This window comes from Trichoderma evansii (assembly GCF_050947405.1).
Source record: "Trichoderma evansii strain SZMC 28006 chromosome Unknown GGI43scaffold_1, whole genome shotgun sequence".
In the NCBI taxonomy this organism is placed as follows: Eukaryota; Fungi; Ascomycota; class Sordariomycetes; order Hypocreales; family Hypocreaceae; genus Trichoderma; species Trichoderma evansii.
Window position 1 is genome coordinate 874,569 of NW_028145205.1, and position 486,959 is coordinate 1,361,527.

Genomic DNA, 486,959 nt, shown 5'->3' on the forward strand with positions numbered 1-486,959 from the left:
AGTGGGTTACGATGGCTCTTGTACCTGTGAGACGCATGAACGAACATGTTTACATACAGAAAGATCGCCGGAATACGAGACCGTGTCGTTCATTACTTTATTCGTATTCTATTTCTAATAGCAGTCACCTCAGCACCACATTTGTCCAGATTTTGAGATCTCGCTGGAATCATTTTGGCAGTTGTATATACATGCCTAGGCCATTTAACGGTACGAGAAAATCAGATACGGCCCTTGGAAAGCTGCCACCGTCCTGGCTCATCCAGACAAATCCGGTCATCCCATGTCCAAAGGAGGGTACGCAATGCCGGGCTATTAGTTTCATGCTCACCAAACGAGAAGTGACCGGGGGGGCTGGAATGCCTGGCGAGACAGCAATCGGTGCCGGGCCTCCGATTCATGTTCCCCTATTGGAACAAAAAGCCGGATATGGGACACGGAGTACTCCGTATACATAAAGGCATGGAATACCATTCTCCGCACACAATATCATTGATTTTGCCGGCCCTTTGTCCACCCGAGGCCAATTGTCTTGCAGAGTAAGACATGTGAGAGCTGCGTCCTTTTAACGCCTTCACCCGTGTTGTGTGGTAACGCAGACTGCAGCTGCGGTTCAGTAACCTACGTGGACTGACGTGGCTCCAACCCATCAGCTTCACACGCCCATTGCGCGCATTCATTGACTTTTCACGCCACTTATATGTGAAACAAGAGAAAAAAAGCTCGAGGCCCATCCAGGCATCAAAAGGGCTTAGATCGATATGCAGCGCGTTAACTAACGGCACCGGCACCGACGCGACCCCTGTCTCTTTTTTTTCTTTTTTTAAGCCGAGGCGTGCAAACCCCACCCCTGGCCACGTTGGCTCGCTCTCTCGGTCGTGCCAACCGCTAGCTCATCCGAGATACCAAGATAGCGGTGTCTTTTTTTGCCTCCTAATACTTTCTTGGCAGCCGCGCACGCTTGTAGAACGAGTTGCAGGGATCAGGGAGCAAACGACTTCTCGAATTTTCGAGTTCTGTGTGCGATCTGCTTGATTTCTAGGGCTTGGGCCGTGATTACCACGAACTGTTGGTGTTTAGTAAGACAGATGATTGCTTGTTATTCATTTGCTCAGACTACATTAGTATGTAAGATTTTGTTCAGAGAGTGTGCGGAAAACACTACTCCATAGACATGTACTCCGCGCGGAGATGCTGGATTAGTAACTTGCGACAAAGCAGCGTTAATGGACTTGAAAAGGAGGCAGGCAGGCAATATCTGATAGCCTACTGTACTAGACCTGGAGACCTTGGCTGCTTGGCTGTCAGTGCTACATGCTTCATACAAGCTGAGCATGTTGGTTGCAAGCACGAATACTCCGCATGTAGGACAGAACTCCACGCGCTCCGTGCTGGGTGCCCAAATGGTAGCAGTTACCCGAGTGGCGCGATGCATCAAATTGCTTGCCCCTTTCCAGCCCTCAGGTTCTTATATTAGACCTGGAGGCTGGGGCTCTGACCAAGCCATCGCCAACCTGATTTCCCCCATGTCCTTCTCAATGCCCTCGCCGTATCCAGCTGCAGGGGGTCCAGGATACCCGGCACAGCAAACCCTGGGCCAATCATGGCCGCGCCGGACATCCGCTGCTGCAAGTGGTGTATATTACAGTATCACTCCGTAATATACGAGCGTGTTCAATTGGAGTACGCAATTCGGTCACCGGCGTCTATCTCGTCAACCAATGGGCCGATTGCTCGCTGTGCTGTGTGGAGCGCCTGGTCCTGCCATCGTTCTTGTAAATTGACGACACCACTTATCTGCCCATCTAATCGGACACTATTGAGTGTTTCAGTTCAGACTTCAATTTGTACATATACTCCCCTTCGTTAATCATGGTGACATTGACGGCCCGCAACGTGTATTTGATTCTGGCTCCATCACCTGGAGTATTGTTGATATATCATACTATGAGTGTTGCTACTGAGAATAGCCGCCAGTGTGCGGAGATTGCGTTCCAGCAGACGCTGGCCAAGTGATGTTTGTAAACCCCTCTGGGCGAGATACCCCGAATACGTGTAGTACAATAGATTATCAAGACGCTGAAGTCCACCTGTTCTGGCCTTGACAAACCGCCACCATCGTATGTAATGCGGCTCACTGCTGTATCCAGTTTATTAGCATCGTGCCCTTGGACGCGGGTCATCAATCAATGACCCGCGCCCACATTCTTCTTTTCTTCGCTGACCAACCACTATTGGAAGGTCTGGGCAAGCGTTTCGCGCAGGGACACAATTCAGATTCCTATCTGTGTTAGTTCACGTCAGCCCTTACGATCGGTTACTATTTCCCACCGATTAGATGCGCTTAAGCCGCAGAGGCAATGGAGTTTGTGAGCCCTGGCGGCGATCAAGCTGTGCATTCTATTTTTACTAAATTCTATATATAAGCTGATAGGTAGTGCTTAGTAGGTAGTGGAATTTGGTAACGAATGCATGCAGCTTACATGCTAGGAACGCTATCAAAACTGTGCACGAAATATTGAGTAACAGCGTTAATATTTCTCTTATAATGCTGGTTAGCTCCGGTAACAGTGTTGTTTATTTCAATACGCTTACGCGTACTCATTTGTCCTGCTGCCTGCTAATAGTATAAAAGATCAACACAGCCGTCAACTTCCAGCTCTTGTGCCGACTAGCCGGAAGCGCGGGAAGAGCCTCGAACAATTGTGTCGATCTTCATCGCAATCAAACTGACCGAGCTTATGCTGCAACTGCCTCGACATGACGAGGAAGAAAACCATTATATTCAACTATAACGCCACGATTTATATTCCATAGTATTTATTCATGGTGCCGAAGCTCTATTTGCTCACCGAGCATTGATCTGGATTGCATGTACATGCGTGCTTACCCTAGAACTTGTGAACAAATCGCGGGGTCGTAGGTAATTGGGCCTGTAGATAAATACGTAATAGCATGGCAGCGATGCCTTCCAGAAGCTTGGTAGTGGCTTGTTTCGTTCGAAAACGTACATGTAATCATTGCTCACCTACCAATTGATCCTCTCAAGTTTCAAGGTATTATTGTATAGTACCTACCATAGAAGACATCATGAAGGGTAAAAAACAACATGTAAAGTATTTTATTAGCATGGCACTCATTGTCTCTTCAACTCTGCATCAAACACTCCATACTTGCGCCAAAATCATCATTCCCATACCCCAAGTACTGATGGACGTAATGTTTCGGTCAAGGGAACCATCTCGAAAGCGATGCTACGACTTGCCGTTTCGGTTCCCAAAATGTCGCAAGCGCGCGAGGCGAATAATGGATGCCTTGCCTTAGATGCAAATTAGCGGCGATTGTTAGTATGGTAAAAAGGAACCAAATGGCTCAAGTTGTCGGCCAAGGTGCCAAGGCGACCAGCTGATCAAATCGAAGCTCGCCTCATGTTACTGCGCCGCCTTTTAATAGCCTCACAAATGATGGCATTGAGAGCATCTTTGGCAGTGCTTGCAAGGAGCCCCAAGTAATACGCACAAGAATGCGGAGGAAAGGTACTCCGTTCCACGGCGCCTAAAAAATAGGTCCGTCGTCGCATTCAATCCAGCGTTTAGTCAACAAATGTTTCCACCTCGACTATCTGCAACACGACTTGAACAAGCACTTAATTACGTGCGACTCTGAATAAGGTGCTGAGAATCAACCACGGCTGCCCACCAATCACGCCCCGTTGCTATCGCCATATGCGCTCCGTAACGTGGGGCCGAGAAGAGTCACCCGGTGACCGCACCCGAGCCTGCATACAGCCTGCTGGGAAGAACGCACGCGCCTTTCCAGTATCGCCCGACATGAGCTCACAGCCGTTTGAGGACGACACAATGTCGTTCCCTGATTCGTCTGACTTCGACTATGCTGCCTACCTGCAGCCTGACGCGGGCTTCGTGGACGGCATGCAGAGCTACTCGACGGCGACGCTGTCGGAATCGTCAGGAGGAGTGCACACGCCTCCGTATTCCAGCTCTAGGAGCATGTCCAGTAGCAATAATAACAATAGCCACCTCGAACTGAGTCTTCGCCGGACGCCGATGCAGCAAAGACAGCGGCTGGAGAGGCGAGGCCATACCAAAAGCCGTAGAGGATGCTACAACTGCAAGAGGAGACGCATCAAGGTATATATCGTCGCATTTGGTCAAGTAGAGGGAGTAGGCAGCTCATGTTGAACGCCTATTATAGTGTCAAGAAACACATCCAGCATGCGGCAACTGCGTCAAAACGGGATTGAATTGCGAATACCCTGCTTCGCCGCAGATTATACACCAGGTACGTTCCAACGAGCGCAGCACGAGCGCTCTACTATTATACAGTCGGCATCCGGCGATGAATCTAGCTGACATTGGAGCAGCCGCACAATCAGATACCATTATTTAGCTTGCAAGATATGCGATGTTTTCAGTACTTTTTGACCCAGTGCTACCCTCACCATCCGTTGAAACAAGAAGAGATTTGGACGCACGAGATTCCAAGCATAGCACACAACGTATGTTGGACGTCCCCTTGATATCGTGTCTAAAAGCCAGTAGTTTTTAGCTGCCGATTGATATAGCTGACAGATTTTGGCAGCACGATTTTCTTATGCATGCTATCCTTGGGTATGCGGCCTCGGAACTGATGGACACGGATGTCAGCCTTGCGCCAGTGGCTATGAATCACCGCATCAAAGCGATCAAGGCCGTTAAGAAACGACTCACAGATTCGTCGAAGACGGAGACGAACTACGAGGAAGCTAACGCTCTGGTAGCTACCTGCTTCGCACTGACTTTCCAATCTGTTAGCCTCGAAGATGGATTGGCCGAGTACATGACTTTCATTCGTGGGATTGTCATTGTGGGGATGCAAATGATGTTTAAGAGAATCAAGCCTCTTTTTAGTAATCTGTTTGAATCAGACCAAGACGAGGTCCTCGCGCCGTATATGGAGGGGCTGCCTTTGATTGAGAAGGGATGGGCTGAGACTGCCATTGAGTCGATTACCAACTTGGGTCCGCTTTGCACGAGACAGGTCGAAATCGAATACCACGAGCATCTCATGACCATTTCGACCCATCTGCTTACCAATTCCTTTGAAGGTAAGCCAAGTATAGTATTCACTTTGTTGTTGACCATCACGCTGATATACTCCCTCTGCAGCATACAAGGCCAATTCGAAGGCATACGGATGGTGGATGCTGTTGCCCCATGAGTCGTTTCAAGATCTCATCAACACCAACAACCAAGTCATCATTTTGTTGCACACACACTGGACAGGCCTGTCGCAAATCATGGCCTTCATCAATGAGCGGGAATACGAAGTAAGAGAGAAGCATCCCTCTCAGCCGGAAAATCCCCGTATCGACCCAGGATTCATCCGTTGGCTCAAGCATCTCAACGCGCGTGTGGATTATGCGCACCAGATGTTCAACCAGTGGCCAAGGTGGGTAGACGAGCAGTTAGATAACGACATTAGTTTTTTCGGCAAGCGTCGGTAGATGTACGTCTGATTTGGATATGAAGCAATGTGAATTTTGGCGTCTCTTCCTTTTTCGATGTATCTTTGCGACATATATCCGATAATTGATAGGAACGATATCGAATAGTTATATGCAGTCAAATGGGAAATATCAACATGATAGATGATTTTGTATATTGATTATGGAACACAAAGTACACAAGTAGTATGTCCATAGATGCCTCCGATTATGATACCTGAGGAGTGGCTGTTACGAGGAATACGGCTGTTGGGTAGCGGTGAAATATTCAAAGGATCTACCACTTACACGCTGCCACGACATACTAGCGTTAATACCATCTTCAGCTGCACAATAGAACATTCATCTTAGCCTGGCTGACCCCTCTCAACAGGAACGACGGTGAATGCAGATATAATTGACGCATCTTCAGTGCAAGCTTCTCGAAGCCCTGCCAAGCCCTGCCCACAGCCACCCAAGGCTTCCATTAAGGCACGCTGGCACCCAAAACAAAGAGCCGAGAGTCTCAAGGTGCAATCAAGCTCGAGCCCATCCCCACAATGATGCGCTAGAAGCCATTCTCCACTTTATATAAGCCCCTCTGATTGGTCCGTATTCATCGTATTCAGCGTATCTGGAATGCGAAATGGCGAGCCCCGCTTATTTTCTGGCAGCTGAACCACACAGCGACAAGAGAGGCGCTCCGTGGTGCATGTCAGCAAGCGGGAGGACGTGTGCCCGGCTAGGAGCTGGTGATGGCATTTGACGACGGTGGCTGGGGCGAAGCTGGGGGATCGTATATCTCGGGTTAGACGAAGCTGTTTGGTCTGTTTTATAGCTGGCTTGGCGATGATGGCTGCTTTTTGCTAGGGGCATGGCATCGAAAGTATATATAGAGACGCTGGGCTGCACTTGGTTGGGGAGAGAATTTGATGCACAAGACTACCCTACCAATTACATATTGTATGCGTATATAATACCACATTGATCTCAGACTGCTTTTTATCCGACTTATACAACCGCATCAATATCACATATACACAATGGCGGCCACTCAAACAGAAGTGCATCTGCACAGTCGAAAGCTTTCTCGATCATCAACATCAGCATCTTCCCTCCCTCCAGCTTATGAACCCGGCGACTATATCGAGCTCGACAATCTCTCCACCACATCTTCACGCTCCAGCTCCTCTCCTCCTCAATATGACAACTACTATCTCGATGCCCAAGGCTCATCTTCATCTTCATCCCAACCAACTTTTCACTACACCAGGGCGTTTCAGATCGAAGCTCGAGGTCATCCTCTCATTGCATTCCCCTACACGCCTCGACAGACTGCCATACCCATATACAATGTAGATCTCTCTACGGGTATTGCCACAGACCTGGCCTATCAGTCTCTCCGTCCGATTCGCTGCTCCGGAAACAGCAATCTTATCCGTGCCGGCGACTCTGAAAACGACCCCATCTGTCGAACTACATATCGCTTTGGCCCAGGCAAGCCCCCCAAGCTGGAACTATGTGGACTTATGGCCTATGAAGAGGAGTTTGAAGTTGTCAACAAGGGCTTCACTACGAGGTCGCAAGTATTCCGTACGCACCTCGGTACGTTTCAATGGCGTTACGCAGGGCGAGATGAGAGAAAAGCGGCTGGAGCGAATAATTTGATGGTTCTCGATCGAATAGTTAAAGTGGCGCTTGAGGGTGGGAAACAGGAAGAGAGGAGGATACCCGTGGCAAGACTGGTGAGGAATGAAGAGGTTAGGTCTAAGGAGACGAAAGCCACGACGGCAGGGAATGGAGGTAGATTGATGATGAATTTGATGGAGTGGGAGGGAACCAAAGGGGATGCAGAGCAGATGGAGGTGTTGGTGGTGGCTAGCTGCTTGGTGATGCTGAAGAAGGAGATTGATAGGAGGAGGATGCATCAGGCTATTGCTATGACAACGCCTATGTATCTTGGGTAAATGATTATTGATGTGCAGAGGACATTGACGAGAATTATGTGTATGTAATAGAGGAAGTGTGACAGATATTTAGCGATTGATGTTAATTTCTTTATATGTCTAATATGACCAGATACCTATCTATATACTCATTGATTAAATTCGAATAGCCGTCTTCTCTCCTCTGTTTAATTCCAACATCTCCACTCGTAGTGGCCTTTCATCAGAAGCAACTGTTTCCTCAACACCAGTCTTTTTGCACCTCGCACAATACGTTATATAGCAGCCGTCTTTTTCACCAATAAAGGGGTCGTCTGTACACGATTTCCCCCACAACTCGACAATCAAGACCCATACTGTCAGACTTAACGTGATGGAGATGAGATTGAGGGACCGGAGCGAGGTCGCCAATGGCAAGAAAAACATGATGATGCAAACCGTAATGCGATTTGCAAGTCTAATGTTTTTATTCAGCCGAAGCGTGGGTTGCTTCTTGTGTTCGTGTGAAAAAGATATGGCTGCCATACAAAGAAGGGCGATGGCAAGGCCATGGCAGTAGAATAAGCGGACGCCTGAGTTGAAATGATCCTCGGCATTGTCTCTGTAAGGTTCAGCGAGTTGATTCAAGTCGGTGCCTGGGACGTCAGTAGCAAGGACAAGCCTCGATAGAGCTGCTGTGGCGACGATATAGCTCATCACAAAAGGTAAATGAGAAAATCCCCAAAGACCAGCTATTGCATTGTTAGCTATGAAGTACAGAGACTAGAAGAAACATGAATGAGATCTAACCAGTGATTGGAGAGCGTCTAATTGCATGTAGATTGATGTTGCGACCGTCGATATCAAAGTAAATCCAGTTGAAAGTAAATGCTTGCATCAGACCCAGGATGGCCTTTCCGAGAAACGCATTGATATCGTAGCCGCCCTGGTTTTGGAAGAGAATAGCGACCACGGAATATCCGAAAACTAAAGAGACGAAGGCATTCATTCTTTCCACTCTGTGCTCGATGCTGATGGCGGGATAAAACTCAAATATGCGGTCGAAACTTTTTTTCCATACACCCTCTGGAGCGTGGTTTTGGTTGTATCGAAATATTGTAAAAAACGCCATTTGTCCATACATGTCGAGAAACAGGGCTGGTATGATGAGCCCTAGGCGGCCGGGCATGTCGACATGAATACTGGCGATCCATAGAGTGGTAGGGATAATAATAGAGATTATCTGAGAAATCATGACACCTTTAATCATGGGTAGGAGATAAGCCGCTATGCCATAAAATATCGCTGTAAAAATCCGCGCGGCGAGATAGAACGACACAAGCTGTACGTAGGTATTGTGGGCTGGATCATCAACAAAGATATGGGTCATGTTGGTAGTAAAGCTAGTAAGAAGGGTTAGTTAAGATGCTACGGCAGACGAGGCATTGCCATATTCACCCAATGAGGCATGAGATGCAAAACAAAATCTCCAATCTAGTGACAACGTCGTCTGTCTCGAACCAGCTAAGCGTTAGAGTAATGTCTGTCCATATCTTCCACGTCATGATGAATGTAATCACGAAGCGTAGTAGCTCGTATCCGGTTGCTTCTTCTGCCATGTGCTCGCCATTGGAATGGATGATGCCAACTAGTAAGCGTTGTTAGCTGCTCCATTTCGCTCCAGTCGGAGAGCAAATAATATCGTACCGTATACAAGATCGAGGAAGAGCTCGATGGCCATAACTTCCGTCTGTTCAGATGCCCTCCATAGCAAACCCTGATGAAACCATTGTCTGATCACAGGCCGTTTAAATAGCTTGGTTGTCTCTCCATGGCGATCGCCGTCTTGGTCTCGTTGACCATGGGCTTTCTCTGAGATCGACGCGTGAGAAGAAGCAATAGGAGGATCCTCGTCACTGTATGTTCGAATGGCAGCATCGTAACCAAATTTACTAAAGTTGCCATAAAGTCCCGACGCTTGATTCTCCAGACGCTCTAACTCTGCAGTCACCGAGGAAAGCTGCATTTGGATATTTTCCCATTCTTCAAAGGCAAGTCCATGTTGCTCTCGTAGCAATTGTCGGCGCTCTTCATGATGGTCTCGCGATTGACGGAGATAATGACTGTGTTCTACGGAGCCGTGAACAACCACTTCAACTTGTGTATCGCCGTCTCTGGGATATTTGCGGCGAATGTCCTCGAGATCCTCGGGCAGCGTCACGATTATCTTCTTGCCGTCAGATAGCAGGATTTCTTGTGGCCGGCGTCGCCTTCCCTGCAGCACAGACGACATATCTTAAGCGGGAAATGCACCGACGTCCTTGGATGAATAAAGAGAATGAGGGTCGACACAAATCAATACACAGGCCAAAGCCTTTTACGAGCGTGATTAAGGAGCTTTCATTGTCAAGGACACGGAGAGCTCTAACAAGCGGAGATACATAAAGCAAAACCGTACGGGGAACTGCATCTCTGCACCCTTGTCCTTGGGAGATATATGCGTGTCTCAGCTTGCGGAGATTCTATACGTATAATCAAGTTCTCCGCCTTGAATCGGCGGCGTTACTGGGAGCATTTTTGAGTTGCGCCTGGTTTGTCTCAGCTCAGCAGAGAAGCCTGCTTACTTCATCGTCTAGGATTGCGCTGGATTTGGCAGGGCGATACTGAAGAATCCTGGCACGGAGTTAAGTCAAATTTTCCAGATCTGATTAGACCCTGGGCTGTGCGAGCTTGATCAAAGATCAACCAGTTTCAATACGAATTACGGCATGTCAGCGGCAAGGTGCTAAACGGGAAAGAGAGTCGGGTGTAGCCGGTGGGTCGGCATTCAAATACACGTGACTTTTTGAAACCTCAGGCGCGCTAGCGCATTGTCGAGCGCTCGATTCTAGCAAAGATTCAGTCGGCAACATTAACAACGCTTAATTTCGCCGTTTCACCCATCCATCCGCCAAGATGACTGCTGCGTGGAAAGCCGCCGGTTTGACGTACGTCGATTGATCCCCTGCCGCAGCGCACTCGCCTTTACCGCCTCGATTACCCTCACGACCGCTGCGCTGCGACTTTTTTTAGCCGACTCTGCGAGGTCATAGGCTAACAGGCTGTGATATAGCTACAACCGCTTCCTGGCCGTTTCGGCCCGCGCCATTCGACGAAGCCTCAAGGAGGACAAGCGAATCGTTGCTGAGCGTCGTGGTACTTCTGAGCTGCGATTTGCTACATGGAAGGTATGTGAATTCGGCGCATAGACAACAGCAGGAACCGGATTGTTAATGCCTCAGTAGAACGGCAAGGCCGGCGAGGCCCGAGACCTCAACGCTGCCAACGCTGCTGCCATCGCCGAGAACGCCTCCTCTTAATTCGGATGTGTGGGAAAAAAAATTTCGAGTGAAGAGATGGGGGGAGGAGTGATCTTACAATAGACGCTGGGAAGCGACATGACAAGAGCCATGCGAATGGGTTAGAACTCCAAATTGCTGGCGTTGTAAAATAAATAACTGCTGCAATACACCAATATATTATAGCAAATGAATCATGGTATCCGGCTGCAGGTGCATTTTTTTGGGCTAAGCTTCTGCCGTAATGTCCCGTTGAAAGTAGACGTAATATATGAGGGGTGACTGCTTAGCAAGATATCCATGGTGGGGAATGCGACTGAGGCCTCATATGGTCTTATGCAGATGCCGCGGCCTGTTAAATTTAGAAAAGAAATTGACTTTCTTAACCTTGGCAAATAAACTCTGCAATCCCGCACTTTCAACTGCTTGAGCTACTTGTTGGAAACAGCGAATGTAGAGCAAGGTGCCATTGTTCAACCGCCTAGCACTGTCTTTAGGTCTGTGTGTCTCGGCCCGCGAACAGTGACTGACTTTAGTGGTCATCAACTTATTTCAAGCTACGCGCAAGGGAGCATAGGGAACTCTTTATTTTTTGCATTTCATCTTTGGTTCGATACTAGTCACCCACGCAATAATGCCAATATAATTTACCTGGCCCATAAACCATTTTTAAAACATGGCGGACTTTGGAGTTGGGGTACCAGATGGTGCGGAAAAAAAATGATGGGCTGAAAACCATCATAATGTCTCTCCCCTCGCTCAACAAAATTGCTAATCTAGAGGCTGCGCAGAAATCGCGAGATTATCGCTGGGCCAGGGCTCTGCTCCTCCAGAGGCACTGCCGCCGAATATCAAGAGCGATGGCATAGTAGCCGTGGATATAACGGCAAAATTTTCAGAAGCTGTCAAGAGTGAGCCGACGCATCCTCGTGTTATCTGAGCCGAGTGCACGTAAGCTGATTTCAAACCACAGCTCTTGAGCCTGGAGCGATCGTTAAAGATGGATTCTTCACGCTGTTTGATTCGGTCGCAGCTTTGGAGGTGCGTATCATGCTGGACTGCTCTTTACGAGTGTTCCTGTCTTCTCACATGATAATAGATCATGGATCCCAAGATGGATAGTGGATGCAGCCGCCCGGGGGCTGAAGTGGAGGAGACCTACGACGTTTCTAAATCACTGCTGCCGGAAGAGGTGCTGGGTATCATAGATCAGCTTTTATGCCATGAGGTTAGTTCGAAAGGCTAGTATCGACCGTGCTATGCATCCAACGCTCATGTTTTATTAGATGTCATGGCATCTGGGATATCCGCTCTCTCAAACGTTATTCACCAGCTTTTACGTAGAGGCCCTGTCTATGCCAGAGCCTCGAAGTATTGAAGAAGCTACCTTTGTTCGCAACGGCGACCATAACCCAAATGAACAGCTCATGCTACAGGTCCTCCGAGCATATTGTCTAGGCATGCTGAAAAGCTGTGGTTATGTGAATGAGAGGATCAAATCAGAGCACTTTTATGAGGTTAGTTTTCTATATCATGGCAGTAATAGTGGCTCTTTGTTATTAAATCCCAATACAGGAAGAAGATTTTGTCACCACCACATATAACCGTACTCTTTTAGCAAGTCTACCAACCAGTGCGATACGTGACGTCCTAATAGAGGCCATTGCAGCCCTCAGATCGCAGCGAGGATCTATGCCTGACAATCTTGTCGAAGCCCTGCTGGCACGATTGGAGTTGAGACGCATCTTCTTGGACGCCGTGGAATGCCCCAAGCATATGAAAGAACCCAACTTGGCGAAGAAGCCTTGGAGAGAAGGCCTTGAGCTGTTACCAAACCTAAACAAAACACACTCTCTGGCCGTGCCAGTTAATGAGGCTTTCAGTGCTACGCTACAGCGGAGACTGGCCAGTACCATGCCTCCACGGCCCATTGTTCAACTGGAGTTTGACGTTGCTTTTGGCCACCTAAAGGGGCTGTTTGCAGACGGCCTCGAGCTAATCGACGTTTTGAATTATACAGATTCTCAGAGCTTGCTTGTGAGTATCTCTGACAAATCAAGTGGTTGTTGATGTTGACGAGGAATCATAGACATTCGTAACTTGTTTTCAAGCGAAGAAACCGCAGCCCATTGTTTATGTGCGAACGTTGTTGCAGACATTCCTCTTCGACGCCATGGAGGTCCTGGGAAGCATGAGTATTCGCCAACTTCTTGATGATGACTTTTCTATTCTCACAATGCCAGCACACCAGTATTTGGACAGATTAAATGACGAGGTTGAGGTTGTCCACGACCCACGATATGCCATGGCGCAGCAGATGGAGTTATTTAGGACCAGAGCAGCACAGCCATTCTTAGATATCCTCCGTACAGCGTGCCAGAACCGCTGCCGCGTGAGGAGGACTCTCTGCCATCTTCTACGCGATTGGGAGAGCCTCCAGATGGACGCAGAAGAAATCGACCAGATCCTTCAAGTCAAGGTTGAAGAGCGGCCAACCATGTACAGATCGTCAATGAGCGGCAGCGGCGTAGAGTCTTATTCGCTGCCCTTGTCGTCATGGACATATCTGTATAAGCTGCGCCAGATGGAGCAAATTATCCAGCTGGGCTTCGAGCTGGAGATTTATCAGACTGATGAACTCGCTGGCATGTACTGGTACCTCAATTATATCTCCAAATCCCGCCTCCACCACACCGAACGAATCAAGTCATTCGTGATTAAGAGAGTTGAAGAGACACATGGACGACCTGGATACTCAAATCCCACCATTGACGCACAGCTGCAGCGATCATTAATGTACGCTCGCTTATCATTGCTCGATGCCGCTGTGACTTGGGAGCTATCAGATTCGCTGTCATGTCTATACACAGTTTTAAATCGCCTTAAGCTCATCAAAGCACCGCCAAGGCCATACAGCACCGACGAACTCCGATACGAGATTCGGATGAGGCCATTCGCGCCGATTGGCCTCCCCGTCCTACCCACTTTTGAGGAATTCACAGCGGGTACGTTGCAGCCCGACACCGAAATTGACGAGCTCTTTGAGTATGCGGAGCGAGCAGTGGAAGGTGCCAAACGAGGCTTCGAGGCTCTTAGTAAGATGACGGCTGAGGAGTCTTTCTCAGTGGGCTCTCACGCCCGATGGTCTGCGTCTGTCAAGAACGGACTCAAATCGTGCATTGCTACGAAACTTGCCATTTCGGCGGTGCAAAAGGCGATTCAAACTTCGCCGAGCCTGGATAACTTGAAGATCAAGGTTGAAGTTCCAACTCCGCAGAAGGCATATCACGAATGGTGGATTGTTCCAAAGGTACTACCTGCAGTATAGCTGCATGTGAAATGAAAATAAGTATTTAATACGGAAGAGAAAAAAGAAAAGACTAATTGAAGTTATGTTCCCTGTTTTCTTCCATCCCCGTTATCTGAAGATGGAGAAAAGGGAAAAGAAGAGACATAAGGTCCCAAGGTATCCAATCGTGATATGTACGTTCAACTCATCAAACCCAAAACCCGTTGGAAAACAATTCCATAAATCCAGCTCTATACCTACCGATAGGGATATCATCCGCCCTAATCGATTCCACCTTACCTATGTTGATTACACTAATAGTACAGCCCAAAAGTTACGGCCCTCTATCTAATGGTTCCCCGATGTGTCCGCCTTACATGGCGTGATAGAAGCTGTTGAACGCATCTTGGTGCTAGCAAGTAGCTAATATTGCGGTGCTAATAATTTACGCCTTCTTGCGGCCCATCCTGAGTCTCACCATCTGCTCATAGAGAACATCCTTGAAGGCAAAGAGGAAAGCCGCCGTCAGGACACTCTGGGTAACCTTGGGGCCAATACCTGTATTGCATCTTATTAGTTGATTGATCATTATTAAAGTCTGACTGGATATCAACTCACCCTTGTACAGGCCAGAATAGCCTTCATCCTTCACAACACGCCTCAGGGTCTCAGACATGCCCTCTTTCTTATCAGAGTGAGCAGCGACGTGCATCTGGCTCTTAACAGTGATGTAGGGGTATGTCACTGATGTTGCAAAGAGCTTGCCCAGGGCTCCCAGCACGAATGCTACAGTGGGAGTAATCTTCCTCTTCTTCTCCACCGTATTCTTCATCTGCTCAAAGAGCGTATACTGCAGAATGGGGTTCGCGACCAGCACCAGCGCTGGGATGACGCCGGCGAACAAGGCCTGGGGTCCCTCGTTCTTCAAGAGGGCCATGAGGGTTCCGATGGTGCTAGGAGCCTTGCTTTTCTTGACAACAGCGCCGGCACCAGCCTCGACATCATCTGTGTCCTGTCGGCGCGTGGTGATGCGCGTGTTGACAACCCAGATGGGGTTGGTCATGATGACGGTCGCAGAGCCGGCGATGGCGCCCGCGATCATGGACTCGATGGTTGTGAGCTTCTTGCTGGCACGGCCGGCGCGGGTGGCGGCCTTTTCGAAGAAGGCTCGAGTCCACTCATACCAGTAGTAGTAGATGAAGTTGGTAACGCTGATGCCGAACAGCGCAGAGTTGATGCCTGCATAGAGGCCCGAGACGCCCTCGCGAGCGATGATCTTTTGGACGGCTTCGACGAACTTGCTCTCGGCTTTTTTGGATTCGACCTGGGCTCTGGTGGAGAGGGTGATGAGAGGGTAGCTGTGGAAGTGGATGTTAGTCGAGGACGGTGTGTGGTTCGCGATATGTGATGCGCAAGCTAGGACAGAGATCCAGCGGCCGCGAAAACGCGATTGATGGCTGGATATAGAGCATCTTACGTCAAAATCATAGACAGAATGCCGCCGCCGGCTCCGGCAAGAGCATGGGCGACATTGTCGTTCTGAGGAATTGGAGTTTTAGCAGCCATTGTGTTGGAGTGCCGAGAGACCGAGTCGGGACGGTTCGATATACTGGTTATTCGGTGTGAGAGAAATGCGGTGCCTCACGATCAGCGATCTGTTATTATTGGCAAGATGACAAGAACAAAAGAAAAAAAAAAAGTATGGCGAGCTTGTCTGAATCGCATGCGACTGTGCGAAGGCCCGATGCTATAACGGCAAGCGAGGTAGAGGTTGTCTAATTGTTTAACCGACTTAGACGGGGCCCCTGATGGATTCCAAGCCGAGGTACCCTTTGGTGTATGTGGTAAAGGGCCGGGCGATTTTGGCTGAGTAACTGCTGTAAAAGGCTGTTTGGCTCGGTGCTTGTGTCTCGCGCTAGCGCGGCAAAGTGCGCTGGAATGAAGTCATGCCTTTTCCCGGGGAAGCCCGGCTAGCGTGCTAAAGCTTCGGGACATTGCATGTGACATTTGGCGGGGTGTTGTTGCACATGGTGAACTTTTTAGAGATCGTGGTTTTGAGTTCTAATGAAAATAGTATTAAGCTATAAGTGTGGATTTTACGAATACGATATTATGCTTCTTTTGAGCTGAAAAATGAGCACGACGGGAGCAATCTAGGCAAGTTAAGGAAGAATGTCACTAAGCTCACTGTTGTACTCCATACAGCTGTAGGTACCTTGACAGACAATACATTTGAAGTTAGCAATGACAGGTGGTTATAGCGGCGCCGGAATAACGATACTACGAACAAAGGCAGAAAGTAAGAAGAGCTCAGCTAGCTGACCATCAAAACAAATTTTGGGGCTAAACCGCTTCGGGCAGCGTCGGGCAAGATCTCTCAAGGTAACTTTCCACGTCACGGTCGGTATTGAATACCTCCTCACCTTGATTCTAGCTTCATTCACGCGGTGGCTGGCCCTGCGCTTAATCCCCTGCCAACACAGACCCCAGATCTGGGAATGAAACATTTTCTTTGCAGAAAATACCCCGGCGCAGGAAGGCTGACTTCAAACCAACATCCTTCAACCCTCGCTGGCATAACATCGCGACCCCAATACGCCTAGCGTTGATGTTATGTCTTCGCCCGACCCGCTGAATGAACCCACTATATCGCTTCCTAGCTTTGAGCTTCAGTCCGCGTCGCGACGCGTCACGCGCAGCTGGCGATCGCAAAAATTCATATCGCAAACCGAGTCGCCCAGAAGATTTTTAGTTGGAAGTAGGAGATTCTTCGTCGCCACAGCGGTTACTGGTCACGGTCGAGACGGAGGGCCACGGAGCCGACGACATCATGGCCACGGTTTCGAGCGGCACGAGGAGGAAGCTCTTTAAGTCGCCCGTACCAGAGTCGCCCACAAGGCGACGCATTGGCAATGATACCATCACAACCTCAGTCCCGCTGAGGGAATCTGGCGAAGATGAGCTCACAACAGCGAAGACGCCGGGTAGGAGACGGGGCCGCCCTCGAATATCCAATGGAACACCCATGCCGAATGCGGGGATGAAGAGGAGAGCAGGATCACCAATTAGTCGAAACCCACGCCGTCAACGCACCGAGAAATTCACAGGGGGAAACGATACAGAGCTACATTTTGACGAGAAGGAGAATATCGAATCCACCACACCAAAATCCCCAAGACGAGGGCGTCCGCCAAAAAATTCAGAGAATATCCAGTCCACCACACCAAAACCATCTCCAAGACGAGGACGTCCGCCCAAAAACCCAGTTGCCGAACCATCTAGCGAGCTTGGAACTACGAAAAGAGGGCGGAGGCGGCGAGCAATGGCGCCTGATGAATTGGTCGAAATAGCTGAGGAAGCAGAAGCAGCAGCGGAAAGGAGCTTTGCACAGAATAGTGGCCGGACGATGGAAGCAAACAGAGCAAATTCCGCACTTTCTCACTCGGAAAAGCAGGCCAAAGGCGATGCAGCCTCCAATGCAGATACAACATCCGACATATTCATGAGAACAGTAGTCGACGAAGCGACACCTAGACCCGCGGCACGACCTTCAGCCACACAGTCGCCTTCAAAAGGCCGATCGACAAGCGGTAGCGCAACCAGGAGAAAGGCCGACCACAGCTCTCATGCTCCAGAAACTAGCGATCACTCCTCTGTGGATGACGACCCCAATGACTTTGGCCCTAATAACTTTGGTGACACGATCGCACGAGGCGAAGACTTTAGTATGATCTTCATGGATTCTATTCTTCCGTCTTTTCAGGGAAACCGTAGCGGCAACGGCACCTTTGTGTCCACTGTAGATGAAGACGATGAGCTTGGCGAGGATACACACCTTATCATTAACAACACTCTGGCATCCCTCAGGCGAGAAGTTGCCCAGACCAGCGACCCAGCAGAGGATGTTACGGAAACAATCGCGATCCCTGACATCCCTGAGACCGAAGAACCAGCAGAAGAAGTATTTGTCCCAATTATACGGGAATCTGCTAGAAGTGTGCGCCTGAGCTTGAGTCCGTGGTGGTCCCGGAAACCTAAGAAGATGGGGCAAACACCTCTTAAACATCAGGCCTTGATGAGATCAGCCGCAAAACGATCAGGCAGAATATTCAGCGTAGAGCATACGGAAGAGCCGACACCGACTAAGGCTGGTAAACAGACGGCGTCCGCACGCTCTCGCAAACAGCACTCGAATGATTACAGCGATACATTCTCTGATATTCCTCATAATTACCTCGATGCTCCGACTCCCAAGCCTATAAACTTTTCTGCCCCTCAAGCTGACCGGGAAGTCGATTTGATGAAATTCGGATTGGGGGGAGGGCATGAGGAGCAGGTCGAGCTGGAACACGTTCAAGATATTGACGAGCCTCAAGAGGAGCCCCAAGAGGAATTGGAAGAGAACCTGGAAGAAGAACCGGAAGAAGAGCTTGAAGAAGAACTGGAAGCAGAACTGGAAGATGAACCGGCGGAGGAGCCAGAGGATGAACCGGCAGAAGAGCTCGAAGAAGAACTGGAAGAAGAGCCTGAAGAAGAACCGGAAGAGGAACTAGAGGAAGAGCCGGATCAAGAGCCAGTGGAAGAGAATGCCACGAGAGGTAGCGTACTGGGCGGTATGATGGGGTTTCTTAGGAGGAGACTGTCAACCTTTGAGATGAGCTCCCCTGTGCGTCATGTCATCGAAGGAGAGGTCATCGAAGAAGAGGAAGAAGAAGAAGAGGGAGAAGAAGAGGGAGAAGAAGAAGAAGCAGAAGAAGACAACCAGTACGACGAGCACGAGGAACAGGACGAACAGCAGCACGAACAATATTACAAAGAGCAGCCCGAGGAGCCTGGCTATGAAGATTTTGAGCAAGAGCAGAGGCTCGATTCCGATTTGCCAGAATTAGAGCAAGAAAGAGAATATGAAATAGGAGGATACGAAGACGAGGAGCCGGAAATGGTCGAAGAGCATGAGGGACAGGCAGAAATCGAAGACCTTGAAGAATATCACGAGGGCCTCGAGGCCCATACGCCAGAAGAGGAAGTGGAAGAATACGCCGAGCAAGAAGAGGATATTGAGGAATTTCCGGCGCATGAGGAGCATGATGACCAGGAGCATGACGACCACGAATATGAAGTCAACGAAGATCACGAAAATCAAGAGGAATATCCCACGAGTTCTCGGATAAACGAGTTTTCAGACCGTATGAGAGCAGGCAATCATATACACGAGCAGCCAGCTCACGACGGCAATCATATTGACGAAGAAATGCGTTCTGTTTCTCCGGAACAACCGCCAGAGCAGCTGGAGCCTACTCCAGAGCGGGAAGAGCAGCCAGCAAAGGTCACGCCGCTCCATCAGATGTCATCGCCGCTCCAGGAGCCTCAATCTCTGCCACAAGAACAGGTAGTAGCGGACAAGGTAGTACGATCAAACTTCTCTTCAATCATGCGAGCTGGCCGAGTTTTACAAAGCGTTACTTCCGACCCTCCCTCCCCAAGAGTCCGAGAGATGTCCCTAGGAAGCCCATTCAGAAGTTCCGCAAACAAAGAGCCGTCATACACCTCCAAAGAAAACAGGCCCCAACTTCTGAGCAAAAGCCCGCCACAGCCGATGAATTTTGGCAGTAGCCAGCTGACTGCTATCAAGGTACCTATAGAGTATGGAGCTACTACTGAGACTCAGGCTTTCGGTACGAATGCAGATGCTACGGACACTGCGTATGCTCATGGTGCAAGAGATTTTGTGCATAAGAAACGACTGTTATCAAGAGAGTCGATAGCAAGTTCTTTGGGCAACACTCCATCGAGTAACGGTGCCACACACTGGGCAGAAAACGAGGGCCCGTCAAGTCCTAGTGTGAGGAGAGAGAGATCATTACTACAAGCAGCGCGTTCTTCGGTTTTGAGGCACCCTAGTTCCCTTGGTCAAGTTGATGGTGCTGGAGAGGAACCAGATATGGCCGAGGAAGAGGAAGAAGAGCAAGTGGAGGATGAAGAAGAAGAAGAAGAAGAAGAAGAAGAAGAAGAAGAAGAAGTGGAAGAGGAGCAAGTGGAGGAGGAAGAAGTGGAAGAAGAACAACCGGAAGGAGAACAGCTGGAAGAAGAACCGGAAGAAGAATTGGAAGAGCACCACATGGATGAAGACGAAATAGAACAAGAGCATATGGAAGAGATGGAAGAGGAGCACGTGGATGAAGAAATGGAAGAGCAACAAATTGAAAATGAACAGCCTGAAGAGGAACAGGAAGAGGATGAGGAAGAAGATGAAGACGATGATATCGATATTTGGGAGTACGAAGCTCAGCGGGAAGTACCACCTCGTCCAGAACTACCTTATCAAACATTGCAGTCGACGACGCAGCCTTTGGCACAAGACCACAACGTAGTGCCGGGTCCTTCAACATCCTTGAGGGATACACGACAAGCAACCGCCAAGTTTCCTGCGGATGCGTCAAAGACTGCTCAAATGAAACGAACAATCGACCGGCAGTCCAACGAGAACGTGGAAGATGAAGAGCCTTCTCTAATTTCACGGAATCAGCAGGACAAAGAGCCAGAATCTGCGACCAAATCCAGGCGATTCGACCTATCATCCTTTTTCTCCTCGCCGGCTGCTATTACGGGGATATTGGCTGAGAAATTCAGGTCGACTAAACCCAAAGCTCCCGCCGAGCCAGCTGCTCAACAACCGGAGTCTCCCAAACCTAGAGAGCAGCCTCCAGTAATTTCTGCCACATCAATGTTTCAGAGACGCCCTCCGAATAATAATAGACAGCCAAGCGTTCATCTTGCAGATCCTATATCTTCGCCAATTCTATCTGATCTACCAGATGATGACCGAACGAATGAACGCTCTTCATCTCCAGCCTCTCCTGAAAGATCTCATCTTACTACCATTTCTCAGAAGCAAAATTTCATGCCGCGGCCAAGGCAGGCCAGTAACTCGCTATTCCAGCCCTCTTTATCTCATTCCGCGCCGACTCCACCGAGGACGCAGTTGACGCATGAAGATATTCAGAAGTGGCAGCACGATACATCGAATGCCAGTGAGGACTCTCGAATTTTATTAAGGCCATTACCACCAAAACATGCCTCGCCGAAGAAATCGAGTCTACGATCTCCTCTAAAGCCACATACGCCGGGGCGAGTTGTCGAGTTCACAAGCAACGTGCTATCACCTGCAGAGCAGGCTCGCCTTCGCGAGCTCCGTGACCGAGCAAACGAAGAAGTATCAGAGGAGAACATCAGCGTTCTCCCTACTGCATCGACCCGAGTAGAGCCGCGGGCTGGCAAGGGCAGCATGGCCAGTAGGCAACAGCAGAAACAGCCACCACAAATTATTCCATCAAGGATTATCAAACCTGCGGGTGTAACGAAGAAACGACCGACAAAGAAGCGGCGGAGGCGGGAACCGCCCTCAGAAACGGTTTGGACCCGTCAACATTGGTTATTCCTTGACACACTCCTACAAATGCGGCGGAAGAGCCCCTTTAGCGAAAAATACGCGCCAGTCTCCCAAAAGTATCTCGGGAAAACGATCACTAGCATGGGCGAATCCATGGTACTAGAGAAATGGCACCTCGAATGCATCGACGCCTTCAAATCCCAAATTGGCGGCTGGGATGAAGGCGAACTCGCTAAAAGATTATTTGCTCTCATTCTCGGAGAGGCAAAACGCCGTCGAAGCTCTATGGATCGGTCTCCTGGAGTTATATTTCATTGATTGAAATTGGAGCAAGACAGAGCCAGAAATTTCTAGCCTATTGACTTTTCTATTCTACTGCTGTCAAGTTTGCTTATTTACGACTGCTGATTGGCACAATGCCAGAGTTTTTTTTATGTTGGATTTTTTTGATATAGCATTTCACCGGTGTTGGAAACCCAAGGATGAGGAATGAAAAAGATATTATATGCATGAGTGGCGTTGGAAAACGGATGGATTTTGATTTGACTTCTTTTTTTGGTTCGGCTCCGGTTTGGTTTGCTTTTTTCATCATGTTGTATTTTAAGGGAAAAGATACCACTTTCGCGGCTCTGGATGTTTGTCTCTCGCACAAACGTATTTATTGGAGAGCAGGATTCTCTTCTGTTTTTATGGGCTGTACTTGGATGTACTACCAGTGTTATTTGTACGTACAGATATCTAGGATACTTTTTCTGTATTGCCTTGTCTCTAGGAAATGAGTTACGGCATGATGAAATGAGAAAAAAACACTTCTCAGCTATATCTTTATCTTCAAATTCTCTCTGTCACACGAATCCCAAAAAAACGATAAATTGCTTCAGTAGGGACGGGTCTTTTTGATAACCAACGTCTAATCTACCATGATTTGACTAACACATTACAATGCGAGACCCGTTTGTCTAGCCATCATTCCTTCCTTCTCCATTCCCATTGTACTCTTTTTTTCTCCCCTTCTACTCAAGCATAGAAGCCTGGTTAGTGTACAATACATCCACCACATTGCTCAGCTTCTCAATTGTTGCTAGAGCAGCATCATATGATTCGTCCCTCTGCGTTTCGTCGTAAATAATAAGGCAGCCAGCACCCTGATCCAAAACACCAATGATGACCTTGTCGAGGATCATCTGTGACAGCTTCCTCTCAACTTGCTGAGTGTCCAGACCCACCATCTTAGCAATGTGGTCGATCTCAACTCGTGAGAAGGGTTCAATGACCTTGATGAGGTTCTGCTCCAACATAGCGTCGTAGAGTCGGCGTAGGTGGTTGCGAATAAAGGTGTCGCTACCGAGCTCGTAGCGGTAGGCAGACAGGGCACGCTCGTATTCTTCCAGGGATCGGTTTGCGTGGGCGCGGGCAATGGCCTTCATAGCCTCGAGGTTCTTACCGGCGTACTTGACGGCCTGTTTGGATGCCATGAGCTGGTTGACGTCCTCGACGAGGTTCAGCATAATCTTGCAGAGGAGCATGTATTGCAGCGCAGCTTGGGCTTTGCCAGCCTCTTCCTGGGTGTGGTATCCGTCCAGCGCCTCGATGAAGTAGGAGAATGCTGTGTTGAAGTCCTTATCCTCGGCATGAAGCATTCCACTCTGCATATCGAGGTTGGCCTGCAGCAGCGGCGGGGTATAAACGCTGGCAGCGCTCGTTCTTGCGCTTGTTAAGGCAGCGCGAGCCTTGGGAATGTTGCCCAAGGCATGGTAAACTCGGGATTCAAGGAGCTGTACTTCGACGAGGCGTAGCTTGTCGTCGAGGCGCTTGAGCTCGCGAAGGAGGCCGTTGATGAGTGTGAGAGCATCGTAGTAGGTCTGCTTGGACATGTAGAGGGTGACGAGGCGGACTTCGAGATCCTGGCGCTGGAAGGCACGACGCTCTGCGGTGGCCCATTCTATGCAGTCTTTTGTGACGGCAATTTCGACGTCGGTGCTGTTGGGGATGTCTTTGAAGAAGTCCAGGAGCTGACGGACTAAACGATGTCATCATGCATTAGTTATTAGGTCTCGAGATGTAGTTCTTTCAAAGCTCCAACACAAAATGACGTACCCAGCTTCGAGGACTTGGCCTTGGCAAAGGATGAGAATACTGTCCGGCTTTCCCGTACCAGGTTTACAAGCTCCTGGGTCTTCCTGTTGGAGAGGTTAGCTCAGCCTCATGAAGCAGAATGCAGTGAAATAGTTGTCACCACTGACTTCTCGTCCCGGTAGAGTTCTCCCAAGCTTAGCAATGCAGTCTCATACTCTCGCGTGGCGGCATCTGAGGTGGCCGCGGGGGCCTTTGATATGATTTCTCTGAACGCAGCTTCCGCCTTTCTAGGGTCCTTCTTCACCAGCTCCGCCGCAGCCTGCTTCTGGTCCGCCTTCACCAGCTCTGGGGATTCTTTGACCAGGGTGGCCATGGTGGGAGTTGGATATGATCGAGAGAGCTGAGGGAGGGGTATGCGAGAGCTGAGGGGGTATAGGTAGTCGAATCGATAAGGCGTTCTCTTTTCCTGTCGTTTAAAGGGCAGAAAATGCTCGTCTGATGCTGGAATGGGTGAATGATGGAGTTGGAGTTGTTGAAGTTAAGCTGATGCACAATCTCGATCCGAGCTTCGCTTTGTCCCTCCAGGTAGACACAGCGCGACGTAGCCCGCAGCAAGGCTCCAAAGTACAGGGTACTTAGTCAGAGGCCATCGGCGCCATGCCGTAAGCAGTAGCGGCTACTTTGCCCACTTTTTGCGGCATGGAAGCTGCTGGGCGCAAGTTGCGAAATGCGGACCGTCAAATGATCCGCCCCGGCTGTTTGTTTGGTGGGCTGAACCGGCGCAGGCCGGAGGGGCGGGCCAGTCATGCGCAATGGAATTTTTATAGCGGGCTCCCCTCATATAGAAGAGCATAGAAAGTGCCGAGCGTATAATTTCATATAGCAAACCATTCCCGTCCAACTCTCCAGTTCGCCCAATTGGCCCATTCTCCAGCTCTCAACTGACCTCATATATCCGTAATTCCTCTTCACCATGTTCCGACAAGCTATTGCCACCTCTTCCAGAGCTCTGCGCTCAACGCCGAGCATCGCCGCCAGCCGATCTGTCCTGCGGCCTCAGTTCCAGACTGCTGCTCCCGCCGTCTCATTAAGATCCTTCCAGCCTGCCGCCAGCCGGTGGTACAGTGAATCCAAAGAGTCTACTGAGTCCAAGGAGGCTCCCAAGGCTGAAGAAAAGGCTGAGGCCAAGGAGGGAGAGAAGAGTGGCGAGTCTGATGCTGTCGCTCAGCTGAAGAAGGATCTCGAGGCCAAGGATGCTGAGGCTCGTGACTGGAAGGTTCGTATATATTCCCTCTCAATCAATCTTCCAAAACCTCTCAAATAATCTCGTTTACACCCTTACTAACATATTCCGCCACAGGATAAATGCCTTCGCACCGTCGCCGACTTCCGCAACCTCCAGGACCGCACAGCACGTGAGGTCAAGTCCGCCCGCGACTTTGCCATTCAGAAGTTCGCCAAGGACCTCGTCGACAGCGTCGACAACCTCGACCGTGCCTTGTCCACCGTCTCCGCAGACAAGCTCAAGGCCGAGAACAAGAACGAGGACCTCCAGGAGCTCGCCAACCTCTACGAGGGTCTCAAGATGACTGAGAACATCTTCATCCAAACACTGGCCAAGCACGGCCTGGAGCGACTGGAGCCGGATGGCGTCAAGTTCAACCCCAACGAGCACGAGGCTACCTTCATGGCCCCCCAGCCCGGCAAGGAGGACAACACCGTCTTCTTCGTCCAGCAGAAGGGCTTCAAGCTCAACGGCCGTGTTCTGCGTGCCGCCAAGGTCGGCGTCGTTAAGAACGCTTAAGAGCTTGTTCATTAAAAGAAGCGAGAAAATCTTCTCTCTTTCATAATCATCTTTCACAAACACTCCTACTCGAAGATATAAAGAAGATGAAAAAGAAAAACTCAAAAAAAGGATACCTAAAGATGCGTGGATGGAAATGATCTACACATAAATCATTGCAACGCCTCTTTCACTTGTACTATTACCGGAATTTTGCGCTGGCTTGGCGTTGGGTCACGAAACCAAAAAATGTATAATGCTCCTCTCACGATGACGGTTTTTGAAAAGACACAAAAAACATAACATATTGCATGGTGGGTTCAGGAAGAACCTTGAGCAGAGGGACGAGGGAAAAGGGTTACAAAAGGGTTACACTCCAGAAAAGTTGGACACATGAATGTGAGACTGAAGAGGAAAAAAAGAGAGAATCATCTGTATGAGCGGATATAACATACATGTATATACGACTTTGCGTCATCTAAGCGGCTGTCAGATGATGAGCCGCCCTCTAATCAACCGCTCCAAGCGGAACAATGCATACCTATCTCATCCCAGAATTTTTTTGTGACTTTGAATAATCCTATTTCTATAATTACCATTCCACTCTGCCATAAAGGAATCCTTTTCTAAACATTAATGGTCGTAAAAATTCGATGCTCAAATGACACGAAAAGCAATTGTTTCCTCCTCTCACTTAATGCTTGCAGACTGCTGTTCTGCCTCAAGAGTTCTAATTCTTCTTTTCTTTTTTACATTTGACGACCGCCGGTCATCATTATATTCACCTCTTAATAAAAAAGCTCCAATTCTCCCCATAAGTCATATGTTATACACTCGAGACTGGTAGGTGGTAAGCCACCCTATGCTCGCGTCTTATTTCTTTGCTTTTCCTTTTGCAGCAGCTGGCTTCGACTTGGATCGGCCTTTTGGCTTGGCTTCTTCGCTATCGTCATCATCTGCAGCCTTGGCTTTCGCAGCCTTCTTTGCTGGCTTCTTAGCTTTTGGCTGCTTGATGTATTTGTCCTTTTTGAGATCGATTTCGTCATCTTCTTCGGCATCTGGCGCCTCCAAGACCTCTGCATCATCTGCCTCTTCAATGGCTTCTTCCAAATCTGGCGCCTCCTTAGCTAGCCTCTTTGGAGCCAAGACATTGCTGGCTTTGATGAATGGTAGTGGATGATTCATATTATTGTATCTGTGTCCAGTCAGTATGATGAAAAGTTTAGAAAAGAGAGAAAGATCCACGATAAAACGCATAGTACTTACGTTCGAGTAAAGGCAGCCTTGGTCTTCGATTCGATGTTAACATTTTCCTCGCTCATAGGACCAACCCCCAGCTCCTGAATGGCGTCAAAGTCTTCTCGAGTGAGATAGTAGCTGTCCATCAGATCGATCACTTCTCCTACGGCACCGCCACCTTCTTTCTGCAGCCGATCGACTGTTTGGGACCACATCAGTGGTAAGTACTCTTGTCGAACCTCGGTATGGTCGCCAGATGACTTGAGTCGCATATGAGAGTGAATTTCCCGAATATATCGACCCAGCTTCCCAGCTTTGCTGTGGTTTCCAAGCCAAGAGGTAAAATTAGATCCCATCAGCTGGCCAGCAATGAAGCTGGCAGGTCTTACAGTACTGAAAACAGCGTGTGTTGGCATCAGACTCCAGTGCTGCTGTGGTCCGTGAATCATACGATCCACTAGGTCACCATCACTGATACTCTCCGCAGCTTGGTCAAAGAGCTCAAGCGCTTTTAGAGTAGCTTCTCGGCCAGTGTATCCCTTACCGCCTAGAGCCATGGGCTTGGTGCGGAGGTAATTTTCCTGGATCATAAGGAAGCTGAACTCATGGTCATTGAAGTAGAGTTCAATCTTGTCATTGAGGGTCGCCTTGCTCGCAGGGGCAAAGAGTCCACCGCCAAGCATCTTCTGACAGATATCCCACGGTTTCAGGACGACGTGTTTTTCCCAAGCTTTAGACATGGCCTTGCTTTGATCAAAACTCATTGATGACTGGTCAAGCTTCGCTGTGGAAATCATGTTAATAATCTGGCGGATATCCTTATTACTGCCCTCAATGAGAGCGTCGACAACCGGCGGCGGCAGTTTTAGGCCTTCTCGGTGGCAGATTGTCATAATACGAGAGCGTACTTGGTCGACCGTCGGACGGTTGAATCTTATATCAAACGCAGCGTGGTCAAAGGGCTTCATCTTTGGTAACTTGCGCTCGTTGCAAATCAGGATCAATGGCACTTCCGTCTTTCTGCAGAATTTAGCCAGCGCACCAACTCCTCCGCGATCACCAGCCGACATGCCATCAACTTCATCCATGATAAGCACAATCTTCTTCTTGGCGTTATCCACGGATTTACCATCTCCGGCGAAGAATCCCAGCAATGAAGTATTGTTCATAACATCGCTAACCCCAGCCTCGACAAGCTTCTTGCTTCGTGTGTCACTGGCATTGCTCTCCAAAACATCGTAGCCTTCGAGCTTGGCGGCCAAATGCGCCGCAGTAGTTTTTCCAATACCAGGAGGGCCAGATATAATGATGGCGCGCTCGCCTCCCATACCGTCTGCACCACGCCGCTGGAAATTGTACTTCTTTGACTTTTGCCAGTTTCGAAGCCAGTTTTGAATCTTTTCTACCTGCGCCTTGTTGCCGCATATATGTTTTAGCTCTGTCGGCGCATATTTAGAAGTAAGCAGCACATCGGGTGCTCGTGCAGGCGGAGCTGCGGCGCTGCTCGTTAATCCTTGAGACGCAGCCTTCTTCTTCGCTGCTTTCTCCGCTTCTAGCTTCTTTGCTTTCTCTTCCGCCTCCATTTCCGCAATCTGCTGCTTCACTTTTTCTTCTTCGGCCTTCTTCTTTTCTTGCGCTTTTTGAGCACCTTTGCCCGTACCACCAAATGCTGGAAGTTTGCGAATCAGATCGAAAAGGCCATGCTCATCAATGGTCTTGATGCCGTTTGATTTGATCTTGGCTAGCTTACTGGGTCCAGCATCGTCTCCGAGAACGACGAAGCTAGTTTTGCTGCTGGGTTGGCCAGTAACTTTGCCACCATATCGCTTGACAAGTGCCTGGCCTTCATCGCGGCCAATGGTTTGCAACACACCGGTGAAGACGAAAGTCAGTCCACTGAGACACTCTTCCTCGCCTTCAGGAAGCTCGCCAGCAGGCTGGACAGGTTGCGTGGAGGCATTGCCGCCACCCGCGGCGGCCTTTCTCCAATCGAATTTCGCATTGGGATCTTTGGGTGGTGGTGTCGGCGCTCTTACAGTAGCTACGCTGTCCAAGATATTCTGAATACTCTCGTCCTCAGGCTCGTCTGCTTTCTTCGCTCTTGGTGCTCGTGGTTTGCTCGCTGCAGGCTTTTTCCGAGGTAGTTCTTCTTCCTCTTCGTCCGATTCCTGCTCTGGTGACTTTCGCTTCTTGCCGGCGGGTGTAGCCTTGGGGGTTGGTTTGTCTGCAGAATTCTTTCCAGAGGTAGCAACTCGTCCTCGTGGTTTAGATTTTGGGAGAACTTCGTCTTCGGATTCTTCCGTTTCATACTCGTCTTTTCCACGCTTACCGCGGCCCTTAGCGTCAGCAGCGAATATATCATCGGCATCCTCATCCCCATCTTCCATATATGCATCCTCATCCTCATGAACAGGGGCCGGTTTATACGAAGTCCTGGCTCTTTTGGACCGCGGGGCTACGTCTTCGTCCTCGTCTTTTTCTGGTGCGGCTGCCTTTGGTGCGGGCTTCTTTCGTGGACTAGATCGAACAGGAACATCAACTTCGACATTAGATTTGGCAGCGCTCTTCTTGGGCGTTTGAGATCCTTTGGCCACTTTGGAGTCTTTGGAGGAGGCGAAATAATCATCGGCGGATATGGCTACACCTGAGGGTTCTGTCTCTCTAAACTAGTGTTAGGTGGTCTTCAATTAAAATACAATGCAATGCAATGCAACAATACACACTTTTTTTTTGCCGGGGGCTTTGGTGCAGGCTTCTTCTCTCTGTAAGACTGGTTAGTGGTGGGGCGTGAACCACTTGCGATAACGGTGGAGGGCAATATTACTCTACAGCTTCATCATCGCTATCTTCAATGACTTTTCGGTTCTCTATAAACTAGTAAGCATCAATTGAGTTCTTATTATTAAGTATCACTTACTCCCTCGCTTGCCTTTGGCCGCTGGTGGCTCTGGTTTGGCGGCCGCGGGCTTTGGGGGGGCCGCACCACCCTTTGGCGTGAAGAAGGATCGAATATCAGGCATTGCTTCTTTTTGCACAGGAAATAAAAGAAAACAAGTAAAGGGAAATGAAATCGCAAAGAAGAGGACTATAATATAGCCCTCCAAAGGCCCTCTTTTGCCGCAGTCTCGGCGCTGTTGCCTGACTGATCGCGGGTTTAGCGGCGTGCAGAGTGAGGAAGCAGCCTAGAAATTATCCCAGTGACGTGCCACCTGCTGGCGCAACGCGAAGCTGACGCGAGGTGCGTGACCTGAGCTTAATTAGCAAAAAATGTTGGGGCCTGACATCTCAGGCCCACTTTGCAGCTGCGATTTTGGCGCTTGCCGTCTTGGGATTCTTTTCAAGATATCGAGGCCCCAGCGGTGCGACAATCTCCAGACAAGCCTCGATAAGCGGCCAAAACCGACGCCATGAGGTCCAATGGTGCTGCGGCATTGCTGAATGCCTTCCAGGGACTGAGAATTTCCGCTTCCACGCCTTTGCGACAACTGAGGGCCCCCGTCCAGCACCAGTCCAAGGTCCTCGGCGCCGCTCTGCTTCAGAATGGCAGAGCCTTTTCCACAAGCCCCGCCATGATGGGCACATGGCTCGAACCCAGCCTGAACCGAAAAAAGAAGATGGCCAAAGGTCGACCTCGAGTAGCGACTGGAGGTTCAACGAAGGGCACGACTGTCATTTGGGGTGACTACGGGCTGCGAATGGTTGACCACCACCGAAGAATCAGCGCCAAGTCTCTGAAGATGGCGGAAGACACAATTAAAGTGCGACTTCGAGGAGAAAAATACCGACTTTACAAGAGAAAATGCTGCAATGTTGGCGTCTACGTCAGCGGTAACGAGGTGCGGACTAAACATGACATTGGTTAAGCGGCGGCAGCAAGCTAATTATCACTTTAGATGCGTATGGGTAAAGGAAAAGGTTCATTCGACCATTGGGCTACGAGAATGGCAGTCAGCCAAGTTCTGTTTGAGATCAAGGGCCGAATCCACGAGCAAATCGTTCGAGACGCCTTCCGACTGGCTGGCAACAAGCTTCCCGGTAAGAAATCTCTCTTTCCTGTCTGTTCTGGGCTCAAGGCTAACTATATTGCAGGCCAGTGGGAATTTGTGAAGAAGGGAGATGCTCCGGTCGTTGGAATCACCAAGCTGGATGGTGTCACTCTGGAGGATTTGAAGAGACCTAGAAAGCAAATCACCCCTCAAGAACTTCTTGAGGCATCCCCCTCTACGACAGCCACAGAGGTTGGAAGCACACCTGCACCCTCTGGATCTTCATGAGCAGCGAGAAAAATCCTTGTACCATAGAAATCTTGTATATATAAAATAAAAGCCGACTGATGAAAGAATGAAAAGAATGACGAACATGCAGGCAAGAAGATTAAAGAAGCTCTCCAACCCCACCAAGATCATATTAGGTGTATACCGTAGATGATTTAGAATTGTTTAGAATTGGCAATTCAATAATCATTGAACCTAGTTAGATGATGAGAATCCTGAAAATTTGAATGGATTTATCTATGTAAAGTGGCATAATTGCTGCATCGAATCGATGTGGCGCTCGTTCTGAGCCTAGGTCTGGTTAATCGCTAGGCAGTGGCTGTAAGCTGTATGGTACAGGCAGGCAGGCACCCCACTATAGATTTTGGTGCAGTCTACAGCACTTTACGCGACGACGCGTCTTCCATCTGTCAAAATCCTGTAGCTTCGCTGCATCCCACAAGCACATCCGTTCAATAGCCAGCGCAATGGCTCTCATCGTCGACAAGCATCGCCCGCGGTCCCTAGAGGCTCTTTCATACCACCAAGAGCTTTCAGACCGACTTCAATCACTCGTACGGTCCTCATCCATGCCAATTCACATTCACGACACAAGCTAACACCCTACTCATACAGGCCCAGAGCGGTGACTTCCCCCATCTTCTAGTTTACGGTCCATCGGGAGCTGGAAAGAAAACAAGAATAGTGGCAACACTGAAAGAGCTGTTCGGTCCTGGCGTGGAGAAGATCAAGATCGACGCACGAGTATTCCAGACGTCCAGCAACCGAAAGCTGGAATTCAATATTGTCGCTTCGAATTACCACCTGGAAATCACACCATCCGACGTAGGACAATATGACCGAGTTGTCGTGCAAGATCTTCTGAAAGAGGTGGCGCAGACGCAACAGGTAGACCAGTCCGCAAAGCAGCGATTCAAGGTCGTTGTCATCAACGAAGCAGACCACCTCACTAGGGATGCTCAGGCCGCGCTTCGTCGTACAATGGAAAAATACTCGCCAAACTTGCGTCTGATCCTTTTAGCGAACTCGACTGCGAATATCATTGCGCCAATTCGTTCAAGAACGCTGCTTGTCAGAGTTGCTGCTCCTACGCACGAGGAAATCTGTGACGTACTTGCGCAATCAGCAAAGAAGGAGAACTGGGAAGTTGTCAAGGGTCTACATGAAAGAATAGCTGTGGAGAGTGGCAGGAATCTTCGTCGTGCATTGCTGATGTACGAGGCCGTGCATGCACAAAAGTAAGTGAAAGCTGGACAGCTCAATTGCTCTGTTTTCTGCTTGTTACTAATTCTATGTTGCAGTGAGAAAGTGACAGACACAACGCCAATCCCACCCGCAGATTGGGAAGCACTGATTGGCCAAATCGCCAAGGAGATTATCGAGGAACACACCCCCGCGAGGATCTTGCAGGTGCGCGCCAAGCTGTACGACCTACTAACGCACTGCATCCCACCTACGACTATTCTCAAGACCCTGACGTTCAAGTTGCTGGGCCTCATTGACGATGGACTGAAAGGAGAGGTGATCAAATGGTCTGCCTTTTACGAGCATCGGATAAAGACTGGCACCAAGGTCATCTTTCATCTGGAAGCATTTGTGGCTAAATTTATGCGCATCTTGGAAATGTATCTGATGAGCATGGACATGTGATTCTCGCGTCTGGTTATGGGGGGCGTTTGGAGTATTATAAAAATAGCTGAAAGGAAGCCTTTGTTCTGCCATCCTTTTAAATTCTACCACGATTTATTGTGCATTGATTCGATGTATCTGTTTGGTGAATGCAGTCATTCATGGCTCCTTCTTTTAAAGCATAAACAAAATATTTGACAAAGGCACAATAGCTCAGTGTCGAGATAAAAGATGATATCTACTTATATCAACTTCCTCTCAGTCCAATTCAAGATGGCATTGCAAGCTGACAAGATAAAGGAAAGCTGTTAATCTTGTTACCAAAGCCTATGTGAGTGTGTTTTTTATGAGTCTACGCCTCTGCAATGCCCGTAATCGTGATATATACTAACACGAGTGCTCAAAGTCGGCCCCCCAAGCCCTCACAACAGAAGCAATGTCTAAACATGAAGACGACGACGTTGAGAATGCTGAGCGTGGCACAAAGTCTATACGCGTGAAACTTGATGACCTTTCGATGAAAGAGATGCAATTGTGTCTGCAGTTTTCGACTCCCAAGGGAGCAAGCGAAGGCTCATTGAAGAGCGCCAATGAGGACATGCAACGGTTAAGTCTCGAAGAAGCTAATAAAGGCTCAAGTAGCAGACTTTGTGAAGATGCAGATGAAAGCGTTTCTAGGACTATCCTAGGCTTAAATCGCCCCAGCTTCCAGCCTTCGCGACGTCTAGGGGACAGTCTAGTGTTCAAATATAGCGGGAAGGGGGCTAATCTTTGCCAAAGGTTCGCCGTCAATAGTTACGAAAGCGAAGATAATGATGATGAATACATTACGCAAATTACGGCGGAGGAGCTTGAAGAAGACGAGTCTGAAAACATTGAAGAGAGCGAGGTCTATTCGAGCTCCGTATCTAACTCTATATTAGATTTTAGCGGTGCGGATAGTTTTGATTACGTCGATGAGGAGTCTGCTGCTGAAGATGAAGATATCGGTGATGCGAGAATGCCCAGTGGTGCAATGCTGTAGGATTGAGTTTGAGCGTCTTGGGCGAAAGGAGCAATAGTCTTCAGAATCTCCTTTCCTTTGTCTTTTTAGCTATCACTACAGTTTCCTAAATTGTCAATTATTTTTTTGGAATCATGAATATCCGCGCCCGCTCTGTCTTCAAGCGTCACTGAATCGAAAAGCGAGTACAGGGAAGAAGATCCAGGTTATTATGTATAAATTGGTATCATAAACTATATATACGGACAGTGGTTCATTTGTAATCTTTGAAAAGAACATTCTCTGCCAGTTTATCGCACTACCGCGCTTCTCGTACGGCTCCAGTTCACGTCGTGCCCCACCAGTTCTCGTGGAGACTTGTGCATGCGCTATGTTTTGTGTACGGTAGCATGAGATGAGTGCGCATAAAAAAATGCCCCGCAAGATGAGAAAATACTACTGCTAGAATGATGCAACCTTGCAAGTGCTTTCAACAAAACTCTCCTGGAGCCTCTAGTTGGTGATACATTCCTAGTTTCGGTCCCATCTCCGTTTTTTTTTTTTTTTTGCTTTCTTTTATGTGGTCCAAGAAGCCTAATCTGTCGTGTTTGGATAAAGCCTCCTACATAGCTTCAATGCAAGATAGACCAACACCAGGTCACACCAAAACGAGTGGTTTTTTCAAAAGTTACTTCAGTATTGCCAATAATGAATGTATGTAGATATGTAGGTATTCGCATGTCAGTGACCTATCAGGGAAATAGCTGCAACCAGTGTCCTCGATGATAATTGAGTCGGGTCGTACCGCATCAAGTAAATTGCATTTATTGTCGCTACACCAAGGTACCCGTCCAATCTATAAAGTAGTAGTGGTGCAACCTAAGTCAGGGCAGGAGGATACCGCAAGCCATATGTACGTTGTGCGTGAACCTGCATATAGCCTGGTGCTTTTCATTTGTATTCGGGATGCCTGGCCATTTAACCGGTTGCTTGCGAGAATACTATGTACATCAAGTAACTCGTATATAGATCGGTTAGGTACCAACCCAACTTACACCCCAGACAAAGAATCTCGCGGGACAGCACCGTTCCAGGCCTCGCAACAGATACAACAGATAGACCCTCCAAGCAATGGCGGCCACACCATCGGCGAAACAGGCTACTTTTAATAACGCATAATCCGTACCGAATGGTTGGGTGCGTTGGCAGCAGCCTCTGGCTTTTATTAGATTCTTGTAGGGTAACCGTTTCGCTGCAACAATGGAGTGGATGGGTGGAAGGAAGGGTAAAAGAGGGGCAGCGCCAGGCAGAGTAGCATCGAAGGATTTTAGAACCACGGCCTACCTATTTTTTGGGGTTGCTCACAGTATCTTGTTGATCTTCTTCAGCCTTCTGTGCAAAGCAGCTGCTCCCCCTTTCTCCTACATTACTCTGTCACTCCATTACTCAACCAAGCAAATTCTGCGGGCGGATAACTCGGTACGGAGAACAGGAGATATGTTAGCACCTACTGGGAGTAGTTCCTAGTGACGTGCGAGGCAGCGGATATTGTACATCAAAGCCGGCACCCACCCAGACCCCCAATTTTTAGGAGGACCCGATTCAGTCACCCATGGCCACCGATGAGAACCCTCGCTGAGCTATAACGTGGCAGTCCATGGTAGCAGCACGGAACGGGGCTCCATAGCTCAGTGTTACCCTAGCAATTGTATTTCGTAGTGCCTAGATGGGGGGCATCGCTTATTCACCGTGTCCGGGATGCATGCAGCTAGCATGAGCACATCGTGGGTAGCAATTTCAGCGTCCGCGATAATTGGTGGTCGCCGACTCGAGAGACACGCTTGCGTCCGCGAGAGCTGCAAACTCTCAGAACCCCGGTCATGGGTTCTGCAGGATAGGACGGATCAAGCCAGGGAGGCGGCTTGCGGAGGTTGCGGCCACAGGATAAGAATGGAATTATTACGAAATGTGAAATGTGTGCCTGGACCTGGACGGGTGCGAGGGGAAAGACAGATATCCCGAGGATAACTCGCCAGAGTTGCCAGAATGCGAGCACAACTCCATGGACTCTTCGGGCGACAGGCGTTATGCTCGCTGCTTGACAGGTGGGTGCGGCCGCTCAGAGAGTAGGCTGCCTTGTCGCCTTCTGCCATGTTGCCGGCGCTGGCAAAGGACGAACCCTGATGAGCCGCGCCCTTCCGACTCGTGGACGGTCATTGGGTCTCTGCGACCCCTTTACGGAAGGGTCTTTGATTCTTGTTGGCCACGCGCTTCGGGGCAACGGAGGTGCTGCTTCTCCACCCGGCCCATCGGGGCAAGCGCCGTCTCGTAGGGCGAGAGGGAGGCTTTGAGACACCAGAAGGACGAGACGTGGCGCTGCGGCGATGGATTCTAAGACGGCACAGGAGTCGTGAGTGGTAGGACAAGCCCGCGCTAAAGGATTCCTGGGGAGGGAATTTGGGGAGCGTCAGATCAGCCTGGGGAAAGACGGGGAAAGCAAAAAAAGACTCTAGACGTCCTTGTGGCCATGCTGGCTGGCCATGGCCGAGATGGCCTCCCTTTTGTGGCCACCCTCGTAGTATCAAGTTTTAGCCAGACCAGGGCAATGGTTGGTATAAACCGCTGCTCAACACTGGCAGATGGTAACATTTACTAGCAAGCTACAAAGTAGATAGCCATACTACTACTGCTACTACTACTACAACTCCCAACCCTCATCGTGATCCACTGCAACATGCTTGTAGCAACATACAACTACAAAAAGTAAGCCTGCAAAGCGCGGGAAAGGGAGAATTGTGGTCCTGGTATCGTGTACAAGCTCGTACAAATACGGACGGAGCCACGAAACTAAGATTGACGCTCCATACCTACTACAACGGCATAGCTCCATAAGAATCAAAGACGGAGGTCCGGGCTAGCGAGCGTCAAGGTCGGCAACTAGTATCCCCAGAAGGCAAAATCCCTTGATGCGGTAGCATCATCGTCCAGAGCCCTATTAGAGTATAAAGCAATTTAAATCCCCTCTGCCCTCCGCCGTCTTTCTTTCTTCTCTTTCCTTTTTCTGTTGCTTGCTCTGTTCTTCACATTTCTGATCTACGTCATCACCTTTGGACAAGTCCAGCACCAAAGACACAGAGAGAATCTCACCAGCTTCTCTCTTGCGACTACGCCTCCGCTTGGCACCAGCTCCAGTTGCTCCCTCTTCTTCGAGCCATTGCGACTCGGAAAGGGACAACTATTTCGTCTAGCGACCGCTGCTGCTCGTCTGAAGCCTCGCAGCGCATCCGCGACAACCTCGCCCTCTAGGCTTTTGCGACGCGGGAGACTCTCCACAAGCCGCAACGTAGCACCAAGTACTGGGACTTTACAGCTACCCCGCACTCCGCCAGATTTCTGCAGCGCGTATTGCCGCTCGACCCCTCCAAGACCTTTTCTACACCTTTTCCACACACAAACACGCTCACCAGCCGCAAAATCCCCAAACTTCACAGCCATGGCCGACAACCAGGGAGTGGTCGTGGAGGCCCACGAGATTGAGACTTTCCGTAAGAACACCCCCCGCAGCTTGTCCAGCTATTATTTGGAGCAAAGACTAACTTGTGCGCGCAATAGAGCCTCCTCAGAAGATGTTCGCAAGTACGTTGCCACCCACTAGTAGCCCCTCGAAATCTCCGATAGACAGTACCCTTTTTAGCTGTTTTTGAGAGAGATCTTGCTGACATCTTTTCTTTTTACCCATTCGACAGAGCACCCTAGCAAACCCCACATTGGCAGTAAGTGCATCTCTTCCCAAAATCACCTCAAGGAGCAGTATCTGCACCGGTGTCGGCGCACATGCCACGACCTGGCCCGGACGTCCGGAGTTGCGCATATCAACGGCGTTTTTTCCGCCTGTCCGGTCGGCTGGCGCAGGTACGCGATTTAGGATATGCAGGCCTTGAGTGCTGACCACTTTTAAAATTACACAGGTCTAGAGGAGTACCAGAAGCTCTACAAGGAATCCATCACCGAGCCCAACAAGTTCTGGGGCCGAACAGCTCGCGAGCTGCTGACCTGGACCCGCGACTTCGAGACTGTCTCCGCCGGCAGCCTCGCTGAAGGTGATATCAAGTGGTTCGCTGAGGGCCAGCTGAACGCCTGTTACAACGCCGTTGATCGTCACGCCTACAAGGACCCTAACCGCGTTGCCATCATCTACGAGGCTGACGAGGTCGACGATGGTCGCAACGTCACCTACAGCGAGCTTCTTCGCGATGTGTCCAAGGTTGCTTGGGTCCTCAAGCAGGCCGGCATCAAGAAGGGTGATACCGTCGCCATCTACATGCCCATGATCCCCGAAGCCGTTGTTGCTATCCTGGCCTGTGTCCGTATCGGCGCCGTCCACTCCGTCGTCTTCGCCGGTTTCTCTGCCGACGCTCTCCGTGACCGTGTCCTTGATGCCAAGTCCCGATTCGTCATTACTTCCGATGAGGGTAAGCGAGGCGGCAAGTTCATTGGTACCAAGAAGATTGTCGACGATGCCCTGAAGCAGTGCCCCGATGTCAGCAACGTTCTCGTCTACCGCCGCACTGGTGCCGATATCAACATGGTTCCCGGCCGTGATCTGTGGTGGCACGAGGAGGTTGAGAAGTGGCCCAGCTACATTGCCCCTGAGCCCATGAACTCTGAGGACCCCCTCTTCCTTCTTTACACATCTGGTTCTACCGGAAAGCCCAAGGGTGTCATGCACACCACCGCCGGATACCTGCTTGGCGCTGCTCTGACCGGCAAGTACGTCTTTGATATTCACGATGGCGACCGCTACTTCTGCGGTGGTGACGTCGGTTGGATCACTGGCCACACCTATGTCGTCTACGCTCCCCTGCTCTTGGGTGTCTCAACAGTCGTCTTTGAGGGTACACCAGCCTACCCCAACTTCTCAAGATACTGGGATATCATTGAGAAGCACAACATCACTCAGTTCTACGTTGCCCCCACAGCCCTGAGACTGCTCAAGCGCGCCGGTGACGAGCACGTCCGCGGCAACTTCAAGTACCTGCGAACTCTCGGCTCAGTCGGTGAGCCCATCGCTGCTGAGGTTTGGAAGTGGTACTACGAGATTGTTGGCAAGGAGAGCTGCCACGTCGTTGACGTAAGTTGAATAAAGAAAAATATTATCACTGTAGAAGGGACTTGCTGACGTATGAAATCTACAGACCTACTGGCAGACCGAGACCGGTTCCAACGTCATCACTCCCCTCGCCGGTGTCACCCCCATGAAGCCTGGTAGCGCTTCATTACCCTTCTTCGGTATTGAGCCTTCCATCATTGATCCTGTCTCTGGAGAGGAACTTCACGGCAACAACGTTGAGGGTGTTCTCGCCTTCAAGCAGTCATGGCCCAGCATTGCTCGTACAGTCTATGGCAGCCACAAGCGATACCTGGATACCTACCTTCACGTCTACAAGGGCTACTACGTAAGAATACCCCGACATGTATGAGAGAGAAAGAAGAAGAAGAAAACTGACGATTTGACATATAGTTCACTGGTGACGGTGCTGCCCGTGACCACGAGGGCTTCTACTGGATCCGAGGCCGTGTCGATGATGTCGTCAACGTCAGCGGTCACCGTCTGTCCACTGCTGAGATCGAGGCTGCTCTGATTGAGCACCATGCCGTTGCCGAGGCGGCTGTCGTTGGTGTTTCTGACGAGCTGACCGGCCAGGCCGTCAACGCCTTCGTCGCCATCAAGGACGGTAACGAGGCCTCAGACGCTCTCCGCAAGGAGCTTGTCCTCCAGGTCCGAAAGAGCATTGGCCCCTTTGCCGCTCCCAAGGCCGTCTACATCATTGGAGATCTCCCCAAGACGCGAAGTGGTAAGATCATGCGCCGCATTCTGAGGAAGGTCTTGGCAGGCGAGGAAGATCAGCTTGGCGATGTCTCAACAGTACGTTTTTTGCCCCCCTGAAATCAGTCAAAAGTATCATGCAACTGACCATTGTGTTCTTTGTTTAGCTGTCTGACCCCTCCGTTGTGGACAAGATCATTGCAACTGTCCACGCAGCAAAGGGAAAATAAATAATTAAAAAAACAATTTGGGAGTCAGAGCGAGTTTTTGTTTCGCATCTAGCTTGTCATTTGGTAGTACAATTAGGTCGGAAGTAAAGAACGGCGGCCATCAACGCACGCAAAGTCCGTTTTGATGTTTAAAATAAGGGTAATTAAGGGGAGAATACTTGTATTTCTTTTTTTGTATGCGGATATAACGATTGGGATAGCACTTGATATCTAAGACGATGAATCCAATAAATTTTTTTCGTTGAGCGAAGACTGATTCTTTTAATACTTGAAACTCGGCTTCAAAAAATACTAGTTGTGCTGACAAAGTAAGAGGACTGAGACTTCGAAGAGGCTTGTACTGGCAGGTTGAGAAATCGATAGAAGACGCGCGTTCTTCTTGGCAAGCAAGACATTAAAGTACTTATAGATAGCTCATGAAATAAAGTTTGTTAATGGGTATGAGTATGGGAATGAGAGTTAACCTTTAATTTACCTTTTAGACATCTCGCCTACCTCGGATCTAATAATGGGGTAATGGCGCGTGCCCGAATCTGTAACGGCAAACGTTAGTATTGCGCTTGATGATGCTTTTGTACCATTTAGTGCGGCGCCACAGATTTGGAAGATATGGAGTCGAGCCAAGACAGGAAATGCTTGCACAGCCAGGATTGGCCCACGCCGATGAAGCCGAAGATGGTGTATGGAGCCCTGAATGTCATTATCCAACGACGATGGACGGAGCAACTCAATGTCCCGTACAATTTGGGCCTGCGGAAGCGAAAAAGAGAGAGAAAGAGGAGCGAATCTCTCTCATAATCAGGTGCCTAGCCGCCAAGACAGATGCTCAGCCATGGTCGTCATCGAACATTTGTTATTGGCTGGGTCTTTGCTGTGAGGTTCTAACCGCGCGGTCTTGTTTCTATATGCTGAAACGACATCCAACGTTTCTTCTTCTCGTACAAAAAAGGGTGAGCGATAACAGACATGCATGCATGATGCAGTCACTTCTGCAGGGCCATGCATATATAAACATGTGACCCTGGTCTGCTATACGAGAAATTGCTTGTTCCATTTTTTCTAGTATGTTTCTGTCAAAGGTCAAAATGGAGGAGAGTGATGCGTGTTACATTTTGGGGTAGATTTCTTGGCAGAGAGTGGCTCAGCTCAGCTGGTGAGATTTGGGGCAAATGGAGAGGGGGTTTCATGATGACATTTTACGATGCTGTAGAGTGTGTGTCCCCCTTTTCTCCCAACCTCTTTAACGTCCTTTTGATGCTTTCTCAGATCAGGTCTTTCTATTAGAAGCGATGGAGATCGATTGACAGCAATTCTGCGATCCAAGGGATGGGGTATCTCAGGCATGTATCGAGAAAAATTCCTCGATGGCATGCAATCCAATGTCTCGGCCAAGACATCGAATCTGTCTGATGCGAAACAAGCGCCGGTTAATGATATTTCCACTAAAATATGTACAGCGGACCGGGATCAGGTACTATTGGGTCAGCAAGCTGAAGAAGAGAAAGAAGAAAAGCACAGTGACATAACGTGTAAGCGGAAACAAGGCAGGGCTACCTTGCCCCTCGCTTCTCGGCCAAGTTTCAGGGAATATGCATAATAAAGTTGAGGTTAAAGACAAAAAGTTACTTCGTATTTGTCTACTGGCTAAAGGTACTGTAAGCCGACAAAACGCCATCAAAATACGCGAATAAAACACACAAAATAATTGTATTTCGGAGTTATTATCACCGTTGATTAGCAAAATCCGCGCTGCACCTTGCATAGCCTCCCTCTCCATCCATCCAACCATCTAATCATGTCGTTGCTGCGAAACACACCTGAAATCGCCCACCCAAAAAAACCACTTCCCAGCCCCATGCCAAGCAGCCCTGCTGTCATCACCCCCCTGCTACTTGTTGCTACGTGCGGACGGCAACTGCTACAGCGCCCTTCTAGCGCTTCTGTACCCACTGAGTTTACGAGCTTAATGGGCTGCGTAGTGGAGGCGCAGTGGGCCCCAGAGCTCCAAGCTTGCTAAACTACCACAGCTACGGGAGCAGCAGACCTTGTTGACAGCGCTGTTGTTCCGGACGGCGCAACAAATCTGTCCATACAAGCTCGTAGCCCAGGCGCTATGAAGCATGTACCGACGCCAACAACCATCTGAGCCTCATCGTCCCAAGTACCGCCTTAATGGTACACACACTTTTTTCTCACTGACTTTCTCTCCCTCTCTCCTCATCATCGTCTTCTGCTTCGTTTCTCCCTCTCATTTCCTCCGGCTCTCCGTCCGCGGCGCGCGCTCTTCCCCACCTTCGGGGGCCTCTTTTGCCTTCTCTTGGTGTTGATCGCTTTTTCTCTTTCTCCATTCTGTCGCTATTCCAAGCCCTCTGCGCCACGCAGACAAACGCAATCGTTTCTTGGCTTGCCATTGTTTTAAGAAAGAGCTGAAAGCCTGTCGCCCGCATCTGGATGGCCTGTTTATCGTGATAACCGTCTTTCTTTGCGTCTATTCTGCGTGTCGCCTTTCTCTAGTCGGCCGTTTATATAGATTCTTAGATAAACCACCCCCGCTGCCATGATTGCGCTGCGGTCTCTTGTGGCCGCTTTTGCTAGCACAGCCTTGTTAGCCCAGACAGTGATCGGTATTATTATCACTCCTCTGCCAAAGCCAGTCCCCATTCGCTGATATCTGAGTTTTTTTTTTGAATCTCGCTGTAGCGCATTCGTTGAAGAGGAGCCCACTTAGTTACGTCTCCGTTATTGACGATATCAAGATTCATACACCCGCCGGCCGAGTGCACTCACATTCCGAGTTCGACCTTACCTTCTCCCTCCACGATGGAGGAGAGCGAATTCGGCTGTCTCTTCACCCCAACCACGATGTCCTCCACGATGACTTTGAGGTGACCTATCTCGACTCCCAGGGAAATGTCAAATCAAGAGAGAAAGTACTGCGTTCTGAGCACAAGGTCTATCGAGGTGACGCCTACGTTGAGCGCCCTGATGAAGATGGCTGGTCCCTGGCTGGATGGGCAAGGATAACGATACACCGCGACGGCAAACACCCAGTCTTTGACGGCGCATTTCGAGCTGATGGTGACAATCATCACATCCATACCGGCACTAAGTACAACAATCTTAAGCTCGAGGACGATCCTGCGTTTGAGGACTCACAAGCACGAGATCCCGATGAAATCATGGTCGTATGGCGTGATTCCGACGTTCAGGACTCTCTCAGCCGTGGAGAGCTCAAGCGCGATGTCTCGAGCCCGTCACAGTGCATCTCAGATTCCCTGAATTTCAACAACCAGTTTGATATGGAGCTAAAACGATCAACTGGACTTCGAGGAATAGATGCAAGAAGCTTGTTTGGTCGCCAATCTATCGATGGAGGTTCAGGAGGAAGTGGCCAGGACTTGATTGCGAGCATTGGAAGCACAGCTGGCTGTCCAACCACGAAGAAGGTCGCTTTGGTTGGCATCGCGACCGATTGCACATACTGGAACGGCTTCAACTCTTCTGATGACCTGAGGAAGAATATCATAGGGGTTGTAAACCAAGCTTCCCAGGTCTATGAGAGTTCCTTCAAAATCTCTCTGGGTATAAGAAACCTGACTGTTGTTGACCGTGGATGCCCAGGGGCTCCTCAGGCCGCTACACCTTGGAACGTCGACTGCCAGTCCAACACTACCATTGGCGATCGATTAAATCTCTTTTCTGCCTGGCGCGGTCGATCTCTCGATAATAATGCTTATTGGTCTCTGTTCAGTACCTGTCCTACAGATTCCGCCGTCGGGCTGGCCTGGAGGAGCCAAGTCTGTCGTCAGGGGTCCGGCACCAGTTCGGATGGGAATGGTGGTAACGAGACCGTCGCCAGTACCAATGTCGTAGTTAGAACAACAACAGAGTGGCAGGTGTTTGCCCACGAATCAGGACATACTTTTGGCGCTGTCCATGACTGTACAAGCTCTACTTGTCCTGTTGATCCCTCTTCACCAGCTTGCTGCCCGCTCAGCGCCAACACTTGCGATGCCGGGGGTAAATACATCATGAATCCTTCAACCGGCGTGGGTATCACCCAGTTTTCCCCGTGCAGTATTGGAAACATCTGCTCCAGTCTCAAAGCTGCATCTGCATCAAACTGCTTGACCGACAACAAGAATATCCCAACCGTCACCGGCAGCCAGTGTGGTAACGGCATCGTCGAGGAAGGCGAAGAATGCGACTGCGGTGGTGAGCAAGGTTGCCAAAACAATACATGCTGCAACGCAAAGACTTGCAAGTTCACAAGTAACTCCGTGTGTGACCCATCCAACGAAGATTGCTGCACCAGCAAGTGCCAGTTTGCTTCCTCCTCAACGGTGTGCCGACCCAGCACCGGAGAGTGTGATATCCAAGAGACGTGCCCCGGTAACGCGGCCAAATGTCCTGATGATCAGCACAAGGTCGATGGCGAATCATGCGGCAGCGGCAATGGCCTTGCGTGTGCTTCAGGGCAGTGTACGTCTCGTGATAGGCAATGCCAGGTCGCCGTTGGCACCTCGGCTAACAACAACTCGATAACTGCATGTCCCGATACTCAGAGTAGCTGTACCGTTTCCTGTAGTACCGGAGAAACTTCCTTTGGACAACGCCAGTGCCTCTTGTATGGTCAGAACTTTATTGACGGGACTCCGTGCGGCGCCGGTGGACACTGTTCCAACGGAACATGCACCGGCAGCTCCACATCGAAGGAGATCGCACAATGGATCACCGGACACAAGGAGATTGTTATTCCCATTGCAGTCGTGGTCGGCATCTTGGTCATCGTCATTATAGCAAGCATTATCCTCAGCTGCTGGCGCCGGGTGCAGCGACGACGTGGAGTAGTACCAAAGACCTCCTCACCTGCCGTTGGTGGCGGATGGCCAATGTGGAGAGGGAATCAGAATCGTGCTCCTGGACCACAGGATTACCATATAAGTGAGACGCAGTTTAGTCCTCCGCCACCAGCGTATCAGCAACAGCCGCCTGGATATGGACAGCCACCGATCCAGGAGCAGCAGTGGAGACCAAGAATGGCGCGGTATGCATGAGAGGAAGTTCTTCCCCGCTTATTAACAGTTATTTTTTGTTGGTATTTTGCAATTCTTGTTTTTGTCTGTTTTTCTTGCCGGATGGGAAATAAATCATCCACGCGCTTCCTCCCGAAGAACCGGAAACCGTCTGGGGTAGCGGAAACCGCTTAGGATAGCGAAAACCGCTCGGGATAGCACTCTCTCTCTTGGACCTTGAAAAAAAAGGGGGACTACTTACATACTTGGAAGCATTTGCACATACTTGCGGCGTTATAGGAATATTTTACTGATGAGTCATGAAAGAGGAGGGAAACATGTTTTTATTTTGGGATATATGATATCGATACACGCACTCTCACGACCACTTACACGCTCACACATACACATACCCATCGTTGCAACGTTTGGAGTTTCAAGCTTCTTCTTTCTTGATTGTTTATAGGATTTTGCTTCATAGTCTTTCCAAGTGTATCGAGTTGATGACAATATATGTATCTCATTTTATTTCAATCTCCCGATATAACCAAAGTAGAAAAGTTCATGACGGTCGTAAAAAATAACATCCTCGAAGAATATGCTGTAATCCGCTGAGAATAAAAGACCTTGGAATAAAGAGAAAAATCCAAAAAAGACTCCCTAAATGAAATAGTTTCGTTCTTCTAGTTAAGCTGTTCTCCGATTAATGTTCATAGCCTTTCGCATATTCGACTGCCTCTCCTGCGCCGCCCTAGTAGTCGCCCGACGGTGCCCAATGTTGGACCAGTCCTCATCCCCATCGTAGCCACAAAGTATGGTCATGAAGCGATGTCGCTGACTGGCAATGCTCTATCCCCCCCTCATATTTCAGTACGCCACTAGAAAAAGAATAGGGGTTCTCTCTGTCTCTGTGTGTCAAACTTACGTCGTTTGTGCTCTGGGCATACATCATCAACTGTTCCGGACGGTCCAACACCGACGCGGCAAATGCCCTCCGCTGGCGAGACTCAAAATCCTCTGCTTTGCAACTGCGCAGGATATCAGCTTCATTGTCGGTATCTTCGTCATCGCCATCATCAAGATCGTCATCAAGGACGTCGTCGAGATTGTCACGATCGCTAACGCAGAGTAAACATAAAGCAAAGCTTAAAACCAAGACAAGTAAATAGATACTGAAAATACATGCTTAAAAAAAAAAAAAAAATAGAAAGATGAAAGAAAAAGAATCAATCAATCAGCGAAATTCAAATCACACACCTTTTTCTCGACATGGGTTGTCTCTTCTGGTGTTGCTGATGGTGGTGTTCTTCTTCCTCATCCTCGTCCTCATCCTCATCCCCTTCATCGTCGGTCTTCTCGTCCTCACTGCTCCTGTAGACGTCCTTGCCGCGAGCCTGGAGGTCACGTACAGACTGAGTCACGTTGGTGGGAAAGGGCTTACTGCGAATCCTCTCGCGCCTATCCCTCGCCTCTTGATGTAGCTGCTGTATCAGCTGGCGCTGTTGTTGCTGGTAAGTCTGCTGCTGATGAAGCTGTTGCTGTTGCATATGTTGCAGCTGAACATGCTGATGTTGGAATTGCGGCTGCTGAAGCTGTTGTTGCTGCTGCTGTTGCAACTGTTGCTGTTGATGCTGCTGCATCTGCGATATTGAAGCCTGAAGCTGCGGGTCGTATTGATTGGTGAAGTTGTAGTTGGGCGGCAAGCCAGCCATTTTGCTGGTACCTTTTTTTTTTTTACGACCTGGAGGAATAAATATCAATTCTTTTTGTTGCTTTTATTATTTTTTGATGCTTAATTATTTCTGGAAACGGTTTGCGGGTTGCGCGTGCAGCCTGGTGTAGGTGCAATGGATGAGAGGTGGTTGAAAGTGGCCAAGATGAAGATGGCGAGTGGATTTCTAGGCACGATCCTTCCTTAGGTCATCCGTCGACACTAACCCCGCCTCGACTTCAACATCTACCTTGTACGTACTTCATGGCGTCACCTTGCTCGCTTGTGTAAAGCACAGAGACGGTACGTAGTAATTATTCATAAGCACAGGCCAATTATAAGATACGCTGACACTCTGTGCTTTTCGCTAAATATAGACTTGACACGTTCACTACTCACTCACCGCGGAGGTAAGCCTAAACTCATTAATAATAGGAACTTTTGTCCTTGGATTGATAGGTAGTAAGTATAGTACCCTGCAAATTTTAATGTACAAGACGCAGCCTTAATACCTCCTTGACCTGCTCAAACATGTTTAGACACAAACCGAAAATGCCTTTGCTAGCTTTCCTTCTCTCTCCTGCTCCCCTCTTTCTCTTGTTACGAGGCGGCCCAAAGACCGTAAAACGCAAAGCAAAAACAAAATAAAGACTGGAAAAATAATCAGAATAACACCACTCGTACTCCATACGTCCGTTTTATCCCTGTCGTTCATTCGAGTGTATCCGCGTAGTCAAGATGTGATTAGCATAGTTTGGTCCAGTTTCCCCTTGCTGTCCAGATATATGTGGTTATGACCAAAAAAGAAAGCCCAACGGGGAATGCTGGTATACAAAAGGGACTGATGGCACAGCGCCATCGAGCCCTAAAAAGAGTGGTTTCGCGGCACATCACCTCTCGCGAATCCAATTGGCCATCTTTTGTTCAAAGAGAATGAAAGAAAGATGAGAAGGAAATAAAAAAGAATAGAATATTGCCGTTGACGTGGGTTTCGTCAGGCTGCAATCATTTTATGATGTCGCGCCACTCGCTGATGCCGTGGCTTTCTAGAGTTTTTTTTTTTTTTGTTTCTTGTTTCGTCCTCATGTTGCCGTATTGTCCTGGAAAACTTCCAAGGAATCGTTCGACTGATCCCATCACCATAAAATCATTCGATTGCCGTAATATATCCGCGTCTTCTTCTCATTTGTAAACGTGGATTCTATCCACTGAAGCTAATGATAGCGAGCTAAGAAACTTGTTAGTTAAAACGTTCTACCCATGCATTTTCTCTCTTCTATTCTTCTTCGCTCCCAATATTCATTTTACAGCACACTTACTCGACTGTTTGCACCATAAGCAAGCTTCTGGCCGCTGATATCCCAGCAAAGACAGTGTTCATCCTCTTCTTCGGACTCTTGGTTGCTCTTGAGGTTCTCGAATTCGTCTCTGGATGGCCTCCAGACGGCTCGAGGCACGGAATGGCTGTCAACTTTCCATATCAAGACGCTTCTTGATGTGGCTCCTGCGATAAAAGCTCCGTCGGGTGTGAAAGCGAGTCGCACGACGGGTAACTCCATTGTGAAAAAGCATTTTGCTTTGCTCTCAGGTTTTCTGGCGTTCCAAATTAGAATAGCGCCGTCTTCTCCTCCGGTGGCGATTAATCGTTCATCGTCTGCGCTGGATTGATTTGATGGCAGTGGCTGCCAGGCCATTGTTGTGATCGATCCCTGATGTGCTGATATTGATCGACGTGCGCCGGACTCGTCCCATAGCTACATAAAACACCATGATTAGTTCCAGTTTCCAGATAGTCGCAGCATGCTTTTCTTTCTCAAACTTACATCTAAAACGCCCTTATCGCTAGAGGTGGCCACTAGTTGAGATAGCGGGTCGAACAGGACCTGAGCAAAGTGATCATCCTCTTTGGTCTCAAATTTCCGGGCCCTGTGTATTGATGTCTCCCCCACGCTTAGACATTCAAAGATGCCTCCGCCACAAATCAAAAACTCAGATTCGCTGGTCCACGTTGCGTCCAGTCCCGTATCGAGGCTGTGGCCTGACAGGTCATATCTAAAGGACTTGTTTGAGGTTGAGTGCACTGTTATTGATGTACCGACCTTGTTCTCTGGGGAAATGGCAAGGAGCGCCGAGTTGCTGGGATTCCACAAGAGCTTGACGATGGGCGGCTCTGCCACATCCATGGACTGCAGGAGCTCGCCGCCAGCAGACCACACATGAATGGCAGCGCGGGATCCTCCGCAGTCGCTAGCCACGGCAATTGCCGTGCCATCTGATGTCCAGGCCAGCGCCGTCACTGTCGTTGTCTTGGGAGCATCGGGATCCAACAAGGCATGGGCGTGGGGTGACACGTGATGCTCGCCATGCTCAGTTGCCGTGGCACGCGAAATGGTCCAAACGCGGGCTAGCGCATCGGTTCCAGCAGCCGCCAATATTGATGGGTCTCTAGGGTTCCACTCGCACTGCAGCAGAATGGGAGCGTTTTCAGTGCCAGCTGGGGAGGGAGATGGCGCTGTTTCGGTGGCGCAGTTGGTGTCCATGAGGCGGATGAACGTGGTTTTGGGGAATAGTTGCTCGACTTTGTCGACCTGCGTGCCCTGCTCGGGGCCCTCTGTCCGTACAATTGGAAGGGGTACCTGTTCTCCTTCTAGCGGAGAAGGATAGGCGTGGTTATCTTGCAGGCTCTGGTCATCATCGTGCTGTTGGTGATTCTCCTGCTGGTCCACATCCATGGCCATGGGGGTGCTGACGGTGGCTGCATCGGATTTGCTCTCGCAGCCGTTGCTGAGCCGCGGGCGCTTGGAGGGCGACCCATTGGGCAGAGAGTTCTGATTCCGTTTTCGCGACAGCTCTACATCGTCTTCTCCTGGTGCATCCACGTCTTCGTCATCATCTTCTTCCTCTGTTTTTGCTGGCGGCTGCACTTCCAGCGGTCCAAAGATGCCGTTGCGCAGCACCTCGGCTTGCGCGGTGGCATCCTCAGGCACCTGCTGCCGAATCGGATCGTCAGCCAAAGGGAAAAAAAGGGAAAAGCGAACCGCGATTGGCGCACAGGCAGCCCAGGCCCCAATCGCGAACTTAAAAAAGCAAGGGAAGATGCAAGAAGAGAAGGAGAAAACAGTGAATCCAGCAAATCAGTCATTTTCCGGCGTACCTGATGGCGTGCGTGCTCTCTCTCGAGCGCATAGTAGATAAGGCCGCTGTTGACAACAGACACTAGAGCACGGCCCTTGACATGGCGCGCAAAGTCAAAGTCTCGCTGCGGCTCTTTGACGTGCCATTCTTTCTGAAATTTGGCGGCAGTTTCTCTGTAATCTAGAAGCAAAAAAAAAACAATGGTCCACGGTTAGTCACACTCCAAGTTTGATCCGGCCCTGCGAGGAACAACAGGGACAAAAGTTGCGGTGCTGCGCGGTTCCACGTACTGCCTTCAAGCAAATACCTGCGCAAAAAAGGGTCAGCAAAAGGCGTGAGCGCCAACATGGCCCCTCGGGACCGAAAAAAACGTCTGGGGAGAGATTAAAGGCTCGATGAAGGAGAATTGGGCGGCGGTGGATGCCATGGAGGGTGACAGGCGGCCAAAAGGGCACAAGGCTGGCAAAAGCAACGGGCTTTGACGAACCTCCAGATGAGAAAGTTGACTCGGTCTGAGTCGAGAAATTCCTTGATGACCATGGCTATGGTTCCGGGGGTGGGAGGGGGGAGAGCGCGCCAGCAGGTGGCGGCAGTGTCACGGCTGGTCGTCGCAGGCGAGTCTGCAGGTGTAGAGCAGCGCTGAGGCTTGTTCGGGGAGCCGTCAAAGGAGAGCGAGATGGCGAATGTGAGGAGGAAGTGAGAGTGAAGATTCAAGAAAGAAGATGAATCGAATCCACATCCGCCCACGGTCGGCAGAGACAGGTACTCCGTACCTCTGTCGGTACATTGGCCCTGCCGCGCCTGGGGTATGCAGTACCTGTATGGTGCGCTACAAGTACCTGGTCAGCAGCCTCAGCCACCGGCCAAGCTCGAGTATCCTCCAAGTACAGCGTACCTCGACGCCGGGCGTTCAGCCCACGCCAGATTAAACGGGCCTTGTTTGGGGAGCCCAGAAAGGCGAGGCGTCGAAGGAGAAACCCAGCCGGTGGACTTGCGCTATAGCCGGCGCCAGACATCAATTAAAGGCTGGCTAGATGCCAGCGCCACACTGCAGCGCCGGTCTACCAATGACAAGGCCCCCAAGGTCACACCCAAGGCTTTCATATCCTACCACCAAACCTAATAATGGAGGGGGGAGTTTTTTTCTCGAGATCTTGCCCCCCAAATCTGCCTCCCTACAGCAACTTGCACATACATAGCCGTTTTGTTCTAGCCCTGTCATGCCACGGGGAGGGCCCTAAAATGCACATAAACGAGCTTCTGCAGCATGACATTTGCTTTTGCCTTGGCAGTCCCCCCTCTCTGGTGTGATGAGGCCGCGGCGCGGATACTACGCCGCATGGTGCAAGATTGGCAGTGGCGTACGGATACAGAGAGCGATGGAGCGATAATGGATGGCATCCATTTGCAGCATCGCTTCGCTGAGCTGAGGCTGCCGCGCATCACGAATGTCGCTACCTAGGCTATGGCGCCGGCACCAAAATTCTTCATTCAATACCTCCAAAGCTACGTGCAGATACGGAGAGGTACCGAGTGAAGGTCGCAGCAGCGTGTGATGCACAGGTACTGCTCCGTCGTGGGCACTACTGCATCTAGTCGTTCTCGAAGGTGGACCGGCCTGGCGCTAGATTGAGCATTCAAATCGCTGTGGAACGAGATAGCATGGCGGTAGGGCAGCGGGAGAAACGGGGGATTGGAGAGAACCCTAGGCCTGGCTGCTAAAACTTGCCGACGGAGGGTGGCACAGTTTCCCAGTACCTTGTACGTAGAGGCTCTTCGCAGACGAATCGAGGTACATGCCCGCCACAGACAAGACAAGACATGGTGCCGGGTACTCAGTACTTGTGCGAGAAACGTTTCGGGGACCAGTCACATCGTCATTGCCTGCCTTGACCTGGTCGCTGGATGGGCTGGACGAGTGCGTGCATGTCACTTCAGACAAAGGACGAACCATTGACATACGAACAAGACATCAGGAAAATAAGGAAAGTCATTACGAAGTGCGCCATCTCGTCCTAGCGCCAGTGGCGCCAGCCCAATTCATTTGTCAACTGAACTGTCCTACGTATTCGCTGTATTTGCTTGTCACGGTCCGGCTGTCGCCCTGAGGCAGTTCGGTCGGTATCTGTGACCGAAGCTTCTCCGGAGCACTAGATGATGGTAAGTTGCGCATTGGCCTTGCTCTCCCGTCGAACGCCCGCCCGGTCAGACGCGGCCAAAGGGAAGATAGAATCTTGAGCCATATCGTCGCGAACTCGGTTAACGGTAGCCCAAGTCATTTGAGCCAGCCCCTGCAAAGGGGCGGATGCTTTTGTACAAGGTACAGTCTAAAAATGCCCCAGACTCTGGCATGCACAAACTCGGCTGCCAAGACAGATGCTTGGGCCCAGGGTATAGGATGGCAGCCCCAAAACCTCTCTTCGTGCGGTGGCGAACTGCGAAGTCGGTCGGCTCCTGCAGCAGCCTGGCCGCCTCCAGGCCATCCCCCATCAGCAATCGAGATTTTGATGCTGGATCCAGGCAGAAACTCGGTCGCCGTCTTGTCTGAATCTCCCTCATGGCATTTTCGTCTACGTCCTGCCGCTGATGATGGAATGGAAGATGCTGCCGTCACGATGCCGCGCCTCTCGAGATCAAGCCCAAAAGGCGCCAGGGCACCAGAATCTGAGACTGGATTGCAGATCGGCTGGGCACTACTCCGTAAATGAGCGTGCTCCGTAGCAGTACCTGGACATCCCGCGCCCCGCAGGGGAGGTCCTGGATCATCCAAGTGTCCGTACCGGTACGTGCTTCCTTGAGAGGCCACGGGATCCCGTCAATGGATCTGGACTCGCGAAGACAGCTAATGGCCCGGCACACTAACACAGCTCGTACTGTGTCAGGAGGACTAGCGGCTTCTTTTGGCGAACACTGTGCTTATTGCTTTTATCCCCGACACGCGGGAAATCCCCCTCGGCGAGATGACGGGCTGCGAGCTCATCGCCTTACCTAAACTTCCAAAAAGTGGTCCTCAATTCATTTTAAGATTCAGTCTCACGCGCAACAGCGCACTGACATCGGCCCCTTGAAGCTTCTTGGACAGCCCAGAGGGATAGTCTAGAAGGCTATCTTCTGGAACCGGGAGCTCAAAATGCCATCATAATTGTTGGGATGAGGGCCTGTAGATGATGCTCTGATTCCTGGCTACTCTGGCCTGGTTTGGTCTGGTCCGATCGCCTGCCCTCGCGTCTCCTCTCCTCTCGTCACAAGCAGCAGCCATCCGGAAGAATAAGAATGTCCTGGATGGCGAGGTGTGTGTGATTTATTCTCGTCAGCCTACGTGGCACTGGTCACAGGCGACAAAAGGGGCGGGCGGCAGCATCATAGGTGGTCGGTCTTGGAGCTGGTGGCGCCGCCAAGTTTGTTGCTTGTTCCCCTTCGCGCCGCTGCGAAATATATCTGCGCAGGGGTGTTGGTGACGGTTGCGATGTGCGTGCCGGGGACAGGGGTGCAACGAGATGGCTGCCATCAATGGCTTATTATAGCCCGGAGACCACAGACGAGTGGATGAGACGAAGTGGATGACGGAGCTAATCCAGGCCAGCTCAGCGTTCCGTGGGTGGTAGGACAGTAAATCCTGGTACTAGAAACTGGTAGTCCAAGTGCTAGTAACAGCAATATCCGGGGTCTTGCAGGCGGCTCAGAGATTCTAGCGACTGTTGCGTGCACGAAAAGGAGAGCAGGAGAGCAGAGGAGAGCAGAGCAGAGGAGAAAACCGGCAACATGACGAAATCTCGCTTCGCTGGAGCTGAGAGGCTTTGTCGCCGCAAAACCTGCGTCCACAGCCCCGATAAAAAAAGCCAGAGGCCTCGAAGTCAGGATCTTTAACGATGGGTCTTCAAGCTCGCCCCGCCTACTCCATACACAAGCGCCCACGGCCCATGGCAGCTGGCACGAAATGCCTGTACTGATTACTACTGCACGGGCACGCGAATGAGGACTTTCGACGGACGGTATCGTGAGGCAAGCCACGAGTACAAGCTGGGAGGTAGTGTCTCGAGTGTGCATGCGGCTACAAAATAGTACCACTACGAGTATAGCACATGAAATGCGCCAAAGCGCACTTATTAGGCTTGCATTGGCTCCAGGCACTGCTCCTCCGAAAGTGCCTGACCTGCCTAAACGAAGAAACCATGCATTTTTCTTCCTCTCCCGCAGCTTACTGGTGTGCGTACAAAATGAGCATTTCAAGCTTATCAATTGGATTTGTGCAGATGTGCAAGATCGGCCATTCCGGCGCTGTTTCTCTCGATCGTTCGCCGCCAGTTTTATTCCGGATGCGCTTCTCCGCCTGTCTCTCGTAGCCCCGTGCTTCCGTGGTGCTGTAGGAATGAATATACGGGTCTTGTAACCTTGAAGCAAGCAGGGCAGGGCAGGGTCCCCCGTTACGGGTTTTTGCACATGCGCGACCCCACATGATACGCTCAATCCAATTTGTAGGCTGCCGAATGAAGCTGATTGTCCCGATAGGAGAAAAGCCTGGGGCACAGCACAGCCTGTGCCTTGCCGAGGTTCTGCCACATGCTGAGTCATGAGTCGTGTGCTGGCTGGTGCATGACGTGTGTAATTGATGTCTTGAACGATTGATTGACTGAAGACTGGGGAGAGTCCATGTAGGGAGGATTTAAAACCGCATCAAACAGGCTGTGTCACATTCTCTTTCCAGCAAGAAGTGATGAATAACTTGCCTGCGCTGCCTTGCAAGGCCATGTCTTGCAGCTAGGCGTTTGACCTGGCATCGCTTGCCGTTTAAGCTTCAAGGCTGCGTCAACGCTAGTGAATAATACAAGACTAGGAAATGTATCTGCAGTCTTTCCATGAGCTGACATTGACGAATAACAGGTCGCGATGGTCTCTGGATAATATGGTAGCACAATGGTGAGAAAAGAAGGCTAAATAAAATTTCCTTGCCTCCAACTGCTGCCACATAAATCTCCTCATACACAGAAAGCTCAGTATTAAGAAGTTGATGCCTGATTCCTAAGGCGAACACTTCACCACCAGTCGGCATCACCCGATTCGGCTGATCCCTTCATACATAGTGGCATCCCTAGTATTGGAGACCTTCACATTGAGCACAAGCCACAAGCGGGAAAATCTGAACACACGCCCGTACCTCTGAGCGCGCAAAGGGAACAGCAAGCCTCTTATTCGACCCTTTCCCTCTTTCTCACCATCTTCGTCCTTGTCTTCGTGCGCCGGCTTGGATCCTTCTACAAAACCTCGGCGCAAATGACACCTTGAAAAAACCCCCGCGATAGAACCATCCACCATCCCGCATCCCGCATCCCCGTCGCCATGCCCCCGCGAATAAACCTCCCGCCAGTAACACGAGCTCTGCTCGGCACGCTGCTCTTTCAGTCTGTCCTGAGCGCCGCGATTAGATATCGCCAGTGGGCCCAGGATACGGACATTGTGATACCGTACTTGACGCTCATCCCACAGCTGTCTATCGCCTACCCCTGGACGTTCCTGACGGCTTCGTTGGTTGAGGGCAACATCTTTACATTTGGCTTGGGTGCAGTGACCCTATACCATGGCGGCAGGTACTTGGAGAGGGCTTGGTCTTCGGCAGACCTGGCCAAGTTCCTTGTGCTCGTCACCCTGATTCCAAACGTCCTCACCTTCTTCACCATGATCTTTTTCTTTACCTTGACCAGGAACACTGACTGGACGTGAGTTTATGTTTATATACACAAAACCATTTACTTGATAAAGGACAGTTACTAAATATACATGCCTTTTCCAGTCTTACAATTATCGGCGGTACCATTCCTATCCAGATCGCTTTCCTGGTCGCCTTCAGCCAGCTCATCCCAGCGCATACGGTGACACTATTCCGAGGCATCGTTTCGCTCCGAGTCCCAAGAATCCCCCTCATCTATATTGGAATCGTCACCGTGCTATCGTTTACTCCGCTGCTATCACGCGCTGCTCTCTGGCTGGCCAACTACAGCTTCCTTACCAGCTGGACCTATCTGCGATTCTTCAAGATGGTCTTTCCCGATCTTGATTCAGCTCAACCAGCGTCGCTACGAGGAGATGCTAGCGAAACTTTTGCCTTTGCCGAATTCTTCCCAGGCCCTGTCAAGCCCGCCGTGGCTGGCGTTTCTGATCAAATCTACAACATCCTTGTCGCGATTCGACTCTGTAAACCATCGGCACAGCGAGGCATAACTACAAGGGGCGATAGCTTCCAACACAGAGGGGCGCCAGGAAGTGCCCGTGCCGAAGCCGAGAGAAGAAGGGCCATCGCACTGAAGGCGCTGGACCAGAGACTGAATGCCGCAACTGCTGCTGCCCGGCAGTCACAGGCCCCGCCACCGGCTCCTGCTCAGCCGAGCGGCCCACCTGTTCAGGTTCAACCTCAGTCAAGTGCTCAGACAGCCATGAAGTCTGAGCCAGGGCCGATGCTTGGCGAGACCAAGTTTGAGCCGGAAGAGGATGATTCATAGGAGTGTGTATAGGGTGGGTGGGGCACTTGTTTGATACAATGATATAGGTGATATTAGCGGCGCCTCAGCGTTTTCGAAGATGTCGGAAGAAGGGACCACGGTCATGAATCAAATGATTATAATGATATGTGCGGAGAGCGGGTTGGATTGATGGACAGTAAGTTGGCGCCTGGTGTTGTCATGGATCCTGGGGTTAATTATCTAGCCAGCACGTGAACTAATGAATCATGCTTTATTTTATCAGCCATGTTAAAGCGATAATATATATCCGTTGAAAATATCCATCTTGCTGTACTTCAAAGAGTGACCTTGCTCCCCTTGTTCTCGTCTTTGGGTATCGATGATCAACGTCTGTGTTTGCCCTCATGTGCACAAGGGCTGAAACTGGAGCATTTGCTGCTTCAGTGGATTGATGTGGAGGTTGAAGGCGAGTATCGGTCAGCTGAGCTGATTGGGCTTGAGAAGGGAAAGAGAACAGTGCCTTATCTCACATATGACGTCGTACTGGTCTACTACACGGATTATTTCGTAGCTTATCAAATAATATATGTGGAGAGTTGTGTCCTGCCATCTGTATCTCGAGGCGTTAGCGCATGTAGATACTATTGCAAACACGCAGATCAAGAGAAAGAGCAAGGAAGTAACTAATCTGAAAGAGGTAGAGGGCAATATGCAATGAAGCAAACACGGCAAACATTAACTTCTGTTTTCCCTTCTTCCTTTCTTTTTTTGGTGTCTGACGCTTGGATGCTCAGCTGGCGGTAAGGATGGAATCCTGCAGCTACCCAGAATAGCAGTTAAAAGAAGAACTAGCGAAAATAGAGGCCAGCCTCTTGCATCGGTATGCATGGCTGAAACCCACACGCAGGAAAACTACGGAACCCCCTTACGTATCGTCATGTATACACTTGAGGTTTCGTTTATCGTAAAGTGCTCCAACCGGAAACCAGCTCTTGTTTCCGGCCGCCAAAGCCGCTGCAAGAAAGCACAGACAGAGGGTCCTGAAACAGGATATCTCGTGGCGTTTTCACTACCAAGGTACATGGCTCGACGGCAACTACTGTAGGGATATCAACCCTACATTCAACTTATGGCAAACCCGATGCGGTACGATGCAGTGGGATTGCGATGAGACTGCATTAAAGCCGCTGGTCGTCCGTACAGAGTAGCACCCCGGATGGAGCAAGGGGTGAAAATGTGGCTTGCTTCCAAGGCTGCCTTGCTTTTTTCAGTAATCGGAGGGCCAAGACGGGCTACGGCCGCTGCCTATCTATATCCTAATGGCGAAGAATTAGGCTGAGGTAGGTGGCCAGGATTTCGGGCTTTGTTTCCGTTTAATAAAGCCCAAGTAGCAGAGAAGAAAGAAGACAGCTACCAGCTACCAGCTACCTATCAAACTGAGCTAAACGTCTCATTGCAGCCATCTGGCGCAGGTGAATCGCATAGCATTAAGGGTGTCTGGGCGCTGTGCTATGGTTTGCAGCGGCTCATGCCAGGCGAAAAGCACATGTATCACGTACTCGGCCCAAGACACAGCTGTGTGTATCCACCGCCGTCTTTTCGTTTCCAGCCTCTCACCTTCACCCCTGGCGCCATTTGAGGGGGTGGAGTGGTTTCCGGCAGAGGCCTCTCCGGGGTTAATCGCTGGGCGTAGCGGACCTGGCCGAGTGTGTGCTAGCCAAGCGGCTATTTTCGCTCAGCTTTCATCTGGCCTGATGATGAGACACGATAGAATTCCGCGAGTCGTGGCCGCATCTGAGCACAGAGGCGCTGCATTGCGCGCCCTCGCAGCGACTCATCAACTCTGATGGAAACATAGGCGACCAAGTTGGCAGTGTATCGTGGGAGATTTCCAAGGTAGTAGCGCTAAAATGACGGCCATATCCAGATCGCCTCTTGCTCAACGGAGCACCTCTCTTGGTGACACTGGCCTTGCCAATCGTTCGTCTCTTCTCTTTGCATTTTTTGCAGGGGTGTGCGCGTGTGCAGCCTGAGCTGCCCAGTGGCACAGGTGTCAATAGAGACAGGTCACCTAATGACGAAATCCAAGAGCACCGCCGCCGGAGCCAAAAGGGGTGCAGCAGAGCAACGTGCCGCTGGGCGAGCGCTTTGCGTGCAACCATCCCACTGCCCTTTGTCCTTGTGCGAGGATCCGAAGGTGAATGAATCAAATGATATTGCAGAGCAGCACAAGGCTTCACGTTACCAGCACGAGCACCCTGTGCTCCCAAGTCTCGTAGCTGTGTAGCCGTACTCACCCACGCCGTTGAAAGGTACGTACCTCGCAGGAAGCGAAGGCCCGGCGGCGGGAATCTGGCGACCTCGCGATGGGGGAGGGATTTGCGGCCGCCAGATGAAACTGGCAAGGCATCAGCTCAGCCAGCCGGCCAGCTAGTACAGAACAGTGCTAGCCAGGGCTACTCACAAGATGAATGCATGATATACTCGTATTTCGTGAAAGCTCTGCTACTACAGGCAGTCATTGCAGGTAAATGCCACGCCATGTTATGCCGTGCTGCATGCTTCTGAGGCTGCGTGCTGTGCTATGCTGCGCTTTGCTTGAATCTTGCCAAGGGCACCGAAGGAAACATGATGCGCGGTGCCTTGGTATCGTCTCGATATGCGAATGCGCCGCCTGACAGCGCCTCGCATTAGCCCGGGAGATTGAATCGGATAGGCATGGCAAAGCGGCCATCGGGCCAGCTTGGCAACATGGTGGGAGGCGCTGGAGCAATCTCTGACTGGGCTGGACGTGACTGGACTGGTTGACGGGACTGGCCCCGACGGCCGCTGTTCGTTGTGCGTGCTGTTTTTTTGCCGCCTTCTGGGCTTGTGAGCATCCTGGGGAATGATCCCCACAACGCAATCGCGCCCGTTGCTGAGCCAAGCAAAAGGCAAGGGACCACGGGCTAGGAAACGCCCCAGATGGCCAGATCCGTCGGCGGCTGACCGTGGCACGTCAGAGTGTTGAGCAGCAGGCTCAGGAGGTGTCCACCGGGCGGATCCACAGTGGTGAGAGTGGATGCTGCTAGAGCTGGAGAGCTTCTTTTCTCGCTCCCACGGTCAGGGAGATTGATGTGATGTGGGTGGAGCCGCAGGAAGAATGGATAGGGTGGTGCTAGTCCGCAATCGGGCCAAGCGATAGTGCTAGTGCCTGTAGCGTCGACTTGTAGTGCCTGCTTGCAGCAGCGCGACACGGCAGGGGTGCAGACCGCGACGAGGCTTCAGAGGGGAACAAAAAGAGGACCAGGGGCTGGCCTGACTGCTGAAGTCGCTGTCTGGCCTTAGCGCCTGGAAACGCACCGCCTAGACCGCCGCCGCATCGCCTGGCGGTCCGAGCGAAACGCGGCTACTAGTGCCTTGGTGTCCACCGAACGCAACACCTTGAATCCATCGTCAGCGCGCATGCCCCCTATAAAGGCACTGTCCGACTGCTCCGTAATATGTACTCGTACGAAGCTGCTCGCACGGCACACAGCCCACTGGCACGTATGTACGGCTGCATGCTGTGCCTGTATGGTATGCCGCTCGCGCATGGCTTCAATGGTTTGCTGGCGCTGTGTCGCATCGCTCCCCACTGTCTGGCTGCCCTTCTCCACCAAACGGGGAGCCAGCTCAGACATTTTCCTGCTGCCGGTGCTAGTGAGTACATACCTACACTCGCAGGTCAATGGTAGCACGAAGCAGGCCGTGAGAGTAAGCAGAGCCTCTGCCACCAAGCGTATTTGCTCAGCTGCCACTCGCCTCCTGAGGGGGGAATCAAGTAAAATAAAACCGTGTTTTGAGTGGCTCGTGGCCTGCAGCATCAAGCCTGCACGGCTCCGAGAGGGGCCCTACCTGCTTATGTAACAAAGGCTGCAGAAAAAGAGCCGAATGCAAGATGTGACCTGTATCTTGATCCTGAGGCTCCAAGCAAGCCACCCTCCCACGCTACCCTCTACCTTATTTTAGGCTCTGCAATCCTCGTCACGTGACGGCTGTTCCTCTTTCGTAATCTCTCGATGCGTGGCAGGGCAATGGGTCCCAGCGCCACTGTTCTTTTCTGTTCTGTTTCGTTCGCGTCTTGTGGGGGAACAAATCTCTAGTGGCTCCCCCAAGCCAGCCACGCTCATCCGTTGAAGCCGTCGTTGTTCTGCGAGGGGTTTTATCCAGTGATCCATTAGGGCAGCGTTGAGGCATATTGCCTGACGAGGACTCCCAGATGCAGCTCCATGCTTGCACGAATGCTTTGCTTTACCAAGAGCGGATGCATCAGGACGCATCTTATCTCTATATACAGCTGCCGGGAGGGAGCCTTAGCCTGCCCGTGCCTTGCTGGTGCTCCTCCTCGCGCTCAAGGCGATGCAAGCGAACCGGACCTGTCCATGGCTGGTGCCGTAGTTCGTCCCCTGGCTCCGTAAAGCTAGGCCCAAGTGTCCGACTTTGTCACTCTAGCCATCCACTATCAAGTCTGCTGGCGTCGTCCACCGTAGTTGACTACTCGGGTGCCACATGTCGATTTCAATTTAATTGTCGTACAAGTATATCCCGAACAAGGACAGGGGAGTGTACTATTGCCCGTGCAACCATCAGGCAGGCCCTAACAAGTCCTGTGGTTGCCGCCAGTTGGTGGCATACCGTCCTATCGTGGCCATGGCATTATTTCGCCGCCATAACTTGGCTGCTGACAACGCGTGCCACACGAGCCACCAGCGCCCCCCGGTCATTGCTGGGGCTGAACAGGCATCCACTATCGTATCAAGGGCTTGCGTCGCCAATAGTAATGAGTGAAGATCCCCCGAGAGCTAGGAGAGCTCTTGCTGCCGGTTGACTTACCCGCTGGAACATCCGACAAGGCTTGTTTGCGCCCTTGGGCCTTCAGCAATTGGGACGTCCAGTGGCGGATCCTGCCACTACCACCCTGCGTTGGTGATAACTTGACTGGCTGGTCAACTTAACTTTTTCACCATTGTCTCTCGCTCTGCTACTGGATCTATACGAATAGATGAGTGAGCGAGAAGTGCCGCCGTTGTCGCTTTGGTTTGAATTTTTTTGAAATGGCTAGCCACTAACCCTGTTACTTTTGATTTAACCTCTGCTCACAAGCTCCGAATTTTTTGTAGCCTCTAAACTCTGACAACGCTGCGACCGCGAGGCGCTTCGCATCATGCGCAATGAGGGAGAAAAAATAAAAGTCAGCTCGATTGGGCGTTTCTCCATTGCTCCCCACTAGGAAATTGCGAGGCCACAGCTTTGAACAGAGGATGTGCCGCCAAGGCATAGATTAGACGCCTTGTACGCTGCAAATCGACAGCCTCACCGTTAGGATTAGATTGTCGGTCCCAGCGCTGTCTCCCCTTCTCCCCATCGGGCTCTGACCCAGCTCTTCTTTGCCGCCTTCGTCTCGTCTAGGCCCGTCGCCTATCGCTGTTGTATCTCTGGGCTAGCGCTTTATGCATACCAGTAAGGCGTCTGCTGGCCGCGAGCACGTTGCAACTCGTAGAGTAGGTACTTTGGTACACGTCCTTAGTAATTGTCTGGCTGCTGCAATGGCCCCGGCAACTGCGTCAACTCGGGTGCCCAGACTCTCAAGTTACCGTCCCCCGCTTTTTGTCCCCTTCGCAGCGCCGCGACCCGTCATCACTGCTAAGTGCGCGTGTGTGTGGGCTCCTGCGCTGGTAGCCTCGGGCGCTATGGCGCTGCAGTGGTACGTACCTACCCTCCGGACGCCGCACGCGTTCCGCAGACTCTTCGTATGAGATACTTAGTACCCACACTCCTCAACTGACAAACCCTGTCCACACCCCCTCCCATTCCCTCGGCAAGGTAGGGGCAGTAAAAGCTGCCAAGCGGGTAACGCCCCATTATTTCAAAGTGGCCCCGCCCGGTTCCACATATTACACCGCCGTGGCTGTAGCATGTCCTTCTCTCCCATTTTCATCATTTTCATGGGTAAGGTAAGTTTGTCGGTTCAGCAGCGCAGTTCCTTCCTCCACAAGACAGCCTTTTTTCTCTCCCCATTTACCCGTTCTCTTCTTTTCTCCCCTCCATCACATCTCGCAACCGCAACAAGCAGCGTCGGGGGTGCTCGTGGACCTTGGCTTGTCTGCACGATCCTAACCATCGCTCTACATAGAATTTTAGCCTCATCGGCCTTCGCCTTCCCTTCGCATCATACCTTTTCCATCTTCTCGTGAGAGGGCGTCGCTGCTGTGCCTGGGTTTAAGCTCTGCGCGGTACATACCTGACGAGCCGCGCCCGGATCCGAGCCATTGGGCCATCATCACGACCATCGCCCTCAATCAACACGTCTATTCGCCGGCTTTAAGCATTTTGCGCGGTCGCGTCGAGCCTGTTCTGCCCAAATCCACGCCGCCGATTCCTTACACCGCCAGCCTTGTCGCGATAATCCGCTGTCGAGTGCCTCGCGATGGCGAACCACCACCCGTCGCCTACGATGATGCAGATGCAGCATCAGGCTCCTCCTCCGGGAGCTCCACCTCAGAATGTCCAGCCCGCTCACTTCAACCCGCCTCACCAGATTGCGGGCTTGAACCAGATCACGGCCATGAACGAGGCTGTGTGGTTGCAGATTGGTATGGCCTCCTTTTGCTTGCTAATTAATCTTGCCAGGACTTGTGATTAATAGACTGAACAGGAAGCTTCTCTGAATTGCTGCGAGTGCCTGATGAGGCAATGCATGCCTACGAACGAGCCCTCCAGGCCAACCCCAACTCGACCGCCGCAATGAACGCTATTGGAATGCTCCTCAAGGGCCGAGAAGCATTTGACAAGGCTCTTGAATTTTTCCGGGCCATCGTTCAGCTCGACCAGAACAATGGAGAAGCTTGGGGCAATCTTGGTATGCCGCGTCATATCTGGGTGGAAATTTTTTAGGTTGATACTAATTGAACTCTATAGGCCATTGTTACTTGATGACCGAAAACCTACAAAAAGCATACGACGCTTATCAGCAAGCTCTTGTCAACCTCCGTGATCCCAAGGTAAGTATTTGACGTACTGAAGCTCTTTGCTTTGAACACCGTCGTAACCTGTTTGCGCGTAGGACCCTATGCTGTGGTATGGCATTGGTATTTTGTATGACCGGTACGGAAGCTATGATTATGCAGAGGAGGCATTCTCGCAAGTCATGACAATCCAGCCCGACTTCGAGAAGGCCAACGAGATTTACTTCCGACTTGGTATAATATATAAACAGCAATCGAAATTCAACCAGAGTTTGGATGTGAGATACGACCATTGCCCTTATACGTATTGCCCGAATGTTTTTACTGACGGATTTTTAGTGTTTTAAATACATCGTCAATTCTCCTCCAGGGCCCCTTACCCAGGAAGACATCTGGTTCCAGATCGGACACGTTCATGAGCAACAAAAAGATGTGAGCGGTTACTTAGCCTTTCGTGTGTCCGTGTGATAGACTAACATTGTCTCGTAGTTCGATGGTGCCAAATCTGCGTACCAGCGGGTGCTGGACCAGTCACCCAACCACGCCAAAGTTCTGCAGCAGCTGGGTTGGCTGTACCACCAACAGAGCCCCTCGTATGAATCCCAGGAACGTGGTATCCAATATCTAGAAAAATCCGTCGCAGCAGGTGAGTTTGGATAATTATCAAACGCCAGTACATCGCGAGAGCCGACGCCCCTGACACCTTTCATAGACAACCAAGACGCGCAAAGTTGGTATCTTTTGGGCCGGTGCTACATGTCACAACAAAAGTATCCCAAAGCATATGAAGCCTACCAACAAGCTGTGTATCGCGATGGGAAGAATCCCACTTTTTGGTGCTCCATTGGTGTCTTGTATTACCAGATCAACCAATACCGAGATGCTTTGGACGCGTACTCGCGGGCTATTCGCCTGAACCCTTACATCTCTGAGGTCTGGTACGATCTCGGCACTCTGGTAGGTTTTCAATCTCAGGCGACTCTTGTGTGAATTGCTGATCACTAACTCGATGTGTAGTACGAGTCTTGCAACAACCAGATCGCTGATGCCCTGGACGCCTACCAAAGGGCAGCGGAACTGGATCCAGGTAACCCGCACATTAAAGCTCGCCTCCAGCTTCTTCGCTCTGGTGGTACCAACGGTGGCCCACCACCTGCGGCTCCTCAGCCTGCCGACATGCATCCCTCCACGTATCAGACTGGTCCCACAGGTCCTCCTCAATGGGGAGGATCTACGCAACAACAATCGGGCGGTCCTCCTGCTGCTACTCAAGCTGCTGGCGAGAGCTGGGCCGGCAGGCTTTCTAATGTCAACCCGCCTCCTCAGCCACCTAACCCTTATGAAAGTCGAAGTGGTGAGCCTTTCCGTGGTGGTCCAGCACCACCTCTTCGACAGCCCAGCCCTCCTCCGCCACAAGAGCTGCCGACACGTCAACCATATCCCGAGCTTAACAGATCTGGCCCGTCACGACGTGGCCCATCACCGCCGCCGCAAGCTCACCAATTCGCGCAGCCTCTTCCCCCACCACCACCTCAGACTCAGTCTCAACCTCCAGCCCCTCCGCCGGCTGAGCGACGTGTTGTCAACCCTAACTGGGGTGGTTCAACGCCTTCGGCATCGGCACCTCCTTCCAATAACCCAAATAGTGCCAATCCTCCTCCGAACGGCATGACTACTTTCCGACCAGCCAGCAGTCCCCGTACTGCCGATGGCCGTCCTCCGGTTCATGATAACCGCATGCCATCTCCCAAGTCGGCTTATCCTCAGCACCCGGCTCCTCCACCGCACTATCCTCACCACTCAGAGATGCCACCTCAGAGTGCCCCCGAGAATAATGCACCACAACCACCTCCTGCCCCAATTGCTGAAGCTCCTACCCAGCGTATGGATGACCGCCCTCCATCTGTTGGGCCAAAGAGACATCGCGAGTGGGAAGAGGAGTCTGTTGCTAAAAAGCCAGCTAATGAGGAGACCCGTGCACGATTGGAAAACCTAAATCACCGCAGACCTTCCACTCCGCCTCGCGATGGATATCGTCGCAATTCATCTGAAGCTCGTCGGACGGAGGAGCAACGCCGGCCCGAAGAGCCTAGGAGGTCTGATGAGCCGCGCCATAAGACAGAGAGCTACCATCCTTCTGAGGCTGCCCATCACACCCAAAACCACAGCGTAAGCTCGAATCACTTACCGCCAATGCAGCCGGGATCGGGCCCCATGACTGGCGTCGTTCACGAGAAGCCTCAGCCACCCGTTGTTCCTAAGGAGGAACCTCGGACGGAACAGGCTCCTCCAGCTCGTCCACCTCCACCCCCCGCCTCTGAACCTGAGCGTGCGGCTAGGAAGATGGATGTTGATGAGGACTACGACGATAGCGGAGAGGATGAGAAGAAGGCAGTCGTTCTCACCAATGGCTCTGGGCCTGCAGCAGCCTCCAGCGATCTGAAGGCCCCACCATCATCCACAAGCAACGTAAATGTTGCTTCTGGTCCTGCTCCTAAAACTGAATAAGGATATCTTAGGGATGGAATTTATGAGTCAGGTCTTTCACGAGGCGATTGTTTACCGTGCATTTTGTCTTCTTCTTTTCTTATTATATATCTCACTTCCCTCCCCAGTATTAGTACTACCACTTTTTAAGTTTCATATGTTTACTGTTGACGGAAGGTTTGGCGGACGGCATGGGGACGGGTTATAGGTTTTTGGCTAAAAACAAACTGTCGCCAGGGAGCGTTTTCCGTATCATAAGTGTAATTTTTTTCTAAAAAAAAAATACTTGTCTGTATATCGTATATTGCATGCATTCTATGTATCTATTAACTCTCAGAATTTAGACTACATAATACCTACGCTATTGGATACTACTAGGCTAGGAGTTCTCAAAGATTGAAATTTTTGAATCACGTGATCCAATTGTTCTTTTTTGCGAGATTCTTAACCTGATTGGATAGATGCCCTTGTTTTCTACAAGAGGATTAGCGCTATGGTGCAAAGACCACAATTTAGAATCTCTCGCCAGGTCTCGCTTAAAATTTCGCCCACAAATTATTTCTTTGAAAGCCCTCTTTCACTTTTCTGCTCCGTGCAGCTTTGTCGTTTTTTCATACCAACTCATCACCACACCAGCGCCCAAAATGAGTGTATGTTGCTATACCGATCGAACTCCCAGACTCTCATGAAGATGTTAACACTATAATAGCACCGCAAGTACGAGGCTCCCCGTCACGGCTCCCTGGCTTACCTGCCACGGAAGCGCGCTGCCCGCCACCGCGGAAAGGTCAAGTCGTAAGTCTCGCAGAAAATTTTTGATAACCTCAATTCAAGTGTTGGAGAGGAAAACCACCAAAGAAAAAAGAGAGAGAACAATGCTAATCAATTGGAAATGCCAGCTTCCCCAAGGATGACGCCAAGAAGCCCGTCCACCTGACTGCCACCATGGGCTACAAGGCCGGTATGACCACGATCGTTCGTGACCTCGACCGACCTGGCGCGAAGGCAAACAAGAAGGAAGTTGTGGAGGCTGTTTCGATCATTGATACCCCCCCTGTACGAACAATGCAGCCCGCTTGGCTATGTGCCTATGGCTAACATCTTTTAGATGATCGTTGTTGGTCTTGTGGGCTACATCGAGACTCCCCGTGGTCTGCGATCCCTCACCACCGTCTGGGCTGAGCACTTGTCCGACGAAGTTAAGCGACGATTCTACAAGAACTGGTACAAGAGCAAGAAGAAGGCTTTCACCAAGTACGCCAAGAAGCACTCCGACAACAGCGGCTCTTCCATCACCCGCGAGCTCGAGCGCATCAAGAAGTACTGCACTGTCGTCCGTGTCCTTGCCCACACCCAGATCCGCAAGACTCCCCTCAAGCAGAAGAAGGCCCACCTTATGGAGATCCAGATCAACGGTGGCTCCGTCGCCGAGAAGGTCGACTTCGGCAAGGACCTCTTCGAGAAGCCCGTCTCCGTCGACTCCATCTTCGAGCAGGATGAGGTCATTGACGTTATCGCTGTTACCAAGGGTCACGGCTTCAGCGGTGTTACCGCCCGTTGGGGAACCAAGAAGCTCCCTCGTAAGACTCACAAGGGTCTCCGAAAGGTTGCTTGTATCGGTGCTTGGCATCCTTCCCACGTCCAGTGGACTGTTGCCCGTGCTGGTCAGGAGGGTTACCACCACCGTACCTCTGTCAACCACAAGGTTTACAGAATCGGCAAGGGTGACGCTGAGGACAGCGCCTCCACCGAGACCGATGTCACCAAGAAGAAGATCACTCCGTAAGTTTTTTTGCACACTTTTGACTGATATTTACAATTGCTAATCCAATCTTTACAGTCTCGGTGGCTTCGTCCGCTATGGTGAGGTTAACAACGACTTCGTCATGGTCAAGGGCTCTATCCCTGGTACCAAGAAGCGTGTTGTGACTCTCCGTAAGTCCATGTGGACTCACACCTCAAGAAAGGCTCTGGAGAAGATCAGCCTCAAGTGGATCGATACCTCCTCCGAGTTCGGTCACGGTGCTTTCCAGACCCCTGCGGAGAAGAAGCAGTTCCAGGGTACTCTCAAGAAGGATCTCACCTCCGCATAAATGCGAGGTATCGATTATTTTCCTTTTTGAGTTTATTCGTCAGGTCATCATTGCATTGGTGTCGGATTTGGTTTTGCCTTGGGCTTTTCTGGGGCTGGGTTTGGGCTCCATAATGGGATGAGCACGAAAAGAAAAAGTTTTTCAGTTAGAAATCTGAAAAAATTTCAAATGAGATTTCCCTATTACGATAATGGAAATCCCACGCATATATGCATGCCAAAGTAGCCGCGCCAATACAAAAATGTGTGACCAATTAAGAATGTGCCTTGTACTATTAATTCCATATGATTTACAAGTCTATTAGATTGTAATAAAATTTCAGTAAACTGCAGCAACGAGTCTTGTCATTCAAAACTGTTGGCTTGCTGGACTTTTTGGGGCTACATTTAGTATTATAATACCTTATAGCAATTTTGTAGCGTTCCACTATATTTTGATAGTGCCTACAGACAAGATCTGCCATGCTGCGGTTCAAGTTATGTGGATGGATTCGCCCGCGTTGACGTCACCCCACCTCAAGCTGACTGGGCCTCGAGCTTTGGTTGCACAAAACATCATTATCACTTGCATATCTTCCTACCACTCCCACTCATGCTATTCATTCAACAAAGTCTCGGCGGCGCCTATAATCTGTCATTTAGAAGAGGGTTTTATATCAACACAAGAATACTCCAGTCCATCTACCCGCGCCAGCAGCCAGCCAGCTATTCAATCACAAGCTCGCAAAAGCGACAGGTTCGAGTCGCCCCGCGGATCACCATCCCCAGCACACAGCGCCGAGGATTTTTAAATACGCAGCAGCCCCGCAAGATGGCGAGCGACGAAGACTACATGGCCTTCCTCAACAAGGCGAACCAGGACGCAGAGGAAGGACAAGCAGCGGCAGCGTCGTCGGCGCAGAGTGAGGGACAGCGAGCGTTCAAGACGACGGACGAGGGGAGCGTGCTGCCCAAGAGTATTGCAGATGCCCTAAAGGATGCGTTTTACGTGAGCGAGGCAGATGAGCCGTTCAAGGGCGTGTCGCTGAAATGGAAAGGCGAAGGGGGGCTTCCAGACGAAGGTTAGTTATTCAAAGTGTTGTTCTCCCCTCTTTCATAGACTTGGGAGGAAAAGGAAAGAAGAAATGCTAATCAGATGCTGGTACAGTTGAGTTCGCAAAACTGATTCAACACTGGGACGCCGAGAATGCTCAAGTCGACATCATGGACCCTGTCGACTGGGACTCGGATGGACAATACTCTAATATCATTGATGCTGTGAGTGAGGCTACTCGAGGAAACGACGTTAGGGTGTATAGAGTTGCTAGGGATTTAACAAGAGCGGAATATTTTGTCATTTCCCGAGATGATAAAGAGGATAGGATTGTTGGCGTGAAGGCACTGGGAGTTGAGTCGTGATGTTTGAAGGGAGGAAGGGTTATGCGGCTGGAGAGAAGAGAGAAACAATCTGTCATTTTACCTCTTATTTGCCATTTTATGATATAATATTGCTGTTGGGCGAAGCACACGGATATGAGTAGCGTCTTATAGGTGTCTCGAGTGTCTGATCTTTTGGCCATTTCAAAATTCTAGCTGAGGGTTCTATTTTATCCACATAGAAGTTCGCACTAGAGTGCCAACGAGTCTTCTACTCTTTCTGTATCTTTGATGTGTTTAATTTCATAATTATGTCGCCATAGTACGTATGCAAATAGAATGATAATGAGTACTCGCCGAAGTGGCGCTCTTCTAATAGCTCAAGCGGGCTCCCTTCTACCCTGTACTTATATGGAGGTCGTCAGCAGACTTGATAGTGTATACAAACATTTTGATATGCTTAGAGGTAATGTAAGTTTCTTTCGTACAAAGTTTAAGGTGAAATGTGATGTGTTATATACTTGGGTACATTAAACATTTGCTTTATGAGCTGAGAGTAGAAGAAAATCGGGGTCTTTGCTCTTACCCCACTTAACGATGCACCTCATCATGTAGCAATTTTAATCTATGAGCCGGGCCATCTCTCGGGCTGCTGACAGAAGAGACACGCGTCAATATTGTTGCTATAATATCATATTCCACATTTTGTGCATCTGCAGATACACGTGGTGGGTTGAATCCAACTGGCGGAAACCTGTTTGCCCCCCCGGTCGATCTCTTGCTTAGAACGGGAGCGTTTCCCCCGGACAGTCTGGGACACGCAAAGCCACATACCGAGCTGACCATTAAGGCTTGCAGGAAGCTTGTAAGTCTGCCGCCTAGTCGCCGTGAATGACGTCGAGCTGCTCCTGCGGCGGGTACAGTGCCACCCGCTATCCAGGATTGATTGATGCGATTTTGAAAAATGCGATTCTTTGATGGATTGCGTATCTGCTCCGCGGACTGGCTGGTGTGGGCACTTGGTAACGCTGAGAGGCGTTCCCCCTTACTTAATTCCTGTTTTCGATTAGACGTGGCTGCACCTTGCATGCTTTTCAGAAATATTTTCCCCAACAATTTTGATTTCGAAATACCTACGAAATGACCAAGACGAAGAATGGCAGCTCTGATCGACGACCGTATGATATACGGCGCGTGTCACGCATGCAGCCCAACAAGGCCCTGAGCCAAGATGCTCTGGACAAACTCTCATTGTATGAAGAAGTAAATCGTCAATTTGCGCAGGAATTTCCCCAGACGACCTGGAAGCCCTGTCTTCTCTCACCTCATTCAGAGCAACAGGAATATATGACTACCGCTTCAGCAGATAACGCGACATCTACAGGTACCTCAGCAGTTCATATGTCGGCTCACGACTACGAGTTCATTACTCTAGCAGATTACAGTCTTCCTATCCACAACGATGCTGTCGATTTTGACATTCTATCTGCTACAACGTCCCCGTTCACAGCACCATTTACTTCACCATCAGAGCTCTCGGACACGTCAGATCCATTTGCCACCCTCAGCGCCGACTTTGAACCGTTATGGGATCTCGATGCAATGGATTCACTACTGCCCTGGAATAGCATTCAAGTTCAAGGATCGTGCTACTGCGCGCATGCATTACAAAATAAGGGCAAATGTGAAGCAAACGAACAAGAACAGTTGGAGGGGTCACGTCTTATGGTTCCCCCACCCCTCTTCGAGCAGCCTCCAGAGCACAACACGATACTATATCCAGAGAGAGAGCCCCGCGATTCCGAAAACGATGTTATAGATGAGGAATCATGTGTAGATAGAAAGAACATGAATCAGATTATATTCAACTTGAATCAGTTGGGGAGTCGGCTACGCAATGATGCCCGAAGGCAGCTGGATGTTATCAGCGATGGTTGTGATGCGTTTCCTATGAGCTTTGGTGAAGGATGAGCGCCTTTCTGCCTGTGTGCTTTTTTATACTTTTTTTATTACTTTTCTTTCTTTCTTGTTGCTTGCTTGTTGCTCTTCTTTTCTTCTTCTCTGTATATTTGTTAATTATTTCAAGTGCAAAAGCATGAGCCATGAATCTAAAGAAGGGAAAATGACTGCGTGTACTGATGGGATGACGAGGGGCGCCTTCAATGCCCTCCTATGGTCATCGAGATGTGCTATTGCCATCGAGATGCTGCTAACAGACTCGACTTAAATATCAAAACACACCTGCTGCTTCGGGGCTAGAAGCACCGAGATAGCACTAGATAGCACTAAGATAAAGGCGACTGCTGCTAGAGGCCGGCTAACTGGAGCAAAGTCTCCGTAACAGGGTGGGGACGAGCACTTGTTTCTACCGGTCTCAGCCCTGGGGTTGAGAGTACCTCCAACGGCGTGCCCTGTAGTGCCCTGAGGCGAGTATAAATGACTTGAGTCTGATTTAGGTTGGGCTTTGTCTGAGTTTGAGCTCCAAAAAGAGGTGCTACGGATCGCACCGTGATTTGAGACGGTCCACACTGATAGCGCTCTAAGCGATAGCCATCAGAGCTATTGGCAGCTGGATTTGTGGAAATGTGCTTTGAAGCTGGGGTTGGAGCTGCTGGATTACGGTATCGGTGGCTGCTGCAGCATGATGGAGTGCTTACAGGGTGTGCCATCCAGGGTGCCGTCCTGGGCGCAAATTCTGCCACGAGAGGCACCTGTGGCGCCGATGACCGTGCCAGGGCTCCTGGGGCTTTGCTTCCACTAAAAGGTAGCAACGGCACCTGCCACATGCACTTTGCATGTTACCCCCAAGTCTTGGTGATCGGCGCTCCAGATGGTTTTTTATAATCCTTTCCTGTGACCAGCGATCCGAGCGCCTTGCGGAGGTTGTGGAACGGTGATGGCAGCACTTTCGGACCGAAGCTCGGTGAAGCCCGTCAGGCTGGTGTCCGAGTCTGTCAGAGAGCGGGAGACGTTTGAGTAAGAGGCTTCTTTTTTTTTCTTCTTTTCTTTCTTTCTTCTTTCTATACTACTATTCGTAGCCTGATTGACATGTCGGCCTCATGTCCAACCAGCTGTTAACTCGTGCCCCATGGCAGATACTCGGCATCTCTGCTCAGCTCCATCAGGCTGAACGAGACTGGCCAGCCGATTCCCTCATCCGAGCTCTCGGCAGCAGACGACGTTATCCTTACGGGCCTCGCCCAACTGGGTGCTCTCCAGACCGGCACCGATAGGTCACTCATCTCCTTATTCGACGCCCACCGCCAGTGTATCGTGGCCGAAGCAACGCCTACGCAGCGCCTGTGTCCATCGATCAAAAGCGACGACTGCGAACGGCCCCTCTGGCTATGTGGCACCGCTATACCTCGCAGTCATGGAGTTTGCGAGCTTAGTCTCCTTGGGGAACGGTCTCTCGATGCTGCCCATGGCAAATTGGCAAAGGAGCTCCCCCTGACCTTGGCCTGCGATCTCGTCGTGGATCCTCGATTTTGCGCCAAACCATTCTGCCAGCCAGGCACTTTAGCTCGTTTCTATGCTGCTGTCCCGATTCGAACCAAGCGTGGTATCAATATTGGCGTATATTGTGTTATCAACGAAACACCCAACATGGTCTGGAATGATGACTACTCTCAACGATTACGAGATATATCCTGTGCCATCATGGATCATCTCGAGGCGCAGAGATTAAAGGTCTTGCATAGACGAGATATACGAATGAATAGAGGCTTGGGGTTATTTATTGAAGGCAAATCATCCATCTCTGACTGGCAACAGACTACAACAGCCCCTCCTACCGAGGGGGGATGCCAAACACTCGCAAACAGCCCCAATTTCATGCGGTCTTCTCAGCAGCAACAGCGAGACGATTTTGGAGATGATGTTACAACCCAATTATCGCCAACGACACAATTGCCCGACCCGAACGATACGACAGAATCGATCGACGCCTTCTCTGAACACAATCAGCGTACATTCTCTGTTGATAGCTCTGAAGCTATGCTATCTGAAGCCAAGGCCATGGCTGCCTTGACAGAGGACGAAAGTTCCGTGCTCATTATTTCAAAGGCAGCCAATCTTATCCGAGAGTCAATCGAAGTTGAAGGTTGTCTTGTTTTTGAAGCTCCAATTCAGCCATACTTATCTCAAACGCACACCAACATTTCGAATGAAGAAGAATGCCAGACATCTACAGCGAGTAGCAGTGAAGAAGACCTTGAAATAAGACATCGAAGTAAGGCCATGCCGACATGTAGATTACTTGGCTACTCTACGTCCAGAGCATCGAGCATCGATGGAGACGCTCCCACCCACCCTCGTATAACCTTGACAGAAAGCTTCTTGTCCAAGCTTCTCCGACGTTACCCCAGGGGCCAAATATTCAATTTTGGGGCTGATGGGGAGCTACAATCAGATTCATCAGAAGATGAACAAACATTTCCGTCTCCTGAGATGCCAATGGAGCATTCTTCGTTGCTTACTTCCGACTCCAGGATAAGTCTAATCTCTTTGCAAGATAAATCACAGACGAGATCTTCGGCACGACAGCGTGAAGGAGAGGCTCTTCTCAAGGCATTTCCTGGCGCTCGGAGCGTTGGATTCGTTCCTGTTTGGGATCCGAGGAAAGATCGATGGTATGCTGGCGGGTTCATCTACACCAAGGACTTGGCTCGAAGTTTTTCCATTGAACAGGAATTGAGCTACCTGAGGGCTTTCGGAATGCTTGCCATGTCTGAAATCCTGCGGTTCAAGGATCTGCGAGCCGACAAAGCAAAAACCGATGCTCTCGGCTCACTTTCGCACGAACTACGCTCTCCACTGCACGGCATTCTACTCAACTCGGAATTACTAATTGATACTAAGCTCGACATCTTCCAAGGAAATGTTGCCCACACCATTGAAACTTGCTCCCGTACACTTCTTGACACCGTAGATCACCTCCTTGAATATTCCAGGATCAGCCATTTCTCTGGCCGAGACGATAGGGCTCCTAGTCTATCATCGAACGGCCTCGAATTAGGGCAATTTGGCAAGAAGTCTTTACTGAGGGACTCTCGACTTGATCATATTGTCGAAGAAGTAGTTGAAAGTGTCTTCGCTGGGTTCAATTTCTTACACTTGTCTGTGAAACAGCTGTCGGATCGACAGAACGGATCTATCAACAGTGATGTGAATGCTAACCATCAGTCGGATTCGCTGCAAGCCATAGACCAACTTGAGCCTTGGATGACCAAAAATGGGGAGCTGAAATGGTCTTTCGATGATGTATTAATAATACTCTCAATGGATGTGAGATGCAATTGGGGATACATCGCCAATGTCGGAGCCATCCGTCGAATAGTTATGAATATCTTTGGTAATGCACTGAAGCACACCAAGCGCGGCACGATCACGGTATCACTTACGCAAGAAATGATCCGTACCAGAAGCAGGAAGAAGGAACGCGTTGTTCGGTTCACAGTACAAGATACTGGTAAAGGTATCAGTGCTGATTTTCTCAAACACGGGCTCTTTCGCCCCTTTTCTCAGGAGGACCCCTTATCGCCAGGCGCTGGGCTAGGACTTAGCCTTGTAAAGCAGATTACAACTCATCTGCAGGGAGATATCTCGATTCAGAGTGAAGTTGGCGTTGGGACAATAGCCTCTGTCACACTCCCTCTGCAGCAATTGCCACTATCGTTAGGAACAGCTCCTATCATCTCTGAAGAAGATAAAGTTTTCAAAGAACAAGTGGAAGATCTCAAAGGCCTGCGGGTGAGGCTTCTGATGACGAATTCCGAATGGCGAAAGGCCGTGGTCGACATCTGCTGCGAGTGGCTACATATGGATATTATTTCCAATACACCCGATACAACTGTGACGCCGGATCTTGTGATGTGGTCTTATATGGATTTGAAACCAGTACAGGACGATTTCCAAACATTTTCTAAGACGCCCAATGTCGTCGTGTGCTCGAATGCATTGGTGGCCTATCGCCAGTCACATGCGTTCAAGAAGGCTGGCTCTGCCGCTGTCTTTGAATTTATTTCACAACCGTGAGTTTGCCCTTTTTCCTTCTTTTCTTCTACTGCTGCTCCGCTCTTGCTCATACAATGCAATTATTAGGACTGGACCGCGTAAACTTGCCAGAACACTACATTCGGCGTACATGCGATGGATGAGCAATTCCAACTCACCAGCAGCGGCTACATCAGCACCAATGGTAGCCAAGCGACCAAAGGGACCCAAAAGAATGCCAAGTGCATTCTCTGCCAACAATGTTATCAGGCCATCCATAAGTCGATCAGCAAGTACAGTCTCCCGGGGCGACCGACCAATATGGATAAACGGCGGCAATCCGCCAATACCACCCAGCGCAACAGTCGACACACCTGCCGAGTCTACTGATGAGCCCAAGACACCACCAATCAAGATACTGCTCGTTGATGACAATTTCATCAACTTGAAAGTATTGTCCACTTATATAACGAGGCGTAACATTGGATTTGACACTGCAAAGAACGGCCAACAAGCAGTGGATCTCTTCCTTTCAAGTTCGGATACTCCATACGCCTGCATCTTAATGGACATATCTATGCCTATTATGGATGGGTTTGAGGCCACAAGACACATCAGAGCTCACGAAACTCAGAAGGGATTAACGCCTGTGCCAATTATTGCACTCTCAGGCTTGACAACAGAAGACGCCCAGCAAGAGGCGTTTGGTAGCGGGATGGACATGTTCTTAACTAAGCCTGTGAAGCTTGGAGATTTGGGGCGACTACTTGAATCTCAAGGAATCATTCACGCTGGTTGAAGCAAAAGCTATGCTATACATGACTTTGACTAATACGTTCTACCTGGAAAGCCTACGAAGGCCGAAACAGAGTACGTTGTACCGACACTCATAACTGAGAGAGAGAGAAAAAAAGATCATCTCACCTGGTCCAAGGAGATTGCTGCGCCAAATTTAACGTTACACCGCAAGACTAGTATAATGCTTTGGCTATTTTTGTTTTATTTTCGGGGTCGCTAGTTAGGCAGGAGGATAAGACCAAAAGAAGGGCTGGATGTTGTAGCGCAACAGCTACTGCGGTCAGGAAAGGGGCATGAAGAATAGTCTGACTAAGACCCTGGACGACGAGGCATGCAAGAATATTTATAGGGCTCTGTGAAATGAGCTGGCCAGATGGGGAAGAAGAGTAGTCTAGAGTAGGGCGAGTTGATGCGGTGAGGCTATATTAACGACCAAGAGGGTCGCTGAAGGGCTAGCCCGGGAGGTTTATACAGACAGAGCCATCCTCCGTTGATGAGCCCAATGGATCTTGCTGCGGTCGACAAGGATGGTCTTCTTAGTCAGAAAGACGTTTTGCTAGGTCGTGTTGAGACCATCTTGGCATCATGACTAGAGAAATCTCCAGGGCCCTGGGAGCCGGGACCCGAAAAATCGCGGGGACTGAGTTTATCATTGATGAAGCTCATCACCGGTGGCCATACGCATGGGTAGCTATACGGAGTACTAGCAGTAGTGATAGTAGTTGAATTTGGAAGAAATGAAAATAAAGGGGTTAGCCTATGTGCAGGTGAGAAAATAGCGTGAAAGGGGGTCAAGCTCTGATGATCAATCGCCCACCGCTCGTTCTAGGAATGTTCTTTAGGCTTGTTTTTCCATGTAGATTTCAACCGTATTCCACAGAGTTAATTAATTTGCTTTGTGCTCTCTATCTGTTGCCTACCATAAATAGTAGTAGCTATTGCTTGGCTCTGGCACTACTGCTGATTGAGAAACGAACTGGTGATGCTTCTTACCTAGCAGGTACAGTAATTTTAAGAGAAGAGATTTGGAGAGCATTGGTCAGTACATAGCCTTGGGCATTGCTGACAGCGAAGCAAGGTTCTCACGTATTTCTTTGATGTGCTTTTTTTATACTTGACGTTAGCAGAGGTTGGGGATGTGTCATCATTTGGTCTGTGCTAGAGACTGTTTCTTTGTTTCCTTCTCGATTGAGATAGTAATTGGATATTATTAAGATTATTTCATCAAATGAAAACTAAATATAGTCGGCTTATTTTTGCAGTTGGCTCAGATCTCCTGTGTGGCCGTGCTGATTCCTTCCGGTATGCAGTGTTGATCAGTACACATGCAGCATCCGTGCCTGAATATCTGCTTCGCACGTATCTGAGTACGATCAAGATCTGTGGGTCGTCGGAGGAATTATGTGTCTCTCATTTGACTTTTTTTTTTCTTTTCTTTGTCTGTAGATGTAATCTTATTTGCGGCCGCGTGGGAGCTTAGAAAGATTGGAGAGTGGGTGGTTATAGAAAGTATATGCAGCTTACGTACTCTAATCATTGTCTTTCGATGTAAAATACGGCCAAAAATATATGTGTCTTATTAAGAGATTAGTATATCTAGAGGCAGTTGATCTGCAAAAAGGCGATATAGACTAAAGAGCCAAAAGTTCATGTATGGAGGGATGGCTATTCTCTTCTCAAATGACATCATATTAGTTGAGCGAGTGCTAATACAACAGGAATGTCATCAGCTAACTTGATAGGTTCTCACCTACTTAATATGGAGCACTATCTCTCGAGTATACCATGCACGATGGGCTCACATATGGAGTCATACCATACCCTTTTGGCTCTCCACACCAGGATTCTTTCTACGTAGTATGGTAGTAATATGAGTGTAATCAACAAGATGTTGCTATTTATGTCTTGAAACGAGTTTTTTCGTACCCTAGTACGATTCCAGCCCAAGTGCCACGTAGTAGCATATTCCTGCTTTGGCCTCCATTGCCAGCCCTGGAAGGTTTCTGGATACCGCCCGATGAGTGAGTGGCTTATGATATGAGACGTATGCATTCTCGTTCTTCTGGAATCTCTGACAGGGTCACATCCCGGTGTAGTCTGCACAGATTGAAGAGGATACTAGCGAAGATTTTGTGGAGGATTTCCCCCAGGGTCTGGGATAATCCTACGAATACGTGCGGCGTATAACTGATGGCTTACATGTTACGTGTAGCCAGCTTTGAAGCGGCGGTAAAGAGCAAGCACAGAATACGAGCTGCCTTGATCGCTAACAAAGGGCTGATTAAAAATTTAAATTTAAAATTGATAAATTGACAAATTCCGTTGAACAGTATGCAAATATCTGTCAAGTTGCTATATCAAACCCAACAAAAGCTAACGTGGTCCAACAAGACCCAATACCAGGAATTGGTTTCTTTCGTTCGGAGCCGACGACGTACCTCCGTGACCGTACCTGTGGGCCCACGACCCACCCTGTAGAGACGGTTGCAATTGGCACATCGGCCCGCCTATTTTTCCGATGCAGTATGTGTGTGTGTGCCTCGGCGCTCCACAATAATCACTTCCAGGGACACATTGCATGGAGCTTTAAATTTGCATTCTATATTTAGTTGCGGTCCCTGTTTGTCACTTGATGCTGAGCAACGATACGATACGGCCTGTTCCGTGAGGGGCTCGTGGCAAACTCGATGTGGCGAAGATGAAATCTCAAGTCGAACTCGATTTCGCTGCAAGAACTGCATGCCATGCGTCTGGCACATGGCTGCCAGTGATGGAGGGGGCATTTTGTGTCTTTTGCACAAGCGACTAGGGAATGGCGACGCCACATTGTGACAGACGCTCTGCGATTGCCGACGGCTGCTGTAGCGTCTGGCAAAACGACTCGCCATTGGCACGGCGCCGTGTGACAGCAGAGAAGGACGTGCAGCCACGGCCGATTCGCTGCGCTACAGCATCCGAAGCATAGACGCGGACCATTGGCTTCAGGGCGCTGCAGCAGGGGTCGAGGCTCAGCGCTTACCCGCAGGCTCGAAATAGCAACACGAGCCACTCACGGCCGCTTTCGACCCTCCACCAGGCGTGGCCCTCTCGACGTCTCCGCTTCCCGTCTGCCGTTGCGTCTTGTCGCCCCTCGCGCCTATCCGGAGGGGAAAGAAAAATGTGATTTGGGCTTCATGGGAGGAGCTGAACAACGGCCAGCGGTTCCACTTGGCGGTGGCGCAAAGAGGGAAAAGGAGAAGGAAGCTGGGAAGGAAGCTGGGCGACAAGTGCGGAGAACTTGGGCGAGACGATGTAAAACATGCGCGGTTGTTTCGTCGTCACCTGTATATAGCCGCCGAGCATCCCACCTGCCCAGCTGCTGGATTTGATTCTGCGGCATTTCTATTCTTGTTTTACGGGGTAGATAAAACTCGTACTCGTACCTCTTTGTACTTTTGCTGTTGGCTGGCTTCGTGTGTTATACTCTTACATTAAATTAACCCACAGCACAGCACAAAGTTTATATTAACATCCACCTATACGAATAACGCAACCACCAAATTTTTCCGGACAAATACGACGAGCGCTGCTGATCGATTTTCTGTTGGGTCGATCGTTTGGCTGAGTGTGTGTGTCTGGATATCGCCTCCTTTAAGCCGCAGTCGTCTTCTCTTTCGACCTTGACTCATTCACCCCACTCCACCACTTTCACCTCTCGACATCTACAACTTCATCTTTTGTCTTGATATTACATTTTCCACATACGACATCGAACATCATAGCTCTTACCATGATGGCTTCTCTGCCGCCGCATCAGAGCCCGCCCAAGAGGCCGCGCCTGTCGCTCAAGATCAACACCACTAGCCCCTCCGTCGCCAGCAGGCCTATAAGAGGCTTCCAAGTCGACCCTACCGACCGCACAGCTTGCAACACCTTGTCTAACGTCTATGCAACTGCTATCGAGAGATCTACACCAGTTCAACCAGAGCCCCTCACAGCCATCAACACTCTGCAGTCCCTGTCACTGAAGACACCAGTTGTGTCTCGTGGCCCCAAGCTGAAGCTCAAGACTCCAATCAAGACTCCTTATGTTGCCGACTTCCCAGCGACACCAACCACAGATACATCAGGCTCACCACCAGAGCAGATGGAGATTGCCTTCCCCAGCACCATGACACCAACACCTCCCATGTCAGCTGGCGCTGTTGACTCTAACGGACCCAAAGCCTTTTCCTTTTCACCAAAGGATCTCTCTTCTAGAGCCAGGGGATATACTCTATCTTCTCCTTGCTCGCCTGTCGAGCCTCTTCTCTCAAGACGTCACATCATCCCGTATAACACTGGTGCTCCGGCGCCTTATACACACCCTCACACTCTTCACAGCATTTTACGCAACTCTCCTCTCCCTCCCAGGACGGCAATTCCCCCTTCACCAAGGAGACAGTCCTTGAGATTGCAAGAGAGAGCCGCCAAGCGAGTGGGCTATAACAACCCTCTCACTCAGACCATCATTACCAACAAGTATACCAAGTCACATATCGATCTCCTCGTTGAGGAAGCTTCACCTGCCTCGCCATCATTTTCGCCCATCGGAGCCGACAGGGAAATCAACCTGAAGCAGGCATTTTCGCCCAACGAAATCGAAAATGGGGGCCAGACCCCAGGCCCGTTTGAGGACATGCGACGCAAGCTTGCGGCTTTGAGTGGCAGTGCAACGTCTTCGCCCTCGACAACGCCCGGCAGCAGCAACGGTGGCATCCGCAAACGCAAGCGAAAGGAGAAAAAACGCCAGTGGGTCTGGACGATTGGCGTGGCAGACGAGGAAGAGGAAGATGACGAACGCATTGGCGGCGCAATCGCTGCTTCGAGGGCTGAGGCAGCTGCGTCTGCGTCTGCAAGGACCAGGGCCAAGTTGCCAAGTAACGGTCACGATGAGGCTGTGCCTAGGGCTGCGGTGGAGGTTCCAGATATTCAGATGGTACCTGACACCCCAACGGCAAGCATCGAGAGCAGTGCCGATTCGGCCATTGACATTGACATGTCCGACGCTAGTAGTGTTATTTCGGAAGATTTCCAGGGCATGACAGGTGCCTCTTTGGGATACGATCTTGACATGAAGACGCCGACGGAGCCTAGGGCGCAGTGCAATAAGCGGAAGCGTGATACGCCTATTCCAGAGCTAGCTGAGGCGCAGGACGCATCCGTAAGCGTGAGCTAGCCTAACCTATCTTGATGGATAGATTTCATCAAAGGGGGATTTTAAAAAAGAAAAAAAAAAAGAAATGAAACGAGGGAAAAAAAATCCTTTCATGTATTAATAGCCAAGTCTTATTGGAAATAAGGCAAATGGCAAATAGGGTGGTCCGAGGCATAGGTGGGGAGTTTTCTTTTCCTACTCTTTTGAAGTAGCATTTTCATTGGGAAAGCGAGCAAGCAAGCAAAGCAAAGCAAACAACAACCGGGTGCATTTTATGAGAAATGAACTTGTTACGAACTGTAAATATGAGATGGGAAATACGAGATCATGGAGATAAGGACGCTTGCTGCTCTATTAGTATGGGGATGGGGACATATACCAATTTTTTAATTAGTTTCTTGAATATATCAATACTCTTGGGCTTTGATCAGCCGAAACAACTTTTTTGCTCCATTAAAACAAGAATCTCATGTGATGAATAGTCTTTATTTCATAGACGTAGAGGTGGGCATTGTTAAGTCCCCATACACTAGCTAGACTATATTCCATAATGCTCCTGTGGTACCCAAAACAGACATATCTTCGTTTTTTCGCCTTCCTGATTTCGCCTATTTTTTCTCACTTTTACTTTTTTTCAAATTTAATTTTCTTATGCAGTCTTTGCGGATTGCTGCTGGTCATAGTAAATTTCCTCAGCCGAAGTGATGCACTGCATGTTAGCACCCAGCTTGTTAATGGTTTCTTGCCACTCCTCGTACTCGTCAGAGTCGAATACAATGCCGCCACCTAATAATCAAAGTTAGCTTTCCTTGAACATTTTTATAGCATGGATAGTAAGGAGAAAAAAAAAGGTCAAACATACCAGCTTGGAGATACGCCACGCCCTCCTTCACCATCATGGTTCGCAGAGCGATACAAGTGTCCATGGCGCCCTCGACATCCTCGCCGTTCTCATCCACCCCTCCGTAGCCAAAGTATCCAACCGCACCGGCATACACGCCGCGCTTCTCCTGCTCCAGCTCGGCGATGAGCTCCATAGCGCGGACCTTTGGCGCTCCGGACACGGTGCCGGCGGGGAAAATTGACCGGAAGGCGTCGAATCGTGTCTGGTCTGGGCGCAGAACACCAGAGACTTGTGAGACGAGGTGCTGTACGTGGCTGAACTTTTCCACCACCATGAGGCGGTCGACACGGACGGTAAATGGGTCGCCCACACGGTTGACGTCGTTGCGGGCGAGATCGACCAGCATGACATGCTCAGCTCGGTCCTTGAGTGAGGAGCGCAGCTCGTTGGCCAAGCGCTCGTCCTCCTCTGGCGTCGGGCCTCTCTTGACAGTTCCGGCGATGGGGTGGGTGATGATTCGGCCGGCTTCTGACTTCACTAATAGCTCGGGTGATGCACCAACGATCTGGAAGTCCTGGCAGTCAATATAAAACAGGTACGGCGACGGGTTGACGGTTCGCAGGTGGCGGTAGATGTTGAACGGGTGTAGGTTGGTAGGACGAGCGAAGCGCTGTGAAGGCACAGCCTGGATGATGTCGCCAATGACAATGTGCTCTTTTAACTTGGTGACGTGGGCCTCGTAGCCCTCGCGACCGATGTTGGACTTGTACTCTTGGCCCAGCTCGATGGGGCCCTGCTCCGGCAGGGGAATCTCGGGGCTGTTAAGAACGTTCACCAGCTCGTCAATAGTCTTCTTCGCCTCGTTGTATGCTGCCTCCAAGGTTGTCTGTCCATCCGTGGGAACCTTGACGTAGCTGATGACTTTGATAATGCCGTAAAATCTGTCAAAGGCCACAATCGTATCGTATAACATAAACAAAGACTCGGGGATCTTCAGCACGTCTTTCATCAGCCTCGCGGTCTTGGGCTCAAAGTATCGCACGCAGTCATAGCCAACATATCCGATAGCTCCTCCTGTCATGGGAGGCAATCTCACTCCTGGCACCTGCGCAACGACATGGCTCGCCAATTCCGCCTCAAGCGCAGGCAACGGGTCCTTCTCTTCGCCGTAGCCAGGGCCAGTTGTCAAGATCTTGCGCGGACCGGCGCCGATGAAGCTGTATCGACCGACCTGCTCGGTGGCTGCTGATTCGAACAGAAATGAGTATGTAGAGGAGGCAGAGGACGTGGACTTGGCATGCGCCGAGACTTTGAGGTAGGCGGCGGAGGGAGTGATGAGGTCGGAGGTGATTTGGCGATAGACCGGTACAAGAGTCGGCTTCTTTGCGCCATCCTTGGTGGGCTTGTTTAGGAAGTCCTTGACGGCGTCAAGTGACGGGATAATGCTTCTCTATAGTCATGGTAAGGAATGATGGCCATATTAGCGAATGGCGGAGTATGAAAGGTGGGCAAAAAGAAGACTTTGGTAGCTCTTATATGGGGAAAAGAAAAAAAAGTTGACTGGTAGCTTACCACGTGTGCCATCGCAAGGATGTGAAGATAAGGGACGAAGAAAAAAAGAGGGCTGTCTATAGGAGGAGAGTGCTGTGCCTCAGACTGAGAATCTCAAAGTGTCTGTGTCCAATATCCGCATATGTGGAGGATGAGTCTGCGAATACCCAATGGCAAGATATAAGAGCCGAGAATCTTTGGAGTTGTGACTCGAACGCATGCGACCCCACCAAGTTGGGTTCTGGACTTTTAGTGATGGAGGGGCAACAGCGTGGCCGGCACCGGCGATCTTGGTTAGGAATCTAGCGGCTGTCAGCGGTACTGCAGCGCCCTTTAGCGGCGGAAGAGCACTGAAGCCAACAACAGGGCGCGGTTGGTGGCCTCTAATTGGCGCAGAATCCTAGCATAGTTGCACCTGGTGGGCCAATTCACGGCAATTCACCAAATGGCGTTGACAAATGTCTTGCCTCTGCATTGTTCTATACATGGTCAATATAGCCAACAGCCCTCAATTCGAGACCAATAGGACGCCATTTCAGCCCGTAGCAGGCCGAGGGCTAGAGCCAACGTCTTGGGAAGATGCTGCGTGAAATATGGACGGCAAGGTGGTGAAAAGACCGCCAAAACGCAAAGAAGACCGAATCATTCTGCAGTTTGTCCGTCTCACCGTCTTAACGCCCGTCGTGATGCAGCGATACTGCATAGCGCAGGATGTTTACTTATTCTACGACCACACAAATTGCGATTGCATGTACTGACCAAACATACAGGACTATGACTGCTTCTACGCTCAAGTTTTTGAGAATAAAACCCCGGCTCTGAGGTCAAAGCCGCTCGGCGTGAAGCAAAAGAACATTTTGGCCACCTGCAACTACAATGCGCGTCGCCACAATGTCAAGAAATTGATGCTCATCTCTGAAGCGAAGAAGATATGTCCCGATCTCGTGCTTGTAGACGGGGAGGATCTGACACCGTTTCGCGATGTGAGCAAGATTTTGTTCAATTTCCTGAGATCTCACTCATGGAATGGCAAAGCGGAGCGGTTGGGATTTGATGAAGTCTTCTTGGGTACGTCTAAGATCATTAGATGAATCGCACTTGCTAACAACCTCCGCAGATGTGACTGATATTATCGACTACAACATGTCATGTCTCAACCGAGCTTCATTGGCCGAGTCGTTCTTTTACCTATCCAATAAGGACCCTGAATTAGGCTTTCCATGCGACTTGACCTCTATTGCAGGCTGTGTTGTTGGTGTCACTGTCGAAGGCGTGGATTTGGAGAGCCCTACATATTTGAGGCACCTCTTGGGCTCCCACTTTGCCCAGTACCTGCGACTAAAACTAGAGCAAGACTTTGGTTACACATCGACTTGTGGCATCTCTACTAATAAACTTCTGAGCAAACTTGTCGGCAGCAAGAACAAGCCGAGTAATCAGACCACACTGCTTGCTTTGACCGATGATGACATCGTGAGCTTTGTGGATGGGCACAAGCTTCGCAACATTTCAGGAATGGGTTCCAAGATCACGCACCTGCTTGAATCACACATCATGTCCAAGGAGCTTGAAGATACTGGCCCCTTTGATTCTCACGTCACGGTACGAGAAGCTCGTCTCCACCCAACCACATGTCCGTCCTTTCTTGAGGTACTTTTGGGAGGGCCTGGAGCAGAAAAGGGTATCGGATCTCGAGTCTGGGGTTTTCTTCACGGCGTGGATCCTACAGAAGTTAAAGAAGCCAACGACGTTCCTTCACAAATCAGCATCGAAGACACCTACGGGGGTCTTCAAACGATACCCCGAATCACAGAAGAACTTCATAAGCTGTCGTGTTCTCTGATCCGGAGAATGAGGGTAGATCTCACTATCGTAGACCACGGCTCAGATATACCAGGCAGTCAAAAGTGGATTGCAAGACCAAAGACCCTTCGTCTCTCAACTCGATCGTGGCCGAAGTCGGATGCCTCTCAAACTCAAAATTTCAGCCGTGTGTCTCGATCAGGACCGTTACCGAGTTTTGTGTTTGACCTAAAGGCTGACATTGATGAGATTGCCCAGCAGCTAGTCGCGGAAGCGCTATTGCCACTACTTCGCCGCTTACAGAGTGAAAAGGGTCAGACGTGGAATTTACAGCTGATTAACATCTGCGCTGCAAACATGGTTGCCGGAGCTACTGATGACAAGACGGGAGCGGGACGAGACATTGCAGTCATGTTCAAGAAGCAGGACGAAGTACTTGCTCCATGGAGGATTACTTCTGATGCGACTGATGAAGATGAGAAACCTATAGAAGACGAATTGGAGGACGTTATATCTGAAGATTTAGATTCTGACATATCTTGGGAGGCCTCAGATAGTTCCATTTGCGTTATCTGCGGCCACTCTATACCATCGTTTGCGCTGCCTGCTCATCTGAGATATCATGAGCTGGGCGAATGAGTTTATCTCGCTTTGCTGCCAGTCTCATCATCTTCAAAAAAGGTCTTTTGATGCTCTTTGCAGCTATCTAATTGCCGTGTTCCACCAGAATTACCGGCCCACGCCCTAACGCTTGCACTGGGTGCCTCGCAAGCAGCAGTTAGCTTTTCTGTATAACATTGCTGTGCGACGACAAGACGCGGAGCCGGAGCCCGCTGCCAGTGGCATACTTTAACACGCTGTGCGTCTTTCAGAGTCGCAGGTTGCTTGCGATTTCCACTCAGCACGTACATGGAAAGATAACTTTGTGAATAAGGCGGTTTGAGCTATGTGATACCAACAAATCTGCGACTCACTGGTGGAATATGAGGGAAGCCAACAGGCGAGAACACTATTTTAAAAACAGAGGTCAACTATACGAATTCTCCTCAGTGTGTATGAACAGAGATGAATAAAGAAGAGGAGAGGCAAAAGGGAAATAGGAGAGCGGGTAGCAGTAGAAATAGACGGGTCAATAAACGGCTCATTTAGATATAGCGGTAGTGATTTATAGCGGCGTCCTTGACCTAATTTTATAGACTGCTCTGATGCTGCGTTGGTACTTTAAGCAAACAAACTAAAGTATGCCGGGATAAAAGCCGCCTCAGCCATGTTTGTGGGTGGGCATCCATCTTGTTCGTGCTACATATTTGTATCACAACCAGACGCTCCGTTGTCAAGCTAATTCTTGATTGCCATGTCATCACCTCATCACACTCGGCTCAAAGGATGTTTGTAGACAAAGTGATAGGATCAGTATCATGCCATACATGCTCAAATGATACACTATCAAGGAGGCTAGAATCGTAAATCGACTCAAAGCTTAGCTAGGTGTTTTGCCTGACAAAGAGAGCTTTTTTTTTTTTTTTTTTTCAAGACGACGAAGTGCCCACACAGATGCTGTACATACCCGTATGAAGTAAGAGAGAAAGGGGCATCGTAGCTTGTTTGTCCCGCTGTCCATCGCACGTCTTGCCGTCTTCATCGTGCCGGAGATGCATCCGCTCTTTTATGGCTCTACTTCAACACACCGCTTGGAATAATCTGCTCAGAAGAGCTTTTATTTTCTTGTTTCTGTCATTTTACTCTTACCGATTCCATCTATTTCCTTTTCCTGTTTGTAATTGCTACTTTTGGCTCTTTTTTTTTTTTTTTTTCTTCTCTATTTCTATATTCACTATATTGCTAACGTGTGATTATCTTTCTTTATCTTCTATCAGGCAATCCTTCAGCCACACTCAGGAGACGGCTTCCAACATGTAATGAGCGGCACGGCTCACACCGCCGTTGCAGCTGCAACTCTGGCGCTTGTGGGAGCACTGAATTCCGCCTTTCTGTCGTTGACGCCTTGTGATCTGTATCTTGTCCTCCATTTCTAACTATATCTGTCTGCTATATCTTGGTGAATCTTTTTAATGTACGTGATTAAGTGACGTTTGCTTTTGTTTGCCTCCAAGTCTCCTTTTTGAATCCCTGTTTCCGTGTTTATTTGCTGTTTAGATATATTGCATCCTATATGCCTACCTGATTTCAAGCCTCTTGTGTCACACTACCCAAAGATAGAAATAGCAATGCTCTGCTTTCATATACATTCTTCTTTTATGCTTGCCTCCTTCATGATTCCTTCCTTTCTGTGTTTTTATAGCCTCTTCTCTGTTCCTTCCATGGACAATTTGCATGCATTTATTTACTCCTGCCATTTGTTTTGGAGTCGGAAACTGGCAGCCAACTGGCAACCAGCCAGTCCCAATTCACCAGCGCTCCTTCCTTCTCTTCAACTTCTGCTCACCTCACTTTTTGTTCAGACTCGCTTTTCTCTTCGCTTACCTCCTCCACGCTATTCTTCCTTCATTTCCACGCTTTTCAAATTTCCCTAAACCAAGTTGACTTTGTCATTCTTGATCACAACATCAACGAGTGATATATGCCTGCTCTTTCTCCATCTCCTTTTACGGCTTCACATCATCTGGCTAGTCTTAGCCAATCTCTCAGTCTCTTCTTTCTATCGCTAGAGAGGCTTTTTCATCTGATCACTTCTATCAGTGTTGGTCCAAAACTTAGCGCTCGTTATTCAACTCGTCAAGAGTTCAATTGTCCGTGACCGGCCTCTCGCCTACCAAATCTTCATCACGTACAGAACAGATCTCTGGAGTGTCTGCTTTTTTCAATCTCGTCAAATTATCAATATACCAGGCATTCTGGAAGCTAAAAGCGGCTGTTTACTGCACCTCATCTGGTTCCCTTTCTCTTCAAACGGTTGAGTGCCAGAAATCATAAGCCGCCCGTCATGGCTCGAGGACGTGGAGGTGGTAATCATAGCCAACGCCGGCCAGTCGATTTAACTGGCATCCTCTCGATAGCCGAGAAAAATGACTTGGTAACTCTAGTCAATGCCATCACGGAGAGAATGGCTAGAGATATTAGCAACATCTTTGACTCCCCTCCAGTTGCTCCAATTCAAAGTGACCATGGTCACCACCACTGGCTTCTTCTTCCCCTACATCATCAAAAACAACACAAGCCAGCATCCCATTCACTTATGGGTATGAAGCGAATTGGTTCCTCAAAAACATTTGATAAAACTCATGAAATCATTGAGAAAGAGGAGAAAGAAGCCATGACACCGCAGCTGCGCGAGCTAAAGAAAGAGGCTTTGATCTTCTTTCGGAAATGGCAGACTATAGTTTTGCAGCGGGTCCGAGATATTGCCATCAGTGATCAACTAGGCCCTCAACTAAACACTCGTGGTCGTGGACGTGGAATGAGAGGAATGCCTCGAGGACGAGGTGGAGGTGGTCGTGGCGGGGGAATAATGCGCAGCCCCCTGACTCTGGCAACAGGTTTGATGAGCCTTATTTAATTGTTCTTCCTATTCCTCGGCATTATATACTAACTATTTCTTAGGACCACCACGCGCACCGTCCAACTATGTGGATCGTAACCTGGTTGCTCAGTTTCCCCCGATTCCCAACGCTCTATGGACCCTTGATATGGACAAACGTAGGCTGTTGCTACATATTGTGTTTCTCGTTCTACTATCTATGCAAGAGTACACAGCAAATGCCAGACATCTCATACAAAGTCTCGCAACTTCTTTGAACCTCCCACCTTGGGTATATCGGGAAGAAGAACTACGCCTTGCTCGCGGATTAGCCAGGACCGCTCTTGATCTCTCTGAAGAAGATGCGATTGCACAAAAGAGTGAGGAGACGAAGGCTTCACGGCGCTGGAAGCTTGGATTGGGAAACAATTCGGGAAAGCTTGCTGCTCCTCTTGCCGCAGTTGGTATCGGTGCGGCTCACGGTGGACTTGGACTCACTCAGTTTACAGCGGCAGGCCTATTAGGCATAATGGCCGAAAATGCACTCGCGATAGGCAGCCTTTTCGGCATCAATACCTTGAAGCCGATAGGCAAAATGATGGAGACTTTCGCACGAGAAGTTACAGACTTTGCATTCATTCCCATTCACAGCATGGACGTGTCTGAGTACCGCGACCCCCGAGGTATTCCAGCTGAGCATCGCAGGCTTTGCTTGACTATTGCTATAGGGGGATATGTCATTGGGGATGAAGATATCACAAAAACTTGGCATTGTCTGGGTCGCTATACCGAAACTTTTGTCACGCGGTGGGAAACTGCAGCTCTCACAAGCCTTGGCAGCTCCCTTGACACTGTTATAAAGAGCAGTTCTTGGAGCAGTGCCCAGGCAGAGATTAAAGCTCGCACAAGTAAGCATATATTTTCCAGACTCGTCATATTTTTATACATTGTTACTAATTGCACTCATCCAGTTTTCTCAAGCCTGGTAGACGCTGTCTGGCCCATTTCACTACTCAAAGTCAGCAAGATCTTGGACAATCCTTGGAATGTCGCAATAGTCAGAGCAGAGAAGGCAGGGGCTGTATTTGCTGATGCCATCATGCGACAAAAATTCCATGGAGATAGGCCAGTTTCGTTGATTGGATACGGCCTTGGGGCCCGTGCCATATACACGTGTCTCATGGTATTAGCAGAGCGTCGACAATTTGGAGTCATCGACTCAGTTGTTATGATGGGAACCCCAGCACCGTCGGAGAGTCGTGTATGGCTAACGCTCAAGAGCGTTGTATGCGGTCGCTTGGTCAACGTCTACTCAGAACACGACTACATGCTCGGATTTCTATATCGAACTGCCAATATTCAGTTTGGCGTCGCTGGCTTGCAGGAGATCCAGGGAGCAGATGGAGTCGAAAACTACAGGATGAAGAGCCTTCCTCGTGGTCATCTGACCTATCAAAATCAAGTGAGTCAGATTTTAAAGAATATTGGCTGGGAGGATGCTATTACAGATACTATTAAGGTGGGAAGGTGAAGTTTATCAGGTTGTATCCCTCTTTGCTTGTTCAGTCCCTTATTTTTCACTAGTTTGTCCAGGGGCTCGCACCGACGCATTTTGTTTCGCAGCTGGAGGTGCATTATTCGTATTTCAACACTGAGCTTTATTTGTCAGATGCGCTGAGCAGCACTCTGACCAATTGTTATTGTATCTATTTAGCTATCATGCACCAGCAAATTTTGCTATTGTTTATATATGGGCTGGTCTCTTCTGAAGTCGAAGATGATAGGAAGAACAGTAAATGCAGAAAACACAAATTCATGTATGAAATTAAGAAAACGAAGAATCGAAATAGTCCAATTAACAAAGAGCTCCCCTGCCAAAATGTGTGTTCTAAAAAAAAAAAAAGAGAAAAAACCGAGCTTCCCACGCCATTTAGGTCAACCAGTCAACCAACAAATTGGTTATATGCCATCGTATGCCTCTCTCCTCACCCGGAATGAATCCATGCATGCCAGTGTCTTTTTTTGTTAACAATAAAATTATCTTTGACCCATCCGCGAGTATGTTGCGATTTCGACAATAGATTACATCGATGCGTAGTGATTTTATTATACATTTGAATTTTACCCTTCGTCATCTTCACCTTTTTTTTTCCTGAATGCCAAGTTTGTCATCTGCAAGAGTAAAGCTCTCAATGAGGTGTACCACCTAGCATATTTGGAACTTGCTTCCGAGCAACTCCCTTCGGACCGCGCGGCTCGATGCGAGGAACTCCCTGGATAGCGCGAGGCTCACGCATGAGCGACCTGTCCAGACGAGCCGGCATGCGAGTCACAATAGTGTGGTACTCGCCGGGGAAGTTGCCCTTGGGTAGAGGCACGGAGGCTGTGCGCCATATGTGCTCTGAAGTATCGCCAAGATAAGGGGGGATCTTGGTGCTGCTGCCACTTCCACCGGTGTTGCTGCGGCCTGAGGGTGAGAGGCCCCATGAGTTGGAGCCGCCGCCGCCGCCACGGAGAGTGGACAGACGAGATAGGCTGGAAGGCAGGCCAGTGCGGCCACGACCCTTCTTAGCCATGATGATTTCGTCAAATAGTCGGATATCGGGGTCAGAGGTAAGTTTCATTTCTCTTTCATGGATGAATTCGTTAAAAGCTGGAAAAAACGATTAGTAAAAAAGCCAAGATAGAGAAAGGATAGAAGTTGCAAAGCTTACCTTGTGTCTCCCGCATCATCGTGACATATTCTTGTTGATCGTAAGGGAGACTCTTGATGAATCCATCCATGTCAAAGGTATACAGCTGACCACTGCTCTTGTGCTGCTTTGACGGCTTGCCCAGATATTTGCGGTATGTGTACAGCAAACTGGCGAGGCATCGCACAAACGCTGCCCGGACCCGGTCAGCATGGAAAGCCTCAGTACAAACCAAGGATACGAAGCCCAGGCATCGGCCGTGGGCCACAGTCTTGCACGCTCCACACTTGTAGAATCCGTCACCTTCGGATCTTTCTTCACAAATTGTGCACACAGAAGCCGTGTCTTTAGGATTCCAGTTGAAGCAGTGTCCCTCTACCCAGACCGTTGTATCAGTGTTGCTAACTGGCTGAACCTGCATGCTTGGCATAATAGTCGAAGCCGCCAGAGTTGAGGCGGCATAAGTGGAAGGAGCATAGCCTCCTCCGAAAGAAGATCCAGAATCCAGCGTCGAGATAGAAAGGTTTGCCTGGTGGCCATTCAAAAATGGGAGACTGGGTCGGTGGACGGGCTGAGCCTTGTCGACACCAAAGGACGAGCTTCGTCGGCCCTTTTCTTCTCCGAAATGCCCAGATCGCTTCTCCCTAAGTGTTGCAGTCAAGGCGAACCCTGAGTCGCTACGTGAGACCGGAGTGGACGGCATAGGAGGGAATTTCATCGATACTGGAGATACGGAAGATTGGGGGCTAGTTGAGTTTGACTTGCTGGTTCCTGGCCGGTCAGGTTTGCCGTTGTCCACCGAGGAGAGCGAAAATCCGTTAAAAGCCGGAGGCAGCAGATCAGTAGGGGGATCAGGGTCCGCAAAGCTGGACGAATTTTGAGACACCCATTTGCCCAGAGTCGCGGGGGGAGCGACACTAGTGAATAGAGATGCGTTCTCTGATGAGAAAGAATCATACGGGAAGGCCTCCATTGCATAGGGAGGAGGTCCAGTGGTAACGCCATAGCGCAGCTTGTGAGGAGCCGCTACCTGCAGCAATGACATCAACTTTCGGCGATGCTGTCGCGGTAAGCGGTTGGGCTGTGACGTGGCATCGATGGTGTCCTTGTCAAGATCGACCAGGACGTAATCATCTTCAGGAAGATCAATTCGCTCGTAGCGGCGCTCAACACCGACAATGTACGGGCAAGGCGCATCAAGGGCAGAGATCAACCTAGCAGGTAAAATGGGGATAAAAATACTTGCCCATTTCAGAGGGTACAAGAGACTTGCAATAGCATGGCAAGCCAAGTGCAGCATGCTAGTGTGTGAGGAGAGGAAGATGATGCGAGATTCAGACATGGCATATTCAAATAGAGCCACTATGTTCTCTAGAGAGAGGCATCTGAATAGAGCGTATATGTCAATGGTCCGGGAGCCGGGAAGCTCATTTGCTGCTTCTTTACGAGCATAAAGCCGCAGCTCTCGTACACCAATCTCAACTTGAGTCTTGGAGCCTAAGGGGCTAAAGGCCTCTGTGCATAGATTGACGACATACTGTTCCAAAGGTTGCCATCGGCCTACTTTGGGGTTACTTGGGGGGATCCTGAGCACGGCACCATCGGTCATGGGAACGACAATTGCCTTGAGCCATTCTTTCCAGAATGCCATGTTTGCGGGGTCTCGCCCCAGGATACCATAAGCACGCGGAGCCCAAAGTCCACTCTCGCCAGTGGTAAGACCCTCAATTCTAGAAGCTGCGCCGTGTCTCAACGGTCTAAGCATATCCGTCATGAGGCTAATCTTTTCCTCAACAGTTCCAATCTGATCCTCAAGCCTGTCCCGAGCAGGAGTTCCCGAGGGAATCGTCCCCAGCTTTGACAAGAGCTGCGACAAATGAGATCGCTCGCTGGCTAAGCGTACTCCCAAGCTTGCAGCGAGCTCCCGCTCTTCATTGGACATGTGGCTCTGTCGCCAATCCTCGCATTTATGCTCCACAGCCTCTGCTACGTCGGCAGGCAGCGCTGTCCACACAATGAGTGCGATTCCATAGAGCTTAGAGTTATCGTCAGATGTCATGGTGAATCCGTGCCATGTTGTGCGCGGCCGGTCATCAGACGAGACAATTTGAACGTCGTTGGGGAAAGCAAACATGGGCACATAGTCAGGGAACTTGCCTCGCCGAGCAACCTCGTCGGTGGCAGTCTTGGGCGGGTACCGATCGAGGAGCATAGGCTCAAATCGTCTCTTAAGAGGGTGCATGTCCGGGTCGGTATTCAGGGGTTCGGGAGGAGGGATTACAGAGTTATAGTTGCTCAATCGTCTCGTAGTGCGTATTGAAGCTGTTGCGATGGCAGGTCAGATAAACGGCGGGTTTCTTCGATACTAGGGAGAAGGGTTGAGAGATAACACTTACGAGCTCTCTGCGACATAGGTCTGGCAACACTGGGCTGCTTCCGCAGGCTGTTCATATCTCTAAAGCTGATCTTGCGGCGGATGCTACCCTTAATGCTCTTTAGGGGGCTGACCCTTCCGCTGGGGTCAGCGTCGTCGGCTCGAATGCGCTCGGCTCGAGGGTTCACCATGGGCTGTCGCGCCTGGGTCTTCGCTCCAGCACTGAAAGAAAGGTCTTCTAGAAAGTTTTCTCGCTCTGCAGCAAACTTCAGGAGAGCCTTATCGAAATCAAAGTCCCCCATAAGACCTAGGAACTCGCCCATCGAGCCGCCTGGGATGATGCCATCGCCGTTAGGGATGCCGTTGCCATTAGCAGCAGCCGGCTTGGCCTTGATGGTAGCGCTGCTCCTGTTGCTTCTTGTGTTGCCGTCATCCTCCTCGATAGTATCAACAGAGTTTCGGCCGTCCAGAGAAAGCCTGGAGAAGCGAGTAGCAGAATTCTGACGAGAATGGCGAGCAGTCTTTGGCTTGGTATGGTTGCTCGCAGTGTCTTCGTCTTCAGGCTCTCCGTCTTCAGCAATGGTTGTCGTCTCGACGGAGTGGGTTACTGATGGTAAGGACTCATCGTAAACCACCGCCTCTATGCCGGCGATCCAGAAGTATTCTGCCAGGGGAGGTGATGAGCCCGCCATGTCATATCAATTATTCGAACTCTCAGCGTAGATGCGGTGATTGGTGCTTCAACAGCAGCGGCGATGTGCAATGGTAGCCCCTCGACGGGTTGCACCAATCTTATAACTATTGGTTTATCTTCGTCTGCTGTGCTAATGCCTATATGTTTCTTGCTTTTCGTCTCGGTATAAGAGCCTATGGTCGGTGAACGGCGCGTGGCACGTTGGATGCTGCAAGAAAGTTAGTAAGGGCATGCAGGACAGGCCATGGAGTATGTTTGGCAGGTTAGTGGCATCACTGCCGCTGCAACCAAGGAAGGCTATGAAACAGCTACACACCAAGACACAAGCAAGGACTTTCCTTCTCCTTGGTCTATTCAAGGGAGGAAATGCAAGAGGGAAGGGCGTTGTCGGACGTGAGAGCGCAGATCGTGGGATTGGACAGAAAAAAAGGCGTTTGTAGTGGGAGGGGGGTTTGCTGAGCCCCTTTGGCGCCGCAGAAGTCGAGGATTGTTCTCTGGTATGGTGGTGGTCCCGCAGGCGATTCAAACACCACAACTCAGCACTGGACTGCCAGCTCTGGTCGACGCGGCGGACGAATGCATTCGCAGTGCAATAGAACGGCCTGCTCGAGCGGTGTTGCGCGATGCAGTGCAGAATGCAGGATGCGAAATGCGAAGAATCGAGGGGATTTCGAAAGGGGAGGAAAAAGGGTCGCGCAGGGCCCCGTACAGGTAGTACGGAGTGCAGGTACAGGTACAGGTACGGGCACCATAGTGGGCTGCTAAGGCCTGGGGGAATTTTGGGGTGCCAGCCGGTTTGGCACCGATCTGCGCCGGCGCTTGCTGGAGCCAGCCAGCGACAAGCGAAAAAGGGCCTGGTAATTGCAGGTAGCGCTACTTGCGTCTACGACCCGGTACGGGTACAAGGACGCCCCGTGCAAGCAGGCACGTCTGCAATGCAATTCGTATCAAGCCGCACGAGTCTGGAGCCAATGGAGTGGCAGCAGCATTTGCATGCTCGGGCTTTAGCGCTGCATCAACGGCTGTCATGTTTTCCAAGTGTCTTCGGGCACGATGCCCCGTGCAATACCTGCCTATGTAGTCACCTGTATCGAAATCGAAATGGGTGCCGCAAGTACTGGGGTACGGAGTACTCACAGCGCAAAACCTGTAAGGTACCATGTACTCCTTGGCTAGCGTGCAAGTTCGGAAGCAAGCCACCCCGTCGAGCCGTAAAAATGGCTCTAACCCGGCCGGAACTTCTATTTGCGTGTGGGTTTTGCTGAGGGGTCCCGAGCGAGCACATGGGGCGGTCCAGTACTCTCTACATCGGCGAGAACTGCGATGACAGTTGCCTGTACCTCCTACCCAAGTACCTGCATATGTTATTGGAGGCAGTACCTAAGTAGGTGGCGGCATTAGGCAGATACCCACCGTATTCAAGCCTGACTACCTGCTATAGTAACTCATTTGCCCGCAACTTATGAGTTATAATCATGTCGAAGATGGGTGATGTGGCTCACCTACTAGTTTAGGCCTCTATGGGGCATGCATTCCGTAGCTGTAGAAAGAACTGCAGGATCAGTTGCACAGGGATGAATAGCAGATATGTACAGTAAGTAGCCTTGGCTCTCTGTTGGCTCTAAGAGTTCCATACCGAAGATCCCCCCAGGTACCATACCCTACCAGTCGGCGCAGATAGCACTCCTGGGCCTACAAGTTTGTACAAGCTAATAGCTGTTGTTAGTAGGGGTTTTTACTTGTCGCTGCCGTGTCTGTGGTATGAATTCCGCTTTTGTGATGGTGCTGCTTAGGGTCCATGGAAAATGCTCCGTGGATTACTCCGTGCTGAAGCAGGGATTCGAGTTGGTCGTTACTTGTATATACAGTATGCATCGTCCTCCAGGCTTACTAGCCACTCAAATCGGACTATCGGGATGGCCGTCTTTGCTTCCAGTGGAAGAGAGCAGCGGCGGCATTGTGCTCGCTTGCTTTACACACCAGCTTCTTCGAACCACCTACAGGTACGATCAGATAACCGATGGACCTAACTGCACGATTTTACATCTTGCCGCGCCGGTGTAGATTGAGAATTCTTGTATAACCTGTATATTTAGGCAACTACTACCTACTTAGCCATAATGTCTGATGCGACAACAGGTAGAAGCACTTTGGAGGTACTAATCTTTGCAGAAATCACGGGTGAGGATACTTAACCCTATCAGCCGAATAGACGCCCGTCATCATTATCCAGAGAGTGCTTATAGAAGATTCGACAAGAGCCTTTTAGAGCCTAGGGAGTAAGCACCTTACACATGTTTAAGAGAAGAGAGCAGGTGATTTTGACTTCCTCTAACGATTTTACCGTGCAGATCAGGGTACCTGCCATTGTAGGCACTCGACGGGCAGATCTGCAGGTACAGTTGCTAACAGCGGCAGTAAGCAAGAATTGGTACTAGTAGTGAGCGCTGCCTTGGGTTGGCAGGTATTTATACCGCCACCTAGGCATTATGAAAACGCTTACTTGAGCAGACAACATTCTTTCGCCTTCTATATCCTATTTTCTCTATCCAAGTCGCACGCTCCCAAAACTAATCGACCGGCATCTCTCTTCAGCAGAATCATTGCCGGCCCTAAGCTCAAGCCTCCCATACTATCAAACTGTAGTATGCGGTACTAAACCGATTAGAGCTACCGCCAAAGGTTTGCAACACGGACGCTTCACATGTGGCTAAAAGTGCCAAAAGAAAAGAAAATTCTTCAAAGACAACCTTCAAGGGACGTGCCGCAAGATGAAACGCAGCAGCATGCATCCATCAGCTTGGCGTTGGGCGATCTCAAGCCAACCAAGTGCTAGCAAGGCTTTATGTACGAAGTGTACGAAGTGTACGAAGTACGCGGGCAAACAGTTCTACAGACACCCCAGACTACAAAAAGTGATCCGAGAGCCAATCTTGAGCTCCATAATCGATGCTCCATGACTTGCATGCTTCATGTATGCACATGTACAGGTACGGAGTAAGCTGCAGCAGAAGCTCGCTAGTACCAATACAATCTCGTCTGTCACGCAGAACACGAGCAATTGCAGCCAGCCACGTCAATGCATACTGTTTGCAACAGAGTGCGATTAAGAGAGGTGATTAATAGGTTAGGGAGTGTGCATCATCTAGCTTTTCTAAGCCAGTCCGGTCTTTTCTAAGCAGAGGTGCCGTCTATGGTTCCCAACAGCCATCCTCGGGAGGAGACCTTCTGATGACCATCTGCACCCATATCCAGGATTCAGGGATACCCCTGGTACGTTTAGGGCGGCAGGCGCGCCTCGCGTCAAGTGGCGGGCTCTCTTCATCGGCCTTCTAGCGGCGGCTGGCGACTCCTAACTAAGAGTACAATGCTGCTACAGGCAGTATGCATTATGATTGATCGATAATGGGATGAGCTCTCACCGCAACTACTACTCTTCTCAGCATGGGCAGCCTCTACTTGCGAATATACCGAGTATTTGCACGTCTTCACGCCAATAGAGGATCAAGCAAGCTCCCCCAGATCGGCAAAGAGCTAGGTACGATAATCAGGCGCCGGCTGGTGTAACAGAGAGCTTCAGTGGCCACCAAGATGCAGGTACCGCCAGGCACGCGAGCGACATGGCGCCCATAGGTGCTCAAAGCGAGGCACATGCTGCAGGTACTCCGTACTCGAAGCCTCAGTCTTTAAGGCCGTCTCCAGCTAGCCCCTGGACTAGGTTACTTTGGCTCCGGCTAGGAAGTTTGAGCACGGACCCTGAATTGAAGGCTGCGCAAGTTCGCACTAAGGAGAACTCAGAGAGCTTCGTATAACTAGCATGGCACAAGATGATTCTTTCTCCATACCTACCTCTCCGTAATATGCATGGAGCAGGCTACAGAGCCTTTTGAGCAATATGAGGGAGGGTCCCGTTCTCCTTGCACTAGCTGAATACTGCTGGACAGAGCTGGGATTTTTGTCTTGGCCCTGTTTGCCGCTCGAATAGGTACTAATCTCCCCTTCGTTGCACTCCATATTCTCGAAACAGAGCCAGCACTTGTCAACGAAAAAGCCGATAGCCATCCTTCGCCTTGCGGCCGCTCTCTTTTGCTGCTCTGTACCTCTTACGAGGACCAGTTCTGCTTACACGAGGAGACTGTTGGAAGAAAATAGACTCAGCCCGTTTCAGGACACCCCACATATGATGTATCACGATCTTAGCCACCCACTTAGACCACTCACTCCGAATCAATCCTTGTTCTCTGATCAACCTGGATCACGAATTGGTATTAAGCTAGACTGCAGCCACAGACAAATACGGCATGCTGCAGAATTAGCTCTGTCGAGATAAGCCATTTCAACATGTCCAACTGGATGTGTTAGCAACCAGCAGTCACAGCACTACTACTACTACTACTACTACTACTACTACTACTACTACTATATAACTCGACTTTGGTCCACTAAAACGACTCACATTGGTCATTAATATGGGTTCAAATTTAGGACCTGGTTACTCTATAGACGGAACACTCATACTGCTTTGCTTGCAGCTCAAGTGCGGTTGGCCATAAGCATCTACCAATGAATCTAATACAGCCAAGCCATCAAGCAACCCCCCTGGTGCGACGCCTCTAAACGGCTACTACAGCAAGCCATCGACCTCATTTTGTATTGCGGTAGCCCACCGCCGATCCCGCTAAGTACCACTATCTAATACTGTCGATCCCAGTCTTGGACTCGGCGCATTCATAGCCGATTGCCGGCTTGTCATCCCTCCGATCTGCTTCTCTCCGTTTGTAGAGCAACTCTATCAACCATACCTCTATTCAACTTCATTGCTCTTGCGTATTGCTTTGTTGTCTTAGGCCTGTAATCGACTACATGTCCATATCGAAGGCATTCGATCACCAGCTGACATCAGCCTGCTGACTGTACTACGACGTTTTCATCTGCTACCTTCTTCAAGCTTCACAGGGCGGTTAAACGATTTAACAGTAGATGGGGTTCGCATTTAACAAGATGGACGTGCGTAGATGATAATATTCCGAACTCCATATATACTACTACCTCTTACCAGGTAGTAGTAATACTGCTTTGGTACCCGCTGCCAAAGCAAGTACTACATCTTTTACCCCTTTAAACGTTGCCAGGGGGGAAGAAACTGAGCAGTAACATTTCCTGACGGAGGATCACTAAAGAATGAAAACGAGACGGTATTCTTAGTAACGGTCACCTCGTATGACATTGTCGTCAGCGTCAGATCAGTCTTGCATACACGACACTTTTCAGCTGGGTAGTAATGCTAGCAGTTGCTCGTACTGAGCCAAAACGGCGGGCGCATCCCTGATACAGGAACAGGAGTGCATGTTTTATGTTTTAGGTTAGCAGTCCAGCGTTTGGTTTTGGGAGTACGAGAAAATGCGGACTATCTAAAACACAGCCCTGCCTTGACAGTTGACCGATTGGGTAAGAAGCTATGCATAGATACAAGCTGAAAATAAAAATAGAGGTGTCATGATAGGTTTGTTTGTGATAAAAATATCCCCGTCAATTTATTACCTAACCTAGTATCCCATCCGTTCGGAACTTGGGTCGTAAGCCTGGCCTCCTATACAAGCATATCATTCTCCTTTTTGCCAGACTTTGCGAAACCATCTATCCTTGACTACCTACCTATAATAGGTAGTCCGAAAATAAGAGGCAAGACGCATGTAACAGCCAAGATAATGCTCAACCGGAACTTGCACCACGCATTTGTTAAATTTAGGCTTTCTCCGTCTCTTTGATGTTGTCAAGGCCCCTTTTTTGTGGCTCCTTGTAGGTATAACTGTTATTGGTTGGCTTTCTTATGCCTCGGCCTCTTTATGTCCCAGCACGGCATAAACCCGCGAACCCGAGCCATCGGTGCTCTCAAACACCCAACATCGAACACACAACCTTTCCCCTATACGCTAGGTAGTAACTTCTTTTTCGTGAATCGTGAATCGTAGTGCCGCCCTCCTTCTCCGGAATTGTCCCGTCACATGTTTATGAAGTGCCACGCAGCCGCCCGGCTGCGGTATCAACTCAAGATCGACCATTGGATCCATAAACTAGAACATTGGAAACTTTCCAAAGTCCCCTGGTTTCCCCATATAGGAACTTGCTCTTGTGTGTCAATGAATAGTAGTTCTTTCAACTGTTGCCACTGGATCACCGTGCTGCAACCCGAGCACCAAGCTTGCCCGTCGATAGGAATCCTCGACAACCCATCTCCCCCCTCCATCCAATACCCAAGACGCCAAAGATCAATCTTCCGTCTGTCGTCAGTCGTAGGCCGCTATCGGCATCAGAGCCCTTCTCATGCACCAGGAAGCAAACCTGCTCAATCTCGCCCGGGTGCAGCACCGGCTTTTTGTCTCCATCCGAGAGCCAGTTGCAATCCTGATAGCCCAGGCCTTCCTCCACATCCAGCACCACCTTTTCCAGTTGTATTACGTCCTCGCTGCAGTTCTCCAACTGCGCCTCTAGAACCCATTTTCTGTTGCTGCTGTGGTTTGCACTGGGCTCCACGGCACTGACCTTGGTCCTCACAATAAGAGACGCCTTGCATATGAATTGATACAGCTTTCTGAATGTCCGCGTCCGCCCACTTGTCTCCGTAGCCTCAGAGTAGCTCACCGTCACAGCCAAGACGTGATTCCCTTCCTCTTTCAAGTCAAAGCCTACAATCCTCTGCAGCGTGCCACCCGGCTCGAGATCTACCCCTCCCGCAGGCGTCGCACCGTGGATGTTCGCGGGCCCGAGTTCGAGCTTCTGGGTTCCTCCCAGACCAGGGGTCTTCATTTCAGCCTCGATGCGAACATCTCGTATGCGCTTCGCCGCATCGGGGGGCAGATCGTTGTTGGCGCAGAGAGTGCAGCTGAAAGTCTCGCCCACGTAAGCCGAGCCGAACGACACCGGCAGGTTGAGGATCGGGCTTAGCAGGAATGGGTCGGGATTCGTATTCGAGGCGGATTTATAAGCAAGCGAGGCGGGTGCTGGCTGCGACTTGGTGTTGGGAGGAGAGAATGGAGGATCTACTGGGTACTGCGTTACGAGAGACGGTTGAGACAGCCTACAGAGAGAGGTTGGCCACGGTTAAGGACAGATAGAGACGCCCAATCAAAGAGCGTTTGGTGCCTACCTGAGGACTTTGACAGAAACCGAATGCGGCTCCTTCACGGGATCGTGAGAGGGGTATGCCTGATGGGACATTTCTATCCTGGATTGCGCCTTGTGCTGGGGAATTAATGATTGTTTAGATACTTGGTAGCGACATAACCGTGGGAAGCGGAGCTGCTAAGCAGCTGTCACCAAGCTCGCTATCGATAAGAGATTAGGGACCCCATGTCTTCTATTATTAGCACCGGCTATCTTAGGCTTTGGACCTCAAATCAGAAACCCAGGTCTTAAAGATGTCTCCGAATACGGAGTAAATTTGATGTTCATAGCAATGGATCACCTGAAGTTTATGCTTGTATATAGGTTATTATAACATATGGAGATGTACAAAACAATTTACAAGATTAATTCGCGACATATTCTTCCTTGATTTCCAGAAGCACCTATAGCTAGGTAAAGCTCCTTAGCTGCCAAATCGGCTAATTTCTCCAAGTCTCCTCTTGTCTCCAGAAACGCGAATCCTCCTTTCTTCTATTAACCCTCTCGTTTGAATATTGGAGTAGTATATGTTTTATGAGCTTTGGAGAAGGCTTACAAAAAATTTCTTCATATTTAATTTCTAGAAATTACTCAGCGGGTAAGAAAAAAAAGGGGGGGGGCGGGGATAATCCTTGAGATCTTCTATTCATGGCATTTACAGCGTCATCACAGCCCCTCATGAAGACAGCAAAGCCAAATCTGCTCTTGTGCTTTGATGCTTTCGGCACTTTATTCAAGCCCAAAGGTGCAGTCGCTCAGCAGTACGCCGAGGTCGCGCATCAATGTGGCATTGCTGGCTTTAGCGATAAGGAGCTTCAATCTCGGTTATTGGAAGCAATTAAAGACGAGCGGGAGAAGAATCCAAATTATGGGAAAGCAACGGGATTGGGCGCCACTCAGTGGTGGACGAATGTGAGTAAATCCCGGGGTTGTTTTACACTAAGCAGCTCTATATACCTAGCTTATTAGTTTATCTCTCTTTAATATGCTTCAAAACTCTAGCGTGAGAGCGATTTACCCATATCTGATATCGGTTGTCTAGGTCATCCACAAAACATTTACACCACTTATGCGAAACAACCAGGCCCTTCCCCCTACTCTAGTCCCAAAACTATTACACCGATTCTCCTCCAGCGAGGGCTATGAAGCCCAACGTGATCTTGTCCCAGCAATAAGGGCTCTACGGCAGCGGATATCCCAGCAAGGGGTTGAGAGGCTTGTAATTGGAGTAATCACAAATTCTGACGATCGAGTCCCAAGCGTCCTGTCATCTTTTGGGCTTGATGTTAGCCCGTTACGATATGGCACATCTTTTGAAGCAAGCACTCTTCAAAAGAAGCAATATGATATTGACTTCCATTGCATGTCATACGACGTTGGCGTGGAGAAGCCAGACAGACGGATTTTTAACGCCGCCGATATTATGCTTTCTCATATTATCAAATTTCGATATAACGAGACTCTTACGGAATCCGATCTAGAGAGTTGGCAAAAGGTATTTGTTGGCGACGAGATTGCCAAAGATGTCGTCGGGGCTGCTGAAGCTGGCTGGAACCCCGTGCTCCTTGATGTCAATGGGAGTTCCACTGAGATAGCTAGCTTGGAGGATACTCCACAACAGACTCTCGAAGATCTCTTTGAAGAACACGCTTCTGTAAGAGTGAGTTCGATTCGAAACCTGGTTACATGGCTTACAGGATCGGAATGGGAGAGGAAATAATGAAGAAATAAAGATAACAACGCCAGTTTGATTAAAGATGTGAAATACTGAGGCAATATTCGTATAGTAAGAGGTTATAAGCCATACTCTTTTGAGCTTTTATATCCTACATCATCACCAATTTGAACCGTCACTTTCATACACATATCGTAGCAACCACTATTATTACTCTGGCCCAGATTAATAGTTTACAGCCTGTGCTTGTCAGCAGTCAAGACTTCTCACACAAGAACCATCAACTTTTTCTTCCTGTTTGAACAATAGTTATCAACAAAAAATACTGGTCTCATCAAGACCAACTCCCTACCACTGGATTTATGTCTAAATTCAGATGTCTGGACTTGTCAGTTTTAAAACCTTTCGTACCAAACCTAAGATATCGTTCGGCGCGTTTGAACTTGCAGCTCTGCGCTTCCTCCAAGCCATTCGTGTACGAGATCTGTAGCCCCCTATTGTCAACCATGCATATTACAAAGTCAGCATAACAAAAGGAGTTGCAAGCTCTTATGTCAGTTATGGAGACCTATTCCTTTAAAGCCCAGGAGGGGGCGGAACCTAATTCATCAAGTAATTAGTTAATGCTGCGTACTTGGGCGTGTGAATCAGGGATATACATACAGCACTGAAGCTTCCACCAGGAGGCGGCGGTCCGGATGGTGGTGGAGGTGGTGGTGCAGAGCTTGGAGGAGGTGGTGGGGGAGGAGCTGCTTCGGCAGGAGGCGGCGGAGGAGGAGGAGAGGCGGATTGACCTGGGGCTGCTGCTTGAGTCTGACCTCCGTAATACTGTTGATACAAGGCGACATAGCTGCAATACGTTAGTTCTCTCATCAGGACAGACTTAATAAGGCTGATTTACTTAGCGTAACCACCATATGCGGCATAGGGATCGGCGCCATTATAGTATTGAGCATATTGCGCAGCATAGTCGGCTGTGCTTGGCTGTTGGGTGGCTCCTGGAGCAGGGCTGTTGGAGGCACCGGAGTCGGAGTTATATCTGTTATACGAATTGTACGAATTGTGGTGAGAGCCGCCATGAGACCTGTCGTGAGATCCACGGTGGTGATGGTGGTCGCCATAACCGCCACGGTCATTATTGTAGCGAGGGGGTCGGGCCTTGAATTCCTCGTACTGCTCCTTAACATTGGCAATCAAGTCTTCGCAAAGTTCCTTGGCCTTGGCAACCATATTTGGGTCAGGCCCTCTGAAATAAATGTCAATAAGGCAATCAGAACGAAAAGGAGGTCCAATATGAATACATACGTGACATGAAGGAACATGTCCTCGTCGCTTTCACAGTTTGTGGCAGCTTCCAGATAGCCTGAGCCTCGGCCTTTGATTTGGACTCGACAGCCGGTTTCTTGCTGGATGTGTTTTACATAGGCACCGCCATGACCAACTACTTGAGCACGTAGGTTGAATCCGGGAATTGGCTCGAGAGTAATGGGAATCTTCTCGTCGGGCCATTTGCGCTGGAAAAAGTGGTCAGTTATAATCAAGTATTAGCAAAAGTTCCAGGTGGTATCTTACTCGTCCAAATTCATCACGCTCAACTTGCGGCTGCTGCTCCTGGTCTCTGCGTCGGAATCGTCGTTCATCAACTAGCTGGGGAAGTTCCTGCTTGATGAGATCGTTGATCTTTTCCACAGCGGCTTCTAGCCCAGCCTTGGAAGTACTGGTTATGTGAAGATATAAAGGAGGGTTCTTTTGCGCGAGGCCAATGAGAGGCTAAAGTTAGAACAGTGTATAAGAGTGTGGTGTAATATCATTGGTTCATCTTACCGCTGCAGTTGCCATGCTCTTATTAGGGTAATAGCTACCACGTGTAGTGACATCTGAGAAGAAAGGTCAATATAGGTGTTCTAGAACTTGATGCAGCAAGGATTATTGCGTACCAGCGCCAGTCTCGTTTCGAATCTAAATGAATACGAGGTTAGTGAGAGCCAGAAAGGGGGGAGCAGTTGCAAATTCGCAGCTACTAGAGCATGATGATTTGGGTTGTAGTGTTGCGGGCGTCAAGCTAACGAAGCTAGCGGAGCAGATAGATTGAGGGTCATTTACCATTTCTTGAGTAGAGCCCTTGGTCAACAGGTATCGGTTTCGCAAGTCGTTGACTTCGATGTCTTGGATATAGTCGCCGTCGGCAACATACATCTCGGGCTTCATCTCATTGTCGCCTGGCTTGTCGGACTCCGCGCCCGAAGATCTGATCGGAGGGACATCAACATGCTGAGGGGCCTTTCGCGCCTGCAGCTGGGCATTGATCTTGGCGGCGGCAGCAGCTATTGTGCGAGGTTAGCTCGTCGCAATCGCAAGTTCACGCGCATTTGCGCCTGAAGAGATGTGAGTCAAAAGGGCGTACCAGCAGCCGCAGCAGCATCTACTGCGGGTTTCTTTGTCTCGGAAGAATCATCCTTGGGAAGCGGGCTGCGGTCTCTGCCTTCGTGGCGGCGCGTAGGCGGAGATCGAGAGCGCCTGTCGAATCTAGATGCTCGTCTGGGTTCAGGCTCCGTCTGGTCGAAACGAGACCGCTTTGTTCGCCGCTCAGAATCCTCCATGGTGTCGCGAAAGAGATGGTCGGTTTGCGATTTGAAAAAGACGGTTGTTCTGCTGTTTGGTAGGAAAGGCAAGAGACGCTCGCAATAGAGCCGAGGTTGCGTCGTACTTTAGCAAAAAAATCAGATGAAGGATGCAAGGCTGCAGGACACAAGAGTTCGCGACATGCGTGGATCAGCACCAGTAGCCAACCACTGTGCTTGGGCACTCTTCAGAGGGTACTTGGGTACCTAAGTGGGTGATTTTTTTCTATTTTTTCTTGTCTTTGTTTATTATAGCCTCGTATCAAGATTAGATAGACAGGGGTGCGCCTAACTAGCATCGGAAAAATATACTCGCGCGTACAAAGTGCAACTACCTTACATAATGCCACTTAAAGTTGCACCATGGGGAAATGCCCAGTGAGCCTGCGGTGTCGGAGCTCTTGCTTATACAAGATCCCTGTAGCAGTTGGGGGAAATCGAGAAGCTGCAAATTGTGAAATCCTGCATCTTTAAGCAATGAGTTTCAGGACACGCCATCTTGCCGTCTATGGTGGCAATGCAGTCAGCCACGCATGCGCTCTTACGTGAGGCTGGTTGCGGGTTGATGCTGCTTTGGGGAGCTGGGTTTAACCAGAAACTCAGCAGCTACCTGGGTATACATAGAGGGAGAGCAAGGGCTCCCATGTAATAAATGCTCAGTATGACCTATATAAAGTGATCAATTACATAACAGAAAAAAAAAAGATTGAGCCCGATAAACACCATCAGCTTCATCGGAATATGTAATTTGTATTTCCAAATATGCCGAAGATGGCCGGATCGCGGGGGAGTTTATGCGCGGGGCACGCTCCCATATCCGATCGCTTTCGGGTGCTGGAATATGCTCGTAATAGTGCTACAGCCACTGAGCTTTGTAGGCAACTTTAATGCACTCAATCGCCTTCTGAAACTGACATCTAATCAGAGTTTTCCTTTACCTTTCACAAGCCAGTAATAGAGCAGGTGTAGTCGTCATTTGTGGAAAGATAAATGCAGCCGTAGCGGAATCCTATTCCTATATTTAGCGGCCATCCGCCCAATCCTGACCCATGCTAAATCGCTGTCAGTCAACCTCCGGTTTATCGGAGCCCACCTCCGTCTCTCGAGGCCACTAACTTTTCTGCTTGCATTTAAATCCTTCCTCCTTCGCTGACTCAACGCTCACGAAGCATCCAACTATCAATTCCATCGCCGTCCGACTTGCTGTCTCCCAGTGACCGAACTCGATTGGTTCACGGCACTGCAGGATGGCTTCGCTTCGGCCGTGGAGCGCGCCTTTGCGCCTCGCTGCGAAGTCGTTCCCCACCGCTGTGCGGACGACGACTGTGCGACACAGCTCATCTAGCAGCTCAACCTCTGCCATCGCCTACAAGGCTCTGCGCCGTCGCTCGGCTCCTCTGCCCATCACCGACACTCCTCCGGCCTGGTCGGCCCAAGCCGCCGTCTCCAACATTCTCTATGAGACGCCTACTCCCTCCATGGCGCCTCCGAAGCGTCACATCCTGAACTGCCTGGTCCAGAACGAGCCGGGTGTGCTCTCTCGCCTCTCTGGTATTCTCGCTGCCCGAGGCTTCAACATTGACTCTCTGGTTGTGTGCAACACCGAGGTCGAGGATCTGTCTCGCATGACCATCGTCTTGACCGGCCAGGACGGCGTTGTCGAGCAGGCCAGAAGACAGTTGGAAGACTTGGTGCCCGTCTGGGCTGTTCTGGATTATAGCAACGCAGCTCTGGTCCAGCGCGAACTCCTTCTTGCCAAGGTCAACATTCTCGGACCCGAGTACTTCGAGGAGCTGCTCGCTCACCACCGCGAAATCAGCAGCGGCGAGCGCGATGGCGAGCCGGTCAACGAGTTTGAGCGAACTCTCGAAGAGTCAGCCAAGGACTTCCATCCTAGCAAGCTTGCTGCCAGTGAGGCTCTCCGACACAAGCACGAGCACTTGAAGACCATCACCTACTTCACCCACCAGTTCGGAGGTAAGGTGCTGGATATTAGCACTACCAGCTGCATTGTTGAAGTGTAAGTCATACAATATCCTCCGTGAGCGTCATTCATTAAACTCCCCGCTAACATTCCGGATAACAGCTCCGCGAAGCAGTCGAGAATCGACTCATTCTTGAAGCTGGTTTCTCCCTTTGGAATTTTGGAATCTGCCCGTACTGGTTTGATGGCCCTGCCCAGATCGCCCCTTGCCAAGTACACTGAGGAGCCTATTCACAAGGAGGCCGATGAGGTTGTCGATGCTAGCCAGCTTCCTCCTGGTTAAAATTATGTTTTTCTACGAGTATTAATTGTACCTAGCTAGTGCCACCTGGACACTTGGCGTCTGGTAAGGGAAATGGTCGTTGGTTTATAGCAATTTTGTATGAATTCGATGTTTTTTTACCGCCTGTGCTTTGTGTATGTGCAAAAAGTTTCTTCTTAAAAATTTCTTATAAACTATATAAATTTTGAAGTTTAATATTACTCGAGAACACCCTTGTTTACAACGAAGCCTTCCAATGCCGCTGTGAAGAGAAAAGAAATTAGCGTTGTGACGTTATCTCGTAGATGGCTCGCAAAAGAGTGACTTACCAACAGCGGCCCAAAGTCGGTTCTCCGCCTCGGGGAAGACAAGAGACCTGGGACTGTAAAAAACCTCGTCCGCAACTTCCTCCGGGTGTCGGGGTAGGCAGTGCATGAACTTCCAGTTATCTTTAGCGCCACCTCGCTGTGCGAGTTCATTGGTGATCTGGTATCCAGCGAAAGCCTTGAGCCTCTTCTGCTTTTCAGCCTCCTGTCCCATAGAGATCCAAGTGTCGGTTACCAAGATATCGGCATTCTTGATAGCTTCCTCGGGAACGGTTGTCTCTGACAGCTTGCCGGGTGATTTAACGCCATTGGCAGCTGAGTTGATGAGCTTCTTCATGTGGTCAGGGATTCCGTAGCCCTGAGGTGAGGCAACAGCGATATCGACGCCGGTCTTGATGCAGCCGATGGCTAGGTCGAACAGCACGTTGTTGGAGTCGCCGACCCAGGCAACCTTAAGACCACTGAGGTTGAGGCTGTTGTCGCTTGAGACAGACGATGGGAAGGCCTCGTAGATGGTGAGAAAGTCGGCAATGGTTTGCAGGGGGTGGAAATCATCTGAGAGGGCATTGATAACGGGCACGGTTGAGTGCTCTGCCAGTCCTGTGACATCAGAGTGAGGGCCGACTCGAGCGACCATGCAAGATGTCATTGATGAAATGACCAGAGAGGTGTCATATAGCGACTCATTAACCTGTCTTACAGTGTTAGTGATGAAATAGTTCAATAAAGCTCTAGGAAGCACAAACGCCAAGCTGAATATCATCCTTGCCAAGAAACATGGGCTGTCCTCCCAGCATCGCGACCGCCGCCTCAGTCGAAACACGAGTCCTGGTGCTTCGCTTGCTGAACATCATGGCCACCGTCTCACCAGCCAAGCCGTTGCTTAGTCGCGGCACTCGGCCAGACTTGACGTCCTGTTTCCGGGCAGCAGCATTTCGCACCAGGGCAGAGAATTCTGAAGGCTTGAGGTCGCTGATGGACATGAGATGCCTGGGCTTGGCGGCAGCTTGTGAGTAGGCTCGGCTTTGGAAGCCATTGGCCGCATTTCGGAGAGCTCGCGCAGCTGTCTTCATGACGTCCTTTTTTTTAAGCTGGCGGGAGAAGGTTTGCTTAGAATTGGAGCTTGCAGATAGCAATTGGGATGGGGAAAATACCAATTGTCGCTATGAGATTGAGAATAGAATGAGCTAATATCGCTCCAGATGGTGATTTTATAATAACTGCTTGTGCGAACAGCTAAATTGTAGAGTCACGAAGAGTTACCAGAGCCGCTGAAGAGTCAGTCATCGGCGCCGATGTGAGGTTTGCTGCAGGAAAAAATGTGGGGTTGCTGGCTGGAGCTCTAGCCCCGTTTGACGCTTTATATAAGAGGCATCTATTAATATGCAAGCACTTTAAAGACTCCGGATGCGGATGACGAGATAAAAAATGAAAACGTTTTGAAAATTATTTGCATTAGAGAATTCATAGATTCACTGAGGTCAAAGTGGGAAATATATTGTATAGAGTTTATTTTTATGTCCAAGTGTGCGACAACAGCAGTATACGCTTTTTGAATATATACTAGTAAATTATATACACGTGCTTGCAGAATTGTGAAGCTATATACCACTTCTAGAAGTATTAAACGAGTAATTAGAAGGTTGAAATCTTGTGATAATGTTATTATCCAGCTCTCACAAGAGATTCTTCGCGATCAACGACTTAGGTGCTCGCATCGGGGTCGACATCAGCAAAGGTAGTGCCAATGGCAACCTCATCGTACCAGACCTGGCGGAAGCTCTGGGTACCAACCATCTTCTTATCATCGTGCCAGCTGTTGGCATAGAGACCGATGCGGAACTGGAAGAGGCTGTCGTCGTCGATGGTGGTGGAAACGTTGTACTCCTCGTGCACCTTGACGCCGTCGAACCAGACCTTGAAGTAGCCGGTGCCATCGGATGCCCACTTGATCTGGAGGATGACCTTGTGCCACTGGCCGGGAGTGATGGGGGCGAGGTTGGGGCGAGTGACGATGTTGCGGCCGCAGTTGGGCTGGCGGTAGTGGCCGTTGACATAGCGAGCGTACAGCTGGCCGTTCTGGGTCCAGATCATGGTGGAGGGCATCCAGTCATCACCGTCACAGCCAGCGCCAGGGCGGTTGGCAATAAACTGGGCAAGGTTGTAGGACTGGGTAGAAGTCTCCCAAGTGTCGGAGAGGCGGAACATGAAGCCGTAGAAGAGCTCATCGCCACGCTTGTAGCCAACGTCGTGGTCGACCTCGGAGTGGTAGCGGTCAGTGTACGTGGTGCCAAGGTAAGTCTGAGTCATCTTGAGGGCGCTGGTGCCCTTGTAGACGACATTGCTAACTTCATCGACGGTGCCATGAGCTTCTTTGCGAACGTAGTCCCAGCCGTTGAGGTGGCCATCGTTGTAGAAGGTGCGGGTGGCGCTGGCCACTGGCAGAAGAGCCATGGCGGCGGCGAAAAGGGACTTGAAAGCAACCATTTTGAAGACTCGACAGAAGTAGCTCTGTATAAAGCTTGAGACTGAGTTGATTGGGTTGGTGGAGATGGAGATTTCGAACAAAATGATCGACGGAGCCGTGGCTACTTATATTTATGTCTTTCCACGTTTTCCGTCGGATAAAGCAAGCGCACAACACTATTGATTTGGCCCTGTCTGTTAGTCTACAGATGCCGAGGAGTAGCGTGCCTTACCATTTCTTGCAGCTACATCGATACGATATTGGTATTCAAGCACGATTATGCACCACTAAATTCAAGAATTTGGTTCATTCGGAACGACCATAATTGCTTTCGAATAGCTTGTCATCAATACGGAGAAAGAAATGCCGTTCAGTTAAAGAGTGTTTCTTGGTAGACTGGCCAATCAAGTTTAATTGTGCCCCTGGGGATCGAGCGGATTGCAACCTTGTTTCTCGGATGGATCTCGGTGGATCTCTATGCTTAACCAGCTAATGGTTCCCAAGTGCCAAACTGGGCAGGAGAGGTCTAAATGGCGTGGGTTGGGCGTGGGTTAGGCTGAGCTGTGACTGGTGGATTAAATTCCAAAAGCCATTCTGGAAAATCAAATCTAAGTACTATCAGTCGGGCTGTCTGTCGAACTCGCCATATCTCACTTCCAAGTTTCCTATAATGTTTAACAGGCCATCTCACGGGCGTCATACGTAAACTTTCCATATCATGTGGTGAAAAATTGGCTACGGGCTTGCCGGCTGCTACATTTGGAACCCGCACACGAAATCGTGATTCAAGTTACACCGTGTATCCTGAATTCCTCATATTCGGTATTTGAGCAAGTTCTGCAGATTACAAATTATTTGCTTTGGGCATATAGCAGCGGGTTTAGTACGGAGTAGATGTGCATGTCTTGGCTCTCTTGGCTGCAATGCATCTACGCGAGCATCTACGCGAGCATCTGGGAACAGGATTTTAAGAGAGCCTTGCAATTTCCCCTTTGGGATTGGAAGTCCTCTGACAGGAGGCCTCGAGACGCAAAATTGTGATAGTTTGTCACTTCTGTTGCCTTACAACTCCCTAGAAGAGAGAGAATAGCGAGTAATGCCATGGGACCCACTAAAGTAACCATGAAAGTAGAGTAAAATTTAAGTTTAGTGTACCGCGTAGCGCCTTAGTGATGTCGCAGCATTATTAACGCTGAGCCTGATCAAGTTCTACGAGATAAATGTCGGACGAAGCGATCAACAATAGCAGTGCCTGTTACATATTTATTATACGTGAGAATAATGGGTCATTATACCGCAGCTCCGGCTCCAAGGCTAAAACCAAAGGGAGGACCCGGCATCGACGGCTCTTCACTGCTTGCGACCTAGACTATTCCATCAGTAATCAATTAGGTAGGCATAAATTATCCATAACGGCTGAGCATACAGTGGGCTGCCTGTGGACTTGTAAACATGGGGTCCTGCCTGATGAACAGCAAGCCGTAAACATATAGTTCTACAAATAGGAGCATGCGCTAGTTGAGATTGCCTAAAGAGGAAGCTGGGGATATTCTTGGCGCCTTGCTGGCCGCCGGAGATATTACGCTCGTCATTTAAGGGCAGAGATATGGTTATTGCCAAGACTATTTTCTACCCTACTGTTTTAGGTCTTGCGTTTTCGCGGCTACATGATTCCTCCAATCACGCGGTTGGAAGCTCTCAGACGAAGTGAGCAGCATTGAGGCAGCCCATGGAGCGGCCCCTGTAGTGTGTTACTCGTATGGCTTCGGAAGCGTCGAGAGAATATTCATAGCGTCTAGGCTAGCACGACACATTACTAAGAACAGAAAATGCAATGCATACCACTTGGGCGATAGCATCACCGCACTAACTGTAAAGAGGCAGGTTTAAAGCCACATACCTATAAGTGCCAGGTGAAGCAGGTAAGCATAGAGTAGTAAAGATGATTTCCGAAATTGTTTATCCGCAGGGAGGCGATAAATTCATCTACCGCCAATTTACTCTGATCGCTAGCTTGGTATCTATGATGTGGGTGGAACATGTCTTCCAACTTGTTCTTCAATATAGAGTGCGTGTTTCCTCGATCGAGAGGCCCCCGGAGCTCCGTCAAAGGATGTTCCATCTTATCTTTTTTTTTTTTTTTTAATAATTAGCTGACAATACAATTTCAATGGAGCACCCTCAGTTCAGCCTTTGCAAGTTTTCCTTGCTTAATGGGCTGTCAATTCGGAAGCAAAAAAATACCATAAAGAATATTATAACCATAAGCACACAGCTCTATTATTAAGCACATATTTTACTGTAAGCTATAATATTTAAACAACTTGTTTTCAGCGGCTACTATTACTTCTACAATCTTTCCTACTCTGATTACATCCAGTACCTCTATTACAACCGCGTATCTCAGTCATTCTAGAGCTCAGTCAAGAGGCTCTTCATCTAGTTATGCTATTAATTGGCTAGTAATAACTATTCTATGAAGCACCCGTCCACTCAAGTTCTGCAGATATTATTTCCCGGCGAGATTCGAGAGACTGTACTTTGCACGGTATCTCAGTCGAGGGGTGCTCCAATTTTAATTGTCCAATTAGCCCTGATATAGCACCTTGCTCGGGATGCTCCGTACCTCAAGTGAGGGATGCCTTTCGAGCTCAGTCGAGGGATGCTCCACTCTGTTAGTTGGCTACCGTAGCCAGGTTAGCAAGATACGAACTTGTTTAATAAGAGTTGTATTATAATAATATAAAAGTTCAAGCTGAAAAAAAGCTTGAGTCGAGAATTGCCCCATTGTTATTATTCGATTAATGCACTTTATAAAAACGAAAACACATCATGACTGAGCAGTCACAGCACCCCTTGGTTAAGGTATAACTGCTTTATGAGACCGTACCTCAACTGAGGGGTGCTCCATTTTATTTATCAGGATTAGCCAATAAGATCTTATAAAGCATCCCTCAGGTAAAGTGCCTTATCAGGCTTAATGTGGTGTTCATATCTCAACTGAGGGGTGCCCTGGTTGTTCACCCGAGGGGTGCTCTACTTTTTGAACAGAATCAAGTGCGCTAGAGGTGTTCAACTAAGGGGTGCTCCTTTGTTATCTATTGGCTGCAACTATTTATTTTGCGGAGCACCCCTCAGTTGAGGTATACACACGCTTTATCTATTGGCTAGGAAGATATAATTATGGAGCATCCCTCAACAGAGCTCCCAAAGCATCTCGACTGAGGTACGAGACCTGACTAGCTTAATTTGGTTAGCACCCCAAGCAGGAATCTGAGACCAGGTACGGAGTACTCCGTGCCACTACAAATGAGTGGTGCCTGCACTAATTTTAGCACAGGTGGCGGCACGTTGGGTGGCAGAAACGGCCCCTGCGCAGGTACTCGGTACTCCATCATCTCTTTAAGGGGACTGAAGAGGCGTTACTAAGCAAGTGTGACCCCAATGAGCCAATCACATCGACTGTCCACGTGCTGTCCCCGTACTCGTGCCGCGCCGATACCCAATGGCCCACTCCTGTCACTCAGTCGTGACGACAACAACTTCCACCTTCAACCCAAGCCGTTATTACCATTCCAACCCATCTTGGCGAATCCGGAAAGCTTGTCTTGCAGCAGCGACCATCTCCGCAGTCTGGAGCATCCTCCACTCTTTGCAGCTATACGCTTACGGCAGCCGCTACATACAGCCTATTCAGCCTTCAGTGGGAGGTGACGTCTCGCCAGGGGACGCATCTTGCTGCAGTCTTCACGCCATCGCCCAACTCCGAGGCCCGCCATGCCTGATTTCCGGGTCGTGGTTAGCTTCTTAAAACCAAATTCTCGTTCTGCCGATGCCTCAACACTCGACAATGAGCCGCCGGAGGCATCGGAGACGTCTCCTTTGCTCTCGTCGGAATCCGAGCGTGGACCAGTCACTGAAGCTTCGCCATTGCTTTCTGATGCCAACCATGGTCAAGAGAGTGAAGATGGCGAAAGTGACAGCTTAAATCAGTCTCCGAAAAAGTCAGAAAGCCGCCTACGATGGCCCTCAATTATAGCCATTGCAATCTTGGCCGCCCTCACTGTGGTGGTCATGGTCTTGGGTTTCCTCGTTCCTCCCGCCATCAAGACTTACGCTGAGACTGCCGCCGTTATCGAACCAACTGGTTTATCTCTCGAATCTCTCACTCCGGATAGCGTCCGTGTGCGGATTCAAGCCAATTTCAAGCTGGACGGCGCTCGAGTTCAAGATGACACTGCAAGACGCCTCGGCAGATTAGCAACCAGCATCGTCAGAACCCTCGATACCGAAGAGACAAACGTTAGCGTACGTTTGCCCAATTACGACAATGCTCTCCTGGGCTCTGCTGTTGTGCCGCCATTGACGATCAATTTGGTTGATGCTCAAACTACTGTGCTGGACTTTGTGGCAGACCTCAGCCCCGGAGACGCCGAAAGCCTTCGCCAAATTGTGAATGAATGGATAGATGGCAAGCTTCAACAGGTCAAGGTGACCGGTTCGGCTGCACTTCGTATCAAAACAGGCATTTTACCTCTTGGAACTCACGATGTGGTCGAGTCCATGGTCTTTGAAGGTCAATCTCTCTACCGCACCTTTGCTGCATTGTATTTTGGAGAAAAAACAATAATCTGAACAATCTTTTCATTTATATTCTTGTGTTGCAATTTTTGCTAATTCCATTATAGCCAAGGAAATCCCATCTTTACCCGAATACAACATAGACCGTCTCAACATCCATGACGTTCCTATTGGTGATGGAGGACGGATGGCCGTTGGTGCGAACGCATCAATCGTCGCATACAACGACTATCCAATTGGCCTCACTGTTCCACAACTTGCATTTGATATCCTCGTTCCCAATTGTGATCCATCCGAACCCCATATCATGATCGCCACTGCCATTACCCAGCCAATCGATGTGGAGCCGCATGCTAATGTTACGGTTGATGCCGCTGGCGTTATCAACGATCTATCGGAAGAGCTTACCCAGGCTTGTCCTCTCACCAAAATGTCACCGCTGGACAACTTTTTCAAGCATTACATGAACGGTGAAGACGCTCAAGTCTTTGTCCGAGGCCAGAACTCCAACGAGTCAGATGTTCCAGAGTGGATCAGGTCCTTCCTTAGCAGTGTCACCGTTCCGATCAGCTTCCCAGGATCATCGTTCGATGATGCGATTCGAAATCTTTCTCTTACAGATGTCGACTTCAAGCTTCCAAGTCCTTTTGCGGATCCTAATGATCCCGACTCAAAAGCTCGTGTGTCTGGGACGATTCAGGTTCTCGCCGTACTTCCCTCTGAACTGAATGTGGATATCAGTGTCAACAGTCTCCGGGCCAACGGTAACATTTTTTACGAAGGCAAGAAATTTGGCGAACTGAATGTGCAACAGTGGCAAAAGGCCAAGTCCAGCAAGACGAACAACCCTGAAAACGGCCAACCGGAGCTTGAAATCACGTCCAGGATCACCGATGTGCCCCTCGACATTACTGATAGCGATGTCTTCAGTGATGTCATGGGACAGCTTTTACTCGGCGATGAGGATCTTCTGCTTGATGTTGAGTCTCTTGTCGATATCAAGGTTTCAACGGTGCTTGGAGATCTGGTTCTCAGAGATGTCCCCGCAAAGGGCAAGATTCCAGTAAAACGTTTGTCCTCGCCTTGGTAATTTATTGCGTGGCTCGCTTGTGATGGTGTCATAACGCGTCTTTTGAACTATCGAAAGTACGCTTATGATTCACCTCACAAGATGCCCAAGGACAGCTCTGCTAACTAAATGGAACAGAGCTTCCTGGTAAATCTCTTACGAAACTTGACCCACACGTCTACAATCTGGTCATTCTTAATACAACGAAACATGCTGTTCACATGCAGGCATCAGTCAATATAACAAATCCTACACCTTACACAGCCTTTATTCCTTTTGCAACTGTTCACGTCTACAACAAAGAGCTCATAATCGGAGAAGTCACAGTCAGCAATCTTGACGTACAATTGGGCAATAACACAAATCTGGCCGTATCCGCGACTTGGGATCCGGTATCTCTTGGCGGCGAGAAAAGCCACAAGGCCGCCGCGAAATTATTATCCGACTATCTTTCGGGCCAAAACACAACATTGACATTCAAGACTCATCAGGGCAGTATTCCAAGACTGCCCATCATCGGCGACGCTCTCTCCAAGTTCAACATCACGCTGCCAACACCCCGAATCAAACTTCCGGGAGACAAGAAGCACGGCAGTAGCCAGGGTAAAAACTTTGTGAGAGATGCCGTCTTTCATATTTTCTCTTCTACGGCCTCTTTCGATCTGGCATCGCCACTAAAGCAAAACACCATACATATTGAGATGATAAACGCTACAGCATATTACAACCATACAGAACCTGTTGGCCATATCCTCTATGATGAGCCGTTCGATGTGCCTCCAGGTGTGACAGAGACTCCACGACTCCCAGTTACATGGTCGGCGGATAGCATCGGCTATGATAAACTGATCGATGCCATGGACGGCTCATTGAAGCTGGATGCCTCGGCAGACGCGAGACTGAGAATAGGAAATTGGATAGAGACCGTCCATTACGAAGGACGGGGGATTGGAGCTAGGGTCAGGATATAGACGGTACATTTCTTTCGTTCATTCGTTCTTTTAACTATATGATATTGTTTTGGGTTTTATTTGGAGCAGCGTTTGATATCTATCTTGGACTTTTTATTTGATTAGCAAGTATTGCTTTGGTATACAGGTTGAATTTTTTCTACAAGCAATATATATACGGGATACACAGAGATTTCTCAAGTTGAATACATAAAATCCGTTTGCAAGTAGGCAGTGACGTGAATTTTTGAAAGAATGCAAAATTGAATGAGTATATTTATCACCAGATTTTGGCAATGCGCTACATCTAATCCTGGTAGGAACTCTTCTTCGCTCAACAGCCATCACATACAAATACGCTAAGAAGCTCTACGCTGATACGGATATCTACTATGTACGACGATACTTCCTAAGAAGCATGTTACTGGACAGAATAGAGCATCACGTTGCAATAAATCTGGCTGGCATCATCACGCTGAGCAATGGGAGAAGGGGATCGGATCAAAGTGACGAACCTGGAGTAGGTACACCATGTCGATACCGACTCTAACATTGTCAGCAAGGGATAAAACACTTGAATCAAGAGAGAGAGAACAGAACAAGAAAAGGAATAAGCACCTTTGTTTATAATCAATTTCCCCTAATAAAGCCAACAAGCGGTATTCATTAATAAGATATGTTGAGGCTGTGGTTAGACAATTTTCGCAAATGAAAAAAAAAAAAAAAATAAGTAGTGTTCCTTCAACCCGAGTCGTCTTTATACTGAAACTTTAGCCGAGCCGTACGCCTGCTTCCCTGCGCTTCTTCAGCTGCTGCGCCGTTGCCAGATTCATACCAGCGCTTTCGCTTGCGTCAAACATGCTCTGTGCTTCGCGCCTCTTTTCGTCGTCAATCTTCTTGAGACGCTTCTCAGTCTTGCCCTTGCCGCTACCCTTTCCGTGGAACTGGTGACTGAGATGCTTGAAGGCTTCCTTCCGGTCTAATAATCGGCCGTGATCATCGACATACTTCAGCTCAATGTTTGGCTTGTAGCCCGCGTTGAAGAGCTCAGCCATCTTCTTCGACTGCTGGTGGTCGCGGTGGGTGTTTTGCTGTCGAGCCCACTCTTCTCTTTCTCGAACAGACATGCGATCCAATCTGCCGCTCATTCTGTCACGCTCTCTCTGTTGTCGAGTCTGTTCGTCCAATTCACCTTCCAGGGCTCTCTTCCTTGAAAGGAATTCTTCACGAGCAATGAAGTCTTCATAGCTTCCAGCCTTCTCCTGGGACTCGAGGAGTCCTCGTTCTCGAAGCAGTGCCAAAGCTGCGCCCATTCCGGTACCAACCATCTTTTCATCTTCAATACCTGCATCGTCTTCCTCCTCTTGCTTGATATTATTCTTCTCTTCTTCTTCTACTTCTTCTTCTTCTTCTTGATGCGCCGCAATCTCTGCTGCGTATTCATCCATTTCATGGTCTTGGTCTTCATCTCCATCGCCATCTCCATCGCCCATATCCCGATCTTCTTCCGCTTCAGGGCTTTTTGTGATCTGTTTTTGCTTCCTGGCTTGGCGATCTTCATCGTCTGGCTTGCTCAGGCCGGCAACAAATTCGGAAATCTCGCCAATCACAAGACCACCGTTTTGGATCTCCTCTGGTGCCTCGTCATCTTCTTTAAGTTGTCTTGCAATATCTTCAGGTCGTGTCTTTTTGCGCTTCTTTAAGGCATTTTTTCTTTGGATTGCCAGCGACGCTTGAAGGTCGTCGTCATCGGCAAAGTTATCAGTAGATGTAACCTTTCGCTTCTTAGTCAGAGATGAATCCTTGGAATCAACATCCATGGAACCAGTGTCCACAGGCGCAGGTTCTAAGGGGAATATGTCATCTTCATCAAGTTGCTTTTGCCTCGTGCCCTTGCTTCCCTTCTTTTTCTTGGGCTTCTTCACTTTGATTTCTGAAGCGGCAAGATAGTCTGATGAAGGTGCAGCATCATCTAGCGTTTTGTCAGCAATCATTTCAGTAGTAAAACTTTTGGGTCTTTTGTTTTTCAACATACCGACGATATCATCGAGACTTATTGATTGAATCTTCTTCCCTTTCCTTTCTGGCTGATTCAGGATATCTGACAGTTCAGCGATAGCTCCGTCGTCATCAAGAGTGAACCTCTTTGCTTTTTTGCCATTAATCTCTTCGTCATACTGTGCCAGGATGGTGCCCTCGCCATCATCATAATCATTGGGGTTGTAGCCTTTCAGCTTCTTCTTGAGGTCTAATCTTTCAGTGAGCTTCTCTTGTTCTCTGATACCCAGATTCTCGAGCTCATCCCCCTCTTCCTCATTCTGGTCAATCGTCGTATCCTTCAAAGTAAGAATTTGTTCATCTCCGTCCAAAAAGGATGTTGAATCGTGAGCAACTTTGATGCCAGCGAGATCTTTGGAGGTGTATTGTATGGCTGCCGCTGCTTCTGCCTCTGCTGCAGCAAGCTCTTCTTCTAGTTTCCTCGCTTTGTCAATTTTCTTCTGTCGCTTCTTCTGCCCCGTCAACCACGCTTTTGCATCAAGATCGCTGCTTTGACCTTCTTCACCGAGTCCCTTCCCCTCTAAAAGAGCAAATCGTTGGGCCTTTTCACGGGCTTTTCGTACGGCGGCGGCCTTCTCTTCGCGTCGTTTCTTGGCGGCTTCTTCGTCCTGCACCCTCTTGTAGTTGTCATACGCCTGGGCTTGGCGACTCTCGACGGTGCTTCCAGGCTCTTCGTCGTCCGACGTTGAAGCTTGATGCGATACTTCAGCTCCGGGTACCGGCAAAGGCTTCATGCCCAGCGATATCCGGATACGATTTGTCTCTTCGATTGTTGCCGCGTCCATGGTTGCTTGATGTTGATGCGAGACAGGATAGGAGTTGGTAAGGTCGTCGCGAACATGCAAGAAAGAAAGCGAGTCTCAAACACCGTCTAGTTAGGTACGGGATAGTGGTACCCGGTTGCTCCACCGCAGCCTGGCTGCTAAACTTGTCGTCACTTAGCGTGCAGGTATTTTAGCCGATATAGTTCCAGTGGCTCTATCACGTGATATTCTCCACCACCCAATCTTATCGCAACTCCATATAAGGCTCTATCGTGAAATTTTCTTCACAGGCTTCTTTTCTTCTTCACATACACGGATCTGTGCTCTGCGGTCCTCTGCGTTCACGCGTCAGGGTCGACTGCTTTGCAGCTCGATAACTCTATGGAGCCATCAACTTGCTATGGTGTCAATCATCCTATCGACAGGTCCAAGAAGAATTCGACCTTTGGCTGCCTCATTCGCTGTCGCAAGATGGCTTGAGTGTTGTGGCTGGAGGACCCGAGGGCCCCATATTCCGAACCTTTTTTCCAAGGCCGTCGGCCGATGAGGTTGAGGAAAACCATGGGCTGCCTACATCTCACCACTCGCAATAGTACTAGATTATCTGTAGACATTTCTGTAGACGGCTGTTGAGCCTCATCTCGGAGCCTTCTGACCCCATGATGCTACTCTGTTTAGCGGCTCGGGGCAAACCATGATTAATTGTGTTACTCGGGCCGTATAATATCTACGAAATTACCCCGACGAACTCGGAAAGCAAAATGCGATTCCTTGTCAGCGGGGCAGATGGGAAAATCGTTTGCTTACTCTCCATGTATGCCTCGTGATTATTTAGGAGGGTGCTGTACAGGCAGCCTCCTGGATTCTGTGAGAGTTCCGATGATGTCAATCCTTGACAATTAGGCAGATGTCAGAAGTCCCCCCACGGCGGAATGCCCGTCAAAGCGTGGCGTACCTGTGAAAGTGATTACAGGTACATCATCTATTTGTTTATGCATGTGAAACTCGATGCCGAGACCCTGCTCGGGCATTCTATGCACGTTCTCCGTATTCGTACCTACCTAGGCGGTGACGACTTATGCTGTCACAGTCAGTCACGTCCTTCGACCTCTGTTCTACTTTTTCTTCCATTTTCATTCGTCCACGTTCTTTTTTGCCTTCTCATCCTGTTCTGCAGCACGTGCTTGGCAGTCCAACCTGCATATGCATTTAGTCAAGATTACAGCTGTCATCACGAGCCCTCGGCTGCTTGTGAAACACACCCAGCTCAGCTCCTCCAGAAGCTCGAGTAATAGCGCCGACTCGGCATCACTTCGCCACACCCAAACTAAATCGCATAATGGACTACATCGAACGGTTGAAAATTTTTCTTCATTTCCTCTGCGCCCATCTTTTCTCCTCTCGTAAGCTGCAAAGCACGTGTAGCTAATGCAAGACTGCAAAAGTTCCGGCGACAAGAAATGCAAATGTTCCGGTTGATCTAGGGTAGGAGGGCTAGCACCGGAGGCTAAAGGCGGTAGTGGATGAGCGGCGGGCGGGAACCTGGCAAGCCTTGCGCCTCATAGCCCGAACGAGACGAACATGGTCCAGGATTTGCCCCACGGGGGAGCACCTTGGAGATGCGGAGCAGTCCAGCCCCTGGGGTGAGATGTGATGTGTTTGTTGGTAGCGTTTTGGCGTTCAGAAGCTTTCAGAGTGCTGGGCCGGTGCCTTGATAGGACGCTGCCTCCTTACTCGGCCCCTCCCCTCTCCCTCTCCTTAGCTGCGCATGCTCTCCTGACAGCGTGACTAATGACGCGTTGCCAGCCCATTCGCCTGACACATCCCGGCATCTGAGTCTAACTCGTCACGCTGGCCGGCTTGGCCCAGGCAGAGCAGCAGCGTCTGGGCATGATTGGCCCCGGCTCCAGCCTGGCAGAGCATCAGATCAGCTGCCCATCTGCCGTTGACCGCATCGCCGACTCGTCGGATCTCACCGGCCAGGAGCTGATCCCGGAGTGGCGAGATGGTAGAAAAAGGATGACGGCCCCTATGCCAGCGACGCAGTTCTGTTCTTTCTGTAGCATCATCGTTGACGAGAGGAGCTGAAATCGAAGAGAAAGAGGCTGGCAGAGGAGAGCTGAATATCCCACCACCACAACCTTCAGCCGCTACCCACCAGGCTGCTCGGCTCTTCTTTCTCCCCCAAACGGGAAACGGTTGCACCGCGAACTGCGGCACTTGGGTCCGGAGAAGAATCGGCCCTTTGTATAGTCTTCCGGCCCTCAGTACCCCATGGGGGAGATCCGCACATCCACTTTGGCCCTGTAGACCCTTTGTCGGTCCGAGTCTGAAGAAACTGAGCATTGACGGTGGTCTTTGCGGGATACTCTGCGATCAAACAGCTGCTTCTCATTGGACGACTGATTCCACTGGGCGAGGCACGGCATAAACGAAGCCGTTTGCTATAGTATACTGCAAAAGTTCTCTCCAGACTCTCGACTATATAGTGAAGATGCCCGCGTTCGCCATGGATCTGGCTGCGAGCCACTCAGCGTCAGCACTTTCTCTCAACGTCTCCTCGCACGCCTCATTCATTCCGCCCATCATGCATGTCTTGTCGACAGCCGTCTTGCTCGGCTCGGTTGCTGTCCAGAAGGTCTTGGGAAGACCTGGATCTGCATCCGACATCACAAAGCGAGCTGTGACTGACTTCATCAACACTGAAACTCCTATTGCCTTAAACAATCTGATTTGCAATGTTGGTCCTGATGGATGTCGTGCTTTTGGCACATCGATTGGTGCTGTAGTTGCGTCGCCAAGCACCACTGACCCAGACTGTAAGCTTCTTTTGCATTATATATTTATCGTATACACCATTTATATAGAAAATGCACTAACACGGATATAATCAAAAGACTTCTACATGTGGACTCGAGACAGTGCTCTCGTCTTTAAGAGCCTTGTTGACCGGTTCACTCAGAGCTACGATGCTGGCCTGCAGCGCCGCATCGAGCAGTACATTACTGCCCAGGTCACTCTCCAGGGCATCTCAAACCCATCTGGTTCCCTCTCGGACGGCTCTGGCCTTGGCGAACCCAAGTTCGAGCTGACTCTGAGCCAGTTCACTGGCAACTGGGGCCGCCCGCAGCGTGATGGTCCAGCTCTTCGAGCCATTGCCTTGATTGGTTATTCAAAGTGGCTCATTAACAACAACTACCAATCGACAGTGTCGAACATCATTTGGCCCATTGTGAAAAATGATCTCAACTACGTTGCCCAGTACTGGTTAGTGATTGCTTGTTCTCTTGCCCCCTGTGCGCTGGTTCGTTGCTAACCCTGACTTTTAGGAACCAAACTGGATTTGACCTGTGGGAGGAAGTCGATGGAAGCTCATTCTTTACTACAGCTAACCAGCACCGAGCACTTGTTGAGGGTGCTACTCTTGCCGCTACCCTTGGCCAGTCAGGCAGCAGCTATTCCACTGTTGCTCCTCAGATCCTCTGTTTCCTCCAGAAGTTCTGGTCTCCCTCTGGATACATCATCTCCAACAGTAAGCTATCAATGCGAATCAATCTTAATTCCGAAATGGAATGCTAACACTAGTTGTCGTAGTCAACAGCAACGATGGTAGATCTGGAAAGGACTCTAACTCCATTCTCACATCTATTCACACATTCGATCCCAGCATTGGCTGCGATGCTGCCACATTCCAGCCCTGCAGTGACAAGGCTCTCTCAAACTTGAAGGTCTATGTCGACTCTTTCCGCTCCATCTATGGCGTTAACTCAGGCATCCCTGCTGGCACTGCTGTTGCCGTTGGCAGATACCCAGAAGACGTCTACTTCAACGGAAACCCATGGTACCTTTCTACCTTTGCTGTTGCTGAGCAGCTGTACGACGCTCTGTACGTCTGGAAGCAGACTGGCTCCATCACCGTCACCTCCACCTCTCTGGCTTTCTTCCAAGAGCTCGTCCCTAGCGTGACGGCCGGAACATACGCCAGCAGCTCATCTACTTTCACCAGCATCATCAACGCCGTCTCCACCTACGCTGATGGATTCGTCAGCGAGGCGGCCAAGTACGTCCCCTCTGATGGTTCTCTCTCCGAGCAGTTCGACAAGAACACCGGCACTCCTCTCTCCGCCGTTCACCTGACCTGGTCGTACGCCTCCTTCTTGACTGCCGCCTCCCGTCGCGCTGGCGTTGTCCCCCCTTCATGGGTCAGCAGCGGTGCCAACACCGTTCCCTCGACTTGCTCCGGCACCACGGTGGCTGGATCCTACTCAAGTCCCACAGCCACGTCATTCCCTGCGTCCCAGACTCCCAAGACTGCAGGTTCTAGCACCACTTTCACACCCATTGCATGCGCTACCCCAACTTCCGTGGCTGTCACCTTCCACGAGCTTGCCACCACCGTCCCTGGCCAGACTATCAAGGTCGTTGGTGACGTCCAGGCCCTGGGCAACTGGAGCACCAGCGCCGGTGTTGCTTTGAATGCCGTCAACTATGCTACCAACCACCCTCTGTGGATTGGACCTGTCAACCTCCCGGCCGGTGCCGTCGTCGAGTACAAGTACATCAACGTTGGCTCAGATGGCTCTGTGACCTGGGAGGCCGACCCCAACCACACCTACACTGTCCCTGCAGTGCCTTGTGTCACCGCAGTTGTTAAGGAGGATACCTGGCAATCATAATGAACTAATGATAGGTAGAAAAGGGAGGAAGGGGAAAGAAATGGCAGATTGTCAATCACGCTTGCAAGTGTGTGTATATTAATTTTTTTAAGCTTTAGCTCTTTTTATGATCCCAAGAGAGACGAATATATGATAAAGGAATAGCATTATTTCCAAATATTTTATGAATCCCTTGCTTTAGTCTGTGTGAACGAGAGGTGTCTTGATAATGTGTGTGTGTGTGCGCAGTCTTCCCCAAAAATTAAAGAAAAGAGTCTTCGTTTCCGTTGTTGTTTTGATTTGTTAGGTCGAATGAAGACTTGTGGCTTGTGGTTAATGGCCACGAGTATATGTAATGACGAACCAAAAAAAGAACGAACAGATAAACAACACGTGTACATCCTGATTAGTTAAAGCCAGACAAGTTGCCCATGAAGCCAAAACCCTCCTTTGCTTGGTGATTTCCTCTTATTGAACGCTGCATTCTTCTCTCTCTCCTTCCATTGAATTTCAAATTTATATCATTTCTTCACTAACTCCCTTTACGCAAACTCATCATCGGGGGCCTCAATGGCATTCTTCACCTTGATCAGGATGGCCGTCATCCAGGGCTCCAGCCTGCTCGTGCGATCAAATTGGAACAGAAGCTCGCCAAACTGATCCTGGTCGTGGGCCTCGATGGCGCCGCACAGGTCCTCAATCAGCTTGTACTTGTACTGGGATGAGAACTCGACGTCCTTTTGGCGGTAGCCCTCCACGGCGCGGCGGGTGCCGACCAGGTCGCCGGTGGCGAGGTGGCAGACGCCAGCCTTGAAGCAGTAGGTAGAGAGACTCCATTTCATGGTCTGGTTGCCGATCATGGAGTTGATGATGCGGTCGTAGGTTTCGATGGCGACGTAGTAGTCCTCATCCAGGGCGGCGAGATCGGCGTATTGGGTGAATAGCTTGTTGGCATTCCTAGAGGAGAGAAGCGCAATAGTTAGTTTAATCGTGAACTCAGTACAGCGTATTTAACAGAAACACTGTCCTCAAATACAAAAGGGGCCATGTTTTCATGCTGGAGAGGGGAAAGACGCACAGTTCTCTGGCCTTTGGTAGTCGCTCAGCAGCCTCCTTGTAGGACTCACGCGCCCTCTTCAAGTCCTTTAGGTCATGCTCATAAATCTGACCAAGGATCTCCTTGACTCTGGACAGCCTCGTCTGCTTGCTCTCGCTGGTGGACTGCTGGATCAGGGCAAAGGCCCTTTCTCGGCATCGGATCGCCGCCTCGGGATCATCTCTTCGGTAGGCATCGGAGGCCTCGACGTAGCTGTCGGCAGCGTCGCCCAGTTCTTTGAGGTTCTTCTCTCGTACTGCGGCGGCTCGTTCATATGTCTTGCCGGCCTCGATATCTGAAAGAGGACCCAAGGGTTAGTCCATGTGAGTGATTGCGTAAGAGGGCTGCTCTGAAACAGATCCTTGATGATCTCATAGAGGAGCTCTTTGGAGGGGAGAATGGAGGAACAAGGTAGATGCATACTTTGACCCTGTCGCTCGTACGCCTGAGCTGCCTCCTTGAATAGTCGGGCAGCATCCCAGAATTTGTCGTCTGAGCCGCCAAGGAAGCTCCAGCCACCGCTGCCCTTCGATACGAGCTTCTCGGCCTGTTAAGTAGGAACGTTAGTTAAGCCCAGCGGCTTCTCTGCCAGCTTCCTGGATCGCTGCAAGTTGGGGGATAAGAAAGAGATGCGCACCTGTTGGAGTAGAGCCTGGGGGTCTTCCATGATGTCGAGGATTCTGTGTGCAGAGAGTATCAAAGCTGTGTGGAGGAGAAGCGCTTGATATAGTAAGATGAAATCGTGGTAAGAAAGGCGATGCGCTCATTGGAGTTTAGTAACTGCCACAGCGCCTGTTAGGCGTGACCTGGAGCCTATGACGCTGCTGAGGTGGGGGGCGAAGCACCTGAAGCAGCTGGTGCCGGATAAGGCCGGATTTGGCCTAAGCCGATTTTGACACCTGGATCGGCACATCGACAAAATTGTACCTTTATACATTATACACGCCACTCACTGAATCATTCATGCCGGCAGATCCTCAACTTCTAGAAGCTTATTTCATATTTCCTGGGTACGGCTCTGCGCTATAGTCAATCGATACAATGTCACTCTGCTCCAGATGCCTTAGGAAGAGCCTTGGTCTTCGTCTTCGTCCAATAATCTTCTCATCTCCTCTATCATCAAAAGCCTCGCCATCTTCAACTGCTCAAGACATCCTCTCCAAGCCAACCTGGTCGGTGAGCTCTCTACTCCCGTCTCAAACACATACTGAGTCGCCGGAAACCATCACTCCTGCTCAGCTTCATCATCTCCTGCGTCTATCAGCTCTTCCGTTACCCAAATCCCCTGCTGAAGAGCAATCCATGATTGAGACTCTCCAGAGCCAGCTGCAATTCGCGCGGGCTGTACAGAGAGTCGATACTAAAGGAGTGGAACCTCTTCGGGCCATTAGGGATGAGACAGAAGCTGCAGTTAGAGAAAATACTATTGGTTTGGACGATCTAAAGGATACGTTGGCCAAAGAGGCCCTCGTGGGGCACTATCAACGGCCTCGTAGGGTCAAGGAACAGATCCAGTCTGATGCGGAAAACTGGGATGCCTTGGCTACGGCGTCAAGGAAAGCTGGAAAGTATTTTGTTGTTGAGAGTGGGAAGAAGGCTGAGGCTGGGGAACCTTGAATAAACTTTTTTTTTTTTTCGTAGGGCAGGGCGTTTTCAGCCCCCTGGTATATATTTCGACACATGCTTGGCTATACTTGTCCCAGCCCGCCCAGTATTTTTCTCTCCTGCAATGATACCCTTGATGACAAGCAATAAACGAATTTCCCCATGTTCTCTTGAAACAATTTTTCTGCGAGCCCCGCAATCCATGCTAATATCAATCCTTAAACAAAAAGAAGAAAACCGTATACTTCATGAACCTGTTTAGAAAATCCAATCCTTCTACTCTAATCCAGCTGTGGCGTAGTCATCTGAATGGTTGAATCGCACGCTACTTGGATACTTCTTGATTTGTATCTCTCGGCTTCTGTTTGGGTATCTTTTCGTAGGCGTTGGGACTTGGTGCCCGCTTCTTCTTGCCATTCGTTCTCCTGCCACGTCTGTGGCTGTGGTTGTGCTCATGATCATGATTGTGACCGCAGTCGTCTTTTTCACCGCCGACTTTCCGTTTCCTTTCTGGTTCAGAGTCGGAATCTGAGTCTGAAGATGAAGAGTCCGACGAAGATTCGTCGCTGGACTCATCGACTCCCTTGGGTCGGTGGTATATGCAGCACACTATGCGAACAAGTACTGTTAGCTTCATCTCCAGCTTTATATAGGTGTAGCATTCTGCTCAAATGATACCACTAATGAAGAAATCATATGATACAGCTTTGGGCATCAAGAGTCAGAAATCTCCTGCAACGTACCTTTCGAGGTTTTCCTCCCCAGTCCTTCGTTGTCAACCACGTCCTCTGCCCACTGCACTGATCTTCCGTTTGAAGTATTCCCCCCTCTTAGCCGCAGCACTCTCGGCGCACTCTGTGCTGTCTCTGGTGGAGTTGTATGTGTGGTTGTTTGCGACGCTGTTGGCGCCTGCGCGGCGCGCTCTTGCGACTGCGACATGGCGCAAAGTTTTGTAAGAAATCTAGTTCTTTCTTGCTTGGTAGTTTGCAGCGGGTCTATCAGTAACACGCAAGCAAAAGTGAGGATGATCGCATAAAATCCTTCTGCGTTATTATGCGAAACAAAGAGATCTTTTGCGTGGAGGGGTCGGGAGAGAGTGGAAAAGGGATGTCTTGTGACGAGAGTTTGTTTGTATAGATGTCATCGGCGGAAAAAAAAAGAGCTAGGAACAGGTAAGTTGCCCCCCGCGGCTTTCCCAACACGCTTTAGTCAGGTGGCGTCACTGATGCCCGGAATCCTGGAAAGTATCGCTAAAAAGGACCAATAAGGCTACCTAGGCACATGTACTATAATCGGCAGTTGCTCGCTAGGTAGGTTTTTAGTTATATAATTTTACATATTCTTCTATGTCAGTTTGTATTGCTATCTATGTCTATGTATTCAGTGGTATTTGGATGTGGTCATATGATGATACATTCCTCATAATGATATTGTACAATAGTAGTGATATTCTTACACGCATTTCCGGCATTTGACACCAAATTACGCAGCTTGGTGCTCGCCCCTTCGCTTCTTTTCCAGCTTCTTTGCCCCCTTCATGCTTCTCCTCGGTCGGCTTTTGTTCTGCTCCGCAGTCTCTCGTGGCTTGTTGTTCAGCCACCCGTTAATTGGCTTTCTTGACCCAACGAATTTGCCCAGAGGAGAGTAGACATCAACGGCCGGCCACTCGGGCGATTCTTCAGGCTGCAGTTGCACTTTGGGCTCCGCAGCCTTGTTATTGGCAGATATATCCCTCCTCATGTTGTACATATCCGCAAAGGGGTCGTTCGTATCCTTGGGCGTCGCCTTGGGTCTTGTCTCTTGTGCGACTTCCTGAGGCGCATTTTGAGATGCAATTATGCGCTCCAAATGTCGCTTGCGAACTTGGGCAACAATCTCAACATATCCGACGCCCTCGATGAGTATGTCTACAGATAGCACACGGAACGGTAGCGTATCAACACTCAGACCAATGGCGTTCTTTCGGGTCAATGGCCCAGCCCTCTTTTTGGTTACGTCGTGTTCAAGTTTGAATGTACCAGCATGCTTCATCTTTTCTCCAATATCAGTCAGTGTAATATTTTCAAGGCCGATGGATTGACGAGTCTGATTTTGGAATTCGATGGCCTTATCCGTGCTCGTAAGATGCTCGTGGAGTGGCGTGAAATTATACATTAGGAAAATCATGTCTGGCGTTCGTGGCGTGATTCGAATCAGTCCTCCGCCAAGGATTATGGAACTTCCAGGTTTGACAGTGATCTGCTCAGGAACAATGCGCTTTTTCATGATAATCGACTGCCTATGTTCCTCTTTAACGTATAACTCAAGATCGCTGCGCGCCAATCCCGGCAGATCTATGAGTTCTCCTTTGCCGTTGCCGAAGGGAATGCGGATAGGAGACGCAGTTGTTCCAGGAAGAGATGAGACAATGGGCATATCTGGATAATTCTTGGCTGGTTGGGCAGGTGGAAGGAGAGATCCCAGATTGATTGTCGCCAGGTCTTCGTCGCTTTCCAAAGTGTTCTCATCCGTTGTTGAGCTGGCGGCTTTCTTCGAGTTTGTCGATACACTGGTTCGCTCGGGCTTTTCGGTCATCCTCCCCTTTGGATAGATGGCTTCAAAGAGCTGGCTTTTTCCTACATTGACTTTTCCCACCATCCATCCAGCACCGCCGCGGTTCCAGACATCTTCCTTTACTGTTGTTGTCCACCACCCCCTTCTCGCGCTGACGCACCTGACGTTTCCCAGGCGGACCCGCTCACCAACTCTGCCTAAAGCCTGGCGCAAAACATCTTTCAGATAGGGCATCATGGCGTCTACCATCTCTTTTGTTGGGCCTAAAAGGTCGCTCCTGGTAATAATGAAGCTCATCTCAGTCTTGCGATCATGTTGAAACTTGCCCGCTCGAGACCTTCGATTGCGCGTGCGTAGCGGAACGTCTCCCAACAGCACATTAAGCCTCGGAATGAGAGACATGGGGAAATCGGCAGCATCAATGACATGGTAGATGTGATTATATTTATGAGGCGACTCTTCAATGGTCTCACGCAGAGACTCGACTGTTGGATGGTACATTGCAACCTTTGCAGTGTCGCCTTTGGTACTGTGATGTATCAAATCATGGCAGCGGTCGCAAACAGGTGCTTTATGATGTGATGTTACTGTACAGAAGTTAGCATGAAACCACATTTAAACCTGAAGCTCAAGTGTTAACGTACTGTTCTTGGTCTCAGTCTCTGGCTCGCCACCTTCCATAAGCATGGCAGGATCTAGACCAAGTTCCTTTAACCTGCTCTGATCTAAAGATCCGAGTGTCTCGTTGACAACCTTATCTTCATCACCTTCCAAAGGAGTTTGATGCCGTGTGGGAGGATTCATCCATTCTCTCACTCTCTTCTTAGAAACATCCAGATATCCCAGCTGTTCTGGATCTTCAGTTTGCGTAAATGCGCCACATCCAGAGCACGTCAATGGCAATCTTCGCACCGGTTTTGGTGGTGAATCTGGAAGTTTGGATGGTGGAGTTATCGATTCATTACTGCTGGCGATAGTTTCGGTATGGTTTGTTCGTCGTTGAGAAACCTTCACTGCAGCTCCTAGACTTATACATGAAAGCCTGCTTGATAGACCTACAACTGCAGGACACAAGTATAGCGGCACTCCTGCTGAAGGCACAGCCTCGCCTACTCTCAATGTCTGCCTAAGCAGACGTCCCGCAAGAGCCCTATGCATCCTCGCTGAAAAAAATTCGTGGATCATAAATCTCAGATCGAGATTTTTTTTCTGAAAAAGTGACCCTTCTAAAAATGAGCTTCTATAAACTCAGTGAGTGACAGTGCAGTCCCCCACTGTCGCGTGGTCACCCCACCATGAAAAAAAAAGAAAGAGAGCGCCGGATGATTAGCCGGCCCGCCAAACTCCAACGGGTGCGATTTTCTTGAAGTGGGAATATGCTCTGGGACGATATTGCATGCAGATTGATAGAGAGTTGCGATAATTGCTGCGCACCAATCCCTGTCAGTAATTGAGTCCTCGCAATTGTCGAGGCGCAAAGACACAGATCAAAATGAGGTCATTAGGAGAGCGGTTAAACCTGCTTCGAAAGGTAACATTCTGAATTTCATCATTTATACCGTAGCAGCATCGTTGGCTGACCAAGAGCTATTATAGAAAGTATGAAATATATATAAAACCCTCCTGCTACTGCCACTCTGATTACGATCTCCGACTTACAACTTCATTCACACAGCTCATTAACATAAAATGCGGTCCCGGCGCAGCTATCCTCCCCTCAGAGGTCACCCGGATACACATGGACTTCGGCATCACCTTGAAGGGCGGCCACATGGGAGCTAGGTTCGTGCCATTCGCATCTCTCCCCACGATATCTACCACTCTAACACAATGGCTAATTTGCTATTCAATAGGAAATTCTGGAAAGAATATCTCCCCCGCCTGAAATACCACAACCCCTCCATTCCCATGATCGTCAACCGCCACGACCAGAACCAACTCCCCCCGACCATGTCCATCTACCTCCGCAAATCCGACTCCTCAGCCGCCGCTTCTTCCGAACCCCTCGCCCAGCCCTCATCATCTCGCACGAACCTCTCCAAGGCGCAACCCCCCACCGCGGACGAGCGCGTCGTGCACATCGACATGACCAACAAGCACTCATCACACATCCTCGAGTTCTTCATGGCCGAGACCCGCGCTGTTCCTCTGCAGCCCACAAACGAGGAGATTGCCGAGATGCAGTCCCTCGAGACACTACGGAAGAATGCTGACGTCGACCGTGAGCGTGTACGACAGCTGAGACTGGAGAAGAAGAAGGAAGAGGATATGCTGAAGCGAGCAAGAGCTGCGGGTGGCATGGCAGAGCAAGAGGAGGCATAAAAAAAAAAGATTCAAGTTAGACAATTGTACGATAAGCATTTTTGAGTATATGGCAATGTGTATCGTCCAGGAAAAAAAGACCTATGGGCCGGATATAAAATAATGACATATGCTAAAATCCCCAAAAGTATCGCAGACGCTCGCCGTGGCTAAGATACAAAAACATAACCCAATGGTATACTACGTGATGCCCAAAAGCTACTCTACTCCGTGCCAATAATAGACACTTGGAACTGGAGTATTAGTCTACTCCATGCTGATTTGCAACTTCAGAGCTATAGATGTTATTTCCCAACGTACAACACCGCAGCTGTGCTAAGTCGGCAATGATTGTTAACAGCTTATTTGAGACCGAACCCTTCGCTTTCATGAACGGCTCTCCATAGCATAGACTCCAATTTTTCCTTCGAGTCGTAAAGCCAGAGCGACAGCATATTGAAACACGTTCTGGCAATGGGGTACCTCCCACAGTCGTCGCCTAGACAAGACAGCTTGATCGTTAGAGAAGCAGCCCCCATCGCTGGTATGCGGTCGCTACCGGTGATAAATGTCAGCAGCTTGCGCTGATCACTCGGAGTAGCCTGTTGGAACGTCTCCCAGAACCAACCAACAACCGGCTCTGTTTCATCAGGGGTTTTGCTCTCCCAGTTATCATATTCTGCTACGGCTCTCAGAGACGCAATATCTAGGGACTCATCCGAGCCCCTGATAAGAAGTTCAATTTCTTCGGGCCGGAACAGAGAAAAGGCATTGCCACCACAAACCGTGTAGAAACCTCTCTTGAAGGGCTCAAACTGTCGCTTGACTGCTGTGTCAAGCACGTATCGCACATAAAGATCGACATATTCTCGCCGATTTTCATTCGTCACAGGTTTGTTTTCGCCCCCAGGGCAGAGAGGCACTTGCACCTTGGAGCCATATTTATCTGTTTCAATGACAAAGTCTAAGAAAAACGTCTCTTCGACATCTCCATCAAAGGCTAAGAGTTGTCTTAAACCGTTCGCTAACCGCGGACGATATTCAGATAAATCATCCAATGTGTATCTCATCACCGGCTTATGTTGCTGTGGAATTGTTCCAGCAAGAGAAGGAGCCGATGCAAGAAGTTTTCTGAACGCAAATGGAGGCAGAGCAACATCCAAAATAGTAGAATTGTAAATAGCCAAACCCATGACAACACCAACCAAGAAGAACTGGTCAGAAGGTTCGAACGAGTTAGGGTTGAAGTAGCAATATTGAGAGTCATCGTCATATAAAAACATTCCTATATCTGAGTTAGATTAAAGAAATTAACCAACTGTATGCAAGGGAATCTCACCATAGTCGGGGTTGAACACTTCACGGATGAGGAGCAAGAACCATTCTTTACGAAGGCCGCCGGCGTCAATTCCTTCCTCTCCCTGAAATGAAATGCGTAGACCTTTCTTTAGATCTTCACCACCACTGCCAATGACGCTGCTTACTGCTGTTAAGCTATCATCAACGAGGCAGTCTCGGCGGATATCAAGAAACAAGTATTGGTTAATGTTTCTTCGGGTCATAATGCTGTCAAAGAAAGCATCTCGGGCCTTGCTCTGCATTTGCCGACGGGCATCATGCTCCAAGATGTGGGTCTTGGCCCATATACTCAAAAGGAAGGGATATTGGCAAAAAGAAAATTTGCTTCTCTTAGACTCCCAAGACTCAAAGTCGTCGACAAGGTCGGCGTAGTCTATCATAGAATTGTAAAAATCAGTGGGCGGCAGAAAGTGACCGGCAACACGGCCGGTCCCATTCCCAGTGACTGTGCCATTAGAATGAGTGTCTTCCCCGCGACGAGTGGGAAAAACGTTATTTGCAGAAAACAAGAGAGAAAGAACGCGAGATGCGGCTTTAATTTGCCAATCGTCTGAGTAGGATATCTTTTTGATTGGCTCTTTAGGCTTCTTCGCAGTCCTAGGACCGCCTATCGCATCATGAAGAGACGCGCCGCCATGTCGGCCAGATGGCATTTGTGGTATAAGTCCGGCCGTTAAATCCACCGACTGGTCAGCTTGCTTCTTCTCGCTTTGTCGAATCATCCTGTACGACAAAAATCCTGATACAAGTTCTTTCACTTTGATAAAGCGCGAGGCATGGTATCTAGCCAGCCACGTTACCACCTGGTTCTGACAATCTACCGAGGAATTCGAGATTAATCCCACTATTCGTTTGATGATACCAGAGTGTTGTCCTGATATGGGACCAGAGTTTCCCAAAGAATCTTTCGATGCCGTTGGTCTCGATCGCATAGACTTGCTTACTTCTAACTGAAGTACTCCATGAAAATTTTCATTCTCCGCATAGAGGGATGGATTCTCCATGATTATTAGAAGGAATCGTAGATCCATTGAATCTTTAATTGGACGCCCAGGTCTTTTGAGCAAGTTTTCAGTAACTTTAAGTAGCACTCGCTGAAGATGAGCCTGTCCTTTGAGGACATCCTGCTCAATAGCAAGAAGCTCCTGTTCAGCAAGATGTCCCAGAGAAAGATCTCCTGAGACTTCTTCAAAGATTTTGAACCAGCCCTCTGCAGCATTGTTCACAATTGAATACCACTCATCAATATCGGCCCAATTGAGCAGTGGTGATTTTGTCAGCGGAGGTGGCCGGTGAACATGAGCTGGCTCCTCTTTAGTAGATTTCTTAGGAGCCATGGCGTCCTGCCCAGTCCACCACAGCCCATTTTCCGCAACGTCGCCAAGCAATAGCAGCTTTGGATCCAAGTCAAATATAGGAGAGTCAACCTCCATCTGAGATGGCCTACGAGGCGCACTCTTTATCGGCGTGGGTTGCCGCGGATCTTTGAAGGGGACTGAGGGCCGCCGAGGAGTATCGCTTGTGGATCTCGAGGCATACCGAGGATGTTGGGTGGAAAAAGAAGAATTAACGCATTCAAAATTACTAAAACAGCTCGTAATGTAATCTTCTAGTGGTTTGAATATCTTTCTAGGGTCATCAATCTGGCCGGCAGACCGATCTCGTAAGCGTGAGCCGGCATGATTTCTATTTGGTGGCGGGACTCTCTGGCCAGGCTGCTCGGAGGGAGAGGAAGGATATGATCTAGACATAGCAATCGGAGAATTGTTATTTGAGGCGCCGTGGTGTAGCGTTGGGTCCTCACTGAAGGTATAATTGGTGATTGAACCCTTCCTTCCCTGAGGAATTTCCAGCGGCCCGCGGGTTCGTACAGCAAGATCCGGATGGAGTCGATCTTGATGTGAAGGCTGATCGTCGCAAGTCTGATTAGTTGCAACTTCGTCAGACATGTTACGAAGCCTCCTGAGAACATATGATCGCAGATTTTGCCTGGCTAGATGCTTGGTTTGGTCGAGAGAGATAGGTAGAATAAGATGCCCAAAAGAACCCGCCCTGGGGCTTTGTATTGGTGCTATACCCGGAGAAACTGGCGGTTGTCTTGAGCTTGATGGCCCTGGACTTCTGTCATGGCGCTGCCTCGAGCCTTGACTATCAACACTAATCGGAACCAAGTCATTGATGGTCATACAAATGGTACATTTGAAGACCTTCAACTCTTTTGGCCACTTTACAAGAGAAGCACATGTCATGCAGTTGCCAGTGGCAAAGTCCCTGCTCCTGGCAGGACTTCCTCTCCTATGCGTATTCACCTGCTTGTTTGGAGCAGCGCCTACGTTCGCCTTGTCCACGTCGATGGAGGGCTTTGATGCCGAGCCTTGCCTCTTGCGGCTGCTGAAGAGCGACGGGAATGGATTGCTCATGGAGCGAGAGTGTTTTGGTTTGCGGCCGCGATTCTGCGAAGATTCGGCGTCGGAGTCAGACGAGCTGTAGTCGGGTTTCGCACGCGCGTGGGTGGTCTTGGAGATGCCAAGTCGTCCGCTCAACGAAGTGGGTGTATCGAGAGCCTCTGAATGGAGTCGGCTGATGATGTCGGTCTCGTTTCGAGGCGTAAACTCAGACCCGCGTCGGGCAGTGACAGCAGGAACTGGGGGAGCCATGTCTGCGGTTGCTGAGGCGTCCAGCGTCTAAGTCCAAGATCTAAGATGCGATGCTCCTACTTCTGGCTGCTGCGAAGGACAGCGGCAGTCGCATCTGAGCATGAAGAAGGCAGAAGGCGTCGATGTATGATGAGGAATACAAACAGCCAAGTACAAGTGGTGCGCCAGGCATACGAGTACAAGCACTAGCAGCTGTGCTTCATACAACAATGAAGCACAGCGCACAGGGATGGTCGATGATGAGGACCAGGGGCCCTAGGGAGGCTCGCCCCCCTTTGGTTTGATGAAGCGATTTATGGAGACGTCACTGGCTGGATGTCGAGAAATAGCAAGCTAGTGGCTGATGGACTATGGCTTTTGTCGAGAAGCAATCGTCAGTACGAGCGCTGTTCGTGGCGGCGAGCTGATGGCTGGATCGACAGGGGGGTTGAAGTCTATATTTTCTGCTGGACGACGATGATGTCGAAATGCCGGGGACTTGAAGATTTAGGCGCACGTGCTTGGCCCAATTAGACGCACGAGCAAAGCAGATTAAACGACAATGGATTCAAGCGTGGATTCGTCATTATTGGACATTGCCATCCCTGTCCCAGACATGGGCAAATTGGACATGGAGAGGACACAAAGAAAGCAGCATGAAGAGGTGAAGGCCCAAGGCTGCTCCGCAAAACCCATGATCGAGGTGCTCCTCAGAACTTTGTTTCCTCCAGCGCCTATCAAATACCGGCTGGCCCCTGACGCCATTCTGAGACTCCGGACGCTTAGCGGGTTCTAGCGCCGTGCTCTTGCCTGATCCGACATTAAAGGCTAAAAGTGCCGCTGCAGCCCCCAAATTCAATTTCAGCACTCCTGGTGGGCTAGTCCGCGTCTTCTTCCATCATTCATGCGGCCGATAAAGCTAATCTGCGTTCGGACCTTCAAAAGGAGTTTTTGATATGCAACTCTACAAAATCTGCTTAACCTTTGTCTTTTTCTGGAGCAGGCTGTTACACACTGGCTAGCTGCAATTGGCCTCTCAATGTCTCTACGGGTCCTCTGTTAGACTTTTACTAGCAACTGGAATTCTACCATGTGCTATGATTCGCTCGTGATGTCACGCAGCTATATGTAACTCAGTTGCCCATAAGTGCTCCGTAAAGCGCAAAATTATATTGACTGTCTGTTTAACTAAAATCCTGCCGTTTTTATGAAATATCCTTGATTCTTTGTGAGCATGCCGCTAAAGTTCTCGCTATCTCATCTCAGGAGCGCAGTGGGCGTGCTTATCCTTGGTGAATACCTTGCCTTGGTGATAAAAGAGCAACAGGTGTCGAGTTGCATCTAAAGCTCGCCATGAATGATTTCATCCAAATCGATTTCTAGTTCAAATTCTCGAATGGCGTGAATACACCAAGTATTTGCCTTCACATCCAAGCCAACTCCTTTTAAGACTGCTGTTCCGAAGAGCTCAATATTCGGGTCGATATCTCCAGTCAAAACATACTCGTCGTCTTCACCACAGTTTCTGATGAAAAATTCACCTTCCAATGTAGCTAAGATGCGCCCGTCTTTTTGAAGATTGAAACGAGTTTCCTCGAAGTAGATGAAGACGTTGGTTGGATTTCTCACAAAAAAGGTAATCTGAATCTTGTCATGGTTTCGGCGAACAGGAGGATGGAGAGCTTCGGCAACCCCCATTCTATCCAGGTTTATAACCATGGCAAGTGTATGGCCATTCTCGACGGTTTTTAGTAGAGCAACAGGAGTTTTACCCTCCAATTGACTTCCATCCCTGGGGTGTGGTATTACACGTCGAATAAAAGCCTTGAATCCAATCATATTTCGAATCTCGATGTCATCGAGCTCTAACTTTATCATATTGAACTCATCGGGTATGATATAGCTGCCTTTAAGCTCTGCTTCTCCGATGAGGGTGCCATCATACAACAGAGACACTCTAGTAGAGCTGATCCAGCCAAGGTCAATGTCAGAACCGACTTCAATATCGATTTCAAGATCTGTGGTCCTGTAGTTCATAGGTATTGTTAATATTTCCAGATTAAAATATGGGATATTAAATGAATTGATCATATAGAGATACGAACCTCATTTTTGGATAATGGAAATAAAGGCAACCAATTTCCACTTGTCATCCTATCACTGTAGACGTGTTGTCCATGTTGATAGGTATATCTGAATGCTAAGAGAGTGATTCGCTGCTTTGTTGCCAGCAAAGTACTCTATAAATGGCGTTTCTGATGAGCAAAAGTCTTTCAATTTTATAATTTTGTTCAGATTAAATGAGAGAAAAGCATGAAGAGTTAATTCGCTTGCTGGTGTATGGGCAAGTAGAGTTGTGTGTTGGAGGATCTCTCGCTGAATGTGGTTGATAGAGAAGAATGAAAAGGAGAGAAAAGAAGAGAGATGTTTGTATTCGTGAGATGTTGTTTTATAGTATTCCTTTGCAGTTGATAGCAGTGCTCTCCTCGACTGGCGGTCTGCCGAACAGCTGCCAACTCTCCGCTAAATTCTCATGGCCTTCGTCAAGCTTATGTACATTGGTGCAAAGATAATCTGTCTTGGACGTTTATTTCTAAATTCCTTTAGGCGGTTGGAATAGTGATTTAGTTACCTAGTATTAATTAGCTTGATTATTGAATGTATACTGCTTCGTATTAAATATTGCTCTAGTATTTATTGAGCTATTCAACTATTTGCTCTAGAGCTTTCTGCCTCTGACATCAACGATATCTAGATAATCAACAGCTTAGGAATGATAATCTTCGTAAATGCATATCGTCTTAACTGAAAGGAGGGCAATGCCGAGCGACATCTATTCACTGTCGTCATCAACATCAATATCATTGTCATCGAAAGCGTCATCTACATCAACATCCACGTTGTCCAAGTTGACTTCGACCTCGAATAGCTTTATGGCATATCGCCGCCAAGTCGATTCCCTACCCTGGTACACATCACACAAGTCTCCTTCCAATGTTGCCATTCCAGAAACCCCACTTGATATTTGTCCATCAAATTGGACTTCAAATTTACCAGGAAAAATATTGAGATCCCCCTCCAGTTTTCCAATAATCTGCTGGCCCTTCTTAAGTACGAAAGCGCTCTCGTTGAAATAGAGCTCAAGCGAGCTCATATTTCTTATTTCAACAGTGATATTGACATCAGAACCATCGATTAAAAGGCTTACTACAGTGGCTGTCATTCTCGCCATGTAGCTTAGATCGATAGACATTAAGAGAGTATGGCCATCTTGGCTGACACTCAAATCAGCTATGTTATGTATCTGGTTGTCGAGCTTACCAGTAACACCCTTCTTGGGCATAACGTTTTGAAGGAAAGATCTAAATTCCCGCATGTTGCTGATATTCACTCTCCTTCCAGGATCCATACCTTCGTCCCATCTGGTTTTTATGTCATAGTCGCCAGATTGCCATATCTCGGGCGGCGATCTCTCCGATTAAAGCATTGCCATGCCGAAGGTGAACTGTGATCAAAGAAACCCAACCGATATCAAATCCAGGATGAAGTTTGCCTTCAATCTCAAGATAAGGTAAGAGGCTAGTAGTTACGGGCAGATATCCCAGGATAGGAATTGACTCACCTCGGAGAACGGCCTGAACCTGATACCATAAGTCGAGTGATATCCATTCCCTCTTTCGTACACTCCTCGCACAAGCTGCGTACAACTTCCATCTTAGGCAGCGATAGTATGTCCTTCTGGTATATCCGATGAAGTAGAATATTAGAACAGATTTGTAATATTTTGATAAGATCTCTTCATGCAAATCTTGGTTGAACTAGGAAGAGTTGACTTTTGGAAAAAGAATGGAGGAAGATTTTTTCTTCACTGTGCAGCTGCAATTCAGAATATTTTCACCGCAACATTCACCATAGTGTTAAATATTAATTAAGAAGCAAGAGTTAGAAGAAGTGAAAGAAAAGTGAGAGCTTCGTTCACTAGAGAAGTTTTAAGCATTCACCCGACAGTTGGCGCAGCTACCGGCACTTGCTGCTCGGTTTCTCGCATATGCTGCAGAGTTGGGTCCCGAAGGCGAGACCATGATGGTAAATATCCTCTCTTTAGCCTGTAAAAGCGACGTTGCCTATTGCTTTCTTTGTTTACTTAGCCCAGCTGTAGTTTGCAATTCAGAGCTAAAGAGAGATACGCAGATTATAAAACTTGTATCAATAATCCAGACTTCAGTATATGAGGTTAGTTACAAATCTTTAAAAGGAGGCAGAGTAATCTTAAAAGTACTCTCAATGCTGAAAATATCTCTCCAAAACATCATCTTACTTTACGCTCAGCGACGATGGCTTTACACTACTAACGCGTTTATACCTGGGGCTGGAAACATGCTAAGCTCGTTTCGCTCTGATGAATTCAGAGATCTAGTGTCTCTTTTGGTTGGAACCTCCCATGTCGAATATATCATGCGACAAGCGTTTAATGTGGCCGGCATGACACTATAGAGCGGTTTTATTGATATGGGGCTAGCTATCTATATAGGTAAGCAAGCTGCTGCTGCGATTATTGTAATATACATACTAAAATTCCGTTAACAAACTGGAGTGGTATAGTGCTACAGCTAGCAATTAATTGAAGATAGGTGATGTCTCTGAGCTACTGTCGCGGTGTGAAGTGGACGGAGTGGCAAAAATTTCGTATGAGGTCATTGAACTAAGAGCTTCAAATATCACTTTGCACATGGTCTGGAATAATGAGGCGAGGAAGGATATCAATTGAGCCAATTTCAACTCTCTATCAACCTCTTCAAAACCTGCCGGTACCCCCAGAAGGTAGGTCGGCCAATCACCTGTTCTTCAGATTCTTTCACTCGACATATTCAATGATTCCTTCACCAGAGTGCACGTCTCACATGTAAGCATAAAAGAAAATTATCTCGTTGATGGCAAACATTGACCCTGATGCAAATGATTTCCGAGGATCTAACCTCCAAGAACTCCCACGATATCCCCCCTCACGTCCCATTTTCTTCATGAGTGGACTCATGGTGAGGATTGCCTCACGTTTTTTAGACTACATGCCGTTGTCTTAATGCGCCATGCATCATAAGATTGTGTTAACCCCGAAAGAGACAGAATTCGTTTAGGAAGGAGGAGCAGCACCACGTCCACGGCCGAAGCCACCACGGCTGTAGAGCAGAAAAAGTTAGCCAATGTCCCAAATCAATCGCAAATTTTGATCCGTAAAAAGTGCAAAAAAGGATCCATCATCTGAAAGAAAAAAAGGGAGAATGCTTACAACTGAGGAGCAAACTCGCCGGGAGCACCACCCTCCTTGCCCTCACCAGCATCCCTTCTTCGGTATCCACCCTCACGGTCACCACGGTCGCCGCCACGTCCACGGCCGAAAGGTCGTCGCTCACGCTCGCCCTCGCCGAGCATGCCACGGGGAGGAGCGTGTGATCGCTGCTGCTTGATGTGGGTAGCAGGAACGATCTCGGCAGGCAGGTGAAGCCATTCCCGGAGGTAGTCGAGACCCTCGGGGGTCAGGGTGTAGTAGTAGTATTGCCAAGAGAATTGCGTCTTGACATAGCCGCGAGAGGTCAGGGACTGAGCAGCCTTGATGACGAACAGGTTCTTGGTGTCAATATCGGGGTGCTTGGGGAGGTTGAAGTCCTTCTGCGCGACGAGGACACCCTCGCGGAAGAGGTACTACAGACAATTGTCAGTGACACCCGGACTCTGTAGTTTATTGCAGCAATTCCTCGAGCTCGCACTCAGGAATGCTCTCATCGTCGAAAAATACCTCGTGAATCTTCTTGCGGTCGGCCTTGGGAATCAACATCGTGGCGGTTTGCTGCTCGGAGGGTCGATGTTGGAAAGTTGACGGATTTGCGGACAGGCGTACAAAACCAAAGATCTCGAATTGGATAACTTTTGTGGGCGGAAGCCCTACCAGAAATTCCACCTAGCGAAGTGGGGTGGCTCGAAAGTGTGCGTTGTGGCTAAAATCACGTGTCGATAAGCGTGCCATGATAGCGAATGCTGGCGCGGCGAAAAGTGTGGCGCAGGCCGCGTACTCACATGACAAGCTTTCTGCTGACTGTCGCCGCCACTCCCAAGTTCTTTGTACGGGTACAGAGGGATCAGGCATTCTGCATTGCAAACTTCTTACCAGGACATCGTCCCAACAATAGCTGAATCCTGGGCTCTAATCCTGGCCCTGGCAGTGGTCGTATTATAATTGTCGTGGACCTCGTCTTCTAACGCGCCGACATCCTTCATTCGCGTTCTACCAGTCTTCGCAGTTTTGCAACGATCGCATCACCGTATCAATCATCATTCTCAAGCATCGCATTCGCAACAATGAGCGAACATCTCAACGTCCTCATTTCGACCTTTAAGGGTCTTGGTCTTCCGCCAACCCTGGTCTTACGCGCTTCTCCAACTACCACAATCACTTCTCTACGAGAGCTCATCGATGAGAAGATTCCTACAGGCGCTACCGAGTCCAAATTTATCCTTACAACACATTCGAATCGGCTCTTGCCCCAAACATCAGAGACACCAATCTCCACCTACCTATCCTCAAATAACGATGATTTTATCAACTTTCGGCTCAGCATTCCCCTCTGCGGTGGAAAGGGTGGTTTCGGATCCCAGCTTCGAGCTGCTGGTGGCCGAATGTCATCCCGCAAGAAGCAGAAGCAAGATGATAGCGGCTCAAGCCGAAACTTGGATGGTAGACGACTGCGCACTGTTAATGAAGCTAAGGCTCTGGCTGAATATCTCGCCATCAAACCGGAAATGGAGAAGAAGGAGAAGGAGAAGCGACGCCAACGCTGGGAAGAGATTGTGGATATGGCAGAAAAGAGAGAAGCAGAGATTAAGTCTGGCGGTAGGGGTAAGCTGGATGGCCAGTGGGTTGAAGATAAAGAGGAGAGCAACGAGAGGACCCGCGATGCCGTGCTAGCGGCTATGAAGTCTGGAAACTACAAAGACAACCTCATCAGCACATCTCACGGATCTGCTTCTTCTGAGCAAACCAATGGCCAATCTACAAGCGAGGCAGAGGATTCCGAGGGCTCAAAGGAATCTACTCCTCCCGCAGAAGCTGCCGGACCGTCAAAGGCGAAACCAAGAACGTTTTTCGGTTTTGATGAAGACGATGAATTTATGAGCTCCGATTCGGAGGATGAGAGTGAGAAGAAGTCGTCATAACGGGCAGATTGAGCAAACTTATGATTTTAAAAGCAAGGAATGGAGTTCAGGGCATTTTGAGCATTGGGATACGGACACTTTTGGCAATTTGATACGATACCAGTATGGCTAATATAAATACCTCTTTTGTATACTTTTTATAATCCTAGTAATATGCACGTCATGTACGTCATATCTGACTGCAGATGCATAAATAAATAACAATACCACTTCACAAAAAGAGCTCAAATTTTCAGCGTATTGCTTGCGAATTGGCTACTAATTTTTTCTTGCAATACACGCGCAGCTTGGCTGCTTAATCTATGTGAACACCCATACATATATACCCCGCCAAGTCAAATATGAGCTTTAAGCATCAAGCTTTACGGGGAAGCTACCAGCCTCTGTACGAAGAAATATGTCAGCTTCGAATTGGAGATTTCCGTACAAGTGAGACATACCACGCTGCTCGTCCCATCGCTGGTACCATCCGGAGGGGCACAGTGATCGGTAGGCCAACCAGAACTGCACAATTGATCAGCATCCTGTCCAAGTTTCAAAATTCCTCCAATCTCCGTACCTGACGGCAAGGCGCAAAGTCCTCTCCCTTGGCGATGATGCACTTGTGGTAGTCGACGTAGTTTTGCCAGCAGTGCTTGGTCTGGTTCACGTTGGGGAAACGGGCATCAGTGCCTGCGCAAAAGCACTCGAGTTAGCGACATATCCAACAGCGGGACCTCCGGCGACGGCTAAAAAAAATCCGGAAGCTATTCCAAAGCTACGGGCAGCTCGCAATCGGCTGGCGCTGCAATTGATCGAGCTGCCTCGAGCTGGTCGTTTCGTCGTTCACGTAGTAGGGGGTTTCTGTTGGACGGTCTCACCAGCTGCAAAAACGCCGTTAGCCTCGGGTCGATTTAAGATCAGACCACTTTTTTGGAGAGTGGGAGAGGGGATATTTTTATGTCTGGGCAAACAGCCGTACCAGTGACAAACTTGAAGGGCTTGGTGACAAGCTCCTGGCCTTCCTCGTCGGACATGATGAATTAGATTCGGGTTTGGCGGCGGGACGGGTGTTGTGCAGGCGACAATGGGGAGCGGTTCAAGGCGGCGCTCTGGGGAAAGGTTTGGGGTGGGAGATTTCGCTATGCGTCGAATGTTGGCAGCTTTCCGAATCAGATGTTCCGGAGGTGAAAATGTGTGCCTCAGGCCCCCCTTCCGGCCAATGGGCCCGGCTGCTGGGGTGGGCAGAAGTGGGCCAATTGCTGATGTGGGAATTACACCATGAGATAGATACTTGCTTTCGCTCGGCCCACGTCCCTCGAACCAAACATTTCCTCGCAACCCGCAGCAATCCCATCGCCTTGAAGCATCTCGGCCGAAGCCTCTCCGCTCATCACAATGCGCCCTACTCTTGCTCTTCGGGCCTTCCGCCCCACGGCTCGCATGATGCGACCGGTCCCCGTAAGTGCAGCTGTTTAGACGAGCCGTAAAAAGATTCGAGATCCGGCTAACCTTTCGGCGATGCAGAAGGAGGACCAGGCCGGTATGTGACACAATTGATGCTCACCGAGCGCTGCGATTATCTCAGCGACGATTATTAACGTTTTTATTCAAGGCCACACCGTCTCCCAGCGCCTCCGCAAGCTCAAGCAGATTCCCGCTGAGCTGTACCCCCTCTGTACGAAAAGACTCAGCAGCTTTCCCCCCCGCGCCCTGATCGTTCGATTTTCTAACATGTGAAAAAAACTTGTTTTAGTCGTTGTCGTCTCTTTCGCCCTCGGTGCCGCTACCTACTCCATGAGCCGCAAGTTCTTCGTCGACAAGAACCTGCGACTCTCCCGACAGGGCGCTGCCGCCCGTGCCGCCCAGAACGACACCCACGGCGAGCACTAAGCTACTAAAGATTGTCAACTTTTTTCGAAAAGCAATATCCTCGCTTGTGTCATCTTTTACTGCGTCTGCTTAGGGCTTCAGATGGGGGTATTCAATACTGTATATGTCGAGAAAAATTAGGACAGAGCGCCGATGAGAAACACAGCTTGCATGTTGTTCCAAAAAAACTATTGGATCTCCATTCATGTAAAAAGAATACAGTATGCCATGACATGGTCCCTCTAAACACCGTCGCTATGCAAAAACAATTCAAGTAAAACCCATATAACCCTCTTCCAGTCCAATATCCACCCACAGCCCCTCAAACGGTCATTCTAGTTTTGGCCCTGCAACATCCAGCCCCTCGAGGCCTTGCATAGGATCCGAAGCTGGCTCCTCCAAATTTGCCTGATTTGCGACGTCATCCTCTGCCGCGTGCTCAGCAAGCCAGCTCTCCTGTAAAAGTAAAGGCATTAGCATCATCCCGAAGATATCAAAACGTGAAAAAGAGACATAAATATTGAAAAAGACAAGAGTAAAGGAAATTCAAGGAGCCGTACCTGTTCCCAAATGGCTTTTCTGCTTCCCAGTCCTTCGTCAGCACTCTTTGGCGCTCTAGCAGGCGACACCTTGATCACCTTGCCAAAGAACTCCGACTGGTCCATATTGTCGATGGCCTCTTTGGCATCCGCACTATCCTCAAATTCCACATACGCAAAGCCCTTGTGAGGATCCGTAGAGTTTGGCGCGTCTGCCTTGGGGAGCTGCACCTCCACAATGTCGCCGAATGGGATAAAGGCATCAAACACATGTGTGCTTGTGGCGAGCTGTGACAGCCCGCCGACGTGGACTGTGGCCTTCCAGCGAGCAGCGTCAGTCATATTTTCTCAATTGCGTTCGACTGTTAAAATGAGAGGTAAAGAGAGAATGAACTGGAGAGAGTGACAGGCTTGGCTTTGAGAGTTGAATAGCTTGAGTGACCGTCTTAAAACTTCGCTATGTTGGTGAATGAAGTGAAGATAGCTGTTATACCGAAGTTTCCCCGACGCGCGGCATCCCAATGCAGAGCACCTACAATGCGGTATTCTCACCATATAGAAGAGCAACCATGGTAGTAGATAAGGATAACATATCTTTGTTATATAATAAATACTAACGGACATACAGAATTCTGCAGGCAACAATGCTGCCAATTACCAAGAATCAAGCAATATGATGCACTGCTTTTAATGACTTTCATACCCTACACAGATTTGATATTCGAGCAAAACGAGCACATGAGTCGTTCTATTTCGATAGGTCAAATAGCTAGCATAATATTCAAAACTCATACAGTGACGCCGTTAATGATTTTTTTGCCCCCAGTGCGCCGCGTCTAGAAATTGTTTGAGAAGAAAGAGTTAAATGTGTTCTCAGTTACACATAGTACTTTAGTATTCTTTACTAGAGAAACCTCAATTAGTTTGCACCTCCATAGACTCAAAGCTCAAAAGGTGCAGTTGTATCTCTCTATACTTAACGTAATGAAGCTTGACACAGGTGGGAATCACTCAGCGTAATAGTCGATTAGGAAATTTGGCCAGAATATCTAGCGACATGAAATCACAGAGACAGTCAATGTATTGCACACCGAATTCCATTTAACTTGGTATCACCAATCATCATTTATATATAATCTAACTAGTCATGCCGCCCGCGGTTTTAATAAATGCCCTACAGGACCCATCAACTTGATGCCGCAAATAAAATACTACAGCTCTCCATATACCATATAAGACATCACTTTTCTCAAATTAAGGAGTTGCCTTGCTCATGCTGATAAGTCGCTTAACTCCAACCTATAACGAATAAAGTTAGCAAAATGTGCATAGTAATTTCAGAATTGGTTAAATTTAACTTACCATCCAGTTACCACACTCCTCTGTCTTATCTCGGTTAATTTCCATCTGTAGCTTTTGAGCTGTGGCGTAATCCTTCGCCTGGATTGCTTCGGCGAGCTGCGATAGCTGCTCGATTGTCGATGGCTGGATAAGGTCCTCGTTGTTCAAGTGGTCAAACAAAATGTTCAAGCGCTTCTGCGTGTCCTTGACTTGAGGGGCAAATGTCGCCGGAGCTTTAGATGCTACCCGTTGCATATCCTGGCTCAGAATATCCACCAACGGTTGAGCGTTAGGTGGAATATGTGATCGGTCTCCAGGAGGATACTTTGCCGCCGCCGGAGGGGGTGGAGTTGCCTTGGGAGGTGGTGGAGCAGACACAGCGCTGGGCGGGGGGCCACGACTCATCGGAGGGCCTGTTGGGGGCGGCTGAGTGGCTGGTACCTGTCCAGGGGCAGGGGCGTAGGGAGATGGAGCATAAGGAGATGGAGCATACGGACTGGGAGCTGCTTGTTGCTGTTGAACTGGTGGTGCATAGGCATTTGCAGACGGCGGGGGTCGGTTGACTGAGCCAGGAGGTGGCGGCACGGGGGAGCCAGCGTACTGCCCAGGCTGCTGTTGAGTCGCCGCTGCCGGTGCGTACCTATTCGAAGGTGGAGCTCCTGAGGGAGGAACGTTATACGGCGAAGCTGTGCGTGGCATAACCGGGGGGGCTGGATGGGTTGGGATCGCTCCAGCTGGAGGAGCTGGCGGAGCATACTGGTTGGCCGCCGCAGAAGAAGTTCGAGGCGGTCCGGCTAATGGAGACTGAACTCTTGGGGGAGCCGGTCCTCTGGGAGGTGGTGGAGGACTAGCCCTAGCACCTGGTCCATAAGGTGATGCTGACGACGGAGGAGGGGGAGGCGCAACGCCCTGTTGACCCGCGAAGGGTGATGTGATGGGAGCTGCGCTGGGAGTCGCCCTTCGCGGCGCTGCCTTTGTAACTACGGGGACATCATTCCAGTTCTCCATATTCTTAGACTTTGATGCCGGAGGAACTGATGGCGTTGTATTCCTAGGGGGGGCACCGATTGGTGGCGGGGCGACAGGCTGTCCAGTGTATGAAAATTGGTTCGGAGGCTGGTAGCCTTGAGGTTGGTAGCCCTGAGGTTGGTAAGGGTTGACTGGAGGTTTATACTGTTGAGCCGTAGAGACAGCCGGTGAAGTTTGCTGCAGTCCGCCATAGGGGTTCGTAGGAGCCGGAATAGGGGCAGGCTGAGGAGGTTGATAGCCTACTACAGATGGCTGTACTCCAGTAGTAGCAGATGGCGTTCTGCGAGCCGCGGTGACTGGTGCGGCGGCAGGCTTCTTTTGCGTTGCCAGCTTCACTCGGCTTCTGGTCAGCTCAGCAGCTGGATAACTGGCTGGCAGCAAATCAATATACTTCTGAGCAACTTCCAATTTGCCTTGACCAGCCAGGATCTCTGCATATTCAGTGTACTTGTCATAGAGGGTGGTTAGCTTCCAATCAGCCGTCTGCGTCAGTTCTTTGTCTTGGAACTTGGCGACCTGACGGAAGACGGTAACCTTCTCGATGAAGGTCTGCAGTGATCTGGTGTGCACTGAGAAAGTTGAGTCATTGGACTCTTCCTTCATTCCAGCTTGCTCCGATTCATTAAGCTCATCTACCCAGATGGTAACAACCTTCTCAAGCTTGGAGCCTACAAGGTAGCAGAACGAAGCGTCCTTCCTCAGACCGTGCTCGTTAATTCGGTCACCAAGGGCCTCGCAAAGATCTGGGAATTCAATAGGGTCGGAGAATGTGCAGATGATGGCCATGGTCTCCTTCCAGTTGCTAAGATCTGCGTTGTAGACAACGTCCCATAGATTCTTCTCCACAACCGAGCTGATGAGACGCAGGTAGCTAGGGGTGCCGCTCTTACGAGCAAGATAGGCAGATTGAACCTTTTCAACAAGTTCCTGGCCGCCACAGTTGGCAATGAGGAAGGCATCTGCTATGCGATCTTCTTTTAAGCAGATATCAGTGGCTTTGGCAAACTTGCCTAGCATCAGAGCCTTTGTGATCTCCTTCTCGACAGACGAATCATCATCGCTGAAGAGATGGAAAGGGTTATCAGTCTTGGCGCCCTTGTTGGCGGCCAGACCGGAGAGGAAATCATCTCCCTCGCCCTCGCCTTCTCCAAAGAAGTTCGATAGGCGTCTCGGCTTGCCTTCGGCGTCAGTGGCTTCCTCCTGTTTAGTAGCCGTCTCCTTTTCTTCTCCCTCGGGCGCTTCGGTTGTTCCGTTGGCCAGATCCTCTTCCTTGAAGCCGAGGTGCTCAACGATCTTTGAACGAGGATTCTCGCCGACCAGTGTCTCTATAACTGTCCAGTCCGCCTTCTCTTCGTCAGTTTGGGCTTGCTCCTTTCTCTCTTCGCAAAGGGTGGCCAGGTCACCAGAGGCAAGAGCCTCTTGGAACTTTTCAATAGCAGATGAAACATCCGAATCGGCAGAAAACTGTGAGATTGATAGCTTTGACGAGCGTTTCTGACCAGCCTGAGTTGGAGATTCCCTGAAAATGACGAGTTTACCACCAAAGCCAAAAGAGGCACCAATGGGTCGCTCGAACCACTTGGGCGCTTTGCTCAATGACCAAGAGGCTCCCTGAGGTTGGGTCTGAGCAGCCCTAAAGAACTCCTCGTCATCCAAAGGCTTCTCGTTGACGGCCTGCGACGTATCGGGGTTTGTGTTTTGGAGGGTTTGGATGGTAATTTTGCCGTCGAAGCTCGCAGTAGCTGACAGATTAGGGTTGTGAGGGTGGAAAAGAGTTTGGAAAGTCCAGTTGGTAACCTCAGGCAATTCTCCATAACGCTCTGCGGTATGTGGGTTCCATACAATGGTCTTGTTGTCCTTGCCAGATGAAAGCAATAGATCGGGATCCTGCTGGCACCACGACAGCGAAAGGATACCTTGGTCATGTCCCTGAAGAGTCTTCTCTGGAGCATTGGAGTTTCGCAGATCCCACAAGAATATAACAGGAGTGTTATCGTCAGGAGTTGCCGTGAGGAGCTTTGTTGAGTTGTTTGGGTCCCAGGCAATGGCGCTCACAGCCTTGCGGTTGTTATTCAAGGTCAAGGATGCCTTCTTCGTCTTCAAATCCCACACTGTCACAAAGCCACCTGGGCCACCAGTAGCGAGAATGTGAGAAACCTTGCGATTCCAGGCCAAACAATCGATGTCGTCAGATCGAGCTGCTGCGTTTCCCAGACGGAAGGGGTTTTCAATGTCGCCAATGTCGTAGATGAATAGCTCGCCCTTGGCACCCGCAGTAGCCAAAATCTGGGGTTTCAGAGGATTAAACTGCAGGGCCTTGATGGCACCAGTATGTTTTGTCGTCTTGGAGATGGACGCATCGGAGGCTCCAGTTTCGAGTTTCTCGGCGTCCCAAAGTTCGAGAGTGCCATTCTCAAGAGCACCCGCAATGATGCCCTTAGGGTGGTCGGCGTCGGCAGGTCCCCAAGCAATATCGTAAAATCTAACAATTTTAGTGGCCTAGCCAAAGCCATAGAGGCGAATACCAAAATCTTACCTTGAGTCTGTGGTGATGCTGACAACGGGCTGGAGCTCGATGCCCTGCTCTTGGTTGTCCAGGGAGAGATCCCAGATTTCGAGCTTGCTCTCGTCAGAGAAATCGGCATCTACCGCACCAGCTTTTGTTCCAGTGACAACTACGGGCTTCCCGGAGCCGGGTGACCACGCAAAGGTGGCCGTCCGTGGGATATCTCGTAGGCGCACCATGGCGGCGGGGTTGCGTATTAACCAGAAGAAGATGAACTAGATGGCGGACGAGGGGTCTGCCAAGAGGCGAATTGGAAAAGAAATAAGGAAACAGAAGCCCAATCAAAAGCTTTGATGCAGCATTGATGGCTGAAAATTATGCAGCTCCCAGAATCTGGAGAAAGAAGCAATCGTGGAGCTGGGAGTCAGGATTCAAGGCCAGCTAGGTATGATGCCAGATTGCAGGCTAGACAAGATGGCCACATGGATGGTCGGTGTCCTGAGCACCTCCCTGCCCAAAAACCGCGTCTGTGCTTCCCTATCGCTAGCGACAAGGCCCGCACGTGACGCCACTGTGGCTGCTGGCGCTGCGGTTAGCACTAACACCAAGTACCCCTGATATTGTTTTGAGATGGACCTGAAGGGATCGAAAACTATACCACTTTCATTACTGGATAGTACTCATATAATTAAAGAAGTTAAATCTTGACAGACTAGTAGTTGACCTCAACTACGGGGCTGAAGATATTATGGGGATTATTAGATCCCAAGTTCTATGCATTGTTGGCGCTGATGAGCGCACTGGGGCGCGAGGCAATAAGACGGGACAGTTCTACTTTGTGTGTGGGGTAGCTCGATCGAGCTATCGATCTCTATACAACCAACGTGCAGAGTATGAACTATTAAAGCTGAATATAATTAACGGCACTTGATGTTTAGCTGCATGAGCTGCATGATAGCTATACAGCCACTACGTAGATATATTTTCGAAGCAAACGACAAAGAATATACGACCACGTATACACCTGCTAACGATTGAGAGAGGCTCGGTTTTAAGCCCTTGCCTCATCTCAGCATTCTAGCTATCGCCAACGCTTGCTTACACATCATCCATGGATGCTTTCTTTGCTCTCTCAAATCTTAGATTTACACGAATATTTCTTGACATAGCAATGTGATAATATTCGATCACGCCACTTTTTATATGTCTTGGGTTGTTAATTTATCTCATCCGCCCTCTCTCATACACTTCTCGCTTCAGCTTGCTTAGTGACTGTGCAATATGGTTGGAGTTCCAGCACGCTCTCGAGGTTGCATTACCTGTCGCAGAAGGAAGAAGGGAGTTAGTATAGATTGATTTCCCCAGATATTTCAATTTCAAGTCTACTAATAAGTATTAATACAGTGTGATAGGGGAACGCCCGCTTGTGATCGATGTGTTCGTGCGCGGTTGTCTTGTGAAGGGTATGATACGGATATGATATGGCTGAATTCCAATACCAATAGTTCATCTAATCAGAAACGCAATGATTCTCTCCAGCTAAAAATAGCTTCAGAGGATCGGCCTTGGGTTATTAGCTATACAAGAAATAGAGAAGCTGGCTCTCGTGTCGCTCTACCGGACTCTTTTGCAAGATCAGCGAGGGAGCATCTATATTTTGGGCTGTTCTGGAATATCATGATACCTGCGGGACCCCGGTTTTCACCCGAGTCTTCAGATCTGGCTTCAATCGGCTGGACGAGCTTCTTAGGAGACCTTTACAATTCCGAGACGACTCTGCGCTTTGCGACAATTGCTGCGGCGACTTCTATCCTCGGAAGACTCAATAATGATGAGCAACTGCGCTTGAAGGGGCTGCAAGTATATAGCTGGACAATACAAGAGATGATCAAAGCTGTTAAAGAACCAAGCCGAGCAAAAAATGACAGCTTAGTTCTCGCTGCTCGACTCATGGCGTTCTACGAGGTATGTTTTTCCGTGAGAGCGCATTTATAAACTCACTCTGATGAAAAAATTCATGGTAGCTTTACTTTGGCCCTGATGGAGATCCAAGACTGGCTGGATGGCAGAGACACAGCGAAGGACAGCTCGCGATGTTCCTTGCACGAGGGCCTGGCTCATTTATATCAGGGGCTGCTCATCAGCTCTTTGCTGACAGTCGCATCAATCTAGTGAGTGGTTATATTTAAAATCTCCCATTAATCATTAATTATTCTCATGCTGATGCAACGAGCACGTAGATTTTATTAGCAATAAGACAGAGGGCTATATCTCCATTCAGCAGCAACGAGTGGAATACACTTCCCTGGACCATTATCGAGAAATCCACCAAAGACAAACTCATTGACATTATGAGCAGCATTCCATACATTCTCACCCTATTAGATTTTCTTACAATACCCGATTCTCAAGAGGCAGCGGACGAGCTTCGAGTCCTGATCTGGCAGCAGTGTCAAAATACAGAGGCTGCTTTAGCTATGTGGCGGGCTCATATCGATCTGTCCATCTACGATTATACCATCGCAAGATTACCTCTACCTAAACCACAGGCCGATAGAGATTTTTCATTGCTTCACTTGAGTTGTACATACTGGAGCATTTGTCTAATGCTTTCATGCATCATAGAATCTATACCAGGGGACTTCCAGATATCATTGACCGATGCATCAAAACATGCGACAGATGCATCATATCTAAACGCCAACCAGTATCCAATCGTTGCCCCAGAGAAATATGCTTCCAAAATCGCCCACTGTGTCCATCTCTTTTTTGAGCCATTAGCAGGAGCCGTCCAGGGAAGCTCGGGATTTTTTCCTATGGTGTGCGCATTGCGCTTCTATGAGATGGCTGCCAAAATGACAGGTCAAAAGAGCGCAGAGTTGCAGCTTTTATACGATTTATTTAACAGGCCATTCATGGGTAATAAAGTTGAGCGGTACCTGGCATATCTGCATAGAAGCGTGTGGAAGGATGATATGGATGGACATGGTTCTAAGCCAAAGAATTGGACAACTTGGTTTTGAAATAGCTGCCGTGATAATGCAAGAGCCGATTTTAAGGGGGTAGCTTGTGGCTGGATGATGCAGAGCTGTTTTAGATTTAAAATTCATGTAATACTGCGATACCATAGGCCTATATGCTTCAACTGTCGATAAAATAGCTGCCGATATGGTTGCTTGCATAAAAATTTTCATTTATTGTCACCCAACTGCAATAATTCAGATATCAGGGGCTTTCCAGGATATTTAAACTCATTTGGATTAAAAGAAAACAGGCGGCATAATACATATTCCTTATTGGAAAATCCATTGGGCTCTGTGGATTCAGTGATGCATTCTACCATGCCAAACCGCACTGATCGATCCCATGGATGCTCTATAACACATGTGCGGGGTCAATGTAGCCAGCACACTCGACCGCTATTGCAAATAAAATCTTGAGAGCATCAATTTAATATCTATTAAGTTTACTTGCATTTGTTATTGAATTTTGTGGTAAAATATTCGCCTTGGCGAATTGCAAGATGAAACCAAAAACGAGAAAAAGGGTATTGGATAAGGCCAAAAGCTTGTTTAATCGGCGTAATAGGCCTAGGTCTTCGTCTCGAGTACCAGGGGAGAATCCGCCTGCTGGTTCAGTAGCAGCCAGTGCACCTTCACCGTCAGGAGTTTACTTGGAACCATCGAGAATCTCTTCAAAGGAACGGTCTAGTTTCTCATCTGCAACACCAAGCCGGTCTTCGTCAGTTGTTCCATCAGCAGTTGATACACCTTTATACTACAAGACAAATCCGAAACCGTCAAAACCGTCTCAGCTTTCTCAAATACCTGCATCTCATTCACTCTACTTGTCTTCTATTCCGTCAATAAACTCTCCTTCTCCTGATCTGTCACCGGTGCCTTTAGCGGTTCCAGAACTTCAACCTATACAATGTTGCGTAGATTCATCATCAGGGTCCCCCATTATAATGCCTCCTGAAGCTCGAGCGTTTCCTGAAACCTTTCCATCAACGCCGCCTCTGCTTCCAGATCTGTGGAGCCGAGCTATTGATGAGGCTAAAGGTGAAAGTGAAACCTTGAAATGGCTTCAAAAGCGTGGGCTGGTGTCCACAGATGGCAAGCCGCAAATGAGCCAGAAAAGTACAGAAACTTCACAGAGTCGATTGGATAAAAAGACTCACATAGAAGAACTCATCAGTCTTGTTGAGGCAAACAAGCTATCTGAACAAAACGACAAGCCACTCAAGATCCCAGTTGGGAATCGGGAAATCATTGCCCGAGATTATGTCGCTAATACTGCCGCCTTTATTACGAAAGTCGGTGATATTGCTTTCTCTTTGGCGCCAGTGGAGGCCAGCGCACCGTGGGCTATTACAAAGGCGGTTCTAAAAGTAAGTTTATATTTTAATGCTATAACGCTGTTCTCTTAGCCAAATGAATGAGGCGAACGAGATTGAATCAGCATCCACCTATTTGTGTTAATTTGAAACTAGCTTTGAGTGTCAGAAAGCTTACTATCCCTAGATTCCTGTCCACCAGATCGAGCAAAAGGCTGCCCTTCTTGGAACAGCCAAATGGTTCATCAGCATTGTGCGCAGAGGTCAAATCTATGAAGATTTATACACAGTCGAAACCACAGACAAGAAAGGCGTACAGGGTTTGCACGACGGCCTGCTTCAGGTCTATATTGCCGCTATAAAGATGCTGGCCAAATCAGACACCTTATTTAACAGCAAGACAGCCCGACAGACATTAACTGCAATCTTGGAGCCGGGCTATGCTTCCGATTCTATCAAAAATCTAGTTGAGAAAGAGAAGAAGCTCGATCGAGAAATTTATGCCTGCGAAGCTTCGCGGTCTGTGATATCATCCTCGCTGATGAATACGCAAATAAAAGTCCTGGAGAAACAATTATATCAACTATCTTCGCCGCTTCCCCAGATTGAGAAAGGAGTAGCCGGTCTTCTAGCGAGACTAGAGGAAGATAAGCTCAAAGAATTATTAGAGTTTATAAGCCCGGAGATGTTTGGAAAAAGTCACGCTACTGTTGTAGAAAAAAGAGTAAGTAATACAGGAGACTGGCTATTAGCTAGCAAAGAGTTTCATGCTTGGCAACGAACACCTGCTTCAGCTGTGTTATGTCTCAAGGGAACCAGTAAGTCCACCCCCAATGACTTTTCTCACCTATGCACGCAAAAGCAGTATAATTAATATAAACCACTCCAGTTGGTACCGGCAAAACATATCTCACATCTAAAGCGATTGATCATATAAAACAGGCAATTGAATCGTCGCCACAACATGATGAAGGGTTCGCGTTTTTTTATTGCAACCGATCAGGACCGTCAATGCAAGATCCGCTTCTTGTTTTAAAAAGCTTCGTTCGTCAGTTAGCCGCCAAGGCTTTTGATACATCAGGCGTCATCCAATATAGCCTTATCCAGAGATGCGAGACAATCAAGAAAGAGAAAAGAGACTTCAACTATAAGGATTGTGAAGACTTACTTTTAGAATCATTTAATTTATATTCAAGGACAACTATTGTTCTTGATGCTTTAGACGAGACAGATATCACCGAGTATAATTTAGGTGCTATTCTCACTACGCTAATGGAAAAATCCGAAAACTCCATTAAGATTTTTATATCTAGCCGACCTGATCGAGAGTATTTAGAAGCTTTCGAAGATGAGACTATCATCGCCGTGGATGCGAACAATCAGCAGAAAGATATTGAGGCTTTCCTAGTCGAGAAATTATATACTACCAAGTTCTTTCAACAGCGGAGTCAAGTCATCCAAAACGAAATCAGAAATGTATTTGCAACACGGAGCCGAGGAATGTAGGTCGTTTCAAAATTCACTACTGCATTGCTGTTTGCATAGATTTGTAGTTCTGATTTGTACAGGTTTCGATGGGTTTACTTGCAGGTGATGAGTCTCAAAAGGCTCATTACAGACAAGGCAATTTATAACTGGGCTTGCAACTTGCCAGTTGACTTAATGGCAGCATATGATCGACTTTGGGAAACTATTAAAGAGCATGACGAAGCTGATGTTGCTTTAGCGGAACGGGCAATTATGTGGGTGTTATGTTCTTTGAAGCCACTCAAAACAGCAGCACTTCTACAAGCTATTCGGTATATTATCCAAGGCTCTATATTATTGCGCAATGAAGAGCAGACGCAACAGCAAATTCTCTCGTTATGCCAAGACCTCTTAACTATCGATGAAGGAAGGGGAGTGTGGATGTTACCACATGCCTCTGTAGCTGAGTATTTTGTGAAAAGGGGCCAGATGAGTTTATGGGAATGCGATATATTCGCTTCAAGACTCTGCCTCAACTTTCTAGTGGATCATCATCCTATACCGAACGATGATGGACATTTTTCGTCTTACGTTGCACAATTCTGGCACAAGCACGTTGCGCGATACGACAAATGGCTAGGATCAAAAGAGCAAGAGGCAGATCCAGATCTCGCAGCGGCCCTGAAGCGGTTTCTTGGATCGCCAGGTAAAAGCAGCGCCAGCTTTCGAGAATGGGCCCGTGGCGTTACTAAGGGCATACAAATTCGGACCACCTTATCTGTCGTGTGTCAATATGGATTTTACTATACCTTGCGCGACTGGTGGACGCAGCCTGGCACAATCACAGCGGAAATGGTCCTCAAAGAAGGAGGTGGCTCTACCATACTTGGGCTCGCGGCTCAAGGCTACTGCATGCCAATCTGTAGACATTTGGCCAAGTTGATTGAGGCCTTACATCCGAAAGGAGACGCATACTATACACGCGCACTGACGGAAGCGATTTATGCAAACAATTTTGATATGGTGAAGTTTCTTGTGAGGGAGGTGAAGGCAGATGTCAATTTTACGAGCCCAAGGCCGGGTAATAATTCTGCTGCGCAGGCTGCGGCGATAATGGAACCCGAGAAACTGCAATGGCTGGTGGATCAAGGCATCGTGGATCTGGAGAGAGAGAATGACAGCGGTAGTCGCTATGGCAACGTTCTAATCACGGCAGTGGCCTGGGAAAACTTCGAGTCGGTTCGAATTCTGCTCAAGGCCGGAGCCAATGCGGATGCTGTTGTGCAACATGGCAAGTACGGAAGTGCTCTTGTGGCAGCAGCAAGTGCTCTTGTGTTAGCAAGCTTTGGCTCAGAAATGGTTCGACTGCTCCTCGATCATGGTGCGGATCCAAAACGGCCCATGAGAGGCGGTCAATACGGCAGCGCGCTTGAGGCATCTGTGGCACGAGATTGGGAAGACGAGTATGAGGAAGACCGCAGAAAACTACTGCTCCTACTGCTCGAAGCTGGCGCGGATCCTGCCGCCGTGTTTGACCATGGCAATTTTGGAAGTGCATTGGCCGCTGCAGCATTTTGGGGGCACAGAGATAGCCTCAAGGCCATGGTTGATAGGGCTGGGGCGGAGCGTGCCATTGAAGCCCTTCGCCACAGCAGGCATCCTGATGAGCGAAAATTTAGGGATAAACGGGATATTATGCGCTGGAATGAAACAGCTACCTACCTGGCTGAGGAAGTGGGAGTAAATAAAGAAATTCTTCATACAATCGGCTTCTGGGATGTCGAGCCCGAGCCTTATGATGGGATAAGATATATATCGATACTAAGGTATAACAAACAGCCCTAGGATAATGCTATTTTCACATGTATTTACTACTTAGGCCTACTTAGTCCCATTAACTTGGAACCAAGTGTTGCGTCCTTGGGATATAAACATCATATTCATTCGTTTACGAACATGTCGTAGCTCTTATGCCTCTATCAACAAAGCGATTGAATTATTACTATGCGAGAAGCAGGCTACCTGAATAGCGAATGACGATAAACAGTCACATAAAAAATAGCAATATTCTTCTGTAAAATGACTACACATATAGCGTTAAAGCTTTTGCAAATATCCCTTATTAGTCGAATCGCCATCGAATACATGTAATAGATTGCGTGGCAATTGGAGAGGTGAATGTTTTAAGGAGGCTCATATGCAACTACAGTTAATTATATGTGTACCCTTATACATGGACTTGATATCTGTGTTATTCATAACTCTTTGTTTATTCTCTAAAATTGATATAATTATCCATAATGTAGCACTCAATCAGCTGCTGTCGTCAGAATACAGAAACGCGGCGCCTGGGTATAAGTGCTCTCAGAGCTACTCTACTAGCTATTAGGACGCACTAACAGCACATGTTAGTGTCCACCAAAGCCGCGCCCCTCCATAGGTCCATCTAGAATATCATGTGCATGCATGCATGTACATACGTGGGGTCTCGTGTGTGCTGTCATTTGCTGTCCACCTTTTGAGGCCACCTTCTTTGCCATTCCGACTTTTTTTTGCACGAGCCGACATCGACATTACAGCTCGACTGAAGCTTTCGCGCAATTCCTCGCAATCATGGCAGACACTGCTACCACCAACGATGCGGACGCTGCCGCCCAGCGAGCTGCGGAGCAAGCGCGGCTACGCAAGGAGCGCAGAGAAGCAAAAATCAAGGCTGGAGGATCCGCGAGACTGGAAAAAATCACCGGTGTAGGCGGTCGTGTTACTGGAGGTGTGTATCATTTTGAATACTGCATTTTCCTCTTTTTTTCTCTATGAACATTGTGCTGATGGGTGTGCTCCACCTTGATAGATTCAGGAACTACAACTCCATCTGCTCCAGATGCCTCCTCAACCGCACCAGCAGCTACCGAACACCACGACCCTGCCGAAGTCGACATCTCGGAGCATTTCTTCGCCCCCAAGAAGACATCTCGCAAACCGATCAATGGCGTCTTTTCTCCCAGCCCCGAGCCGTCGCTATCTGAGGCACAGCTGCGCCAAATGATGCTCGGTCTCGATCGCCCCGATCAAGCCGGTACCCCCCCTAGCGGCGGTCCAGCTGGTCTAAACTTGCCTCCGGGCATGGAAGACGACCCCATCATGAAGATGATGTCGCAAATGATGTCCTCGGGCGCGATCCCAGGCTTTGGCGGCGCTGATGGAGCTTCCAACCCTTTCGGCAATATGAACATGCCACAGCAGCAGGCCCCTGTCGAGCTGCCCAAATCCTCATCCGTAACTCTCTGGCGCGTCGTTCATGCCCTTGTTGCCATCGGCATGGGTCTATTCTTCCTCCTGACGACACAGTTCACCGGCAGCAAGATTGAGCGCGAGCGCATGGCCCTGGCATACGACCAAGAGGTTGATGACGAGATGGAAAAGCGCAAGAACTTGTTCTTTTGGACGTTTGCTACTGCTGAAGTTTTACTGTTATCGACAAGGCTGTTCCTCGACAAGAAGAGTACTAACGCTACTGGGTTTGTTGCCACGGCTATTTCGTACTTGCCGCAGCCGTATCGGGGGTACATTGAGATTGGACAGCGTTATATTCAGATCTTTACTACCGTGAGAACGGATATTCTCACATGCATTTTTGTGCTCGGAGTTGTCTCATGGTGGTTGGGATGACAATTTCCCAACAGTTTTTACAGCATCGTATAGTTTACGGGAACGTATCATACGCATGGAAGGAAGTCTTGGATTATCAATCTCATTATAATACAAAAATAGAAAATTAATATTATTCATTTAAACCATTATCAAAGAGCTGGCTCGTGCGTCTCATCTAAACGTAAATAAACCAAAGGAGATGGGCTAAGAAAAGAAAAGAAAATCATGTTCGCATCTCCATAGTATCCGGTATGATAAACACAGCATGCTCCCTTACCCTTTATTTCCTATTTATTTCCTTAGTACCATGTTTAATAACCCTCCCATTACGCCTCTAACTCGTTTCGGGTTCTCGAGAGCACATGTAAATACAACTGCCGTGCTCGCCGCAAATATCAATTTCTCCCGCCATTGCTTCTCTAGGGGATACCGACGTGGGACCAGCGTCGCCAGCGCCCTTGGCGCCACGAACAAGGCCATGTCTTTCCTTCTGCCCGCAGTCTCGATGAAGACGCTCCATCCGCAGAGGTAGCATCCGGTGCCGACGCAGAGACCACCATCAATCCGTTGGCGGGATGGTATATCCTTGCCGAGGATGCGGGGACCGAGGCGAGTGCGGCCTAGGCACACACCATAATAGAAGAGGGTGATGAAGGTGGCAAGGAAAGTGGATGATCGGGTAGAGCCGGTGATGGCTTTCATCAGGTCGATCCGTTTAGGGTTGCGTAGCTGAAGGGCTAGGGCAAGGGGGAGGTAGGTGAGCATAGACCATTTCCAAGAACGAAGGAAGCGGCTTATAGCATGATATTCGCATGATGAGCCACACCCCATATGGACGAGGTCGCAGGGGAAAGGGATTTCTTTAACGGGGTCACCCCATTTCGTTGGGAGGCCGTAGTCTTCGCACATGGACGTCAGCAGTGGCGCCTGGCCAGTTTCCTTGCCGTAGATGAGCTCCCCAAATCTGCATCGCCGTAGAGCTTCGATGAGTCGTAGGTCGACAGAGGCAGCGGATGTGATCCACTTGTTGTAGCTGCGAGGAAGGCTGTCTGGTGAGTAGAACCACGCCCACATAATGAGCCCCGAGGAGGCTGCAAACACGGCTGGGTCCGTAAGACGGGAAATGATTTGCTCAATCTAGGCAATTAGCTCGAGAAAGGAGCACAGTGAAGAGAGGCTACTAACCACCGTCCACTTTTCCGTAGCCTTGCGGCGACTACGGTGCTGAGACCACAGCTCGCCAACAAGGACATCGGCAGCGCGAGTGACAGCAAAGAGAGTGAGATCAAGCGTTCGACCGCCATAACCGTTGGGAGCAGCCTCGGCCAGACCTTGCTGTACCGATGCCAGACCCGCATCTGTCAATGAAGGGTGTGTCCGCTTAGACTGTAGAAGCTGGAGGCTGAGCCATCCTGATATGAAAGTGGCCAGCCATCGTGCTAGTCTGTCAAACAACCTGTCAGCCTCGGCCAATATAGTCGTCTTTATGCGGATGTAAAGATGTTACACAATAGGACCAAGTTGGGTCATGCAATCTATATCCGGAGACTTACCTGAGTTGTGATGCCGCACCTAGTTGGGTGGCAACACGGCTGATGATCTTGAGCAGAGGTTCCTATATCAAATTACAAATAATCGTCAGCACATTGTATGCCACAAATGAAACCGCTATTGAAGAGTGTACTAGCTGAAATGGGCCACAACTGATTCCAGACTATCACAAACATGGAACTACAGGACCATATTTTGCCAAAACACGGGCAGGTGGAAGCTCATTCAGGAACACCAACCTGCAAGCCATGTCTCATCTCCGGTTGTTGAGCGTCTCACTCCAAGTTCATCCTCTTACCTGTAGCAAAGTAGAACCTCCTACCAAGGCGGCGCAGAAGGTAGGAAACCGTCGTGGATCTAAGCCCGTGCGTAATATTCGAAACGCAGAGTCCTTAAACGACCGTTCATCTTTGTCAGCGGATAGATACTTCTTCGCGCTCTTGCGTTTCTTGGAAATGAACTGAAGGATCAGTGTCAATAGGCGAGGCGCCACGGCAGAGGCATAGCCCAGGAGATAGGCCCGGACCAATGGCCGCAGCGGTGCGGGCAGCGACTGAAAGCTCAGTGCCCCTTTAGGCTGGACGGTTCGCAGGGCTGCCACAGAGGGTTGCATCTCCACGGCCAAAGGACTGACTGAATTGGAAGGTTTAAGAGAGCAGCGCTATGATATCGGGCAGAGACAATGGCGTCCCGGCGATATCTCCAGCCCGCGCCTCGCAGCTGAAAAATAGGCTTGACAGATTAGAGTTCAGCTGCGTGACGGCAGGGATCCCCAGAGCAGAGCAGCGCCACGAAGTCAAGAATGAAAAGAAATCAAGAGCAAAAAGATGTAACGCGCCGCTCGCTTTGGGTCTCTTCGGGGATGCCTGCACGCATTCGCTGGCAGCCCAGAGACTTGCGAATTGCCGCGGCTTTTCGCCAGCTAGGGGCGGTAGTGTGACGCGACCGCTCTTCTGCGCGATGATATCGGTGCGGTGGCCGTACCACAGCGCTGTGGCGTACTGTAGGGGCGAAGAAGCTTAAAGGGGGAGACGCAGTCACGCCTGAAGGACAAACACCAGCCAATTGCCCCCTCGTGGGTCCCTCTTCAGGGTCAGCATGAAAAGAGGCTTGAGAATAGTACAGGAACTGGTAATTGGCGGTACTATTTTGGTTCGGACTTTGGCGTTGAACGTCTAAATAAAGGGAACTTTTTTTTTTAAACAGTTGATCCATGGAGTTGTGCCAGGATATGGGGTCTCCTAGTGTGTAAATCAAATCCGGAGCCTCGGCAGTAGATCCAACAGCTTCCAGATGCGTTGCGGCTCTTTGCTTTCTGCCTTGTAGAATAGGTGCTAGTACTATTTGTCAAGTACGTACTAGTATTATTTCATTACCTCTTCAAATTGATAATACTACTATATTATCTGCCCATTGCTACTCTGTATATACAATGCACAAGGATAGGGCTAGTAGCGTCACCGGTATGTAGTACTGCTAAGGGCAATCAAGGGGCATGCAACGCCTCATTCAGCCTGAGAAGCAGTTCTGAAGATAGCTAGAGAACTAAAACTCCCAAAGGCCGACAGGTCACGAACCCGAGCTCCACCGAACGCCCAGCACAGACAACGGGGGCTAGGAACTTCTGTTTTTCTTTTTCTAGATCGAACAACAGGGGGATACGAATCGCATAACCTGGGATGTGGCGGTGATGGCTAGGACTGTTTCGCGGTCTCGGCCGAGCGAGACACAGATGCGGCCAAGTGCTCCGTGCTGGCAATCCTGCCGGCATTGCAAATAGTAAATTGAAAACAACACCCCGTCCAAAAGGGAAATTGATAATTGACAGAACTCGATGGTGTAACCATCATTTTCGGCATAATGGTGATCATTGAGCGGCACGGCGTGGGGGACCCCTTGGTAATTTTGCAGCATCGACGAATGGACGATGGCTCAGGGCGTCGAGAGCCATTGTTCGTTCAAATCCTTTACGAACGACAGCCGACGCATTGCTACGCCAAAGTGAGACACAAGATTTCTACGGCCAATGTCCGATTTAAGCAGGTTAAGAGGAAATCTTAGCTCTGGTGCCGTGGAGGGGTACGTGCATCTCTCCGGTGCTCCGTACGGAGTTTTTCCACGTTAGTTCCCAGATGCATCTCGGTGTTCCGTCATCTGGTCTTATTCCCTTCATCATCTTCGATTGCTGGTCGAGGGGTGCCGAGTCTGAGCTGGAACAAATGGCATGTGATGCTCGCTTTGAAGGATACCGCTAAAGGCTGCCGTCTCGTCCAAGGCTGGCCGGCTCCATCGTCAAACAGAGTGTGTAGGGCAGAGTGTACCGAGTACCAGCAGATTCTGCGAATCAGAGCGAAGGGCGATATATCAGGTACCACCGCCCCTCCACGCCCACCAAGCCTCGATACAGCGGTACACGGGCTTGGCCGGTATTTCCGATAGCAGATAGACATGGAAAATAGAGCTACATGCCGCACCGCTGCGCTAGAGCCACTCCATACCCCTTCTGAAAGCCCACCAGGTGACTTGAAGCGGGCCCTGACGGGACAGGGATGGCTGAAGTTTTTTTTTCTGGCTGTATCTGTAATGACGGCGTCGTAGGGACAATAGCGAAATTCCTTCATGCCATCGACATTGACGCACAGCCCGAAAGCGTTATTGATTGACACTACCTGCGCCGTGTTGCATGAACGCGCGTGGGCCGGCTCGACTATTGAGCAATACGACTCTGTACGGCCCTACAAAAAGCCACCGTACTCGGTAGGCGTTCTAGGTTATTTGAATTCAAGCTCCAATTAATGCCAAAACTGCCCGTCTAATTGGCAGCTCGCTCCCGCATCCCGAGGACTCCGCTATTAAGTACCACGCTGCAGCAGCTATATTGCTTGCTTTTGCCTGCTTCCAGCACAGGGCAGCTGAGCACAGCACGACTCTCATACATACATAACTAATTCATGTCCTCATGGGGTCGCCTGTTAGTGGAGTGACTGACGCCTCAACCTGCTCTCGTGCCGTCCGCTTGCTGCAGCTTCTGCTCTTCCCTTTCTCCATCCTTGATTTGCGACTTTTCCTCTTACTCTCATAATCTTCTTCATCCTGCTTCTATACCGCATTAGTCGTGCCCAGGCTGTGCCAGACACAAACACTCCCCCCCTCTCCCCACTGTGCATCCTCTTAGCGGGCTGCACTTCCACCAAAAAGCACCGAAACCGTGACCCTGCTGGACAAACCACGGCTCCACTTGGAACTCGGCCTCACCTCATGTTCTGCTTCAGCGTTTAAACCTCGATCCCCCCGTTTTCCTCTTCCATTACCCCGGATTTTTGTCCCCAGCTTCTTTCATGTGCTTCTGAACTAAGATCGCGTGCGCCCTACAGCCACCAGCGTCTATAGTTTACGAGCCCAGGACAGAGCTGCAGCGCCTATTCTTACAGCCGCCTTTCGCAAACCATCACGGGCTCGCCTCGGCCGCACCATCTCTACCAAACTCTTAAGGCGCACCCATGCTCGCCGTGCGGCAACCTCCCAGCAGGATGGGTTCGTCGCAGCCCGATTCTGATCCTTTCCAAATGCCCTTCGGATGTGAGATGCCCCCTCTCCCGCTCTCCACCTTTTATACAGCGTATAGGTCATATATCGATTGCAAAGACTGACTCCAGCTCTTGTAGATGCCGTCGATGGCAACAACGAGCCTATTTTTGATGCCCCCGAACCTGCGCCCGGGGCCCCCTTGCTTAGTGAAACTGATAGCAAGTTCTTGAACGACTTTTTCGACGACATGACCGCGAATCAATATAACATGCCTTCTTTCGGCGAAGGCTTGAATTACCATGCCTTGTTTGACCTGCCTCCCCAGCTCATGGGGACAGCAACTTCATATGGCTCTCAGCCGGCGACGCCTCTTGGCCACGAATCACATCTAGACTTCCCGATCGACTCACATAATACTCATGGATCCACGGCTGGATCACACCTTATGCCACCACCGCCACCACCACCGTCTCATCCTCATCCTCACTCTCATCCTCATCCTTCTCAATCAGCTTCTTACCAACAACACCCCTCCGACGATGTCTTGAACGCCGCTGCCACGTTGATGCAAAATGGACCCGGGTTGCGCGGAGGCCACAAAAACAACGATCCGTCTGCTTCACGGCGATCTCTTGGCCCTCCGGTCGGCCACCTCCGCCATCAACCCCTGGAAGAGTTCAGAGAGGAGAGCCGGAGAGGCATGGTGCAACCCGAAGTCGAAAATACTTTCACAGAATGGATGTGGGGTTCAAAGGGACGCCAAAATTCCGCTCCCCGGCCCATCTCTGTAGATTTCCAATGGGGCTCTGATTCCAACTTTAATCTCGGACAAGGCTACACACCCGAAGCGAACAAAGAGACGGTCGAGACGATGCAGCAAGAGCAGCTCAAGTGCCTCGAGTGCCTGGAGCCTAGCCAGAGCGCTGCGACAACCCGTCCGAGCAGTCCAACAAATAGCTCTACGTTTGGGGTAGGCATAGTTCGAGATACATCAGAAACAAGGGAAAAGCCGGGTGAAGACGGTGCACCGCCTCGTAAGAGGCGAAAGAGCAAAATCAAGAAGGATACTGGAGATGAAGATGATAACGAAAGCACCAACGGGAGCAAGGCTGCTGCAGCAAAGCGGAGAAAAGCAAAGGGGGAACGAAATGGATCCGTCTCATCGCCTCTTATGGACGCTGGCACAGGCGGCAAGCGGCGAAAGTCCACTGTGAACGGAGCTAAGCCGACAAGGGAAAACTTATCGGAAGAGCAAAAACGAGAAAATCACATTCGCAGCGAGCAGAAGCGTCGAACTCTTATAAAAGAAGGCTTCGATGACTTGTGTGACCTTGTTCCCGGGCTAAAAGGAGGTGGCTTCAGCAAAAGCACTATGCTGACAATGACAGCAGAGTGGCTTGAAGAAATACTAGTCGGGAATAGAGAGCTGGCTACGCAGCTTGCCGCTCTCGAAAGACGATGAACCTATGCCTGGACTGCCGATGTCCGATTCCATATATGACTTTCCTTTTTCTTTTGAACTTATCAGCGTTCGAATATGTATCATTCTGTGGGAACAATTGCGAGGCGTTCTGTGTTCACACGCTATAGGAGAACGAAAACCCGTGGTGGTATAATGAGTGGCCATTCTGTTTCATTTCTGGCTGGAAAGGGGGAAAATGAAGAGGCATATAAATGTGCCAATATTTTTATTTATTTATCTATATATGATTCCCGAATTGATTAGGACGCACAACATTACCTAGCTAGTAGATAGGTACTAGATTAGTGGGCATCAAAAGAACGATGTTAGCTTTATACTTGTTGGATATCTGATTTTTCTTCGCCTCTAAAGTACCGTATCGTATGTTGATATATATTAACTAAGTACTGGAATGGTTCCTGAAGTCAATGAGCCACTTGCCAATCTAATAGCCTCCATCTCCTGGGAGCGACTAAATTAGAATAGCTCGTCCGCCATACGATCTTACCCCTTGTTTCCTTAGGCATCCAACTATTCTATTTCGCAGCAACCTTAAAGTGTAACATTTTGTTGATTGCTTATCAGCAGGTCTTACATACTACATATATGTTATTCCCGCGGCCATATCAAAGAAAATTTCGATATCCACCCAACGTCTAGCGCTGGTGGGGCTTCGAGAAGAGATATTAAAAAAAGAAGGAATAAAAAAAAAGGAAAAGAGATGGAAGAAGAGAGATTGCTACACCTGGCTACTCCACGCAGAGATATCAATTGAGAAAAGAAGAAATCCCTCTCAAAACACTCGTCCCGGCACATCTCGCCAAGTCCAACAGGGCGTTCGCGGATATCCAATCGAGCCAGCCTCCCGCCTATTGGAAACAGCCAAAGCACACAAACAGGGCCTATTATGGGGCGGGCCATCTGCGCTAGCCCCAACCAGGTCTAGGGCCCAAAGCTTCCAGCAATCCGCAGAGCTCAACGCAAAAATCTTGGACATCCAGCCCCAAAGCGAATTTGACAACCTGAGCCATTCCGCTGCCAAACATCTCCAGCGCGCAACCAACCGTCGGGCTCTCGCTGTCCCCCTCCTTGAACCTCTTGGATCAAGCGTCAATTGTGCTCCAGACGCCGCCGTCCGTGAGCATCTTACCCCCGCGCCTCGCCCACCTACCTGCCGTTCTCCCCGGGACATTGTGAGAGACATTTTCCCGAGATGCTCAGCGCCGCTATTCGGAGGCGTGTCCTCGCGCCTACTCACCAGGCCCTGCGAACTGGCTTCACTGCACACGTCGTTCGCTACTATGCCTCCTTCCCTAGCCACCAGGTGATCAAGATGCCTGCTCTGTCGCCCACAATGCAGGCTGGTGGCATTGGAGCCTGGCAGAAGAAGCCCGGCGACACCATCTCCCCTGGTGAGGTCCTGGTCGAGATCGAGACGGACAAGGCCCAGATGGACTTTGAGTTCCAGGAAGAGGGTGTTATTGCCAAGATCCTCAAGGATGCTGGCGAGAAGGACGTCCCTGTTGGCACCGTGAGTTTTTTTCCCTCCATGTATAACCGTCCCTGCCGTCTGTTTCCGATACTAACCATGTTTTTTGCTCCGATATAGCCCATTGCCGTTCTGGTCGAAGAGGGAACCGACATCGCCGCTTTCGAGAAGTTCTCTGTCGAGGACGCTGGCGGTGCTGCCCAGCCCGCTGAGGCCAAGAAGGAGTCTGCGCCTGCCCCTCAGTCTACCCCCGCCTCTGCCCCTCAGTCTTCTGCCCCTGAGCAGTACTCTTCACAGGGCAGACTTCAGAGCGCTCTCGACCGTGAGCCCAACGCTCTCCCCGCTGCCGTCCGTCTTGCCCGATCCCAGGGTATCAGCCTTGATGGCGTCAAGGGTACCGGCAAGGGTGGCAAGATCACCGAGGAAGACGTCAAGAAGCTGGCTGCCAGCTCCGCCGTTGCTGCCCCCGGCGCCACTTTCGAGGACATTCCCATCAGCGGAATGCGAAAGATCATTGCCAACAGACTGCAAGAGTCTACCCAGACCAACCCTCACTTCTACGTCACCAGCTCAGTCTCCGTCTCCAAGCTCCTGAAGCTGCGACAGGCCCTGAACAGCTCCGCTGACGGCAAGTACAAGTTGTCCGTCAACGATTTCCTGATTAAGGCCATTGGCGTCGCTTCCAAGCGAGTCCCTGCTGCCAACTCCAGCTGGCGCGGTGATGTCATCCGCCAGTTCTCTAACGTCGACGTGTCTGTCGCCGTCTCCACCCCCACTGGCCTCATCACCCCTATTGTTACCGGTGTTGAGGGCCGTGGCTTGGAGTCCATCTCTAGCAAGGTTAAGGAGCTCGCCAAGAAGGCTCGTGACGGCAAGCTCAAGCCCGAGGAGTACCAGGGCGGCACCATCTCCATCTCCAACATGGGCATGAACGACGCCGTCTCTCACTTCACTGCCGTCATCAACCCTCCCCAGGCCGCTATCCTGGCTGTCGGCACCACCCGAAAGGTCGCTGTCCCCGCCACCAACGAGGATGGCGAGACCACCGTCGAGTGGGACGACCAGATCACCTTCACTGGCAGCTTCGACCACAAGGTCGTTGACGGTGCCGTCGGTGCCGAGTGGATGCGCGAGCTCAAGAAGGTTCTCGAGAACCCCCTGGAACTCCTTCTGTAAATTGGAAAAAAAGGAGAAATGATACACAGGGATTTTCTCTCCCCCACAAAACTTTCTCTATGGGCAGAAGGCGGCGTCCGGGATGGGTTACACATTAGACTGGGAGCGGAGGAAGAGAAAGGATCCGAAAAATTTTTATAAACTTAAAAGATAAAGCGGCATGGATCTGTTTAGTCTTGATGAGAATGAGAGAGAGAAGAGAAGAAATGAGGCGGGCAAGTGTCTTTTTTTTTAATGGGAAAAATTTGCTTTGCCGAAGCGAAAGACGATGATAGGAGGGCTTTTAAGCACGCCGTGTATAAAAAAGAAGAACGTCCCTTGATTAATACTGCATTTTGGGTGAGGGGAGGGAAAGGGGAAGCAGGGGGGTGGATTTTGCCAGCTTTGTATAGTTTCTCTTTTTTACTTCTTCTCCCCTTACCTGCAATACAGAATATATTTTTTTACATCTTTATCTAGAATGTTTTCTCAAAATTCCTACGTCAACCTTTTCTCTTAATTGTTCCACCCTTTATGTGAGAATGTAAGTGGGCAGCATATATAGGCAGATTGCTCACAAAATGAAACGCCAAAGAGCACAAATGATTTAAAATAGCATTGCCAGTTTACTTCTTTATTGCAAAAATTAACCAAAGAGGTTCTTTTCTACCAAGACCCTCATACGCCCAAATACTGCTTATTTTATGATACATACAGTTTCCATTAACGTTCGTTCTCTCTCTCCTTTCCGTCTTTGTTTTCTTACGAAATTGCCCAAATAAACGCCAGCCATCTGAAAAATCCCCTTCCAATATCTCTCCAGTTGTTCTAGATTTAGCTCAGATCCATTCCCTCAGCTCCAGGAGCAGCTGCAGCAGCAGGAGCCTGGTTGGTGCTACCGTTCTGGACTGACAAGTCGACGCCACCATCGTTTCCAATTAGTCGCTTCTCGGATTTGTTCACAAACTCGATACTCCTGGCAGGGTCGTAAAAGAGCTGGAAGCATCGTTTGACGTCGTCGATGCTGACTTGCTTGGATTTTCTCTTTGCTGAAACCAGCTGGGATGTGGTAATCAGATTGCTGGCATATCGGAGGCCAGCTTCTTGGCCAATCTTTGTGAGAAGAGCCAGGGCATCTGCAGAAATATCGATTTCTTCCTCCTGCGCTCGAATGGACAAGATCTTCTGGATTTCTTCAGGGCTGTAGTAATGCGTGTTGATGATGACAACACGGTCCAAAAAATCGAGGGGCAGACCGTGTGGGCTTCTGTAGTCGGTACCGCGAATACGCGAAACGCCTCGGTTGCTGGCCATGATGACGACTGGCGCCAGGTCATCTTCCAGAGCTCGGTTGATGTAAGAGAAGCACTCAATGTCGAGCATATGCACCTCATCGAGGAAAAGTACACCAGGAACAATCTCGGCCTTGCCCTCCTCTTTCCACTCGCCAACCTTGGTGTTGATCTGGTCACGGATCTCGCTGCGAATCTCGCCGGTGTCACCGGAGAAGAGAGCCAAAAATCCCTGTGTTCGCGAATTGATGACATCGATTTCATGTAGCGACACTGTGTGTACTACCTCCTTGCGCTTTTGCAGCTCGCCATCAGGGCATTGCAAAAATTTGGTATCGACGCCCATGGCATCGTAATCGCGAGATCGGGCGTATGATCGACCAAGCTTGGTGATCTTGCCAGAAGACTTGTCGATGGAAATAATATCGCCAGCCATGACGCGCTCCTTGGTCATGGCGTCAATCATCTTCGCGCCCATGTCATACACGGCCTCCATATCAGTAGTTTTGATGGTCAGCTTGCCCTGTTTAGCGCTGCCAGTAACACTTCGGTCGATCTGAATCTCCACAACCTCTCCCTCCATAATTTCGCTCTCTTCCTTGATGCGGACGCCGATTGACTTGCGGAAAGCTTGAGTGAGAGCCTCGGTTTTTGACATTTCGAGGGAGAAGATCTCTGAGGCCGCGAGGGTCGTAAAGGGAACGTCGGAGCCAAGGGACTGTGCCATTCCCATGGCAAGGGCAGTCTTTCCCGTGCTGTTCAATCATAAGTGTAAGCAAAGGTTAGAGAGGAAGAAAGCTAGCCTACTGCTGTATCTTTTCACTTACCTTGGCGGACCGGCAATCAAGACGGCGCGGCCAGCAATTTTGCCCTCTTTAATCATCTGCAGGATGACGGCAGCGGCCTTGCGGGCCTTTTCCTGGCCGACAAGGCCCTGCGATGAGGCCCTAGGCTCAAGGCTCGTGGCATCGACACCGAGTCCCCGGATGTGAGAATGCGCGGCGATGAGATTCAGACCGCGAAGGTCCTTGGATTCGGAAACGGTTACTAAGGGCTGGCCAGAAGCAGTCAGTTTACGAACGGGATAATACTCTGGGTGGGGAACCAAAGACTCACAGCAGCCATTGTGAAAATGTTTATCCCGTACGCGCAGCGCAAGTTGGTCACGACAGGATTGGAAGCGATAGATCAAAGCTGCTGCTCTAGCTGGGTGCGCAGAGTTGACAAACAAGGCTGGGCGAATTGGAACGGCTGCTGAAGCTCCCGTTTTCGCCAGGAAAAATTACGGCCCCGGTGAAGCGCGCGTTTGGCGCTTACACGCGCGAGCGAGTTGCAAGGCACGCGAACAAAGTTAAAGCTGGTGGGGCGGATGGTTCTTAGCACTCTGGATCTGGACATGGGGCCTGCCAGCCCAAGCTCCCAGGCAACTACCGCTTGTTTGTTGTTGGTTGATGCTTCATGCTGTATGACATGATGCAAATCACGATATGCCTTGGGGCCACCGCTTTCTGCCCAACCCGGAAACAGTGCTAGATCGATGTCCATTTTTGACAACCCGGGCATGCGCAAAAACGCCCTCGCATTTAATTCGTGGCGGCACCTTCCCCCCCCTCCTGGCTGCCTCCCCTCTCCATTTGGTCTTTCCTTTTTCCTGGCCCCGTGAACTTGCGTTATGTTTGCTCAAATCGCCTGTTTGCTGGCCCCCTTCCAGCCAACAGAGTCCCTGCCTTCCAGCAGCTCATCTCCACTCTCCAGCATTAGCAAAAGCCACTCTCCAGCATGCAGCAATAGCTCTTGCTTTACCCCTGCTACCGCCGGGTTGCTGCTTGCTCTGCAACCTCATATTAGCAGTCGTAGAAACACAGGCGAGGCTCCTATTCGTAGCTTTGATTTTTGCGTAGAAAAGGAAAGAAGCTGTTGGGTCTGCTCTGTTCTCTAGGTATAAGGCAGTCCCCCGTGACTGCACTGCATCGAGTAGCCGAGGGCTGCCCAGGCCATTTTAGCCCAGACCTTCATCTGATTTGTTTTATCTTCTCTCTTAAACAAACAAAGAGCACATTGGCTCGCACGCTTGCTGCAAACTCGTTTCTGGCCCACCTGTGTGCCTTTTTATAGCGCTGTGGCCGTTTGCACTGCGCCTAGGCCCTTGATTCCTTTTTTTCCCCATCGATGTTGTACGTCGATTCCTCAATACTTAAAATAGACGCTTTCGAAGTTGACTTTCGGAGTTGCATCTTTCTTCCAAAACTCTCTAGATTGGGGGATATGAAGAGTCGACTTTCGTCTCACCACGCCTCGTCTCCTAGAGTAACTCTCTAAGGCTCTATTTGCACCAACAGTTACTATGAGCAGAGATACACAGAGCCTGAAGCCACCGCCGTTGCTAGGATTTGCTCAGACCTTCGGCAACCAACGTACAATGTCAGACTCTAATAGGGCTAGAGATGGCCAACGGCCAGCCAACGACACTGGCCCAAACCCCAAGCGCCGCCGCACTATTGATCGATCTGACGAGCGGAGCCCAGTTGCCCAACGGGATCGAGCTGAGGTATCCAGTCCAACGGTATCAGCAGGTAGGCATAGTGACTTCCCAAGTCTTGAGTGTAGACCCTGGACTTACTCATACTAATATTATCTGGATACAGTTCCCCACAGACAGCGCAATCCAGACGTCTCCAAACAAAATCTCTTGAATGCATTGCCCAAAACTGCCACTGAACATGCATCAGCTGTTTCTCTCAAATCGTTGATGTATCAATTTTCCGAGCATTTTGAAAGTTTCCAAACGAGAAGCAGAGCAGTTAGACATCTCAAAAGGAATTCGATAATCCAAGAGCAGAGCCATCACCGCTCCTCAGACTTTTCTAGCGTCTCTAATCTACAAACGAATGAACGAAAGGCAGCTCAAGAAGACATCGAGAGAGCCGATAAACAAATAACAGAGTTTTGTAACAAAATATCGCCAGCTCTTCGATCGGTCTTGCAAGGTATTCTGGAGGGCGGAGGTATGGGCGCCACTCCATCTGCAATCTCAGATAAGCCGGTGGTATCAGAAGCCAAATTAAATACTGCTCAAGACGCAATCAAAAAAGAGTTGAAGACATCGTTCAAAAAAGATTTGGCAGAGTCGCAGCAATCAATGAAAGTTGACTTTGAGTCGCAAATATCCAGACTTAAAGAGGCGCTATCCCAAGAATACGACCAGCAAATCAAGTCCCTTAAAGGGGCATTAATAAAAGAATGGGAGGAGAGAGAAACCTCTCTCAAGAAAAAGCTGACTCAAGAAGAGGAAGAAAGAGTAAAATCTCTCAAAAAGACGCTGACTCAAGAAGGGGAAGAAAGAATAAAATCTCTCAAAAAGTCACTGGCACTAGATAATGAGAAGCGTATCGCAGACATAAAGCTTTCTGCTGTTCAAGAAAACAAAGACAAGATTGCAAGTCTCGAAAATGCCTTGACTAACGAAAGCAAGAAGAATGCTAGTATGGAAAAGAAGATAGCGGATTTACAAACTAAACTTGACAAAGCGATCTCTGGACAGAGGCAGAAGTCGGAATCGCTGGTGGATCAAACGCATCTTGACCAGCGGCTACAGTATCTATCGAATTCTCAGGAGGAAAAATTTGGCAAAATAAAAGAGTATGTGAACCAGAAACTGGATAATGCATCTTATACGCAATTGCAGCGAGTTGAGCTGCTTTCGGAATCTCACAAAGAAAAACTCGGCAAACTTGAGGAGCGCTTGACTCTGGCAGAAGACAATGCGCCAAAAATTGAGGACCTGAAAGGACAGGTGCACAACCTTTCAAAGCTCATTGAAGAAAAGGCACAGCAGCTCTCTGACTCCCAAGATGAGAAACTTGACGAGGTTAGGGCAAGCTTAACCCGGCTTAATGACGAGAATTTTGCCGCCCTCCGGCTTTTTGAGGGACATGACGACAGGCTTAACAAGCTTGATAACCAGTTGGGGGACACTATGTCAAAAATTGAAGATTTAAGGAAAATTGAAGCTCGCATGAATTCACTGGCAGACAACTCCACGAAAATCGAGGACTTGGTAAAGGAAGAGCGCATCCGCTTGGATCTGTTTAAGAGAAAAGCACACGAGTTCAATGAACGCCTTGCTTCGCTTGAATCTGTGACATCTACTGTCTCTTCTGAAGAGTTGGACAATATTCAGACAGAGATGGCAAACATTCATGAGCGCATACAAAACCTCAGTCCCAAGCATGGGTCTCCTTCCGTATCAACCGATTCGATTCGACGAGCCATTTGGCTTGAAGTAGAAAAGGAGATAGACAACAAAGCCAATGCCACCAAAGTAATGCTTGCGAGTGTTCAATCTGGACTCAATAAATTCCTCAAGACTGAGCGGGAAGAGAGAGAAGCTCTAGAGGTGCAATGTTCTGAAGTTACCCGCCAGTTATCGGAGGCCCAGCAGGAGGCCGCTGCAATGCAGAGTAAACTTTCGGAATTAAGCAAGAAAGTGAATGATCCTAATTTGCAGCAGGAAAATATACTCAGCTGGGTTGAAGAGAAATTCAATAGTCGCATTGGGCCCGTCGTACTTGAATTCCATCGCTCATTTGAAGGAGTCTATATGCAGCTGCAAGCCGTAACGGTATGGCAAAACAACTTCAGCACAAAAGGTCTCTATAGAGATATCTTGAATCATATCAATGCCACGATGCCAGATGGCACAGTGATGCAATTGAGGAATTTAAAACAGCGCATGGAAGGGGCTGAGACACGCATTGCGGCTTGTGAGAATACCATCAGCAATAAGAGAAGAAAGCTGCCGAGTGGCACCTCAAGGATAGTTACTGGCGATCAAACAGACGCGTGAAGATGGTCATTTTGAGTGGCGAGCAAGCAATGTTTGAGTAGCGCCGGGGAACAGCAAAATCTTTTCCTTATTACTTTGAGATAGATCTCTAAGCGGATAGCTTTCTTTTGCGGCTCATGGGGCCAGTATTCCAGCCAGCTTGGATTTCGGACATAGCCCTGGTTCTCAAAAGATAGCCGCTTGTTTGGACTGTTAGATGCAACGCGGCACGCATGTGGTGCAAAAGAGGCTGGGATAGAATTTTTGTTCTACATGAGGCGGTTAACTGACCATGCATGTATAAGTAATATCGAGGATTGCTCCCTGTACTCGATAGTATTTTGTGAAAGAATGTATAAAGTGGCGGTTCAATCTATAGCTAAATTATAAAGGCAAAAAAGTTAATTTCTTTTATTACATATACAAATCTGATAAACACAACATAGTCGCAGGTAAAATGCTTCTGTTGCTATTGCAACGACCATCTGAGTTCAAGACAAGATTTGGGTAGGCGACAATGTTGTTGTGGTGGCTTAACAATATTACGCACGCAAATAATACGCTGTACCTGAAAATTGGTATCAGCTGAGGGGTTGCAACTTGGGAAGATATTTTGAATCAATGCGTTTTTAGATGCCCCATGTGGCCTATTGAAGAGCACTCTCAAGTATTGCTTGGTGATGAAGCAAGAGAATAGGATACGGCCGAGTAGGAACAGTACCATGTAGGTGTTTTACATATTGCTCCCGTTTCTATCAAGGCCTATGATCTCAGTCTCAACTTCAAGTCAGAACCAAATGACATGGAGCTCGGAATGTATATGCACATCAAGCATTATTGTTGTTTCTATTGGCTGTTGGGTACATGTAAATCCTCCTGCGAGGTACTGCTGCTTGGAAGCGCATACAAACAGCATTGAGCTTGTATTACGCCAAAGTTCGGAGCGCCAGGCGCCCAAAAACTCGGGCGCAGGGGCCCTTGAAACCTTAACGGCGGCTGATGGGGTAGTGAGCACAGCGCTCTGCCATACAAAAAGCACAGGCCCCCCAGGGGAAGAGGCATTGGACACTAGCACCAAACACAGCACTGAGAAGTGAGCACTTGCCGTACCCACCGCATCAGCTCGTGTATGGCCTGAGCAGCAGTACATGCGCTCCCGCCCGTCATCCGCAGCTCGTCGTGGTACCGATCGCCAAACACCATCTCGTGGCCGGCATCTGCATCCACGTCCCGCATCCACGAACCTCCAATCCATTGCCGCAACGCATCGCCCTGCCGCTCGCTGGCGTCGCGCTGTGCCGAATCGCCATTGCCCACGAGAGAGCGCCTGTTCGATAGATTAGCGGGCGAGCTGCGAGCCCTGCCTGGCAGAGCCCCGACTCGGATCGCCGATCTAACTGGCCAGCTCTTTGTCCCTTGACCTCAACCTCTTTGTCTCGCCTTTTGCCTCTTCTGTCAGCCCTGTGCGGATCCGCCTCAACGGCCGCCGCTCTCCTCATCGCCATCGATACCGCATAGCCATTGTCGCGCACACTCCCCATCTCTCGCAGCGGCGGCTCTTCTCGTCGTCGTCGGTCGCGCTCCGCCGCTCACTCGTGCCTGCGGCATGATCACGCCCAAGCACGATGGAAGCGGCGCGGAAGTCGATCGAGGTGCTCGGCCAGCGCATCCTGCCAGAACGACCCCATCACTTGGCTTTTCACCCCGAATGGCGATATCGCCCCGGCCACGGTGACAGCAACTCCTTTGAGGAATGGCACCATCCCCGCCTACAATACCTCACCCTATTGTCCGAAGCCGATCGCGGCGTCTTGCTCACAAAATCCGATTATGATATGCGTGAAGAACCGGTTAAACCTCTTCCACGCGAAGTCAACGCGCTGGCCAAGGGTGGCGAGAAGAAGAAGTTGTCGCTGAGCGACTACAAGAACAAGAAGACCGGGGCCACGTCGTCCACGTCGCCGCCGGAGCCATCAATTGCCAAGAAGAAAGAAAGCGAACGCGCTGGCGACCTGTCAGCCAGCACGGGGGCTGCATCCGACCCCAAACCCACATCAGAATCCAAATCTGCCTCGGAAGCGAGGAAGGCGGATAGATCTAGGCCACGAGAATCAGATCCGCTCGTTGACGCCAAACAGCGACAGGGTCGCGAGCCAGCCGCCGATATGAGGTGGGTACCTTTGAGCTCCGGGCGATAACAGCATTGAGCGACGATCAGCAAGCTAACATTGATACAGATTACCTCCCAAACCTCCCACCAAACACCCGTTACCACCTCGACCCCCTTCTCCTAATTCTAAGAAACGCGTAGCAGATCCAGATGACGACTTGCGACCGCAAAAGCGATCCAAGGCTGAGGGCAGCAAGCACGTCGATGATCGGGCACCGCACTCTCGCGATGAAGCGCAGAAACGCAAAGATAGAGTCTCTTCTTCAACGCCTTACAAAGATGCGCCGTCGCATAAAGATGATAGACTCACCAGCTCGTCTTCACTACCCAATGGTAGAGCCATTCTGAAAGGCGCGGTGAGCTCCAGTCGCAACAACACTTCACCCGCATCTCGTCCTCGGGGCGACTCCATGAACGGTGTCCGGCCTACTGGGACGGGAAGCAACCGAAATACGCCTACCAAGCTAGACACGTCAAAGTCAAGCGTGCCGCCATTATTATCTCCTCTGCATCTGACTTTTGAAGACCGAAACTCCGAGGACAAGTCACAGGCAAAGCAGGAAAAGAGGAGAGCTCGGGACGAGTCTCGTGAACGGAACAAATCCCCTATTAGACACAAAAAATCAGACTCCACATCAGATTTCAAAAGACAAAAGTCGCCGGTGAGAATTCCTCCGCTGCTCTCGCCGACTTTGCCGCCGATAGTCGAGGCTGCTTTGCAACTGAGAAAGAAAACATCAATGGAATCTCTGGAGGTCAAGCCTCTCAAGATCAAAGAAGAGAAGGAGAAGGAGAAGGAGCCGCCGCCCAAGAAGAAGAAACCCGTTGCTGATTACCACTCTGATGATGACGAGCCTCTTTCACAAAAACCACAAAAATCGCAAAAGTCACTCATTGTTATGATCAAGGTGCCCAAGAAGTTACGAAAGGACGTTAAACGGATCTTGGCCTTATCATCATCCACCACCGCTCGTAAAGAGTTACAGGCTCAAAATCAGGAACGTTCTGCTGCGCCAGAGGAATTTATTCAGCCACCACCTGCAAGGAAACGGCCGGTAGCTCCCGTTGAAGCGGCGGCATCGTCAGAAACTAACGCACAAAAGAAGCCCAAGGCTGCTGATATCCCCAACTCCTCTCGCCTGCCTGCTCCAACGACTCCCTCCAAAAAGGGTGCTACCTCCATGTCTCGCGTTAGCTCTAGCAATTCTTTGGCTCAGACCCCTGGAGACGCGGTCAATGCCACTCCGTCTGCTTCTACTTCATCAGACCGTCGCGTCAATGGCCATGATGTTCACCGCTCAGAATCTTCCGAGGCCAGGGCTATGCGAGAAAAGGAGGCCAAATTTAGCGCTCTCGGACGTCGCCTCAAGCATGAAGCGGATACAGCCATGAGAGGAGGTCGACGAAGCCCGGGTGTTAATGGCCATACCCGAGAGCCTGATCTGAGCAAAGGATATGTGATCAGCGTGGAGAGTTTGCTGGCTTTTATGGCTGGCTTCCAGGCGCAAAACATTTACCGCGGGCTGTGCAATAAGAGGAGCGACCCGACTGGATGGAGTAGCCTATTTCCCCTGCTTGAATTTATTCAGGGCCAGATGAAGAGACAGGAGACACATACCCGCCGTTTCCTCCCTCTTTATGTAATTGTTCTTTATCTTCATTCTGTGGCCATCACAGAGCTGATCCGGTGCCACGTGGTTGAGAATTCAACTCTTCCGCAGCCAGACTGGTTTGGACTTGAAAAGAAGCGACTGAAACTCCTTTCTCAAATCAACGAGGCTGCCAGCAATATCGACACTCTAACCTTGCGCCTCAATGTACCAGCACACGCCTCGCTAGACGACATGACGTTGGCGTCGATTCGGATCCTCAGGGCATGGTGCCACAATGAGCAGGTCGATTGGGCCCCCGACGCCAATCTTAAGGAGCCTGTTGCGTCTCGGGGTTCATGACATGAATAATATCAATGGAATTCACGGAGAGGGGAAAAAGATCAAGCGGGACTTCTCTACCGGTATCTCTTCTTTACACTACACTACTTATGATAATCGGCATGGCTTTGACAGTTGACGGGAGTTGGGTGGCTACTTTGGAGCTTGTTAGCTCTTCCATTTGCCATCATTGCCTGAGTTTATATGCGAGCAACTGTGCAAATGATCGGATTTTGAGATTCTGCATTTTGGCGTTGGGTCACGAACAATGGATTTTTCTTCTCCTTCCTGCTTCACGTACTTGGCAAATCATCTGAGTTAAGAGAAGAGAAGAGAAGAAGGCGAGTTCAACTCGTTAAAGAATTAAAGATTCTGCCACCAACCAATGCACACCGCTAGACGGCTTGCATCTGCCGCCATTTGGCCTTTTTACTAGCAAATTGTTTTGCTTCACGTATTTTATGATATCCCTGTACTCATGCTGTTCTCTTTACGCTGTTCTATCATCATCTTCCCGTCATTCATCACTTTGTGCTGATGATGGGTGACTTGACTACTGCTGGCACAGGAAAGGATCAACCCCTTTCCATAACACATGGGATTGAGACAACAGCTAAAGAAGAAACACGCAGTACTGCTGAGTTTCTCTTTTTCATATCTTTTCGGCTCCTCTTTAGGTGTCTCTCTTCTTTTTCCCAACCTCACTTATTGATAACTATTGAAGATGAAAACTAAATGCTCATGATTTCGATCTATGGCATACGTTTACTTGAGGAAAGGGGGGTGAGGGGGTTCAAATGGAAAATAGGATTGGGAAAGTGGAACAGTCGGGCAGGCAAGGCGACTGTGCTCTGCGAATTGTTATTTTTTTTTTCTTTTCTCTCTTTTTTCTTTGCTAAATTAAAAAAGTTGGAGCGGATACTGCGTACATACATTGGTTCTGTTGCGGCCTTGTTTTTTTTTTTTTACTCTACTTAATTTTGCTCTTTTGCGATACACGATGGCAGAATCTGTACTCAAGAGCCGTTGGGAGATCTAGTAGATGAGATAAATACCAATTCATGATTGACGCAGGCTGTGTGTCTATGTTTGAATGGATGTAGTTTTAACTACCTTTTGTGTCTATAATTGGAAAGTTTCAATAGTACTTTTGGTGATACTTGTGAATGAGATCAATGAATGTGAGGAATGTGTTTATAGGGAGCAGTTAATACGGCTGCGAGGCTTTGGTCGACTGACTTTGAGTTGACTAACTCCTTGGTATAGGCGGTACAGCTGCTTGGCGTCTCGAGTGAATTCACATCTCGGACAATGGAGTTTACCTCATTATAATCAGAGCACCTACAATGTAACATCACTCATAATTCACATATGTGTTAGTTAATCTTCAATATACTCAGACGAGTAAAATATATTGCATAGTATGGATAGAGTAATCTGATTTGAATAGATCCCGTCAAGAAGAAGCCATAAATTGCTGTGCTTCTGCACTTGGAGAATAGAGAAACGAAGACACTTCACTCTCCTGCACTGACAGCTGCAATCTCTTGTCACTTTGCTTTCAAAGCTGCGCAATACACACCGCCCTGTTTTTTTCACACTTTGAGCTCGAGCATCTACTTAAAGTCTACTGCGTTTGGCCTGCTCTCTGTTGCATAACTCTCACCTTCACACTCTACTCTTCTCTCTCTCTTCTCTTCCTTCTTCCCATCCACACACAGAGCATTAGGTCCTTCTACTAGGAACTACTCACTTGCTTCTTCTATCCTACACCATCTCGCAACAACAGAACAAAGAGACAATCAGTCACCTTTAGAATATTTTCACTCTTCACCATATCTCAATTCATCTCTTCATCATGGCCCCTCAGGACAAGAAGTGGGACGATGCAGCCGAGCGCGATCTCTGCATGGCCATGATTTTTTGCAACAACGAGGCCAAGGTCCGTCATAACTGGCCACGCATCGAAGAAGTCATGAAAAACATGGGCTACTCCTTCACTAAGGATGCGATGTCGTGAGTTTTACATACTACAAGCTTCATCTTCTCCCCTCCGAGTACAAGCCCATCATAAGTTGGAATAAAACTAATTCCCAAAAACAGGCAACACTACTCCAAGACCATCATGAAAGACTTCAGAGCTCGCCATCCCTCTCTGACCACCACCTCTGCTGAGTCTTCGCCTCTTAGCACTCGGAAGCCCAAGGCTGCTGCTGGAAAATCCGCTACCAGCACTCCTACTAAGAAGAGAACCAAGAAGGCCGCCGCCCAAGACGCAAAAGATCAGTTGGCTGAAGATGGAGATGATGCCGAGTACGATTCGACTCCATGCAAGAGAGTCAAGAAGGAAGAAAAGGCAACTTCTGTTAAGAAGGAAGAAGCTACCGATGCTACTACCGAGACGTAATGTAAACCCCAATCTCCCCCGAAAAACATACCGTATAAAGCCTCTCATGCTAACTATCACCTTTTTTCCTAGTGCCGCCAATGACAATGACCAGGCTTTCCTGGACTGGGCTGCCAAAGGACCCTCCAACAAAGAGTAGAGTCAGACTCGACTCGGATTTACCAAACGCCATCTCCTTTTTTTCTTCTCTGTTATCCTCTCACGCAGAGAGATATTGATATATACCATAAGCATATGGATTTTCTAGAGAATAAAACATTGGCCCTTTTGGAAGCTATTAATTTGCCAGCTATGGGGTGGTGGATATGAAGTGCTATATTCTCTGGCTAAGGAGAATCGATATACGTCTATTATATAGCGACTAAAAATAAAGGTTGCTTTAATACTACCGTGCGCTTGTATATCCAAGAAATCTGATCAATACCCTCGTCCATATTGAACAAGAAAGTTTTCCAAATCTGCTGCCGTGGAATATCCTGTCCAGCTGTCTGTTGTAGCCAGACACATAAAAGATGGTCATACTTGCCCGTATCGTTAATAGAAATTAGATGAAAGCAATTCTTTCGTCTTCGAAGCTATATATTGTTCACAGGAATCTCATCAAAAGAAAAAAAAATGATTTAAGATACAGTACCATTCTATTAAGAATGGCAGACAAGCTAGAATTTCTATTTTGCAAGCAATTTCATCAAATCAGCCATAAACTATAAATTTCCCAGCCCCAACGCCGCAACTGTATGGATTAAAATACCAACATCAAGAAGCATTCCCTTTATTGTGGCGGTCGACCATCTAGCCTGTTGCCATCACTTGGTCCCTTCTTATCGGGTGCTCCGGACTTATCATCAGCATCTCCCTTTCTCTTAACAGTTCCACGCAAACTCTGTCCTTGGCCTGCAAAGTGATGTTTCGCCGCCTTCTCCTTCTCCTTCTCAGCGGCTGTCTTCAATGGCTTCAGCTCGTATCCGAAGAAAAGCTTGTTGGGAGGTAAGCGAAGGGGTGCAGGGGCACCGGTTCGTTTCTTTGGTACTCCAGTTGTCTCTACTGGCACCGGCGTAGCGGGCTTTGGCGTTGCAGCCTTACTGCCTTTCTTGGCAACTCGCTGGCCTTCTCCGAGGAAATTGGTCGGCACGCTGGTTACTGATGGAGCAATAGAGCTGTAGTTGATGGCCTGGGCCATGGTCCCCTGACTGTGCAAAATACCACCGGCAGGCACGCCTCCCATAGTGCTTCGTGGTGTGTTTGTTCCACTCTTCTTCTCGGGCTCGACGTAGCCAACGGGTGCCGCAAATTCGACCGATACGTCAGTTTCAATCATACTGACTCCCATCTTGTCCGTCTCTGGCTTAACATCCAAAACTGCAACATCGTAGACGTCATCATTGTATTCAAAGTTGAAAATATCGCCCTTTGTTAAAGTTGCAAAGTTCCTAAAAGCTTTTTCCAATACGGCCTTCGGATCGCTAATCTCGAGAAAGTTGACCGATTGAGGCTGCAGCTTGACCATCCTTGCAAGCTCCAACGAGGTGGTTCGAATTTGTATCATGTCGCCAACGTCCAAGCCTAGTGTTACCATCATCTGCCGAGGGTTAGCAAAGGCAGAAACAAAGTAGAGTTGGGATCGACTATATAGCAACTCACCCACTGGGGAATATATGCACGACCTTCTTCGGCAATGAACTCCAAAACTCCGGCATGTGAGTGCTTGCCCTTCTCGCCGTTGATCATCTCCATCAGCAAGGGCCACTGCACATGGAGCTTAGAAACTTTGTCAAGAGCTGATGGGGGAAGAATGATCTTGGATCCGTAGTTCAACTCTGGGCGTTCGTTGCCCGGCGCCATGATGACAGGGTAACATCTGTAGTATTCGTCGAAGCGTTGGATTATGGGTCGCCGGCTATGGCGTGCCATGCCATAGGGATCGAAGCCGAAACCAGACTTGAATAGCATTAGCAAGCAGACACTCATGGATTTGGGGTGCGAAGATGCTGGACTCACCATCTTGGCGTGATAGTAGTAGTAAGCAGGCGAATTAACGATAGATACAGCCAGGCTACCTCGCCTGCGAGTTCTAGGGAGGAACACTCAAAGGAAGCTCGGCCTGTTCAACTGCCTTCTTATCTTGGGGTTTCTCGAGTAGGAATGAATATTGGCGCGCTGGTTTTGGTTGTGAAAGCTTAAGATGTCAAAGTCAAGAAAGGCGGAAGACGTGGGGTTCGCAGTGGAGGCAGCTGTCGAGTGACGCAGGTACCTTTTATCGCAGAGCTGAGATAACGCCAAAAAGTTAATCCCGGCATGCGGAAGCTTTCACTGCTCCTTACACCAATAGATCCGCCACTTAGCTGCTGCTGCCTGCCACCGCATCATATTTAATTTATTAATCATCCAGAAATCAATTTACTGTCCAATTTACTGCGTTTGAGCTACCTCTTTGTTCACATCGGGAGAGCAAGTGGCGATTGGCCGAGTCGTTTCGTTACCCCGAAGCACCATGTCGTCCCGTTACTCTGCGGCGCGTCCAAAGCGAGATGGCGAGAATTTTGCTCGCACGCATTACAACAACGAGGAGGATACGAAACGAGTCAAGTTTGATGTCCGCAACCCGTCTATCTTGGCGCCGGACGCGCGGGAAGACGATGCAGTTCTCGATGCCGACGTGATTGGTAGTAGCCACGCTACGAAACGAGGTGCTGTAAACCTCGATGGCTACGACAGCGATTCAGACAATGAGAATTTCAATGCGCGAGCAGGAACTCGCAAGAAGGGAGATGTGAATATCCTTGAGCAGCTCGATAACTACGATGCCAAGGCCAGCAGCGCCAGCGAGCGACCGGACAAACCGATTAACGAAGATGACGACGATGACGACATGTTTGCGGCGGAGAATGATGAAGAACAAGGAAAGGAAGAGGCTGAAGAAGACGAATTCTTTGAGAAATCTGGCAAAAAGAAGAAGAACGTCAAGTTCTTGGACGATGCTCAGATTCAAGGCCAGGAGCAAAACAGCAAAAGTGGAGGAACCATCCGCCTAGACGAACAAGGAAGCAGCGATGATGAAGAAGACTTGGAGCTTGCGATTCAAGAAGAGGGAGTGGACGAAGAAGTGGGAGCTGGCGGTTTGAAACGCAACGCACCCAAAGTTGAGGCTTTCAATCTTAGAGAGGAGATGGAAGAGGGCCGATTCGACCAGGATGGCAACTACGTGCGAAAAGCTAATGACGCCGACGCCGTACATGACAGCTGGCTCGAAGGCTTGAGCAAAAAAGAAATGAAAAAAGCGGCGGCGGCGCACGAGAGACGCGAGGCTGAAGCACGAGAGAAGCGCATCGAAGAGGATGGCGTCTTGGTCTCAGAGCTATTGGCAGCTTTGATCACGAGGCTGGAAAGAACCGAAACCCCCCTGGAAGCTCTAGCACGACTGGGGAAAGACAAGACGAAAACCAAAAAGATACCTAAGTGGAAGCTCAAGAAGATGAACAAGGGTGCAGAAGCTATGGAAACAGATCACGAGGTAGCAGCCGACCCAAAACAGGTGGAGATCAAGGAAGCAATCGATGCCATCACAGACGCGGCTGATAAACTACTGAGTCGTGGGCACGAGGAAATCTACGACCAAGAGAGAGAACTGCTAGTCCGTGAATATCGACGAGAGGCGGGAGAAGACTGGGTCGAGCCCAAGGTTGAGGCCAAGGCCGAGGCTGAGCCTCAGCCAGCTACAGCTGCAGAAGACGCATTGGCTCGGGTTAATGGCACGATGTGGGAGTTTAGGTGGACAGATGGACGAGACAATGCCGCAAAGCAAGGTCCTTTTGACGGCCCCACGATGAAAGCTTGGCAGGATGCCGGATATTTTGGTCAGGGCGTCGAGTTCCGAGTCGTCGGCACAGGTGAGGATGCGTGGGCCCCTTCGGCAGACTTTTCGCGGGGACAGCTATAAACAAACAAAGGGAGATTGAGGGCGTGAAGAGAGGAGCAAACAAGCGAACGGGTAGAGCCGCTTCTCCAGGTCTCCAAGTTCCGGTGGCTTGTTTTTGTGCCGGGTCGACCTGTGAAAGTGGGAACTTTGGATCGAGAAAAGCGTACATGACGATCTCTTTGGTCCTCTCAGAGCAATCAAAAGCTTTGTAGCATCCGTCCCGGCGCCTCAGCCGCGGCTAAGAAAGGCACGGTGTGCTGGGGACGAGAATGACAACGGCAGGCTGTGTTCCTGGAACTCCCGATCTCGACGGGGCGGATCTGGGGTCGCAGGCTTCTCCAAGATCCCACAAGCCGTAACGCTCCGGCGCTTGATTCCGCAGCGGCCCTAGGGGAAGCGCGATGGCAGCCGAGCTTTGCCGCCTGCATATTAACGCAGGGATTGAATCGAGCTGATGGTTGCCGTGCAATAAGTGGTGTTGTTGTAAGAGCGAAAATGAGGGCATCGCCAAGCAGCCCGCGCAAACTCGAGGTCGCCCGCAACAACGAGAGGTTTTCAGGCACTTTCGTACTGAAATATGCCAATTATGGGACGATAGTGCTAGTAACTACTTTGGGAAGCCAGCTCGATGAGCGATTTCTATTATTCATCATTTCTGCTGTTTGCACACGCCACTGCTGCCCTGCACCCCTTATCATATCCGTATCAAGTCTTATATCATGCATACCCACGCAAGACGTGCGTACTACCGTCCAGGCGAGGCCACGGGGGTGACAAAAAGGGTCAGCTTGATGTAACTCATTTTGCTTGTCATGGCGACCGTTGCCGGAGAAGCTGTTTACAAAACGTACTCGCCGTTGATCGGCTTCGTTTGACTCCTTCAAGTCCTTGTCTCGTGTATTCAGCTCGACTGCCTCCCTTGATATTACCAAACGTGAAAAATAATACGGCCGCGGCAGCCCCGGCGAAAAAGCGTGGGATGGCTAAGTCGGCCAATGGGGCGGATCGCAGGATAAGCCCGGGCGATGGTTTTGATGTCTCGCTCGGGCTATCCAAAAACATCTGCTATGACCTCATAATCTCATAATCAACTCGGGCCTTTGCCAGGAGATGGCAAAAGCAGCTCAGCGACAAGAATATCATAATTCCTCATGATGTGTCTCTTTTTCGCCTCTTGTCGTTTATTGCACGCCAATCTCCGGCCGGCGGCGCTGCCCGGTGGAGCACAGCATAAAATGACCACGACGGCGGCCGGGCCTTTGTTGAGAGGCGAAATTCCCGCCTTAGGGCAGTAGAAACAGCACCGCCCCGCCGGTTGCGCCCCAAAATTCAAGAAAACAGCGCATGTTGGTCCGGACCCCAGCCTTGCGACGGGCTTATTATTGGGCGGACTAATAGCTCTTCCCATCGGATTTGAATCAAAACTGCGTGTTAGTTCAAGGCTGCTCGGTGAGCTGGTTTATTTTGTCCAAGTCCCCTGGAGATTGCAAATGGGAGAGGCTGGTTGGATGATGGGAGGAGCACGTTTTTTCTTGGCTTGCTCGCTTTGAGTGTCGAGGCCCGATATTATCAGTCAGGATTTGGGACGGATTCGGCGCCCTAAAGATGATGACGGTGCGTGTTGGCATCGGATACTATGCGGTATGTACAGTATGTTGGATTAGCATTGGAGTCATGGGAAGATATGCTGCTGTCTGTTGCTGGCATTTCCATAGTTGTCGTTTTGCAAAGCATCATCAAGCATCTGTCGTTGTGATAGTTGTAATACGTGGTATTAATAGCATCGTATCAGGCTGGGTTCGTTAGCTACAGTAGTGCAACAACCGTACCAAGCTGCAAGCTGCAAGCAGCAGCCCTGAGCTAGTCCGTCCTCGTCTGCCACTGCCCTTCTATGCCATTCCATCCATTCCTGCTGCAGTCCCTTGAGTCCTTCCCACGGTACTAAGGCCGTAGCGTCTCGGGCTTTGTCTCTGTGGTATCCGCCCAGTACCGGCCAGTAGCGCCGCTCGCTGCGACCTACCAAGACGCAGCCTAGCCCCCTTGTTTGAGCCGTTAATAATTCCCAGGTGGCGGGGCCCAGTCTTTAGACGCGCTTCGCCAAATGGCATGGATTGCGCTCATCCGATGCCGCATCACGGTTGGGCCAGAAACACTATTAATCTTTCCACTGCTCCCCTCTCCTGATCTTTTTCTTCTCTTCTCTCCTCTCCATAAACACTCCTCACAGACATCGTTCTATCTCCTATCTACTTCAACCCACAAACAGGTTAGTACCGCATGACATGTCACGACCAGCCCGGCACTTTGACGGGTCATTGTTTCTGCTCAACTGCCCCTCTTCCCTCAGCTGTTATCGCCTTTAGCTACCCCGCTAGGCCCTCTGCGTCACCATCTTTTTTTCTTATTTACCCCTCCTTGCTCCCAGCTCCTACACAAAAAAAAAACCTACCCAGCAACAAAAAGGCATCGAGCTCAAGCTTACTCTCATACCTCTCAATCACAGTCCTAAATCCGCTATAATGGCTCCCGTCAAGGTCGGAATCAACGGCTTCGGCCGAATTGGTCGTATCCTGCTCCGCAACGCTCTCGAGAAGCCCGAGCTCCAGGTCGTTGCCATCAACGATCCCTTCATTGAGACCACCTACGCTGTGAGTCGCGACCCCTCTCTTTTCTGTGCTGGTTTCTGCCCCTCCTCAATCCGTCTCAGTGCCCCTCGATTTCTGTCCAACCAGAATATTTCTACCGTGGCAGGCGAGATGAGAAAAGGATGATAATAATAAATGACAATGAAACGAGCTGGTGCTTATGAGAGCTACTCTCGGCGTCGTGGGCTGTGATCACCTTAACATCACATTGCCATGGAACGAAGCTTTAAACTTTCGACCAAGCCCAGCTCAATAATTATCATTTCCATTGTTGATGGATGCTGCTTTTAATATCTCAAAACATGTTCAGCCTCAGAGCAGTTTTGCGCAGCTTCACCTCGCAATTACCCCTCACTACCTGCAGCAATTTCATCATATGGCCGCTAACTGAGATATTATTAGGCCTACATGCTCAAGTATGATTCCTCCCACGGTCTCTTCAAGGGCGACATCGAGGTTGATGGCCAGAACCTGATCGTCAACGGCAAGCCCATCCGCTTCTACGCTGAGCGCGACCCCGCCAACATCAAGTGGAGCGAGACTGGCGCCGAGTACATTGTCGAGTCCACCGGTGTCTTCACCACCATTGACAAGGCCAAGGCCCATCTTCAGGGCGGTGCCAAGAAGGTCATCATCTCTGCTCCCTCCGCTGATGCCCCCATGTACGTGATGGGTGTCAACCACAAGGAGTACGACGGCTCTGCCAACGTTCTCTCCAACGCTTCTTGCACCACCAACGGCCTGGCTCCCCTCGCCAAGGTCATCAACGACAACTTCGGTATCGTTGAGGGTCTCATGACCACTGTCCACTCCTACACCGCCACCCAGAAGACCGTCGATGGTCCCTCTGGCAAGGACTGGCGTGGTGGCCGTGGTGCTGCCCAGAACATCATCCCCAGCAGCACTGGTGCCGCCAAGGCCGTCGGCAAGGTTATTCCTTCCCTCAACGGCAAGATCACCGGCATGTCCTTCCGTGTCCCCACTGCCAACGTCTCCGTCATCGACTTGACTGTCCGCATTGAGAAGGCCGCCTCATACGAGGAGATCACCAACGCCATCAAGAAGGCCGCCGATGGTGAGCTCAAGGGTACGTAAAGATATAAACCTTTTTTACTTTTAAAAGCAACAGAAAACTAACTCTGCAATAGGTGTCTTGGCTTACACCAACGACGACATCGTCTCCACCGACATGCTCGGCAACAACAACTCCTCCATCTTCGATATCAAGGCTGGTATCTCCCTGAACCCCAACTTCGTCAAGCTTGTCTCCTGGTACGACAACGAGTGGGGTTACTCCCGCCGTGTCCTCGACCTCTTGGCCCACGTTGCCAAGGTCGATGCCTCCAAATAAGCGCTTGACTCTGACTAGATGGGCCCGGGGATGGGCGTCACTACATTGTTAAGACAAAAACACCTACAAAAAAAGAGAAAAGCAGGGTGCAAACAGCTACTGCACGCCAGCATGAAGATAGACTTCATGCTGTTTATTTCCGAGCTTGGAACTGAAATGGAGAGAAAAAAGAAACTCCGAACCCTTTGGGGACAAAAAAATTAATGCCCTTATGGATCTGGCGATGTAAACTTTCTGTAGTAGCTTTAGCTTCATAGGCTCTCGCACATACTGAGCCTATATAAAAGTATCATGGCCATGAAAAATAGAGCCAATTCGCTCAACCACTAGTATCGTGTCCATTCAATCTGCACATGTGATTTCCTGTAGTTTATCATACAGCGGCTGATGAAAACCATTATCATTTTTTATTTGTTCAACATTAACTTGATCAACATCCCAAGTTGACTGTCTAGGAGGGTAATTTGTATTTTTAGCTACCCATTTCCGATATTCTCTTTTTGCTTTTGCTGTATGTTAGTGAACTACTGGGAAAAACACGACGTATTTGAAATGCTAAATAGCCACTTTCCAAACTGATATTGACGAAGATATTGACGAAAAGCCCCCATACAGGTGTTTATAGATGAGTACCAAGAGTTCCAGCTTACAGCCACAAAATAATATTTTATCCGCTCTCTCTACAAGATGTCATCTCAGGAGTCACAAATTTGGACTCATAGTGCCAGTGGTTAAATCCTTGCATTGCAGTTGTCTTCTGTCATTAACGGCAATATATTCCTGCTCAAATGCTCATAGATACTCCCTTATTCATTTCCCATATGCAAATCATTTCCTTCCAGTTGCCTATCGAGTATCCATTCCAATTCCAATCAATATAAAAACCCATTTCTCCATATAGTTGCTTCCACTAAAACAACTCTTAATGTGAGCTCAAATCTCCTCCGGGTTGGGCAGACTGCCCATTCCACCATCAAAGGCGCTGAAATGGAGAGAGACAGAGACATGTTAGTTGAATATAGCTCTGGTTGACCCAAGGAGATGTGATTTTCAAGAATACTTACGAAGCCAGGGATCTGGCACGCTTAGTGGGACGAATGGACGGGCTATACATCTCGTCGTCCTCGACAGCCTGCTCAAGTTTGAGCTTGACATCCATGTCGTCGTCCTCGTCGATGTCCTTGTTAGCCGGAGTGCGGCGCTTTCGAGGAGTGGCTGCCGCCTTGCGTGGGGTGGGAGAAGCCTTGGATGCTCCAGCAGATGGATCAGCTGCGGTGACAATACCGGTAGTATCACGGTTTTTACGCAGTTTCTGGACGTGTTGACTGGAGAAACAGAGGCACGAGACGTTAGCAAGTGGAGACTTTTTTTTGTTCAAAACAACAGAGATGAAATGTAAGCTTTGTTGAACAAGATAAAAGAAAAGTGCTTGTATGTACTTTATGGCATCGTAGCTGTAAGAGTACCCGCGTTCTTGCATTCGTCTGGTGACTTCAGTCAAGAAAGTCTTGCCGCCTTTGATCTCATCAATGACGCACAAGAGAAGTGCTTCGTGAGCAGCAGCATCCCAGCCTCGAGTGGGCTTGTTGCCAGAAGTTGTGGCATCTTTTGCCTTGGATGCGACCATTGTAACTTTGATGGCAGAATGAGTTTGGTTGATGAAGGGTGAAAAAGTGTCGAAAGGCTGGATGAAGATGAACGATGGGAGCTGAGTGTGCGAAAGAGAGAGAAATGTGTGAAAAGATGGAAGAGCGCGGTGCATATGTAAGGGATGGAGTAGTGCAAGATCAGATAGGAGTGAATGCAGTGCAAAAAAATGGGCGAGTACCTAGTAGTTCTGCCGGTCTTTTTTTTATGCCTTCTCTTCTCCGCCCAGCTGGCAAGGTGAAGCACAAGTGCCAAGGGTGTTGAATGCAGACTGATCCTTGTTGTCAAGGTGAAATGCCATTGGCCCAAAAACATACCGAAGCGCGCTCTCAGAAAAAGTGTAGCCCATCTCACTGAGATCAGCCATGATTTTGGTCCATTGCTCTGAAGAGAGGCTCATGTTGTAGAACATGGCAACGAGGATGTCTTCATGGACCTGAGGGCTCCATTTCATCAATTGACGAGAGGAAGACATGGCTAGTGATGTTTGGATGGAGAAGAATCTCTTGAAATTGAGTGAAGATGTAAAAGAAGTTGTCGTGTTTTGTGTGTATAAGTACAAAAACTGAGAGATTGAAGTTTTGGAATAGAGGAATATATATATGCGAAAAAGGTGTAGTGGAAAGGTGATAAAAGTAAGAGATGCAGTGAATTGAGAGTGAGGAACCTGTAGAAAGTATAGCTTTATGCCATTTCTCGCCGCTTGCACATGACTTTGGTTGTTGGGAATGCCTGTGAGCGGTGAAGACTGTTGCAATTCGCGGGAGAATCGCAATTATATGGTGGTGTGAAAAGCAAGAGATGGAGGGAGAGAAAATATCACAACAGATAAAAACCACTAATACGAAAAACGTCGTTCTCTTACCGGATGGCGCTCCACGAAGTATCGTAGCCTCGAGAGGTAAGAAACTCCACAATCGCATTATTGATCTGCGGGTTGAAGGTGTTCGTATAGCTGCCCGCTTGATAGAAGGCGACGAGAAGATCGTTGAGGAAGTCGGTCTTGTCCCAAACTCCCGATTTCGGGGTAGAAGAAGAGCCTTTGGGAGGCATGATGGATGTTTTGTGTCGAGTTTGGGTGAAATTCTTTGTTATTTTCTGATTTGTTTGGTTGCCGAATTTGAAGATGGCAGAGTTTGGTGGTGTAAGTAGTGTGTTGGAAGCAGATTGGCGGTGTAAGGGTGCCGACAGTAAGGCAGATGCAAGGCTCTGAGCAGCAAAGTGAATTGGGGTTTAAAAGAAACTCACATTGTGCTCTCATCTGTCAACAGTCAGAGTGGATATGCTGCCAGCTGGTTAAAGGATAGTATATAGCGTGGGAAAGTGGTGTGAATAAAATATACGAGAGTGTAATTAAGACTAAGGTACGGGCACACAAATGATATAGTAGGCTGGAGAGTTATTTACGGTTTAATATCTTTAGACTGTCTCAATTCAATTGCCGCTTCATCTCAACTAGGTTCTGTCTTGCTTGTTTCCTGTAGCTGTCCTCTGAAAATCCATCTCGAGCCTCTATTCCATGCAGCGAGCTAGTCCTTCCAATCTTTATTGCTATGCATCAATATCTGAGCAAATATGACTCCAGATGGCAAACAATAGATGTCCTCTATTCTCCTTCAAATAGCAAGGCATCGCAGATAAGTACCTGAAAGAATTTCCCAAAGATAGTACCCAATCATAAAAGCTTTAGAAGGGGTCCTCGCCATGCTCAGCCTTGAAGTTGATGCTGTCATCTTCTTCTTTAGCAGAGGGCGATTCAACGGCAGTGGTGGTGTCATCTCCAGCCTCTGCATCAGCTGCCGCGGCTGCATCATCTTCCTTCTTAGCACGAGCGCCACGGGCTCTACCTTTTATTCCAGCACGGCTGGCTGGTGCCTTGCGGACCTTGCTGGGAGTCGAGGCGCTGGCGGTGGAGGCGTTGCCCTTCTTTGGAGTGACGTTGGAATCGATGCCGAGCTTGCGCTTGACTTGACCAAAGCGAACCTATCATAAAACGAAAAGGTTAGTTAAAGGGAAGTAAAAGCTAAAATAGAGATGGGAATATCTTTGTAAATCATCGAAAACGAACCTTGGCAACTTCAGCGTTCTTGAAGTTTTGCTCTTGTGCGACGGCTTCCCAGTCAATGTCCGCCTTGTTTCGAGTGTGCTTGACAATGGCGAAGAAGAACATGGCCTCAGAAGCCGTGGGCTCTCGTCTCTTGGTTGGGGTTTCGTCGGCCATGGCTTGTTCTTTATCCTTTCTTAGTGACGAAAAGAGGATTTGAGGATAGACTTCTTGCGAATGAACGTCAGTAATTAAACAAGGAAGAAATTAATGCGAAATAAGAAATATAAAAAAAGGTCCATGTGTATCTGAGATGGAACAATCGAAATGCTTTGCTTACTTGGTAATATGTTAGCGAGCAGAGGGTGAAATTTGCTCGAGTTGCGTGGTGTGAAAGAGCTTGGATATGTTTGCGTTGGGGCTCAGAGAACAAAGGAAAGAGAAATGTGAAAATGACAGGAAATTTATATGGGGGTTAATAGTTGTCATGAGAAATCTTTTGATTTCTAGAAATTGAAAAAATGCCGTACTCCAACGCGAAATGCCAGCTGTTACAGTTGGCAATGCATTTTGTATGAGCAGCAGCTGATATGCTTATGCACTTGGCCGCATAGTGGATGACGCAGCAATTCGTAGAACAATAGGGAGATTTTTTTTTTTTTTTGACAACTGAAGTTAACAGAGCTGAATTGGCATTGGGGTTTTGTTAGATGAGTGTAGCCACCTTTATATCCATTGAGAATATACCATGGCTTGCTTGAGAACCGATCGAGATATGAGAGGAAGAAACACGCATCTAATAGGTATGCCGGCGCAGTGAGAATGCATGTACTCATTAAAATGGCCGTGCCTAGTATCATCCAACTGTCAGTTAGCAGCTACTCTAGATGTTTCGCATTGCATCATCACAAAAGCAGGCAAGTTGTATTCAGCGCTCAATAGTCGGCCTTCAATTGGAAACTATATGCCATACCAGAATCTAGAGGGCCGAAAAAAATAAAAAATAAAAGAGGACGGATATCTTGATCTCTTTGTCCTCGCTAATTATACACATGCTATTATAAGCCCTTATAGTAATTTTCAAGTCTTCCAAATTCCTAACCGATCCGTTCTTCTCTCCGTAGAGAGGAATGGGGATATTTACCCAAAACCAATTGGCCACCCGCCGTGGCTAGAATCATCAAATCATAAAAGCAAGTTTAACCGCGCTCCGGACTTCCTTGGGAAAATTTTTTTGATCGAATTTTCTTGTTTCATATTCGTAACACATCGCTTTAAAACAAAAGTCAAATTGAAACAGGTTAGAAGTGTCGGTCATCCCAGTCACCGAGAGGCTGGGAGCCACTGGATTGTGAGATACCCTGGCTGTTGAGATCTCCTGTGGCAAATCGGTTCAAGTCAAAGGCAACATCGAAAGAGTGATCATGGCCGGCATGGTTCATGAAATCTGAGTTGCCATCCAGAGGAGGAAACATCAGACCATTCGTAGGTTGAAGATCTTGGAGGACAGAAGGAGAGATGGAAGACAGCCCTTGAGCCATGTCATCGCTACACGGTGTGAGAAAGCGACCGCTGAAATCATCGCCATCTTGGAGGTATGGAGATGCATCATCCATGTAAGGAGATGTAAGTGAGGCCATAGACTCTGGAGAAAACTGCAGCGAGTTGTTAGTCGCATTTAATAGACGTTGTGTTTCACAGCCACTCTTACCAGAGGATACGAAGAAATGTTTGATGAGCCGGGCTCTGGCTTGATGGGTGTTTCCTTCTTGGACTGTGTCTCCTTCTTCGGCTTGGAAATTCGTGTCTTGTCTGATGGTCTGCCTCTCTTTGTCGGTTTGTGGCCGGTGATTGTCGATCGGAAGCGGGAGAAGCGCATTCTGGCAGCGTGGCCATTGGCGATAGGCTCTATCAGGACGGGATCGGCGGCTACTTGGCTCCAATCAATCTAGAAGGGAAGACGAGTTAAAACCTTGATCAGATGTGCTGAGGAAATATTAGACCTACGTCTCTGAGGTTCTTCTGCTTCAGGATGGCGAACAAGAAGCGGGCCATGGCATTGTCGCTGTTAGGAGACATGATGACAAGCTTGTTGTGGAATGTGTTGTCGGTGTTGCGAAAATTAAGGCGGAATTGCACGAGTACAATGAACGACCCGACAGGTGCGGTTCGAAGCAGAAGATATAGCGAAAAAGCTGAATATAGAACAGTGCCGAGCTGACTGGCGGCTATTTCTGCTTTCCAGACTGAGGAATGCGGCGATAGATTCGCGAGTTACAGATAAATGAGGAGAAAAAAGAAGAGCAAGATAATGGAAGTGTCGTCGGATGGGACAAGTCGGACGACCAAATTAAAAGCTAATGATCTATCGAGAGAAGTGGAAGATAGAGACGGAGAAGAAGGAGATTCGAAACTGCGTGAATGATATACAGATCGAGAGCCGAGATGAGGTGGAAGTGACGGTCAACCTGAGGCTCTTCTTATTGACAGCCGAGAAACAATACGATTCTCAGGCACGATGAAGGTTATGAATAGACGAGCAAGGCTTCAGACTATACACTCAAGGTTGGCAGCTAGAAGAAGGAGAGGACGAGGCCAGCAGCCAGGAGGATGGCAGACTCTTATAAACGGCCTCAGCTAGCGGCAAAAAGCACGATAAAGTCACCTGCAAGGATCCAGGAACGAAGCTCCCCAGCAAGGGCCCCCTCGTTCTCCATCTGGTGTTACATTTACTTCGCTCGTCTCTTTTTTGCTTTTTACTACTTGCGGTCGGGCTGAGAAATCCGCATGCCGGATGGACGCCCCCCCAAAAGGCCTTGTCTAAGACCAAATCAGAGATATCTCTGGCCTAGGGCCTGTGGTTGCCTGGATCTGGCGCTGGGCTCCGGCTTTTGGAGGGAGAGGCGGGTGGGACTGGACGGGGCTGCAGCGCGTAAAGTGGCAGACTATCCGCTAAACAGGGATAGAGGGGGTGCGCTGAAAGGGCCGCTGTCAGTTGGTGTGGCTCCCTGTAAGCCACTGATGGAAGTTGGCTGACTTCTTATTAAGCGGTCCGACAGAGTAAAGCGGGAGACGAGACGGTGGCGATAATTGAACAAACTACCAATAGGAAAAAGCGAAGAAGATTGATTTATAGTGTTGCTTCCAAATCCTTATTCTTGATATCATTTATTATTTTGTATTTTCGCCATGGATTTAATCCAGGCTGCATTAAGATTGCACAAGTTCGGAAATTGGTGCAGGTCGCAAGTTGCGGCTGGGTGTGCCAAGCCAGCACCTGCGTGCCGAAGCAGCCCAAATTCCAACGTAACTGCCAAGTACATCAAAACGAATCTCAATTAAAAAAAAAAAGAAAAGAGCAAAGCAGGGGTTCCTCTTCCGGCATAGAAAAAAAATTCAGAGTGAAACTTCCGTGTGACTCATCCAGTATTTCCCAGTAAAAAGCCAACACTAATGCGTAGGCGGTAAAATTGCGCATGCAAGAGGGGGGCGTTGCGATAGAGCACGAAGCTTTTGGCGAGCGAGCGCTGCTCCACGCAGTGATGCTCATCCTTTCAACGTTTATTGGACCAACCAAAGTGTTGTTGCAAGACTATCAATTAGCCTAGTAGCAATTATGATATTCAGGTCCCATGAAACAACCCAATTCTTATGCTGATAACTGATTGATTTGAGCGCAGCATTCTCCTGCCTTTCTATCGTCGTATGACTGTCCTGACTACAACCTCGCTCGCTCCCTCAACCCAGATTCATCAAAAATGCTGCGCCATGCTGCCAGCCGTGTGCGTAACAAATGAATTATTACAGGCCCCAACTAAATACAGCTAGGGACACCTCATTCCCATCCTATCCTCACCGACCGGTCGTTTTCATCGCCCTTGTTTGTGTTGCTCGGAGCTAGCGGGCTACCATGCGAGGAGGGGCGAACTTTTTGAGCTTTCTGTGGCATCAGAATCTACCACTTTCGAGTTTCAACTCCACAACCAGAAGGCGTAAGGAAATGCGGAAAATTTGCGAAATAGTGGAATCGGACATTTAAAATCCATTGATGCCATTTTCATCAGTCTCCATGGTCGCATCTAGGCTTCGCAGCCATCTGGGCGTCGTGGAGGGGATTCGGATGAGGTGCGTCGGGGAGACGCGATGGGGCGCGAATTTTTTTGGGGAAGCGACAAGGGGGTCCACCTGCTGCGTCGCCAGGTTTCCGCGAAAGCACGTGAGGCCGCTTGGACTGTGGGTCTGTGGATGATGACCAACCAGAGGCGCTAGACGTAAGACGCGAGAGGGAGCAACTGAGGACTCATCTAATACGTTATGCTCAGGGATGACGTGAACTCGTATCGTTGGTATGGGATCTACTGCAGGATTAGTAACAGGCTCTTCTGCTGCCTTTCTGGATGCCCGTTGGCGTTGCTGTGGCTCTTGATTGCGAAAGCAACACGCATACTATCTCTCGCTCTGTTCGATACTTACTACTGTTTCTACCTTTATAAACACTGTTGCTACTCAACTACTCCGTAACCTATCTATATCGCCCAGCACCCTCTGCCAACTACTGCTATTGCCTCCCACCAGCCAGGACCTACCTAATGCAGTATTAGGTCTCTTAATGCATACATATGATGTGATATGATATGGAATACGGGTTAACCCGTCGTCTTACCTTAATGTTCTTGTATCGTCTCTTTGAGCTTTCTTCAAATCACTCCTACACATCCGATATGCACCCTTTACCCCATACTTTGTAATGACATGCTTCAATTTTCTTTTTTTCTCCTAGCCAAGGCAAAAGTCTGCTGCAGGCGCAGATCTCCCTGCATCCCATTAATAATGTTTCTGCGTTTTTGACTCACTTGCCGGGGCTCCAGCGAGTTGTGGCAGCACTTTCGTCCGACAGCTTGCTCTTTTCGTCCGGCGCTTGCTCGGGGCCCTCCGTACTGCCGTCATAAGCTCTTCTTCCGACCAGACTCGAATCAGGCTGTTCTCCTCTGTTCGCGCTAAAGAGGAAAGGGAATGGAAAACGAGCAGAAAAAGGTAACTTTGACGGGTAAACCCCGTGTCAACGCCGGCTAAGTCGCAGCATCGCCGCCCCCAAGATGCTACATGCCGCTCTCAAGGCCCAGCGAAGCTTGTAATTTCGATAATGAAAGCAGAGGCTATATCATGGACTCTGATAGAGGCAGAATCGTGCATTTTTTGGCCGCATTGCCGCCTGCACTGCACGCTGTTTCGGCGTTTGGTGGAACACATGGGCAGCACGCATCTGCCAGCTCCCACCACTTACATGCGCGGACTAACTCTTGATCCGCGCTCCGGCCATCCTAACTTCCGGGTGCACGGGCCTCCCTTCACCTTTTTGCTCCACGGCGCCTCCCAACATCTTTCTCTGCGTACATCCGTACCCCATCTCTCACTACCAATTTTGCCATTGATTGCCTTCTGCTCTTAACAGCTTCTATCTCACCGCTGGCCACCAAGACAATCCGGCCTAGAGCATCGACGACCCACCGCCATCCGGTACTCGCTTGTTTACCTTTTTTGGTCTTGTTTGTTTTTTTGTTTTATGTTCTCTGGACGGTAACATCATTTCGATACTATGAACAAGAACTGGAATGACAGGGCAGATAAAGATCTGTTCTTCACCATCCTATCCGTCAAAAACATTGGCGTTATCAGCGGAGCAGAATGGACCACCATCGGTAATCATATGCGCGGCCTAGGCTATGGCTTTACCAATGAAGGATGTCGGTAGGTACCTCTTTTAATAGTCAATTGGCTTGTCTATCCTCCAATTCCATCTGATCTCAGCCTCGTCCATCCTCAATTGATTATATCAGGTCGCCATCGCGTGGGCCTAAGCGTGGCAAATGTCTGTCACACATAATGAATGGATGCTATTCAGATCATCTTCTATCTTCTATCAGCATTAGACCTAAGACAGATTGCTTCCATTTGGAACTTGTCCCTTATTCCTTCTTCTCTGCCCTACCCATCCCTACTGCCATTGCACGCCATCTACTGTACCTATCCACTTACACCAATTATACACATCTCCTGTCGCGTATGTCTTTCATACTTTCGGATATTAGAGTGATGAACCCCATCCGTAAATACATCCTCTATCCCTTCACTTACACCACTCCCATGACAAATGTAATCACTGATTCTACATAACTGTTTCTTTGGTTTTACAGTAGCTAACAACAATGCAGACAGCACTTTCAGGGACTTAGGAGAGCGCAAAACAAGAATGAAATAGACGGCTCCCACTCTGATAGCGCTAGGCGAGCAGACCCAACTCTGAATCCCATTACGAGAAGACCAGGCCCTGGTCGGGGCCGGCCTCGCAAGTCACAAGCTTCAGAAACAGCTCAGCCCGGCACAGACGATGCTGCTGATGCTGATGCTGATGCTTCCCCCACTGCTGTTCCTGCTAGCGTTCCTACAACCCTCTCTCCTACTGCCCCTACGATGCTTCCTGGGGCTATGGTCCCCGGGACTATGGTGCCTAATAACTCTATGCCCGGCCAGGGACCAGGGATGGCTTCTCATGCTATACCTATCCCGCAGCATCAGCATCCACAACTTCAGTCTCAACATCCGCATCAACACCAATTTCAGCATCAGCAATTTCAGCAACAATTACAACACCAGTCTCAGATTCCACCGCAGCTCAAAGCGGAGATTCCTGAAGGTGGCGATATATCTGCTCAAACTTCGAACCATATTGATTCCAGTCATCTAGCCGACTCCGAAGCTGACTCCGCAACCTCTCAAGACCAACTTCAGCTGGATCCCGTACCAAGTGGTGATGAAGATACAGACGAACACCCTGCTAAGCGCCAAAGACTGGATCCTCATGACCTGACTCAAGATTCGGCTCTCGATGACGAAGCCGTCTTAGCTCTGGCTGCGCATAACGGCACAGATGCGACAGACCCATATCCAACAGAGTAAGTCCCGCCGACCCGTTGCATACTAATATCAATACTTATAAAGAGTACAGCTTTGGATACAGAGAAGCATAACTTGTTCTTGGAGCTAGAGATCGGAATAGATCCTCCACATGATGTTTCGATATATGTGAAGGGCAGCATATTTGCCAAACTTGGGCGCGTTCAAGCGAGCTGATTTTACGTCTACTACCTTATATTTGGCCTATATCTCATTTCTTGGAGACACTGCCGATTACGCCTGGTGTTCTGCAGTCTCTTAATGCAAGAACCCTAGGCTTCCATTTCTTTTTCTTCCCTTTTTTTTCGGTTTGGCATATAATTTTAGCGCTTCTTGAAGACTTGAATGATCATATGATTTACAGCTATGACCCTGGGCAATTCCACAAAGGTTATAGTATGGCGCAGACGGCATGGCATGCCGTCGGGAATGCAGATGGGTATACTTATTAGAGCTTGGAGGCAATTTTACTGGCAAGTAGATTAGGAGCTCACAAATTGGGATATTTTTATCATTATTTCTACACTATCTGTCCTATAGTCACCTACTCGTAGACATGTTTGCTTTGTTTGCTTTAGTGACTACCATACCCGCACAACATTATATGCCAGTTATCTCGCCACGCTGTGGCAGCTGGCAGCTGGCCGAGCCACTCACTTTGACCGCTCCAAGTCTTCACGTTACTCTGGCGCTGGGGCAAAGTGATATGGTAGCCAGGGCTTGATTTCTTGGAAGTGGATTCTTCTATTTCTTTCGCAGTCACCGCCTCCCGCTGCTTATGCATTGCATCTCCATTGCATCTCCATTGCACCACCCACACCTCTCCCATCACAAGACTTATCTATCTACCAAGACATCCGTCAGCTCAGAGCTTCTTAATCCAGCTACATCGCTGCTCAATACAACACTGTCCACCTGGCACAAAAATATATGCAACGTAGGCCTCATCTTTCTCGCTGTATCGTTTGATGCCATCTGACCATAAGCTTCAGCCATTTATTCACCATGCCTCCCAAGAAAACAACCAACTCCGACACCACAGCTGTCAACGGCCTCAGCGAGAACGAACTCCGCTTCATCAAAGCCGTCTTTGACAACATGATCCAAAAGCCCGACGCCGACTGGGACAAGGTCGCCGGCGATCTGGGCCTCAAGGACGCCAAGTGTGCCAAGGAGCGTTTCCGCCAGATGTCTGTCCGTCATGGTTGGCGCCCCAACGGCCAAGCTGCTGCGGGCAGCAGTCCCAGCAAGGGAAAGAAGGGCAACGATGTCACGGGCCCTTCTGGCGATGGTAAAATCGCCAAGAAGCCGAGAGTGAGAACCCCGAAGAAGGCGGCTGCTAAGAAGGAGGAGAGCTCGGATTCAGACGTGAAGAAGAGCGACGATGAAGATGTTAAGCCCGATGTGGGAATGGAGGATGATGAAGACGATGCTCCTTTTAAATGACTTTGAGGGAGATGTGACTATTGTTACTGTTGGTATTGCTGCCGTTTAAGGAAATATCTGGGCTAGGAAGGTACTGAATACGCTGGTATATTGAATCCGGGTCGGATATACCCAATTCATCTACATATTCAATCCATGGAAGTTTAATTACACAATTGTTTTGATGTATTCACCTGAGTGTGCTTTAGAAATCTGCGGCTGGTGATGATATAAAGTGAGTTAAGGAGCATAAACTGGCTTCGTATCAAATCGACTACTCTGTGATGGCACTTTTTGCATCGTCATTAGATATATGAATCGAGTCATCCCGAAGATAATTTCCCCATTTCACAAGATGCTTGATCTTACTACTACGTAAATACAGCACAGCAACCAATCCCGCTGGCGAGAGTAGTAAACTGCCGGTCATCCATCCGCATGTTTGACACTCTGCCACCAGGTGTCAAAGACTGCCAGTCTGGTTGCCACGGCCACAAGATAAATTCACCTTTGTTATTACTTTTTTCTTTGCAGCGGGTTCAAAATTCCAAAATCCAGACGCGTCATCTCTTGATTTCCTAAAGTGCGAAGTCGGTGTGCAGCAGACAATCTACGTCGCCCATCTTTCTTCGTCTTTGCACACACCCTTTCAGTCGTAAAACGCTTTTGGCTACAGCATTTGGACGCGAGACTTTTCTGTACTCGAGATATTTTTGCTTAGCAGGTATTTATAATTCCGGTATTTTATTCGTTTAATTTATTCTGTCCGTCGTTTCCTGTCTGTCTCTAGCATTGCCGCTCTTCACTGATTCTCCTGAGCGAGAAGTGAAGCGGTCAACTGTCCAGCAGCCACTTCACTTTCACCGCCGCATCTCTCCGCCCACGTTTATTTGTCTTGGAATTTGTTGTCTTCGCTTGGACAGTGAAAAGCTTGCACTAGAACTGCCTGAGGTGTCCCCTTCACTTATCTCTCCTCCGTCCAAGACTTTCTCTCTCGTTCCCTTTCTTTTGTCCCACCTCCCTCTCTGAGCTCCCAAATCATCGTCCACACACTTGCTCACTTCCAGTTTCCAAAGATCAAATCTTGACGATCTACTCTCGTATGTTTCTATCTCTTGTTCATCTCTCGTCGTATCCCTCTGATTTCTCTCTGTCTCGGCCACAACACCCATTAGCTACTCATGCCATCCGTTCTTCGCTTCCAGCCTACCCATCATTGCCCTCCGCAAAACTATTTCATGTCGAATATTATTTTCAATCCCTAATATTATTCACAGCTTCGGACGATACATCGCACTTATCATCATGTCTAAGCAAGATCCAGCTGAGCAAGTCCGCTTCCTCGTGTCCTGCATTGGCCACACCACCAATGGAAGAGTAAGTTTACAAGCAGCCAACTCTATCATATCCTCTTCAACATGTTTTTCTAACGAAGTACTGCAGCCTGACTTCAATCTCGTCGCTGAGGAGCTTGGAATTGTTTCCAAGGCCGCTGCGTAAGCTGTTCTGATCCCAACTCAGCGACTTTGACTAACAACTTGTCGTTGCTTCTGAATAGCCAGAAGAGATATGAGCGAATGCTCAAGGCAAATGGAGTGAATTCTTCCAAGCCAGCAGCTAAATCCACCGCTGAGGACGACAAGGCGCCGACTACCCCGGTCAAACGCAAGTCGGCTGGAGCGTCTGGAGGCAGCGCCAAGAAGAAGACTAGAGCCACTAAGAAGGAAGAGAGTGACGATGATATCAAGGACCCGAACTTGGTCTCCAAGCCCACCAAGGGCGTGAAGAAGGAGCCCAAGAAGGAGCCCAAGAAAGAGCCCAAAGAGGAATACGACTCTTCTCTCTCTGGTATGTTTATTTTCTTTTGGATATGGTTTTTAGGTCATTGGCTGACGTTTCAATGTAGATATCCCCGACTCTAGCGCGGACTCTGACGCTGGCACAAGCTTTGATTCAGCCTAAGCTTCTTGTGGCTGCGCTCTCTAGCTGTACTTCAAGTCATGGATCAACATTGTAATGCATGTTTGCTTTTTCCCTAGGAGTACATTAAGTAGCTCTTACGATTTGGAAACGTATCTGGCCTAGTTGGAGAAACAAAAAGGCACTCAGTATCGAGAGGATATGACACAGGATATTGCCTGAACATTTGGCTTGGCATGGATTTATCTAGTGAAGGACTACTAAGTCATTGAAATTGAAAATGGTTGACTCAAAGCGTCGTCATTGATGTGAATGCCGCGAGAGTGAAAGATACATGTATTTTGTAAATCTGTGTCTGCCGATGCGCAGCCAAGAAATCTAATCGAATCGAGACAGTACCATCGTTTTTTCTCGTCTAGTTCCATTTGCAGAGGCAATAATCCCATCTGAATTGCCATCTACAGTTAGACAGCATTATCGTGCGAATACTGAGACCTTGTTCAGTCCAATATCGCTATCTGATTCTCTCCGCCGCCAGCCCGTTAGGACAAATCGTGATTCACTGCTTGCTCAGACCGCCAGTCGGACAAACGCGACCGCCTGTAGCACGTCTACCTAACTCTTATTATGTTTTTATCATCTGAATTGATCACATTTTGCAGCTGCCGACGGCTGGCCTCGAAGTACGTACTTGTGCGCCCAGAGACGGAAAGGGGAGAGGCCCCACAAACGAAACGCAGCATTCGTTGAATAGAAGCGGCTGGCTATTGTCGCCAACGAGATGATATTGAAGACAATACGATAGGAGATATATCAGCACAACAATAGACATTCTCATTGTCTATTGCTGATATCATTGCTTTTGCTGTTACTCTCACCTACGCTGCTCTTCTATCACTTCTCTTCCATTTACTACTCTTCTACACCACCAAAGCTTCCAAACCACCAGTTAATAGAGCGTCGGTAATCATAACATATCTCGTCTAAATACGAATCGTCTCTAAGCTTGCTTCCACCCAAATCATCACATCTTAAATACTCCTAGAGAGCTTCTCGTTATCATGTCCCACCCGTCTACTCTACCTAGAATAGCTTCCCTTCTCAGGGAAGACGTCAACGCCCAGATTCCCAACAGAGAAGCTGTTCCATATTCGGCAGCTTACATGCAAAAGACGAATCCTCTCTTGACTGGTCTCATCACTCCTCCTGAATCTCCGGTCCGATATGCTCAAGAGGATTCTTTAGACGATATAGCGGCTCAGTCTTCTGTTCCTTTCATCTCGGGTGCAAATCCAAGCCCCCTTTCTACAGATAAGGCAAAAACTGCTTTGGACGCACTATTTGCTGCTGTTCAAGACACCAAGGCGAACGCAAATGAGCCGAATGATGCTATCTTCTCCAAAAAAGCCCTAGTTTCGGAAGCAATACCAGTTTCTGCGATGCCCATCGACTTCAATAATACCAAGGAGATCATATACTCCATTATTGAACAGGCAGTGGAAGAGAAAATGACTGAAGCCGTCGGTCCTCTGCGCTTAAATACAAGTCAACTGGAAAAGTCTCTGGTGTCGTTTCACCGCGAGAACGCCGACATACGGGATCAAAATGATACATTGAGCCGCCAACTAGATCTTCACTATCGCACTATTGAACAAAATGTCGAAGAGTTCAAATCACAATCCAAAACTATGCTTACCTTGATCGGAGCTCAAGCTGATAACCTCGCTGCGACCATTTCCATGCTCGGCCACCTCTCTCAAGTTGTTACCAATCTCCCCATGGCTCTCAACCAAATAGTCTATACAGCAGTTCAACAGCAGACCCAGTTAGCTTTTCGCGACATCATGTTTGCTCAGCAACAGGCCATGTTTTCTGTTTCTGAAGTCTCGGGGACCAGACAATCCGTTTCTAGTGATGGGAGCTCAAGCCAGTGCACTTGCCATCACCATGGCTTGGAAATTGAGTCTATGTCATCAATGCAGCATAGCAATGGATCTTCTAATAGTACTTCTTCGAGGAGGAATCGTGGCTTAAGATATAGCCTGAAAAAGCTATTCAAGTCGAGCAAGTAGAGAGACAACTGTCTGAATGGACTCAACTGTGGAAACTACGTCACGAGCAAGGGTTATCAGGTTTCAAATGGGCATCGGGATATTATTTTTCTGGGATATGGCGCAAAGGGGTTTATTTTGGCAGATTACATGTACTCATGTAGATTACCTATGTCTGCAACTCCATCTGGCTTGCGTGCTATCTCTACTCCTACTAGAAGATTTAATGAGAATAAGTCTTCACATACTCAGTCCCACAATGACACCAATCTGCAGCTAACAATACATCAGTGGAGAATTCAGCGCATTGAGGCTGTCTCGCTGCTAATTCATCGACCAATTGCGCTGCCACTTGCTGGGGCAAGTTGTCACTTCCAGTTGATATCGCGCCTCGTCCACACTGCCAGCTGCCAGACACACACACAATTCCACCCAGACGTAGGGCAAAACTTTTGAAAAAGACAAATTTTTTGAATTCTATTTTGGGAAACACTTTTCACATTTGTGTCTCTTCCCTCTTTTCGTCCCGCGCCTCTTCTTTTTTTTTTTCTTTATCATTCTCATCTCCAGCTACGAACTACAGCATCACCACCAATTTCTCTCTCAAAACAACACAAACAACAATTCAATTGAGTGTGAGTAGCTAATTTTCATCTTATATGGCTTCTATCACCAGTTTTTGCTGCTTTACACAGCAATTGATCCCTGAGCAGCAGAATTCCCCCAGCTTCCTCTTCTCATTTCCTTCCAATCGCTCAATTTCAGCACATCTCCAACAATTGAGGCTTTCTCAATCAGCTCTAACAACTGCTCTTTGTTGTAATTAGATCTCAATTTCCTTCTAATATCGACTTTGCACTGCAATAATGGGTACTCCAGCCAAAAAGACCCCTTCCAAGGGACGCACCGCTGCTCACGACCGTCGCTCTCCTTCCAAGGCATTGAAGCTAGAGCAGAATGCCATGCCTGAGAAAATCAAGACTCCGACCTCTGTTCCGCGGGATACTACTTATTCTCACAATCTTCCAACTGATGAGCAGAAGAAAGGTAATGGACGAGTTACTGGGCGTAGCCTGATTATGTGGAACCGTAAGTGAAGATTCACTTGATGTTGTCCCAATTCTCTTTGCCAACTTACTAATTCTTTGAAAGGTCCTCGCATGGCAGAGAAGCTCATTCTCCACCTTCACTATGAATGTGTCCGCCACAAAGTCAACATTCCTTGGGATGCCATTGCTCATCGCCTCCGTCCTGGCTCATCGGGTGCGGCAGTTTTGCAGCACGTCAATCGCCTCCGCAAGGAGCTTCTTGCTGAGGGACACATGGTTCCCCCTCCTGCTCAAAAAGCATCCCCTCTTACTCCATTTGATCCCAACATCAGAGGTTATGTTCGTGATCCCTCTGGGGATGATAAACATGCCACTCGAGCTGTAGGCTTCGATGAAAAGCTGGATGATGCCAAGATCAACCTTCCCGATGCTCTTGATGCATCGGAAGAAGTCGACGAAGAAGATTCTGCTCACTTGTCTTTTTCTACTATTGAGGATGATATACAGGTCCCGGTCACGCCAACTCCTGTCCGACATGCGGCTCCACGTCGTCCTATGTCTGCTCCTCACTACAGCATGAACGCTCAGAACTTTCAACTCGGAGCTGGAGAAGAAGCTCGGCAGTTTAACATTGCTCCTCCCAGTTTCATGCTAAACCGTGCCGAGGTAAGTTCTATCTCCTTTGAAGATGGTTAACTGATACCCAGTACTGATAAGGAGAAGGGATTACAGCCTCAGAGTTCCAAGAATACCTCTCCCCTTGAGAAGCAGGCTCAGAAAACTATGAGTGGAAGCAATCTCTTCGATCCCTTTACGAGAAACTCCTCTTATCCTCCCGCTAGACCTAGCCATGGACAGATCAGCCCCGGCGGTCAAGTGCCTCACGAAGGTGGCCAGCAATCCTTTTTTATGGGAAATCCTTTTTATTCCCACTATGCAGGTTACTATAGTATGAGCCAGCCAGGCTTTATGCCAATTTCCCCTTACCATTTCACCATGCCTTCTCCTCCCGCTCCAGCTGTCCCTGGCCAGCCCATGGAGAAGCAATCTCCTTTGAGCTCCCCCGTCTCCGTCAAAAAGAGAGAGGCCTCAGCCTCGCCTGCCTCTTCTCCTGTTGAGAGTCAAGTTTCGACTTTTCAACAAGACACTTCGCTACCTGTGGCGGAAAGCCCCAAGGAGCAGAAACTTGACGAGCTTGATGTGAGTACTGGCTCTTTTTCATCTATTTCCTCTTCATCCACCTCTTCTCCCGCGTCAAACGAGAGTTAGACTGATGGTTGAAGGCTGCTTTTGCATACAATGAAGAGCTATTTGGTCACGACGGATTGTTTGGCTGCAACGAGCTCTTTAGTAGCGAGGAGCCATTTAGCCATGACTTGCTTCTCGAATTTCTTAACTCGAGCTAGACTATGTGCTATACAGCGGCAACATTTCGTCTTGGTAGCATATGCTTTCAAGAAAGCAGACAAGCAAGATGAAGTGGTCTATTAAACAAAACAACAAAACCCCCAATTATATGACTAGAAGTTGAAGGAAGAGATTGTTCGGCTTTTTTTATTCAGAGATTTCTTTGAATGTCTTTTCCAATGTTTTCTTTTTTCGTTTTTACTTTTGTCTTTATTTTTCTTTTGTTGTGCCACTGATACCCCCTCCCACATGTCGTTCAGAGAAGACAAGGGATGATGAGAACCACGAGAAGCAAGCTGGGCTTTTATGAGCTTCAAGAATGGCCAAGTATGAATTTCAACCAAAACAATTTTATCACAAAAAAAAAAAAAAAATTGGAAAACAGAAAAGCAACAAAAAAGAAAGGTATAGATGATGGATGAGAGGCAAAGTTTACTGGGTTTTGGGACGAAACGGCACAGAGAGCTGAGTTGGTAATACAGCAAAGTACATTTTTTCTGATGGCGGGGAAATTCGAGCATGGCGGGGTTCAAAACAGAGCACCGTAGGCAACTCTTAGTAGTCGCAAGTACATAGCTGCAACTATTCTAGCTTTTGAATCACGATTTCCTTTGACATGACTCTCCAAAATGACTCTCTCTTTACCGAATATCAAGAATAACGGCCGCTTAATCATCCAATTCGGCTTAAGGCCTCTCCCCCCAGAGTCCACAGATTCGGCTGGAAGAGGGTAGAACAGCTCTGGCCGCGCCGCTAAGCTTGTTTCGGCTCTGGTTCGGCTCAGGATCCATGTTTTACCGACGCTCCGTGACAATTTTTTTGGGGGCGTGCGAGCTGCTCTCCAATTAACTACCAGCGGTTTCCAGATCCTCTTCTCCTCCTCCAACCTGCTGTTCCTCTGAAGGCTGGCTCGTCTTGGTTCAGGCTTGTGATACCCCCGTTTCCTTGTTCTTTTTTCTTTACCCAATTTCAGAAACTAGCAGACAAAATGCAGCGCGCATTGGCTTCTCGTGCCCGCGCCTCGGCTGTGTCCGGCGCTTATAAGTACCGATCTGGAAGCAGCCTTGGTCAGCAAGTTCGATTTGCTCACAAGGTAGGACAAAGCAATTGGGATTCGAAATTCTGTTCATGGTGCTAACTAGATGGAATAGGAGCTCAAGTTCGGTGTTGAGGCTCGTGCTTCTCTCCTGGCTGGTGCCGACACTCTGGCCAAGGCCGTTGCTACCACTCTTGGACCCAAGGGCCGAAATGTCCTGATCGAGTCCAGCTTCGGCTCTCCCAAGATCACCAAGGGTAAGAATTGAGAGAATTTCCAACATTGACTTTTTATTTCAAAGATCCTGTTGCTGACTTACTGTTTGCTTTAGACGGTGTTACTGTCGCCAGAGCCATTGCCCTCAAGGACAAGTTTGAGAACCTCGGTGCCAAGCTGATCCAGGATGTTGCCTCCAAGACCAACGAGACTGCTGGTGACGGTACCACCAGTGCCACCGTCCTGGCTCGTGCCATCTTCTCCGAGACCGTCAAGAACGTCGCTGCCGGCTGTAACCCCATGGACCTGCGACGAGGTATCCAGGCTGCCGTTGACTCCGTCGTCGACTTCCTGCAGAAGAACACCCGCGACATCACCACCAGCGAGGAGGTTGCCCAGGTCGCCACTATCAGTGCCAACGGCGACCACCACGTCGGCAAGCTGATCGCCAACGCCATGGAGAAGGTCGGCAAGGAGGGTGTCATCACCGTCAAGGAGGGCAAGACCCTGCAGGACGAGCTCGAGGTTACCGAGGGTATGCGATTCGACCGCGGTTACGTCTCCCCCTACTTCATCACCGATACCAAGTCTGCCAAGGTCGAGTTTGAGAACCCTCTGATCCTCCTCTCGGAGAAGAAGATCTCTGCCGTCCAGGACATCATCCCCGCCCTCGAGGCCTCTACCCAGCTCCGCCGTCCCCTGGTCATCATTGCCGAGGACATTGACGGCGAGGCCCTGGCTGTCTGCATTCTGAACAAGCTCCGTGGTCAGCTCCAGGTCGCTGCCGTCAAGGCCCCTGGCTTCGGTGACAACCGCAAGTCCATCCTCGGCGATCTTGCCATCCTGACCAACGGTACCGTCTTCAGCGACGACCTTGACATCAAGCTCGAGAAGGCCACCCCCGACATGCTGGGATCTACTGGCTCCATCACCATCACCAAGGAGGACACCATCCTCCTCAACGGTGAGGGCAGCAAGGACTCCATTGCTCAGCGATGCGAGCAGATCCGTGGTGTCATTGCTGACCCCACCACCTCTGAGTACGAGAAGGAGAAGCTCCAGGAGCGTCTGGCCAAGCTGTCTGGCGGTGTTGCCGTCATCAAGGTCGGTGGCTCTTCCGAGGTTGAGGTCGGCGAGAAGAAGGACCGATTCGTCGATGCTCTGAACGCCACCCGTGCTGCCGTTGAGGAGGGTATCCTCCCCGGTGGTGGTACTGCCCTGATCAAGGCCTCTGCCCAGGCCCTGAACGACGTCAAGGCTGCCAACTTCGACCAGCAGCTCGGTATCACCATTGTCAAGAACGCCATCACCCGCCCTGCCCGCACCATCATTGAGAACGCCGGCCTCGAGGGCTCCGTCGTTGTTGGCAAGCTCACCGACGAGTTCGGCTCTGACTTCAACCGCGGTTTCGACAGCGCCAAGGGCGAGTACGTCGACATGATCCAGGCCGGTATCCTTGACCCCCTCAAGGTCGTCCGCACTGGTCTCATTGATGCCAGCGGTGTTGCCTCTCTGCTCGGTACCACTGAGGTCGCTATCGTCGAAGCCCCTGAGGAGCGACCTGCTGGTCCTCCTATGGGTGGCATGGGCGGCATGGGCGGAATGGGTGGCATGATGTAAGCTGCCTAGAAGACGAAGAAAAAAAAGGAATAGGAAGTGTTGTATAAAAAATTATTACATGATTGGGCATGATTTCGGTGTTATACTAGAAGGATGGTTCAAAAGGCCTACTAACCCATCTCCTCTCTCTCTCTATTTTCTCCCTATCTACTTGTCTATCTATTTGTCTGCCTCCCTCTGCTCTAGGGCATGGAGGCGCGGCTCTTACCGTTTATGTATTGTATTGTAGCGCTTCTGGCCATGTACCACTATCAACAAAAAAAGGGATAATAACGAATGAAATGTTTTTGACGATACATTGCAGGTTTAGGCAACTACTAAGGAAATGAAGTGACGGTTAAATATTAGTAGATTCGTATTATTGTGGCTCATTTACGAAATATTCCATGGCGCATGGATTTATAGCTGCGTAACTGGAAGAGGGAAGCAGGAAATCTTGTTGCCTTAAGGCAGCCATTAATGGGAGATATAGATTGGTGGAGTGGATAAGAGCTGTCGAAGCTGATGCCTTACATCAAAGGGTGACGACGTCAAGCTACTAATAAGACGGCCATTCTCCCGCTTCTGTTGTGTATAGCTACCAATATCAGTCCATCTGAATATAGCTTCCAGCTAACAACCAGCCGCCAACAGCAACGTCGCAATACGCGTCTGCTTGTTTACTCGCCACTTCGCCCAGCCAACCAAATCCCGCCCAGCTCATCTACATAATACGCTCTGCTTAGGCACCAGCACCCCAGTACGTCGCACATCATTTCATCCGCCGTGGCCATACGTAATTCCCCATATAAAATTCTCCAGTCTGCTGGGCCTCTCTTCTCTCTTTAATCTCCCTGCCGAGTCACGTGCAGCTCCTCCCGCCGCGAAGAAAAAAACTCCCCCACTCTGGCTTTTTGGCCCAACTGTGGACTGAAGAGCGACAAGAGGGAAGCTTTCTTCGTCCCTTTATAGCACCCCGCCTCTGTTTTCACTGCCACTTGCACTCGCCTGCGTAAGTTCCCAGTTCCCAGAAACCATCCCGCTGTCACACACCATTTTGGCATCATCGTCGTCCCCCCGTTTTTCGACGCCCTCGCCTTTTTTTCGGTTTTCTTTTCCTGTCCTGTTCTCTTTTCTCTCTTCTTCTTGTGTTAGTCGAATCTCCCCGTCTCCCTAATTCCCTTCAATTTCATTGTCCCATTTCCCGCCCCTTTTTTTTTACCGTCTCTTAGTTGCTCTTAGACGCTGTTTTTTGGGGGGAAGTTCTAAAGAGGCGCTCGGGCGAATCTCCCGCATTAAACCCCCTCATCGCTAACAAGAGAACCTTCATCAGCTCATCACCCCTCCTTTTTTTCTACACCGCAGCTCAACGGCCGAATCGCAAAAATGGTGAGTTTCTAGCTGATGCGTTTGTGAAGCTTGAAGCTTCTTTTTACGTTTCTATAATGCTGACCGCGTTGTCCTTTTGTAGTCTCAATCAGGGTACGTTTCTCGCCCCTCTCCTTTTCGCCATTACCTGTCCACACCTTATCAGCTCTCCGCTTCGACCTGCCGCCCGCTACGCCACGTTCCTTAATACTATACGAACGACTGCGGAAATTTGAAGCATGATGGGAGCTTTGGCACAAACAGAGGACCCAAAAGAAGAGAAACACAAAGAAACACAGAAAGAGAAACACTCAGTAGGAATTGGTGGAGCTAACATCGTGTAGAGCCAAGGTTTCCCCCGATGTCTCGGAGCAGTTCCAGAACCTGAAGCGCAGCAACGACAAGAACAGAGTGCTGCGATACATCATCTTCAAGCTGTCCGACGACTACTCCCAGATCGAGGTCGAGCACGCTGAGGCCGACAGCGACTGGGAGAACTTCCGTCAGAAGCTCCTGGACGCCACCTCCAAGAGCAAGACTGTTCGTCTCACCGCCGAAAATCTCCAAACCAAGATATTTGCACGCCAGAATAAGAGCTAACTTGGTGCAATGCTAGGGTGCTGTTGGCAAGGGACCCCGCTACGCTGTCTACGACTTTGGCTTCAAGTTTGACGGCCGAGACATGTACGTCAGCCCAAACCCCCACTAAACTGCCGCGGTTATTAACAATGTAATACAGCAACAAGATCATTCTCATCGCCTGGTCTCCCGATGATGCCGGTGTCCACGTATGTTTTTTTAGCTCTTCTTTTTTTTTTTTTTTTAACAATTGTTAACATGAACCAATAGCCCAAGATGATCTACGCCGCCTCCAAGGAGGCTCTTAAGCGATCCCTCGAGGGCTTCGCCTATGAGCTCCAGGCCAACGACTCTGACGACCTTGAGCACAGCTCCATCCTCAACGCCGTTCTCGCCAAGATGAACGCATAAGCGAACCACACCCACGACCATGTAATCCAAGTGTAAATGGGGAGAGGGGGGATAGCTACGAAAGTGGGAAGTAAAAGAAGGAGGCACCGCCGTGTACTCGTTTAGAATGGGAGTGATGCAAAGGGGGTGCTGTGTTTATTCGATGGATAGGCATAGGTAATTTTTCAGATGTGCTAGCGCTACAGATGATGATTCATACCGTACCAAAGGGAAAATCGGACTCGTCTTTCGTATTGGAGGCGTGGAAATGTGCACCGGTGAAATCAGTTTGCTGCATGAACGAAAATGAAAAGTATGCTCTATTAAGAAAAAGATGCTAAAAGTAGAACCCATGTTTTTTATATGCCGTATAATATTTAACTTGATTTGCTTGCCTGCCAGCTGGATTTGAACAAATTCGCCAGCTCTTCGCCCTTGCCTTCAGCCTTGAGCCGCTGCTGCAAGAAGCCCTTGAGATCCGCCCAGAAGGCCTCAGACTCTAGCTCTGCCTCCACTGTCGCCTCGTCTGCCTGGGCCGTTGAAACAGGTACATCCTCCATCGTCTCTTCGGCAGGTGGAATAGCCGCCGCGCCACCAATAACCATGACAGAGAAATCAATCGCCCTGTCAGACTCATTTGCGCGCAGCTCCTTGAGGACCTTGCTATCAGCGACGGGGCGCTTGTTGAGCAGCAGCTTCATCTTGTCGATGGGAATACGCGTCTGCTCCCGTACAGCGGTCTTGACATCGAGGACAGAGGTGCTGAGCGGGAGAGCGGGCAGGGTGATGTCGAGGGGCGGGTTGCGGAGGGACTTGAGGGAGACGGATATGCTTGGTTCTTGGCCGGGGGCAGCGCGGGCAAAGGGTTTGGACATGGTCGTTGGCATGCGGGGGAGGATATACTGCGTTTTCCACATTAGCATTCATTGTCTATCAAGAGATCGGGATAATTCAACATACAGGAGGTCGAGGGGGAAATGTCTTGGGGTCCTCGATATGGTCTGCAGAGAGCTTGATAGGACGAGAGTCCAGCGACGTCAGGAACGTCTTTGCGAAGGCGACTTCAGCCATCGTGACAGATTTTGATGTTCTTAGTTGACAAATATTCCTCTGTTTCTATGCTCAGATACGTATGCGACGTAATTATTGCTTCTTGTGCTGTCTGTCGATATGTTATATCGAGCTTCGTCTGTCGCAAAGAAATGAGGGGTGTGGCGGGGTGAGAAACACAGTCTTTCCTTCGCGGTGTTTTATTCTTTAGTCGGTGGGTTGAGGGATAGATGCGTGTCGTGCGAATAGAGAAGAAGCTTGATAGTGAAAAAGATCGATCCAGGGGTAGAGTTCTATGAAAGCTTGTTCTCCAAAATGAGGCTCGTTTCGTTGGAGCTTAGCAAGTACAAAGGTACACGTTCGATGACACTGAAGCTTGGGAGCTCGGAAGACTGAATCACGTGGGGTCAAATCAAACCCCGCCACCGTCCAACGCCATGTAAACAACGACCAACTCCCGAGACAAGCAGCTGCTATAAGAGCTGTTATAAGACATATTCACGTCATGACGTTATTAAAACAGTTATTACGGTTAGACATTCGACAAAGCTGAAAATTTTGAAACAAGCAATAAAACATTCGCAGTCTTAAAAATTTACACACTAGCAATTAACCATCTCTCCCAACCAACTAAGTAACAGTACTGATACATAAATCCATTCTTCATAAACATATTGAAGAAAACAAAAAGATTTCATCCATGTCCCATTTCATAATCCGTCATTTCGTCATAAAAAACTCTACCGGCGATTTGCACACCGTGGCCGTTTTTTTTCTCTATTCGCGATATTTCCCATGATAAATATTGCCCTCCAAGTCGTTAATCGCGCCTTAGTCCGTCGTGAACCAAATACAGCTCCTTCCTCAAACGCCCCGAAGAAAAAACAAGAGTAACAAAAAACGTTAAGGCAAAACGAGCAAACAGTAAAAACAAACAGGCAACGCTATATCCCCTTGAGCCCTTCTCTCTCCGATACATCTTCGCTGGTGGTGAAATCAGACGTATTAAAAACATGTAATGCAAAGCCAATAGATAGCAGCAGAACAAAGCGGCAACAGCAAAATAGAAGGGAGAAGAAGAGAAATTAAAAACAATAAGACATCCACCAAAATAATAAATCGAGCAAGGGGTTTGGGGCGAGAGCCATTGCATAGCATCTGGTCTTACCTAGCTATGCTCGGCACCGCAAAGTCGTCAAATTGAGACACGAGTTCGCGAATAGTCCATCGCCAAGCGCCCTGGTCTCGGGGGCTGTGGTTCGTCCACTTCTCACACTTCTTCCGCCACCTCTCCTCTTCTTCACGCTGCCTTCGGATGAATTCAGGGCCGACGTCAAACTCTTCGCCCACCAGCCAGTCATCCTTAATGTCACTGGCTTGACCACCCTCTCGTTCGTCAGTGACAGTGGTGTCTTCGAGATCCGGAATGTCTTTGAAGACATCATCTTCCTCTTCGAAGCCGGTGAAGTTATCTAGGCTGTCGGTAGCCTCAGATGCTGTCATATTTTGAGGGCCGAGTTTAAGCCAGCACATGTTTTGAGGATCAAATACCATGCCACCAACCACTTGCACACCCTTAGTGCCGCTGATGTTGGTGATGAGAGCCGGCCGAGGTGCCGGGGCTTCTTTATCCCGGATCAGGTGTGGAGGAACGGAATTTGAGGATGGCGTTGAGTTGGACCCATCAAACGCGTTGAGAGCGTTCTCGTTCCCTTCCCAGCAGAACGTCTCAGCGTTATAAAACATGCCTTTGACGACTAGAAAGAGTTGAGTGTTAGTCATCAGCTTTAATATTAAGGAGAAAATATGTTCAAAGATACATACCTTTAGACTCCTTACCGCCGTTCAAGTTTGCGATAAGGTGTGGTTTCAGTTGCTGGGGTCGCTTTGGTCTCCTGGTTCGGTTTGTATTTTGTGCCAGATGGGATGGCTGTTGGGTATTGCTTCTCGTCGGTGCTCGCTGAGCAGACACTGAAGCCAACGGTCCGCCGCTTGGCGTCCGATGGGCTAAAGCTGTCTCGCGAGCAATGCGGCTAGCTGCAGTGTCTCGTGCAAAGCTAGGAGTATATGTGCTTCGTATCGCCGGCCCCGGTGCCGCTTTCCATGGCGAGGGTGTTTTATTTCTATCAACTGGCGGAGGTTGTGATGGTGGCGGCACTTGATATGCTCTCCGTTTGTTGGGGTTGCTAGCAGAAGGCTGCTTCAAAAATCGACACTCTGTCTCCTTTGATGTCGGTAGATCGTCAAAGGCATCCAGTTCATGGCCATCGCCAAAGTTCCGTTTACCCTTGGGTCTGCTTAAGCGTTCCCACGTATCAGCGGCCACTTTGTAGCGGTGTGGACTAGGCGATCGCAGGCCTGGTCTTCCTAATGTCCTGGATATAGGGCGTGTTTCAATGGTGTTGTCGGAATCAAAGCGGCGGAATGGCCGCACAGTTTTGGAAGCAGCGTGCTGCGACTGCAGGTGAGAAGCCCCTGCGGGAAGAAAGGGTATCGAGCTCTTCCGTTGCCCAGGGCTCCCGCTGATAGACTGCTGTCGCTCTTGTGGTGTCTTGGGTCGGGTTTCAGTACGTGAAGAAGGTCTCTCTAGCCGTCCTGCCAAAGGTTTAGCAGTAGGGTTTCGAGCCCGTACGGCCGCCAGAGACCGCTTCTGCCTGAGCAGTTGGGCATTTGTCGTGGGTGGTTCGTTCCTAACAGAAAAGGGAGGTCGGGATAGTTCTGCTCTGCGAGGAGCGGGGGCAGCTGAAAAGGTAGAAATAGTAGTAGGAGTTGGTAGACTAGTAACCGATAGTTGATTGGAATGGCCAACACGAGATTGTGGTCGGCGAACCCGATGTGTGATCGGACCACCACTCTCTGAGACAGGCTCAAGAGCCGTTGAATGGGATCTCTCGTGGTTAAGACGGGGAATCCTCGTCTGCGGCGGTACAGGCTTGTTACTGAATGTCAACGACACAGCCGCCTTTGGCCGAGCAGGGTTCGCCAGACGGCTGTCCTTGATCTTGATATTCCGATGCATTGTGAGTTTCCCAGAGTCAAACACATTACCGTCGCCAAGTTCAAGCCCCTCCATGAAGTCTTGCTGCTCCACTTCTGCGGCAGGGAGTCTCTTCTTCGGGGGTGCTGCTGCTGCTTCGGCAGGTGGTTCCTCCGGGATATCTTCCGGCGGTGGGTTTGTCTTGCGCAGGTGCAGCCTCTCTTGAAAATTAAGATGGCCGGGAGGTAGCACAAGGCCGTCGAATGTCTCGTCTTCGCTCTCCACTGTGAACGTGCTGGAGAGACTAGGGCTCATGGCCGAGACCGACGAACTCCTAGTCGATCTTGCATCTCGCCGAGTGCCTCCATATCTAGTGCCAAGGCTGCTACCCTCTCCCCAGTCTATATCCTCTGATAATGAAAACGGCGCCTTGGGGATGTCTCTTCTGGCAGACAGCTTCAGTTTGCCGTCAGATGGGAGCTCCAGATCTCTTTCAAAGTCATCGTCTAGTGGCTCTGTTGACAATTCAGGCCCAACAGGAGTTGGAGGCGTGATAAAGGGCATCAGCCGAGGTGGTCGGCTCTTGGCAACTTTGATTGTGTCAAGGCCGTCGCCGAAGAAGTCGTCGTCTTCGTCTTCCGTGTCTCTGAACTTGTCCAGGCTGAGCGCGGCTGATAAGGTGCTGGAGGTTGACATAATGGAGCTTCTTCGGCTATCTCTTGCGGACTTTGTCGTCTTCCTGGGGCTATTCTGCATCGAGCCTGCGCTGACCTTCCGCAGAGTCTCTGGGAAGTCAGCTTGGGTTCGTGGCTTCATCTGGAAGCTTTGGTGCCCTTCGGGCAGCTCTAGGTCGTTTTCCCAGTCCTCGTCGATAATCCGGCGTCCTTTCTTCCCACCCAGTCTCTTGATCGTGCCTCCGGTCAATGCAGATGACGGCACATTCTTGGGCAAGGGAATTCCAGCCCTCTCGGCGGCGGCTATGGCAGCCATGGTAGATCGCTCATCGTCGGCTGGGAGGTGGACGTGTTGTTCCTCCCCATGCAAAGAGTCCAGATCGGAGCGCAGCGAAATGTGGGACGAAGTGGAATCGCGTCGACGTGGTTGTGCATTGGTAGTGACAGCGGTACTCGTAGGCCGTAGGCTCAACTCATCGCCGTCTACAATAAAATCTTCATCGTCCCAGTTCTCTACCTCAGCCTCCACTGGCTGTCTGGGCTTTAACCGTAACGGCTCCATAATTTTGGTCAACTGTTCTAATGCGTCTACTGCGTACTTTGTATCGTTTGGGTTGTAATCGCGCGTTGTAAACAAAGCGGCATGCAGGGCCGCTCGGGTAGCGTGGGTAAATTGATTTTCAGTCTCTCGGATAGGTTCGTCGTGGCCGGTCGCGACATCAATTGGGCGGAGGCATAACCGTTCAATAGCAACAATCCATCATTTCCCAAAATTCCCAAAACCGCAGCTCGTTATGACGTGGCAGTCTGTAGACGACAGCGCGAGACCGGCTTATTCGTCCAATGCGGCCAAAAAAAAAACAAAAGGTCGGGGTATGTTGTCGCTAAGGTGCGCACAAATCGTCTCGTTCTAGCTGCTGATGATGCTATCGCTCCCAAAGCGCCCGAGGCCAAGCAAACAGAAAAGGAAGAAAAAAAAAATACGATAGTCCGCCGCGATGCAGCTCAGCTTTCGACTAGTTGATGAGCCTTGTCGATGCTTTTTTTAGATGAGCGCACGGTACGATGCAGCGAGGATGTTGATGTTGTCAGCGGCTAGTGATTGGGCGCAGCGAGTGTTGACAAGACGAAACAGAAAGGCTGGGGTCCGTTGCGGGCAGTGGCTGGTGCGCCCAAGCAGGTGCCTGTAATATGTCGGATTGGCGAGAGTCTGGTCGAGGCGGGGCTGCCTGCAGAAGGGATTCCAGCAGCGCCAGGTCTCGCAGTCCACCGTGGAACAGGGATTCCACGCTCCAGTGCTCTTTTCTGAGCCCGTTCAACGCGGCCTGCTACCCTGCAACTGTAGCTGGAACACGGAGGGCAGTGTCGAAGCGTGCTGTTGTTGACTCGAGGAGCTGAGTTTGGTACCGAAACGCGGGCAGAGCTTTGGGCGCGCGACAGCGAGGAAGCTCGTGCTGTTTTATATCCCCCCTTTTCACTCTATTCCTCATCTTAATTTAAAGACTCATGCTACGTCCGTGTTGCATTTGCCTCTTTCTTTCCTTTTCTTTTTTCAAATTTTCACCCCCAAGGATGACCCCTACACTCTTCTCGCCGTAGCGCAGCTTCTTCGCTAACCCATGAGATGTTCTCACAGCGGTGGAGTCGCTTCCGGATTCACGATCCTCATCCTAATCTCGCCGCGGTGCTGTGCATGAAATTGGTTGGAAGGCTACTCCGTATCTGTCTATCCGCCCACTCTGTGCCTGAGCTTTTCGTCTCCTGATGACGCCTCACCTGCAGTGGTATTTCTGCTACCACGACAACCGCCAGAGGCCCTAGCAGCCATCCCGGCCGCTTCTCCATACTAACCCGACGGGCTGCCAATCATGCGTGCAGGCCCCGTCAATTGTCAGATTTTGCCAAGTGGAGAGCCAGATCGGACAGGGTCCTCTCTGGCTGGCACGTCTTGTGCATGCGACAACAGGCTAGGTAATGCACATACAGCGAAGCGAGCCCGGGGCGCGGGAAGCACGCAGAGAGCATGGGCTGGGCGATCCTGAACCAGGCTCTTATTTTAATTGCAAGTACTGCAATACTAAGTACTTGTGTGTTATAGCAGATAGAATGTTGAGCGTTGAACGTTGGCGATCAACCGCATAATAGAACGCAAGCACAGTAAGCAGTAGAAGGAAGCTTATCTTCTCCTATTCTTCCACACTAGCACCAACATATACGAACATAAACACTGTACTGCAGTACTACCGCTGTTCCGCGTTAGGCCTTGAGCTTAGTGCTTCATTTTGATGAGCCGCACTCCGCAGAGACAGCGACTTAACAGGCCACCGCAGCTAACGGGTGCCGTGTCCTCTCTCTAGGCGAACATGGCCTAGCCATATTGGGCGGTAGTTGGGCATGATAGCGGTGCTCGCCAAAGGCTCCAGCGGCCAATGTGCCTACCTGGGTCCGGTGGACATTGCTTTAATTTCCCACGTGTACTTCGTACCAAGAGCTCCGGACCCCGTACAGTGCTGTACTTGACACCACTTCTGAGAGGCGGCCTGGCACGGTTCGAAACCAACAAGAAACGGTTAGGCGTGAGTGGCAATTACTACCTAATAACATCGTATTTGCGAATACGAAGAGCGCGTCGTGAATAAAGTTATTCTTGTTGCGTCTCGAGCATGATTGCCATGTGCAAATTGTATAATTCATCCGGAAATTCGGAGTAATAGTAATGCAGAGCTCTAGAGGTACTCGAAGGCATGTACATGGCGCTGAGACCAAGTCACCTCAGCCCACCTCCGCAATTTTGCAGCGACTGCCTGTAGAGGAGCCTGCGCCACACACCAGCCACCTGGAAGCTTGCACCCGTACCTGCAGCTCAAGCTCTGCCCAGAAGCTCAGCTCCCTGGCCGTAGCTGCCTGCAGTGGACGCCTGCCTGCTCCACGTACGCTAGCCGCAAGGCTGCGATACACTCCACCTTGCTGAAGATTCACGAATGTTTGCTCGTAAGACATGCATTTATTAGACGTATCTCAGCAATCGTCAAGCTGAGCAGGGAGAAAGAACAAAAAAATTCACGCGTACTATTTCAATTGCTTTCCCCTCTTCCTCCCGGCACGAACGCTGAAACATTGCTGCAATATCGCCTCTCCCCTGATATCAACACCTCTCGTGCTACCTGTCTATCTATTTATACATTCTTCCAGATCGACCTATCTCTGTATATCTTCACGCAGCTAAGTCTGACATTGGAAACCGCTCACATAGTTATATCATGGCGACGACACGAGTCATCAGGCTCCCACGGGATGATGATGAATCAGCCCATGTCCTTATTCAAGTCGCTTCGAAGGGCTCCAAACCATTGGATGTGAAGCTCGTTGGAACAGAGGGCGAAGCGCCATATGTGGCAACCTGTACAGTCTCTCCATCTGTAAAATTACCACGATGCATATTAATATCTACCAGTGAAACATGATCGAATAGCTTCATTTCAAGTTCCAAATTGCCCCGTCTCCGAGTCAGAATGGCAATCAATTTTGCAATCTCTGTTCGCGTTACAGCCTGCTGCAGATATCCAAGCAACAGCCAGTGTCAGATCTGAGACCTCTTTATCCATCACAGTTCGAAAGAGAGTCCAAGGCATTACTGTATGAGCCTCTTCCCGAAATGTATCTGATGGAAAAAGGCGCAACTCTAACTCGTTTTCACTATAGCAACGACTCGGCTCTATAGAGTTAGAGTATGATGGAAATGAAAGTATAGAGCTTTTTAACTGGTGTGCCGAATCAATCGACGCATTGGTACAGAGTAATGCGGCATTGGCTGAAGCCGCCGCTCATGCTAAGGAGCTTGAAACCACCGTGACGGAGCTAAAGGCGCAGCTGGACGAGCTCGTAACGTCAAAACAAGAGGATGAAACAGCCCTCCTTCAGAAGTTCCGAGACCTTCTCAACGAAAAGAAAGTCAAAATCCGCGAGCAGCAAAAGGTCATTGCCGCCGGCTCGTTTCCAAATAGTCAGTCAGCATCTCAACGGGTTTCTCAAACATCAGATCCCCAGCCATCTCGCGCACCAGCTCCGTCTCGACCTAGAAAGAGAAAAGTCCAGGCTGCAGCATCCTCATTAAATGAGCCAGAAAATGATGAAATGGAAGTGGATGTTAAGATCAAGTCTGAGCCTGAAGATAGCGAACCAGAAAATACCCCGGAGGATACTGCAGACGATACGGCGTCTGGCGATAGTGATGAAGATGACAATGGCGATGAAGATAATGGAAGCGGCGATAATTCTGAGACAGGAGCTGATAACGTCTCCAAACCAGCGCCCAAGGCACCTCCCAAAAAGGCTAATGAACAGCCACCTCCTCCAAGGAGCCTCCCTTTTACAAAGAAGAAGGCGCCGGCCAAACCGGCCGCAACGGGGAATGAGACAGACTCTGATGACGAATTGTGAATTTGGTTGACATAGCAGGCTAGCGAAAGAATATACTGCGGAATAGAAGAATACTACATTTATTTCACTGCACGTCCTGATTTGTGGACTCATGGTTCTACCGCTGTTTTCATATGCATGAGAATGGTTACGCATAGTAGTGGCCCAGTTGGTATAACTACATAGAAATATAAAGCTGCTGATACATACCAGGAACAGATCAAATATATTCACATTTCCCTATAACTCGCTGTATCTTGTGACTTGATCTAGTAAATCTACTTTCCCTTGCAAGTCGCTTCTTTATCCTCCTATAAAAGTAGTCTATACCGATGTCTGTTGAGACAGTATGAGAAGATTATCATTGAAAAAAATTGCTCCCTATCAGTGTCTTCATCGCCAGCATTGGAAAATTCAGTATGGCCATTCGTTGTTCGACTTCCACTCCAAGAAAATCAAGTGCCAAATCAGGCTGTAATTTTTATAATCATGTCGACAGGTTTATTTATTTTGCCCGACAAATGTAGTCCGTGTGTTAAGGGTATATAAGATGTTCTGCGCCAAGATGAATTCAATTATGAAACATCTTCTTGGCTGGGACTGAACAAACAGCCAGATTCGAAGTCCCTCGGGGTACGATCCCCAATATGTGAGCACTCAGTCTCATAGCTTCCCCAGAACACGCAGCTTCGGGCTTAAGTTGCTGTGGGACAATCCGATAGTGCCAAACTTAGGATTGGGACAATTAGAGGCCAGTTCGCGTCTCTTCGCTGGTGTGACCCCTTCTCTGAACGATGGCCATGAGTTATAGGGTAACATTGAGGATACCCTGATTAATCTTCTGCTGGCTGTCCGTAATCGAAGTTACAAACTCGTTAAAGGATATGGCTATATGCCGGATCTTATATCTTAAGCCAGTACAGACACATGGCCCAGCCAATAAATTGACAAAGTGCTTGCTATATAGGCTAGGTAAGAAAGTGTAGCCAGAATGTAACGATTGAACAAAGCTCGATGAATCTGGTACGAATGCCCCTTGACAATGGCCAAAATCTGATGGGTTTAGCTGTCCATAACTAGAGGGGAAAAAAAAAAGATGGTGATCATGAAAATTAGCTGGGGATTATTCCGGCTAATGTCTAACTTTATTGGCGTGTTCAAAGAGATGACTGCTTAATGCTCTAATATATTTTCCTCCATTTACCTTCTGTCATCCGCGGCAAATTTGTTCTTCCAAAATGATCGGTAGTGGTACTTGTTTCCTTCGGTAGAAATCTCTGCTACCTCTTCGTCTGTCAACTTGAACTTGGGTAGTCTCTCGAGGTAACCAGCGAGTCGCGACTCCTTGGAGCTGGTTGTGAGTACTACAATGCCTTGATCAAGGACCCATCGCAGACCAACGTCGGAATCTGTAACGCCGTACTTCTCTGCCAGCTTAGTATAGACGGGCACCGCTGGACCACCCTTGACTGTGGTGAGCGGTAGCAAGGGGGCGTAGGCAGCAACGGCAATATTGTGCTTCTTGTGGAACGCAACAAGGTCGCCATGCTGGAGGTAAGGATGGTACTCGATCTGGTTGATCGCGGGTACTACCTTGGCCGTCTTAAGAATGGCCTCGAGATGCTCCTGAAGGAAGTTGGAGACTCCAATGGACTTGGCCCGGCCAGAAGCCTTGATGGCCTCTAGATCAGCCCACCTCTGCTGCAATTCCTCGTCGTTATCAGCAAAGAAAGGGCCATGGATTAGATACAGATCGACGTAATCTAGGCCAAGCTTCTTGAGTGAGAGAGAGAATGCTTCTTCGGTGTTCTTCTTGTCCGTTGCACTGATCTTGGTAGTGATATAGAGCTGATCTCGAGGAACTCCAGAGGCCTTGATAGCAGCGCCGAACTCCTCTTCATTTCCATATACTATTTACCAAGATTTTATGGTTAGAAATATTCACTTGCCTTGGATTTCGATTTCTCGTCTTTCACATACCCTCAGCGCCATCAAGATGGTGGTAGCCAATATCAATTGCTTTTTTGGTGACTTCGATCAACTCAGCGTTTAGGGGTCCCTTAGTGCGCTTGAAGTTGGCAGTTCCAAGACCATATCCGAGCTACCAGCCTGGTCAATATCGATTTGATTATAATGATAGGACTTTAATCCGAGTAGGAGATGAGGGAGACGAAAAGCATACTGCAGGAATCTCGTTGCCGTCATTTAGCTTGATCACTGGTGGGAAAGACATGGTGGCGGCTGAAGAGTGAAACCGTCGCTGGGCAAAGCAAACTGTTCGTCGAGGAGACGTTGAGATTGAACTAGGCGAGAGGAGTGTCAAGGAGAGTTTTGAGGGTAGACGTTCTTGACTCACATTCAGGTATTGCGGCTATTGCGGCGGCACCTTCCGGTATTTATAAGCGGAGGTCCAAGGCAAGTCAAGACCTTTTGGCGCATGGTGGTGCAAACTACCCCACCGGTGATGGATGGAGTTGTAGAATAGAGGAGCGGGCGCTATGTCTGGTGTATATGCTATAACGGGGATAAGAGAGATTGCCGAGTGCTCTTACCGACCCAGGGAGGCATTCCAATGGGGGGAGAGGCGCAGGCAGTTTGCTTGCTTGTGGCTTGTCTAGAGAGCACGCTGCTACATGCGCATGCAGACTTATGCACCGAAGCTGCTGCGTATAGGTACCTGACTATATCTCGCCCTGCTGCCTTGTTGTACTAGTAGCAAGATGTGGGTGTGGGTTTACTGCATCGGATCAATGTTACACATTACTGGACTCGTAGTCGAAAGCAAGCACATAACCTGCCTTCTCTTCTATTCCCCATAATTTTTTATTTGTACTTCATTAAAGCCGGCAATGAAGATGAGGTCGAAGAAGATGCATGTCACGTCATATCATTAGCTTGACTCTCTGATATTAACCGCATCCATCTCTGGATGGGGGAGCCCAGATGAGGCCAAGTTTACGTGCTATTGCCTCAGCCGCTGTTGACCCAAAATAGTTGCACTGGCCTACCATCTACAGCCTAAAACCATTATAGTAATTATTAATACAAAATGCTGCTATTTCTTACGCGGGGGGCTTTGCTACTATCACTTTTCACTATATCAAGCAGCCCTCGTATATCCGATACCGCGGTTTTATTACTCCATCTTTGCGTGGTGGGGCAAAGTTCGCAGCTCGGTGATGTCACGGAATACCGGCTCGCCACTATCCGACTCTAATCGCTTTAAGCCGCGGCAGGGTCACGACGCACTTATAGAATGCATAATCAACGATAGCTATCTTAGCTGCCACCAATTCTCATGCTGCAGGGATATCTCTATGCAAGTCGGTTGACAACACGGACTCTGCCACTGAGGATCCTCAGTGGGCCATTGACAAGGCATCTCGCTCGATATAGGGGAGCGCGAACCATGGCCTCATCAGGGAAACAGATTGAAGGTGTCTCGCTGGACGAGCTGCCCAAATCATGGAATTTCACAGCTTCGCTGCCTCCGGATCAGGTCTTCCCAACTCCAGCAGATTCGCATAAAACCCCTCGGGATGAAATCACGCCTCGGCAGGTCCGCGATGCTCTCTTTACATGGGTGCGGCCAAGTGAGCAGAAAGATCCCGAGCTGCTGGGCGTGAGCTCTGCGGCATTGAAAGATCTTGGCATCAAAGCAGGCGAAGAGAAAACCGAAGACTTCCGACAGTTTGTAGCTGGCAACAAGCTATATGGCTGGGATGAGACAAAGCTAGAAGGCGGATACCCTTGGGCGCAGTGCTACGGAGGCTTTCAGTTTGGACAGTGGGCAGGCCAGCTTGGAGACGGAAGGGCCATTTCTCTTTTTGAGACAACCAATCCGGCGTCTAACGTACGATATGAGCTGCAGCTCAAAGGTGCTGGCTTGACGCCGTACTCTCGATTCGCAGATGGAAAGGCAGTGCTTAGGTCCAGCCTGCGAGAGTTTGTTGTTTCCGAAGCACTCAACGCCCTCAAGATACCCACCACTAGAGCCCTATCGCTTACTCTACTACCTCACTCCAAAGTATTGAGAGAGGCTATGGAACCGGGAGCAATTGTACTCCGGTTTGCTCAATCGTGGCTGCGACTGGGAACTTTTGATCTTCTTCGGGCAAGGGGAGATCGTGATCTCATCAGGAAGCTTGCAACGTATATTGCGGAAGATGTTTTTGGCGGATGGGAAAAGCTTCCAGGACGGCTGGAGTCACCTGAAGAACCAACCAAATCACCGCCCCCAAAGCGTGGAATTTCAGCTTCTGAAGTTGAGGGACCAAGCGACACAGCAGAGAATAGATTTCAGCGGCTATACCGGGAGATTGTCAGGCGCAACGCAGTGACCGTAGCTCACTGGCAAGCATATGGATTCATGAATGGTGTTTTGGTATGTGCGGCAGTTATGATAAAGCCTAAGAGGAAAATCTAGTCACTAACTTTGTCATACAGAACACAGATAATACATCAGTTTACGGCCTATCGATGGACTACGGGCCTTTTGCATTTATGGATACCTTTGACCCAGCATATACACCAAACCACGATGACTACACGCTGCGGTATAATTATAAAAACCAGCCGACCATCATTTGGTGGAACCTGGTGAGACTCGGCGAGACTCTTGGAGAACTTATTGGCATTGGGTCTCAAGTTGACGACGAGACCTTTATCGCCAGAGGTATCAAGCAAGAGCAAGAGAAAGAACTGGTTGAGAGAGCAGAAAACTTAATCACACAAGCAGGAGAAGAGTATAAAGCCGTATTTCTGAACGAATACAAACGACTAATGACAGCGAGACTTGGCTTGCGCCACTTCAAAGAGACGGATTTCGATGAACTTTTTAGCGAAGGGCTTGATACCTTGGAAGCTTTAGAATTGGATTTCAATCACTTTTTCCGCCGCTTGAGTACCATTAGACTGGCGGACATTACGACTCAAGAGGGTCGAAAAGAAAAGGCCGCCATCTTCTTCCACAAAGAAGGGCCCTCCGAAGTGATTGGAGAAGAGACTGCGAAGGAGAAGATTGCCGAATGGCTTGAAAAGTGGCGCGTGCGCGTCTTGGAGGATTGGGGAGAAGAGTCTTCTAACGTTCTATCTGAAGATAAGGATGCTGAGAGAAGACAAGCTATGAAGCAAGTCAACCCCAATTTTGTTCCTCGAGGATGGATCTTGGATGAGGTTATACGGCGCGTTGAGAAAGAGGGCGAGCGGCAGGTCTTGGATCGCATCACCTACATGGCACTGCATCCGTTTGAAGACTCATGGGATGGAGCTGTAGTCGATGGCGTTGAGTATAAAGGCGACCCAGAGGAAGAACAAAGGTGGGTGGGCGATGTTCCCAGGCTGGGACGATCACTACAATGCAGCTGCAGTTCATAGTACTTAAATAGCAAGCCAAATATAAGTTGACTGCGTTGTACATGATCCCAATTCTAGCTTTGTTTTCGATCACAGAATACAGAGTAGCCGTTTCACAGCAAATTTTTACATCAAACTACGCATGATAAAATGTAACGACCGGCGGTAAGAGGCAACGTTCATCGAGACGAAAAAACTTCTCTCCCCTGCTTCCATAATCGGCGTAGACTTCTTCTGGAGCACAAGATAGAGGAGGACTCGACAGAAGCAACGGGCAAAGCCCAATTGCCCAAGCTCACCTACAATAAAATGTGCCCGTGTACAATTAATTGAAGAAGCAAAAGAAGAAAGAAAAAAAGACGAGTGGCCCAGGCCCGCCAAATTTAAAGCTGCTGGCACGAACTGCGGGACAAAATTTGCCTCAGGCAGCGGGATTGGGAGCTTCTAGCCAATGAGCGTGCTCCTAAATGGATCCGTAAGGGAAACCCACTAGCGCTGTAAATGGGCTTTCCATCCATCCAAGACAGCAGATCCGTTTTCGAACGAACGCCCATCCCACTCGACCTTGAGTCCTTAATTTACTCGCCGCAACGTACATCACGTTCAATCCGTCAAGGCGACACGATGCTCCGACAGTCTCTGGCACGTTCGGCTTGGCGGACCGGCAGGCGGGCCGCCGCTGCCTCGAGGGCATTCGCGACAACGCCCAGACGGTCTGCCGAGGTGGAGCTCACCATTGGTAAGCATCTTCTCTGCGTCGAGGACAGACAATTGAAGCTGGAGCTTGTGCTAACGTGGTTGCAGATGGAAAGAAGGTCTCGATCGAAGGTATGGTCCTGGAATGGAGGGGTACGGCGTTGCGGGAGCGTAGATGCTGACATGGAAGCTAGCCGGCTCGGCTCTGATCCAGGCCTGCGAAAAGGCTGGAGTTACTGTCCCTAGGTGAGCATTGGAGAGGAACTGGATCCTTAAAAGGGATTAAAAACTGCTCAGAAAGATGTGCTAATGGTGTTTAGATACTGCTACCACGAGTACGAAATATCCAACCGCCCCCGCTCCTTTTTCAGCGATTTCGAGCCCTAACCATATACATATACAGAAAACTAATGATTGCCGGTAACTGCCGTATGTGCTTGGTTGAGGTTGAGCGGGCACCTAAGCCTGTAGCCTCATGCGCCTGGCCAGTGCAGCCTGGTATGGTTGTGAAGACCAATTCACCTCTTACACATAAAGCCCGCGAGGGTGTCATGGAGTTCCTGCTGGCCAACCACCCCCTCGATTGCCCCATCTGCGACCAAGGTGGTGAATGTGACCTTCAGGATCAATCCATGCGATATGGCGCCGACCGAGGACGATTCCACGAGATTGGAGGCAAGCGAGCCGTCGAGGACAAGAACATTGGACCCCTGATCAAGACCTCGATGAACCGATGCATTCAGTGCACCCGATGTGTCCGATTTGCCAACGATATTGCTGGAGCCCCTGAGCTTGGTTCAACTGGCCGTGGTAACGACCTACAGATCGGCACTTACCTTGAGAAGAACCTGGATACCGAGCTCTCTGGAAACATTATCGATCTCTGCCCCGTTGGTGCCCTGACTTCCAAGCCATATGCTTTCCGAGCTCGTCCTTGGGAGCTGAAGCACACTGAGTCGATTGACGTTCTCGACGGCCTGGGATCAAACATCCGTGTCGACTCTCGTGGCCTGGAAGTTATGCGCGTTATTCCCCGACTCAACGACGATGTCAACGAGGAGTGGATCAACGACAAGACTCGATTCGCCTGCGATGGTCTCAAGACCCAGCGACTTACCGTGCCCCTGATCCGAAGGGAAGGAAAATTCGAGACTGCCGACTGGGAGGAGGCTTTGACCGTGGTTGCCAAGGCCTACCAGCAGACCAGCCCCAAGGCCAATGAGTTCAAGATCATTGCTGGTGCGCTTACTGAAGTAGAGTCTCTCGTCGTGGCCAAGGATATGGCCAACAAGCTCGGATCCGAGAACCTCGCCCTCGATACCCCCACCGGCAGCCAGCCCATTGCTCACGGTGTTGATGTACGATCAAACTACCTCTTCAACTCCAAGATCTGGGGTATCGAGGAGGCTGACTGCATTCTCATCGTCGGAAGCAACCCTCGCCATGAGGCCGCCGTCCTGAATGCTCGTATCCGCAAGCAGTGGATGCGCTCCGATCTTGAGATTGGTGTCGTTGGTGAGAGCTGGGATTCTACTTTCGAGTTTGAGCACCTGGGTGCCGACCACGCTGCCTTGAAGAAGGCCCTGGCCGGTCCCTTTGGCAAGAAGCTCCAGGCTGCCAAGAAGCCCATGATCATCGTTGGATCCGGTGTCACCGACCACACTGATGCCAAGGCTTTCTACGAGACCGTCGGCACCTTTGTTGACCAGAACGCTGCCAACTTCAGAACTGCTGAGTGGGACGGCTACAACGTTCTCCAGAGAGAAGCCTCAAGGGCTGGTGCCTTTGAGGTTGGCTTTGTCACTCCCTCTGCTGAGGTTGCCCAGACCAAGCCCAAGTTCGTCTGGCTTCTCGGTGCCGACGAGATCAACGAGGCGGACATCCCCAAGGACGCCTTTGTTGTCTACCAGGGCCACCACGGTGACCGTGGCGCTCAGATTGCTGACATTGTTCTGCCTGGCGCTGCTTACACCGAGAAGGCCGGTACTTACATCAACACTGAGGGACGTGTCCAGATGACCCGTGCGGCTACCTCTCTGCCTGGTGCCGCCCGAACTGACTGGAAGATCCTCCGAGCAGCCTCTGAGTTCCTTGGCGCTCCTCTGCCTTACGACGATGTCGCTGCTGTCCGTGACCGCATGGTTGAGATCAGCCCTGCGCTGGCTGCCTACGACGTTGTTGAGCCAGTTGCCCTGAAGCAGCTGAGCAAGGTTCAGCTGGTTGAGCAGAACAAGGGTGCTAAGGCTAGTAACTCTCCTCTGAAGAAGGTTATCGACAACTTCTACTTCACAGACGTTATCTCCAGAAGGTATGTACTATCCGTATAATGTTTATGCATATACTATATGAATGGATTAACGATGCTAACTACTTCATAGCTCACCGACAATGGCTCGCTGCTCAGCGGCCAAGGCTACCGGTGACCCCAGGACGAACTTCATGGCTCCTGGAATGGAGGAGGATAGACCCATGGGACAGGTTGCGTACGGAGCTTAAGATAGGTGAATGTATTAAAAAAATAGAAGAAATTTCCCTTGCGGTTCCGGAGCGCTATGTCGATATGTACATATATATAGGACGTTAGGGTTAGATGTTGTGTTTAAATATGTTGACCAAAAACGGGTGGCTTTTCTATTTCCCTTCCCCCCCTTTTTTTATGTGCTGGTGTCTTACACCCCCCACTCCTGAGCTGTATGACAGTATGCATGCTACCCATCCATCCAACGCCATTCTCATCTCTCTCTGGCTCAGTATCTTCTCCCTGTGAAACTACTCTCTCCTGGCTCAGGCTGCACAATAGGCAAATCAAACCGCACTCTCTTCTCGGGCCTCACCTCGCCCTCACCACAAGGCGCACGGAGGCTGGATCGGCGCACCGTCTTCTAGTCGATGTCCATCTTCTCCGCCTCCTGAATCTGTTTCTTGATGGTCGATCGCCTGCTTCGCAAGTGTCTATCAAAGCTAGCCAAGTCTCCAACCGCAAATGCAATGACCTTCATGACCTCTGTGGCGGCGAATTCCCGAGGTGATCCGACAGGCGCATACGTTACTGGGACGTTCATGTTCGGCTTGGGGATGTTTGTTTCGCCGTGATTGCGATCGGACGTATCCGGGGCGCACATATTAGCAATCATGGTGTTGCAGTCACGGCGTAGGGCGTCTTCATCGTGGGCGCGAACGTGAGCGCGGGCGGCGTTGTAGTCAAATGGAGGATTGTCCATGTCGTTTGCGGCTATGCGCATGCGAAGCATTTCGCGGTGGAAGAGCGCGTGGAGGTTATTTCGTACAGAGGTCTCGTGGCTGGTGACGAGGTCCAGTGCGGCGCGGTGATAGTCTGGAGACGAGTAGTCGAGGTCGAGGGGCTGGAGGAGCTTGTTGGAGTCTGGGATGGGGACGAAGATGGCGGCGGAGATGCTGGTTAGAGGGGGAATGGGAGAGTCGTCGTAGACTTCGGCATTGCTATCGTCCTTGTTGGGGGTGCTGACAGTGGTGTCGATGTCCATGTTATCGGCGTTGCTGCCAGTGCTGTCGTTGTTGATGCTGCCACTGATGGTTTGGTCGGTCATGATGTTGCTTCTTCTACTGCTGTTGTCGTTGTTGACGCTACCATTAATGCTTTTATCGGCTACAACGCTGCTTCTTATACTGCTGCTGCCGTTATTAACGCTGCTACTGACTCTTTGATCGGCCGTGATGCTGCTCCTTCTACTGCCGCTGTCGTTGTTGACACTGCCACCCATGCTTTGGCCACCCATGATGCTGCTTCTTCTGCTGCTGTTATCACCGCTGTTGCTATTTTTGTTGGCAATATTGCTTTCCCTCATTAAAATGCTGCTCCTTTTGCTGCTGTTATTGCTATTGTGGCTATCGTTGTTGGCGATGTTGTTTTCGCCAATTATGATGACGCTGCTACTACTACTGCCTTCTCTGATGTTTCGTTTGCTGCCGCGATCACCATCATCGAGTTGCTGCTGCTGTTGTTTGATCTGGCTAGCGATCGTTTGTTCTTGAATCAACTCTTCTAGCGATGGCAGCTCTGAAGAAGCAGATGACGAAGGGCGGCTGGAGGAAGACCCGTATTCAGCCATGGGTGGCAGCTCTTATGGTACATATATACGTAGCGCATGTATCTTTCGTTTCTTTTTTTATTCTCGCGAAAACGCAAAGCTTAGACGCAAATAGGTAATACAGCAGGACGCCAAGGATTCGAGCTGAGAAAAAACAAAGAGCAGGGTACAAAAAAAAAAAACGGATTACGTAGGCGCGCGCATGACGGCGGCAGCCTCGCGGCGCTTCGCCTGAAGTTGGGACGTGTTGGACGTGTTGGTTGTGGGCAGATAATGCCTGCAGCTCGTTTTCAGTAGGTGCGGTGATACTGCATACATGATGCTCCTGCTCATCACTGCGCCATCCCAAAATTGCAGAATGAAAACTGCGTGTCTATGATTCTTGTTAATAAACGACTCTTCATGTAGCTTATAGGGGATATCTGGCAAACTCCACCAATAGTTGATGTGTAATTCGAATTTTCGCAAATAGACTTTTTTTATAAATGCTAATTCACATGTTCAATAGGAATTAGGTTCATAATGCATGATACGCTGCCTGGTTCTATGACCACAGGGTGTATTTTATCCGCTCTTCTGGCTGATTTGCTCTCATTTTCATCAGGCTGCTTAGTGATGTTGGATAGCTGGAGAAGTATAATAACCAACCTGTGAGACATTCCACTCGATACTATGATTAACTTTTCTTGTTCGTAATAGATGAAAAATGCACGATTTACTCGTGTAACTAAGCTTGCTTCTCAGCGGGCCTTAAAATATATGACGATGATATGATCCAACTATTAGAAAATATGCGGAGGTGAGGCTGATGGGATTAACCTCCCTCAAAAGGGACTCAAAGACATACATAATAATATACTCACATGTTATAACCGCTCACCTCCCCCAGCTACGAGAAACATTTAACAAATCTACGCATCTACCTCTACCTCTACTTACCTATCTTGTTGCAAATCTATAAGTTAATTATTGCTAGCTTTTAGCCTTTTCACCAATCCTGCGACTATGATTAGCTTCTTCAAGTTTATTTCTACTTCAGCTCTTACCGCTGTTTACATAGCAGGTGGAGTAATTGCAGGCGAGGCCATCTGGTATAGGCCTGATAGAATCGAAGGGTCATGTGGCTTCAGAATTGAGAATAACGATTTGGCTGTGAACTTGCCAGAGGACGCCTATAAAGGAGGATGGAACTGTCATAGATGGGTTGAGGTTACTTACAAGGGCCGCACCATAACGGGTACAGTTCAGGATGTCTGCCCAAGTTGTCCCTCGGACAGAATCGAACTTACACAGGGATTTTTTGAAAGATTCGACAGTTTATCTCTTGGTATTATTCATAATGTTGATTGGAGGTTCGTGGATTGGGAATAATGCCTCTTGCGGTATGATAAATTGCCTATGTATTCAACGTCGGATGCATATATCTAGAGACGCAGAGTAGCAGTCTATCTAGATGCCGTTCCTATAGACTTTCACGCCAATAAATCGCCTAACATTATAATATTTCTCTCTATATTAGTCCCATTATTTTTATCTCCCTTATCTGTTAGCTACGCTAGTTGTATTGAAATAGTTGCGATGTTAATTTGCCCAATAATTTTGATAATTATGGCCCATCATACTGTCAAAGATGGCCACTACTCATAGAGTGAGTATCTCTTTTTAGCTTCTACCAAATACCCCTTTCTATCTCCCCCTTACTTTCTCTTATTAAAACCAACATATTTTTGCTAGAAATGGAACCAATCAGCCTTTACAATTAATTGTAGAACCGCGCATCATTTTTGTTGTTCTGTTGATACTCTCTCCAAGCAATTGACTTAAACGCCAACCAATCACATTCTTTACCCAACTTCAAAACCGGGGCCGAGGTTTGCCCATCCCGCGCTTCACCCACTTCCACCCACTTCACATGCGAACTAGGACGGATTGATGAATGGGAACCATCACCAGCCACCTCATGCGCCTTACTCTCATTACAGTAGATTTTCTTCAACTTACCCGAGATCGATTTTTGGGCTTCTTCAAATACAGCATTATTAATAAACGAGGCTTCCTTTTTGACATTAGATAACCAATAACCCCTCACAAGCTTCTATAGCCAACACAAGCACAATGGCAGAGCCACAGCCACCGTTCCCGGGAGCAGATCGAATCCGCTCATTAACAGACCAAGACTCCATCTTCAGAGCCTTTGACGCCTACCCCTGGACCAAGGACTCTGAGTTTCTTGTAAGTAATCTTCTTTATCTCTCTCTTGAGCTTGTCTTTATCCTTGATATCTGTGTTGCATATACACATACATACGCACATGGTTCATATAATCCACCTCCCACTTACATCCATCCTCATCCCAGTCCGGTCTTCGCGCCATTCTCGGCGTCCCAAACCCTTCCAGCCCCCAAAACGGCTCCCTCCGTGACATCGCCACCCATGCCCGCATCTTCTACTACGCCCAGCGCATCGGCGTCCAGATCGACTTCGCCGCCTACCAGACCTGGCTCTCTCAGCACCCAGAATACCCACCTCCGCACATCATCCCCTCAGAGTACGAGCAACAGCCTGCTGCTACCAACAGCGACTCTCAGCAGCCAGAAGGGTCATCGACATCTTCTCCCGCCACAGCATGGCAGCAAGCCGCCCCCAAAGCCGACCTCTACGTTGATCGTAGCGCTCAGTCTCAGGCCTCTGGCGAGGGCGGTGAACCATCTTATCCTCTTGCCTTTGCCGAGATGATCAAACTTATTCAAGAAGGCAAGCCGATTCCCGGCATCAGACAGATCCCCAACACCATTGAACGAGATTCCGTAAGTTTATCGAATACTCCCTCTTATCGTGCGACTGACATGTGCTCACGCTGAACTTTTTAGACCGTTAAACCTGTTGGATCTCGGCCAGTGCCTAGAAAACCTTGGGAAAAAGAGACTACCGCTGAAACAGGTGCCGGAGGTATCGTGAACGCTCTGGACCTGGAATTTCCCCCGGTTGAGCAGCAGGTAGAAGGAGAAGCAACAACAGCTGCGACAGAATCTTCATGATACCGCGGCAGTAATCTAATGGGTGATCGGAGAAAAGAGCTATCCAGCTCTTGGTATCTGAGAGCATTTTATATAAGACTCGCATTCGTCATCTAAGCGTGAGATTTTGAAGCCAAGTTGGGCATAATAGTCGCGAATTTGAATACAACTGGTTTGGCCTGAAAACTTGTCTTTATTAAACGTTCTAGCATTATTATTCGAAATTACGGCGACTGGTGTAAACACGCAGCGTCGCAGTCAAAACAAAAAGAAAAATCCTGTAATAAAGAGCGTTGCAGCTATTAACACAATAAGTCTTCTCCCTAAAACATCTTTCCCTTATCTCCATCGCGCAAAACAAAGTGCACTTTTCATCAGAGTGATACACCGCCCTGTAATTAAGAGTTTCTAACGGCCAATGAATTCTTCTCAGGTAAAGTATGGTTAGCTTGATCTCAAATTGTAACAAGGTAGGATGGAGTGGAAGGGCAACGAACCGTCCTAAGTGAATATGCTACTGTCTTTACATGTCGAGATGCAATCTGAGCTCATGTCGAGAAGAGAATGTTGCCGCCACGGTTAGCAGATGTAGCCTCCTGCATATTTCAAAATGCATAACCATAATGTGTCCAATGCACCCAATCAGGCAGTAGCCAGCTGAGCGTAGGATGACGAGTGATCTTTAAATTGATTGCGTGGGAAAATGTTCATAAGAAGAAGTCGACAAATTCTTTATGTGATCTTGTGTGATCCGAGTGAGAACAACAAGAGGCGGAATTAGATATGGTAAGTCGGCAAGATGTGCTATAAGTAGAACAAACGATGCTACGCAGAATCGTCGCGGAGAAAGTTTGCCAGAATGTTGGGTAACGTCTCGCACACCGATAGACCTCTGATGTCAATACCGCATCAACGGTAGGAGGCACTGAATCTCGCTGGTCCTGGTCCGATACGGCTACTGCCCATGCCTGGCCCAACACCCGGGCCTGGACGGGTCGTGACTGCGTGGTTGGTACATAGCATGCCAACACGAGATCCAAATTTGGATCCCCTGAGCGAGACCATGTGCTTTCGAATATGGGCAGCTACCATCTCACGGTGTTGAGGAGAAGCGTTGTTAAGAATCCACTGAATAAGGTAATTTCCGTATTGGTCACTGGCAATGTCAATTAGAGGGATACGAGTGCGATCTTGGCGCCCCTCGCAAACTCGATCAAGATACCGGCCGAGAAACTCTGCATTCCCAATCTTGAGGCACTTCTCTACCACCTTGGAGGCAAATTGATCTGTGCTATACTCTGCAGCATACCGAATAACATGATCCACGGCTCGGCTGCGGTCAGGGGGGGCTCCATGTTCGCATATATGTTGGATGCACCAGTTTCCAAATTGGCCATGAGCCACAATATTAATGTTGGCGAGGACCTCTTCGATACAAGGACGCTATTAAACACGTATCAGTTACCGCAATGCCTTTGCAGCTAAAATTTGACTCACCTTGTCATCCTCCAAACAGTTCTCAAAAATATTCTGAACAACGAGACTGCCAGTCTCCCCCAGGGCAACCTCGTGCCACATTCCTCTCAGAGACTCATTGACGAATTTCATAATCTGAGGGGGGGATTCGCTCCATCTCAACTCGAAGAGCTTTTGCCAAACGTGACACGCATATCTGTGAATCACGGTCTCGGGGATACGGCGGAGGAGCTCGTGAACCATAATTGCTTTGTAGTCTTCTGGAACCGAGTCGAACGCCTTCTGGACGACATGGCAGCCGAAAGGGTCCATGGAGAGATTCAGAGTATTGCCTCGGATGGCCTCGGCTATCTTGATTACCTGTTCCGGAGTTCCATGTTCAAAGCAGCGCTGAACAAGAAAATTGCCAAACCTGTTGACCATTAAGGGGTATGCCTGGGCCACAATGGCTTCAACAATTTCGTATTTCTGCTCAGGTGTGCCCACTTTAAGTTTCTGCTGTAAAAAGATGGAAGCTTGCTGATCATTATTGCAGACGATTTTATCTACAATGTACTTCCAGTTGCAGTTCACATTTCGATCGAGGAGGCGGCGATAGTTAAGAGGCTCTGTTGGCGGGAGATAGGTTGGCCCCTCAGACGGAACAACCTGTTTTTCATCAGCATGTAGTTGGTAGTGAGTTATCTCCACCACATTGCTGGGTACCTCATTCTTCCAACTAGCCTTAGAGGTGAACTCTGAGGCGTGCGGAGAAAGAGGAGTACCCATTGCTTGCTGATGGAAAGGGGGATACATGTTCATGCCCATTGGAGGCAGTGATGGACCAACATTCACGTGAACGCCTGGCACAGGAACTGGGACCGGATTTCCAATGGGATCAAACTGATGAGCTGGATTGCTGAGATTGACGAAAGAACCTCCGAATTGGTGATTCGCATTCAATCGATTATCAAAGCGAGCTCCGCGCCGGTTGGGATGAGGACGATTAACGAGATCATGGTCAGCAGCCTGGCGCTCAGCACGATGGCTATCAATCAACATGTAAGGTGAGTTTGGATCTACACAGGCCTGGTTAAATCCTCGACCTCCGAACCAATGACCGGGCGACGGCTCTGGACCGGATGGTTGAAGAGAGCTGTTGTTGGCAAATGAGCTCTTCGTAGGTCCCCAGATTCCGCGAGCTCGGTTCAGTGCAACAGCAGAGGTAGAATCACTGGTATCAGACTGAGTATCCTCTGGCGTACCTCTCCCCCAAATATTCTCTCGTGGAGCCGCTTCAACACGAGGAATGGGTACGTCAGATTCCTTGATAAACCGCGACTGAGCAAGCTCCTGGTCAAGCTTGGATATATGGCTTCGGGCTTGCGCAAGCTGCAACTTCAGGCGAAGAACTTCTTCAGCATCTGCACGAGGATCATCAAGCGCAACGCTTGCTGGTCTTGTGGTAAGAGCCACAGTAGGGAAACTCTCAGTAGCCGGAGTGATTGGAAGCGAAGTGCTTGAGGAAGCTTGGTCTAAGACTGTCAAAAAATGGCCATCGTCTTCGACTCTCAAGGCCTGGTTCTGTTGGCTGTGGGCAACTTGCTGCTCTGAAAGCCTAGTAAAAAGCTTTTCCATTGGATAAGAGTCAGCTCTAAATGTATCACAATGGGAATTATAGGTGCTTTGGTTGTAAAGGGCAAATTTGGATAGTGAAATGAAGGTACACTTACTTTTTGATAGCTCTGGTTCGCCATCTTCGAGGTAGTCAAAGGCATGACGCCTTTCTCTATCATTATGCAAGAGGTCGTTTCCGTTTCCTAGAACAATAGAGTCAGCGGGGATTATAGTGATAAAGCACCGAATATAACTTGGGAATACACCGAATATGATCATATCCTTAAGTTGCGTGACATGATCAGAGATAAAACTTACGCAAGAGGTTGAAGCCGCTGAGGGTCCATCTCCCGCCTGCATCGAAAACTCTCTTTGAGCTATTTCGGCTGGCAATAGGACCGAAAGCTGGGGAGTAGATCCAGAAGAGCTGGAAGCCGACATTTTATCCGCAGGCAGTGCCCAGAGAGATTATGGGAATGCGAATAACGGGAGAGATGACAGCGGGTGCAGATAGATTAGAGAAGTCCCCAGACAGACGCAGCATGCGTGCCAAGGTTGGGAAAGGAAAGAGAAGAAGAAAACGCGTGTGGGATAGGAACCGTGATTAAGGCAGAGGAGAAATTAGTGAATTAGAAATTGAAGAAGTAAATGTCAGTGGTCGGTTATAAATGGAGGTGAAAGAACGGCCGGGTGGGCAATAAGAGGAAGGAACTGGCAGCCCTCGCCAAAAAGGGCCACCACCCTGCCTGTCACTCGCTAAGGCCAAAAGGCAAGATTTATACGTCAATGACGGCAGAGAATGACAAGTAAAGCGCAAGCAGGCTTAGACACCTGAGACAATTCGAGGTCTCACAATTAAAAAAAAAAAAAAATTACATACCTCGACGGAGTAGAGGGGAGGAGAGGATTGATCAGAAAAGGTTGAGAGCGAGAAGCCAGTACCGAATTTTCGAATACTATACCTATGTACATGATTAACATTAACGACCAAAAATTTGCGGCGAAACACTCATCAGTGACTCACCACAAGCTCCCCTACAAACGCTACGAGGGCTGATACTTTTTTTCGTTGGTACTAATCCTCCGTGTTGCATCATGATAATTAGGTGGGCCAACGATACTTGCTGGAATACCCCCAATGTCCAGCCAGCGGAGTTGAAAGTCACTCCAGAAGGTCTACAACACTATGTACAAGTACTTAGGTACACGCATGAGGACTTGCACATTTAGCAAAGACATCAGTTATATACTGTCCGGCTTCTCAAGAAGCTATATACCTAGGTATACTTCAAATTCAGGCAGCTCTCGCTTCATTCGACAACGATTCAAGTGGGCACAATGTCTCTATTCATACACGTCTTTGAAGATACTTTTTTGGAGTATCGCAGCAAAATCAGGCCGTCTGATATGAGCTGGTAAGGTGACTATATCGTACAGCCAGTTTTACATTTTCCAGTAGCAACACAAAATCTTGAGCCGCCGTGTCCTTCAACGCCTTTTTATTCTTTATAGACAATCCCCCATGATTCATATAACATCCATGTTCACGAAAATTGGACATGGCAGTGCGTAAATGATCCTGCTGTAGCTAATAACGCAGCTATCATCGCTTCTTTCCTGGTGTGGGAGCTACGGAATTGTTAGTTGGCTGGTATTCCAAGTAAATTTCCCCCCAAATAAAAGGAATTATGAATGTGACGTACCAGGAGGACCCGTCTTCTTCTTCGGTGCACTCTTTCCACGTTGTTTGAGCCTATAATTGTTGTTTCAGCAAGCTGCTCTATTAAATCTTCTTCCCAATGCACCTACTCTTCAATGTACTCGAACCGATCTTCTTCGGCTTCGTCCCATGTGGCAAGAACCGGGCCAAACTCTCTCTTCACATCCTTGATCGAAGCTAGCTTTCGGGGGTAATAAGCGGCGAGCGCTGGGCCTTTTAATCGCTGTCGCAAGACCTTGTTGCCCATGCGAACCCCCTCAGGGTTGAATGTCGTGGCGAAGACTTGGCATTGCGCCTATAAAATATTAGCGGAAGAATGGAGAAGCCAGCGTAAGGGAGATTTTACCTTCATCAAATCCAGTAACCGCGCACGAGGGACACTCATCTTTACATGCTTGATCTCGAATGTTGCGATCCAACTTGGACGTTGAATTGAAGTTTGATGCACACCAGAAAGTGACTCCGCTAACCCCTATCAGGACTAGTCTCCGAGGCGCGCATGAACGTAGGCTATTTTCTTCTGCTCTAAGAAATTCCCATCAGCCCACCCTCTATCCTTTACATTAAACACGAAGAATTTCTAATCGTAAAATTTTGGATTTTGGTATCATTTTTAAAATGTCTAAACGGCATAATACATCATCAGTAGACAATCGGGCCAAGCGGCAACAGATTGATGATTTCCGAAATGATACAGAATTCGTTAGCAGCATCGAGACAACAAGCCAGGCGCTAGCCTCACTTGCAGAACAGGCAGATGAACTAGTTGACTGTCTTCAGTCCTTAAAGCGACAGTATTCGCAAAGCAAGAATCCTGCAGACTTTGAGTTTGGAAGCATAAAATCGAATTTATCACGATTAACCAAGCAGCTACTTCCCTCTTTTCAGATTATTGGGTCTATGGATGAGCCTATCGCCGATAAGAAGACATCAACGGTATGCACTGTATTTTCTAAACAAAGACTCACTTGACTAACTATTGGCATGAAAGGATACCCTATCAAGAGCTACCCAAGACTCACCAAGCATACCAGTGCTGTCTCCTATTAGTGTGACGCCGTGGATCTCCTCAGATATTTTGCAAGAATGGCCCCCTTTACCCCCAATTCTTGACCCCAAGCTTGCCGAGGAAGCATTTACGCATCCCGGTATAGGCATGAATTTCAGCTACGAACGCCTAGAATGGCTTGGAGATGCATACCTTGAGTTGATTGCGAGTTCTCTCATCCATCAAACATTCCCACAGCTGCGGTCTGGGCCTTGCTCTCAACTCCGCGAGAGATTGGTCCGAAATATCACTCTTGCCGAATACTTCCGGTATTATGGTTTGGAGAAGCAGGCCAGGCTTCCAGATCACTTTGATGGAAGCAAGGGACTTGGAAGAGGTAGATCAAAGGATAAGGATATACTAAAGACGCAAGCCGACATGTTTGAAGCCTACGTCGCGGCTGTTATTCTATCAGATCCTCAAGAAGGGCTTTTCAAGGTGGTGGAGTGGCTTAAAGCACTCTGGGGGAGAACGATCAAAGAAGACATTGAAAAAGCAGAAGCTGCAAAAAAGCGCCAGGAGACTCAATCCACAGGGGTGGAGGCAACAGAGAAGAATTCTAAACAGCGGCTGAGTGTCAAAATTGTGACCAAGGGCGTTAGCATTGACTACAAAGATCTGCCTGGCGAGAAAAGAGACAAGAATTTGAAACTACCTCTTTATACCGTCGGAGCCTATTTAACTGGCTACGGCGAGGTAGGAAGACTACTGGCAGTCGGCACGGCCCTGAGCAAGAAAGAGGCAGGCCAGAAAGCTGCTGAAGCGGCATTACAGAACAAGCGACTGATACAGGCATATGAGGAAAAGAAGAGGCAATATATGCAGGCTAAAGACGACAACGCACTCATGGACAGACTTCTGGGATAGCGATTTACGGTTACGGCTTTTGGGCATAGATGGATATTGAAATGCCTTCATATGATGATAATGACTGGTATTGAGATCACTGTACAGGGACTTGATAATTGTTTAATCGTAGAGGATAGGAACTTTACTTAATAGATGAGCAGCGTGTTGACACGCAGTTTATACTGGTATAAACATAAAAAGCTGGGACACGGCAATGGGTGGCTCTTGGCAAAATATCTCACCATGACTCATCAGCTTGTGACCACCTATCGCATCCTCCGTTTTGGGAGTCCGGTCTTCCGATATGTGCGACCTTGGGTTGTACAACATTGGGTGTCGCTGCTATATAGCTGTGTGGTCTGTATGTCATGGGCAAGTGAAGATATCTGCTACGTAGGTATAGGACCAGTGCTTACTTTGACCCTCTCCGTATTTCTTTTTTTCGGGTATAAGATTGGAGCACATATATATTAATTGTCTACTAGCGCCACCAAAGTAACCGGATCTCGCTCTGTGCTGGTGTTTTTCTGCCCCCAACGCAAGACCCTCCTCGGGTGCAACAGTTGGAATGGACTTGTAATCTGGGGTAAAACTGGACTAAAACATCCACGGCACCATATGCAGCGTCGAGAAACTTTCAGCTTCGAGGTACCGTTTACTAAGCATCCAGGCGATTTTCACGTGTCGCCGCAGGTATCGCATACCCCGACTCGATGACGCTCAGCTTGGTGCCACACTTGTTCTTCTCAGCAGCCGAGCCCCCTGGCCGGTAGCGTCGCAAGTCCCACGGCTGAGAGGCGCGTGCGCGCCGAGGTTCAATTGGGAGCCGGTCCACGACAAACCGAGCCGCCAAAAAGCTACTGTTCTTATGATCATAATACATAATCGTAATCTTTACATCCGCTACTCCGACTAATCGCCTCCATCTTGCCTCTGCCGACCCTCGACCTGCGTCATATTTCTCAAAGGAAGCGCCTGTCCCTGGGCTGGTCTGCGGTGTCGCATTCAATTCGTCTCGATTCCGTCCCTCGGTCCTTATCGCCAATCGAGCAGCCTCTCCAGATCAGCATATCCAAATACGCAATCGGCGACTTTTCCTACCCAACGACTGCTGCCCATTTGCCACAAAAGAACCACGATCCGAAGGAGAAAGAAGGAGAATCAGCTATAACTTCAAGACAATCTATTTTTTTTCTGACGCTTTCAAGAGATTGCATCAATCCCGTTTGGAGCAGCAAGGCTCCCCGTCATAGCCGCCCCGATGGCGGATTCCGTGGGTGGGTATAATCGCATTGGCATCCCTTTTCCCCCCACGACGTGCCCGCAATGGTACATGCTGACCGCCGCCCAATGCTGCAGATCGAGTCTTTGTTCATGCCTTAAACACAGTCAAGAAGATACCCAAGACTGGAGCATCGCGGCCGCCTCCTTCCGAGCGGCTACGGCTCTATGGTCTCTACAAGCAGGCTATGGAGGGAGATGTAGATGGTGTTATGGAGATGCCCACGGCTGGGTCAGGGCTGGCACCGGATGAGCTGCAGAAAGAGCGGGATAAATGGGATGCATGGAATTCACAAAAAGGGCTGACCCGGACCGAGTCCAAGAGACGATATGTCGAGGCGCTTATTGAGACGATGCACAAATACGCAAATACATCGTAAGTAGTATCCCACTTGGATGATTCTCCCCGCATTATTATTCATGCACATAGAAGCTAACTCCTTTAAGCAGAGATGGGAGGGAACTCGTTGCTGAGCTTGAGTTCGTCTGGAACCAAATCAAAGACAACGTTGCTAGCTCCGATTCCTCATCAGCCAACCCAAGCGACCCATCACATGTTTTCCATCAGCCTAGGAGCGGCAGTGATGGGCCTATGAAGGTCCTTAGTCCTATGAGTGAGCAAGATATCGAATTACGATCCCGTAGGCAAATCGACGAGGATGACGAAGACGCCGTAGCCAGGGATGAAGAACGCCAGATCAGCCTTCAGAACAGTCGATGGACAAGAAAGATGGAACGAGCCATCACCAAGCTCTCCGCGGAAGTTGCGGCGCTACGCGAACAAATTGCCACGGGACGGGAGTGGAAGTCGAAAAAGGACAAGAGCTTCCCTACTTGGATACGATGGCTCATATTCGTCGTCATGAAGCATCTCTTAATCGATTGCGTCGTTCTATGCATAATACTTGTCTGGATGCGAAGTCGAAAGGACCGACGGCTCGAAGATATTGTGCGAGCGGCACTACGGCTTGTCAGGGAATATGTCAGAAAAATCCTCCCGTCCAGGTGAACAGAACAGGGGCAAACAGCCGACTATATATATAAGCCTTGACCAAAAGAAAGCGTCCAGGAAGAACCATTATATTGTACTAATGCGGACCAGATTCCGCGTCTTTCCATGCCCCGTCACGAAATGCCATGCACATATTTTTTCACGATTGAGAATTCATCCCAAGTCAAAATCTGTCTATTTAACCTCTGCCGAACCAAATACCTCTTGTCTCTAATTTTAACTGCTTGGGCTATAAAACAAATACTATCTAGACTATAGAGGCCAATATATATCCAAATTCTGAATAAATTACATCTTTATTACTGTGTTTTTGTGCAAAATGTATATATGCTTCAAGATTATATGGTGCTTTTAAGAACATTCCGCTTGTGCTGGCATTTACTGTCTTCACATGTATGTCTGGGCTTAGAACCTAAGGCTGGGTGCTCAATACCAACCCCCTTAATCCAAGGCATTAAGCCCTATATTGCCTCAAAGTCCCACCTTCCTTTAATCGATATAATTACTCCCGACTTAACTTTCTTTCATCATCTTCATCGCTCTCCCACATTTTCCTTGAACCATGTTTTGTTTCAAATTTGCCATTTGGATAGCCAGTCTTTTTTCTACACTCCACGATGGGCCCTCTCGATGAGGTCGTTCTCGCATTTAACGAAGCCCTCAATGTGAGCATACTATCGTATCATTATACCTATTTGCCTACAAATCACTCACGTGCAGCGATAGTCCGAGGTCATTGGTGAATAGGGTCGCCGTGAGCTCGAAAACATCCTTGACGTATGCCATTTACGATCTCTTCCTCTTTTATTCACATATCATCTCTAACGCATGTCTACATAGTTATTTAATCGGCAGTTCCCTGCCTGCTCCATTCATTTGGGCCGAGTCCATGTGCTAGAACAGGCATTCTGTTTGACTCATAGATGTCACTAGATATGCCATCAATGTGCGAGTCAAGATTTTAGCGGCACAGTCAGCCTCCCCTGTGAAGACGTTCTTCAAGTCTATCAAAATCTGCGTCGACGCTACATCGAAGTCAACTCTTCTATTTCTATGCCTTCTACTGCCGAACAGTTCGAACAAGAGAGCAGAGATATATCTATAATATCGATCTCGTCTACATCAGACAACCACGTGCAATATTTGCAGGACTTCAATGAGCATGAACAGACAGAGCTGCTTAATTATACCAGGTAGCGTCCCATCCTATGACAATCCTTTTTATCCATGATGATTACTAACCTGCTAATTAGCTGCACAAATAATATTCACGACTATGAACCCGACTTCCAAGGCGAACGGCAACAGATTGATCTATTGGGAGACATAGGTATCAACTTCCTTCCCCCTGCCCTTATACCTTCTCCTAGTCTCCCTACGCCTGGACCTATTGTCTCGGATGCTACTGCTCTTAGCCTTTCTCGAAGGAAAAGTATCAGAGAGTGTCAGCATTACTAGGTTAAACTTGAGAGCAAATTGAAGCAGAAACGGTGTGAACTTTGTAGAGACGGCCTCAGTACATTGCTAGACTGCGTCAACCGCTGTAAGTTAGGATTTGTTGGGTATGCCGTTGGGAGAATCACTTGGCTACGCTTGTTGACGATGAATGCTAGCCATCGACAAGGACATAAGATTGCTTGCTATAAATAGGCATATGTTTGACGAATATACAAATAAGTCTGTATATACACACGTTCATATGTTACCTTAACTAAACTACACCGTTATCATCATAGCAGTTAATGTTCTCTTCTCTATTTCCATGAAAGCACTCTGTAATGCAAAAAATAAATAAATATAATCCTTTACTATTATTAAGTTACACAGCTGTCACGGCACTTCTGCTTGACCCTTTTATCGGCAGATATTTTCGTATTGCCTCCTTAAGTAAACAACACAGGGGTCCAGGGTATTGTCCCGAAATGAGCTTGTTGCTATTTCTACACCCGATATGCTCATCGAAGCACGCGCCACCTCGGCACGCCGCACTGTGGGCATCTAGAAGCCTGTTCTAAGTACGTACCCCTTCTCCGCCTATTTGAGAGACCAACCACGCTGCGTTTGCACCTAATCAGATGCGCTAGGCCTCATCCCAGCCTAGCTCAGTGCCTCCTCCACCGTGCCAGTTCGCAAGTCGCCATACTTCCCAGTTCCTACACTAGCACTACCAGATTGTCCCGCGGCCTGTCAGCTCCATCCGAGGCAGAAGAGACGGAGAATCGCAACCCCAATCTACAAGCCAGCTCCCTCAGCCTTGGTCGCCGCCGCCGTCCAGATGCATCGTGCTGCCGTCAGGGTGTTCCGGACAAGTCACCACTCCAGCGTCCGAAACCCAGTGCGCACCGCCCGCCGCAGCCACCTCCACTTCTTCACAAGCAACGCTCGCCAGCACCACAGCTCCGCCAATGAGCCTCTGAGGTCGTCCATGTACTTCCGTCGTCTGCCCGTTGCGCTGGCCTCCGGTCTGGTCCTGGGATACGGCGCCTGGTACCTCAACGACGCCGACATTCTTTCCGGGAGCCAGGCTGTCACGCGAGCCTTCACGTCCACGCAGGGAGCGGCCGATGCTGTGCCGACGCGCACCGTCTTGGTTGTCGGAGCCGACGAGCTGACACAGGGAACCATTGTGGGCGAGGGACCCCTCTATAAATCTGCCACCGAGGACGGCCGTAGGATAGTGGAGATGTTGACGCCAGAGCAAGCTACAGCGAAGCTGCGTAGGCAGGAAGAGTCGTTTTGGGTCAATCGGGGCCAGGGTGTTACGCGATACGACCTGGTCCAGCTGGGGAGCAATGATCCAATTGAGGACGATCACGCCGAGAAAATTGTCGAGGTGCCGAATCGAGCAGCTACTGAGGAAGAGGAAGCGAGCAGCAGCGACTGGATGTTCTGGGGAGTTTTCGATGGTCACTCGTGAGTAGCAACCGTTCCTTGCTCATTTCTCTCTCTCTCTCTTTATTAACATGATACATCTTCTAGGGGCTGGACGACATCTGCGACTTTGCGTGAAAGCCTCATTAGCTATGTGGCTCGAGAGTTAAACAGCACTTACAAGGCCGCCAGCAACAATGCGCCGGCTCCCGATGCCATTGACTCAGCCATCAAGGCCGGCTTCACCCGTTTAGATAACGAGATTGTGCACAAAAGCGTCGAAAAGGTCTTCAAGGCAAGCTCTAAAGCTATGGCTGCCGAGCTACTACAACCTGCCTTGTCCGGCTCTTGCGCTTTGCTGACCTTCTACGACAGCCGGAGTGAACTTTTGCGTGTGGCATGCACAGGCGACTCTCGTGCCGTCCTGGGACGTCGAGCAAAATCTGGCAAATGGATAGCCACAGCTCTCTCAGAGGATCAGACAGGAAATAATCCGACTGAAGTTGCTCGCATGAGGATGCAACACCCTGGCGAAGAGCATGTTATTAGAAACGGCCGTGTCCTAGGCGGTCTGGAACCAACTCGTGCTTTTGGAGATGCAGTCTACAAGTGGAGTCGTGATGTTGCTGGAAGGCTTCGCGAAAACTTCTTTGGCCGAAGCCCCTCTCCTTTACTGAAAACTCCTCCTTACGTTACAGCAGAGCCTGTTGTTACGACGACCAAGATTGAGCCAGAGAACGGCGATTTCGTTGTTCTTGCCACAGATGGACTTTGGGAGATGTTGACAAATGAGGAGGTTGTAGGTCTTGTCGGCCAATGGATTGAGACACAAAAGTCGGGAAAATCAAGCTCGCAGTTTGATAGGGCATGGTCAAAGGTCTTTGGATCTCAAAACAAACCGCTCCCCGTAGAACAGAGCAGAGCTGTGGCCGGTTTTGACGGGAAGACGCCGATTCGCGTTCAGCAATGGGGAATTGACCCTGATGCAAGGGACCGGTTTGTTGTTAGAGACAAGAATGCCGCGACTCATCTTGTTCGCAATGCACTCGGCGGGACCAACGATGAGCAAGTCTGCGCTCTTCTAACTCTACCATCGCCCTTTTCCAGACGATATCGGTGAGTAACTTGTTTGTCCGTATTTTCAATTAACTAATATGCTAACTTGTTATAGTGATGATTTGACTGTCCAGGTCATCTTCTTTGGCCACGCTGATAAGACAAGCGAAAAGACCGGTGATGTCACAATCAACTTAGATGCTACGACAGACCAAGACCCAAGAGCCAGGCTTTAGATTACGATTAGCGGTGGTGACGAAATTACTAGCTGTACAACTATTTTTGTAACGATTCCGACGAACCAGGTTGATTTTTATTTTCGATGCTCATTTACAGCAGCGATAGATACTTCATCCAGCAAAGAAGCAGCAAGCGAGCAACCATAAGCCGGGGGCTACCCGTGCTCCATATGTCTCTTTGTTACTTCTTTCGCAAACAGCTTGCTGCGGCAACATTAGCAGGGGGAAGCGTTGTAAAGGCATGGCGTACGGTTCTAGCGGGAGGTGATAAGGAGGATAGGCAAAGAGGAATTAGGAAACTTGACGATTTTGCAATATTATTTATGCTGGCGGTCCCAAGTGCGGTGTTGGGGAGTGAGTTGGGCTTTTTGTCCTTTTTTATATATTTACTGTCTAATTGTTTTTTACTGATTTGGCGATATGAATAAACCTGAGGTGTCATATGGCGAATATTTGATTCATACCGGACCATAGCTTGCATTTACTCTGAAACATTTGTCTGTTGTTCAAAGACGCCTTTTCATGCCTAGCCATTGCGTATCTCAATTGCAACGGAAGTCCTTTTGTTGCGATCACAGAATAACGTTCATAATTATTTTTACGACTCAGGAATCTCAACATCTAATAAGGTCTGGTGGTCTAGTGGTATGATTCTCGCTTAGGGTAAACCCTACAGCTTGCTTGCGAGAGGTCCCGGGTTCAATCCCCGGCCAGACCCCTTAAATTGCTATTATTGCATAAAGCTCTCTTTTTGTCGTTTTATTCTTTTGCCAAGAGTTCATGACGCTTCTCTTTTTTTTTTTTCTTTTTCTTTTTTCTTTTTTCTCTCCTCCAAGTTGTTATCTTTTCGGTTTGGAATATATGCAGTATTGTGACGGAGGATGGATAGATGGTAGAAACTAGATGGTAGAAACTAGACGGTAGGCCTGAGCGATATCGATTCAATAAACATTAATTAACACTAACTAGGCTGTATGTATAGAGGATATCTCTGTCTATCAATAATTGGAACATATACTACAAAAAGGATATTCAAAAAGTCACTAGGAGCTTGATTTCGGCCAGAGCAGTTTCTTCTGCTTGAGGCATGTAACCATTGTCAAGAAGATAGCAATCCATACGATAATGAGAGCAATCGTCATGGCGCATCCAAAAAGCTGCAGGCCTCTGTTCTCAAAAATGTTTCCCATGATCTCAGTAGCGGTAACCTAAAATGATTGTATCGAGGTTTGAGTTAGAGAAAGCGCGTGGCCAAAGTGACAGAGAAGGGCAATTGAATGAAGAGAACTTACAAGAGCCGTGTTAGGAAACACAAATGACCACCAGGTCATTTGGAATGGCATGCCCTTCCGCGCTCGCAAGTACTTCCAAAGCGATCCAACGGATACCAGGAAGAACCACATGGAAAGGCCCCAAAACCAAAGCGCAACAAGTAGGGCAATAATTTTGACAATTTCGACACTATGCTCTGTACCGAGGAAATTCGGCGGAAGAATAACATTGGCTTCGTTACCAAGTTGCGCTTCAAAGAGAGTCAGAAGGGCTTGAGCTTTTTAGGACAAGGAAAACGTCTTTAACTAACCAATTGATCCTGCTGTGAAAGCATAAGGCCCAATAGAAATGAACTTTCAGAGAATCAGTATCAGATCTTGGGGGAAAAGGGTTTGGAGAGATAAACTTACAACACCAGGCCGCTGAAAGTCCCTGGGCAGTTTTTGGGTCATTAATCGATAAATAAAGGCAGCCGATATCATGAGAGAAATTAAGCAGCCCGTGCCTTGGGTTGAAACAGCCGAGAAAGCAATAGCTGGGGCATATAACACGTCAATACGGCCAGTGTTGGAAGCTGCTGCGATGAGATTACTGGCAAACGGTGCCGTGAGCATGAGAGGGTATGCAGGAAACACCCAGGTCGGGGTCATCATGTGAATCGGAAATATTCTGTTGACATAAATAAGACCAAGTAGTTCAAAGGCATAGTAATGGAGCAAATCTTACAGCGTTGACCAAAGGATGAGATATAACCCAGCACTAGCAATAGCGCTTAGCCCAGTGTATATCCAGAATAGGACTTGCAATGTCTTGATGAGCCAGACACCACAATGTGGAACGCCATATTGGCAGATATTGGTAAGAATAACTGCAATACTAGAAAGGATAAGAAATATTAGATCCAATCGCATAACTGCAGAAGACAAGGCTGCTTACGAGACGAACTAGAGCGCTATGTATTAGTCCCTGGCATAGTACAGCGGTACATGGCAAGCATAGTATAGGCAGACTTACAAAGGCAGGAATGAATAAAGATTCAACTTGATCCGTAAAGGATTTAGTAAGACTTCCAGGCCGCAGATAAAATCGCATAGACAGAAAGACACAGTTGGTAAGGAAAAACACGATGTTGAGCAGGCAGAAGAAGATGCCAAACCCGTTTACCCATTCCGGTCTGTAAACCACTTATATCAGGTCAGTAAGATTCTCCTTATGAATTAAATGAGCATTATCCATACATCCGTGAAGTGCACTAGCCACTCCTCCGGTAGCCATTGTCTATAATCCGAAAAAAAAAAAAAATGAGTTGACGGTCCAAAGATAGTTGGCTAGTTTGCCGCCCATACCATAGTGAAGAAAGTCCATTGATAGCAGGCAATGCGGTCCCGCAGACCAACTCGGCGAGGTAGAGCCTGATTCTCTTTGTCCAGTATGACAGTATCCAGATTTGGTGGGGTATTTGAAAGTTGAGTTGCATCGGGATTTATATCTCGACCCGCAGGACGGAGAGTAAGATGTGAACGTCCCTGTGTAAGAAAGGCCGCCGCAGGAATTGGAGCTGATAGTGATTTCCTAGCGGGCGTGGTAGTCCCAGACGCCGTGGGAGTCGAGCCAAAGAAGAACGACGGCTGGTTATCTTCAGTGGGCGACTCGTAGCCATCAGTTACCATGGCACGACGCTGAGAGGCGGCCATGGCGGGGGTTCGAGACTGTGGTGCTGACGATTGCCCAAGCTGGACAGCAGATGGATCATCAGGATCTGGCTGGGCTCAGCCTGAGCGAGGGCGATGTGCACATAAATGAGATGAATCAGGAACACCACATTGTCCAGGAACAGCGACCCCAGATTGGCCAGAGGCATCGCGGGCGTACGGCATGCAGCCTAAGGGAGCTGGGGCGGGATCAGTGGCGGGCGGCGGCCAAATGGACCGGCGTGGAGCGGCAAAAGCCGTAAGCTGTTGATTCCTAATACTCTCCACTGGGGTTGGGGGGATGTGACGGAAGGGTTTTTCCCTCGCTTCTTTTCTTCTTCCTTGCGTCACTGAGGGTCTAGCAGGGCTCTGATAGGCGTGGTATGATTCCAGTAGACCGGCCCGAGAATACTAGCAGTAGGACTACTATTTCCCGTCTGTAGGCGATTGCAAAGCCAGCTGCTAATATACGCGGTCTGTGCTTGCTATTTGAGTCGGAATAGCGATATAAATGACTCGATGGTCCTAGGAGAGCTCTGTAGCTTAGGTATCAACTGGGCGTGATTAGACGGTATTTGCCGATGATAGCATAATCTGATTAATGAACATAATTTGAGACTGGAGAATAACGAAAACTGTATGAGCGCGAAAGAGACTGTCGGTAAATTGTTGGGTGTAAATAGAACTCGGATAATGGGAGAGTTCGGCGCGAAACCTACAGTATAAATCCAAAGTTGAATACTGTACGAGAATCCTAGGAAGTGGAGCCTTTAAGCGAGCTACGAAGGAGCAAGTAGCCTATCAGCCCGTAAATAGAATACGTAAAAGGTAATGCGACTCAACCCGTCGCACTGTGCTTCAATAGCTCCTCTAAGCTATCTTTTCATGAGTTTTACAAGTTGTACAACGAAAACGGGAGAAGTAGTAGATATACAGAACCCCATCATCTAATTTCATGCTATCGATTGTTGCAGAATTTCCTCTTTCAAGCTCCCAACTTGTCTCTCCACATTCCCCGGACCATGTTCCGCAATACTACTTCCTTTGGTAAGCTGCGCTGTCCACGTGATCGCGAAAGTGACACATGTTAGCTGCTTGCCGTCACTGCTTAAGACTTGTCACATCGAACTTTATCTGTTTCAATCCCGAGTCCACGAGGCTGCGCCTTTTGGACGATAACCTCTCACCGTGGTAATGCGTCATCACTGTGTAGCATCAGCCTAATTGCATCTTCCAAAATCGAAATCATCGAGCAATCTCCTCTCTCTACAGAGCCGCCTCTTTCCATCGAGGAGTCACATGCGCAACAAGCTATCCGCTGTCGAATTTGTATATATGAGCCATACAGCTTTCATAAGTCTTCCAGCATGAAAATCTGAGGCACACACACAAGGACAAATACGGACAACAAGACAGACCATGACGTTCACCAACGCCCCAGTGACCAGACTGACCGTCTTGGGCCTGGTCTCCATCTCGATAGCCGCCAGTCTCTTTGATGCGAAACAGTATTTCTACATCCTCATAGATACTCATCTGTTTCGTTATCGGCAATTCTGGCGGCTTCTTTCCTACCAACTATGCTACATGAATTCCACAGAAGTATTATTTGCAGCTATATCACTATACAATCTCAGGGTTGTTGAGCGGATGTGGGGATCGAGGAAATACGCAGTATGTGCTCTCTACTTGGAGCTTATAGGATAATTCGGATTACTGACATACATAAACCTACAGTCATTCATTATCCTTTCGTCTTTATTCACGGCTATATTTCCGCCGCTCATCCTTACCATCCTTCGACCTATAGCACCGAGTCTGTTCAACTACATGCCGGCCGGCCCGACGGCAATCATCTTTGCAGTCTTAGCCCAATTTCACTCCATAGTCCCTCAGATGTACAAGTACCGAATTGCATTCTCCCAAGTGCCGCCAACAAATGAGCGATTTTCTGGTGTAACCTTATCAGACAAATCTTACCAATACTATATCGCTTTTCATCTGGCCCTATTGCAGTGGCCAGGCTCTGTTCTCGGAGCTATGGCTGGCTGGATCCTAGGGTATTCTTGGAGAGTGGGGTTCCTGCCCACGTCCTTTATATCATGGAGGCTACCAGGATGGATTGTCGGCTCAGGCTCTTACAGGAGAAGTGCAGAGTTTGAAGGACTACGGCGAAGGTTAGAGGGAGAGAATCCGGCAACAGGAGTCTCAACCGGCGTTCAAAGCCCAAACGAAGGCCAGACCGACCGACGGCGTACCATGGGCCAGCAAATTATGGACCAATTTCGAGAAGCATTATAGAAAACTAGCATAACAATAAGTAGTACATATTTCGAGACAATAACATGTTCGTAACACAATATTGAACTCAGTTCCGAATACTCAATACCAGCGGATGATCAATGCGTAGAATGACATCAATGTGACTGCTTCGTATGGCGCTAGCGCCCAACGTCACATGCAAAGGCCTGGGGTTTCCATTAACGTATGAGTGCGCACTCAACTGTTTCCTTTTGAATGAAGCGTTTTCACTGCTTCCAGCGTACGTAACGGAACCCTAGGATCATCTAATGAAAGTGGGTAGGCCATTTCAGGGATCTCACAACGTGGGAAATTAATTGTACCCGCAGCTCCAGACTGACATATGATGATGGGCCTAGAGTACCCGGCCCTAGACACGCCTGGGCCGTGAGCGCAAGAAGACGCCAATTCAAGCTGCAGGGCAATAATTATCATTCAGACAGAACACGAGCCGTTTATTTTGTTTGTACGCTGCTGCACGAAGGCGGATTTGTGGAAATGAGGAGGATCTTTGGCTGCATAGAGCTGAAAAGAAGCAGAATAGAAAACGTCAACGTACGAGGCGCAAACCGATAGCTCGGCAGCCGGAGCCACAGGCTTTTCTCTATGTAGTCTAGCGGCGGGATGGTAAAGGGCGAGCTTTCAGGGGTAAAAGCGCCTCTAAGATCATCTCGGCCCCAATACAAGCTCCCGGGCTGGCAGTATGGCCAATATGGATGCGAGGAGGGCTTTTTCCCTTGCATGCGCCATGCATAGGCTGAGGGGCTGGATTCAGTGGCTACAGCTCCCCTCAAAATCCCCCCTCCAGGGCAGCAGAAGCGCTGTGGCAGGCGCCCGGCTCTGGCCCGTGGGCTGTTCAGCGGTGCCAGGGCCCTCCAAATAAGGCGCCTTGCGCCTGTGCCTGGCATCCCTCGTCCACCGCAATCTGCGATTGGGCCCTGTAAGAGCAGCCACCAGCTCCTTTCTTTTCTTTTTGCCCCCCTCCCATTCCACGAAACCAACAACCTCCAACTTCCAACTGTCGTTTGGCTTAGGCTAATCACGGCTGTCCTGTCGTTTAGGACGCTGCCGCTGCGCAAGTGTATCTTGGTTTCTTTTTGGTCTCGGCTCGTTTCTTTTTTGGTGTGGCTTTAGATTTGGTTTTTACCTTCGTCATTCGAAGTGCGTCTTTGCGCCGGCTACGTATCGGAGCCCGACTACGAGGCTCGACACTCGCTCTCCACGACTTTGGCTTCGACCTCGACGACGCCTCGCCATTCGCTCCCTGATCTCATATCGAGCCGCACGACTCAATAATAGCAAATCTCGAGCCTCGAAAGTCACTATCTAATGTGCTAATACGAACAAACGCGTGACGAATACAGACACCTACAATGAACGGATATCAGACGGGGCGAAGCTCCTACGAGGACGAAATTTCTAATATATCTACGCCAATTTCAAGCCACGGGGATCACGGTATGGAAGCGGCATTTGAGAACAATGGATATGGCAACGCTGCCCCTCAGGAAGAACCAGTAGGTTATGCGCCGGCCATCGGCCAGCTTGAACTTTGTATTGACGCGTCCCAGATGGACTCCATCAATGCGCCGAATGGATCGCTCGCCGATTTAAAAGATCCAATCCAAGTGCATTTGCTCACCGAAACTGCGCTTTACGACAGCAAACAATATGACATCCTATCTCAAGAAGAGGTTGATAGGCTGAAGAAACAGTGTCAGTTGTTAGAGCAACGGATAGAACCCACGAGGGCCAACCTGGCTATCCAGTCGAAATATCGAGATGCAGCGGTATCGATGGCCAAACTTTACGCCGCCGGCAAATCTGAAGAAGAGCTTCTGGATGATCCTAGGGCGAAAGAGGTGCAGCTGGAGAGGGAAGCAACTGAGAAGACATGCGAGGAATTGTCGCGCGAGCTTTTTAATCTTGAGAAGAGCTTGTTAGGACCTCAAAGGCGTCTGCTTCAGCACACGGCTGGCATTCTCCAGCTCACTCACAAGGCGTCCAAGCGAGCCGCGGCACGAGCCTTGCAAAACGAAAATGGCATTCCTGGCAGCCCCGAAAGCTTATATACCTACTCACAAGGCCGAGATAGCATAGCGCATGCCATGGAGGAGAATTATTTCGAAGATCCAAACCTCTACCAGCTTGATTCAATCGACGGACTGCAGCCTGGACATCTGAAATCGGCGATCGATATACCCCTTAAGTCTCCTGTTCGAGAACAGGCTTCCCAAATTCGAGGAGAGCTCGAAAAGGCTCGAGAGGAAAACTCATTACTAGTCAATCTTGTCGCTGATATGGAGCAAAAACTGGAAAGCCTGAGCCTTTCGCTTCGCGAGACCATCATCAAATTCAATCCTGAAGTGAATGGAGACTACCTGGAGCCTCCTCGAGAACCAGGCACTGGTGAGTTAAAGCCTGGCGACATGCTCAGAAAGCAAATCGACTACCTGGAGAGTGGACTTGTCGCAGTACAAGCAGAGCAAGAATCTTTTGTTGGCAGCGGCGGCAACAACAACAACAACGGTATGTACCAGCTGGACGACGACGCCGCTGAACGTATTGAGTCTGTCTTGGTCGGACTCTGGGATAAGATGCAGTCGGGCTTTGCTGAACAGAAGCAACGAAACGAAGAACGTCGGAAGCAGCGCGCAGACAAAGGATTGGTGGACGACGATGACACATCAGACGACGATGCGTTTGACGCGGATGAGACTTACAACCTGATTGCGTTCTCTTCCAAGGTTGAATGGCTTTACTCTCGAGCTTCGACGCTGAAGGACCAGAAATCTGTGTTAAAGAGGCAGATCAAACAGCAGCGTGAACTCAACAACAAAACCGACGCTGAAAAGGATGAGGAGCTTGAACGAAGACAGGACGAGCTGGATCAGACTCGCTTCCTGCTTGCGCGAGCTGAAAAGGATGCTTCCGACGCTCAAAATATGTTGGCTGACGCCTTACAAGATCTCGAAAAGGCGCAGTCATCATCTTCTGGTATCTCTGAAGAAGAGCTTCGTACGCACACTCTTAAGATAGAATCTCTAGAAGCTGAGATTGCCACACGGAGCGCAAGGATTGAATCTTTCGAATCCGAGATACAGACACGAGACGCCAGATTGGAAGCTCTGACTTCCGAGCTTGAGGCAGGCAGTGGAACGTCAGAGACCCTCAAGGCTGAAATTCAAGCACACCAAGCTCGAGTTGAATCCCTGGAGACTGAAATCCAGGCACGTAGCGATCGTATCGCATCCCTTGAGGCTGATATTCACACGCACAGCACTCGAGCAGAGTCTCTTGAAGCTGAAGCCCTCGCAACCGGTGTCCGACTTGAGTCACTAGAAGCAGAAATCCAAGCACGCAGCGCTCACATCGAAACTCTTGAAGATAAGATCAAGGGTCACGACACAAATATTGGATCTCTTGAGGCAGAAATTCAATCACGGGATGCACAAATCAAGTCTCTGGGCTTGGAGATCCAGACGCATACTGAGAGGAGTGGATCGTTCGAGGCTCAGATTGCTACGTTAGAATCCGAGAAGAAGAAATTCGTTGAGCTGAGCTCTCAACTTGATGGAGTTTCTAAAGAGAAGCTGGCGGCTGAAGAAATGGCAAAGGCTCTGCAACAAGAGATGGACGATATGAAGGCACACCACGCAAACAAGGAGAATGAATTTGCTCAGAAAGATGCCGATCTAGAGCAGTTGAATATGACTCTAGTAGAACTCAAGACCGAGCTCACAATTGCCAGAGCAGAGCTGGACGGCGCGTATGGATCTCGCGCTGAGCGTGCAGCAGATGCAGCAGCCCTGTCCAACCAAAACGAAGTTGTCAGACTTACAGGCCAAGTCGAAAGGCTCAAGCAGGAGCTGGCGGGCACTGTGCAAGATCTAGAGGCAATAACCAAGGAGACAATCGGATCAGAGCGTGAAAAGATAGACCTTGAGCAAAAGGTTGACGAGGCGATTACAGCAAAGGCCAGCTTGGAGGCAGATCTGGAGAAATCCAGACACCTGATCGCGAAGCTGCAAGAGGATCTTGACAGCGAACGATTCAAGGTTGGTGTGGCACAAGGAGGCGTAACAAAGGTTGGTGCTGGTGCAGCTCTGCTCAGTGAACAGTTTAGAACGTCGATGAGAGAGGAGCGGAAGAGATTCCACGACGACATGAAGGTACGTACACAAAGAGCCCATGATATTTTTCTCTTGGCATAAGGTGCAGTAACTAACGAAATATACAGGAGGAACGTGCCAAGTATCGAAAGCTGGAAGAGGAGCTAAGTCGACTGAAAAAGAGCCAAGCAGTGCCCAAAGGTCCCCCAAGCCCTCAGTAAGCTATCAAGACCAGTCTTGGTCTCATGACGGCCTTTTTCATCATCTTGTCATTTTTATACACGCATTTTATGCCTCATTCATCAAAGCGTCTCTTGCCATTCCATTTTTTGGCCTATTTCATCTTTTAACCTTCTTGTATATGATACCGACTCGTTGGGCGTCTTGCTTCGGTCTGGTTCTTGCTCTACAAGGATGGCGAGGGCCGCTCTCAATATTTTAATCGGCTTTTGAGTTGAGTATCGGGCTATACTAGCACTCAAGGCCAATGAATCTCCCTCTGCCCCACGGTCCGGTTCCCGAAGAACCAACTACCACAGCTATTATCTTGGTTTTTATCTGTTGTCTTAGGATAGATTTGTTCATGGCATACATTGCCTGTGATTTTTGTCGGTTTTTTTTCTGGATAACGATTATATTTGAAAAAAGAGAAGGTAGTTGGATGAATTAACTAGATAAAATATTTATTCAATAATAAAGAAAGAAAAGCTATAACTGTTCTTGATAGAGATGAGTATCATTTGATGAGGTGATATATTCATCTTGACTTATGCTAGTCTGTCCTCCACTTTCCTCCCTAAACGAAGAAGAATATCCAAGGGTGATGCAAAGCCACGTTATTTGCTTGCTTATCGACATCCCATCTTCCTTTGCCTACCTATATTGGGAAACGGCTTGACACGCTATTGGTCGAGAAATAACGGCCCAGCCAAGGAGGAAGCCAAAAGTAACCATCTTATTGCTACGTAGCATTACAGATGGCAGATCTATTGTTAGACCTGTAAAGCATTAATGTAAATGCCGAAAGGAGAAATGCGCGCTTAGGCATTAAGTTAACCAGTAGAGGGAAGGCCAATATATAGGGCGAAACGAGTGTCGCCAAGACAGTTAGAGAACGATTATAATATGAATTTATGTTCTACTTCATCTGGGGGCTGCCACCCTCGGCAGCTTATACTACTGTAAGGCGTACTAATTTTACAACTAATAGAGAGAGACAAGCTACTTCTGCCCTGTGCTGGCTGTTATCCGCTCATCAACTAGTAGAGGGAAGATTACTGCTACTGCTTCGTACAATAGGAGGCGAAATGAGCACCACCAAATTAACCAGTTGGCGATTATAATAATGATCCTATTCTTTTCCTTTGCTTTCTTCTTTTTTTCCCCTAAAAAAAGTTCACTTAGGGCTCGACCCATTGTCAGCTTGCACCGGTTCTATTACAGCTTATACCTCTTCCAGCCTTCAACTAGATACTATCAGCTCATCCAAAAGGCAGGAGGGGACGCAAAGCCATTCTATATCATGCTGCTATCTTGCTGTCTACCATTCCGGTGACGCTGGGAAACCATATGGGCTGATAGTAACTGAGCAAAATCCTGGTTGGCGAATGAAGGGGGGAAATAAAATTGAAAGAAAGAATTTGAAAGTGGCATACGGCAGCATGAGAAAGCTGTAATCAAATGACGAAAGCGTCTTATTTTTGCGTTCTTGGTTCGATCCTCCAAATCCCTAGTGATTTTTATTTGATACTGAAACTCATGGGAGCTACGTAACAACAGGTGTTTTCTATGCTGTCTATTGAATGAATAAAAGCTATCAAAAGGAGTTTTCCGTACTTGGTTTGAGTAAAATACTTGCTTCATATATTATGATAGTCAAGTTTGCTTTGCTATTTATAAACGGCGAATTGACACTTTATATACTTTGGACTTTTTATATTCACTTTGACACATCGTACGATTGTAAAACAATGTTTAAGGGGGGAGTAATCGGGTATGTGGTGCAAGAAAGTATGTGATACTAGAGTCTAATGCTTTAACTGTCTCAAACCCTATATCAAGATTCATCTCTGTACAATACAAGAAATCATATCTCTCTTCAACACGTAAGAAATACCTTGTGCTTAGATAGTAGATAAATTAACAGTGAGAATACCACTACAGCAGGAGGCGAAATGAGTGTGTCGCCAACTTGGTTCAACAACGATTATGATAAGGATTTATTTTTTTCATTCAATCTTCAGGCTTAGCATCCGTGCCAGCTTATGCGGATAACTGCGACAAGTTATACCATTTCTGTCTTTATTTTGGAAAACATTTTGTGTTTAGCATTCCTCATTTGATACTAAAGTTACGTGTAGGACTCGCTGGATACAACATGCATGAAGGCCACAGTTCTTTTCTATGGTTGCTTGATATATATTAAGATTATCCAAAAGAAGTGTATTGCATACTACCTAGCTACTTAGGTAGCCCGAAGTTGCTTATAGATCATCCCAGGAGGATTTTTGCTTTCCATATTACTTATAGCAAGAGCTGAGCAGTAGCCATCCACGCGAGAGCACCAGTAGATAGTAGCACAACATTCTCTCCCGACTTTCGCAAGTAGCAGTACTTGTATTTTCCATCGTAAACCATTTGGGTGCAAGCAAATGTAGTTTCCTTGTTGCAGGCTTGCAAACACTCGCCAGAAGTTTGGATATTGGTTAGGGTTCGGTCGTTTCCGTTGCCAGAGATGCTTGCTAAAAAGACAAATTAGCACAATTGTACGAAGAAGATTGATATATGCCAGAACAGTTTATAGGTATTCGTACATAACTGGTAATACACGCGGTATTTCTTAGTGCCCTCGGTGATGATGAGCGGGCTGCTTACATTGGGTGCTGTCGCATTTTTGCCCATGGACAGAAAAAGAAAGATGAACCTGTCAGTAAAAGCTATAGTTTGTAAACATATTGGGCAAATATTGAACTTACACAAATCAACCGGACCAACTGTAGGTAGAGGCGAACCATTTGAACCGATAGGAATAGGTAACGCAGGAGCTGTACCATTTGTAATAGGTAGAGGTAGTAGCGCAGGTGCTGTACCATTTGCCAACCTCTTCTTCAAGTCGTCGTTCTCTTTTGTAAGATCAGCAATCTGTTTCTTAAGGTCGTCGGACTGCTTCTTAAGGCGTTGGCCTGATCATCAGCCTGCTTCTTCAAGTTCGCAGCCTGACTAGCAACCTGCTTCTGGCACTCCGTAAGCGGATCCTGAGCTTGGTCCATGAAGATCGCGTTGGCATACTGGGTCGACGAGCCTAGCCCATTGCCGAGAAAGCAAATGTTCACACCTGATATCCATGAGCTGCTCGTGCATCCTTTGGTATCCTTGCACTTCTGCGCACATACTATAGCGGTGGCTGCCTGGATTGTTCCCCCATTGTGAGGTCCAATAATGTTGCACTTATACTTCACCGAGTATCCTGGAATGATTTCGTGAGCCTTGCCATCGTCTAGGGCAGGGCAGATGCTGCTAAAGTTCCCACTCTGCGCTAGAACAGGGATTATTGTAAAGGAAAAAGTAAAGAGAGTTAAAAGTCTCATCTTTGGAGGAAGAAATCGTGCTTTTGGTAATACTATTACGAAAATATTTGTTTTTTATAGCAAGGTGCTGTGTCAAGTTGGATAGCAGAAACTCGAGCTAAATTTGCAGGTTATATATATATGAGATTCTTATATTTACCTTTTTTATCATAAACAAAATTCCGGAAGAGTACTCAAATGAGGGTAGTGGCAGGAGCATGTTTAGGTATGCAAAAAATGTATCATATGATCTAGTATCTCAGAAACTAATCTAACACTTTCGCAGTCTCGATCTTTGTATTAAAGTTTATCCCCATATATCAGAAGAAATCATTTTCTTTCTTCAGTCCCTTCAGTCCTTCTTAATCCTCTTGCTCTCTCACATTCTATGAGGAGTTTCCACCGCTCTATTGAAAAAAGGGAAAAAAACAGTATAAGGATACTCTAATAAAGTTGCCAGCAGAAAAAAAAAAGCAAAAGTTCCAACCATCTCCAGAAATCAATATATAGAAGAAGAAAATCATAATGGACAAAAAACAGCCTCTTTGGTATCGAGCGAAACATAAAAAGTAATAGTAAACAAAATCTGGAACCCAAGCCCCCATTCCTCTCCAAAATTCCAATAAACGCCATTTTCGTAAATATAAAGAGTTGAAATCGATCCAAAACGAGGAGGATTAAGATGGCGAAGTAGATGCGAAAAAATTAGGTAGGAGTTAAAAGGGTTTAAAACAAAATCAGTGTAGTCGGTCTATAGTATAGTAGAAAGCGTCGAAGGTCTTTTTAATGCAAAAAAGTAGAGAGTAAGGAAGCTTTGCAGAAAAAGAAATGCTCCAACAGGCTGTGATAAATATATAGTGTATGCGTTTAAAGGAGATTTGGAATTAGATTTGCATCGAGTCATCATCAACCGTCATTTGATCGACATCGTCAGCGTACGCGAGCTGAGACCAAACACGCCAGTGCAGCACACCGAGGTGTGCCAGCCTAGTTGCAATATCGTCGACAGTTGCGTCATCAAAGGCCTCTCGTGAAACACCATCAGTGTCGCGGTCTGCCGTGGCGGGTCGGCGGCTGGGGACTCGAACACCAGTCGCAACTGAAAACAGAGCAACACCAGAGAGGCCCTTGAACTCCCGGACACGAGCGCCAAGGTCGGCCATCAAGCGGTTGAGGAAGCTTTCCTCAGCATCGCGGTAGTAAGGAGAGTCGATGTCGCTGAGGGCAGAAGCCAGCTTGGCCTCCAAATGAGGCAGTGTGGTGGACGGCAAGTTGACGAAGCGGAAGATTTGCAATGCCATTGACGGAGCCATCATCTGCCATCGTGCAGAGGGTTGACCTGCCTGCGGGGAAGTCTGCAGCAGCGCAACGAGTGTCTGGAACAGCTCACGAGCCTTGGTCTGAGAGTCACGCTTGGGGGCGACATAGGAAGGGACCACAAATGAAGATCTGGGAGACGAAGAAGCAGATCCTGCCGCGCTGTGGACGACGCTTGACGGCCTAGAGATGGACGGGGGAGTGTTGAAGTCAAATCTGTCCATGTCGTCCATCTGGGAAGAGCAGTCAGATGATGGGGCTGCGGGTGTGCGACGTCCTATTCTCTCAAAGTCTTCATAGACACGCATGCACACCTCCAGGTTGATGGCGTCCAGCACATCGGCTCTAAGCTTCATCAGTCGCTCCTCATCAAAGGTAAAGGTAGTGGGCAGTCGTTCGTCCCAGGCTGAGGGCAGCATAAGTCTTGATAGGCCCTCGAAAAATACACCCATATCTCCAAAGGACTGTGATGGGTGCATTCGGCTCTCGGCATATGCCTGCTCCGCCTCCTTATACCACTGTCTTGACATGCTGATGTCAGTCTTGCCCGACTCCATCCTCTTCAGGAAAAACTTCCGCTCAAAGTGGATTGTGTCCTCGATCAATGCCGGTCGCAGGCATCGAATCTGGTGGTTTGCGACGTCCAGCTTCATGGCTTCCAGGACATTCAGCAGGCTTCGCATTCCGGTGACGAGCTCGTCGAGGTCCATGTTCTTGTTTCCATTGCTCAGCTGGTTGTACATGGCATCAACCCACTCATCGCGCATGGGAGCGCAGTGTGATTTCAGCACATTCGATAGCCATTGGGCAAGCTTCTCAAGGTCGGCGACGCCCTTGTGGAACTGTCGCATGAGCAATTTCACATCCAAGCCCTCATCCAGGAAGAGGCGGTCTCGCTGGGGAACCAGTGTCTGGATGATGTCCTTGACCGCGTTGAGCAAGACAGGCAGAGTCCAGTCATCTTTCTCGCCATGCTTGTAAATAAATGTAGGTCTGTCGATGATGAACTCTGACAGCTCCTGTTTCAGCGCCCTCCAAAACTGGTTTGCCTTTTCATGCTTTCTCCGGCCCTTTTCACCATCGATGTTGGGGCGGAAGTGGAGCTCAGGGTCGAAGTTGATGTCGTGGCGCAGCTTGGGGTTGTGAATGATTTTGGCGACATCGAGCTCGCTCAATGTAAGTTTTGTGACTGGTGGCTCAAGACGCTGTGTGTGGTGGGATGATGGAAGGCTGGGCTCTGGGGTGGGAGAAGATGAGCCGACGCCTACAGAGATGGCAGAGTCGGACGAAGGATTGCGGGTCAGAGGGGCAGATGCAGGCGCTGAGGCACGAGGCTCGGCCTCACACTGTCGAGGCGAGACTTGTGATGACTGTGTAATCTCCTGCGCCGCCTCCTCTTGGGTTGGTGCAGGTACCTCGGATTCTTTTATGGGCTCTGCTTCGTTGTTGGTCGGGCAGGGGGCTGATGTAGAGAGCTGTCTCCGGGATCGCTCTATCGATCCTCCAGTTTCTTGTTCCGGTACCATTTTGATATAGAAAAAAAAAAGATCTAGCTGTTGTAAAACTTGTATGCCTTCTTAAAAGACGAGTGGAAAAGAATCGCTCTCTCTTATATATGCGTCAATGCTCGAAAATGCTCTGGTTTCCGTTGCTGCAAGTATCAGCGTAGTGTGGATGAAGCCGCTTCTTGTTCGGTAGCTTCGCCCGATAAGGTAAGAGGACAATGAATGAGTGTATTCCTCGACTGTTTAAAGCTGATGGTTAGCCTTCTTCTTTTTTAAACCTGTGCTATGTTTTCGCAGAGCATCTAAAAAAGGGTGTAACCGCTCCAATGGAATGAAGCGGTTAGCAGCAGATATAACCGGCTGCTCAAGGTTACCAGACCCCGGCTCTATGTGTGTCGAACAAGTTCACAAAGAGAGAAGAGAGATCCCCTTTCAATCTGTGGGGCGTAGTTCAAGTCCAAGTGCCGGAGATGGTAATAGCCAAGAGTTGGGACCGGGTATTGCTTTGTTGCTGTGGATGGTGTGTATACGTACTTGGTGTATAAGACGGGGTATGGGCGTTGCGATTCAAGGTAGCCCAGGACGCTCGGTTTCCTTTATTCCTTATTCTTTGATTCTATAAATTGTCGATCCAGCTCAGTTCCAAGACAGTCTGCTCGTAGGCAATTCTCGCTAACAAGACACGATCGTAAGAGCACAATGGCGGAAAGTAGTAGCCAAGGTGAAGCACGCGAAGTGAAGGATAGGTGTAAGCACCACAAAAAGAGAGATGTGAGGTGGAAGATGCAAAGGATGAGAAGATGGGAAGAAGATGGGACGGGGGGGGAGAAGAGAGTAGAAAAGAGAAAGAAAAAGAAAACGAGAAAAAGCAGGACAATTAGTCAAGTTGAAGTAGGAGGCGTCTGGCTAGTGGAAAAGGAAAGCCATGCTGCAAAAAGAAAAGGAAAAAAAGGAGCGGAAAGACGGGACCCTGGGAAACGGAGATGGCACGAGGATGGCAGGGCCATCTACATGTACATGCATCCCAGGATCCGGAGGTATGGGGGAGACTGGTACCGATACCTGGCCACCAGGTCACCCAGCACCCGCGCATGCAAGCCCGAGAGACCTCCTGAAGGGCTAGCGCTCCAGCGAGGGAGGACTGCAATCTTAGGTGTGCCTGAAGTAGCGGTACCGCAGGCCCGGCGGTGGGCGCCCAAACGCTGGCGCTGCAGTGCGTGGCAATGCGGTGCTGGGGCCGGGGACAGCGAGGTAGCGGGTACCCGCGCCAGCACGCAGCGCTGCAGCCAGGGCACTGGCGGTAGGGACCATGACGCTGATCCAGCAGCGCACAACAAGCCGCTGGAAGGACGAAGTAACCCCGTGCATATACGGGCGGCAGGTACCAGTACAAGGGCCTCTCCGGTGCAGCGCCGAGGGAGGGTTGGAGGGAGCAACAGGCTCGAGAACGCCCTCGAAGGCTCTGCTGTGTTGACCGAGTACACCACTAGGGGTCGTGGGTACTTTGCTTTAGCAGCGCTTGTGGTTACAGGCTTGGTTGAAAGGGAGGTACACAGTGGTGGTGGTGGTGGTGGTGGCGCTACATCTTAGGCCTCACTCATGAGTAGCCAAAAAAAAAAAAAAAAAATCACAGTGCAGTAAGGAAGAGGATGAATGGATGGGGTGGGTACATATGGCGGCACCATCGCATCTCCAGGCAGGGCGCCCAAGGCGCTATCGGCGCTGTCGCAATCCAATCTGACCACGCATAGACTGGGCTTGCACTTGGGACGAGGCCAAACAGAGCCAGCCATCAACACCACGGCGCTGGGGCTGCCGGCTGGAGGGGGGCGACATACTGTACTGTACTCGCTGGTTCACCCCAAGCCACCACAAAAACGCAGGGGGGGAGGGATGACAAAGATTCGGAGAAGGTCATGGTACTTACACGCCTCGTGCAGCACTGGCTTCAGACCACCACAAAGCACTAGCTAGCCAGGTCTAAGATGAAGATGGCGTGGGGGAAGACGGAGGCCCTTTTGGGACACCACACTGTGCGGCTGCTGGCATGCTCACGCTCACGCTCGCTCACACCTTGGCTGTGGATACACCGTAACTTTGCCTTTGGCTCGCCGTAGCGACCAGCCCTTGCATTGGCCTCTGCTGCGAGCCAAACACACAAAGGGCGGAGAGCAAGAGGCAAAGGGGAGAGTCATGACTAAGGAGATGGAAGGCGTTTGGAAGGGAGGCTAAAGGCCAATGGCCAATGGCGGCAGCAAAAGGCGAAGAAAACAACAGTGTGAAACGGCCGAGGTGAAATCTCCCGTCCAATCTATGTAGCATCTCATCCGTCGTATGTTTTATCTCATCACCGTCGTATTATGCCGCCCATTAGTCGTCTTCGCCTTGCCACGTCTGCTCAATGCCCTGCAGCGCCTAGGCATGAGATGCCTTCTCAAGACGAGAAGGGGGGCCACACGCACCGCAACTCGGCTGGTTTCTTATTAATAAAGAGGATCAACTCTGCTGTGCAAACACGGCGCGAGTCCACATACACAGCCAAGCAGTCGCAGTAGTGGAAAATAGCATGTAGGACGTATTCAGCGGCGAGTCACCCCCGTCCCATCCCAATCCACATGGCCAGCCGTGGTGGCGGACGAGTCCTCGTATTGGGCCATTCCAGTTACAATGCGGCCTTATCCCAACAAAAGCCCAATGTTTGTCTGCAGCCATGGACAAACTCAGAGCCCAGTGCAAAAGGTCCGGTCCTAGCACTGCTGCCGCTAGAAACGCCCATGTATGTGCCAGTGGTGGTGGTGGTAGTACCTCAGCGGCGCAACATGACAGCCTGTCACGCAGCCAGAGGACCACATACCAGCGCCACTGACCGAGCTAGAGCGCGGAAAAGTTTTTTTCTTTTCTTTTTTCTTCTTTCTTTTCCTTTGTAATCTCCAATTAACTTTCCCTCGGCCTCTGAGTAATCGTGCAAGCATTGTTGCCGGTATATCTCCGCTTCATTTGCCATCTAATCCCGACCAACCAACGAGCCACTGCCGTTCTCCAGTCAAAATGGCGAAGAGCTGCGCTGCACGTCCAATCCAATATGGCTCTTTGCCCCCGGCTGACCATGCTGGTATGGGTAGTGTTGCCTTTGGCGCGGCTGGCCGCTGAAAAAAGAAAGAGCACGGCAAACAACCAGGCTAACAGGGTAGCCCCCGGTAGTGTGGGATGACACGTTCGATAAGATGTCAGTAGTGGATGAGGTTAATGCTACTCCGTACCGTACGCCGTCCATAATTTTAGCACGGGTCTTAAATTGTTTAGCGATGCGATGGTCCCTTTAAACGGAACATCCCTTTGAGTATTCCGTGGCAAAGATCAAGCCCGTAATGCGACTATTCTTTTTGCATCGCCTCGCTTCCTACTTTCCGCCCTCGATTCTAAATATCGAAGATCAAAAAGATATTGATAAAGGGAAAGGGGCGCAAATGCAATGGTTGAATTAAGCTGGCCGCAGGTCATCTGGCCCGATAGGCATGGAATAAGGTCCAACGCATACCTGCACACATACATGTAGCAGTAGATGTGCTCCGTAATCTGCCATTTCGCTCCGTTTGCTCGCTTGGAGACAGGCGGCACTTGGGCAACAATACAGCTGGCTCTGCTTGCCTAGACGAGACATGCTCCAGGGGGTACCGCCAATTGGATGGCTCCCTTGGAGTTGGAGAGGACCCCTGCCCACTTGACGACGCACCAGACAGCTGGTACCGGTACTCAGTACCCCATACGAAAGAAGAAGAAAAAGCCGCCGCCAGCGCTAAAAGCGTCTCAGAGGCGAAAAAAAAAAAAGAAGAGGAAAAAGAAAACTGGAGAGCAGTTTCAAACGGTACGAAGAGCAGAAGCCTCGGTGCCAAGTCATGCCATTAGATAAAGGACGGACTTGATAGGAGCAGCGTGAGATGGCTTTGTCGAGTCAAATACCATTGTCAGGGCGGAGGCGCTTTCGATCCCTTTCATGACCCGATGCACCGAGCCTTTGAAGCTCGTTTGTTAGCTGCCAGGGTTAATTAACGGCAAAGAACAATGCGAGCTAGATCGGCGAGAAAAATAACAAACAAACGAAACAAATACCTGTCTATAATTAGGGAGTAGTAGTACCACACGACAGGCATGAAGTTGGTGGGAGACGCATCCGCTGTTTAGGCTAGTTGGTCGTCAATCAAGGCTGGCGGACGAGGTCGCATAGGGGGTGGGCGGCTTCGAAGTCAGTCACCCGCATCGAAAAGGGCAATGCAGACGAGACGAGACGAGACGAGACGAGGTGAGAGAGCCGCCAATCCGCGTCCCACCAGCTCCTCTGCGGCCCATCTGCGCTACCGCCGGAAAGTGAAGGTGGGATATGACAGGTGGTCTGTCGCTCCCCGTCTGGAATCGAGCTCATCAAAGTGCAAAGCAGGAGGTGGTGATAGGGTCGCAGCGGCCAGGCTTAGTGCGTTTTGCCCGCGCCAGGGTGTAGCTGGCACACCTGAGGCCTGCTGTATTAAGGCTGAGGTGAGGTGAATACTGTAGTGTATTACTGTAGCAAGATTAGCAGCCAGCTGTGTTGGAGAGATGGTGGCAAGGCAATATTATGCTGGCTCTGGCTGCCAGGCACTAGCCCAACTCCGTATCTCAATACCACGACAGCTAAAGTGCTGCCGGCCTAGCGCGTGTGGAGGGCCATGGCGCGAAATCCGTACCTTAATGCTAGCAGGACCTTCATTTAGCACGGGCCACGTCTAAAACGGAGGCTAGGCCCTCCGTGCTCCGTCCCCTACTAGAGCCCAGCGAGGCCCCCCACTAGCATGGCGTAGTGTCGCCTCTAAACTCCCCGAAATCCAGGCACGAGATTCGGCCTCGCTAGGGGCGATGCGGCAACGAGTTCCAGTTCTTTTGCTTTCCCAAGACCCCGGATATGGTACATGGCCCATGTACCGCCCGCAGCAGGCCTGCCCAACCAACAAAGAAAAAGGCTAAACTCGAGAATCCGAAGGCCTGAACCGACTTCCTTTGTCCGCAACCAAGCGGGTTCGATTCTTTGGCGCCGGCTTCTCCAGCGACCGGAGCAGCGGCCGGCGCCAGTGCATCCAGCAGCGCCCAGAGCGCAACCGCGGCTTCGCATTGCGACGAGGCGCACTTCCAATTCCGTCTGCCCCTCCATTTCGGGCCTCACCGACAACAATGCGCACCGTACTAACGTATCGTAGTAGCAGTGCTACTATGGCCGCGGTACCGCCATCTCCCGCCTTTTCTGCCGCCGCTACTGGTACACCGACCCTCAACGAGGCTTGCTTGAAACGCACCGGCGATGCGCCTGGAGTATCATGGCCTCTGCTTTCCCACCAGGACACCATCTCAATCTCCCTCATATGCAGACTCGCCGTTTGGATTCTCTGGCTGACTCGGGCTTACGAACAGTGGCATTATTTGCTACTAACTGACACAGCCGCCCCTCGCCCACAGGGAAAGAGGGTGTTTACAAGCAATCTCCCTTGTCGTTGCTGTGCTCGCCAACAAGCTCGAGATGCATAGCAGTTAGGTGGGATGGAGCATGACTTCATCGACAGCTACCTACCTAGCACTTACCAAAGCATGGAGGGCCGAATTTGGTGCTAGCATGCAGTGCTGTCGTCGCTACTGCTGCGCTGAGTGGCCTGTACCACTTTGGCCGGTACTGATACATGCTCACAGCGTGCTTACGGGCCTGCCATTTACCCGCCCCTTCTTGACTCACTCCTCGGCAGCAAAACATGCGATGCTGCCAGTCTGATTACCATCTGATTCCAATGTTTCTCTGCCCTTCTCCCTTGGATATCCGTCATCGTGCATACAGGCTTGGCTCGGCCAAGAAAAATACTCGTCCGGATATTGCCCTGACGACGGATTGAGCGCTTCTTCTGGTGCCGCAGCCGCCGCTACCGACTACAAACTCCAGACATGCCGATTCCAAATTTACATACGCACAAACGCATATGCGCACCATTATCACTCCTTAAGTAACTAGCAGAGAGAAAAAAGGCCACTGGGTGCTGCTGCAGATGGATGAGCAGACGAGGCTAGTCAAAAGTCCACTTGGTGGTCACGGGGGCATTGTCAGACTGCCACCACGGCCAAGACGAGACGGAGCATGTTGGGCTGTCGTTGACCCATCCGAGCACATGTCTGGTTGTTGCTGCAGCGTCGTCGTGGCTCGTGGCTAGCTCATGGCCATGGAGAACCACTAAGCAGCGAGTCTACACAGCAGCCATTGGGGGGATTGGCTTTTCTCACCACTCCACACATTCAATGCAGCACGCGCCGTGTAACACCAAACTGCAAGCTAGAGAATAGCGCCTCAAGCCGTCGTCACTCTGCTATCCGTCAACCTCATGCTTTTGGACCCAGCAGCATAGCCCGTAGATGCACCACACCAACGACAGCTCACTCTGGGGGTCCCGTGATTGTGCGATGCAATACTAGTACTCGTCCTGGATGACCCAGCATAAAGCATGCTCCCCGAGAGCGGGCATTCCCAAGGCCACCCATCTGACGGCTTTGGGGCCCGAACGAGGTGAGGTGACTCAAGCAGATGACAGCAGCTCACATAGACCCCCCACCAAACACATACTTCCACTTACGACAAGCACGAAACGTATTGTAGCAGTCGTTCTTTCGGACTACTAGACGTCCATGGCGAGTGAAGGAATAAGAGGGTTCAGGGATAACAGAATCAGAAGTGCTCCAAGACCCCTCGAGCGGATGGTATCCATCTCGATGAAATGGACAAGGCAAGAGAATACATACATATCTGCCGCTGGCCGTACCAATGAGCACCGGTGGCCCGTAGATGCGCCTCCATGCGCTGTGTAACTACCACAAACTGATGACGATCCGAAGCCATCTTCAACAGCCACTGCTTATGGAGACGGCATCGGGATGATACCCTGGCCGGCAAACCAATTATTTGTTCGCCTTTGCTGCATCGCGCCGGAAATGGAAAAGCAGTTGCCGTATTTAGCATTTACAGCGTCGGTTTGTGTCTGCCACAACGTACTCCATAGTAATTGGTTGTGCCTGTGCTACATGACAATGTCACCACACTCGTCTCAAGTTACAGCCTTCTGAATGACGCTGCATGCATGCGCTGCTACTATTAGCTAGGATCTCTTTTGAGGCTACGTCTCGTCCTTTTTCTCTTACCTGATATATGACAAAAATGCACGGCAAAGGTTTATCTGATTCATTTAGGCCGGAAACTCTATCTCTTGCCGAATCGATCAATGGCCTCTTTCTTTCTCCCACTACATCCCTCAAGTTTCATTTACTTTGAAAATAGAAAAGAGGGAGAATCAGAAGAGGAAGGAGAACAAGAGACTCGAATAAACATGCATCCCACTACTACGAGGCACTCAGTAAACCATTGAGCCATAGCTACTACTCCTATTCACGTATCGAATACCGATCTCGCATCACTCCTCCTGTTCACGAGAGAGATGCCGCCGAGATAAATGGCAGCACGTCATCTTCTGCCCGTTGCTGTCGTCTGAGAGCACTATTCCATTTTCCGGCATATTTGCTGCTAGCACTTAGCTCTGGTTTATACTACTATTTCGGGTCACAGCATCTTAGCGGCGCTCGGCCTGTTTGACGGCGAACGACGTTCGACTCGGGAGGTTGGCTGGCACTTGCACCTTAACGCCACGGTCATACAGACTACATGCTGAACCCTGTCGAACTCGATCTCTTTTTTTTTTTTTTGTCCCTCACTGTCCAACGACCTTCCCAGGGTCCGAGAACGCGGGAAAATTCAGAGACGGGTAGCCCGTGGCTGCATCTTACCGAAGCTTCCAGGATGGACAAGACGGAACATACCAGTTATGCATTGCCAAGCAGAGACGCTATTTCCCGTGGTTTTCAACAACTTCTGAATCGTTACCATTAGAAGCTATGGCAATGAGTCAAGTCCCTAATAATAACGGGCGCGCTTTTTAAAAATTTTTAACCAGTGGCGTTATGATTTTCGTTCCCCTTTTCCTTCTGGAAATATTCCCAGACGGGAGGTGGAGCGAGCTTCGCCGCCACAGCTTTCTACTCTCTGACGCGCGTTTTCCCATCTCCGAGGCACACGGAGTACAAAGCCTACCTAAGCCTAGTCAGCATCCGGGACGCCAGAAATGGCTTCTCTCTGGAGAGATATCTCGTCTACACTAAAATGAATGGGTAGCTGATAGATTGATTACTTGGCTTTATGCTTGAGCATGTCAGAGTCATTGTCCAAACCTCCCAGGCAGCTCTAACTGAGGGAATGTTTAGCAGCTCTAAGATCAAGTTTAGAAGGCCTTTTCTTTCTACGTGCATGAGATAGATGGAGCTCACTGACGTGGTGTTCTGTTTATAGCAATAGTACGGGCAGCCCGATACACTGCAAGTCTCCAGATATTCACAGGTCTATCCATATACAAAGCAATCATCTTCTCCAGGACGCTAGCGGTGAAGCAAGGCAGTTCCGGTACGAAGGACATATAACATCGGTAATGCGTTGGGTCTCGGAAGAGGTTAGGATGAAATAAGCCCTGTTGGTACGGGGCGAAATCGGCGTGCCGATCGCCATGGCATGATCGGGATGCTATCCAACAAGATGTGCTCGTACGGAGCACATTCACCGGCAATATGCGGGAGTGCCTGAGCTTGCCACTCGAGCCCTAACCAGAAGCCAGATCATAGAGACGAGACCCGTTTTCGCCTCCGCTCTTAATGAAGTAGGAGGGTCAACGGCACATGGTACCGAGACCCTGAGAATCAACATCTAGTTCGTACGCGAACATGTTCTAGCTGTCTAGAGCAGGAGGATAAACGGTTAAGTGCTCGTGGTTCCTTGATCCATCATGGCTAAATGTCTGTACTGAGCAGATCCATGCACTCCGTATATGTGCCTTGTTCTAGTTAATCAACCTATTTGGACTAGATGTCGTCCCTGGACCATGGACAGGGACCAGAGAAGCTTCCAACGCGGCCTAGAAGATTGCCTATCAGCTACTAGTACTTCTACTTTGCACTTCGTACGGGGCAGAGCCAACGGGTAAAGGCCGAGACATGGGGATGCTATCCTTGTGTCCTACATAGATCAAAAGATATCGGGATGCCGGTACGAAAGTACAGAATACAGTCAGCACCGAGCGACGATACGCAATGACATGCATGCAGATTCCTGGATAGTCTCTTCCAATGCTCCACCTCAGTTCCGCTTCTCCTGTTTTTCCTCTCTCGCTTTAAAAGGAGACCCAACTCTAACGCCAGAAGAGCTGTGGCTTCTTCGAAGCGGGAAGGAGGTATAAAGGACGCCGTCTTCCTAGTCAGAACAATGTGCAAGTAGCTGACTCACGAAGACGCCAGACTGAGCCGCGTTTGCTCTTTTGATACTACCGCTGCTTCTGGCGATGGGGCTGATGGCCGTGCCGATCCCGCTAGCATGATAACGACCGATGCATAACGCAACGATTGTTTCCACTCCACTCAGCGCCCAAAGGAAAACGAGAAGATGAAGGAAAGGTTTCATGCTAGTGGCGCTGATTAAGAAGAATGAGCGAGGCAATTAGTGAAAAGAGAGAGATGCTAACTCAGCCGAACTAAGCGAGGCAATGGACCTGCCGCAGTGGCTGTTTGGGCCAAGAGAGCAAAATAAACCAGCCCCCGCCCATTCATTGGGTTCCACCGCCATTCGGGCTCAGCATCGCGCTCAATCGCATATAGGTATTCGGCACGTAAGTCTAAAGAGAAAAAGTGACAATCCAGCTGACAAGCCTCGCTTCTGCAGGCGACTGCGACTCGTCCGAAGACACCGAGGCGGTGGAGTCGTATTTGGCCAAGAAAAGGAGCGCCAGCCAGCGAAGCATACAGCAGGGAAAATGGAGACAGGAAGAGAAGGCAAAGCGAGCTGAGAAAAAGGACTTTGATTGTCCACGCGGGTTCGCGAAGCAGCGATAGAGCCTCAAATCGCCCTCTTTTATTATATCACTTGTTCAGGTTTTGAATTAAAACTCGACATACCTGATGGCGACGAGCAGGGTTTCCTTAGCTCAAGCTTCCTCTATCTGCTGGAAGCTTTTCCGGTGAACTTTTTTCAGCAGCCCATACAACTAGGGACAAACAAACGAACCCTGGTTACTTTTTAGTCAGGCTCTACTGCATCGAGGATCTCGGAAATGACCTTCTGGAATGCTTCCTTTCCACTTTCGAAGAATTAAGTCCCTAGCCAAGTCATGCCACTGACGTCAAGGGGGGGCATCGTATAGTATTTGTCGGTGAGCAAGGTACAAGAGACTTTAGCACTCTATATGAGACAAGGATGGCCGAGAAAGAGAGATTGAGGCTTTCATAAACACAATGCGGAGTATGCAAATGCTACCTTGTATAAGCGCGGCTGCCTTGATGCTACCTTGCTAACTAAGCTTGATTGCGACCCTATCTAACTCTTGTAACATTTGACTATACGGTATTCGGTCAACTTTTAGGTTAGAGTCGTAATAGGCTGTCCTGACAAGATTATCGGCTTTGGAGAGTGAAATGCGTTGTTATTGGAATGGAGGCCTCGTATTCAGGTAACTTTTCTCTTTTCCCTTGTCCTTTTGGGATGATACTTTTTCTGGGGTAAGCGTAATGTCACTGAGGCTGCATTGACAGGGTGCTGTTAAAGTTATATTTCATCATACTAAAATGCGTAATTTGACTTCAATATTGCTCTACTTGAATCCTACGTTAGCTAATCCGACGCAACGCGTGCATAAAGGGAGGGAAGCAAAAATAAAAATAGAAAGAAGACTGTCTATATATCAACTTTTCGTATCTGTTTATCTTGTTTTGCTTATTTGCGCGCGTGTGTGTGTCAGAGGCACTATTGATCTGAACGCCCGCGCGACGACGTAAAAATTCTAGTGGAAAGCTTCAAAACCATATGGCACGGAATAGAGTTGGGTGTCTTGAAAAAAACTATCTCATTTATTTTGCAATTAGCATGCTATGGTAAGGACACATGGTCAGACAATGATGTGTATTTGTCTTTTGTGGCGATATAGGAAGTGGCATGTTTCGCCATGTAGACTATGCAATGGAATGTCCTTCCTAGTGCTGGCGCATCAAACAGAGCTTATGCTTCGTGAATGATGCAGATAGTGAGCGCAACATGGCTCTCTGGATGCCTAGCTAGGATGATCTTGAGGTATATCCTCAGCTAATGACGCGGCATCATCGAACCTATTCGCTAGGGACCGTGGTTGTGGTATCTCCTTCATCAAATTCTCCCTTTCCCCTGGAGGTGTGACGTTTGTGTGTCTATCGAATTAATCGTATAAGTGGCCTTTCTGCACAAGCTGCGTCCATTCGCCTGAAACTCCGAAAGGTGTGTGGTTTCTCTAATAGGTGTCCAAATACAAGGTTTCGGCTGGTATCTTTTCTTTTGATAGTTTGTAGATTGTAGTGGTTTAGCTGAGCAGGATGGAAATCTAGGGTCTTTATATTAGTATTCTGTTCTAGTACTCTTTGTGAAAGAGAAGAGGGCCTGTGAGAGTGTACGTACGGCCATGATGACACAGCATATACTTATATATGGACTCAGTCGCTCTCCTATCCTTGCGCATTTCCAGAAGATACCCATGACTCTATAAGTCAATTGTTAGCCTTTGGACGGGATATAGCTCGTGTAAATATAGTGGGCTTTTGCGTACCCGTTCTTGTTTCGGTCCATGATACCCGGAGTGAAATGGTGTACATAGGCACTTGTGCAAATCAGCAGCAAGATGACGAGCAGGAGGGACCTGAAGTTGAAAAGCGCAGACTAGATTGATGCCATGTTAGCAACTAAAGCTCACTTCTATGAGAGCACACGCGACTCGGCGCAGTTACTTACCATCTTGGCGACTTGGTATTATAGCTATTCAGCTAAAAGGAAAGCAATCGTCAAATTGTCTGGTCACAAGCTGTTCGCGGATCCCCATGTCTCGTCATTCCTAGGAGCTTGGAAGGGGCCAGATGTGGATAGGAGGAAAGATTCGCCGATCCGATTGCAGCCGCCTGGAAGACCCACAATCAGCTGGAAATTGGTGACATGCAGCCCGTCTCCACCAACCAGAGGTTGCGATTTCAAAGTTGCAAGCTTGTGATTTCAATTTCTCTTTTCATAGCTTTGAGATTTCGAGCATCGCTGATACTTAAGATTCTCCCAACGATCTAATCTGTTAAGCAACCTACGAGAAGAGAAGAAGCAACAGATAAAAGCACATTCAAGATGGAGCCTCGTGCGCGCGCCGGCAAGAATGTCGGCAAAATGAACTTTTCCTACGCCGAACGTATGCATCACCCTCCAACAACCAAGACATCAAAGATATAAAGAAGATATCCGTCATATAGGAAAAGAGAAAGAAGATTCTAACTCATTATTACGCTCTACAGTGGCACAACTCCTCTACGCCCACGGTGACATCAAAAACCCCATGCCCGAAACCGTCCGCGTGCTGGACGAAATCCTCACCGACTTCATGCAGTCCATCGCCTTCGAAGCGAACCGCGCCGCAAACTACTCGGGCCGACAAAAGATCAAATACGAAGACTTTGAGTTTGCCTTTCGGAAGAACCCTTCGTTTTTGGGTAAAGTGCAAGAAGTTTTCGAGAAGCAAAAGGAGATCAAGAAGGCGCGAGAAATTCTACGAGATGGTGAAGATGAGATTATGAAGGATGCGGCGGAGGAGGAGAAAAAGAAGGAGAAGGAGAAGGATAAAGAAAAGCCGAAGACGAATAGAGCGGAAGAGGAGTTGGGTGAAGCTGATGATGATGCGGAGGCAGAGGCAGATGCTTTGGGGAAGAAGAAGTAATGGTGGTTATTCTTGGAAGGAATTTGATTGAGCCATCGATTCCTTCTTTTTTTTTTTCTATTTGGTTTTAAAAGGCATTGTTCTGGAGTTCAGGGCGGTGGAAAGCATATAATGGATGCTTGATACATAGGATCGGCGTTTTGGGGGTCTTTGTTCTTTCTTTTTTAATTAGCACATACTTACAGCTTAATGGATGCCAGCTGATCAATACTACCACTATTTACGCGATCCTTCAGCAAATCCTCTCTACTCTGTCGGTAAGGACCGGACTTGCGTTTTCAGCTACGGCTGAGTAAACTAGCCTACCTCCTAACCGCGCATATGATATATTATGTCACTACTGCCCAATATATGTCAACTAGCCCATCCTGCCCATTTAGGGTCGACATTGAAGCCGGAATCATTCAAGTTAAAGAATTAATGGCTTCCTACGCCACAATATCACAATGGCCTCTGCTACCCCAGACAGGCCAATAACAGCCAAACAAAGCCGGGCGCATGGGAATAAAGCGGAGCGGAGACGATCGGCGGCCGATATCCGTCTTCTGCCACCACATGCTCCGGGCCGGCCGTAGATAGCGATATCGGGTTTACCGCGTGGCCAGCTCGTGGTTGGGTTTTTATCTAGCTATTCGCACCTTTTAGCTCTTGAATGGGGTAAAAAGCCGATTTCGTAAGCTGTTGCCGCTGCATCTCCGCCAGTTAAAAAATTGCCCGCCGTCACAGCTCCTCGGTGATGGGGCGATAATTGCGATAAAGGCGGCTAGAGGAACGACTATATCAGATCCACCCCCAGAGAAGGCCAATAGGGTGCCATGGGGAAGAGGCGCCAAGCAGAATGAGTGCAGTCCTGCTTGCTGCTAATGCTGGTGGTGTTGAGGAGGAGCGGGTGGTCACTGGGCGGTGTCTGCCTGGCTAGAGTAGAGTTGTAGAAGAGAAAATCTCTTTCTACAATGGCACATCGTTCTCGGTCTGCTAGAGACTTGGAATCCTAAGGCTGCTTGGCGTTGTATTATCGTTGCCATCTAGTTGCTGCCATCAGCTTCGTTAATCCAAATGCAGTTTTATCGTCTTGTGTTTTTAAGGTGATTTAAGAGGGTGATCATGGAGGCTGAACGAATAACCGTACCCCCGCCTGCCCCGACAGAGATTGAGCTGCACCTCTCTCCATACAAAAACCATCCAGAAGAGGCAGATGGTTATCATATTGCGCTGCAAAACCCAGTTATTACAAGCGATTATCAGACGAAAACGAAACCATCGCTGTTGCCTGACGATTTTCGTCAACTCTCAATAAGTCCAGCTCCCAGTGGAAGACTCTCCCCGATTCCCCATGGACCATATAATCCGACAGGAGTTCATCCAGCTCCTCTCGAAGCGTCGTCGTCTCGGTTGAAGCAGTTTTGGATAAGAAACAAGCCATCTATACTTGTAGCGGTCTCACAGTTTTTCGGGGCTTTGATGAACCTCAGTGCTCGACTACTGGAGTTAGATGGCGACGGAATACATCCAATCCAGGTTCTTCTCCTTCGGCAAGGACTCACATCTGTCCTCTGCTGTGCATATATGTGGTGGAAGGGCATCCCCGATTTCCTCCTGGGCAATAAAGAGGTCAGATGGCTTCTGCTGGCTCGAGGTTTCTCGGGATTCTTTGGCATATACGGCATGTGGTATTCCATGATGTATCTGCCACTCGCTGATGCCACTGTCATTGGCTTTCTCGCCCCTGGTGTTGCTGGCATTTTATGTTACTTTGCCTTGCGTGAGCCATTCACACGGCCTGAGCAAATTGCTACGGGCGTAGCTCTTCTAGGAGTGATACTCATTGCTCAGCCGGTTTCTTTGTTCATGGACCTCTCTTCGTCCAAAGACCAGGTGGTAGATGCTCCTGAGCAAGTGGATGGGGCTTTCCCCGGCCTCGACCGTGAGCCAACAGCTGAAGAGCGGTTGCTCGCCGTTGGTGTTGCTCTTCTCGGGGTGTTGGGAGCTGCCGGCGCATTCACATGCATTCGTACCATTGGAAAACGCGCTCACCCTTTGATCTCCGTCAACTTCTTTGGCATGGCTTGCACGTTCATCTGCATCATGGTATTGATTATGGCGCCAAAGCTAAACATCAGCCAACCTCACCTGAGGTGGATCACACCGACGTCTTTGAAGGGATGGTTTCTGCTCCTTTGGATCGCAGTGCCTGGCTTCATAATGCAATACTTGTTGACTTCGGGCCTTGCAGCCGACAAGTCCAACAAAGCAAATGCCATGGTATACACGCACATGCTGTTTGCCGTCAGCTTTGACCGATGGATTTTCGACCACAGCATGAGCATGACAAGTCTGGCTGGCTGTGGCCTCATTCTTGGCAGCGCCATCACCGTCGTTTTCCTAAAGAATCCGCCAGTTCTAAAGGTTAACGATGTCGAAAGACAGGGAAATTTAGAAGGAGAGGCAGAAGGATCGCCAATGCTTGTCGATACTGGGGGTCATGTAGAAGGGATAAATTTGAGTAGAACTTGATCTGCATTGGTAAATTGTTTGGTAATGGATTGTTAGCATGATATATACATCTGGATAGACAGAATAATCCAAGAGAAAAGTTACTTTTCAGCCAGAGTACCAAATTTGCTTACTATCTTGGTGAATAATTGATTAAAAGCGCCAGTATTTTGCGAAATCAAATGAAAGAAGTGATATGTAGGAGTCGAAAAAGAGAAAACCTACAGCACATTTTCTGTTTAAAGTTTATCATATGAAGAACAGCTGGAATGTTACATTGTAGAGAGCCGCTTATAATAGCTTCTTTTATAAAGCGGGCAATTTGGCCACATATGAGAAAACTCAAGCTGATAATGGAATTTCAAGAATGAACTAACATAGTAAATTACATTCTTATGCGAATAAATCAATGACAAAGAGAAAAAACCTCTGGCAGATGTTAAAGATGTTAAAGATATAAGTAAAGCCCAAAGACGCATCTGAGGCTTCAGGGTAGGCCAGTCGGATCACGTGCAGCGAGAGACGGGCTAGCAGTCGCGACGCCGCGCTTGGTAACTCGATAGCTGCAGGGCTGTGATCCAATCGCAAAATTTCAAGATCATCAATTTTTGCGCTTTGTAATTCAACACGCCTCACCTGGACATGCGATAGGTAGACAAATCCGAGGATATCTGGTTAAAGAATAAGGACATTGTTATTTTGTCTCTTCGCAATTGATACCGAGGCCCGAATCGCACCGCCAAGATGGTTCAAATCAGCGAAGTCAAGGGCAACAAACGCGATAACCGCACTGCGGCTCATACACACATCAAGGGCTTGGGACTAAAATCCGATGGATATGCTGATACCCAAGCTGGTGGCTTTGTTGGCCAAGTCCCCGCTCGAGAGGTAAGGAGATTCCCCAAGGATGGCATCCATTCAACCCACTAACCCTTCTGCTTGCTATTATAGTCATGCGGCGTCGTTGTCGATCTGATTCGAGCTCACAAAATGGCTGGCCGAGGTGTTCTGTTAGCTGGTGGCCCGGGAACTGGAAAGACGGCTTTGGCTCTTGCCATTAGCCAGGAACTGGGAACCAAGATTCCCTTTTGCCCAATCGTGGGCAGCGAGATCTATTCGTCAGAAGTCAAGAAGACCGAAATCCTGATGGAGAACTTCCGAAGAGCGATTGGCCTTAAGGTCCGGGAAACGAAGGAGGTCTATGAGGGCGAGGTTACCGAACTTACCCCAGAGGAGGCAGAGAATCCCTTGGGCGGCTACGGAAAGACAATCAGCACACTGCTGATCGGACTGAAGAGTGCCAAGGGCCAGAAAAAGCTTCGATTGGACCCAAGCATCTACGAGGCTATCCAGAAGGAGAGAGTCACTGTCGGCGACGTCATCTACATTGAGGCAAACACCGGTGCTTGCAAGAGGGTGGGACGATCCGATGCGTATGCCACCGAGTTCGACCTCGAGGCCGAGGAATACGTACCCATCCCCAAGGGTGAGGTACACAAGAAGAAGGAGATTGTGCAGGACGTCACATTGCATGACCTTGACGTTGCAAACGCTCGGCCGCAGGGTGGCCAGGACATCATGAGCATGATGGGTCAGCTGTTGAAGCCCAAGATGACAGAAATCACGGACAAACTGCGTGCCGAGATCAACAAGGTCGTTGGAAAATACATTGACCAGGGTGTGGCTGAATTGGTCCCAGGTGTTTTGTTCATCGACGAGGTAAATGCTTTCCCCCCTGTCCCATTGTATCGGAGATAAACGAAAATTGGTATCAGACACTGACACTGGATTATAATAGGCTCACATGCTCGATGTGGAGTGCTTCACCTATCTGAACCGAGCATTGGAATCGCATCTCGCTCCCATTGTCGTTCTGGCCTCGAACCGGGGAATGTGCACAATAAGAGGCACTGACGACGTTGTTGCAGCTCATGGCATTCCTCCTGACTTTTTAGCGCGAATGCTCATCATACCCACGTCCCCATACTCGGCAGATGAGATCAAAAAGATTGTCAAGCTGCGTGCCACGACGGAGGGTGTCTCGATTACCGACGCTGCCATTGACAAAATTTCCGAGCACGGTGTCCGCGTTAGCTTAAGATACTGCCTACAGCTGCTGACACCCTCAAGGTGAGTTCCTATGGGTTCATTGAATGAACAAGTTCCTTCGCGTGAGACAACTGACGGCTGACGTGTGACCCCCGACAGCATTCTTGCCAAGGCGAATGGCCGTACTCAGATCGACCTCCAGGACGTGTCCGAATGCGAGGACCTCTTCCTAGACGCCCGCCGTAGCGCTGCACTATTGGCCAGCGAGGGGGGCAAAGGCTATCTGTAATTTTGCAAAGAGGATGAACGAACAGGGCTAGATCATGCAAGGGAGGAATATCATTGTGAAGGATTGGCGCTGGGCGGTGTGCCAAACAAGTCACCACTGGTTAATAAATAGGTCATGACGGATTTTGACGGAAATCCTAGGCACATCTTTTTTTCTTTTTTTGGTTTGTCTTTTTCTAAAAACGATGTACGGAGTAATAGCTACTAGGGGGGAAGGGTTTTAGACCAGCCCTGAGAAATGATTGGGCTTGAATGAATGAAAGTAATCTGAAATGGCGGGCCGGCCATGTCTCTTACGCTGCCAACGTAACAAAGATTGCCCTGCATACAAATACTCCGTGCTTCTACAGCAGTGTCGGTCTCTCCCTCTTACGCCACACCATCCTACGGCCCGAGACATTGTAGGCCTCAAGGGAGGGAATAAGATCGTCTCATAAGCCAAAGAGCCTGAGTCTTATGTGGAGAAGAAAGCCTGGACGTCAACGTATACGAGTACGTAGCAGCCATGATTCGTGCTCCACCCTTCTTTCTTTTATATCTCTATATTATTTTCAATTTTTATTGTTTTCTCTTTGCTAAGCCCCCTCACCTTCTGCCCGAGTGGGTGTCCCGGTGTCAAAAGTGCATGGGCGCCATAGGAAGCCTAGTGGCCTACAATAAGTGTACAACTTACACAGTAGACGGAGAAAAGAGGCGGCGGAGACGGAGGAAGCAAGATGGAGACGAGAATACACAATAGAATGTCACGTGTAATGGACGTAGAAGGAAACCTTTGCCCCTGGGCTCGGTGAGCTCGCACATTGGCCTCCAGTCTTGTCTCATAGCCCAGCATTCCAAAGGTTTGATGGCGTGCATTCCAAAGGCGGCATTGTCCGTCTCTGGTTGAGGCTGGGAGGGGGAGGGGGGGCGTGCCAGAGGGGTGTGAGCGCGCGATAGGCGGCATGAGAGAAAGAGAAGAACTAGAAGCAGGAAGATCAAGACGTAATAAGAACGACTAAGAAAGGAGGCGGCGGGCTCCTGAGCTTTTTTTTCAGCTGCCGTAATATTCGTATGGAGTCGAGCTGTGTGTGTCAGTACACGATTTTTATGCACGAGCAAGTGTTGGCGTGAGGGGGCCAGAGACAAGTCAAGAAGAGGTGAAGAGGCGAAAAGTGCCAATGGCAGACGAGGACGATATCTCACACACGCAGATAGATATTCAGCTGCCTGGCCGGGGGTTTTCGTCGCTGCCGCCGTGTGCGGATGGCGGACGTGCGCGCCTACGCCGCTACCCCCTTCAGGTAGGGCAGCCTCCCTGGTTTTGTTTATTGTTGCCGCATGGGGTGGCGGACAGCTGGCCGGCATTGTCTGGTGACGAACGTGGATCAAGCCCGTTCGTTTGCCGATGAAGTAAAACGCGGGTAAGAGAATAAAATAAAAATAAAAAGAATGGCGAAGAAATTGCAGGGTGCTTGTGGCGTCCCGCCGCAAACGATCGACCAGACAAAGAAGCTTTTCTCCTCCCAGCCATTTTGCCCAACCGGCTTTTTTCCCACCCAACGGTACCCGTCTCCCGTACCCATGGTCCATCTCATCGGCCGCTGCTAGTGTATAACTTTGCTTCTAGCTTGATGGAGCTCTGAGCTCTCTAGGTGGGCTCAGGTTGTCTTGCTCACAGGGGCTTCGATTCGATGCTATGGCCATGGATCCAGCGAGAGGCAAGCTTTCTTCCAAGCAAGACATTTGAGACATCGGAGGCAGGGTGGTGTCCACTCATCAGATGAGCCCAAAAGCAGAATCGGCTGTAGGCGGAAGGAACAGCCACTATTGTGAAGTGAATGGGTATCTCTTTGCATACACAAAGCCACCCTCCACCTAGAAGCCTTCCCGCTTTTTACACATCTCTCTTCCATCATACTTCCCCCCTTTTTGAATCTCAAATCCCTTCCAACTTCCCAACCACGCGAAATCGCTTTGTGTTCCACGCCTTTGTTCGCGGTACTCTTCCTTCCCTGCTAGAACTCCTCAGGGTCTCGGCCCTGCGGCATGTTCGTTTGCTGTTCTATTCTTGTCGAAAAACAATCAGCCCAGCTCACCCTTACACCAAGATCTGTGGCTCTTGAGCTAGGAGAGTGGTCACTCGACTTAAAGTATTGCGGCCAGTGTATCCTTCGTCTCATCTTGATCTCTCAGCATGGCCCATATCATACCTTCTCAAGAGCACCGGCGCAGTATGCCGCCGATCCATGTTCTCAGGGAACTGATATCTCAGAGAGATGAGTCTAATGCCTCGTCTCTCTTGCATCCTCTGAGTCCTAGGAGAGAGTATACCACGAGGTTACCACCTGCGCCTCTTGGCACGCCTGAGATGAGCCGCAGTGTGGAAAGTCAGCTAAGAGTTGGTACCTCGACTGCCGCAATGCAAGCTGACAGCATTCGAGATATTATTTGTGTGTGTCCACCGGAGACCAAAATCCCTAGGCCGCGAAATGGTATGTTGTAACTGGTATCTTTCTGGTTGATTTTCGATCTAAAACAGACTGTAATGATGGCGTCTTGAGCGTATGAGGCATAGTCTTCGTCGCGATGTCGCTGGGGGAAGAATTGTTGAGGAGCATCGACTGACTATGGAGCTCTCTTTTCATAGCTTTTATTCTTTATCGCCAATATCACCATAGCCATGTGACAGCTGAAAATCCGCGCCTGTCCAATCCTCAAATATCTAAGATAATTGCAGCAAAGTGGAAAAACGAGCTGGCCCATATCAAGGGCGACTGGAAAAGACTAGCCGAAGAAGAGAAATATCTCCATCGCCTGCAGAATCCAGATTATCAATATAGACCGCGCCGTAAGAAGAGCAAGAAAGGAAAACCGTCTTCCCCAGCAGCTGCTGAAGAGCCAAGCCGGTGCTCCAAGTGCCAGGGTCGACTTATTGCAACTCCGCGAACCCCGACCAAACGCGCGTCAACTCGGTTAGCACCTGGTCTGAGCAATTCAGAGCCGCGGCCTGGGACGTCTCATCCTATGCTGTCTCCTTCTACGCCGTCTCTGCCTAGGCTAGACACTGGCATCCCTCGCCGGACAAATCACGAGCTGTATCAAATTCATAGCATGTCCGTGCAGGGCAGGACGTCCTCGATTCGAAGCCCCGAGGACTATGGATCAGCATCGCCCGAAGTGAAGAGACGCCGCACAGATAGCATGGGAGATTATCGTCTAGCCAGCGGCCATTCCGACTTTTACGCCCGAACGCCTGGTACGGAATTCTCAAGATTGGCTTCAGGGGGAGAATCAACGAGGTCGATTAGGCATTACTCCTCTTCCACCTTGCCTGAGCTTGCGAGTATGCCCAGGTCACAGAGTTTCCCCTCACAGCCAACGCAGCCCCCGCCTCGGCCGTGGGAGATGAATGGAGCAGGTGGTAGTTCTCCACGAACTTCTTTGTTTGACGAATCTCTGCGACTCCCTCCTATTCAGATGCCAATATCACCATCCCCTTCGCGAGCAAGTATGGCAGATAAGTGCGAGACAGGGCCAGATAGGGGCCATATGAAGAGAAGAATATGGGAATGAATAATGAATAATGATAATGAATTCTAGAATGAAAGCCAGAAAGAGAATGAGAATAGATAAAAGGCTGGTGTTGGTTTAGATTCGGGAATGGCGTTAAGGGCCGGTATTGGTTTCAGTATTGGCGTCTAGGTTCAATTATTATGGTAGGGGCAATAATTATGATAGGAGCAATAATTATGATAGGAGTTGAATTTGGATGATGATCTGTGTCGACGAAAGTGCCTTATATACATTGAATGTACGCGTCTAGGAGAAAGAAAAGATGCCCAGTGCTGCAGCTGGTGAGCTCGTTCTCCTCATCGTGTTCTTATTCCTTGTGTTGACGTTCTTGAGATCTTCCATATTGCGATTCTTTTGTTGCCTTGTTTTCGAGGCCTCAAAGGCTTGTAGCTTTGTCAAATAGTGCCACAGCAGCTGTGTGCGTTTTAACAGCCTCGCAGGCGCTACTGGGTTAGTACTGCTACATTGCGGGTGGCAGCGAATAGCGGGCGCGCACGCCGCATTCTAGCGGTCTAGTGGGATGGAGAGCTCCCTGAGGTACGAGCATCTTCAAGGGTTGGTTCACATCAAGATTCCCTGTCCCGCGCACTGAAATTCAACGCGACTTGTCTGCCTCCACTTTAACCTGCCTCTAGTCCTGTATTCCTTAATACCTCTATTCCCTTATTCCCTAGCTTCATACACCGTATCTACAGCTTCCGAAGCTCTTTGCGACCGCTCTCTGGCATTAGCCGCCGATTTTGGAGGCAGCAAGAAGGAAACGTCTACACCGAACAGCAGCCGCCTATCTCGAGCGCCGCGAGCCTCATGATGCAACGACCCCCCTCTGACCCGTCGTCATAATGCCGGACTTTAAGCCTGGGCAGGCAGTCCTGCTCAGCGATGGCCGCAAGGCCACCGTGCGGTTTGCCGGCCAAACTCATTTCCAGGTGGGCGAATGGATTGGCGTCGAGCTTGAGGAGAAGACGGGGAAGAACGATGGAAGCGTCCAGGGCGAGAGGTACTTTGACTGTCCCATGGGATATGGCATGTTCGTCAAGCCCATGATGGCGACAATCATTGCGCAACCGGCGGCTGCGCCAAAGCCAGCAGCTCGAAAACCCACCACCAGGCCAACGAACCTCCATCCTACGGTCAGCAGAACTTCGGTTTCTGGGAGCGATGTCAGTCTCACCAGGAGGAGGGGAAACTCCAACGCGCCGAGTCCCAGCCCAGCTCCTCACCACAAGCCATCGCAGTCGGCAAGCAACCTTCGGGTAAGTGGATACGCTCTTGATCTAGCATATTTGTATTAACTGAGGACTAAGTCGCCTTCTAAATCTCCTACCAAACAGCTTAGCGCTTCATCAAGTGCCAGTGCGTCTCGAACAGGGACGCCGTCAACTGTCCGAGTGCCGTCAGCTACTAACAAGGCTCGCGCGTCGCTGCCAGCGTCGCGGACTTCCATGGGGCCTCCCCCGCCTCCCCAGCCTACCCAGCGATCAATGCGAGGGGCCTCGATATCGTCAGTTACTTCACGATCGGGTAGTGCCCCGACTAGGGCCATTGGCGGGCGGGGTGGCATTACGGCCCCTAAAGCTGTATCACGGCCTGCTGATTCGGGTCGCCGCACTTCTGCTAGCTCTCAAGGTGGTCGCGAATCAAGCTCAGCCACCAGGTCCGATGAATTTTTGAGCTCCCCTGTTGAAGACGATCCTGATGAAGAAGGCGATGATGAGATACTCTCACCTCAGCCAACGAGCCCGGTTGTTGGAAGAACAAATGCCCTGGAGAGAATCGCGGCCGAGTCATCAACCACATCCTCCATGACGCCTCCGTTGAAAAAACCTACAGCGGCCGGTTCTTCAAGATCTTCCATTGGTAGTACCGCTGCAAGCAGAGAGATTGAAGACCTCAAGGCAAAGCTGAAAGTTTTGGAACGAAAGCGAATCGAAGACCGAGACAAACTAAAGCAACTGGACACGATTCAAGGAGAAAGAGACAAATTCGAAGGCATCATCCAAAAGCTACAGCAAAAATACCAACCAATGCAGCAAGAGAACACTGATTTGAGAAAGGCAGTGAAAGAAGCCGAAGCAAGATTTGAATCGATCGAAGCCCTTCAAGCGGAGCATGATTCTGCTTTGGAATTAGCCACCCTGGATAGAGAGATGGCTGAAGAGACATCTGAAGTTTTGAAAATCGAACTGGATGCTTTGAAAGAGAAGGCGGAAGAGCTACAGCTGGAGCTTGAGATTTTGAAGGAAGAAAATGCCGAGTATAGCAAAGGCATGACTCCCGAAGAGCGTGCTAGCACAGGTTGGCTACAGATGGAACGCACAAACGAGCGACTAAGAGAAGCCCTTTTACGACTGCGAGATCTCACGCAAGAGCAGGAGCAAGAGCTTCGCGATCAGATTGAAAGCATGGAGGAGGAGCTTAAGGAATTCAACGCTCTGAAAGAAGATCACACTACAGCTAAGGAGAAACTGGCTCAGTCAGAGTCGGCTGTAGAAGATTTGCGCCAACAGTTGGATACCGCACTGGGCGCAGAGGACATGATTGAGGATCTGACAGAACGAAACATGAGCATGTCTGAGCAGATAGAAGAGCTCAAAGCTGTCATCGAAGATCTGGAAAATCTCAAGGAGATCAACGACGAGCTCGAGATTAACCATGTCCAAAATGAAAAGGAGATGCAAGAAGAGCTTGACTTCAGAGACAGCATTATTGCCGAGCAGGCCAGACGAGCCCAGCAACAAGATGCCGCGTTGGGCGATATGGAATACACCCTGTCACGATTCCGTGAGCTTGTTACGAATCTGCAGAGCGATCTGGATGACATGAGGGCATCCCAGGCCGTCACTGAGGGCGAGTCCGAGAAGCTTAATGACCGATCGAGAGCCATGATGGATCTGAATATGAAGCTGCAGATCTCTGCTTCCAAGGCTCAAGTCAAAACGATTGACCTTGAGCTGCGACGACTCGAAGCCCAAGAGGCGGAACAGCACTTGGAGATTGTCAAGCTATTCCTTCCTGATAGCTACCGAGACGACCAGGACTCTGTTCTTGCTCTTTTGCGATTCCGCCGCCTTGCATTCAAGGCAAACCTCCTCAACGGATTTATCAGGGAACGAGCCAACGGACAGCTTGAGCCAGGCCATGAGGATGACATTCTCGCCGGCTGTGACGCTATTGACAAGCTTGTTTGGGTTGCCGCAATGTGTGATCGCTTTGTTAACGATATCAGCCACTGCTCTATTGAACAATTTAACAAGTATCAGAACTCCCTGCTGGAGCTGGAACCTGTTGAGCGAGCGCTGAATACCTGGATTGACGGCCTGCGGCGAGACGAGCTGAAAGAACAGAAGTGTGCCGATGAGCTCCAGCGCACTATTTCACTCATGTCGCATCTTGGGGAGGTGCACATCTCAAGCGGCATCGCCGCCTTTGCTGACGACATCCACATGAGGGCGCTGGTTGTTCAAAGCCACCTCGATTCAGCAACTGTCGCCTTTAACGTGATCCGAAGCATGGTTCAGCGGGCTATTCCTGAAGCAGACGAAGAAGAAGAGCTGGCGCAGCATTTCGCCAAGAGGATTGATCTCGCCATTACACAAACGCGAAGCACAAAGGTCTTTGCTGGAAAGGCGGTTCATGCTCTGGAAGATCTAAAGGCACGATCTCTCTCGCTAGGCGAAGATACGAAGGGTGCATTCGAACAATGCGAGACTTTGGCTCAAGACGTTGCACGACTGACCCGCCAGATGGGCTTGGGCATCCATAAGCTGCTTACACATGACGAGGGCCGAAACGAGCCCTTCACCTATGGAGAGATTAACGACGTCATTCACCAAGCTGTTCTCGAATCTACCCAAGCCAACGAGTCGGACCTCTTTTCCAGCTATCTCGGCATGCTCAAGACTACTGGTGAACAAATCTCTGACTTGGCGACACTCGCTGCAGACCTGGATCAGACTCATGACTTTGATGTCAGCCCTACTCCCTGGCGTCTTCGTGCCCAAGAGCTCAGGATACTCAAAACAGTCCCGGTGGATACTGAAGAGGAACTCAGAAGGCTCAGGGCTGAGCATAATGAGGTTCGTCGGACGATCGCGCAAAGGGATGAGCACCTTAGCACAGCTGTTCTCAAGATTGAGACGCTTGAGTCCCGTATGCGTGATGCTCAGGCAAACGTTGAAAGGATTGGTACCTTGCAGTCCGAGCTCGAAGATGTGAATGGTCATATCACCAGCCTCAAGGAGGACATTGAGAAGCAAGACCGAGAACTCAAAAACCTGGAGTTGGAGCGAGACAAGTGGAAGAAGATTGCGAGTGACAGCAGAGCATATGCTGATGGCGCTGATGCTGCGGATATGAAGGCCGGTCAAGAGCGGGCCGTCGCTACAGCGCGAGAAATGGACACGCTGAAGAAGGAAATCGAAAGCCTACAAGGCGCAGTCCGTTATCTACGCGATGACAACCGTCGTGCGCGTATGAAGGAGCAGCAAAGCTACGAGTGGCTCGCGGAGCCTTTGAAGAAGGAGGCCAGCCCAGAGCAGCAGCGCAAAGCACTGGTGGCCGCCGAGGGCAGAGACGTGCTTGGAGAGCTCATTAAAATGGCGACGTCAACCACCGTTTTCGACCTCAGCACCGTACCAAAGGAGAAGCTGGCCTGGCGCCCAGCCAGATCAACACCACAGTATCACGTGGCGAAGCAGATGGAAGATCTCGAGGCTTGGAGGACTTGGCAGGAGTCGGTGCTCAAAAAGACAGACATGCTTTTCGCCCAAGACCGCAGCCTCAGCCTCGGAAGAGAGAGATTACAACAGGCTGCTGGCGCGAAGCGAGATGCCGTGGCGCGGCTAAGGGTCAGACTGCCTCGCGACCCTGCGTTGCAAGGCAAATTGACGACGGGAGGCAATGTGCGGATTGTGGGATCGCAAGAGTGGGATGCTCTGCAGGCGGCTACGAGGAAGTTTGCCGCTGTATAATGACTTGAAAGCCCCCTTTTTACAAAAAAAGCACGTGTATATGAATGAAGCAAAGAAATGACTTGATTTTTTATTTACTGAGCCCCTCCTTTTTGTCTCCTTTTCTTCATCTTTTTGTATGAGAGGTTGTAGACTGAGGGAGATGGAAGTCTTTTGTATACCCCCCCTTTTTGTTTGCTCAGCCAACTCTCGGTGGTCGTTCGATTTTTCCCCCTTCTTTTTGCTTATGTATATCATAACGATGATTTCGTGTATGTGTCAAGACTTTGAGATTTGATGCCCCACAAGCAAGCGAGCGAGCAAGCAAGAGCGGCGAAAGATGGAAGGAAAAAAAAAGTTTTTCTTTTTTTGTTTTGTCTGTTAGTTAAAAAGCAAGTCATGTGGAGAGATGAATAAATTTGTTGGGGGTGAAGATTTCAGTGTATCTTGATACCCTTGTTTTCTTGGCACATGTCTTTCATATATGAATGGAAGAAAAGGCCTTGTATGTAGATATAGGGTTTGTAAAGTCAAGTCCTTCAACACCTATAGAAGATCCAAGCATACAGCTTTTGTGTTTTTCCAAAGTACCCTCTTGCATTATGTACATCCAATGTTTTTGTTCTTTCAGCTGAAACATTGCGAGTTTGTCATTATAGAAAGTCGTATAATCGCCATCATCACAGCAAGTCTATAGACTCTAGATCCTCCCCCTAAAAAGGTATTTTGTCTTTTTTACAATGCCCATTCTCCCTTTCATCCACACATACGGATATTATTCGCCTTGACCTTTGCTCCAATATCGCCATCATCAATCAATCAATTAACCAATCAAGCCTTCCCCTTGCCCTTTTTATCCTTCTTCTTCTTCTTGCTCTCCTCTGCACCGCTCGCGCCACCGCTGCCACCACCTTGGCTTGCCATCAGCGCAGCCATGGGATCAGCACCGCCCTGCATCTCCTTCATCATATCTTTGAACAGATTCTCTGAAACGCCTCCTCCTGTCATGGCAGCACTCAAATACGGTAGGTAATCGTTCATCTTCCAGCCCCTCGGCACAGCAGGCTTGGGGTAAGGCTTATCTTCCGGTGGCTGCATCTGGTTTCCGAATCGGAGCCTCAGGCCGGGCGAGTTCTCCGTCGTGGGGTTCTCTTGCAGGTACTTTGCCACGAGGACGTACAGGTGGTGCTTGTTGGCAATGTTGGATGAAGGGCCCGTCTTCTTGAGGGCGACCTTGACGCGGCCCGGGTTGGACCAGTCCTTGGGGTGAATCTTTTCGGGCTCGAGCAGCGTCTGCAGGCGTAGGCGGGAGCAGGCGTTGGCAATCTCGCGCGCCAGCGGGTTCTTGACGGCCAGGGCGGCGCTGACACGGCGGCCCTCGGCGCGGGTTCGAGAGGCGTCAAAGTAGACGGGATAGAGGCATTGATGGTCGTTGAAGGCGGAGCGATCTGAGGTGGCGGGCAGGGTCGAGACGCCTGGGCCCGCCATGGGGTTCATGAACTGCTGGGCGCGCGCTCCAGCGGCTGCGGCTGCGGCTCTGGCGGCGGCGTCGTTGATATCGTCATCGTCATCTGAGGAGTCGACGATGCGCTTCTGGGTGCTGGGGCCACGGGCGCGGATGATGTCTGTTTCGGCAAAGTCGTCGAGATCGACTTCATCGGGGTCGGAGATCATGTCCGGGTCGCTGTCTGAGACTTCTTCTACCCGTGGGTGAGACATTGTGGCTGAATTGAGGCAATGAAAGGACGAGAAAAGGGAAGAAGGAAGAAGAATCAAAAGATGGGTGAGAAAGAAGAGAAAGGGGAGGTGAGGAACAAGATGGACAGGGGAAAAAGAGGTGGAGGGCTGGCGAGGCTGCGATGGCGAGAGGTTGAAGCAAGCAGAATAAAGCCAGTTCAATGGTGGGGTCAACCGCACTTTAGTGTGTGGTGGGGTTGAAAATCGCCCTGCAATAGGCTCTGCCAATTCAAGCCAATCCCGTTACATTTATTTCACCTATGGATATTAAAAGAGGAACGTCCAAAGCCAGCATCATGAATCATCAAGCAATTCTCGTATTTGTAATTAACACTACAAGCAATAGCTAATTTCTACGTGAAGCGCTTCTCAAACGAATGGACCAATATTACTTTGCTGCGCACAATTAAAACCATCAGCTTGTGCTCTCGCATTCTCTCGCTGTGTAAGATGAGAGCGCAGTTATTTCTTCAAAGCTAAGCTACTTCAACTTCTTCATTAGTTTAGCATAATGAGCTTCCGAACCGCATGGTATATCCGACATGTGATCTTCCCATTTCTAATTGGCATGGATGTAAGCATTCTTGTATTTTGTTCCAGGAGGATGTGCCTCTTCTGAGAATTTGCAAAAAGGGTGGACGCAGACGCCGTCTCGGACGCTAGGACACTGGAAAAATTAGAACGTTAGTATGCTGTGTGCATATTGATTATTATTGTTGCTGAGAGAACGAAACAGGGCACTTACATGGTGGCCATATATGCAGTCTTCTGCCTCGCAATACTGGCCGTTCGAGCATGGGTTCTGGCGAGCTAGCACAGCAACCGCCTTTATCTCATCATCGTTGATCTTGTAATCGTGAGCAAACGGGCAAATGTCCTTCTTCGCGCAAGGCCCTCGGAGGTAGTGATTATTGCATAGCTTGTCGTTGTCTTTTCGCTTTTTGATAGTTTCCATAACTTGTACATTCACTCTGATGGGCTCATCAAAGCCGCGATGACCAGGATTCCAATTGTCCGGTATGCTAGACGGGATCAATTGGTACTGTGCCTCAGATTGGACACGGGCCTGGGGTTTATCTCGCCACGATCCCGCCCCAGACTGCGAGTGCTGTTTTCGTGGAAGCGTAAAGGGAAGTGTAATCTGTGGCGGCGGACTGGCACTCGAAACGATTCCGGCATAGGACATGTTTGGAGTGCGAGTTTGACTGGAACCGGAGCTAATTGTCGGGCTGGCTGTGCGAGATGCAATCCACTGAGCTGGTGGCGATTGGCTAGATGCTATTTGAGCCAGCGTGGGGATTTTATCAGAAAGCTTGTCGTCACGGAAGAGGCCGTCTCCAAGCTTTTCGATCTTGACGTTGGTCGCGACAAGATCAGGGACAGTAGCGATGCCTTCGATAATGCTAATCCTCTGTCGGGTAGCCTCGTTTTGAAGAGTTTCATCCAAGAACGGGGCGTATCCGGCGTCATGCGAAATTCCGAGCATTATATGCTTACAGTTGTGATTTCGTAGATGCCATCTAGTCGTTTCTGTATCATACCAAACAAGGTCAGCTCCATAAATTTCCACAGTTCTTCACATTTTCCATATAGTAGAAGCAAGAGAGGGAGAGAGGATAGAGAGAGGGACAGCAAGTGATTGTACTGTACCTTTAATTTTGGAATCGGCTCTTTCTTTGCCGTAGCCGACATCAATATAGTCGAATGTAGCTTTAGCTTGTGTGAAACCGAGCGTAAAATCTTTCAGCAAGCTCGGGCTATCTACACAGCCATCTCGCTGCATTGCTTTGCCCAAACCAGAAAGATTCGCTACAACTTTGGCCACAATTTCCAAGTCCTCAGCCTCTTCCCCAAATCTTTCCGCCACGGCAGCTCGCAAGGCATATGCGACTTTTTTACCACCTTCAAGACCTTGCTTGATCCATATATCTCGGAACTGTAAGGAGATGAAAGTTAGCATCTGTGGCTGTTGGATGGGAGGATAAAAATGAACCATACCATAAGGCCATCGCCATCTATCAAGACCATGACGTAAGGATTATGATTCTATCATGACTGCTGTCAGCATTTGCATTCTATAAAGGAGATACAATCCATAGCTTGGAAAGAAAGGGCAGCGCTTGAGAAAATACCTTTAGTTTGTCCATTTCTTTATTTACTTTATCTTTTGCATCTTCCTCTTGGGTTTCATAGAGGCGAACGCGACGCTCCAGATCTGATCTGAGATTTGCTGCATTTTGAAGATCTATCTGGGCGTTGAGCAGTCTCTGGCTTTCATGGCGAAGTTCATTTTCGACTTGATTGCAATAAATCACAAGGTCCTAAAGGTACATCGAAATAAGTACATGTGGCCTTATGCAGGGAGGAAAGTGAAAAGTAGGTGGAGGAAATGAGAGCAAAACGTGAGAAAATGACAGATATATCCGTTCTGCTCATGCTCTGGAATAGGCCCAACAGCGACCATGATGATGATGGCCACTGCCCAGGGGAAGATGGGATGCAGAATAGAAATCAAGGATAATGCCGTTATAGATACACACCTTGAATAGATTATCCATCGTATCTCTGTGCACTTGCAGCTCGTGAAATCGCTGAACAAAATCCCGTATATCAGCCCCAACGGATGAGTTCATCTTATGTGACATTTTGTAAAATCTCTCTTTGATCGGGGGTTTCTTTTCCTTTTCTTTCTAGATCGCTGTATTTGAGACCGTGAAAATACTTTTTTTTTTTTTTTTTTTTTTTTTTTGGTGCGGCCCTTCCCTTGGCAAAAGAGAGGAATCGAAAATGTAAAAGACGGTTGAAATAGAGGAGGAAAAAGAAATTATGAAATAATACTATCACTCTATTGTTTTGACTTGGGTCTGGAATTTATTGTTAAAATGGTAATAAAAGGAAAACGGATCTATGATGTGTGAGTGGTTGTGTATTGTAGAAGCGCAAGGTGGCGAGTCCAGAATTTTTTTCTTCTTTTGTGATGCCGAGCTTCTCAGTATTGTTTCACGTCACTGTGACTACCCGTTTGATTGCTCTTATTATTATTATCACTGCACGTGTTTGCGCCGGCAGCCGAGCCAAACAAACCTCCCACTTTAGAACAAAGATGTAAAAATAATGATAGTGAAGCAGGATTTCTCAAAGTTTTTTGGGTTGCAGTTTTTTTGCCTGCTTAGTAGCGATCATTACCAGGATCCATTCATTTTTTTTAAATCTTCTAAGCTAAGAAATAAAAGGGGGGCGGCCAATTATATGCAAGTAGTTGTCGCTGGGTTTGGTCGACTCGGCGATTTTGCCTACAGAGCAGCCGTGAGGTTGTGAAATTAACGCCGTCACCAACCAACAGCACTTTATATTAAAATAAAATTACATCCTCTGGCATCGGTGCCTGAAGCCTCTGTTTGTCAAGCTGCGGAAAGGCTGACACCCGCTAAAGGTGACCCGCGACAAGGTTCACAGCAGCAAAGGACCCCCGGAGCAGATTAGCGCAGGCGCCAAACAAGACTCCACAGTATCGAGAGATGGCGATTTTCATTGCCAACGGCCTTAGCGGTGCCTCGCTTCGATCTTGGAGAGGCTGATTTCAGTCTCACATGCCCGTACTAGTACATGGACTGTTGCTAGCACTCGTGTTGGTCTTGTATATATACACTGCCTCTTCTCGCTCGTGACTTCAAGCAGTGGCAGCAGGATGCTCGAGGCCGTCGCGAGTAAGCCAAGGGAAGGGAATTTCTGTTGGCGCTACGGCCTCTCTGGTCGTCACATCCTCTTGGGGCTTAGAGGGCCGTTTATCAGTCTCGGCGCCAATCACAGATTCTGCTCTGGCGGTTCATCACCCGCACAGTCTGGGCAAGCCTTCACTCAACCTCTGCTATTGGCCCCCTGCAACTTGCAGCTCGTAGCTCGTAGCAAAAGAAAGAATCCCTCAAACCTAGCGGGTAGCTAGTCTCGTATACTTGCAGAGTGAACAAGCCACTTCATTAAACTCTCCCTGGCTTGTGCATCCGCGCCGTCACCACCACCAACGGCTCCTTTGAATCACACGAGCATATCACGCCACTCTTCGAATCAAGTCCCCCCGCCTCAGCCGGTTTCGTTGCCGCTGGGCTGATGCTGATTCAAGAACTGCCACACTGTGTCCTCCCCAAAGCCTCCTTCGAATTGCCACATGAATGAGTCTCCCAGTGGTAATGGATCCGTGCCTGTATGTGGTGGTATATCGTCGATCTGGTCGACTGTAAGATCCTTATAGATGAGATCTCCCATTGCGAAAAACGGCGCCATGCCGGTGAAGCCATTTCCATCTTGTGGCATTTCCCACCCACCGGGCATCATTGTCGAAAGGCAGGCCGACGAGTCTTCGGTAGTTGATGGAATGGTTGCGGCTGATGATACAGATTCAGAAGGCCCTTTGAAGCTTCCTTCCATAGAAGCCCTGCCAACCGAGCTTGCTGGTGTCGATCCAAAGGTCTTGCTCGTCGACGGCGGCGTAGTGGTATTGGAGTTGTGACGCATGAGATCAAGAGGAGGACTGACAGAAGAAGATGGCGCGCAGTTTCCAACGGCTTTGACGAGCCTAGCCACCACTGCTCGAAGAACTCCCAGTGCCGACTTGGCGAGAGGGTTCATATCCTTCATGGTTGCGAACCGCTCGACCGTCCAGTGACAGTGCTGTATCGAAATTTCTCTAAACTCTGCATTCTCGTAAGGAAATAGAATGTAAATGGAGGCAATCAGCGTGACTGCATCAAAGCTACCGTAGAATAACTGCCAGCTGTAAGAAAGCAAGAGAAGAAAAAGGGTAAAGGTTAGCTGCAATTCCTCAAAAAGTGTTTTTGGCTTGAAGGTTTGGATGAGACCTACTTCTTCCAAGATTTTGGCGGCAACCCTTCAAACATCCGCTTCTGCATATCCAGCATACCGAGGCAGCCCCTGATCACCTCAACTCGACTGTCCTCTCGGTGGAAGATGTAGGGTCGGTGGAGCGCAACTAGCGTGAAGTGGAACATCTGTTCAGACAAACACCTTGCCTGATGAAGCCAGTTCAATTCGGGTAAGTGGTCCCATTGCCTGTCTGGGTTCTCTATCCGGAAAACGGCTGGAATACTGTCGTGTATATCCATGATGTTTTGTTGTACCTTGTGCACTTTTGAAAAGTCTCTGGGGCATGGCCCTTCGGGTTCTAGGTCCAAAACGTCCCGCAGCGGCAACATTGTTTTGTATAAGAGTATATTTCTCGTCAACGACGTTGGAGGGTCAACACCTTCTTCTCGGGGGATGACGGGAGTTTTGGACCGATCCGATGCTATTGTAAATCGGGCGTCAATAGGCAATGTGGGGAGGCCATGCCTCCAATTCATAGAACCGGGACGGCCTAAGATGAGGCACATGTGAATGTCCCTGTGAATGGGTTTAAGGCATCATTAGTAATCTTAATTTACTTACGTGAAGCCTCCTCCGTCCGCTTAATGTACTTACCATGAGCTAAGCATCATGTACAGATGTCTCCTTTTCTCAATTTGCCATTGATTCAACAAGACACTCTCTACATCGTTCGATTTCGGCTTTGGGTCGAGTGAATCTCGGTGCATGCCCAGCTCTTGTGCATCTCTTATCGTTCTACCAACTTGGTGCCACTAAATCCATACAATGTCAGCCAAAATCGTCCCATAAAAAGTTGACAAGACATCCACCCACCGATTCCGTAACGTTGGCTGTATACTTGAGGAAGGATGCTCGAAGGAATCCAGTCTGAATCGACGTTGTACAAAGGGACTTTGTGCCCAAAAGACCGAGGATGGACATACTAGACTCGCTGTAATCGATTGCTAGATCCTCAAACGTCATGTTTGCAGCATATTTCAGCGTCTCAAACGACTCATGGAGAGATTTGGGAAGAACGAGGAGTGCCGTGGCAATGATTTGGAATAAAAGTGCCGGAAACACCTTCAGGTCTGGGGATAGAGCTTCTGGGCCGCGGGAAGAAAGGAGCCTGAAGGGTATATTGGTCCATTGGTCCAGGAGTTCGTGAAAGTTCTGAGGCTCAACCAGGAAGTACTGCCAGTTGAGATCGGAGAAGAAGATTTCGGCCAGTTGATCAATGTACATCTTGGCGGGGAGTAGCCGAACAAGCCCCTTGTACTTTTCCCTCACCGCAAACGAATCCTGTTGTGATGTGTGGCCCGATGCTGAAGCATTGGTCAGCGCATCCTCCCCATCCGCCGTGCTGGCCCTCTCAATCTTCTGGAGGAAGCAAAGCGTTGACGATCCCCCTGATTGTGCATAGCCCCAAGACGAGGCCACCGAAGACAGCGGCTCAGCCTTTGTTTTTGACGCATCGTCGTCGTTCTGCTCTGAGGAATATAGACCGGCATGCGCTTCATGCTCGCGGGCGGTGGGCGCACCGGCCTCGTAAAAACAGCTTGATTCCTTGTTTCTCGACCTGCAGTTCCCGCACGGCAGCTCCCGATCGCACTATAACCACACATGGTCAACATTGTCCAATACCACTCAACACCGTATCAACACAGCCTTGTTTTGGGTCCCAACCTTTTGCTTCCTTCGATGACACTCCGTACACGAGATGACAATTCGTCTCCGCTTCTTAGTCGGGCCCCGCTCGGCCCGACCATCGACTGCGACCTCGAGGTCTGCCATTGTTCTGTGGTCTCTTCGCACTCTGGCGCTCGGTCGATCTGGATGGGCGGTCGAAGGGCGGAACAGCGACGCTCAGAGGAGCGAGAAAAGCCAGGCAGGATCGCGATTGCGTAAGATTTCAAATTCAACGAAGCTGCACCGAGAGATAGAGATTTAGTACGCTGGCATGTTGTGGGGCCCACGGCAGATACGGAGAATCATGGGACGGCCGTGCTAGACTCCGTGTTAAGTCCGGCGTTACGGCGCGCGCATCCCGAAAACACCAAGGCCAGATTTTGGAGATGCATACTGATGGAAAGACGTCATCTGCACATCTGACGTTTTATTTTTTACTATTTTCATTTTACATACAACTCTATAGTTGTAGCAAGCACCATCGCCTGCATTTTGTAACCAATAAGTATATGGATCATACAAGACATGGAACGGCATGCGCCGAAAGGATGGCGGGAGTCTTTGAAGCCTGTGCTACAATAACTGCCACGTCTAACAAGGCCCCATTTTTGGATACTCCGTTAAGTAGCTGACCAATGTCGTAGCAACATCCTGGCCAGATACTTTCAACCGCTGCATTCCCTTCTCGGTGCAACTTACTCCGGATCTTTGCTTCTTCTGATTTAGGCGGCTTTCTGCAATGCTATGGCGCATCTCAAGAGGTTACCTCATGGCCGAAATATTGCTTCATAATATCTGGAAAAATTTGAGACGGCGGGTTGCCAACTGATGTGGTTGAATAAGAAACGGCTAGTAAATCTAACTTGCGGATATAGACAGATATATATAGGTACCTAGTTAGCAGTATATCTATAAACACGGGCATCGGCGACATTACCGATCTTGCAGAACAGCGGGTAGCACGCCGGTGGCCAGCGTTGCTCCGTGCCTGGACCAATCCAGCATCATCCCCATAAGCAGCTTATCCTCCCTAGCCTGGATTGGGCACCCGGTCAGTCGCAAAGCTTTCAATAGTTCCATTTCTGTCCAGTTCACCATAAGATAATAAACTTGCAGATGCTACACCGGTTAAATGCTAGATCGAGGCTTCACCGTCTTGAGTTAGCCGTCCATGCATTGAGCATGCCCGCAAAGACAAAAGCGGTAATTTTAACAGTCCCCCTATCGTAACCAACCCAAGCAATTTATAATCACAGTTAATGCCTGCGATGCTTAAGCCGCATTTATTATCTCCTCGCCGGCGCTAATTGACTCTTCGCTGGAACTTGCTTCTTCATTTGGTTCTCTTCTTTATTTCAAACAGAAGAAATAAATCATTGATATTTGATCCGAAAAAATCCCTACAAGCCCTAGCGTTTGTTTCCCGTAAATCGCAAGTGTACCAAAATCCGAAAATCCAGATCCACCAAGTAACGGACCAGTGAGCCCCAATGTGCAGTTCGCCTCCACCTTTGTGCATGCAAAAACATCAACGTAACTGGATAGCGTCTTGGCTAGCAGACAGCCTCCCTAAACAAAAAAAAAAAAAGTAGAAGAAGATAAAAAGAGTTCGCCTAAATACATTGCATTCTATGATGCGGGCATTGGATTAGAGCCTCTTCCAGCTCCGCTTCTCTTTTTTTTTCCCTATCGCAGTAGCCTCTCGGTGTAGGCTTTCCAAGCTGCTGACCGGTAACGTTCTGCCTCCTCTACGGGATCAGATGCCTTCAGAATGCCTCTACCTACAATGGCAATGTCGCTGCCGGCGATGCCAATAATCTTATGTGGCGTGTTGTATTGCTGGCCTTGGCCATCTCCGCCAACCTTGCCGTTTGTCTGCTGATCTTCGTCGTCGGGAGGAAGCTGGCAACCGGGGGTCATATGGATAAAGTCGTCGTCTGCCTGTGTGTTCAGTGCCTCTTGTGAGATGAAGCCCATAACAAAATCCTTGTGTTCTCTAGCAGCCTCCACGCAAGCTTGGGTATATTCCCTGGTCATAAAGTTGCCTTCGCTAGACATCTGGGCGAGGATGAGGAGGCCACGGTTCAGCGGTGCCTCCTCGATTCCTGGAAACAGAGACTCATCTCCCTCTGCGATTGTCTTTGCTAATCGAGGTGAGGCGGCAGACTCGTACTGCTGAGTAACGGTAGTGATAGAAACGATGCTTCCCTTGCGGCCATCGCCATTTCGACCAGCGTAAATAGGCTTCTCCATCATGTTGGATCCATTGCCGTTGACTGTTGCAGGCTCACCATCTTTAGCATCCTCGACATCATCAAACTGGTCCATGGTTGGGGTGCCAACAGTAACCGATGTCTTCACCTCGCACGGATACCGCTCCAGCCATCGCCTCGCACCCTGGGCCAGAGAGGCCACAGACGCCTTGCCCGGTACCATGTTGACGTTGACAATGTGGGCCCAGTCAATGATGCGCGCCGAACCGCCGGTGTACTGCAGCTCAACTGTATGGCCAATGTCGCCGAACTTGCGGTCCTCGAAAATGAGGAAGCCGTGCTTTCGAGCCAGCGAGGCCAGCTTGGCGCCAGTGCCAGTATCCGGGTGAAAATCCCACCCAGAAACCATGTCGTAATGTGTCTTGAGCACGACGATGGAGGGGCCGATTTTGTCAGCAAGGTAAAGGAGCTCTCGCGCCGTCGGCACGTCAGCACTCAAGCAGAGGTTGGAAGCCTTGAGATCCATGAGCTTGAACAGATAGGAGGTTAGAGGATGCGTTGTCGCTTCGCTCCTTGCGGAGAAGGTTGTCTTGAGGGTTGGGTGTGATGCCATGGCTGCGGTTGTTGGGGGTCTGTAGCAGTGGCGAACAAGATGGATTGATGCTGGCGCAGAGTGGAGGGAGAGGTTGACGTCGAGTGCGCAGCAAGAGAAGTAGTGAGTATTTGATAGGACTGCGCTGGGGAGATGCTGTCCAATGTCGGGTTTATCCCCTGTTAAAATTATAGGGAGGAGTCTGAGGAGGGCCAAGTATATAGCGGAACAGGAGAGTCAATGCCGGCGGCGATACCCGATATTGCGATGTTGCAAAAGGCAGTCCGGCGACAGCCGAAAAAAAAAAGAAGAACAAAGGGTATGAACTTGGTGAAAGACGGCTGCAGATTCGGTGCACCCGAGAAGAGGAGAAGGCTATGGAGTGATGAGAATAAAAAGGGAACCGAGAAGCTGGCCTGGAAGGAATAGATGTCGGGTCGCTCAGCAGTCAGATGTGTGAAGCCCACGTCCAAAAAGGGAGCTCGGTCAGTCGAGGAGCCCTAAAGACAGTATGAACAACAACAGATGCAAGATGTGACAGGCGCCACAAAAGAACTAGTCAGACCTTTAATAGACAAAGGTCGAAATGAAAGAGAGAGGAAGAGGAAGAGGAGAGAGAGGATACAAGAGTACAAGAGGATAAAAAGAAACCAAGAGGCACTGCGGCGAGCTTGGCGTGCGTTCCGATTGCCGCTATAGCAGCAGACGACAGTCTCGAACGGGATCCCACAAGGGCTTGGGGACCGTGCCTGGAAGTGCCTGCAGCAGCAGGATCAACGAGCCCAGAATTGGGACAACTGGGTCTGTGTGCTGGGGTGGCTCGAGCAGGGGGTTTGCGGACGGGACGAAGGCGAACGGGGGGTCGGTCGATATGTGAGAAGAGGAGTTTTTTGTGGTCTCTCTGCCTCTAAAGCGCAGCAGGAAGGGCTTTGCTCGACGCTGACCAGGGGCTGGCCGGTGGATAGACGGATGGAGATGGAGATGGAGATGGAGTGAAGAGCGTCGAATGAGCTATTCGCAAGGTCGGCGGCCCAAGCGCAGAAAAGCCCCGGTTAGGCTCTTTAAGGAGTTGAGATGATGAACTGGAGAGAGCTGTAAGTGTTAAACGACTCCCGAGTCAGGGCAATCCAAACCACTTCTGGCAGTATCAGAGTAAGTCTGGTTCATGATGCTGGATGCTTGATGCTGGATGGATGCTGGAGCGCGCCTTGCCAATATTGGGCGGCAAAAACTTTTCTCTCGTCTTTTTTTTAGCCGCTCGTCGTTGTGCGGCCTGCGGAGTTCTCATGCTAGCTACTAGGAAGTGCTAGCAACTGGAGTCGCGCGAGCAGGTCTCAGTAGCTCCCCCAGTAGGCTCAGTTCCGTGGCAGTTGAAGCCCTGCAGGGCCCGCCACGACGCTGCTAAAGGCAACCCTAGCCTGGCGGTAACGGCTAGTTGGGACTCGCAGTTGGGGCTCCAGCAGGTACGAGTACAGGCACATGTACTCCGTGCTTTAGCGGTATGGCTTTAGGGAGATGGCGGGGCTTTTTGCTTCCCATGCACGGAGCCTTGGGGGGAGATTATGCATGGTGATGGCGCCGGCGCTGCGGTCTACTGAAGTACTTGTACAGTACGACTCTGGGCTGTCCGGGAACCGGCGAGTCCAGCGCTGCAGGCCAACATGCGACATGTGAGTTCCATTTCAGCTGCGCAGGGACTTTCTCTCTCACTCGCACCACTCAAACTGGCATCCAGACTTTTTGCAACGACAACTCAAGCACCCCCGTGCGCGGCAATAGTGCCTGGCTGAGAAGGACGATAAGACAAACTGGAGGCACACGACACATTCAAACACACCATCCGATGAGAGCCAAGAGCTGGAGGCGGCGCCGATTCCTCTCTTCCTTGCCCTCCTTCGGCACCACAGACCCGCCGGCGACGTGTAAGTCTCAAGACCCAACATCTGGACTTGGAACCAACAGGCGCCGTGTCCAACCGCTCCCTCTGGATGAGATGGGGTCGATAATCTTCCACGCCTTGGATAGACACTCCCAGGCTGGGGACGCCTTGTGGCTTCAATATATTCCCATCAACGTTTGTCTAGACCTGCTACGGAGTATACTAGCTACCTAGATGAGCTGGTACGATATCATATCGCAGCACCACTTGCCGGAATATGTGCAAGTGGCCGTAGGTGGCGCATCACTAGCATAGACAAGGTGGATGGAGGTTATTAGCAAGCTAGCAATTCTGATCAAGTTTGTGCGGAGCTCTCTAGTGCACTGCGGTTCCATAGCGTTGGCAGCAGCCCTGCTGCTTGCAGACGGCGATCCTCCTTCAGGCGTCGGCAGTAAGACGACTGCTTGGAGCTATACTAGGTAGCACTGCTGGTGCGTATGGGGTTCTCATACGACCAGAAAGACATTATTGCTTACCGGGCAGTGGTAATATTGCCGGCTGTTCAGAGAAGTGGTAGCATCAGTAGGCTACGATCTTGCTGGCCCGGCCCGGGCAGGCCTGGCCAAGGCCAAAGCGCGGTCCTATTATCCTCGACCTGCTTTTGCCTTGCATTGCCGTTGTCGTAATGCATGCTGCTGCAACTAGCAACGTCCAAAGAAAGGCAGGTCCAAATGCGCTAATGCTCGAGCCTCCATGGCGTCTTATCCCGTCTGAGGTAAATCTTTTGGGGGCCAGAGCGGGAGCAGAAAGCGTCAGCAGTCCATCAAATGTCATTGCTGATGGGTACTAGTACATGCATGCTCGTGCGAACTACCCGAACTGTTCATCCATCTCCAAGTTATCATCCGATCAATCGCCTTCAAGAGAGACAGAAGCACAGAGACGGGCCAAAGGCTTCCCCTTCTCGCCATTTGCACAGAGCACCATTGCTAGCACGACTGCAAGCAAGCACAGGCGAATAATGTCGGCTAACGCAGGAAAACTGGACTCGGGCCTCGCCGGGACAAGTCGGCTTTTCTTCCGCATCTCAACTACACCAGGCCCCTGCCTGGCTCTAGGATAGTGTGCCTAAGAGCCCCCAGAGACGATAAACGAAACCCAAGCGCCGTTGGTATTTTGGCCGCGACACTTGCATTAGAGAGGTTGCGTTGCTTCATACTGTTGTGCATCTACGGACTTCTCCGTCTGTTGCGCACTGCAGCTGTTACACACGCCTGCTAAGGCTAACGCCACATCGCTGTCAACTTGGAGGACAGCTTCCTAGCTATCCACCGAGTGCTTAAGGATGTCTCCATCCAAGATATACCCCGTCTCTCCCTCCTTTTGTGTCCGGCAGTTGAGGGTCCCGGCGAGCCCTGTAGTAATTGCCTGACAGAAAGGAGAGGGACGGCATCTTCCCTGGCCGATCTAAACCTAGCAAACTGCCACCTATACCCTTACAAGTACCAGCAGTACCATCGGCAAATTAACAACCCAGCATTACGGAATACGGGACCATGGAGTACGAAACCAGGAGATAATATACGATAGTCCCATTTGCCAGGCACTACTGTATTCCCAACTCACAATCCTAGTCTTTCGCTACCGCCAGCTTAGAAATCCCCGCTTTATTACGGAGAAGCAACAGCATGCTGCTTGCTAATGCCAGTTTTCCCATACAAATGCTACTAATAATATCACTCGATATGGCATGGGAGTATTATAGAAAAAACGTACTAATACGAGGGTGAATACAACAGGTATTGATATCAAAGACAGGCAGGCATTGCAGATCCATCCATTTGGCAAAACGAGTCATTCAACCGCACCCAACAATGAATGCAAAGCCGCTAACGCTACCTTTACAAGCGTCCTTCACATGTCCCAACGGCTAGCAGAGCTGGGGATAGGCCTCACGGACACCTCCCATGGCCCTAAATAAGATCTTTCTCCGAGTTGAGCTTATGGTTCGCGCCAGCGGCACGCATGTACCGTGATCGACGGGCATCCCGAGATCTAGATGAGGAAGCTTTATGCTGATGAGGCACATTTTTTTTGTGCCAATGAGAAGGAGAAAAACCGAAACAAACAGGTTAGACAAGTCTGACAGCAGGAAAAGCAAGATGACGAATGATACCACACGCAACCCGCTATCTCCCCGCATGCCTGTTTCGTGTCTGATAGAAGCAGGCCTCTCCGGAGGGTTGCATTGGGGGAATATCGTCGCATTTTATTTTTTCATCTGCTCCGTACTAATGCCGGGCCATGGCTTGTTTCGGGTTCTACGATTCGTCTACCTTTTCTCTTTGTTTGATTCTTTCCTTTTTCGTGAAAGAGTTTCTTTTTAAGCCCTCGTCCCCGTAAAAGGACCGGGACGTATCTCCCCCCTTCCCCTCGTCTTGCATTCAAGCTTCAAGCATCAAGTAGGATTAAGAGAGCCACCACCGCCGGCAAGCATTCCCCGGAGCCGTGTCAAAAATGACACATCGCTTTTTTTTTTTGTTCCATTTCAATGAGGGCCTAATGCTAGATGGGAATTTTTGAGTTGAGTGGCTGTACTAGTACCGTAGACTTTTCTTTTCTTTTTTCTTTCTTCCTTTTTGCTGCTCCGTGCAAGCATGTAAGCTACAGGGCCGACGCATGTTGTTGAGTTTGTTAGACCGTATCACTATGCTTGAGCTCTTTGTTTGCTGATTCTAGGTAGTAGCTCGCGGACTTCATTCAAATGCTGATACGAAGCCGGAAAATAGCCTAAATTAGTAAAGTTTTACAGTAGAGCCTGATCCTTTTAAACGATGACCCCTTGGCATTATTTCGTTGAGTTATCAATAGCAGCATCGGCTTTTAAGCGATACGCAAGCGAGGTGTTATGAGTTGAGTTCTCCAAACAACGACCTACATACACCTAAACCCCATTCGGACTTGGATTTGGCAGTCGCACGGGCCATTGTCTTAATGTAGATATAAATGCGTTTAAGGATTGCTTGCTACGGCGCCTTTATCTCGTATCATAATATATGCTATCGGATATTACATTCTATAGCATCTACTACAAGGTTTGGGATAAAAGTCAGTCTATAAGCGAATGTAAATGTGATTATGAGCTAGCTGCTGTCTTTTGGAACTATGCCTAAACTATTTCGTTGACTGCAGTGGAAATGACTGCTCAGATAGTTTTGACTATAACAAGGCCATGTTGTAAGAATTAAGTGGGAGCACATGTAGAGGAAAACGCCCGTAAGAGAACCTACTCTAGCTATAGTCTAGTTGTATTTGGTTAGTATGGAAGATGTAGGATGTCATTTGGAGAATTCCTAGGAGTTGGACTGGGTGAGTTGTCAAGTACACAACTCTAGACACATCATCTATTTCCTTTTTCTTTTCCTTTCTCTTTGATTATCTATTCAAATAGTTTATGCCTTGGCTTGTTTCCGCTCCATGGCCTTTTCCAAAGCCGCCACCCTTTCGTCAATCTTCTTGAACGACCAGCTCCCGAACGCAGCAGGGTAAAGGAAAGGGCGAAGATCAAATCTATGGTCGTCTGGGGAGTAGGATTCGGCTATTTATTGTTAATATTAATCAATCTCGGACAATTTCTACTATACGAACCGTGATAAGCTGGGGTCGAAACAGTGGCCTTATGACGGTTAAGCCAGTGATAGTAATGAAAACGCTTTACTTTATCCGCGATCTCGCGCGGACTCAATTTGCCGTGGCCGCCCCATTCGTTGAGGAGTCTCAGGAACATTCCGTATGGTCCAAGCTTATGCTGCTTCCGTAATGACTGTGACTAAATTTAGCGCTAATTATTTTAGCGTGCAATTGATTTACTTACACCAAAGCGTGATAATTCGTCATAGGTCATACCCATATCAGCTGTATTTGTTGTAAGTTTGCGCTCTCTGTTAACAAAGGTAATGCCCATTTACCTTCATCGCTTTGCACGTAGTTTTCAGTAATAGGCTCAAGTTCAGCCGTTGCTATTTTGGTTGTTAGCGAGGTGAGAGCAAGCTGTATGTCGCGGATTGTTGACTTACGAATGGCGTGAATGAATTCTTCCAAGATAGGCATGTCAAAGCTTTTGCTTGCCCAGGCAATGAAGCGTTTACTTCAAGTGTCCAGTGTCAATGTTGTCCATCTAACATGGTTTTGTATTCTGGAGGGTGAAATTACTTACAGGTCAGATTTACTGATGGAACCGATTGGATTAAGGTCAGCAGAGCTACAGTCGTACTTTGTGAGATCTATTTTTCTTCTGTTAGTATATTTATAGCTATGATAGTTAGGAATCGTAAGTACTCACATCCTCGAAGGCATTCATCGACATTGCTGGATCCAAGAACCAGTAGGCCGCCTCCTCCCGGTCGTTGCCGTACGGTTGGCAGCATCTGCGCATAGTAGTAGGCGATGACCATGCGAGAGCGGCTTTGAATGTTTTGTAAAGCCACTGAGATGGTTAGCACAGTGAAACTAGAGCAGCATAGACAGAAAAAAAAATACATACAATTTTCAGCGACTGACCCTCCGTGGACCTTGAACTTGGGCTCAAATCCTGTACCTTGTGTAAGCAAGTTCTTTGTGGCGTGGAAAGTATCGTCGATATTCATGTCTATATGGTGGCTACCAATACGGCTAGCAAGGTCCTTGGCACGTTGTCGAGTTTCTTTGCTGCTTTGAGCTTCCATTCCCATGAAGACGGTATGAAAGATTTGATTGCAAAATTCCTCTGGTGTATCAGGCAATTTATCGGAGAAAGCAGCGAGTCTTTTAACGTCTGCAATTACTTCTTCATTGCCATCTTTGACGGCCTGGACCACGAGCCGGCACATGCTATACACAATGACAGCCGTGGCGCAGGAATCGATGCCTCCTGATAGAGGCACTAAATAGCCCGCAGTTTTACTTCGTCGTACTTTGAGTATTCGTTAGTAGATAAGTCAAAGCGTCGATAACAGAAATTATAGATTGATGGGTATATAGCGCTAGGGAATGATCGAAAACTTACAGTAATCCCAGAGCCAGCATGCTGGACCGAAGGCCTACATAACACCAATGGTTAGCGATAAATTCTCCTTGATGGAGATTGAAAGTCCTGTTTAGGGGACCGCCCGCTTGGATGATTTTCGGGTTCCAGAAGGAAACCTACAATTTCTTCCTCTGGGAGGTGATATCTTGGCGGCCTAATGGGAGTCGGGACTTCAAGGATTCTGAGAGTATCATGGGTGAGTCTAAAGTCAACCTCAATTCTCTCGTACACTGGTGCTTGCACGGCTTGGAAATTGCGGGATGGGGCGAAGCGGTAGGCTCGCACTTCCTCAAGATCGACCGTGGCAGTCACCACCTCGACATCTTGCAAGCTGAATTGTGAGCCCTGAGCGACAATGTCACCGTTGAGCACAATCATTGAGCAGCCATCATAGAGGAGACGATCACCGTCACAACCTGTAGACAGTTAGTAGAGGGCCAGCCAGATAGGCGGCTATAGTCTCAGACACACCTGACTGATTTGCGTAAAGATAGATGCCACCGTTTTTCCGGGTAGCCTCTTGAATCAATGAAATACGCTCGTTTAGCTTTCGCAAGCTATGATGCGATCCAGAGCTGTTGGTGAAGATCTCAACGCCGTTTAGCGCCCTGAAAAACAGTCAGTAAATAAACGGATTTTAGCTCAGCGGCTGCAAGACAAACATATTGATGTGTGGCGCCTGAGGAGTGAAGAGCTCTTCACAAGTTTCGGCGGCGAGTGTCGTGTCATTAAGAGACAAGATGACGTCGCCGATGGGGATCTGTCGTGTCCCTTGGTGTTGCTGGATTTGAGGCGGAAGGTTGTACTGCTCAACATATCTAGGCCGATTCCACGGAGTAAAGAATCGGTTTTCTCTAAAATTTCTACAGAGAGAAAAAGGTGAGCCATTTCAGTATCACATCAATACAGTATGTTTAAGGGAAACTGTATGACCTCAACAGCTATGTTGGGGGGGCTAATCGAAAGAGAAAGCTGTGACTCACCCATCGTTGGCTAGATATATCTTGGGGCGGAGGCACAGTAGCTTTCCATCAAGAATAATTGCGCGACAGTTATACCGGCAGCCCCTATGCATGACAGGTAGACCTATATCGAGGAGAATGCCATGGAGGGAAGTATCCGCGAGAATTTTTGATAGCATATCCATTGAATGATCATAAACATCAGATTCAAGAAAGTGGTCAAGACTATTGCGCAGAATTAGAAACTGGTCGATTTGATGCGAGCTATGATTATGATATCTTAGGCCTCTAGAGGCCTCAATTAAGATACCCTCAAACTTACCATCCATAACCACTGATTTCCAGCTCAGGACCGGTTCGCAAGGTAGCTCCGGCTTCTTTGGCTTTAAGGATACTTGTACGAATTCGACCAAGGTTGCCCTCCCAGTCCAGTGCCCACTGGTTGAGAGAACATGTTGCCAAAGTGATTAGTTGAGCCATTTCCAACCACCAATAAGAAAAATTGAGATGGTGAATGAAAAGTACAGTGAGAGAAAATTAAAAGAGCCTTGGAACTTTGGAGTAGCTAAGGATTCCCGGGCATTACTATAACAGGATAGATAAAAGAGGGGTGTATGAAACTTTTCCATTCGCTTAAGTAAGATCCCGAACAACGCCGACGCCTTATCAAGAATTGAACGACTGTGTAATGAAAAACTCTCGCAAAATTGGCGTAAAATAGAGAATATAGGTATAGTCTAAAATATACTGCTATCACTGAACTCTGGAGCCTACATCTCCAGTCTACTCCCACAGTTGTATTGCAGGCTCTTCGGGGTTCCCAAACCGGAGCAACGTAAGCACCGTGTGCGTCTCCATTTAGCCATTGAGCAACATAATCTCTAACGTATGATGTTATTAATACCTAGTAAAATAACACTGTAATTTTGTAATCACGCTACTGGTCAGCTATTTCATCAATTGATTCTTTTAACAAAAGATTTTTATTGCCGCGGAGTATGAGGATTGTATGTCTACGGAGTATACAATGCGGATTTTCAGGATACCAACCAAACCCTGGTCTGCCCGGACTTTCGGGTGGCACTGGCAGAGTAGAGGCCTCGTCCGGTGACGTCTACAGGGCTGAATGTCCGCGAATATATTGCCCACGGACCTGCGGCGCCATCCCGAGATTGCTGACCGGGGCAGTAAAATTGCCCTGCATATCAACCAGCCACAGCGCCAAGAGCGTATGAAACCATGAGGTGACGATGGACTGTTCAGGAGGCTGAGAAGGCCAGAAGGCAGCACAGCTTCAGCCACTAATAGTGGAGATGGCTCTGGCGAGTCTCTCTGCTCTACACGTGCTCGAGCCTAAAAAAATATGGGCTGTAGATGCATTGCTTCGGCGATGCTGTGGCTGGATGCATCCTCAATCCTCTCCTCTCAGAGAAGACGAGGCAACGGTCATGCGCGCTCTCAGCACCGAGCCATTGATGCACAAAACCAAATCAAATCAAGGCATCGAGTTACGCATGGGCGCCTTGCAAAATCATACCCTTTTACGCTATGGATGATGGATGCTAAGCTTTATCGCGGAAACCTAAATCCACGCGTATTGACTAACCCAAAGAGGCTTATCACACTGTATATCTTGCGGTAAATTGCGCCAAGCTGAAGCTCCGAGCACGATTTTGGCACCGCTCTGACAGCGGCCGCGTCAAATTGCGACACCGTGTCCGCCACTATGGTCTGCTAGTACAAGTAGCTCTGCTTTTTCCAATTAAGCTCTCCTGAACTTGCCTGGACATTTCCAACCACTCCTTCGCCCAGGCATTTATATCTTCCACTCGACGAGGCCTTTTCTCTCTCGGCTTCAGGTTCTCCATCCTGCCCCCGCCGCGATCCACCTCATCTGCAGCTTCGACAGGCGACCCCTCTCTCCGCGATACCGTTGCTTTTTTTTTCGCCTCAAGCCTTAGCCCAGGCTGCCCATATAAAGAAGCCGCCGACACGCAGCACCTTCGGCCCGTAATCACGCGAGCTTGCTGGCAGCGCGGTTTGCCCCTCCTACATTAGCGGCACAGATTCGTGATAGAACACCAGACTCGATTATCATGTCGGCACCCAGGACTCGGAGAAGGGCCGCCCAGGAAAAGCTGGAGCAGACCTCTGACGACGACCGCTCCCCGGCCGTCGTGGACGGCAATGGCTCAGCTCACGATGCGCCGGAAGCCTCGGATTCTGATTCTGACAGCGACGAGAACATCTTTCTGTTCTGGCCTAACATCATAGGTACGCGGTGAAGCTGGACGGACCAGATTCCGTGATAAAAACGGGAAAAACTATGAACTGCCGCTAATGATGCTGGTTGTTAGGCTACTGCCGAATCGTCCTTGCTATTGCATCTCTCTACTACATGCCACTGCACCCTCGTACGTGCTCGCTGCTCTACAGCATTTCATGCTTGCTCGACGCTCTCGACGGATATGCTGCCCGAGCTTTTAACCAGTCGACTCGCTTTGGCGCTGTCTTGGACATGGTCACGGACCGCTGCACTACCTCATGCCTGCTAGTCTTCCTGTCCTCGGCCTTCCCGCGATGGGCCATCATCTTCCAGAGCTTGATTGCACTCGACTTCTCCAGCCACTACATGCACATGTATGCTACCTTGGTTGTGGGTGGCTCCGATTCTAGCCACAAGAACATCGACAAGAGTCAGAGCTGGCTTCTGAACTTGTACTACACCAACAAGGTTCGTATTCACAGAGACTAATTCTCCTCCATCATAGCTTATGAAGCTGACCAAATCCTGTTCAGACTGTCCTGTTCGTTTTCTGCCTCTTTAACGAAGTCTTCTTCATTGCGCTCTATCTCCTGTCCTTCTCGTCGCCGCTCCTCTCGCCCCACCTTATCAAGAGCGTGGAGGAGACCAGCGGTGGTCTGATCCAGCCAGGCGTGCCGGTCAACACATCCCTGCTCCGACAGCTGTTCCCCGATCCCTTCAGCGCCGCTGCCCTCGAGATTGCCCGAGCCAACAAAATGGACTCTACCCTCCCCTGGGTCATTACCGGTATTAGCTTTCCTATCATGCTGGCCAAGCAGATCATCAACGTGGTGCAGCTGGTCAAGGCAAGTAGGTGGCTTGCTGAGGTTGACATCAAGACACGGAAGGCCAAGGGACTGGGCAAGAAGGCGAGAACGGCTTAATTAAGCCGAATCGAAGAACAATCAGTCAAACGTCGTCGCGATAACGAAACACAGTGATATATTGATCCAAGACTAAAGGGACAGTTGTTGCTGTGCAAATTGTTTTTGTGGCGACTGTTGACCATTTAGGACCCGAGTTAGACGGAGCAAATCTAACTTCTCGTCCTTTTGTATCGCAACATGGGTGTTGTTTTGGTGAAAATTTATGCAGTGCTAGCCTTCGTGATGCCTCTCTTTTATCTTTCACGGCAAGCAGCTGTTAATATTGCATGGCTTGGCGCAAACGGGGCTTAACAAATAGGGGTGGCGGTCGTGACACTCGTCTCATTTTCACACCGTATGGACAGATGGGCTGGAGGGAATAAAAATGCAATAAAACATAAAATTCGGAGAAACATTGGGAATGAAGAGCTATGCAATCCTATCTTCTTTCACTTGATTTTGGGGTCTTGCGGGGTGCTGTTGTTTCTCGCTATTCTGGTTGGTTGGCTGAACATGATCAATTCTGTATCGCCTTCTTTTCTGTCCTTCATTTTTTACACTTCTTTTTACTCTACTGTACATACATATTTTTATTGTTCTTTCATTATCATTTCTTAATATTAGTAGATTAGGGGTTATAAAACCAAAGTGTTGAATACAAACGAGACTATTGAGTCACATGAAGTTTACAGATCTTCCACAGCAATAATTCAGAGCAAAAAAGCTGCTTTATATCAGGGGTATCTCAATAAAAGAATTTTCATTTACTTGTATAAAAAAATTATGTATGACGCGATATTAAAGTCTTCGTCTTTTTCTCTCTACGCATCAATTTCATCTTCTCGAAGAAGAACCCTCGCCAATAGCGTTATGGCTCAACGACACTTCGTCTTTGAATGCACCGCTAGTGACACCGCCGGTTGTTTGAGGAGCGTCTGACTTTTCGATTATGTGGGAGACTTCGAGGGGTACAATCTCCATTGGCGTGGAGAGGCCGTACCAGGCGACGACGATGACACCGAGGATACCAGTGACGCAGCTGAATACGAGGGCGACGATGCCGCGGGGAGTGAAACTGACAAGATTCACGTTAGCACACATCAATATAAAGAAAAGGAGAAAGGAAGAGCTCCAGTGAAGAAGGGTAGAGGGGGTTTCTTACCCGCCAGGGATTGTGCCAGGAGGCTTATTCTGGCCAGAGAGGTCCAAGAAGTCGGCAGTGTTGCCTGCAGCGTTGCCTTTTGTGAGTGTGTTGGAAGCAGCGCAAACAGAGAGATGGTCTTCGGGTATGGTCAATTGCTTCTGTATGTCGAGAGGAGCCTCGACAAAGGTGGCGAGAAGGCCAGAAGCAACGTGCCACTCCAGATGGCAGTGGAAAAGCCAAATGCCTGAATTAAGATCATATTGAATTAGTATTATGTTTGGTAGCTAAAACAAGAGAATAATATTACTGAAATTGGAGAGGGAAGCATACCGGGATTATCAGCCTTGAAGCGCATAACGATATTGCCATTCGGCCACATGACGAGGGTATCTCGCCGCATAGGCACGCTTATGAAGTCGCTCTCTGAGAGATTCTCATCTGCAAACGTACCGGCTTCTTCCTCAGAGCGGTGAATGGCCTGGAAAGCATGACCGTGAAGATGGACAGGATGACGTCCAGAATCGAGGTTGTTGACCACAATCTGGACAATTTCGCCTTTCTTCAGGACAAAGGGGCGGGTAAACTCTCCGTAGACGGCGACATTGTCTGCAAGATCGCCTGTGGAGAGGGCTGTGTAGAGAGTGGGCACCTTGGGCTGAGTGTAGGTGATGTTGTCGAAGAAGGCGTAGTTCTTTCCATCGCGGAGATTGTCCATGATGATGTCGAGCTGCACAACTTGGTCTGGCTCTGGCAGTAGTTTCATCTTGTCATATGGTACAAGGTCCATGTCATCAAAGGGGTTGAGCTCATCGATGAGCGCAGCCTCGGGGAAGTCGGCTTTAGAGTCGTACGTGAGCCATCCGGTAACGTTGTAGTTGAGATCCTCGGGTAAAGCATCAAAAAGAGTCTATATGAGAGTTTAGTATTATGTTTCCTTCCAAGATGAGATTTGCGAGCAGTTACTTACAGTGTCCATGCTGGAGATAATGGGGAAGTTGGCAGAAGTGTCGTTCTTGGTAGTAAGGAGGAAGCTGACTCGTTGAGCAGCAGCGATATAGACCATCTCAGCTTCAGCGGCCTCAGTGTATATACCGTCAACTTCGATGATGCGCATCGTGTGTCCTTCTATCCAGACGTATTGTCCAGCAAAGGCGCCAATATTTAGAACGCGGAACATGTAAGTCTTATTGGGCTCCACAGAAATGGTCAGGTTTTGAGTTTCATTCATGAGTACGGCCTTGGGCACCGGCTCAGCACCCGTGGGGTTATTCTTTGACATGAAAGTTGGAAGAAGAGTGGCCATCTGATCATGGTACCAGTCTGAGAGAGTGAGAACAAGTTCATGATCAACTTCTTTTTTATACGGGAATTTAGGATCATGAACAATCAGAGGACCGCGGAGACCATCAGGATACTGGGCATTATGATGGGAGTGGTACCAATATGTGCCTGGTTGGTCGATCTGTGGCGATTTGGTCAAGATGTTGATATTGAAAGAAAGAGCGGTTGCAATTGGAGACTTACAGTGAAATTGTACGTGAAAGAATGTCCCGGAGGAATCTGGCACTGAGATACGCCCACGGGACCATCCATGTGTGTTGATCCGTTTTGGTAAATACCGTGGAAATGTAAGGAAGTAGACTGGTTAACAAGCTGGTTGTTGACGTTAATGACAATACGATCGCCGACATTTACCTCGATCTGAGGAATTGGCCATTGATTATTGATGCCAATCACGGGACGCGGGAACGCTCCGTCTGGATTGGCAGTGACCCAAGTGATGTTGAAATCATAGTTGACGGTGGCCGCACTGACAAGGCCCAGAGAGGCAGCGAGCAAAGCTGCCGCCCGTGTGAAGCTATTCATCTTGTGCTGTCTAGCTGGAAGCCTAGAGAAATCAGCTCTCTGTGTGGAAGATGCCTTGGAGATCTCTCTCTCAATCTCTCTTCACTGAGACAGAGCAGGCGATTAAGAAGGGGAGGGGAGGGGAGGGGAGAATAGAGAGATGGGATGAAAGGAAGGGGGAGGAAGCAGATACGACGGGACAGAATCGGCATTCGCTCACGGCAGCCTCCTGATCCTAGGTTCTCGCCGAAAAGCAGTAAATGGCAAGAAAATGTTGAGATACTTCCGATTATCGCATCAGAGATTGATAAAGCAACTGTGGATAATAGACCCGGCGGAAAAAAAATGCTTTAAACGCGCTACCAAAATGCAGCTGGTTCGACGCCACGAGCTCTTGGCCAACGTGATCTCAGTCTGCCAAGACAGAAGAACAAACAAGGGTCCAGCCAAGCTGCAAAACTATTCAAAGACCGTCCCGCTTGGATTGTTTCGTTTCGTTTCAATTAGCCAACGGCGCAAGGATCGGGCTCTGCAGTTCCTCCGGCTGAGGGTCATTGGGGCAGCACAGCAGGGATACGACATGCATATAAATAAGCTACAAGGCTAAATAACCAATACTAGGTAGCACTGAGTAATGAGTGCGGTGTTTATCTTGCTTATAGTGGACTGCAGCAGGTACTTTGGCTCAAACAAGCAATGTATGCGGGTGGCATGTCCTCGGAAAAAGACAGCTTCGGCAGCAGGTCGCTGCGTCTCCGAGATAGCGCCAAAGGGTCGAACAAGCATAAAACTTGGCTTAATTCAAGCCTGTGATTGGGCAGCAAAGATCGCCTAGATCCAATTACGGTGCAGCTGTACCGCAGCTGGCCAATAGCGGCTCTGACAGCGGGGGTGCGGGGCACAGCTGGTGGGATTGATAGCCGTTAGCGTCATCAGATAAGATGATCAGAATTGCTGCAAAGTTCCCGTGTAGTGGTCGCTACTGTAAGCCACAGCGCAAATAATACGGGCCAGGATGAAAATAGCGCACAAAGAAATAGCCTGTTAGTTTCGCTTTAGTTCGTATTTACGAGAGAAAAAGCAAGAGAATAGGAAATATATCAGTCATAATGGAGCCACTCTATTCTTTTTGGCCTCGCAACTAGAGAGAACTCGGTCTAAGGTGAGCTTAAGGCAGCTAGACTTATAGACGATGAAGAGTGAAAAAATCGTGCATCAGATGATAACTGTCATGATCCCCAGGCCACTCTGTCACAGGTATCCATATCAGCTTCTATTCCGCCGATGATATCCTACAACCATGTTACCTTGAAGCGATTTATCCCACCAGCCTCGGCAGTGCTTTGTTTTCCCGATAGCTCCCCGACTTATACCTCCCACATGCGGAAGCTGTCTGCAGGTTGTTCACTCATACGTAATTTACCTTACCCGTTTTATTCCCTCCATCCTTGCAGTGACATACACATACAGCCCTAGATAAAATTAGACCCATGTAACCCAACGGTAAAATTTTCTCTTGTCTCTTTTTTTCTCTTTTGTTGGCCGACCCGACCCATCACCATCCATGGCTAGTGTAAGTGGGAGTGGGGTGGAGAATAGGTGCCACAAAAGTAAACTTCCTTGACAAGCTTCTTCGTCAAGCTTATCTGATCCGAGTCGGAGCTGGGAGCTGGACCCGGCTGTTTGATCTAAGAATTGGACCGGCTAGACATGTCTCGGTAACTTGTCGCGGTAAAACCGAGCTTTTCTCTCTTCATTTTCGCTTTATGCTGCCAACGCTGCCGACTACCACCCGCCTGTCCATGGCCGTTGTAGGAATCAATATTTTCAGCTCTCTCCCTTGCATTTTTTAGCCTACCTTTTTCTTTGTCTTTCTCTTCATACCCAGTAGCTGCAGTTCTTGTTTTGCCAGCAGCCTCAACTCGTCGCCCGAAATGGCCAAAGACGTCTTCTCAGTCCCCGTCTTCCTCGTCGTCTTCCGAGAGACGCTGGAGACGGTCATCATCGTTTCCGTCTTGCTCGCCTTTTTGAAGCAGACGCTCGATGGCCCAAATGCTGACCGCGCAACTTACAAAAAGCTGCGGGCACAGGTAAGTAGAAAATAGAGTAAAACCCTTATTTGGAACTCTTTTGGCTTATACGTTAACTATTTAGATTTGGATTGGTATTGCCTCAGGATTCTTGCTCTGTATGATCATCGCCGCCGCTCTCATCGGCGTCTTCTACACAGTTGGCTCCAACACCTGGGACAAGAGCGAGCAGTACTATGAGGGCGCCTTTTCGCTCGTTGCGTCCATCATCATCACCATCATGGGTGCCGCGCTGCTACGCATTGGTAAGATGCAAGAGAAGTGGCGCGTCAAGCTCGCCAAGGCCATTGAATCACCCATCAAGGTTGGATCAAACAGAAGTTGGATCTCTCAGGTCTTGGAGAAGTACGCCATGTTCTTCCTGCCCTTTATTACCGTTCTGCGAGAAGGCATCGAGGCTGTCGTGTTTGTGGCCGGTGTGACATTTTCGGCTCCGGCGTATGCTGTGCCACTTCCTGTTGTCGTCGGCTTACTAGTTGGTTTTGTTGTCGGATATATCTTGTACAAGTAATGTCGCCCTTTGGTATCTTTTCACTGTCCATTATACAGCGGCTAATCCATCTTCGCAGGGGAGGTTCATCAACAAGATTGCAATACTTCCTTGTCGCATCTACTTGCTTGCTGTACCTTGTCGGCGCTGGCTTGTTCTCGCGAGCTGTTTGGTCTCTTGAACAAGGAAAGTGGAACAATATTGTCGGTAGTGACGCCTCTGAGCTTGGTTCGGGCCCTGGATCATATGATATTGACAAGGTTGTGTGGCACGTCAACGTAAGTAATTGTCGTCAACTTGAAAAAGATGGATTGTCTAATAATCACAGTGCTGCAATCCTAATGTACCAAACAATGGAGGCTGGGGCATCTTCAACGCTATCCTCGGTTGGAACAACACTGCTACTTACGGTTCCGTCCTCTCGTACAACCTCTACTGGATATTTGTCATGTCTTCGTTTATTCTCCTTAGATTCCGCGAAACTAAAGGACGATGGCCCTTCCAGAAGGCGAAGCCTGCTATTCATGCTGACACGGAGGCCCGCAGCGGAAGCGAGAGCAACGACGGAGTTACAGAGTCCAAAAATGTGGCAGAAACAACTACAACTCCGCACTAGAATTTGAGCATAGCACATGAGACAACTGAACCGATCGTTACGTTATGATATATATATGTGTGATAATAAGTCAGTAAGATTCATATTCTCATAAATTTGCCTAGCAATAAGCGTGATAATGCACACTGTTTCAACACTCTATATTTGATTTCAGTATCCTTATAATGCCAATAAATTTCAAGCCACACTTTTTATGCCAGCATATACATTTTAAAATCCCAGACTTACTAAGCGGTCAATGTACGTGCACGACACATGAACGCAAGACCCAGCTCCTCTTTCTCCGCATCCTAGGCCTCAGGAGTCCAGTCCCACGAGCTCGCCGTGAATAGGCCTTTTGACAACCTATCAGTGTACATGGCGGCCTCGTATCGAAGCCGCTGATCGCTTGCCACTGCTCTAGTAAAGACGAACTTTGTTTCTTCTTCGTCTTCTCTGAGCCGACGATCTCTTAGCTGCGTCCACGACACCTCAGATCGACGCTTTTTCCAGTCAGCATGAGCGATGGAAGTGCCGCTTGCGCTCAACATGGTCCGAATGTAGTCGATAATTGGGTCCATGCGGATTTTAAGCCCGCAATTTGTGTGGTGTTTGTCGATTTGATAGTTGGGGCACTGCTTTAGAGTGTTTAGGAGATCATCGAGGTTGATCATAGCACCGTCTGGCACAGCTTCAAGAGACGATGAAGTGTAGTCGACGAGGAACAACAGATTCTTTGATACCAAAAATTTGAGCATTTGGCCAAGCTGGAATGAATCACACGCGCCGCTAGAGTCGTAGCCAAGCTTGCACTGTCTCTCCTTGGAGCAGTAGAGATCGAGGAAGTGGCGTTGAACGGACGCAATGGTATTCAAGACGCATTCTCTCCGATACTTTAGTTCCTCTGTGCATTCGTTAGCTATCTGCCTCAAGTGGTACATATCAGTATATGGTAGCTTACCTTCTATGTCTTCGGGCAAATGCCACCACGCAGCCGTCAACTCCTCGCGCTCTTCGGAGTACTCGCTCCATAGGCGAGATCCTCGTATGACAAGCTCTCGCGCCGCCTGATGCAATTTCATGCCATTGCTGAGGAGCCATGAAACGAGAATCTTCTCACGAAGCATTTGCTCTGCTTCCGTATTACGGCCATTGTCATCAGCAAATGGTCGATTGCTCGTCGTTGGCCAGCGGATCCCGTTAAGAGAGCGAGCCACAACAGTAAGACAGTCAAAGCGGTCTGCAAGAATGGCCAGTGTGGTAACCTCCGGCAAGGCTACTCTCGGCGCCTTGAGAGGCTTCCCGTGGATGATCTTGAGCATATCTTCAAACACATGTTCACGGCCTACCGCCTTAGTGGCTTCGTCATCATCCGTGATTCTGATCCACGGCAAGTCTGCGGCATCTGCCTTGCCAGCTTCGATTTTCAATGCCGCAAGTTTCTTGTATGCCTCATCAATGGTTGAGGCCTCACTGAACTTGGGATTCGACAGGAGGTTGGCGAAATACTGAGAGTGCTTCTTCAGTGCGGCTTGGCTGACCCGATACGCCACCGTCACCTTGCTCTTGAGAGTGGGCTGAGGTGCGCTGCTGGGCTTCTTAGCCGCCAGCGAAGACGCCTTCAGAGACTTCTTGAGCGTTTCTCTTGAGGTTTCGAAAGTCACGTCCAGAATGATATCGCCGGCATCGGCGACGTTGACGACTTTTGGGCTGTCTACTTCCGTATTCTTGGCAGCCTCTGCGTCTGCGGGTGCGGCTGCCGCAGACTCGCCCATCCTTCCAGCAGAAAGAATACTATCGACATAGAATGATTGAGGTTGGGAAAGAAAAGTCTGACCGGCCAGCCAGTCGAAGATTTATTTGAGTGTCACGAGAGGACCAAGGACCAGCGAGACGCCTTGCACTTGCATATCAGCAGTCCTATCAGTTGCCAGTCCCTGATGCCTAAGCCGCCTAGCTGGGATTCTCTCTTTTTTTTCTTCGATGCCTGGGTCAGCTCCAAAAGGCGATTAGTGCCATCTCAGTGCCGCTGGAAGCTAAATGTGGCCGGGCATCAACAGCGATTACTCAACGCAGTGTGCTGCTCTAGTGCTGCACTGCCTACGGAGGGGCCTGTGTCGGCTGGTGCTTGCAGCGGCCAGGCACCAAAATTCAGCGCTGCGTCCACCATCCACAAACGCTGCACCCCTGCGTTGCCGCACTGCTTGAGAGCCTGCAGGGGGCCCTGGCATATCGGTCGGAAATGATATCACGCTGGATCTGCTTGCCTCACTTATCAGTGCGATAAAGCTTGGACATTGCTTGGACAGTAGATGCACAGCTTGGGCATCAATCAGCATTAGCTAGTCAGTACAGAGAGCAGTAGAAATATTGGGCCATTGTATATTGGGCATGGGACACTAGGTTGGTTAATTGAATGGAACGCAATTACGACTCGCAGTCTAAATGGGCCCCCAAATTAGCCTCCGCATGTGGTACTACTAAACTTCGGGCCTGCTACCGGCACAGACGTCGTTGCCGAGCTTGCTGCCGCTGGCGCCTCTCTCTTTCGCCTTTGTTGGCTCGCTTCGCGAGTAATTTTCCTTCCAAGCTTCCTGTTTGCGACCTCCCAACAATCCTGCAATCCTGCTAAACACAACTTTTCCTTTTTCAAAGCTGCCCAAGAGCCTTCACATTGACGCGGAAGACTTTCTCACTGAGCCGAATAAAGCCGTTCGGCTATCTCGACAAACGACTAGGCCTCCTTTGCCTGGAACAATCGTCCTCCTCCTTCTGCGTTCCCAACGGCGAGCCCATGGCTGTGAGCGACGGCAAATCGACAACGATTCGACTCCGAAAACGACACCGAATGCTTGGGCTTGAGCTTCTCGAGCTTCGGGCAGCACACATAGTCTTCAGTCTCAATGGCGAACTTGGCCAGTAAAGCGCTAGGCTCGGCATCGAGAGCTGCCGCCCACATCTCCCCCGACGCGGTTGCGATCCCCACGATACCGACCTCTTTGCGAGCTTCCTGCGCGGGCACTCAGTTGAATCTATCAGAAGATGCTCTACGGCTTCAGAACGAGAGCACAACAGTTCGTCGAAACCGATATACGGCTTCAGCGACTAGAACAAGGTCGCGTCCTCCACAGACTTGGCTATGCGGAGCCCGCGGGGTACCTTGCGACACTATCGTTGACTTGCCTCTAAGACATGCTCTGCCGGCTACCAGACGAGATTTCCATACGTACTTCGTCACCCATCTTCCGTCTTCCTCCCTACACCCAGACTCTGGCCGGCTACATGGACCTGGCCACAAGCTTCCCCGTGATGCCTCGGTGCCACATACCCCAAGTCCTGGGTCTTCCCCTGCTGTCTCGATACCAAACATGCCTAGTCAAAACCTGACGGTCGTGCGGATTCCATTGCGGCGGGCTAAGCATCACTTTGGCACAGCAACTGCTCGAGGAAATCGTCCTTATAACGAAGATGCAGACCAGGCGGGGATTGTTGACATGCCGGCTTTTGCAAAGAGAGCGCCGACAAGCGTGAGACAGAAGCCAGGAGAGCCAACTGCTGCAGATAGCGCTCTTGGAGATCCTCAGGTATTCTACTTTGGGGTTTTTGACGGGCACGGAGGAGTTCAGTGCTCCCATTTCCTACGAGATGAATTACATGGCTACATCGAAGAAGCGGCATGTGAATTCGGCCTCCAGAGCAGCTTGCGGCAAACAAATCCTTGGGATGTACCCAGAAAGCCAGTGACCAAGAAACAGGCCCTCGATAACGTAAACATGAAAAGGCCTAATGAAGTAAAAGACGATGCCCAGCTTCCAGACCGTGATGATGGCACACGACAAGCTCCACGGCATGGAGATCCTCTTCCCAGTGCCAAGTCTGAGCCCGTTGAAGTATCGGACTACACAAAAGCCATCAATTTGAAGAAGAGTTTGGTGCAAGAGTACAGAGACTCAATCGGTGGCTACTTTCGTCGTTTTCAGCCAGAGCATTTTAACCTCACAGACGATTGCGAGGACAAGACCATTTCGGTTGAAGCGGCCCTTGCCTACGCATTTCTCCGCGCCGATTTGGATTTTGTCTCGGCACAGGCTCGGAAAGTTGACCCAGATGATATCCGAGTCAGCGACAGCCCCTTGAATAACGATGAGATACTGGGTCAGCCTCACGCCACGCCGTCAGGTCACGACATTGGTGGTACTACGCGGTTCAAGGGGGGGTCTACTGCGTCGATTGCGCTCATCTCCACATACACGCCTGCGCCCTTCTGGCACCCTGGCGCACACTCGTCACTCATTGTAGCACACGTCGGCGATACTCGCGTACTGCTGTGCGATACGGCAACCGGCCTCGCTCAACCCCTTACGTCAGATCATCACCCTACCACGCCGCGCGAGAGCAATCGCCTGCGTCGGTACGCCCCAGCCGGCTCCATGGTCTCCGGAGATAGTTTCGGGGAAGAGCGCATTGCAGGACTAGCCAACAGCAGAGCTTTCGGCGACGTCAAGAGCAAGCGGATAGGTGTCTCTGCAGAACCCGAAATTACCCGGGTAGAGCTCGGCCCTGCTCAATACTCGTTCATAGTGCTCATGACTGATGGCGTCTCTGGCACCCTTAGCGACCAGGAGATTGTAGATGTCATTAAGGAAGCTAAAACCCCAGAGGAAGGTGCTCGCCGAGTTGTCGAATACGCGACCGAAGTTTCCGACGATGGCGACAATGCGACATGCCAGGTCGTGAGACTGGGTGGATGGGAGCGTCGGTCTGAAGGTGGCCTGGGCAGTCTTGGGACAAAGGAATTTAGAGATATCAGACGTGCGGAGGCGCAGGATCCTCGACGACGTTCGAAGCGGTAGGAGCTTATGACGGATAGAAGTCAAAGAAGAGATGAGGGGCTGTTTTAAGAGCAGCTGGAGGGATTTTGTGAAGAAAGATCTCCTTCAGCTATTGCATGAAGAATAGCGGGTTTTTGCTTGAAATTTTTTGCCACACATGCGTATGCATACACCCTATTACCGTGGAGAAAGGGTAGGATGGAGTTTAAAGGCAAAGCATTGTGGAATGGCTGCTGTGTGGCTTGTATATATCTGATTTATTTTCGGTTCGCTTATAGTCTCGTTTGGAATTTGCTTTCAAGGTTCGATTTAAATAGGGTGATGGAACTAGGATAGCTATTGTATCTACAGGTAGATAAAGTTAAAAGAAGTAATAAATCCTAGAGATTTTGAATTCTGGATTGATTTGATTTTTTTTCGTGTATATGCTTGATTTCTGTGGTATAATGTAAAGAAAACACAACAAGGTCGTATTTAACATGCACTCCCTAACAACTATACCGCTTGACCAGTCCCCAAATTTGACTGACACACCATGAATATCTCCCGAAATAGGCACAATCTAGACAAAAGTACGTATACACCGCACACAAGCACCTACACCAAAACCTTTTGGAATTCTATTAGCTGCCAAGCCAGCCAAGAGATGCTCTGCTTAATAGCGATCATGCTGTGAATCCCAGGGTGGTGGCTGTTGGTGGTGTCCTTGGCCGTGGCTTTGATGCGGAGCATACTGCGGTTGGGCCGGGCCGCCGTATCCAGGGCCGCCATATCCTTGAGGAGGCTGAGGCTGCCCACCGTACTGTTGTTGATACTGCGGTTGATGGTAGTCATGTCCCTGTTGGTGCTGTGGCTGGTTGGATTGGCCTTGGTAGTAACCAGAGGAGCGGCCAGAATGACCCTGTGAAGATCCAGCATGAGACTGCGAGTGATACGAAGCACTCTCTCCATAGCCGTAGCCCCCCTGGGCTGGTGGTGAATAGCGAGAAGGGGGAGCCGGAGAATTGGACATGTAGTTGGCGGATGGATTACCATCATGACCCTCCAGAGAATTCAAGTCTCGAGTCTTGACTTGCTCCCAAAGTGATCCAGAGACCTTGCCGTGGCCAAGTTGAGTGATCGTCCCCCAAGCATCGTGACCATGGCCGTGGCCGCCGCCGCCGCCTGCTCCCTTCTGCTGGTTGAGAATGTGATTTCTGCCCTGTCTGACGGACTCTGACGACAGGAGATTGTCGAGTTCGTGCCGGCGAGGATGCTCATTGGCCCAGGTCTGTACAGTGCGGAACATATCCTGTTGGATCTGAACGTCTCCGTGGCGAAGGGCTGGGTGGTGGAATGCTCGCAGTACATCGTTGACAACTTCATCTATGGGGACATTAGGGTTCTCCCATGCGTAGAGAACACGGCTGTAAGGCTTGGTTAGTAAACAGGCTCTTATGCATCTACGATAGGTTAAAAAAAGCTTACGGGACAGTATACTGAAGAACTGTACTTGCAACCCGGCCTGCGCAAGAGTTGAGAACGTTGGTAAAGTGGTCCTTTGACAGCATAGAGTGTGTTGGATCCGTGCTTCTGGGGTTGTCCCATGGCTCGAATTGGGAATTAGCACTGGCGCTGAGGACGCCAGAGGAACCCTCCTTCAAGACCTTTGACACTTGGTTGATAATAGGTCGGATAAAAGGAGCAAGGAGACCGAGGATAAAGGCTGTCAGCGTCTCACTAATGTGCTCGAGGAGTTTCTCGAGACCGGGAATCTTTTCGATTCCTCGGCTAATCGCCTTCACAATCCTGTCACGGAATTGTAATATGGGGTAGATCCGCTTCGCAGTCTTGACTGGGTCAAAGTTCGGGCTCAGGCCAGGAACGACGTTAGTGTTCCCTTCAGAACGAGAGCGGACTTCGTTTTCTTGCTCTTGGGCATCTGACATGGCCTTGAGCTCTCTGGCTTGAGCAGCGAAGCCGGCGCCATCGCCGGGGATCTTGGCAATGAGAGATATAAAATCCTTCGGGGCGCCAATACCCAATAGACCTCTGGAAGCGCCTCCGCCTCCGCCGGCGCCGCCAGCACCACCCGCATTTAAGAGAGCAATATCAACTTCATCGACCTCGGATTGGGTGAAGTGATCGTTTGCCTCGCCGATCACAGAATGCAGAAAATCAACACCTCCAAAAGTACCAGTCACCAGAGGGAAGATACGCTTCCCATGGACCGTAATCTCTGACTGGGCGCCGCAGTGTGTGAAGATTTCTCGGTGGCCCAACTCACGGAGGGCTAACTCGCAGTAGTTGCTGTGAGCACTAAAGTCTTCCATACAATGTAACGCCTGGCCAAGGCACCTGAGTGCTTCGTTCAAATCTGCCTCGTCGCCCTTCTTTGATCCATGAGTATAGAGGCGGCCAAAGTGGATGCTTCGAGCAAAACTATATCGGAGATAGCCGGCACTGGTAGCCCATCGACCACTCTCATTGGCAATGTAATTCTTCATGCCAGTGTTCATATCGATGTCGATTTCAATAGGATCAACAGGGCCACGCAGACGAGGGTCGAATGTGCGAGCATCAAGGCCATCACCGTAGCCCTTGGGGTTGTCGATGTGCTCCTCGGGACGGTAGCAGCCCAAGCGTTCCTCTGTCACTTCAAATTCCTCTGTGGCATAGCCAAAGGCCATGAAGGAGAGAATCCAAACCTTGAATTTTCAGATAATCAACGAAATGTTTCAACTCATATGTGAGGGCTTCATTCCTACCAAGATACGTATTGTAGGAGCATTGACGCCCTTGAGAGAGCCAACGTCGATGGCCTGCGAGTAATCACGAAGCCAGTTGCCAAAGTAAGTTCTTTTGATGAGCATGGACGTCCATTTTTTGCCGTGGAGGAAGGCAACAGTTGTCAGCATATCCTCAATATCTAGATCAGATTGTCAGTGACCATCTCATATTGCACATTGCCCCTCATTGAAGCATCTGTAGCACTTACCTCCATGACGCCAGTTGTGACCCTCGACCTGAAGTTTGTGAGCCTCTTAACGCCATGCTAGTATAATTTTTTGTGTTCGTGTAGCTCAAGGACCAACCTGCGCAATCGATGGAATATTCCCTGCGCCAAACGCAGCCGCCTTGGACGGCAGTAGCACGAGACAGATGCAGAGCACCAGCAGCCAAGAGCCCCGCGGTGGTGAAAGTGACGCCATGATGCAGAAGCTATGGCGGGGCAAGCAGCGAAAAGATGAAAAAGCAGACCAGCGTTAAACTTATTGGGTTGTCCTCCTCGAGAAAGACAAACGAGTGCTGGGTAAAGGAGCAGCTTCCCCTCTGTCTATTTAATCGTCAAATCGGCCTATCGCCTTGTGTATGCTGCAGGTGAGATTGGTTGCCTCCTCTTTGTTTGTTTGTCTTGGCAAAGCTATCCAAATTGCTAGCGTGGCTGATCGCCTATATTCTACGGAGTAGTTCCTAGGAAGATCGACCAGCCACACAGCAAGCCACGACTTTGTTTGCAGTAGTCATGATGCAACAAGACAGCACCGCCACAGATTGGTGCGGCGTCAAGTTCGAAGCTGACTCGCCACGCCCTTTCCGGTATCTTAGGTGAGGAATATACAGCACCTAATGTAATGTAATCCATGCGTACCCAGAACACTATGTGCACAGTAGATAATGCTATTCAAATACACCCTGCTATGTTCGACAGTGGATAACTTTACAAATACGGACTCAGCAGATAGCCCGGGCTCTTCGGCATCACAAGCAAGAGGAAAATTATGGACATCAGGCCCTGGCATGTCAAAATAAAAGTCCCAGGCAGTGAGACGGTGCCCAACAGGGAAATCGAATAGGCTACCCAATTTCTATCCTGGGGATACCACCCACACTACGCCGCATACGGACACATTCAGCAGTTCCAGCCAGCTGCAGCAGTGACGACCGCGTGTCAAATACCCGTCGCTTACAGTGAAAAGTCCGCTTACGAAGTAGTATTTTGCTCAATGAAATAAGAGCAAGAGGACTTTGATGGTGCTGCGCCCCATCTTTTGACGCATCATCGGCACTCTTGTTAGTCTAACGGTACATAGGGGAAAGAAGAAAAAAAAGTAACCTTGGCGCCAAAAACGAAGGAAAAGTAAAATCTTATTGGCAGTGGTGTGACTTTGGTGCGGTCTCTGCTGAGATTTTGTTGGTAACGCCACCTGCTAGTGCTCGGCTTCCGGTGGCCAGCCGCTAGTAGCGTGCGTCAGGGGATTCCCCAAATTAATCATCGGCAACCTAGAAACCCCGTCCGATCTTCAAAAAAATCTCACAGCCCCCTGATAAATTCTTCGCGTTTTCTTCTTTTCTTCTTCTCGCAGCCAACTGGCAACGTTGCGATCAGTGCTTTGCTTGCACCGTCATATACTTTCTTTTTTATTCTTTTACTTTCAGAGCTGTCTTGCCGCCAAGAGGGCCAATTTTTTCTCCTCTCCACTTTCATTGCCGAATTGGTTGCTTTTAGTCTACCGATCTGTCTTCATCTCCGCCACCTCATCCCTGTCCGCCTTTTCGGATCTCGTGATAGCACGGCAAGATGGCTACCGAAACTCTCACTAAACTCACTCGCGCCGAAGTCGAGAAACATAACACTGAGCGGGACTGCTATGTCACTCTCGGCAACAAGGTCTACGACGTTACAAGCTTCCTGTTCGACCATCCCGGCGGCCACAAGCTCATCCTCGACTATGCTGGCCAGGACATCAAGGACATCCTAGAAGACGGTGTCTCGCACACCCATTCAGATGCTGCATATGATATCCTCGACGATTCTCTTGTCGGCTACCTCAAGCCTGAGCAAAACGGAACCGCCAATGGGAATGACGCCGCCAATGGCGAGTATGTGCACCCGAGAACTGGCATGTCCAAGGAGGAAGATCTCAGCAAGGACACGGATTACAACCAGGACTTTAAAAAGCACAAGTTTTTGGATTTGAGCAGGCCTTTGTTTCCCCAGCTTTGGTACGGTAACTTCACCAAGAGGTTTTACCTTGACCAAGTGCATCGTCCACGCCATTACAAGGGCGGCCAGTCTGCTCCCCTCTTTGGCAACTTCCTTGAGCCTCTCACCAAAACTCCTTGGTGGGTGATTCCTATCCTCTGGCTCCCTTGCGATTCATATGGCTCCTATTTGGCCTTCTCAGGTTTCGAGAATCCCATTATCCCTGCCGCATACTGGGTCCTTGGCTTTTTCATTTGGAGTCTTGTCGAATATGGATTGCACAGATTTTTGTTCCATCTTGATGAGTATGATATTCTCCCTAAATCGTATGCCATATGATCCATTGCTAACTACGATGCAGCTACCTCCCTGATAACAGATATGGCATCATTGCACACTTTTTGCTTCATGGCATTCACCACTACCTGCCCATGGATAGGTACAGATTGGTCATGCCCCCAACCATGTTCGTGTTGCTTGCCACTCCATTTTGGTATCTCGCCCACACCATTTTCGCCTACAACTGGTATGCCGCAACCGCTGTCTACTGTGGTGGTATCTTCGGTTATATCTGCTATGACCTGACTCACTACTTCCTCCACCACGAAAATCTCCCTCTCTGGTACAAGGAGCTCAAGAAGTACCACCTGGAGCACCACTTCCTTGAGTACGAGCTCGGCTTTGGCGTCACCACCAAATTCTGGGACAACGTATTTGGCACCGAGCTGAAGCCCAACGTTGTCAAGACTCAGTAAATATGAAGCACCTGATACATTTGAGAAAAATAGATTGTGATGAATATGGACAGGCGGGGGATCACAAGGCTGTTAATGCATAGTGGGAGGCAAAATTCCTAATGGTTGTTGGTATGAGTTATGGATTATCAAGAGATCGTCTTCATGAAGCAAGGACACTAATGGCAAATTTATCGGACGTTGATATCACCGATAGTAATTTTTTTTTAAACAGTAGAAGATTTTAATTAAAGAATAAAGATTCCCAATTATCTTACTTAGTACGGCATAAAACGGCCGAATTTTTGGATTACATAAATCTGTCAATTGTACAGCCACTCACGTGACTCGCCTTCAGCTCAAGTCTCAAGGAGAAAGTATCCGTCTCGAAGCCTAAAATCCCAACTCGCGAGAAACTTCCCGGGGATTGATATCCGTGACAACGTTGCCGATCCCGAGAAACGACGCAAACGGACATTTTTGTATTCCGCAGCAATCGTATTTTTGTTCATGGTCCACCCCCCCCTGAAATACTAGCAAATTCTTCTCCTCTGCCATTGGTCGTCAAGACAGTTTACCATCATGTCTAGCTTAGATGTCGAGGCGCTGCTCGACGCTACGGCTCAGAATCCAGAGAAAAAGCAGAAGACCCCTGATGCCGAACGTTCCAAAGATGATGGTAAATCTGATAGGCGAGATAGAGACTCCGACCGCGACAAAGGCCGAGAACGTAATGGCAGCCGTGTGAGAGATAGAGAACGAGATTACGACCGTCGTCGTCGAGACTACAGCCTTACTCGAAGCCGCCGAGAGACGCCCGATGCAGGCACTCCCCGTAGCGACACTGGCAGCCATAAAAGTAGGCGGAGAAGCAGGAGTCGTGATGATGACCGTCGTCACTCACGCCGCCACAGAGACGGCGACTACTATCGAGGTGGACGAGCCCGCTCGCGTTCACGTTCGCCCCCTCGACACTATCGTCCTCGTGACGATCGCGATCGACGAGACCGACGAGATCGAGGCGACCGCTATTCCAATGACTACGGCCGTCGCGGCGGTCGAGATGATGACCGCCCTGACGCCGGCAATGAGGGTGGTAATGCCCCGCTTACGGAAGATGAGAGGGATCGCCGTACCGTATTTGTCCAGCAGCTTGCAGCTCGGCTGCGGACTCGTGAGCTGAAAGAATTTTTCGAAAAAGTCGGACCTGTTAATGAAGCTCAGATCGTGAAAGATCGAATCAGTGGGCGATCCAAGGGGTAAGTTGCGCTCAAGACAAAGTCTCCATATCTTATGTGTTACTAACAGGGCGGCAGAGTGGGCTATGTTGAGTTCAAGAGTGAAGATGCCGTGCAGCAAGCCCTTCAACTTACAGGACAGAAACTCCTAGGCATCCCTGTCATTGTGCAACATACCGAGGCTGAGAAGAATCGCCAAGCTCGCAACCCAGACTCATCAAGTGGACATCCTAACTCTATACCCTTCCACCGCCTTTATGTAGGCAACATTCATTTCAATGTTACAGAGCAAGATCTTCAAGCTGTATTTGAGCCATTTGGAGAACTTGAGTTTGTTCAGCTCCAAAAAGACGATAATGGACGCAGCCGTGGCTATGGATTCGTCCAGTGAGTTTCAACCCCTTTCCATCCATCATATCTTACAAATAAAAAGTATGACTAATGCCTTGTCAAAAGATTTCGGGACGCAGGCCAAGCTCGCGAGGCTTTGGAAAAGATGAACGGCTTTGACTTGGCTGGCCGTCCTATCCGTGTTGGCCTTGGCAACGATAAGTTTACCCCTGAGAGTACTGCCAACCTAATGCACAAATTTTCCGGTAACAACCAGGGCTTCCAAGGCTCTGCGTTCTCCGGAGCAGGCGGACGTGGCCAACAGTCTACGTTCGACCGAGCCGGAGGTCGCGATAGCGAAAAGACTGGTGGTGCTAGTGCTTTGGATGATACAGACGTTGCTGGCGTAAACTTTAACAACTATAGCCGCGATGCATTGATGAGAAAACTTGCCAGGACCGACGAAGCCCCGACCAACGGCAATGACGAACGCCAGCAGATTCTCAAGCCTAAAACGGAGACGAAACCCCTCCCTGTCAACGTAAATATGGCCAGTCGCTGTGTTGTGTTGCACAACATGTTCGACGCCACAGAGTAAGCATTATCATGCCCACCTTTTTGAACATGTACAAACAGTGACGCTAACCGGGAACAACAGGGAGGAGGGCGATGACTGGGTCAAAGAGCTCGAAGATGAGGTTCGACAGGAAGCGGAACAACGATATGGGCATGTTGTCCACATTTCTGTCGACCCGAACTCTAAAGGAGACATTTACCTCAAGTTTGACAAAGTCCAGGGCGGCGAAAACGCCATCAAGGGTCTCAACGGTAGATACTTTGGCGGCCGAATGATCGACGCGTCACCTGTTGTAGACGCCGTCTACAGCAGTTTGTTCTCTCGCACCCGGGCAATCTGAAGCTAATGCTTTACTATTCACATTGTGCAATCTAGGAACTTGGAGGTTGGTAACTAGTTTTTTATGAAAAAATATAACCCAGTATCCCTTGTTAACCCATTGATAGCCCTCTCTATGCCTCTGTGCAATTATCCAGTACGATTTCTACTATAAAAGAAAAACCAGCAGCACGATACAGGTTACACCTTTTGTCCAACCGAATACTAAATCAGCCAAGTTTTTTGGTGCAGCAGATTTTTTTGAATCCAACGGGGCGCCTTGGTCGCCGGTTTTGTCTTTTTTTTGTTCCACTTAATAATGCGTTTTAGCACCTCTTTATACGGCAATGTCCCAAACTGATGTTTATGCCTAGGACGGTCATCGATAGTCGTTTTGATCAAAATTCGGTTTCGAAATCGTGTAGGATTAGTTTCTGATATTGATGCCATAGCAATGACAAACTCTTAACATACCCGACGTAGGATGGATATCACTTATCACACAATGCGAACTTGGGGCATCACAATATCCATGCTTCGCTGGTGTGGCCTAGGGAGCTATTTGAGCATTTAAATTTTCAAGTTTAGAGTAATATAAAATGTTGAGAAACCTTCAAGATGGCCCCATATCCATCTTGTTCATGTCTTTGTTCTATTCATCTGGCTCCAGCTTGCCACGTTTACCCAAAACGAATCAACGTTTCAGAGGAGAACTGAGTTTGCAAATATGACAGCAGCATGAGATGTGAACCACGTGATGACAGCTCTTCTATTGCATCAACTACTACCAGGTACTTCACTTCTATATCTATACACTCTTCACTCTTCTCATTTTTGGAACAAGTCTATATGATTAATATTTAATTTTGTGCGTCTCTACCAATCTTCCAGCCATTCACAGCATTGTTACTCTCAAAGTATCTTCATTGCCTGGATTCTCGTGTTTTCTTCTCGATGGGTAGCCACTTCCTCCGTTTTCAACACGCTCTTTGGTGGTGTTTTAGGAGAAACACCACCTTGATAAAAAATCCTCCAGGAGTTGCGGTACCAGGCGCACATAACCGAATAACCTCACTTTAAGTTCAGCTCACGCTCAGTTCTCGGCCCTTCGGCCCCGTTTTTGCGGCGTAATTTCTTGGGATTTACCAGGAGTTCTTTTCCGTTTGCTTTCTTCTTACACTTGATCTCTATTTTCCCTCTCGCTTCTCTCATTTGCAGCGTCGATTTCTGAGAAATTTCACCCAGCCAGCATTTTCTCGATAGAGGATTCACGCTTTTCTTTTTTTTACGAATATCGACATACACCTGCAGCTTTATTTTCAGAAACCTTCTTTAATTCCTTTGCGTTTTGTATAGCCCCCTATTTTCTTCTCCCATTTAGCGTATTTGGACAGGGTTCGAGGCTTGACGCGCCATATCTCAGAGAGGCATATCAGGTAAGTGTCCAACTTTTAATATTCCTGTCTTCTTTAAAGCAAAGACTTCTTTGAGTCATTCTACAAGTTACAAGAGCTTTTACCATGAACATTTCCAATAATATATATTGTATTTCGACTCGAAGAGGGAGGCACAAACCAGAAGACCATCAACAGAGCTAATGTAATGATAGAATCGCCACCTTCGCGTCTGTCAAGCCTGTCTAACACCTCTGTACCACTCGCTTTCTTCTCTCGTTTTTATCTATTCTCATTCTTTCCGCCGACTGTGGCGCTATCATTCTGCCTCGCTTCCGGAATATGATCTGGAGGGATATCAGAACTCTCACTACAGAAGGTGGCTTCAATAGGTGTGACACGCCGATCAGTTCAGCAAATTCAGCCATCGAAGGAGTTGCAGCTGTGATTGGTAACATGTTATCTGTCAACTTTTCCACGCCCCTCAACGGGCCTGCGCGATCTGAGAGGATCAAGCAAATGTCCAATAACCATGTAAGTCTGTATTATTCATCACCTTTATCAGTGGCTGATCAACTGTTGCTATCAGCCTGCTTTCGAAAAATCTCGTATCACGCAGGAGATTTTGGTCAAGATACAACACTCTTTGAGGCGCATGCCTGGCGTTGCTGCAAATGAATCGAATGAAATCATCCAACGGCTAATCGAAGTTGGCCAAGTCATCAGCCAAGAAACAAGCGCGCTCGTTGAAGCCGTTATGAATCTTCATCTCGATCAAGAAGACACAGATAAGGCGATAGCTAGGATGAGCATCGAGGCCAATCTTGCCAAGGCCCACGCAGACGATCAAGCCCAACGAATCAACAGCCTTGAAGAAGAACTCCGGCTAGAGCAGAAGAAAAGGGAAGACGCCGAAGGGAATTTAAAGAATATTATGGATGGCATCGCAGATATTACTACCGAATTCAAGCAATTAAGGGATAGAGCTGACAAGCAGAAAACTGACTCACTGAATCAGGGCTTGCCATTTTTCGACAGCGGTTTTCTTATCAAAGTAAGTAAAATCCACATGCCAAAGCAGCGCTACATCTGATCTGATGATATATCATCTACTTATTAGAGCCTTGATAACACCATCCAACTTTTGGAAGATGAAGTCAGTAAACAGCATAGTCTTTGGGCTGTGCAACAGCAGCCCCATTCTGAGAGCATGCCTCGAACCATTGAACCCTCCCCTGAAAAGAGTCAGGTTACAAATGGCCACCATAAGCCTCCAGTACCTCTTCAAGAGGAGGGCTTGAGCAATGGCAGTGTCTTCAGCGACTCCGTAACATCTCCCAGGGCATCTACGGCATTTCAGCCCGCTCGCCGACTCCCTACCGTTGGTCCGCCGCCAAAGTTTGGCCAATTTCAGGGAAGTATGCCTCCACGGCCTACGACAGCTTTGGCTCATGATCGCCGAACTGCCAATGCATGGAATTTAGTCGCACCCATGCAGGGTGGCAGACAAGGCTCCTTTAACCATAAGACACAGTTCCCAGGCCCTCCTTTTGGCCGAGCCCCCTCTCGCCAGAGTTTTCAGAGTAACCATCAGTTTCGACCTAGCTTCCCGCAGTCTGCTTTTGCCATGCCAGAGAACCCTCCTCAAAGGCCCAGCAGCGCGTTTGGCTATGGTCGGGACTACTTCCCCAACACTCCAACTGGCCAATCTCGAGGCAGATACGGTGGCCGCCTTCGCGATAACGCTCCACCCCCTCCTTTGCTAGATTTTGGGGCCACTTCATCTGGCGGTTCTACTTCTGGGCCCCCTAGCGCCCTTGTGAGTCGCAACCCTTTCTCTAACCAGCCGATCACGATCACAGAACAAGCCGTTCAAGCATGGCACGGGCACATGATGCATTTTTATGCGACTATCCGCAACTTTGTCGAGTGTCACGCCAATAATCCCGATCCCACGGGCGAAACGAAACTGAGCCAAACTCATCTATGGCCAATCCTGCTGGCCACGTATTATCCCCTATCTGAACAGGCAGCGGAGTCTTACCTCGATCATCACATTCGCAGCGAAAACTCCAAATCCTGCATTGTCACCAGAGTTATTATAGATTTTGTTGTGAACCGAGTTTGGAACCCCAGTGCCTGGGCTGGCGCCGATGCAGACTCTACTTATGGTATCATGGAAGTGGAGAGAGACTTGGAGCGCACAACAGGTGATTATTTTGCGCCATTCAACATCTTGTGTTCTATACATGCAGAAATTAACATGTCGCAGGTCAACCATCAGCTATTCGCCAGCCTATCCTCGATCGTATGGCTGCAATTGTCGATGTCGTCATGAAAAAGGAGCAGGGCGGCCCCTTTATCAGGAATCGAATCGAACAGGCCACTCATGCTCTCCTTACTAGCCTTCAGCCCTTAATGAATACATTTTACAACGCGACGGACGCAATCCAAGACTTGGAGCAAGTCATTGACAGCGCCTACGAGATATCCTTCAAGATTCTCACCAGCCGTCTGACTTTTGACTTTCGCTTCCCCGAAATCGGCAGCCGCTTCTCTTCGCAGTCGATGCTGCCCATATGGCCACCCACTGACCCGTTGGAGCTGCAGGCGAAGCATTGGCGTGTAGCTCTGGTGACAACTCCGGTGGTGACGTGCCGAAACGATACTGGCTCGAATATCTCTGCACACTCTGTGTCCCTGGCCGACGTATTCTGCATGCAGTGAAAAATGTTTAATTTGGAAGAGGGTTGGATGGTTATTTATTGCCAAATGGAAGACGAAGCTGGCACGTTTCTCTTTCTCACTTGGTCTTTAATCCATCGGCGCAGACTTGATACGTTGAAAATAAGTCAGAATAAACTCTTGGTGAAGAAAGGTATTACCTGAGAACAAAAGACAACCAAAAAAAAAAAAAAAAGAAGTTACCTAGGATAGGGCAAGATTTGATACTGAGGATGACTGGATTAAGGCGTTTACTGGCTTATACAATTTTTATTATTTCTATTAGTCTCTGGTTTACTCTAATATCAACTCACCCGATAGCCAAGCACTCGGAGAGAAGGCTCCATCATTCCGTTGGGCATTACGTGGGATTTTTTTCTTTCATCCTGAACATAACAATCTGGGAACCACACGATATGAAATCCTAAGTAAATAATTCTAGGTAAATAGGACCACACGCACCTTTAATTGCATGAATATTGGAAACATCAACAGTTTTCTTTCGCAGTTTAACAATTGAAATTGTTTTGATATAAATAGTATCTGTATGAACTGTAAGCCTCCCTCAATCGTGGTAGTGCGCCCTTTGGGACAAAGACTCTTCCCGACTTTGACCCAGCCTTTGTCCAAAGTAACAACCGTAACGCCAGAATTTTTTTTTTTTTTTTTGGCCCTTTTTAATACCAGCATTTTCCTTAATACAGTAATGCAGCGTTAACAGCTCTACCAATCACTAGGAAGACTGCTCATATATTCTCTTCCTCGTCAACTTGCTCTATGAGACCTCGTGTAGACATCCACGTTATTAAATCCTCTTCACAACTCTCTTGAATCAGAGAATTGCTCCCACATAGCCATAGCAGTCCCACCGCCGAGTCTGATACTCTCTAAAATTCCCTAAATTTAAGACCTTGATTGATTTCCTGAAGGTCTTCTATCCAAGCGGCGAATAACCGCTCCGAGAACAACCTTTAGGATACCGTCGGCGGTAAGCCCCTTTCTACTATTAGAAGACTTGCCATCCCAGGTCACCGTGTCAACCATGTCTCTGACGCCCTTTTTTGCTAGCTCGTCATCTAGTTCTCGGAGAGCCTCCGTGGCATCCCTGTCAGTTCCAATTTGGAAGAATTGTATGCCGACTTGGTGAGGCGGTGCACGGAACTCATCAAGTCTCCTGGCGCACTGGAGGACGACACTCTCTGGGTCATCCGTAGGACGGCCGTCCGTGATGACGATGATATTAATGGGCTTGACGTCTTCAATATCTTCTTTCTCTTTTTTTTCGGGATCCAGCCTCGCGATATATGGATTAAGAATGTTCCATAACCTCGTGCCGGTAGGTGTGGCACCAGTGGGCCGGGCCTTCTGAAAGGCTTCTTGCACCTTTTCTGGAGTATCAATGCCGTAATACCCCCCTGTGGGCTTTTTATTGTCTTTAAGATCTTCGACCGACCTGTGGTTGAGAAAGTATAGGTCTATGCCATCCTTGTCGTGAGCAGTGCAGATGGGTGTGATGGAGCGCAGGACCTCTGCAACTTCTCTCCAAGGAGAACCTGCCATGGAGCCAGAGTCGTCGACAACGAAGATTGTATCGAAAGACGACAAAAAGGCGTATTTATCATCTTCACTAGTGATGTGAGGTAAATACGGTGGTGCACTGCTGCTCGCAACAGGCGGAGCTATCGCAGAGTACGCAGGAGGTGCATCATCTGCGGAGAGACAGAGAGAGAAATGTCAGTATTCATCCTATGCTCTTCTTTCGTCTTATAATTCCAGTTTTTTTTTTTTTTTTTTTCTTCTTCAAGGTAATCGGGGATAACTCACTTGGGTCTGCAAAAGGGTTGTTTGGAGCCAATGGCTTCTTGTCAGAGTCCCCGCGAAGCTTGTCCCTTATGCTCCCAAATACTGATGATCTCTTCATGATTCAAGATAGAAAAGAATAAAACTTGAAGTCGAATGGTATGTGCAGCCTAGTTGAGGTTGAGAGAGATAACTGGTATAATCAGAAGAAAGGCTGCCGAGTTGGATTTTTAATCTTTTTCTTTCAAGTCTCCCGGCAGTGTTCGATTTCTGTGCAAGCTTGATTCAAGCAGTAAGTTCTCAAGTTACACCTGCCAGGAATATGTCTGATGCAAGTGGCAAAAAGACAAGTGGCAGATGGTGCTGGCAGCCGTGCCCTTTCTTCAAATGCTTCTTTCTTTCTTTGCCGAAGCCTGGCAGGTAACCAAGGTAACCACCCGCTTGTACCACTTGAAGCAAAAAAGTTTCCCTTTTGTTTGCTAAATGAGTACCTATTCGGTAATAATTAAACTTTTTGTTCTAATAGTGATTTTCGTGTGTTGTCAATTTGTGTCCACGAATAGCTCAATTGTTTGCATAAAAGTGTACCTATATATAAATGCGCGCATTCAACTCAGATGGAAACTTCTCCTATTCTTATACTTTATCAACTTTCAACCTTGCAATTAATTGTCTGTGCAGCAGACTAGGTTCACTTAACTTTAATTGAAACTTCGTTTAAAATGTCTATTAAGACAAAAAAGCGCTCATCATGCGCATTGGAATTCCGATGACAGTCTGGTGAACAGCCATATGTTAGGCATACTTTGGGCTTAATTACAACTATCGTATTACCAAAGAGTCGACCCCACCTACCCGGCCGGTAGGGCTCCGGAGATCGGTCAGCATGTGGCGCAGCTTAGGAGTGTGGATCAAGTCACCGCCTGGGCATGGCGTCGCGGGGAGCAGCAGAAGCGCCTCGTAGGCCACCTTGCAAGGCAGAAAGGCAACCAGATCAGATTTGGCTGTACAGGGGCGAACCAACACATTGTCAACGAAATATCAATGGCCACTGTAGCCAGAACCCCTGAGCGTCTAGCACATTTGCGTCCTAGGCACGAATCTCGCATAGCAGCGGAGCACACTAGACTGTTCCAGAGAACTGGTTTCATGGTAATAGTTCATGAAGGATCCCCGTTTTGGCGATCAGCCTGCCCAAATTGGCCGGGAGGTTTCCAACCGAGAGTGAATATGTCAGGTACGCGAGGCGGCGGCAAGGCGCGCGGCAAGCGATTGGACAGGTAGGACTGGTGGTCAGAAGGTGGCCACAGCGGTTCACACATGACGGGCTGATGTCTCGAAAGAGTTTGTTCATTCATTCATCTGAGGCGCTATTACGTCTCGACACAACAGTGCTAGTCCATCGCCGTCATTCAACCACCAGGTGACGGTCATTGTTCTTTTAAAGTTCATCCATCTTCAACAAATCCTTGCACATAGCCCCACGCCTTACTCACTATACTTCCACTGCTCCACCTAGTCGTAGGAGGCTTCACCTTTGCCTCTTCCTGCTAAATTCAATCAAAATTGTTGCTGCCTTAAAGAGGCAAACCGCCGATACCCGTAATTTGCGCCGGGGGGCTGGAAACATCAAAGCTTTTGAGTCAGTTCGGCCATTTCTTGTTCAATCTTTTAGTTGGATCGCTTGTGCCTGGAGGGAGAATTCAAACGTTAGCTTTTGACCACTGTGACCATGATCAATGTGTTTGCAGTGATAAAACATACTTGCTGACAACGCGCTCGATACCGTCCAAGCCCATCTTGAGGACGTCCATCTTGGGGCCATATGACAGACGAACGAAGTGGTGGCATGGGCTGTCGAACAGATCACGTCGTCGTGAGGGGTTGAGATCGAAGAAGATACCAGGGACAACGATAACCTTCTCTTCCAAGCAGGCCTGGAAGAAGTTGAGGCCGTCAGCGATGGCATCGGGAAGACCCTCGAGGTTCAGCCACCTTGAAAAATCAGAGAGTTAGCCTAACCACACACGAATATTGTTAGAGAGAGGGGGTAGTTTTCATCATCATACAGGTAGAAGGTGGAGTCGGGAACGTATTTGATGGAGAAGCCCATCTCACGTAGACGTCGGACGGTGTAGTCACGCTTGTCCTATTGGCCAGTTAGATTCCCGTTTTCTCATATCATTAACGAGCATTTTTGGTTAAACGAACTCGGAAGTGGCGCTGGAGATGAATCATCTCATTCTGAACCAGGGTAGGCTCAAGCATGGGGACAGCAGCCTCCTGGAGAGCATGCACGGCACCACCATCCAAGTAGCTACCACATGAGCCAATACTAGACAGTCTGTTAGCTGAATCACAAAATCATCAAGCGAGCTTCAATTGTTTTCTTAACATACGCGCTGATGTACTCTAGAGAGAAATGAGAGTTAGTACTTGCAGCTCTATCATTAGAAGTCGTTATATCTTTGGCTTACCCTTGGGTCCAATGATCCACGCAATTCGCCATCCAGGCAGTCGGAAGCGCTTAGTGAGACCGTCAATGATCAACACATCGTCCTCATCAACGTCCTCGACGTTCTCAGCGGCAGAGATGGTGGAACCATCGCAGTTGCTAGTGTAGTTGTATCCGGAGTAGAACTCGTCACTGATAAAGGTAGCGCGGCCTCGGCAAAGATCCTGGATCTCAGCCAGCTCGGGGTTGGCAACGACTCTGCCAGTGGGGTTGCGAGGGTTTGAGGTAAGGATAACGGAGGTACCACGGGCGATTTCTTCGGCAATCTTGTCGGGGTGGATGTGGTAGCCGTCTTCTTCGGAGAGGGGGACGGGGATAGCTGCAAACTGTAATTCGTGTAAGTCTGACGAGACGTCCATTATTTCTGGGCGCACAAACTACAAGGGGACTTACGTTCTTGAACAAACTCAACATCTCGTTGTAAGCGGTGTAGTCGGGCAAGAAGAAAGACAGGTATGAGCTGCCCAGAACAGCGGCAATTCGGATCAGACCAGCACGGCCACCGGGAACGATGGCGACGTTCTCCCAGGTGTACTGGCTGTCTTTGCCCTGACGGTGCGTCTCATTGTAGAGCTTGGCAACAGCTTCTCTCAGGGGTTTGATACCAGCTGTAGGGCCGTACTCTCTGGCGGCAACGCTGATATCGATTGTCTCAGGTCGCTTGAAGCAACCGGCAATTTCGTCCTCGACTTCGGGGGCGCCCTGGCCAAGATTGGCCCACGCATCAGGCTCATCGACGAAGCCATACTCGTTGGCGCGTTCAGTACACCAGATGACACCAGTAGATGATCGGCTGGCATCCAGACCGGCATGGGGCATGTGGCCTTCGTGGGCATTGCGGAACTGTCTGTGGACCTTGGATTGGAACTCTATAAGCCAAAATCATGTCAGCTTTTTACAATTCATTTTTAATCATGTTTCAGTTGGCAAATCCAATGTTGCAGTTCCGACCGCAGAAACCCTGTCAATACAGTACAAGCTGGCGGTGGTTATCAAGCTGCGGGGGAGGGGTAATCAGGCTTGGGAGTTGGGGTCGCTGTGATGGCGGGGCTCATCCAACAATTAAGCCAAGTCGAGCGCCACCGCTGCTTTTGACGGCCGCCACGTGGACAGAAAAAGGAAAAGGGAAACAGGGTGGTAAAAGTTTCTTGTGGCTTGATTGACAGCCGCAAGACAGCTTTGCTGCAGCAGCGGTGGCAACATCCACTTCTTCGATCTCGTCCCAGTGCAGAGAGTGTGTAGAGAGGCCTCACTAACCATTCATCGACGGCTCGGCGTTGCTGAAGCGTCGCAGCAGCGGCTTCGGGGCGCCGGTATGGCGATTGATGGAGAATTTGCGTCCGGAGAACATTTTTGCGACTAGTAGAGCTAGACAGGCTGCTCAATCAATCAGTATTGTTGAACCGCAATAGAGGAAAGGAGGGAGCTGAAGTCGGGAGCAACGAACTGGAGGTGAAAAGAAGGGGGAAGAGAGGTTCTTTGTAGCCAGTTTTAAGGTACGGGAGGTAGGACAGCTTCGGAAGAGCGGCACGGTATAACGTCACTCAGCTGTCCAAGCGAGAGGCACAGATGGTCAATGAAGTGCAGTTTCAAAGGCCAGGAGCGAGCAAGAGGAGCTGAAAACCTCTGGTCGTTGGTAGCAGTCAAAGGGAAAAAAAGCTGAACAAGAAAATTACGTCCCAGAATGCTCCGGGGCATCACCGCGAAGCTCTACCTATATAACGGAGCAACAGAGGCCTAGAGGGGGCCACCTCAAGCACTAAGAACGGATCCGCACGTAAAGCACAGCGCTAGATACTCCAGATGACCCCCCGAACAAAGCGTTTTGGCAGGGGATTGGCAGTGAGAGCGCCGACCCGGCAGGCTCTTCCAGGTGGAGGCAGGGCTCCGGCTACCAATCCGCGACGCCGTCTGGGCACCAAGAGAGGAGAAGGCTTGTGCATCTTGTAACTAAATCGGCATGGGCCAACCGATCCATTGAGAACGGCATGGCCGATGAGGAGAAGGCGCCGCAACAAGGAGAGAGAACGAGAGGGGAAAAGAGTGTCAAAGAGAATATTGGTATTTCAAAACTTTTATCTACTTGATTAAATTTGAATTTTAACTTGTTAAATTTTGCACAAGTATAAGGTGAGTTGGTGCTGCTACGTCAAAGAAGTGCGGGCAGTCAATTTGTACAGCTGAGGCTATTCCCACCGCCGCATTTACTCCTCACTGCCCCTTCTCCCCCTCCTCCACTACAGCTGCATGTTAGTTCCATCAGCGTCACTTCGAGCCAAAAATCCTGCTGAACCTCCCCAGGTGTGGAGCTTATAAAGCTGGCCCTGTAACGATGTGCAGTAGAGTACATGAACAAATAGAGAAAGAGGGAAAAGGAGCGGTGTCCGCGTATCTCTGGCTTGCCCAGCTTTAGCCCAGCCAGCCTGGTACGTAGCATGTCGAACAGACTAGCAAAAGGCCTCATGCTCTGCAGCCCGGGGCATGTCTCAAATAGACGTTCAACATGTATAGGTCGAGTAATGCTTGGATTACTCGGTGTTGCCGGGCTTGACATGCAGCGGGTGGCTGCAGTGTCGCACTTGGCATGTCTATGCAGGTCGTGATACGAAGCACAACAGCTTCTCTAGACGGATGTCGATCGAGGGCCATCCAGCCCCAAATATAGCACCCTAGTGCGGTGTATTACCTCACCCACCAGATCCCCAATACTACTAGTAATTCTCCGCCGCTCATCACAGCTCGTTCAACTGAAGCTCAGAGCTTCACAGAGTGAACAGCAGCTTCGCTCATTCTTCTACCTCCGAAGAGAAAACAACAGCACCTTGACTCGCGTTTCTCGTCTGTGTCGTCTCTGTCCCGAAAACGGCCGTCCCCCTGACTCCATTCTGTCTCCTCTTTCCGTCGAGATGCCTTACGGGGGCATCGCCTGAATCAGGCGCTCCAGCGCGCTCCACGCTCGAGATCCATCAGCTAAGTGCCGAATCGGAACGGGTGGTGCCCAGCATCAGCAGTAGAGTCGGTAGCATTCGCTAACTGCTCGGCGCATTGAGATACGACACTATTTGAAACTCGGGATTTTTCTTATCTGTGTTGGAAGTTGTCGGAAAGAAAGGAGGTGTGCTGCAGCCTCGAGTGCATACATAAAGGGCTTTTTTTGGCCCCCTAAGGATTCTTCTTTTCGTGATGCTTTACGGCATCCACTACCGAACTAGCTGGTACTAAAGTAACCCGTATATTTTTAGGTAGCGGCCAGCCAGCAGCTTGGCATCCGTTTTAGTGATTCTAGCTGCCGCTCTCTCTTCTAGCTTCCGTGTTGCTCATGAGAGTTGAGAGCCACGCGTGTTCAATAGAATCCTTATTGAAAGTCCATCAACTCATTATCTCTGGTGGCAGAAACGGCTGCTTTGACGTCATCTTTTTCATTGCAGGCGTGACTAGGGGATGGTAATCTACGCTCTTGGAGTTCTAATCTTCCTCTGCTATAGATTCCTCATCTCCAGCTATTCTCCTCTTCAAGTTGGTATACATAATCTCTCTTTCTTCGGCAGCCGTGGATTTTACTCTATTTACACTTATAGAGATTTACAGAAACTAGAAACTTGACGTGTGAACCTGAATCTCCCGTCTTGCCTTACGTCACGACCTCCTATAGCTGCCTCGAAAAAATCTCCCTTACACTCAAAGGCCCGAATTTTCAAATATTTGAATTCATTATTCAAATAATATTTAAACGTTCTCATGAGAAAATTCACCATCATCTCAATCAAAGATAAACCCCAGTAACCATAAATCAATTCGCAGCGTAAAACTGGGGTGCAGTAGTACCAAGTTAAGTCGCACGTAAAAACCAGCCAATTACACAACAGAGAGGGGCCAAGCCTCTACCTAAGCAGAGAAAAAAAAACTCCAAAGCATTCTAGAACCACCAAACATCGTCACCACTCCAACCCCCATAAAATATCAACGTATCTGGAGCAATTTTGCCTTTAAAACTTAATCGGCAACTTATTTTCAGCAGTTGACCAATTTATATTAACTGCTTACCCCAGCTTTCGAGCTGCACCTTTGCATCCACTTCAGCTGCATACAAACCCAAATTCAGCTGCACCTCAAACGAAAAAGGAAGTGAAGGATTTATAAATCTCACAAAGGCTTACGGCATATATCCCAAAAAATATTCTTATATCACACCATTTTCAATCACCTTGGGCCAATGCTTCGTCGCAGTACCTTCCTCTTCCGCTCGTCATTTCTCAGCATCAAGCCCTTTCATCTCATCTCGCCATTCTCATCCTCATCTCGCAAGATGAACTCTGACTCTCAAGACAACTCATCCTCTTCATCTTCCTCATCAAAACCGTCACCTCGGGAGGCTCTTCCAGCGCCGGGCTCTCATGGCGACAATGTAACAACCCTCGACGTCAGCGGCTCAGGCACAACCGTCAAGCTGGACGCCCTCGGCCCGCTTGTCGTCAATGTGGACGGTACCATGTCCCGCATCTCAAATTGGGATAAGATGGCAGATATTGAAAGGCAAAACACTCTTCGCATCATCGGGAAGCGGAATCAACAACGCCTGGCTGCCCTGAGAGAGGCCCGTGGCATCAGTGGAGAGAGCAATGGCAGCATAGGCGCTAGTGGCAATCACGACACCGATGGCAAACAATAGACAATTAATAAAAGGATACGAAACGGAGAATTATTTTTTTTAAAAAAAAAAAAAAAGTTGAACATTTCATGTAATATATATAAAGCGTCATCCCACATAGAGCCCATTTCTTTTACTTTTGGCTCTCTATTTCCAACCACTTTGGATATATGCCACATACAAATAAAGCCAAATAGATATCCTCCGACCCAGCTTCGTTTATTTCAGCCCCAGATTAAATCGGTTAACCAATGATTCAATCTTCCCAAGACAGGACAAAGCTCTCTCGATCCGGTTAACAATAAGAACGCCAGAAACCAAAGCAACGCCCCCCGCCCCTTTCGATCAGTACGACATTAAGAGAGATCAAAGGAAATTATTATCAACATGCGTTCGCTCATTGCTCTCCTTTGATCTTTTCGCCGCTACTTGATTCAGCGGCTGAGGCCTTGCTCTTGTCACTGGCATGCTTGGTGAATTCTTTCCACAAAGCAACAATATCCTCATTGCCCTCGTTCTTCTCGACCAAGAGGTTCTTCAGCCACTTGTTCTCGGTTTCAAGCTGAGACACTTTGCTCTCCAGGTTAGAAACCTTGTCAGACATCTCCTTGGCGGACTTCTCCAGAGCCTGTTCGCGCTGCTTCTTCTTGATACGGAAACGGGCGCTAGCAGCAGTGTTTCTCCTTCGCTTGTCTTCCTCAGCAGCCATTCTGGCAGCCTCCTCTTGGTTCAAAGACTCAGACTTCCGCTTCTCGCCAACCTGGGGAGGTGCCTGGTGGAACCGCGCATGGTGAGGAGAAACCTGTACGTGGCCATGGTTTGGCTGCAGGGGCGCAAAGCCCTGTTCAGAGAAGTTGTTCATGTGGGGCGCCGCATATGAGTTATTGTTAAATTCTGGGAAGGCAAAGTCTGATATCACCATTGATAATTAGCACCAACAACACCAAGTAGGTTGTCTCTCACGCCAATGGATCACAAGATGAAGCAGTAGAGGGCAGAACAAGATAAAACAGAACACGACGGGCATTAGGGAAAGGGGGATATATCCCCCGAGCCATCCATGGCCAGTAACGAGGCCTCGCTGATACATGGTTGCATTTGAGGATGAGAAGGTCAAATCACGAGTTATGGCGCCATAGCCCCGGGATTTGTCAGCGCATGCGAAGTGCGGGATGCCCCACTCAGAGGCGCACTCCAGCAGCACTTCTGATGCATCGCACCAGTCTAAGAGACAGCTCGTCCCAATGACAGAGGCGGAAATGGGAGTGTTATGGGGGAAACAGAGCAGCAAAAGGACCAGAGGATGCAAGGGCCCGATAGATGGGCTGGATGCCTGCGTGGTGATTGCGGAGATGTTTGACGAAGTGTCCAGTCACGCTAGGAGCGCGCGTGGGTTCTGCTGGAAAGGGAAAAGGCCAGGGTCTCATTTCTTTCCAGGAATGAGAAGTCGATAGGCGGCAAAGAGGAAAATAGTGTAAAGAATTGAAGCGGAAAAAAAAACATGTGCATATGCATAAAAATGTAGGAAAATAGTAAAGAATAGTAAACTCACCGGACATGAAATCCAAGTTGGGCATTTCACCGATCACAGAGGGTGCAGCGCTTACATCCTCAGATGTGGTGCCACTGTGGGGAGCCTTGCCTTCAGGCTTGGCGGGCTGAGCTTGGAAATCGGTGTTCTGGCCAGAGTCGAAGTCGAAGAACTGGGTGTTTGTGAAGATGGTCAGGTCCTCCTCAAAGTTCATGCTGCTGTCTTCGATGGTCTCCGCCTGAGGGCTGATGGTGTTGAGGTCGCGAAGATACTGCGACACGTTGGGGCCGTGCCGACCGCTGTAATTCGACATAATGATTTTTGAAGGGATGTCAGACGGGACTCGTCAATTGGTGTCGTATATCGCAATCAGCGTCTCGCTAGTAGTTGACCGCTGCTGAGATTTTGTAACGTCTTGATGCAATTGACGGGCGAAGAGAATGCCTCCTACTGGCGGAGTTTGAATGCCACGTTAGTAGCGTCTAAATGAATGATGCAGACGGTGTCGCAGCCAAAGGCGTCGCTACGATGCGTCGATATCGATGCTAGTCGTCGTCCTTTGATGTGGTCGTCGAAAAGTCGAAAGTCGATGATGGCGACAGATGTGGTTGTGAAAGGAGGAAAGCCTAAATCGAGTCCCCAGCGAGATCGCTATGAATGTTCGGATCGGGGTTATGACTCTCCAGCCCTCCGGTGGAGTGTCCTCGTTTTTTTTCCTCTCCCCCAGGCCACAAGCAATAAGTGCAACGTGCCAGTAACCGACACTGTTGGCCGAAGGGCTCCGGCTACAGTGGGCCAGGAAGAGACTTTTAGCGTCCTCACAGACCGTGCTGAGAAATCAATCAGCTGAATCCCCACTCTGCAGAGCCTAGAGCCCCAGAGCCCAGTGGAGTGACATCCTTTTGGCGCCGGGGCACCGCGTACCACCACGTACCTCGTCGCCTGCTCTGCGGCAGAGAGTCCTGTTTAGTGCCAAGGTGTGGGAGTCTGTAGCGTGCTTGACGCCTGGAGCCCCCGCCTCCGCCTTGGTGCTGTAGCCAGTCAGAGCGGCCGTTGCGCCCATATCGCCGCAGCGATTTGCTCATTCGGTTGTTAAGAATTAGCTGAGCTGCCCAGCAGTTTGCCTGCTTGCTGCGTCCCCCATCCTTATCTCCAGTACTGTCCTCGGTAACTCTACAATGGACCGGGCAACGTTTCCCGGAAGAGGCAATTATTTCCAGCAGCCTTGCCCTATTTTCGACTATACTAATGGAATCAATCACTGTCCTCTTAGTAAACGCTGGGTCCGCTATGTCATTAACGCCATCTATCCATCCGCCATCCTGCATGATCCCACATAATAGTGCAGAGCACATGTAATCTGCACCGGTACAGTAGTAGTACCGGCGGTTACGTAGGCGATGCAGCTCTGTGGTCCTTAGGATGCTCCGCGATCCGGTTTTTACCTTTGCCATTGCCGCTGATCAGACCCGATCATTGCCCCCTTCGCTTCTGCTTCTGGGACCGACGGCGAGGGCAGATTGTCCGGCTGCAGTTAAGCCCTCAATAGATCCAATCCTTCAATCCTGCGGTAAGGCACGCCGCGAACCCTTAAAATACGCCACTCGGAATGCACGCGTGGGGGCACCGACCAGGCGCCAGGCAAAGTTACCATCCGTCGCCATTTTTACTGGGCGCTCTGCTCTTCAGCCCCGCTGCTCTGTTGCTCTTCTACTCGAGATTGCCCGCACCGCTGCTACTAACGCGCAGGCTCCGCCGCTTTTCGACAGCCAGTTTGTTTCGCGCCAGCTAGCCGAGACAAACGAGCGAGTTATTTTCGTTTCTACAATCTCTATGGAGCCATCTGAATCTCATATTTAGGATTGTGCGATTTCGCTCTCCGCCTTGGCGCACTGCGTCATTGCTGATCCCCTATCAGCAGGTACTTGAGATTATATGTATTTACGCCCATTCTACGGAGTACATGTACCTATGAACTCTCAAGATTTTAATATAGCATCATGGATGCAAAGATAACTGGAGCCTACATACCAAGAAACGCGCCACCCAATATCTGCAGCTGGAAATTGATTGCCTGCCGTCGCTTCGTGTGGCTTGTATATGCAGGATTTCAGTAAGGTGTATGCAGGATTACAGGATCTGCTGCCGATAATCCCTGTCTCGGCTAATGTGGTTGCCCGTGGGAGCCAGGATACTAAAATCCCTTGACGATGAACCACACCCTGCAACCCATGCCGCATGCATCGCCAATGCTACCGGACGCCGTCAATTGGTGCGTTCACGCATGGCCACGGGAATTAATCCCGCCATGTGATCTGTAGTTGCCTGTCCGGTGTGCATACATAAAGCCTGTCGCGTCGTGGAGGCACAATCACGCAAGATGAGCTGCTGTGCGGTTGGATGTTTTAGCCGCACAGAGTCTCACTGTTGGCCACTTCAAATAGTGAACAAGTCCTACCGGGTGCGGAGTACCAAGGCAACGAAATCAGCGCAATTTCAGTCGTTACGAAAACCCCTCATGATAGGCTCAGTCAGAGCCTATAGCTTCGTATCGTATTAGAACATGCCACGGTGTGGCTTGAACTTTCATTGTTATCGGCTGTGCAGGCTTGCGGCGTCTCCTGACTCTGGATTTCTGCATGTGATCGGGGCTTCCATCAAGCCACCATCGTGAGCTGATGGTGTCCATTCCTTCAGCTCGTAAAGACCAAAGACTGTAAGGTTAATGCTGTATGCTTAATGCGAAACTCGGGCCGTCTTCATCTGTTCATCGAGGTATCTGCATGTATACGTGTACTTGTACTCCGTACTCTACCTGTGCTGTTACACTAGAGAATGAGTGAGAATGAGCGAGAGAAAAAATTGTGAGGATCTATGGCGTTGTTGAACAAGATTTTTTTTTTTTTTAGATTATCACTTCTATAATATTTTCATTATATCCTATAGGAAAGTAAAGCAATAGAGAAGAGAAAGAGCAAACAAAATCAGACTAACTTAATTACACACAGAGCTTTTTGAACAGAAACAAAGGCCCTTTAAATTCAAACACGGACTACCAGAGCCCTACACGCCTTCAAACTACTCATTTTTTTCTCACGTGTTTCTCACACCAGAACGGCCACACCCTGAACCTTGCTAGTTGCGAATGAACCCTTCAGCTGGTAGTGTTGAGCCACCTTTTTGCTCACCACATCAAATACAGTCACTGCTGGCGCAATGGTTGCATTACCGGGGCTCAAGGCGTAGATGAAGCTGCCAGCAGCCCTCAAGTCATTAATACCAGGGTCAGTAGTGCCGAGGTTCGTGATGGACTTGATGCTGCCATTGGTCGAGGAGAGTTCCACCAGTCGGTCGAGCCCAGCATCTGCAAGGAATACCGTGTTTGTCTCGGGAGAGAGTGTAGCCCAGCATGTAGCTTTCTGGCCAGCAACATCAATAACGTTCTTGACGCTTGCAGCTCCGGTTTCGGTATCGACAGACAGCTTAACAGCTCCAAATGTTGCATCGACAGCGATGATGTCAGAAGAATCCTTTAGTGTTGCCGCGCCAAAGAGAACGGCAGTTTGGTCAAGGAGATTCAGCTTTCCCTCTTCGCTAACACTCACAGCTCCACGGCCGTCACAGGGCTGTTCCACGGCGAAAACTCCCAGAGTTCCAGTGGTGTTTGTGGCTGGGTTGCCCTTCACGGTGGTGTACAGCGTCTCTTCATCTGCAGAGAAGAATACTTGAGCAATGGTGTTGGGGGGACCCACAGGAGGTGTTGTCTGATTCAGGCCAACTGGGCGAAGCTGGTCCATCTTGCCCAATCCCTTTGAAGAGAAGGATGCGCAGGAGACACCAGACTTGGCACCAGTTGCTCCAACGCAAACCAGCTTGTTCTTCACCGATGCGCCAACTGTCACGGGAAAGTCACCAGGCACGGCAGCTGGCTTGCCCACCATGGTGAGTTTAGTTGGGTTCGACGGATCGATTGCAAACATGGAGACGGTATTGGATCCGGCATTGACGGCAAACAAGTACTATAGTAGTAGGATAACACGTTAGCAAGAGGCTCCTTGGCGGTGATATCAGCACATGTAGTCAAGTTTGTATACATACATTGTCAGCCACAGTTATGGCCGACTGAGAGGACAAGACATCAGCAGTCGCCGGCGTTTTCACGTTGCCATTCTGGTTCAGGATGCTTGAACCTGAACCACCTGTTGAAGTGAGCGTACCACCGGACAGCAGTCCATTGCTACCGATGGGCAGGGCAATGATGCTATTCTGCTGCTCGTTGCTTGTGATATAAATAGCCCTTCCAGGCTTAACCTTGGGCTGAGGACAAGAAGTTGGTGCGGCCGCTGACTCGGCTACCAGCTGTGTCAGCCCTAGGACAAGCAGTGATTTCCAAGTAGAGGAGTGCATGGCGTCTGATTGGCAGAGAGGGGCGAATTGAGTAATTGGTAGGGAGATCAGATGAGAATGGTTCTAAACTGGAATATAAGTTGATTTTTAAGAGAATCGACTGGCGAGTTTCCCAATTGATTATATGAATTGAAGTACGAGTGAAGAGTTAGAAAGCTGAATGATTGAGAAGATTTTCAACTTCCATCAACCTCGCTGCCTCTATTTATATGTGTCTCCTCACAATCTCTCCTATCTAGCCGTCTACATTGAGTTGCCGTGTTTCCGTTCATAATTGCATTTCAAGGGGGGTTGATTGCAACTTCATTTGCAACTAACACGAAGCGTGCCGAAAAACCGCAACTCCAAACAACCCTAGAAACAAAAGCCTCTTCAAAATGGACTCCTCATGAGGAATCTTTTCCATCGTGTCAGTGCTCTTAAGATGGGAGATCATCAGAATTTCCTGTTTCGGCATGGCGTAATACAAGCTTGCTATGGACCCTTGCAGTCCTTTTTACGGGGCACAGCATCTGAAGATGGAGCACGGCGTGCGCGGTACAGGATGCTAGGAGCGTCTTCCTTGTTTCGGAAAAGCCCAGGTACAAAGATTTTTTGACGCATAGCAACAACATATCAGATGGCTAATATCGGACGGGGAGAGTAAGCCGATGTGGGTTGCGCCCCAGGTACCTGGGAAAACATTCGGGTAGCCGGCAGACTCAATCTGTTAGGTTGATATGATGCCCTATGTATGTAGTACTTGCACAGCATCGTCAATCAGTAGCCCTACAGCATACAGTACATGTGCATTTAGCCAGGAACCAAGCGCTAGCGCTAGCATTGGGACCAGCTCTGCGGTGCACGTATGAAGCTGGTGACATCTCTCTCGGAAAGACGTGGCCGTTTCTACGTGTGCCTACATGTACCTATCAATTCAGCAATTGCTAAATACGGAGTAGTTGTAATAGCAGCAATTGAAGGCCTTCCGCTAGCCATCTCAGCCGGCAACAAACCGAAATCAAAAAACGTGACCGATGCTGAATAAAGACAGCTATAATCCATATCGATTATGTCTAGCCTATTTTGGAAATGGGGGCGCTTATACAATCATTCATGCCCCTGATGTGTCACTCCGTATTATCTTCTCTGCAGCATCGTAACAACGCTAGGTCTCACCAGATATTCCGCATCTGCCAGCTCTTAATCATCCAATTAGGCACAGCAGGCTAGCTCCGGCTGAAACTATTACTCCGTAGTGCCAATAGCAGTATTGACGTCGTGCCAGAATGAGCGACAGGATATTCCGCATTTTCAACCCGAGAGGTTGGTCCGATCCAGCGGCTAAGATCTAATCTCCCGCAGCATGACTAAGGTATGAAGCCATGTGCTGACACAGAAGCAACACAACAGAACCAAAGGCCGATCCCGTCGAGAAGAGACGCGCTCAGCTTCGACGAGCCCAGCAGTGAGCTCCTGCCCTTGTACGGGGTATTACGATGTCGCTGACTGTTCACCCATAGATCGTATCGGGATCGGAAAGACAAGTACACCAAGGCTCTTGAGGCTGAACTGGGACGTGTTCGCAAGAATGAAGCTGGCCTGGCGTCTGAAATTCAGCAGCTTCGTGAAAGAGTCCATATACTGACTACTCTTCTGTCGCAAAACGGCATATCCCTCCCGCCTGAGTTCGCGAATGTGGAGACATCTCATAGCCATACCCTACATACGGATGATAGCAACCTTGCAAGTGAACAAACACAAACGGCGACCAGAGCTCAAGCCCAAGAAGATTTGCAACTAGAGTCTGTGAGCAAGCCGGCGAACCAGAGCAGCCCCTCGAGCAGTGATGTTTTTAATTTGCGGCATCATGGTTCAAGATACTTCAGAAGACCGCGGGCTCTAGTACCCACCGCCACCATTACGCTCTCAGCTGAGCCTAGTGATAGGACTCACCTGTCCGAACTTGATGCCACGACAGTCGGCATGGAGTTTGTCCTGACGTATGCTTTCTTCTTCACATAAACGTAGGAATAAGATACTGACTGCATGCTGGTGAAGACTAGAAAGGCCTTGTTTGGGTCATGTACACGGAAACCCCAAGAAACCGAATGAACCAAATGGCCACGCTTTGACTGCTACAGTTCAGCTTCAATCTGCGCTATCTCTCCCTCCTATTGATCCAGAGGATCCCAAGCCTCCGTCTTACCAACATGCTCCCGCACTTGTCCTCGATCGCTTATTGAATCTTGCACCTAGCGTATCAGAGGACGGTGACGTGACGCCGATCCAGGCGTGGCATTATATACGACGCCAGCCACACTTTGGCGGATTTGAAATACAAAATCTCAACAAGCTAGCGGAGAAATTACTAGTAGCCATGAAATGTCACGGGTGAGTAAAGATTCGCTCCTTGGTCCTTACTACGTTGGAAAATGGCAGCTGAGTGTTTCAATAGATTTGGCGCTGCGATTCAACCGAGCATATTCGAATCAACTGTACAGGAAATTCTTCATCCAGCGTCTATAATGCCACCGTGGCACAGAGAGCATGGAGTTGTTGAAATTCCGTCTTTTTCTCCCCCCTAAAGAAGCAGCAGTGATTCACCAAAGAGTAAAAAATTCCCTTCCGGATAATAACAGGACCACGGAGAGAACATACAGGCGGGCTTTCGCCCAAACTATAATGAAGAGAAATGACTGTGACCATTGAGATGAAATAGCATATAGAGCATGGTATCCATGGATAGGCTATCGTTATCTTTTGGAGTGATATTAATTACGATTAATTTTATTCTGCAGAGTAATATATGCGCGGTGGACGGCAATGAACATTGAAGCAGCGAGTTGATACATGAATGCTGACTAAGCTGGATCCATAATCTTTCAACGCGTCTCACTAAGTTGGCCGCGTCTGCTCAACTTTGTCTCAGCGGGGCGCTCATTCAAACCTTGTTTTCATCTACATGTATCTTGTCACTCTGTCAAATCACACCTTCAGCCCTATGATAATAATCATGTAGGGCGATACCGTAGGCCTTTTCGAATTGCCTGGTTATAGAGATTCTCACCACAAATTAAAAAATGGCCCGGTTCTCGGTACCAACAAAGGCCCGGCTGCCTCCTTCGCTGCGCGTTGATTCTGCAAACCCAGCTGTGGTAAAGAGCCTGGGCCGACTATCTCGCGAGGCCCTCATTTCTCTAGCCATGAGTTGGCTTGACGGTGATTTTCTTGCCAAGGGGATGCCTTACCTGGAGAGAAGGGACAACGAAGATGAAGTTGACTTGGATGATCTTTATCCTGCATGTGGGTCAGTCCAGGAGCTGTATGAGCTCTATGCCGCAATGCAGCAGCAAAAGGGATCCAAGCGCGATGTGGCCAATCGCATACTGGAAGGGGATTGGAGACACGGCCTATCATTATATCAGCTTGCAATGGTCGATTTCTACTATCTAGAAGAACACCCCATGTCACAAAAATGGACGGCATATAAGATCCTCCCCCTGAAGCCTCCAACGCAAGGTGCCGATGACGAGATCCTTCAGGTTGACGATGAAGCGCTGAATGTTCCTCGCTTCCACCCTTCAACGTTCTTACAGAGCCTCCAAGACCAAGTCTTGCCAGACATTAAGGCGCACTATCATTTTCATCGACCCAAAGATCTCCCAGTCTTGCTGTTGCGCATCTTCGTCATCGAATCCCCATATAATAGCAGCCTGGCTCTATCTAGTGCTACCAATTTTACATCATCGCGGACAGTTTACCTCGCTTTCCCGGATGGTTCATCTCACATCTACATAACTAAATCTCAAGCCAACGGCCCGGCCGCTGCGGGTGAATCGAGAAGCCTCCAGAACTTGATTGTCCATGGAGTACCGAAAGCACTATCTCGACCAAGAGAACGATATACTCTTAAACCGACAAGTCTAACAAGCAGGAACTTGGAAACATTGTTAGATAAAAGAGGATCTGGGCGAGGAAATGCTGCTGGAGGCGGTTGGAGCGTCTACGCCTCCGAGAAAGACAAGAAATCTCCTCTTGACGCCATCCTCCCCAGCCATCCGCTTTCGAAAGAGCCATCCCTCTCTGATCAGAACCGAAAGAGATTAAAACCGCTAGACCAAAATCAACGATCTGCTAAAAAAGCCAAACTAATTGCCAAGGCACGATTTGGTGACTCTGGCCTCGTCGCCGATGGAAAAGGTATCGAAAAGGTCGACATCTTACTCAAAGACCCGTTTCCTACAGCCACCGCCGCTGTAGATGCCCAAGGACAAGACGAAGAGCAGACCAATGCTCCTGGAGAGCCTTCAACTTCAGCTCGGAGAAGAACAATCGATGCTGCGCTTCGCCAAGCTGCTGATGGTGATGAAGAGCTGAATGAGCCAGAGAACCCTTCACAGTGGCGGCCAACAGTCCAGATTACATTTCAGGGGAATCACGTTTTTGCTGGCATTCGACAGCTTGTTGAAGCCGGTATTGTGGACGGCGAGCGTATGCCTGGTTGGATGACAGGCGAGGATGGCGTTACTGTGGGCGTCGTAAGGCATGGACGAATACGGGGCAACAAGGGCTCGGGGTTATGATGTGGTGTCTAACGTTCTTGTCTTTTTTGGATGTACTGTATACTGCTCTTTCTATGCGCTTGATACCCATTACGATGAACCATGATAAGTCTAGTTTCTTTCACCAAGGCCAAAAACATTTACCGTGTTTCTCCAAGACGCCTCGCAAAGTTCTTTGATAGTTACCCCTTTAACGGCGGCAACGATTTTAGCAACCCGCTCAATGGTACATGGTTCGTTGCGGCCTTTAATCATGGCTCCCTGTTGCCACTGCTCCTTCTTAACTATCTTGAAGCGGTTCGGCACATCGGGCTCCTTCTTCTGGTTCTTCTGTTTCTTCGGCCGCTTTGATTGCTGCTGTGCAGCTCCTGCAGGTGGCTGAGCCTCTCCATTCGGTACTGCTTGTTCCGGCTCAGGCTTCTTCTCCATTAGATACTGGTATCCAGCATGGCTAGGTCGCACTTCGCACCATGGACCATCCGTTTCGAGCATGATCCTGTCAAGAGTGACCTCCTTGACCATGGCCAGGTTTTCTTCCGTTTTGAGACTGCAGCCGTTGACACCGATATGCAGGCCTAGGTCCATCAACTCCTTCATCTCTTCTATGGTACCTGTGAAGCTGTGTACCACGCCGCCTTTTTCCAGCCTTTCAAGCTTTTCGCCGAAAGCTCCTTTCAGTAGGTCTACAAAGTCGCGATGAGCGGCTCTTGAGTGGAGAAATAGCGGCAATTGAGGCTGTAGGGAAGCAACAACTTTGAGCTGAGCCTCGAAAGAGTGCAGCTGAGCAGCTTTGCTGCAAAAGTCCAACCGGTCATAATCAAGACCAAACTCTCCCACGGCAACTAGCCCTTCGCCAGCCGATCTAGCATCGGTGAGGAAGGTTGTGAATTGCCCAATCACCTTCGCTGAGGTTTCCGCATCCGGCTCGCCTTGGTGTTCAGTCTGTTCTGGGTCTTCAGGTTCACAGGGGGTCGTATGTTCATCATGTCGCCCGTGGCCTCCTTTGCAAAATATGGCACTACTGCAGGGGTGAATGCCGGCGGTAGCGAAGCAAGTTCCAGCTAAATAGATTCGCTCAGCTTATGACCGCTACTGCCAGTGAAAGGTCTTACTAACGAAATTCCTTTGCTAGCTCCAAAGAGTCACGCGAGCTTGTAAAGTCAGAGCCCGTCACGATGAGCTTGGTACAGCCTACTTCCTTGGCTCTTCCGATGACATCCTTGAGATCATCCGGATGTCGCTGAGTGCCACGATGCTTGCCCCTGAATATGGGGTCGGCTAGGTTAATTCCTATCTTTACCAGCCGCACATCAGCAACCAGAGGGTAAGGTAGTGGGGGCTAGCTTAGAAAGACAAAGTATTTACATCGATATATCTGGGCTTATAAGGCTCTGATCCCGGCTCAAGGCTGGGCTGCGGGGCACTCATTGTGGAAGATACTGAGGCACGAGAGATGGCTGCAGTGTAATGGCGTGGCAGAAGATGGCGGGCCCTCCCTAAAATCATAGACATATATACAGAATGTTCATATATATTATATGAAGCAGTAAAGTAAACCCGTGCTCAACTCCCTGTCTCGTTCTCTCGCAGGAATCGCCAAGGCCAAGGCATATGGCAAAATGGCTTCTCAGTGTGCTTAGTAACGTGAAAATACCACATTGAACTCTTAATTATGGCACGTGACTCCGCGACAACATTGAGAAACTCGATGACCAATACACGCGCCAAGGGTTCGCGTATCCACCAAAACAGACCTTGAGCTGTAACTCCATTTAATGTGGTTTCTATGATGACTTAATGCTTTTCAAATGCTTGGTACGTATCCCTTCTGAAACCCGATCAGGTTTAAGGAGATCCAATGAGGAAGTGGTTTGTTGGGCCCTTGAGGCCGTTCTCGCGCTTGACTGGCCACAGAGCCACTGGAATGTGCCAGCGCGGGGCACTTTTTTTTTTAATGAGTTTTTAAGTGTACCACAGCTCTTTTACACGCTAAGAGCTGGCGTGGCGCGTGCTGGAGACGCGCCGTAGAATAAAACCGTCTGTCCCGCCGTCTGAGAACTTCACGCATAACTCTTCTCTCCTCTGCAAACAAAACATCCCAAGGCCTCGATTCATCTCGACGCCGCCAAAGCTCTGTCTGACTTCCTGCGTGTCTTGACTGATACCTGTGAGCGTCTGAGAGCCTTGAATCGTCTCTGCCCTCGTCATTCTTTCTCCCCCTCACCAGTTCGTCGCCATCCCACGCCGCCACCATGTATGTGAGGAAGCGTGGTATGTATCCCCACCTGCACGCACTTTGATTTAGATTGAGCCTTTGTAAACCTTTCTAATCCATGGATAGACGGTCGTCAGGAGCGTGTCCAGTTCGACAAGATCACGGCTCGTGTTTCACGGCTGTGTTACGGCTTGGACACTGACCATGTCGACCCTGTGGCCATTACCCAGAAGGTCATCTCTGGTGTCTATGGAGGCGTTACAACAGTACAGCTTGACGACCTTGTAAGTTAAGCCATATATCCTGTAATCAAAAAGTCAAGCCGTTAACATATAGAATAGGCTGCCGAGACTGCCGCTTATATGACCGTTACCCATCCCGACTATGCTATTCTGGCTGCCCGCATTGCCGTCTCCAACCTCCACAAACAAACCAAGAAGCAGTGGTCAGCTGTTGTCAGCGACCTGTACCACTATGTCAACCCCAAGAACAGCAGAGCCTCGCCCATGATCTCCAAAGATACATATGAGTGCGTCATGAAACACAAGGAAGAGCTTGACTCTGCCATTGTCTACGACCGAGACTTCAACTACCAATACTTCGGCTTCAAGACTCTGGAGCGATCATATCTCCTGAAGCTTGATGGCAAGATTGTTGAGCGACCACAGCACATGATTATGCGTGTGGCTGTTGGCATTTGGGGAGACAACATTGAGCGTGTCCTTGAGACATACCACCTCATGTCCAGCAAATTCTTTACCCATGCCTCCCCCACCCTCTTCAACGCTGGTACCCCGCAGGCTCAGCTGTCCTCATGCTTCCTGGTTGACATGAAGGACGACAGCATTGAGGGTATCTACGATACTCTCAAGACATGTGCCATGATTTCCAAGATGGCTGGTGGTATCGGCCTGAACGTCCACCGTATCCGTGCCACAGGCTCTTACATTGCCGGCACAAACGGTACCTCCAACGGCATCATTCCCATGCTTCGAGTCTTCAACAACACTGCCAGATACGTTGATCAGGGTGGAAACAAGCGCCCTGGTGCCTTTGCCATCTACCTCGAGCCTTGGCACGCCGATGTCTTTGAGTTCCTTGACCTGCGCAAGAACCATGGCAAGGAGGAGGTCCGTGCCCGTGACCTGTTCCTCGCTCTCTGGATCCCTGATCTGTTCATGAAGCGTGTTGAGAAGAACTTGGACTGGACTTTGATGTGCCCCAACGAATGCCCTGGCCTTGCTGACTGCTATGGCGAAGAATTCGAGGCTCTGTATGAGAAGTATGAGAAGGAGGGCAAAGGTCGCAAGACTATCCGAGCTCAGAAGCTGTGGTACTCCATCCTGGAGGCCCAGACTGAGACTGGTAACCCCTTTATGCTCTACAAGGATGCCTGCAACCGCAAGAGCAACCAGAAGAACCTGGGAACTATCCGCAGCTCCAACCTCTGCACTGAGATTGTTGAGTACTCTGCCCCTGATGAGGTCGCTGTCTGCAACTTGGCCTCTTTGGCTCTCCCTGCCTTTGTCGACTACAACGAAGGCTGCTATGACTTCAAGAAGCTTCACGAAGTTACAAAGGTGGTTGTCCGTAACCTCAACCGCATCATTGATGTGAACTACTACCCTGTTCAGGAGGCTCGCAACAGCAACAGCCGCCACCGTCCCATTGGTGTTGGTGTCCAAGGTCTTGCTGACGCTTTCCTTGCTCTGCGTCTTCCCTTCGAATCACCTGAAGCTCGTGAGCTGAACAAGCAAATCTTTGAGACTATCTACCACGCTGCCCTTGAGGCCTCTATGGAGATTGCCAAGATTGAGGGTCCCTATGAGTCATTCAAGGGATCACCCGCCTCTGAAGGCATTCTTCAGTTTGATATGTGGGATGTCAAGCCCACTGACCTGTGGGAGTGGGATTCGCTCAAGGAGCAAATCAAGGAGCACGGTATTCGCAACAGCTTGCTCGTCGCTCCTATGCCCACTGCCAGCACTTCCCAGATCTTGGGTAACAACGAATGCTTCGAGCCCTACACCTCCAACATCTACCAGCGACGTGTCCTTGCTGGCGAGTTCCAGGTTGTCAACCCCTGGCTTCTCAAGGATCTTGTTGATACTGGCCTTTGGTCCGATGCTATGAAGAACCGCATCATTGCTGAGAACGGCTCTATCCAGAACATTCCCAACATTCCCGCTGACATCAAGGCCCTGTACAAGACTGTTTGGGAGATCTCTCAGCGTCAAATTGTCCAGATGTCAGCCGACCGTGGTGCTTTCATTGATCAGTCGCAGTCCTTGAACATCCACATGAAGGATCCCACAATGGGCAAGATTACCAGCATGCACTTCACTGGCTGGAAACTTGGTCTCAAGACTGGCATGTACTACCTGCGTACCCAGGCCGCGGCTGCACCTATTCAGTTCACTGTCGATCAAGAAGCCCTGAAGGTTGCCGATGCCAGCGTCAGCAAGGATCGTGTGTTGAAGAAGCGTGCTCCTCCAGCAGGATCCTCCTTTTCGATGGCTTCAGCCACTGCTGTTCCCCGACTTAGCAGCGTTAAGACGGAGGAAGTCTCTGGAAACTCATTGAGTTCTACTGGTATTCCTACTCCCACCACCACGCCTCCCCCTCTGGGCAGACCTCTGGCTTCGCCCCACAAAGCCCCTCCTATGAAGGCTGACATTGAAGAAGGCGACAGCCCCAAGGTGCTCCCTACGGAGCCTTCAGACAATGTCAAGGAGGAGGAGCTGAGCAAGAAGCCCGACCAGATGGAAGACAAGAATGATGATAGCGAGGAGCGCGAGAGAGACATCTACTCAGACGCTGTTCTAGCCTGTAAGTTACCCTTGAATATGTTATCGGACGAAATACGAGTATTTTAATACTAACTCCCTTATAGGCAGCATTGAAAACCCTGAGGCCTGCGTTATGTGCAGTGGTTAAAGGGATACCAGTCAGCTGTAGAGGTGACGTGTACGAGTGTTGGAGAGATGGTTATAATCGAAGAGCTTGATAATTGATTGAGCTTATACAAAACTGGCAACGGAAATGGGGATTATATAAATTGTTTTGGGGTTTGTGCATGGTGGGCGCCGGATCAAAGAGTCCGACTAATCTCACACTGGATGTTTAATGTGTTTGGACTATTATGGATATCTGTTATGCTTGCGACATGTTACATGTTGTTTACGTTAGTAACTACGAATTTTGCGTGCTTTCTAGATGCAATTGTTAATAGCATAGAGGCGCGAATGTTAAAATGAAATAATGTATTCAGTCTGAAGTGCCTGTCCCGTTGGAATGTTTCACTCTCTTATAGCTTAAGTTCCAACTATGTATTTCGAATTGCATATACTTGAGCTGTAGGGTACTGTTGCTTGGCTTGAATTTTTCATGCTTTGGGTGTCACCTTGATTGTGGAAAACTCCTTTCGTCATATTTAAGTAGTAGTATCTAACTACGAAATAGGGGGTTGTTCTAACTCTATATGGCCTGTGTTATACTACTAGTCAAGTCAAACTTTAATATGTACTTCAACCCCATCATCCGTTACTTTCCCAGTTAACGGGCGGCTGTTATCAAACCAAAACTCCGGATGTATTACTGTCAAAAGGACCGACATGATAATCATAGGGATGGAGTCCAGCGCAATGAAAATGCCCTCTTTATTTGACAGAGGGCCGTTGAAACCTCCATTGAGCTCAGCAACACGCCAACAGGAGCGTATAAAAAGGCAAATAGCAGCTACTGCTGCGCCTAATATAGAAGAAGAGCAGGTGTTAGACTGCAGAATGATAGGTAGGTGTAGGGTATAGTGCGGCTTACCAATAATATAGCCTAGCTTTTTGTCCTCGGCGAGTTGTTTGTGTATTTTGAAGTATACAATGGTAAGGAGGATGCAGAATATTGCTGTAAACAGCACTTGGGTTGCGAGGCCTGCAATCATAAGATCGACCCCTATGGGATCTGTGTCATAGATGGCGGCCAGGGAGCCTCCACATCCGATGAAGCAAAGACATATGAAATCTCCGAGAATGAATAGAGAGGCAAAGAGTCGAGGGCTGATGTGTGCGAGGCGGGCTGCTCTATAGTGCCTTTGTAAGGTGCTTATACCAAGATATAAGGACGAGGAGAGAAAGGTAGGGCCCAATGTGAGGCCGATGATGTACCTAACAAATCCCAGCCCTTGTCAGACATGAAATATTCTTGAAAAGTAGAATAATATTTGAGGTTTATCAGCTTACATGATGTATCCGTTCTTGTTGGCTCGATTGTGGGAGAGTTGGACTTTGGCGACATATCCCAAGAGCTCTAGGAGGAGGCCGCCCAGCATGCCAATGGCATAGCCATAGAAGCGCCAGAATCGAGTTGTAAGAATAATTTGAATAATAAAGATGATGGTAAAAATAGTAACAAAAATAGCATTTGGTGCAAGGAGTGGCGTGAAAGATACAGCGCCAATGCCGTTTGGAGGGATATGGCTGGTACCATTTACGGTGGAATTCATGATTAATATTTTATGAAGTCTGAATTGAAACGAATGAAAATAGACAGAATGAAAGAGACGAATCGGATATGCAGACGTGAAAAGGTCGTTTAATTGAGTGGTTGATGCTACTTATTTATCGCTACTGTACACGAAGCCTTCCGCAAAACTGCCGTCAAATCGCCGCTTAATTCCCGCTTTACTTCCGTCAACATCTAAGCCACAAGTTGATCAAATGGTATTTCTTCTTTAAACAGCCACCACGCCCTGTGAATCTCCGTTTGCAGGTAATAGCTGCCCATCCATACTGCGGAGATTTTTCCTTTTCATCATGCGGTTAAAACGCGGCATTGAGCGGGCGTCCTGCGATTTCTGTCACCGCCGCAAGATCAAATGCGATCGAGCTTCAAGGGAAACCCAGGGCCAATCTTCTTGCTCTCCCTGTTCCTTGCGCCAAATTCAGTGTATTATTGATGATTCGGATGATGTTCGACTTCGCAGGCGGCGAATAAGTGTCCGCGATGAAAGCGCCGCAGAGCAGAGCATACCGCAGCTGTTGACGAGGAACAAGACCAGCGTTGACGCTCAAAGTCTCAACAATTCGAGCGTATTGCCTATCATATACGACAGAGAAGTCCAAACAGTGTCCCAAGAGAGGCTTCAACAGCCATTGCCATCCTACTTCCCGCCAGATACAGAAGACAGTATCCCTTCATCGGTGGACCAGACGCCGGATTTCTCTTTCATTGACACACCCTTCGAACTCAGTCCAGAGAGCATATTATTCTTGGACCAAATATTCATGTGCGGTGGATACGAAGATCCAATAGAGTACCATGAGCCACAAATAGCGATAAACGACGATATTCAGCTTCCGATGGGAGGAGAACAGGCTCCTCGCGACACCCAAAGCGAGCCATCCGCCGAAGCCTTGGCTGATAGTGCTCGTCAAAAACTCTGGATTGATTGCAATCTTGATGAAGAGACATTCAATGCAGCACTGCATGCTTACTTTAATTTCGCTGCGGTACATCTCCCGGTGATTATGGAGGGTGCTTTCTGGAAAGATTACCACGCTGAGAGGTGCAGTCCTGCTCTGGTATATGCCGTTGCTTGCCGAGGAATCATTTTCACAGCTGCTGCGGATAGCTGGGACAAGCAGCAATGCTTGGCCTTGAAGTTTAGACAGAAATTCTTGGAGTCACGACTGAAAGTAGCCGGTAAATCAGCTATACGTCTCGACGATCTTGAGGCGCTAGCAATCATGTCCAACTGGGTATACGATGAAGAAAGGAGCTTGCCTCTCGATACACAGCTGGGAAGCCTTTTCTTAACACACGAATCGCTTGTCTTGGCTACACTACAGTCGCAGATGCAAGACTGCAATACAGGAAATACAGACTCGCTAGGTCCACTTGCGCGTTCAGAAGAGCGTCGCAGGCTTCTTTTCTGGCACGTGTACGGGTTTGACGCGTTTCACAGCTTGGACCATAACCTCATCTCCAGGATTCCAGATGGAGAGAATGAGGGTATATCACGAAAACTGCCGCAGCATGATACTGGAAGCTATCTTGATGCCATTCTTAATTTGGCCATTATTGCGAGAGAGATGTTGCAGGTTTTTGTGACTATCAGCACAAAACGCAAAGGAGTCAGGCCTCTCGATGTTACGAATATTTATGAGAGGCTCGAACGTTGGCAGAAACGCGACTGTCCGGTTCACCTTCGTAGAAAGAGAGATAGCGAAGGCAAGCTGATGCCACTGGCAGTCAATGAGTCAACAAAGACCAACTTTATCCAGCCATTGCACTGCTCACTCCTTTGGCTTTTGGAAATAAACTGCTACTTGCAGATTGACGCTTGCGTTTCCCGTTACGGTATGCGAGATGGAGCTCCTTTTGAGGCGGAAATGGCTGCTCTTCGGATTGAGTTGGAGTCTTTGCGGGCGGTTAAGGACGGTATGGAGATTTTTCAATGGATAAAGCAATACTCGGCTACAACTGGTTCAGGTAGCAACGCCAAGAGTCATTCTCTAATCGACCTTGCACCGTTTGCCCGCGATATCTTCGCTGGCCAATGCTTCTGGATAAGTGAACGCGGCAAAACGGTGATCCGCCATCCCACAAGTCGACAACGAGAAGCAAAACCCGGAAATGATCAGAAGAAGAAAGATATCGATGATTACATGAAGGCTGCCAAGGACTCTCGAAGCGCCGTGGCGACGGCAACGTCGCACAGAGACACTAGTCTTGTGTTGGAGCGGCTAGACCAGCAGATTGCTTCGTTTGAGGACCTTTTGGAACAGTAACGGTTTGTGTAACAATTCAGAGTATCTCTTTTTTATACCAAAAGTACAGGTATAGCGTAGCAGAGAATTCTAAATACAAAGAGATCAGTTATTATTTTGCTCCGTGGGCAGGCAATGAGCAACGAGGAGGTTTTAGGCTTGGCACCGTATAGCGTGTTAATAACATTGTTGTTCCACACCAGTAATGGCCCAAGGACTTTTGAGTTAGCATATGGCTACTTCGTATTCAAAGGAAGGCTAGAGAATACTGCATATGCATTGAAAGGTGACGTAGGTCTGATTTGTCCTGCTAGAGTCAATGACAGCAGAAATCAACATGATGAGGTCAGTCAAACATAATAAGACTAGGATTCAGTGAAGAAGGTCCCGGAACAAGAACTTATGCACTCTACCGTCCAGTGCTTTAATAGATTGGTGGCATAACATAATACCTCATCCAATCTGTGCTCTCGCTGCAACCATCCACTTGGCAAAACGCGTGGCCTTGACTTAAAACCATTCTGTGCGAGCGAATCACGGAGATGCAAGCTACAGTCACTCCAATGTCCGATCTTGACTGCCCGGACCGATGATGCTGGGGTGGGGTCCGATTAGCTCTCTTGGTCTTTTTGTTTCCAATGGAGGCCTGTTGGCAGGCTTGGATTGGATGATCCGAGGTTGGTATGAGACAGGCTTGCATCCCGCGTTGGTGCAAGGATAACACTGCGGAAGACAGTGCTGAGAGAGCCGCGCAATTGTCCGAAAGGGCTAGAAAAGCACTGCATTCACTTGAACTGTCAAATCATTTTTGTATATCAGATAAAAAGAGAAGTTCAACGTCGAAAGGGCGTATGGGATTTGTAGGTAAACCTGTCGGATACTTGCGAGATGGAGGGCAGGGAACCTTGATCGCCTGAACGTCATCCGCGTGGTGGCGCCGCTAGCTGCCACCTGCTAGGGTGCTTCTTAGTTAGCTGCGGGAGCCGGCGAATGAGCTAAAATGCACTGTCAGTGCCCAACAGCAGTGAATTCAGCTCACGAAGCGGTCACCCAGCCTCCGTTAAACTGCTGAAGTCACAGCCACGCACTGTTGGCAGTCTTCAGCTCTACCGGGGTCGGAGAAGTGCTACTAAATACTAGCAGATACACTAATAAAGCAGCACTCTGTCGATAATGCCGTCATTCCGACTTGTAGCTGCTGGGTTCTATGGGTCAAGCCCCATATACCCAAGTCACTCTATAGGGCACCTATCTCATTAGATTTGGGGGTCATGTCCAAAGACATACCTCGTATGCAAGGGGACAATACACTGGGTGAAGCAGTGCGAGCACCAAAGCAGCAGCTCCAAAGCACTCCGAGAAACATTACACTGATGGTTCGATTCTTCTATTACGTCCCGTAACAGTCTCTACTAACAGCTGCTTTGTACTTCATCTTTTGGGCACCTCCAAATTGGACTAAATAAGCGCTGTCTTACCTTTCACTGCTTGTACATCCAGACTTGAGTATCGCTCAAGATGCAGAAGCACGTACCATTAGATAGTGCATGAAAGCACTCATTTATAATTAAACACACTTTACCCTATCGTGCATGGTACAGTAACCGATCTATAGTTTCGAAGAGGGTGTCACGCAGGCCTCGTCACTCCATCCACCCCCTGCTAGGAAGAATCGCAGCTTCTGTTATGAATGACGTGAATCAAGCCGATCTGCCAGCTGGCGAGGGTTGAGAGCATCAAGTGGTGGCAGGCACTACAGATAAGGTACTTGAGAAAAAGCAAGAAAGCAAAGACAAAGCGAGGTACCTCATCCCTGCATGCTCTCTACTCCTTCCCGACTTCTTAAAGCTCTAGGCCCTCCTCACCTGCCCAGCTCCTGCCAGGTGCCTGGGCTTTGTTTCTCCCATTGCCTCTCGCACATTCATCTTCTTCATCTCTGCTCCCCAAATTTCTCAAATCTTCTCTCATCCACGATCACGGCTTTCAATCAAATCATCAAGAGTCCAACTCTTTCAAGTCGCCTCGTCGCCCTATCGCCACTCTTTGTTCTTTGTTTGCCTCGTCTTTCGTTGCGCATCTGTATCGCCCAGGTTGGTCCACTTCGCCTATCTCGCCCTTTCTCTCCAAACATTCTCTGCATCTTCTTCTTCTTCCCGTCTCTCTCGCGAATTCCTCGCCCAAGTTCCCGAGCATCTACAACGTTGGGTGACTTGGTTGCTTGTTTTGAGGGAACACCGTAATTTCTTTATAGTCCACCTCACCACCCGTTCATCTCCTCGATCAAGTCGTACAAACCCCTTGTACGGCCTGGCACAAAGACTTGCGGTGCTTCTCTGCCCACCAATAGTCTACACTTTCTCTGGCATGGCCTTTGTTCTCCCCTCTATGATTAAAAGCTACCATCAGTCGTCGATAGTCCGTCACTTTCCAACTCTCGGGTCATCCTCCTTCTTTTTATTGTCAATTTTGATCCTCACACATTCTAAAAGGTCGCTCGTTTTATCACGCTACAAACACAATCACTCAAAGTTGTCTTCGCTGACTGACAGCCATATCTCCGTCAACAGGACTCCAGTTCAATTTTTTGACAATATCAACGCCAAGATGAAATCCGTCGTTATCGCTCTTTGCACCTTCGTGGCGGCCACTGCCGCCCAGGGCTCGCCCAATCTTGCCGCATGCGGTGTAAGTAATTTTATTCATATCACTTTTTGACTCGTTGACCGTCACTGACATATCTCTAGCAAACCTGCGCCACTAACATGCTGGACGCCGACAAGGCTGATGAGCTGGGCTGCAAGCAGAATGACTTGAAGTGTCTCTGTGCCAACAAAAACTTCCTTTACGGCCTCCGAGATTGCTCTGCTGCTATTTGCTCGGCTGAGGATGCCAAAAAGGTCGTTGAGTACGGCATCAGCATTTGTTCTTGTATGTCTCCTTCTCTACTCATCTTATGGTATCTTTATTCACATAATCGCAGCGGCCGGTGTTGCGATCCAAACAAAATCTGAAGGCGGAAATGGTGGTGCTAGTAACACTGGAAGCATCGTTATTACCGGTGCATCGACAATTGCCACTGACAAAGTGTCCACAATCTTCAGTACTCTCACTTCTGATGGCGAGACCATTACTACTGGTATCGCCACCACTACTGTCAGCAGCCTGAGCGGAGGAAGCGCCAGCAGTAATACGGATGCTTCCGGTCAAATTTCTACCATTGCTACCACTGTTACCGAATCTAACGGCAGCGTTGAGACAAAAACTAGTGAGATTACTTTGTCTGGCTCTGCCACTACCACGGGTACTGGAGCGCACCAGACCGAGAGTGTCGTCTTGACTACCGTGACGTCTCATGGTTCTGCTATCGTCGAGACCCTGACCACGCTTCACAAGTCCAGCGAGTCCGAAACCGCATCAGTCACCGAAACCGTCACAAAGCCTGAATCCAGCTCTGGCTCGGGTAGCGAAACCACTGCGACTGATACTGGCAGCTCAAGCGCTTCCACCACGTCCACCAGCACAGCCGCCGGTGTAAGTTTTTACTCCTATACTTTGGTATCCCGTCCGTCCATTCTGACTTGATTGTGTGTAGGTTCCTCAGAAGACCGCTGGCCCCGTCGGTATTATTGCTGCTGCTGGCCTTGCCATGCTCATGCTCTAAAGGATTTCATTGATGGCCCCTTTTTTGATGTTTCGCGTTGCACATGTTTGATATATAATACCCTATCATTGTCTCATAATCCTCGACTTACTAAACATCTTTCGCGCTCGGCGTGGGCATTTGGCGCTGAGTCTATCTTTCATGACAAGGAAAATAGGAACAAGGTGAATGGACATGAATTGGGAAGGTCAATGAGAATTAATGACTCATATGGTTTATCGTTGATTTCTTTTTCTTTAATTGGGCCATGAGAGATATATCAAGGATTCGGTAATTAATTGCTGGTGATAGGCCAGAGATATATGGAATGAACAAGGAAAATGAAATGAGGCTCAGGTTCAGGGAGAATTGAGTGCACTTCTTACTTCCCTGTCGGATGAGTCTCCAGACTATCGTTTACCTTGGCATGATATGACACCCAGATCTGGCATTGTCTAGATAAACGGGCTGGATCTCTTGCTCTCATTTAACAGGACATTAATAAATAATTTTGGTGCAACTTGCAATATTACGCGTTCACACCTGGGACAGTGACATATATTTAATTGGCAGGTAGATTAAGCCAAGACAACAGAAGACTACAATTGCGTAATGTACTGGGGAGATCAGTTTATATATAAACGTATATTTATTATCTAAAATTTAAGCCATGGTATCCCAAGTTGAATCTTTATTCCCACAAAATTTTATGATCCCAGCTTGCAACCTAAAACGCCGGAATATGCCGAGTACGCCAATGCGCAAGAAAAGAAAGATGGTGAGTCCAGAACCAAAAGATAGTCGTACACCTTAGTACACGCGATCACCAATTTGGCTCCTCCAGCTCTTGGCACGCTCAAATCCATTCTCATGGGTCTGGTAGTCAGCAAATGTTTGCATGACCTCTTCCTGCGAGTTGAGGACAAAGGGGCCATATTGTACAACAGGCTGGTCAAGAGGAGTGCCCGCAATGACGACTTGAAATAAAGGTTAGCACGAAAAGACCTTTGAACTGCGGAGTCGAAACTCAGGGAGATGGTGAAAACTTACAGACTCGAGCGTCCTTGGTGGCGCTGGCATCAGTTGACAGGCGGATTACATCACCCTCCTGCTTGAAGAAGACGTTGTCGTATTGCTCAGCCTTCTTGGCCTCGGCTCCCTCGCCGACAGTGATGTCGCCTTCAAGAACGTAGGCGAAGGCGTTCCATCCCTGTGGAAGAGCCTGGGTGACTTTAGCGCCGGGCCGCATCGCGAAATCGAGCAGCCACACGGGGGTGTAAGCGAGCTCCTTGACGGAGTCGACGCCGTGGCTCTGGCCCGAGATGACCTTGACGGTGACGCGACCCTCGTCGACCTCGACCTTGGGGATCTCAGCGGCGCGCAGGTCGCGGTAGCGGGGCTCACAGTACTTGAGCTTCTTGGGGAGATCGACCCAGAGCTGGAGGCCGACGTTTTGGCTGCCGTCGGGCTGCTTGCGGGGCATCTCGGCGTGGACGATACCGCGGCCGGCGGTCATGAACTGGAGGTCGCCCTCGTAGAGGGTGCCGCTGTTGCCGGCGAAGTCTTCGTGGTCGACGACGCCTTTGAGGAGATATGTGATGGTTTCTTGACCACGGTGAGGGCTGAAAAGATGGTTAGTTTTCTATATACAAAGCTGTCTCTCTTGACTTAGAGAAGAAAGAGGGTGCTTACTGGTCGGGAAAGCCAGCGGTTGTGGCAAAGTGATCGAGCATCAAGAAGGGGCTAAAGTTTCGCTGCTGTCTTGTGCCGATTGAGCGTCTCACGCGAGCTCCAGCGCCTTCGGCCTGTTCAATGGCACGAACGACCTTTGCGACGGCTCGTTGGGTAGACATTTCGGTGACTGTGAGATGCTGTTCAGGTGTTGGAAAGTGGTTTTCTAGAATTGCTTCAGAAGCAGCAGCCGCTAATGTCTCGTTCAATGCAGTTGTGGTATTTGCGCTAAAGAATTCGCTGTACTGGTTTGAAATTGAAGATTTCGCAAAGTTTACAAAATCAGAAATGCTTTCGCGGTATTGGTATAATAACGTAGATGACAATCCAATGAGAATTGCAATGATGATCTGGAAAAACTTCATGTGAATGGAGTGAAGCAGAGAATATGCCTTTATATAAACGTCAAAGGAAGCTAAAATGACACGAAAGGGGGGGTTAGCTTAGAGCTTTAAAGAAATTTTGAGAAGTTTCTTGTTCGGGGAGCTTCAGCCAAAAAATGGCATTATACAAGATTATATCATCAACACTTAAGCTTGCCGCAGAGCTTCCGCGATGAACTAGTAGGAAATACCGTGGGGGGGCATGTTTGCAAAGCTTGGGACCACAATTAGTCACTTTTACATCAGCAGTGGGCGATACATTGGCAATGTACCTTGAGCCCCACTTCATCGCAAATCCAACATTCCAGATTAAGCAATTGTTACTCAGCGTTTTTATCCCTCTTGGACGGTGCTAAAGATTTCCACGCAGTACGTAGTACCAAAGCCATGTTTCATTGTAACATCACATGATCAATTCTGCAAGCAAGACAGTGTGAGACAGCTGAGTTTTCAATTTCATAAAAAACAAACTCCATTGGTATTCTACCCTTTTACTTCCCTTCCATATAAGTGCCCATACATCAAAACAAAGGAGAGTTAATGTCCCGTAGAAAAAAAAAAAAAAAGAATCCAATTTCCAGAAGCCCATCAGTCACCAGCCGCCATTTCTTCCCCATCGCTACCCATGATTCCCGATTCTCAGAGATAGCATCATAAATATCGAAAAGGGTGAGAGGTGTCGAATAATTAATTGGCCTTTTGGAATAGGGCAGCATAAAGAAAATGGATTTAAGAAAATGCGTCAGAGCTTGGCCACCGAGTAAAAGAAAAGTGATGACAATGAAACCGGTTGTAGATGATCCGTCTTAAAAAGGACGCGGCAACAGCCCACTCTCTTGATACTTTTCATCGAAAACTAGCGTTTCGAATTGATGAAGATCGAGCGACAGAGAGCGCAGACCCAATGCCGACAAGTAGTAGAAAAAAGACAAAAGAGATGAGAGCTGGTCAATTCAGGGAATGTATGCGCTTTTTCGCTCCATGTTCCGCTCTCATAAAGTCGTTTACTGGTTGATCTTCTCCTTGGTGGCATCAGCAGCTTCGCCCTTCTTGACAGCAACGAAGCTGCTCAACCAAGCCAGTGTCTCGTTGCTAACGACAAAGGCCGTGGAGACGGCAGCCTTGCCCTGGGCCACAACACCCTGCTGCTCAAGCTTCTTGAGCTCGGAGGCGTAGATCTGGAAGACGTGCTCCTTGCCCTCAATTCCTTTCTGGTAGGGGAACAGAATCAATCCACGGGTATCGTTGTAGAGGTCATTGGTGGGCTTCTTGATGATGGGGAAGCGCTCTTCGATGCGGTCCAGCGTCTTGTCGCCAAAGGTGTCGGCCTTTTGGACATAGGGTGAGACGAGGCCATAAGGTCTGGCAAAGTAGGGCAGGATAGGGGCGGCAAAAGTCTGGTAAGCTGAGTCGCCGAGCTTGAAAGATCTCTGTGCGTACTCGTTGGCCGCGACGGTGTGGACGCCATCGCTGACTAGGGGAATTGAGAGCAGGTGCTATACAAAGGATTATTAATATCTAGGCGAAATACGACGCCAATTCACTCTGCCATTGCGCGAGAGTGAGAAGATGCTCATGCAATGCATACCTGGATGAAAGCGGATTGGACATGGCTGGCCACGTCGCCGTTGACTTGAGGGGAAGGCATTGTGATGTCAGAAAGATGGAGATGTGCGGTATAAGCTGTTTACTTGGTGTTGGAGATGGAGATGAAGCTTGCAGGCGGGCGACGGCAGAAGGTGTCCGGCGAGATATTCAGGATGCTTTTGAGGAGAAAAGAAAATAGGCTGGAGACGGAAAGCCAATGCTCAGATGAAAAGAAAAAGCAAGGGATGAGAGGAGGTATGAGAAAGGAAGGGAAGAAAACAAAAAAGCAGGAGTGAGCAGCAGCCAAAGCAGTAGATAAGGACGGGGCGGATCGCCTGCCTTGTACCGGCGAGCATTCCCCAAGGGTGCCCACGCCTTGGAGCCATGGCTGGCACGCCACCCTGGATGATGTATTGATAACGCTGCGCTGCGCCGGCCAGGTACATGTGCCTTGCGGTGCGGCGCCCTCCCGCGAACGGTACTGGTACAAGCATGCAAGCGAAGGCGACGAAAAGGCATGTGAAAGCGGCGAAACAAGCTTGCCAGTTTCCAGCAGGCGGATCCCTCTCGCTGTGCAGGACTGGAGACGCTCTGTGAGGCTTGCAGCTTGGTGCGCTTCCGCGATTGGCTCACCAGCCACACCTTGCATGGGTCCCGTCTCACGCTGGCCGACATGTGAAAGCGCTTTTCCCTCTAGCCAGCTGCTGTTCTGAGCCAACCGCAGCAGCACGACGGGCTCTCAAGGTTTTGTGGTATTAATCTTGTCTTTTGCTTTCATGTACGGTCTCCTTTTTAGCGGCTTGTCCGGGTAAATCGTCCCGACATTCTATTAGTCTGCTTTTTGGACGAAGGGGAGAGCGCTTCTCCTCAAACGAATTTAGTCCAATGGACGCTCTATCTCACACACACACTCGCACGCATTGCATGCATAGCATTACATGTTATATTGCATTAGAGGCGCTGCGAGTTGCCCTTTGATGCGGAGCAAGACTCATCACATCAATGCAGATAAACCCCGTATCGTCCGGGATTGCGACATCTCACACTTGTTGCGGTGTGCGCCAAGCGTGTGGTCCGTCATCTGGGCGTTGGCGCTATCTTTGGACTCGTCTCGTCTCAAGCTGTTTTGCTGGGCCCTGATTCAGCACATGCATTTGTATTATACATACATACCGGTAGGCGCAGTGCTAGTATTGGCCTCATCCGCCTTATCGCTTGAGATCGATGATCAGTCAGCTAGTGCATCCCATGCCCAAGAATGCTTGCGGAATCGGCACGCTGGCGGGTCATGTTGGCTTGGAGAGAGCTCATACATATAATCCTACTGTCCTTATCTATCAGCATTCATGCATATGTATACACAGATGTACATGCACATCCAGATGCACACGAGCTCAATACCCATATATTGACTGGAGCCTCTCGTGCGTCACATCTCACTTCAGATCAGGTGTGCCTTTTTTAGGCAGCACGATTCATGGCTAGCCTGTGGAAACGGTAAAGGATAAAAACTCTACCCATTGCACCACACACGAAAAAAAGGGACGAAAAGCAGCCGGGCATGGGGCGATTCTGAGCCGACTTCAGTCCACATGTTGACAGCGTGAGCGCCAAGGCTACCCTGCTTGCCTACCATTTCCCCCTAGGTTTATACCTAGGTATGCTTACTTGGCCCTCGTATCTCTCGGCATCAGATGAAAGATAGCAAAGAGGAGAGAGAACCCTGGAAGCTCACCATCACGTGTAGAAAACGCCTTGATGTTGCATCCCTTGGCAAATGTCCACGCCAAAGGGAGCACGTTTTCCCTCTCTCTCAATGCCCGGGCGTTCGGCCAGGCTGATGATTGGCCAGGCTATTGGTTCAACGACCAAAAAGGATCGGCGCGAAGCTGCGTAACGAGACTGTCTTACAGTAGTACTGTAGTACTGCATATTTTGGTACACTCGGGTATCATATTCCGCTCTCCGTATTATTTCGTGATTTTCTGTAGTTTTGGGGGGGCCGATCGGCTTTAGGATCAGGTTTTTCAAGGCCGTCACGGCAAGCCAAAGACAATTAAGTTTTGCAGGTCGGAAGTTTGATCGATCCACGTCTGGTGCTAGTACCCTTGCTTGGATTTTTTTGTGGATAGCTTCAGTGCACCAGCCACAATCACATGCCAGACAATTCTTCTGCCCCTCGAAAATGTCTTTCTTGACCTCATCGTTTGTTTACTTATCGTGCTAGGCACGGGTCTAGCTTGGCATTTTTCTTTATTTTTAGCCTTATCTAGGAGGCTCAATTTTATATAGCTTCCATAGCTCCCTACGACCAAAAAAAATTAAATTGCTCTTGTCGTATCACTCGTAGGTTAGACGATCTTACGGCGGAGACTCTTGCCTGGGCGGCCTCACAAAGCATATTTTATTCTTGTGGTGTACTCCAGCTCATTAGGATTATGGCAAGTATCTTTCACATTGCCATCACAAAAGTAACATGAATCCTCAATAGGATGGCGGATAAAAGCCTGCTTGGCGCTCATATACAGCATTCATTACTGGCGTAAGAAGCTGCTGCACTAATCTTTGATGTAAAGCCCATAAATTATCTTTATCGTATTGTATTTATACATGTGACGTAAAAGTTTTCTCATTAGCAGTCCATGATATAGATATTAATGACAGCTAGAGATGCGTGATCACATGGCTCCAGTCAGTGATTTGGTGACCCGATTTACACAAGATTGGCCAAACACCATATCCCTCTGTAATAAAAGTGCTACCACTTAGACGACGCAAAAGATCCTTGTAATCCTATCAAATGAGCTCCGCAGGCACGTACTGGTGTGTGGAGATTAGTCAATACATAGATAGACTTGATCAAGGGGCTATTATCACTGTGCTGATATGTTCTGTCTAAGACAGTTTTTGTGAGCACATGGTGCTATCGCAGACTCCCTTCGGCGAGTAAACAAGTTGCAGTACCAATTGACAATCTCGTTTTGTTTAAATAGTATATGGCAATTCTAAATGGTGGTTGTAAGTTATATTGAAGGTCATTTACGAAGTACTCATGACCAGAAAGAATAATATGAGCAACATCTCAAATTCTAAACATAGACCTCGTCAATATTGCCTCAATAGTTACGTAAAGAACAGTCACACTGAGAATAGTCGCATCAAGATAGACCTACCCCTATGATCGATAGGCATCTGCCAGTCATACTTGAAATTTCGATCCAAGCCTCGGGAAAGCTTGCGATCTTGTCATTGAGCATTGCGCCACTGCCTTCCTGGAATAGCGTCATTATTTCCTGTAGGATCTATCTTGTAGCCGAAGCACAGCACGGTTCACAATGTATTCGGCAGCATGTGATTCCACAAGGATAAACGTTTAGTCGTATTTGCCTTGAAATATATGCTTCTTACTCTCCATATAATACCTCTTGCATTTTTTTTTTTTTTTTTTTTTTTTGGAAGACCAATGGAAGATCAATAACCCAGCAGCAGTGAAGTTATTGGAAAGGCCATCATCCAAGATAGCTGCATGGATGTTATGTTTAATGGCAATATCGAAAACTTGTCTTTTAGCACTGCTTCTATATAGGGTTGTGTAATCTCAGTTTTGGGCTTCTATTGTCGTAGATGATGAGGAGAGGCTGGAGATTATATGTCGGCGAAAGACGTATATCTTACAGCATTTTCATGGGATTATTGCTCATTCTATGTCCTTCATTTGTTAACAAATCGCCAGGCGCGAAAATTTCAAGTCATTTTCATCTAAGGCCCTACCGAATCCCCAGTAGATAAAATAAAATATAACTAAATCTGCCATACGACAAAATTTCCCAGCATTTTCATTCTATTATTATTTGAGTTGTAGTTTTGTTCCCCAACGACTGATAGCATCAAATGCATTTTTTCACAGCTTTTTAATCTACTCCTAGGCCATCGTTTACTTTAGAAGGGACAACATAGAACTAAATCTGCCTTACAAAATAACGCCCATTTCACAGCATTTTTAATCTACTCCGGGGCTATCGCTCACTTTTTAGAAAGGACAGCATAGAACTAAATCTGCCTTGCATTTTTCGTAAATACGCCCAATTCACAGCATTTTTAATCTACTCCGGGGTCATCACTCACTTTTGGAAGGGACAACATAGAATTAAATCTGCCTTGAGAAATACGCCCATTTCACAGCATTATTCTACTCCAGGGCCACTGCCGCCTAATGGAGAGAGGGGGGGGGGGGGGGATTATGACCAGATCAACTTTTTTATTTTAGTTTTCTTTTTCTTTTTCTTTTTCTTTGTTTTCTTGTTTTTTTCTTCTTCCTTTCTTCTTAACTTTTTTTCCCCTTCTTTTTAGTTTACTCCAAGAATTCTTCTACTTCTGAAGAATTACGTGTTTGACATGCCGTTTTTAAACCACTGATAATCTTGTATCAGTACAACAAAATAATAGAAACAGTCCAATGCTTCTATATAAAAAAAAAGCCTACAATGTCCAGCTATTACATCACTCTTGTGGATGGTCGATGAGAACCCTATAATAGAGACTACATGTAGAAAATGCTATCAGAGTCTAGGGTAAAAATACCCAGACATTGGGCTGCTACAAGAATTCGAATTGCTACCTAACTCATCATCGCTCGGAATGGCTGAGATCGTACGACAGTACGGCAATAATCTTAGTGTTACTTTCTATTGGATACAAGGGTCTATTCGAAATATCATCTTTCACGGATAAATTATAAAACCTATCGCCTTATACTCATGTTGCGAAGCGATGCCTATTACAACTACATTTAGGTATATACCTACCTACCTATATATATCTACCTAGTTGTAATAGCAGGACTCATACTATTCGTAAAACATAGTAGTTGAAAACACCAGCATCAAACACTACACATAAATATACGCATGAGCTTGCAAGGGGCAGCAGAAGCGGTGGTTTCATGGCCCAGTTTAGCACTTGATTGGCAGCACAAGCTATCAGCACTGACCAAATGTCACTTCAGCTGCGAAGCACGTTGGCTCGTGCACTTCTCCTCAATCTCTGAAATCTCGTTGCTTTTTTGGCTGTCGTATGTATGCCTTGCAGGACGGTGGGCAAAAATAGAAGCTTCCCTTGCATTGTTAGGCCCTTTTCCGTGCTTATTTTACGAAACACAACTGGAATGCGGAGCCTCTCGTGCCGTCTGCAACTCCAATTTCTGTTTTCTTTTCTTTTTGTTTTGTTGCGTTGCGTTGGACTGGGTCTGACTCTGCGGCTCGCCCTGCAGCCACATCTCACTTGTCACATTATGAGAGTTGACAGCATGTATATTGCGCATGGCGTCCAAGGGTCCGGCCAATTTAAGTAACCGTCGCGCTAGAAATACCGCTATCTTATGCACAGACGGGTGTAGAGTAGAAATGCTGCGTAGTGACATTCATTGCGATACATTCATGTCGGCAGGGTAGATGGCTCGCTGGGCACTGCTTTAGAGGTTATTATTGAGATTATACTACTCATACTAGGAAGCGTCGCCACGTTTTGGCAGCAGCAGGGATAAAAGACGGGGTTTAATCAACCGTTTCGCTTGTTTGCGATAAAGGAGGGAATTTATCGTAGGTACTGTATTTACTTGACGCGGGCGCGGACCATGCATCCGAGCACATCGCCACCCGGGCCTCAACATACATTAGTCCTGCAGCTACTACAAGTGGTAGGCTATTACCTACTACCACTCGTGCCACCCAATAGTATCACACGCCGCAAGGAATATTGATTGATAGCGAATTGTGGCTGTCAAAGGTGCGACGTGATGACGAAGCGGGCTATCCATGCACTTGTTATTGTCTGCTGGTGGTTGCTGGATGAGGGAAGGGCTTTAGACCCTGCATGTGTCAAATTTGATACAAGAACGCACAATGTATGAATCAAAACAACACCAAGAATTGGAGAAATGAATCAATTACGGACGCAGCAACAGGACCTGTCGTAAGGATTCGGAATTAGAGTGACCAATTCAAGATGGGCGATACGAACACAGTGCCGTAGGCTCATATCAGGCACTCGAGCATCCTTGTTCTGTCGACGGCGTGCTCTCCGCAACTCATGACGGGTATCACTGGTACCTGCGTTGTATCAACAACTCAAATCAATGGGCAGATGATGTCTGCAATATGCATGGCGTCATGCAGGCACACGGGGGAAATGCATGGTCTTCCCAAATTGGGCGCATATGGAGCGGTATGGAGTGCATGCTTGCCTTGCATGTAGGTATACATACAGCATGTAGGTAGGGAAGCATAACGTGGGTCGCAAACGTCGCATTCTGTCGTCTATGTACGGCAACTGATGTCAGTCATGGCCGCGCTCGCCTATGTACTCCATAGTTGGACGGAGACCTCTGCTCCGTGGGCCTCGTGGAGTTTCAAAGCACAGAGCCCAGGGAACTGTTTCTGTGCCTGTTCGTGGCTGGACTTGTTCTGGAGCAGACAAGAGCAGGGCAAGGGCACAGAACCCTGCTGTAGAAGGTTGTCGAACTGGTGACGATATGGAAGCTGCCGGGATCAAGGAGATGAAGACTCAGACTCGGCCGATTTGGTAATGATGATCATGATGAAGATGCCTGCTAGTATGAAGTGGTAATCTGCTTTTAATTCTCTGTACGAGACGAGAATATTTGGGTACTTGGCGAAGCTCCAGCTAGAGTCGGGCAGCCCGTAGTCGCACGGAGAACCGTATACATGAGCTCAACTGAAGGTACAGAAGAGGCTGTCACTCACCACTCCTGCTCTTCTCCCTTGCACCGCATCTCCCTTTCCTCCCTTCTCGCCTCCCATCCTCCAGCCCTTCGCGTGGCAGGAAGAGAAAAATGAAAAACAAATACTGTATGTGTCTGTTGGTTTCAGATGATTTGCTTACATCTGGGGAACTTCGTCCAAGTGCTGACTGCGCGACTGCAAGCAATCTGCGATTCATTCGCCCACAGTTAGCTCCAACTCCGCCGCAGCGCTGAGGCCAAGCCCCGATCCCCTTTCATACTTGTATCGCACAAGTCGCAGGCTGGAGAAGAACGAATTTCGCTCGCTGGGGCCTAGAAGCTGGCCTCCGGACGCCGTGATTGGCTCCTATGCACCTCAATTTGCAATTCGGCCAGGACCCCTGAACCCTGCACGCACCCCTGTCGCCCTCGTGCGGACAGCACTGGCTGGCTGGGACCTGGCAATTGGATGCCAGAACATGGCGATGCAGGCAAGCAAGAGATGCTCCCTGTGCTCGCTTGTCGTACAGCGCAGGAAGGGAGGGTGCCACCGTCTCAGGAGCAGGACAATTAATCAGTCGCTCGACTGCGCTGGAACATGCATCTGCTGAGCATAATGGACTGCAGCATCGGGTGGCCCAAGTGACGATGGCGCGCAGATATGGGGTCGTCCAATTGAGCGTCCCCAATGCTCGGTGCCACGCCAGCTCGGCCAACTAATATCGCACGCCGCACGCTATTGCGGACTATTCTTGATTGTGCTCCGTCCGGCGGGCTAGCACGTAGCACCACTATGCCCATCACTTGCTTCAATTATCCAATATCCATGCCGATTGGGATGTCTGTTTTGGCTAATACCGACTGGAGAAGAAGAAAAAATACAGCGGGTGGGGAAGCCTTCAAGGCCCCCTGCTCCATGCAGCTGTGCCCCTGAAAGAGCTGCAACCCAGCCGAAGCTGCTGCAGCCGCAGGTACCTGCACCGCTAAGCTGCCACCACTGCCGCCAGCTGCTAGGCGCAGTAGTGAATGTTCTCCCCCCCATGCATCTGTCTGGCCATCTCAGACCGGACTCCTCTTTAGTGGCAACCAAGACCCAAGACAGGTCTCCTTTTCTATTTCCCGTGTCTCGCCTCGTCTCGCGTCGCCTGGTTCCGACTCTTCTCTCTCTTTTTGCTGTTTTTTTTCTCGTTCTGTACGGGATTCTTTTTTTCTTCGTACGGGCCACTTGAGGTCGTCCGACAACTACTGCTTTTCCTTTCCTTCTCCAGACCATCGTCCTTCTCTTTATCAAATCTCCGTGAGATCCAGAAGCTCTTCGGATGGCCCGCTGAGATCGTCCCCCCGACTCAAATTCTTCTCTTCGCCTCGTTCGACTGAGAGCGAAGAAGCGTTTCGTGGGAGCTCGACTCGATACTGAAACGACATCGATTAGCCGCAACCATGTCTCCTTCTCTCAACACCCAACTTTCGTTTACGCGCCCCCGAACTGGCGACCGTGATGGCCGGCCCAGCACTCGCGACCAGGGCGGCGCCGAATCTGCCATGATGATACCAAGCCGTACCTCATCGCTCCATTCCCGCATCACCCAGCCCATCCCGTCTACTTTGACCCAGAAGCCCCAACAGCGAACCCCAAAGACGCTCACTCATGCCTACATGGTCTGCGGTGTCGGCCGTGAACCCTCTCAATGGGTCAAGGCTCCCACTCCCGCCCAGGGCAAAATCACCCACATGAAGGGCGCTGTTGGACAATTCTGGCTCCCCGAAATCCTAGGCAGCAGCCCCCGCCTTGAGCAGGACAACGAGATTGCGCGGGCTCTGCATTCTGCCATGAGGGTAAGTTGATCAACTTGATCGCCGTTTACCAATGAGCAAACGGCATATCCCAAAGCGAAACCGATGGATTCTGCTAACACTGGCTCGAATAGGCTTGCTTCCCTCACGATGTAGAAATCTGTACTGGCCGGAACCAGCCCCACTGCACTCACCATTCTTTCGTCCTCCAGCAAGACTCTTCTCACACTCTGTACGGTATTTGCCTGCGCGTCTGGTCGCGGGCTGACGAGAAGAGGGCCGAAACTATCCGGGATCTGAGGAAGAGGACCGAAACCGACTACTATGACAACCCAGAGGAGACCTACTGGATTCCTTACTGCCTGTCTTTCCTATCTCGTTACCCTCTGTACAACCTTCTGGGCGATTACCTGCGTGGCATGTGGATTCACTGGAACAAGGCTACTAACCTGTTTCATGCCGAGGAAGTATCCCGCATTCTGAGCTTCCCGGCCCCCAGACTCAACGATCTTGTCCGTATCGACATGAAAGATTATGCCCTCTGCTACCAGTTCCCCTCATCCCCTACCGGATTCCAGAACTTTGCCATGTGGCCCCTTTTCAACTGTTTGTCTATTCCCAACATTGTTGGCGTCATTGAGGCTGCCATCTCCCCTACTCGCCGTATCATTTTCGTCAGTCATTATCCGGCTATTCTCACAATTGCCTCCGAGACTGTACGATACTGCGTACGAGTCTTCGAATGGAGCGGTCTTTACGTCCCAGTGGTGCACGCACGTCACACCAAGGAGCTTGTCCAAGAGCCCGGTCCTTATATCTTGGGTGTCACCGCTGAATGCCGATCTCTCTTCACAGCTCCTACCGATGCTCTGGTCGTCGATTTGGATCGCAACTTTGTACTCACATCTAGCCCCCCTACTGCTCTCTCAGCTGGTCAGCGTAACAAGTTTGTTAGCCGTTTGACTCAGGCTCTTAATGGCGATGTTACGCCTTCTGGTGTTCCCCAGCATCTCCGTTCTGCTTATGGTGGTGGCAAGTTGGTCCCTGCCGGTCAGATCATTGTCATGCGCGGCGAGGTTGAGTCTATCCAGGACCCCGAGTGGTGGAATCAGGATGCCGTAATGGCCGTCATGGACCACGTGTGTGAGAAGATGGGTCGCAACTCAGGCATTAAGGCTGTCTTTGGAGGCTCCGTTAAGAAGCCTCTCATGACCAAGGTGTCAATGAGACATCTCAACGAACTCGTTCGTGAGAGAAACCAGTACTCTCGAGATGCTCTTGAAGCCTGGCAAGACTTCATCAACCTCAAGGGTCGCATGGACACTGAGCTCGGCAAAGTTACCAAGCGGAACAACTACCTTGTGGAAGAGCTCGAAAGCTGGAAGCAGCAGTTCCTCAAGTTCCAGGCCTTTGCTGAAACTCTTACCAAGGAAACCCAAGACCTCAAGGTTAAGATTGAAGGCCACAAGCGGGAGAATCGCCGTCTTGCTGCTCTCGTTGAGCAACAAAAGGAGGACAACACCCGCCTCTCCACCCGCCTCTCTGGCACAGAGAAGCAGCGTGATGATGCTCTCGAGGCTCTCGTTTTGCAGCAAGAGATTGCTGAAGAACTCGAGCGCGAGCGCAAGAGGAACAAGAAAGAGCTCGCACAGCTCTACCACACTAACGCTACCATCACTCGCCAGCGTGATGAGGCCCGCCGTGTCGTTCTGCACCTGCGCAGCTTGATTGGCGGTCAAAGCCACCACATGGAGCATCTCATTCAGTCTCTCACCAAGCCGGAAGAACTTATCCGCGAGGTCGAGGATGGCTATGAATCAGATGAGGTCCAGGGTGGAGCTGATGTGCATTCCCTGCGACCCTCTCGCAGCAGCAAGCGACTCTCTACATCTAGTCTGGTTGATGTGGCTGATCGTCACCTCAAAGACAAGACTGATGCTATCGCTCATATTGTTCGCAACATCGCGGACCAATGCCAAGCTGCCGTTGACGGCCTGCAGCTTGCCCAGGATGCCGAATCTCGTGCCAGCACTCGTGCTAGCCGACGAATGAGCAGCATGTCGACTGCTCAAAGTGATGATGGTGAGGACGCCCGTTCCAACGCCACCTCGGACGCTGGCGAGGGGAGTTCTCGCTTACAACCACGTGCCGGGAGGCCTAGCTCAATACCACCAACGCCGGATCTCATCCCCAACCGCAGTAGCACTGCACTATCGTTTGCGTCCACGGCCACAACGCCTGAGCGAGCCAGCCAACAGTACTCTATTCGAGACGAGATACCAACCAAGATTGTCGAGGACGATGAAGAGGACTTCGATGACGGCCGAAGTGATCAGATCGGAGTCTCCCATCACCACGGAGTCGTCTCGAAGCAGTCTCAGTCTCTTCTCCACCGATCTTCTGGAGCAAGAATCAGCGCTTTCGGCAATCTCCGATGAAGAAGGCAAGCCTGAATCTGAGCAAGAAGCTGAACATGAAGCTGAGCAGGTCGGAGATGCCCAGCCGGCCTAGCCGCAGCCTTATCGTACTATTGTCGATTCTCGTGCAGATCACCCCATTTTTCCTTTGTATTGATTACTTCGATACGGCGATCCAAACTCTATATCCTTGTATCTTCAGCGTTTCCGGCCTCATTGGGCAGACATCTTTTTGTTTTGTGGCGGCTTTGGATAAAAACATGTTTTGGATCACGGCGTTCATTTCTTACCTGTTCTTTTTTGAGTATTACTTTTTTATCACTATATTCTAGATGAAGGGAACAGTTTGCGATGGCAGGCTGACTGATGATTTGCGTGGCGCCATCGAGGCTTAGGATCTCTTCTTTTTTCTCATGACTAACATAACTTTTTTTTCCCCTCTTACCTACATAAGGGTATTATGACACTTGATAGTTCAAGCCTTGCAATTGAGTCTCTTACTCATTTGACCTACTGTGTTATCTTTCCCAAGTTTGTGTGAACTAGGTGACTGGTGAAATCTTAATTTTTGCTTGAGCTAGGCTTGAGCTAGGCTGTCGTAAATGTTTTGTAATTACACGCTTAAAAGTTCAATTGTCTTTGTAAAATTGTTTTGTTAGTAGGTAGATCCTAATAAGAACTGATACATTTGTTAGTGCTAGTACGGAGTATATTTGCTGGGGTTGCCGCTGCGGAGTGGAGCATCCTTTAGAACGCGACTAGTGTTCCGTATTTCCCTTTCACTAAGATAAGAAAATTTCTGATAAGAGCTGCGCATTGTCACTCTTCGCAAAATTTAGAAGATCGCAATTACTTAGCCATCCAAACATCTTTTACATTCATCACACTTTGTCAAATATCTTTACAATGGCAGATCCTCTCCTTACTTCTCTTTGCGCAATTTGCCATACTTCGGTTCCTCAATACAAATGTCCTCGCTGCAACATCCGTACCTGTTCCCTAGCCTGCGTTAAGAAGCACAAATCTTGGTCGCAATGCAGCGGCGAACGCGATCAGACGGCCTACGTGCCCAAATCCAGGCTGACGACCGCCGCGGGCGTTGACCACGACTACAACTTCCTCCACAGCATTGAGATGGCGTCGGAGCGCGCGGAGAGAGTCCTTGTAGAGGATAAGGGCATCATACAAAAGGACGAACTGCGACCGCTGACGGTGGAGGAAGTGAGATGGAAAGTCGGCCGAGACGGCAGGAAGAGAAAAGTCTTGGTGACGAAACTTATGAGAAGATCGAAAGAGAGATTGGTGGATAAGCTGCTCGCTAGCAGATTGAGAAAACTTGGCACAGAAGTCGTGTCTTTGCCTCAGGGCATGACGAGACAGAAGGAAAACCACACGACGGTGAATAGGAAATCCGGTCGGATTAATTGGCAAGCAGAGTGGTTCACTTTCGAGAAGACCGACGGCGGCGATGCGAACGAGCTGAATAAGATACGGACTCTTTCCAAACTCTCAGACGATGTGCCGCTATACAAGGGATACAGTGCCTTGCTAGAATCTCAAGCAAAGGCACAGGGGAAAGTACAGAAGAGAGCCTTTAGAGGAGTTGCTCAGAACCCTTGGGACTCTCATTGGCATCTGGCGAGCGATTGTTTGCAAGATCCTCAGACAAGTGGTTGGATTTCCATTCGGACGGCGTCGATCGATGCGTGGCCACGAGAGGACGACGAGTCGCAACTACGGCGGTTTCAGTTCTTTCTTGAGAGTTCGAAAAAACGATCCGATCGGTCAATCACATTGACACCCATTCAGCCTGAAGAGTGTCTTCGAAATATTCTTTCAAATACAAAAGTCATTGAATTCCCAGCAATATACGTCTTGGAAGAAGGGGAAGCTTTGCCGGTTGGATATGTGCTTGGTCCAAAGGATGTAGTCGTCCATTCACAAGAAGAGCAACAGCTGGGTGCAAAACGCAAAGGTGGGCTACAACAAGGGAAGAAGCCGGAACGACCTGCGAAGAGAAGAAGACTGGGTGACAAAGAAGGACTGGAAGAAGGCGAGCTTGGGAGCGATGGAGGCTCTGATGAAGAGAGTGGCAGAGCCAAAGATGGTGCTGAAGCTGACGATGTGATTGACGAGCAAAGCTTGGGCGAGGATGAGGATGATGATACAACAAGTAGTGACGAGTCCACGAGCAGCTCGGGATCTGACAGCGAGTAAAGATTCGCAGCGTGCTCCTACTCTTTGGCTTTTAACTCTGGCTCTGGATTGCTTCTTCTCCTTTTTCTTTTGGATTCAAGCATTAATTTCTGCATTTTATAATACCATCTATATAGCTCACCGTATTACTTACAAGAAATATATAAATAAATATCTAATGAATAATCAGAACTGCAACGCTCTAATTATCCTATCTTTGTTGTAGTACCACATACTTGACGCAGCAGCTGCTTGGCACCCTGAAGATTCTCCCCGCAGCGGGTACGAATACAGCGGTGGCTTAGGTACCTAGGTCGCAGCGTGGGGTGCTGTTAAGTCCACTCCTACCTAGCGCCCATTGTTTGGTGCCCTGTACAAAGCTTGGGTGCCTTACGCTTCCCGCGGCAGAGGTACTGGGTACCAAGGGAGAGAGCTAACGTAGCTGCGGCATAGAACCTGCGGACGACATCGTCACAACTTGGCGTCTTTCTTGACTTTCTACCATACCAACCATCTTCAACCGCGAGGGCAGGGTCTACGGGGGGAACAATTGCGACTGGCCTTTTACGCCATTCCCTGTGCCTCGCCTGTCCGTCCTTTTCCCGTCTCATACCGGCCTGCGCATTATGATTTGACAAACCTCGAGGCCCCCCTTCTTCCTTTCTTTCTCTAATCCTCCCCCCTAATCCGCAGCTCGAACCGCCCACGCAAGGCTGCGCTGCCAATCATGGATGACGCCCCAGTTCCCAAATTATCGGACCTGCTACGGCACCCGGACGATTTGGACAAGATACCCGCGCTGAAGCTCGAGCTTTCGCGCAAGAAGAGTGCCGTCGATGGGCAGCTACGCAATGGGCTGCGGGAGCAGCTTGAGACGACACAATCCGGCATGAACGGCCTCAGCGACGGCCAGAAGGCGGTGCAGCAGATCAAGGAGGAGATGATGAAGATTGACAAGCTATGTTCCGAGTCTCAGACCATGATCAAGGACTTTGCCAGCATCAACCTGGTGTCGCAGGCGCACCGCAACTTTGGCGCCGTCGAGGCCATGAGACGCAACCTCGAGACGTTTAACGAACGCTTGGTCGTAGTAGAGGGGATGCTGAGGGATGATGACGAAGATAGAGAGAATATGCCGAATCTGTTACCGTGCCATTACGAGCTGACGCAACTACGAAATATCCGAGACGATGCCATGGAGCAGATACAGAGGGCGGACGACACCAGCTTAGAGTCAACGCTGGAGGACTACTTTACAAGGCTAGACGATACCATCGACTGGTTTGATGAGCACGTTGGACTTTTGGCTATGAACCTCATCAACCTCGTTGTCAGCGACAACAACGGCTTGGTGGTTCGATTTGCCGTCGTCATGGAGGCAGAAGAGAAGAGTGATCAGCGTGTCATGGCGCTGCAGGAAGCACTCAAGGACCACGAGGAAATGGCGGCACGATTCCAGGGTATCACGGACGGTGCCAGAAAAGTCCGTGGTTACAAAGAAAAATTTATGCAGGCTATCAAGCTCAGTGCGGAGCAGCAGTTCCAGCAGGCTCGAGAGGACTTTCTCGATGACGCCGATAGCTTAGAGGCCACCATGAAGTGGTTTTTCAACGACCTTAATGCCGTCAAAATTGGTATGACGCCGCTCATGCCGAAGAAATGGCGGATTGCGAAGACGTACGCTGATGTATATCACGTTTTGATGCACGATTTCCTGGTTGGCATGGTGGACGATCCGGAAGCTAGCTCAGCACACACGCTTTCCATCATCAGCTTCCCCGAGAAGTACTACAAGAAGATGTCCAAGATAGGCTTCAAGCAAGAGGACCTGGTACCACACGTCATCGACAATCGTGAAGCAGAACTTGTTCGTGACTTCCGCCAGCTCATTATCAAGTTCCTCGACGAGTGGATCGACCGCATCTTTGAACAAGAGAAGCGTGACTTTGCCGAACGCAATGTCGAAGGCTCTAATTTGGATCAGGATGAGTATGGCTACTTCCGGACCAAGAACCTTGTGGCCTTGTGGAGAATGCTGCGCGAGCAGGTCGAGGCGGCCATCAACTCGCAGCGTACAGACGTGGTCGAGGGTGTCATCGACGCCATGTTCCTACGGCTACGAAGCCGCCAGCAGTCGTGGCAGCGTATGTTGGAAGACGAGGCTGTGCGGTACGAGACTGGCATGTCCGACCTGGAAGGCTTCCAGGCCCTGCAAGATTGGCTTGTAGCCACGGCCAACGACCAGATTGGCGTCATCGACGACAACGAAGAGGAAAATCGCCTCGGCTACCTGTCGAGCTTCCGCCTGCAATTCGAGAGAAACGTCAGCCCACAGTATCTCGAGCGTGCCGACCAGGAGCTCAATGCCCTCCGCGACGGCTACGTCGACTTCAGTACCTGGTGTATCCACAAGTTCGCACACCTCGTCTTCGCCGTCGACTTTGTGACTGTCATGCCAGACTTCTTCACACCGAGGTGGTATTCCAATACCGCCATGAAGCAAATGGTCGTTACGTTTGAAGAATACGTCGGCGAATACCGCCAGGCCCTGCACCACTCCCTCGTCGACATCTTCATCGAGATCTTCGCCGACGAGCTCCTCGTGCGCTACCTGTCTGCTGTGCGCAACAAGGGTGCAAAGTTCCGCCGTACGGATCCCTTCCGCGACAAGCTCTTCAATGATATCGCCACTGCCTTTGAGTACTTCTCAAACTTGGCCAGCCCCGAGGTCGCCATGTCTATCAAGGATACGTGGCGTGTCACCGAGCCATTCTTGGGCCTCCTGTCTGTAGACAAGGATTCCGTGGCGGATGAATTTGCGGCTTTCAAGTCTGCGTACTGGGATCTGCAGATTAGCTGGGTAGAAGCCGTGCTGCGGTCAAGAGACGATTTTGAAAGAAGCATGCTGAATGCTGTCAAGGCGAGGGCGGCACAGATGGATATTGTGAGAGGACCGGAGACGGTGATGGCCAAGATAAAATAATCAAAGAATTATATACGGCAAAGACTTATGAGGCGTAGGCAGACGGCATGTAAGGCGTAGCTGGTTTCAAGAGTGGGAAGGGAATCTGGTGAATGGACTGGACGAGTCTTATCTTACGTGGACGGAAGATGTGGTTTATTACGATTTTCAAATGTTTAAATATGTGCTATATTAGCGTTTCTATGGATGTCAATGGAGCTGTTATACAAGAGAGAGAGTGCGTGTATGAGAGCGGTTTTGCTAGAAGTCTAGTTGAGTCGCAAGAGATTACATCTCACATGAAAAAAAAAACAAAAGTCAAACTTTAAATATAATGAAAGGAATGTGAAAGAAGAGAAAATAATGACTCAAATATCGTAGCCTGCTCCCCTTTTTGAAAAAAAAAAAAAGGACTACGCATCCCTTTGGTAACCGCGTAACGACAATCTTCCTCCCACTAATCCCTCAGAATACAATTCAAAATACGACAAAAGGGAAAAAAAGGAAATAGTAGTAGTAGTAGAACAAGCTAACGATCGGTTTATATAATAGGCTTCTCCCCTCCTTCTGTCCTTTCCCTGGTCCGAAATGAAGTAATAGAAACGCGACTGCGACGGCCTTGTACAAATCCTGGCCCCTTGTTGAAAAAAAAGAAAAAGAGGAAAAGTGCTGTATCAAGAAATTCAAAGGTCCCGCCCCCTCCCTGTACAATTAAAGAACGAACGGCATTTGCTATGCGGTAATATGATTTCCTACTCCGTATTGAAAGGCCAAAATCTGTATTATCAGTGGTTTATTCCACTCTTGGCTCCTGTTTTAAGATTGGCTAGCAAGAAAGTTGGCGGCCTAAATCAGGGGCAGTCAGTATATAAAGTCTTGTAAGAATTCTTCCAAGTCAAAGTAAACTCACTCTTTCCAAGTTGTAGTCATACTGCTCAAGGGCGGCAAGGGCTTGAGGGCGAGAGTATCCCATGCTGGTGAGGTTCTTCAGAATAGGGTCATCGTGCTCTCCCGCTTCTGTGAGGGCCCGACCAGGTGCAGCGGGACGAGACTCGGCATTCTCTTCTTGTGTTGGGCCTGTGTTGTTGCTCTGTACAGGCTGTGCTGCGGCAGCACTGGGCGAGTCTAGGCCGGAGAAAATGGCGTCCCAGTCATGAGACTCTGCTCCCTTTTGCTGTCCATTGCTAGATTGGCCAGGAGCGCTGGTGGCTGAGTTGGATGAGATGAAGTCAAAGCTGCTCTCATTTCCAAACGCGGTGGACTCGCTCTTGGCTTGACTAGCTGGAGGGCTACTGTCAAACATGGGGTTGTAGTCATCCAACCCAGAGCGAGAGATGTTGGCAAAGTCATCATCTGCAGAGCCCTCTTTGGCATCTTCCAGTCCCTCGAAATCATCATCGAGGTCATCAAAGGCGCCCTTGGCGGCCGAAGACTGGCTGGTTGCCGGAAGTGTGGTTGAACCAAAGATGTCATCAGCATTAGAGATCTGAGAGGTAGTCATATGGTTGTTGGTGATTGTGGCGGGAGAAGAAGCTAATTCAGGGCTATAGAAACTTGATGTCAGTAACAATTATCAAGGTAACGGCTCATAATTATCGAATTTCAATTTTATAATTGGCTTTATTTCCCTGTATTTACCTTTTAGTTTCGGATTCGGCATGGGAGGCTGTTAGTTCTTGGGGTTGTGATAAAGGAGCGGCAGTGTCGAAGGCGTCGGCAGCTGGTTTATTAGACTCTGGAGTTGGCTCCGGAGCGACCTGCTTCTCCTGGGCCTTGTTTTCTGGTGATGCGGGAGCAAAGTCGTCGTCAAAGCCTCTCTCGCTATCCGATTCGTCGACTTCCCGCTCAAGCTCTGAAATGGGCGGGAATTCTGAGTCGAATGCGTTCTGGGGCTTTACAGCAGCGCCCTGGTCTGTGCTGCCGGGTGCTTTGGCTGAGGTAAAGGCGGCAAATGCATTGTCAAAGTCTGCCTTGGCCTTAGCATGGTCAGTATTGTCAAAAGAGCCGGTTCGTTCTTGGGCTTCTCCCTCCGCTGGCTTCTGAGAGTTATCGCCATGAGCGGCCGGAACGGGAGTTGCGCTGGTGCTGTCATGCTTATCCTCCTCTTCAGCAGCCGCAGGAGCCGTGGCCTCTGCAGCGCTCGGTGTCACACCGCCGAAGGGAAATGAGCCGGACGCCGAGCCCTCGGCACGTGCGGAGGTAGGGGGAGACACTTGTCGTGACGAAGACAGTGACTCGTTAGGCTCGGGGAACGGCAAGAAGCTCGAGCTTAGTTGTCGGGACTCTGGCGGAGCAGGAGGTTCAGCACTCAGCGTTGGGACGCGGCTAACATTGGGAGTCGGCCCTGAGTAATTAGAAAAAGATCCAACACTAACTGATGACTGCCCCGTGTTTTGCTGTTTGAATGCTGCAACTGGCGGGGGAGTGCCGCTGGAGCTGACAGGGCCGGCGGGGCCAAACAAATCGTCAAAGGACCTGTCGGAAAAGGCCCTGCTCGGGGGTGGCGGTCCAAACACGCCCATGATATCTGTACTGGCGGAGCGTTTGAAGAAGGGGTTGTTAGCGCTGGATGCCGAAAGTGCCGGGCTGGCCATCTGAGCTGAGGTAGACACGGGGGAGCCCGTCTCTATCTGGCGAGAGATGTCCTCAGCGCTCTTGGCTAGGGAGTCGGCTTCGCCCTTGAGCTTGTCGCGCTCTCCTTCTGTAGTAGATAACTGCTTCTTGTTAATCGCAACGAGACCCTTCTGCTGCCTGGCGTCTAGCTTGAGCTTCTCAATCTGAGGCTTGAGCTCCGCGATTTCGGCATTTGCCACACGGATTCGCTCTCTCAAGCTGGCATTCTCCTGCTGGTCAGCCTGGAGAGCAGCCGAAACCTGCTGATGCTGGGTCTGAATGTCTCGCAGCTGTCCTTCCAGAGTCATGCATTCACCCTGCAACTTCTTAGTATCGGCTCGCGAGTGTCTCAGCTTCTCTTCGAGGGCATGTGTATCTTGAGCCTCTTTTTCATATAGTTGTCGCAGCTGTGCCAATCGCTGTTCAAAGTTTTGCTTTTGAGAGTTAGTCTGGCTCAGCTCATGCTGGGTCGTATTCCTCTTAGTTTGAACTTCTTGCGTCTGCTTCGTCAGAGAACCGATCTGATTTGATAGGTTGGCAAGCTCAGTCGTCTCGTCGGAGATGTTCTTATTTGCGTCATCAGTGTCACCGAGGAGATCCTCTGCGGCAGAGGCAGTGTGTGGTCGCGCCTGCTCAGATCCAGGGTGTACAGCCAAGCCACGGCCAAAGGAGGAAGATGGCACAAACGGCCTAAAGGTCGTGCCTACGGGGGATGAAGGCTTAGCGGGCGAGGATGCAGAGTGGAGAACGCTGGAGCCACCAGCAAATGGATCAGCATTCGATCCTCCTGTAGACATTGTTGTCTGCGCCGGGGCCGGGGCCGGGCTAGGAGTTGAGGAATCGAGGCCAAACAAATCGTCAAGAGCAGACTTGGGTGCTGGTGGAGCCGGGACTGGTGCAGTTTGAGTGGGAGTCGGAGTTACATCAAAGGCTGATGAAACTGCGGTAGCAGGACGGCTCTGGGTTCGCAAGTGTGGCGGGATAAGGGCCGTAGGCAGAGTGGCGGGTAGAGGAGTATTCCGATTGCTACGTTGCTGGCGGATCAAGTACATGGCAACCGCAAACCCATCGCGGGACAATCGTCCCTGAGAACCAAAGTCCGCTAGGTCCCAAATCTGAGCGAGGGTGTCCTCGGGGAGGTTGGACTGGCTGAGGAAGGGTACGGCCTCCTCGCCTGTAATGTATCCCTTGTTTGTCTTATCGAAATCGAGGTAAATCTGGTCAAATCTTGCCTTGTCGGCCGGAGTAATGGCCCATTCGTTGGTTGAAGGGGCGCCGGTAGCCTGGGCGGCGACGATCGGAGGACGGTTGAGCGGGCTTCCTGTCCTCTGCTGCTGGGCGGTACCACTCAGCTGTCTCGGGATAGCACTGATACCGCCGGTGTTGCTTGGAGACTGTCGAGGAGCTGCTGCGCTGCGCGTGGCCGCCTCATATAGGCCAGCAGGTAGAACATTAGGCAGTGCGCGAAGAGCACCAGTCTTGACGGATGTGAGGAGATGCATGGCGATGACGAATTCAGGCAGGGCTAGAGCACCGCGCTGTTCAGTATCGGCCAGCCCCCATATCCTACCAAGCATCTCGTTGGGAAGGCCAGACTTGTCGAAGATGGATCTGGCTTGCTCGCCTGGCAGCATGTTCGCCTGCAGGTTTTGACGCTCGAACAAGGCCGCATACTGGGCAACCTTGTCAGGTGTCAAGGGGGGAACTCGAATGCCGCCAGAGACTTGGGGTTGGATAGGTGTCTGCGCTGGGGAAGTGAAGATGCCTTCGAAGCGGGGGATTGGGCCTTGCTGGAGAGCCAGCTCTGGCGTAGGTTCTCGTCCAGCCTGAGCATGGCCAATGAGGCGAAGGACAACACCGAATCCAGCAGGAGTGAGGAAGCCGCGGTTCTCCTTATCGGCGATCTGCCATATCTGTAGTTGAGATAGAAAACACAGCGGTTAGCCCGGGGACAGAAATTGGGGGAGAGCGTGGGGGTGACGAATCAACAAAACACTCCCCCAAAAGGCAGAGAGATTTATAAAGGAGGGAAATTGGGAGCGACAAACCTCTCCTAGGATGCGCGAGTCCAGTCTTGTCTTTTCAAAAAACTTGACGGCTATCTCGCCGGTGACGACGCCCACATTATCGGTGTCGGCCTGGCGGAAGAGCTGGCCATAGGTGCGCTTCTCTTCGGGTGAGAGATTGAGGTTCGGCGCGCCTAAAGAGGGAGAGCAACACAGTTAGCTCGGCGAACATTGCACGTAATGAAGCAGCAGAGGGCAATTCTTGCAATCAAGAAGACATACTCGGATCAGCGGCCGCCGACATTGTCGCACGGAAGCACTAGGAAAGATCGAAACAGCTTGTTTTGGCGTCTTCGCTATAGTGGGTGTTGGTGGGCAAGTTACGTATCCCCTTTCGAAGGCGCAAAGGAAAACAGGACGTTCGGCTCAAGGAAGCTCTTAGGAATGATGCGAAGCTGCAGTGGCGCTTCAGCCAGATATAGAGCAAGCAGCGGAAAAATATGGAACAGAGAGAAGAAAAAATGGCTTTGCGGCCCAAAAAGTCGAACAGCTGGCGATGGGGAGATTTTTCGGAACTGGGTATATTGGGTTGAAGTCGGGGTCGTTTGGGTCGTCAGCCTGGGGGAGGGTGGTGGCTGGCAAGCTGCTAAAGTGCCTTAGTGGTGAAGCTGCCCGGAGCTCTGATTCGACAAAATTAGGCTGCGGATTTAGCGTGGCCGGGCAGCACGTTTGCTTCGGCCTGCCACAAATTACCGGCGGCTGCGGTGTACCATTGGGTACTGCACAGCGCCAGCGCTGGTGGCACTGGGGGCTAGGCGATGCGCGGCAGTACATGGCTGGTACATGTCAGTCCCTCAAACTTCCCCGGGGGCTTGGTAATTTGGGCATCGCCTGGGCTGCGAAAGAGCGCTAATAAGCTGCCGCATTAATGAATGGAAACGAAAGAAGCAGATACAAGCCGGGGGTTACGTACATGCACAGAGAGCATAAAGTAATGAGCCAGCATGTCTCCCTTTCTTTTTGTGTCATGACGTTCTACAGGATGGATCAATGGATGCTGCTTCTGCCTATCTAGCACTCACATGGATCCAGCAAAAAAGAGAGAAGCCTGCAGACAGCCAGATAGACCAGGCAAATGGCAGCTCGTGGCAGCACACCCCCAAACTCGCGGCATGCATTGCGAGCTCTTCCCCGCAAGGACGCATACGCTGCTGTCACCACTGCGGCCTTAGTGCAGCTCTGTAATACATGTCGCAGCATAAAATGGATGCCCCGGAACAATCGTATAACGCTCGACTGAGGCGCTGCAGTACATGAGCAAGCAATCATTTCTCTCGCTCAGACGTGCAGGGCCTCTTGCAGCAGCCGCCAGTCCCGAACTGCTCTTCTATTTGTCTCCCGTGACTCGTCTCTCGCCAATGGGCCGCCGCGCAGCATGGCCCAGTCATGCATCCTGGGCCGTTTTCATCACATCGCCTGGCAAATTATACGGAGCCATTTCTCCTCCCACAGAACCCCTCAATAATATTTGCCCATCATCCTTATCAGGGTTCATACTTTATGCTACGGATCGCTCGCCGGGGATGGCTCAATGCACACAAGGATATCAAATTATATTCGGAGTAGTATATACCAAAAATTGGAGTGCTATTTTATTTCTTTCTTTCTTTCTCTTATTCACATTATGTAGGTATCTCTCTAAATTCACAGTCTATTCTTATCGCAGTGTAACCAACTCCTCAGCGCTGGTCGGGTGAATGGCAACGCAGTTATCAAAGTCTGCCTTGGTGGCGCCCATCTTGACAGCAACGCCAAAGCCCTGCAGGATCTCGCCGCTTCCCTGGCCCATGATGTGCAGACCAACAACCTTCTCCTCAGGACCGGCCGTGATCAGCTTATAGTTGGTAGGGCCCTTCTCTTCTGGGGCCATAGGAACGTAGTACAGGCCAGTGAAGCCCGACTTGTAAACCTTGATGTTATCCTTGCCGTACTTTTCAATGGCCTGTGGCTCAGTGAGACCGATGGAGCCAACTTCGGGGTGCGCAAACACGACTGATGGGATGTTGTCGTAGGTGAGTTTCAGCGTTGAGAACTCAGCAGGTCCGAAAACTCTGTGTGCGAGACGGCGTCCAGCAGCAATGGCAACTGGTGTCAGCTCGACCTGGCCGGTAACATCACCGATAGCGTAGATGTTGTCAACGGTAGAATTCTGGTACTCGTCTACAACGACGTGTCCCTTCTCGTTCAGCTTGACGCCAGCCTCCTCCAAACCAATGCCGCTGGTCACGGGAACTCGACCGATGGCCCAAATCAGGTTGTCAATATCATGAACGGTGCTCTCGTTACCCTGTCCATCGCGGTAGGTGACGGAGAGCTTGCCGTTGGCGTCCTTCTCAACCTTGGTTGCCTGAGACTCCCTGTGGACTTTTACTCCCAAGCGGTCGTACTCGTTGGTGACGGACTCCTGGATCATGGGGTCGAAGCTTCGCAAAAAGGTCTTGCCTCGAATGAAGAGATGTGTTTCTGTGCCAAGAGCATTGAACATGCCGGCAAATTCAACAGCAATATAACCAGCGCCAACAATAGCCACCTTCTTGGGCTGCTTCTCAATCTCGAAGAAACCGTCACTGTTTGTGCCCAGCTCAGCTCCGGGAATTTTGGGCGGGTCGGCAGGTCTGCCTCCGACGGCGATGAGGATCTTCTTGGCGTTGACCAGCACCTTGGAACCGTCATCCAGAGTAACCTCTGCCTGGTTCTTGGACAGCAGACGGCCCCATCCGTGCAGGTAGTCGACTGTGTCGTTTGCGAGGTTCTTTACAAAGATGCCGTTCAGCTTTGCAATGTGAGCATCGCGCTTGGCCTTGAAGGTGCTCCAGTCGAACGGGGCGGTGTGCTCGACGGAGAAACCATAGTGCTTGGAGTCGTGGATTGCCTCGGCAAGGGCCGCAGCATTGTAAGTGATCTTTTTGGGGACGCATCTATACGAGAATGGCAGCGGATGTCAGTATAACAGCTTCATATCGCCAGGCAAAACACAGAGATGGGAATAAAGCACAGGCGCAACTCACCCAACATTGACACAAGTTCCTCCCAGACGTCCACCCTCAACAATCATAGACTTGACGCCATACTTGGAGCTGGCCATACGGGCAGAGCCCAGACCACCGCTGCCGCCTCCAAGGACGAGGTAGTCGGTTTCTCTTACTGTGGGAGCCATTGCGCGTGTTGTCGTCGATAGATGGCGTGATAGTGTAGTTAGTCGGTTCGAAGCAATTCCTCTGGAGCCTATTGACTGTGCTCGTGCGAATAAAGCGAAAGGTTGCATGGACAACAAATTTGTGTGCGGCTTCGGTAGCCTCGAGTTTATATATGCGCGCGTGTGTATATATAGCTGATAGTGGTAATCTGCAGGAGGGGCAGTTTTTTTTTTTTGGTTCTTCCAAAACTGTTGCTCGCAAAGCGGGGGAGGGGGCATGAAAATGACGTTTCCACAGCAGTTTCTAGCAGAAGCATATTGCTAATATCGCATTAGTGGTTTAATTAAGCGCTTACTGGGCCAGGTCCTGCGGCTCCAAAATGGTCCCCTAGTTTCAAGCCGAAGCCGTCCGTCTTGATTACAGGCGGAACCGAACTTCCGCAGCGCCATAGCTAGGGGGCTGCCCAACCAAGCGATTTGATTTGCGCAGTCCTCGAGCTGGTATTAGGAATCGTCTGGCAGCTAGTACTGAGGGCGAGGCGCTGAGTAATAATAAGGTCAATACTATCGGTAGTAGCCAGCCACCCCTTTCCCAGGCTGTAGCTGAAGGGCTCAAGCTATTGGTGCATTTAGCCCCCCGAGAATTGAATTTGGAATTGGTGCGCTGAAGCGATCCCCATACGGCAGTTTTGAGCACACGCCCAGCTACGCTACAGAAGATGTCTGAGCTGTCGATATAAAGGTTGCAAGTTACGTCATTTTCTGCACTCAATTTTAGCATACCATTTACCTACTTGTACTAGGCTTATTTGTGGCGATTACTCTGCGAGCGTTATAGGCTATTTCTGGCATCTTGGGGGTATTTAGTAGTATTAGCGCTGTGTGGCATCCAAATCATTACCCTGCTAGCGACAATCGTGGTGCAATCCAACGCCATGATAGCGTTCGATTTGCGATACGTGTACGGAAGATTTGGCCTTGATCCGATAGCATAGATATTAGAAATACTGGGCAAGCATGTTTCAGGTATCAAGCTGCTCTGCTCGGCTTGAATTTGAACTCAGCCGCCGAGATTTCAAGCCGAGGTCTCTTAGACCAGTTCATTTGTCATCTGCCGGATCACTTCGGATGAAACGATTTTCACCTTCAGTGGCTGAATTCAGCAAACTACTACCTGAGCAACAATACATACAAATCCCTCCAAGACGCGCCCCTAGCTCCGCTTTTTCTTTCTCTCTTTTTCTTTCTCGTTTCCTCGAAGCTACTTTGTAATACTCCCTCGCCCCCACCACAGCTTCGCCCGGCTTTCGTCTAAATAACCTGTAATAGTCGCCGATTAATTTTTCACCTACATGCATCCACGGATCGCTTATGTAGAGTTTGAAGACTTTACAATAGCCTACAACAAACGTGTTGTCTAGTGGCATTACTGCTAATCATCCGCATGCTTTCCGATACGTTGAAAAGAGTTACGATGGGTAACGTTTCTACTTAGAAAGACTTCGAAAAGAGCTTGTTTTCCCACACCAATCACGCCGCCCTAAAATGATTCAACGGCTTGTTTAAAGGGAGCAGCCATTCATAATCCCTAGAGTTGAAATAATGAGCATAGGTTAGGTACTTGATTGGTTTACAATATAACAGGCAACTACCTATTTAGTAGTTGTCTATTGATACCTACTTGAAAGTGGAAGGTAACACCGAGAAGCGACAATAACTGCAACACAACATATCTTCCATTGATTCGTCAAAACTGAAATTCCTTGTCCGTCATTACTATTAAAAATGCATTCAGCAAAAACAAAAACAAAAAGAAAATGAAAACGACACAAGCCTGATTCGAACAGGCGCTCCCGAAAGAACATGATTTCGAGTCATGCGCATTAGACCACTCTGCCATTGTGCCTTGTTTCAATGATGTCATACTTGATTTGACTGGGTATTGACATATACAAACCTCTTGCGAGAATGCCTCTCATTTCGAATTAGCTGGCTGTCGCAATCACCCAATTGTCTATTTTCCTAAATGTCCCATTTCCATTCTCGACCAACTTTTGTGATTTTGATAATTGGCAGATCTTTCTTGGTGAGTTTAGTGCGAGTTACTCCGAGAAACTGCCACTAGGGGCAGCAAGAGTCAAGAAAGTCCAGTTATTGTCTGCCGAGACTGCCCTCTATTGTAACTGAATATACGCTTGACATATAGTCGGTTTCACCAACTAGAGACTTCCTGTGTGTAAGAAGACTATAATATGCTTAAACAAAGAAGGCACTAGTATTGCACAATTCACGAATGAGGCGTGTAGTTGCTTTAGAGTTTGTTAACAGGATCCTTAAGCATGAGCCAAAATTGTATTGCAAGGTCTGTTGACTATTCGAGACGCAACTAAGTAGAGAGCGCTATCGGCGGAATATGCCGCCTCGGCGGCAAAATACACGTATAAAGGAAGCCTACTACTAAACTAGGATCCAGACGCCAAACAAATACGACGACATCCCTTATAAGCTCTCTAATATAGAACGCTAGGGGTCTGCTTTAACCCTGCAAGGCCATGGAAGCTCAAAAACTGGATACGGATATTTTGTTCTTAGATGATACAGCTCACAGCGCAAGGCTACATAGTTCTTTACTACTACACGGCTAGCTTGCTTAAAGTTTTACTGAACCGCCATCGCGTTAGTTTCATGTACTCTCTTTCTGACTCTTCCCGATTTGTAGCCCTCCGAACAACTCCGGTCTACAAATTCGACCAAATTTATGCCCAAGCACGATCCATATGACAGCGCGATCTACACACTCTATCGCGCCGGTCGAAATGGACAATGCAATTGGAGATTTTACAGACCCACGATATTCTTCGAGCAGTGTGACTGATGACGAGCCTGGGGCTCAGCTGATACAGATGAGTAGTGAGTCAGCGTTGAATGCCATGGGGAAATTGTCGTCTAGTGAGACAGTGAATCAAAATGTCAAATATACAAATACCATGGCAAACTCCCGGTTTCCACGGGAGGTAACCCAGATTCTACGGAGCTGGCTGACGTCGAATGCTCACCATCCCTACCCCAACGATGAAGCCAAGGCGAAGTTGGCTCAACAGACGGGCTTGAGTAAGGCTCAGATTTCCACATGGATGGCAAACGCGCGTCGCAAGGGAAATGTTCGGACATCTCGATCTGGTGGTTACCCGATACATCGGAAAGAGACGTCAGTACTGAGAGAAATGAACCCGATGGAACGATGGGAACACTCTCCACCAGAACACGAGCCTGTTCCAATCGACGTTATTGAAAAGGCGGTTTCGGCATCGACAATCAGCGCACGATATCATTCAGCCGGTTCTGAGCATGTGGACGATGGGTCGACACGTTCTATAGGCCATGGCTCATCAGTTGACAGTCTGGGGACGTCACGTTCTAGCAATGGCTCATCCGGCTCTGCGTTCTCGCATACATCGCGAGTTTCTTTGGGATCGTTTGGCTCACTGGGTTCTGCTCGTAAGCGAGGAAGGCATCGTCGCCGCCTACCAGGTGCCAGGACGAATGGCATGCCGCATATGCGGTCCGTTGTGCATAAATTCCAATGCACCTTTTGTACGGAAACTTTCAAGACGAAGCATGACTGGCAGAGACACGAAAAATCACTGCACTTATCAATAGAACAGTGGGTATGTTCGCCGAAGGGACCGAGTCAACTCTGCCCCAAACAAGGCTGCCTGGCGTGTGCATACTGCGGATTAAAAGAGCCATCACCTGAACATGCAGACCAGCATGACTATTCTACTTGTGTGAACAGGCCGTTAGCAGAGAGAACGTTTTACAGAAAGGATCATATTAGACAGCACTTGATCCACTTTCATGATGTCAAGTTCCAAAGCTGGTCTATGGACGGATGGAGGACAGCTGCTCCAAAAATTCGGTCACGCTGTGGTTTCTGCGGGCACATCATGGAATCCTGGGGGGATCGCATCGAGCATCTAGCCAACCATTTTAAAGGCGGGAAATCTATGATTGATTGGACTGGCGACTGGGGCTTCGAAGAAGAAGTGCTGCGCAATGTAGAGAATGCTCTGCCACCTTGTGAGTTTTGTTCTACCCACCCGCTTATATCCTTGCTTCTTAACAGTCGCTCTAGATCTTATACACTTTGAGCGCACGAGCCCAAATCCTTACGAAGCTTCAAAGGAGGAGAGATGGCATGATACAACCAGTCAAAACTATGAGGAACTTGGAAATTCCGACTTGATGTCGGACCATCGTTCTGCTGGGTTGATAGATGTCGCTACTGTTCTGCACGGCCAAATTCACCTCGATAAAAGTCAATCAGGGCTTGACGGCTGGGTTCAGCCCTCTAATACTACCAAGGGAGTTGCATCAGATCCATTCAAACAGCAACAAGTATCTCTTACTACCCATGCTCCCGACAAACTCTGGAACCAGGACCTTCTTAATCACCAGAGTAATCTCGAAATATTAAGCGATCTGAATAACGACTTGCTTTCGAAGGGATTGACACAACGGTTACCACTCGGGACAGACAGTCCTTCATTCATCCAGCCCCTGAATAATGGGGGAATCGGCAGCCTCGATCCTTCGCAAGTATTGCATTGGAACCCCATTGGCGATGATGTCCCTCAACTCAACGTTCTTCCCAAGAACTCGCCAAGCCCCACGTCCCATAGTCAACCTGGGTCTAGTGAAAATTTGATACGGCCGTCAAAATATTTCATCACTGATGCAAATTGCTACCGAAGATTGGAAAAAGAGCTTACCCGATTTGTCCTCAGTTCCCTTAGTCCAAACAATCCTGGGCAGCATGTATGTACAAAACGGCCCATTTGTGATCTTTTCAATTTCTGTGCCCTAATTTTAGAATCAAATTATGAATATTAACATGTATAGATCCCAACCGACGAAGAATTACAAAATCAAGCTCGCTGGATAATCTACGACGACGACGATCCATGGAATCAAACGGCCGCTGACAACGCAGAATGGCTTGCTCGTTTCAAGCGCGACGTCGGCCTCGCTCCCGCAGACGAGGGCCCTGCCATGCCTCCTCTTGGTCCTCCTCGGGCGTGGAGATTAGAGGAGGGTGGCAGCGGCTTTCATCCACCATTCCTGAAGCCAAAAGATGGAAAGCTAATCGAATTCACGTCAGACGTCCCCGTGGCCGTGGATGATCGAATATACAATGTGAGTCGAGAGACGGCTGAGCAGTTCACTCGCGCTCTCTGCGAGGGACAGTATAGGGCCCCCGCCTCCGTATTTTGCTCGCGTGAGCTCGAGGACGGCCTCCGTCTGTACGCTGAGGGCTGTATCGGGAGTCTCCACTATCCTACCGATGATGAACTGCGGACGAAGGCGCACGAGATCCTAGGCACCACATACACAGCAGCGGACGATCCAAACCTTCTGGAGAAATTCAAGGCAGCGTATCTGCTTGGGTATCCGCAAAGGAATGATGACGGTGGACCAAAGCCAGTCGAGCAGCCCGCTCACGAAATGTATAACTCTACACGAAGCATACTGAGCCTCGAAGCATCCGAGATGGAACTCGTCAGCGACGTACAGCCCTGGAGACTTGTTCACAATGGCGTATAATCATAATGGATCAATCCAGACCAATACAAGAAAACTCAAAATGCCAAGGATTTGTTGCGTGAAAATATAAATCCAATCCCAGCAAGTTGCTGCGCGTGTCGGCTATTATATGTCTATTATATGTCTATTATATCTATCATTATATCTTATCATAATCTAGAGAATTTAATTATAATGTACCCTCACATCATACTCTGGTCGTCCAAATTGAACTCCCTTCTATTCGACGGCATTTGGCCCCTTTGGCCGCAATGTAGAATGCTGATCCTATCAGCATCGATACGCCAGCAAATATCTCGGCGCCAAAGTAGGCCCCATGAGCCGCAGATATGATTTGGCCTGCAATTGGCGGTCCCGTCAACGCGGCAAAACTCATGACTGTGAACATCATTCCCAATCGTACACCCGCCTTCTGAAGGTCGACGGTTAGACTGCTCAGTCCCGCAGGAACCAGACTCTGAACGCCACCAGCGAAGGTGCCGTAGAAAACAACCCATACATAGAGCCCAGCGACATTCTTTACGGCCATCCAGCACAGCATGCCAATGCCAGAAAGAGCGGCAAAAGGAATAAGGACGGTAATAGGTCCAAATCGATCGGCTATGAAGTTGGGTCCTAAACGCCCGGTAATACCAACGCTGTTTATCACCAATAACAGATTCAGACCGTCTGTATAGCTGAGTCCGATTTTTTCGCGGCCAAAGGAAGCGATGTAGTAGTAGGCGAAATAAAGAGCGAGGAAACACTATATCAGATAATGGCTGTTAGTACATGTCTATTACGCATTATAAGCGAAATGGAAGTCATTGGGGATCAACTTACGAAGAAGCTGCCGCACACATAAAGTGAATATTCCGCATCCTTGAACGCCGAAATCTCAAACAGCGGGCCAGACTTTCGAGGTGGGACACGCGGTTTCAACGCAAGGAGCGCTGCCCCCAGTGTCACAAGCTGGACGAATCCAATAACCCTAATAGTCCAGCCGAATCCGATCTGTGGCAGCAACTGGCGAGCGATGCTTGGAAACACCAAGCCACCGACACCCGTGCCGCTCGACATGATTCCAATCGCGAGCGCCCGCCGCTTGCTAAAGTAGGTCGAAACGACGGCCAAGCTGGGGCAGAATAGGCAGCCATTGCCCAATCCCATGCAGACGCCTTGGGACAGGAAGATCTGCCAGTACTGTGTCCCCACGGAGGTGGTGAAGATGCCTACCATCTGCAGGATAAACCCCAGTACGGCCAATTGCCGAAAGTAGCCTGCGTCTGAGATACGGCCGGCTAAAACGCCGATGAAGAAGAGTAAGAAGATTTGGATTGAACCAATCCAAGAGATGTCGGATGGTGAACGATCTAGCATTTCAGTGTAAAAGGTCTGAAAAACGCCGAATGAGCTGATGTAGCCCCATGTATTGAGAACAATCAGGTGGCCGGCAATGGCTGTACAGCTGGATTAGTCTCAACGGGCCATATCGAGGGTTATTTGAATAAAAAGATGGTTGAAAACTCACCCTGTGCCCAAGCTCGCTTCCCGCCATCAGGAGGCGGCCCCGGATCCGAGGTTATGTTTACAGGTCTGAAGACATTGGAGACGTTGGATAAAACCTGGGAAAGCGACGGCTCCCGTCTGTCTGCCTCATGAGAACTGGACCTCTCGCTATTAACCAATCCTAGCTCAGACACATCGAGGAGATTCTCTTTCGGTTCCAATTGCGGCGTGTTGCGCTCGAAGTCGGCGGGGTCGTCATGCGCAAGGATGTTACTGGGAGGCAACTGAGGAGACGGAGAAGACTTCTCCATTGAATCCACGGGTTATCAAGGACACTTTCAAGAGAGAGTCGACTTTTGAAATGTCAAAAGCAGCGAAAGAGAAAAAAAAATTAACCGATAGGAAGATAGTCTTCTTCGCAAGTACTAGTGGAAGAACTATATACATGGTCTAGCATTCCGCAAACACTCCGATGAATCATTTAGCATAGATGGATACGGGCGCGGGTACCTCGAATTGGCTTAAGCTTCTCCATGTTATCAGTCATGAAAACTTCTAGAGGGTCGAGTTTGACTTGTGCCCGCGCCCTCTGCGATAGATCGGAGTGGCTCTCGATCCACACCAGCCCGGTTTTGCCAACAATAGGGCGCGGTTGCTGCAGCCGATGGTAGCCCCGAAGTAGCCATATTGGGCATCCGGGAATAACAAGGCGCAAGTTTTGCCGTCGTGCTCTTCGCTACAGAAATCTTCAGTAGTATCGGAGGATATGCAGGCTTCGTAATCGATTCATTTCAACGCCTTACCTTTGACAATTGTAGTTGGTCATTGTTCAATTACCAAGCTTGCCACTGGGCTTTTTTGTTTCAGAATGCTGTGTATATCTTCGGACCCTCGGCCGTTGCAAGTCGTTATCGGATCTCGCGAAGTCTAATTAGCATCTTTCTTTGCCTACTCCACTATACTCCGTACATTTCGGCATTTCATATCTACTGGAAGTCGTTTCACAAATGAATACCGGGCTCATGGCGTGACCTGAATCTCGATGCTGCTTTCGAATGTTAATTTTGCGTTGGGTAATTGGCTGATGGATCCTGACTACTAGTGTAAACGGTTGTTGTTGTACTTGGGCTCGATTAAGCATTTCTCTAATTAACCGTTCAACCGTTCAGCTTTGCCTTTACGCGCTTGATCATATACTCGGGTATCCAACTAGCACTAATGGATGGGATTTTCTCGAACAAACCAAATTCCTACAACGTCGTATTTGGAAAGTCTTCCTCGAACTGGCCGGAACGATTATCTAACCAAGCATAGATTTAATCAATTTATAAAAAAAAATTAAAAAAAATTAAAAAAAAAAAAAAAAAAAAAAAAAAAAAAAAAAAAAAAAAAATTAAAAAATTAAAAAATTAAAAAATAAATAAGAAAGGTTCTATTCTCATTCAGCTTGCAAGAGCGGTTGGATTGCTCTTTAGGTACGACATTCCATATCAATCTCGGCTCAAAGGAGTAAAAGCGGTTCGGATAGTTGCATGCAAATCTTCAACACTCGGCAAAGGTTAAAGTCTTATCCACATAAGAGGTGGGACTGGAAAACTTATCTGGGTCAGAAATAAATATAAGATGATGGAATTATGTATTCATATATTACGCAATCCATAATTATATGTAGTCAAATGTATTAGCCAGGAGCTTTTAATATGTTCAATACCTAACCACGCTATATTCATACAGTGACTTCAACGAAGCAAAATTAAGTCCTAATTTCCTCCTAGTAGCAGGCTTAGCATTGTAGCTAAGCGAAACCTCTTCATCGGGCCGTTCTACCGTAAATGAAGAACAGCAAACAAAACACCAATCTAATTCCGATTAACATGCATCGGAATTCGTGCAAAGTCAACCTCTATAAAGGTTACTTTACCGGAGTAATGTCCCAAGACTATTGTATTGCCATACACTGCTAAATGAGGCCACCTGCGGCCTATAGGGAGCCAGAGACTTTCTTTTCCATTCAGAATTACCCACTCTCTATGAACAACTGCATGGTTGGGCTCGGGGCGTAGTTTGGATGAGATAGATGTAGATTTCAATTCGAACAATTCGTAGGCGGTCGCAAGGTATCTGCCATCGGGCGAGAAGGTTATAGACTCGACGTCATCAGCCTGCCCCTCAAGCATCTGCTGGTAGCTTCGCGTTTCTATATCCCAGAGCAGGATAGTATGATTAACTAATGCCAAAGCCAGAGTCTTGCCATCAGGTGAGAAGGCGATACATCTCACATCGTCACTATAGCCAAGTGCCTGCTGGCAGCTCCGTGTAGCTATATCCCATAGATGAACAGTCTTGTTACATGCTGAAGCTAGCGTCCTGCTATCAGGCGAGAAGGCCATAGATGTCACAAATAAAATAGTCTATTTATTTCGAAGGATTGCTGGTGGTTATTTGTAATATCCCAAAGCTGAATCTTTGCATGTGATGATGAGGCTAACATCTCGCTGTTAGGCGAGAAGATTATAGGTCCGCCTATGCCGCACGAACCATACCCTTTGAGTGTTTGCTGATGGTTTCCTGTGGTTATATCCCAGAGACAGATAACTCCATCGCATGATGCTGAGGCTAGTATCTTGCCATCGGGCGAGAAGGCTACATACATAACCCAACTGTCATGCCCTTCAATAGTCTGTTGGCGGCTCCCCGTAATATCCCAGAGCTGGATCGTCTTGTCATATGAAGCTGTGGCTAGTGTCTCGCCATTAGGCGAGAAAGCCAAAGAACTGACACGGTCGCTGTGTCTCTCAAGAATTATGCTGGGGCTCCCTTGTGATATCCCAGATCATGATTTCGTCACCTGTTGCTAAAGCTAGCGTCTTTTTATCAGGAGAGAAGGCTATAGACTGGGATACCGTGCCATAGGGTTTGACGAACTTCTGGTGGCTCCATGTAACAGTATTCCAGACCTGAATATATTCCTCGCCGGCTGATGCCAGCGTCTCACCGTTATGTGAGAAAGCCATGGAGTGAGACCCCTCGCTCGATTCTGTAAGCATCTGCTGACGCCTCCCTGTAGTTACATCCCATAGCCAGATCGATCGATCAGATAACCCCAGGGCTAGTGTTTTACCATTAGGCGACAATGCCATAGATTCAATAGATCTATCATTTTGATCGAGTATCTGGCGATTTCCCGTGGCTAAATCCAAAAGCCTAGCCTCACCAAATGAAACTAAGACTAACGTTCGACCATCGGGCACAAAATCTATAAATTGAGCTGTCGCACCGTGTTCCTTAATTGTCTGCTGGAGGGTTCCTGTAGCTATATTCCAGAACTGGATGATTTGATTGTCTAACGCTGAGACTAGTGTCTTGCCATCAGGGGCAAAGGCCACGGAGTTGATCCCGCTGCTACACACGTTAAAGATCTGCTGGCTCTCCGTAGTCATATCCCAGAGCCAGATAGTTGCATCCTCTGATATCAAGGCCAGTTTCTTGCCGTCAGGCGAAAAGACCACAAATTCAACCCAGAGGCCTTCCCCCCCAAGCGTTCGTTGATGGCTCCATGTAGCTACATCCCAAAGCCGGACAGTGTTATCTTCTGATACTGAGGCTAAGATCGTACCATCGGGCGAGAAAGTGACAGACAAAACAGAGGCTTCGTGTGCCTCGATCGTCCGGAGATGTGCATCCCAGTGAGCTTTAATCCCTGTCACCTTTTGGATGAACGGTAGCCTATGCTTCCACTGCGTCGTTTTGATCTCACTTGCCGTCGGGGTGAATATCAGTGCAGAGGCGTATATCTGTAGCGGAGTTTGACCTATGATTAATCCGTAGCTCTGAATAAACCTATCAATATCCTCTAGAAACTGAGCAAGCTGATAGCTCACACTCGAGTTCTATGGATACTTAGCAGCCATCGACAGGAAAACAAATAGAGGCATAAGCTTACCTGAGCGATAAGTAGAAGTTTTCTGATCGACTGCGCTCCTTCAAAGAGCTTTCCCAGAAGGGATAAACATTCAAGCCAGTGTAAGAGGCTCTCTCTCAGAAATGTAAGAACTTCTCCCTTATCTGTCAGCGTTTTCTTTCCTTCAAAGCTTTCGCGTATTCCAGCGATGAAGTGGTCGGCCCAAAACACGCATGAATATCGTATTGAAGCCAGAGGGTCCGGCTGGGGGGTTACTATATCCTTTGATTCGGTGTCGTAATCGAGGCCATACATGTTTTGTTTTAAAACCATTGACATTGCCTTAACTGACTGTTTGCCAATATTTACATGTCCTTGGGCAATCCCTGACGGCTCAAGCCAACGCTTGAAGTTCTTGTCCAGATACTCCTTAGCAGATTGATGAATAAGGTGAACTATTTCCTCCCTGACTACCAGAAATGAGCTGCACAACTCAATAGCCGTTTCTGTGAACTCGCGTGACGGGCTATCAGACAGAGCGGCTAGCTCAGAGACAGAAATTGGACGGAAGGCAAGAGCGGCGCAAACCAGAACGTTCTTACAATGCTGGGGCTCTAATTCCTCCACTTTCTCAATCCTAGCCATCATATGGCCGTACAGATCTGACAAGCCCGAAGGTATGTCTTTGATGCGCTTAACCGCATAATATCCGTTATGTTTTTTGAGATCTTGGAACGTCATAGACAAAGAAGTGATATGTAACCGTCCCAGCTTTCACCTCCCGATCTCCAGTTTTGGTTGCTTCCTCCTCGAAACCGATAATCTTTTGAAACGTCAATTTCAGCTTCAGCGATTTGGATGTGGACACGGCCTCCCCCAATTTGTCAAATGCGTGACTATTAGATGCTAGCACTGCTGTGGTCTCTGGTGTTCGCGTGATGGTCACCAGCATTCGGAGACCAAGAGCTGGAATTCCTATATAGAAAGAATCAAGATCTTCCTGGCTCCAACGGCGGTTTCGCAATGACGATCCTACAGCCTTTCATCGACGAGGACTTTGCTGTCGTAGAGAAAACCATCGACAAACAGGGGAAATCCGAAAGCGACTACGTCACGTTGCATCCACTCATCCCGCTCCTCTTACGAGACGAGAGTCGCAAGATCGATGATGCATACAGCAGGGCACGCGAAACAGCGCACGACGTGATGCCCAAGCTCTTTCGCTACCGTATCAAGAAGTGGCCGAAGCGTGCCGCGTACTGGAAAAAGGAGTGGAACAGCCCACGCGAGATGCTACGATGGGAGTTTTTCGACTTTCTGGGCGCGACGTATCGGGCCTTCGACATGCGGTCAAGCATTCTCACTATCACCGTCCTAGTAGACTTGGCGCATATCACCAACAAGGGCCTGTTCTGGGATGCTGGACGACGACCGCTCATGGCGAGCTTTTGGCGAACGGCCACCGATAGCATGCACCAAGATGCGCAAGACATCAACGAAGCGCCTCACCGGCCAGGCTTTGTGCCCCTTACCGACTCGTTGCAGCGACTGATGGGCGGTACGAGAGGTAGTCGCGGCGGGTTCAGCGTACGATTGCTGGCCGAGATGCAGGCCAAGTTCTTGCGCTTGCAACACGCGCTGTCGGCTGAGCTAGCGGAGATGGCCTTTTGCCTGGCGTTGGACGACTACAATACGCGGCAGGATGAAGAGGCCGCGCGCAAGTGGTTCAGGCGGCTGAAGGAGACGTACCGCCATCGCACCAAGGTCCCTGGAGCAGACGATCAAATACGACTCATGTTTGATGACATGCTGAAGATCATGGAGGCTTCCTACGCCGCATCGAGTCCGACCCAGAACTTCAGCGGCGAGCAGATGGCAGCCAAGGCGGATGCTCGCAAGACTGTCTGCAAGAATCTGGCACGAACAGGGTTCGATATCAGCGGATACGACGCTGGGGCATGGAAGGCAGCAGCGCTAAGGAGCAGGGACGGCGACAGTGACGACGATGACAATGACGGCAGTCATGGCATGTTGGGTTTGGGAAACTCTCCCCTGGGACGGGATGAAGGTGTCTTTGTGGCGATACTCCTACCTCAGCAGCAAATGGAAGCACGGCCATCCAACATTGCGGAGGCAAGACGGCTTCTCTACAAGGCTTTCAGTAACGATCTCGAGGTTGGTGAGAGCCCTGCCAACGCCGCCTACATCCACCGAGCTCTCTCCGAGATAGTCGAAGAGAAAGCAGCGAGACTAGCACCGGGACAAGCGACGGAGACCGTCAAAAACGAAGAAAATCAACGGGACTACTGGCGCCGAGCATTGTACCACTGGGAACAAGCTTTACAAGTGGAAAGCGATGCTGGCTTTGAGAAGTCAGACAACCAAGTTCAAAAAGAGACGGAGAGAACAATGATGCTAAAGAGAGAGGTAGCTGGTCTTGGCAATGCGTTGGAAGCTGATTCTCAGACTCCTTCTGACCCTTCTTCTTCAAAACGCGATAGCAAAAGGTCATGGAACCCCTGGAAGTCCTGGATGGCCTCAAGAGCAGAGAAAAAGGCACAAAAAGCCGTCCTAGTAACCCAAGCTACGGCCGAAGTAGAAGATGAGCTTGAGATTGCTCAGGCCACGCAGGACGCCAAGCGGGCTACACGCAAAGGCAAGGTCGCCGAGTACAAGGCTGGCGAGAAGAAACGTGGTGTGAAGTTTTGGACCAAGGTTGGTAAGCGTGCTAATACCGAAGAGAGTCCTAAAGCCGATGCCGAACCCAACATGATGCAGCTCAGGATGATGGCTCTCGGGTCTCTGGAGAGGCGGAGGGCCAGGCCCGAGCCCGAGCCGGGGCCAGTAGAGCCCAAACCAAGCTGAACCCGCCGGCCGCGACAAGAGATGAGCGAAGAGGAACTGGCTAATGCGAAAGAAAGTTTTTCTCTCATCTCGAGGGATGGTGATCATATCACTCCAAAGGACATGGCGGCTCTCTATCGATCCATAGACCAACCAAGGAGCGACCAAGAGATTCAGGAGATAATTGAAGAAGTGGACACGACCGGCAGAGGCGTCGTGGACTTTGAAGATTTCCTAAGCATGGAAAAACCAGATCAGCTGACGGTCACTGACCAGGAGCTGCGAGAAGCCTTTGAAGTATTCGACACGAACAAAGATGGATTCATCTCCCCAGAGGAACTACGCAATCAGATGCAGTTGCTTGGCGAGAATATAACAGATGATGAAATCGATGAGATGATACGAGAAGCCGACTTGGACGGCGATGGAAAGGTTGACTACCAGGAATTTGTCCAGATGATGCGCCGGGGAAGCTGAACGATAGTATGTGTAGACTGAGTACCACCCAGATCGTAGAGTACGTTATGTAAATATGATGGGAAAATAGGTGGCATGTCAGACATCGGACATGTCCAGCGACCTTACCGGCATTCCTTTATAAAGCTTTACTCCATGGTTCCGTTCATAAACGAGCCCCCAGAGTGGTATTAAAAAGATCAGCTCCCCAGAGTCGCAATAAAAGCCAGCGCGTGTACAAGCATAACCAACACGCCCAGTGTATTTCAGTGGTCCGGAGAGGTATATTCGTTTCAAAACAGAGATTAAAAAAGAGAGAATTTATAATGCTAAAATATTAAGTGGCAGTCAAGATCAATTAGAGCGTCCCTTACGATCTCCAGGATGAACGCGGTCTGCTGTTTTAGGAAGACTGAAGTCAATGGATTGGAGGCACCCTTATGGGTTGCGTTAGAACGAATTAAACCGCTTCTTTTAAAGCAGCTTTTACTCGTTTGGAACACTCAACTTTAGTGACACCACAAAGGAGGGTGAGGCATTTCTTTCGGAAAGGTCCTCTGTACAGTTAGCACCAACTGTAATAGTCGGGTGGAAATTGGCCCGTTTCTCGTGTCTATTTTGGTGATCATGGAACAAGAAGGTCTGAGTCATTATAATAGGGCTCGTTCCGAACATAACTGCGCATAAAAGCGCAGACGGAGGCGCGTATAAAAATTACAGGTCTTCCAGAACGAAGGTCCAGAAGTGCTATCATCAGCAGATCTAAAGCTTCTGCAAGCGAGGAAGCAATCATGGCATCCTTACCAAATTCCAAGCCAGATCGGGTTTCGGTGAAGACGACCTTGCCTATCCGTCCAACACCACTAAACTCTAGCCGCCAGCCAGTCACCACGGATCGCTTGATTATTCGGTCTATTGTTCCCGAGGACCTTCAGAGTTTGCATGTGTTGCGCACGCAGCCGGAAGTTATGGCAAATAACCCTCAGGGGAGAATCGACAAAGATCTAGAGGAGACGCAGCGAAGGCTTGACCTATTCCTTCCCCCAAAGGATGAGGAAACGTTCAATTTTGCTATCTGTCTCAAGGAAACGGGCGAGATGATCGGTACCGGCGGCTGCTACAGATTCACCTCCATGTTTGGCTGGCCGATAATTGGCTACATGATTCGTAAAGAATTCTGGAATCAGGGAATTGTAACTGAGTTTCTCCAGGCATGGTTGGACATGTGGCGCAATCTACCGCGAGAAGATGCGGAGATTGAGGTTGATGCGCGAACTCTCCTTGATGGAGATGGACCGGTGCTGGAGCAGATTGTCACATGGGCAGTTGCAGACAACTTTGGTAGTCAGAGAGTTCTCGAGAAGTCTGGGTTCGAGAACTTCCTGACGTGGACGGAACCCGATCTGAGAAACCCAAAGATTAACGTGGACCTGAAAGCGTTCAGATACCTTTTCACTGGGTAAACACATGTATCTATCCGTGGTAAAATAGAGCCGTTCAAAACGGAGGTGGAAATGAGGAATTTATAATGGTAAAATATCGAGTGACCGTCAACTAAAATAGAGCGCCCCTATAGCTCAGTGGTAGAGCGTTGCACTTGTAATGCAAAGGTCCATAGTTCAATCCTGTGTGGGGGCACTTCTTTTTTTAAGTACCCCTTGGGGGGGTTTCTTTTTTTTCCTATTTTTTACTCTCTCCAAATCAGAATTATCTTACGTCATAAGGAATAAAAAGGTATAGGTTATGATGTAGTGATGAGAGATTGGGGTGCCATGGAGATAGCTTTGAGGCTCACTAGACGATGGGGTATTATACTTTTTCCAGGCAAAATAAATCCAGTTCTAGTCAAGCATGATAGCACTAATAAAAAGAAAAGAGCGCGCTCATTACTAGTTAATAGAAAAGTTGCTGCAGCTATTCTATTTATCGAGCATGGATCCTATTAAAAAGGACAAAAGAATACCATGATTGCTAGAGTGCCAATCGGAAATGGGATTTCTCATGCCACACCAAAATGGAATTTAATTTTACTTTTACACTGCGAACATATCCCTAAAATTCTTTCTTAAGTATAGAGGACATTTATTTCCAAGAGACCAAGTTTCTCAAGGCCAGAGGTGATGCCATGAGCGGGCTTCATTGAAGAAGCACCGGAACGGAGATGCGTGCTTCCGACAGCTTAGCTCTTCTGGACTACCGATCCGCTTCCGTAATCAATCTGCACAGGGAGCAAAGCCGCCCCACTATCGGCGCGCTCTCATCAATTTTTTGTTTGAGAGACCAGAGGCGAAAAAAAAAGTTTACAGTAAAAGGCGGCGACGTTTTTCAACATTTTCTCTGCTATTATACTTTGACGCAGGAAGGCTGTATTTCCGCATCACGGGTTTATTTGAGAAAAACTATTTGGAATCTTAAAATCACAAAAATAAACGATGCCTGGACGAACAAAGGCGCAGGACGATGCTTCGTCTCACGATGCTGATATGCAAGACGTCCCACCTTCTGCCCAGGAAGAGATTAGCCAGGATGCCGAAATGAGAGAAGACGCCGAGGCTGAGGAGGAGGAGGAAGAGGAAGAAATTGAGGCACAGAGAGTGCGAATTGTACGGCAAGAATCTGGCATGATTGAGAGAGTGTTCAGTTCACTAATTGAGATAACAGCTTCCCGGCTCAACGGACACTGCAGCTTCGTTTGAATTCACAGATGAGGGTCACACACTGGGCAATGCCCTGAGATATATCATCATGAAAAAGTACGATTCCTTCCCTGGCACCACTGAGGTCATTGAAACTAATCTTCCATAGCCCCGACGTGGAATTCTGCGCCTACTCAATTCCTCATCCATCTGAACCCAAGATGAACATCAGAATACAGACATATGGTAAACTCTCTTCTATTGGTTCATAATGTTAATACCTGCTGACCCTCTTGTTCATAGATGGAACGGCTGTGAATGCCCTGAAGAAGGGCCTGAGTGATCTGCAGGATGTATGCGACGTAGTTGCTGAGAAGTTCTGGTCAGAAAGACAGAGCTTCAACGCAGAGCAGGGCATTGAGCGATGAACGACTGGAATAGTAGAGGAGAAAAGAGAGCAGTTAATGAAGACCGGGCTGCTGTTCAGAGTGGTGTATAGAACGGACATTTGTATATGGACATTATGCGAATTCAAGGCGTTATATGGCAGGTTTTGACATAGGATCTTTACAGAGATATATTTACAAAAACAAAATTTCTTGCATTGTTTCTAATTTCGGCCCTATTCATCTTCATTAGCCAATATTCTTTATCCCGCACAGCACCCCCTTGTAAACTCACCTCCAAGAAACCAGACATGAAGCTAGATGGGAGCCTCTTGTCTCCTCTAAAGTTGTCGTTGAAATAAGACAGGATGTGAGTCTGCTGCTTCCAGAAGTTCATTGTTTCCTACATTCCGCCAGCTATTAGCAAGTCGTTCCCTTTGCCTTGTCTTGGCTCCTTTTATTCGCGGACAGCATTCGTACCTGGTATTCAGCGTGGGATTTGAAGAGGAGCACATCGACGACAGAAAGGTCCTTTGCGTGTCGGTTTCGTTCAAACTCTTCTCGTATCCGTGTTCGGAGAACAGAGATGGGTAGAGGGACATTGTACATCGTCTGGATTTCAGGTGCCTGCATTCTCTCCATTAGTTCCCATTCTGCAGTATAGCAATATTCCTCCAGAAGGATAATTTTCAATTCTTCGTCGATAGATGAGCTTGAGGGAGGATTTCGTGGGACGTACGCCTCGGATCCATTCGCGGTAGGAAGAAAGGACTCGACGTTTCGCATCCGACCAGCTGGCGGCTAATTGAACCGGTTAGCTTCAGGAGAGTATGGAATTAGCTGTAAGACTCACATTGCGCCGTCTTCTTGGCGAATTGAGTCGGCGTAATGGCCATGGCGGGCAATCTATGCTTCTCAGCGCAATCAATATAATGCCGTGACGTTGAGTTGATACCAATAAAGCATGCCCGCCTTGGAGCATCAAATGTTCACGTGATTCGGCGCCAACTCGCTGGTTGCGCCACACGATATTTGCCCCTCGCCTGTGGCTTAGCTCAGCCTTCTCGACGCGCTTCTGGAACTTCACTACTAAGCTCGCTCCTGGAACTTTACCTAAGCTTGCTCTTGATCTTGCATCAAATTCTGGAGGCTGCATCTTGTTTTTATTCCTGCACAAAGCGTTTAACTCTGCCTATTCAGTCACATCACAATGCCGGCCATCAGACACTCCTCAAAACGAAAGCCGCCGCCAGAGGGCTTCAGCGACATCGAAGATGACCTCTTGATCTTTGCGAACAAGATGAAGGATGCGCAGAACAAGCCTCCACCTCCCGGCCCAAAACACATGGCGCAGTGGGAAATCTTCCAGATTGCGCATCAGAGAAGCCGCTACGTATACGACCTTTACTATGAAAAGGAGGCCATCAGCAAGCAACTTTACGAATGGCTACTTAAAAATGGGTACGCTGATGCGATGCTCATCGCCAAGTGGAAGAAGCAAGGTTACGAGAAGGTGAGTAGTCGCTTAGCATTCTGCCTCGTTTGATATTTTATTGCAATATACTGACAAGTAATTAGCTCTGTTGTTTGCGCTGCGTTCAAACCAAGGAAACCAACTTCAACAGCACTTGCATCTGCCGAGTACCGAGAGCTCAGCTGAAAGAAGATAGCGATATGCAGTGCGTCAGCTGCGGCTGCAGAGGATGTGCATCTAGCGACTAATGGGGGACTATTGCTCCCGAATTCCAAAAATTCTGATTCAAACATAGAGATATGAGCCGGAGAATGGTCAAAGGCGTTAGGGCGTCGGGCGTCAAATTACGATTGAAATGCTCCGATAAAGGACAAAAAAGAGAGAAAAGATAGATTGGGTATTATGTTGAGACCGAAAGAGGTACATATCCTTTATTTTGGCTGAACACCAGATTCCATAATGTCATGCTGATTATTTTTCACAATCTCCAGTTCGCTTCATTTGATTCCCTATTTTACCTCCTTGAGAATCCTGCTCGGCCTCGGCCGAATCGAACGCTAGTTGGCACAAATTGTAATGCTGACATGGCTCCAGTAAGATCTGCCATATCAGTATCTGCTTTCTCCGGCTTCACCTTACCCTTATCCGCCGTAGTGGAAGGCTGTGATGGCTCAGAGGGCCCTGAAGACCCTGATGGCTGTGATTTGTTATCGAGATGTGACGTCTCATTTTCCAAAGTATTCGCGCGGCGCCTTAGCTCCTTCGCCTGTGGTTGAGAACCAGCCGATGATCTGCGCCTACGGCCAGTTTCGATTAGAAGAGAACGCTTCCCATCGATTCCATCCTTTGTGACGGCGAAGAAGAAATTCTTCGGGTACATGTGCTTGTCTATTAGATGAAGCCGCCTCTTCTGGGGAGTCATGCACTTGCGCTTGCATCCTTCAACAAAACAAGAATACTGGGCTATGTTAGAGAATATTTTTCAGGGCATTGCTTTAGAAGCATTGCATTTAGCTTACTGTGTGCTCCCCCTTCTCTCTGGCGACCCTCGCCAGGGGGTCATGACACTCTTCAATGTGCACATTGAGAAGATGATCTGTTGGAAAATTCTTGCGGCATTCAATGCATCTGTTTGTGTGAAAGTTGTGGTAATGGGTTTCGTAATCGTCGTATAACCGGAACCCCACTGGCTCTTTGTGAGGAGGTAGTGAGCATCTCATGACGAATTCGGCTTCCTCGTCTTCAGCGGCCGAATCAAGGCCAGCGATTTTCGAGACGGGTCGTAGATCCACGTCAGCGTCTGCGAGATGAGGAGAGTCTCCCTCTTGAGGGTCGAGTTCTAAATGCTCTTCCAGCTCTCGTGAGCGCTTCATCTTTAATTAATATATGGTGAGCTATATGGGGTAAAATATTACTTTGATTCCCACCAAGTCCAACGATATTATGAGTGAAGCAAGACGGGAGAACGGGTAAATGCAGATACAGCGGGACGTGGATGTTGGGGAATACTAAGTAACTGAGAACAACTAGGCTGAAAAACAAATATCCAATAAAGCAGTCAAATACATGCAAAAGGGTCGACACAAGGTGTTTGGATGAGGAGATGATGTTGCAAGTTGGGAAATGCCTGCCCAACTACCTAGATGCGGTGTTTGGAGTGGACTTTGCCCCACACCTTACAACGCTTGTGCAGGTCGTTAGCGCTGCTGGGTCTAGAGCGAGATCGAAGTGTAGGGCAAAATTGCTTCTATCGCCGCTTACAGCACTGTAAAATCCTCTTTTCGGCGACTCGATACTTGCGCTGCAACTAATCCTAGCTGCAGATCAACGGAAACCAACGGGGTTGCACAATAAAACTGGGTAGCATGCTTGGTTGAAGAGATTTAAGTTGAACATTGCCTAGGTAACAGTTGCAAATATATCTCCAGGTTAGCATCAAGCACATCTAGGTAAAGCATAACATGAAATGGGAATTGCGCCCAGCGTTTATCTGAGAGTTTCCTTTGTAATTCGCTTCAAATATATGTCTTGTATTTCAGTTACCTTGGTAACCACAAGTGTGGCGCCTTTTACTTCAAAGGATGCTCCAGAAAAAAAAAATTATATGAAGAGTTTGTTATAGTATTGTGAAAATCGTTAGCATACAGAACAAAAGTCAACATAAGGCATACACATGTACATATTTGTACAAGTTCTTTTCTACTCTTTAGTATCGAGACTTAAAAAACGAAAAGAAAGAAAAGAGAAAAGAGAAAAAAGGGTGTTTCCATGGCAATTTCGCGTATATTCTTTTTTTTTTTTTTTTTTTTTTTTTTTTTTTTTTTTAAATAAATATCTTTGATCAATATTCTTCTGTTGGATGCTTGTGCCTGGGAGAGTGTTCTTCAATAAGGTGTGGCTGCGTTATTGCCCAGCTAAAAAAAGAACAGCCGAAGAATTCCCACCACAATCAGCGCAGTTAACCTTGAGGGGCTCAGAAGCCACTCACTTAGTTATCGCCATTCTCTCATTTTAGAAAAAAATAAAAAGTTTCGTCGCAATACGCCGCCACCGAGCAAACCTACGGCATAGGTAAACAAACAATAATTACCCTCGAGCTAGAAGATTTTTGGTCTATATATTTCCGCCGTCACCAATGTTTTCTCTCCCAGCTGCTTGCCCGATTCCCACCCACCGAGTTCGGTACCAGCTCCCCCAATCCGACGTGATTCCGAGTTATGGACTGTCTGGATCTTTGCGATTTGGATTCTCGAGAGCATGAAACGATTGCGTAGCTGAAAGCCTACTATACCCGACATCATCACGCCATTAGCCAACACCACATCTACCGATCTTCGGGCAACACGAGCCCGTCAATAACATGGCGTCTTCCAATGCCCCTCCAGCGAGCAATGCGTGGCGGTAGGTTTACCCAAGGCCTCGATATTTTATGCGATGCCTATCTTGCGTCTATTGATTCATGGCGCAATATATTGCGTTCTCGCGGGCTGAGGACAAGACTGATATTTGTGATGCAGTGACGCCCAGAGGTTACGCAAGTATCTAGCACGAGACATCGGGAAGCTCCAGCCAGGAAATGGTTCTGGAATCGACATTTCCAAATTCGAAGCAGTTGATAGCCTTTTGGAAAAGTATGCGACCCTGATTTTCAAAGTTGTATGAGAATTTAGCTAATGCGCTCGCCCTTTTCTAGGTTCCGCCTCGCTTGTGTATCCACCATCTTTCTCGATTTTGATTACGCCATCTCCCAAAAGACGGAGGAATACTTATGGCTCATTCATACCTCGATTAATGCCGAATATCGACGCATCTTGGGCCGGCTCAAGCAATCTTCCCATGCAGTCGAGAAGCGAAAGGTGGAGAAGATGTACAACAACTTCCTGCGCATCGCCCATAAGTTTTACAAAGGATACATCCAGCGCCTATCCGCGTACTATGATATTCCAGAGCTTAAACGAATCGCGCAAGGCATCGAACTTGATCAATTGGTCGTCGAAGATACGATTAGTCCGGTCTCGGAAGATTTGCAGCGCAAAGTCCTATACTCTTGCCACCTTACCCTGGTCCACCTGGGAGACTTGACACGATATCGAGTTCAAGCTCGCCATAAGAACTCTGGCTATGAAGGGGCCTTGCTATACTACGGACTGGCTCACCATCTTCAACCTCAATCAGGCTTCGCTTTCCACCAAATGGGAATTATCAATCTCGAACAAGGGAATCACCTGGACGTGGTCTATCACTTTTATCGCGCCCTGGCTGTGAAAGGCCCTCATCCCAATGCTCAGACCAACTTGGAAGCCGAGTTTAAAACGGTTCTAGCCCCTAATGGATCCAAGTCTAGACATAATGTCACTGCACCACAGGATCATTTCACCATGTGGTTTGTGAAGCTACACGCCTATTTCTATAAAGGAGAGGTGTTTCGTCCTCAGGAAGAGTTGGAGGGCGAAGTGATGCACCGACTCGAGATGGCTTGCCGGAACCCTGCCTCTTCTAACGTTCTCCTGAAGATGGCACAGGTTAATATGCTCGCACACTGCATAGCCTCTGCTCAATATAAAGGTATGTGATAACGTGTGCCAAATTGGTACTACTTGCTAACCAATCTTGAACAGAAAACCAGACGGAAACCTCCATGCGCTTTTATCAATACACGCTTCGCTTTAACGCCAAATTTATCTATACGTTTTGCAAAGCCTTCGAGTCTGAGCTTAAAGAGGCTCTTTCTAACGCTGAGGGCCTCGATCACCAATTGGATACTTCCGAAGACGCGCCAGCAAAGACTTCTGTCATTGAAGCCCTTCTTCCAGTTTTGAGGGTGTATGGTATGTGGCTCGCAGCCCGCCGTACCGAGATATCCAACGTCGCAGATGCTTTTGGGGCAATCATTCCAGAGATGATTCAAAACATGTCGAGAATCCTCACTATACTCTGCGCGGAATATTACAGCCTGGAAAATTTGAAATCTTGCCCATATTTGCTTCCGGAAGACATCCATATCCTAGGATTTCAGCCACTCAACGAGGAAGATCTTCCCGAACATTGCAGAGTCTACTGCGACGAGGATGGGAACAGCAAACCTTACCCCCACGCCCTCGAAGAAGGCTGCGGTTCGCCATCGAGTGAAAGAATAGGAAGAATCCTCGATATCCTCCGCTGCGCGTATTTCCTGGCCAACGACAGCGCATATCCTATGGCCTACAGAATTGAGGGAACTGCCTTGATTTTTGACTATCAGCCAGTTACCGAGAAGGCACAAAAGCCACAAAAGCCACAAGCTCAACAGAACAAGGAAGAGGATACGACTCAGGTTGTCAGTGTTTTGAGGCCCGCTGATAAAGAAGAGTCAATTCAAACCAAGATCATCTCCCAAGAGCAGGCGATACCTGAGCTGGAAGCAATTGAAGTGGCGAAGCCTCCAGTATCAAGCCGGCAGGAGGCAAGTCGACTTTTGCTGGATGAAGACGATGACATTTATGAAGACTCCGAGGCTATGAATCGAGGGGCTGAGACGGTTCTCGACATGGTGGCTCCTTTCTTGAGACCAATAACGCCTGTCGAGGAGTCTTCATATGGAATGCATACGTCCACTGCAAAAGATGTATTTGGCTCACTCAACACCGAAGCAAGCCCTACAGAATCCATCGCGTCGGGAAAATTTGCGCCTCTTCCTTGGGCTTGGTTCGGTACACCAAATCCACATGGAGCCCGTGATCCGGCACTACCCGTGAGCCAAAATGCTCAGAACGGTCGCCGAAGCACAACACACTCCCCCAATGCGTCTGTCGCGGCAAGCCATCTCCTTGAGGACCCCTTTACTACTCCTGGCCGCGATATGCCCGATAATCTTCCGCGCAACATCACAAACGGAGTCAGCAGCCCACCAAACACATCTTCTCGGAGATTACATCGGGAACAGTTGCTCCAAGCCTTTAGCAATGGTTCAAGCACCCCACGCACGTCATCCTTTCGCCACTGGTCGCACAACTCCAACGCCTCGAGACCACCGGCCGCCATGGTGACAATGCAAGAATCGAATCATTACCCGGCATGGGCAAACTCGTCGAGTATTTCTACGTTCTCTCACCCAAGCAACCTCTACCATGGCACCCCAGCGAATGGTTTACAGTACAACATGCAGTTTGCTGTGGACCCAAGCCACGTCTTTCAAGAAGCTCTTATAAGAGAGACTAATCAAACAATCAATAATCATTTTCAAATCGATAAGACAACATCGAATTATAACAACGCCGTCATGAGATCGGCATACCAAGGATCGAGCTAGATGAAGGATATACAATCTTGGGACGAATAATGTATTGCAATGCTTGTTGAAGTCTTTTCATGGCGATTGAGATATTGCGATTTAAATTATGTGATGACGATTAGGAATGTCAGGGGCCCTTGTGTGGCAGCGCATAATCGCACATATTCTACAGCGACATTCTAGCAAATGCTATTTTTTTTTTCTTTTTCATTTGAGGATGGATGATTCTGGCAATGTTTGAGGTTCTGGGAGCAATGTTAAGAGAATAGCCTAGACAGGCAAATGAAATTGCTATTCAATCCGAAAAACGAGACTATTGTGATGTGCAGCAAAATCTGGTCTATCATTTATCATGAAATAGATTGAAAGAATCGAAAAAAAATCAAAGACAAGAATGGTCATGTATCGTGGAGGATGCCGACCTGGTATGCAAAGGGAGCCCACTGCTTCGGGACTCTCTACCTTGTTGATGCAAAACGCCGTTGTTGAAACCTATGCCCTCCGTTTTAATCCCTCAACGCCAATTCCTTTCCATCCCAACCGCGGGAATGGATCGATAAGAGCAATGTGCTATATAAGGCAATCTAAGAGGATGCCGAGTAAGCCTGCTTGGGGAAGGGGTAACTGAAAGGAATGAGTTAGCACAAGAGAGTTTATATGGATGAGTGGATAGATGGATGAATGAGTGAACGAATGACGAAATGAATTTTTTTTCTTGCGGCGTAATTGTGAAGTGCATGAGAACATGCATGAAGGAGAACAAGTAGGAGAAAGAGAACTTACGAGGGACCAAGCTCCTGAATGCTGAGCTTAGCCAGCCACTGGCCCTTGTCGACGGACTGCTCAAGAGTCTCGCCCTCGACAATACCGGCCAGCAGACCACCAGCAAAGGCGTCACCAGCACCGTTGGTGTCGTTGATGAGAGCAGGGTCGATGGCGCGGACGGAGATCACCTTGATCTCATCCTCGCCCTGGACAGCGACCAGAGTAGGCTCGGTGCCCTGGGTGACGATGGCAACACGCTTCCTCTGGGTGTTCTTCTTGGGAAGGTTGGCCAAAACCTTGACGACATCCTTGGGCTCCTTGGAAGGAAGGTCGTGGGCAACAGCGTAGGCCTCGGCCTCAGCCTCGTTACCGATGATGAAGTCCCAGTAAGGAGCGCTGGCGTCGACGACTTCCTTGAAGAACTGGGGGATGAAGGGAGCAGAGAGAGACACGGCGAAGATCTTGTTCTTGGCGGCGGCCTCCTCAGCAAGGGCCATGATGGCAGGAGGGCAGACTGCGAAGCATTTGCGTTAGTACATGTGTTGTAATGTAATGGATAGATGGAATTCAGGCTTGGGTGAGCGTTTCTTTTCTCATACTTACCGGTGAAGTGGTAGCCTCCAATGTAGTAGACATCAGCGTTCTCAACGAGAGCCCAGTTCTCGGGCTTCTTCAGGTGGTCCAGGTCGTAGTGGTTGGCAGCGCCGAGGTCAGTGCAGAGACTGCGGTTGTGGCCGGTGATGACAACACCGCATCGGCCAGTGGGCTGGGTCTCGTCCACACGGTACTCGACACGCAGACCAGCGGTCTTGACGGCATCGTGCAGGGTGGCAGCGTACTTGTCGTTGCCGACACCGCCGAAGTAGACGACGCTGTTGGGGGGCAGGATGTACTGGGCACCACGGGCGGTGTTCTGGGCAGCACCACCGGCGATGAGCTTGGCGTCGAAGTTGTTGAGGAGGTCCTCGTAGAGGCCGAGGTGCTCCTTCTCGGCGAGGATGGCGTCGTTGGCCTTGAGGTTGTACTTCTTCAGAAGAGCCTCGTCACCGACAGCCTGGATGTCTGTGATTGCGATAGCGTCAGCAACAAGTTGCTTACTTGGGCACAAATAAGGCAAGAGTAAGATTTGCTTCCAGCTGCTTTATTTTTTGGGATGAGGGGTCTTTCAGCGAGTAGCTGTTTCAATACGTACCGAGGAGAGGGTTCTCCAGGCAGACGAGGCGGAAATCCTTGGGGGCCATTTTGATTGAGGTATGAGAGCAAGAAATCTACAGAATTCTCTTTACTAGGTAAGGTAGAGAGATTGATATGGGATTGAGGAGAAGATGGGAATTGCTCTGGAGGGACTTCTCGCAAGTGCATGTGGTAATTTAGCGGGTCGTGGTTTTTTTTCTGGGGCCTGTGCTTATTTTGGAGGGGTGAGGACAGCCCCTGTCTTTTTAGGATGAGGTAGAGCTGCTTGCTGGGGTGTACAAGCTGGTGTCAATATGGTAAATAAAAGATGGAATTTTTGTCAATTGGCTGTTGAATTAAACAAATCTGTAATTTTTGAAGAAGCCCTAATTATTGCTGCAATTTCCAATATCTCATAGACAGAGAAACAAAAAATAAATAAAAAATTGAATTAAAATTCGCTTTAGGCTTAGGCTAGAACAATGCCTGCCAGCTTACTGTAGGGATCTTCCGTGGGTGCGGAGGTCGGCGACTTTCTGGACTTTTTTACTTGCTTCGTAGTCTTACTTCCATTGGAGGATTTATTGCGTCAGATAATTGACAAGGTATTGGCGAGGAGGAAGATTCCTTTGACTGCGTAGAATCATTCCATGTCCCAATTGAGTTTGGTCGAGTTTATCTTTGATCCTTTCTGTGTCCCGTCTCTCGTTTCTGTTCCAGCTGTTTGATAGCTATTCTCCAATAGGCAAAAGAATACAAATGCAGTTACGTATCTACATCTAGATAAATGTCCCGATCCCGAAGAACTGGTTGGAAAAGTGCCATTTCAGCGGGAATGGGGTTGTCATATGGGGTTCGGGGACATGGATTAAGCGAACTCTATGAAGCTGGCAGATAGAAATAGTTTACTCAAGACAACAGCATAGTAATTAAACCCATCAAGTGTTATGCCGTATTTCAGGCCAGCTCTCTTCTTAATTCAGCCAATATTTTTTTATACCGAGTCAAGAAAGAGCCACATGTGGGAATTAATGTTAATTACAATGGATATCTAACTTTTTTTTATTATGTATCCTCACTGTATGCGCCGGCTCATTCACATCGGAAGATTGCAAGGGAATCTGGCTCGTAGTTTGTTTTTGTTTTGCAACGAAATGTCATAATAGTACTTGCCAGAGGAGCCGTGTCAAGTTTCGTTCCTGAGCAGTACCATCCATAGTAAGAAAGCCACTGAACACCATCCCAATGAGACCATGAATTTTAGCCACCTTACTCCTTTGTCTTCTGAGTACCACGGAGCAGACCTGTCCTTCTGGCAGCAATAAGACCGGCCTTCTGTCCCTGGACGGCGTACCGTGAAATGGTAGAGGCCTTACCAATGTGCTGGTGGTTACCCTGTTATGGGGGTCAGCGTCTGCGTTATTCTCTCTCAAGCTGGGAAAACTTACACCACCGTGAGGGTGGTCCACGGGGTTCATGGCAACACCACGAGTCTTGGGCCAGCTGTTACGCTTGACAGCGAACTTGTGCTTGGCACGAGAAGCCTCTGTTCAAATTGTTAGCATCTAGTCCTCATATTCTCCATAATAATTTTTTTTCCCCATTTCCTCCAAAAAACAGGACCAGTATAGGGATTAACGTACTCAACAGAGGCTTGTCGGTACGGCCACCACCGGCAACGATACCGATCATACCACGGGATCGGGAGTGGACGACCTTCTTGGCACCGGAGGGCAGCTTGATACGGGTCTTGCCCTCATCGGGGTTGTGGCCAACAATGGTGATGTAGCCACCAGAGTTACGGCCCAGAGTACCACGGTCACCAATCTTCTCCTCGACGTTGGAGACAACGGTACCCTCAGGCATCTCACCAACGGGCAGGACGTTGCCGACGGTAAGAGCAGCACGCTTTCCGGCGTAGATGAACTGGCCAGTGTACATGCCCTCGTTGGCGATGAAGGTCTCGGTAACCTGCTTATACTTGTAAGGGTGACGGAATTGCACCTTAGCAAGAGGAGCACCACGACCTATATGCAAAGAATTCCCCTCGTTAGCCCTCAGTTCCCTTCGTGAATTCGATCTCTAATCGGATTTTTTCGATGCTCGTTCGGAGACTAACCAGGGTCGTGGATGATGTCCTTCACGATACCGCGGACATAGCCGTGACGTTCGGCGTAATCGAGGTTGCGGAACTTGGCAGGGGCCTTGTTCAGGCGGGTGTTGGCCGCTGTTTTCGAAATTGTTAGAAATCTCGCGAGACGCATTGAAGTAATTCGATGTATATCGACGCGGCGACTACTCACTGAAGATAGAGCCACGGCCCTTTCTCTGGTTGCGAATAACTCTACCCATGGTGACTCGACGTCGCTGGCTGCGATGTTTCGGGTAGCTGTGAACGGGATTGATGTCAGTGCTAAACCGCCAGCAGGGCAAGAGGTTCAAACTTTACCTGGCTCCGGCCTTGGTGTTTTGACAAAGAGGCGCTCGCTTGCGACTTCTGATAATTTTTGTGTGCGGGACCGCTCCCGCAGATGAGGAGCCCTGACCACGTGACCGAAAATTTCCGCCGCTCGCATTGGTCCACTCGGAAGTACCTTGTACCTTTGTATCTTCACTCTCCTAGCGCCATAAGGGACTGGACCCCGACAAACCCCACATCCTTTACTCCGTATTTCTCCCATGAGCGAAGACCTCAGTGACGTGTTGCGAGATTGAGCGTCTTCAAGACTTGAGACGCGTGGCAGAAAGTGCTACGGAAGCAGCGTGTTGCTAAGCATATGTCACTGCATGCACTCGATGTGAAATCTATTCTCTTGCTAACCTTGTGTTTTCTGTTCTGTCTTAATATCTCTGTTCCCGCCAGATGAAAGGGCTCGACATGTGACGCACGCCTATCTATCTACCTCTTATCAACGAAGCACTACTCTCATCGATTTGCGCGCTTGCTTGGGATCTTTCACTGAAAATACCTTCAGTTGCTGAGCCGTACCCGGTCTAGCAGTAGATGTGATATTCTACATTGTGGATAGCTGCTATCCTATCTTTCAGGCTACTGGGACAGTCTAACCAAGTGGTTTAGACCCTGCGCAACGATTGAATTATATCACTAACAACCAGACTTATGCTCCTTTTTTTCGAGATGGACGTTGCCATATTTTCACCTACGTGAAAGATGGCTGACCACTTCACTAAGCTGCTGTGGTGTCTCTGACACACGGCCAGTGGGGTCGGGTCGCAGGTTGAACCATAATCTCTAGGAGTACGACTCCATGCGTGGCGATCATCGCTATCGCCTTTAGTTGGGAGCCATGTCAGAATTCGACAAAACTTGTACCAGTAAGCTCCCTTGTTCCATGATGAAAAGAAATATATCAATCTTCCACCTTTTTGACCTTTCCAATCTTGAAAATCAAGGACTGACGATGCATATAGGGCTGGCATAAATTGCCTCATGCATGATTTAGCCGGGTTGGTGCACACCTCAGAAATATTATTTGTGTAGCTCTGGGTTGCTTTGCTGGCTCTGGATACATCGGTGTTGCCATGGCTAAGCCTATTGCGAGATTGTCCAAAAATGCATGTGGTGCAGCGCTGGTTTGGATGCGGGGGAAACTCCTAAAATCCAAGACTGATGGAAATCTTGGATCACCAAGCCATGAATTTGTGGTATGAACGACATTTTGCTGGATTTGAACATTGGTGACCAGGTTAATCAGGCAGCCTGGCCTAGGTTGGCCAAAGCTCTGCCTACTTTGGCATTGCCGATGTTCTGCGAAGAACCAGAATGAGACGGGATCTGGGGCTTCAGGCCTCGCAATGGCATGCGCGGGCAATGATTGTGCCGAAATACGGCCTGGGTGTAAAGACAGATGAACAAGTTAGACATCCAAGACGGGAGACTGGGTTCTAGGCGTCTTCTAATTGCATGATTAAGGCTTCCTTGCTTGACTACGTGACTGGCGACTACCACTTGATAACCCCCCTTGGCCTATCAGAATTGATATGTAGCTAGTGCATCCACATCTCTTCAACAGACGACGTGCCTCATCCACCTCCCTCCTTCACACACTCGGCACTTCCATCGCCAAAAGCCAACTCCAGCGCCATGGCTGCCGCAGACGACGATTCCTCTGATCTTTCTTCCTTATCGTCATTATCCCCCATTCCCTCGGATGATGAGTTGGACGACCTTAGCGATGACGCGCCGACCGGATCTAAGTCGGGAATTCTGAAGTTCTTCCCCAAATTATCAGAGAAGCCGCCAAAAGAGCCTTCGCCGCCGCCGCGCAAACGGTCGCCCTCGCCACCTCACGAATATGTTCTCGCGGACAATCCAGACATTGCAGTACGTAATGACTTGTCGCAAACGCCTTTTCCTGTCCCCCAATGCACACTGGTTTTGCCTGGCATCGGATCGCGTTTAAAGCTCTTGGCGACGCGAAATTTCGCGTGCAGACGTCATCGGACTCTACTAACAGCCGCAGTTTCTGGTAATGTTTAGGAGCCGCTTCAACGACGCATTCCCAAAATCGCTTTCGCATTTCGGACCGCAAGAATTAGAACGAGATGTTGTCGAACCCATACCCGGCGATCGAGCAGAACACTTTTTGTGCGCCGTCCTCGGACTCCTCCTGAACCGGAAACAAGATATCAAGTATGGTTTATCTTACCTCTTCCGACATTGCGCGAATCGCTGAACTAATTGATTTTTCTTTTCCCCTTTCTCTGCATAGAGCAGGACATTATGGCAGAGCATTGGAAGATGCCATTGCGTCTCACAAAAACCAATGGCCGTCCTCATGGAACGATAAAAACCCGCTGTCCGGCGGGGGCACCTTTAGCTCTCTGAGCCCAACCGAAAGAGTGAGTGCTCTCTTTATATGCCGATGAAAGGGGCGAGAGCCCTTGGAAGCAAAAACAAGATTGGCTGACCCTACTTCCGTAGTTAAATCTGCTGCGCACCCTCGTCCTTTGGGCCATGTCCTCGTCCGATACCCTCAAGACCTTGATCAACCAATCCTACAAGCAAAACCGCCACGAAGACGACATTAACCAACCGAGAGCAGTTCAGCCATGGGGCTCCGACGGAGATAAGCGTCGTTACTTTTTGGTTGAGGGGCAAGACGACACTGCCTTCCGCGTATATCGCGAGAGCAACCCTGCTGGCGCCAACCGAACTTGGTGGAGCGTTGCTGGAACCATAGAAGAGCTCAAGGCGCTCGCAGAGAAGCTGGAAACGAAAGATGGAGGACCTAAAGCCAAGAAGCTCAGCCAGAAGATTCTTCAAGCTGTCCCGCGATTCGAAGCCGGAGACGAGGTAGCACTCCCTTGCCGATTCTACTCCTTTTTATAAAGCTTGAACTAAATAAACTACAGAAACGGAAACGACGGGAATACCGACAGATGCGCAAAGAACAGTTCAAGCGCCCAGAGCCTGGATTTTCATTATACGAGGGCCGCACTCGTGGCAAGCGCATGAAGTATACATATTCCGACGATGAAGACATATTCTCAGATTCGACTGGTTATCGACGCTCAGCTCGCAATACCGGAACACATACGCCAGCAGAAACCGGACCTGTCACTACATCAAGCGGTCGAACTATACGAGCTCCTCCTCGGCTTAACGTGACTACGGGAGAAGACCTTGCTACTGGTGTTCAAGACCTCGAAGTTGCTGAAGAGACTGGAAGGCCGCGTAGATCAGCAGCGGCAAATCATGGAAATAATGACGCCATGGATACAGACGAGGAGAGCGAGGCTGAGTTTGGTGATGATGAAGATGATGTCGATGCTCAGATTCCTGAAGAATCAGAAGACGAGGATGAATTCAAAGACGAGGCGATGGACGAGGAAGACTTGGAAATGCAATCCCAAACGTTGGTGGTGAAGCTCTCGGTAACCCCACCTAAACTTAAAGGAGTTCTCGCTCCAAGCGAATTGCTTCCAGCCTCAAATGAAAGCGATGTGAAGGATGTGACGGCCGGTCCGCCAGATACGCCTACCCCAAACCAACAAGTGTTTGAAAGAGAAGTCTTGGTTCCAACACCCGGCCCAAAGACGACTGAGAGGCATGTTACCCCGGAGGCTGTTGATCGACAGGCTTTGGGACAACCACCTATCTCATCGACCTCATTGGCATTCCGAGGTAGCCCTGAAAAACAACCGGCGCAACTGGTATCCGGAACTGTTAATATCGGCAGCCAGGAATAAGAGACGCCAGCTTGCCTTGAATGGCTATTAATGTTTCTCAACGGAGTTACGGTCTATTAAGCGACGGATGGTCCGAGAAGTTTATTAGTGTACAATCGGTTGAATCTATGGATTTTAGAACGGGCGACATGACAACAGACGGGAAAAAGTCTCCCTCAGCGAGGGCCTGCGATCTGACCTATGAAGCGCAAACAAAAGGGTTTTCGGGTGTGGAAAAATGGGTCTAGAGGCCAAATGTTTTTGATTTTATCTATACTACTAGACAAAAGGGGACAGAGTGATGTCCATATAACTGATAAGATATTAATGTACGCTCATGTAAGACGGGTGTTTGTTATTCTTTTGTTTTAGATGCGTCTCCTGGAATTGGGCTGGCTCCAGTTGTTCACTCCAAACCACCATCTCCTAAATCGAATTCCTACTGAGTCGCCATTCACCCTGACGCTCTTGTTCCAATGCTGCCATCCGGCCATGGCCAAGTTGAGCAAGACGCCTTGAGCCAGGGGCAATAATACCTGTTCACCCGATCAGTATTGTGCGTCATTGGGGCTGGCCAAAGAGAGTCGAGGAATACCTGGCTCTTAATTGTAGTGAGCACTACTTTCCACCATGTATCTGCTGACTCGATGCTGCGGAGATAGCTCTGCTCGAATCGCAAGTCTGGGAGCGGCGGGAGATTGTAGTGCTTCTTCGGGGGCCGCAGGACGCTGTATGGAATATCATGATCATCGTCGTCGAGATGACTGCGCTTCACCTCATGGATGTCTACCAGCTCTGTCTTGTCGGCTGCAGTGGATGGCGCAATGTCCTGTCGAGGATCGGGATGTCTTCTGATATGACCGGCCTGGATGGTGCTGGCGACCTCGGTGGGGAGAGATGAGTCCATTGTGAGGAGATGGGATAGCCCTGCTTCAGGCCCCAATGTCGATACAAAAAGGGTACCCAGTCTTCAATCTCTAGGCCTCGACTCTCGTCCTGCTTGTAATTCGTAGCACGCGCTCCAAAAGTATCGCTATAACGTTATTCCCGAGGTTCGTCCTGGGACCATTCAACTCATTGATGGAGTTTTGCCGGGCGGTGAGTGTGGAGGCGAAACTGAGCTGACTGCATATTGTCTTGCCTTACGGTACCTCTGTGACGTCGAGCGATTACCTAATGCGCCTCCGTGACTCAGTGGTTGTCGGCCCGTCCGTCTTAGGCGGGCTGTGGCCTGGAAAGCCTTTGGAGCCCAGCCTGACGGCGTGCTGGACTTTAGCTTTCTAGCAGCCTGGAGGCCCCGTAGCGCCTAGCCAGCCAGCCAGCCATTGGGGTAGTAGGGTAAAAATACCACAACCCAAACTTGCATCTCGCATCCAACAAAACAACCGCTGCTCTCCCTCGACCAGCCAGTGTCACGCTCGCACGCGCCGGCGCCCTCGATTTTGGACCTGTCAAAGCGGCGGGATAAAAAAAAAATTAATTTTTTTCTCCAAGCGCCTCTCCTTCAATTTCCTTCACCATGAGCGAACCTCAGAGCGGCGAGGCGGAGAAGAACGTGAGTTTTCCCTCTAAGAAAAAAAAAATAAGAGCGAAAATACCTGAAAATATTTTTGGCCCCTGATTTGCCCCTCCTTGCCTCGTGCCCCGCGCTGGCATCGAAAACGCCAAATATGCAACAGCGACATCTAACAAATTTTATCAAATAGATCGAGATCTGGAAGATCAAGAAGTTGGTCAAGCGCCTCGAGGCCGCCCGAGGAAATGGAACTTCTATGATTTCCCTCGTCATCCGTACGTTTCGCCCGCAGCAGACCGCTTTCGCAATGGCTCGATCGATGTTGCTAACTATGACACAGCTCCCAAGGATCAGGTGTCGCGTATCGCAAAGATGTTGGCTGAAGAATACGTATGCAATAAACCTCATTGATTGCTCAAACCTGTGATATGGATTTTTTTCGCTAACAACCCCGCAGGGAACAGCCTCCAACATCAAGTCTCGTGTCAACCGACAGTCCGTGTTGTCCGCCATCACATCGACCCAGCAGCGTCTTAAGCTGTACAACAAGGTCCCCCCGAACGGCCTGGTCGTGTACTGTGGTGAAATCTTGACCTCGGAAGGAAAGGAGCGAAAGGTCAACATTGACTTTGAGCCATTCAAGCCTATCAACACCTCGCTGTATCTCTGCGACAACAAGTTCCACACCGAAGCCCTCGCTGAGCTGCTCGAGTCCGACCAGAAATTCGGCTTCATCATCATGGACGGTAACGGTGCACTCTTCGGTACTCTTAGTGGCAACACTCGTGAAATTGTGCACAAGTTCTCCGTCGATCTCCCCAAGAAGCACGGTCGTGGTGGTCAGTCCGCTCTGCGTTTCGCTCGTCTTCGTGAGGAAAAGCGTCACAACTACGTCCGCAAGGTTGCTGAGTTGGCTGTGCAAAACTTCATCACTGCTGACAAGGTCAACGTCGCTGGTCTTATTCTCGCTGGTTCCGCCGATTTCAAGAACGACCTCAACGCCTCCGACATGTTCGACAACCGTCTGGCCGTCAAGGTTATCAAGGTTGTTGACGTCTCCTACGGTGGTGAGAACGGCTTCAACCAGGCCATCGAGCTGTCCGCTGAAACTCTTGGAAATGTCAAGTTCATCCAGGAGAAGAAGCTTATTGGCAAGTACTTTGAGGAAATTAGCCAGGATACTGGCAAGGTCTGCTATGGTATCGATGATACTTTGAAGGCTCTGGAGCTTGGTGCTGTTGAGACTCTCATCATCTTTGAGAACCTTGAAATCACCCGCTGGATCCTGAAGGATAGCGAGGGAACCGAGGTTATTCTGCACACTACCAAGCAGCAGGAGACAGGCGGCCGAGAGAAGTTCCTGGACAAGACAACTGGCCAAGAGATGGATATCGTTTCACAGGAGTCATTCCTTGAATGGATTGCTGAGCACTACAAGGATTTCGGTACCACTCTCGAGTTCGTGTCCGACCGATCAACTGAGGGCAACCAGTTTGTCAAGGGATTCGGTGGTATTGGTGGTATTTTGCGTTACAAGGTCAATTTTGAACAGTTGGCAGATCTCGACGAGGACGATGATGACTACTACGACGGTAAGAACATGCCATTTTCAGATGCGCACTTTTACGGTACAAATGCTAACTCAAATGCATAGATTGACCAACCGATTCCCTCGTGGAGAGCGAGGGACCTACTCAAGTCAACCCGTCCGCGCACGATGAGAGCGACGTGCCTCACGGCCCTTCGGGGTCAGGAGATGTCGCGCCGTTGTCATTTGCTCAAAGGAGCTTGATGCGAGGCGCTGGTCGAGTGCCTTCCTACCAGGCCCACCAGACGACGCGACCAAGCCCACTTCGCGCAACTATGACGGCCACTTGAGTTTCATCATTTAAAGAAAGAGGGTAAGCTTGCACAGCAACGTGTATTTATGCACATGCGTATATATGCATCTTCTTTACATGGCCTCGGACTAATTCCAACCTTTCTCAGATGTCGTCTGCATAGCTGGAACCGGCGTGATGATGGGATGGAGTAGATGCTAGGAGGCGCCTTCAGACAAAAGGGAATATTCGTGCTTACGTGTCCTTATCGTCAATTATTAGAGAAGAACGCGTGGCATTTCGACTTAAAAGTTGGCATTTCGATTTTGCCTACAGACCGATTTCGAAATTAGATAGCTCTCATCTGCAGGACAAAAAAGCCAGGATTAGAAATTGACGCTCCTTTGTTGTATTAGAAGATGCTGTTTTGGTATTCAAACAGTTGTGAGCAGATGTGAGCTGTGAATATTCTCTAGATATTGCTGATATTACTGAATACATGCTTGCAATGCTTGCAATACATCGTGCACGCGACTTGATTGCTGCGCCTTGGTGGTCGGAATAAATGGTACGTATAAGGCTACGTCATCAGTGTTATATATAGCGGTGTTATCGATACCGCCTTGCCGCCATAGCTGGCGAACCTAGCAAACAATAGGTTGTCATTTCGCTGACCCACACTAGGTAATAGCATGCTACTGGGGGGTTTTATGTGTTGAACCTCCTAACTTCTACGGGGCAACGCCAAACTATAACTGCCAACGTGCACCTTGGCAAACAGATCCAAATCACTGGGATTTATTTATGCAGATACTGCTCTCAATGTCGCACTTGAGGTAGCATCTAATATTTTATCGCCACCATGCCAGAAGCTGCTGGCACGACGGCGACCGCGCCGAAATTCGCAGGCCGAGCTGTCCCTGTAACTCTCAACGAGGCAGTCCTCGATTCCCCAACGTTCCGCGCAGCCGCCACTCACTTTGCCGATCAAGTCGATGCAGTCGAGAAGTGGCTCAATGGATATGTAGGCTCGACATCGAAACTTATGAGCGGTCTGATCTCTCTCGAAGACACTATCAACAACTACCTCTCCAAGACGACACCATTTCCCGACAATGTCATCGATAATGACTATACACTCCTGGCCCTCAAGCGCACCAGCGAAGGCATGCGAGAGCTCTGGACGCAATTGCTCAATACGCAAAAGCGAATGGAGACCGCTGTCGTCGAGCCCATTCGATCGTTTCTGACGGGAGAGCTGCGGAACTTTAAGGAGATAAGGAGAAGCTTAGAGCAGACCCAGAGAACCTATGATACGACTCTCGCCCGTTATGTGTCGCAGTCGAAGACAAAGGAGCCTTCCGCCCTCCGCGAGGATGCCTTCGCCGTATATGAGAATCGAAAAGTGTATATTCAGGCTGCAATGGATTACTGCCAGCTCGCGCCTCAGCTCCGGTATTCCCTGGACCAGCTGCTGGTCAAGGTCTGCTGCGATATATGGAAGGAGATGAGCCGGGCTAAAGATGCAGCTTCGAGCGCTACCCGATGGGGCCGAGAGCTGGATCGTGTCCGAGGATGGGCTAAAGAGATGGAGCTGTCAGATAATGTCTTCAGGCGGGAGATGCAGAATGCAAGAAAGGAGGTCAGTGACACGACCTTTGAGAGCTTCAAACCTTCTCGCGAAATTGAGGATTATAGCACCTCAACCGTAGCATTCTTAGGGTCGCGCGGACCCGTCAGCGTACGCCCGAGCGAGGAGGGTGGTGCTGCTGTTACCGAGAAACAAGGCTGGCTGTTCTTGCGGATAGTAACTGGAAAGCCGGTCAGGTATAACTGGGTTCGGCGGTGGTACTACTGCCGAGATGGTGTGTTTGGCTGGCTGTCTCCTGGCACACAAGGTGTTATGCAAGGAGACGAGATTGGAGTACTGCTTTGCAACGTCAAGCCGGCCGCCGGCGAGGAGCGACGATTTTGCTTCGAACTCAAGACAAAGAGCCGTAGCATGCTGATGCAGGCTGAAACGCAGAAAGAACTGACTGATTGGCTGGAAGTTTTCGAAATTTCGAAAAAGAAGGCTTTTGAAGCCACCATGGACAGAGATAATAGCCCACTGGCCGGCGGTGTCGATCCAGCATTCTCAATATCTGCCCCAAGCATCCCGGAATTTTCGGCCAAGGGAATCGATGCGCAAATGGGCTCGTCCGACGATGTTGTATCAAGCGCAGATCGTGTGTCCACCCTGGCAGTTCCCGGAGCAGACGATGGCTCATCTACCCGACGGAGCTATGATCCTAATGGGAACGGATCTCGTCGATCCATCTCAGCACTTGGACGGGACTTGGCACGAGAGGAAGGCGAGAGCGGTCGAGAACACGCAGCAAGGATCATCCAGAAGCTTGATCTTCACCGCAAATCGACGTTCGGTGCCAGCCCTGAGCCTACGCTGACGACTTCCAGCTCATCAGGGGGCCTGTCCAACATGATTTCCGGAAACCAGAGCTCTCAGCTTGTAGGGACTTCTCTGTCTTTGACATCTTCAAGTCAAGCCAAGCTTACGGGTGTTGCACTTCCACTGCTGGACAACAAACCCGGTACACTTGCGCCTCCAACCTTGGCCCGGCCACCGACAATCACGAGTTTTAGCCGTACAGCTGTGCTCATCGCTGGTGAGCGAGGTCATGTCTTGGAAGGCAAGAAACTGCCTACATCGGTTATTGCGAACTATTGGGGAACCAATATGTGGGTATCAACGCAGTCTGAGCCGGCTGTGACGACCCGACTTGATGATGACGACCCCATTGGTGTTGTTGTGTCAGAGGACTCGCAGGCGACGACGCCGCTCGGCGAAGCAGTACAAGCAAAGAAAAGTAGTGAATCTTTACCACTTGGCTACCCCCCTGAGCTAAGAATCCAGCACGCCCAGTTCAGGCTTCTGTTCCCCAGTGCGCCACCTGAGGAGAGACTGGTGCTCGTATTCCGAGCAGCCTGGTCGAGTTCGCTGGAGGGTAGTTCCAAGAGCGAGCTACCTGCTGGCGACGGCAGAATCTATGTGACAGCAGAGAACATGTATTTCTACGGTCAGCAGATGGGCTTGGTGACAGCATATAGTATTCCCTTGGATATCATCACCGAAGTAACTGCAGCTGCTGGCAGAGACTGTGATTTTATCTTCCTACACTTGAGCCGGGAGCTCAACGACACGGGGTATAAGAGGTTAACCATCAAGGTGTTCCTTGACGATCTTCAGCTACTCCATGCCCGCCTCAATCTTCTGGTAGACAATCTACAGGCAGAAGAACCACTTGACACTTTAGAAACCATCAGAGCGTTGCTTAATATTGATCAACATGAATATGACAAACCAAGTCCTAGCGCTGAGAGCTGGGAGGAGGTATCATCAAGCACGCCGATGGATAACGGCACAGCATTGGGAAGGCCAGTAGAACGGAGTACAGGAGACATTCCTCGCCTGATAGCTCCCTCCTCTGGACAAAAATTCCCGCTGAAGCTGAATTTACCCAAACACGAAGTCATCTATGAGCCGGATGATATGAAGGAGATGGCGGCAGAGAGACACTTTGACTTAAGCGCCAAAGCATGCTTCCACGTCCTTTTTGGAGACAAGAGTTTTGTGTTCCCAAAGCTGTACTTTGAGCATCGCGCAAAGCAGATTGCTCAAGGCCCATGGTCGGCTGCAACCGACAAAGAACCATCGAAGCGTGAGTTTCAATTTAAGATAGACTACGTCGATGTTTTTGGTCGGTCAAAGACTGAGGATATCCGGGATTTCCAAACAATTGACGTGTTTAATGATCATGTCACATATGTGGTTACGCATACAAGAACAGCATGGCATCTCCCTCATTCCCAGCTCTTCAAGCTGGTGACCAAGGTGGTCATTACATATGTGGCCAAGTCAAAATGCAAGTTGGCATTTTACGTGCGCATCGACTGGTCAAAATCACCGCCGATATCAAAGAGTCTAGTGGAACGCCAGGCTCTCCGTGACGCGGCAAGCGATGCTGAAGAGCTTGCCGAACTAGCTACTGATCAGATTCACAAGCTGGGCTCAAGAAGTCGTACCCATAAGGCTATTCAAGTATATGGCCAGGTAGGCCAGCAAACCCAGGTAGTGGTCTTCTCGCCAGCACCTACCGACGCAAGAAAGAAGCAGGCCATCAAGCCTCGCACGCTTACAGCCATGCTGTTTGAGACGGTTCGGTCTCTCGGCGAAAGCGTTGTCTCTTCCGTGATTTTGTGGATCATTGCGGCACTGAAGAAGATATTCGATGTTGTAACCGCGCATCGGGTCATCCTGCTATTCCTGGGACTAAGCATAGCTACCAATCTGATGCTATCTTCCACGGAGTCTTTAACTTGGTGGCAGGAACGGAGAGCGGCAAACTTCATGCGCCGAGTTGGCGTATCGCCGAACCACATGATGAGTAAAGCGATCTATATTGCTGACTTGCATGAAGCATCCGGCGCCAATGATGATGAGTTGGCCCCCTTTCCACAAAACAGCACGTGCTTCGGCACGTTCAGAGAAGTGTTGGATGCCACAAGTATGGATTCTCCTTGGGAGACAGCGGGAGCTTCGCTCTCTTTGCCGTCAAGTCGAGCCACGGCTCGTCGGCTGCGCAAGACACGACAGAGGCTGGGAATGTACCGGCATGATTTGCTGGTTGCGATGAGGGTCGTCAACAGCGTTGAGCGGGAGATGCTGCAATCGGAATGGGAAAACTGGCTGGCCAACGAGAACTCCCTCTGCGATAACCTCGAAGAGATGCTGCAGGGTGACGGCCGCAAGAGTAGCGGCAAAGACAATGCAAATGATGAATCATCACAAAAGCCTATGGGCTCTATACCGCCGGAACGGAAGAGAGCTCTGGAGGCGTGGCGTGATGACTACTGCGGAAGTTGTCGGAGGGATCATGCGTCTGCGATGCACGCGAGAAGGCTGACCAACCTGTAGCGGCCATGCTTTGATCAGCGGCGCTGATGGGATATTTATTACATTGCATGGGAGTGTATGTGCTTCAACAATGTTGTTTAAGAGCAAGCGACTGTTTCGGCTAGTTGGGCGGGTGGGTTGAATTGCTTGCTTTTGTTGCTGTCGTTTTGTTGCTTACTTTGTTTTACTTTGGAAGAGATACCAGACGTTTCATCCTTCGTTTTCGTTCTTGGTCTGACTCACTCGTTTACTGTCTTGTTTTTTGTTTTTTGAAATTCTCTATACATAGATAGCAAGGGCATATAAGCATATATATACACGTATAAAACCGGTTCCTGGATTGTGAAACTCTGAATTGAATGCGAATGCGAGCGAGGCTATCTATCGAATTACCAACTAATACCATAGACAAGAAAATGGAGCCCGGAGCAACCGGCCCTGAGTCGGTGGAGTCGAAAGTGCGAGCTCCGTCTTTTGCCACGGCCGAGGCCATGACACCGGCGTGATTCTAAGCCGGCTAGCCGTTGCGGATCGATCGCTGCTGGGAAGCTGTGAATCAGCAGCTCTGAATTCGATGAGCACTGGATTATGCCATAGCTCTGCAGATCCTGGCAGCACAGGTGCAGATGGACAGACGTATTCACCAATTCACATCTATTAGCCACTGCCGAGCCTCAATTGGTCACCCAATCTGCCAACACGTTATACTAATGCAGCATTCCATGACTGCTCGATTACGGCATCGTTTTCAATGGAGATCGAGCTCAAGTGCCAGGGGTGGCCCCTCGGTGACGTCAAGGCAGCTTCCGCGGCAATAGGGAAAAGAGCAGCAGCACGAAATAGGCGTCCCGCCTCCCGGAACAGCGCACTTTAGCGTCCTCCGCAGGCCTATAGCATTAGGTGAGCTCAAAGGGCCGGAGCACACGCCCACCTCGGATCTCACTATTGCCCGCTGTAAGCTTTGTCGCTGGCTTAGCGGACAGTATGAAATTAGGATTATTCAGTTCGATCAAGGTCACCCAGCTTCTCAGTGATGCTGCTGTCTGATAGATGTAGCTGGAGTATTTTAGAATTATAATATAGCGGTAGTACTGTATCAGGTTGCTATAATTAAACAAGTACAGTAATCGTACTGTGGATACACTGTATTTTTCATCCTCATTTTGGGAAAATTGGAGTTATTGCACCTTTGCAAAGTCTATCTACAGTAAGGGGGACTGTACATTAATTACATGGGCAGTTCCACAGCCTTCCCTCGGCTGGTCAGGCCGGTTGACGCCTCGTTCGGGCGGAATGCCAGCACCGCCAGCACTGCCATCGGATGCACACGAATCCTTAGTGCTTTAATTCAATTCCTTTATTACGTCTCCCACCTGTCGCATCTCTGTTCCTCCGTGCTGGCCATCTAGACGAGGCTGACATCCCGTGATTTTGCGTGCGCTTTTGTTTGATATTTATTTTTTTGCTGTTTGTACCTCTTCATTTCATCCGAGTGCCCTCCATTCTCCAGTCCAGCAGCCATGGTGGCCCATCACGAGCCGTTGCGGGCAATGGGGCCGATCGAGTGGGACGACGTCCCCGTTGGCAACCGCAAGCCATTTATGGACGAGGTCTTCATTGATGCCCAGACCGTCGCCGAATCTATCCCCTCTTCGACCACGGCTACGGCAACTGGAGCTGCGGCGTCGTCAATAGGAGCCGTATTCGAACAGGCCGAGAAGGCATATTCGCAGCGGGAATCGGGATCCTCGATTGCCTTGGCCCAGAAGCTGCGAAAGGAATGGAAAGAAATCAAGATTACCCAGAACAACCCGTTGAACATCAGCGTCTATAAGCTTGGAGCTAAAGATGGCAGGGGCGCGTGGTTTGCCCGGAGGAGCGTCCATCATGGCCTATCGTTTGAAGAATGGAAGAAGGGCATGGAGATGGAGTTTCCCGAGACACTCAAGGTGCAAGGCTCACCGGGCAGTGGTAATATTCGAGGCATTGGCGCAGATAAGCAGGTTGAGAGCCACGAGGTTGAGAACTCGGGACACATGAGTGGTAATTATCATCAGAGCTGCCGCATATAAGTGAGCCAATTCATGCTGACTTGGATGGTTTTATAGTATTCCAGCTATCGGCTCAATTCCCAGGACCTACGGCGCCGAGAGATTTTATAACGTTGCTACTTACGACTGACTTTGAATATAAACCGGCGGATCAAGAGGCGCCTCTGCGGCAATATGTCATCGTATCAAAACCATGTCAACATGAAGAGTGCCCTCCACGGCCGGGAATAGTCCGCGGATCCTATGAATCTGTCGAGATAGTCAGGGAGGTACCAATTGAGAACGGCAATACTTCAAAGATATCGTTACTATCATCAGACCCAGGCTCAGAGGGGGTTCGGAGTTCCAGCTCGGATTCACGAGGGCAGCGATCCGTGGCCATCGAATGGTTAATGGTCACGCGAAGCGACCCTGGCGGTAGTGTGCCGCGCTTTATGGTTGAAAAGGGCACTCCACCCGGTATCGTTGGAGATGCTGGGAAATTCGTCAAATGGATAACAGCCATATCACTGCTCAGCTCCAAGAGTGGCGAAAGCCTATCCGTATCCGAAGCGGGGAGCCCAAGCCCAACAAAGCAAAGCCAAGAGATTACAACACCTCCTGAAAATGGGACCCCCCAGATACCTCCTGTCCACAGACCGAAATCTACGGTTGATTCCAAAAAGAGAGAAGAGTTGGAGGCCGCAAGAAGAGAGTCGGTGCAAAGTATTCCTAGTAGCAATGGTATATATGGCATCATAAACGGAGTGTTTGAAGCCGCATCATCCGTCGTTGCCACTGGACTGCGAACGCTGGGAAGTCCTGCCGAGAGCAACACTAGCCTAGAAGACTTGGAATCCAGAGCCGCAGAAGACTTGGAGTCCAGAGCCACAGAAGAGCACGAAACGGATGCCGATGTGACCGATTTGAGCGAGACATCTTCCATACGAACATTTAGATCAGCCCTCGAAAGAACCATGACCGAAGAAAACCGATCCAAGAGCATCGCAAGCGGCAATTCTGACGAATCCAAAGGCCAAGGAAAGCAGCTCCTAGATAAGGAGCTTAGGAAGCTCCAGGAGAAGCGACGAAAGCTAGATGAAAAGGCCGCCCACATGCAGCAGCGCTTAGAAAAGAAACAGCGCGGTGGAAAGGAAAAGGACGAAACGGCAATAGCCAAGGTGCGCGAGAAGCACGAAAAGGAAATTGCCAAACAAGAAGCCAAATACAGGCGAGAGCTGCAAAAGCTAGAAGACAAGCGCGTGCACGAAGAGCGCAAGGCCGAGGCCCGCGCGCGTAAGGCCATAGAGCGGCAAGAGAAGATGAACTTGACGATGGAGCTGGAGAAGACCAGGGCGGAGAGAGACGTTGCGCTGAAGGAAGTTGAGATTCTCCAGGCGCAGGTTAGGCAGCTCCAATCGCAGAGTACCATGCAGACGGCCAAGATAGGACGATTGAGTGGGCTTAAAAGGACCAATACCTCATCTTCTAGGAGCTCGGGGATAGATAGCATAAAGGGGTGATGACTGTGGTGATTATCAAGCAAGAGGAGCATAAAATGTTTCAAGGGGGCGTCAAACCATTAGTTTTCTTGTCTTTTTTTCTTTGAAGGAGTCATGAATTTTTGTGCTACAAATAGGGGAACTCGGAGCATTCTGGCGCATACATCAATAGCGAATTTCGGACTGGATGGGTAATATTTTCTTTTTTTCTTATTGCTTTCACGGATATAAGGCTTTATTTAGTTTACATCTTTTTTTAAATCCTCATATGTTATCTCTTTTGTACTATGATTGACTTTCTCATAAGTCTATTCTATTCTATATTTTCTATAGCTCTCCCAGCGGTTCCATAAGCAATTTCGAAACGTGATGATGATTTGGCGATTTGAGCAAGTCTTTAAATTGCACGATGGCTTGTCGTAAATTCGGGCTGCCGTGCGTTTCGCTCAATACCACAGAGCCACGGATAATGGATGTGCAGATAGCAAAGACGGAGGGATTTGAAGCCCAGCCCAAAGGACCGTCTTCTTGCTCTAGGAGTTGCCGCACCTGTGTTAGACCATCAAGAAGCCATCCATCCAGCTTGCGGAGAATTTCGCCATCTTCCGGCTTTCCTTCATCCCACTTGAGATTCTGGAAGACGGTAGCCCATCGGCTGGCCTCGCGGACCTCATCGATAAACAGATTCTGCTCTTCGACTGCGAACAGCGAGTCGTCTGCCCTGAGCGCAGCAGCAAGTTGAGCACCGGGTGAACTCCACAGCTGGTCATGACGATATCCGGCAACGCGGCTTGCGGTAATAGCCTTCAAATCAGCACTGGTACTGAAGTGCTGGATGAGCCACTGAAGGAGACGGCTGGATGCTTCCAGGGGCACCAGATTTTGACCTAGAATGCTCTTTGCTGCAGCAGATCCTGCTTCTCGCACTTCATCGTCATCGTCATTGAGGGTATCATATAGCACAATGATTGCAGAGAGATATTCTTCGCGGGCAGAAGTTGCTCCGGTCACGCTGAAAAATGAGCATAGAGACTGAGCAGCTGCGAACCGGGTATCGAAGCTCTGTAGATGAGTTAGTATATTGAAAATATCTTACAAGAAAACATGGATTAAGCTGTCACTTACCTTGTCGTCTGAGCCTGCATCAGCCATCATTGTGCCCCAATTCTTGAATGCCGTAGCCGGAAGGCGTTGATGGTGGTTCGTGATGGCTACTAAACAGCCGCTAGCTCTCACAATAGCATTAGAGAGCGACGGATTCAGTGAGCGCTGTGGTAGCATATTCCACATGTTCATGAGAGAGGATACAGGTAAAGAGTCGAGCTTGTCTTCCGCAATAAGCTGGTTCATCAATTCGACCAAGTTTTCAATAGCCACCACCTGAGGTTCTGTGAAGTTCGTCCTAAGACAAACATCGATATACAGATCACACAGGGCAATCCGAACTTCGCTTGGAGTTGAGGTGGAATGCCACAGTCTGGGTATTGATTCCAGCGCAGTAGCAATGGTATCGGCGCCGAGGCGGCTCTCAAACAATACACTCCTTACTTGTTCCACAGGCTCCTCATCTTGGGAAGCGGAAAGTATTTTGCTTATAATACTTTGAGCTTTGAGCAGCGCAGACCCTTGTGTCGCTGGTATCAGGACCTTGGATGGTTGTAAGGGCTGAGATCTGGAGATTTGGGATATCCATATCATGTTAACAACTTCTAGGTATGCGGAAACAATGTCTGGACAGTTAACGTATAGGCTGTTAATGCGGCTTGTTTCGAGGAATGCCGTCAGTTCAGGTAGGTCAGCTAGATAATTGTTAGCATTTATAACGGAAGTGAATGGCGACTTGTCAGGTTGTATATACCTATAAGACGATCCAGCGCCACCTCATTGAATCTTTCAATGAGAAACTTGAGGGAAAGCAGGACGCCGTGTACATGGTTTTGACTATTAATAGTTTTGTCATTTATTGCCTTGCGAAGCAAATCTTGAACGACGCTAAGCCACTTGTCGTGTAGTAGACAGGAGCACAGAGTCCTGGCAGCAATCTCACGGACGTGCCACACAGGACTTGAGAGATAGGCAGCGACATAAATCTGGATCTCGTCACGTAAGAGATCGGGTGGTCCTGCTCTACGAATAATGTCCAAGGCCGGAAATACCGATTCGGCAGATGAAGTTGCGTTTGCTGATGTCACCATTGTATGGCCAGATTTGAGAAGACTTGCTAGTACTGTTGGAAGGGTAGGATAGCGATGGTAGGGAATTCGGTTGGCTTTTCCGTCCCAACCAGCTTCAATCATCGCTTTGCTCTCCTGAGAGCCGAAGAGACTGTCGATCAAGCTGCGAAGGAAGATCAAGCCACAGTTACGGATGGCCCAAATCTCCGATCTGAGCCCACTGGCAGCCAGTTCAAGACACTGAGGAAGATACTTCTCAGATTTGTTGCCCATAGATGTTAGCAATGAATTCTTGAAGATATCTTTGAGACAGTTATAAGCGTGAACTTGGGGCAGATTAGATCCGTCAGTTTCTACTACGTGCGCCTCAATGCTGGCAATTTCGATAAGCTTGGCCATAGCATCCTCAAATGATGGGTTGGATCCATTTGCTGAGAGAATTCCTGTCATCATTGACGGGATACCAGCAGATCGTCGAGTAGTAGATCTCTGACTGAAGATTTCCTTTAGGGTGCCCTTTAAAAGTGAATATTAATAAAGCTGTCCTGCATATAGAAGCATTAATAGGAAATTTGGCATCTTACCTGATACCAGGTCTCTAGGAGAGATATCTCGCCATCAACGGGATCCAAATGTTTGGTCAACTGGCAGCACGTTGCAAAAGTCGCAGCAACCGTTGTAAATGCACCGCGATGCCTCAAGTTGGCCAGCTGCGTAAAAGATAGATTTCCAATAGCTTCAAACGCTTTGCGTGATGGAGTGACGAGCCCCTCTCGGGATCGATTCCTCATACTCTGCACAATCGTCCGCATCAGATTACTAGATTACGGTTAGCAAAGGTACGTATAGTATACCTATACATGATAAACTTACCTTGACTCGTGAACAGCACGGAAACTATAACTCAAAAGGCCCTTGGTATCGAGGCCCTCCATGTCTTCCATCTCTTCAGGTAGATGGCCTTCAGGAGAGTCATCGCAAAGAACATCGCTCACAGCCTTCCACACTCGCTCGCAGCAAACAATCATCCTCTCCTGCAGTAGAGTCGCAGCTTCTGCCTCAGATTTCGACAGTTCCTTTTCCGAAACAGCCTGCCAGGTGAAGGACAACGAAGCAAAAGTACTATGCAGTGGCTGTTCTAAGACAGCTTGCCCCAGGTCTGACTCTGCTCTTGATATCTTTTGATCTAGTGTGTCGACAAGCTTTGAGAGTAGTCCCAGTCGCTCGTCTTCAGTATCCAAAAATTTGTATAATAACTGCGAGGCTCTGGCGACACCATCAGAGTGATCAGCTCTGGCAGTCCGAACTGACACTTCTTCAGCTCGGTGTAAAAGCTCCTGAAGCTCCTTTGAAGATTTTTGTCCTGACTCTGCAGAATTAAGAGTGAATTTTTGGTATCTCTTATCAGCATATGCCTGGGCCATGGCCAGCGAGGCAATCTCCCGAACGTCGTCAAAGGGATCCATTACTAGATCTGCGAGCACTCGAGCCCATTTTCCATCAAAATTGTCGAAGAAGAGCTGCTGATCATCCGCTGTTTCCCAAGTTTTTGAACGCTCTCCCTCCATGCGGAATATCGCTATTAAGCACTTAAGGGATGTGATGTGTCGCTGATAAGAAGCGGTGGGTGATAATTCGGCACATAGGAATCTCAGATACCAGTGAAGGAATTTCTCATGGTAATCCAGGCAAGATACTAACTCAGACTCTGACCATGAAAGTATGTTGGTGCGGTATAATGCTGGCTGGCTGGCTGGATCTTTCGAGGCATTTTTTCTGGCCTTTGCCCTTGCTCGTGGTATGCTCTTCTTCAATACCGAAATTGCGCCACGGACTCTTTTGAACATATCCTTTGATCGAGCACATACTTCTACTCGGAACTTGGCATCTGGATCAGCGAAGAATGTGGCTAGATGTCTCTTGAGGAGGTCCAAAGTGGTAGCGGAGTATGGTCGTGTTGTTGACGGGGAGCTGATAAGAAGACTGAGCGCTGATGTCCGGACCTCATGGGATGGATGCGTCAGAACGCTCTGAAGGGTATTTTCCTGTAGAGTGATGGATGAGTTATCCTCGACTGATTGGTCGCTGCCAATATCTAGTCATCGTTAGTCTTAATCTCACTGAGGCCAAGGTCGAATTCTTTACATGGTTCTTCAACAAGCCCAACTTTCTTTCCGGATTCCAAGGCAGCCAAAGTGAGGAGCGCATTTGCATCAAAATCATCAGAGCCAGCTGCGATAGCTGAGCTAGACTCATTTTGATTCACATGCTGCAAAAACTTCAGACTTTGCGGTCGATCGGCTTTGAAAAGGGGGGAAAATATGTAATTCTTGAAATTTTCCAAAAGAGTTGGCTCCTCTGATAGAAAGTCGAGCAGCCACTTATGCCATGTATCTATACCCAAGCCTGTGGAGTCTTCCTGTCCCCTTTGCCGCAGAGCACGGAACAGGCTCACAATGAACTTCCCGGCTGCAGGGCAAATGAAGTGTAATCGAGTCCATTGTAGCAGTTCTGTCGTAAATACCCTCCATATCTCAATATCAGTAGCATCGATTAATTCTTGATGATAAGAGAGATGTGTTGCTTTGACGTCATCCAAATTGAAAACTTTCTTGAGGAGAAAGTAGTCAAGGGTCTTAAGAGCTGACTTAGCCACAGGCTTAGTCGAACGGCCGATTACGATGGAGACGAGGTTATCCAGGAGAGAATTTCGTATATCCAGAGCCGCTTTGTTATCAGGGTTCCTCCGGAGAAGCTGTGCTATCAGGTCCAGAACAAGCCTCATAGATCGATGATGATCAAACTCATTCCAATCAATGTAGAAATCGTACAGCCGAAAAGCTACATCCCGAGAAAAGGCCCAAAGCTGAAGCGTCTGTGACTCAGATTTGGAAGCCCTCTCCACAAAGCCGCAAAGTCTCACACAGGCGTTACCTGAGACAGATCTGGGTTGGGCGGCTTCCCCCAGAATCGTATCGAATATGTTTTGAGCATAACTACATACGGCTTAGCAAAGCTACATAATTTTTTTGAGGCAGTTTTTCCCAGTGAACTCGCACCTCTGTTGGCTTTCTACATCCTGTTCCTCAAGCCACTTTAAAACAGGATTCGGGTTACCGAGCAGATCAACGTGCTCAGGGATCAGTAGACTCGGCATAATGGGCGAAAATTTTGCCCGTCGAGTCACACCGGGTGGATGAAAACTTTATGAAGAAAGTATCGGTGCTTTTCAGTGTATGAATCCCATTCCAACACATCAATTTCGCCTTTTTTTTTCGCCCTTCTTGCCTTGTTATAGTCTCTATAATGCTCGTCTATAAAGTTTCACATGAGTCAAAATAGGAAGTTTAAGATGGCACGTGCCAGTGCACGTGAGAAAATTTTGCCCTTCGCGCACCAAAGCGCACGAAACCCCACTGCGCTGCCCGATCCACAATACTAGATAAAAATCATCAGAGTCCCCCATACCTCTCGGTTTACGAATCTCAACCAACCACCCCACGTCCTGATCACCATTAGATACGTTTGATTCTATTGGGAGACTGTCAAAATGTCTAAGATCTCAGTCGGTACGTCTTGCATCCGGAAGCGATTCATCTATTGCTGTCGATCAGAATAAATGCTTCGCCGAGACTCGACGACAATATTTTTTTCACGGTGCTAACGATCCACACAGCCAACGTCCGGACTCAAGTCGGAGAGCTCCTTGAGTACTCCAACGAGACCAAGAAGCGTAACTTCCTCGAGACCGTCGAGCTCCAGATCGGCCTCAAGAACTATGACCCTCAGCGTGACAAGCGTTTCTCTGGCACCATCCGCCTGCCTTCCATCCCCCGCCCCAACATGGCCATCTGCATCCTCGGTGACCAGCACGATCTCGATCGTGCCAAGCACGGTGGTGTCGACGCCATGTCCGCTGATGACTTGAAGAAGCTCAACAAGAACAAGAAGCTCATCAAGAAGCTTGCTCGCAAGTACGATGCCTTCATTGCTTCCGATGCTCTCATCAAGCAGATTCCCCGTCTCCTGGGTCCTGGTCTCTCCAAGGGTAAGCCTTTTTTCCAGTCTGTATGATTGCATACAACGTCGATGCTAATATTTTTTCGCCTACAGCCGGAAAGTTCCCTACTCCCGTCTCCCACTCTGACGACCTGACTGGCAAGATCAACGAGGTCAAGTCCACCATCAAGTTCCAGCTCAAGAAGGTTCTCTGCATGGGTGTCGCCGTCGGCAACGTCGGTATGGAGCAGGAGCAGCTTGTTGGCAACATCATGCTTGCCATCAACTACCTGGTCTCTCTCTTGAAGAAGGGCTGGCAGAACGTTGGAAGCCTTACCATCAAGGCTTCCATGTCTCCTCCCAAGCGCCTCTACTAAATTGGTCGCGGGCTTTTTGTATTTTTGTTTCGAGGGTGTCAAAGTATAACTATGTACGCCGTCAGGGATAGCATAGCTTAAAATCCGAAACAAAGAATTTTTAGCCATCCAATATTTTCTCCTTGATATTAGTAGTTGTAATCGCAGTGATCATGCTACATAATGCTCTATTGAAGTAACAGCACATGGATACAGTCAAGACTTGGATGTTTAACTTTTTACTTTATTCATGTATGTCTATAAATTACTGTAAGATGCTGGGCTTTATAAACCACAGCTTTTTGTTACTCGCCATGCCACGAGCCCCCGACGACCGATGACTCTAGAGAGAGTATCCCAGACTCCGTCATCTCCAAAGTCCATGTCATCCAAGTTGAGATGGTTCCTGTACCGCCAAACCTCTCGGAATCGCAGCCCTTCTAAGCCCTTGTTGGAGAGATAGGGGTCCAACCAGGTGGCCGACGCTGGTGCGATCAAATAAGTTCCATTTTTCTCTTTCAAATACTCCAAACTGCGCCGGTCTGCAGGAGTATCACATGTAGCCAGCTCAGTCAGCTGTTCTAGCAACGCTTCACCCTTGATTCCCATAACATCCTTGGTAGTCAGAACTTCACTTTTGCCATTGAGAAGCCAGATAGGAGGAGGATATGTCTTCCACCAGATGGCATTTGTAGCATCGGGCTGTTTGCTCATAAAAACCTGCGTGGGAACAATACCGCCCTGGTGATAAGTCCCCATCAGCACACCCAAGAAGACGTTGAATATAATCCAAGATGCCGTCCATAATCGATTGAGTGTGGGATTCTTTGGCAGCTTTAAAGATGATAGAATAAGTGGCACAGTTGGTAAAAGGAATCGTGCTTCTTGATGTTTAATAAAAGATAGAACAACAATTCCAGAAATGGCTGAACACAGTCGTAGAGATAAGTAAGGCCGTAGGAATAGTAACGCGAACGCAGGTCCAATAAGCTGTGGTAAATTGGCGAGGATATGCTGATACCAGGGGTGCAAGCCATGGAGCGCCAGATTTTCGGATGAAGAATTATATATGAGGTTATTAAGAGGTGTAATAACTGGATTCGTGATCAGGTCAGTCCAAGTAATGGGCTCTGATGTGTAAAAAGCAGTATCAATCGCAATAGCGACGAAAGCAGTAGCAAGGGCGGCCAAAACCAAAGCAGCTAGCGTAAAAGGTCTGTAAAAGTCAGTGTTTGACTCTAATACATCCAAAGGTATTGTGACCGACTTATTCAAGAAATGAGGGATCAACCAAAATCCAGGCAGTATCAGAAACGCCGGAAAAGTAACACGGTTGAAGAAACCAAAGACGACAACCACTCCCAAAACAATAGACGACAATATGGATGACTATAGACGATTGTTAGCATGAGACTCATGAAATAAAATATACATATCATATGGAGGTGAGGACTCACTTGCGGATCCCTGATGCGTTTTATTAATACCAGGCTCCACAAGACAGTCAAGGTCTCGACTGAGTTGGAAAATGTGTGTGTTTGGAAAGTCCAAGTGACATAAGACGACGCAACGAGAAGAAGAGCAGTGCGGCGATGGCGTGTCTTGTTGATTAGTTCATCGAGATTGATGAGCTCGTCAAGGGCCCAATCTTCAAGCACAAAGCTTGTCAAGAACATGAGGAACCTCAGTGTCCAAAAGACAGCAACAGGGGGGATGTCGCCATCTTGCCCATTTCCAACCCAAAGCCAACGCAGCAAAAGCATAGGAAGCCCATAGACGGGCCAGAGAGGAAAGACACTTCGAATCGGATTTTCGCTAGTGAATTCCCATGTATGCCGAACAGGGTAACTAAAGATCTGGCCTATATGGAGCAGATATCCAGTTAGCCATTTTTAAGAGCAGCTACTAATAAATCCATTCATAGCTATTTAAACCAGTCGCCTCGAAGGCAGCAAGCAGATAAGATCTAAATATTCCATAGCACCCGAATACATACCGGCAATCACTTCCGGCCCCTGGAAGTTCTCATCGGGGTGGAGGTAGCTGGGCGACAAAGCGAACCAGAGCCTGATGAGAACTAGGAGAAGATATGTGCGCCGCCACATCTTACTTTGGCTGACTGCTTAGAAGATCGTGTAGGTGGAGCAAGCATGAGTAAGGAAAAGCTGATACCGATGAAGAAACATGAGCAAGTCGGATAAGCGCTGATGAAGGGTTTTTGTGCGCACGCAGGCTGGCTGTGCTGAGAGAAAAAAGAAGGATAGCTGGCAATTACGAGTAGTGCGGTAGTACCATAATAAAGGGGAAAGGTAAATAGAAAGCTCTAGGTCGTGAATTAGGAACAAAGGAGGTAACGCTGAGATAAAGTTGCGAAGCAAGGTTGGCTGGCAGATAAGCGATGTGGCGAGTTCTATAAAGAAGCGAAGACGAGGCTTAGGATGCGCCAAAGCAAAGACAAGAGAAAAGTGAAGCAAAATTCGGTTCAACGCGTGAAGAATCTAGGGACGCGCCAAAAGGCTAGAACAGGTGGTCAGACTGAGGCTGATGACCTGCTGGCACCTGAGACCTGAAGGGTGTGCCTGGCTTGGAAAACAAAAAATAAGGGGCATGACCTCATGGTTTCCTTCCCAGCGCTTTGGTAAGCATTTTTGGAGCGCATTTTTGGTGCTCATCTTTGGTGCTTTGGAATGCCACCAGCTTCAGGCTTAGCTAAGGGCGCCTAAAGCGTTTCAGCGATAGTAGCTGTCAATGCGATAGTCATGGCATGAAAAAAAGAAAGAACCCTTTTCCTTTATTCTTCTTTTTTGGTTCTATGCGTGTCTGAGCTTCTTTGACCATTAGAACAGAAGAAGTCACTACGAGTGCATGCAGATGTCCACCTGTAGGAAGGATTGCGTGAAAAGACGAGCCCAAAACATGCATACCTATATTTCTCAGCTCTTTCGACACATATAGGCACTACAGCGTACTACGCTACTGTATGGCCCCCAAAGTAATCATGGAAGCATTGCAAGTGCACTGCTAGGTAAATAAAACGCAGAGCCTGGGTAGTAATTTGCGCACGATGACTTTCTGAACTGCAAGTCTGTGTAAAGAGTTTCAGTGGATGAGAAAAGACGATCGCCGTTTCTACTCAATAGGCGGGCCTCTTATTAACACGATTATTACTAAGATAGCGCCGTAGGGCTGGGACATTCATATGGCCAAGCAAGTGTCACCATGTATCTAGTACTTATACAAGGCTTGAAGAATTATTAGCCAAGCGGATTCTCTCCCCTCGTCTCACTTGTGTAGAAGTGCTCAGAAGAACTTTTGTGGCATTGAAATTATCGTAGTCGTCTGTTGGTTCCACGGCAGCCCTAATACGAGGAGTATGTACTGATCCTTCGGCGAGAACTCCAAATAGCGTGATGATATTCCGATTTCCGATTGAAAGCGGCATGCAAGGGCAGAAAAATGTTCCTAATAGAAAGTAAGAGACTGCTCAAGCAAAAACAAAGGGCAAGCCTTCTGTAGTGTAGATAATTTGTTCTGTTTCTTTGAAAGCCTTTTTTGATGATCAACCAAAAAATCTGCCCGTTCTTTGATGCTGACTTTGGCCACTCTGCCGTTAAGCTTTGGTGGCTCTTTCATGCCGTTGGCGGTACGTACCTCTCCACCAGCAGAACCCCGCAGAACTCAAGGGACTGCTTGCCTGCCTGCCTGCCTACCCGCTGAGGCCCGTTCGTGCCTAGACCACCAGCCGATATTTCAACCTTCAGCTCTCGCCTCCTCCAAACCGCGTTTCTCGCAACTTCATCATCAACTGCAACCCATCTCTCTCAAAGGCCCGGTGCTACATCATATCATCCGTCTATATCATACCGCTACATCCCTAAGCGCTTCTCAAAGCACACGATTATCACAATGGCAGAGGCAAAGCCCGCATCCCAGAAGATCTGGCTGATCTCCAATGACAACGCCACTATGGAAGTTGGTAAGCTCGCCCTCGCTGGTCCATCGCCGATAACTTGAAGCTGACTGCCATACCCAGACCGTGTCGTGGTCGAGCGCTCCATGCTGTTGAAGAACATGTTGGAGGATTTGAGCCATACCGACATCACCCAAGACAACCCTATTCCTATCCCCAACGTAGGTAATTTCCCATCAGATCTTGGATGCTCTTTCTAGAATACAACTGACAACGATTCGACAGGTCAATGAGGCCGTCCTGCGAAAGGTAGTCGAGTGGTGCGAGCACCACCGTAACGACCCCGTCACAACCCCCGATGACGAGTCGGATGCCCGTAAGAAGACGACGGATATCGAGGAGTGGGACCAGAAGTTCATGCAGGTCGATCAGGAAATGCTCTTCGAGATTATTCTTGTACGTTTATATGATAATCACCCCAAATATCCCCAGCATTTTGATTCGCAGCTAATCACAAGCCTAGGCATCTAATTTCCTTGATATCAAGCCTCTTCTCGATGTCGGCTGCAAGACTGTGGCCAACATGATTAAAGGCAAGTCTCCTGAGGAGATCCGCAAGACTTTCAACATTACAAATGATTTCTCCGCCGAGGAAGAGGAACAAATCCGCCGTGAGAACGAATGGGCCGAGGACCGATAAATCATGGTCGCTATGGCTATCAGTGCTTCTTGAATCTTTATTTTGCTGGTGGAGAGCAACAATACGAGCCTAACTGTTTCCGGGGCTGTTTCATAGAGCAACCTACGGCGTTGGTGGGATTGAAATGATAGGGCTATTGGTTTCTTTAATTCTCTCCTTTAGTCTCTTTTTCCTTTTTTTTTTTTTTTTTAAACCGGTATATGTTTTTGGGGCAATGTTTTCGGGGCACGACAGACTAATAAAAGTCGATCAATTTTCATGAGCTGGGGACTTGTCCCTTACGTTTACACATACGTTAGATATGGATATCAATCTAAATGACTGTTTGATACGGTTGCCCCTCACTCGTCAAAAAAACGTAAGCCTAAAAGATGATACGAGAATGATTCAGCATTAACGTAGCAACCTGAAGTATTTCCACATTTATTCTCCGCTCGATTTATTCTCTACTCATGCCCGGAGAGTAAGAGCGCTGGGTGTAATGGCGATTGAGTGTTACTGCGAGGCCTTATCCTACTCTCAACAGACGCATGTGGCGCCTAGTAATTCTAACCAGTGGTTCATCTAAAGCCCAAAACATTAACTGGAGAATAATGGTTGGAAAGCCAGAACATATTTTCATCACTGTCCAGAATATGAGGGTCTCGTTCATAGATCTTTCACTTAGCGAGCAGCAACAGAGGCACCATGCTCAGAAAAAAAAAAGAAAATTGAGACTCAGGTAAAAAGCAAAATGGACATCAAAAAATAGGTTCATTTCCTTTCCCTATGACCGACCGTGACATGAAGCAATATCAAGAATCAAAAATCCAGGCAACCGTGCCCATATTCCGTGCGTCCGCATCCTCCTCCCACGCGCCATAAAGACGACAAAGAAATTCTGCTTTTTACGCCATCCACCACTGTTATTTCATTGAGAAATGCCAAAGAAGCCGGATGTCGGTACCGTCGGTACAAGTGGGTCGAGAATGCCAGGTGATTGTTTGAAGTCGCTTAGATGCCTAGGCGAGTCTTCCTCCAGTGCCTTCTCTTGGCGTTGTAGCTATACGATTAATGTTAGTACGAGGATACGTCAAAATTTGAGTGAAGTGAGTGTTTGCTCTGCGAGAGGATGAAGAAATCGGTGATCAGAGAGGGGTGAGCGGGCGATATATTTGAGCGGGAGAGTTCGATTGTGTGTTCGAAAATTTGTAGCGATGATTTCGGGGGAACAGAGGGTTTCTCGTTCATGGGGAGGTTTTGCACGCACCGGATTGTGTTGCCAGTGCGAAGGCGAATCCATTGCGGAACCGGGCGGTTCTGCTTCTGGGCCTTGGCCAGCTTCTGCTTGGTTCGGAAAGTCTTGTGGCTCTATAGAGTTGACTGAACGTTAGTGATCTTGTCGTTTGAAATTATCGATCCCATCTTGCGTCTTCATCTTTCAGCCAACAGTTGGGCTGGATGACCACCACAAACGGTCGTCTCCCACCGCCAAAACTGCCAGGCCAAAATCTAGAAATCGCTTCTCTCCATAGAGACGTTTCTCCTCATAACAACGAGCAGGAAGGGGGCGCTGCATACCGGCATCTTGTTGACTTTGCGTATCGAGTCTGGTGATGATGACGATTTTCGTGATAGATGAGAACGATTGTAGATTTTGCGACCCGCATCCGAGGGCGTAAAGCCCTAGCGGAGAATTGGAAAAAATGGTGGGTTTGTGGCTTGTGCTGCGTGTGGCGCAGGCGAATATTTGCTCCTGAGGCAGAAATTCTGCCTAGGGAAATGTGAAAGCATTACCTAATATAGCTTGGACCAAATGGACAAAATAAGCCGGTCATGCCGATTCATGCTATGATGAGCTAAGCAGTAGCTAAGAAGAAGCATATTTAGTCGCTCTGCAAAAGAGTTGACATTCCAGTTCAAATTACGAATACATTTATCGTATTTTAGTAGGCAAATCATAACAAGTCTCTAAATTTGGGATATAGAAAGATTTCAGTCCGCATAGATGCAATCTTACTAGAGCGACAAAAATACACACATGCATACTTTAGTAGGTCAAGTGATATAAGGCTGCGTGAGATTAGCCTTAATTATTCTGTCTAGCGCGTGGACCAACCAGAGGCCGCCGTTGGGAAGGGACATTGCCTCTAAAACAAGGCCTACCAAGATAGCTGCAGATGGGCATTGGAGCCTCCGGAATAGGGGACAGTTTGTAATTGACAACTTCGACATACCTATACACTTCAACGAACCCCCTTTGCGACGGCTTTTGCGGCGCACACGCGAGGAACTTAATCAACACATCGCCCGGCGTTCATTGCGATTTTTCTTAGTTTAATCTTTCTTTTCCATTTAGCTTTTTATTTCGGCGTTTCGAGAGAGCAACACGCCCCTCGACGATTTCAAATCCACCTGGAACGAGGCAAACCGCGAACCGGCCATCTACCTGCAGCAAAACACCCGGTGCACTGTTAGAGGACTCCAGGCTACATATTTCAAGATGGGTGCAGGAATGTCATGGTTGTCCAACTTGGTTTGGGCGAAGAAGGAGATCAGAATTCTGATTCTGGGCTTGGTATGACGTCGTGTGCTGCCTGGGAGGCTCGATGATGGATTGCTAATGCGTCGGCTCTCAACAGGATAACGCGGGCAAAACTACCCTTTTATACAGACTGAAGGTCAGTATACTACGACTGGTTTTGTTGATTATTATTATTTTGACGGTATGCTGACTCCAAGGACTAGATTGGAGAAGTTGTCACGACGATACCCACGATCGGATTCAATGTCGAATCAGTCACGTACAAGAACCTCAATTTTAACGTCTGGGTATGAATAATAATAGCAATACACACACAGGAGAATATAGAAAGTGTTGTTTCGCTAACAAACATTGTTTCTTTTTTGCAGGATCTGGGCGGACAGACTAGCATTAGACCCTACTGGCGGTGTTACTACGCCAACACTGCGGCCGTCATTTTCGTCGTCGACTCAACCGATATCGATCGATTACAAACTGCGGCCGAGGAGCTGTCGGCTATGCTAAACGAGGAAGAGCTCAAGGATGCGGCTCTGCTAGTCTTTGCCAACAAACAAGATCAACCCGGTGCCAAGGGCGCGGGAGAGATCTCAGAGGCGCTACAGCTGGGCGAGTTGCGGGACCGAAACTGGAGCATCATGGCTTGCTCGGCAGTCGACGGCAGTGGTGTGAACGAGGGCATGGATTGGCTAGTGGTAAGCTTCTTTTTTATGTTCCTGAAGATCGATGCATCTCGGGTGTTGGAATACCGAAGAGACTAACGTTCAATGTCTAATCTAGCAAACCGTCAACCAGGACAACTAAACCAAAACATATTTTCTGCAAGGGAGACTTAATAATAGCCATCTCCTTTGTGTTTTCGAACCACAATCTTGTACAACAAACGATATGATGATGGCAAACGACGGTCGGATTCCGTTGTATGTGGGCATGCAACCATAACACCTGGCAGTCAGAGGAGGAGGACATGCAGCGAACGGCGCACTTACCTATCTATCTAATAGGCGGATGATGGGCTTTTGAGAGAGGATAAATTATATGGACGGGATAATATCAACAATACTATCATTTAATTTAGACTTGGGATACCAGATATCAGTATCCCAATTTGATTCTCAGTTTTGGCTTCGGTCTTTGAACACCGAGTTTTTTGCATCTAATCTCCTAGTGCTTCGTATCTAAAAGAATGCTGCCACACTACACAGCATGGTAGGCCTACATAAAGACCCGCAAACGCGTGGATTGTCTGTATCAAACTTACGAAATAGATAAATCCGAGCTGGGGCACCTAGAACTACCTGAAAATCAAGGCCGTGGGACGGAATGGCCTCATTTCCCCTCTTTGTTTGTTATATGTTACATAAAAGTCCGCATCGTATTATCAATAACTCTCTCGGACTACGACGGCCGAGTCTCAGAACATCCGATGGGGATATGGGTTCGAAAAAGAGGGTGTGAAGACAATACATAGAAGTGGGTTTCTGGGATATAAGCTGCAATGTCTTCATTAGGATCCAGATGTATATAAAACATGGGGACTCGGGCTTCGGGATATACATGGGGTGGAGCAGGTCTACGAGGTCTACACTTCACTGAGCATGGCGTTAGAGATGAGATTTTGGCGTTATGTTGGCTATTTTGCTGTAGCCTGGTTTGACTGGCAGTAGAACCGAGAGGGATTTTGTTGTCGTTGCTTACTCTACTACTGCTAGTATTTTACTCTACTACTGCTAGTATTTCAGTTGATCTAGACAACTACCGGCAGCTCGCCAATGTAAGTCTTATACAATGGGCGTTATTAGCAACTACGTATTAGGATCGATACAGTAGGGTTAGCATGTTATGTAAAATATTCAGCTTTAGTCAACCATGGTTTTATACGAATCTTAATCAACTCTATAAAACGCCGAATTAAAATTTCTTATCTTTCTCAGGCACTGAATAGTACCACTGAAGTGTTGCAGTTTACAACCACCACTACCACCTAAGTAGACGCTAAAAGTACAAGCGAGCAGGTGACCACGCGTTAGAGGCCCTCGGACGCCGAGACGCGAGGCGCGCCAGCATCTCGCCATTCAGGCTGAGCAGAACTACTTGTTCTTAGCGTGAACCACTCAACTTGAAATGCCAATTGTCGGGGGAAAGCCGCCAGGATCCTAGGCGGCACTTGCGGCACTTACGGGCGAAGGGCAAGGGTAGGCCCCCGCCCAGGATATTAGGGAAGATGGCGAAGTGCTCGTCGCTCGTAACTACCAGAGATGGAATAGCTGAGTCTGGGTGAGTGAAAGGAAGGGCAAAACATGAGCGTTGAGTTGTGGCATGACATGAGCTGTCAGATGTGTTAAGCCACCGACATAATGGGGCTTGTTTCGATATCTACGAACAGCTGTATTACGGCTTCAGCGTCAACTTAGATAGAGGTATGCATCGGGTATTTCACCCCATGGATTGCTACTCAGAAGAAAAGAAAAAAAAAAAGCGGCAATGCGCTTTTGATACTGCTCTACCATCTCTTGCGAGCGAAAAGCACAAACAGGGCTAGCCGCGGCGAGCCCACGGCAAAAAGGACCACTGGAGGTTCAGGTGGTTGTTACGTACAGCTCTCTTACACAGAACTAACAAGAGCCCGCGCCCCGCCCCGGACAAGTGAACCGAGCCGGCTTTCTTTTCAGGGTCTTCTTATTGGCCCTCAACCAGTCCCCCACATCGGGCTGGGACCAGCGGGGGAGGAAATGGCAAGTGGGCGGACGCTGACGTAGAGCATTTTGGGCATGTGCAGTGGAATTGGCAATGGAGGCAGGCACTATGGCGATATAGTCAGGCACAGCCAGCTCTTGAGTCAATCGCTGGGGCAGGAGCGAGCTTTGAGCGGCACCAATGCCGTAATAATGGGGAAAGCACAAAGCAGTGGACATGCCAGGAGGTAGGTACCGTTTATGTAGGTACCAAGGCATGTGGTACCACCATATATACGAGCACAGAGCTAATGTATGGCAAGCAACTGAGGGGAAGCGCCCAGGCCATGTACACACATGCCGCCAGCTTCCACCCATTGATGCATGAATTCGCTTCCAATGAATGCTCTCTTCTTGTCAAAGCCTCGTCTTACATTGAGCTCAGTCACCCCACCATTACGTTTTGCTCCTCAGCTCACGTATAAAGAGGGTGGCTTGTCCAGCCCCTCATTGTAGCTGCCTTACTTCGTTGCCTCTCTAACTCTTCTCCTGCGTCTCTGCCCATCTCGGCTCTTCTTCCATACACACATCAATCCACTTGAGTACCTTGTGCATCGCCAAGGTATCTCCATCTTCCATCAGCCTGTCAGGCTATACATAGCTTACCAAGGGCTTGTTCAACGAACAAGAGGTCGTCCGTCAAAATGGTTGCCAACGACACGCCAGCTTCCACTTTTAGGTACAATGAGAAGCCTGTCTACACCACTTCCAGTGGTGCCCCCATTGACAACCCTTCGGGCTGGCAGCGCCCAGGCACCATTGGACCTTTGCTGCTCCAGGACTTCCACCTGATTGATGCCCTCGCCCACTTTGATCGTACGTTTTCCTTCTGGTGTTTCCGTATTAAGAAGCTCTCCAAAGCTTTACCCCAATCCTAAACCTCTTGATTCTAGATCAGCTTGCTAACATTTCATGTACATCTAGGCGAACGTATTCCCGAGCGTGTCGTCCATGCCAAGGGCGCCGGTGCATATGGTGTCTTTGAAGTCACTCACGACATCACCGACCTCACTTCTATTGACATGTTCAATGCTGTTGGCAAGAAAACCAATTGTATTACACGATTCTCAACCGTTGGTGGAGAGAAAGGCTCTGCCGATACAGCTCGTGATCCCCGCGGCTTCGCCATCAAATTCTACACAGATGAAGGCAACTGGGACTGGGTCTACAACAACACTCCCGTCTTTTTCATCCGTGATCCAACCAATTTCCCCCTCTTCATCCACACCCAGAAGCGAAACCCCCAAACAAATCTCAAAGATGCCACCATGTTCTGGGATTACCTCTCTACCCATCAAGAGTCTATCCACCAGGTTATGACTCTCTTCTCTGATCGAGGAACCCCTTATTCGTACAGACACATGAACGGATACTCAGGCCACACTCACAAGTGGACTAAGCCTGACGGTTCATTTGTCTATACCCAGGTCCACCTCAAGACCGATCAAGGCAACAAGACATTTACTGGAGAAGAGGCCCATAAGATGTCTGCTGATAACCCCGACTGGAACACTCAAGATCTTTTTGAGGCCATCCAGAAGGGAGAATACCCCAGCTGGACCGTCTATGTCCAAGTGCTTACACCTGAGGAAGCCGAGAAGTTCCGCTGGAACATCTTTGACTTGACCAAGGTCTGGCCTCAGAAGGACGTGCCCCTGAGGCAATTTGGCAAGCTCACTCTCAACAAGAATCCCGAGAACTACTTCGCCGAGATTGAGCAGGTTGCCTTTTCTCCTTCTCACTTGGTGCCTGGTGTTGAGCCCTCTATCGACCCTGTCCTCCAGTCCCGACTCTTTTCTTACCCTGATACCCATCGTCACCGTCTTGGAACCAACTATCAGCAAATTCCTGTCAATGCTCCCCTCAAAGCATTCAACCCCTTCCAGCGTGATGGCGCTATGGCTATCAATGGCAACTACGGTGCCAATCCCAACTATCCTAGCTCTTACAGACAGCTGACTTATAAGGCTGTTAAGCCTACCGTGACACACGAGTCGTGGTCTGGCGCTGCTGTCCACGAACTTTTCCAAGAAGTCAACGATGACGACTTTGTCCAAGCCAAGGGACTTTGGGATGTTCTCGGCCGCACTCCTGGCCAGCAAGAAAACTTTGTCTCAAATGTGTCTGGCCATCTCTCGGCAGCTCACCAAGATACCCGTACTAGAACATATGAGATGTTCACACGAGTAGATGCTGCCTTGGGCGCGTCCATTCAGGAAAAGACAGAAAAGCTTGTTAAATAAACAGAATCTATTTGTCAAATTATAAATCAAGGACACATCCGTAGAGATAAGCCATTGATCTAAGAAAAAATACATAAATAAATAAATATGAGTAACGAGGAGCTTATTATGAGATTTCGAAATCATGTACATTTATAAGATACAAAATAGGGAAAAGAGCACAAAAATGACATGTTCAATGCTAAAAGGAAATAAAACTCTAGAAAGTGTGATCTGTGAATGTAGTATTCCTATACGCTGCTTCCCATCTGTAAGGCTCAGGTACAAGGCGATGAAATTTCGTAAGTGGTAAACATTACAAGTATGTTACGAGGATGTACGAGTTATTCACGAGTAGATGAAAGATGTGCAACAGTCAAGTTTTTTTTTTTTTAATGTTTCAATTAGCTACCTAGTAGTACTGCCAACGACAAGAGAACGAACAGGGACCCTTTTCCAGCAGTGCGCTTCATACTTGCGTGCAAAGCATCCCCACCGCCAGGGTGAAGAGCCAATTTTTTTCCCGTCTGTTATAATTTTTTTCGGCGGTTTTCCCTTTTTTTTCAAAACATTTTCTCTCGCACAATTTGAGTTTGTTTTTGTTTTTTATCCAGCATCTCTTAAAATGCATATACCAAGCACCCTTCCGTTCCCAGCGGGAGAGCCCTGGAGCGAGGTAGGTCATGTCAAACAAAGCACAGCCTTGTTTGACAGCCATTAACCTCGCTCACTTGGTATCGCGCCACAACCGCTTCCAGTGCCCATCTCAGCTAGATCCAGTCTAATTGAAAGAACAACTCATAGCGGAGGTGGTGGTGTAGAGAGATGAGCTACAAAATCACTTCGCCTCAGTCTCGCCAGGCAGTCTTAAGGGGGCACCCTTCCTCGACCCGCGACAGCCTCTGCGACTTCAGCTTGGCTATACTAGTGGCCCTGCTGAGATGTCAGATTTGGCTGGGCTCCGCGGCGTGCCGTGGTAGAGTACCCCCTCTGGGGGCTTGAGATGCCTGACTTAAAAGACATGACGAAACAATGTAATGGAAGTAGGGGCTAGTCGTATACACTCATCGCTGCTCAGCAGAGATAAGGCATGAGGTCCACCCTAGTATCATCTTTCCATTCATCAACAGCCCGCGCGGACTCGCCGCCGGGTGTGCACACCCCTGTCGACAACCAGTGTCTGTATGGGCTAAAATATGCCAGATATCCCAGCACCATGATCACAATTGCGCAATGATTTGATTTTGCTAGCATGACGTCGTGTTCCAAGGGACATTACTGGTCTGAAATCCAGTTCAAATCCAGTTTGTCAAAGGTTGGAAACAAAAAAAGTAGAGTTGAATAAACTGGTTGCGTCGTAAGAGTACTTGATAGGCTTTCTAAACATTCAAGAAGTCGTATCGCATACCCAAGAGGTCTATTCATAACTCATTCGTATCGTCGTCAAATATTCGTGAAGCATCATTAACGCAAGACAGGATTAAGGAAAGACCCCAAGCAGTGACCTGAAGTATCATAGTCAGGTACCACATTGAGGGAATATCTTCCAAAGAAAAAGGAAAGTCTGCTTCTGAATGTCCCTCAAGAGAGACAAAAGAATAGACGAGAAGCGAAAGTGTAGGATTCCAAATCCAATGGAGGTTTCGGGCCGAGCCGATTGTTGTGCATTGCTGCAGTTTGCCTCTTATCTTTAACCCAATGGTACCAGAAAAACAAGAATAAGGAAAAAGAGAAAAGAATGTCGCAAGCCGTTGGTGACTGTCGAAGAAGAAAAGAGTCCCCGTTTGTTGAAGAAAAAAGTAAGCATCCAGATTGCCAGCCTCGGATCCAGCCATGTTGGTGGTATAATGTAAACAAAATAACAAGTTAATCCAAAAAGAAATGCCGAGCTAGCGGCTCTGATGCGACAGATGATGATATCCCCTGGATCTTGAACGAGGAACTAGATTCGAAACCAAGTGCACGCTTGCTGTGTCGCCGATAGCAAAACGGAAAAGGGAATAAAGAAAAAGAAACGTTGAAAAGAAAAAAGAAAAAAAAAGAAAAAAGAGGAAATGATTAGGGGTATTTCCTAGCAAGATATTTGGTTGAGGTATTCGAACTCCGTTCCTGATGCAACAAAACGCCTATATGCCCTGACAATATGTCTATGCCGCTGAGAAGATAAAAGACTCGTTTGCTTTTTTCCCCTGAGAAAAGGGGGAGGTGACCCGAGACCACGAGCTGGTGACCGGGACGGTATTAGAAGAAGCCAGCATAGCGGAACTGTGCCTTCACATTGTCGCGGCGTACTCCGCATAGCGATCCCAGCCAAAGCCGCCCATGCCCATGCCCACGCTGACACCGCATTGTGACGGCGCATAAACACTCGGGAGAGGAAGAGCTGGGATGGGTGCCATGATTGGCGGGCTGAAGAAAAGCTCGGCAGTGGTGTGCGGGTAGCTAAACGAAGGCGTGGGAGAAGGCAGCTGGACATCGCTCATGCCCATGTTGGCCCAAATGGGAGTGTTGACCGAGTCGACGGATGAAGTGACGCTGGGGCTTGAAGGCAACACTTGCCAAGGCTCAACGGCAGCAGGGATGATGTGAGGAGGGCCAGCCTGTGTCCACATGTTGGCGAGAGGAGAGCTGGGCAGCAAAGGCGGCTGTCGAATGACTTCGACAACACGAGGAGGAGGAGGAAGAAGCGGCTTCATCAAGTTCATGAGGCTCGTCTTGACCTCCTCGCTCTTTCCGTTGAGCAGCTCGCCAGCACCCTCCTCCTCAAGACCTTCCAGGGCAGAGACATGTGTGCGGAAAACAAACTTGTTGACAGCCTGCACAAAGTCTTCATGCAGCTTCTTGCACTGCTGCTCCTTCTCAGACCAGTCGTAGGTGTTCGCCTTGGCATCAACGCAGTAAATGTCCTTGTGGTACTCGACGAGGGCGTCAATGGTTTCGACGGTGAGCTTGTAGGCAACCTCGTTGCGCAGGACCATGTCGACGTGAACGATGTAGGCCTCGATGTGAATGAGCTGATGGCTAAAGAGATTCTCTGTGGGGTCCTCGGGCATCTCGGCTTGGGGCAGCTTGGGGAACATTAATGAGGCTAGGGTCCAGATGGCATTTGGCGATGACAGAGTCTCAGTAAGACATCGGTGGTGCTGAGGGATGCTGTTGAGAGGACGCTTGACCCGGTTGACGCGCTTAAGTGTCTGTGTAAGCCATGGCTCAACCCTTGAGCCCAGGACGACGTTGACAGATGAGGCCCTGGGGGCAAAAGCAGCGGCTGAGGCCGGCAGAAGTTGGACCGGCATATTGTCGTATGAGGATGGTATTAATGAGTTGTGTCAGACAAACAAGATGCCACGCGGCTGTTGTGGGCTGCACAGTTGAACACAAGCGTCGTCGAGATTTGAGAGGGGTCTTCTTTTCTTTTTATCTCAAAAGGGAAGAAGCGGCGATAGATGGTGGTGGCGAAGAGTAGAGACAATGGAGGGAGGACGAATGACACACAAACAATACGCAGAGCAAAAGGTGAAAAAGAAAAGAAACCCGGAGACGGTGTCGAGCAGGGAGAGGCGCAACGTAGACAAGCTGACTGAATCACCTGCTGAGCGGCCGAATCCAAGGCAGGAGAAGAGAATGGCGGACGAGGGAATCGTGAAGGAGGAGGGAGAAGCAGCAGCAGAAGAGGTGGGTGTGAGCGGGGAGATATAAGTTTGGTGGTCAAGCGCTGGGGGGGCGCTGAGGGTTAGCGGCGGTAGGCGGTTGCAGTCAGTGCAGTCAGTGGCCTGTTGGTGCTGTGGGCGCGCCGCTGGAATAAATACCACCCACCAGACGGCTAACGTTAATTCAGGTAGTGCTTGGGGCTAGCAAGTAGCTGCAGCAGCAGCCAGGCATGACTGCCTGCTGCATCTGCATCTGCATCTGTACCCGCTCGCTGGCGTTTTTTTGTTTTGTTTTTTCAATATCGGGCGCTTTTCCACACTCTCGCACACGCACACCCCTCCCCTGAGGCGTGCGTCTTGGGCCCGGCCAGAGGCGAGAGCGAGGCATCATGGCATGGGCCTGGCCGGTGCAGCGGCGGTCCGGAGGTACTCCCTACTTGGTCGGGGCCGCAGCGCAGTATGACGCAGACGAGTAGGGAGTACCCAAAGCCACCCTCCCGTGCACTCCGTGATCGAGGACACTTGTACGATACGCCTCTTTTTTTTGCCTTTGGTGGTTGTTGCTCGTATGGCGTACTATGTCATTTCATTGGAATCCGCAGGCACTAGATGCGCTGCAGCATGTAATCTAATCCGTATGGCGTGGAATCTGTAATCTGTAATCGGTGATACCATCAACAAGGGAGCACAGAGCCCGAGGTTGGATATCGACGCCGCTGAGAGGCGTCGGCCGGTGCGTGCCAGGCCGTACCTTAGTAGCGAGCAGCGGCCGCCAACAGATGGCTGCTGGGTACCTGCCGGAAGAGGTGAACCTCGTGCTGCTGCTGGGAACGGGGCTTGCCGCCTTGTACTACTCGTACGAGTGCTACAACTGAACCACCTACATACGAATTATTGCGTAGTGGTGCTACCAAAAGGCAGTTGTTTTCAGCCTTTGTTCCCAGTCTCTCTCTACCACTGCTGCTACTACTGTTGCTGTGTAATAACTCCCTCCGGCCTAGTGTCTTGGTAGATGCTGGGCAGCAGGTGGCATTTCAAGGTATTATTGCGTCGTAGCACGAGAAAGTGCTGATGGCAAAATACCACTACGAGGTGCTCCTACAAGAAGCAATGAGGCACTCGAGATGGTCGACTCACCTTGCAACTCTGTCATAACTGCTCCACTTCTTTCACTGCCTCTCTGCAACTACCGCTGCCACTGCTGCCGCTCTCGGAAATGCTCGCTGTCGTAGTGCTTGTGTACTGCCGCGCGCTGTGGGCCAGATGGAAGATGGAAGAGCAGAGAAATCCATCCAAGCATGGTCTGGGCTGTGTAGAATTCTGTCCTGAGACCTCTCTAAAAGGGGGTGCGCATGAATTGGGGGTGAGCAGAGGACGCATAGCTCCCAAAATGGGTAGTCCTGCAGGCGCCGGTGGAGCTGAAAAAGACCTGCAGCACCCGCGCCACACACCGTCTTCCATCAAGTACCGGGACTTTCGACTGCTACGTACCGTGGGCTGAGGTGCCACCGCAGAAAACAAGGTCTGGTCTTTGGGCTGCCTTTAGCCTTTGCGGCGTCCATCGTGTCATACGGCCTCTCTTTTTTTGGAATATTTTGCATCTTTGAATTTTTGCTTTTGCGCAAGTGACACCTCCCGGTGAGACGCCAACCTTTTCTGTTTTGGGGGGAATATGCACATCGACATCATTGGTGGGCAGCATGATACCAGAGATCATATCACGAGATCAAGCCATCGTCGAGGCAGGGCCCGGTATCAGTAGGCGCTTGGCGCTGAGCGAAATATCTGCCTATAATGCACGATGCTCCGTGCGCGGTACACACTTCTGCTGGGTCGCAGACAAGGTGCTGGTGGGTAGCAGCAGGAGTGGTTGCGGCAGCATATGCCATGCCTACCCCGTATAGTATATGTAGTATGTATGCAGATGGTGGATAGCTGTAACGATCAAGACTGGGTGACCAAGGCATCAGGCTTGAAACATGCGTATCTTTTAGCATTTTCTCGGTTAAAAAGCACAAGTGCCGTACTCCGTCGTGAATGATCGGCTGCCTGCCGCCGCTTTAGTTGACAGTCGCTGCGCTCCCACCACATCCCCATTATCCTCGTATAAACCAAAGTACATCGCTTCATCAGGCCGTTTATGCTACATCGCCTCGTAAGCACCCTGTTTCGTGTCTAAAGCTGTCAACCGTGGCTTGCCCCATATACCTCGTGAACCGCCAGCTTTATATGCAACTCTACATAGCTGCCGTCATCTTTCTCGCTTCGTTGCTCTTTGCTCGTACTTAGAGTTCATATTTGTTGAAGAGCATTTGCGCTATTTGATCCACATCATAAGGAAGAGGGGAAGCAAATCCAAAGTGTAGTCTTTTTTAACAGAGCAGCATGGACGCAAGAATGCACGATAGGACCACTATCGACGCTTTCAAGCGAGAGGGCTGCGCCGCTTATGCAGGATGTAGCGACCCCCCGTGCGCGCCTCCGCTCACAGGATTTGCCTATGGACAATGTGGACAATAGAGAAGCAGAAGGACAAAAAGAAGTAGAGAAAATATTGGCACCCGCCGCCAGCTCGGCGACCAAAAGCGCCCCCAGAGTCATCTTACTGAACTCCTAGCTCAGTTGGGACAGTGGTCAGCATAGGCAGCTAGCAACGAGCTGAAACCAAACAAGGAAATTGATGTCGAACGGGAGAAATTACTCTCGACCATCTCATCTAGTCGTCTGGTCAATGAAATGCAGAAGAAGCCCTTGTTTATGTTGGATCTGCTGTAATGACTTGCATGCCAACGCCGCGCCATGCGCCGACGCACCTTGCCTAGTACGTACTTGGGTGTAAGTGAGGAGACACCTTCCAGCAGCAAAAATTGTTCAAGTGTCATGACTCTTTCTTTTTTTTTTTCTCCCCGTCCTCCACTTTCACAGTGCAAGCTTGAATAGTGCGGACTTTGCGGGTGGAATGTGCCGCCACCCGAGCCATACCGATTGTAGTCTCCTCGCTTGCGCGGTTCTAGATATGTACTGTGGACCATAGGAAGAGAGAAAGGGTCGGAAGGGGAACTGTAGGCGCCGTGGCATGTGTATTGGCAGTGTCCCCGCACTCAAAAGGCGTGCTCTTCAGGATCGACCATGGTCTTTCCTTTGTCGACGAGTGATTTGATGGCAGTTCAAGTCCCGTGAATCGTCTCGAATGCTCCGCATCGTCCGAGACCAGCGCCCTTGGCCAGCCCCGACTCCTTTTGGCGAGCTGCCAGGAGAGCAATAGAACCTTTTGATGAGGATGGATACCGTCTAGGGAGAAGCCGTCGCCCGTCTCCGTTAGGGCCGGGTGACTCCCCTGGCTTGGAAGGCATCCTGTGGTATTGAAACCGTCCTAATCGATGCAGACATGTAAGTCCTGATCAATGGTTGGGCAATGGCCCGTCGAGACAGTCCTAGGGGTCCCCGGAGCGTCCCGAGACGGCGGGTCACTTCCAGGAGTCGTGAATCTCAAAAGACCCTCCAAAAAGGGGGACTCTTTCTAGACGAAAGAGATGATTGTGTGCGAATCCTCACAGGCCAAGAAGCATCGCCTATATCTGGACGGTGTTAGTGGCAGTCGGCGAGCTGAGGTGTGTCGGTTGAAAAGAGCCCCTAGAGCCTCTGATTGGCCAGAGACCTTGGTTGCCAGGGTGGAGAAGCCAAAAGCGGCCGATGACATCGATGCTGATTGGCTCCTTGAGCGATTGCATTTGGCCAATCACGGCCGATGGCCAGATTTTCTCAGAAACTGTGCGAGCGCGGTCTCGAAAGCGAAAATGGGCTAGGAGACCAAAGGTTTGTGTAGGTCAAGCTGGCTAGCGAGCCCTCTTTTTCGTGTTTCGTCTCTCTCACGTCCTGGACAGTGGAGATTGATAAGTGACAAAGCTTCTCTTAAACGGCACGGGCTCATCCGGCGCACTCGCGGCACTTGAGCATTCCCTGGTCTGCCATCTGTATTCGCTGCGAAAGGGGTCTTTTTCCGGGTATCCGTCTACCAGAAACAAGAGGCGACGGCTTCTGCTCTAGCACCTTGGGACCCTGCAGCGCCTGATTCTGTTCACTGGCCACTGGTTCGGCCATCGAGAATGGGACCATCTAATCCGGCCGTTGTGCGACGCGGGGGTCGATGGAGGTGGCCCCTTGAGGTCCGCCCGCAAGACAAGACTGCCAATGAGCGCCATTGTGATGCTCTGATGGATTCCCTCGCTTTTACCGTCGGAGCTGTTTCGTAGATGGCCGGCCAGGCTTACCACTTGTCGCGCGCCCGCCATCGTCTCACGGGCCATGTTCGGGCTCGTCGTCTGTGAACCTGTGGAACGAAACGAATCTGACCAGACACAGGCGAGCATGACAGGCGTGGCTGGAATACGAAAGTTGCCGTGCAAACCACCAGCCACACGCGAGCTTAGGGAAGGGGAATGTACCGGTACATGAGCACTTGGCCAATTGGGCTGACAGAGCCAAATCGGCAGCCATCGGCCCACAAATGGCCTATAAAACGGGCACACAATGAGCAAGTGCGAATTGCTTCAGCACCTCCTTGGACACCTATCTGGGTGTGCTCGTATAAGGCCAAGATCTGGGAGGAAAAGGGCAAAACCTTGCCAGGCCAGGCAAGAACGATCATTATGCCGTAACACTGCAGAAGCAGCATCAGTGGTAGCTGCAGCTGCTCCGTACTCGTACCTGCCACTAGTGGCCAGTAGCAGGCGTTACCAAAAATAGCCTATAACTCCATGTGGATGCTGTTGCCAACTAAAATGCTCCGGCTTGCCTTGGGAAGTACGAAGTACCCATGTACTCTTCTTACAGCCCTGTATTGCCTGTTTCGTGGCCACGCTCACCCTAGAGGAAACAACGAATATGAACCATGACAACGAAGATGGACAAGGCGATCAACAAATTTTTCCTCTTTCTCTCGCCGCTGTGTGATACCCACGGAACACGTCATTTGAGGCAACCAATGTCGACCCTTAGGCACGCGTCGCTACAGGCAGTTTCATCAGAGGGCTGGCTGCAGGGCCGCGACAGCTATGCAGGCGGTTGGTTATGTGGCCGCAGGTGACGACGCTCACCTTTATCCGCCACGGTCTCGCCGGCCAGTAAACTGCGATTATCTAAGTGAGGCGAGGCTGCAGAGTCACAACCTTGAAGGAGCATGCAGTGGGCGCCCCTCCAAATACAGGGCAACGTACATGTACACATCGGATGATAGAAGCGTGCTGCGCTCAACGCATCGAGACAACAGGCATTCTAATCACCATTACTACTTTGAGTCCCTAGTGGACCCTCCGCACCTTGACAACAGCAACGTTGGGTGGTATCACTACCTGTAAGGCGACAACATACTCGGAACAGCAAAGTGGCTACGTAGCGAGGCTGTTGACTGCCACCGCACCGGGCCACCCAAATGGCCTTGCTAGCTATCGCCAGCGTGGTCATTCCCAAAAGCAAACCATGAGTCTTGCTTTGGCCAACGCATTTCCTCCCTGTCGCTGCCATCTATCTCGCTCCCAACGTCACGGGCTGCCTCTGGACGGGGCATCGCCAGTGGCAAATGCAGGCTCCCTACAGATACATGGGCCTAACCCCCGTGCTTGAGAGTGTAGGTGTAGGTTGGCTACGTTACGCTACGATTACAGCGTGCGTCTCAACAAACTTCTGATGCTATAGATAACAATGAACTCACGCCTTATGCAGGGCGTCCTGGCTCGAATAGCCGAGTCCCAGATTACTGGGGAAATCTTACCCTGGAAATTTTCCTTCCCCGAAGTGGCTCTTGTGGACCCCACGCAGACGAGGGTCTTCACCGATCTGCCAGAGCCACCAACGACAATGCTCCGTCCCCAGGATGAAAAAATTGAGGTCCTACGAAGCATGTGCATTGGCTCCTGACAAGATGTGGCTAGGAAGAGGTCTGCATGCCAAGATTCCGGAGTTGAAGCCATACTTTTGAATAGAGAAGGATTCTTTCTGCATTAGCGGTTTTGCAACATAAGGCGCGTACCCCGTGCTGCAAGCCCATTCTACAGCTCTACCACACATACCTGTTGTATCATCGTGTGCGCGCTGGCGGCCACCCAACTAAACAGCAACATGACGGAGACGGTTTGCCGAGTATCTCGAAAGCGACCCGACACCCCCTGTGGATGGCAATCATGCAAAAACCCATGGACAGCTGAACGAGCTGCATATACCGTCATGGGCTACTGCACGACCTCATCCATGGCCCCCTTGACGTCTTCATGCATCTCCGGCCCATGAGTTTTTGTTAGCCGGACGTCGCTGTCCTGCCACTCGGTATGCCCGCTAATCAATATCGTGGCGCGGTAGACTTTTAAGGCCCGTGGCTGTGTCTGCCTTGCGAAGTGTGGCTAACCCCACAAAGATCTGCCAGCTGGCTGATTACCTAATTGCGATTCCCGCACGGGAGGCAACCAAGCCTCATCCTCGCGCCACGAACCAGGGCCCGGAGGTACCGTCCCACCGCATTTCACGCCAATGGTGACTTGGTCAAAATAGAAACACAAACATCTGATCCTTTGATCTGTAACAAGCGCGCCTCGGTATAGAGAAAGGGACAAGGAAAAGCTTCTGGACCTCGCCATATCTCCCTTGCGTCGACACCTAACGAGCCAGGGTGACAGTTAAGCCCCTTCTAACCGGCGTCTAAAATTTTTGATACCCCATGTTCATATTTTTTCTACTCTTGGCATCTATGACGTCGTCGCCGTTAGTCGGAGCAGATTCCCATCATCCCACTCTGACATGGCTGCTATCTTTCTCTTGGCCGCCATACCGCCCAGCAATCACGAGGCCCAAGTGATGGCTTGGATGAAAGAGCAAATCTTTACGTTACATATGCCTAGGGTAAAGAAAGAAGGAAGATAGACGCTCGATGCTCTCGTGACCGGGGAGTCATGTGGACTGGCGTCTGTAATAGGTCTACCACCTTGCTACGTCCCTACAGATTGGTTTGATACGCCGAATGGTGCCCAAGTGCCAGGCCAATACCCTGCAATGGTAGCAATAAGGCCTTGTTCTTGACTCATTTACGCCTAAGTGCTACAGGGCCGGCCCGTCTTGGGCGTGCCTGGCGTATTGGGTTGAAGCAGCAGGGTCGTCGGTCTGGTTTCAACAAGTCGGCCCTTAGCAAGTCGATCTAGTCTCAGCAAAGGCAACGAGACAATATCCACCTCTGGATCTAGGTCAAATGCACGAGTGGCTTTCCATTCTTCGTTTAGCAAGGCAGGCTATCATATCCGGCACTCCGAATCCTTTCCCTATGCGTCCCCGGCCTGCCGAGAGCGCTTGAGCCTCGATCCCTATAGGTCAAAATGTGAAACAAGAAGATGTTTCCATCCAATCACTCTTGTTCTTACTACTTGAAAGGACACAGAGATTCCCTAAATTCACCCAATGAATGTCACAAGCCAAGGCGTGAGCTCTTTATCTTTCCCCTACAGCTCTTTAGAGACACCCCGTGAAATCCAGTCTGCAATGGACATGACCGTGACCATGGGGTTGACGCCGCTCGCGCTTGGGAAAACGCTAGAGTCTGCAACATACAGATTCTTCTTCCCCCAGACGCTTCCCCTCTCATCAACCACGCCAGACTCTTTGCTGGCGCTCATTCGGCACGTTCCCATCTGGTGCGCTGACCCGAAGGCAGACAGGGGCGGTTTATTGCCCAGAGTGCGCAAGTGCTGTAACCATTTACCAAAAGCAGCATCTGTGAACTCGGGATCTTTGTCTTGGACGTGCTTTGCTTGCTCGGAGGGATTGGGTATAAACGGCGGCAGGCCGTAAATGGTCGCTCGAATCTCTGTCGCACCACCGACGTAGGCAATCTTGGCAAGGCCAATGATTCCCTCTAAAGTATTCTCGCGGTCGAAATCCGATGGTGAGTACTCAATTCGAGGCCCGCCCGTCTCGGGGTCGACAAATACTCGGCCAGAGTCTCGATCACGGGCTAGTGAGATGAAGCTGTTTACGTGCCGAAATCTCGTGGCAATGAGCTTGGTATCAAGGCCGCTGTTCCAACTTGATAATGCAAACGCCATGTATGGCTAGACGACATGGCCGATACCCTTGCAGTCAGCGAAATGCAATCTTAGAACAAGTAGTATCGTAGTGATTTCTGCTGGGACACTATCTGATAGTACTCACCATCATGCATAATGGCTCCAACTTGACTCCGTGCCCCTTGCCATCGAGGTTTTCAAATTCACCGCTCCAGCTTGTGATGATGCCACCTTCCCATGGTCGAATCTCTTCTCGATTCACCATCATCAAGCTGTTGACTGGATGGAGGTGAAGATTACGCCCAAGCTGCGGATTCTAAAAGAACAGGGGGTTTATTTATGTCAGCGAAGATGTTACCTTTTTTTTTTTTTTTTTTTTTGGAGGGCCTTGCGTTGGAACCGAGAGGGCAGTTGGAGAAGAAATAACGAGTAAGAAAGAATCAACCATATTGAACGGCCAAGTGGGCACAGACTTACCTGAACACCGCTCTTCATTAGGATGATAGGGCTCCAGAAGGTCCCAGCGGACAAGATGACTTTCTTTGCCTTGATGACAACCTTCCTCTGCCTACGCTCTCCGACGTCTTTGTGAAGGTCACCTTCTTTGTCTCTACTTAGCCACGATCCCTCGATACCTATTGCCGTTACTCCATCCTCATCAAAGAGCACTTTTTCAACAGTGAAGCCTTCCATGAAATCGGCACCAGCTTCGGCGGCAGCAGGCAGCCAGGCCTGTGCCGGTCCTCTTTTCTCTCCCAGTCCGCAGCCCAAATTGCAATGGCCACAGTAATGCTCCTTGTTGGCGGTGTTCTGATCAGCGACGCCTGCGTGCCAGCCCAGCTTCTTACATCCATCTAGCAGCGTGTTATTGGAGAAGTTGTGGCGGATGGCCTCAGACCCGGCGCCAATGAAATTCCAAACGCGGTCCATGCACTCGTCAAATTCGGGCGACGTGAATAGTGGGAGGCCCTCATCAGCCCATTCTTTGCGTACGTAGTCCTGGAGCTTAAAGCACACGCTCCAGTTGACCGTGCCGCCACCACCCCAGCAGCTGGCCGAGGTCATGGAGATGGTCGTGTCCTCACTCACATAGGCGCCGCTATGGTCGAATAGATACTCGAGCCCGGCGTCCTGTGGCATGGGAAGGTAAGTAGGGTGGAAGTGGTATCCCTTGTCAACGACGAGGACTTCGTGTCCTTCCTCGGCGAGATTCTTTGCGCAAACGCCACCCCCAGGACCAGAGCCGACAATGACTACGTCGGTGGTGATTTCATGTACGTCGTCCTCCTTACCGGCAGCAGCAGGAGGCACCTGAAGGAACACGAAGTCGTACCCCTCCGCGGGCTTCCAATCTTTGGGAACGTTGGGGTATCCCGAGAGTTTCTGGAAGTGAGGGTTGGTGGTGTTGTTGGCCTTTCCGGCCAGGGCGACCATGGACTTTGCGAGCCCCCGGAAGGTCGCGAAACGAGAGGTAGTCCATGACTTGATGATGGCCTCGCGGGTGCTTGCTGGCTGTTGGGTGATGGGACTCCAGTAGCCTGTTAATAGCAGGCTTCCGGCGTGTGTCCTTTTATTTCACAAGAAGAGTTAGTTTCCATTTCTCTGGGCTTAGGTCACATATATAACCCCCCCCCCTTCTCATTTTGCTCTTTTTCTCTCTACATAGTCTCCGTATAGAATGAAGAGAAATTAACACTCACCCTAGTGTTCCAAGGACTCCCGCAAGCTTGGCCCTCGCCGGCGATATGCCCAAGTTTCGTATACAATCCTCGCGGAACGGAGGATACTCAGATGGCCGGAAGGCAAGAAGCTCTGTAATTTCCTCTCTGCTTGGAGCATTGTCCAGTGAGCCGCGAACCTTGTCTATAAGGCCATTGAATTCGTCGTCAGGGATGGCAATCTGCTTGTCTTTGTCTGTGACGGCAGATGCTGGTGCGTAGGACGGCAATACGCCATCCAAGATGGCCCAAAGAGTGTCCCATTGATCGGCGGTCATGAAGTCAGTCGGTGGTGGTGAAGGGAGCGTGACTGGCACAGGTGCCTTGATAAGTGGTTCTGCCATGGTCGATTGTTGTGGTGAATAATTACGGTTATTTTCAATGCAGAAACAGAAGAGCCGGAGATGGTTTTATCTGCCATTGTGTTAGCCTTTGCTTTTTTCCAAATTTTCTTCTAAACGGGGAAGCGATCCGTAATAAAGCCCGAGAGTCGTACATGTAAGATAGCAAACAATGCGCCGTTGGAGTTTGCTATACGTGTCTTTGGACACTCGCGTTGCACCAATAAAGGAAAAAAATTAATAGGTACGGATTTTATAGATCTTTCGTGGTAACACGACGCATCGATTGAGAGAAATTCAAGACCTTTTGTATTTTCAACAAGAAGCTCTCAATCTCTCACACACGCATTGAGTAACACAGGCAAAAAGAGCTAAGGTCCCCACTGCATAAGAGCCTTATCGAGATCGGATCTTAGTTTACCAATCTCAAAGGGTGAGATTGTCGTAGTGCGGGCGCTCCAAAAAGTGATTTGAGAACAACAGAGAATTTAAAGCTCGATTTTAAAAAACACAGTCAGAGTTTGGGCCGAAAACGCGTCATTGCCGGTGAGCGGGGAACAAAGGAAATTGGCGGCAGCGGACGGCTATTAAATATTAGTAGGAAGGAAGGAAGTACTATTTCCTTTAACAACAAAAAGGATGTCTGTGTGTTGCTCCATGTACCTTTTTTTCAGCTGCTGTCTATTTCGGATGTGGAGCGCCTATTGCCGGTGCGGGGAGTTGATCTGAGTCAAAATCGGATGTGACTGGCATGTTGTACTGACAACTTAATGATTAGGAAATAAGGCTCTGCTGATCAACTCATATATCATTTATTTTAATCAGAAAAAGAGGATTTGTCTCGTACATATTTTTGCCTCAAAATTCTATTTAGAATGGGCAATGAAATGAACCCGACAGCTCTGTATAGTTGTACTTGCGGGAACCCGCTGTCACAGGAGGATCAAGATCCCCCGCATTCTCTAAGTACCTAGATACCATCCCAATAGTTTAGTTGTAAGTAGCACCACCAAGATACCACCCACACATATCAGAACATGAATGTTATTGATACCCTATTAGTGGTCAATTCCCTCTTCTAGAGAAATCTAAGGTACTTACTAGATAGGCAACTAGGCTGCTAGTTGTAAAAGCCTTCCCCCATCGAGCTACACATATAGGTACATGCACACATACTCAGCCCATTGTTAAAGATGCCTCGGCCCCCCTCTCTTTTCCACTTCCCTTTTGAGGAGAAAACTAAGGTACATGTGACAACTTACCGTTTATACATTCAATTCGTTTGTAGTTTTACCCCGACCCGGAGATCCCTCTTGCTCCTCCTCCGCTAGTTTCAAAAAGGTGAAAACAGACAAAAGGCGTTGCTACGTAAACAGTTATCCCGAGCTACCGCTTCTACTCCACATCAATCCCCGTCTTCACGCCTAAGCATGCATAAAGGTCATTAATAACAACTGAGATATAAAACTAACTCTGCTCCATGGAGGAAGAAAAAAAAAAACAAATAATAATGATAATAATAATGGCGACTTGCCTGGTATTTGCAACGCGAGATGGTAAAAAATAACAAAAAATAGAACCAAGTTTGCCTCCCTGGTGTGAGGCTACCGTCAAGCTCCTGATTAACAAGGGAGCTGATATTGAGGCTAGGGATATAAACCAATACTTCACGCTGTTAATATAGGCTACTGATCGTGAATTCGAGGTTATTGTGAAGCTCCTGGTTTAGAAGGAAGCTGAGATTGAGGAAAGGGATTAGTGTGTCCCGTCCAGCTTGGAACACACTAATCCCAATACATATTACGTGCTAGTACCGCATTTTCCTCGAAAAATTGGCTATGGGCCTCTCTACATGCTAACTGCAGCAAGTTAGCTGGCTACTGTTCTTTGGTATGAAATTATCGCACCACTGTAAAAGTGCTTGGTATGAGCAGAGGGGAGGGGCGGAAGAGTGGGGGAGCGTAGCACACATCCAGTATAGTGCGCGAGGGAATGATGAAATAGCCAATCGGCATGCACAAGACTAATCGGACTCACATCGTACATAAAACCAACCACTCCCGCTCCTGGCCCCAAGCAATTTTCTTTCTTGACTTTTTCATTTCTTTGTTGTTATGTTCATATTCAAGTATGATTTCAATATATGCCAATCTATCATTTGATAGCCTCCTAATAACGAACGGATAATGCTCGCGGACCACCACTTGCCTAGTCTTGCTTGGGACGAAGCTATATAAGTTAAATTTTTACTACCTTCTGGACATTCCATGCACTGAGTAGTTCGGCGATTCTCGCATAGCCCAGCAGCAGCAGGGGTTAAACTAGGTCGCGCTCCGCAGTCTCGTATTGGCTCTCGATCATCTCCAAGATCTTGCGATCGAACGAGGTTGTAGCATGCCCCGGGATTGGTTTCGTAGGCGGTGCGCTTGATGATTGTATCTGTGTGGCGGTATAGCAGATTCTGCTGGTTGAGGACGCCCAAGCCATTGCGAACTTATCGGGGGCCGGGTTGCGTATATAGCCCGAGCTGTGCGATGTTTGATCGGCCTTTGGCGAAGAGCGCGGCAAGAATTCGCTACAATAGCGCCAAAAAGGGTCAGTCTCTAGCATTCATCGACCTCTGGCAACGTAATCGATATACCTATAGTAGGAAGATGACGATAGATAGAAGGCATAGATATATAATATCGAAGATTACCATGAGGATAAAGAACGTAAAGATGTAGTAACAGGTATCTAGTATTCTGACTTTTGCTATGCGACAAAAAAGGAAGAATGAGACAAGGGGAAAAAGAAAAAAGAGAGAAAGAAGGAAACAAACCATCGGATAAGGGATTCGAATCCCCGTGGGCGAACCCATGTGACTCATCCTAGCCATCCTGCCATTGACTCTCACTGCTGTTGGAGGCGCTGACATTGATTGATAGGAGCCGTCGCCAACAGGAACCATTAGCCACTCGGCCAATTGAAATATAAAGGTAGACTGCGTTTCGAGACAGGAGCGTTGTCAAGTTGTAGTCCTGTGACATCACCTATTTCGTCGTGTATCCACCCCGAACGAACCTTACTAGGGCGTCCATGAAAGGCAAACTCCCAACATACCCTCGCCTGCCCATTAATATATCTACCAGATATCGGGGGATCTCAGTACAAGCTTCGCACAATCTGAGTAGCTGTTATTGGAATTCTTTGTCGATGAGATGGCAGGGATAACGGATTTCAACAGGCCTGCTAGGTATGGGCTTCGTATGCTTCTCGAAGCTCCCAACCTTAGTAGCTGCTCTTTGGACCCATCCAATCTATCTAACGTCGTCATTGTCTCGATTGATTTTGAAAATATCAATACTACCATGAGCGGATTTTCTCGCAAGGAGAACTGCTAAGTTGGCCTTGCAATTCTTGACACTAAAGACCTTCTCTAAATTTTACCTACTAAGCTCATTTCGACCTACAATTTCGCTACAGGATCTCCCGCATTTCTCTCAAAAGTTTTAAATAAATTCCTTTTTGGCGAATCAGTAACCATTTCTCAACTAGATATCTCAAGTAGTATCGAGTCTCTCATTCCCAACGATCGCAACATTCTATTTGTGGGCCATGGGTTCTGCAGCGATCTTTCAGTGTTGCGTGCTCTCGATTTCCCATTCCCCGAACGCCTTTCGGGGATTTTAAACACTTCCAAGGTTGCTAACGAAGTATGGGAGATTTGGGCAGGCTCTCTTGGCGATCTTCTCATAAGGCTAGGATGTCCTTACAATAGCCTTCATTGTGCAGAGAATGACGCACATTTCACCTTGAGAGCTTTACTCCTTTTAGCAGCTCGAGGATTTGACCAACATCAACAACAATCAATCGGAAGTGAGCACAATAAGTTATTGGATATTTTACAACGAATTGCGACCCATCCGATTCCTTACCGCCCAGACCCAGAGATTGAAGCAATGAAAAAACGAGAAAAGAGGTTGGAGACACGACGAAAGCATCAGTCAAAGTCTTGGAGCATAGAAGAGCAAAACCGCATTCGTGTAGCTCGAGCATATGCCAGGGCAGAGCATGAAAGACTGGATATGACTATCGATGCGGAACTAATATTATCCTGATGCAGTAGCCAGAGCCAGGAGGCCGAAACCCCTGGATCTCTCCAATTTCACAGACCACTCTTCCCAGACTTCTGGTGAGAATAAAAGCCTCACGGTGCCATAGAGAGCAGTTCCGAAATCAACGATCGGGCAGCGGGAAAAAAATATCTCCCTTGCCAAATATTGTTTATCTGTATCTTTGCCTGGACGCACACGAAAAGTATTTACGAACCACTAGCTTCGGCCTACTCTCCAGCAGTCCTAACTTCTGTCTTCTAATATACAACGGAAGTACTAATATGCTATGTAAACACAAAAATTCGATGCTAGAAAGAGTTCGCTGCTCGGTGTGCTAGTCAAGAATGATCTAGACGATGGAAGAGAAAGAGCGCGAGTGAACCTCTTCCGTAATAAGCACGAAATAGAGACGGGACAAACAAGCTCTGTGGGTATGGAGATAATGGGATTTGACAGTCTTGGCTAAGTCGTCACATCGGACACCCCAGGTCGTGAGTAATGCTGGTGATCAGCCAATTAAGCACGCACCATCGACAGCCTGCTAAAACTATATATAGGAAAGCTATCATGGGGAGACATTGGGAAGCAGGTCATCGCGTTCAGTGACATTACCGGGCACGAAAAGTATCTGCGGACCACTGTGTTTGGCTTACTCTCTAGCAGCCCCGACTTCTGTCTTCTGATAGTCACGGCCAATAATGGATTGGTTGATATGAGCAAGAAATATCTGGACATTGCGCTGGCCTTAAACGTTCCTGTCATGGTCATCACCATTAAGATTGATATTTGCCGCTATCTAAAACGTGGTAGCCTACAAGCTTCAAAAGTCCAAAGCCTCGTCCTTCCTTCGCACTTTTCACCCCCGACGGAAGATAATTTCATCGGGAAATTAGTTTCCATCTTCTACTTCCAACACAAAGGCTGATCTATAAATACCAATCCCCACTGGAGTTGCTGGAAGCTCTTCGCGATGCTATATCATTATCCATACTACACTTAATTTTATAACTGCGGCACTTATGAGGGTTCTATATTTAAATAACCTTTTCTGCTTCCACTGCTTCCACTGCTGAATTATGGAGGGTACTGTAGGGAGCCGGATCCCTCATCCGGCGAGTTTATCTTCATTTTCTTTTCTCATTTTTCCTAAACTTTTTTCGTAGTTCCATTACATTCGTACATACGTATGTGAAAGAAACTGGTTACCTAAATTATAGCTGGGACGCTACGAGCAAGACACATTGGGATACGCCTATCTCAGAAACGCCTCTCCATAGCGTCGAGAGCACAGCAGCTATTATCAATACTGCCAAAAAAAAAAAGGGTAGCTACCCAGAGAGATATTGTAGCTCCGCAAGATACAAGATGCCTGCCGAAGTGATGTCGAATAGCTAAACACAACAGCAACGGAGCAAAGGGGTTCGCGATATCATGAAGCGCTGGCACCAGGCAATGATGAATGACCCGGTTTTATGACGTTAGAATGAGTAAAGGTTATAAAGCAAAATATTTCGCAGCCAATCAGATCGCCCCTATAGCTCAGTGGTAGAGCGTTGCACTTGTAATGCAAAGGCCCATAGTTCAAGTCTGTGTGGGGGCATCTTTTTTTGGCTGTTTTTACTCCTTGGCTGGCAAGCATAATTGTTAAGGATGACTACTGGAAAGTCTTTTTTTTTTTAGGGTGTGTATATTCTTTATTTCTTACACAAAAATCTCATCGAATGCATATATATTTGTTGCTGCCTTTAGTGGTGTCAAGCAAAGCTGTCTACACGGGATTCGCGAAGCAGAGCACGCCCAAGCTATATAAGAATAATGAATAGCTATAATAGACACAAGTGCAAGATTCACATCAATACTTTAACGCAATATTATACAGTAATTTGTATTGAAAAGCGTAAATCCACTACTTATCTAGAACTTCGCCCTCATCAAACTGTTCGGCGCTGAGCTCGTAGAAACAGAGATGGATACGAGAAGACTTTCCTTGTCGATTTTAGTAGACCATTGCAATATGTATGAATCATCAAAGTCATGATATATGACAATCAAGGATTTGGAGATCAAGCAGTGGCGTAGACGCCATATACAAACTACGTCATATAAGAAGCAAGTTTATAAATAGGCTACTATCTGATCAGAGACACAAATAAAGAACAATACTATTATGAAGTTACAATTCACGGAGCTCTCTGAGGCTAATAATGCATATCTGGGCTTATTATAAAAGAGTTCATACCCTCTTTTTAGCGGCAAAGCGTGAAAATACTATTGCTTATAAGAAGGCATTTTATGGAAAGTATTCATGCTATAAAGTAGTCTGACAACAAAACTCAACATACGAATGTGCCTCAAGGCATTTCCGGTTCAATTGTATAGGTACCATAAGAAACTGACTCAGTTCAAAACTGGAAGACTTGGTTGAAGCTTCAGCAAGCACGATTATCACCGAGCAAAAAAGCAAAAACATACAACAGCCGGTGTTCGCTGATGGTCACCCACTCAACTACTAATCTGCCGGTTAGTGGCTTGTCTATGGGGGAGCAGACGGGACCCCGAATTCTCCACTACCTATGGTCGTATGTGACTAGTGATGGCTTCAATTAACTTATAGCTTGTTTGCTGCTAGGAAACTTGTTCAACTGACACCAAACGCGACAACAGAAATTGAATCCAGCTGGTCTAATCGCTATTTGGGCCACGACATGAAAACAAGGTTAGGAAATTATTTGATCTAGCAGCTGCAGCGGCATTTCCCTTGGAAAGAAACCGCTGGCACAGCTGAAGCATTTCTCGTTTACTCTAGGAAAGCTGGGCTACTCGGCTTAGTCACCAATCATAGCTATTAATGGATCATGAGGCTTGTCAAAATAGCCCCCACCAATGCTCTATCCATTAATTGATGAATGGTAATTAAGAATCGAATTGCCCCTCAAAATTGGGGATTGATCCTATCCTGAAATGCTACTCTAGTTTTCTATTTCTCACAGAGCCACGGAGAAAAGGGAATCGTGCTGCGCCATTCCCCCGCAAGACTTATTCCTCCGGGATACGGCTCAGTTTCTGGTGCCACGTCGCCCATCTGTCTTATTTTCAGCGCAGTTGAGCCAGCCACGCTTACACAATTTGAGATCTCAAGCCCGTAATTTTGTCGCTTCAGCCAGCCACAACATGTGCACTAAATAGAAAACGGAAGCTTCACTGACATTTAAGCATTTTTCGGTTGGGTAAACGCCATTCGTAAACAGTTATTTTTTATATGATAGAAATTGAAGATATAAAGAAATTAAAGATATTAAGATCCCCTTCCATCTTATAGATCCAACAACATTTCTCATACAACCCAAGTCGAGCTTATTTTGCCAAACATCTTCAGAATAAAAAAGAGAAAAGGAACATTACGGGAATGCCGGTTACTCAGCAGAACGGTACTTATCAAGATGCCTAATCCCTATCATGATAGTCATGTCTTAACAACATCTAGAGAGGCAAGAAGTGCCAGAACATATCCGGGCGCACCTTGATGAAATAAACCGAACCGCTGATGCTGCCGAGGCAGCAATCAAAGATGGCAACACTGAGCTGGCAACAGAGCTCAAGGCTAAACTGAAACACTTGTTCGAGAATGCTCCAGAGGAAGCCAAAACAGGTGGCTTCATTGGTTTCGGTGGCGACAACATACCCGTACCGCCAAAAGATAGTACGTAACAAGATTCAAGCACGCATATATATTTCCGGCGTTATGCAATCATTTACAGAAATTTTAACAATACTCTATAGCTCCGCAAAATGCGCCTGAGTCTCTAAAGCAGATTAATGCTGAGCTTAAAGAAGTTTCTGCTGCTTACAACAAGGCAGTTCAAGATGGAGATCACGAGTCTGCAACAGAACTGCGGGTTAAGTTAAATGCCCTAAGGCAAAAATCCCAAAAAGAGTCTAAAGTTGTTACCTCCATGGCTGCTGGCTACTTCGAACTGTGGATTGAAATTCACAACCTAGGTCCAAGCCGTCTTTATAATGACGGAGGATGGGATGTAAAACATGGATGGTTTGAGTCAGGCAAGGTAGCAGACTCTCTTGAGCAAGGGGGAGTATCCTACATTCATATGGGTGGGGCTCCAGGCCCAGGGATTTACTGTACTGCTTATTACAGCTTCCGGGATGATCCAAAGTATTCTGGATCTTTTACGTGGACTTCTGATGATGAGCGTGGGTATAGCAATGGTCGGTGGGACAGCTGGCATAGCTTTGACGGCCGGATTGTCCGCTTCTATGTTCAGCAGAGGTGATTGGCAGCTTCTATTCCATAGTATTCGATATATGAATTACGAGATAGCTGATGGCTTTTTAAATACAAAGCTTATTGAGAGCTTAAGGGCTTTGGTAACGCAAGCTAACAAGTTAAGTTGATATAATCGGACAGCCGGTATGTATCTGTTGCAAGGATATCTTAGACTGAAGACCTTAATGGCGGCGTTGACTCCCTTTTAATTGTTGGTGGAGGGTTCATTTACTACCAAAAACAGAATCATTTAACTCCAGATTGAGAGCTATGGGATACAAAAAAAGAAAGACATCACACTCAAGAGAAGTGCTTGACGGGACCCCGAATTCTCTGCTACCTATGGTCGTATGTTAAGGGCTGGGGCAATAACTAGTCTTATATGGGTTCTAAGAGACACGAAAAAAAGGAGAGATGGCGCATAACAAATACCTTTCTACTATTCTTTCCAATTCCCTCATCCGAAATTGTATTTAGAATGTCAACGAAAGCGTTGTCGCGAAACTAAGGCGAAATATTTTCGCCTACGTGAAATATCTATTCTCTACCTATTGTTTGACTTGCTTGAAGAGCTGGATGGCAAGCAGCATCTTCGTATATCGAGAATGTTGTTCAGACCAAGAGGTGAACTTTTCCCAAGAGAGTAATCTCAATGTTGTGATAATCTACATATCAATCGCTCTACGAAAAATTTGTCACCCCTACCATTGTAAGTCTCTCTACTACACCTAGTACTGAGAGTCTCGTTGTCACATCTAGCAGTAAGGGGCCTGTAACTATACCTGGGGATGAAAATCTCATTAACGCACTAAAAATTATTCGAATTGGTCCGCAGCCATGACAAGCATGGGGCCCTGTTGCAAGCTCCGAATAGGATAGCTGAAGATTATCGCTTTTAAAGTCAATCCGATGGCCACTGTGACAAGTGCGACTGACGGCGGTTCATTTATACTCAGGATTTCACAATCCCTTCCCCTTTACCCTCGATTAACTGGGCCCCTTACCTTTTGTTTGAGTTACATTCTTCCAGTTGGGTCACTTCACCCAGCTCTTGGCTGTACAATGAAACAATGTATACAGTGAACCACACATACTAGTAATCATCCATTTGCTATAGGAGACATGCGCCCACGCAACGAAAGTGCAATATTAGTGTGTAAGTAAAATAAGACCACGATATCCCAATGAAAGATAAAGAAAAGAGTTATTCATCGAGAAGCTAATGGTGGCCACATCTTATATAAGAATACTCTGTACGAATGATGTATATCTTTAAAGCATGGTATAGACTCATGATATTGATGAACTACTTCGTTGTCTAGCCGAAACTACGAAGTATCAAAACACGGGCTTAATGTTTTTAGAAACATATAAACTAGGCAAAATAATATGTCTCAATGACATGCCAATTATTATTTTCAACGCGCAATCACCAACGAATAGACCATCTAGCAAAGATTTAGCGATTAGGCAAGCAGTTGAGGGAGCATATCTTTGCGAGGTTTTTAACCATCATAAACTGTTTATCGTTATCGAGCAATATGCCCCAAAACAACAATTTACTCATCTTCTACTCTTGAAGCAATATATAGATCTCTAATATCTTTGCGAGCTTCTATCACATTTTTATCTCTATACATCTAGTGTCTTTGCTACGATGTAGTGCAAAATACAAGACTGTTATTTCATTCTTAGACTGCTATTATCGTTCAACCTCTACGGGACGATATCTTACATTCTAAACAAATGATAACCGCTTCTGCAAAAATGAACATGCACAATTTACACAGTTCTATGTATACAACTTTGCTTCCATCCAAATACCGTAATATCATTTTATATGTGAATAAAAATGACATGTATCCAGTAGGAAAGCTTCAATTGGCTACATAGAATGAAACAAGTATACCATATTTGACACATCTCGTATCATTTTCTCCTCTTTTTCGCCACCCAACCTGCCAATTAAGCACCTATTCTCGCCTATTGCAACTCCAACAATTTCTCCAATTCAATTCGGTGTGCACAAATGCAATAGAGTAAGGGGTTATCACTCCTGCATCATGCAGAGAGATGCCAAGACACGGCAGCCATATTACACAGAGCAGGCGGCCAGGCCAAACACCTAAAATAGCACCAAAGAACCACACCTATTTCTCACTCATATATGATAGCAAGTGTTGGAGGTGGCTCCTTTCACCACAGTGACCCGTAGACCCTTCATTTATTTACCCCGCGTAGGATCGAATGATGATTTGCTACACACACTCACCCATGTACTCTGTATATATGTATGTATAAGCAGATATGTGAGTGAGATGGTACAACAGATGTATGTACAGCTGTGCCCGTATGCACTGCACGAGCAGGGCGATTGCATATTGGGATGCATTTACCTCCTCACTTCCTCACCTCGTACAAACAAGTATGCGCGTAGGATCCAGTCGTTACATGACAGGTCGCCTACAGCTCACGAAACGCTCTCCAAATTGGCTGAACTGATTGGAAGGCCAAGACCATTGGGAGAACTGGCCACCTAACAGGCTGCATACAACTGCTACTCCAAGAAAGCAGCGCTCACTAAACAGCCCATGCTTTGGCTCTGGCGCCATCCAAGCTCCCTGTTAGTGTGTCGCTTCCCTCTGCTCGGCCGGCACTCTGCGCTCGCTCGCTAACTCGTCTAGTCAGGTATCATCAAGGTGCAATCAAACGCACATGCAGGGCTGCTTGGACACAATTTCCAATTCCCGCTCAAGCAAACAAACAACAGTAGCCGGCAAAAAGCACGAGCTTGCCGTGGTAACCCACCCTCACTGCATCTACATGCAGTAAAGAAAGCAAAAATGGACACGCCGTCGGGGAACCAACGCAGCTGTCCAGCAGCTCCTCCGGGATACAACTTCGCCTACTTCTGAGACATGAAAGAAAGGCGGGCGTCTACCTGCAGCGCACGACCAATGGCCATCAGGGTTACACTATGGAGTACATAAATGGAGAAGTCGTAATAGTATTACATACTGTACATGCACAGACATGCAAGAAAGGCGTGCTCTTTTGGCGGAGCAACAAGGCTGAGCCGAGCTCCCCTATTGGGGCCTTCGGTGAGAAATCAGACAAGCCACCTTTTTCCATTTATCCTGCTTGTCATTTCGGTGGCGCAAAGGTGATGGTCATGCAGCAGCGGAAAGCAGGCAGTCAGCCAAAATAGCGTCGTTGCATGTAAGAAAATGGGAGACTGGAAATAAAAAAGAATATATGATTGATTTGTACGGTGGCGCTGCGTATCCTGGGACTGAGACACTCTACGGGCGTCGACGCTGACTTCTAGAAACAGGGCAGCGCCTCCACAAGACAAAGGTATTATTGTAAAGATATGCAGTGATGAAAGAAGAAAAAAAGGCCGAAACTAACAACCAACAAGAACAAAAAAAAATTACAGACAGTTCCTTGTACCCGATGGAGTGGTACTTGTCCTGTTCTCTTGGGAGCCGCTGCCTAGCCATTGGGCGGGCCGATCCCCGTCTGCCTGGTGAGATTTGGGATAATATTCTGGTTCGTCTGTTGGATGGCCCCAGTCCATCACTTTTTTTTTCGGAGATATGCGCCTTGGAGCTCCCTCTTTGTGCCCATCAAGGTGTGGGCGTGCATATACTAATAGCGGTAGCTGTAAGATTACCTATCAATGAGCCATTTGAGCTATGAATCCATTCGCAGGCGGAGCACAACACGGGATGAGCTATGATGAGCTATGGCAAACCGCCTCGGCATCTGACTCCAGCTAGTAGGCTATTGGACATGCATGCGCATCATAGATACAAGTACAGATAGCACTTACGGCAGTAGTAGGAAGAGGAAACCAAAGAGGAAGAGCAATACCACTGGCAGCTGAAAAAGCCTACTTGATTTGAATTTTGACAAGCAGAAGCTGCCCACAATGGAGGGTACCGTGACAGGCGCTGGATGCCCGTGGCCGCCTCGGTCCAGAATGACCTCGTCGGGCCCGCCGCATGATTGGATCCTCGTCCATCCACCTAGCCGGGACACGCGTTCATTCGCCCAGCTGCCATCTTTGGCGTCCCGGAAACGAGGAAGCCCGCAGGAGCCTTCGAACACGGGACAGGCGATGGAGCCGTGGAGGATGATGGCGATGGATGATTATGGACGGCGATGATGCCATGTACGATTAGAGATCAAGCAGACGAGGGCGTGTGTGACGAGAAGAAAGGCGGCAGTTGAGCCCAGGCTAGCAGGCGTAGTTGGAATCACATCCCAACCAACTAACAATGTTTGCTCGCAGCAGCTTCACCCCTCCCCTCCACCAACAACGATCCATTTTGTTGGAACCACTCGCAAAAAGTCCAAACCACCGTACTGGTAAGTTCCATGAGCTATGGCACCGAGAGAGAGAGAGAGAAAAGAGCCCACGGGCCGATATCCCAACATCAATTTTAGCTTTCGACGCCCGGCTCTTATGCTGGCTGCTACGGTGCCATTTTCTTGTCTGGCATCCTTTTGCAAAAGTGCACACGCGCAGACACACACGCACAGACACACACACCTCTTTTCTCTCTCCTTTTTTTAAGGCTGCTAGTAAACATTCACATCTCATCCTTCATCCAAAATTCCATCGTAACATCGTGCTCGGTGGTAAACGGTTAAATGCGAACAGGTGTTAAGTTCTGACCACTAACAACACATTAGTGCCAAGGAAGAACTACATCCTCTAGCGGAGTGGCTGATGATCACCCGGGCGGGCGCTCTGCTGATGCCCCATGGAAATTTCTTTTCCTCTTCCATGTCTTTCCTCCGAGTGCCATTGTTATTCTTGGAGCAAACCTAACCGCTGTCTTGGGTTTCAAGCGGAGACAATGATGATTAAAGGACAAAGAGAAAGAAAAAAAAAAAAAAATCTGATATCACGTTCGGAGGATTTGAAACTCATAAGCCCGGCCCACTCAGCCCTGTGTTCGCAAAGTACGTCTAAATCAGGCTTGGCGGCAATACGATACATGTGATGCTCTCTGTCTGCAGTCTTCAGTTGAGGCTCATTTCTCGAGGCGTGGGATTCCAAAAACTCTGAATAACCACTATTGAACTACTAACTGTTGACTACTTCCTTTCTTCGCCGACCTCCGTTGCTAGCTATAGCTAGACGATTTCATTCCTTAGATATTCCAAATACGTGCTGTGCTCATGCCCAAGTAGTTAGTTTGACCGTGTCTCAGAACAAAAAAAGTGATAAGATACAGGCGCTAATAGTAGTCGCGGACAACGCCGTCAATGATCCTTCATATTCTTGGCTGTCTCTTTTTTTTTTTTTCTGTTCCTTGTCAATAATGACTGTACATTGTGCAGAGGATATTTGGCAAGCGAGGGAGATCGTTTGGAGATCGTATGAAACCGCTCTTGTGCCAGCAAAGATGCTTATTTAAACGAAACTCTCTATATTTTATATCGGCGCTAAGGCAAGCTCTTTGGGATATACGCAATATCAGCACGGGAATAATAATCATATATGCTCTCAACAGCCAATATATGGCATGACTCAAAAGTAGTCATACCATTTATTGAGGCTCAAGCCATGCTTACCTTCTCTCCCCATCTGCTGGTCCAATCGAGGAGGCAGCCCA

The 486,959-nt window shown here is 49.1% G+C and overlaps 174 protein-coding genes and 4 non-coding genes across 178 annotated transcripts; 99 read left to right on the plus strand and 79 right to left on the minus strand.

Moving 5' to 3' along the window:
• Nucleotides 1-3,725: 3,725 nt before the first annotated feature.
• On the plus strand, nucleotides 3,726-5,506 carry GGI43DRAFT_378308 (Zn(II)2Cys6 transcription factor domain-containing protein; the record flags this gene model as incomplete). The annotated part of the gene is made up of 5 exons (XM_083202676.1): nucleotides 3,726-4,151; nucleotides 4,216-4,302; nucleotides 4,385-4,519; nucleotides 4,603-5,107; nucleotides 5,169-5,506. 5 exons carry the CDS (start codon nucleotides 3,726-3,728, stop codon nucleotides 5,504-5,506), a joined length of 1,491 nt encoding a protein of 496 aa, XP_083065913.1.
• A 716-nt stretch (nucleotides 5,507-6,222) lies between these two features.
• GGI43DRAFT_389906 (uncharacterized protein) lies at nucleotides 6,223-7,581 on the plus strand. Its single transcript, XM_083204256.1, has one exon. The coding sequence runs from the start codon at nucleotides 6,529-6,531 to the stop codon at nucleotides 7,450-7,452; it is 924 nt and encodes a 307-aa protein (XP_083065914.1). The 5' UTR covers nucleotides 6,223-6,528; the 3' UTR covers nucleotides 7,453-7,581.
• GGI43DRAFT_389910 (bacterial low temperature requirement A protein-domain-containing protein) lies at nucleotides 7,582-10,273 on the minus strand. The gene is made up of 4 exons (XM_083204257.1): nucleotides 9,118-10,273; nucleotides 8,869-9,058; nucleotides 8,221-8,813; nucleotides 7,582-8,162 (listed from the first exon to the last, which is right to left on the minus strand). Exons 1-4 carry the CDS (start codon nucleotides 9,701-9,703, stop codon nucleotides 7,588-7,590), a joined length of 1,944 nt encoding a protein of 647 aa, XP_083065915.1. The 5' UTR covers nucleotides 9,704-10,273; the 3' UTR covers nucleotides 7,582-7,587.
• On the plus strand, nucleotides 10,274-10,933 carry GGI43DRAFT_389912 (F1F0 ATP synthase subunit epsilon). Its single transcript, XM_083204258.1, has 3 exons — nucleotides 10,274-10,397; nucleotides 10,523-10,637; nucleotides 10,695-10,933. Exons 1-3 carry the CDS (start codon nucleotides 10,366-10,368, stop codon nucleotides 10,767-10,769), a joined length of 222 nt encoding a protein of 73 aa, XP_083065916.1. The 5' UTR covers nucleotides 10,274-10,365; the 3' UTR covers nucleotides 10,770-10,933.
• A 491-nt stretch (nucleotides 10,934-11,424) lies between these two features.
• Nucleotides 11,425-14,076, plus strand: GGI43DRAFT_419749 (Mak10 subunit, NatC N-terminal acetyltransferase-domain-containing protein; the record flags this gene model as incomplete). The annotated part of the gene is made up of 7 exons (XM_083207730.1): nucleotides 11,425-11,455; nucleotides 11,540-11,659; nucleotides 11,722-11,789; nucleotides 11,848-11,976; nucleotides 12,035-12,265; nucleotides 12,324-12,785; nucleotides 12,838-14,076. 7 exons carry the CDS (start codon nucleotides 11,425-11,427, stop codon nucleotides 14,074-14,076), a joined length of 2,280 nt encoding a protein of 759 aa, XP_083065917.1.
• A 406-nt stretch (nucleotides 14,077-14,482) lies between these two features.
• On the minus strand, nucleotides 14,483-15,603 carry GGI43DRAFT_378313 (mitochondrial carrier domain-containing protein; the record flags this gene model as incomplete). Its single annotated transcript, XM_083202677.1, has 3 exons — nucleotides 14,483-14,595; nucleotides 14,656-15,395; nucleotides 15,515-15,603. 3 exons carry the CDS (start codon nucleotides 15,601-15,603, stop codon nucleotides 14,483-14,485), a joined length of 942 nt encoding a protein of 313 aa, XP_083065918.1.
• Nucleotides 15,604-16,867: 1,264 nt separating this feature from the next.
• Nucleotides 16,868-21,745, plus strand: GGI43DRAFT_378314 (uncharacterized protein; the record flags this gene model as incomplete). The annotated part of the gene is made up of 1 exon (XM_083202678.1): nucleotides 16,868-21,745. One exon carries the CDS (start codon nucleotides 16,868-16,870, stop codon nucleotides 21,743-21,745), a length of 4,878 nt encoding a protein of 1,625 aa, XP_083065919.1.
• Nucleotides 21,746-21,827: 82 nt separating this feature from the next.
• GGI43DRAFT_7816 (uncharacterized protein) lies at nucleotides 21,828-22,407 on the plus strand. The gene has a single exon (XM_083210299.1). The coding sequence runs from the start codon at nucleotides 21,910-21,912 to the stop codon at nucleotides 22,204-22,206; it is 297 nt and encodes a 98-aa protein (XP_083065920.1). The 5' UTR covers nucleotides 21,828-21,909; the 3' UTR covers nucleotides 22,207-22,407.
• GGI43DRAFT_7767 (proteasome regulatory particle lid subunit RPN6) lies at nucleotides 22,324-24,009 on the minus strand. The gene is made up of 3 exons (XM_083210290.1): nucleotides 23,671-24,009; nucleotides 23,525-23,607; nucleotides 22,324-23,447 (listed from the first exon to the last, which is right to left on the minus strand). Exons 1-3 carry the CDS (start codon nucleotides 23,874-23,876, stop codon nucleotides 22,441-22,443), a joined length of 1,296 nt encoding a protein of 431 aa, XP_083065921.1. The 5' UTR covers nucleotides 23,877-24,009; the 3' UTR covers nucleotides 22,324-22,440.
• Nucleotides 24,010-24,321: 312 nt separating this feature from the next.
• Nucleotides 24,322-25,728, plus strand: GGI43DRAFT_7891 (mitochondrial nucleotide exchange factor MGE1). Its single transcript, XM_083210312.1, has 2 exons — nucleotides 24,322-24,779; nucleotides 24,864-25,728. The coding sequence occupies exons 1-2, from the start codon at nucleotides 24,477-24,479 to the stop codon at nucleotides 25,305-25,307; spliced, it is 747 nt and encodes a 248-aa protein (XP_083065922.1). The 5' UTR covers nucleotides 24,322-24,476; the 3' UTR covers nucleotides 25,308-25,728.
• Nucleotides 25,729-26,460: 732 nt separating this feature from the next.
• Nucleotides 26,461-29,725, minus strand: GGI43DRAFT_389926 (replication factor RFC1 C terminal domain-containing protein). The gene is made up of 4 exons (XM_083204259.1): nucleotides 29,443-29,725; nucleotides 29,350-29,392; nucleotides 29,249-29,287; nucleotides 26,461-29,186 (listed from the first exon to the last, which is right to left on the minus strand). The coding sequence occupies exons 1-4, from the start codon at nucleotides 29,543-29,545 to the stop codon at nucleotides 26,549-26,551; spliced, it is 2,823 nt and encodes a 940-aa protein (XP_083065923.1). The 5' UTR covers nucleotides 29,546-29,725; the 3' UTR covers nucleotides 26,461-26,548.
• A 24-nt stretch (nucleotides 29,726-29,749) lies between these two features.
• Nucleotides 29,750-31,019, plus strand: GGI43DRAFT_389927 (mitochondrial 54S ribosomal protein uL16m). Its single transcript, XM_083204260.1, has 3 exons — nucleotides 29,750-30,361; nucleotides 30,419-30,560; nucleotides 30,615-31,019. The coding sequence occupies exons 1-3, from the start codon at nucleotides 29,933-29,935 to the stop codon at nucleotides 30,797-30,799; spliced, it is 756 nt and encodes a 251-aa protein (XP_083065924.1). The 5' UTR covers nucleotides 29,750-29,932; the 3' UTR covers nucleotides 30,800-31,019.
• Nucleotides 31,020-31,207: 188 nt separating this feature from the next.
• Nucleotides 31,208-32,550, plus strand: GGI43DRAFT_389928 (replication factor C subunit 5). Its single transcript, XM_083204261.1, has 3 exons — nucleotides 31,208-31,353; nucleotides 31,415-32,037; nucleotides 32,101-32,550. Exons 1-3 carry the CDS (start codon nucleotides 31,267-31,269, stop codon nucleotides 32,447-32,449), a joined length of 1,059 nt encoding a protein of 352 aa, XP_083065925.1. The 5' UTR covers nucleotides 31,208-31,266; the 3' UTR covers nucleotides 32,450-32,550.
• A 176-nt stretch (nucleotides 32,551-32,726) lies between these two features.
• Nucleotides 32,727-33,577, plus strand: GGI43DRAFT_7933 (uncharacterized protein). Its single transcript, XM_083210320.1, has 2 exons — nucleotides 32,727-32,759; nucleotides 32,835-33,577. The coding sequence occupies exon 2, from the start codon at nucleotides 32,865-32,867 to the stop codon at nucleotides 33,450-33,452; it is 588 nt and encodes a 195-aa protein (XP_083065926.1). The 5' UTR covers nucleotides 32,727-32,759; nucleotides 32,835-32,864; the 3' UTR covers nucleotides 33,453-33,577.
• A 2,948-nt stretch (nucleotides 33,578-36,525) lies between these two features.
• GGI43DRAFT_7938 (uncharacterized protein) lies at nucleotides 36,526-39,388 on the plus strand. The gene is made up of 6 exons (XM_083210322.1): nucleotides 36,526-36,955; nucleotides 37,023-37,046; nucleotides 37,157-37,183; nucleotides 37,379-38,541; nucleotides 38,606-38,866; nucleotides 38,932-39,388. Exons 1-6 carry the CDS (start codon nucleotides 36,904-36,906, stop codon nucleotides 39,355-39,357), a joined length of 1,953 nt encoding a protein of 650 aa, XP_083065927.1. The 5' UTR covers nucleotides 36,526-36,903; the 3' UTR covers nucleotides 39,358-39,388.
• A 2,521-nt stretch (nucleotides 39,389-41,909) lies between these two features.
• GGI43DRAFT_8174 (Metallo-peptidase family M12-domain-containing protein) lies at nucleotides 41,910-44,925 on the plus strand. Its single transcript, XM_083210352.1, has 2 exons — nucleotides 41,910-42,091; nucleotides 42,168-44,925. Exons 1-2 carry the CDS (start codon nucleotides 42,025-42,027, stop codon nucleotides 44,522-44,524), a joined length of 2,424 nt encoding a protein of 807 aa, XP_083065928.1. The 5' UTR covers nucleotides 41,910-42,024; the 3' UTR covers nucleotides 44,525-44,925.
• A 244-nt stretch (nucleotides 44,926-45,169) lies between these two features.
• On the minus strand, nucleotides 45,170-46,194 carry GGI43DRAFT_378323 (uncharacterized protein; the record flags this gene model as incomplete). Its single annotated transcript, XM_083202679.1, has 3 exons — nucleotides 45,170-45,331; nucleotides 45,408-45,600; nucleotides 45,740-46,194. 3 exons carry the CDS (start codon nucleotides 46,192-46,194, stop codon nucleotides 45,170-45,172), a joined length of 810 nt encoding a protein of 269 aa, XP_083065929.1.
• A 944-nt stretch (nucleotides 46,195-47,138) lies between these two features.
• On the minus strand, nucleotides 47,139-49,868 carry GGI43DRAFT_427033 (WD40-repeat-containing domain protein; the record flags this gene model as incomplete). The annotated part of the gene is made up of 6 exons (XM_083208760.1): nucleotides 47,139-47,421; nucleotides 47,513-47,947; nucleotides 48,017-49,183; nucleotides 49,348-49,508; nucleotides 49,619-49,635; nucleotides 49,816-49,868. The coding sequence occupies 6 exons, from the start codon at nucleotides 49,866-49,868 to the stop codon at nucleotides 47,395-47,397; spliced, it is 1,860 nt and encodes a 619-aa protein (XP_083065930.1). The 3' UTR covers nucleotides 47,139-47,394.
• A 2,568-nt stretch (nucleotides 49,869-52,436) lies between these two features.
• Nucleotides 52,437-54,283, minus strand: GGI43DRAFT_8265 (uncharacterized protein). The gene has a single exon (XM_083210369.1). It carries the CDS (start codon nucleotides 53,898-53,900, stop codon nucleotides 52,836-52,838), a length of 1,065 nt encoding a protein of 354 aa, XP_083065931.1. The 5' UTR covers nucleotides 53,901-54,283; the 3' UTR covers nucleotides 52,437-52,835.
• Nucleotides 54,284-56,246, plus strand: GGI43DRAFT_8266 (eukaryotic integral membrane protein-domain-containing protein). Its single transcript, XM_083210370.1, has 2 exons — nucleotides 54,284-55,042; nucleotides 55,117-56,246. The coding sequence occupies exons 1-2, from the start codon at nucleotides 54,666-54,668 to the stop codon at nucleotides 55,820-55,822; spliced, it is 1,083 nt and encodes a 360-aa protein (XP_083065932.1). The 5' UTR covers nucleotides 54,284-54,665; the 3' UTR covers nucleotides 55,823-56,246.
• Nucleotides 56,247-57,195: 949 nt separating this feature from the next.
• GGI43DRAFT_8481 (uncharacterized protein) lies at nucleotides 57,196-58,716 on the minus strand. Its single transcript, XM_083210401.1, has 2 exons — nucleotides 58,248-58,716; nucleotides 57,196-58,181 (listed from the first exon to the last, which is right to left on the minus strand). Exons 1-2 carry the CDS (start codon nucleotides 58,324-58,326, stop codon nucleotides 57,526-57,528), a joined length of 735 nt encoding a protein of 244 aa, XP_083065933.1. The 5' UTR covers nucleotides 58,327-58,716; the 3' UTR covers nucleotides 57,196-57,525.
• Nucleotides 58,717-59,825: 1,109 nt separating this feature from the next.
• On the plus strand, nucleotides 59,826-60,748 carry GGI43DRAFT_8210 (uncharacterized protein). The gene has a single exon (XM_083210361.1). It carries the CDS (start codon nucleotides 60,024-60,026, stop codon nucleotides 60,630-60,632), a length of 609 nt encoding a protein of 202 aa, XP_083065934.1. The 5' UTR covers nucleotides 59,826-60,023; the 3' UTR covers nucleotides 60,633-60,748.
• Nucleotides 60,749-61,766: 1,018 nt separating this feature from the next.
• Nucleotides 61,767-65,630, plus strand: GGI43DRAFT_389962 (tetratricopeptide repeat protein). The gene is made up of 8 exons (XM_083204262.1): nucleotides 61,767-62,397; nucleotides 62,460-62,663; nucleotides 62,723-62,805; nucleotides 62,868-63,047; nucleotides 63,109-63,201; nucleotides 63,259-63,415; nucleotides 63,482-63,726; nucleotides 63,787-65,630. Exons 1-8 carry the CDS (start codon nucleotides 62,232-62,234, stop codon nucleotides 65,275-65,277), a joined length of 2,619 nt encoding a protein of 872 aa, XP_083065935.1. The 5' UTR covers nucleotides 61,767-62,231; the 3' UTR covers nucleotides 65,278-65,630.
• Nucleotides 65,631-65,722: 92 nt separating this feature from the next.
• On the plus strand, nucleotides 65,723-67,570 carry GGI43DRAFT_389964 (60S ribosomal protein uL3). Its single transcript, XM_083204263.1, has 5 exons — nucleotides 65,723-65,906; nucleotides 65,966-66,051; nucleotides 66,156-66,312; nucleotides 66,365-67,038; nucleotides 67,097-67,570. Exons 1-5 carry the CDS (start codon nucleotides 65,901-65,903, stop codon nucleotides 67,347-67,349), a joined length of 1,176 nt encoding a protein of 391 aa, XP_083065936.1. The 5' UTR covers nucleotides 65,723-65,900; the 3' UTR covers nucleotides 67,350-67,570.
• Nucleotides 67,564-68,895, plus strand: GGI43DRAFT_8573 (uncharacterized protein). The gene is made up of 2 exons (XM_083210420.1): nucleotides 67,564-68,409; nucleotides 68,496-68,895. The coding sequence occupies exons 1-2, from the start codon at nucleotides 67,941-67,943 to the stop codon at nucleotides 68,744-68,746; spliced, it is 720 nt and encodes a 239-aa protein (XP_083065937.1). The 5' UTR covers nucleotides 67,564-67,940; the 3' UTR covers nucleotides 68,747-68,895.
• A 646-nt stretch (nucleotides 68,896-69,541) lies between these two features.
• GGI43DRAFT_8575 (uncharacterized protein) lies at nucleotides 69,542-71,060 on the plus strand. The gene has a single exon (XM_083210421.1). It carries the CDS (start codon nucleotides 69,845-69,847, stop codon nucleotides 70,673-70,675), a length of 831 nt encoding a protein of 276 aa, XP_083065938.1. The 5' UTR covers nucleotides 69,542-69,844; the 3' UTR covers nucleotides 70,676-71,060.
• A 540-nt stretch (nucleotides 71,061-71,600) lies between these two features.
• Nucleotides 71,601-75,497, plus strand: GGI43DRAFT_419759 (hybrid sensor histidine kinase/response regulator; the record flags this gene model as incomplete). Its single annotated transcript, XM_083207731.1, has 3 exons — nucleotides 71,601-71,680; nucleotides 71,800-74,736; nucleotides 74,807-75,497. 3 exons carry the CDS (start codon nucleotides 71,601-71,603, stop codon nucleotides 75,495-75,497), a joined length of 3,708 nt encoding a protein of 1,235 aa, XP_083065939.1.
• Nucleotides 75,498-79,070: 3,573 nt separating this feature from the next.
• Nucleotides 79,071-80,823, plus strand: GGI43DRAFT_8679 (uncharacterized protein). The gene has a single exon (XM_083210427.1). It carries the CDS (start codon nucleotides 79,266-79,268, stop codon nucleotides 80,691-80,693), a length of 1,428 nt encoding a protein of 475 aa, XP_083065940.1. The 5' UTR covers nucleotides 79,071-79,265; the 3' UTR covers nucleotides 80,694-80,823.
• Nucleotides 80,824-81,142: 319 nt separating this feature from the next.
• Nucleotides 81,143-83,298, minus strand: GGI43DRAFT_389972 (anthranilate synthase TRP2). Its single transcript, XM_083204264.1, has 3 exons — nucleotides 83,089-83,298; nucleotides 81,535-82,966; nucleotides 81,143-81,458 (listed from the first exon to the last, which is right to left on the minus strand). The coding sequence occupies exons 1-3, from the start codon at nucleotides 83,098-83,100 to the stop codon at nucleotides 81,322-81,324; spliced, it is 1,581 nt and encodes a 526-aa protein (XP_083065941.1). The 5' UTR covers nucleotides 83,101-83,298; the 3' UTR covers nucleotides 81,143-81,321.
• Nucleotides 83,299-83,527: 229 nt separating this feature from the next.
• GGI43DRAFT_389973 (uncharacterized protein) lies at nucleotides 83,528-86,089 on the plus strand. Its single transcript, XM_083204265.1, has 3 exons — nucleotides 83,528-83,723; nucleotides 83,838-84,135; nucleotides 84,185-86,089. Exons 1-3 carry the CDS (start codon nucleotides 83,661-83,663, stop codon nucleotides 85,507-85,509), a joined length of 1,686 nt encoding a protein of 561 aa, XP_083065942.1. The 5' UTR covers nucleotides 83,528-83,660; the 3' UTR covers nucleotides 85,510-86,089.
• Nucleotides 86,090-87,814: 1,725 nt separating this feature from the next.
• GGI43DRAFT_427037 (uncharacterized protein) lies at nucleotides 87,815-89,879 on the plus strand (the record flags this gene model as incomplete). Its single annotated transcript, XM_083208761.1, has 3 exons — nucleotides 87,815-88,367; nucleotides 88,432-89,256; nucleotides 89,320-89,879. The coding sequence occupies 3 exons, from the start codon at nucleotides 87,815-87,817 to the stop codon at nucleotides 89,877-89,879; spliced, it is 1,938 nt and encodes a 645-aa protein (XP_083065943.1).
• Nucleotides 89,880-89,985: 106 nt separating this feature from the next.
• On the minus strand, nucleotides 89,986-94,448 carry GGI43DRAFT_389975 (AEX-3 domain-containing protein). The gene is made up of 3 exons (XM_083204266.1): nucleotides 93,438-94,448; nucleotides 91,063-93,363; nucleotides 89,986-91,001 (listed from the first exon to the last, which is right to left on the minus strand). The coding sequence occupies exons 1-3, from the start codon at nucleotides 94,105-94,107 to the stop codon at nucleotides 90,538-90,540; spliced, it is 3,435 nt and encodes a 1,144-aa protein (XP_083065944.1). The 5' UTR covers nucleotides 94,108-94,448; the 3' UTR covers nucleotides 89,986-90,537.
• A 25-nt stretch (nucleotides 94,449-94,473) lies between these two features.
• Nucleotides 94,474-95,563, plus strand: GGI43DRAFT_8708 (uncharacterized protein). The gene has a single exon (XM_083210429.1). The coding sequence runs from the start codon at nucleotides 94,733-94,735 to the stop codon at nucleotides 95,372-95,374; it is 642 nt and encodes a 213-aa protein (XP_083065945.1). The 5' UTR covers nucleotides 94,474-94,732; the 3' UTR covers nucleotides 95,375-95,563.
• Nucleotides 95,564-100,283: 4,720 nt separating this feature from the next.
• On the minus strand, nucleotides 100,284-101,327 carry GGI43DRAFT_378337 (trafficking protein particle complex subunit 13; the record flags this gene model as incomplete). The annotated part of the gene is made up of 2 exons (XM_083202680.1): nucleotides 100,284-101,187; nucleotides 101,257-101,327. The coding sequence occupies 2 exons, from the start codon at nucleotides 101,325-101,327 to the stop codon at nucleotides 100,284-100,286; spliced, it is 975 nt and encodes a 324-aa protein (XP_083065946.1).
• Nucleotides 101,328-101,951: 624 nt separating this feature from the next.
• GGI43DRAFT_378338 (uncharacterized protein) lies at nucleotides 101,952-102,993 on the plus strand (the record flags this gene model as incomplete). The annotated part of the gene is made up of 2 exons (XM_083202681.1): nucleotides 101,952-102,185; nucleotides 102,316-102,993. 2 exons carry the CDS (start codon nucleotides 101,952-101,954, stop codon nucleotides 102,991-102,993), a joined length of 912 nt encoding a protein of 303 aa, XP_083065947.1.
• A 145-nt stretch (nucleotides 102,994-103,138) lies between these two features.
• GGI43DRAFT_427038 (KH domain-containing protein) lies at nucleotides 103,139-105,548 on the minus strand (the record flags this gene model as incomplete). Its single annotated transcript, XM_083208762.1, has 9 exons — nucleotides 103,139-103,548; nucleotides 103,612-103,798; nucleotides 103,850-104,194; nucleotides 104,254-104,462; nucleotides 104,521-104,718; nucleotides 104,773-104,825; nucleotides 104,886-104,907; nucleotides 105,052-105,272; nucleotides 105,353-105,548. The coding sequence occupies 9 exons, from the start codon at nucleotides 105,546-105,548 to the stop codon at nucleotides 103,525-103,527; spliced, it is 1,455 nt and encodes a 484-aa protein (XP_083065948.1). The 3' UTR covers nucleotides 103,139-103,524.
• A 1,268-nt stretch (nucleotides 105,549-106,816) lies between these two features.
• Nucleotides 106,817-107,836, plus strand: GGI43DRAFT_378340 (acetolactate synthase regulatory subunit; the record flags this gene model as incomplete). The annotated part of the gene is made up of 2 exons (XM_083202682.1): nucleotides 106,817-107,589; nucleotides 107,656-107,836. The coding sequence occupies 2 exons, from the start codon at nucleotides 106,817-106,819 to the stop codon at nucleotides 107,834-107,836; spliced, it is 954 nt and encodes a 317-aa protein (XP_083065949.1).
• Nucleotides 107,837-107,979: 143 nt separating this feature from the next.
• On the minus strand, nucleotides 107,980-109,462 carry GGI43DRAFT_389996 (ornithine carbamoyltransferase). The gene is made up of 4 exons (XM_083204267.1): nucleotides 109,296-109,462; nucleotides 108,888-109,232; nucleotides 108,145-108,832; nucleotides 107,980-108,077 (listed from the first exon to the last, which is right to left on the minus strand). The coding sequence occupies exons 2-4, from the start codon at nucleotides 109,212-109,214 to the stop codon at nucleotides 108,034-108,036; spliced, it is 1,059 nt and encodes a 352-aa protein (XP_083065950.1). The 5' UTR covers nucleotides 109,215-109,232; nucleotides 109,296-109,462; the 3' UTR covers nucleotides 107,980-108,033.
• Nucleotides 109,463-109,845: 383 nt separating this feature from the next.
• On the minus strand, nucleotides 109,846-110,628 carry GGI43DRAFT_427040 (polysaccharide lyase family 20 protein; the record flags this gene model as incomplete). The annotated part of the gene is made up of 1 exon (XM_083208763.1): nucleotides 109,846-110,628. The coding sequence occupies one exon, from the start codon at nucleotides 110,626-110,628 to the stop codon at nucleotides 109,846-109,848; it is 783 nt and encodes a 260-aa protein (XP_083065951.1).
• Nucleotides 110,629-113,980: 3,352 nt separating this feature from the next.
• GGI43DRAFT_389998 (uncharacterized protein) lies at nucleotides 113,981-117,435 on the plus strand. Its single transcript, XM_083204268.1, has 3 exons — nucleotides 113,981-115,184; nucleotides 115,297-116,259; nucleotides 116,397-117,435. The coding sequence occupies exons 1-3, from the start codon at nucleotides 114,386-114,388 to the stop codon at nucleotides 117,227-117,229; spliced, it is 2,595 nt and encodes an 864-aa protein (XP_083065952.1). The 5' UTR covers nucleotides 113,981-114,385; the 3' UTR covers nucleotides 117,230-117,435.
• A 330-nt stretch (nucleotides 117,436-117,765) lies between these two features.
• GGI43DRAFT_8971 (U4/U6-U5 snRNP complex subunit SNU66) lies at nucleotides 117,766-120,245 on the minus strand. Its single transcript, XM_083210488.1, has 2 exons — nucleotides 119,244-120,245; nucleotides 117,766-119,180 (listed from the first exon to the last, which is right to left on the minus strand). Exons 1-2 carry the CDS (start codon nucleotides 120,049-120,051, stop codon nucleotides 117,979-117,981), a joined length of 2,010 nt encoding a protein of 669 aa, XP_083065953.1. The 5' UTR covers nucleotides 120,052-120,245; the 3' UTR covers nucleotides 117,766-117,978.
• A 2,076-nt stretch (nucleotides 120,246-122,321) lies between these two features.
• Nucleotides 122,322-123,523, plus strand: GGI43DRAFT_8923 (glucoamylase). The gene is made up of 2 exons (XM_083210469.1): nucleotides 122,322-122,849; nucleotides 122,928-123,523. Exons 1-2 carry the CDS (start codon nucleotides 122,525-122,527, stop codon nucleotides 123,344-123,346), a joined length of 744 nt encoding a protein of 247 aa, XP_083065954.1. The 5' UTR covers nucleotides 122,322-122,524; the 3' UTR covers nucleotides 123,347-123,523.
• Nucleotides 123,524-124,875: 1,352 nt separating this feature from the next.
• GGI43DRAFT_390007 (alpha-soluble NSF attachment protein SEC17) lies at nucleotides 124,876-126,582 on the minus strand. Its single transcript, XM_083204269.1, has 4 exons — nucleotides 126,419-126,582; nucleotides 126,205-126,328; nucleotides 125,764-126,076; nucleotides 124,876-125,642 (listed from the first exon to the last, which is right to left on the minus strand). The coding sequence occupies exons 1-4, from the start codon at nucleotides 126,446-126,448 to the stop codon at nucleotides 125,228-125,230; spliced, it is 882 nt and encodes a 293-aa protein (XP_083065955.1). The 5' UTR covers nucleotides 126,449-126,582; the 3' UTR covers nucleotides 124,876-125,227.
• A 102-nt stretch (nucleotides 126,583-126,684) lies between these two features.
• Nucleotides 126,685-127,547, plus strand: GGI43DRAFT_9074 (uncharacterized protein). Its single transcript, XM_083210495.1, has one exon. It carries the CDS (start codon nucleotides 126,823-126,825, stop codon nucleotides 127,396-127,398), a length of 576 nt encoding a protein of 191 aa, XP_083065956.1. The 5' UTR covers nucleotides 126,685-126,822; the 3' UTR covers nucleotides 127,399-127,547.
• A 1,178-nt stretch (nucleotides 127,548-128,725) lies between these two features.
• Nucleotides 128,726-131,181, minus strand: GGI43DRAFT_390011 (uncharacterized protein). Its single transcript, XM_083204270.1, has 2 exons — nucleotides 130,584-131,181; nucleotides 128,726-130,526 (listed from the first exon to the last, which is right to left on the minus strand). Exons 1-2 carry the CDS (start codon nucleotides 131,122-131,124, stop codon nucleotides 128,869-128,871), a joined length of 2,199 nt encoding a protein of 732 aa, XP_083065957.1. The 5' UTR covers nucleotides 131,125-131,181; the 3' UTR covers nucleotides 128,726-128,868.
• A 63-nt stretch (nucleotides 131,182-131,244) lies between these two features.
• On the plus strand, nucleotides 131,245-132,348 carry GGI43DRAFT_390013 (mitochondrial 54S ribosomal protein mL61). The gene is made up of 3 exons (XM_083204271.1): nucleotides 131,245-131,470; nucleotides 131,615-131,721; nucleotides 131,793-132,348. Exons 1-3 carry the CDS (start codon nucleotides 131,432-131,434, stop codon nucleotides 132,259-132,261), a joined length of 615 nt encoding a protein of 204 aa, XP_083065958.1. The 5' UTR covers nucleotides 131,245-131,431; the 3' UTR covers nucleotides 132,262-132,348.
• Nucleotides 132,349-132,431: 83 nt separating this feature from the next.
• Nucleotides 132,432-136,538, minus strand: GGI43DRAFT_9099 (HECT-type E3 ubiquitin-protein ligase). The gene is made up of 2 exons (XM_083210496.1): nucleotides 133,580-136,538; nucleotides 132,432-133,525 (listed from the first exon to the last, which is right to left on the minus strand). The coding sequence occupies exons 1-2, from the start codon at nucleotides 136,254-136,256 to the stop codon at nucleotides 132,603-132,605; spliced, it is 3,600 nt and encodes a 1,199-aa protein (XP_083065959.1). The 5' UTR covers nucleotides 136,257-136,538; the 3' UTR covers nucleotides 132,432-132,602.
• Nucleotides 136,539-137,459: 921 nt separating this feature from the next.
• GGI43DRAFT_427041 (uncharacterized protein) lies at nucleotides 137,460-138,345 on the minus strand (the record flags this gene model as incomplete). Its single annotated transcript, XM_083208764.1, has 2 exons — nucleotides 137,460-138,261; nucleotides 138,341-138,345. The coding sequence occupies 2 exons, from the start codon at nucleotides 138,343-138,345 to the stop codon at nucleotides 137,577-137,579; spliced, it is 690 nt and encodes a 229-aa protein (XP_083065960.1). The 3' UTR covers nucleotides 137,460-137,576.
• Nucleotides 138,346-139,051: 706 nt separating this feature from the next.
• Nucleotides 139,052-139,611, minus strand: GGI43DRAFT_427043 (uncharacterized protein; the record flags this gene model as incomplete). Its single annotated transcript, XM_083208765.1, has 1 exon — nucleotides 139,052-139,611. The coding sequence occupies one exon, from the start codon at nucleotides 139,609-139,611 to the stop codon at nucleotides 139,069-139,071; it is 543 nt and encodes a 180-aa protein (XP_083065961.1). The 3' UTR covers nucleotides 139,052-139,068.
• Nucleotides 139,612-139,688: 77 nt separating this feature from the next.
• GGI43DRAFT_390017 (uncharacterized protein) lies at nucleotides 139,689-141,104 on the plus strand. The gene is made up of 4 exons (XM_083204272.1): nucleotides 139,689-139,788; nucleotides 139,858-140,466; nucleotides 140,643-140,758; nucleotides 140,806-141,104. Exons 2-3 carry the CDS (start codon nucleotides 140,316-140,318, stop codon nucleotides 140,705-140,707), a joined length of 216 nt encoding a protein of 71 aa, XP_083065962.1. The 5' UTR covers nucleotides 139,689-139,788; nucleotides 139,858-140,315; the 3' UTR covers nucleotides 140,708-140,758; nucleotides 140,806-141,104.
• GGI43DRAFT_390022 (40S ribosomal protein eS10) lies at nucleotides 140,979-142,215 on the minus strand. The gene is made up of 3 exons (XM_083204273.1): nucleotides 142,030-142,215; nucleotides 141,523-141,935; nucleotides 140,979-141,412 (listed from the first exon to the last, which is right to left on the minus strand). The coding sequence occupies exons 1-3, from the start codon at nucleotides 142,066-142,068 to the stop codon at nucleotides 141,367-141,369; spliced, it is 498 nt and encodes a 165-aa protein (XP_083065963.1). The 5' UTR covers nucleotides 142,069-142,215; the 3' UTR covers nucleotides 140,979-141,366.
• Nucleotides 142,216-142,483: 268 nt separating this feature from the next.
• GGI43DRAFT_9303 (splicing regulator SDE2) lies at nucleotides 142,484-143,828 on the plus strand. The gene has a single exon (XM_083210525.1). It carries the CDS (start codon nucleotides 142,590-142,592, stop codon nucleotides 143,442-143,444), a length of 855 nt encoding a protein of 284 aa, XP_083065964.1. The 5' UTR covers nucleotides 142,484-142,589; the 3' UTR covers nucleotides 143,445-143,828.
• GGI43DRAFT_378355 (cytochrome c oxidase subunit VIb) lies at nucleotides 143,793-144,460 on the minus strand (the record flags this gene model as incomplete). Its single annotated transcript, XM_083202683.1, has 4 exons — nucleotides 143,793-143,827; nucleotides 143,885-143,948; nucleotides 144,004-144,116; nucleotides 144,406-144,460. 4 exons carry the CDS (start codon nucleotides 144,458-144,460, stop codon nucleotides 143,793-143,795), a joined length of 267 nt encoding a protein of 88 aa, XP_083065965.1.
• Nucleotides 144,461-144,821: 361 nt separating this feature from the next.
• Nucleotides 144,822-145,316, plus strand: GGI43DRAFT_378356 (uncharacterized protein; the record flags this gene model as incomplete). The annotated part of the gene is made up of 4 exons (XM_083202684.1): nucleotides 144,822-144,884; nucleotides 144,951-144,966; nucleotides 145,039-145,101; nucleotides 145,180-145,316. The coding sequence occupies 4 exons, from the start codon at nucleotides 144,822-144,824 to the stop codon at nucleotides 145,314-145,316; spliced, it is 279 nt and encodes a 92-aa protein (XP_083065966.1).
• On the minus strand, nucleotides 145,270-146,325 carry GGI43DRAFT_9127 (uncharacterized protein). The gene is made up of 2 exons (XM_083210502.1): nucleotides 145,856-146,325; nucleotides 145,270-145,751 (listed from the first exon to the last, which is right to left on the minus strand). The coding sequence occupies exons 1-2, from the start codon at nucleotides 146,174-146,176 to the stop codon at nucleotides 145,626-145,628; spliced, it is 447 nt and encodes a 148-aa protein (XP_083065967.1). The 5' UTR covers nucleotides 146,177-146,325; the 3' UTR covers nucleotides 145,270-145,625.
• A 763-nt stretch (nucleotides 146,326-147,088) lies between these two features.
• GGI43DRAFT_378358 (uncharacterized protein) lies at nucleotides 147,089-150,949 on the minus strand (the record flags this gene model as incomplete). Its single annotated transcript, XM_083202685.1, has 3 exons — nucleotides 147,089-147,133; nucleotides 147,197-150,686; nucleotides 150,741-150,949. The coding sequence occupies 3 exons, from the start codon at nucleotides 150,947-150,949 to the stop codon at nucleotides 147,089-147,091; spliced, it is 3,744 nt and encodes a 1,247-aa protein (XP_083065968.1).
• An 867-nt stretch (nucleotides 150,950-151,816) lies between these two features.
• On the plus strand, nucleotides 151,817-154,095 carry GGI43DRAFT_9362 (Zn(II)2Cys6 transcription factor domain-containing protein). The gene is made up of 4 exons (XM_083210540.1): nucleotides 151,817-152,051; nucleotides 152,115-152,675; nucleotides 152,735-152,881; nucleotides 152,951-154,095. Exons 1-4 carry the CDS (start codon nucleotides 151,992-151,994, stop codon nucleotides 153,731-153,733), a joined length of 1,551 nt encoding a protein of 516 aa, XP_083065969.1. The 5' UTR covers nucleotides 151,817-151,991; the 3' UTR covers nucleotides 153,734-154,095.
• GGI43DRAFT_390035 (ankyrin repeat domain-containing protein) lies at nucleotides 154,088-158,541 on the plus strand. The gene is made up of 4 exons (XM_083204274.1): nucleotides 154,088-155,100; nucleotides 155,234-155,864; nucleotides 155,936-156,548; nucleotides 156,615-158,541. The coding sequence occupies exons 1-4, from the start codon at nucleotides 154,234-154,236 to the stop codon at nucleotides 158,356-158,358; spliced, it is 3,855 nt and encodes a 1,284-aa protein (XP_083065970.1). The 5' UTR covers nucleotides 154,088-154,233; the 3' UTR covers nucleotides 158,359-158,541.
• A 454-nt stretch (nucleotides 158,542-158,995) lies between these two features.
• On the plus strand, nucleotides 158,996-160,319 carry GGI43DRAFT_9416 (GET complex subunit GET2). The gene is made up of 2 exons (XM_083210552.1): nucleotides 158,996-159,283; nucleotides 159,365-160,319. The coding sequence occupies exons 1-2, from the start codon at nucleotides 159,127-159,129 to the stop codon at nucleotides 160,180-160,182; spliced, it is 975 nt and encodes a 324-aa protein (XP_083065971.1). The 5' UTR covers nucleotides 158,996-159,126; the 3' UTR covers nucleotides 160,183-160,319.
• Nucleotides 160,319-162,428, minus strand: GGI43DRAFT_9412 (uncharacterized protein). The gene is made up of 4 exons (XM_083210550.1): nucleotides 162,014-162,428; nucleotides 161,718-161,779; nucleotides 161,350-161,608; nucleotides 160,319-161,301 (listed from the first exon to the last, which is right to left on the minus strand). Exons 1-4 carry the CDS (start codon nucleotides 162,326-162,328, stop codon nucleotides 160,456-160,458), a joined length of 1,482 nt encoding a protein of 493 aa, XP_083065972.1. The 5' UTR covers nucleotides 162,329-162,428; the 3' UTR covers nucleotides 160,319-160,455.
• Nucleotides 162,429-163,865: 1,437 nt separating this feature from the next.
• GGI43DRAFT_390041 (uncharacterized protein) lies at nucleotides 163,866-164,177 on the plus strand. Its single transcript, XM_083204275.1, has one exon. It carries the CDS (start codon nucleotides 163,945-163,947, stop codon nucleotides 164,152-164,154), a length of 210 nt encoding a protein of 69 aa, XP_083065973.1. The 5' UTR covers nucleotides 163,866-163,944; the 3' UTR covers nucleotides 164,155-164,177.
• Nucleotides 164,178-165,049: 872 nt separating this feature from the next.
• GGI43DRAFT_9505 (basic helix-loop-helix domain-containing protein) lies at nucleotides 165,050-167,102 on the plus strand. The gene is made up of 2 exons (XM_083210568.1): nucleotides 165,050-165,294; nucleotides 165,381-167,102. The coding sequence occupies exons 1-2, from the start codon at nucleotides 165,216-165,218 to the stop codon at nucleotides 166,703-166,705; spliced, it is 1,404 nt and encodes a 467-aa protein (XP_083065974.1). The 5' UTR covers nucleotides 165,050-165,215; the 3' UTR covers nucleotides 166,706-167,102.
• A 670-nt stretch (nucleotides 167,103-167,772) lies between these two features.
• On the plus strand, nucleotides 167,773-169,487 carry GGI43DRAFT_9483 (dihydrolipoyllysine-residue acetyltransferase). The gene is made up of 2 exons (XM_083210562.1): nucleotides 167,773-168,236; nucleotides 168,315-169,487. Exons 1-2 carry the CDS (start codon nucleotides 167,919-167,921, stop codon nucleotides 169,368-169,370), a joined length of 1,374 nt encoding a protein of 457 aa, XP_083065975.1. The 5' UTR covers nucleotides 167,773-167,918; the 3' UTR covers nucleotides 169,371-169,487.
• A 337-nt stretch (nucleotides 169,488-169,824) lies between these two features.
• GGI43DRAFT_9471 (RuvB family ATP-dependent DNA helicase reptin) lies at nucleotides 169,825-171,947 on the minus strand. Its single transcript, XM_083210559.1, has 3 exons — nucleotides 171,758-171,947; nucleotides 171,469-171,695; nucleotides 169,825-171,396 (listed from the first exon to the last, which is right to left on the minus strand). The coding sequence occupies exons 1-3, from the start codon at nucleotides 171,764-171,766 to the stop codon at nucleotides 170,184-170,186; spliced, it is 1,449 nt and encodes a 482-aa protein (XP_083065976.1). The 5' UTR covers nucleotides 171,767-171,947; the 3' UTR covers nucleotides 169,825-170,183.
• Nucleotides 171,948-176,906: 4,959 nt separating this feature from the next.
• GGI43DRAFT_9493 (uncharacterized protein) lies at nucleotides 176,907-179,945 on the plus strand. The gene is made up of 2 exons (XM_083210565.1): nucleotides 176,907-177,636; nucleotides 177,704-179,945. The coding sequence occupies exons 1-2, from the start codon at nucleotides 177,092-177,094 to the stop codon at nucleotides 179,586-179,588; spliced, it is 2,430 nt and encodes an 809-aa protein (XP_083065977.1). The 5' UTR covers nucleotides 176,907-177,091; the 3' UTR covers nucleotides 179,589-179,945.
• A 1,480-nt stretch (nucleotides 179,946-181,425) lies between these two features.
• On the plus strand, nucleotides 181,426-182,113 carry GGI43DRAFT_378368 (uncharacterized protein; the record flags this gene model as incomplete). Its single annotated transcript, XM_083202686.1, has 3 exons — nucleotides 181,426-181,583; nucleotides 181,671-181,970; nucleotides 182,047-182,113. The coding sequence occupies 3 exons, from the start codon at nucleotides 181,426-181,428 to the stop codon at nucleotides 182,111-182,113; spliced, it is 525 nt and encodes a 174-aa protein (XP_083065978.1).
• A 189-nt stretch (nucleotides 182,114-182,302) lies between these two features.
• Nucleotides 182,303-184,195, minus strand: GGI43DRAFT_390049 (polyubiquitin-binding protein UFD1). Its single transcript, XM_083204276.1, has 3 exons — nucleotides 183,973-184,195; nucleotides 183,616-183,912; nucleotides 182,303-183,553 (listed from the first exon to the last, which is right to left on the minus strand). The coding sequence occupies exons 1-3, from the start codon at nucleotides 183,973-183,975 to the stop codon at nucleotides 182,747-182,749; spliced, it is 1,107 nt and encodes a 368-aa protein (XP_083065979.1). The 5' UTR covers nucleotides 183,976-184,195; the 3' UTR covers nucleotides 182,303-182,746.
• Nucleotides 183,943-186,215, plus strand: GGI43DRAFT_9681 (U5 snRNP complex subunit LIN1). The gene has a single exon (XM_083210594.1). The coding sequence runs from the start codon at nucleotides 184,466-184,468 to the stop codon at nucleotides 185,909-185,911; it is 1,446 nt and encodes a 481-aa protein (XP_083065980.1). The 5' UTR covers nucleotides 183,943-184,465; the 3' UTR covers nucleotides 185,912-186,215.
• A 2,587-nt stretch (nucleotides 186,216-188,802) lies between these two features.
• GGI43DRAFT_9592 (type I glyceraldehyde-3-phosphate dehydrogenase) lies at nucleotides 188,803-189,934 on the plus strand. The gene is made up of 2 exons (XM_083210578.1): nucleotides 188,803-189,622; nucleotides 189,684-189,934. The coding sequence occupies exons 1-2, from the start codon at nucleotides 188,944-188,946 to the stop codon at nucleotides 189,884-189,886; spliced, it is 882 nt and encodes a 293-aa protein (XP_083065981.1). The 5' UTR covers nucleotides 188,803-188,943; the 3' UTR covers nucleotides 189,887-189,934.
• An 885-nt stretch (nucleotides 189,935-190,819) lies between these two features.
• On the minus strand, nucleotides 190,820-191,513 carry GGI43DRAFT_378372 (uncharacterized protein; the record flags this gene model as incomplete). The annotated part of the gene is made up of 3 exons (XM_083202687.1): nucleotides 190,820-190,868; nucleotides 190,951-191,211; nucleotides 191,326-191,513. The coding sequence occupies 3 exons, from the start codon at nucleotides 191,511-191,513 to the stop codon at nucleotides 190,820-190,822; spliced, it is 498 nt and encodes a 165-aa protein (XP_083065982.1).
• Nucleotides 191,514-191,738: 225 nt separating this feature from the next.
• On the minus strand, nucleotides 191,739-192,586 carry GGI43DRAFT_378373 (uncharacterized protein; the record flags this gene model as incomplete). The annotated part of the gene is made up of 2 exons (XM_083202688.1): nucleotides 191,739-191,976; nucleotides 192,399-192,586. 2 exons carry the CDS (start codon nucleotides 192,584-192,586, stop codon nucleotides 191,739-191,741), a joined length of 426 nt encoding a protein of 141 aa, XP_083065983.1.
• Nucleotides 192,587-193,127: 541 nt separating this feature from the next.
• On the minus strand, nucleotides 193,128-194,009 carry GGI43DRAFT_9803 (uncharacterized protein). The gene is made up of 3 exons (XM_083210628.1): nucleotides 193,918-194,009; nucleotides 193,602-193,804; nucleotides 193,128-193,516 (listed from the first exon to the last, which is right to left on the minus strand). Exons 2-3 carry the CDS (start codon nucleotides 193,752-193,754, stop codon nucleotides 193,220-193,222), a joined length of 450 nt encoding a protein of 149 aa, XP_083065984.1. The 5' UTR covers nucleotides 193,755-193,804; nucleotides 193,918-194,009; the 3' UTR covers nucleotides 193,128-193,219.
• A 495-nt stretch (nucleotides 194,010-194,504) lies between these two features.
• GGI43DRAFT_390057 (uncharacterized protein) lies at nucleotides 194,505-196,364 on the minus strand. Its single transcript, XM_083204277.1, has 3 exons — nucleotides 195,585-196,364; nucleotides 195,289-195,525; nucleotides 194,505-195,232 (listed from the first exon to the last, which is right to left on the minus strand). The coding sequence occupies exons 1-3, from the start codon at nucleotides 195,654-195,656 to the stop codon at nucleotides 194,879-194,881; spliced, it is 663 nt and encodes a 220-aa protein (XP_083065985.1). The 5' UTR covers nucleotides 195,657-196,364; the 3' UTR covers nucleotides 194,505-194,878.
• A 2,272-nt stretch (nucleotides 196,365-198,636) lies between these two features.
• On the plus strand, nucleotides 198,637-200,662 carry GGI43DRAFT_9838 (uncharacterized protein). Its single transcript, XM_083210634.1, has 2 exons — nucleotides 198,637-199,325; nucleotides 199,790-200,662. The coding sequence occupies exons 1-2, from the start codon at nucleotides 199,174-199,176 to the stop codon at nucleotides 200,532-200,534; spliced, it is 897 nt and encodes a 298-aa protein (XP_083065986.1). The 5' UTR covers nucleotides 198,637-199,173; the 3' UTR covers nucleotides 200,535-200,662.
• A 640-nt stretch (nucleotides 200,663-201,302) lies between these two features.
• Nucleotides 201,303-202,016, plus strand: GGI43DRAFT_390068 (uncharacterized protein). The gene is made up of 2 exons (XM_083204278.1): nucleotides 201,303-201,468; nucleotides 201,524-202,016. The coding sequence occupies exon 2, from the start codon at nucleotides 201,537-201,539 to the stop codon at nucleotides 201,975-201,977; it is 441 nt and encodes a 146-aa protein (XP_083065987.1). The 5' UTR covers nucleotides 201,303-201,468; nucleotides 201,524-201,536; the 3' UTR covers nucleotides 201,978-202,016.
• A 1,245-nt stretch (nucleotides 202,017-203,261) lies between these two features.
• Nucleotides 203,262-203,918, plus strand: GGI43DRAFT_378378 (uncharacterized protein; the record flags this gene model as incomplete). Its single annotated transcript, XM_083202689.1, has 4 exons — nucleotides 203,262-203,333; nucleotides 203,400-203,452; nucleotides 203,515-203,804; nucleotides 203,863-203,918. 4 exons carry the CDS (start codon nucleotides 203,262-203,264, stop codon nucleotides 203,916-203,918), a joined length of 471 nt encoding a protein of 156 aa, XP_083065988.1.
• Nucleotides 203,919-204,937: 1,019 nt separating this feature from the next.
• GGI43DRAFT_378379 (uncharacterized protein) lies at nucleotides 204,938-205,948 on the plus strand (the record flags this gene model as incomplete). Its single annotated transcript, XM_083202690.1, has 1 exon — nucleotides 204,938-205,948. One exon carries the CDS (start codon nucleotides 204,938-204,940, stop codon nucleotides 205,946-205,948), a length of 1,011 nt encoding a protein of 336 aa, XP_083065989.1.
• Nucleotides 205,949-206,485: 537 nt separating this feature from the next.
• GGI43DRAFT_427071 (uncharacterized protein) lies at nucleotides 206,486-208,382 on the plus strand (the record flags this gene model as incomplete). The annotated part of the gene is made up of 4 exons (XM_083208766.1): nucleotides 206,486-207,016; nucleotides 207,080-207,642; nucleotides 207,709-208,176; nucleotides 208,260-208,382. The coding sequence occupies exons 1-4, from the start codon at nucleotides 206,794-206,796 to the stop codon at nucleotides 208,380-208,382; spliced, it is 1,377 nt and encodes a 458-aa protein (XP_083065990.1). The 5' UTR covers nucleotides 206,486-206,793.
• A 989-nt stretch (nucleotides 208,383-209,371) lies between these two features.
• Nucleotides 209,372-211,255, plus strand: GGI43DRAFT_419782 (Hsp60 family chaperonin; the record flags this gene model as incomplete). Its single annotated transcript, XM_083207732.1, has 3 exons — nucleotides 209,372-209,476; nucleotides 209,535-209,676; nucleotides 209,751-211,255. The coding sequence occupies 3 exons, from the start codon at nucleotides 209,372-209,374 to the stop codon at nucleotides 211,253-211,255; spliced, it is 1,752 nt and encodes a 583-aa protein (XP_083065991.1).
• Nucleotides 211,256-212,381: 1,126 nt separating this feature from the next.
• Nucleotides 212,382-213,781, plus strand: GGI43DRAFT_9986 (actin-binding ADF family protein). The gene is made up of 7 exons (XM_083210653.1): nucleotides 212,382-212,384; nucleotides 212,554-212,623; nucleotides 212,706-212,716; nucleotides 212,947-213,142; nucleotides 213,219-213,286; nucleotides 213,342-213,390; nucleotides 213,452-213,781. The coding sequence occupies exons 2-7, from the start codon at nucleotides 212,621-212,623 to the stop codon at nucleotides 213,590-213,592; spliced, it is 468 nt and encodes a 155-aa protein (XP_083065992.1). The 5' UTR covers nucleotides 212,382-212,384; nucleotides 212,554-212,620; the 3' UTR covers nucleotides 213,593-213,781.
• On the minus strand, nucleotides 213,493-214,946 carry GGI43DRAFT_390078 (cell-cycle control medial ring component-domain-containing protein). The gene is made up of 2 exons (XM_083204279.1): nucleotides 214,532-214,946; nucleotides 213,493-214,473 (listed from the first exon to the last, which is right to left on the minus strand). Exons 1-2 carry the CDS (start codon nucleotides 214,640-214,642, stop codon nucleotides 213,949-213,951), a joined length of 636 nt encoding a protein of 211 aa, XP_083065993.1. The 5' UTR covers nucleotides 214,643-214,946; the 3' UTR covers nucleotides 213,493-213,948.
• Nucleotides 214,947-215,326: 380 nt separating this feature from the next.
• On the minus strand, nucleotides 215,327-215,973 carry GGI43DRAFT_10433 (uncharacterized protein). The gene has a single exon (XM_083198817.1). It carries the CDS (start codon nucleotides 215,772-215,774, stop codon nucleotides 215,442-215,444), a length of 333 nt encoding a protein of 110 aa, XP_083065994.1. The 5' UTR covers nucleotides 215,775-215,973; the 3' UTR covers nucleotides 215,327-215,441.
• GGI43DRAFT_10439 (uncharacterized protein) lies at nucleotides 215,499-219,148 on the minus strand. Its single transcript, XM_083198818.1, has 2 exons — nucleotides 216,446-219,148; nucleotides 215,499-216,378 (listed from the first exon to the last, which is right to left on the minus strand). The coding sequence occupies exons 1-2, from the start codon at nucleotides 218,832-218,834 to the stop codon at nucleotides 215,786-215,788; spliced, it is 2,982 nt and encodes a 993-aa protein (XP_083065995.1). The 5' UTR covers nucleotides 218,835-219,148; the 3' UTR covers nucleotides 215,499-215,785.
• A 2,065-nt stretch (nucleotides 219,149-221,213) lies between these two features.
• Nucleotides 221,214-223,384, plus strand: GGI43DRAFT_10466 (uncharacterized protein). Its single transcript, XM_083198819.1, has 3 exons — nucleotides 221,214-221,674; nucleotides 221,727-221,908; nucleotides 221,975-223,384. Exons 1-3 carry the CDS (start codon nucleotides 221,533-221,535, stop codon nucleotides 222,710-222,712), a joined length of 1,062 nt encoding a protein of 353 aa, XP_083065996.1. The 5' UTR covers nucleotides 221,214-221,532; the 3' UTR covers nucleotides 222,713-223,384.
• Nucleotides 223,385-223,891: 507 nt separating this feature from the next.
• GGI43DRAFT_378385 (NADP-dependent oxidoreductase domain-containing protein) lies at nucleotides 223,892-224,924 on the minus strand (the record flags this gene model as incomplete). Its single annotated transcript, XM_083202691.1, has 3 exons — nucleotides 223,892-224,601; nucleotides 224,672-224,792; nucleotides 224,874-224,924. The coding sequence occupies 3 exons, from the start codon at nucleotides 224,922-224,924 to the stop codon at nucleotides 223,892-223,894; spliced, it is 882 nt and encodes a 293-aa protein (XP_083065997.1).
• Nucleotides 224,925-226,100: 1,176 nt separating this feature from the next.
• GGI43DRAFT_378386 (uncharacterized protein) lies at nucleotides 226,101-228,067 on the plus strand (the record flags this gene model as incomplete). The annotated part of the gene is made up of 2 exons (XM_083202692.1): nucleotides 226,101-227,075; nucleotides 227,138-228,067. 2 exons carry the CDS (start codon nucleotides 226,101-226,103, stop codon nucleotides 228,065-228,067), a joined length of 1,905 nt encoding a protein of 634 aa, XP_083065998.1.
• Nucleotides 228,068-228,814: 747 nt separating this feature from the next.
• On the plus strand, nucleotides 228,815-231,431 carry GGI43DRAFT_10535 (uncharacterized protein). The gene is made up of 3 exons (XM_083198828.1): nucleotides 228,815-228,988; nucleotides 229,063-231,050; nucleotides 231,121-231,431. The coding sequence occupies exons 2-3, from the start codon at nucleotides 229,153-229,155 to the stop codon at nucleotides 231,236-231,238; spliced, it is 2,016 nt and encodes a 671-aa protein (XP_083065999.1). The 5' UTR covers nucleotides 228,815-228,988; nucleotides 229,063-229,152; the 3' UTR covers nucleotides 231,239-231,431.
• On the minus strand, nucleotides 231,432-232,981 carry GGI43DRAFT_10492 (uncharacterized protein). The gene has a single exon (XM_083198822.1). It carries the CDS (start codon nucleotides 232,828-232,830, stop codon nucleotides 231,625-231,627), a length of 1,206 nt encoding a protein of 401 aa, XP_083066000.1. The 5' UTR covers nucleotides 232,831-232,981; the 3' UTR covers nucleotides 231,432-231,624.
• Nucleotides 232,982-234,722: 1,741 nt separating this feature from the next.
• On the plus strand, nucleotides 234,723-236,155 carry GGI43DRAFT_390091 (PEX14-like KPWE domain-containing protein). The gene is made up of 3 exons (XM_083204280.1): nucleotides 234,723-235,041; nucleotides 235,167-235,616; nucleotides 235,680-236,155. The coding sequence occupies exons 1-3, from the start codon at nucleotides 234,925-234,927 to the stop codon at nucleotides 235,845-235,847; spliced, it is 735 nt and encodes a 244-aa protein (XP_083066001.1). The 5' UTR covers nucleotides 234,723-234,924; the 3' UTR covers nucleotides 235,848-236,155.
• A 542-nt stretch (nucleotides 236,156-236,697) lies between these two features.
• Nucleotides 236,698-239,339, minus strand: GGI43DRAFT_427077 (armadillo-type protein; the record flags this gene model as incomplete). Its single annotated transcript, XM_083208767.1, has 4 exons — nucleotides 236,698-237,269; nucleotides 237,324-238,910; nucleotides 239,015-239,101; nucleotides 239,217-239,339. 4 exons carry the CDS (start codon nucleotides 239,337-239,339, stop codon nucleotides 236,736-236,738), a joined length of 2,331 nt encoding a protein of 776 aa, XP_083066002.1. The 3' UTR covers nucleotides 236,698-236,735.
• A 784-nt stretch (nucleotides 239,340-240,123) lies between these two features.
• GGI43DRAFT_390095 (mitochondrial 37S ribosomal protein mS33) lies at nucleotides 240,124-241,036 on the minus strand. The gene is made up of 4 exons (XM_083204281.1): nucleotides 240,965-241,036; nucleotides 240,708-240,913; nucleotides 240,602-240,651; nucleotides 240,124-240,527 (listed from the first exon to the last, which is right to left on the minus strand). The coding sequence occupies exons 1-4, from the start codon at nucleotides 241,001-241,003 to the stop codon at nucleotides 240,502-240,504; spliced, it is 321 nt and encodes a 106-aa protein (XP_083066003.1). The 5' UTR covers nucleotides 241,004-241,036; the 3' UTR covers nucleotides 240,124-240,501.
• Nucleotides 241,037-241,236: 200 nt separating this feature from the next.
• GGI43DRAFT_378392 (ribonuclease III) lies at nucleotides 241,237-242,533 on the plus strand (the record flags this gene model as incomplete). The annotated part of the gene is made up of 2 exons (XM_083202693.1): nucleotides 241,237-241,554; nucleotides 241,610-242,533. 2 exons carry the CDS (start codon nucleotides 241,237-241,239, stop codon nucleotides 242,531-242,533), a joined length of 1,242 nt encoding a protein of 413 aa, XP_083066004.1.
• A 971-nt stretch (nucleotides 242,534-243,504) lies between these two features.
• GGI43DRAFT_10589 (acyl CoA binding protein-domain-containing protein) lies at nucleotides 243,505-245,110 on the plus strand. The gene is made up of 3 exons (XM_083198837.1): nucleotides 243,505-243,792; nucleotides 243,875-244,172; nucleotides 244,247-245,110. The coding sequence occupies exons 1-3, from the start codon at nucleotides 243,777-243,779 to the stop codon at nucleotides 244,803-244,805; spliced, it is 873 nt and encodes a 290-aa protein (XP_083066005.1). The 5' UTR covers nucleotides 243,505-243,776; the 3' UTR covers nucleotides 244,806-245,110.
• Nucleotides 245,111-245,425: 315 nt separating this feature from the next.
• On the plus strand, nucleotides 245,426-246,266 carry GGI43DRAFT_427079 (uncharacterized protein; the record flags this gene model as incomplete). Its single annotated transcript, XM_083208768.1, has 3 exons — nucleotides 245,426-245,473; nucleotides 245,742-246,001; nucleotides 246,062-246,266. 3 exons carry the CDS (start codon nucleotides 245,426-245,428, stop codon nucleotides 246,264-246,266), a joined length of 513 nt encoding a protein of 170 aa, XP_083066006.1.
• Nucleotides 246,267-246,714: 448 nt separating this feature from the next.
• On the plus strand, nucleotides 246,715-249,424 carry GGI43DRAFT_390100 (phosphatase 2C-like domain-containing protein). The gene is made up of 3 exons (XM_083204282.1): nucleotides 246,715-247,721; nucleotides 247,788-248,795; nucleotides 248,851-249,424. Exons 1-3 carry the CDS (start codon nucleotides 247,084-247,086, stop codon nucleotides 248,969-248,971), a joined length of 1,767 nt encoding a protein of 588 aa, XP_083066007.1. The 5' UTR covers nucleotides 246,715-247,083; the 3' UTR covers nucleotides 248,972-249,424.
• A 178-nt stretch (nucleotides 249,425-249,602) lies between these two features.
• GGI43DRAFT_t4 lies at nucleotides 249,603-249,692 on the plus strand. Its single transcript has one exon. It is a non-coding gene; the product is annotated as a tRNA-Pro (tRNA).
• A 218-nt stretch (nucleotides 249,693-249,910) lies between these two features.
• Nucleotides 249,911-252,593, minus strand: GGI43DRAFT_390102 (voltage-dependent anion channel-domain-containing protein). The gene is made up of 9 exons (XM_083204283.1): nucleotides 251,593-252,593; nucleotides 251,485-251,524; nucleotides 251,261-251,430; nucleotides 251,183-251,190; nucleotides 250,973-251,122; nucleotides 250,657-250,915; nucleotides 250,557-250,599; nucleotides 250,267-250,496; nucleotides 249,911-250,182 (listed from the first exon to the last, which is right to left on the minus strand). The coding sequence occupies exons 1-9, from the start codon at nucleotides 251,938-251,940 to the stop codon at nucleotides 250,018-250,020; spliced, it is 1,413 nt and encodes a 470-aa protein (XP_083066008.1). The 5' UTR covers nucleotides 251,941-252,593; the 3' UTR covers nucleotides 249,911-250,017.
• A 599-nt stretch (nucleotides 252,594-253,192) lies between these two features.
• Nucleotides 253,193-254,466, plus strand: GGI43DRAFT_10685 (uncharacterized protein). Its single transcript, XM_083198854.1, has 2 exons — nucleotides 253,193-253,611; nucleotides 253,675-254,466. Exons 1-2 carry the CDS (start codon nucleotides 253,357-253,359, stop codon nucleotides 254,236-254,238), a joined length of 819 nt encoding a protein of 272 aa, XP_083066009.1. The 5' UTR covers nucleotides 253,193-253,356; the 3' UTR covers nucleotides 254,239-254,466.
• On the minus strand, nucleotides 254,466-255,226 carry GGI43DRAFT_10696 (uncharacterized protein). The gene has a single exon (XM_083198855.1). It carries the CDS (start codon nucleotides 255,144-255,146, stop codon nucleotides 254,694-254,696), a length of 453 nt encoding a protein of 150 aa, XP_083066010.1. The 5' UTR covers nucleotides 255,147-255,226; the 3' UTR covers nucleotides 254,466-254,693.
• Nucleotides 255,227-255,611: 385 nt separating this feature from the next.
• GGI43DRAFT_419788 (Up-regulated during septation-domain-containing protein) lies at nucleotides 255,612-258,571 on the plus strand (the record flags this gene model as incomplete). The annotated part of the gene is made up of 3 exons (XM_083207733.1): nucleotides 255,612-255,755; nucleotides 255,810-258,410; nucleotides 258,479-258,571. 3 exons carry the CDS (start codon nucleotides 255,612-255,614, stop codon nucleotides 258,569-258,571), a joined length of 2,838 nt encoding a protein of 945 aa, XP_083066011.1.
• Nucleotides 258,572-260,777: 2,206 nt separating this feature from the next.
• Nucleotides 260,778-261,937, minus strand: GGI43DRAFT_427084 (uncharacterized protein; the record flags this gene model as incomplete). The annotated part of the gene is made up of 4 exons (XM_083208769.1): nucleotides 260,778-261,091; nucleotides 261,164-261,286; nucleotides 261,362-261,472; nucleotides 261,514-261,937. The coding sequence occupies 4 exons, from the start codon at nucleotides 261,935-261,937 to the stop codon at nucleotides 260,874-260,876; spliced, it is 876 nt and encodes a 291-aa protein (XP_083066012.1). The 3' UTR covers nucleotides 260,778-260,873.
• A 723-nt stretch (nucleotides 261,938-262,660) lies between these two features.
• On the minus strand, nucleotides 262,661-265,010 carry GGI43DRAFT_10741 (T-complex protein 11-domain-containing protein). The gene has a single exon (XM_083198859.1). It carries the CDS (start codon nucleotides 264,757-264,759, stop codon nucleotides 262,801-262,803), a length of 1,959 nt encoding a protein of 652 aa, XP_083066013.1. The 5' UTR covers nucleotides 264,760-265,010; the 3' UTR covers nucleotides 262,661-262,800.
• A 1,749-nt stretch (nucleotides 265,011-266,759) lies between these two features.
• On the minus strand, nucleotides 266,760-267,207 carry GGI43DRAFT_10750 (uncharacterized protein). Its single transcript, XM_083198862.1, has one exon. The coding sequence runs from the start codon at nucleotides 267,058-267,060 to the stop codon at nucleotides 266,806-266,808; it is 255 nt and encodes an 84-aa protein (XP_083066014.1). The 5' UTR covers nucleotides 267,061-267,207; the 3' UTR covers nucleotides 266,760-266,805.
• Nucleotides 267,208-275,687: 8,480 nt separating this feature from the next.
• On the minus strand, nucleotides 275,688-276,755 carry GGI43DRAFT_390125 (protein kish). The gene is made up of 4 exons (XM_083204284.1): nucleotides 276,638-276,755; nucleotides 276,456-276,565; nucleotides 276,308-276,389; nucleotides 275,688-276,233 (listed from the first exon to the last, which is right to left on the minus strand). The coding sequence occupies exons 1-4, from the start codon at nucleotides 276,638-276,640 to the stop codon at nucleotides 276,213-276,215; spliced, it is 216 nt and encodes a 71-aa protein (XP_083066015.1). The 5' UTR covers nucleotides 276,641-276,755; the 3' UTR covers nucleotides 275,688-276,212.
• Nucleotides 276,756-276,854: 99 nt separating this feature from the next.
• Nucleotides 276,855-277,826, plus strand: GGI43DRAFT_390127 (transcription initiation factor TFIID subunit 13). The gene is made up of 2 exons (XM_083204285.1): nucleotides 276,855-277,076; nucleotides 277,180-277,826. The coding sequence occupies exons 1-2, from the start codon at nucleotides 277,016-277,018 to the stop codon at nucleotides 277,596-277,598; spliced, it is 480 nt and encodes a 159-aa protein (XP_083066016.1). The 5' UTR covers nucleotides 276,855-277,015; the 3' UTR covers nucleotides 277,599-277,826.
• Nucleotides 277,827-278,389: 563 nt separating this feature from the next.
• On the plus strand, nucleotides 278,390-280,238 carry GGI43DRAFT_10958 (DMT family transporter). The gene has a single exon (XM_083198893.1). It carries the CDS (start codon nucleotides 278,703-278,705, stop codon nucleotides 280,110-280,112), a length of 1,410 nt encoding a protein of 469 aa, XP_083066017.1. The 5' UTR covers nucleotides 278,390-278,702; the 3' UTR covers nucleotides 280,113-280,238.
• A 465-nt stretch (nucleotides 280,239-280,703) lies between these two features.
• Nucleotides 280,704-282,539, plus strand: GGI43DRAFT_10971 (RuvB family ATP-dependent DNA helicase pontin). The gene is made up of 4 exons (XM_083198901.1): nucleotides 280,704-280,979; nucleotides 281,043-281,810; nucleotides 281,890-282,221; nucleotides 282,300-282,539. The coding sequence occupies exons 1-4, from the start codon at nucleotides 280,836-280,838 to the stop codon at nucleotides 282,427-282,429; spliced, it is 1,374 nt and encodes a 457-aa protein (XP_083066018.1). The 5' UTR covers nucleotides 280,704-280,835; the 3' UTR covers nucleotides 282,430-282,539.
• A 335-nt stretch (nucleotides 282,540-282,874) lies between these two features.
• GGI43DRAFT_11006 (uncharacterized protein) lies at nucleotides 282,875-284,299 on the minus strand. The gene has a single exon (XM_083198909.1). It carries the CDS (start codon nucleotides 283,995-283,997, stop codon nucleotides 283,098-283,100), a length of 900 nt encoding a protein of 299 aa, XP_083066019.1. The 5' UTR covers nucleotides 283,998-284,299; the 3' UTR covers nucleotides 282,875-283,097.
• Nucleotides 284,300-286,103, plus strand: GGI43DRAFT_10964 (HMG-box domain-containing protein). Its single transcript, XM_083198898.1, has 2 exons — nucleotides 284,300-284,899; nucleotides 285,055-286,103. Exons 1-2 carry the CDS (start codon nucleotides 284,602-284,604, stop codon nucleotides 285,978-285,980), a joined length of 1,224 nt encoding a protein of 407 aa, XP_083066020.1. The 5' UTR covers nucleotides 284,300-284,601; the 3' UTR covers nucleotides 285,981-286,103.
• A 266-nt stretch (nucleotides 286,104-286,369) lies between these two features.
• Nucleotides 286,370-291,185, plus strand: GGI43DRAFT_11117 (dynein associated protein-domain-containing protein). The gene is made up of 2 exons (XM_083198920.1): nucleotides 286,370-287,236; nucleotides 287,288-291,185. The coding sequence occupies exons 1-2, from the start codon at nucleotides 286,823-286,825 to the stop codon at nucleotides 290,951-290,953; spliced, it is 4,080 nt and encodes a 1,359-aa protein (XP_083066021.1). The 5' UTR covers nucleotides 286,370-286,822; the 3' UTR covers nucleotides 290,954-291,185.
• A 482-nt stretch (nucleotides 291,186-291,667) lies between these two features.
• On the minus strand, nucleotides 291,668-292,816 carry GGI43DRAFT_11097 (RNA-binding signal recognition particle subunit SEC65). Its single transcript, XM_083198917.1, has one exon. The coding sequence runs from the start codon at nucleotides 292,649-292,651 to the stop codon at nucleotides 291,764-291,766; it is 888 nt and encodes a 295-aa protein (XP_083066022.1). The 5' UTR covers nucleotides 292,652-292,816; the 3' UTR covers nucleotides 291,668-291,763.
• Nucleotides 292,817-292,966: 150 nt separating this feature from the next.
• On the minus strand, nucleotides 292,967-295,414 carry GGI43DRAFT_390137 (uncharacterized protein). The gene is made up of 6 exons (XM_083204286.1): nucleotides 295,210-295,414; nucleotides 294,802-294,990; nucleotides 294,668-294,715; nucleotides 294,320-294,605; nucleotides 293,415-294,199; nucleotides 292,967-293,336 (listed from the first exon to the last, which is right to left on the minus strand). Exons 1-6 carry the CDS (start codon nucleotides 295,312-295,314, stop codon nucleotides 293,229-293,231), a joined length of 1,521 nt encoding a protein of 506 aa, XP_083066023.1. The 5' UTR covers nucleotides 295,315-295,414; the 3' UTR covers nucleotides 292,967-293,228.
• A 1,266-nt stretch (nucleotides 295,415-296,680) lies between these two features.
• On the minus strand, nucleotides 296,681-299,490 carry GGI43DRAFT_11093 (Zn(II)2Cys6 transcription factor). Its single transcript, XM_083198915.1, has 5 exons — nucleotides 299,216-299,490; nucleotides 298,364-299,140; nucleotides 298,145-298,302; nucleotides 297,530-298,066; nucleotides 296,681-297,440 (listed from the first exon to the last, which is right to left on the minus strand). Exons 1-5 carry the CDS (start codon nucleotides 299,321-299,323, stop codon nucleotides 296,750-296,752), a joined length of 2,271 nt encoding a protein of 756 aa, XP_083066024.1. The 5' UTR covers nucleotides 299,324-299,490; the 3' UTR covers nucleotides 296,681-296,749.
• Nucleotides 299,491-300,377: 887 nt separating this feature from the next.
• Nucleotides 300,378-302,296, minus strand: GGI43DRAFT_11091 (orotidine 5'-phosphate decarboxylase). Its single transcript, XM_083198914.1, has one exon. It carries the CDS (start codon nucleotides 302,042-302,044, stop codon nucleotides 300,905-300,907), a length of 1,140 nt encoding a protein of 379 aa, XP_083066025.1. The 5' UTR covers nucleotides 302,045-302,296; the 3' UTR covers nucleotides 300,378-300,904.
• Nucleotides 302,297-306,997: 4,701 nt separating this feature from the next.
• GGI43DRAFT_390145 (glutamine-dependent NAD(+) synthetase) lies at nucleotides 306,998-310,500 on the minus strand. Its single transcript, XM_083204287.1, has 14 exons — nucleotides 310,252-310,500; nucleotides 309,951-310,154; nucleotides 309,630-309,830; nucleotides 309,439-309,575; nucleotides 309,088-309,383; nucleotides 308,947-308,980; nucleotides 308,446-308,853; nucleotides 308,245-308,388; nucleotides 308,119-308,185; nucleotides 307,979-308,049; nucleotides 307,871-307,921; nucleotides 307,777-307,817; nucleotides 307,551-307,725; nucleotides 306,998-307,500 (listed from the first exon to the last, which is right to left on the minus strand). Exons 1-14 carry the CDS (start codon nucleotides 310,407-310,409, stop codon nucleotides 307,355-307,357), a joined length of 2,133 nt encoding a protein of 710 aa, XP_083066026.1. The 5' UTR covers nucleotides 310,410-310,500; the 3' UTR covers nucleotides 306,998-307,354.
• A 1,298-nt stretch (nucleotides 310,501-311,798) lies between these two features.
• On the plus strand, nucleotides 311,799-313,288 carry GGI43DRAFT_11285 (CDP-diacylglycerol--inositol 3-phosphatidyltransferase). Its single transcript, XM_083198935.1, has 3 exons — nucleotides 311,799-312,203; nucleotides 312,287-312,663; nucleotides 312,729-313,288. The coding sequence occupies exons 1-3, from the start codon at nucleotides 312,026-312,028 to the stop codon at nucleotides 313,116-313,118; spliced, it is 945 nt and encodes a 314-aa protein (XP_083066027.1). The 5' UTR covers nucleotides 311,799-312,025; the 3' UTR covers nucleotides 313,119-313,288.
• Nucleotides 313,289-313,826: 538 nt separating this feature from the next.
• On the minus strand, nucleotides 313,827-316,235 carry GGI43DRAFT_11311 (Cupredoxin). Its single transcript, XM_083198938.1, has 5 exons — nucleotides 315,769-316,235; nucleotides 315,212-315,706; nucleotides 314,575-315,151; nucleotides 314,263-314,488; nucleotides 313,827-314,175 (listed from the first exon to the last, which is right to left on the minus strand). Exons 1-5 carry the CDS (start codon nucleotides 316,108-316,110, stop codon nucleotides 313,935-313,937), a joined length of 1,881 nt encoding a protein of 626 aa, XP_083066028.1. The 5' UTR covers nucleotides 316,111-316,235; the 3' UTR covers nucleotides 313,827-313,934.
• A 1,395-nt stretch (nucleotides 316,236-317,630) lies between these two features.
• GGI43DRAFT_390151 (iron permease FTR1/Fip1/EfeU) lies at nucleotides 317,631-319,338 on the plus strand. The gene is made up of 4 exons (XM_083204288.1): nucleotides 317,631-318,179; nucleotides 318,244-318,686; nucleotides 318,749-318,947; nucleotides 318,998-319,338. Exons 1-4 carry the CDS (start codon nucleotides 318,024-318,026, stop codon nucleotides 319,283-319,285), a joined length of 1,086 nt encoding a protein of 361 aa, XP_083066029.1. The 5' UTR covers nucleotides 317,631-318,023; the 3' UTR covers nucleotides 319,286-319,338.
• Nucleotides 319,339-319,575: 237 nt separating this feature from the next.
• On the minus strand, nucleotides 319,576-321,039 carry GGI43DRAFT_419799 (uncharacterized protein; the record flags this gene model as incomplete). Its single annotated transcript, XM_083207734.1, has 2 exons — nucleotides 319,576-320,168; nucleotides 320,226-321,039. 2 exons carry the CDS (start codon nucleotides 321,037-321,039, stop codon nucleotides 319,576-319,578), a joined length of 1,407 nt encoding a protein of 468 aa, XP_083066030.1.
• Nucleotides 321,040-321,885: 846 nt separating this feature from the next.
• Nucleotides 321,886-324,434, plus strand: GGI43DRAFT_11367 (type 2C protein phosphatase PTC6). Its single transcript, XM_083198948.1, has one exon. The coding sequence runs from the start codon at nucleotides 322,168-322,170 to the stop codon at nucleotides 324,115-324,117; it is 1,950 nt and encodes a 649-aa protein (XP_083066031.1). The 5' UTR covers nucleotides 321,886-322,167; the 3' UTR covers nucleotides 324,118-324,434.
• GGI43DRAFT_11366 (heterokaryon incompatibility Het-C) lies at nucleotides 324,435-327,411 on the minus strand. The gene is made up of 5 exons (XM_083198947.1): nucleotides 327,171-327,411; nucleotides 327,074-327,101; nucleotides 326,844-327,004; nucleotides 325,564-326,783; nucleotides 324,435-325,502 (listed from the first exon to the last, which is right to left on the minus strand). The coding sequence occupies exons 1-5, from the start codon at nucleotides 327,285-327,287 to the stop codon at nucleotides 324,752-324,754; spliced, it is 2,277 nt and encodes a 758-aa protein (XP_083066032.1). The 5' UTR covers nucleotides 327,288-327,411; the 3' UTR covers nucleotides 324,435-324,751.
• A 1,246-nt stretch (nucleotides 327,412-328,657) lies between these two features.
• On the plus strand, nucleotides 328,658-329,817 carry GGI43DRAFT_378418 (fatty acid alpha-hydroxylase; the record flags this gene model as incomplete). The annotated part of the gene is made up of 2 exons (XM_083202694.1): nucleotides 328,658-329,367; nucleotides 329,424-329,817. The coding sequence occupies 2 exons, from the start codon at nucleotides 328,658-328,660 to the stop codon at nucleotides 329,815-329,817; spliced, it is 1,104 nt and encodes a 367-aa protein (XP_083066033.1).
• Nucleotides 329,818-330,378: 561 nt separating this feature from the next.
• GGI43DRAFT_378419 (uncharacterized protein) lies at nucleotides 330,379-332,281 on the plus strand (the record flags this gene model as incomplete). The annotated part of the gene is made up of 4 exons (XM_083202695.1): nucleotides 330,379-331,055; nucleotides 331,113-331,421; nucleotides 331,491-331,958; nucleotides 332,023-332,281. The coding sequence occupies 4 exons, from the start codon at nucleotides 330,379-330,381 to the stop codon at nucleotides 332,279-332,281; spliced, it is 1,713 nt and encodes a 570-aa protein (XP_083066034.1).
• Nucleotides 332,282-334,109: 1,828 nt separating this feature from the next.
• Nucleotides 334,110-336,380, plus strand: GGI43DRAFT_419803 (uncharacterized protein; the record flags this gene model as incomplete). The annotated part of the gene is made up of 4 exons (XM_083207735.1): nucleotides 334,110-334,187; nucleotides 334,243-334,707; nucleotides 334,774-335,863; nucleotides 335,926-336,380. The coding sequence occupies 4 exons, from the start codon at nucleotides 334,110-334,112 to the stop codon at nucleotides 336,378-336,380; spliced, it is 2,088 nt and encodes a 695-aa protein (XP_083066035.1).
• A 793-nt stretch (nucleotides 336,381-337,173) lies between these two features.
• Nucleotides 337,174-338,479, minus strand: GGI43DRAFT_11703 (uncharacterized protein). Its single transcript, XM_083198995.1, has 2 exons — nucleotides 338,202-338,479; nucleotides 337,174-338,086 (listed from the first exon to the last, which is right to left on the minus strand). Exons 1-2 carry the CDS (start codon nucleotides 338,296-338,298, stop codon nucleotides 337,281-337,283), a joined length of 903 nt encoding a protein of 300 aa, XP_083066036.1. The 5' UTR covers nucleotides 338,299-338,479; the 3' UTR covers nucleotides 337,174-337,280.
• Nucleotides 338,480-339,640: 1,161 nt separating this feature from the next.
• On the minus strand, nucleotides 339,641-342,043 carry GGI43DRAFT_427118 (pyridoxal phosphate-dependent transferase; the record flags this gene model as incomplete). Its single annotated transcript, XM_083208770.1, has 8 exons — nucleotides 339,641-339,867; nucleotides 339,942-340,172; nucleotides 340,247-340,326; nucleotides 340,389-340,512; nucleotides 340,577-340,589; nucleotides 340,655-341,018; nucleotides 341,086-341,561; nucleotides 341,950-342,043. The coding sequence occupies 8 exons, from the start codon at nucleotides 342,041-342,043 to the stop codon at nucleotides 339,849-339,851; spliced, it is 1,401 nt and encodes a 466-aa protein (XP_083066037.1). The 3' UTR covers nucleotides 339,641-339,848.
• A 2,557-nt stretch (nucleotides 342,044-344,600) lies between these two features.
• Nucleotides 344,601-345,549, plus strand: GGI43DRAFT_11566 (uncharacterized protein). Its single transcript, XM_083198969.1, has one exon. It carries the CDS (start codon nucleotides 344,906-344,908, stop codon nucleotides 345,359-345,361), a length of 456 nt encoding a protein of 151 aa, XP_083066038.1. The 5' UTR covers nucleotides 344,601-344,905; the 3' UTR covers nucleotides 345,362-345,549.
• Nucleotides 345,550-347,363, minus strand: GGI43DRAFT_11491 (bZIP transcription factor). Its single transcript, XM_083198966.1, has 2 exons — nucleotides 346,893-347,363; nucleotides 345,550-346,249 (listed from the first exon to the last, which is right to left on the minus strand). Exons 1-2 carry the CDS (start codon nucleotides 347,182-347,184, stop codon nucleotides 345,738-345,740), a joined length of 804 nt encoding a protein of 267 aa, XP_083066039.1. The 5' UTR covers nucleotides 347,185-347,363; the 3' UTR covers nucleotides 345,550-345,737.
• GGI43DRAFT_11490 (uncharacterized protein) lies at nucleotides 347,364-348,569 on the minus strand. Its single transcript, XM_083198965.1, has 2 exons — nucleotides 347,806-348,569; nucleotides 347,364-347,701 (listed from the first exon to the last, which is right to left on the minus strand). Exons 1-2 carry the CDS (start codon nucleotides 348,323-348,325, stop codon nucleotides 347,544-347,546), a joined length of 678 nt encoding a protein of 225 aa, XP_083066040.1. The 5' UTR covers nucleotides 348,326-348,569; the 3' UTR covers nucleotides 347,364-347,543.
• Nucleotides 348,570-349,260: 691 nt separating this feature from the next.
• GGI43DRAFT_390186 (uncharacterized protein) lies at nucleotides 349,261-351,570 on the minus strand. Its single transcript, XM_083204289.1, has 2 exons — nucleotides 349,874-351,570; nucleotides 349,261-349,811 (listed from the first exon to the last, which is right to left on the minus strand). Exon 1 carries the CDS (start codon nucleotides 350,849-350,851, stop codon nucleotides 349,976-349,978), a length of 876 nt encoding a protein of 291 aa, XP_083066041.1. The 5' UTR covers nucleotides 350,852-351,570; the 3' UTR covers nucleotides 349,261-349,811; nucleotides 349,874-349,975.
• An 821-nt stretch (nucleotides 351,571-352,391) lies between these two features.
• Nucleotides 352,392-354,197, plus strand: GGI43DRAFT_390188 (bZIP transcription factor). The gene is made up of 5 exons (XM_083204290.1): nucleotides 352,392-352,583; nucleotides 352,671-352,725; nucleotides 352,781-353,260; nucleotides 353,319-353,651; nucleotides 353,716-354,197. The coding sequence occupies exons 1-5, from the start codon at nucleotides 352,547-352,549 to the stop codon at nucleotides 353,843-353,845; spliced, it is 1,035 nt and encodes a 344-aa protein (XP_083066042.1). The 5' UTR covers nucleotides 352,392-352,546; the 3' UTR covers nucleotides 353,846-354,197.
• GGI43DRAFT_11987 (centromere protein Chl4/mis15/CENP-N) lies at nucleotides 354,037-355,888 on the plus strand. The gene has a single exon (XM_083199028.1). It carries the CDS (start codon nucleotides 354,341-354,343, stop codon nucleotides 355,841-355,843), a length of 1,503 nt encoding a protein of 500 aa, XP_083066043.1. The 5' UTR covers nucleotides 354,037-354,340; the 3' UTR covers nucleotides 355,844-355,888.
• Nucleotides 355,889-357,553, minus strand: GGI43DRAFT_11873 (3'-5'-exodeoxyribonuclease). The gene is made up of 3 exons (XM_083199024.1): nucleotides 357,188-357,553; nucleotides 356,939-357,116; nucleotides 355,889-356,883 (listed from the first exon to the last, which is right to left on the minus strand). Exons 1-3 carry the CDS (start codon nucleotides 357,332-357,334, stop codon nucleotides 355,934-355,936), a joined length of 1,275 nt encoding a protein of 424 aa, XP_083066044.1. The 5' UTR covers nucleotides 357,335-357,553; the 3' UTR covers nucleotides 355,889-355,933.
• Nucleotides 357,502-361,314, plus strand: GGI43DRAFT_390192 (ribonucleotide-diphosphate reductase subunit RNR1). Its single transcript, XM_083204291.1, has 4 exons — nucleotides 357,502-358,093; nucleotides 358,164-358,321; nucleotides 358,379-360,866; nucleotides 360,931-361,314. The coding sequence occupies exons 1-4, from the start codon at nucleotides 358,075-358,077 to the stop codon at nucleotides 360,972-360,974; spliced, it is 2,709 nt and encodes a 902-aa protein (XP_083066045.1). The 5' UTR covers nucleotides 357,502-358,074; the 3' UTR covers nucleotides 360,975-361,314.
• Nucleotides 361,315-361,545: 231 nt separating this feature from the next.
• On the minus strand, nucleotides 361,546-362,538 carry GGI43DRAFT_427120 (beta-lactamase/transpeptidase-like protein; the record flags this gene model as incomplete). Its single annotated transcript, XM_083208771.1, has 3 exons — nucleotides 361,546-361,787; nucleotides 361,857-362,200; nucleotides 362,276-362,538. 3 exons carry the CDS (start codon nucleotides 362,536-362,538, stop codon nucleotides 361,546-361,548), a joined length of 849 nt encoding a protein of 282 aa, XP_083066046.1.
• GGI43DRAFT_11997 (uncharacterized protein) lies at nucleotides 362,505-365,027 on the plus strand. The gene has a single exon (XM_083199029.1). The coding sequence runs from the start codon at nucleotides 362,849-362,851 to the stop codon at nucleotides 364,823-364,825; it is 1,977 nt and encodes a 658-aa protein (XP_083066047.1). The 5' UTR covers nucleotides 362,505-362,848; the 3' UTR covers nucleotides 364,826-365,027.
• A 2,381-nt stretch (nucleotides 365,028-367,408) lies between these two features.
• On the plus strand, nucleotides 367,409-368,465 carry GGI43DRAFT_378432 (CFEM domain-containing protein; the record flags this gene model as incomplete). The annotated part of the gene is made up of 4 exons (XM_083202696.1): nucleotides 367,409-367,489; nucleotides 367,549-367,732; nucleotides 367,785-368,335; nucleotides 368,397-368,465. 4 exons carry the CDS (start codon nucleotides 367,409-367,411, stop codon nucleotides 368,463-368,465), a joined length of 885 nt encoding a protein of 294 aa, XP_083066048.1.
• Nucleotides 368,466-369,092: 627 nt separating this feature from the next.
• On the minus strand, nucleotides 369,093-370,849 carry GGI43DRAFT_12033 (RmlC-like cupin domain-containing protein). Its single transcript, XM_083199030.1, has 3 exons — nucleotides 370,137-370,849; nucleotides 369,495-370,066; nucleotides 369,093-369,421 (listed from the first exon to the last, which is right to left on the minus strand). Exons 1-3 carry the CDS (start codon nucleotides 370,538-370,540, stop codon nucleotides 369,255-369,257), a joined length of 1,143 nt encoding a protein of 380 aa, XP_083066049.1. The 5' UTR covers nucleotides 370,541-370,849; the 3' UTR covers nucleotides 369,093-369,254.
• A 36-nt stretch (nucleotides 370,850-370,885) lies between these two features.
• Nucleotides 370,886-372,637, minus strand: GGI43DRAFT_390203 (uncharacterized protein). Its single transcript, XM_083204292.1, has 2 exons — nucleotides 372,147-372,637; nucleotides 370,886-372,054 (listed from the first exon to the last, which is right to left on the minus strand). Exons 1-2 carry the CDS (start codon nucleotides 372,204-372,206, stop codon nucleotides 371,563-371,565), a joined length of 552 nt encoding a protein of 183 aa, XP_083066050.1. The 5' UTR covers nucleotides 372,207-372,637; the 3' UTR covers nucleotides 370,886-371,562.
• A 302-nt stretch (nucleotides 372,638-372,939) lies between these two features.
• Nucleotides 372,940-373,684, plus strand: GGI43DRAFT_12064 (uncharacterized protein). The gene has a single exon (XM_083199032.1). The coding sequence runs from the start codon at nucleotides 373,084-373,086 to the stop codon at nucleotides 373,462-373,464; it is 381 nt and encodes a 126-aa protein (XP_083066051.1). The 5' UTR covers nucleotides 372,940-373,083; the 3' UTR covers nucleotides 373,465-373,684.
• Nucleotides 373,685-380,324: 6,640 nt separating this feature from the next.
• On the plus strand, nucleotides 380,325-383,116 carry GGI43DRAFT_378435 (AEX-3 domain-containing protein; the record flags this gene model as incomplete). Its single annotated transcript, XM_083202697.1, has 2 exons — nucleotides 380,325-380,720; nucleotides 380,813-383,116. 2 exons carry the CDS (start codon nucleotides 380,325-380,327, stop codon nucleotides 383,114-383,116), a joined length of 2,700 nt encoding a protein of 899 aa, XP_083066052.1.
• Nucleotides 383,117-383,903: 787 nt separating this feature from the next.
• GGI43DRAFT_390208 (zinc finger HIT domain-containing protein) lies at nucleotides 383,904-385,474 on the plus strand. Its single transcript, XM_083204293.1, has one exon. It carries the CDS (start codon nucleotides 384,002-384,004, stop codon nucleotides 385,310-385,312), a length of 1,311 nt encoding a protein of 436 aa, XP_083066053.1. The 5' UTR covers nucleotides 383,904-384,001; the 3' UTR covers nucleotides 385,313-385,474.
• A 280-nt stretch (nucleotides 385,475-385,754) lies between these two features.
• GGI43DRAFT_390209 (SNARE-binding exocyst subunit SEC6) lies at nucleotides 385,755-388,944 on the plus strand. Its single transcript, XM_083204294.1, has one exon. It carries the CDS (start codon nucleotides 386,019-386,021, stop codon nucleotides 388,272-388,274), a length of 2,256 nt encoding a protein of 751 aa, XP_083066054.1. The 5' UTR covers nucleotides 385,755-386,018; the 3' UTR covers nucleotides 388,275-388,944.
• A 125-nt stretch (nucleotides 388,945-389,069) lies between these two features.
• GGI43DRAFT_378438 (uncharacterized protein) lies at nucleotides 389,070-393,176 on the minus strand (the record flags this gene model as incomplete). The annotated part of the gene is made up of 5 exons (XM_083202698.1): nucleotides 389,070-389,099; nucleotides 389,164-389,797; nucleotides 389,892-392,779; nucleotides 392,915-393,066; nucleotides 393,155-393,176. The coding sequence occupies 5 exons, from the start codon at nucleotides 393,174-393,176 to the stop codon at nucleotides 389,070-389,072; spliced, it is 3,726 nt and encodes a 1,241-aa protein (XP_083066055.1).
• Nucleotides 393,177-394,589: 1,413 nt separating this feature from the next.
• GGI43DRAFT_419812 (glutathione-disulfide reductase GLR1) lies at nucleotides 394,590-396,197 on the minus strand (the record flags this gene model as incomplete). The annotated part of the gene is made up of 2 exons (XM_083207736.1): nucleotides 394,590-395,850; nucleotides 395,941-396,197. 2 exons carry the CDS (start codon nucleotides 396,195-396,197, stop codon nucleotides 394,590-394,592), a joined length of 1,518 nt encoding a protein of 505 aa, XP_083066056.1.
• A 1,695-nt stretch (nucleotides 396,198-397,892) lies between these two features.
• Nucleotides 397,893-397,974, minus strand: GGI43DRAFT_t12. Its single transcript has one exon. It is a non-coding gene; the product is annotated as a tRNA-Ser (tRNA).
• An 871-nt stretch (nucleotides 397,975-398,845) lies between these two features.
• On the plus strand, nucleotides 398,846-401,672 carry GGI43DRAFT_419813 (uncharacterized protein; the record flags this gene model as incomplete). The annotated part of the gene is made up of 4 exons (XM_083207737.1): nucleotides 398,846-399,630; nucleotides 399,865-400,148; nucleotides 400,204-400,886; nucleotides 400,971-401,672. 4 exons carry the CDS (start codon nucleotides 398,846-398,848, stop codon nucleotides 401,670-401,672), a joined length of 2,454 nt encoding a protein of 817 aa, XP_083066057.1.
• A 93-nt stretch (nucleotides 401,673-401,765) lies between these two features.
• GGI43DRAFT_12243 (major facilitator superfamily domain-containing protein) lies at nucleotides 401,766-403,693 on the minus strand. The gene is made up of 3 exons (XM_083199057.1): nucleotides 403,183-403,693; nucleotides 402,495-403,111; nucleotides 401,766-402,417 (listed from the first exon to the last, which is right to left on the minus strand). Exons 1-3 carry the CDS (start codon nucleotides 403,469-403,471, stop codon nucleotides 401,860-401,862), a joined length of 1,464 nt encoding a protein of 487 aa, XP_083066058.1. The 5' UTR covers nucleotides 403,472-403,693; the 3' UTR covers nucleotides 401,766-401,859.
• A 1,178-nt stretch (nucleotides 403,694-404,871) lies between these two features.
• On the minus strand, nucleotides 404,872-405,752 carry GGI43DRAFT_12251 (WD40 repeat domain-containing protein). The gene has a single exon (XM_083199060.1). The coding sequence runs from the start codon at nucleotides 405,548-405,550 to the stop codon at nucleotides 405,020-405,022; it is 531 nt and encodes a 176-aa protein (XP_083066059.1). The 5' UTR covers nucleotides 405,551-405,752; the 3' UTR covers nucleotides 404,872-405,019.
• GGI43DRAFT_12250 (WD40 repeat domain-containing protein) lies at nucleotides 405,753-407,943 on the minus strand. The gene is made up of 2 exons (XM_083199059.1): nucleotides 407,104-407,943; nucleotides 405,753-407,011 (listed from the first exon to the last, which is right to left on the minus strand). Exons 1-2 carry the CDS (start codon nucleotides 407,800-407,802, stop codon nucleotides 405,956-405,958), a joined length of 1,755 nt encoding a protein of 584 aa, XP_083066060.1. The 5' UTR covers nucleotides 407,803-407,943; the 3' UTR covers nucleotides 405,753-405,955.
• Nucleotides 407,944-410,539, plus strand: GGI43DRAFT_12267 (uncharacterized protein). Its single transcript, XM_083199064.1, has one exon. The coding sequence runs from the start codon at nucleotides 408,085-408,087 to the stop codon at nucleotides 409,924-409,926; it is 1,842 nt and encodes a 613-aa protein (XP_083066061.1). The 5' UTR covers nucleotides 407,944-408,084; the 3' UTR covers nucleotides 409,927-410,539.
• GGI43DRAFT_12261 (uncharacterized protein) lies at nucleotides 409,735-410,800 on the plus strand. The gene is made up of 2 exons (XM_083199063.1): nucleotides 409,735-410,643; nucleotides 410,710-410,800. The coding sequence occupies exon 1, from the start codon at nucleotides 409,948-409,950 to the stop codon at nucleotides 410,380-410,382; it is 435 nt and encodes a 144-aa protein (XP_083066062.1). The 5' UTR covers nucleotides 409,735-409,947; the 3' UTR covers nucleotides 410,383-410,643; nucleotides 410,710-410,800.
• Nucleotides 410,507-411,970, plus strand: GGI43DRAFT_12256 (GNAT family N-acetyltransferase). Its single transcript, XM_083199061.1, has 2 exons — nucleotides 410,507-410,643; nucleotides 410,710-411,970. The coding sequence occupies exon 2, from the start codon at nucleotides 411,153-411,155 to the stop codon at nucleotides 411,822-411,824; it is 672 nt and encodes a 223-aa protein (XP_083066063.1). The 5' UTR covers nucleotides 410,507-410,643; nucleotides 410,710-411,152; the 3' UTR covers nucleotides 411,825-411,970.
• GGI43DRAFT_t5 lies at nucleotides 411,928-411,999 on the plus strand. The gene has a single exon. It is a non-coding gene; the product is annotated as a tRNA-Thr (tRNA).
• A 603-nt stretch (nucleotides 412,000-412,602) lies between these two features.
• Nucleotides 412,603-413,621, plus strand: GGI43DRAFT_12290 (DNA-directed RNA polymerase core subunit RPC19). The gene is made up of 4 exons (XM_083199067.1): nucleotides 412,603-412,964; nucleotides 413,023-413,114; nucleotides 413,167-413,243; nucleotides 413,301-413,621. Exons 1-4 carry the CDS (start codon nucleotides 412,794-412,796, stop codon nucleotides 413,423-413,425), a joined length of 465 nt encoding a protein of 154 aa, XP_083066064.1. The 5' UTR covers nucleotides 412,603-412,793; the 3' UTR covers nucleotides 413,426-413,621.
• On the minus strand, nucleotides 413,608-414,279 carry GGI43DRAFT_378447 (NADH dehydrogenase [ubiquinone] 1 alpha subcomplex subunit 6; the record flags this gene model as incomplete). Its single annotated transcript, XM_083202699.1, has 4 exons — nucleotides 413,608-413,619; nucleotides 413,679-413,786; nucleotides 413,864-414,177; nucleotides 414,237-414,279. 4 exons carry the CDS (start codon nucleotides 414,277-414,279, stop codon nucleotides 413,608-413,610), a joined length of 477 nt encoding a protein of 158 aa, XP_083066065.1.
• Nucleotides 414,280-414,339: 60 nt separating this feature from the next.
• GGI43DRAFT_390227 (U2 snRNP complex subunit BUD31) lies at nucleotides 414,340-415,369 on the plus strand. Its single transcript, XM_083204295.1, has one exon. The coding sequence runs from the start codon at nucleotides 414,594-414,596 to the stop codon at nucleotides 414,927-414,929; it is 336 nt and encodes a 111-aa protein (XP_083066066.1). The 5' UTR covers nucleotides 414,340-414,593; the 3' UTR covers nucleotides 414,930-415,369.
• Nucleotides 415,370-415,371: 2 nt separating this feature from the next.
• On the minus strand, nucleotides 415,372-416,797 carry GGI43DRAFT_427131 (uncharacterized protein; the record flags this gene model as incomplete). Its single annotated transcript, XM_083208772.1, has 2 exons — nucleotides 415,877-416,797; nucleotides 415,372-415,815 (listed from the first exon to the last, which is right to left on the minus strand). Exons 1-2 carry the CDS (start codon nucleotides 416,228-416,230, stop codon nucleotides 415,372-415,374), a joined length of 798 nt encoding a protein of 265 aa, XP_083066067.1. The 5' UTR covers nucleotides 416,231-416,797.
• Nucleotides 416,798-417,573: 776 nt separating this feature from the next.
• Nucleotides 417,574-420,833, plus strand: GGI43DRAFT_12402 (EST1 family protein). Its single transcript, XM_083199078.1, has 4 exons — nucleotides 417,574-417,758; nucleotides 417,875-417,988; nucleotides 418,051-418,922; nucleotides 418,976-420,833. The coding sequence occupies exons 1-4, from the start codon at nucleotides 417,718-417,720 to the stop codon at nucleotides 420,643-420,645; spliced, it is 2,697 nt and encodes an 898-aa protein (XP_083066068.1). The 5' UTR covers nucleotides 417,574-417,717; the 3' UTR covers nucleotides 420,646-420,833.
• A 378-nt stretch (nucleotides 420,834-421,211) lies between these two features.
• On the minus strand, nucleotides 421,212-422,633 carry GGI43DRAFT_378451 (adenosine kinase; the record flags this gene model as incomplete). The annotated part of the gene is made up of 4 exons (XM_083202700.1): nucleotides 421,212-421,251; nucleotides 421,411-421,906; nucleotides 421,996-422,454; nucleotides 422,585-422,633. 4 exons carry the CDS (start codon nucleotides 422,631-422,633, stop codon nucleotides 421,212-421,214), a joined length of 1,044 nt encoding a protein of 347 aa, XP_083066069.1.
• Nucleotides 422,634-423,453: 820 nt separating this feature from the next.
• Nucleotides 423,454-425,015, minus strand: GGI43DRAFT_390238 (60S ribosomal protein uL2). Its single transcript, XM_083204296.1, has 5 exons — nucleotides 424,869-425,015; nucleotides 424,685-424,792; nucleotides 424,209-424,592; nucleotides 424,014-424,111; nucleotides 423,454-423,960 (listed from the first exon to the last, which is right to left on the minus strand). Exons 1-5 carry the CDS (start codon nucleotides 424,915-424,917, stop codon nucleotides 423,835-423,837), a joined length of 765 nt encoding a protein of 254 aa, XP_083066070.1. The 5' UTR covers nucleotides 424,918-425,015; the 3' UTR covers nucleotides 423,454-423,834.
• Nucleotides 425,016-426,108: 1,093 nt separating this feature from the next.
• Nucleotides 426,109-428,778, plus strand: GGI43DRAFT_378453 (uncharacterized protein; the record flags this gene model as incomplete). Its single annotated transcript, XM_083202701.1, has 7 exons — nucleotides 426,109-426,231; nucleotides 426,296-426,442; nucleotides 426,578-426,910; nucleotides 427,050-427,219; nucleotides 427,299-427,428; nucleotides 427,511-427,882; nucleotides 427,942-428,778. The coding sequence occupies 7 exons, from the start codon at nucleotides 426,109-426,111 to the stop codon at nucleotides 428,776-428,778; spliced, it is 2,112 nt and encodes a 703-aa protein (XP_083066071.1).
• Nucleotides 428,779-428,951: 173 nt separating this feature from the next.
• On the minus strand, nucleotides 428,952-430,319 carry GGI43DRAFT_12477 (DUF1770 domain-containing protein). Its single transcript, XM_083199091.1, has 2 exons — nucleotides 429,353-430,319; nucleotides 428,952-429,293 (listed from the first exon to the last, which is right to left on the minus strand). The coding sequence occupies exons 1-2, from the start codon at nucleotides 429,662-429,664 to the stop codon at nucleotides 429,126-429,128; spliced, it is 480 nt and encodes a 159-aa protein (XP_083066072.1). The 5' UTR covers nucleotides 429,665-430,319; the 3' UTR covers nucleotides 428,952-429,125.
• On the plus strand, nucleotides 430,112-432,611 carry GGI43DRAFT_390245 (translation termination factor eRF1). Its single transcript, XM_083204297.1, has 6 exons — nucleotides 430,112-430,312; nucleotides 430,464-430,548; nucleotides 430,614-430,663; nucleotides 430,731-431,865; nucleotides 431,928-432,174; nucleotides 432,263-432,611. Exons 1-5 carry the CDS (start codon nucleotides 430,277-430,279, stop codon nucleotides 431,930-431,932), a joined length of 1,311 nt encoding a protein of 436 aa, XP_083066073.1. The 5' UTR covers nucleotides 430,112-430,276; the 3' UTR covers nucleotides 431,933-432,174; nucleotides 432,263-432,611.
• A 172-nt stretch (nucleotides 432,612-432,783) lies between these two features.
• Nucleotides 432,784-437,379, plus strand: GGI43DRAFT_390248 (uncharacterized protein). The gene has a single exon (XM_083204298.1). It carries the CDS (start codon nucleotides 432,956-432,958, stop codon nucleotides 437,066-437,068), a length of 4,113 nt encoding a protein of 1,370 aa, XP_083066074.1. The 5' UTR covers nucleotides 432,784-432,955; the 3' UTR covers nucleotides 437,069-437,379.
• A 1,102-nt stretch (nucleotides 437,380-438,481) lies between these two features.
• GGI43DRAFT_12624 (uncharacterized protein) lies at nucleotides 438,482-440,753 on the plus strand. The gene is made up of 2 exons (XM_083199111.1): nucleotides 438,482-439,090; nucleotides 439,156-440,753. The coding sequence occupies exons 1-2, from the start codon at nucleotides 438,568-438,570 to the stop codon at nucleotides 440,598-440,600; spliced, it is 1,968 nt and encodes a 655-aa protein (XP_083066075.1). The 5' UTR covers nucleotides 438,482-438,567; the 3' UTR covers nucleotides 440,601-440,753.
• A 16-nt stretch (nucleotides 440,754-440,769) lies between these two features.
• On the minus strand, nucleotides 440,770-446,110 carry GGI43DRAFT_12627 (tRNA methylation protein TRM732 domain-containing protein). Its single transcript, XM_083199112.1, has 7 exons — nucleotides 445,813-446,110; nucleotides 444,899-445,749; nucleotides 443,627-444,848; nucleotides 443,338-443,572; nucleotides 442,438-443,269; nucleotides 441,705-442,378; nucleotides 440,770-441,641 (listed from the first exon to the last, which is right to left on the minus strand). Exons 1-7 carry the CDS (start codon nucleotides 445,908-445,910, stop codon nucleotides 440,907-440,909), a joined length of 4,647 nt encoding a protein of 1,548 aa, XP_083066076.1. The 5' UTR covers nucleotides 445,911-446,110; the 3' UTR covers nucleotides 440,770-440,906.
• An 89-nt stretch (nucleotides 446,111-446,199) lies between these two features.
• GGI43DRAFT_390255 (60S ribosomal protein uL1) lies at nucleotides 446,200-447,241 on the plus strand. The gene is made up of 3 exons (XM_083204299.1): nucleotides 446,200-446,322; nucleotides 446,430-446,801; nucleotides 446,867-447,241. The coding sequence occupies exons 1-3, from the start codon at nucleotides 446,304-446,306 to the stop codon at nucleotides 447,127-447,129; spliced, it is 654 nt and encodes a 217-aa protein (XP_083066077.1). The 5' UTR covers nucleotides 446,200-446,303; the 3' UTR covers nucleotides 447,130-447,241.
• Nucleotides 447,242-447,321: 80 nt separating this feature from the next.
• On the minus strand, nucleotides 447,322-449,432 carry GGI43DRAFT_12763 (glycosylphosphatidylinositol-alpha 1,2 mannosyltransferase). The gene is made up of 4 exons (XM_083199125.1): nucleotides 449,105-449,432; nucleotides 448,566-448,969; nucleotides 448,376-448,497; nucleotides 447,322-448,324 (listed from the first exon to the last, which is right to left on the minus strand). Exons 1-4 carry the CDS (start codon nucleotides 449,211-449,213, stop codon nucleotides 447,394-447,396), a joined length of 1,566 nt encoding a protein of 521 aa, XP_083066078.1. The 5' UTR covers nucleotides 449,214-449,432; the 3' UTR covers nucleotides 447,322-447,393.
• A 1,408-nt stretch (nucleotides 449,433-450,840) lies between these two features.
• GGI43DRAFT_390259 (SCF ubiquitin ligase subunit SKP1) lies at nucleotides 450,841-451,808 on the plus strand. The gene is made up of 4 exons (XM_083204300.1): nucleotides 450,841-451,084; nucleotides 451,142-451,239; nucleotides 451,304-451,474; nucleotides 451,542-451,808. Exons 1-4 carry the CDS (start codon nucleotides 451,015-451,017, stop codon nucleotides 451,716-451,718), a joined length of 516 nt encoding a protein of 171 aa, XP_083066079.1. The 5' UTR covers nucleotides 450,841-451,014; the 3' UTR covers nucleotides 451,719-451,808.
• Nucleotides 451,809-452,452: 644 nt separating this feature from the next.
• On the minus strand, nucleotides 452,453-453,361 carry GGI43DRAFT_390262 (60S ribosomal protein eL39). Its single transcript, XM_083204301.1, has 3 exons — nucleotides 453,279-453,361; nucleotides 452,968-453,068; nucleotides 452,453-452,760 (listed from the first exon to the last, which is right to left on the minus strand). Exons 1-3 carry the CDS (start codon nucleotides 453,282-453,284, stop codon nucleotides 452,712-452,714), a joined length of 156 nt encoding a protein of 51 aa, XP_083066080.1. The 5' UTR covers nucleotides 453,285-453,361; the 3' UTR covers nucleotides 452,453-452,711.
• Nucleotides 453,362-454,002: 641 nt separating this feature from the next.
• Nucleotides 454,003-455,316, plus strand: GGI43DRAFT_12861 (Arf family GTPase ARL1). The gene is made up of 5 exons (XM_083199138.1): nucleotides 454,003-454,275; nucleotides 454,340-454,378; nucleotides 454,446-454,529; nucleotides 454,611-454,934; nucleotides 455,020-455,316. Exons 1-5 carry the CDS (start codon nucleotides 454,201-454,203, stop codon nucleotides 455,041-455,043), a joined length of 546 nt encoding a protein of 181 aa, XP_083066081.1. The 5' UTR covers nucleotides 454,003-454,200; the 3' UTR covers nucleotides 455,044-455,316.
• A 2,082-nt stretch (nucleotides 455,317-457,398) lies between these two features.
• Nucleotides 457,399-459,414, plus strand: GGI43DRAFT_390268 (catalase). Its single transcript, XM_083204302.1, has 2 exons — nucleotides 457,399-457,790; nucleotides 457,899-459,414. The coding sequence occupies exons 1-2, from the start codon at nucleotides 457,619-457,621 to the stop codon at nucleotides 459,215-459,217; spliced, it is 1,491 nt and encodes a 496-aa protein (XP_083066082.1). The 5' UTR covers nucleotides 457,399-457,618; the 3' UTR covers nucleotides 459,218-459,414.
• A 1,498-nt stretch (nucleotides 459,415-460,912) lies between these two features.
• GGI43DRAFT_12980 (uncharacterized protein) lies at nucleotides 460,913-463,005 on the minus strand. Its single transcript, XM_083199156.1, has 2 exons — nucleotides 461,046-463,005; nucleotides 460,913-460,950 (listed from the first exon to the last, which is right to left on the minus strand). The coding sequence occupies exon 1, from the start codon at nucleotides 462,490-462,492 to the stop codon at nucleotides 461,470-461,472; it is 1,023 nt and encodes a 340-aa protein (XP_083066083.1). The 5' UTR covers nucleotides 462,493-463,005; the 3' UTR covers nucleotides 460,913-460,950; nucleotides 461,046-461,469.
• A 5,348-nt stretch (nucleotides 463,006-468,353) lies between these two features.
• On the minus strand, nucleotides 468,354-469,155 carry GGI43DRAFT_13100 (uncharacterized protein). The gene is made up of 2 exons (XM_083199165.1): nucleotides 468,915-469,155; nucleotides 468,354-468,836 (listed from the first exon to the last, which is right to left on the minus strand). The coding sequence occupies exons 1-2, from the start codon at nucleotides 469,068-469,070 to the stop codon at nucleotides 468,504-468,506; spliced, it is 489 nt and encodes a 162-aa protein (XP_083066084.1). The 5' UTR covers nucleotides 469,071-469,155; the 3' UTR covers nucleotides 468,354-468,503.
• A 746-nt stretch (nucleotides 469,156-469,901) lies between these two features.
• Nucleotides 469,902-473,434, minus strand: GGI43DRAFT_13104 (uncharacterized protein). The gene is made up of 5 exons (XM_083199166.1): nucleotides 473,106-473,434; nucleotides 472,592-473,023; nucleotides 471,369-472,458; nucleotides 471,037-471,207; nucleotides 469,902-470,936 (listed from the first exon to the last, which is right to left on the minus strand). The coding sequence occupies exons 2-5, from the start codon at nucleotides 472,951-472,953 to the stop codon at nucleotides 470,328-470,330; spliced, it is 2,232 nt and encodes a 743-aa protein (XP_083066085.1). The 5' UTR covers nucleotides 472,954-473,023; nucleotides 473,106-473,434; the 3' UTR covers nucleotides 469,902-470,327.
• Nucleotides 473,435-478,575: 5,141 nt separating this feature from the next.
• On the plus strand, nucleotides 478,576-478,647 carry GGI43DRAFT_t6. Its single transcript has one exon. It is a non-coding gene; the product is annotated as a tRNA-Thr (tRNA).
• Nucleotides 478,648-479,954: 1,307 nt separating this feature from the next.
• On the plus strand, nucleotides 479,955-481,779 carry GGI43DRAFT_390281 (uncharacterized protein). The gene is made up of 3 exons (XM_083204303.1): nucleotides 479,955-480,475; nucleotides 480,532-480,747; nucleotides 480,828-481,779. The coding sequence occupies exons 1-3, from the start codon at nucleotides 480,454-480,456 to the stop codon at nucleotides 481,334-481,336; spliced, it is 747 nt and encodes a 248-aa protein (XP_083066086.1). The 5' UTR covers nucleotides 479,955-480,453; the 3' UTR covers nucleotides 481,337-481,779.
• Nucleotides 481,780-486,959: the final 5,180 nt, after the last annotated feature.

Excerpts from the sequence above, each read along its gene's own strand:
- GGI43DRAFT_389906 (XM_083204256.1), top strand. The coding sequence starts at position 6,529 with ATGGCGGCCACTCAAACAGAAGTGCATCTGCACAGTCGAAAGCTTTCT.
- GGI43DRAFT_389910 (XM_083204257.1), bottom strand. The coding sequence starts at position 9,703 with ATGTCGTCTGTGCTGCAGGGAAGGCGACGCCGGCCACAAGAAATCCTG. Across the intron at positions 8,814-8,868 it reads TGCATCTCATGCCTCATTGG|CTTTACTACCAACATGACCC; the intron begins GTGAATATGGCA and ends CCTTCTTACTAG. Across the intron at positions 8,163-8,220 it reads TAGACGCTCTCCAATCACTG|CTGGTCTTTGGGGATTTTCT; the intron begins GTTAGATCTCAT and ends ACAATGCAATAG.
- GGI43DRAFT_389912 (XM_083204258.1), top strand. The coding sequence starts at position 10,366 with ATGACTGCTGCGTGGAAAGCCGCCGGTTTGAC. Across the intron at positions 10,398-10,522 it reads TGGAAAGCCGCCGGTTTGAC|CTACAACCGCTTCCTGGCCG; the intron begins GTACGTCGATTG and ends GCTGTGATATAG. Across the intron at positions 10,638-10,694 it reads TGCGATTTGCTACATGGAAG|AACGGCAAGGCCGGCGAGGC; the intron begins GTATGTGAATTC and ends ATGCCTCAGTAG.
- GGI43DRAFT_7816 (XM_083210299.1), top strand. The coding sequence starts at position 21,910 with ATGAGGAATGAAAAAGATATTATATGCATGAGTGGCGTTGGAAAACGG.
- GGI43DRAFT_7767 (XM_083210290.1), bottom strand. The coding sequence starts at position 23,876 with ATGGCCACCCTGGTCAAAGAATCCCCAGAGCTGGTGAAGGCGGACCAG. Across the intron at positions 23,608-23,670 it reads GAACTCTACCGGGACGAGAA|GAAGACCCAGGAGCTTGTAA; the intron begins GTCAGTGGTGAC and ends CCTCTCCAACAG. Across the intron at positions 23,448-23,524 it reads GGCCAAGTCCTCGAAGCTGG|TCCGTCAGCTCCTGGACTTC; the intron begins GTACGTCATTTT and ends GACATCGTTTAG.
- GGI43DRAFT_7891 (XM_083210312.1), top strand. The coding sequence starts at position 24,477 with ATGTTCCGACAAGCTATTGCCACCTCTTCCAGAGCTCTGCGCTCAACG. Across the intron at positions 24,780-24,863 it reads CTGAGGCTCGTGACTGGAAG|GATAAATGCCTTCGCACCGT; the intron begins GTTCGTATATAT and ends ATTCCGCCACAG.
- GGI43DRAFT_389926 (XM_083204259.1), bottom strand. The coding sequence starts at position 29,545 with ATGCCTGATATTCGATCCTTCTTCACGCCAAAGGGTGGTGCGGCCCCC. Across the intron at positions 29,393-29,442 it reads GGCCAAAGGCAAGCGAGGGA|AGAACCGAAAAGTCATTGAA; the intron begins GTAAGTGATACT and ends ACTAGTTTATAG. Across the intron at positions 29,288-29,349 it reads AGCGATGATGAAGCTGTAGA|AGAGAAGAAGCCTGCACCAA; the intron begins GTAATATTGCCC and ends CCAGTCTTACAG.
- GGI43DRAFT_389927 (XM_083204260.1), top strand. The coding sequence starts at position 29,933 with ATGAGGTCCAATGGTGCTGCGGCATTGCTGAATGCCTTCCAGGGACTG. Across the intron at positions 30,362-30,418 it reads TCTACGTCAGCGGTAACGAG|ATGCGTATGGGTAAAGGAAA; the intron begins GTGCGGACTAAA and ends TTATCACTTTAG. Across the intron at positions 30,561-30,614 it reads GGCTGGCAACAAGCTTCCCG|GCCAGTGGGAATTTGTGAAG; the intron begins GTAAGAAATCTC and ends ACTATATTGCAG.
- GGI43DRAFT_389928 (XM_083204261.1), top strand. The coding sequence starts at position 31,267 with ATGGCTCTCATCGTCGACAAGCATCGCCCGCGGTCCCTAGAGGCTCTT. Across the intron at positions 31,354-31,414 it reads CAGACCGACTTCAATCACTC|GCCCAGAGCGGTGACTTCCC; the intron begins GTACGGTCCTCA and ends CTACTCATACAG. Across the intron at positions 32,038-32,100 it reads GAGGCCGTGCATGCACAAAA|TGAGAAAGTGACAGACACAA; the intron begins GTAAGTGAAAGC and ends TCTATGTTGCAG.
- GGI43DRAFT_7933 (XM_083210320.1), top strand. The coding sequence starts at position 32,865 with ATGTCTAAACATGAAGACGACGACGTTGAGAATGCTGAGCGTGGCACA.
- GGI43DRAFT_7938 (XM_083210322.1), top strand. The coding sequence starts at position 36,904 with ATGGCCGACAACCAGGGAGTGGTCGTGGAGGCCCACGAGATTGAGACT. Across the intron at positions 37,184-37,378 it reads TAGCAAACCCCACATTGGCA|GTCTAGAGGAGTACCAGAAG; the intron begins GTAAGTGCATCT and ends AAAATTACACAG. Across the intron at positions 38,542-38,605 it reads AGAGCTGCCACGTCGTTGAC|ACCTACTGGCAGACCGAGAC; the intron begins GTAAGTTGAATA and ends TGAAATCTACAG.
- GGI43DRAFT_8174 (XM_083210352.1), top strand. The coding sequence starts at position 42,025 with ATGATTGCGCTGCGGTCTCTTGTGGCCGCTTTTGCTAGCACAGCCTTG. Across the intron at positions 42,092-42,167 it reads GTTAGCCCAGACAGTGATCG|CGCATTCGTTGAAGAGGAGC; the intron begins GTATTATTATCA and ends ATCTCGCTGTAG.
- GGI43DRAFT_8265 (XM_083210369.1), bottom strand. The coding sequence starts at position 53,900 with ATGACTCAGCATGTGGCAGAACCTCGGCAAGGCACAGGCTGTGCTGTG.
- GGI43DRAFT_8266 (XM_083210370.1), top strand. The coding sequence starts at position 54,666 with ATGCCCCCGCGAATAAACCTCCCGCCAGTAACACGAGCTCTGCTCGGC. Across the intron at positions 55,043-55,116 it reads ACCAGGAACACTGACTGGAC|TCTTACAATTATCGGCGGTA; the intron begins GTGAGTTTATGT and ends TGCCTTTTCCAG.
- GGI43DRAFT_8481 (XM_083210401.1), bottom strand. The coding sequence starts at position 58,326 with ATGGCGTGGCATTTACCTGCAATGACTGCCTGTAGTAGCAGAGCTTTC. Across the intron at positions 58,182-58,247 it reads GTATATCATGCATTCATCTT|TTTCATCTGGCGGCCGCAAA; the intron begins GTGAGTAGCCCT and ends ATGCCTTGCCAG.
- GGI43DRAFT_8210 (XM_083210361.1), top strand. The coding sequence starts at position 60,024 with ATGCAGCTCCATGCTTGCACGAATGCTTTGCTTTACCAAGAGCGGATG.
- GGI43DRAFT_389962 (XM_083204262.1), top strand. The coding sequence starts at position 62,232 with ATGGCGAACCACCACCCGTCGCCTACGATGATGCAGATGCAGCATCAG. Across the intron at positions 62,806-62,867 it reads TCAACCTCCGTGATCCCAAG|GACCCTATGCTGTGGTATGG; the intron begins GTAAGTATTTGA and ends GTTTGCGCGTAG. Across the intron at positions 63,202-63,258 it reads TTCATGAGCAACAAAAAGAT|TTCGATGGTGCCAAATCTGC; the intron begins GTGAGCGGTTAC and ends ATTGTCTCGTAG.
- GGI43DRAFT_389964 (XM_083204263.1), top strand. Across the intron at positions 66,313-66,364 it reads CGATCATTGATACCCCCCCT|ATGATCGTTGTTGGTCTTGT; the intron begins GTACGAACAATG and ends AACATCTTTTAG. Across the intron at positions 67,039-67,096 it reads ACCAAGAAGAAGATCACTCC|TCTCGGTGGCTTCGTCCGCT; the intron begins GTAAGTTTTTTT and ends CAATCTTTACAG.
- GGI43DRAFT_8573 (XM_083210420.1), top strand. The coding sequence starts at position 67,941 with ATGCTATTCATTCAACAAAGTCTCGGCGGCGCCTATAATCTGTCATTT. Across the intron at positions 68,410-68,495 it reads AGGGGGGCTTCCAGACGAAG|TTGAGTTCGCAAAACTGATT; the intron begins GTTAGTTATTCA and ends ATGCTGGTACAG.
- GGI43DRAFT_8575 (XM_083210421.1), top strand. The coding sequence starts at position 69,845 with ATGACCAAGACGAAGAATGGCAGCTCTGATCGACGACCGTATGATATA.
- GGI43DRAFT_8679 (XM_083210427.1), top strand. The coding sequence starts at position 79,266 with ATGATGGCTTCTCTGCCGCCGCATCAGAGCCCGCCCAAGAGGCCGCGC.
- GGI43DRAFT_389972 (XM_083204264.1), bottom strand. Across the intron at positions 81,459-81,534 it reads CGTGGCGTATCTCCAAGCTG|GTGGCGGCATTGTATTCGAC; the intron begins GTATGTTTGACC and ends TTTGATTATTAG.
- GGI43DRAFT_389973 (XM_083204265.1), top strand. The coding sequence starts at position 83,661 with ATGGACGGCAAGGTGGTGAAAAGACCGCCAAAACGCAAAGAAGACCGA. Across the intron at positions 83,724-83,837 it reads ACCGAATCATTCTGCAGTTT|GACTATGACTGCTTCTACGC; the intron begins GTCCGTCTCACC and ends CCAAACATACAG. Across the intron at positions 84,136-84,184 it reads ATTTGATGAAGTCTTCTTGG|ATGTGACTGATATTATCGAC; the intron begins GTACGTCTAAGA and ends CAACCTCCGCAG.
- GGI43DRAFT_389975 (XM_083204266.1), bottom strand. The coding sequence starts at position 94,107 with ATGGCGGGCTCATCACCTCCCCTGGCAGAATACTTCTGGATCGCCGGC. Across the intron at positions 93,364-93,437 it reads ACCTATGTCGCAGAGAGCTC|CTTCAATACGCACTACGAGA; the intron begins GTAAGTGTTATC and ends CCATCGCAACAG. Across the intron at positions 91,002-91,062 it reads GATGATGCGGGAGACACAAG|CTTTTAACGAATTCATCCAT; the intron begins GTAAGCTTTGCA and ends CGTTTTTTCCAG.
- GGI43DRAFT_8708 (XM_083210429.1), top strand. The coding sequence starts at position 94,733 with ATGCAGTGCAGAATGCAGGATGCGAAATGCGAAGAATCGAGGGGATTT.
- GGI43DRAFT_389996 (XM_083204267.1), bottom strand. The coding sequence starts at position 109,214 with ATGAAGACAGCTGCGCGAGCTCTCCGAAATGCGGCCAATGGCTTCCAA. Across the intron at positions 108,833-108,887 it reads AGGATGATATTCAGCTTGGC|GTTAATGAGTCGCTATATGA; the intron begins GTTTGTGCTTCC and ends ACTGTAAGACAG. Across the intron at positions 108,078-108,144 it reads CCGACTTTGGGCCGCTGTTG|CGGCATTGGAAGGCTTCGTT; the intron begins GTAAGTCACTCT and ends TTCTCTTCACAG.
- GGI43DRAFT_389998 (XM_083204268.1), top strand. The coding sequence starts at position 114,386 with ATGCCTGATTTCCGGGTCGTGGTTAGCTTCTTAAAACCAAATTCTCGT. Across the intron at positions 115,185-115,296 it reads CGAGTCCATGGTCTTTGAAG|CCAAGGAAATCCCATCTTTA; the intron begins GTCAATCTCTCT and ends ATTCCATTATAG. Across the intron at positions 116,260-116,396 it reads GGGCAAGATTCCAGTAAAAC|AGCTTCCTGGTAAATCTCTT; the intron begins GTTTGTCCTCGC and ends TAAATGGAACAG.
- GGI43DRAFT_8971 (XM_083210488.1), bottom strand. The coding sequence starts at position 120,051 with ATGGACGCGGCAACAATCGAAGAGACAAATCGTATCCGGATATCGCTG. Across the intron at positions 119,181-119,243 it reads AAGTCTCGATGATATCGTCG|ATGATGCTGCACCTTCATCA; the intron begins GTATGTTGAAAA and ends ACAAAACGCTAG.
- GGI43DRAFT_8923 (XM_083210469.1), top strand. The coding sequence starts at position 122,525 with ATGCCCGCGTTCGCCATGGATCTGGCTGCGAGCCACTCAGCGTCAGCA. Across the intron at positions 122,850-122,927 it reads AAGCACCACTGACCCAGACT|ACTTCTACATGTGGACTCGA; the intron begins GTAAGCTTCTTT and ends TATAATCAAAAG.
- GGI43DRAFT_390007 (XM_083204269.1), bottom strand. The coding sequence starts at position 126,448 with ATGGAAGACCCCCAGGCTCTACTCCAACAG. Across the intron at positions 126,077-126,204 it reads GTACGAGCGACAGGGTCAAA|ATATCGAGGCCGGCAAGACA; the intron begins GTATGCATCTAC and ends GTCCTCTTTCAG. Across the intron at positions 125,643-125,763 it reads CTACCAAAGGCCAGAGAACT|GAATGCCAACAAGCTATTCA; the intron begins GTGCGTCTTTCC and ends TCTCTCCTCTAG.
- GGI43DRAFT_9074 (XM_083210495.1), top strand. The coding sequence starts at position 126,823 with ATGTCACTCTGCTCCAGATGCCTTAGGAAGAGCCTTGGTCTTCGTCTT.
- GGI43DRAFT_390011 (XM_083204270.1), bottom strand. The coding sequence starts at position 131,124 with ATGATCCACGAATTTTTTTCAGCGAGGATGCATAGGGCTCTTGCGGGA. Across the intron at positions 130,527-130,583 it reads AGAGACTGAGACCAAGAACA|TAACATCACATCATAAAGCA; the intron begins GTACGTTAACAC and ends ACTTCTGTACAG.
- GGI43DRAFT_390013 (XM_083204271.1), top strand. The coding sequence starts at position 131,432 with ATGAGGTCATTAGGAGAGCGGTTAAACCTGCTTCGAAAG. Across the intron at positions 131,471-131,614 it reads GGTTAAACCTGCTTCGAAAG|CTCATTAACATAAAATGCGG; the intron begins GTAACATTCTGA and ends TCATTCACACAG. Across the intron at positions 131,722-131,792 it reads GGCGGCCACATGGGAGCTAG|GAAATTCTGGAAAGAATATC; the intron begins GTTCGTGCCATT and ends GCTATTCAATAG.
- GGI43DRAFT_9099 (XM_083210496.1), bottom strand. The coding sequence starts at position 136,256 with ATGGCTCCCCCAGTTCCTGCTGTCACTGCCCGACGCGGGTCTGAGTTT. Across the intron at positions 133,526-133,579 it reads AGTGTTCAACCCCGACTATG|GAATGTTTTTATATGACGAT; the intron begins GTGAGATTCCCT and ends ACTCAGATATAG.
- GGI43DRAFT_390017 (XM_083204272.1), top strand. The coding sequence starts at position 140,316 with ATGATGGTAAATATCCTCTCTTTAGCCTGTAAAAGCGACGTTGCCTAT. Across the intron at positions 140,467-140,642 it reads AATCCAGACTTCAGTATATG|AGAGATCTAGTGTCTCTTTT; the intron begins AGGTTAGTTACA and ends TCTGATGAATTC.
- GGI43DRAFT_390022 (XM_083204273.1), bottom strand. The coding sequence starts at position 142,068 with ATGTTGATTCCCAAGGCCGACCGCAAGAAGATTCACGAG. Across the intron at positions 141,936-142,029 it reads ACCGCAAGAAGATTCACGAG|TACCTCTTCCGCGAGGGTGT; the intron begins GTATTTTTCGAC and ends AATTGTCTGTAG. Across the intron at positions 141,413-141,522 it reads GGCGAGTTTGCTCCTCAGTT|CCGTGGTGGCTTCGGCCGTG; the intron begins GTAAGCATTCTC and ends TCTGCTCTACAG.
- GGI43DRAFT_9303 (XM_083210525.1), top strand. The coding sequence starts at position 142,590 with ATGAGCGAACATCTCAACGTCCTCATTTCGACCTTTAAGGGTCTTGGT.
- GGI43DRAFT_9127 (XM_083210502.1), bottom strand. The coding sequence starts at position 146,176 with ATGACTGACGCTGCTCGCTGGAAGGCCACAGTCCACGTCGGCGGGCTG. Across the intron at positions 145,752-145,855 it reads GAAAAGCCATTTGGGAACAG|GAGAGCTGGCTTGCTGAGCA; the intron begins GTACGGCTCCTT and ends TTACTTTTACAG.
- GGI43DRAFT_9362 (XM_083210540.1), top strand. The coding sequence starts at position 151,992 with ATGGTTGGAGTTCCAGCACGCTCTCGAGGTTGCATTACCTGTCGCAGA. Across the intron at positions 152,052-152,114 it reads GTCGCAGAAGGAAGAAGGGA|TGTGATAGGGGAACGCCCGC; the intron begins GTTAGTATAGAT and ends GTATTAATACAG. Across the intron at positions 152,882-152,950 it reads CTGACAGTCGCATCAATCTA|ATTTTATTAGCAATAAGACA; the intron begins GTGAGTGGTTAT and ends ACGAGCACGTAG.
- GGI43DRAFT_390035 (XM_083204274.1), top strand. The coding sequence starts at position 154,234 with ATGAAACCAAAAACGAGAAAAAGGGTATTGGATAAGGCCAAAAGCTTG. Across the intron at positions 155,101-155,233 it reads TTACAAAGGCGGTTCTAAAA|ATTCCTGTCCACCAGATCGA; the intron begins GTAAGTTTATAT and ends TACTATCCCTAG. Across the intron at positions 156,549-156,614 it reads GCAACACGGAGCCGAGGAAT|GTTTCGATGGGTTTACTTGC; the intron begins GTAGGTCGTTTC and ends TGATTTGTACAG.
- GGI43DRAFT_9416 (XM_083210552.1), top strand. The coding sequence starts at position 159,127 with ATGGCAGACACTGCTACCACCAACGATGCGGACGCTGCCGCCCAGCGA. Across the intron at positions 159,284-159,364 it reads AGGCGGTCGTGTTACTGGAG|ATTCAGGAACTACAACTCCA; the intron begins GTGTGTATCATT and ends CCACCTTGATAG.
- GGI43DRAFT_9412 (XM_083210550.1), bottom strand. The coding sequence starts at position 162,328 with ATGCAACCCTCTGTGGCAGCCCTGCGAACCGTCCAGCCTAAAGGGGCA. Across the intron at positions 161,780-162,013 it reads GAGGTTCTACTTTGCTACAG|GAACCTCTGCTCAAGATCAT; the intron begins GTAAGAGGATGA and ends AATTTGATATAG. Across the intron at positions 161,302-161,349 it reads CTACGGAAAAGTGGACGGTG|ATTGAGCAAATCATTTCCCG; the intron begins GTTAGTAGCCTC and ends CTAATTGCCTAG.
- GGI43DRAFT_390041 (XM_083204275.1), top strand. The coding sequence starts at position 163,945 with ATGCTCGCTTTGAAGGATACCGCTAAAGGCTGCCGTCTCGTCCAAGGC.
- GGI43DRAFT_9505 (XM_083210568.1), top strand. The coding sequence starts at position 165,216 with ATGCTCGCCGTGCGGCAACCTCCCAGCAGGATGGGTTCGTCGCAGCCC. Across the intron at positions 165,295-165,380 it reads TTTCCAAATGCCCTTCGGAT|ATGCCGTCGATGGCAACAAC; the intron begins GTGAGATGCCCC and ends CAGCTCTTGTAG.
- GGI43DRAFT_9483 (XM_083210562.1), top strand. The coding sequence starts at position 167,919 with ATGCTCAGCGCCGCTATTCGGAGGCGTGTCCTCGCGCCTACTCACCAG. Across the intron at positions 168,237-168,314 it reads AGGACGTCCCTGTTGGCACC|CCCATTGCCGTTCTGGTCGA; the intron begins GTGAGTTTTTTT and ends GCTCCGATATAG.
- GGI43DRAFT_9471 (XM_083210559.1), bottom strand. Across the intron at positions 171,397-171,468 it reads TTGATTGCCGGTCCGCCAAG|CACGGGAAAGACTGCCCTTG; the intron begins GTAAGTGAAAAG and ends ATGATTGAACAG.
- GGI43DRAFT_9493 (XM_083210565.1), top strand. The coding sequence starts at position 177,092 with ATGGAAGCGGCGCGGAAGTCGATCGAGGTGCTCGGCCAGCGCATCCTG. Across the intron at positions 177,637-177,703 it reads GAGCCAGCCGCCGATATGAG|ATTACCTCCCAAACCTCCCA; the intron begins GTGGGTACCTTT and ends ACATTGATACAG.
- GGI43DRAFT_390049 (XM_083204276.1), bottom strand. Across the intron at positions 183,554-183,615 it reads GTGCATATATTCCCCAGTGG|ATGATGGTAACACTAGGCTT; the intron begins GTGAGTTGCTAT and ends AACCCTCGGCAG.
- GGI43DRAFT_9681 (XM_083210594.1), top strand. The coding sequence starts at position 184,466 with ATGTCGTCCCGTTACTCTGCGGCGCGTCCAAAGCGAGATGGCGAGAAT.
- GGI43DRAFT_9592 (XM_083210578.1), top strand. The coding sequence starts at position 188,944 with ATGCTCAAGTATGATTCCTCCCACGGTCTCTTCAAGGGCGACATCGAG. Across the intron at positions 189,623-189,683 it reads CGCCGATGGTGAGCTCAAGG|GTGTCTTGGCTTACACCAAC; the intron begins GTACGTAAAGAT and ends ACTCTGCAATAG.
- GGI43DRAFT_9803 (XM_083210628.1), bottom strand. The coding sequence starts at position 193,754 with ATGGCCGACGAAACCCCAACCAAGAGACGAGAGCCCACGGCTTCTGAG. Across the intron at positions 193,517-193,601 it reads AGAACGCTGAAGTTGCCAAG|GTTCGCTTTGGTCAAGTCAA; the intron begins GTTCGTTTTCGA and ends GTTTTATGATAG.
- GGI43DRAFT_390057 (XM_083204277.1), bottom strand. The coding sequence starts at position 195,656 with ATGTCTCCTAACAGCGACAATGCCATGGCCCGCTTCTTGTTCGCCATC. Across the intron at positions 195,526-195,584 it reads AGCAGAAGAACCTCAGAGAC|ATTGATTGGAGCCAAGTAGC; the intron begins GTAGGTCTAATA and ends CTTCCCTTCTAG. Across the intron at positions 195,233-195,288 it reads ACATTTCTTCGTATCCTCTG|TTTTCTCCAGAGTCTATGGC; the intron begins GTAAGAGTGGCT and ends AACTCGCTGCAG.
- GGI43DRAFT_9838 (XM_083210634.1), top strand. The coding sequence starts at position 199,174 with ATGAACAAGAACTGGAATGACAGGGCAGATAAAGATCTGTTCTTCACC. Across the intron at positions 199,326-199,789 it reads TTTACCAATGAAGGATGTCG|ACAGCACTTTCAGGGACTTA; the intron begins GTAGGTACCTCT and ends ACAACAATGCAG.
- GGI43DRAFT_390068 (XM_083204278.1), top strand. The coding sequence starts at position 201,537 with ATGCCTCCCAAGAAAACAACCAACTCCGACACCACAGCTGTCAACGGC.
- GGI43DRAFT_9986 (XM_083210653.1), top strand. Across the intron at positions 213,143-213,218 it reads CCACCTCCAAGAGCAAGACT|GGTGCTGTTGGCAAGGGACC; the intron begins GTTCGTCTCACC and ends GTGCAATGCTAG. Across the intron at positions 213,391-213,451 it reads CCGATGATGCCGGTGTCCAC|CCCAAGATGATCTACGCCGC; the intron begins GTATGTTTTTTT and ends ATGAACCAATAG.
- GGI43DRAFT_390078 (XM_083204279.1), bottom strand. The coding sequence starts at position 214,642 with ATGGCTGAAGTCGCCTTCGCAAAGACGTTCCTGACGTCGCTGGACTCT. Across the intron at positions 214,474-214,531 it reads CATTTCCCCCTCGACCTCCT|TATATCCTCCCCCGCATGCC; the intron begins GTATGTTGAATT and ends TGGAAAACGCAG.
- GGI43DRAFT_10433 (XM_083198817.1), bottom strand. The coding sequence starts at position 215,774 with ATGCAATGGCTCTCGCCCCAAACCCCTTGCTCGATTTATTATTTTGGT.
- GGI43DRAFT_10439 (XM_083198818.1), bottom strand. The coding sequence starts at position 218,834 with ATGGAGCCGTTACGGTTAAAGCCCAGACAGCCAGTGGAGGCTGAGGTA. Across the intron at positions 216,379-216,445 it reads CGGCGGTAAGGAGTCTAAAG|TCGTCAAAGGCATGTTTTAT; the intron begins GTATGTATCTTT and ends AACTCTTTCTAG.
- GGI43DRAFT_10466 (XM_083198819.1), top strand. The coding sequence starts at position 221,533 with ATGGCGACGACACGAGTCATCAGGCTCCCACGGGATGATGATGAATCA. Across the intron at positions 221,675-221,726 it reads AGCGCCATATGTGGCAACCT|TGAAACATGATCGAATAGCT; the intron begins GTACAGTCTCTC and ends AATATCTACCAG. Across the intron at positions 221,909-221,974 it reads AGAGAGTCCAAGGCATTACT|CAACGACTCGGCTCTATAGA; the intron begins GTATGAGCCTCT and ends TTTTCACTATAG.
- GGI43DRAFT_10535 (XM_083198828.1), top strand. The coding sequence starts at position 229,153 with ATGATTGCCGGTAACTGCCGTATGTGCTTGGTTGAGGTTGAGCGGGCA. Across the intron at positions 231,051-231,120 it reads ACAGACGTTATCTCCAGAAG|CTCACCGACAATGGCTCGCT; the intron begins GTATGTACTATC and ends ACTACTTCATAG.
- GGI43DRAFT_10492 (XM_083198822.1), bottom strand. The coding sequence starts at position 232,830 with ATGGCTGAATACGGGTCTTCCTCCAGCCGCCCTTCGTCATCTGCTTCT.
- GGI43DRAFT_390091 (XM_083204280.1), top strand. The coding sequence starts at position 234,925 with ATGGCAGAGCCACAGCCACCGTTCCCGGGAGCAGATCGAATCCGCTCA. Across the intron at positions 235,042-235,166 it reads CCAAGGACTCTGAGTTTCTT|TCCGGTCTTCGCGCCATTCT; the intron begins GTAAGTAATCTT and ends TCCTCATCCCAG. Across the intron at positions 235,617-235,679 it reads ACACCATTGAACGAGATTCC|ACCGTTAAACCTGTTGGATC; the intron begins GTAAGTTTATCG and ends TGAACTTTTTAG.
- GGI43DRAFT_390095 (XM_083204281.1), bottom strand. The coding sequence starts at position 241,003 with ATGAGTGTCCCTCGTGCGCGGTTACTGGATTTGATGAAG. Across the intron at positions 240,652-240,707 it reads CGGTTCGAGTACATTGAAGA|GCTCAAACAACGTGGAAAGA; the intron begins GTAGGTGCATTG and ends CAACAATTATAG. Across the intron at positions 240,528-240,601 it reads GAAGAAGACGGGTCCTCCTG|CTCCCACACCAGGAAAGAAG; the intron begins GTACGTCACATT and ends ACAATTCCGTAG.
- GGI43DRAFT_10589 (XM_083198837.1), top strand. Across the intron at positions 244,173-244,246 it reads CACAAATACGCAAATACATC|AGATGGGAGGGAACTCGTTG; the intron begins GTAAGTAGTATC and ends TCCTTTAAGCAG.
- GGI43DRAFT_390100 (XM_083204282.1), top strand. The coding sequence starts at position 247,084 with ATGCATCGTGCTGCCGTCAGGGTGTTCCGGACAAGTCACCACTCCAGC. Across the intron at positions 247,722-247,787 it reads GGAGTTTTCGATGGTCACTC|GGGCTGGACGACATCTGCGA; the intron begins GTGAGTAGCAAC and ends TACATCTTCTAG. Across the intron at positions 248,796-248,850 it reads CCCTTTTCCAGACGATATCG|TGATGATTTGACTGTCCAGG; the intron begins GTGAGTAACTTG and ends AACTTGTTATAG.
- GGI43DRAFT_390102 (XM_083204283.1), bottom strand. The coding sequence starts at position 251,940 with ATGGCCGCCTCTCAGCGTCGTGCCATGGTAACTGATGGCTACGAGTCG. Across the intron at positions 251,525-251,592 it reads AATGGACTTTCTTCACTATG|ACAATGGCTACCGGAGGAGT; the intron begins GTATGGGCGGCA and ends TTCGGATTATAG. Across the intron at positions 251,431-251,484 it reads GGCTAGTGCACTTCACGGAT|TGGTTTACAGACCGGAATGG; the intron begins GTATGGATAATG and ends ACCTGATATAAG.
- GGI43DRAFT_10685 (XM_083198854.1), top strand. The coding sequence starts at position 253,357 with ATGACGTTCACCAACGCCCCAGTGACCAGACTGACCGTCTTGGGCCTG. Across the intron at positions 253,612-253,674 it reads GGGGATCGAGGAAATACGCA|TCATTCATTATCCTTTCGTC; the intron begins GTATGTGCTCTC and ends ATAAACCTACAG.
- GGI43DRAFT_10696 (XM_083198855.1), bottom strand. The coding sequence starts at position 255,146 with ATGCCAGGCACAGGCGCAAGGCGCCTTATTTGGAGGGCCCTGGCACCG.
- GGI43DRAFT_10741 (XM_083198859.1), bottom strand. The coding sequence starts at position 264,759 with ATGGTACCGGAACAAGAAACTGGAGGATCGATAGAGCGATCCCGGAGA.
- GGI43DRAFT_10750 (XM_083198862.1), bottom strand. The coding sequence starts at position 267,060 with ATGCTACATAGATTGGACGGGAGATTTCACCTCGGCCGTTTCACACTG.
- GGI43DRAFT_390125 (XM_083204284.1), bottom strand. Across the intron at positions 276,390-276,455 it reads ATGGACCGAAACAAGAACGG|AGTCATGGGTATCTTCTGGA; the intron begins GTACGCAAAAGC and ends ATTGACTTATAG. Across the intron at positions 276,234-276,307 it reads TATGCTGTGTCATCATGGCC|ATTTCCATCCTGCTCAGCTA; the intron begins GTACGTACACTC and ends TAAAGACCCTAG.
- GGI43DRAFT_390127 (XM_083204285.1), top strand. The coding sequence starts at position 277,016 with ATGGAGCCTCGTGCGCGCGCCGGCAAGAATGTCGGCAAAATGAACTTT. Across the intron at positions 277,077-277,179 it reads GAACTTTTCCTACGCCGAAC|TGGCACAACTCCTCTACGCC; the intron begins GTATGCATCACC and ends TACGCTCTACAG.
- GGI43DRAFT_10958 (XM_083198893.1), top strand. The coding sequence starts at position 278,703 with ATGGAGGCTGAACGAATAACCGTACCCCCGCCTGCCCCGACAGAGATT.
- GGI43DRAFT_10971 (XM_083198901.1), top strand. The coding sequence starts at position 280,836 with ATGGTTCAAATCAGCGAAGTCAAGGGCAACAAACGCGATAACCGCACT. Across the intron at positions 280,980-281,042 it reads GCCAAGTCCCCGCTCGAGAG|TCATGCGGCGTCGTTGTCGA; the intron begins GTAAGGAGATTC and ends TTGCTATTATAG. Across the intron at positions 281,811-281,889 it reads GTGTTTTGTTCATCGACGAG|GCTCACATGCTCGATGTGGA; the intron begins GTAAATGCTTTC and ends GGATTATAATAG.
- GGI43DRAFT_11006 (XM_083198909.1), bottom strand. The coding sequence starts at position 283,997 with ATGGACCATGGGTACGGGAGACGGGTACCGTTGGGTGGGAAAAAAGCC.
- GGI43DRAFT_10964 (XM_083198898.1), top strand. The coding sequence starts at position 284,602 with ATGGCCCATATCATACCTTCTCAAGAGCACCGGCGCAGTATGCCGCCG. Across the intron at positions 284,900-285,054 it reads AATCCCTAGGCCGCGAAATG|CTTTTATTCTTTATCGCCAA; the intron begins GTATGTTGTAAC and ends CTCTTTTCATAG.
- GGI43DRAFT_11117 (XM_083198920.1), top strand. The coding sequence starts at position 286,823 with ATGCCGGACTTTAAGCCTGGGCAGGCAGTCCTGCTCAGCGATGGCCGC. Across the intron at positions 287,237-287,287 it reads AGTCGGCAAGCAACCTTCGG|TCGCCTTCTAAATCTCCTAC; the intron begins GTAAGTGGATAC and ends CTGAGGACTAAG.
- GGI43DRAFT_11097 (XM_083198917.1), bottom strand. The coding sequence starts at position 292,651 with ATGTCTCACCCACGGGTAGAAGAAGTCTCAGACAGCGACCCGGACATG.
- GGI43DRAFT_390137 (XM_083204286.1), bottom strand. The coding sequence starts at position 295,314 with ATGTCACATAAGATGAACTCATCCGTTGGGGCTGATATACGGGATTTT. Across the intron at positions 294,716-294,801 it reads AAGAAATGGACAAACTAAAG|AATCATAATCCTTACGTCAT; the intron begins GTATTTTCTCAA and ends CAGTCATGATAG. Across the intron at positions 294,200-294,319 it reads AGCCGATTCCAAAATTAAAG|AAACGACTAGATGGCATCTA; the intron begins GTACAGTACAAT and ends GGTATGATACAG.
- GGI43DRAFT_11093 (XM_083198915.1), bottom strand. The coding sequence starts at position 299,323 with ATGGCAGACCTCGAGGTCGCAGTCGATGGTCGGGCCGAGCGGGGCCCG. Across the intron at positions 298,303-298,363 it reads CAGCCAACGTTACGGAATCG|TGGCACCAAGTTGGTAGAAC; the intron begins GTGGGTGGATGT and ends GTATGGATTTAG. Across the intron at positions 297,441-297,529 it reads CCGCCAAAATCTTGGAAGAA|CTGGCAGTTATTCTACGGTA; the intron begins GTAGGTCTCATC and ends GCTTTCTTACAG.
- GGI43DRAFT_11091 (XM_083198914.1), bottom strand. The coding sequence starts at position 302,044 with ATGGCATCACACCCAACCCTCAAGACAACCTTCTCCGCAAGGAGCGAA.
- GGI43DRAFT_390145 (XM_083204287.1), bottom strand. The coding sequence starts at position 310,409 with ATGGCTCAACTAATCACTTTGGCAACATGTTCTCTCAACCAGTGGGCA. Across the intron at positions 308,389-308,445 it reads AGGGTCAGTCGCTGAAAATT|TGGCTTTACAAAACATTCAA; the intron begins GTATGTATTTTT and ends TAACCATCTCAG. Across the intron at positions 308,050-308,118 it reads TCCATCAGTAAATCTGACCT|TAAACGCTTCATTGCCTGGG; the intron begins GTAAGTAATTTC and ends GGACACTTGAAG.
- GGI43DRAFT_11285 (XM_083198935.1), top strand. The coding sequence starts at position 312,026 with ATGTCGGCACCCAGGACTCGGAGAAGGGCCGCCCAGGAAAAGCTGGAG. Across the intron at positions 312,204-312,286 it reads GTTCTGGCCTAACATCATAG|GCTACTGCCGAATCGTCCTT; the intron begins GTACGCGGTGAA and ends GCTGGTTGTTAG. Across the intron at positions 312,664-312,728 it reads ACTTGTACTACACCAACAAG|ACTGTCCTGTTCGTTTTCTG; the intron begins GTTCGTATTCAC and ends AATCCTGTTCAG.
- GGI43DRAFT_11311 (XM_083198938.1), bottom strand. The coding sequence starts at position 316,110 with ATGAATAGCTTCACACGGGCGGCAGCTTTGCTCGCTGCCTCTCTGGGC. Across the intron at positions 315,707-315,768 it reads CTTTCACGTACAATTTCACT|ATCGACCAACCAGGCACATA; the intron begins GTAAGTCTCCAA and ends AAATCGCCACAG. Across the intron at positions 314,176-314,262 it reads CCTGGCACAATCCCTGGCGG|TTTCACTCCCCGCGGCATCG; the intron begins GTAAGAAACCCC and ends GAATCTTGTCAG.
- GGI43DRAFT_390151 (XM_083204288.1), top strand. The coding sequence starts at position 318,024 with ATGGCCAAAGACGTCTTCTCAGTCCCCGTCTTCCTCGTCGTCTTCCGA. Across the intron at positions 318,180-318,243 it reads ACAAAAAGCTGCGGGCACAG|ATTTGGATTGGTATTGCCTC; the intron begins GTAAGTAGAAAA and ends TTAACTATTTAG. Across the intron at positions 318,948-318,997 it reads AGGTTGTGTGGCACGTCAAC|TGCTGCAATCCTAATGTACC; the intron begins GTAAGTAATTGT and ends TAATAATCACAG.
- GGI43DRAFT_11367 (XM_083198948.1), top strand. The coding sequence starts at position 322,168 with ATGGCGAACTTGGCCAGTAAAGCGCTAGGCTCGGCATCGAGAGCTGCC.
- GGI43DRAFT_11366 (XM_083198947.1), bottom strand. The coding sequence starts at position 327,287 with ATGGCGTCACTTTCACCACCGCGGGGCTCTTGGCTGCTGGTGCTCTGC. Across the intron at positions 327,005-327,073 it reads TCACAACTGGCGTCATGGAG|ATATTGAGGATATGCTGACA; the intron begins GTAAGTGCTACA and ends AATCTGATCTAG. Across the intron at positions 326,784-326,843 it reads CTCCTACAATACGTATCTTG|GTTTGGATTCTCTCCTTCAT; the intron begins GTAGGAATGAAG and ends TGAAAATTCAAG.
- GGI43DRAFT_11703 (XM_083198995.1), bottom strand. The coding sequence starts at position 338,298 with ATGAAGAGATCATCAGTATTTGGGAGCATAAGGGACAAGCTTCGCGGG. Across the intron at positions 338,087-338,201 it reads CAACCCTTTTGCAGACCCAA|ATGATGCACCTCCTGCGTAC; the intron begins GTGAGTTATCCC and ends GTCTCTCCGCAG.
- GGI43DRAFT_11566 (XM_083198969.1), top strand. The coding sequence starts at position 344,906 with ATGCTTCGTCGCAGTACCTTCCTCTTCCGCTCGTCATTTCTCAGCATC.
- GGI43DRAFT_11491 (XM_083198966.1), bottom strand. The coding sequence starts at position 347,184 with ATGTCGAATTACAGCGGTCGGCACGGCCCCAACGTGTCGCAGTATCTT. Across the intron at positions 346,250-346,892 it reads CAACTTGGATTTCATGTCCG|ACTTTGCCTTCCCAGAATTT; the intron begins GTGAGTTTACTA and ends TGGTGATATCAG.
- GGI43DRAFT_11490 (XM_083198965.1), bottom strand. The coding sequence starts at position 348,325 with ATGGCAAAGGTAAAAACCGGATCGCGGAGCATCCTAAGGACCACAGAG. Across the intron at positions 347,702-347,805 it reads GCCGCAGAGCAGGCGACGAG|CACGGTCTGTGAGGACGCTA; the intron begins GTACGTGGTGGT and ends TTGATTTCTCAG.
- GGI43DRAFT_390186 (XM_083204289.1), bottom strand. The coding sequence starts at position 350,851 with ATGTTTGCAATCGATCCGTCGAACCCAACTAAACTCACCATGGTGGGC.
- GGI43DRAFT_390188 (XM_083204290.1), top strand. The coding sequence starts at position 352,547 with ATGAGCGACAGGATATTCCGCATTTTCAACCCGAGAG. Across the intron at positions 353,261-353,318 it reads GGCATGGAGTTTGTCCTGAC|ACTAGAAAGGCCTTGTTTGG; the intron begins GTATGCTTTCTT and ends ATGCTGGTGAAG. Across the intron at positions 353,652-353,715 it reads GTAGCCATGAAATGTCACGG|ATTTGGCGCTGCGATTCAAC; the intron begins GTGAGTAAAGAT and ends GTGTTTCAATAG.
- GGI43DRAFT_11987 (XM_083199028.1), top strand. The coding sequence starts at position 354,341 with ATGGCCCGGTTCTCGGTACCAACAAAGGCCCGGCTGCCTCCTTCGCTG.
- GGI43DRAFT_11873 (XM_083199024.1), bottom strand. The coding sequence starts at position 357,334 with ATGTCTATGATTTTAGGGAGGGCCCGCCATCTTCTGCCACGCCATTAC. Across the intron at positions 357,117-357,187 it reads ATAAGCCCAGATATATCGAT|ATAGGAATTAACCTAGCCGA; the intron begins GTAAATACTTTG and ends CGGCTGGTAAAG. Across the intron at positions 356,884-356,938 it reads GGAGCTAGCAAAGGAATTTC|CTGGAACTTGCTTCGCTACC; the intron begins GTTAGTAAGACC and ends GAATCTATTTAG.
- GGI43DRAFT_390192 (XM_083204291.1), top strand. Across the intron at positions 358,322-358,378 it reads CAGTACAGCTTGACGACCTT|GCTGCCGAGACTGCCGCTTA; the intron begins GTAAGTTAAGCC and ends CATATAGAATAG. Across the intron at positions 360,867-360,930 it reads CTCAGACGCTGTTCTAGCCT|GCAGCATTGAAAACCCTGAG; the intron begins GTAAGTTACCCT and ends ACTCCCTTATAG.
- GGI43DRAFT_11997 (XM_083199029.1), top strand. The coding sequence starts at position 362,849 with ATGCGGTTAAAACGCGGCATTGAGCGGGCGTCCTGCGATTTCTGTCAC.
- GGI43DRAFT_12033 (XM_083199030.1), bottom strand. The coding sequence starts at position 370,540 with ATGAAGTTTTTCCAGATCATCATTGCAATTCTCATTGGATTGTCATCT. Across the intron at positions 370,067-370,136 it reads ACCGCTGGCTTTCCCGACCA|CCCTCACCGTGGTCAAGAAA; the intron begins GTAAGCACCCTC and ends CCATCTTTTCAG. Across the intron at positions 369,422-369,494 it reads CACCAAGGACGCTCGAGTCT|TCGTCATTGCGGGCACTCCT; the intron begins GTAAGTTTTCAC and ends CTTTATTTCAAG.
- GGI43DRAFT_390203 (XM_083204292.1), bottom strand. The coding sequence starts at position 372,206 with ATGCCTTCCCCTCAAGTCAACGGCGACGTGGCCAGCCATGTCCAATCC. Across the intron at positions 372,055-372,146 it reads TCCAATCCGCTTTCATCCAG|CACCTGCTCTCAATTCCCCT; the intron begins GTATGCATTGCA and ends TCCTTTGTATAG.
- GGI43DRAFT_12064 (XM_083199032.1), top strand. The coding sequence starts at position 373,084 with ATGTTATATTGCATTAGAGGCGCTGCGAGTTGCCCTTTGATGCGGAGC.
- GGI43DRAFT_390208 (XM_083204293.1), top strand. The coding sequence starts at position 384,002 with ATGGCAGATCCTCTCCTTACTTCTCTTTGCGCAATTTGCCATACTTCG.
- GGI43DRAFT_390209 (XM_083204294.1), top strand. The coding sequence starts at position 386,019 with ATGGATGACGCCCCAGTTCCCAAATTATCGGACCTGCTACGGCACCCG.
- GGI43DRAFT_12243 (XM_083199057.1), bottom strand. The coding sequence starts at position 403,471 with ATGGAGAAGTCTTCTCCGTCTCCTCAGTTGCCTCCCAGTAACATCCTT. Across the intron at positions 403,112-403,182 it reads GAAGCGAGCTTGGGCACAGG|CCATTGCCGGCCACCTGATT; the intron begins GTGAGTTTTCAA and ends CCAGCTGTACAG. Across the intron at positions 402,418-402,494 it reads ATGTGTGCGGCAGCTTCTTC|TGTTTCCTCGCTCTTTATTT; the intron begins GTAAGTTGATCC and ends TATCTGATATAG.
- GGI43DRAFT_12251 (XM_083199060.1), bottom strand. The coding sequence starts at position 405,550 with ATGGCCTTCTCGCCTGATAGCAGGACGCTAGCTTCAGCATGTAACAAG.
- GGI43DRAFT_12250 (XM_083199059.1), bottom strand. The coding sequence starts at position 407,802 with ATGACGTTCCAAGATCTCAAAAAACATAACGGATATTATGCGGTTAAG. Across the intron at positions 407,012-407,103 it reads AACTTCTACTTATCGCTCAG|GATATTGATAGGTTTATTCA; the intron begins GTAAGCTTATGC and ends CAGTTTCTAGAG.
- GGI43DRAFT_12267 (XM_083199064.1), top strand. The coding sequence starts at position 408,085 with ATGACGATCCTACAGCCTTTCATCGACGAGGACTTTGCTGTCGTAGAG.
- GGI43DRAFT_12261 (XM_083199063.1), top strand. The coding sequence starts at position 409,948 with ATGAGCGAAGAGGAACTGGCTAATGCGAAAGAAAGTTTTTCTCTCATC.
- GGI43DRAFT_12256 (XM_083199061.1), top strand. The coding sequence starts at position 411,153 with ATGGCATCCTTACCAAATTCCAAGCCAGATCGGGTTTCGGTGAAGACG.
- GGI43DRAFT_12290 (XM_083199067.1), top strand. The coding sequence starts at position 412,794 with ATGCCTGGACGAACAAAGGCGCAGGACGATGCTTCGTCTCACGATGCT. Across the intron at positions 412,965-413,022 it reads AGGCACAGAGAGTGCGAATT|CTTCCCGGCTCAACGGACAC; the intron begins GTACGGCAAGAA and ends TTGAGATAACAG. Across the intron at positions 413,115-413,166 it reads AGATATATCATCATGAAAAA|CCCCGACGTGGAATTCTGCG; the intron begins GTACGATTCCTT and ends AATCTTCCATAG.
- GGI43DRAFT_390227 (XM_083204295.1), top strand. The coding sequence starts at position 414,594 with ATGCCGGCCATCAGACACTCCTCAAAACGAAAGCCGCCGCCAGAGGGC.
- GGI43DRAFT_12402 (XM_083199078.1), top strand. The coding sequence starts at position 417,718 with ATGGCGTCTTCCAATGCCCCTCCAGCGAGCAATGCGTGGCG. Across the intron at positions 417,989-418,050 it reads GTTGATAGCCTTTTGGAAAA|GTTCCGCCTCGCTTGTGTAT; the intron begins GTATGCGACCCT and ends GCCCTTTTCTAG. Across the intron at positions 418,923-418,975 it reads AGCCTCTGCTCAATATAAAG|AAAACCAGACGGAAACCTCC; the intron begins GTATGTGATAAC and ends AATCTTGAACAG.
- GGI43DRAFT_390238 (XM_083204296.1), bottom strand. The coding sequence starts at position 424,917 with ATGGGTAGAGTTATTCGCAACCAGAGAAAGGGCCGTGGCTCTATCTTC. Across the intron at positions 424,793-424,868 it reads GGGCCGTGGCTCTATCTTCA|CGGCCAACACCCGCCTGAAC; the intron begins GTGAGTAGTCGC and ends TTTCGAAAACAG. Across the intron at positions 424,112-424,208 it reads TACCGACAAGCCTCTGTTGA|AGGCTTCTCGTGCCAAGCAC; the intron begins GTACGTTAATCC and ends CAATTTGAACAG.
- GGI43DRAFT_12477 (XM_083199091.1), bottom strand. The coding sequence starts at position 429,664 with ATGGACTCATCTCTCCCCACCGAGGTCGCCAGCACCATCCAGGCCGGT. Across the intron at positions 429,294-429,352 it reads TCACTACAATTAAGAGCCAG|GTATTATTGCCCCTGGCTCA; the intron begins GTATTCCTCGAC and ends TCGGGTGAACAG.
- GGI43DRAFT_390245 (XM_083204297.1), top strand. The coding sequence starts at position 430,277 with ATGAGCGAACCTCAGAGCGGCGAGGCGGAGAAGAAC. Across the intron at positions 430,313-430,463 it reads GCGGCGAGGCGGAGAAGAAC|ATCGAGATCTGGAAGATCAA; the intron begins GTGAGTTTTCCC and ends TTTATCAAATAG. Across the intron at positions 430,664-430,730 it reads AGATGTTGGCTGAAGAATAC|GGAACAGCCTCCAACATCAA; the intron begins GTATGCAATAAA and ends ACAACCCCGCAG.
- GGI43DRAFT_390248 (XM_083204298.1), top strand. The coding sequence starts at position 432,956 with ATGCCAGAAGCTGCTGGCACGACGGCGACCGCGCCGAAATTCGCAGGC.
- GGI43DRAFT_12624 (XM_083199111.1), top strand. The coding sequence starts at position 438,568 with ATGGTGGCCCATCACGAGCCGTTGCGGGCAATGGGGCCGATCGAGTGG. Across the intron at positions 439,091-439,155 it reads GAACTCGGGACACATGAGTG|TATTCCAGCTATCGGCTCAA; the intron begins GTAATTATCATC and ends ATGGTTTTATAG.
- GGI43DRAFT_12627 (XM_083199112.1), bottom strand. The coding sequence starts at position 445,910 with ATGCCGAGTCTACTGATCCCTGAGCACGTTGATCTGCTCGGTAACCCG. Across the intron at positions 445,750-445,812 it reads GATGTAGAAAGCCAACAGAG|TTATGCTCAAAACATATTCG; the intron begins GTGCGAGTTCAC and ends AGCCGTATGTAG. Across the intron at positions 443,270-443,337 it reads TCCTAGAGACCTGGTATCAG|GGCACCCTAAAGGAAATCTT; the intron begins GTAAGATGCCAA and ends TCACTTTTAAAG.
- GGI43DRAFT_390255 (XM_083204299.1), top strand. Across the intron at positions 446,802-446,866 it reads GGGTCCTGGTCTCTCCAAGG|CCGGAAAGTTCCCTACTCCC; the intron begins GTAAGCCTTTTT and ends TTTCGCCTACAG.
- GGI43DRAFT_12763 (XM_083199125.1), bottom strand. The coding sequence starts at position 449,213 with ATGTGGCGGCGCACATATCTTCTCCTAGTTCTCATCAGGCTCTGGTTC. Across the intron at positions 448,970-449,104 it reads GGGGCCGGAAGTGATTGCCG|GCCAGATCTTTAGTTACCCT; the intron begins GTATGTATTCGG and ends TGCTCCATATAG. Across the intron at positions 448,498-448,565 it reads AACGCATCAGGGATCCGCAA|TCATCCATATTGTCGTCTAT; the intron begins GTGAGTCCTCAC and ends AATCGTCTATAG.
- GGI43DRAFT_390259 (XM_083204300.1), top strand. The coding sequence starts at position 451,015 with ATGGCAGAGGCAAAGCCCGCATCCCAGAAGATCTGGCTGATCTCCAAT. Across the intron at positions 451,240-451,303 it reads ACCCTATTCCTATCCCCAAC|GTCAATGAGGCCGTCCTGCG; the intron begins GTAGGTAATTTC and ends ACGATTCGACAG. Across the intron at positions 451,475-451,541 it reads TGCTCTTCGAGATTATTCTT|GCATCTAATTTCCTTGATAT; the intron begins GTACGTTTATAT and ends TCACAAGCCTAG.
- GGI43DRAFT_390262 (XM_083204301.1), bottom strand. Across the intron at positions 452,761-452,967 it reads CGCACTGGCAACACAATCCG|CTACAACGCCAAGAGAAGGC; the intron begins GTGCGTGCAAAA and ends TTAATCGTATAG.
- GGI43DRAFT_12861 (XM_083199138.1), top strand. The coding sequence starts at position 454,201 with ATGGGTGCAGGAATGTCATGGTTGTCCAACTTGGTTTGGGCGAAGAAG. Across the intron at positions 454,276-454,339 it reads GAATTCTGATTCTGGGCTTG|GATAACGCGGGCAAAACTAC; the intron begins GTATGACGTCGT and ends GGCTCTCAACAG. Across the intron at positions 454,935-455,019 it reads AGGGCATGGATTGGCTAGTG|CAAACCGTCAACCAGGACAA; the intron begins GTAAGCTTCTTT and ends TGTCTAATCTAG.
- GGI43DRAFT_390268 (XM_083204302.1), top strand. The coding sequence starts at position 457,619 with ATGGTTGCCAACGACACGCCAGCTTCCACTTTTAGGTACAATGAGAAG. Across the intron at positions 457,791-457,898 it reads TGCCCTCGCCCACTTTGATC|GCGAACGTATTCCCGAGCGT; the intron begins GTACGTTTTCCT and ends ATGTACATCTAG.
- GGI43DRAFT_12980 (XM_083199156.1), bottom strand. The coding sequence starts at position 462,492 with ATGCCGGTCCAACTTCTGCCGGCCTCAGCCGCTGCTTTTGCCCCCAGG.
- GGI43DRAFT_13100 (XM_083199165.1), bottom strand. The coding sequence starts at position 469,070 with ATGACGGTATATGCAGCTCGTTCAGCTGTCCATGGGTTTTTGCATGAT. Across the intron at positions 468,837-468,914 it reads CGCACACGATGATACAACAG|AATCCTTCTCTATTCAAAAG; the intron begins GTATGTGTGGTA and ends TAATGCAGAAAG.
- GGI43DRAFT_13104 (XM_083199166.1), bottom strand. The coding sequence starts at position 472,953 with ATGGCAGAACCACTTATCAAGGCACCTGTGCCAGTCACGCTCCCTTCA. Across the intron at positions 472,459-472,591 it reads GGAGTCCTTGGAACACTAGG|GACACACGCCGGAAGCCTGC; the intron begins GTGAGTGTTAAT and ends GTGAAATAAAAG. Across the intron at positions 471,208-471,368 it reads TAATGAAGAGCGGTGTTCAG|AATCCGCAGCTTGGGCGTAA; the intron begins GTAAGTCTGTGC and ends CTGTTCTTTTAG.
- GGI43DRAFT_390281 (XM_083204303.1), top strand. The coding sequence starts at position 480,454 with ATGCCGGTTACTCAGCAGAACG. Across the intron at positions 480,476-480,531 it reads GCCGGTTACTCAGCAGAACG|AGAGGCAAGAAGTGCCAGAA; the intron begins GTACTTATCAAG and ends AACAACATCTAG. Across the intron at positions 480,748-480,827 it reads ACCCGTACCGCCAAAAGATA|CTCCGCAAAATGCGCCTGAG; the intron begins GTACGTAACAAG and ends AATACTCTATAG.